This window comes from Metopolophium dirhodum, chromosome 7, assembly GCF_019925205.1.
Source record: "Metopolophium dirhodum isolate CAU chromosome 7, ASM1992520v1, whole genome shotgun sequence".
NCBI classification, from domain to species: domain Eukaryota; kingdom Metazoa; phylum Arthropoda; class Insecta; order Hemiptera; family Aphididae; genus Metopolophium; species Metopolophium dirhodum.
Window position 1 is genome coordinate 13,838,702 of NC_083566.1, and position 544,781 is coordinate 14,383,482.

Below are 544,781 nucleotides of genomic sequence, written 5' to 3' on the forward strand. Positions count from 1 at the left end.
GTGTATCGCTGTTTGCCGTGCCGCCGTAGGCGTTTAGGAACACACCGGTCATCGCCAACGACAGCGGACCAGGTCCAACATATATTTTGTATTGTCACACGTAATTGTATTATTATGTTATTTGTTGGGGCGCCCTTTTGTTTCGGTACTATTACCGCTTATTGTCTTAATATAATATATTGTTTATTTTTTGCTGTCCCGCGCACCGCAAATTACATACAGGCATTTATTATTTGCAATTATATATTTTTTGGGTAACCCTTCCCGCTCCTTTCCCCAGCACAATCGCGAGTCGTTGCCGAAAACCGCCATCTTCGTAGGATCGGATCGGCGCAAACAGCCCCTCGATATAGTAATGTGGTGACCCGGCACATCTCTTTTAGATTAATGATTAAATACTTAATCAAGTCTTGCAATTTACTAAACATTTATATTTTGTAGATAATTTGAAGAAAAATTTAAAATTGAAGAGAGACTGTGTGAATTAACAAAATGTTTGGTATGAAATGTTTATTTGAACACCTGTTATAATGTATTATATTGAACTTAATTTAATTTTTTATAATGTACTATAGTCAACATTTGAACATTTATTACAATATACGTATATTATACATAGATTTCAAGTATGATTTTTTTAGTTTTTTTCTTGAAAGTTACCTACCTACTACAATACAAGACACTTTATTTTTATATTTTGAAGCAATATATGTTTTGGATTATTTAGATCTATATAAACTAAATTTCAGACCCATAGTTTAGTATTTAAAGTTTGTATGATCAAAGTCGTGGAACCAAATTTTATCAGACTCTACTAGAATGTTGTAGTTAAATTAAACTATAATAAGTATGTGGAATAACAATACCTAACCTTCTATGATAATTTGTTATGAATATAATATTTTAAGTAATAGCTCAAATTTAGCACTTTTACGGTACTTAATACATTTTCCTAATATTTTAACAGAAATTATGGAGCTAAAAATATAGAAATACCTATATTATGTCACGGTCCATAGTTCATAGTTTTGTTTCATTTATAATAATAATGCTTTTTAATATACTTTTTCATAAATTAATATTTATTATAGTTGGCTTTTATGATTTGTTTGAACTATTAGTACGTATTGCATGTTTTCATGATTTCTTCGTATTTATGCTTATTTTCTTAAAATATTTTTATATTTTCAGTTCATCCGTTACCTACCTACATACCTACCTACCAAGTGTGTAAATAAAGAATTTTTTTTGTAAAACAATTTAAATTATAATTTATTAATTTAAAAAAATTTTAATAAAAACGTTTTCATTCAGTATTTTTTTTGAATTTTTAGTGCATATTTTTGAATATTTCAGTGCATATATTTGCCTGTTTTTAGTGCATACATGCAGGCAATTATTTAACACTGTTTCATTGCATTAAATTCACAGCCCTGCTAATTACTTTTACTTCCAATCATAATACCTACCACAGTTAATGTTAAATGTCAAATTGTCAACAATCAACTGCTTCTTCAACTTTATAACACTAAGAGGATGTCAGATTTTTAGCGCACCATTTATTTCTCTCTCTGACCCAATCATTTTAGTGTTTTCTTAATCGTACATTTGGTATGATACGCGTGGGTCAAAGATGGAAAACAAATAGTGCGCTGACATCCCAACCGGCAACAAGTTTACACGAGTGAGCTGGGTATGGCTCCATCGTAGATAATAAAGATATGGATAGGACATAATGGTCTTATCAGCGGTCTTCGAGGGGACCAATAAATTAAGGCTCCTTTATATCGACTATCAATATAAAGGAGCCTCAATTGCCTTCCCCTCCGGGAACGCGGCCTCAAATGTATTTAACATGGGCGTGGACTATCCATATCTTTATTATCTATGGGCTTCATCCATAGCATGGATTAAGGTATCAACAATCAAAGGATCAACTTGATAATCAAACACTTAAGTTCGGCAACCTGCATCTCAGGATCTTTTTATTCAAAGTGTCCTAATGAGTCATAAGAAGGTTAGTTAGGTAAACCTATGGTTAGTTGAAGCCAAAGAGTCAATAGGGCCTTTGCAATTCAAGATCTTTTCCTACGTATTCGGCATTGTTAACATAACTATTCTACCTTTACACTTTGTCTTCCCCCGTCTCTCACAGCTATATACAGGTTCAGCCACTCTCATTCCACACCTCCATATGATCGGTATTCGGTCTATCCATCTCTTCTTCAGTCTTCTCGTCCATCATTTCTCCCGTAAATTAACTTCTATAGCCACTCTCACTATCTCTTATCATACAGTGACCAAACCACCTAAACCTATTCTCTCTTGTTTTCACTACAATATGTACACTAACCTACACTACCCTTAATTAATTAATTTCTTATTCTATCCTCTTTTGTACCTTAACACCTAACTTATTATTCTCATATCTGCTACCCTCACTCCACTTACCTACCCTAACCTTACATTTCTTTTTCATCTTTCCCTTTCATACACCAAACATTCTGAAATCCTGTTGACCCATTTCCTTATCTTCACCATATCACACACTTCCTAATTCCTATTCACTCAGTCTCTAGTCATCGTACTTGATTATCGGTGAAAATATTTAAATATCATTGAGCGATTTCCCTACTCGAAAGAATTGCTTAAAAAAATATCATACCTCACCAATTTTCTAATTTTGAACACGACTTTATTGATAGCCCGAATAGTGTTATACCAGTATAGTTACAATACAAATATTGAATATTTTCGGGCAATACATCCCCTGATCAATTAACTATAATAAAAAAAAGCCTACTGAGAAATAAGAAAATACATACCCCGTGACGGAATCAAAATCTGCTACGAAACTTAGTCTTCGAAACACTGAAACGTTCACACATTTCAATCTGCTTATGATATATTATTCCCAGTTTGAAAATGTTCACTGACGAATACCATTTCTGAAATAACGCACATCTTATGCAGTAAAATGTTCTACAATATTCTAATGACATATGCGTTACAGTCTACAGATATTATATAAACCTACCAATAAATACCTAATATTAATTTTTATTACACAGAGTTTGTATTTTTTAATGTTGTATTCAAGGATTTATTAGTTTTATTTTTATACCTAACAAAAATTACATTTATTCACAAGTCAGTTATCAACTAGAACTCGACTACGAGTAAGACAGCGTTTGGATTGTTCGGACTGGCGTATAATTTATTATTATTATACATTGCGCCTTTGGTAGGCAGTAGTAAACGTATATGCTTCTACGTTACTTAGTTAACAGATTTTCCGCGACAATAAATATTTAATTCAAGTCTAAAAAGTAAATGTAAGACCAAAATAATATAAAAACAAACTTACGCATAAACATCGACTCTTCCAGTGAAACCTAGCTGTACTGCAGCACACGCTGTCGTCTTCATCCGTCTACATCTCGCTCCATCTCCATCTCTATCTACATCTCGCTAATTGAAACTAATTATCTAGTATACAATACTAGTATCTTTATGATCTGTAATATATTCTGGTGTTCGATGAAAAAGATTGAAATAAGATAAAAATACATATTTTTTTGGTTTTGAATATGAAAGCTGTGAGATGATCGATATGAATTTTGTGAGAAATCTAGAGGTACTAGAAACCTGAGACGAGTGTGTTGAATGAAATAAATTAAAAAATTGATTAACACAACAATCGCTTAAAATTAATTTAATTCAAATAATGAGATGAACCTTATTAGATCATTTAAATTTTCCAGAACAAGCCCCCAGTAGTTGGTCGCATGCCAATTTTAACCATATTATACTAGACCACAAGTTTATAGACATTCTATAATGCATTCTGCTGCCGGTGGCCCTCGACACTGTTGGGGAAATTATATTTCTTTAGTAATTAAATTACGATACGAATTATAAGTTACGTAGGTACTTGTCCAATACTCGACTACCAGAATTTGAATTAAAGAATGTGATATACCTAGGTAACATATCCATCGATTCTAAAACAGAAACTTAACCTAGGTACAAATAATATCACAATATCAAATAGTGAAATATGAAAATTTGAAGAAAATTTCCTATAGGTATATCCTGTAAAACCCCCAAAATAAAACGTACGTTTGAGGTGTTCTCTTAAAACCCAAATATTTAATGCCCGTATCCCGTATGCATAGAAAATGTATGTTTCACATTTAACGAAAACTAAAACTATCGTGACGGAACTGAATTACGAAGAACGTATAAAACAAAAATAATCGTCACCAAGTGATAGGTATAATCTGCTATGTACTTACAAATCATATTAAATAACATTAATCATTATGTATTTTCTTATTTTGTTAGGTAGGTATAAAAACCTACCTTCCTACTTATAAAAGCATTGCCTAATCATTGATTTCAAATTTTAAAAATTATTCTACTTATAACAATAAATTAACAGTTGTCGGCAAAGTATTATAATTTAAGGTATTTTTCATAATATCCTAATTTTTGTACACCTATAACAACTGGATTTTAAAAACTACTCTATGTTTAGCAGGTATATAAGTTTGTCTGACAATAAATATTTACATTAGATCTACCACGTCAACAGAGTAGTAGGACAAAACTTACGTAATTATTTATTCTTCCGGCGAAACGCGTTCCCTTTGAGTGTATAATATTGTCTAGTGTCAGACCTGTGCGTCTCCGCCAAGCAAAATGCAGCGCGCGTCTTCATATCTCCGATCCAAAAGTTCAGTCTGGAAGTATTGAGATTAATGACATATATAAAAATAGGCACCTAGCTTAATAACCAGAATGGAACGAAATATGTGAGTACGTATTGGAATCGCTGTTCGTCCCAAACGATTGTCATTTGCCATAGATTATTTATAATTATAACCTAACCGTCCCAATCATAGAAAATATATATATGGTCCTAACCGATGGATGATGGATATTTTTACATTATCTTCAAAAAAACATTTATTTGTTTCTACTAGACGCAAATGCGGTAAATTGAATTCAAATTTATAATATAGATAACGGTTTTTTTACTTGGTAACCATTTATTTATTACTTGGTTTATAAACAAATTCTAATTGATATAAAATAGTCATTATATAAAAATAGTTTTATTGATCCCAATATTTAAAAATAATAATGTTTCAAATAAAATAATAAAAAAAAAATAAGAAATACCTATTAATGAATATGTTTAACCTAAATAACAAAATAACTAAATAAATTCGTGTTTTTTTTTAAACATTTTCACGCCCCCCCCCCCCCCCTTACGAAATTGTGTCACTCCTCCTTAGAGTGGTGCGCCTCTTAGGTTAAGAGCCCTTGAAATAGTGCATGTTAAAAAATCAGTCATATCCTCCCCCCCCCCCACTCCTTGACAAAATCATTTGACTCATTTAGCTACTTTTTGAATTAAGAACGATACATTGAACGTACAAAACTGTACCTAACTACATAATAGTTATCAACCTATTAACCCATCAATAATATTATATTTTTTATTGTGTACACTAATCGATCGGTATATACAAAATAACGTTAAGTTATAAATAGGACGTGGATTTAAATGCATTAAAAATAAGAAAAATGTCTTAAAAATACGATTTAATGTACTTATATTACAAAGCTTAATAAAATAGCCAGAAAAATTAAAAGTCCAATTTAAACGAATATAAAATAGAATTTAGATAAGACGTGTATAGGTAGTGTATTCGTTATATTTTGAGTTTCATTATAGCACATCAGTCAAACAGATGCTATTTAATGTTTTAAAATAAAAAAATTTGACAGTAATTCCATATTGGCAAGTGTTGTTTTCTATAATTGAAGACTGAAGTTATAGTATCGAACATAATGGGTACGTAAAAAACTAGAAATATAAGAAAAAAAATTACCTTTATTTAATTGTATTTAATTTTTTTCTAATAAGTTTTTATAAAATTGACTTTATCCCATATAATGTTCTAATTTCATTTTTAAACTCGTTGATAATATATGAAACGAATTCTTTGCTTGGAAAGCAATGTTTTAGAAAATTCAGAAAATGCAGTTTATATTTAAATATTATAAATAATAATTTCTGATGCATTGATGCGGAAGAGTGAGGGGGTGGATAATCAGCCGAACCGAAATCTAACATCTTAAACACTTAATATAAACAATTTTTCACACACGCGTCATGGTATGAAAATAAAAAAATATTTATAATTCATATTTATACCGATTTTCTACCAAAAAATAAATTACTTTAATCTCAATATTATTTATTAGTTAACGATATCTTTGCTTAGAATCGTTTTTCGTTTGTTCGTTTTGTATTTTAATAATTTATACGTAGAGATATTATTATTACTAATAATTATAGTAGTTGTGTTTGTTTTATTTCATTAATTTATTTAGTACTACACCAATAAATTATATATTAACTAATAATTTATAAAACATTGTGTTCAAAAAAATAAAAAAAAATGTGATTTTAATTAGAGTCTTGTAATGTACCTACCTATATTTAAAAAATAAATAAATATAATAATAACTGTTAAACTTTTATGGACATAATAGGTAACACATTCGTGTATGTAGTATTACACTATTTATATAGGTATATGTTTATATACCTATACAAGTATATGAGTAGGTATATTATTCATAAGTGCGCTGCACACGTTAGGATAGGCAGTTGACCATTCCGTGAATATACTTTTATGTGTACATGGTTATACATCCCTAATCCCTATGATATAGAATATAGATATTAGGTGAACAATAGAAGTTAAGTATGTGACACTAAATTAATAGTTACCTATAACTTATAACGTTGTATTTGGAAAAAAAAATACCAGTTATTAATTAAAATTGTATCTTATGACTATTATCAGTTATAAGTCATAACATATATTTCTATAAATTAAACCAAAATATTAATATATTTATATTAAGTACCCTGTATAGGGTATGCACCTATATTAATTATAATTATTCTACAAACAGGGACTGGAAAAACGACGACGGCGTTTATATCAGCTCGCGTATTTTATACATTTCTAGTCCGGAACTAAAATATGCGCCTACAACACTTGGATAGCACATTTTTCGTGACATTAAATATTTGTTTTAAGTCTTAAAAGTAAATTTAAGCCCCAAAAGAATATAAAAACAAACTTACTTTAATTATCGACTCTTTCGACGGAATCCGTGACGTGTGTGAACTGCGACGCCCACGAGGAAACGCTCCAGAATACAGCCAGAACTTAGAATATTGTGATTTTTGAAAAATAAAATTATACGAAACGCAGTAAGTTTTTTGCTCATATCTTCTTTGCTTATTGAAATTTTAGAATTATTAATCGACTGTGTCTTCTGCAACGACTTTGAGATTTGCCATAGATTAAATAAATAAATGATAGATATTATACTAGGTACGTCAATATGATGAATCCACGGATATAATTTAATGCAACTTTTTATATCAAAGAGTTCCGTGTTAAGGAACAATTTGTTCATTGAAATTTGATATGACAATAAACCAAAATAGTTTATAATTTTGAATTTGAATTATAATAATATGATATAGGTATTATTTAAATTATTATTTTCGTTTATCAATTTGATTATTGATTAAGGTGGTGAATAGATATCAGAAGCACAAGAATATTTTTATAAAAGCATATTGTATTTTATAAATTATTAAATAAAAATGTGATTACTGGATTTTAGAGTTAACAAAAAGCCACAAACGTATACAGTAAATTCATCAAATACTATAATACCAACTATATTTTTACAATGATGATGTGTGTTTTTTTTAAAAATATTTTTAATTATTTTTTCTTGTGGTCTGTGTAAACGATAAGTATTCGTAATAAAGATGCAATTTTCATATATAATATTATATAATAGGCACTCAGTATGTAACCATATGTTTATTTTTAGTTAAATTTAATTGTAGGTATTTAGTAAATAATAATAGGTATACGAAATTGTGTTTTCGAATAGCAATTTATTGTTTGTATTAATACCTACACCATAATAGGGAACTAAAATTTTGTAAATGATGTACAAATGTATTTTTAGTGTTTTAAGGCTACTGTAAGATCAATTTATGAGAATCCTTGCATTAAATTGTTAGGATTATTTGATATGAATAATTATTTTATTACATATAGGTTTATTACATATTGGTAAGTCGATCAGAAACTATATTTACACTGAATGTTATTAGTAAAAAGCTATTAAAATATCTATTATTTGTATTTATTTGTTAATAATAATTAAGACTTAAATATTAGCAGTAATCTTGTTCCTTTCACAAAATGTTTTTTAATTATTTTTAATTTACATTTACATTTATCCCAAAGTGATCTCTGAATAATCATTTAATGATGAATTTAATAGTTACATTCTCGGTTACATTAATTGGATTATAAATTAAAATAAACTACAGTTTCCAGCTTCTACTACAACAATATTTTATATTTTATTTTATGTTTTTAATTTTTTAAATGCAGTCTGCACCTTGTGTTGGTGATTTTACACGTAATATAATAAAATTGATACTAGTGATGAGTAGGTACCTGATTGTTTAATCAAATTATTTACACGATTATTAACTAAAAAAATATCTATGAAGTATAAACATCCGCATTTCCATTAACTATAAATTCATAATTGTATGAGCTATACATGTTACATATATTTTTCGAAAAAACTATTTAAAAAAACAAGAATAATTCCTATTTGATGTCACACTGGTTGATCTAGCAACTGACTGCTACGACAACTGTGCAATTTTTTTTAAGCATAATACGTTTTGAAAACGTCCAGAAAAGAGTTAGTTTTAAGACTGTCTATCTTGATAACAACTAATTTAATTTAGAGTGTATTGTTATATTATATTATAATGAAATTAATAATTATAGTAAAATATATAATTGCAAGACATTTAGTACCTATATCTATAGCCATCTAGGGTATAAACTACACTAAAAAAAGTGTAAGTATGCTAATAAAATATATGAGGTGTATAATGTATTTATGTGTATAAAAATATAAAATATAAAGATTAATAACATTATATTGTTTTAAATACTACGCTCAAACCTAAGGTGATACCCGGCGTATAGTATAACATGCAAAAAGGTGCGTATTAAACTTGACGTGGTGAAACGAAGACGGTCTCGCGTATTTTATACATTGCGCTATGGGATTAAAATTATAAATGCTTCTACGTCACATAGTTAACAGATTGTCCATGGCAATAAATGTTTAATTCAAGTCTAAAAAGTAAATGTAAAATAGTAGGTAATAATATGAAAACAAACTTACTCGTAAACATCTACTCTTCCGGTGAAACGTAGCTAGAGTGCCGCCATCGCCGAAGAAACAGCTATCTTCATCCATCTTCATCTAATCATCTCACTCCGATGAGCTGAAACTTGAAAATATCGAAATATTTTATGAAAATAACGTGATCAAACGAAATTTGCGAGTTTGTGTTACAACTTATCCGGTTTAACGAACTGATGTCCGTTTATATTTGTGGCCTATTATTTTTTTGTTCACTGAAATCAAAATATACAATATATTATATTTATAATACAATGTATTTCTGAAACTATTAGAATTGTTAACCGTCGCCGACGAATATCGAAAATTGACGATTGCCATAGATATTATAAAATATATTATGCCATAGATATTATAAAATATATTATTTACTATGATAAATCCAAAGAACTTATATATTATTATATAAGTACTCAGTATACCTATACGGTATATTTATAAATCGTATGTTCTTTTACAGAAATCTTTGTGATCTGCAATGCACCTATTCTGGTTTTCTATTTAAATTATAGTTCGCATGCCAAATTTAACTATACAAACTGGTCCGCAAGTTTATTGACATTCTAATACATTCTCCCGCCAGTGCCAATAGACAAAGTGTTTGAGAAGTTATATTTTTTTGGTACCTAATTAATTTACAATATGAATTATTATAAGTTACCTATGTAGGTACTTGTCCAGAACTCGACTACCTGAAAATCATTGGTTTTTATGGTATAGCCTTACAAAGTTCACGATTTTCGGTGTTTTACGCACCTGTACAACGCTTAAAGTTTACCGAGCTTAAGTATTACAAATTAATTTTTTTTTTAATCTACGTAAATCAACGTTTTAAAATTGATGATGCAAAAATAATTCTGACACCCACCCATGATGGTTTTACATAACAAGTCGAGAGATGTTTTTGATTTTAATTGTTCGAGTAAGCGCAGTGTGGTACACTGGGTACATATGAAAATACCAACAATTTCAATTAGTTAATATATACATATAACTTAAAAATAAGACTGACCGCCAAGTTCAGACTTCCCTGTCGTTTTCAGTTAAAAACTAATGATTTCCGGCAATTATTTTTTGCAATATCGTTCTTAATTCGTTGTTACTTGTAATATATACATATACCTATTTTAAAAATATTATTCGTGGGTAATTGAAACGTCTAAAATATATTATCATATACAAATATGATAATAAACAAATAATAATAATTCAACTTAACCGGCTACGGTATTAATAATATTTAATAATATCAATATAAATATAGTATACAATATCCTAGGCTGACAAATCGTCTCCACTTAAAATCATTTTTCGTATACTATGATATTATATCATTGAATTCAAATTTAACACTATCCATAACAGTCACCCACTTGTAATTTATTGTTCAGCAGAGTCACTTCCAATTTTTTTTTTTAGATTCTGAGGGAAGCAATGGATGTATTGATTTTACAATGATGTGTGTTTTTTTTTTATTTTTTTTTTGTGTCTGTCATCACCTTTTAGGACAGTAAAAGTGCTTGAATTTTCTTTAACCGAAACTTTTCTGATAGGAAAGTGAATCTAGTTGGTACTATGGGGGGTCCAAAGTAAAAATTTTCCCAGTAGTTTTCAAAAGCGACGTGAAAAGCAAAGGAAAAACGGGAATTTTTTACGCAAAATCCGTTTTTGAGAAAATCGATTTTGGTTTTTGGTGAAACTCTAAAACAAATGACCGTAGGTACATTAAATTTTGACTGAATGCTTATATTAGAATTTTCTATGCGCCATAATATTTTCCAAATATTTTGACTTATTTTGAGCTGTTTACTGACATTTTCAGTTTCAATTTTTTTTAGTTTTTTTTTTCTATAATTATCAATACAATTTTATTTGTTGAGTAAAAAAGCTTGAAAATAATAGATGGCTCCTAGGTTATTTTTTTAAAGGCAGATGAAAAAAATTAAAAATCCTTAGTCACAGTATTTATTTATAAGCATTTAAAGTTCAAATTTTGACAAAATATGGAAAAATCACGAAAATTAGTAAATTATTTTGAGTTGAGAATTCATAAAAATTTTTCTTTTTAAATCTAAGATTTGAAAATGTAATATAAGATTACTCATAAGTTTGTCTACCTTTATCAAAAAAAAAATGTCTACAAGAAACTTAAATTAAATTTTTATGAGTGTCTGAAATTTATATTTTTACAACATTTGATATTCACTCGATTTCTCATGTAACAATTTTCTTATTTTATTGTAATTAAAAAACGAATGACTGTAGATACTTGAAAATTTCACTGAATGTTTATACTAGCATTTTCTATACACGATAAAATTTTGAAAATATTTTGACTCTTTTTGAGCTGTTTACGGACATTGTCAGTTTTCAATTATTTTATTTTTTTTTTTTCTATAAATATCAATAAAATGTTATTTGTTGGTTAAAAAGCGTGAAAATGTAATATAAGGTTCCCGATATATCGTTCTAATAGCAGTTGAAAAATATTAAAAATACATAGGCACAATTTTTTTTTATAAGCATTTAAAGTTCAAATTTTGACAACATTTATCAAATTTATAATATAATAATTATTTTGTAGTTAAAAATGTATAAAATGTTCAACTTTTATAGCTAAGGATTGAAAATTGAAAACAAGGCTCCACGTAAATAGGTTATATATAAATTACTTTATTCACAATAATATCATTAAATATACTTGGTATTATTATAGGCTGACTGACCGATTTTGCTCAGAATCGTTTTTCTTATACAATGATATTATATCATTGAATTCAAATTTAACACCATCCATTACAGTGACCCACTTGTAACCTACTGTACAGCAGAGCGACATCCACTTACCCACTTTTTTTTAATTGACCTCCCTTTTTATTTAATTCCTGATAAACGAGTTTTGGATAAGTACCTACCTACATAATAGGTACCTGTCCTACCTATATTAATTAAAAACTATTTTTAACACGAGGTATTTACTTATTATTTTTGTCTTTTAGTTTATCTAATTTTGTATGATTAAAATATGTTTCCTTTATACCCAAATAATTTTTAAGTACCTACAAATAATATAGAACTCAATTTTATTTTAACAATAAATACTTTTATTAATACTTTTATTTACTTTTTTTACTTATTTTAATACAGTGTTGACTTTGTAGATGGGTAGTAATACATTAACTGTACATTCAGGATTACATGCATTCAGGTGAATAATTATAACTTATAAGATTGCAATGATAGATGTAAGATGCAAGATGTTAGATGTAAGATGTAAGATGTATTGTTGATTCATCAATACGATGCTGGGTGGACTTGAGGACTTCCCATGTTCAGCGACCGGCGTCGACCCGTTTTATGGCACAGCGGAAACTTCGTACAGCTGACTGTTCGACAAAGACACTGTAATATTATTTGAAAAATATTATTTCTACTTAATCGTAATAACTGGGTATAATGAGTTTAATATTATATTATATTATAATAAATATTAAGTACCTATATATTATTAGCTTCTAATAATTGGGATGTCATTTTTGTAGATATTGATCCGGACAAAATGATGCTGGCCCAGCGCTATGCCACGATTTATGGCGTACCTATCCGATGAAATTGTTGGAGACTCTTTCAAACTGGTGTAGTAAACCCAAAAGCCATTATATTATTTTAAATAAAATAAGTAAAAATAATAAATTATACATAGTATAATTTATGAGTAGAAACGTAGGTATTAATATAATCCTAAATAACAGGAAACATAGAGCAAAGGTGAAAACAACAAGTTGTTTTACCGAGTCACAAAATAGTGCAATTCAACAATATTAGGGATGTATTAATACCCACAGCTATAATACGATATTAAACAATATCACGTAGAATAAATTATACATTTAGTATAATTTATAATGGGTAATGTAGGTAGTAATATGCAATGTAAAATAGGCCTAAATAACAGGAAGCGTGGATCAGAGGTAAAAATAACAAGTGGTTTTACCTAGTCCCATCATAATGCAATTTGACATTACTAGGGAAGTAATATTAGAATATAGATATCACGCCACCAATACGTCATTGTTAGAACCCGCATAAATACGGGTAGTCAGCTCTCGTCGTAGGTCTATCAAGCTTACGACAGTGCTTATAGTTATTTTGTAATTCAAACTTGTAATAATAAAGTGTTATGTAATTGTCATATTTAAAAAGTCTAAAAAGTGTTATTAATTATTTACCTATTTTTCTCAACCACGACTCAAGACGACAACGAACGTGCTACGTCGTTTAAATAATTATTGTATTAGTGTTCAACGTGTCCTTCACGGCGATCACTACACTGGGCAATCTGATAAACGGTGAAGTGATCGTTACTATATAGGTTGTTAATAATAATAAATAATTAACAACTTCAGCAAGTTATCATTCTTAAAAAGTGGACTGTATTAAAATGATATACACCACACAACATAAAATAAATATAAATAATAATTAGCATCCGTATAATACATATGTGAGTGATGTAGGCGCCCACCTACTATATAATATAATATTGAACCGATTGCTCGATATACGAGACAATAATATATAATAATAATACAAAACGCCGCGAAGGCAATATAAAAAATAAACAAACAAAATACCAAACAATGATAATATGGTATCATAAGCAAATAATGATTCGTTGATTTACAATCAATGATAATAAAAGCGCGTATCACTGTCGTGATACCGCGTTACCGGTTGTTGCCGCCGACCGCCCGACTGTCTTTATGACCAAACCTCCATGACGCCTGCTTGCCCGTTCTGACCCCGCGATCCACGTTGCTGGCTGTTGGCGCTAGGCGAAATATCCTGGTCGCACCCGCGCGCGATCACTGCTGGATACAATATGGCTTACTACCGCCTTGCCCGTTACTGCTTTAAGTACCCGCGTACTTCAAACAGTTATATTGACAATTTATAATAATAACCGAGTCGCCCGTTCGCACTCATGACGTTACACACAATTATATGCCACCGATGGCAAATGCACTGCACCGTATTGATTCCGTAATCAAAATATGTCGAAAGGCGACGTGACGTGTAAATATGTTAAGGACCGCGACTACGACAACGGCGGTGGGCACGGAACGACGACTTTGACAACGGTGGTGGGCACGGAACGACGACTGTCTTAATTGCTACAAAGTCCGTGTACCGCAGCGGTAGGCCTCTGTTGGCGGCGGCCGGACGGGAAGCCGATTTTCACTATACGGCGGCGGGGGGTGGGGTCTTCTAGAAGATTCTACGCCTTATCCTAACCTTGACTTGGTGGATAAGTCCGCGCTCACTACACACGAATCGACACAGTGGTCAACGAAGCTGCCGATCGTCCTCCTCGCACTACGCAACACAGTGAAAGCCAGTTTCGAACACACTCCAGCCGAATTGGTCTACAGCGCGACAATTCGACTTCCAGGCGAACTGTTTCACGCTGCGCCCGCGGAACCTCCACTGCCCGAACTGGAAGCGACTATCCGCAACTACATGGCTGAGTTGCGTTTCATCCCAGGTACCAACCACAACACACGACGTGCTACGTTCGTACCGAACGATCTCAGCCAGGTCAGTCACGTTTTCCTCCGAATCGACGCCGTCCAGCCACCGCTCCAACCACGATACGAAGGCCCGTTTGCAGTTTTGGAACGCCGTGAAAAAACATACAAGGTACAGCGCCACCAGTCCACGACGTGGATTTCCATCGACCGACTCAAGCCAGCATACATCGCACGGGAAGATCCAACCGCCGACCATACGTACGCCGCGCAATCGATCGAATACCCTCAAAAAAAACGAGTCCGTTCTTTTCTCTCACCGAGGGGGAGTAATGTGGCGATTACGACGCGTATCACCACTTACGCTAGCGCGTCTGTTTTTTGTATCATCTTTGGTCGCGAACGACGCGCCTCCACAATTTCGTCTCCCGCCTCGCGCACCGACTTTTTCGACGTTACGGGCTCGCAGGCAAATGCATTTAGGAAACCAAAAAAAAATTTTGAATAAATTTAACTGTATGATTACACATTACAAAGTACAACCTAAAATTCCCAGCTTCTTAAACAAAAAAAACTATTTAAAATATTTAGTTCATTAAAGATAAGGATTATTCAAAGGTAATCAGGTTGTCAATGTTTAAAAAATTTGACTAGAGGTTAAAACATAAAAAAAAAAAATTAAAGGAGGGTGTTGGCGCCCGCAGGCAAATGCATTTTAGGAAACCGAAAAAAAATTTTGAAAAAATGTAACTGTAGAAATACACATTACAAAGTAGAAACTAAAATGCCCAGAATCTTAAACAGAAAAAACTATTCAAAATATTTAGTTCATTAAAGAACGATTATTCATAGGGCACCAAGTTATCAATTTTCAAGTCAATACAAAATTTTCAACTAGAGTTACATTACTAAAAAGAAAAAATTGAAGGAGGGTGTTGGAGCCTGGAGGCAAATGCATTTTAAAAAAGAAAAAAAATGAAATAAATTATATTGTGGGAATACACATTACAAACTTCAAACTAAAATGCCCAGAATCGTAAACAGAAAAAAATATTCAAAATATTTAGTTCATTAAACAAGGATTATTCAAAGGGTACCAGATTGTCAATGTTTAAAAAAATTGGCTAGAGGTTGTCATAAAAAAAAAATTGAAGGAAGGTGTTGGCGCCCGCAGGCAAATGCATTTCAGGAAACCAAAAAAAAATTTTGAAAAAATTTAACTGTAGGAATACACATTACAAAGTACAAACTAAAAAGCACCGCCGTGAATTTGGCCCTTACACTTTTTCAAAAAAAGTTTTGCACAGTGCCAATATTTTGCAAGTAATTAGGAAGAATTTACAAGTCCAATCCCAGAATTTGCAAGTCAAAAATAAAGGAGTTATAAGGGGTGGAACCGAGGAAGGGCTAACTTCACGCAGCCCTGACTTGTTGTCAGAAACTTTCAAAACTGGTGTCAAAACACTCGTTATAATTAGCAAGAATTTGCAAGTCCACTCCCGAAATTTGCAAGTCAAAAATCATATATTTTTTTAGTATTATCATTCTCTTATTTTAGAAGTTATAGGGGGGGGGGGGGGGGGGGGTCCATATTTTACCACATTGGAAGTGACCATCGCGCAAAATATTCAGTTTAAAAAAAATTATATTAGAAACCTCAATATCATTTTTGAAGACCTATCTATAGTTACCTCCACGTATGGGTTGGATGAAAAAAAATTGTTGAGTTTCAGTATGGGCAACCCCTAGAATGTATTTTTTTTCTATTTTTGTGTGAAAATCTTAATGCGGTTCATAGAATACTTCTATACTTACCAAGTTTTAACTTTTAACAGTATAGCTCTCATAGTTTCGAAGAAAAGTGGCAGTGACACCATGACGGACAGACAGACAGACATGACGAATCTATAAGGGTTCCGTTTTTTGCTACGGAACCCTAAACAAAATTTTAAACTTAATAATAAGATTTTGAAGATTTTTTAACCATAACTTCCAAAGAAAATTTAACCGACTTTTTTTAAAAGTGCCATTATTATGCTTATAAAAACACACATTTTAAAAAACAAAATTCACAAAAATCGCTTTGGAGCTAAATAAACTGGTATGGTTTCAATAATTCATATTTTCATATACCTATTACTTATCTCTTAAATCTCTAGGAAAACAAGTGTTAAATAATCATTATAATTTATAATATTACATTTGACATATTAAAAATTAATAGATTGATATCTTTAGAAGCATTTAATTTTTTTTCTTATTATCAAAATAAATTACTGTACATATTAATTAAATAGCTATCAAACTGAAACTCATAACTTTGTTAATACCAATGTTAATTTGTTACAAACCTAATGATTCTAAGTAATTATTTGTGGTGGACTAGTTTTGAAAGTGTCTGACAACAAGTCAGGGCTGGGGTGGAAAACTTTGAAAAATCGTAGTGGTCGGAATTTTGACTTGCAAATTTCGGGAGTGGACTTGAAAATTCTTGCTAATTATAACAAGTGTTTTGACATCAGTTTTGAAAGTTTCTGACATCAAGTCAGGGCTGGGGTGGAAAACTTTGAGAAATCGTAGGGGTGGGTATATTGAATTGCAAATTTCGGGAGTGGACTTGCAAATTCTTGGTAATTATAACGAGTGTTTTGAAACTAGTTTCATAAGTTTTGGAAAACATGTAAGGGCTGGGAAAAATATTTTGAAAAATCGTAGGGGTGAGATTTTTGACTTGCAAATTTCGGGAGTGGACTTACAAATTCTTGCTAATTATAACGAGTGTTTTGACACTAGTTTCATAAGTTTTGGAGAACAAGTAAGGGCTACGTGAAGTTAGCCCTTCCTCGGTTCCACTTTTGGCAGGGAAATCATGATTTTTTCTGCCGATACTAGTTCTGTGGTTTTCGTTACACCGGATACATGTGCACTGGTTGTTATAGTATTATATGGTATGAGTGTATGATCATAATTTATTATGCAAGTCTGTTCCCTGATTTCTAATTATTTACAACTGAATATCTTATCATCTTGTTCAATTTTTTTTTATTTTTTCACAAAATGCTTGATCACTGTGACTTCATGATTTAATAAATATTCAAAGGTTTTGAGGAGGATTAACGGGGATTTAGGCATCAACGTTAGTATCCATTTCAGTACCTATATCGTGGTTTTTTAATCAATTATCGAATATATTTGAAGAAGAAAATTTCGTCAGTGTAGATGGTTTTAATTGATTAGGTGATTATGGTAATGGTGCCAAACCAGTGGATGCTAACGTTTTAACAATTTAGATGAGATAACTTTCGTCCAATAAAATCGAACATTTCTTTCAAATCCAAATTGTTTTGTATGGTTTCATTTTGTCTTTTTTTTCATGCTGTTTTAATAAACAATTTTAATTGGTTGACTCGGACTTTGGATGCTCTGTTATTTATTAATAATACGCAATAGTTACTGATAACGGAAGGTAGTTGCTTTAAAATATTACAAGAGTGGTTTAAACTAAGGAATTAAAATACTTAGAAAACAGTACCTTTTCAATGGTTTATAACTAAAGAGAGAGAGAGAGACAGCGAGTTTTTTTTTATATAAAGTACAAATATAACGTGTTAAGTTCACGATACTCGTTCGTACTGTTACGCAAAGCAGAATTCCATTTGATAAATAATGATGGTTTGTAAGATTTCTTTTTGTTTCTATATAGACTACAAACAATATTCATTGTCTACGGAACAAACGCCGCTGGTGCAACGGAAGGTTCAATTAGCTGTCTACGATAGTATTATTGTACGTGAGTGTACATTAACTGTAGATCTATATTATAGACTATTACTGCGTTTTCTATAATTAACCAAAGTATTATACGCTAATGATGATACATAACATTTAAGAGCAGAATCAACGGTCAGTTGGTAGGTTGATTCATTTTGTTTGTAAATATTTATTGCTAAATCCCAACCGACTCCTTCCGTTTGAGGGCTTACAAACCGTTATTTCTAATCAAAACTCCAGTACACACCTACCCCACGGTAAACGACTCCACTACACTGCCACTGCATCTGCAACTGTTTGGGTGGCGAAGTGTTCATTATGTTTCGGTGGTGCACATTGACATAGAGTGGTATTATGTTATAAGGTTATTATCCTTTTAGGTACCCTCACGATATATATCTCAATATCTCATTGATATCTGTCTCCGAAACGATAATATCGTTCTCATTTATAATACTTACCTACTCAATATCTACCGATGACAACCTATGATATTATAATATGCTGTGTCCGTGGCTTGGAAGTCTTCGGCAGCGCTAGATGAAAATATAGAATGGCAAACATTGATTTCGTGTCGTCGTTCAGAACCGCGATTCGATAATAAAAATAATAATAATAATAATAATATATAGGTGCATATAATATAATATTAGGTACATACTACATATTACACATTGTATCGATATTTTCAATGACGAGCCCTCATAGTCAGTTATTTTTTAAAATGTCTGCTTGTTATGATATAGTAGAATAGGTACGTTGTTTAGAAAACCACTACCAAAAATATTCCAATCGTTGATTATCATATTTATCACCAACCAAGTCGATATATTCTACGTCCATATTTTCATAACGATGTATGATTTATACTTGCCGTCATTGTTAAGTTCGAATAACAAAAAAAAAAAAATATCTAGGAAAGAGATATAATTTTATAAAATACTTAGATACAGAAGGTATACATTAAAATTTGAATTTTTATCTTATTTTCATTTTTTCTTCTATCTTATGTAGTTTTCTTATTTGGTCTCCGATATGACGTTTTATGTAAATAGATCAGACAATATCTATATTGTTCCAGCTATACTTTTTCAAATTTCTATCAAATTATGATCCAAAAATTAAGTGTTAATTTCTACACAATATAGGTACTAGCAAAATAATATGACTTATACATTTTAACAATGATAAATCGTACTATGTTAAGTATTATATTATTATTGTATACAGTTGTCAGCAAAAACACAAATATAATTATCAATATTTATTTTCAAAAAGTGTGTATAATAACTAATAATACAAAATATTTTTAAGGTAATAATATTCATCTTATAAAAATTAGGTAAAAGAAATAATAAATTAACCAAAACGAGAGAGAATTAGATACCGGTAGTAACTGAGTTTTAATTTTAAAACTTTGATTTAATGATACCTCACTTTAGTTTTTGTTTTAAGATAAGAACATTTTTTGGTTTGGATGACAATAATATATAATTAAACTTTTTTTCTAAATATGAAGTGTACTTAATAGTTTTAATCTAAATACTGCTCAAAACTGCTCATAACTGCAGAACATAAAATGAAATAAAAAAAAAAATCAAGCAAGAAGTGTTACTCCAGTTATGGCTGGGAAATTCTTTTTAACTTGTCCTTCATGTTCACATAGGTTATACTTATTCACATACGAGTATTGTGAAATAATAGATTTATACTAAGTAAATGTTGTTAAATATATATAAATTATAATATTGACACATGGTTGCATAAATTGTATAGCTTTTAGTCTTAGTCATGAATATTGTCGATGCCTGGAAATTATTTTTCTTAGATGTTTATTATATTATATAAACTGAGAGTGCTGAAGCGTTGTATCATAAAACAGGATCATTATTCGCGAATAATTTTCTAGGGTGCGTAAAAGAATTACCATGATAATACGGTTTTCGTTTCGCAACTAGAAACCTTTTAATATGTAGGTGTGTTATTTTACGTGGAATCGAAGGAACTGGGTTGTGCAAGCCAGTGGTGATATTTAATTTTAATCACAACCAGAAACCACTTTTTATTTTTAATAATATAATTATTTTTTTAAATTATATTTAATACAAAAAACTCATGTTCTTATTTTTTTGATGGACATATTATAAAATTACGTAATTATTATTGTGAATATTTATGAGTCAAAGGTAAAACATTTTTTACTTAACTATTTAATATAACTGTTTACAATAATAATTGTATGCACTGGAAATACTTAGTAAAATAAACGCGCAAAACCATAAAATAACTCTAGTAATAACTTTTTTTACTGGTACCTAATACTTATTTTTAACTGACTACTGGCGGTAAATTTCCGAATTTCGGATTTTAAATAACTAATCTTAGTAAATTTTAGTATAGTATACAAAACTAGAAAGGATGAGGGGTAACAAGCACGTTATTATATTTATATTTACAATCAAATTTCCATCCTCTCAGTTAAAAATCCTGAGAACTACATGTCGACATTGAATGTTAAATTAATGATGTTTACCGTTATACGTAATCAACCGACATTATTAATTTTATATTATACTTATTTTTACATGGATTTTCAGAGATTTTAATAACTCTGGCTCAAGTTTACGGACTTTTAAGGAAGCCTCACAATAGTAACTTTTCACGAGGTGGAGGAGTACTCATTGCTGTTAAAATTTCGTTTTAAGCCTCGCCAAGTATATCCGATATTTGTATTGTAGTAAAGAGTTTTATCCTGTTAACCTTGGACTCAATTAGCATTCTGTTTGGAGTTGTATACAATCCTCAAACATTTCTTTACTAACTGCCAAATCTCATGTTTCCTCAATTGAGTAGCTGTTTCCTCTTTAATTCCTACCCACTTCTTTCTATGCGCTGACTTAAATACTCCACATGAAACTTGGTATCTTACACTCATGGTCAGCACACTCCTCCTTTCTCAAAGTTCTTTATTTCTTTTACTTCAATTTTTTTAAACTAAATTATTTATGCAATAAACAGGATAGCATTTTAGACTAGTTTTTTGCAGTACAAATATAACTTCTTCCGAATGAGTAGCATTCTCACCCATCGTTAGCCCTGATTTCTGTCACCCAATTTTATCTATTACATACTATCCACTTTTCTTTATTATAAAAATTAGTTAGTCTCACACCTAATAATACTTCAGAGCCAGAGACTATTCTTACATTACTTAATTATTTCTGACATTTAATTGGACAGCTACTTTATCACTATAAGCCAGCCTTTTATAATTATATCGATAAGTTTGTTAAAACGTGTAAAACGTATGTATACATTTCATAAATATGAGTATGCATAAATTCACACTTCCTGGGCCACTATCTCCAAAAATTACGTACTCATCTAGCCCCCCAACACACCTGACGGCTAAACCCAGTGATCAAAAAACCACACAGGAAATGCACATAAAATCTGAAATTTAGGGTTAGCACTACCTCAAACTATAACTTCTATTCAAATATCGATGAAGGTATTAGGTTAGTAAATATATGTGTTTTGACTTACCTCGTTTGGCTGTAAACAGTAGGTACTCGTTGCCCCTTGTTGGAATGGATACATCTCTGATTGGTATGAGTCGATGCACGTTACTATTATTTTACGACTTAGATTACAATATTCTATCACAATTAAGTTCGCATTTTCATTATTTACTTTAAATTTACTGTATTTGCGATTAAACAATATCTATGTTAGTATTTTGTAAGGAGAGACCAGGATTTAATGGAATGGAAAGATTGGAAGTGCTTATTTGAACTATAATATTGATTAGTATTTTTATATACGTGTTATTTGCAAACTGCATTTACTTGACGTATATGTCTTTATAATTTTATAATTATTTGTTCGCTAATATTATGGATTTATATCTAGGACAGACAATGAACTATCAAGCAGCGCATGAAGTGTAGTTTATTGAGATATTTATTGATTTAAGTGCATTTAACGTGGTATTTATTATTTGGATTGGATTGTTGGGGATTTGGTGTTGGATATTATGGAGGCATAGGTGGTTTCCCTAAATAATTTAATGTCATTGAAGGATCATTAGGCAGTGTAAAGAATTTAAATGACAGTTTTTTAAGTTTGAAGAATAAAATGAATATACCAAAATGAACTCAAATCTGGTGTTAGAACAAGCGCAATAGTTAAGTTAACTTTGTAGAGAAAGATTAATTTCAGATTAAGAAAAACTATACGGTAGCACGTAGATTCGCTGTGAGCGGCGATGACGTCATCATGTGTGTTGATTTCCGTAGAGCACTGCGCCGACGTGGCACATCATATGATCGCTGAGAGATGCTGCCACGGAATGAGTATGTCTATTGTCTACTCGTTGTGTATATATAGATAAGTTATTGTTCTATCCCCACTCAATTGTTATTGCGTAATATTAGAATAGATTGTTCGCGTTTGTTACGCGAATCACGCATGCGCATGCATTTGTGATGTGTTTTTGCACATTGTCGTTGGTTTTTGGCAATATTGGTACCAGCAGGGTGTTTTGTATGTTCAGTGCTGTTATCATTTTCCTTTTGTGCATGGTTTTAGCACTGATATCTGGTTGTTTGAGTGAATATTGCATAGTGCGCATATGCGTGCGTTTATGTTGTATTCTACACGTACATTTCACCAGCCCCCCCCAAATATAATTTTTGACATTTTTTTTTTGCGAAACATTAGTGTGCCATTAGTGTGAATTTGTGTGACTATTTTCAGAATTTGTGCGATACTGGTTTAACCGTAAATTCAAAAATATATATGGGGGGCTGTAGAAATGTTCCCCAGCCCCCCCTCATAGAAAAAATTACAATTTTCAAAATTTTCTTTTGCCAAACATTAGTGCGTCATTAGTGTGAATTTGTGCGACAACAACCAGAATTCGTGCGACACCCGTTATACTCGGAAAAATCGTTTTTCCATTTTGAGCATTTCCCCAGCCCCTCTCATGGAAAAAATTACAATTTTCAAAATTTTCTTTTGCCAAACATTAGTGCGTCATTAGTGTAAATTTGTGCGACAACAACCAGAATTCGTGCGACACCCGTTATACTCGGAAAAATCGTTTTTCCATTTTGAGCATTTCCCCAGCCCCCCCTCATGGAAAAAATTACAATTTTCAAAATTTTCTTTTGCCAAACATTAGTGCGTCATTAGTGTGAATTTGTGCGACAACAACCAGAATAGTATAAGTATAGTACTTGTGTACATTTTAATTGAATGACAAAACAGTTTTTTCCATTTTTCAAATCAATTACCTGTATTTTCCTTTATTTCCTATGCCCATACTATTATGTACTATACTTGTGTATATTTTAATTGAATGATGATACAAATATAAAATACATAAAACGTAGGTAGTATACTATTTTATTCCTCTTTTACGTAATACTTAATGTACCTTCCATTCTAATTTATTATTTATACACATTTTATCATACCTTTTTTTATCCAATAGATAATGATAAATACTTAATATACTTGCTTACAGTCTCTTCCGTGTTTGAAATTATGTCATTGATATTTGATATTAAACCATTTAATTTATTGACGTGAATGATGTGATTATATTTTTAATACCAAAAGTCCGAAATGTAAATTTATCATTTTCTTTATAAATCTATATCAAATATTTTGGTAAGAATAAAAGTATATTTATAATATTAATATTTTTAATTATTAAATAATCAAATTTAAAAATGAAATAATACAGGACAAAAACAGTAAGTATTACATATTTTAAGATTGTTTAAAGGACAATACAACTGATAATAATTTTTTTTTATATATTTTTATAAAATATAATTAAAATCGATAATTATTTTATTACAATAACAAATACCTAGAATCTAACTAAGGTAATACAACTAAAAATGGAAAAACTGTTTTGTCATTCAATTAAAATGTACACAAGTACTATACTTATACTATTCTGGTTGTCGTCGCACAAATTCACACTAATGACGCACTAATGTTTGGCAAAAGAAAATTTTGAAAATTGTAATTTTTTCCATGAGGGGGGGCTGGGGAAATGCTCAAAATGGAAAAACGATTTTTCCGAGTATAACGGGTGTCGCACGAATTCTGGTTGTTGTCGCACAAATTTACACTAATGACGCACTAATGTTTGGCAAAAGAAAATTTTGAAAATTGTAATTTTTTCCATGAGGGGGGGCTGGGGAAATGCTCAAAATGGAAAAACGATTTTTCCGAGTATAACGGGTGTCGCACGAATTCTGGTTGTTGTCGCACAAATTCACACTAATGACGCACTAATGTTTGGCAAAAGAAAATTTTGAAAATTGTAATTTTTTCCATGAGGGGGGGCTGGGGAAATGCTCAAAATGGAAAAACGATTTTTCCGAGTATAACGGGTGTCGCACGAATTCTGGTTGTTGTCGCACAAATTCACACTAATGACGCACTAATGTTTGGCAAAAGAAAATTTTGAAAATTGTAATTTTTTCTATGAGGGGGGGCTGGGGAACATTTCTACAGCCCCCCATATATATTTTTGAATTTACGGTTAAACTAGTATCGCACAAATTCTGAAAATAGTCACACAAATTCACACTAATGGCACACTAATGTTTCGCAAAAAAAAAAATGTCAAAAATTATATTTGGGGGGGCTGGTGAAATGTACGTGTATTCTACTCATGTCGTAGTACCTCCGCTGGGAGGCCTCTACATACGGGATAATCTGTCATTTATTTTTATTTTATTTTATTTTATTTATTTTCATCAATTGTTCTTATTGTTCATGTATTGAAACAGATTGAATAAAAATACTTTAATAACAAAAAAAAAAAATGTTGTATTTTGCATGTATTTGAAGGTTTTTAGCAATATTTGCACAAAGGTAACGTTTTGTTAGATAATGTGTTCATGTGTTCTATCCACTAATATAATATTTCAGCACTGATATTTTTTCGTTAAAATTAATGTTGTATGTGGTGCGTATGTGCAAGGAATATGTTCCTGTCGTATAAGAGAGTAAAGTAATAAGATTTACGACTATGTAAGTTTTTATAATGCTTAGGTATATTGTTTCAAGTATGTAAATGTTTTAGGCTATTTCTGATGAGAAGATGTTCTGATTTGCGTCACAATATACTGTTGGTATTTTTATTCTCCCTTTGTATAATATTTTAGCAGTGATATCTTGTTGCTTATGTAAATGTTATATTGGTGTGCCTGTGGATTATGTGTTTCTGTTGTGTAAGTATACGTGGTTATCACAGTGGTGAACAAAATATTTAATATTTAAACTTTATAAGTTATAATACGTGGTTTGGTTCAAGTATGCGTATTTTGTTTTTGGTGAGATGCCATTCCGATTTGCGTTGTGACATATTGGTGCCATGTTTTTTTTCCCTTTGTGTAAAGTTTTAACAATTGTAATTTGGCACTTAAATGAATATAGCATTCAGCATTGGTACGCATGCGTGGGTATAAATATTGTAGGCTGTTTTATTGATGAGATTGCACTCCAACTGCGTCATAAGGTGGTTACCTAATATTATTTTATATTGCGTGATATATTTTAATTGCGTTTGATTTTTCACACCCAAATATGTTCGTATCTGGTATATTCATTCTATAAAGAGTATATTATTTATATATTACAAAATAATTGTTTATAGCTACTGTACTATATAGAGTAGAAATTTATATTTTTTCATTACACATTTCCCTAATACAATAAATATTAAAACACCACCGTTCACTTATTCACCTATATTAAAGTTATGTAGTTTAAACATTAAATACATTTTATGGTTCTATAAAACTCACATTTGTATTGAGCACGAATAAACTACTAAAAACTTTTATTCCATCATATACATATAATATGCATACCATAGAATTGTAATTTTGTTTTCATTATCAGTATAATGTGTGACGTGATATAGTTTGTAAATGATCGAACGAAAAACTTTTCTCATAATTTTAAAATATTTAATAATACGTTATTTGAGTCAGACAGCAGATCAAAAAACAGATTTGGCTAGATAGATCAATATATGATTACATTTTTACGCGTTTACGATAAAAAAGTAATATTTCTATTTAAAATATTTCATGCTCGGGATGAACCATCAGGAAATTAATTTGGTATCTAACGGATAACGAAAAGGTATTTTCTCATGATTTATGATATTATGCGGTAACCCATTGACCTATGGTAAGATCGTTGTAAACTGGCAGTCAAATTAAATTTCCACAACTGTTAGCTTCTTGACTACTAGCAATATGAGAAGGAGGTAGGTACAGCACATATTAGATCACTATAGTCAATGGTAATTTTTATAACAAAAATCACATTGGTAAAATATTTATCCACACGCAGCGCAATGAGTAAATTTTTTTCGGATTTAGTTCTTATCGTACCTATTATAGACTCATGGGCCACCATTTATGCTATTGAAAATCGTAGTTCCTGTTTATCGTTTACAATATTGGATACTAAAACAAACCCATGGAAATATGATATCAGTATAAAAATAGGACATTTCGTTTCAAAAAAGCTTCTAAGCAATTCAAAACTTTGCCGTTTCTACCGTTGCGTTAATCGTACTGTAATATTTTATTTTGTAGTATTCAGTATCCAAAATAGAACGAATACTTTTTTTACTCATTTGGTAAAATAATATGTTTTTTAATATTATTTTTAATTTACACGAAAAAAAAATTGTTCTAATGTGATGATATTTTTGTATAAGAGTTGTTGATAATCATTTATTTATGTAAATAAAAATATAAGTATTATTTTATCAAACTGGGAAATCCATAATACGATCTGATCTGATTTGTGTGTATAGATATACTATAGTTTAATGTTTCATGTAATAGTGTAGTATTTTTTTTTTTAACTCTAACAATATTTTTTTATTTTAATTTAGTAAAATGTACTTATTTATTTTTGCATTATAATTTATAATTAAAATGCTTGACACAATTTTTATAATTTAGTTACGTTAAGTAAAGTAAATATTTTTTTTTTAATCTATATAATTTAAAATATTGTGCGAGTAAAATAATAGAAAAACAATCATTTATAACTATAAAAAGTTTGTTAATATCTAATTTTTATCTCTTAAGTAATAACTGCAAACGTTAAAAAAACGACATTGACTATCATATTTTATCAACTGTTTGAGTTATAAACAATTTTTTTTTTCAATTTCCCCAATATTATTAGTTGCATACATGCCGATGGAAAAAGTTTTTAAAACACGCAAATATGCAATCATACATAATATTATTACACTAAATAGCATTGTGTGGTCAATTAACTATAATACGATTGTGCTGGTTTTTGGTATCAACGGATTTTATAAGTAAAAAATAAATTATTTTCTGAATTATTCATACTTAGCTTATAATATTAAAGTATAGTTCCATTATTGGTGATTGCCAATATATATTATATACCTATGTTGTTATTTTTTTATACGTTTAGGAATACTGAATTTTATAATTTCATAAATAAAGTACTTAGCTGAAATAAGTGATCGATTACCTAAATATTTGACTTATATAGATAACAATATGACTATGAAGAAGTCTTAAACAGGTATACTTTATTTTATTAAGGCATATTATAATGTGGAATTCCGAGTAATAATTATGTTCCGCGAATACAGCCTGAATGATGATTATACTCACTTTACCAAACATGTTTTTAACTTTGAATTTTAAAAGACTATTATATCCCTTATTGATAACATGTTGTTCAGATTTAACACATATTTCACGGTTGTATTTAAATTATAATATGAAACACTATTAAAATTCGAAAATATAAATTGTAATTAACCAAAATTGTTTAGTAAAAATATATAAACGCGAGTACGTGATGCCATCAAATGTTTATTTACTATTAATTATAGTTTAAAATTTAATTAATGTATATTATTTTTATATTATTTTGGCCACCACACGAATTTAAACTCAGCGAGGCCTAGTAATCTTTACTGATATTAAATAAAATAAATAAAAAAAAATAATATTATGTGGTTCGAAATTGGAACAATTATTGATTTTTCAGTATAACTATTGTAATGTTATGTAATGTATTTACACGGGTTAACAAAATTGGTAAGTAGGTCCATAGTATTTTCAAATCAAAAATGTTGATGATTGTTAGTAAGTACCTACGCAACGTGAGTGTCTTGCAATGAATAATGTCTCGGATTATAATATTGATAAGATATTTTAAGTAACACAAGCTGTAGGTATTAAAACAAAAATACAATCAGATTAATGTACATCCGTGTTTATTATTATTTATACATGTATATTAGGTATGATGATGGATGTATGCAGTGGTTTGTTCTGTGTTTTTTTTAGTGGTTAGGGGTTGTATATTATGTATTTATCCAGAGCTCAATAGCTTCACCAACAAGTTGCTTTAAGATGCATATAACTTAATAACATTATCAACACTAAATACATTATAACAATTATATTGGTGGCTTGGCGTGGCGTGGAATGCGACTGGGAGTAAGTAACGGCCACAGCTACTAGCTCCCGAATGGGTGACCACCCGGGTTCATAGTAGTTAAAAACATTTTCACACATAGGTACACGTGTTTGCTACATACCGTAACAACCGTAAAAACAATCGTACAAACAACCTACCGTACCAACCTTACCCCTAGTCCCTACCACAGTTTATAACCCCTAAAACAGCTAATGGCCTTCGTCGCCGGGCTTAAGTTCAATAAAAAATAAAAAAATAACAATTATATTGAACGCGTCACTTGAGGTAAAATATTTTTCCTAAAATAAAATATAGCCTAATACTTATTAGCTTATTAGCTTATAAGTTCATTATTATTAATGTAGCGTTTAAACATGATTAGTTATTACTTTATTGTATCATGCATACCATATATTCATAGTCATTAACATCTATATATTATGATACTCCGATATCCAGTGACATGCCAATCATGAGGCCCTCACATTTAGTTGATTATTACGTGTGCAATATGGTTCAGGACGTTAGACTCTATAGCCCTTTGAGTATTATTATTTTACATAATTTACCTATGTCTTGTATACATTTAGAATATCCTATCCTATACAAACAGTGTCACCGTGCTTTGAAATCTTTGACAAGGATATCCGTTCAACTTCCACATAAGATTTCCCGCCTTATTAATTGGCAACTGAAATATTTCCAGCTCGCAATATTTATTTGCATGTTGGTGGTTAGCATAGGTACACCAAATCGTTAAATCATATAGCAATAACATCGAAACAAAACTCGATCAGCTGTTCTGGTTTTTATTTACCTAGAATCCTAGTGGACTAAAATAAATTGTTATGTATCTTATCCCGTGCTGTGATATAAAGTCTGAATCTCTGAGAAACAATAGGAAACGAGTCCACACCAACTTGATGTTATACGTTTGTTTGCCCGGGGACGAAAACGTTTACTGCCGCGGTGTTCGAGGGCTCAAGACTCTAATCATGACGTGATATGTGGATATGCCCAAATCTGCAGTAATCACACATTATCGAAACGACTGGTTTTAGTAACGCACTAATAACGCATACCACAGTTTATTTACCTTTACAATTCATAGAAAGTTAAAACTCACTCTAATAATAATATTAATTAATATAACACAGTAAAATGGATATTTCTGAACATAAAATTCGGCATGCTATGCGTCAGGTAATTAAAACAGATACTACGAACGGATTCGCCGACGTTTTCTAAATTATTATTCTTATTTGATAAAATATTTAACACCAAAACATTGGAAGTCACAAGCACCGTGTAATTTCTGCGTTATAAAAATACCATTATAAATTATAATAATATTATTATAAATAACCACCCTAAATACACCACTGCAACATCTAAAGTGAACGAATCTATTAACTGTTAAAATAATAAAATATACATCATGCAATTTAATATACCATTTAATAACCATCGAGGTATAGAAACTATAACTATGTATAGTTTATGTTCGTCGATGGTAATAACTTAATTACAACATATTATCATGTTTTTAAATTCCCTTCTTTCCGTTTTTGCAAAAAACATTTCTCCGTGTTGTATATATGATACCTACGAACGTTTGGACTTTTCAACGATAAATATTTTTAGTTTAAAATAAGAATATGAATTTACAAGTATCAGTTTTTTTTATTATGTATTTACAATTCAAAATTCACAAAAAAAACTTGTTTCGCAGAACATACATATCCATTATTTATCTATACATTAATAATACATATATTTATAGGTAACTGCATGTGTATTTAAATAAGGATATACATTTGATTAAATATTATATAATTTTATATCGAGTTATTAAACGTAAAAAGAATAGTGAAAAATGTTTTGACATGCTAAAAATATATAAATAATAAACATTTTCTACAACTTAATGACATGGAAGTATTATACATAGGTAATCTTATCTAAGTTTAGTTAATATTTTATTGTTTTATATGGAAGATAGGTGCTACTATATTATTATATATTTATATTATACACGCATATAATAATCTTAACACTATATTTAAATACATTTCAATAAAATACTATTAAATTAATTTTAGCTTACAAACGTGATACATTTTTTTTTTTTTAATACCATTATTATAACATTGATTAATCAAATAAATAATAATCTGTGCAGATAACAGTACATTTTCCTTTATTGAGAATGTATACAGTTTATGTATAGCTATTGGTATATAAAACATTAGACATTAATATAATTTCAAAAAAAAAACGTAATTGGTGGGTACAGTGGAATCGCCCGATCTTGTAAGCTGCTTACTAACTGTATGAATAAATCGATGCTATTGCATGCTCAAACGTGGTTCAAAATGTTTATAAATTACAGTTAAGTACTTTTATTAAAACGATGAGTTATATATTTTAAGACTCTATTAATTTAATCAATAGCTTTCAATTTTAGAAACAATTGAATCATCAACAATTGCTTATTTAGTTAGGTATTTAAAAAAAAAACCTGTATATTATATTACATCCAATGTTTTAGAGTTAAAGTTTCATTTTCTCTCAAAGTATAAACGTTTTAGGAAATATTTTTATTCCACAACTTTATGTAGGATTTAACTTTTTTTAAATAGTTCTATTTTAAACCATGTCATTTTACTATAATTTGTTGAATGACTGTATCCAATTTTAATTTCACATTGTTTCAAATTTTTCTGGGAATTAAAATAAATATAAATTGATTTTTAAACGAGATGTTAAGAAATGATAAATGTATTTAATTTACGATGAATGAAGTATTTAAAGTTCCTACGAACAGGCAATGAAAACCTGTGTGAAAATACTCAATGTCCCTCATTACTTACTCGTAACAACTTTAAATACTTAAAACGAATGAACTACTATTTCTAATTTCGATTTGTATAAACAAAGAATGAAAGAAACGTCAATATAGTGAATAAATACTTGGGAAATAAAACTTTATAATATATAGGTACCAGGTACCTATTAATATGTTTTTTGTACATTAAATGTATAAAGTAAAATAAATATAGTTATACTTGTCAGTCTTAATATTAGATAAAAATGACTATGTGTTTGTTAGTACTTGGTAATCTCATAAAATCCATTAAAACCATATTTACATATTACGTACGGTTGGTGCACCTATTTGTTTTTGTTAAAGTTAAATGCCCCCCCTCCAAAAAAAAAAAAAAAAACAATTTTATATATTTACGGGTAATACTATACGTTTGTCCAAACAAGGCTTTAATTTTAAGTAATGTAAACATTATTTTTCCTAAGACGTTAATACTTGAGAGTTTACTTTTAGAAGAATCAGAAAAAATTTTACAGGTTATAAAAAAATCATTTGTGTAATAGTATATTATATTAAAATTGTTGTCAATACGTTTGGTTAATTTCTGAATAGTATTTATAGTTTTGGAATTTATATATAACCATAAATGCTGAAAATTAGACTCACTATGTTTGTTTTATTGGTTATTAAAAAAAAAAAAAAACAATTTGTTTTTAGCAATTTTGTAGTTTTCAAAGCACAAACTACATTCAGATTCCAATGAACTGTATATTCTACATGAGAGAATTTGAAAAAGTTTACTGCTCTAAAAATATTTGTAAAAAAAAGAGAAAAAATGACGACGTAAAACCAAAAGCTTATTTGCTCCTTTCAGAATAAACATACGAACACATTGTTTAAAGAGTAAAATAATGTATTCACGTGCATTTCCTTTATGTACGAAAACTAATATCCGAAAGAATTCTCAAAAGCCCGAAAATTTGAGACATTTTTGCATTTCCCTTTAATGTTTCACAAATAGTTCAATGAAGTGTATTGTTTTATTTCATCAGAGGTTACTATTTACTAATTTTAATATTTCAGTGAATAGTAAAGTTTTGAGAACTTTGAATTATGGTCAATGAAACATGTACTTTGGTGACTCGTTCAACCGTGATAATATCAATTAATCGACTTAAAATGTATAGTTACTACGACACACATTTCTAAGACATTTCGGCTTTACCACGACTATTTGTGTTCATACATAATATGCAGGTATATTTTAGCAGTAAGATGTTAACAAAAAAGTATTACCATGTATTTATATTATAAAAATTCAATCCAGATTAGGTAAGTCGTTTGTTGAAAAATTCGATGAAATAAACAGGTTTCGGACATTGGAAAAAATTATTCATCCGTAACACCTACTTTATAAATATATATTTACACAAAATAAAACAGTTTTTAGGGAGTTGGACATATTAATGACTAAATTAGTGTTATAAATAATTCATAATAATAATATAATACATAAACGTAAGATTGTTCTTAATTTTAAATCATACAACACATAATATTATACACATGATTAAAATGTCTTTAGTTGTTATTCATTTAATGTCTTTAACGAGAATAAAATATGTCAAACAAACATTTCCTCACTTCTACATTATTATATTTTCAAAACTACAATTTACAAGCCGAAATCCTTGATGTACGGGTTTATATAATATGGAAAATATCAAATAAATATCACCAATATATACATATTTTGTCTATATGCGAATCGTATACACATTTAAAACATAATAAAAACTAACACGGTTAAAATATATAACTGATTACATAATATTTTAATATTATATGATAATAATATTTTTATTATTATCGATTAATAAATCATTTGACTGGTATAATATTATTATGTAGGTATCGACAGACATATTATTATTAATGAGATTAAAAAACACCATGGCGTAGTGTGCAATGACGTAATATTTAATAATATTATTATAAACGGTGTCTTAGAAATGATTAAAAGCTATAATAATATCCGTAATCAAAAATGTATTTACACGATTCATTTTTTTTTTCATTCGTAATCTGTTATCGTTGTAGCTAATATTGTTTCCGTTTCGCGCGCGCTCACAGTCGCACACCAATAATATTGTGCTCTCAATTTGTATTGAAGTTGACGAACATGACTAAGGACGGTATGAGTATCCATATGGACGGACAGCTGAGCATGTTCAGACTTCGTCCGTGTCCGTGTTGCATGGCCGCTGGGTTCTCACCTGAAACAACACGAAATGCGTCCTCCGTTAAAACGTGGTAGATCGTTACCGACTACGGTACAACAACTTGTCTTCTATACCGCAATATTATATAGGTATAGTGTATTAATTATTATGTGGGCCCCCACGCGAGAAACGCAAACGAAACGACCGTTGTAATATTATTATATCGGTCGACACACATTATGTTATATTATTATAATAACGTTTAAACCATGGGAGTATGTAACACATAATATTATATTCAGGTCATATTACGGTGGGCTATTGACCATTCGTAACGAATGGATGCACGTTTTAGGTTTTCTAACGGTTGGAACGATAGTTTTGATCGACTGGCCGACAGTTTACCCGGCAGTGTCGCCCGTGGTGCGGTGACAAATCGTCATCATGAATTTTGCGACCGGCACATTGCATATTACATTAAATTGCATACCTAATATATTTTATAGAGTAGGTAATTTAATTTATATACTATTTTAATTACTATTGAATGTGGTGTGGTAAATTTTCACCATAAATTGTATCTAATATAAATTAAACTCCTACACAATATGCACAATATGTTGCAATTACAATAGGTACATTAAAATGCATGATCCAATATTGCCGGATATCAGTAAGTTCTAAAACGTGACTAAAAAAACAAACTTATATAGGCACTTAATATATTTTTCTTATAATATACAATTTTATTTTGTTTAGTTATAAAATACTGTTTATATCTAAAGTGTAAGATAAGTAATATTAAAGTGTATACATTTATTACGTGAACGTATTTAAATAATACAAATATTATGACACGGCGTCTAGGATAGGCATTATATAGGCAATTATGCCTTGTGATCCATTTTACCAGTATCTTACAAGTATGACAATAATATTAAGTCTATATGTTAGAAAACTAAATAATTAGATGCACAGACAATAGAAATTCTGTTAGTTCAGTATTAAGTTATGGTTGAATGGTATGAACTTTCAACAATAAAATACTAAAACATTATTATATTCTCACATCAATCTCGACTTAATATGATATTTTAAGTTATTATTAAAAATGATACGATAGAATATATTAATAAGTGACCTCATATACGATATTATTCATTTTTAACGGAAAACGTAATTTAAATTAGAATTTATAAATAAATAATTATTTTCAAAACTGTAGATTTATGATATTTTACTTGCTTGCACTAAGCATGCGTATACCTATAGTCTATAATCCATTTAAGTGTATAACCTAATGGCTGTACAAAATATTATAATTTATTGTCAAATTGAACTACCACTAACTTCATTTACTCTCTTTTAGCCAAACTCATTGTATTTTCATAAATTATAATAAACCTACTGTTCAATATTATGAAAACAATCAGTAAAATATGTAGCATATAAGAAAGATAGAAATCTACCGAAATATATTTAAAATATATCTTAAGAACTACAATGTTCGTAGATTTATTTTATTTTTAATATGGAGCAGAAATGACATGATTACTGTGTGTGTGTTAAAGGGACATTACTAATTATATTGAAATTTAGCACCGGTTTTTTCCACGAGTTAATGAAAATCGATCGTCAGTTGACTGACTTCCAAGAACCACTGGCCTATGAATGGCAACAGATAGTACCTAACTATTGATAGTAACTATACATATTAATCATACAGGAAAAAAAATCAACACAACCCGTGGAACTCACGAATGGCTTCGTAGGCCGACAAACAAACTATGTACTATTGTTTCGCCCAACCCTGGTAAAAACTGAAATTACGCCACTTGGTCGCACGAACAAACCGGATATCGTCCGGACCATCGTGGTCCAAGAATAAATAAAATAGATCTCAGTTTCTAGGCGCTTGGAGAAATAGAGTAACGAGAATTTCGTCAAGATTAAAAAAATGTATAAAAAAAAAAAAACAAGACACTTTTTAGCGAGATAAATGTGACTTGTCGTCCCAGTGTTCCGGTCTCCTGGGATGGTTTAACCTAAACGCGTTCGAGATATATTTATGATGTTCGATTCGCGATAACTTTTACCCGAGACGCCACCGTAGTTGTACTTTATTACCTAGGTAGGTGGTACCTCTTACACTTACGAGGAAATAACGCCTGTTCTATTAATCCAAATGATTGCGACGCACTAAACATATATTATAATATTGAATAGTATTCCTACTACGAGTATAATATATAGTATATATTATGTGCTATAATTATCTTCGTTGTTAAAATATAGACATAATAATTTATGTATTGCCTTGACGATTGATTTTCTCTGATCAGTTATATGTACCTACCCACTGAATACACACGTAGACAAGTAACGTATTACTTTTGGATATAGTTTAACGATGTAATTTGCACCTAACATTTACTTAAAAATGAAATACTATCCTTACTCATAAGGTTCGTGTTACCATCAATTTTAAACATCTATTTATGCTATCAAAAGCACAGAAAGATATTTTTAAGAATTTTAGGGGATAATACATTTATTTAAATAAAGATTATATTTAAACAGGTACACGAATTTACATATCCATACAAACTATGTTATTATTAATTGTTTCCTTTATTATAAAATATGTGCATTATACTTCTTGTGCAATAAACCATAATAGGATATAAAAATATACATATACTGACATTACTGATATAGTCATATCATAAAAATTACAGATGATAAGAATCTAACCTTCTTCTAAGATCCTTCTACTATCGTGAAAAATAAAAAATTTAATTAACTTTCTAGTTTCTACTGAATACCTCAAGTCCTCACAATATTCATATAAAATATTTTTATATCAGATACTGACTGGGATAAATATAAACACAAACTGTTAGAAATAGAGAAAATTCTAAACAATACAAACAGCATCCCATTCACAAATAATATTATAATAATAAATTGGAAATCAGAATTATTTGAGCTCTCTTAATCTTCACCTTTGAATTATATACGTTATGTACATCGAGTTCCTTTCACATTTTATTATTTATACACATGGTACGTAATTTTAATGTTGTAAATTATACACCTCCTCACTCCACGCGTTTAAAGATTCCAGGGATTGAAAAAGCTGCAATATTTTCAATTCACGGTAAAATAATATTGGTATTGGTTATCAAAGTTCTAAAATTACATCCAAGAAATGTAAGCGATTGTCAATATTAATATTTTGCCGAGTTGACAATAAATATTACTGCTTTCGAATTCACATTTCGCGTAATGGCTGCGGAATGGCGAGAAAACTTTTTTCGGATTACTTTTTGAATACGAGCAAACTCTACCTATTCGGAGACACTGTTGGTGTATCAAACTTAGTAACTTATTCATTTAATATAAATCACCGACAAACGATCGCTGTTTATGATGCGAACTTACCGTTCTTCTAAAACAAACAAGGAATCGTTTAAAACAATATTGATTGTATTAAATGGTTCGTATAAAGCAATGGCTGTTTAGTGCTAATCGACCAAATTTTAACTTTTTATTATTATTTTTTTTTTTTTATAGCATTCACATTGCATTACTTTTCGTTGAACATTGAATTTATTATTGGTATATCAGTTTGATTTTTAATTGTATGTTGGATTTGAAATAGGTAGAGTATGATGTTTTACAATAAGCAATACAATCACAATGCAAATATTATTAGTTTAGGACGTTTAGGTACATCGATTTTCGGCGATCATTCAGTTTGGCATGCGCTCTTCCTTGTACCAGAACATATTATGTATAAAATGTTGTACCTTGTATAACAACACTTCATTTATTTTAATGGTTCAGACAAAATAATATAACCGATGTGTACGCATATTAATTATTACAATAGCAACTTTAAAACTCATAGAAAATTTTCTATATCACATTGTATTTGCTATACTCATTGCCTTATTGTAATGGTTGTGTATATTGTATTCATTTTACAAACAAGCATAAAATATTAAATTATTATTAATGCGCTTAGAAATAAGAATATTGTTATTACCTACGTAAATAACTCGAATACGATCTGAAATTGAAGAAGAGATTACAATAATAAAAAAACCGTTTTTTTTATGGACATTTTATATTTATTAATTTCTATAAAACAAAAAATAAATATATTATAATATATTATGGCCGACGTTGTACAGTTCAAAGATTTGTGTTTTTAATAAATATATTTGTACACAATGTATATACCATTATACCAATAATTCTTCTAATAAATTATAATATTAATATAATATAATATAACGAATTTCAACCATTTAGATAAAAAATTTATTTTTTCATAAGCTGAAAAAAAATCACGTGTGAACTACCCTTTAGCTATATATAGCCTATAGGAGTTGAAAAAACAAACTATAAACGGTAAACACCCTCCAAATTTCAAGTAATCTATTGATATAACTTTTATTGAAAACGGTTCAGTCGTTTTTTGAGGCTTTTAACTTCAGATAAACCATTATCTAATTTTAGTTGTATAACCTGATTTCACCTGTGAAAAAATGAAAAAAATACAAAATTTAGATTTTATACCTAAGTGTATTATCTTGGTTTTGGTGTACCAACCTAACTCAGTTCACAGGCAAATTTACAGAAGAAGTCTATTTTAAATAAGGATATATTTTATAGTTCCTTTTCCACATACATAGTTTAGGTTATTTTATTTATTAATGATTTAAAAATTATACAGGGTACTTCTAAAGTTTTTGGTTATCAATGATAACTTATCATTAAAATTGATCACTCTAAAATGAAATGTTATCATTAATTAAGGTTAACTACGAATGTATTACAAATACTACACATGAATATAATAATTAGGGGCTAAAATATCGTCGTTTAATAATTTATAACGGATGCCTGACGATGCACGATTTAATGTTGGATAAGTTAAATAGTATTTTGTCATCAAAAAAAATATTTCATCACAGAAAATGGATATTTTCAGGATCATAATAATATATTAAATATTTAAATAATATATCTATAGAAAATTGAACACAACATTTATAACCATGGCAAGAAAGTCGTGAATATGGATGCACGCGAAGTATAAAATATAGGTTTTATTTAGGTCAAAATAACTTAAAATTAGTATACATTTTTTGAAAATGTCGTTGAGTATAGAAAACAAAAAAAATTAGTATACTTAATGGTGGTAAGTTTCAATTACAACCATATAACCAACATTTTTAATTTCTAATAGAACAACTTAAGTGAAACCTTGTATTAAATTGTCAAGCCTTATCAATTGAATTCTAAAATCGTATAAATTCTTAACCAAAAAATAATTTTTTTAACTTTGCCTGAATGTAAACGTTTAATTCTTTTTTTTTTTTTAAAATGCCCCAATTAATTTTTATATTTTTAAATTGCTATAAGTAAAATATATGAGGAGTCTAGTAATGAAAAATTAAAATTTCTTTATTAGCATGAAAAAAGTCTGCAAAATATATTTTAAATTATATATCATGTTTATAAAATGCTTATATAATTACTTAGTACGCATTTAAAGTCTCTACGGTTATACATTTTTGAATTACAACAAAAAAAAGAAAATTGATTTACGGTATAGAGTATTATTTTCAGTTTTTCCGTTATTAAATTTTTGTTTTTCCTGATTTTTTTAAAAAATACTGGAAATTGTTTATTTTTTAACCCCTACACCCACCCCCCCCTCCCCCCCACACAAAGTACCAACAACATCCGATTTATCACCAAAAACCATCCTTAGAGCCGAGAATTTGTAAATTTTTACTACTCCAAAAATACACAAAATATTACAAATAAAAATAAAAACCTACATGATTGTAAAACCAATACATTCATCGCTATACGCTCAGAACCTGATCTCTACGTCACAATTTAAGAGTTGTTGCAAATATCATGTCCCCAAGAGACATGATAATACAACGTGTGTTTGTTTTTATTATTATTATTGTTATTTGTTACTATTATTATTTTATACGAAGTGCCTACTCAATATTTCAGAATATTTTATGGTTTCGTAGTATTTTATTTGCTTTATCCAACTGCTTGAAGTAGTAATGCAATGTGTTTGTCAAACAATTTTACGTTCTCGCAATTCGCTTAAACTACTCATCTGATTTTTACCAAACAAAAACTAATATAATTCCCGTGGCCTCCTGGGAGCGATTTGCTTGGTTATTCCCTCGAGGAAAATATTTTACGAACAAAATGAGGAGTAAAAATAAGGCATTTCGCATAATGATTGTTGTTACCACTTTTTTGTCTAAGCCACTCCACCGCTTATATCACAACAAAAAGTAATAATGTGATAGTTTAGAGCACTAAACGTGCCAAAGTAATAATGCGACGCACAAAGTCACCATTAAATAATATTATATTTTATGGATAACAGAGTTATTCAAAATTTGTCTTCGTCTATTCAAAACATAATTACTAATGACATTAAAATATTAAATAGTGTGCATGTGAAAGTATTTATTTATTTATAATTAAGTAAAGTAAAATATCAATAATCGACACGTGTTACGTGTAATAAATATAACTTTTTGTACATTGATAGTCATGCCCATTATAATAGAATATTAGTATGTATGTTATAACATTCGATAAACATCGTCCATCGTTCATCAAATTAGATTTCACATTTTTGGAATCATATTATCTTACCGTTTGTAAGTACTATTTAATAAAATACAATAAATTCAATAAAATTTGCTGAAAAATAAATTAATAAACACTGATGTCTATGTAAATTTATGTTTATTATTTAATATTAAAATGTTTTTGCAAATTTTCTCAAGAACAACCAAAATGCTTAAACTTCCCATATTTACCAACGATTTTATACTTAACACCTATACCTATGTATACAGTGTACACTATGACTATACCAGATACCTACATAATACATAGAATAGTATGTTAGTATACTTAATCTAAATATCTATTTTTATTGTTTAAGAAGAATAAAAACATAAAATAGGTTATAGGTCCTTATAAAAATGAATAATTAATTGAAATTGAAATGTTTCATTGGATGTGCATATGATTTTCATGTAGTAACTACTTTTTTATTATATTTTAGATTTAAATATTTATGTTAGCTATATTGTTTTAACATTTACAGCATTTGTATTCAGCTATCTTCATTACAACGTTTCCAAACTTAAAAAAAAAACAATAAATATTGTATTAACATGAACTATATGAGTTGTCATGTTTCCATACCAATACCATTTAATTTTGTATCACAGAAGTTAGTCAGTAATCAATGAGAAAATAAAATTGGATCTGAATTCATAGATTAGATGATTCACATATCACTCTTATGTCAAATAAAATACAGAACATACACAGTTACTTTAAACCAAACGATATGATAATTCATTTATGAAAGTTACAATATTTTTGAAAATAGTTTATAATCGCATTCCCCCAAACTTCTTCTACATGCGTTTAATACACATAATTATCAAGAATTCGAAAAATAAGTATAAAACAAATCTAATGATGAGGTGATTGTCAGATATCCAACAATAACTACTTTTGAAATTGGATTTGTTTTTCCATGTAACAAAACTTTCGTACATTCAATTTATTTAACGCCATTCGAAATAACAATATTATGCTTTTGTAACATGATGCATTGAATTAAATAACTAAAAACAGGTACACGTTAAAAGACATTTATTTCGATAAAAGGTGTACACTTAAATGTTGAACTTACAAATAATCTACATATAGAATATTTACAATATTATCTACAATAGATAATATGCAAGCAATGCAGACACTATACAACAAGAACAACTGCAGTGTTTTTAAATATTAATGAAAACCGTTGGATTCCCCATGCCTACTTATGACAATAATCGGATTTTCTATATTTTTTTTGTTTCTCTAACATATTATTATTACTTTAAATACCATGCATGGTCTTACAAGCTAAACAGACTGAACTCTCTGAAAATCGTTTACGATGATAACGTTACAAATACCTAGTTAAAATTAAAAAAATATAGCAAATCAATATATTTTTGCAATAACTTGAATTCAGCGATGGTATGCGTGCTAATAAAACACTAAATTCGATTAGACATTGGAACGATTCGATCCAAAGGTTGATTGGGTTTTGGATAAACTATCAGACTTTGTGAAATAACACTGTTTTGATCACGGGTATAATACACATAAGCTGATTAACAAAAAGTAATACCTATTGGTTAGCAGCAGATTAGACGTTTGTCTATAACCTATCCTAATATAGTAGTCATTTAGAAAGCGCGAAATTAGTGTAAACTAAAACGTAAGCACACGGACGACTGATGAGGACTATTCAAGAGTCTGCCGATCGATACAAAAGAAAGAAATTCTATAGGCCATCTGTTGTACATATGTTTCCACCAAAATGAATAATTCATACAATTTAAATTACATCTTCGATAGGCCTTACTGTTTAAGTAAACGTAATCATTTGTATTGCATATTTTGTAGATACTTATGAAGAACCTTTAACAGTTTTGCTAACAGATTAATGTACCTGAATTCTATTGAGTTTTTTTATAAATTCAATAAAATATTTATGACATTTTGAGCTATTTTTTCCTCGAATTCAGCAGTTTCTATAATATAAAATAATACCAGTTGACAGTTAAATTAATTTATTACCTCAAAATCGGAGATGTACACAGTTTATTATTAGGGATTATTAGGTATTTTAAGTTAACCTAATTATTTTATTAATTATTACAATTTAGTATTTTCAAATAACTATTGTACATTATTTTTTTTCCATTAATTATTGATATCTAAACTTAACACGTTTGAAAGGTGTGTTTTTTCTAACTTGTTTATTTTAGCATTTTGGGTCACCACGGTGTAATAGGAATTAAAAAAAAACTTTCCCTGTAACAGTATTTTTTACTGTATTTTTGTTTTGTTGTCTGTAACATAGGGATAAGAATAAAATAAAAATTAATGTCAAGTGACACAGTGAATGAAAAAATTAAAACAATACATATTATAATACATTTTTATAACTGCACTATGATATTGATAGTTGTGTAACACTGTAAGATAATCAAATAATAAATACATTTGCATGCCTACTTTTTTATCATAATGGAAAAATAAACCATTTAACTCAAATTTTAAATAATGTTTTATTCATTTAAATATAATTGTATCACCGTTTTAATATTTTATGACATTGGTTTTATTTTTATATATCATTATTATAAAAGTTTTTCAATTATTGATATAATAGGTATAATAGGTTTATTATAGCTATATTTAATCATTTTAAATGTATATGATATAAAAAAAAATAAGTAAGTAGTAAAATACCTAATGCAACCCATTTTCAATTGTAATTTTCATATTTTAATATACACAAAAGTTTTATGAGATTCAACTTAAATCTAATAAACATTTTTAAAGTTCAATGTTTACCAGAACTCCAGATAGTCTAACAAATAGTTCAGAAAAATGAATAGTTGATTTCAAAATTCATTAATATTTAATTTTTAACATATCTTAATTACATATATAATTACTTTAAAATTTCAATAAAATGTAGGGTACATACTGCAAGTTCTATAGTTTAGTATGTTAATTTATTATCTCACTAGAAAAACTATTTTAATCGGTTTCGTCCTGTTCAGTAGCCAGTAGGTATAAAATGTATTACGTGCATAATGGTATTTTATAAAAATCTGTGCTTTCTTACGTTTGTTTTCACGATTTTCTCTTCAAGTTTTCTAGAAAATCACAAAATGTGTTCAATGCTCAATCTATAAATGTGCTGCATGAAACTTTTTAAATTTTTATTTGATGAAATATATTATTTTCTCTGAAAATAAGCGTTTATAAAAAGCCTAGAGCTTTGTAAAGGCAATAGTTTCTCTCACTCTAACCTTAATATAAAAATAAATACCTGCAGTTATATTACAACATGAATTGCCAAGATCGTTCAAACTTTTTTTACAAAGGGTGACAAATATTAATTTATGAAATTACATACCAAATCATATTTTATAAGTTACACAATTTCTGAAATGAATTAAAAAAAAATCTATATATATTTCCAATTTCTTGGTATATTATATATAATCTACATAATATTATACAGTATAAGTACACGTCACTTAAAAGTAGAAATTGTATAATATATATGTGTATAAAATTGCGGATGGCAGTTTGTTAACAAGAATTACAAAAATTATTCATTTTAATAAAATGCAATAAATAATAAAATACGTGGGAATAAATACTTTATGACTTTCAGTTGAAAACTTATTATGTTTCATAAATACTTAAGCCGTTTTACTATTCATATATTTTAGAAAATCTATAGAATAAATTTAGAAGTAACGGCATAGTCATTATTTATTTTATTGTATACTGTAATAAATTACATCTGGATTAAATAATCGTTATAGTAAAAACATATCAGGAAAATGTAATTTGTACAAAATGATTGCGATGAAGGATAAACAGCACTTTTTAAAAATTAAATAAAATACTTAGATAATAATGTAAAACAGAAAAATACATATTATGATTTTTGAGTCTCTTACAAATAGTAGTATTATATAGGTAGTTGTTAACATTTAACCTTGTATAACATTTTTTGGTCATATATGAATTATAGAAAACCTATACATTTTAAAACACAAAAATGATATAATATTTAATTTTTTATTTAATTTTAATTTTAATCATATTTAATCATGTTTAGTTTAAGGAAATAAAAAAAAATCTATATGCCTATAATAAACTAGTGTTTGTTATTATTATGTAATATTATATTAATTTATATTATTATAATAAAATATTAAATACATGTTACTCTGTGAACTTTACTTTTGAAATTAGAAATTTATAAGTTATAACACAACACAATATTGTATATATAAAGTATACGTTGTACATAAATTCATCTATTTTCGTGGTATATTTTAGTGAAGTTTATGTACCACTACTTCATTTTATATGGGAGACAACTAGGTGGTGTGAACATTTTTGGGAGGCAACTCGTTTATTATTACGGACTACGTCTTGATCATCGGAGGTAACTAGTGTATATTAACCCTTTTATTTACGATAAGAATGGGAGACAATTCGTATATTTTGGGAGGCAACGGGCTCTAAATGTAACATTTTTGTAATAATATTCTTCAAAAAATGTTCGGGCAAAACCTGTTTTTCCCAAACTTGACCATTCCCATTTCACCCAGATACCCGTTTCGACCAAAGTCCAAAGATATTAAGTAATTTTTAAAATAGGTCGGTAATAGTTTTTAAATAATATTTGAATCGCATAATATATTGTTATCCAAGGAATACCGTGAGGTGGTGAAACTCAATATTTATTGTAGAGACTCGTCGTCATCGCAATCTCATAATATTTACCGATATCCTAATGTAGCCATATAGGTACCTATTTATTTCACTTTAAAATTAATGACATGACAATCAACTGTAATATTATGAAGAGGTTTTCACATTTCTATATACTAGTTGTACATTGCGTAATAGTTGCTAGTAATCAGATTTAGAATTGTGTACAGTTTTACTTTGAAAACATTTGTATAAATCAATTGTCAATGATTTCTGTTTATAAAAACTAAGTAAAATAAATGCACGGTCGTCATTAATCAATATAAGAGAATTTTGCTTCGAAAAACGTAAGCAAAGATAAAATTCATTGGTGATGTGTAAAACATACGTGTTCGGCTATTTCATACATGTATAATTTTATATTAATTCTAAAGTAGTGAACGAAGACATAATTTGTTTAGTGGTACAGAAATAAATCGTTAAAACGTTGCTATAAAATAACAACTATTTGTGACATACATTTTTAAATAATTTACTATGGGTTTCAAATATTATTTATAAATCATTGGCAACTTAATTTTAAAATTACTAAAAACATGTCTTTCGTCGAATCGGGTATCTGCAGGGCGAAATGGGAAAGGTCAAGTTTGACAAAATGGATCCTACCCAGATTTATTCATGCGTCAGGAAACTAATGGAAAAATACAAAATTACCACTTTCAAATACCAACCGAATGCAATTACTTATCGATTTTTGTATAAAGCAAATACTATATTGAATATTCATATTTACATACAACTTTTCGGCACATCGTTCCTCCCACTTATAAACAAACTATTTTTTTTTTTTTTTTTGTTATATTATTAATTTATTATACAATGTGTAAATTAATTTTTTTACAATAAGTACAAGTGCTGTGGGAGTTGATAGGTTGAAAGAAGAATCCATCCAGTGATGTCTCAACTACCCCAAATAAATATCACACTTCCAAAGTGATATAGAAAATACGTTGCTAAATTTTTTCTTAAACTTTTTATGGTTATATAAAATAATACACGTTTGCAACATTTTTATGGCGGGTATTCACAACATATTTCCAAAACACGTAGGTGAACACATAACATGACTATAATATTAACATGTGTATTGTGTATAATGCTGTTTGGGAGGTTTATAAGATAAGCCATGCCTTATCGAATATTTTGCACATTTAATATGAGCCAGAAGATCAACATTTGACACTAATAAACTACCTACTGAAGTTCGAACAGAATAAATCTTTCCTGTCTGTTTAAAATGATCACAGAGTTAACTATAAATTGTGAACGTTTTTTATTTAAAAAAAATTTTATTTTATTATGTGATCAATACAATTTTTTTCTCCTAAAAAGAATTTATCAAAATGCATTTTGAGTTCACCAAGCGTTTAGTTATCACAAAAATCTGGTGGTTTTCTTTTGAGCGAAATTCTTAAAGTTACATATTGTTTGAACGAATTTGTAGTTTATATATTGTACGAATCATTTGGGCGAGATTTATATTAACAGTATAAACACATAATTTTAAGATTAATACCTACATCTATTGGAAAAAATTATATTCAATCATATCGTTTTGCTAAAATATAATATATGGATAGCAAACCAATTTCTCTGTACAATTTTGGTTAATACATTTTCATTTCCATTTTAATCTTAGGACTTTCTGTTAATTTTAACTAGTACGGTTAAAAATGTTTCTTGTCACAAGTTTTGATTTGATTTGCAGTCACTTATTTAAAATATATCGCAATTACCTAATTCAAATATAGTAAAACATCCAACTTGTTGATAACATTTGCCGGTTCACTGTAATATTAAAGCTAAAAACACAAAATTATTCATTATGCTGAACTCAAATTGTCTATGATTTGCGTGGGTCAGATCGAAAAAACGAATAGTAAGCAAACATAATCTTTAATAATCATATATAAACTAGCTCAAACGATCAGTTAATTGCTCGTCCAAATGGTGATGCATTACTTGAGTAAATTTTGGATTATTCACCCAAATGAATTAGTTTCTAAAAACCACATAGTTATGTTCTACTCAATCACTTATTTCGGTGTTAACTATTCAATTTCTATCTGACTTTCATCAGTGTCTATATCATTGTTTTCATCATAGATCCATTATCCTTATAATATGCTCCCTCTTGAATAGTGCCAGTGGACTGCTCTTCCCTATTTCTGCATTATTATAAAACATTTAAGTAAAGTTAACTGGTATTTTATTTTCACCTTCGAATTTCTCCATTAAAAATTTAAATATACCAATCCACGTGAATATCATTATTAATAGACAAGAAACTATTCTTGTATACTTAAACTATTTTATAGTTATTACAAAGTTAATCTATTTATATTGCACAAAAAATATTACAAAATCGGTGTTTTTTTTAAGAATGGTTGTATCAGAGTCTTAAGTGAACTGCATTTAGGTCACACATAACTATTTTTTTATCTATACACTATAATGCTCAATTTTTTTAGATACTACTTATTTTAGCATTTTTACAACTACTAGGATATTACAATGTATGAACAAATATGTGAAATATTTATTATAGGTGTACCTATATATATGGGTACATGAGCAAAATGTTCTTAATGCTAAATGATAAAATAACGGACAACGGTGAATAATAAATTATCATTATTTTAACGATGATTTTCGATAAAACGTTATTAACAATTTTAAATTACCCATACAAATTAGATCATACGAGTATAATAATAACATGATCATAGCTATTGTCAGAATTTTATAAATTCTTAAGAAACCCATTTTTATTTTTATTGTTATTAAATAATTGTATATGAATTATTGTTTTTAGAACATAATAGGGTTTAATACACAAAGAACAGTACAAAAAACTGAGGCTTAATAAGTAAAATGAGTAATTACACTATGATATTATCAGTTCGATGAGTTGCACATATTAGCAATAGGTAATGAATTATTAGTTCAATAAATAATCATCATTAATCATCATTTGTTACTATCCATCTTCCACTCAATCGTATATAAAGAATATAGATAGTAGGTACCAGGTTATACGTTCACATTTAATAACATCGATAGTTGAGATGTATTACAACGAGCAGTTTCATACAAAAAAGAGCACATATAATTATTATACTCCTATATTATTATTTTTTTAACGCGCTTTTTTTATTTGATTGTTCGAACAATTTGTCATAGAAAATAGTGTTAAGTCTTAATATTTAACCCAAATATAAATGTAACGCACTATATCATTTGTTTAATCATTCGAAATAATTACATTTGTCAACTGTGAGTTCATGTATGTGCATGTGCGTGGTTGTTGGACCGTTGAAACAATAACCGCAATTCTACTAGATCAGGGATAGTTAGTTAGGTTATGTTTATCCTTGGTCCGAATATTTACCAGTTTGACCATCCAAAATGAAAATTGAAACGCAGTCTATGGCCTGTGCATTTAATTAGCACAACGAGTAAATCGGAGAAGGTTATTGTTGTTTATACTTCGCATCTTGCCAATAACAATATCAAATATTTACAAGACCTTTAAGTTTGGCGTCTACCCTCTTTAATTTATTGATTTTGATGTTTGTGTGGACTTGTATGTATGTATGTGTTATATATATATATACTCAGCCACATGTATTAATGAAAAGGATTACTGCTTCCGGGGACTGGCCACGGGTTATTGTAGCTGACCTACCACAATTAATCATACGACTCCGGTTTAATATTTCAAAAATATCCCTCCCGTACCGCATGACCCTTTTATGATGCCACTTACGCCGCTTCTAATATCCGAAGCGCTGTAATGTGACCTCCCTAAAAGGAGATTCCATATTTGTATTGTGATTTGTGAGACCGTAAACATGTAAGTTTATTTGCGTTGTATGGCTGATGGTCTCCCGGATTAATCATATCGCTTAAAGAATTCGGCCGCAGCATGCAGTAGACAAAATATTATTCTAAAAATATGACGTTGTCATAATGTATGTTTTGGAATTTGAAATTATTCAAATGGTTCTATAACGGAGTTAAAAATATGTACCTATTTCGTTAAAATAATAAAAACGCAACAATGCATCGACATATTATAAATATTGCAAAATGTTAAGATTTATTTTGAATTAAAATGAAATAAATTAAATTAAAACAATAAAATTATCTTAAGAAGACATCGTACCCGCATATGTTGTCAAAAATGGGTTTTTTTCAAACGTAAAATGTTTTATGTTATGCGTTAGTAAGATGGAGCAATATTATTATATTATACGGGTACGACGTCCCTTTATTTTAAATATCAAGCAAAATACGATGCATATTCATTTTTTTAGGTTGTAATGATTTATTTACTTTTTTTTAAATACTGATTATAATAATGATCCTGTTTATCACTTTTAAAATATTTTATTTTATTTATAAACCAGACTTTAATGTTTTACATATTTGTGATGGTTTAACAATTGCTTCTACCAATACTATAGATTTCTCAATCTAATATTAACATTTAAGTTTATCTACTTAGTTCATACTTTATTGTAAGTAAGATGTGAGGAAATCATTTTTTAGTGTACTTATTCAAGTGATTGATTCTTTATATTTTAGGCCTTATAATTTATCTAAAACTCGATATTTGTTAGAAACGTGCGATCAGTTTCATTTGAACTTTAAACGAATATTAATAAATTAATTCAAAGTCTTGAGATGGAATTAACATGTATGTAATCATTAATAAATTATAAACCAACAAAATAAGAATAATACATTGTTTTTTATCGAAACAATAGGAGTAAATAAAAATATGATATAGGTACTATAATATAATATTATTTTTAAATGAGGGAACACGATTAATGAGAAAAATTTTTAGAAGACTTTACGATATAATGTAACATATATACTCTGTAAATAGACGTCCGAATTCGATTTAGACCTGACTAACTTTTAATTCAATATCCGTCATTCTGTGTGAAAAACTTTCCACGGAAGCCGCTTAAGGAGGTGGAAGAAGGAGTGGTGTCACATATGTTCCGAGACGGCCGACAGTAGGCCCCGGGGGTGAGGAGCTAGATTCAAATCTGATTGAAAGTGAAACTATTACCTAAAGCAGTATATATAATTCCCGAGGGGATCCACCGGAATCAATTACGAAGGTCATAATACGGATGCGTTCGGCAAAATTCTATTATACATATTATACATAGTGATTCAACGAGCATCATGCTCAATTTCTCGCCCCTCCCCACTATTAAACCCTTATTAACGGAATTAAACAAAATCAGATTTTTAGATTTTTTTGAATATAATCAAGCACCAAATTTTCATAAACGTATCTTTATTTTGTATACTATGGAATGTCCTGTAGGTATTATAAAAAACTTTTTATTCATTGTAAAATGTAAATTGTTGAGCTCTATGCATCTAAGTAAAAATTTGGATGAATAATTATTAAATTTATATTCATCGCGTTTTAAGGATAATAACCTTAATACAAGACAAGACAATGGTATATTCAGACAAATTTTTCAAATTATAAAATGTTAATATATATTGATTAAATATAATTTTCAAATCATTTTAGATTTCTTGTCTTTCAAAGGTTAGGTTACCTAACCTATTATCCTTAGTACCTACACAAAGTGTAATAACTCAGAAACTAATTGTTCACATTTTATGTAGATGAATACATCAACATTTTCAAAAAAAAATAACCTGCTTATAACAATTCAGAGTAAAAAATGAGTTTTATCATTTAGAAAAAAGAAATTTCTATCGCCACGTGACTCTCTTAAATTACGTGAAAATTCCTAAGTATTTCAAAATATGGTTCTTAAGTGTAATAAAAATTCTATAAATCGACACATGAATAAAGTGTATTATTTAAGGAAAATATGGTGTTAAGCATACTTGGTGAATCACGCTGTATATGTACGTACAATGTGTGTAACGTATGTGCGCGTGCGCGTATGCGCATTCGGTTACTTCGATAATTATTCGCAACGACACCGAGTTAAGTCCGTCCTAGTGATAATTCTGCACACACGAGTATACTACTCAGACGACTTGCGGAGCTCCTTTTCACCGCCGAACGCTCGCATGAACGAGAAAGGTCCTAATCCGATCGGTGCTATGTTTTGTCCCGCGGTTAATCCTCGACCCGAAAAGGTAACGCGGTTTTTGGCCGGTGCACCCCCCCCCCTGCTCACCACGGTATGCGTGAAGACGACCGTATATTATTATTATATGTGTACAGTATACACGTATGGCGCGAATACGCCGTGTTTGAGAGATTAGAAAATAGGGGTTGGGTATAGCCGGTATCCATTGTAAGCGCGTGTGCAGAGCGGGTGTGTGCTCGCTCGAACAAACTGGCTTCGTTCATTTATCAATGCCATCATCCATTCACGAGCACACTCTCTTCGCGCGCGCACACCCGACCCGCCGTCGGCGAGAGGGGATGCTTTCCGGGTTTCGGAAAATTCGCCAGAGCTACCCCATCAGTCACACGCCAAACAGATTTGGTTCGCGTAGTTTAGGAGTCGTGTGTGAGCGCACACGTGTCCTCCGTGGCGACGACCGTCGCACGCCCTGCAATGACGGTCTCGAACCAACCGGGTGAAAAGGGAAATATTGCCAAATGAATAAAGCGTTGAAAAAACGTTTAACAGTACGTGTGACGAAGGAAACGATTCACAACTTACTATAGTAAGGGCCTATTCCTATCGATCACGATGGATATCGCTGAGACGTGAGTGATTATTGAATCAACAACGATAAGCAGCCTCGGCAATCACCGAAGACTGGTATCTCAGTAATCTAAGATCCTCTAAGAATATCCCGTGATTATGTTTACAAGAAGTAACGATTAATAGTAACGGTTAGGTATTTATTTACGGTTAGAGAGTACCTAATTATAGTTGGACTTTTGATTGAAGGGCACGAGAATAGGTACAGAGCACATTTTCTGGTCTCATATCTAGGGAAATTATCTATTGGAAATTTGGAAATGCCACATAAAAAAAACACTAAGAAGTATGAATCGATGGATTTCAAAACGTTTTAATTTATAATAGGTGTTTCCGTATAATTATTATGATACCGTCACTGGGTCACGAGAATACCCGCATAGTAGTTTTAATAATGTGTAAACGAGTATAAATAGGCCCAGATTAACATGCACTTGACCGCCTTTGACAGCCCCATTTATTAATTTTCTGTTTTTATAAAAAAGATATTTAAATATTTTTATAGTTAAATTATAGTAGCATTAATATTATAAACAATTATAGTGTTATAAACTTATAACAGATAGTTTGCTGCTTAATAGGTCAGCCGATAATGACTCTTTATTTTTAATAATTGAATAGTTTCTTCGATGTCTATACCTAGAGAGCCTATATAAGACCATATAGGCTTTATATAGCTTTATATAGCTTTCTTATATGGGCTCTCTACCTATACCTATATTATTTGTACGTAATTTGCATAGAATTATGTAAAATAAAATATACTGTATCCAGACAATATTAATTGAGCAGCGTGACAAAAATAAAACAAAAAAATAAAATTTGGCTGGGTTGTTGAACACATTTACTGACAAAAATTAGGTAAACCATATTTCATTAAAGTTTCGACAAATGAAAGCCATTAGGTATTCAATTCTAAAAACGTTTAAGTAGGTACCTCATTATATTGGGAATTACAATAATAGTTGCAGGGTTTAATAAATTAATGTATTTAATGTACGAATAATGGTAAAATGGTTCCCGATAAAAAATACATTTTATCATACATCGTTGTAATTTAAATAATGAATTAATAAACTATTTAAAGATTTTCAAAAAACCAATTTCTGTTGTGAATAATAATAAAAGAAAACTAATATAATGTATATAATATTACCATAGTAAAGGAAAGTAATATAATTTGTCTTCTTGGTTATGCCAGCGTGCCTACTGCACCTCTCTGTATCTACTTTCCTACTGTATTACAGCGATGATCACTTTCAAAAATGGTTCGCAATACTTCGTCATGTCGTTTTGGATACTTATTTGAAACACATATAAAAATAAATTATGTTTTAAATATTTATATCTTGTTTTAGAATCGCAGTAGCGAAAAAAAATCCCACAACGGATCACAGAATAATGTTCTTATCTTTAATATTTTATTATAGGCTGATTTATTCTCATACTTTCCCAGTGCACAAAGTTTTCATAGTGGTGGTAGTGGTGGAAGTTAAATTTGCGCACTCTATATTATACAAAGATAATAAACAGAGCGTGCCATCCTTTTAATTTATATTTCCTCTTGTAGATTTAATTTTAATCTAAATATAACTATGAACCGTTTCGGTGGAAACGCAGAAAAATATATTCCCAACAAAAAAAAATCGATGTGAATTATTCTCATATAACTTTATATTATGCAATTATTCTATATAGATAAGTCAAACAATGAAATAAACATCATAAAGTATAATTAAAACTTTTAAGAACCCAATTATGTTTAGACCAAAAATACAATAAAATAGGTACTGTCTAGTGTCTATAATACTAAAGGGCGTTTTAAATAAAAATTTGTAAAATATATGCCATCATTTATTAAATTATGTAATAATATTTTATATTATATATTAACTAATAAATACAAAGATAAAATTAGACATGTAAACGTACAGCCTAATAATAGTGTATGATGAATTATTACTAAATACTTAGTTTAATAAAATTAAATCGATAAAAATCAATTTTTTGTAATATTTAACGTTATAAATACCTATACTGGATCAAAGATTCATAGGCACCATTTATGTTTTTTAAACCGCTTACGTTAATGTTATGATGTACGATACTTCAAAATGTATTTTTTATTTTTTTCAAAATACAAAAATATAATATTTAATAAATAGAAAAAAAACGTTGGCATTTTATTCTGATTTTTTAGAGCGGCATTTAAAACATCAGCTATTTAGGTTTTATAAGAAAACACATGGTATCGTTTTTACTTTTTATCTCCATGGAGAATTTATTTGAACAAACAAGCGGGTTAGTTGTAAACGAGGAGTAGACTAGGCATAAATTCGAATTCCGTTGCATTTACCATGGATATTGTTGAGACGAGTGAGAGACAGAAAGGACGAGTGAAAAAAACTGTAGAAGTTTGAACGTTGATTCCATTATCTTTATAATTTCTATTTTCTCACACAACCTGCTCTGTTTATAGCTGCGATTGCTATTTTTGTCATCCATTATATCGCATACGTTATGGCCTTCGAGGCTTTGCGCTCGGAATTTAATTTAAAACAAAAACTATAATAATATTATTATATGCGACTATATAAAGTTTTATTAACTCACTTAGACGTCTTGTCGCATACGTGTTTATTTAGTTTTGTGGGTCGCGCATGACAAAAATGATTATATCTCATTAATTATCGTTCATATTAAAGAAGCGAAAATATTAATTTTTTTAATACATGTAAAATACGTATAATACGTATTACAAGTATAACAATATAATATGGTAACAAAAATCGTTTTAACGCGAATTATGCTCGTAACACGTATAGTTTATATTATTATATTGTGTACCTATTAATATTGAATACCTATTTTATATTGTGTATTATAATTTATAGCCTATATAGGCACCTTGCACCTATTATAATTAGTTTATTAATCTCAGAATTCAAGTATACTTTGAAAATGTTATTTAAAATGTGATTGCGACGTTCTTAACATTATCCTCATTCGACGGATTATATTGTTATTGTTATACCAATAATAATTATTACTTATTATGTATCGACTATGATCATCCCCCTCCTCGTCAAATATGAAATAGGCACACTCAGCACTCGCGTGGATTCTGTCCTTCTGGACGGACTTAATAGTTTGATCTTAGTGAATACCGATGATCGCCGTTATATTTTAAACTCAAATATTACCATTGATTATGAATACTTGTATATTCATAATCAATAGCACTACTTAAATCAAACTCGCATAGTGTAACGGTATCAATTACCTAACCTGACCGCCGGAAATCCCTGCCGTGCCGATGGAACGTCGGCGGTTAGGGATCGACGACACATGATATTACTATAATATATTATTATCATATAATCACCACGTGTGATCCTGTCGCAGACTACAACCGCGTAACTGGTAGGTACTTACCGTTGAGAATGTGTATGACCGTGTTGGCAGGGAACGCATTGCTCGGTGCACACGTGTAGTTGCCGGAATGGGCGCGGGAAGCGCGTTCGATGTACAATGCGCTGTGCTTGTTCGGTAAGTCGGACGTGACGTTCACACCTCGGTCGATGTCGTAGTTGATCATTCGGCTGTCGTGGTACCAGAATATGTATACCGGGTCCACGGGGCTCTGCTGGACGACGCATTCCAGATGCAGCGGGCTGTTCAGCATCAGATACTTCTCGGAAGCGCCGGCTATCTCGGCCTGTGCCTCTGAAAGAAACGAAAACACCATCGGATTGTAATGAAAACTGCGTAAACATATTAATATGTGGGGGGACTGCAGTATTATAAGTATTATTTTTGTAGCGACGACAATTTTAGTCGTCCACATTTTTTAATATTTTCTTCCAAGTCCTTTCATTTTTTCAACGATAAAGTATCGTCCTGCAAGTATGAAATTAAAATAATTAGCTAAAATATATTATAGTAAAATAAAAACATTTTATTTTTTAGATTCTGGGCGAAACGTTAAAACGTAGGTTTTATTAATTATAACGATGTTTTTTAAAAATTATTTTCCAGACACTTTCAGACAGTAGTTTTCCACAGGTGTCAAGTATTCATGTCAAGTATTCATCCTATCGATTATAAATCGAGTCAGGACAGTGGTTTGAAGAGGTCATATTATTTTAATTCCCTCAGTAGTTTCCATGTACAAAAAAGAAAACTTCAGCGTTGGTTGTTAAACTACAAGAGAATAAATTAAGAATCGTAGTCTTAATTGAAATCCATTTAAAATTGTCTTTTTGTTTTAATATTGATTTTATATTTTTAATAAAATTTATCATTACCTTCAAATGTTTTATCAGAACACAAATAGAATTAAAAATAATTATCCTATATCAGCAATTGAAACAAGCATTTTTTAAACATCATACAAGATCATACGAATCCAGAACAAAAATAAAAGTCTGCACACTGTCGTGTTTTACATGTTGTAATAACAGGGACGATTAGGTTGTCCAAATATCGTCGTCTATACTAGTATAATACAACTAAGTTTAATCAAATTAATAATTACAATTTATTGATTATAGGATTATCGTAAATATCCCATATGGCCACACATCGTCACTCACATGGTAGTATATAGGTATAGTAAATAGGTATTGTTGATGGTTTCCAGCAAGGCTGTAAAGCCCATTTCGAGGCGTTTTATAACTATTAAAAATAAAATCAATTGTTCGATGCTGGTTTTTCGATGTCTGCATATAGGGTAAAGTCCATCGTCCGCCCTTCTCCTCCATACAGTACAACAATCTGGGTCCACGGCTGACGCTTGCAGGTTGCCTACACACACACACACACACACACACACACACACACACAAACCCGTGGTGCTTGTACGTGGTGCTGTGCTAGTTTGTAAAGTATCGACCGTCGCTGAGAGACGCGGGTAGGTACTCCCGAAATATTGTAGATAATTCAATCACGGCATTAGGTATATATTATATATATATATATATATAATATTATAGAGAACGCAACAAATTTTCTAGAGATATTACTTTCCAACTAACTATCGGAATCCCAAATAAACAGCGTGTAAACAAAATCGTTTCCTCCATAGTCATATTAAACGTCATGTTTCTCGTAGTACACAATTTAATAATAATAATATCATGGAGTTGTCTACCATAATAATACACTATATAATATATATATAATATACCAATATACCATAATAATAGCGAATATAGTGCCCGAAAATCGAAACACGCATTCCTCCGATATTACTGCTGCAGTGGTGTAAGTCGGTTTTAACGACGTATTAACGTAATATTTCACGTGATATTACACGAATAATACTATACTGTGTACTATTCGAAATGCTCGTTCGTGTATTGATTCATTGGAACAACGGTCGTAAAGAAAAATTATTACATGTTATTATTGTTCACATATTCGATAGCATTAGTGGACATTGTTTATTTCCATAACAGACCGCTTATCATTAATTTCGATAGAACTTTTCGTAATATTATTTAAAACGCTGCGGGTTTTTGTTTATAATGTCAATTACAATATTATAAAAAAAAAAACTAATAATTGCGACGAATGAACTAAAAAAATATTTCGAAACTAATACTTCATGAATAATGTCACTCATCATTATTAAATTATCATTAAACGATATTATATAATTTTATATTTTTTATTATTTTAAGTTTCAAAACCTCAATAATTTAAACTCATATTAATGAACATAAAATAATAATAATTGTTTAGCACATATGGTAATATTGTATCATATTGTCATATTGATTATTATTGATTATTATAATTACAATGAAATACCTATTCTTTATTATAATATTGTGTTACGACTCACGGACAACGTGGAAAAATCAGCATTCTCTACTTTGCCCAGGAATTTTACAAAATGAGCACATGCTCATGTTTATAGCCCATCATCGTAACTCAAGGGTTCTATAGTAATACATTATGTGCATAAGCATAACCAATTAAGAAATACAAATGTATGGACATTATAAAGCACCAAGTGCCAATACAGCTATTGGACGACTTAGTACATTAAAATGTCATCGAAGTTATATCATGTGTTGCAATAAATAATAATAAAACATAAAACAATTCATTTTTTAATTTTTAACTTATACACAGTGTTGAGCCCAAATAACAAAAATAATATCAAGATAAGATAAAGATAATTTCGTTAATTATCTAGATTTAGATTCAGATGATCATTTTTACTTTTATCTAGATAAAGATAAAGATACATATTTTTTTTATCTAGATATCATAATAGATTTTTAATTTTTTGTTTAAAATGCGCAACAAATAAATATATTGCTTAATTATTTTATACAAATTCTTTTAGTATTTTACTATTTTATGGCCATTAATTTTAATAAACAAATTTTTCTATGCAATTCCTTATTTTAATTGTTAAACAATGATTTATTTCTGTGTACCTACTTTTTTACTTCAACTCAAACTGAATATGGAAATACTGTAAGACTTATTAATTTTTTTCAATCATCACTAATTGGTAACTTATATTATATTTTTTAAGAAGTCAAAACTCCAAAAGCTATACCTAAAATTATTATCCTAATTTAATAAATAATAATTGCATGCAAGTATCATTAGGATGATATCCACTTCAAAATAGAATTACATGTAATAAATTATAAAAAAACAATTGGTAAAAACATTCTTAAATGTATCCAAGCATTGCAATATCAAAACAAACTTTTTAATTATCAATAAACTTCAATAACATTTTGGAATTGTAATATGTAACTAGGTAATATAAGTTTAGTATCTTAATTAAAACAAAATTCCATTAATATGATGTTTAAATATAATATTTATAATTTTAAATATAAATTAAACAAAAAGTATCTAAGAAAAAGATTTTTTTTAAATATACATAACAAATTATTTTAAAATAAATCAGCTGACAGTACAGTTTACACTTTACAGCTAATATGGAAGTATAGGTACATAAATACGTTCAAGGTTGAAGGTTCAACGTTGAGCGACGACTGCGAGTGAACGTTAGCAATTGAATAAGAATATAATATTATTGTTTTCGAGATATACCAAATATTATTATGTTCTGAGCTATTTATGTTCGATTTACTCTCCGGACACCGCCTCACTCACCAAAAATCAAGATAATATTATTATTATAACATGAAGTTGTGAACGTTTAGCGGGACAGGGCCGAATTCCGAAGACTATACTATACTATAATTTATAATAATATACTATAACTATATAGAGTATAGAATATTTCCATTACGAGTTCACAAAATAATGTGCGCTGCTGGACGAGGGTTTTACACTTTTACGTAATAACAATGTTATTTAGCTTTATATAAATAGACAAGAACGATATTATTTCATTGAAACTATTTCTATAAAATAGTAATCTACATTACACGAGAAACGTAATAATAAATAACAAAACACATTCGTATGAATATTATATTATTATAAATTATAATATTGTGATTTTATAGTATTAGATTGTTATTATCAATACAATTACTGCTATGGAAAAAATAAATATATTCACGTTTAATTCAGAAATAGTGTAATAATATTTTGTTTGATAAATGATAAGATAAGACTAAAAATTAAAAGTACCAAACTACCAACAAATCAATCGAAACTAAAAATTATTTATTTATCTAGATAGGTATACAGTTTATCTTAGATGACAATCAGATACCTGATATTTTATTTATCTAGATGAGATAAAGATGCTGTAGTTTTATCTAGATACATTTATCTAGATACTGCTCAACACTGCTTATACACTACCTACTTGTGTATCTTTAAATTCTAATATGCTATACCTAGTTGTAGTTGTCTTTATACGAACTCGAAAAATAACTTCATATGTTACATCACCTATTATATACCTTGGCCATTGTATACAATTCCCAGGCCGGGCCAGGTCATCTATAAAATCTATTTCCCACCAGTAATGGGCATTTTACAAAAATTCCCTGTTTTCTATTTTTCAGCCCGTAACATAGGTACCAATATTATTATGCATGCTATTCTGCACAACATAATTTATGCGCTTTTAATAATTGATATTATTATGCTCTACATTATATTCTGAAATTGTTGCCACATACCTAATGCACGGAGAACCCAGAGACGTATTCAGGATATAATATAAGCTTATAAAAAGAAAGCGGGTAAGTGGATGTACCTCTGCTGTACAGTAGGTTATAAGTGGGTCAATGTATAATGGATTGCATTAATAATATTATATCATTGTATAAGAAAAACGATTCTGAGTGGAGACGGTTTGTCAGTCTTGATATTTTATATTGTTATTATTTATTATAGCCTGTAAGTTGAATTTATATTATAATATTATTATTTATTATTCGTTTCTATGGCGATAAACAAAGGTAGGTTAGAAATTAAAATCCCATTTTTAGTGGTTTTTCGTAATTTGTCGGTGGTTTTTTCCGTGGCATTAAATAACTATTGGGAAAATCGAAAAATGACCTCTCTAAAGTACCATCATATTGACCCAATTCTCTAAAAGATAAGATGCTATATGTTGAAATCGAAGCACTCCTTCTGGTAGAATTTTATATACGGTGTAAAAAAAATTAAAAATATTAACGCCATTGTAAAACCATTAGCTTCCTCGCTCCGCTCAGAATCTAAAAATAATTAATATTATAATCATCATAGTATTTTGTTTAAGTGGACGCGATAATAGAATCTGACGTATAATCAATAAGTATATATAATAATTAATATTATATTTACACTATTGGAAGTACGAGTTTTAATTTCGGTATAATGCGTGAAATAGACAGATGATAGATTCTACTTTTCAGTTCGTCGTTAGTGATAACGATACAAGATAGTGCTAACAATATTAAGCATAAATAATAAAGTCCAATAATATAAGTCCAACCATAAAGATAACAAAAGTCAAGAGTTCAGAATTTAGATTGAATTTACTTAAAGCATAGATATAGTGATTTATTAATATGTATATTTTATACTATTTGTTATAGATTTTCCCTTCGGTATGTCCTATTTTATTATAATTTTATTCTTTTACCTAGTAAAAAATATATTTATAAAAAATGTTTTTGTTTAATCTTTATTTTGTGGTTGAATAATAGTAACTATAATAATATATTCCTGACACAAGCTACGTTTAATGAATATGAATTCAAATTGTAGATATTAAATATAAATATAGGTGTATTTTGTAATTTTTCCATTTTTTGATTAAAATAACAAAAAAAATATTTTACCTACTATATTTATTATTGATTTGAAATAATATGAGCATTAACTGTTTAAAAAATTGCAGCCCCTGCAAGAATTTCACACAGCAACCCAAGGAAATCCCCCTAGCACCGTCCTTTAAATATGTCACTGGTGTCTGGTAGAACCCTTAATATTCCATTGAATATTTCTACCGAAATCTAACGCAAAATTATGTAAATGCCAGCAAATGGGTTTAATTGTTCATTAGAATTACATACGAAAATTAGTGCATTATAGTCAAAACGTCTATTTATTGAAGTAGGTATATTCTACTTATGTAGGTACATATTGTAATTTTACCTCAGAATATTATTCATAATTGTGTGTGGTTATTCAAATTAATGTTTTATTCAAATGATTAGGTATTACAGGTGTTCAATATTGATACCTGCTATGGCTGGTAAAGCGTTATTAAATACATGTATATAAATAGGTAATCATTAAGCATATTATGTTTCTCAAATGTAGACATTAACTGTGTTAGAAAATTAATTTCGACATTTATAACATTTTTTTATAAGATCAAAAGTAATTTGGAAAATATGTATAATATATTATACAAAAACAAAAGGTTTATATACTTAAAAACGATTTAAATAACATAAATTAATAATATACTATAAAGAGAAACCATCGATTTTTAGTATTTTAAAGAATTTTATTAAAATTAATTTTATAAAAAGTAAACTATCATGTCTAAGAAACCTTACATAAATGTGTACTATCAATTAGTATAAAATAATACTGATATAATATAAACCATAAATCTATGTTGTATTTCGTCTTAAAATAAATAATACCTACCTATACATTTAACCATAGGCTACACGCTAACTATCTAAATATTACTGTTTTGATTCTTATTAACATAAAAAGTAATACCTAATTTATAATACAGTGAACTTACAACAAATACCTATATATTTAATACAACACGTATGACACGTATGACGAATTATTGGATGCTGAATAACTTTTTTTAGTACAGACAGTACAGTTATTTCTTTGTAAACTTGCTGAGAATATTATTTGAGTTTAAATGTTTAATTTTTAACTAAGGTACGAGCATTTGTATACTGTACTATTTTGCATATTATAATATATTATTTTTTAAAGATATTAAGAGTAATTAAAAGATCAACTGCCCATCATCGCTGGCGGACCGTCATTTCCCTTAAACATTTAAATAAAATAAAAAATCATTGTACAATCATATATTATTCTGACAATATTACGTTTTGTTCATACCATTAAGTTTTATAACAATAGGTCAATTCACTGTAGTATAAAGGTTAACACAATATTGAGTCTACTGAACGTAAATTTACCATGTGTTATGTGCACGTTTGTAAGACAAACAAAACACAATTTGAGGGCGTGGTGTCCTTTTATGTGAAAATACATAAATAGTAACCGGTCATATTGAACGTGTTTGTGTAATTATGATTAATAATGACTTGCGTAGTTGTGTGAAACGTTGGATTTAAAAAGAGATGAGTAGTGAGTACCTATTATTAGATTCTGAGTGAAACGATGAATGTATTGATTTTACAATGATGTGTGTTTTTTTTTTTATTTTTTTTTTTTTTTATTTTTTTATTTTTGTGTCTGTGTACACGATAAGTAGTCGAAATAATGCTTCGATTTTCGACTTCAGTATCTTGTTCGATGGGAAAGTGAATATCGTTGGTGCATTGGGGAGGTCAAAATTTTAATTTCCCAGTAGTTTTCAAAAGCGATGTGAAAAACAAAAGAAAAATTAAGGAAAAACGGGAATTTTTACGCAAAATCGATTTTTAACAAAATCGATTTTGGTTATTGGTGTAACTCTAAAACAAATGACCGTAGATGCATGAAATTTTCACTGGTTGTTTATATTAGCATTTTCTATACACCATAAAATTTTCCAAATATTTTGACTCTTTTTGAGCTGTTTACAGCCATTGTCAGTTTTCAATTTTTTTAGTTTTTTTTTCTATAAATATCAATAAAATTTTATCTATTGAGTAAAAAAGCTTGAAAATTTAATAGAAGGCTCCTAGTTTATTGTTTCAAAGGCAGATGAAAAAAATTAAAAATCCTTAGTCACAGTTTTTAATTATAAGCATTTAAAGTTCAAATTTTGACAAAATACGGAAAAATCACGAAAAATAGCAAATTATTTTGATGAGAATTCATAAAAATTTTTCTTTTTAAATCTAAGATTTGAAAATGTAATATAAGATTACTCATAAGTTTGTCTACCTTTATCAAAAAAAAAATGTCTAGAAGAAACTTAAATTAAATTTTTATGAGCGTCTGAAATTTATATTTTTACAACATTTGATATTTACTCGATTTCTCATGTAACGATTTTTTTATTTTATTGTAATTAAAAAACGAATGACTGTAGATACTTGAAAATTTCACTGAATGTTTATATTAGCATTTTCTATACACCATACAATTTTGAAAATATTTTGACTCTATTTGAGCTGTTTACGGACATTGTCAGTTTTCAATTTTTTTAGTTTTTTTTTCTATAAATATCAATAAATTTTTATTTGTTGGGTAAAAAAGCGTGAAAATTTAATATTAGACTCCTGATATATCGTTTTAATAGCAGTTGAAAAATATTAAAAATACATTTGCACAATTTTTTTTTATAAGCATTTAAAGTTCAAATTTTGACAACATTTATCAAATTTATAATTTATTAATTATTTTGTAGTTAAAAATGTATAAAATGTTTAACTTTTATGGCTAAGGATTGAAAATTTAAAACAAGGCTCCACGTTAATAGGTTATATATAAATTACTTTATTCACAATAATATCATCAAATATACTTGGTAATATCATAGGGTGACTGACCGTTTTCGCTCAGAATCGTTTTTCTTATACAATGATATTATATCATTGAATTCAAATTTAACACTATCCATTACAGTGACCCACTTGTAACCTACCGTACAGCAGAGCGACATCCACTTATCCACCTTTTTGTGTTTCTTAATAATCATACTATTATCTGTCTAAAAACGTGTTTTAACTTTTAATATAAACGTAAAAACTTGTATAAAATAAAGTATTAGATACATTTTTTAGAAGTGTGATTACCTATTAGATAGTTCTATTTCGGGCGTCGTTTTGGTAAAATGCTAAAAATCAAAACCGTATGCTGTAGTTGCATAATATATTATATGTAGACACGTCGAGTGATGTATAACAACCGATAATTTTTGTCAAGCACATTTTCTTTTAATGAACCACCCGACCAACATATTTTGTTTTCTCTGTTTGTCACGCTCGTAATATAGCAACAATAGTATAAATTCCGTACTTCTAAACTCTCAGTTTTTGCGAAGGAAAAATAAACCTATACTTAATAAGTTTTATAAAAAAGATATTTCCTATTAATTGGCTAGATAGTTTTTTAATAAGTTATTAATAATTAAAAATAAGAGAAATTAAAACAAGCTTATCTTTATAAAAAATTAAATCATAAAAAACTATTCTGTTAATGCACAGGAAATATCTTTCTTCATGAAACGCATAATTGGTTCCATTGTCCTAAAATGAACCGGAGAGTCGTAATCGTAGAAGTATAATATACGGAATACCTTTGTTGCAATATTACGCGCGAGGCAGACAGAGAAAACAAATGTCAGTGAGGCGGCCCCTTAAGATTTTAAATTAATAAATTTATTGATTTTAATATTTACATTGCGCCGTGGAATGAAAACCAACGGGCTCGGAAAACCGTTAGCAATGTGTTAAAACCCTGCGAAACGGTTGTTTTCCCGGGAAAAGTTTCACACGGGATGACCCTTCTTGGCGAGACAAAAACTTTGTCGTACACCAAAGAGCACCCGAGTAATAATAAAGGAGAAAAAATATACCCGAAAGGAAAAAAAAAATATGGCGGGGGATATTTTTTCCTCAACACTGTATAGTAACCCACTATTGTACAGTCATGAGTCCGCCATCACCGCTGGTGGTTGTGGTGGTTAATATGAAATACAAGGATATTCCCGGCGGCGTCGGAGGCTATACCGTAACTTTACCGGTTAATTCACTTCAACGTCTGTGAACTTTAACCACCACGACCAGAGAACTTTTGGGTCGCAGAATATGTCGTGTATATTATTTATAAGGTGTGTATCCGGAGGATTTTGCAATTTTACACTGAATCATGTTTGTATATATATAATATGACATACATCTCAGATACACCATCTATATATCATAATATAATATATGGCTGTTGTTGATTGTCGTGGGTATGGGTAAAACGAACGGATCGACGTCAACGAACGATGTAAATTGTATTACCTATCTCGTCACCCTCGTGGCATGTAATAACACGTATGTTATCATATTATAATAACTTTTGTCTTCGCCGAACGTATGAACTTTTCAATAGTAGTATTATAGTAATATAACAAAGTGTGAGTGTGAGCTACGAGTGGCAAACAGACCCATCGAACATTAAGAAAAAAGTGTCAGTATTTACATCTTCTTAGGTACGCTTATTTTGTTTTGAAATTGTTAATGATAAAAAACTTACCTAGTTCTTTTATATGTGCATTATTGTTTTCTATTTTTGGGAGAACAAGCGAATTGTTGCATGATTTATCTTTGTTTTTTTGGGGAGGGGTTATTATAATATTTACAGTCCTTAATCCTTAGTATTATATTATACTGTATATCTAGTGACATTATACGTACGAGTATATCGTATAATTTATTGTACGTGGATCTCGAGCAAAATGTATAAATAGCAAACAATATCGAACGAATTGGTATCGCCGTCATCGTCACACAGGTAATGAATAATGATAATATAAGTGCATATCGAGCTCGTGATACATGCCTATAGTCTATGGTCGTATGACTTACAGTAAGTTATAATTTTATTTCGGTACTTTGGTGCAATCGATCGGCGAACGTATCTCTATACACTTATTGTAGGGTCGAATTGAACGTGCCGAGCTCATGCAAATATTGGTCGACCCGTATTTCATGAGTACCTACAAGAGTTTTTTTTCAAATTTCAAATTATAATAATAATAATAACGTGATATAGGCGACTAATATCACGACAAGATAAGTAGGTATACGTACAAAAAAGATACTGTTTATCGCGTGTACGTCGCTTAAACTAGAATATTTCTGTGGTAGTTGTAAAAGTAAATCATTTGATATATCATATTTTTAAATCGCTGCAGGTTGAATGCATAATGATAATAATATTATACTAGGGATAGAAACATAATAATATTATTGTTTATTTATATTAAAATTGTTATTATTTCTGTATTACTTGTGTTACATGTTTTTAAACCATACACAATATAGTTTCAGATTAAATTATAGTGGGAAATAAATTTCCACCATTGCTGTGTTGCTGCACTGCAGTTCAAGGCTAAATTATTTATCGAATTTCTGATAATGAAAAAAAATGTCACACACCGAATAATGCATTTTATAGTTTAATATAAATAGCCATAATATAGGATCGGGGATACACGCACGTGTATGTATAATATTATATATGTATTGATATAATAGAGTAGTGAACTTATAATATGAATGTGTTTATTTTATTTTATATGAATCGCATGACGTTCGCGATACATTATTATTGCTAATTTATACGCAATTATACGTAAACCCGTGTACAAGTTACATAATACATAACGAAACACGATTAATCATTGATTAGTGTGTATTAAAATATTAAAAAACGTAGGTACACGTTTAAATAATTAATTATAATATTATGATTTTTCATTAAAAAAAAAAAAAACTATACCTATACCTATTACAGATTATTCTAGATATAGAATACAAGTGTATAATATGTATAAGTACTGTCTAATAAAATAATGGTTGATGAAATCTACGCTTTAATGTCATACAAGTAAATATGTTTATTACCTGTACAATAAAATACACATAATATCGCACTGTGGCTTACTATACATTACGTTTGTTTTGAATAAAAAAAAAAAAATAATAAATAAACACGATGAAAACTATTTCAATTTAACTTAATACTATGCGTACCTATATAGTGAATGAAAATATTGCATTTAATAAGATCGAAGATGCTGTATTATATTGTCATAATACATGATTGTATATCAACGTGTTTGATTGTTAGTTTGCCCCGAGTGTTACCGCGTTATGCGTTAGAAAGTAGAATAAAGCGATACCAAAATTTGTATACAGCACCTGATCGATTGAAAATTTGACACATAATGTATAGGGAACCTACGGAACCATTAAACTATTATAACTTCGTACAACAGTTTTTGGGAAAATTAAGTCGAACCGGGTTATTGTATAACGGTATACTAAACAATTTTAACGAAACTCTTTTTTATAATTGATATTTTATAGGAATACGTTAATTTTTAAGAAAATATTCTAAGTAAATTATAATCGACTTTCAACAAATAATAACTTTGAGTTGTTCAACTTGATGATAATAATATATTAGTTACTCTAGCAATGTTATAATATTATCACGATATCATTTATAAGTCATTAATATAATATTAATGATTGGTAATCCTCATATAATTATAAAGTATAAACCATGGACAAATTAAAGCAATGTACCTACCTGTACATTTTATGTGACTTCAATTTAATAACCGAAATACATACGACGTTGCATTGTTTTTAATATTTTTTAGTGTAATTTAATACTTGAAGTTGTACGTATTAATAATAATAATATTATGTACTCGAGGTTTTATTACCATTTACATTAAATATCGTGGAAAATTAAATCACAAACCTAGATGTAATATAATTTTATTATATTGTAACGTATAAAACATTTAAAATGGCCAAGGGCCAACGGGATTGTTTGTATAAAAATATAATTTACTACATTTCATTTTATTTTAAGGAACGTATAAGAATAAAATAACAATTAAAAAACGAAAGATTATTGTTACGTATTATTATATTGTAATATATTTATGTCAGGGAACATGAATTACAGTGAAATTATTATGTGCTCGGTGTTTACATTATCGATATACAATTAAAATTACTTTATATACTGATGATGAGTTGTGAAAAACATGAAAATGAAATAGAAAACCTAGAGTTTTTTTTTTTTGGTTTAATATGTCGATACATCTCGTATTGAACGTAGGATATTGGAACGTTCTGATTAGAGTTTACTTTATGGTTCATTAGCAGGTATAACGAAAAGATAATATTAACTTTCGCTTTTAATCAATGTAAGCTGCATTTTTCGTACATATACCTAAGCATTAAACACGTATTCATTAACTCAAAAATAATCAGGTCAAATATTTTAGAAATGAGTGTCGATTTAATAATAATAATTACGAATTAATGAATGAAGTTTCGTTAAACTTCTATACAACAAATAATTTTTGAATTAAAATCCTGAAAAAAGTACTAAATATTACCACATTTAAAATATAAATCTATTTCGTATTATGAACATAATTCCTATATGATGAAATGTTTTAAAAAAAAAATTAAATAAGAGTTAATTCGTTTTTAACGAAATAAATTTGTTGCAAAAATAATGAAAGTATATAAATGGCTTATAGTGCATTATTAATCATATTTTATTTTATTTTATTTTTTAGCAGTAGTTACTCCTGCACAACAGTACAACATTTGAGTTAATATTATTGTTGGTTATTTCTCAAGAGACATTTAAGAATAAATTAATCTGAAAATATTGTCGTCCTTCAGAAGGTTTTAAAATGTAAACAAAAAGTGTAACTTATTGTTAGACAAAACTTTTCAAAGTTACGTTTGCCCTTTAAAACGCTTAAATATTATATTTTTACAAAACAATCTGTAGATGTTCGCACAGCAGCAATATCTGTAGAAGATTGTTAAAATTGTACCCCGTGCTTACTAACCTACACATTTCTGATAAACTAAAGTTAATAAATTGCGAATTGTGATTGTTTAAATTATAACCAAATTTGTGTTATTCAAAAAATTTTAGTTTGGTTGTAGGTATTCACGTCATCGCCATTAATAAACATTAATTAGGTTCATTTGTTCATAGGTAGCAAATTGTATTATTTTATCATATAATATCCATACAAATACCAACATCAAACAAACAATTTAATAATAGGCAGGTATTCAAAAATTAGTAAAATGTATTATATTATTTATTAGTCAATAAAGTCATCATGTCATGGGTTAAATAAATTAATAGTTTATCAAAAATATATAATTAAAGTGCTCGATGCTCGAATACTGTTGGCGCACATTTACATAATTGAATAGACTATACTTGTCAAATTCGAAGGGATGTTACATTTCAACATTTTCAACTACGACATTATTAATCGTCCGTGCATTGTCCCATTATGATAACCAATGAGACATTTTTCGATGAGGTGTTCGTTGATAATACGACAACTGTCATCTTATTTGCACGACATAATATGTTCTTAAAGTTAAGTCACCGTTTTGCTATTTATGTTTAAAAAAACGGAATATTGATTTTATCGATTATTATGTATATCGATACACACTTCACGTGAGCTTACAAATGTGTCTATGAAATCATATGCTCCATATTCAAGATATAGACCAAGTCTATATGTCTGAATGTCTCAGTATAATTTATTGTATTTAAAAAAAATTTTAAATTATTATTACTCTTCAAAAACTAATGGTAAGTTCTAAAAATACTACAACAGGATAATTGCTGTTAAATTCAAATCTATACTGATGACTATCTACCTACTCATACCAATATTGTTACATATTGATAGCTTTCGTTTGTATAGTAAAATAAAAAAATCTGTTTTATTAAATTATCTATTGGAAATAAAAAATACGGAACTACACAATTGTTATTATAGCATACGAAACATTTTTTTTTAAACAACACTTATAATATTATATGATTGTACTTTTTGTATTCGTGTAGGTGCCAGCAGCTGACATTAACAATACATTATACTTTAAATCTTTGACCATATTATTATATAATCGAAACATTGTAAAAATAATTTTATATTCAATTTATAGAGATTTGAGACAATACTGGTTTTGTGTAAAAACCAGATTAGCATAGTTGATTATTAGATTGATTATAGCATATTATATTATTATGTAACTATTAATTATATAATTTGTTTATTTAACTCGGCATTAATTACTAATATCAATAATTTTTATTATCAATACAAAGAAGGAAAGCCACGGTACACAAAATATATTTCTAAATTAAAATTAAAAAATTATATTCGAATGATATGGTTGCAATAATGCAATAGATTTCAATGTATTATGTTCAAACAGAGAGACTATAATAAAAAAACCTGAAAGATAATAATGTTTAAATTACAGATACGAATAACAGGCGTGCTAACCATGAAAGGTAATAAAATATCAAAACCAGAATTTTCCAGAAAAAAAAGCATCAGGAAACCAAAAAAGGGATATAAGTATTCAGGAAAATGAGATAAAATTAAATGAACAACTTTAAGACCTTTTCGAAGAACCAATAACGATGTAAAGTAGTAAAATACCCGTTTTGGTAGAATACATTGGGTGGAAGTCCAACGTAGTATTTAGACGGGCTGTAAAATAGAACTCATGAACAAAAAAAAACTTAGGGAAGACCTAAACAAAGATGGAATCCGACCCATGACGTGGAAAACGAAAGGCGGAAAATCATAGGGAAGAGATAGGTGAAGGGAACTTTGTCTTTCGGGCCCTCGCCTTATTGACCTGTAAAATCCATGAACACCAAATAGTATTTGGGAACGCACCCGTTGCAATATTTGTATTTTCTATTAACGACCATAATTTCAAATGTCTGTTTGAGCAATAATAATTCATTCATTTTTGTAAGTGAAGTAGTTCTATTTGATTTTATTATCAAGTGCTACAGAAAATATCTGCCTTTTTTGATTAAATTATAACGTCCTAACAGTGGCGTACATCAGGGGTGAGGGGGGGGGTCGGGTTCAAACCCCCCCCCCAGACCAAAAAAAAAAAGTTGTGATATTATTGATGCATTTCTTATTATTGATCATTCGTGTATACACAAACATACGTCATAATAATATGACTATTGAGTATACACTATACTTTACCAACGAAATTATGGGTGCGGTATATCATCAAAATAGACATTTGACTGTACACAGTCAGTTGCGTGCGGACATAATTACATAAACTAGAATTTTTATTATAAATAATTAATAATATAATATAAATAATATTCTGTACATACTAAATGTGCATATTAAATAGTATTTAACTGACATGACCCCCCCCCCCCCCCCCCCCCCCCCGGAGAAAATTTGAATAAACGCCACTGGTTATATATATATGATTCAACTATGGTAAGTACTATATTTTTTTTGAGAATTTATAGTAATTTGGTAATCATAAAGTTTATATTAATAACTAGCCGACTCACCCGAGAGATAAATATTCTTCATTAGGTAGGTGTATTATACCTATACACTATTTAATTCAACCAACTATATTTATCTAAATTGCATTATATGATAATATTAGGTAAACTTAATACTATGAAATCAACGAGTTTTATTTTCTAGGTCATATAATTGGCCCATTTTCTCTCACTCTATAATCAAGATTAGGTACCTATATACATTTAATCAAGTATTTAATATTCTATCATATCATTACATTATTGTGCCGGTCACCGATCGGAAATAACTTAAATAATTATTTGAACATGTCTGCTGTCAAGACGAAACTGATGCCAAGAATTCGGCTACAAAAGAAAACAAGTTGTGGCCACCCTTGTATATATTTAAACAACCCTTGCGAAAAGAAAAGTTGGTAAAATGTTCAATTGCCTGAACAGAAAAGTTTAACATTCAAAAACAATGAGTACCCCATCATGACCAAAAAAAAAAAAAAAAATGAGAAGACTCGGCGTACTTGGGATAAAATCATATGCGGTTATTTGGAATTTAGAACAACTTGGTGAAAATATGCAGGAAAATATTCAATTGCCTCACCGTAAGACCAGAATATCAAAAACGCCTAAAATTCTATTTGTCGTTTATAAAAATATACAAAAAGTTCTTCAGAGTTCTATTCATTTTTTTCTACTAAACTTCAGTAGAATCTGGACTGTCACCAGTCAGGTTAGCTACGGATTCGACACTAATATCGGTCGTTTTACTAGTCATCTATATATAAGTGCAAGTGGTATCATACCCCTACAGTTTTTTTTCAGATCGTAAGTTATCTTTGGTTGAAAGTTTTCAATGCTTTCCGGATTTAGGTATGCTGAAACATACGTCATAGGTGTACATGTACATCTATTTATATAATATATAACAGTGATTAAATAATATCTGCCTATTTAGATTGATTATTAAGTTTTGTGTAGGTATTAGTAGTATTTATTTATATGTGGGAATTCTAGAGTGTGAGTTAAACACAGTAAGTGATAAGTAATTTTAAAATAATTAAAATATTTTATAGCAATAAGTAATTACTAATTATTATGAATATTTTAGATTCTGACTAAGGCTATGTGTGAGTTTTACAAAACTTTGAGTTTTTCAATTTATTTTATTTTTGTATTTGAATACATACTTTTTCAATTAAAAATTTACTTTGATTAGTTGAAGTTGAAACAGAAGTTTCTAGGGGAATTTATAGTAGTATATTTGATCATGTGTATGGGTCAAAAGTATGTCTATTTCCAAACACTTTTTAATACTATCGGGAAAAATAACGACATTTTAAAAAATTCTAATTTCTAGGTACTTTGATATTATGTGTACTGCATTAAATTTGTATTCAATGATAAATCGTTATATACTATGAAAAACGATTCTAAGCGGAAACAGTCTGTCAGCGTGTATAGTATTTTCTAAGGATATTTTAATTTATATTTATACTGCATTATTTCTATTAAAAACAATTCGCATATTGTATAATATTAATTATGATTTCATACAATACTACTATAGCTAACATATTATAATGTGTATATTAATAGTGACTATAAACATTTAGTTATTTAATTTTTCCTGAATGGTTTTAAAAGTACCAGAAAATGTCTACTTTTTATCTCCCCAAGTATCTACACTCCAGACCAAATTTTGGTATTAGAAACTACCTTAGAAGCTGACGATTGAAACATTTTTTTCTTATAGTAATATAATAAGAATTATTTATATAATCCGTTATATTTGTATTTTACTGTACACTATGCCTTCATGCGTTTATTAAATAAATATTATTATATTATTAGATATTACTATTATAAGGTATAATATGCATAATTTGCATATCGAATGCCAATAAATAATTTGTTTAATAAATAAATAAATAAATAATGTACATTATAATATGTGTCCAATAGGGAAAAACACAAATTCCTGGCTAGTAATATTGTATGAAATAATATTATAACAAATTACTATTTTAAAATATACGAAGTGTATAATATCAATATACCCAAATATCTATGAAATAAAACATGCTTAAAAAATATATTATAACCTATGGGGATGGACCGTTTTCGCTCAGAATCAACTTTCATCGTATCCAAGAATTTATTATTGAACTGTACACATCCACTATAGGGACTTACTCAATACCGATGTACAGTGGATATCTAGGTACTGTATACTGTATAGTACAGAGGCAACTTACTTGACCGCTTTTTTTATACATAGGTTTTTTTATAAAAATATTTTCATATCTCTTCACTGGTTTGATCTTTAATGAATTATATATGAATCGTTTCTTTGATATTAAATTAATACTCTTCAAAATTTGTCAGTTCTTTTTTATTTTAAACATTTTCAAAAGACTAAACGTGAGGTAAATGTAACCATATATTTCGCCCTAGTGTCAGTAAGTCCAGCGATGGTATCATTGGTCATGGCCCACGATAGTGGGAATTTGTAATAGGTACATTTGAAACTGATGAGTAATGAACCATTTTATTTCTCATGTTTTTTTTTAAACACTGAAATATTATAATTAGGTTGGTTTGCATAATGCGTATGGTTCATTAATAAGATGGTATATGTATGGCTTATACATTTATTGATAAACCATATACAAACAAACTTAATTATAATAGCTTAGTTTGAAATAAATGCATAAAGAACATTAATCTTTTTGGATAATAAATTATTTCAAGCATTTGAAATGAAATGGTTCGGCAGTTTCAAAGGTAAAAATATATTGTCTAGGTATTCAAACGAATTTGATCGATGTTCAAATAAGGGCATTCACGACAATGGAAAACCACAAATGCAGACTCAATTTATTACTTACGATTCGTAGCAGTGTAAATATGAAAATTACAGTTCATGTATACTAATTATTCAACAAACAAAAAACACATTCACTTGTGCGTGTAATCCAATGCGCATTGTTCACTTCAAAACACTGGCACAGGTGTAATTACATTAGAGAATTTCGTTCTACCCGATAGATATGCTCGTGCAATTCGTGTTCGAGATAAAAAAAAATGAAAACGAAAAAAAAATGTTTTTTTTGGTAGACCATATAGCTTGAGATCTGTTTTATTTTATTTTTTATTTATTCTTTTTTATTCAAAATACCAGACGGCATTTAGATATAATACCAATTGTAGATTAATGCATATAGATACCAAAATTAATAACTGCAGAAGATATACAAATTAACTTAAATAAAATATGGGTAAATGTGGTCAACTTACTAATGAAACACGTTACTATCTAGTATCATTCTTGTTTAAGAAGAATTTTTTTAAAAATTGATTTGACGTTTTCCCAAGAGACAAATAAATTATGTCATGTGACCTGGTTTTATTTTGTACTGGATGCTGTATTTCTGTGTCATTCTAAATTACGTGGGGCATCTATATGGCCACTTAACAGTTCCCATATAAAACGTGTACTAAAACACTTACGTCTCGCCTCTTAAGTACCCAGGGCTAGAAACTGTATTACATATATCGATGATAAAGTCACTGGGAAAACTATAAAAATTGGACATCAAAACACCACCTTCAATCAGACAGTTACTAGTAGGCGCATTTTTATCACAGCTAGAACTGTATAATATTCCTCAAATACGTACTTATATTTGAGATATCCCCTGATTACGAAGTTTTGGTTAAAATTAAAATATCATATGATAGCGTGTTACTACATTATAGTAGCTACACAATAATTGTGCGCAGACCGTACATTCTAATAAAAAAATTTTAAAAACACACTTTTCCATAAAAACATTTAAAAAAAAAATTTTAAAAATTGCACTAAAAAGACAAAAATAATTCTCTGTACTTAAAAATAATGAAAAATTTATTGATGAAAAATTTAAAAGTGTGTGGTGCTCATACACTTGACATATATTCCCAGTCACTATCTTATAAACATGATTGAACAAAGAAGTGTATGTGAGACTTTCCTTGGCTTTTAAATTTTTCATCAGTAAATTTTTCATTATTTTGCTCTTATACTTGACCATATACTGCCAGTCACTATCTTATAAACAGGATTGAACAAAGAAGTGTATGTGAGACTTAGCTCGGCTTTTAATGTTTTGTATGATGCACCACACACTTTTAAATTTTTCATCAATAAATTTTTCATTATTTTTAAGTACAGAGAATTATTTTTGTCTTTTTAGTGCAATTTTTAAAATTTTTTTTTAAATGTTTTTATGGAAAAGTGTGTTTTTAAAATTTTTTTTTTTATTTTTTATTTTCTACTTTTTAGTTGAAAGTAAATATTTTTATTAAACGTTTAAGAAATATGTTATCCGGTGTTTTCGGTACCTATATCAGAATACCGGTATAATGTTATTTGGTAATAATTACCGTTGTTACCATAGATATTATAATAATGGATAGGACACGCCTATACTTGCTTCGTAAGAGGTTGCGGTTTTTTTTGGGGAAGAGAGAAAGTTCAATATCTGCGAGAGATATTACGGCGACGTCGTGGGGACAATCCTTTTTTTTTTTTTTTGGTCCATGTCCCAAAATGACAACGGATTATTGTATTGTCATCCAAGACCAAGGTCTATACCAATTTTCAGAATTTTTCATCTTCAAAAAGTGCCTCAAATCGAGCGCGCAAGATTTGATCACAGACAGACGTGAAACCAAACTTAAGAAAAGTGTTAAAAATGTCTGGATAATGTTTAGATTTAGTATAATATTATATTTTAAGATAATACTATAATAGTCATACACATTATTAGAAAATTGGGACATTTATGACTGAAAAACTTTTGAGTAAACTAAAGGTAGATTTAGCAATATATTACAATAAAATATAAAAACATTTGCTCATGCAAAACCAAAGACGACAGTTGAACTAAGTTAGGCACTATCTAAGGTTACGTCGTCATTGGTTAACATTGCAGAACTGGCTTATTAAAGTACCCATAACCGATGGTATGCAATTGAAGAATAATACGGCTATATATTTTACTCCTCCGCATATTTTCGATATACGCCAGACATGTCGTTCGAATGAAGGCCTTTTTAACACTTTTCTTAAGTTTGGTTTCACGTCTGTCTGTGATCAAATCTTGCGCGCTCGATTTGAGGCACTTTTTGAAGATGAAAAATTCTGAAAATTGGTATAGACCTTGGTCTTGGATGACAATACAATAATCCGTTGTCATTTTGGGACATGGACCAAAAAAAAAAAAAAGGATTGTCCCCACGACGTCGCCGTAATATCTCTCGCCGATATTGAACTTTCTCTCTTCCCCAAAAAAAAACCGCAACCTCTTACGAAGCAAGTATAGGCGTGTCCTATCCATTATTATAATATCTATGGTAACAACGGTAATTATTACCAAATAACATTATACCGGTATTCTGATATAGGTACCGAAAACACCGGATACCGATATTCTTTAAACACTACAGTCAGCAGTGAAAATAATCACCAGTAGTTTGATTCTTTTTGTTTCACAAACATATTTCTTAAACGTTTAATAAAAATATTTACTTTCAACTAAAAAGTAGAAAATAAAAAATAAAAAAAAAAATTTTAAAAACACACTTTTCCATAAAAACATTTAAAAAAAAATTTTAAAAATTGCACTAAAAAGACAAAAATAATTCTCTGTACTTAAAAATAATGAAAAATTTATTGATGAAAAATTTAAAAGTGTGTGGTGCATCATACAAAACATTAAAAGCCGAGCTAAGTCTCACATACACTTCTTTGTTCAATCCTGTTTATAAGATAGTGACTGGCAGTATATGTCAAGTATAATAGCAAAATAATGAAAAATTTACTGATGAAAAATTTAAAAGCCAAGGAAAGTCTCACATACACTTCTTTGTTCAATCATGTTTATAAGATAGTGACTGGGAATATATGTCAAGTGTATGAGCACCACACACTTTTAAATTTTTCATCAATAAATTTTTCATTATTTTTAAGTACAGAGAATTATTTTTGTCTTTTTAGTGCAATTTTTAAAATTTTTTTTTAAATGTTTTTATGGAAAAGTGTGTTTTTAAAATTTTTTTTTTTATTTTTTAGATACAAAAGTTGGCGGGACCTTGAAGCCCATAGCGTTAAGCGGCAGAATATTTCATAAGTATACCGTCAACGTCCTTCTTTGAATGATAAAATAAAAACTTAAAGAGGTCAAAATCTCCCCTTGCCATGTTGATATCCGTTTCATGTCATACGGCAACTTATGTCTATCAATATACTTGTCAAAGCCACAATATCACGCCTTTTGAGCCTCTACTGCCACAGCTCGCAGTGGACTAGGATAGTCCGATAACAATAATATTACAGTCGAATTTACGGAGTTCATAGCTCCCATTGCTATATATGTTGGAAAATTGTGTACGATAAAAATCACCTACTTAATAAATTACTTAATTGTCTACCCATAAATAATAATAAATAAAAGCCGTTTAATAAATTAAATTATCTGGATAAATTCATCTAGACAACGGTGATTTTTATCTTAGATAACTGTGTAAATTAATAATCTCTATTTATCTAGATAAATTAAAGATAAAAGAATATTTATCTAGATAAACTCAACACTGGTAGTGACCATAAGATCATAATTCGTTGCAGTAGAGTCATTTTTAAAGAATCCCAGGTTTTCGTTATTATTTTATGAACTTGTAAGTTGTACCTAAAGTCTTTAAGTATCAGCCCTGATTTGTTTGGTTGGCATTACGTAGAAAAATAAATACCGTAAATAAAATACTGCGTGCACGATGTATATGATTTGTGTAAAAAAAGATTCGAGACCAAAGGTATGCGTTGAGATGAGTGACATCATTACTGTTATGAAAATTGAACGTACTTTTCTCTAAATAACTTCAACGTTGTAAAATACAAACGGCTGATCAAAAAATGTCAAGACTCAAGAGAAAACCGTCATTGATAAGGAACTCGTTTAACAGCATATAAAATGACAAAAATATACTTTCCAATATATCCAAAATATTCACAAATACAATAGCACAAAAAAGGCGTAAAAATAAACGATTTTTATTGAGTATGCAAAAATAAACATTAAACACACTAACTATTGTACGAATTAGAATGAGTTCGATGAAAACCTTATATCATGTTATTACCTTCTTTACCAAAATTTAAAATGGCAATAACATTATCTGATAAAAAAAAAAATACATAAAAGACTTATTGAAATAATAGAAATTAAGTGAATTCATATTCGTTTTTCCCGTTTTACAAACACTAAATTAGTAAAAAGAGACAACAGAATTCAAACGAAACGGTGTTTGCATTTCAAAAAAACTATTTAGATAGTCCCGTCTATGATGGAAAAGTTAAGGTTTTGTTTTGTTTTGATTTTGTTTACACATAATATTTTATCACTTTATAGTATACAACATTGGCAATCTACGTTCTGCATAACCCATTATTAATTAGTTGTGTTAGCTTAAGTTTTTGAGCAAACCAAATTTAAAGGTAGGTACACAATTCAATCAATATTCGCTCATTGATATTTCCCGATAGTTTAATTTTAAATCTATTTAGTTGATAACCTTTTACAACATACATATTTAGAACGCCATTAAATCCATAACAATATTTTTTAATGTATACTGTTGAATGAAACTGTAATAAATTTTCCGAATCTTTCATCATAAAAAGTGCAGTCTGTTAACTTTATACCCAGTTTCGGTAAACAAAGAAAATAATATAGGTTGTGGTGCTAGTGTATTGTACCTATCAGAACACTGTTTTTACGTTCGGTGCGTTTAATTAGTTTAACTTGTGGGTCCCATATTATGTTAAGCTCAACACATCGATTATATTTTTGAGGACGATATAGGTACGGATGGAATTTACATTTTCGATAAACACTGTGAGGAAATTGCAGGCCTTTCGATTTCTTTTATAACTTTTGTTATAGCCATGTAGGTATAGGTAAAGGTATAGGTATGGGTTATTATTTTATATTAACTACAACGGCGATGGAGTAGGTATTGTTTGATAAAAAAAAAAAATTTTATTGGATTGTATTTGTTTGTTGATTGGGCTTTATGTGAAAAATTTATGTTAACGTAGACAGACATAATATTAAACTTAAAATGAATAACTTTCGTTAAATCTATTTAAATTTTTAAATTTTAAATATTAACTAAAATATTTTATTAAGACTGCTCGTTCATAACCCTTTTGTGAAAATTGTCCTATCTATGAGTAATATGTCCGAAGATATAACAATATAGTACGTAAGTATGTTGAACATAACATTATATATGGATGTGTTTTCTACGTCAGTAATTAAAAATAAAGCCCAAACATTCGCGAAAAAGTTTAGAGATTTTGTTCTTTTGTTTTCCCACACACTTCACGACCTGGCGCAGGGTCTTATATGGTGTGTTTGGGACAAGGGAAACAGCGGAACAATAAGCCACTTCGGGTAGAGACCACCCGTTAAAATTGTATTAGGATTTTCTTCTTTTTCATTCCACTACATCGCAGACTCTTATCCGAAATTTCAGTACACATATCTATTGCGTATTATTATTAGTACCCAGTTTATGTTTCGAGTCGAGTCTATTTTGGCAGCCCTGCCTCAAACAATGTCCCCTCGGAAAAGTCTCAGCGACGACGAAATTCGATAGACAATTTTACAATAGGTGGCCCAGATGATTTTTTTATGCTTTACGTGAAACCTCTGTACATGTACGCGCATTACACCACATAATATGATATTACGAGTAGGTATAATAATTATGAAATCACAACAATTTGCACAACACACACACAACGTAGTTTATTTATTTATTGATAGTAACGCCCACGAGGGTAAAATATAGTACATATAATATGGGTTGGAATTAACATATAGAACATCATGTTTTATCATTTTATAAATGTTGGTAATTATAACAAAATCGAGTTATTTATTTGGTAGCTATAGCTTTAATCCTACTTCACCTGGGAAAAAATGAACAAACATAAAATACAGCGCTGTACCAGTGTCTCTTAGTTTTAGTTCATGGGCAAATCAGCATCAGTGTACCTCCCTTTCTGAACTTATTCGACCGAGATACTCAGATACACAATGCACCTGTGGTCGATTGGATAATAGCGTTTGGTATATTTTCGAACTAGTTAAAACTATTTTCAAAACTTTTCTGATATTTCTACAAAAAATATCTGAAATTTTTGTAAAAATTGGTTGAGTAGCTTTTGAGTTCATTATATAATATTACAAACATACGGAGATTGCCTTTTGATGTACTGCATTTGAATAACAAACAAAAAATTAAATATTATTTTTTTTAATTAAAAAAAATCCAATAACAACTCATTTTATTTCTGTAACCAATACAAACCACATAAAAATAAAAAAAATATTTTTCATGACCCTAATCCAAATTAATATTTGAGTTAGCCAGTCAGCGTATAGCAACCTACCTATATGGATTAAAAAACTAAGATATTAACACTACAAAAGTATCAAGAAACATGTGTGCAACATTTGATGCTAATTGATTCAATAGTTTTCAAGCATATATAAATCCATTCCAGGCGTACATTAATTTATAAATAGGTAGATATAACATTGGATCTTAATCTGGAGGTACCCCCCTAGGGAGACATCACAACATTTAAAAAGATGCGTTACATTTTTATAAAAACTTCGAAACATGAAAACTTTATTTCTGATTATTAATTATATTTTACCGGGCATTATTATGTACCTATAGGTATAGTTCAATAATTCGGTGCCAACCCTCTCATTAATTTGTATTAAATAAAAATAAATTAAAAATGAACTATTTAAGAATGTGAATATAATAAGTACCTACATTGTTTAAAAAAGGAAAAATATTAATAATATATTTGTTTCTTTTACTAATACATTTATTAAATATTAAAAAACAACATTGAAGTCATATTTTTATATAATTGTATTAATCCAATAACCAACATTAAAGTCATGACGTATATAATATTATTCAATATACATAATACATAGATATTACCTAGATATCCTATATTAAATATAAATAATTTCAATAGTTATGAGGGAGGTGTGATATCATACAATAGGTAGTATGGAAGGGTGAATGGACCTCAAAAGGTTCAGAACCCTTGAGAAAAAAAATAATGCATAATATTAAAAATTCGCACACAGATGATAGTAAACAGAATATTTTAGAAACATTTTTCAGTTGATTATAGTTAAATGTATAATATACTCTATAATATGTCTATGATCTATTGTCTATGGACCGTGGTTAGTTGGTATATTTAACTATTGGTTAACTCAATTAAATTAAATGTTAATACACACTTTTTGTTAACTTTTTATTAAGTTAAAAAAAGTTAATTTGTTTAAACAACGCTAGCCTACTTAATTTTTTTCAAACCCAAAACTAAATTATAGACTATAGTGTTTATATAAAATACAATATTTTCATATAAGTTAAATTAGAAGAATATCACAGTAAATATTTTTTGACATGAAAACAAAATAGACTGAAATAGTGAAATATGATAAAATAAAAAACAAAATAAATTAACTTAACTTACTTCTTAAAATGAAAAATTAGTTCGTTAATTTGACGTTAATTAAAAAAGAAATTTAGTAAGTTAACAGTTAAGTTAATGAAAAATCAAAAGTAACTAGTTAAGTTAAAAAGTTAAAATAAAATAAAATGTTTAACTTAACTTCAACTTTTTAACTCGTTAATGCCCAGCCTTGAGTATACCTATAGATAATACGACGTGTGCGCATCGCGAACGTAATGTATATCACATACGTTTTCCGACTTTCACGGCCCGAGACGAAACAACTGTATTTTTGATTCTCAAAAATAACTTCGCATAAAGGTTTACGATTTTCCGGTACCTATAACACAATGTATGTACCATAAGTAAACACTGTGTAGTTTCGGTTGAATATAACATTAACTGATGAGGAACCGTATAATATTATACTGTTGGATTTGAATAACTCGTAATTATTTTGCACCGAACAATACTACGCAGCACGGTAATATTATAATGTAATGTTGCTAAAAATAACAATATTGAAACAACGTGAATATACCTACTCATCGATACGTATCTTTTTAATTTAATAATAATATAATATTTATAGCTATTATTGATGGCTTAATACTACTAGAGGCTTTGTTAATACGATCCCGTTATACATATATATTATATAGTATAACGCGTTGGACTCACTGAAGTATATTATTACGTAGAGTATTCATATTAAATAATACAATTACAATTTTAAAGTTAAAAACCACATTATATTTATTGTTTTAAATTTTTAATATAAAAAAAACATCGATATTAACTTGTCATAAAGGTGTTAAAATTCATAAATATATTCGTTCACTGCGGTATTTAAAATCGCACTATGGTTAACACGATTTAATTATATTTATTCTTATTTAGTTATATATATTTATATCGAGCTTATAAGGAAGATAAATAAAGTGAATTTATTGATCCAATCTAAGAATTAATGTCTGTGATAAATTTAATGTATATTCAACTTATTGTTGAGCTATATTCTAATTTTTTTCTTGTGTATGCTTCACAAGTTTAATCACCATATCCATAAATTGTCGCATAGCTTAAAGTCAACCATTTTATTTTCTATACGTATATATATATAGAGTATAAATGAAAGAATTAGAGCTGAACAAAATGAACAGATCAGTTTCCATAGAAACGACTGGTATATAATATTATCCAATCCTCGTGCTCAATGTTATTGTAATACATAATATTAAATTATCTAGAGATCATTAATTTCAATCCTATATTTTAAATATATTTTTTTTTACATAATTTAATAAGTTTAGTATAGTATACAATATGTAATTATATATTTTATATTGTACTATACAAGTTTCGATAGTCTAAGTAACATCTATAGAAAATTGTGTGTAAAAATAAGACTACGTTCTATTTATGTAATTTAATAATGTGAAAATAGGAATTAGAATAGTACAGAAAATTACATATTCCAAAATGCATATTATCTTTATAGCATTTTAAACTTAATTATATATTTTTTTTTTTTATTTGTTATGTAAGTTATTCTGTATCCACTATATATTTTACAATATACATATATAAAATATTATAACTATTGTGTTTATTATATTCTATTACTTTAATATACTAATGTTGCTTTGAAATTTATTTTCATTAACGAATTCTCTCCTCTATTATTTAGTAAAAATACTTAGATAGATATTGACATTTGTTATGGATTATGAATATCTTTTTCTTGGACAATATATAAATTATTTTTTATGAATTTATTTTGTATATTATGTTTGTACATGTGAATAATAAAAAGGACTACAACTTTGATAAATACCTACGATTTAAGCACATATATAGATATGTGTGCCTTTATTTTTTTTTATTTTTTTGCAAAAAAAGGTTTTCCTGAATTTATATTATGTATGACTACCATTAACGTAGGCAGTTAAGGATAATTACTAAGCTGCTCCGTGCATAAAAGCGTATTTTTTTATACGTCATTTCAACCTTAATAATTATTAAATTGTCGTTTACAACATTAATAACTATTAAATATTCACCAACCCAAAAGATTTTGAACCTTTGCTTGTTCCTGCCTGAAGCATTTAACTAATTATTCAAGACAACAATAGGTATAAACAAATAAAAAAATATACAAATAAGTATAAAAATATAGGAGCAACTTCAATATTAGTTATTACCTAAATTATTTTCATTATTGGAAATTAAAAATTCAAATAATTTAATTTTGCTGTTTCAAAATATTGTAAAGAGTGTTGAATTAAAATGCAATATAATACAGTATTTAATTACTAAATAAATATTGTATCTATTTTAAATAGGACGTAAAATTACCTATTATTTTAAAGAATATTATCTTTGGCCGTACCTAGATAATTAAAAAAAAAATATTTGATCGACAACTATTGTACAGTAATTTACAAGTTTATCATTTTAAAAGATATTTGAATCTCCGTAGTACACTCCTTAAATGGTACAAAAAAGTTCCTATAAATATGGTATTCACATATTACGCTTAAAAACTCGAAAATCAAAATTTAAAATAAATGTATTATTGAAGGATGGAAAAATAAGCGGGTAATTAATGATGTTTGGTGAATCTCTGGAGTGATGATGTTTGATTTATGTATGTTATGGTGTGTATTAATTATTCATACAGAAATTACACATTATTATTACGTTACAATTAAACAATAATATTAAGATTTGAAATAATTATCACCAACAAATACAAATAATTATTTTATAATATACTTAAATAGTTTAATCATATAAACACATCACACTAATATAATAATTATTTATAATATATATTAAGTAAATTATGGATTTCAAATAATATAGTACCATTGCATTTTATCGTTTAAGTTTAAAATAAATTAGTTATTTTCAACAATATTAAAGTATCTGGACTTGTATATTTAATAATAATAATAATACTAAACAGACATTGAGACCTTATGTTGAAAACATAATCAAACAATATCCTTAATTATTTAGTCATATAATAATAAGAGAATACCTACGATATATTATTATATGTCGAGTGTAGTAAACGAAGTAAGACCCTGCGTATGTAAATATTAATATTTAATGCCAATGCAGCACATATTCCATTTTAATACAATGCACAAGTATAAAATACCACTATTACAACTTTAGGGTCACTATACAACTATTGTTGTAACTGTACAAATGTTGACCTAATAAACTGCCAATATACTCAGTAACGCTACTGCATTTAAACACTAGCAAACTAAAGTACTTCATTAAACATAGTTATGGCGTTGTGACGTTTTTGCCATAAATACCATATAGGTGTACATCTATATGCAACAATTAACTACATCAGACTATTATCGCTGGGTATATAATTATCATAACACTTTTGAAATAATTAACCAACAGAACCTCCTATGTGTTTGATTGAGAGAAGGACGACCAATAATTATTTATACACGGTTAAATTTCTGAATTTTGATTTTTAATTGCGTCGGACTCGTGTGATTAGTCATATCCGTTCTTTGGTGTACAGTTTTTTTTTTAATGTTTATTATTATTAATGTATTAATTTCCACCATAACAAAAAAAAACTTATTACGTCATCAATTATTTGTCATTTGAATTTTGAACAATGGTTTTTGTGTTTCGGACTTTGTTGTAACTATAGGTATTTAATTCTCAATGATTCCTTAGCATGGAGGGTCCAATCGGCCATCATGGATTATACTCCATGGTCATATACATAATAAGTATGCAAGTTACAGTTATATAATATAGACAATTTGAGTTATACATATATTGATAAAAGGCGTGATTGTAAATCATTTATATTTATATATTTAGTGAATAAAACAAGTGTGTTTGAAAATATAATATTGTATGGAAACTTAGTTAAAAGCGTGTTGTCATTTAATTGGCTGTCGTAAACAGTTCATACACATCATAATATGAACAGTAAAATACTAAAACTATAAAAATATTATATAAAAAAAGTAATTTATTTTTGGAGGACTAAGGTATATTTATTTTATATCGTTTCAAATCATGTAACGTTAGAGAATTCTGAGTTTTGATACAACGTATTTTATCTCTAATCGTGATTTCGTTTTTTCCAATAAGAGGCATGTCAGTAATTCTATTGTGTTCGATACCAGTAACCGTATATTATCTTCCCTTGCTAAAGCAGTAAGCGATTTATATCTTTAAAAAAGTACACAGAAAAAATTGCTCAGTAATATTATGTTTGTCGTCCCTGTTTATTCTGTTTTGTTAAACTCCCTGAACGTCTTTAATCTTACAACAAACACAACAATCGTTTATAGTGATTATATTTCATAAATAATACTTATGATTTAAAGATATAATGCTGTCTTTATAATAATTAATAATTATTATACCTATAAAATGAACTAATTGTATCGTATTATTTGCACGTAGGTATGTATGTTAATAGATATGTTTTTAATTTTAGAAATATCATCTGAAACTGACTTGAATAAAATAAATATCTAAAATAAATGAGTTTTTTTCAATTATCAATAATTGTTAATATTTTGGAATTATGATAAGATTATACATAATTATTTTTGGAATTTGGAAACCTGGCTTCTTAATAAATTGAGCATTTGAGCTACACCGTCATACCAAGAAAACAATACATTTTCAACGTTCGTTAAATTACATTTTTCATTTATTGTATTTAGTATTCTGAAAATGGTTTTAAAAAGTATATAATATGATTATTACAGTTGGGAGTAAAGGATGGCACACTGGTACAGAGGTACCTATATACCTGCTATTAAATAAGATGGATGGTCACTTTAAACATCTAACTTGTCTTTGTGTATAACAACTAAATACAATAAATATTTTGTCAAAATTTTTTTTAGTATAAATTTTGTTTTTAAGTTACTATATTATATTGTTAAACATTTTAAAAATATGATAGTAAAAATAAAAGATACAAATTTAATAATGAAACATATTTAATTATATAGTGCACTAGTAATATCAGTAATGCATCATTAAAATATTTACACTGATTTTGGAAAATAATTTTAGTAATATTATTTAATTATTTAATCTCATTTAAAATAGAGGATACAACTAGTATTTTTTAATCATTGCAAGTTCAAATGGTTGCCGGCTCAAAGTTATTTTCAATTAAATAAGTGGCCTCTGCAGGAAACACTCAGAAACCATGCACAAACTCCTAAAAGTCGCTTGCCATGACGGCCAGAATATTTATATATATGGCCGGTATTTTTTTTTCAGGGGGGGGGGGGGGAGAGATATTGAGGATTTTGAGATATTTGAAGAAGTTAATAATAATGTGGTAAAAACGTTTAAAATACAAAATCTATTTATTTGGGTAGCGTGCACATCGCGTCTCGTCCTTCGGCGTAATGATAGACATTTCCGGGTCGGCCATTATCATACATCATTATAATATTATTATGGTAGATGATAAATGATAATAATATGTACAACGACTTAGGGCGGATGGTTTACGTTATTGTATTAACCCGTGGTTAAGATAATATCATGTGGGAATTTATATTGTAAGTCTGGACCGCAGAAATACTTATAATATATAATGCGGTCGTTGTAACTTCAAATACTCGAAAAGTACGAAACTGTTATCACGCACCGGTAGGTATACGCATACATATTGTTATATTAACAAACAACATAATAATGGTATAATAAAAGGGAGTTTCGTACTTTAAACAGATTAGTAAAGACAACTGAAGGAACAATTAAAATATATTTATAAGTACCAATCCAATGTATCTTAATGCAGGTGATCCAGTGTCATTAGTTGAAACGTAATTTAAGTAACAACAATAGGCAAGTCAAAAATGAGTTTTAGAAATACCATATTTTGGTAGAAAAATCGATTTATTATTTCTAAAGATATCTCAAAATGAATTATTTCCCGCTAATAGTGGTAAATGAGATTAAGAATTTTGTTTTTCTTGTCTTGAAAAAATAGTAAAATGTGCTTGCCTTGTTATTGCAGTGAGCTTTTCAATTACGAAATCATATTGAAAATTCTTCATATTATGTTGACGCATATTATTGGCTATAAAGCATTATGGACATTTTCCAATTTGGTTTTGTTTCAAATATTGGAAGTAGCCAATTTGGCCGTTTGAGCCAATTAATGGAGAGAAATGGTTCTTTTATTTTAGGTAAACGTAAGTGGAAAAGTAATATTTGATTGTTCGTTTTGGTATGTAGGTTTGGCTCTTTGATCTTTATTTCAATATTTAGTAAAGAGTTAATATGAACATGTCGTTGTTGATTTCGGCTGATTCCAAATCAACAAAAAATATAGGGAGTTTATTATTTGTATAGTTTTGTTTAGAACATTAGTAACATTTAAGCCTTAAGGGGGCTACGAAACCCTCTATTTCTTCAATTTATATGCTATGTTTGTATTTTCAGAACTATCGTAATTGACTGATGGGGAATATTAAAATTAGGAAAGAGTTGTCGTGTCGGACTTTAATAAAAATTCACAACGATTTAAAATAAATAAAAATGTATGAATTAAAAAATTCTCATCACCAAATAAATAATTATGAAAACCCAATATGAGATGCCCTTGCTAATATTCATCATATTTAATACATCATTGTTATTAATTATTTATTATGTATAACGAGTATTATTTTTTAGCTCTAAAATCACACCAGAATCAGTAATAAATAGGTACCTAGCTAATCTGCGTTAACGTTCTAATAAACTGTCAGCATTGGTACAATTTCGCAACTATACACAACAGTGAACAAAATTATACTAGGGGCAATACATCAAGTTGTTTCTTACTGTATAAAGTAATTTGAATTGGTAATTTAAATAATATATATAATATATATATTATTTAAAATGTTCACTTTTCTTAAATAATTTTGTTTTAATATTTCCCATAATCAACTCCTTAAAAATAGCCAGTACAAGATTTCCGCATTATTTGTTAATATAATATACACATAATATATTATTCAGCGTATAATATATTATGGAGACCGAAGCCAGAGAATGACGAAGATCAGTGTCAGCAAGACGCATTACGCGTATATCATTCCAGCCCGGTGACTGCACGACGTCGTCCCGAGTGGATTAAAATAAAATAACTTGGCCGGCCGAATAAGGACGTTTCGGTCGTTCGAGATTCATCAATTTCAATTTTAGTTATTTATTTAATTTTTTTTTATCGAACGCATATTATATTATAACAGCTAAAAGTGATGGTTTAGGGTTTACGAAATACCAAACGCCTATTGCGGCTTACCGAGCTCACGATGATATGCCATAATGGGCATTTCGCAGTTCCAGCAAAAATCGAAACTAAGACCCAACACCCAACTCCACCAACAATAACTACGGCGATGCTGCACGTGCGACGAGACTGCGTAATTATAATATTATAATTTTCTCTGACTCACGTCCGAACCCCGTGGTTCGATGATTATAATACGGTGTTTCAAATTTTGGGTCATTATTAAATTATCATTATAATTATTGTGCTCGGTGCCCCGCCGTTCCCGATGACAAACGACGATTTTTCGAATTTCTTCGGAGAATTTTGTAACACTGAAATCTAAATGTAAAGCAGCGTGAATTCACGAGGTATCCACCATTTTAATTTAAATGTTTAAAATAGTTAAAAAAAAAATTAAATCATTCTGTATATAATTCTATGTAATTCAATTATCAACATTTTAATAAAAAGTGCTTATGGAAGTTTAAAATTAAAAAAATAATCAGTCATGAACTCGAATCATATTGTAGTAAGCTATAGTTATCAAATTATTCTTATTAGCTGTATTATACTCTGTTAAAGTATCCTGTAATCTTTAAAATATATATTTATAAGGAAAATAAAGTATAAACGCTTTCTACGAATTCTCTGCTATAAAAATATTTTTCCACATTTCTCAATACCATCGAACTGCTCAATAACAATAATATTATGTAAATGCATACAAATCCGGACCCTACTTATTACAGATGTACGATTACATTTTCCCTTTCAATGTAAAAATATGAAATTTAATATTTAATTACTGAAAAACACGGGTTTTTTACTTAATACATTTTAAACGCGTATTCTTTTGTTTTAGAAGGTAACATAGGAAAAAGGTATTTCGTCGTATTCACCTCCTATAATTTATCATGTTTTAAATTTAATTAACAGTTCTTTTTTATTGTTCATTACATAATATGAGTTGAAATGTAATTAATAATAATTTAGCAAACAAATATATTTTCATTAATTATTTATGATCAAAATTGCATAAGCACATTTACAATTTTAAATATGATTTTCATTTGCTAAAGGTCATATACGACGTGACTACTTACCGACAACTTTTAAATTGATAAAAATGCTTTTCGGTGGATGTGATGATATTTGGCACTCGTACAAACCGGCGTCTCGTAGTTGAACGTATTTTATCTGTAGTGTCCAATCCTAAAATAACAAAGTATAATATATTAATTTCAATATTTCTATAGCGTATGAAATACATACAATATTTCGTGGTAAAATAGACATAATGGGATAATATTATTTTTCATCGCTTGTTCTCGTGTCATTCTAAAGAAAATAAACGGTAGGTACCTATATAGTGTCCTTCAATCTACAAAACGTAAGTATTATTATGACTTCATAAAATAATCAATTACGTGTATCTTTAATTCAGAAGTTTGCAGATTCGTATGACTTAACGTGGCTTTAATTTATATAATACGTAGTTATACGACTATACGTTTATGTTGGGCAACTATATAGCCGATAGGCGATACAATTTGAGTAATTTTATTGCTTTAAGTAAACGGTTCTAATTACAGTGTTCGGGCTTATCTAGATACTTATTTGGTCATCTTTTATCTTTTATCTAGATAAATAGTTACAAGGTATCTATACTATATCTTAGATAATTTTTTTACTAATCTAAATAAATTCATCTAGATACATTTTTTATTGATAAAAATCGTGAAATTGTACAAACGCATTTTTAAATATTTATACAGATTCTCAAACAAAGTTTATGGTTTATAAATAATGTAATTATTTTTATTTATATCATTATTATTATTATGTTCCTAGTGCCCAACTAAAATATACCTAAATTTAAAACCATTTAAAAAATAATTGTATCTTTTTTTTATCTAGATAAAAAAGTACTTATCTAATCCGAACACTGGTTCTAAACTGTTTACTATATATATATATTTATCAATCATTGGCTCAATTCATCCAAAACATGTCCCCTACTTCATTATTTATAAATACACATACATTAAATACATTTTTTTTTTCATTATCCTAGAAGCTTTTGTATAAATTAATTAAAATGCCTTCCACAACTCTCGTCCTATCTCAACAACTTTGGACAAATGGTTGGTCACATCTGCACGTTCTGTTCAGTCCAGTATACAATCTGTCAAACCGTTGACGAATCGTTGTGGACTATTGTGGTACACTGTTATTCTCGTGCTATAGCTGTCGTTAGCGTTAAAACAAGATGGTGGATTTTTTTTCAGTAATTTTGAACGCATGAAGTTAAAATATAAATTATAATTTGGAAAACTTTTATATGTTTGCGAAAACGTATAAATTAAAAAAATCAAATCTTAAAATATCGAAATTTTTGTAGAGCTATTAGGTATAATTATATTTTAATTATTAATACAATCAGATTAAAAATTAAGGTATAACCTGTATAAGCGAGAAATATCAGGCACCTAATAATTTTAAGAATACATTTTTCAATCAAGAAACATATATGATTTTTACAATATTATTTTCATAAAATTCTTAAATCCAAAAATGAATTTGTCTTATGATCAGTTATAGTGTGCCTACATTTCAATCACCTGTGCGCAAAAAATAATATACATCTAATATCTAGATTAATCTGTTTTTGATCTGGTTAAAATAAAACTATAATATAATATTATGTTGAAAAGAAAACTCTTCGTTCGTTTGGAAAGCTTCAGTTTTAGATTGTCCACAGCCACCACAGGCAATACGATAGTACCCATGTTAATTCGAATATAATACGGTATTAGACTACATATCTACCTAATACGGAGCCAATAGCAGTCTCTACAGGTAATAAACGGTGGTCGTTAAAAACTCGATAAAGAACAAAATTGTTGGTCAAGTATACTTGACGTATCCGAGTCGGTTAATCCGTCTACAAACTTTCAACGAAACGATATAAGAATATTTTTACTCTTACAACTGTTTTCATCGGGACATTGGTTATTTATTTAGTATAAATTCATCGTCGGCTTAAAAGTTTACGCTAATGTTCGTGTTTTGCGTATAGCCTCGCCGTGAACCGATGGAATAATAACCGTGTCGATAAGTAATTTATACAATTTGTATCACATCTCCGCGAACCGTCGATGATCGCGCATTTTTACGACACGCGGCGGCGTCACAATAATAATAATATCTATCTATCGACTCATCGTATTAATTATATTATATTGATATGCGCTGCAACGAACCGTTATCGACCCGTATAGGTGTAGGTACGAAATAAAAAACGGAGGCTCTCAGCAAACATTCGCAGGCCGGGACGATTGCCCGTGCATGATCCCGAACTAAAACAACTGAATCTTGGGTTATTTTCTTCGAGGTTACGTGAGAGTACTTATCTATCGATGCACGTATACGTCGCGCACACGGCACAAGTTGGAAGCCAACCATGCGAAATCCTGCAGCTGCAGTCTTCAATGTTTTACTTTCAAACAGAAACAGCTATAATAATATGGTATATAGGTATATAAGGTTAAAGGTATATGGCGTATATCTATCACCTATACATGGGTACGCAATAAACGCCGCAATATTCGATCCGATTTTGGTTCTAACCTACGGTTAAAAAGCGTTACGGCGGTATGACGTCATCGCAATGAAACGCAGTACTTATACGTTTATTATTTATTATTAGGTACGTATCTTTTTTTTTTATTGATTTATTTTTGTGGCTGTCATCTCCTTTTGGAGCTGTAAAGTTATAAATATGCTTCTATTTGCAACATTGAGAGTGGTTTCCGATAGAAAATTGGATCTAGCTAGGTGGTACATTGATGTGTCAAAAGTAAAAAGTTCTAGTACCTACTTTTCAAAATAATTGGAAAAAATATGACGGCGATTCTACACCAAATCAATTTGTTTTTTTTTTATATAATTAAAAAATGATTAACTGTATAAACTTGAATTTTTAACATATTTTTATTTTAGCATTTGACATAAGATAATTTTCAAAATATTTCGGATTGTTTTGACCAATAAAAAGGCATTTGAAAACCTTAACAAAATATTACATTCGTTCCTTCAATTTTTAGTTTTTTTTTTAAATATATATAGCCATATAGGTTCTTAGTTGATAGTTATTTGACTTACAGTGATTTTAAGTACGATACTAAGATGCATGCCAATTAAATTATAATGATACAAAATAATAATACTATGATATTGAAACAATTGTTTTTTGTTTCAGTTTTATCTTGGCCATTTGTTAATTATCTTCCTATAGTTATGGTAAAAATAACTCGAGTGTTTTTCATCGAGTATATTTTTATGTAAGTATCCCATTCTAAATAATAACATGTTGCTATACTTAAACTTTCGAGTGATTAGTCAATTTCCGAAGTTTTATCCAATTACTGTTGTAAATGTTGAAATGAGTAGGCCTAGCCGATATTAGGTAGAATTAGTTCGTCATAATTTTAAATATTTTCCATTACCTATATCTAGTTTAATAATATTTTATTCATTGTATTATTGCTTGAGATGTATTATTGTTGGTTGACGGAGGTCGGTGGTGGTGATTCCAGGATGGGATGAGTGACAAAGTTGTGGTGATGGTTTTTTGATGCCTCTTAATGGGTTAATACCTACTGTGGCTGATTATATTAGGTACCCGGGTGCCCTTATCGGCCAATACGTCTGTATTATGTGATACTGTTTAGTAATTTAATTTAGATACATTCACTTCAGAGATATAGTTGATTTACTATCGGGCTTAGAATATATTGACTATTGTTTCAAAATCTAAATTTATTACGGCCTATTATAAGAGATTCTAGTAATTCTACTGGATATATGACTTTTATTTACGTAGTATTGTCAGACAGAATCCTAAAGTTGGCAGAATCATAGTTTATGAACATCGGAATAGCTAAGTTTTCGTTGTCATCGGTCATATGAACATTTGTCTTCGGAAACTTAATACGTGGCCGAAACCGTTAACAATTGAACCAGCTCCAAGAAAGGAAATAGGACATGTATGTTTTGTATTGTATTTAAGCTCTAATATTAGACTGTTTGGAATATTCGGGAATACGTTAAATACTTAGATGATAAGTTTGTGGTTTGTCGAGCTCTGGATTATGTAACCTTCTTAATTTGATTGTATGGTCACTAGAAAGACGTGCTGCGGTTGTATTTTGCATGAGTTAATGTACCATAATATATTTAATTTTTTACAATAATTCAATAACTTTACTTTTAAAAATTCTAGATGCAAATAATTATTTTTTGGAAGGACTACTTTGCTAATTTTTATTAAATAATTGTTTTAATGGACACCGATGATAGTGTCAGTAATAATCGGTTGATATTTCCCCGGAAACACATTGATTGAGATGTGAGATATTTGCGACACTTTGTCTGTTTTTTTCATTAAGATAAGATAAGATGTTCCTTGTCTTGGCTATCTACATCTAATTATATTTACAATAGTACATTTTTAACAATTTGAACATGATTATTAGTTTATAGACATTTAAATAGTAAGATGAATTTGCTTACTAGTATGTACAATAGTGATCGTTAATATTAGTGATAGTACACCGAGACGTAACTGACTATAATAATTTAAGAAAGTAAACTGATATAATAACAATTAACAATATAAAGAAAAAATAAACAGATATAATATATATAACAAGTTATAAAGCTTAATATTAGTCGCTACGAGTAATGAGTTTGTCTGTTTGGTATTGAAGTGTTTAAATGAATGTTCATTGTTCATATTCAGTGTTGGAGGATAGATTTGGTATATCGGACGCATTGTTATTATTTAGATAATTTTTAAAAATTAAATATCATTACGAACCACTACCTGCGTCGATCTGAACTGAGCTTATACGAGTGATCTGACCAATATTCGATTTACCGTACCTTGAATATTTACCTTATAAATACATATAAAGTATCATCAAAAATTATTTATCAAAATCATGATGAAATACATTTATTTCACAAATATGTAAAGTGTATAGTGTATATTTTTGGCAAAAAAAAGCATGGGTAGGCACAATAAATCCTATTTAAGAACACTTTGTGTTAACCTTATTATTGTGACATCCTTTATCTATAAACCTCAACACAATGACACATCAAGACGAATACCAATCTCAAGTCTCAACGGTGTCATAATCTTAACAAAATAAGAATACAAATATAATAGCAACTTTCACTTAACGAATAGTTTTGCGCCAAATTCAACTCTAAATTACGAAAAGCATATCCACCATCCCGTAATAATGCCATTGGTACTAAGTCCGTACTCATTAATATTAAAATACTTGTTTTGTATTTCAAATACGTTTGAAGTAGGTACTTTTAGAAAATAATATTTAAACTATATTTTAAATATTTATTTTGTGATTTATATTTAAAAATATAAAATACAAAATATAAGTATAAACAAGGATATTTCCATGTTAAATTCTAGGAAAATTTGTTCGATAACTTTGTCTCCCTTCACTTTCAAAAATATTTAGAAATCATACATAAATATTTATACACCAAAACACAAAAAACTTGGACACATTTCGATCCTGAAGAGCCACTATTAATAGTTAATAATAAACCTAAAACAAGTGAAATATATTCAAAAGTATTTTGCAATATGTTTTAAATGTATTTATATTTGCATTACATTTTAAATACTGATTGGAAAATATCTTTACAACATTTTTTAAAGACTTATCAAAAGTACGTCGTCTACCTATATTTTTAACAATTTTGTAAATTAATATTATTAATAATATTGTATACCTATATATATATATTTAAGTGCAACGCACTTCAACTTTAGGTAAACACTTGTAAGTTGTAATCATAATGAATAATTATTCCTCATAATTGACGGAAAAACGTATAATAATTAATAATATACTATACAAATATTGTACGTTATTCGCGTTACAGCCGTCGTACCTATAATGTATAATATAAAAGTGAGGTTTACACTGCACAATCAATAGTTCGGTTAATCGTCGTTAATTTTTTTTAATTTGTTCATTAGACTCATTTTAAGTATCGTGTTAATTTGTTTGTATTGCTTATTTTTTTTTAATAAAACGAATAACGCGACGGACCGAATACTTTTTAATTACTTAGTGGAAAACTCAAACATCTTGGGAGGGTTTATTATTATTTAATTTTTTTATGAACAAAAAAACAGTTTTTGTATATCTTTACATAGGCACAATATAATTTTTTCCATGAACATGAAATTATATTAACTACAGTGTGATTTAGTAAAGCAATGTCACTCCCATTTATTTATTCAAATTCTGATTTTTGGCATTTTTAATTATGTTTGAGACCATATTTTTCTAAGAATTATTAGCTCCTTTTTTAGAACGACTCTTTTCCACTATAAGTTGTTAAACATGTGTGGATTATTCTGAAAATGTTGTTGCACTAAATCAAAATTAGATCGAATATCTTCTGTGTTATTAAGCTCCGTGTACTAACGGCTAAAGATTATATACAATGATAGGTTTAAAATAAATAGGGCTTTGATTTAATAATTAGTAATAATAATAAATCTATTATGTAAAATTTTATAATTTATAAAAATTGCTCGAGTATACCTACTTATTAATAAGTATTAGACTAAGTATTTCGTTTATTTCAAATTGTATAATATATAAAATCATTATTAAGGACTATAATCCTTAGTATGTACTTCCATAAAATTTAATAACACAGAAACCACTCGTTTAAATTTAAATTTATATTATAATACAGAAATGTAATAGTTTTAAAAAAATCGTCCGCAAATAATCTGAAAAACTAAATGGCAGTTCTTATTTCGATAAATATAAAATACTTTGTATCGTCACAAGACACTCCTTATTAAATTGTATACAAATCTAAACATTATAAAATATGGTCCTCAAGTAGGTTTATTTAACAATTTCTGAAATCGGAATTTTAATAAATAATAAAGGATAAAATGTGGATGACTGGGCGACTGGGCGAGCATGCTTGATGAATAATATGCGTATAATATGTATTGCTATTGGTACCTATACCTCTTACCCCCGTATATCCAACAACAAACCGCTATTTAATAGTTATATTTTTCATTCCCAGACAATACCCACTGAAAATATCGACTTATCGATACACGCTCACATAGCACTGTGTTTTTAAAGTTTAATCACAGTTAAACATTATTGTGTATAAACGGCGCGCATATAACATTTTGCTCCAGCCAGACATAATAATGGTTCAACTAAGTAGAGAATAATAGGTCTAGGTATTTATTATGTATGAGTATTCGTCCTGGAAACTGGCCAGGCTCGTCGACCTTGATTGTTCATCTGGGATGTAGTTATATACAGTCGATCACCGTCCGTGCTTGGGCCGCAATGGCGATCTGCAGGTACCTATTGGATAGGTATATACGTATTACATTATTTATATATTGTTATTTGTATTATTATTATCCATTATTGTGTTTTTCTGTTCAACGTATTATAATAATATATTATACTGTATAGTTATCGTATACATGCGGATTCCGGTAAGACAATCGACCGGCCAGCCATCCATGTATACTATATACACCGCGGTAAACGTTGCTATATAGGACTCGCCATGATCGTATTGTTGTTGTATACTATAGTATACTAATATTATTACATTATACTTTATATTACGTCGTTAATTTAAAAAAAAAAAAGGTGGGTAAGTGGATGTCGCTCTGTTGTACACTGTACAGGTTATAAGTGGGTCACTGTAATGGATGGTGTTAAATTTGAATTCAATGATATAATATCATTGTATAAGAAAAACGATTTTGAGCGAAAACGGTCAGTCAGCCTATGATATTACTAAGTATATTTGATGATATTATTGTGAATAAAGTAATTTATATATTTACTTAATTACGTGGAACCTTGTTTTAAATTTTCAATCCTTAGCTACAAAAGTTGAACATTTTATAATTTTTTAACTACAAAATAAATAAATAAATATTATATTTTAAATTTGATAAATTTTGTGAAAATTTGAACTTTAAATGCTTATAAAAATTTAATATGACTTTCTTGTAGACATTTTTTTTTTGATAAAGGTAGATAAACTTATGGATAATCTTGTATTACATTTTCAAATCTTAGATTGAAAAAGAAAAATTTTTATGAATTCTCAACTCAAAATAATTTGCTAATTTTCGTGATTTTTTCGTAGTTTGTCAATATTTGAACTTTAAATGCTTATAAATAAAAACTGTGACTAAGGATTTTTAATATTTTTCAAATATCATTGTAACAATATAGTAGGAGCCTTGTATTAAATTTTCAAGCTTTTTTACCCAACAAATAAAATTTTATTGATATTTGTAGAAAAAAAAACTAAAAAAAATGGAAACTGAAAATGTCTGTCAACAGCTCAATATAAAGTGAAAATATTTGGAAAATGTTATGGTGTATAGAAAATGCTAATATACACATTCAGTCAACATTTCACGTACCTACAGTAATTTGTTTTAGAGTTACATCAAAAACCAAAATCGATTTTTTCGAAAACAGATTTTGCGTAAAAAGCGATACCTAATTATTTAATTTTTGCAATGCCTAAAACGTATTTTTTGCGATTTTACACTAAGATAAATAATAAAAAACGGTAAGTTTATGGGAATAGTGCTTTGATAATACCTTTTTTTCTTCAGAGATTCCGGTTAGCATTTATAGTCAACAAAGATGAGCAGTTACCTACCTACATATTTCAAAATAATGTTAGTACAATGTTACACTGCCCCTCGTCCCTGCGCGATCGCTCATTTTACCACCCGCGCGCGATACGACACATCGCATAGGTCGTACGAGACACGTAGGGTGGTACGTCACGGTGTACACATGATACGGTTGTATCGACCCTGTGGTATTGGTTACCAGTGGTGTTCCGATATAGTAGGTACAGGCGGGGGGATTTGTGGTGGGATTTTGGGTATCTCCCCCGTGACTTTTCTTAAGACTCACACACTGCATTCATGTACCTACTTATTTCATACTATGATAGTATGTTTTATAAAAATAAATAATTATATGACAAACCTGAATCCCCTTTGGCCCCATATACTAACTGTACCTACATATAACCAAGACAATATTATTTTACTTCATATAAACACTATTACACAAATATAATATTATATATTATGGTATACAAAAATAAACCACTAAGCGGTCGAATATTATTTTATTACGGTGCAACGACACACATTTTCAATGTCGTATAATAATGTATAATTATATGTACCTAAACATTTTATGTAAATATTGAAATATTATATAATTATTTGCTTCCATGTGTGCATACATATTTCATACTTGAACCTACTTATATATTACCTATGTATATACCTACCACAATAGTTGTATTGAGAGGGAAAACTCGGAAAAAAGAACAATTTTTAAAAATTAAAAATATATTAATTGATTATGAAAATTAAATAATATTAAGGGCTATCAAATATCAATAGGTAGTATGGAAAATTCTATGAAAATTAATTTTTGTATTTCCTATAATATGGTTTATTGAGCGGTTTGAGAGTAAAAACACCTATTATCAACATTGTAGAAGAGAAGTTAATCTGTGCCTGTTCAAAAGTAAATTTTCGATATTTTAATTACTAAATTTAATAATTCAAATTCATTAGAACTAATTATTGGACATTGAAAATCGACTCATACGTAACATACTTTGATTGAACTTCAATTATGATTAATTTTTTTTTTTTAACTTTTTCATTATATTTAAATGTATGTCAAATGATTTATAAAATATTTTGTGTGGGAATGAGAACGTATAATAATGTATAACGTTAAAGAATAAAAATAATACATTTGAAATACATATTATTTTGAAAATCCGCCACTGACCTACTCGTATGTAAATCAATGACGTTCTCGCGGAAATTAAATAGGTACCTATGAATTGTTCATCCCGTAAAACAATAAGAGAACCCGAGGTTCTAATAATGGGGTTATACCTAATAATGGTTTATAGATAGAAAAAAATATAGGGACATAGGGTAATAGTATTTTCGCTAACTATGATATTAAAAATATCTTTGAAATATACACACACGACCATTGGGAAAAATAATGGCTCGATCTCAACCAAACTTAATGAAGTTAAAAGTACCACCTATCCATTACCCTTCCCCAAAACAACACAACAAGAAAACACGAGACCTCCATTAACCATCTTAGGATGGACAAAAACGCTGCACTTCACACACCAAAATATAATGAAAATAGATAACCGTCCTATTATATATGTATCAGCTGTGACACCCCCTCACAGCTAAACATATCTTTGCCGAATGCACGAAAAAGAGAGGAACTAATTGGGAATATCCTATACCACCTTTCCAACCACGGAACACAAAACAACAACAAATTACATGTTTTCATATCCAGAACCTCATTAACCAAATATAATATATCATCATATGAGTACCTACCTATATTATATTATATTTTATGGTTTATACCGTTTTATAGTTTTATACCTACAAATATATTTGTATGAAGGTACATACCTGATACCTAAATACTATCAATAATGAAACCTAAACCTAATCCAAAATCAATGTTACGTCCAATGAACTTAGATGCCCCGGATGGCTTCTTAATTCATGTACCTGCGGGTGACTTGAAACTTCGATATGTCTTGTGAGGCTGTAAATCAATCAGTCTGATTTTAGATTCTGAGCTGAGAGATGAATATTGTATTAATTTTACAATATTGTGTTTTATTTAATTTTAAATTTTTTGTTTCTGTGTACACGATAAGTAGTCAAATTAATCCTTCGATTTTTAACTTTAGTATCTTGATTGATGGGAAAGTGAATTTAGTTGGTTTCATTGAAGAGGTCAAAATTTAAAATTCTCAGTAGTTTTCAAAAGCGCTGGGGGAAAAAAAAAAAAAGGTGGGTAAGTGAATGTCGCTCTGCTGTACAGTAGGTTACAAGTGGGTCACTGTAATGTATAGTGTTAAATTTGAATTCAATGATATAATATCATTGTATAAGAAAAGCGATTCTGAGCGAAAACGGTCAGTCAGCCTATATTACTAAGTATATTTGATGATATTATTGTGAATAAAGTAATTTACATATTATTTACTTATTTACGTGGAACCTTGTTTTAAATTTTCAATCCTTAGCTATAAAAGTTGAACATTTTATAAATTTTTAACTACAAAATAATTATTACATTTTAAATTTGATAAATGTTGTCAAAATTTGAACTTTAAATGCTTATAAAAAAAAATTGTGCCTATGTTTTGTTTTTCACGTCGCTGGTAATTTTTACGTAAAATCACGTAGGTACCTAATACAAAAATCACATACCTATGTATTATTTAAGACTCGAGCTTATATACTATATTGTACCCTTAGTACATTTAATAACTAACAATAACTTACAATTAGGTCCAACTTCGGTAATGAAAGTCAAAAGTATATAAAATATAAAGTAATATAAGGTAAGTATAGGTACTTAGTACTTACCGTCTTACCCTTTTTGTTATAAAGGTATATACCAAGAATATATTGCACGCTTATTATATTTTATATTTTACATGATATTATAAGTAGTTATTACCATAATAATGGTTACCTACCTACGCGTTTTAGAATCATACACCTACACATTCATCGAATTCTATAATATGTATTGTTGTACTAACCGAATTAAAATTTATACTGTTATTATTTTAGGTCGGTAGGTAGGCAGCTATAGTATTCCGTGATTAAATTATATAAAACATTTTTTTTAATATAAATTTTCTGTGTTATTTACGTCCGTACCAACCTACCAACTATATCATAATATAGGTAATTCATAATTCACATGGGGTGATATGGGTAATAAATAATAATATTTTAATTTGTAATAAACTGTAACTGTATATTCATTATAGGTCAAGGTATAGTGTAGGTTCTAAGTACTACACTACAACCCATATTATGTTTGTAACTAGTAAAGCAATAACTATAATTTTACCTGTGGTTTATTACACTTATGACATATAATAAATAGGTAATATATGGATTTTTACGCAATAGTATATAATATTTATTTCAGTTTTATATTTTTGGATTTTTGTCAGTAATCTTTACGAATTGTAATAGTTTCAAACCAAAATCAAAATTTAATATTTATTGCACAATGCATATTGAAGTGAAATTAAATTATATACTGTTTTCAAAATCTAATACATGTGTAAAATAATATTTTGCGAGTAGACAATTCCTATACTACATTAATACATTTTGTCGACTACAAACCTGTTGTTTTCTGGTAAACTAATGTCAATTTTGTCAATTCTAACAGGAAATAGTGAACTTTCTTGCTCATAATCCTGTCGAGCAATTTCACAAAAAAATTGTTTTCAATTATGTTAGTTCCTCATTAAGATGTTAAATGTATTTTAAATAATTTGTATACCTAATAAATTAATAATTATCAAATAAACTAGTTTATTGTAATTTGTAAACCTACATTTGTTTTTGTTATAACTATTTCTTAATTTTTTTTACCATTTTTACTCCCTATTTTAATATGACATATTGTGATACTTTTGAGTGCATATTAGTGGCATTATAAGTTGAAACTTGTGCAGTTGTATGGTGGTGTATGGGGTTATGTTTAAACACTTCAATATTCACAAAACAAAATCTAAATTTTTATTTTTAGTAATTATTGAAAAATCATGATATATAAAATACTGTTCAATATTAAAAAAAAACATAATATAATGGTAATCAAATTTACTACACTACCATATTCTGATAAAAATTGTACAAATACAAAAACAAATTAGTACTTACGTATAATATTACAAACTAACATAATGTACCTACAATACAAATTTGAAAATGTTTTATATTTTAATACTTATATTATTTATAAGTAATTGATACAATATAAGAATATAAGAATACAAAATTGTACATTACAATATTGTAAATTGTTATGTTATACTGTATTATAATATATTTAAAAATAAATGGTACTACTTTCATATAAGATAAAAAAAAAAATTATAAAATAAAGCAATATAATGTTTTAAATTTTTAAGCACGGATTAACAATATTAAAATTATTTATAAATCAATACATTTAGTCTTAAATATAATTAATTATAACCATTAACATTTTATAAATGCCATTGGTTACATTATGTAAAATAGTTGTACATAAACATGAGATAAAACCCGTTATAAATGCATAATTAATGTCAACCTATTATTTGATTATTAATCACAATGGTAACAAAATAAAGTAACTTATATTATAATAATGATCAATATGAAAATGCTTTGTTTATTTAAGATTTAGATGGTTATTGTAAATTTTAATTTTTGAAATTAAATTTTAGTCAAGTAAAATTAAAACATAATATTATAATATTACTTACAACACTACGGCTAGCTAACATTTAACAAGTAAATTATTTATACCATAATATAATATTATAATGTGTATTCATTAATAAATTGTACCTACTATTATAATAACTTAGTAGCTACATTTAAATAGTGGTATTTTAACAATTTTTTTTAAATATCAGTTCTACGTTCAATACGTTCATATTATAGATAAACTATTAAGTCCAAAAAACCCTCAAAAATATACAGCAATTATACATTTTTATGAATGTATCAAATTAGTTTATATTTTAAATTGAGTTTATTAATAATTAATGAACACATTTTGAACGTACTTGTATGGTGTAAGTAAAAAAAAAAAAAACATATTAATAAAATATTTATGAGTCAAATGATTTATGACTCATTTTCAAGACAAATTTGTTCTATTTCTCTCATGTGCTTTAATGCTTTCGTAGATGCGTCATAACGATTAAGTGCTTTTATTCGTTCGTCTTCAATATCTTTGGATTCAAGTAACAATTCAGCCATATTGAGATTACTTGATTTGTACACTTTGGAGATTAAATCTTTCTGAAAGTTATCTTTTATCTTGTTTACCATTTCGTACATAATTGTCTTGGGAACCGTATCTTGAATTATTTTTTTAATAACCATAAAGTAACATTTTATAAATAATGTGAGTAAACCAGCTCTACTTTCTAATATAAGTTTATCAGAATCAGGAAAACCACTAAAAGCACATGTTGTTATTTTCTCAACTGTTTTGCGCATTTTTAGTGTTATGTTCTTCGGCCATGATTTAATTTCATTATGTGAGACCAACTCTTCTTGACTATTGTAGTAGTTTGGTAATTCGGCAAACCCTTGTTCCTCAAATTTGCCTAACTTGTCAAATTTGACTGGTTTCTCAAAAAGTTCATGATATTCATTGGATTTTGTTATAGATTCAATAAAGTCAACGTGATCGGTATTCACATATGACTTCTGGTATTCAATTAATTTACTAACTGCTTCTGATGTCTTTAGCTTGTACTTAGCCAATGATTCTAATAATATTTCATTAACTTTTTCAAAAAGTTTTGGATATTTTTTTAACTGGTAACTAACGCCATCATCAAGTTTGTGTATATTTGCTGTTAACTCATCGTGTACAGAAGTGACACATGCTAATGATGGAGCTTCTAACAATTGTATTTGTTTCTTTACCAAATGATCAAATGCATCAGTTGGCATAAAAACGCCCATGCTTGTTCCAGATGCATTATTGATAACATTAATAATAATGTCAGGAGATAAGCCTTGAAGTGGATCAATTTCATCAATATCTTTATTAAAATTGGTTTTGAAATATTTTGCAATAGTAGCACCTCCATTAAGGCCTTTATAACTTAAATCAGCTCGGCCATCCAAGCCAGCTTTGTAACTAGTTGCAGTCTGGGTGATCAAATCAAGCAATGACCTATCATAGTTTTCAGTAAATTCTTTATATTTCTTCACTTCATGTTCGTACTTATTGTTCATTTCATATAGTTGGGCTTTTAGTTTTGGACAGGTTTCTTTTATTTTTTCTATCAAGAGGAACTCAAGTTGCTTTCCTAATACAACCGAGCCATGGTTTTGTGCTATATCGGGATAAAATTTATCAAAAAATGTATTTTCGTCCTTAAGTGAATTTTCAATAGTTTTTTGGTCGTTTATATCTTTTTGCGAACGATTTATGACACCGATTATTCCAAGTTTAACTGGAATAACTTCTCCAGAAAGTAACTCTGTAGCGTCAGTTCCAGCGTCCATTATATCTATTTTAGTAACAACTGCTATTGTACGATCACCACTTGGGTCTACAGATTTTGCAATATGCAAGCTCTCACTAGTGGCTGGGTCAGTATTTGCTGTAACTACAGCCAATATTATTGAATTTGGGTTTTTAATAAAACTTAATACTAAATCCCTTATTTTCTGTTCTATGTCTTTGGGTTGGCCACCAACAGGCACTTTAGTAAGCCCTGGAAGATCGACAAAACTCAAATTATAAAATAGTTTACAATAAATGTTTAACACAATAGGTGAATCAGTAATATTCTTCTGGCCTCCAGTAAGTTCTTCTGTTCGAATTTCAATTTCTTTTCTAACTTTATTAAAATCATTATAAATAACACCTGGTTTATGCAGAAATGTGGCATAATCTTTTGATTTTTTGGAATCACCATTCCCAATTTCATATTCCGTTGGCTGTATTAGATGCAAGACTAAAGGAGCTCGTGTCACTATACCAGTACCTCTTGGCAAAAATGATTTGCCCACCAAACTTTCTAGGACACTACTCTTTCCAGAGCTTTGTGAGCCTACCACAATGATCTGTGGAAGGTCAACTTTTTGTTTTGAACCAATAGTTGAAAAAACATCTTGTAGTTTGTTCATAACCATAATTAAAGAATCCATATTGAAATTTTTTAGGTAGGCAAGTATAGTCTGTAAAATAATTAAATCATATTATAAAAGTTATACTTAGTACACTACAGTATAAAATAATAATAATTGTCTTAAAATTGTTTGTGTAATTTAAAATATAATTGTTCAATAACATACAAATTTTATTACATGCACTTCAAAAATGATATTTTGATTGAAAAAATATTTACTTTATTTTTATTGTTATTCTAATTAATGCTTTTGTTACCATGCTTTTGCATATACAAATGTTGAAGAATAAAAATTTAAAAACTAAAGCACTATTTTTCTTTTAAAATATGTGTTACTTTTCTGAAATAATTTATTATTATTAATACATTTTAAAATTATTTAAATGCATTTAAATTAAATTGGACGGATGCAATTCAATTATAAACTAGATCTTCAAAATCCATTTAAAAAACATTGTCAAATCAAATAATTGACTAATTTTAACGATTAATATTTTGTCACAATTAGTGCAATAACAAAATTACTAGGTATTTGCATTTTTTAATTAACATAGAAAAATAAATAATAATTTTATGTTATATTAATTTTAGCTCAATATAAATTATTCCAATCAAAATTAAATGTATAACTATTCGTTTTTATTTTATTTGGGAAGCAAGAGGCACAAAGGATTAAGGAACATTAAGTCAAGTTATGTATGTATTTATTCTGTGATATTTTTTACCATTTAAGTGTTTTTCTAACTCTAAAACAATAACGACAAAACATAAAATATGCCTTAGTAATTAGTTATTGTACAAAATAGTCAAAGAAAATTCTATCTTCCTTTATAGAATATTATTTTTAGCAATAGTTGTAAATATTTTAACAGAAAAATATTCCTTATTTCCATAAAGTGCTTGCATGAACCGCAAACCAACCGTTATTATTTTAAAAATAAATATTATAAAAACCGGAGAGATGGTTTATGCATATCAGTTTGAATTCAATAACATCAATAAATCATTATACCTAGGTATAATATAAAAAACAATTTTGGGTAAAGGAAAAGGACAATTTAAACTTAAAATGCTCATCAAATAAAATTGTGCAGATGGATTTTCATTATTTTTAAATTGCTGTAAGAACAACTTTGGAGGATCGAGGGTCAGTGCATTATATTTTTAAACCATTAAAACCTATTAAAATTGAAATTTTTATAAAATTTAAAATAGTTACTAAATAATTTGTGTATTTTTGACATTTTGAATACGTATCAAACAAAACAAAAAACTAAACCATTTTGTAAAACAAGTACTATAAATAGAACTACAAGTACCTATAGTGAAAATGTAATAACTATAGATCAGTTTTAACGAAGTGAGAAAAAAAATATTATTGCGTTTTAAATCGTTAGATTTCCCCCACCACCAATTAATTATTACCCGATTTGAGCGTTGAGCCTATTTTTCCCTTAAATTATAATAATATATTAGTATATTATCCTTGTTCATGCAAACCACATCAAGTCCAAAAATATGATTTTTGAGAATCAGCTTTGGCAATTTTATCAAATTTTAAAAGTTAGCCAAAAGTAAATACATTTTGATTTTGTTTGTTTTAAATTTTAATTGATTTTCTTTTAAGCAATGTACCTAGTTAATTATCAATGGTCTTTAATAATATGACACAGTGAAATTTATAATTCTTATTATAGTTAAAATACAAATTACTAAGTTGGACTTAGTGACTTTTGTGTTGTTTACATGGACTTAGTGTGTTTTGCATGTATGTAATTGTTGACCTGGCACAACCTAAAATTAGTACGATTATAATAATATTATTATTATTTTCAATTATGTTTTAATCAAAAAAATATATATATATATATTTAAACAAAAATGTAATTTATTTATTTATTTTATTTTTAAAATTATATATAATAACTTTCTTATAAATATTTATAATAATTTATGAATTTATGATAAAACCTAATAATTTAATTTTAATTGTTCAATAATGGTTAAAATAATAATATTTTATTCGGTCACGTGCGGCACTTCTCTCCGGGCAAACATCTGTTTGGAGAGTGGGGCCGCCATCACCCGACCGGGCATGGCAGAAACGTACGGGTGTTCAATCGAAATTCTGCCAAACAAACACACACGTGTGTTCAAAACTATTACCGTTCCAACCCCTACTACACAACCCTTCAAATAAGCTAATGGACTTAGTCGCCGGGCTTCAAAAGATCAATAAAAAATGAAATAAAATATTTTATAAATTAAAATTAAAAATGGACTTATTCGTTTACGTAGGTATTAGTTCAGTATTCTATGAACTACCTACCAACAACTTATGCATAACACATTAAGAGAGTCTTACAAATGGACAACACAGCAAAAACTGTTTTGCGCGGGAAAGAACCGAGAACGTTACACTGCTACACTCATACCTAAGAAACGAAATTTTCACCACATAAAAAGGAGAATTTTGGCTGTACAATATCGTTTTTATTTTTTCATTATTGGTTAGGTTTCTTAGTTATGACTGTAGCCTTTTCGGTTCTTTCGCGCGCCAAAACGTTTTTTTCTATGCCGTACTTGTGTAAGACAGAGACAACATATGCGGGTGCGACGTCCTCTCAAGTCTAAAGTCCACGTGTATGCGTATTTAGGAATCTATCATAGACCTATAAACTAATGGACAGCGCATTCCACTCCGAGAGAAAGAAAGAAGAAAGAACGAAGAGATAAAAGAGAGGAAGAACATAAAGTAAAGTACTAAGTAGTAATCATATTACAGACCTATATTAATAACACTATATTTCCCCCCCCCCCCCCCACTTAATCTTTTCTCTTTTACTCTATATCGTACCCCTGACCTCTCTCTCTCTCTCTCTAAACGCTGTCCATTAGTTTATAGGTCTATGGAAACTATCAAATGGACTTGGTTAAAATGTTAAATTGTTTAAATTATTTAAACTTTAAATAATATTGGGACTTATTTGAATATAGCATTAATTTGTAGATATTTTTAAACTGAACTCTATACGATTCTACTTATTATATACCTAGGTACCCAATAATAAACCGAAAAAATCGGTTATTGGACTAAGTGACGAATGGGGACGAATATTATTATGATCTAAGATGTTGACACAATTGCATGACAATAATACAATATTACAAAATGTACTTACATCAGAAATCCGCCGGACGTGTGTAGAGTGTAGACAAAAATACAAAAACTTAGGGAACAATATTCGATAGATTCGAGACGACGCGTCGCACTTGTCAGCTCTCACCAGCGCAGTCGTCACTCGTCAGTGGATATTATATCAGTGATTGAGTGATCGCCGATAGGCCATCAAGGCGACGGGACGAGAATAATAATATTCTATTATGTCGAGATCGTAAATCGTTATTCTTGTCCCCCACCACGTGAATTTTTTTTTGTCGTACGATGTTCAGTTTAGTGCTATATATACATAATTATTTCTAATACAGCCGATTGTGTACGTCTTGTCTCGTTTCAATTTACGCCACCCGTGCTGACTGCTGAGGAAGAGAGATAAAAATAATATAAAACACGAGCCCCCTCGCCCCTCCGAGCCGCAGTATTATTATTCCGAGATTATATTATTACTGTTAATATTATTATACTTTTGAACGTTCGTCGTCGGTCGTCGTAAAATACTGAAATGTAAACAACGCCGCGTCGTTGTATTATTCAATTTGTCGATATAATAATAAAATATTATGATTTATCCATTTTCCACACGATAACGTCTTGTGCGTCCAGGGTTCGGATGTCGTTGTAATAACTACAATAGTAATATAATATCTCTCGATACAAGCGTGTTGCGTGCATGACTCACGAGCATTATATTATTATTATAAAAAGATAAAAATATATAGTTAATATTAAATATGGCATTAAAAATAACCGATAAAGTCCCCCGATGTATTATAGATATGACATGTTACTCGGTACATTAAAATAATTATATTATATCACCATCTTATAACTATAATATAATAATAAAAATATTATTATGTACATATCGTCGATATCGAAATAATAATATAATACCAATGAATTAGGATTCGATTTTTTTCACAATGTCAACGCAAATATTAATTGTTTTCTCTCACAGACCCACCATCTATAATAGGAATATTGATTAATGATTATTGACAACACATAATATTCACGTAAAATATTTTTTTACGATTTTTGAAGGATCTTACTCTTAAATTTTCGAATTTGAGTAAATAACATATTATAATATAATATACAATTTAATATTTATTATAGAAGCTAATATTTACAAGGGCTTGTCGGGTTTTTTTTGCCGGATTATTTTACTTGATATTCAATTTCAAAATAAAAAAAAATTGTAAATTTAAATGAATATGAAATTGTTTTGAGAAAATATTTAGACAAATTATTGATGTCAAGCCCTCAAAAATAGTATTCTCTATAGTCTATAATTTTTGTAATTGGTAATCTTACTTTAAAATTTATTACTCAGAAACAAAAAAATTATTTTGGGTGAATACGTTTTGTCTATCTATGTTTCAAATTTCGAGGTGGACCAGACTCAGCCAGAGGGATAAACCAAACAGTGCGCTGACATTGTGACTTTTATAAAGTATTTAATCATTTAATTTACTTTTTTGTTTAATTGGAAGTATTAAAGTCAAATTATTATCAAATGTGAAATTGTTAAACTAAACAAACTGTTAAAAGTTAATTATGAAGTAAGTATAATATAATATATTGTATTGTGACATACTATTATAATAATAACCACTGTAACCTTGGTTTAAAATTCAAAATAAAATCTAAAAGTATTCAAATGTACTTAGAATTTATTCATCGTTTTTAATTAACTAAATAAGTATACAGTTAATTGGTACAAATTTGGCTTATTAGTTATTTGTATTTATGAGTAAGTTATGATGTTTCCGGTAGAGCTTAAAAATATTTTTATGGCTATATAGCAAAATATTATTATTATTATTATTTATTTATTATCGCTAGGTATAATATATTAAGATAATTAATAATCTTTTAAATAATATGCTCTTCGACTAAAGACCGTAACATTTTGAAATAATTTTTCTTGAACGTCGGTGCCTATAATCTATATAATATAGTAATATAGGCATATAGCTAGTCCAATACTCCAAATATAATGATCGCGATTACACGAAAAAAAACCTTAAAAAATTGGCGAGTTTGGAATTTTTTTTGTCCTTTAAATACATTCTGCCGCATCCGGTGCAGTCGCCGGATCACAAGACCCTATTTGTGTGTGTACCTATATAATACGATATACACCACACTGTGTATAAAATATGTGTTATTAGAAATACGTGCTAAAATGTAAAACATGGGTGGGCTACTGGGCTATAATTATAGAACTCGGTGCTCAGTACACAGTGTTCAGTACTCAGTGCTGCTCAGCCACCCAGACACAATACAGTCTGTATTTTCTTTCTTCATATTATAATACGAAATTATATTCAACGCAATCAAACAATATAGAAGAGTTGATTTATATATTATTTGTTCAAACAAATTCGATTTAATAACGAATAGCAATATTGTATTGTTTTTTTCAAAATCTAACTCGCAACTGTACATGCCATTGTAATCGTTGCAGATGATAAAATTTTAAAACAAAATAAAAATATAATCAACTCAATTATTTGTCATAACTCATAACTTTTTTCATATTGTGTATTATATTTGTATTTATTAGCAGTGAATTTTACCGGCGCTAAATACCGGTAAACATTCCACTAATTGCGCTAATAGAACCATGGAGGGGTCATTCGATTAACGACGGTAAACCAAATTTATACCCGGTAAAATAAATATCGATAAAATGTATGTACTATAATATGTGTTAAACACCCATAAAATATACCGGGTAACTTAACCGAATCCATAATTATTGTTCATCTAAATACTCCCATATTCATTATGGAAAATAGCAATCGTACCATTTTGTAGCCTAAAATTGTAATTTATAAGAAAATTTCTTAAAAAGTATTCTTATTTATTATGTACCTATTATTTTTCATTCTAAAAATTATTACTCGACCTCCTCAATAATAAACACATTTATAATATGCATGTAAACCTTAAGTTCCAACTAGATATAATTAATGTATAATCTATAATCACGTCAACAATTAATGGTTTAGCACCACTCCCTGAATTTCACTTATATACCTACCATGACCTATACCTAATCTTTACATGGACGCGTATCATACGTATTTTCAGTTGCATTGATTAAAATCACTCTGACGACCAAAAATCAGTAAAGTTTAAACATGTCGGCGGATCGGGCCTAAACCTATAAATACCACATTTATTTTAATTTTTATGAAATAAAAATGGGGAATCCGACTACCCCCCCTCCGTTTATTTGTTAGCTGCACTAAAATGTGTGTAAAAATATAGAAAATGACAAAAACATAGGTCCTGCATTCAGTGTGGGTAATAAACAGAGGGCTATATTATTTTGATAAACTATTATCATAATTATAATAATATAACTGAATACAAAATGTTTTAAACAAGTTAGAACATAGAAGTGCTCTTTTAAACTTCTGTTTACGTTTAAAGTAAACGTAAACTGGAAGGAAACTAATCCTCAGAACTATGCGGTGGTCAAAAGCCAAAAGTCAAAAGCATTGTCAATTATCATTATGTCACTGTTTATTCAAAGAAATACTTTTAAGAACTATTATTTCATCTTTTGTTAGTTCAAACAACATTCATATTTTAATTTACATAATTACATTTGAATTCCATTACAATATATAGGTGTATATTATATATACATATAGAAATATGGAAATGTTACAGTTTAAAGTAAAGGCCCATTTGTGAATGTTTTGTTAAGAATATTTTTGTCAGAAATTGTTTTTGATTTTGTTTATAAAAATATACTATATACCTATATTTATATTATCCAACGACCCGGCAGGGTTTCGCTATGTATAATAAGCAAAGTGCGCCTTAAAATACACGCGAAAACTGCCGGACCATAATTACAGGTATCAGTACGATTCACGAACAAAATTTCTTGAGAAAGCATAACAAATTTGTAGTTAAATAATGAAGTTTGAATATTCAATGATTTGATTGGAGATTTTACGTAGAAGTACATGGTGTAGCTTTAAAATCATTTCGAACAATATCATCGATATTATATCAACATAATTATAGCCAAATTAACTAGAAATTATTGCAAAGAAAAAAAGATCATTGTAAAACCAATATTATGTTCCCGAAACATAAGGTATCGACAAAAAATGAGTGATATCCCAACAAAAACACTCCGCCATACTCCGTGTAAAAAAAAGTATAAAAAAAACGGCTTTAAAAGTTTTGATATCATTTTATATGTATAGCTAAGTCTTTGAACTATAGATATCATTTATGTGAAAATAATCTGCTGAAAAATGTATAAAAAAATCAAGCTAAGTTCAATTTTTTAGCAGATTATTTTAACTTAAATGATATCTATAGTTCAAAGACTTAGCTATACCTATATAAAATGATATCACAACTTTTAGAGCCGTTTTTTTTACACAGAGTATGGGCAGTATGGCGGAGTATTTTTGTTGGGTAAGTTTAACAATTACTGATGTAATTCTATCAAATCGTATATTATTTTTCAAATATTCTATATTTCTATAAAAAGTTTTTATATTGCTTATTGTCTTTGGCAACTGTTATATTATATTTGTATTTTAATAGGTGTAGGAATAATATTGATAACTATATTTAAAAAAAATAATTTAAAATTTTAATGATTTTTCAAACATAACTTTTAAAAGGTACTAAAGATACAATTTTACGTGGTTTTTAAAACTTATTATTTACTAAACATTAATCAGTTTTAAATTTTGAATACATCGGGCGCAGGCAGGGCAGGCACGTATTGACATAGGTATACATCGTTAAATAATGATATTAATTATTAGAGACAGTTGCGGTTTTGATGCCCCCCTCCCTTGGTTAATTCCTTTAAGTATGTAAATAATTAATATATTATAAACTGTTTGAAATATGAATAGCAAAATAAAACGTATGTAAACTTGGACTGTCTTCGGCAAGAGGATGAACGATGATAAAATTTCTTTTGCATACATACTTCATTTTTTGTGCTTTCTTGGTAGTAAATTTGCTCTACTCTCTTGAAGTTTTGTCAAAACCACTGCCTGTTATATATTTATAATGATAAGACTACCACTGTCAGGTATATAATGTTGAACTGATTACCTATATATTATAATAAGTCCTGGTGATTTTTGGTAAGCTGTTGTGAACGCACATGCTTTTGTAGAAATATATTGTATTGTTCGATCGTGAATTCAATTAGTCGTAATTCTGCTGCTATTACAATATCATTATAATGTACCTATAGTCTACACATATTAGTAAATTACATAGTATGACGCTATGAAGGGTAAACGAGTTTGCATGGGAATATTATATACATTACACCTGTAAAATGAAAATAAAAACCATTTGTACAGAACATTTTACGAGTTAATGAACTAACTCCGATAGGTGTTGGATGTTTCTCATCAATTTACTGTTGAATTTTATTAGAAATATATGCTAAAAAAAAAAAAAGGCCAAAATACGAAATTGGTAGACAAGTAAGATTAATACACTAATACACTAATACACTAATTAGTAATACAGTAATACGTACATAACGGTAAATGGACATTTTCCCCCAGACTGTATTCGGTCTAGTAAGACATTTTCCTCCCGATATATTTTGATGCGGCCATTTCCCCCCCCCCCCATTTTTTTTCAAAAGTTTTTTATTGACTTATAATAATATTAAATTTAATAATACAATATAATTTTTTTTTTAAATAAAATATAAAATATATAAACAGTTTTTTATTTTCATAAATATAATAGATTATAAATGTATATATTTCATCCACCGAAAACTAGGTACTTAAAACAATAAAAATTAAAAAATAAGTATAAAATAAAATATAATTAATAATAATGGCTAAGAATTCCGATATAAAAATGATACATTTTGTAAAAAATATTTTATTAGGTACTGATGTTTTGGTTATTTCTAAACACATTTTTTTTTTTGTTAAAACTGCACCAATTTGCACAAAATATTTAACAATTTAATAATTGCTTTTGAATTTGATTCAAGTAGTTCAGTTGATCAAAAATATACATCTATAATTTATTATATTTATGAAAATATTGGAAAATATTAGACAATAGGCAAAATAATAATTTCATATTAAATAATAAAATAATATTATTAAATAGTAAACTTTGAAAAAATATACAGGGAAAATGTCCGCATCAAAAATATTTCGGGGGGGGGGGGGGGGGGAAATGTCCGCGATTCGTACATAACATACTCACAATAGTTATCTAAAATAATATAAGTTATTTTAAACTTGGGGTGGCACTGACGCCAGTCATTTCTCCCCCCATCCACCATAAGGGATACATCATACATACTATATGTATGCGTGGGTGAAACAACTTTGGAGAGGCTCTATACTCTCTGCACGTTTAGCCTTCATCTTACAGCATAGTATTAGATTAACTATGGTAATTGTACTGGGAGACGCTGCCTTCTGCTATCCTACTCTATTTTTTTTCTTGAGCACTTCGTGTAAGAGTATAGAAACTGCTTCCCAATTGGCTTTGCTATAAATCATCGTTGGCACCATAGTCTCCGGGGAAAAATCTATTCCAGTGGCCGTTCAGACATGGAATATTTTGGTTGTTGCAGATGACGTTGCATCGTCATTATTCGCATCACAATACCAGCACGTGGGAGATTGTAGTTTCCCGAACCTATGCAGGTAGGCGGGGAACCAACCATGACCAGATAGGGCTTGAGTCTAATGGAATGTGACTTCTCCATGGCCTCTGCCGATCCACTCCCGTAGTTCCGTCATAGATGTTTTTTCCGAACAATGGCATGCAAGACTACCGGAGGCAGAGACGCTAAATTATTTTAAACTTGTAAACTACATTAAGTACTTATTTGAAATGTGAAAATAATAATATGTAGACCTCTAAATTGTAATCTACTTACATTTTTTTAGAGATTTATTACCTGCTGAGAGCCAGTAATCATTAATTAGTACCTATTCATTGTTAGTTTCTATTTTATTATATGTATCATCTCGAGCAATGAGCAGATTGCAGTGGCTGACTTTTTACAGTTATTAATATTAAAAATACTTAACATATTTTTATATAATATTAAAAATCACTAACAGACAACAAACAAATAGTCGAATGAAATATGAACAATTCACACAAATACGGTGGGTTAAATTCACAACATAATATAAATTATTATAATCCGATTGTGAAGACTGTGGAGAATTCAACGGGGTTTTGAATTGTACAATGGGAAATCTATTTATACCTATGTCTAACAATAGCACTATACAAACATTCAGATAATTTTGATAATATAACGTCAACAACTAATATTTAAATTAAATACAATTTCATCTATTGCATAATATAGAATATAATAGGGTCGGGCCACATATAGCAGTTGAGTCGCAGCGGTTGTATAGCCCGCGGCACCAAAAAGAAATTTAAATTATACGATTTGAAATGAAACCACTGATCAACGCTCACAGTTGTCAGTTTCACACATAAGTACATAACGCATTTCCATTCAAATATATTAGAACTTCTAAGCTACTCGTCTATTTGTTCAATATATTATATTATACGAATATACGATTCCAGGTAAAAATATATGACCAACTGCAATACAACGTAATATTATTTGAAGGAAGAATCATAATAAAAAATATGTATTGTTTGCTCGTTGTAGATATCATAGAAAACATTAGGCTATAAGTATAGCTATACTATTATATAAATGTATAATAATAAATTGTATGTTTCTATCATGCCTATGCGATACTTGCCCGATTACACAGAAACTCGTGTATACCTAACCTTTTTTTTTATTTTTTTTTTGTAAGCTTAGCCATTGCCCGAATTATTTACACCACAATTCATAGTTACTGCCAGAGCCAGAGCAATACGAAATATTAATGCGATATCTGACACTAAACTTTATAGGTACACGAAATATAAAAAAAATATATAATAATACATCATTTTCATGATGAATATGCTCGTCAGTAATCGTAAACATATAATGTTATACAATATAATATTATGTATAGTACATAATATTATTATATATTTAAATATTAATATTGTAAAAAAAATAATTGATATGTTGCGGACGAATAATATAAACATAAAACAATTTTTATAGGTATGAAAAGTATGCACTCACCCCAGTCTGAACGTGGTGCAGAGATTGAAACCGCAAATCTTCCGTGTATGTGGATAGCCCGACGGTGAGCAGTCGGTAGTCTCGTCTACGAATCCAGGAAACCTGTAATGTGATTTGTATGACCATGAATAATGCTGAATTTTAAAGCATGGTTTTTTTAAATTCTTAAGTTAAACTACATTGTACCCATGTTAAATATTATTATAAATTATAAAAATAAATAATAATGATAATAATATAGTACCCAACACTGAATTTCCAAAATTTTAAATTATTTTGTATCAGTGCCAGAATACGCGGATACCTACTTAATTTCTAAAGTGTAATTTGTTTCTAAGAAAAAAATTATTAAGTAATAAATTACTGTCTATATATGTAGTGATTACGATAATTAATAAAAAAATAAAATAATTCACGTTAATTGTTCATCGAGATATAGTCATTACTCATTATATCATACGAGTGTTTCGGTAGCATATAACATAAGAGTTAATTTGAAGTAGGTACCTACTACCTATACCTACATTTTATCTTGTAATAATAATAATAATAATAATAATAATAATAATACGAACTATTATAAATTATTGCGGTCATTAAAAATGTTTATATATTAACTATAGTTATTGCAATTGCAGTGCAATAACAATAAATAGGTAAGGTTTATAATTTAAACATGTTTTATTGCGTTTATTACAGGGCTTCATGTATATTATAATGTTCAAATATTGCATGTTAGTTGGTTATAAATTATGTCGTACGTTTAATTTTCGTGCGTCCGAGTGAGTAAGGTACCTACCTATTTTGATTGCATCTTGATTGCATCCCAGACTTAGGTAATGTATACTATAATATGCAGTGCTGTCACTATAATTTTCTCAGCTTATAAAATTTCTAGTAACACGAGTACCAGCTACAGCTCAATATAAAATTTAAGACGTCGAGCCACACTCGCCCTGCGCTAGAGATGGCCCAGCTGTATTATAATATAACCAATACGCATATTATTATTATGATGTATTACAAAAACCTATGAACAATGTATTATGTATATGCGTTTATCTCTAAAAACAAACAGAATATGTTTTGCAAAATTGTTGGTATAATATTTTTGAAATTTTTGTATACGAATATCATTTTTTCTTAATATTTGTACATTTTTAGTATATCTCAACGTCATTATTATAATATCAATAAGTTAGCAGTAACTTAATTTATTTTGCTTCATGCACAGTTCCTACATTTTAATTGAATTTGCTAGTAAAATATTCTGGCTTTCTAAAGTTGTTATTGGTAGAAGTTTGTAATAGTTCGAATGAGTAAAATATAAACTAATTCTCGAACTTCTTGAACGGTGTTTTCGTTGTTAAATTATTGTAGTACAAGGTATAGACATTTAAAGGTATAGGTACATTTCGATGAATTTGAATGAAAGACTAGCCATGAACCCCATCATAGTTATTTTATAAAGGCAACTGATGTAATTGTATATACCTGTAATAGCGTCACATTAAAAATTCATTGTGGTCTAGTAATTTAAATAATTTTTTTTATTTGAAAAAGGTACATCAATTTTTCAATATTGTTCTAGATTTTTCTGCCACCTGGTGTACAGTCATGACTTATGAGTTCCACAAGTTATACGATTACTAGCTCATTTCCACAAACCTTGAACAATAATTTTATATTACAAGATTTTTTGAGTTATAAAAAGAGCAATATGATGCCACTATAAAATCAAATAAAATCTATAGTAGGCATGCTTTAAAGTTTTACGAAATCCAAAAATATGCAATAAAAATCCCAAATCCTCAAAATAAGCAAAGTAAAATTTTATATAAAAGCTTATAGAATCGTTACGTCATGAACCATAATATTTTAATATTGTTCAGTAAATACTGAACGTATGTAATTTAGTATCTATAAAACCAGTTACGATTATTATTATTATTACTTTTATTGTCATCAAGTTTATTATTATTATTATTGTTATCATGTGTATTATTATAATAACCGCTAATCGGACGGTATTTTTTTTGTCTTGATATCAATATAGATGTCGTCAGTCGTATACCAAAAGTGTACACATACGTGCACCATAAATATGTCTCCGTGTTTTTTTTTTTGTTAATTATTATTGTAAATGAAACAACTTTAAAACATGAAATAAAAAATACAGTCCACTACATCAATGAAACGTATACACATCTCATTTGCTTCATTTCTGGATAATATGTAACACACATCAGCCCAGAAAACTCAACAAATATAAATTATATATTTTTTTGACCAAACAATAAAAATATTAAAAATAATTTATTATTTGATTTTTTTTTTAAATCACAAAATATCTACATTGGTGAGATCATCAATCAAAAAAATTAATTGACTTTTATATTAATTATATTTTAGTCTATTATGATGAAATTTGTATCATTAAACTATTTAAAACACATTTTTATAATATATAATAGCACAAATAGTTATTATAATTTCATATTCTATAGTTTCTCAATACAATTGACGTTTAACGACGTATATGGTATATTAGGTACATAAACTATAAATACTAAATAAACAGCTCTAAATCAGAAGGCGTTATTTGTGTTGACGCGTTCCAGACAAAAAAAAAACATAGAGAACATAATATTATAATTAAAAAGTTATCTTGAATTTCTAACTAAGTAATAAATTGAAAAAACGACTATTATAACGTTTAGTATAGGTAGTAAAAATGTGTTGTAGTTTCGTTTTGACTTGTGAGTTTGTACAATATTCGTTAATCTCGTTATAACAATATATTTTCTTGGTTAGGTTATTAAACCGTTAATTAGCGCAACATATATATAAAAATAATAATTTACAAATAAACGTATAAGGAACGGTCGCATTTCAATTTTTTTTAACAAAGGAGGTTTATTTGATTATACCACATAATTCCTGGTACAATAATAATTTAATTTTAATTAACGAAATAATTAGTTGATTATGGATATGGCTTTTTGATGTTATAATTACACTACAAACTCGGCTTCAGTTGTGTACGCTAACAATGGTTAAATTTTTTTTGCCAAATGATTTTTTAAAATTATAGAAGATATGTTTTGTTAAAAAATTAAACTTTATAGTTATTAGTTTGTATTATTTATTTTTTTATTTTTGACACAGTATGTAGGTAGTTAACAAAATACAAATTCGTTAAGTATACCTATAGATACTTAAAATAAACAGTTAAGTTAAAATATGTAACTACATATTATTCTGTAGACTTTTCGTGTTTATTCAGAAATCAAATTTCATGGACTTGTGAGTTGTGAGACACAATTATACTTAACCAATCTATATTATAATGCAGACTTTCACCAAAAAATATAATACCTACAATTTTAAGTATCCATTTAAAATATCATTTTTATCTTTACTTACATTTTGAACAATTTTAATAAAAACAACAAAATATTACTACGGATGTTTAGGCATCGTATAATTTAAAGCTAATTATAACATAATATAATATGGCAAATACTTTATAAAATATGTTTACCCCATTATAGTTCTCAAGTTCTCAGCATATTATGTAGATATATTATTTGTTGGTTTAGTAACCATCTCTTTTCATTTATAAACGTATCAAATCTCTAAAAGACTACACATCAAATTGTACAAAAGTTAAATATGAACTATAGAGTCATTGGAGTTAGAAATTTGAATATACTCTGTCCAGCGGGAGAACACGTCGCGGCCCAACGAGAATTAGTTCTTCTGCGCATCTCCACGCGACTCCTTGCCCCAATAGTGGAACCGGTCTCAATAATGGAAGGGTGTCGAGTGGGCCATGCGCAGAATTGGCGTATTCTTTCGCTGGGCAGGGTATACGCGCATAATACATATATGAATCGTGCATAGTTAAATAAATTAAATTATATAGCAGTATAGTGACCGCTCTAATTTTTGATTTATGCATATTATGGAGTTAAAGCTATTAAGCTTATATCAACCAATATTTAATGTAAATACACGCCTACGGATGATAGGGATTAGTCGTTGTGCCTAATATATTATTATTTATTATGTATATTGCTTTTAGAGAAAATACACAAGTAACTCAATTTAAATATAACAATATTTTAGAGAATATGGAAAATCTGTTATCAAAATAGTGGATTGGTATCAAAAATGTCACAGCTGTTAAATAAGTAAAAATATTTATACCTTAAAATGTTAATTATATTGGTACTACTTATTACCTATATAATATAATGATATATTAATTTATAACTTTTTAGAAAATATTAACGTAAAAAACTACGTTAAAACGTCCTCCTGACGGATTAAATCAAACGAAAAAAAATGTTTAAAAATAAATAATGTTATGATATTTTATAGGTATCTAACTTTCAGGTGATCGTATTACGAGAATTGTTTAAGTTTTGCGTCGTCGATTAATAATTTGATTTTCACATTGGCCGTGGAAATTGATATATGTATGATATAAGCTTGTACGAAGTATTTCTTTTGCGGAACTCAATTACATATTATTATTATGTGCAATGTGCATATTGTTTAGTATAAAACGTGTTCATTCGTTACTCTCCCGTTTCATCTTAAGAACATTATTTAATAGCATTGCTCTGGTGGCGCCATACCTCTTTAAACACACGTCATCTGCACGATCCATCGTACATAGTATATTTTATCATCTTTCAAATAGGAAACTTTAAGAGTTATTCAATGTTTGCATGGTTTACTATAATATTTTATCCATTAGTATACGAACCCCTAAATATAAAATGGTTTATGTACTATTATGACGACTTTTGTTTACTAGCTAAATGTTACATTATTTATTTGCTCTTATTCTTTCAAAGATAAATCTTTATTGCCCATAAAATATTTAATCGAAAGAAATGAAATGTTTTATAATAATGAATATCAAAATAATGTTTGGATGTATAATGTATCTAATACAATATGTACAATTTTTTAAGAAACCTTTTATTATAATGGTTTTAAATTTTTTGTTACGATTTATTATAAAATACCTACTTATACATTTATATTTATATACAACCATATAGTATATTATAGGTAGATACGCCTGTTGAATGGCATATATCAAAATAGGTATAAATCCTAAAGCTGGGCAAGTTAATGATATTTTTTAAGTCAGTTAAGTTAATTAAATTTAAAAAAAATGCATTAAAAAGGTATTAAAATAAGGTATAATCACTATTTGTATAGTACCTATTATACATTTATACCTACCAAAGTATCAATCTATGGATATATTATATTATTATGTGTGTATAATTTAAAACCTGTTTATACAGCCATTTTAGAATTCTCTTCATATTTCACACTGGGTTCATTTAAAAATAAATATTGTGTGTATACATGTGTTATGTGTTGTTTAACACATTTTTTATAATTCAAAAAATAAATTACTCAAAAATGTAAAACTTACAAAAAAAGACTATATTATATTTTCTACTCATAAGTGGTGAATATTATATATAAATACCATTTGTATTTTACAACTAGGTTATTCTAATTAATATCTATTCAATTTCAATAACAGCGTAAACTGTATGAAATATGGTATTATATATGGTATAATACACTATTTGTTTTTATATTTACACCAGTATGAGGTAGGTAGGTATTTTTGAAATAAAATTATAAAATAAAATATATTGTATAAATCGAAATTGTCACAATTCATAATTATCGTACAGTAATATAATTGTAAGTAAATAATAAGTATCAATGAGTACCTACTTAATAAGTATATAGGTATTATGAATCGGGGCTTCATGGGCTCGTATCTAGATGTCTATATACAGGTGACTAAATAAATATTATGTTAAATTGTTACCCTTATATTAGTATTAATTAGTACCTAATTAATACGACATATTAGTTTGTATTTATAAAAATAAGTATGAAATTCTTCGTAAATATATTTTTTTTCCAATAGTATTTTCTATATTCAATGAACTTTTATCTTGTATAAATAATATTTTGATACTATGAAAATTCAAAATTAACTTAATCGTGAATATTATAAATAATATAAGTTTATTTTAAGTTAACGAAGATACAAATGAGTTCAGTTAAAGTTAAGTTAATTAAAACAGCGAACTATAGTAAATTAAGTTAATAAGCTAAAAATAACTTAACTTTTAACTTATTAACTCGTTAATGCCCAGCCTTAAACCCAAATACTTACGCCATTGTAACTTCATTATTTAATAATTTTTAAGTTTATATAGCACTTACTACTTACTTGTAATATGAGTTTTTCATAAACTGTTGAAATTGACTAAACAATGAATGAATATTGTTTCTACAGCATTAAACTATTATTTACGTATTATAATTTTATTTATTTATTTATTTAATCATTATACAATAATAACTATAATAATATTAAGAGCTGATTAGAGAGAATTATTTTAAAAATATGCATATTACGTTATAATTGTACGTTTTAAAGTAGGAAAATAAATAATGTCTTATTTTGTTATATACCTAATACTTATTACATAGGTGGACGGTGATTATAACTTGCAGAATTTGTTTAATATACCTATTATTATGATTTTTATTTGCTACTAACTCAATTGAAATGTTTTAGAATGCCTAATTAGAACAAATGGGATATCTGAAATAAATATATTATAGTGGTTTTTAAAACATGTTTTATAATAATAATATTGTCCATTCCGTAGGATTTTTCAAGAAAATCACGAGAGGTTAGGTTAGGTTAACAAAAAAAAGTTCAATAAGTCTCTGTACTTAACAAATCTTGATCATGTTTTGGTGAAAACGAATTCCAATCCAAATAGTTTTTCCCTTCCAATGATTTATTATTGCTTTTAAATTTAAAGCACCGCCTGTTCCACTGTAACTATCGTATGTACTTTGGTATCAATATTTATGTTTTCTGCATATTTACAATAGACAATATAGTATGATGGGTTTATAACTAAATTGATGTACAATTTTAAACAGTGCATAATTTTTTCAAATTAATGTAATTTATCATTATATGTATATCGTGTATAAATCATTATTACCTTCCTAGTATATAATATGTCTTATAGTAATTTACTATTTGTATTGTATCATAGAGTATAGGCACGCCATTTTGATTGTGTAACATTTTAATATTTTAAGATCGAAATAAAATTTTTATTTGGATGACGTCACCTAAATAATGAAAGATTAATCAAAATCACAATATTAATCAATTTAAATTAATTAAACACTAATACTTTATAAACTATATGCGTATATTATCTACAATTTATTGTTTGCGTAATTCGTTTCAATAACATAATTATAATCTAAAATAACTTAGTTGTATGTAATTATTTTCACCGTTGCTCTTAAACATATTTAAAACGAAATTCAACGATTATTTATTTGTTTAATAGGACAATGAAACTGCTATAGTAATGTTTTACAAATCATGTTTTATGTATTGTTGGTCCGTTATCCTAAGGGTTGTTATTTGATTTTTGTTGTGCGTATACAATTCTCTTCATTTATATATTCCCATTTCGTTCGACCCATATATTTATCTTATCTTTGTTCCCGAAAATTATCTCTCTACCAGTCACCGGCCATCGTATCCCTAAAGTATTTTATTTTCTATATCTAATAAAATATTGTATATTAAGTAAAATTATAGGTTATATACATTTTCATTAAAATATTATAATTTGGATTCAATTTGATTTATATTTGATGTATATATTATAAACTATCTATTTATATATAATATTTATGGTATCAAACTATATATTAGTATATAATTTTTCAGTTCTTGAGTTCTTGAGTGTTACAATATTTAAGTTTACGGTACAATACATTTTTATTAATTTAAATACGTCATAATAACATATAAGTATGAATATATATCTATAGGTTAGGTTAGGTTCCTGTACAGTATACTACACACGCTGAAGGTTGAGGTATAATAAACATACTAATAGTTACATTGATAAATAATTGTCTTCTTATTTTATATTATTAATAAATAATTTATACTTTTGTATACATTAAAATTAAACGATTGCTGTGATTATAAACATAATGCAAATATATAGATAAGTAAAAACATATTAAACAAAATTAACTTGACTACTTGAGATTAAGTTTTCTAAATACAACCACGGACTTAATATTGTTATATTTTATTAAAACGGAATGTATATATAAGTATTAACTGTATATATTGAACGCTTATATTATATGGTTACAAATTTACAATGTAATATAATTTAATACCAATTATCGTTTAGGTTTATCGAATACAACTGAATTCAAATTGCAGAAATATTTTTCAATAATTTTCGAAATACCTGTATAAATATAATACGCTTATTATGTGAATTTATGATAATATGCAATAAAACGTAACATACTATACAGCTGTACAGGGAGTTGCTCAATTTGTATTTAGCTTCCAAAAAATATATAACTAGAAATGTTAATTAAACCACGGAAAGAGGCGTCGTTTTCTTAAATTGCGTTCACCGTCCAATCATCGTTCTAGAGCTGAAGAGTGTTAATAAATAAATTGCACCCTTGTTTTGAGCCTATTTAGCATTTTGGCAACAACTGTGTGTTTGTAATTTAGGTTTAAAAATGTTGGAAAAATTGTTTAAAAAGGTTGAATTACACAAAAACTTTTATTAATGACAGCAGGTTAAAAAAAAAAAAAATGATAATTTTTCCTGGATTTTGTTTTAATGCTCATGCAATCATTACTATTAATAACGATTACCTACACACCAAACTCGATCGATATTCAAAATATTGTGTGTTTGCATCTTGCAAATTATTCAACGAAATATGGCGAGGACATCAGTCACGCATACAAGACACATTCGTTGGTAAACATAATGGTTAACGGCTTTGGAAGACTTTGATAAAACGGTTTTGTGTCTTAAACGGGTGGAAATCACTCCTTGCATTAATTATTGTTTATGTACAAGAGTCGACGATCTACCCTCATGAATATACAACGACTATACACTGCACGAGTTGAACACATGAGGTTGTTAATTTTTTACTCTTATATATCTACCTAATTTATTACGTCAGTATCCTAACTCATGCACGTAACGGTAATTGTTGGACTTGGCAAAAATAATTGCACTTACATTGATCTACCAATAATATTTGTTAAATGTACTCGTTAAGTTATAATGAAATTCACCGATTAAAATTAGTTGAACATTGATGAATGGACGTTCACTTATGTTTTTTATATTTTTTTGCTAATATTTATAGTAACTTATTAAAAATATGTTAAGATAGAGTGATACGAACATTTTCAGAGCTTTATAGCAAAGGTTCCCCACCTTTTAATTTACAGTGTCCTAGGGTATTTTTATTTTCTAGAAACCTGAAGGTACCCTATAGCAATATAGACCGAATTTAATATTTTAAAACTTATATTTTATAACTTCGATTTTCGATTTTTTATTGGCTAACTAAACTTATTATTACATTTAAGAAAAAAATATTTACTTTTAACATTAATTAGGTAAATATTATAGATAAATTATGGGACTAATCACTAATTTTAGAAGTATATAAAACAGGAGATAACTGGCTTATTTTTTTTTCTACAAATTCTTTTTTTGTGGTCGAATTTTTGAAAAACATACTCCATAATTTCCTCATGTTAAGTTTGTTTAATTCATTAATTTGTTGTTACTGTGTTCGCAAAAATATGACATTGAAGAATGTAGGCGGTATATACCTATAGTCTTAGTTTTTTGCTAATATTATCAAGTGTTTTTTTGAACATCTTTGTATGTTTTAATAAAAGAGTTTAACTATTTCGTATTCCAGTGGACTGTTTTTTTGAACTGCATTCAGTAAAACTTATTTTTATGTCGAATGGGCCATTTTATCCAATCACATTTTGAAAGTCTAAATCAGCAAAAAAACTTTTCTAATCCTTCGTATAAGGCCGGCGTCACACTTGTGGATATTCTACAGTGGACTTTCCGCGGTGGAATTTCCGCAGTATCGAAATTCATATATTAAATACTACTGGACAAATTATAGCGGAATTTCCTCATTAATTTCGATATTGCAGAAAGTCCGCTACGAAGTATCTTCAAGTGTGACACCGGCCTAAGGCAGTACAATGCCCCAACACAATAGGTATAATTTCAGAACTTTTTTGTGCCATAGATAGATAATGATGGAAACATCACTGATTGATTTTTGTATATTTTTGCCCAATTTTTGTTTCATCTTTTATATTTTACTACACGAGTCCATATATTTTTGATTGGTCCTTGTATACTTGAAATTGTGTGCAAAATTTAAGTACATGAAAATATGTCCAATAAGACATATATATATATTGTATAAATAAACTATGATGCATAAAGTTTTTAGGACAAGAAAAATTAAACAAATTATAATCACTAACTAGAAGATATACTAATAAGTAATTTGGTTCATTAACAGTTTTTAAATTTATAATAATAATTACCGTTATTTATGATTCATAATATGTATATATACCGACCCTTTTAATACCTAGTTAGTAGTTATAGAGTATTAACCTTTTAGTTTTACATGTTTCATATTATGCATATAGATTATAGAAATAACTCTTAATTATCTTTAAGTACGATGAGAATTATTCAAATAATCTCTACAATATTCGCTGTACTTTGGTTAACATTTTTTTTTATCCCTGGCAGATCTCTGATGCTCAGATTTTTAATCCAAGAATTCTGTAATATATAATAATAATAATAATAATAATGTGATTCGCAAGGGAAACTGCAGGATAATATTTTAGTAACACAATCCACATAAAACGGTAGGTTCATAATGTTGCCTAACGATGTCTGCGGGCGACAGGGTAAAACATCAATAATTCGGAGGGTCATCTTTGATAAAAAAAAAAATAATAATAATAAAACAAAAGCAAAAAAAAAAAAATGTTCTATTCGCTATCAGAATTTCATTTTTTTCATGTTAAACTACCAACTATATAATATAGTATTTTTTTTTTCCGAAATATCATTCATTATTCTTATTTACAATCTTTACAAAATCTTTTACGATCAGTAAAATATGTTATATGACATAATATTATAATAATGAATTATTAACAAATAACATATTATTGTTTACCTACTCGTGTTAATGAGAATCCCCCCAGCTGCAACACCCAACTAGGGATTTCTATATTGTTTCTGGTCAAATTTTAGTTATTCAGTTATTGTTTATTGTTTTAATGGTTTAAAAATACCCAAAGTGCCGTCACTGGATGGTTCTTCCCCTCACGTCTTCAAACCACTGTGTATACATTTTTATTCCCTTAATATACATATTGTGCTATACAAGTATACAAATTGTTTATTATGTAAATTAAAAATGAAAAAAAAAATATAAAATACATAGTTATAGTTATACATTGTACTTTTAATAACTTTAATGAATACGTATTATAATATTTTGTCCATTTGTATCAATTTTAACCTCTAATTTAAAATTGTTGACTACAAATTTGTTTCGAAAAAATAATACCTACCCAATCAGTATAACGATTTATAATACTCAAAGTCTCAAAATACAAAACTTGCATAAATCTTACTTTCTAAACTAAATAATTTTTTTTTTTATTTTCATACATAATCGGGGACCGTATAATATGTAAATTAATATCGTGTGATATTTAAATATTTCACAAAGCCTATTATAATATTAAGCTCAAAAAATACATATTGTTATACCGATAACGTTATATATTTAAATTTACATGGAACATTAGTTTTATATACGATAGCATGAATAAAACTACATATCCACCAACTGTCATGTTCCATAGATTATGGTTCGTCACAAAGTACCTATATATATTTTTAATGTTTATGTATGATGTATCCAAATAAAGTTGTCATGATTTAACAATATAATGTGCGTTAACCACATTTAGCCTTTAGATAGGTAGGTACTATAAACACGATCGTAACATTCCAAATATATTCAATTTACATGCATAATTTATAAAATATTACGAATAAAAGCATATTGTAATATTAATTGTAGTCAATATTTTCAGTACCTATTGTACTATAGACCTGAAGTGTGTATAGGTCTATACCAGTGGCGGCGAGGCAAGCTATTTTAGCACAAGGAGCACAGATTTTAGTATTTAGTCTACTCACCCACTCAATATTTTATCAAACACCATTTAAGGTACCTACCTATAAGAAAAATGTATACATTAAATTATCTATATACATAAAAATGAATGTATGTCTGTCTGTGTGTCCATATTACCATGGCAACCATTTATAAATTATTTTTAGATTTCCGTCTATAAGTTTGTTCATATTACCATAGCAACCAACCCCAGGAGGAGATATAGAATGTTTGTCTGTCTGTGTGTGTGTCCTTTGGTTGCCATGGATTTTGAAGCTATTCTAATAATAACTATTGGTTGCCGAGCAACGAAGTGCACTGGATCATTATTGGTTGCCGGGCAACGAAGTACATGGGATCATTTAGTACAGAGATAGGTTAGACCTCTGGGCAGAAGATAGGCTAATTTTAAAAAAGAGAGGACCAACCCCGGGATGTGCTCAAACAGGGATTTTGAAATTTTGATGAAAATTTTTGTTTAAATGGTTGCCATGGGTTTTGAAGCTATTATAATAATAATTATTGGTTGTCATTAGTTTAAAATTGCTGTTATGGTAACCATTATATTATAAAATAAAACATATTATTCATATAGAGTTGGCATTTTTAATGAGCAACGAAGTGCACGGGATCAGCTAGTATTAAATAAAAAACGCTTGCCAAGTCAGTGATCGGCATGTAAACTTTCTTGATTTTTAATTTTTAGGAATTTATTAACTGATATCACACTCAAGCGGTATAACAATTTGAATCCAGAAAAATGTCGGTGTGAACAGCTTCACAATAAATCATTTTCATTTTCATTTCGTTGTTTGGGGTCTTGTTAGATTCACATTGGTTAGGAGAAGTGCAGTGAAGATTTTCAGAACTTTATCTTTAATAGTTAGTTCATTACAGAACATAAAAAATTTTATTGGGCGTTTTTTGATGTTTTTCAGCTTTACAGATTTGTAGTGAACTAACGATTGGAGATAAAGTTCTGAAAATCTTCAATGCACTTCTCCTAGCCAATATAAATCTAACAAGACTCCAAACAACAAAATCCATTCTCCAGTTTCGGAAATCTACCTCACTAAATGAAAATCTATCTAATTTAATCTGTGAAAAATAAAATAATTTTTTTATAAAAATTTTAATTCCACATTTAGTATCTACTTGATAATCCCTTTTTAATGAGTTATCAACCAACATTCTAGCTATCATAGTTTAGGAGAAAAGTTAAAAAATAGATATTTTGGGACTGTTCACGCCGACGTTTTTATGAATTCAAGTGCAGCTTTACCGCTTGAGTGTGATATCAAATCCCTCTCATTAGTATTTTATATTATAGCTAGCTAAATTACCCACTTACTTATCATTACTGAGTTATATATTATTTATTATTTTCCTATTTAAAACAAATTATTCTTGAAGTTTTTAAAATTCAGACTATTTACATTTCAATTACCATACTTACTTGATTTAAAATCAACAAAGTAAAACATTTATCACATTAACGTCAAATTACATTATGTTTATTATTTACTTACCTATCAGTTATTTAATAACAATACAATATTTTTTAAAACATTTGAGGGAGGATGGCACACCCGCATGATGTGATGTGTTGTCTCACATGTGTCTTACAAGTAACAGAAAATTTACTCTCGGCAAAATATAACATTTAGGCATTTAGCTCCTATTTAAGCTCCGTTAGTTTAAAAACTAGAGTGAATCGACCTATTCTGAAACTTGATGGTAAGACCATTATCTATGTTCGTGTGTTGGTTTTTTATGATAGTTTAATTATTTAGCAAGTTATGGGTATATAATACAGCGTATTTATATGCTCCTAACTCACTTAGAAACGGAATAATCATAAAAAAACCAACATACAAACATAGATAATGTTGTAACCATCAAGTTTCATCATAGGTCGAATCACTCTAATTTTTTTAACTAACGGTGCTAAACGTGATTTGCTGAGCGGAAATTTACTGTGTTGCGGACTATTGTAAGACGGAGACAACACATGCGGGTGTGGCGTCTTCTTGGCTCGACTTAACGCATATTCATTGACAGATCCTTCTAGATACTCAGATTATCTTGTTGCTTATTATTATTTTATTTATATTAGTCATTGATTACTTACAGTGTGTACGTAAATATTAATACCCACCCACCCGAAATCTGGAAGAGCGGCCGATCATCTGGACAAGGGGACACCTCACCACTGACTGGTACATTATTTAATATTAAAATATAGTGTTCTAGTATAGACTCGAATTATTGGATATAGTATATAACTAAAATTATAAGCCGATGATCGACATTTATTTATGCGAAGGAGCATAGAAATATAATAATAATTCAAAAGCAGATTTTCAGTTTTTGTATACCCGAGTATTTTTATGTCCCTCTTTTGGGTTATGTGTATGTTTCGTTATTTTATTATTTTTCCCTCTAAATCCCTCTCTACGATTGTGATTGTATGCCCTCGTATATTTTGGAATTACATTTATTTTTGCAGTTCTTTTTTTCTTTCTGTTTGGACACTCCCCAATATTATTCTATTACTTTTTGCTACAAAAATCGATTTATTTCGTATGTATTTAAACACATATTTTATATCTTGGTAGTCAGTATATTTTATTACATAATATCCACTTAAAATACATTTTCAAAAAAAAAACGTGTATAGATAGTTTATACGCATGAATTTAGGTTCTATAATATAATATTAAAGTGGTATTTTTTCCTTGTTGTAAATTATAAAAATAATTAAACCCTACATTTTAATAGTATCAATTTTTATTTTAAGTAATGATAGGGTGAATTACGGTGGATTATTCAAATAGTTATCAATCTCCCTCCAAAAAAAATTACATTATAACGTTGACGAGTATTCGACCAAATTATATATTTTTTGCAATAATGAATTCTATTTAGGTAGTATATTTTGTTATTATTATTAAATTCATTATAATTTTTTGATTAGATTCTATTTTGGTATATTTTAGGAGTGTATATTTTTATTTTTGGCTGGAAATTAAAACCGTTTAATTTATAATAACAAAAAAACAATTAAACTGGTGTATGATATTTAGATAAAAATAATAAATATCTGCATAATATAAAGCGTTGAACCGTGGGCGTGATCGCAATATTATATTTAATTTCATCGTTTTGACTTTTTTTTTAATTTTACAAATTGTTCATATATTAGTTACTACGATATTACAAAAGTTTACTGAAGTACTAAGACTGTTACTTTGATATAGCATTTTTTCTAAATTTAATTAAGTTTTAAACGGAATTTTTTTTTTTTTGATATTTGTAAATGTAAATATTACGTTTATCACTCTACTCATATTCCAAAAAACAACTAAGAAAACCCTTACAATGGTAATTTGTTTACGTCTAATAAGTATAAAAGTCTTAATTTGCAAATTGTGCTAGGTCTACTGAACAATAATTTTCTTATTATTATTAGAGTCATCTCTGCACATGAAGATACGTAGGTACTTACTAAAATAAGCTTCATTGAAATTCAGTTTATTTGTTTGCTTGTTTTTTTTTAAGTGGTAATTTAGTTTTAAATTCGGGTTCATAGTTAAAATTAATAAAAATATACAAGTATACAACCTAATAATGCAACATAGGTTGTAGTGTGTATTTTTTTAATTAAATATAAATTTACAAAAGAAAAACAACTTTGGAAATGCAACGAACCAATGAATGGATTAAGATTTTCTACTGTACCATTTATATTGTACATTATGTCTAATGCTCGTATTTAAATTAAATTACAAAGTGACTTAACAAAAAGCATAACTACTATAAAACCGCTTGTTAAAAAAATCTATAATAAAATCAACCCATGAAATGTAATATATAATAATATTATGTATTCAAAAATACTAGTTATATGCTATAATATATTATAATAATTATCTTAAACATTTTTTTTAAAATACCGTTGAACAGTTATAATAGTGAAATAATATAGTACACATAACACATGTCCATGTAACATTTAAAACCATAATAATCGAACAAGTCTATAAAACCATTTATATTATATTATTATGATTATTGTTTTTATTATCAAAATATTATGTAATGGCGTGTACTGAATTGTTTTTTTTTTCTACATTTATATCACTAGTCATAATATAATGAGAAAAAATAAAAAAATATCTCATCACTATTTTTGTCGAGCACTCGACGTTAGGCCCTCGTGCCTTCCGATTACTACGTCATAACCCCCTGTGTCAGTGTTGGACGTACCACGCAGTCGCCCAGATTGGCGACGAGACAGGATATCCGGCTTGATGCTCCCGTCTGTGCGACAACGGTCGACGAGTTTTCCGTCAAAAACTTTGGTTTCAGTAATGTCCGTTGGAGTTGCGTGTCGTCCAGTGCGCTGCTTTGCGTCGAGTTCGATACTTCCGTTGTGGCCACCGCGGTGGTCGAGTTGGACGTGTTCCGCGGAGGCAGCGCCGTGGAGGCACCACGCACAGGAGCCAAAGGTTTTTCGGCGGGTTTTCCACCAGTTTCCGGCACTGAGTTTTTTTTCCCATCGCCTAAAAAACAAGACAAACGGGGATAAAATTATTATTAATAATTTATTATAGCGATAGCAAAAAAATATTGAGAGTTAATCTTTCATTACAAATATTAAAAATTCATGTTTTTAACTTTAGTTTTTTTTATTGAGATCTATTCTAACGTCGATATTGACAATACCACACTCTTCTCTAAAATAATAAAAAAAAACCACATAGTACATATCAATATTACTGTACTATATTATAATTATTTATTATAATATATTTTAGTTATTTATTATATATAAATTATAAAAATGGCAATTTTATTATTTAGAAATGGCCAATGTTGGAAGTACTTTAATAATAGTACCTATACTACCTATTATTACCTATAGGTATCTATTTTCCGTCACCGGTATGCGTAAAATGAAACTATGTTTCTTAGACAATACACTATGAACTTGTATTTTACTCGTAAACTGCAATCCCTAATAATGTAATATACAATTTACGATAAAAATGATATTATGGAAAAATAAAATATACATTAAGATCCTCAGAATCGACGCATTTTTAATTAAATGCAGTCGACGCCTTAGACTGCTCGGCCACTCCGTCCCCCTTAAATATTATGTATACTTTGTTACGTAGAAAAAATATTGCAAGGGTATGCCAACTTGGAAAATAAAAATTATTTTATCTCGTTGTCGATGTTCAGTGTTGTAACAATGTAATGCAATACATTTTATTCCGATATGATGGATACATTAGAAAATCAAAAAAATCAAAGACAATATCACTTTTTAACAATAATTTTACTTTTGTGACTCCGGAATAGAAGCGATTTATATTTTATTCATAAGACATGATATACAATGAACGTATAATATATAGATTATCATTATTATTATTATTTTATTATAATAATTCTGCCGTGCCAAACAGCTGTACAACAGGTGGACCATAACTATGATTCACTGACACGGCACGCGTATCCCATACACATTTCCCGTGTAGTTTAATAGTGTATTATAGTAGTTGTTGACTTAATGAAATATCAATCAAAACGAAATTATTGTGGATAGCCACGTTCGGTAGTGGCAATCGTGACTACGAGGGTGCAAAAAGCGACCCAAAGTATAGATGTTTGATTCAAACAGTTTGAATTAAGTTCTCGTGCGGCATAGGTATATAAATATTGAATATATATATATGCGAATGATGTCGACCGTATTCCAAGACATACTATGATAATAATATAGTCTCTCAGTCTCTGCTGCGTCATTGTACGTTTGTATACACAACCATATACGTATGCGTTTCTAATACTTGTGATATAATCGTATATTATGTTTAAACAAATTCGCATTGTATAAAAGTATGCCGGCACTACGGAAAACGCCTAGAGATATTAACTGTATGTGGTGCGTTAGTTTCATGTGTTAAATTCAAACGGTGTAGATTCAATAATATGACAATACGAATTCCGTGCAATTATCATTCCATTAACGACTTTAAATCTGCTTTTCGACTTTTGCGAATGAAATAATTTAGTATGCACATCGGTACTATTATATTACTATGTCTATATCAGTGCGTGTACAATGTAATAAATGCATAAATTACATAATTCACGCCTCCTGTGGTGTATTTGAAGTTCGACCTTTGGTGAGGGGCGACGGAGGACGTCCCATATAATACGCCAAGTCTTATTCGCGTTTTTTTTTTTTTAACATTATTAATATTCATTTTTATTTTGTTTAATTTTAAGTTGACAATCATATTATTATATTTAGTCCTTTGTCTCCCCTCGAATACGCGTCTGGAATCACTAACCATGTAACAGGGTTCAATTTGACAACGTTAAAACGATCGTTTCGTAATGTTATTCGTCGAAGTATACGCATAAAACATATTTATTTCCAGATTACGAAAAAAAGCGCCCACGGGTTTTTTCTTTTCAATAGAGTAGGTATTGTATCGCATCAACCATTTTGAATTGCACAGTTATACTATATATATTATTCTTATTATTATTTTTTTTTTTATCGCAAGTACAGAAAATGTGTGTTTGGAAAAATGTGGTGCGGCAATGTATAAATGGATATTAATGTATCGATGGCCCCGCGAACACCCTAACACGGATCAGGAAAAAAAACGTACGATCCACAATACGACGAGTGTATATTATATATATGTCTGGGGACCGTCTCTTTCTACTCTTGTTGAGAAACGTAAGTATTTTACATTCGTATGGCGCGGTGGCGTTGTGAAAATGTAAATGAAAAACTAGTGACGGTTTTTATTTATCCAATCCGATACATACATACGACTTTTCTCTCTCTCCCTCCCATTCGTATAAATTTGACGTCAAAAAGTCGCGTTACACTGATAGTGTGACAGGCGGCGCACAATCTTCCAGCAGAATGTTAGTTTTCTATTCCCCTACTGAGAGTGGTTATCGATATAAAAGTTTCGATGCTCTGCAAATACAAGCGGGCGCACGTGATTAATTCGAGGTCACCTCAGAGAATAGAAGGGGAACGGAGATTGCAGATTTATGTGCGTAAAGTATTTTTAAACCGAGTACCAATACTAGATCGATATATAATTAAAACTCGGGGCGAAAAAAAAACCCATTTCATCGCTAAATATCGAAGAGTGTAAGAAATTCACTAATATTTACTTATTTACTAATTAACGCATAAAAAATCAAAAAAAATAATGAATAGTATTGAACCAAATTGTTGTATTAAATTACTAGGTAGCTGATTCAGCTCGTCGTGGTTGCTCGCGGTAAATTAAACGCCCGTTGATTTAAACCTTTCTTAAACTCCGTTAAATGTAAGTCGCAAAGATTTTCAACACAGTTATTTGGATTGTTTTGATAAAATTTAAAATACTGGTATTAAATGATATTCAATCATAATAACAATTTTATATTCCGGAACCAATGGCAACATTAAAATATAAATTACATAAATTATATAGTTATTTTAAGAATTAAGTATATAATATTCAACAACTTAATAAAATGTAGCCCAGGTAATACAGACCTTATTGAATCTATTGACGAACATTTTATGAAAATCGGTCGAAACTCGAAAACTGTGGATTTTTACAAGGACCATCCGTTTTTGGCTTTTGATTTTATATACCTAGTAGATATATTTTAAATATACGTTTATATAAAATTTAATCCGATTTTACGTACATTAAAGTTAATCTATTTGTTCTATCGTTTCCCGTTCTACTTCAGTTGAAATACAAAATTCTGGGCATAATTTTTACGAAACTGTTAACAAAAAACTAGAGACACAAATACCAAATATTTTGCATATGGTTTTAGATTCTGAGTGGAACAATAAATGTATTGATTTTACAATGATGTGTGTTTTTTTTATATTTTTTAGTTTTGTGTCTGTGTACACGATAAGTAGTCGAAATAATGATTGGATTTTCAACTACAGTATCTTGTTTGATGGGAAAGTGAATATCGTTGGTGCATTAGGGAGGTCAAAATTTAAAATTTCCAATAGTTTTCAAAAGCGCCGGGAAAAACAACATAAAAAAGGTGGGCAAGTGGATGTCGCTCTGCTGTACTGTAGGTTACAAGTGGGTCACTGTATAATGGATGGTATTAAATTTGAATTCAATGATATATTATTGTATAAGAAAAACGATTCTGAGTGGAGACGATATGTCAGTCTAGGTATAAGACATATTATACACTTATCTATGGTATTAAAAAAAAAATTGACCTATAATAAATTCCAAATTAATCATATCACAATATCCATTAGGTACATATAACGCGTTATACATCAACAACAAACCGTGATACTATCATCATAATATATCGATGAAAATATTACAAATTAGAAGTTTCAAGTGCCCACGAATAATATTATACAATCACAACAAAATAACTAAAATAGTTATTCTAGGTTTTTATGTAATTTCGTCCAAATTTGAACTTAAAATGACTATACAAATAAACTGTGCTTGTGTATTTTTTAGATTTTTTGGTAACCGAATTATCTATTTACATGGAATCTTGTTTTAAATTTTCAATCCTTAGCTATAAAAACTGAACATTTTATAATTTATTAATTACAATGGTTGATAATTTTCGAGATTTTGATAAATTCTGTCCAAATTTGATCTTTAAATGCTTATAAAAAAAAACTGTGCCTATGTATTTTCAATATTTTTCAACTGCTATTGTAAAAATATATCAGGAGTCTTGTATTAAATTTTTACACTTTTTGGCCCAACAGATAAAACTTTATTGATATTTATAGAAAAAAAAACTAAAAAAATTGAAAACTGAAAATGCCCGTAAACAGCTCAAAAAGTGTCAAAATATTTTCAAAATTGTATGGTGTATAGAAAATGCTAATATAAACATTCAGTGAAATTTTCATGTATCTACAGTTATTCGTTTTTGAATTACAAGAAAATAAGGAAATCGGTACATGAGAAATCGAGTGAATATCTAATGTTGTAAAAATATGAATTTAAAACGCTCATAAAAATTTAATTTGACTTTCTTGTAGAAATTTTTTTTTTGATAAAGTTAGACAAACTTATGAGGAATCTTGTATTAGATTTCAAAATCTTAGATTTAAAAAGAAAATTTTTTATGAATTTCTAACTCAAAATAATTTGCAAATTTTCGTGATTTTTCCGTATTTTTTCAAGATTTGAACTTTAAACGTGTATAAAAAAAAACTGTGACTAAGGATTTTTAATTTTTTTCATCTGCCTTTGAAACAATAACCTAGGAGCCTTCTATTAAATTTTCAAGCTTTTTTACCCAACAAATAAAATTTTATTGATATTTATAGAAAAAAAATTTAAAAAAACTGAAAACTGACAATGTCCGTAAACAGTTCAAAAAAAGTCAAATTATTTTCAAAATTGTATTGTGTATAGAAAATGGAAATATAAACAACCAGTGAAAATTTCATGCATCTACGGTCATTTGTTTTAGAGTTACACCAATAACCAAAATCGATTTTGTTAAAAATCGATTTTGCGTAAAAATTCCCGTTTTTCCTTAATTTTTCTTTTGTTTTTCACATCGCTTTTGAAAACTACTGGGAAATTAACATTTTGACCTCCCCAATGCACCAACGATATTCACTTTCCCATCGAACAAGATACTGAAGTCGAAAATCGAAGCATTATTTCGACTACTTATCGTGTACACAGACACAAAAATAAAAAAATAAAAAAAAAATAAAAAAAAAAATAAAAAAAAAAAACACACATCATTGTAAAATCAATACATTCATCGTTTCACTCAGAATCTAAAATTAAGGAAAAACGGGAATTTTTACGCAAAATCGGTTTTCCACAAAATCGATTTTGGTTTTTGGTGTAACTCTAAAACAAATGAACGTATACACATGACATTTTCACTGGTCATTTATATTAGCATTTTATATACACGATTAAATTTTCAAAATATTTTGATTTGTTTTGAACTAATAAGGAACATTTTCAGTTTCAAATTTTATTAGTCTTTTTTTATAAAAATGTCAATAAAACTTTATTTGTTCAAAAATTGACTATGGAAAAATCACGAAAATTACCAAATTGTTTTGAGTTAAGAATTCATAAAAAATGTTCTTTTTAAATATAAGATTTTAAAATGTATTACAAGATTTCCTAATATATTATCTACCTTTATCAAAAAAAAAATGTCTATAAGAAAGTCAAATTAAATTTTTACGAGCGTTTGAAGTTCATATTTTCACAATATTGGATATTCACTCGATTTATCATGTAGCGGTTTTGTTATTTTATTGTAATTAAAAAACGTATGACTGTAGATACTTAAAAATTTCACTGAATGTTTACATTAGCATTTTTTATACACGAACAAATTTTGAAAATAATTTGACTCTTTTTGAGCTGTTAATGGACATTATCAGTTTTCAATTTTTTTAGTTTTTTTTTTCTATAAATATCAATAAAATTGTATTTGTTGGGTAAAAAAGCGTGCACATTAAATGCAAGGAACCTGATATATTGTTACAATAGCAGTTAAAAAATATTAAAAATACATAGGCACAATTTTTTTTTTATAAGTATTTAAGTTCAAATTTTGACAAAATTTAACAAATTTAAAATTTAATAATTATTTTGTAGTTAAAAATATATAAAATGTTCAACTTTTAGTGCTAAGGATTGAAAATTGAAAACATAGGTTATATATAAATTACTTTATTTACAATAATATCATCAAAATATATATTAGTAATACCATAGGCTGACTGACTGTTTTCGCTCAGAATCGTTTTTCTTATACAATGATATTATTATATCATTGAATTCAAATTTAACACCATCCATTGCACTGACCCAATTGTAACTTACTGTACAGCAGAGCGAGATCCACATACCCACCTTTTTTATTGTAATTTTAAATAAATAAATACAGTTTATTTCTTCTAAGTTTTTTTGAGAAATATTTAACATTTAATGAATCATATAAAATTCACTCGGAGTTTAATCTGTGTGTGAAGTCTATATATTATATGTTTTATAAGTTTCCATCACGATATTTATAAACTTAGCACCAAATACTTATTGTAAAACAAATTGACAGATTTTATTTTGTTGGCTGAAAAGAAATTCTTTATTTTTATAATGTTAAACTCGGTTAGTTAGAATTTTGATAAATATATTGTAATGCCAAAAACTGTACACTTTGGTTGTGTTGTTTTTTAATTCCAATGTGCAATGTACATAATAAGGTAAGACTATAATTATATATATCATATATTATGTACCTATTTGAACACCATTTTTTGTAACATAAAAAATAAACTAAATTAATTTATAAATTATCAAATGTCCATGCAAAATGTATATGTTTGGAGACATTATATTGTAGTATTTTATTCAAAGAATATTTTTTTTTTTGCTTAGGTTACCTATATAATAAAATATCAATAATGCATTTATAATTATATTTTTAATGCTATAAAAATGTATTAATCATATTTATTTGTTTTATATTTTGATAACTATTAATTATAAAGTTAAATTAATTTATTCAATCAGTATAATATTAATATCGCTTATCAGCATATCCTGGAATTGAATAATAAACGTATAATATTTGGCTGCATTTCAAATGGCACATGTCATTCATATGACCATATCGTGAATATAACAACAGTCATTTAATTGTCAGTATAGATGTCTATAACTATGAAAAATCATGCAGTTCATTCGATACCTACTACTTAAAATAAATATCACTAGAGAGAATATTACAGAATACATATATGATATATCAAATACCGTGAAGGAGTAATTAATGATTAGGTTGATGTAGATAATTAAAGTGAGAGCCAATGAAATATCTTTGAAAAAAGACACAGCACAATTTTTAAAATATAAAAAAAGAGCTAAGCATATGCATTCAAAGACGAAGCTAATGGCGAATGGTCATATCACAGATGAAGTGATGATGATACTAATTTATTCTCAAGGTGTACATCATCGTTTAACGCGTTCAGATTTCAAACATAAATAATCGTCAATGAATGAAATATGAAAACACGCATATACCTATATATTTTATTGTATAGGATCTATTTCTTTTTTTTATATTTACATTCTTTACAACGATCTAGTTAATATAAAATTTTATTATTATGAATAAATAGAAAATGCAATATTTAAAATTCAAATCGTTCCAGCAGATAACAACTTATCTACGCACTACGCTTTTAAAATTATATTGATAAATTAATAATGAACTGCAATTTTAGATATTGAATCTAAAGTAGTATTTTTAAACAAAATTTGCTATACGGCGTTACGTATAGCTAATATAGATACATTACGGTATTGATGAACGGCATTATTCATTTGTAAAGAATTTTCTATAAAATGAACATCTATTGTAATTATTTTTTTGCCATCTATTTTATTAAGTAATTTCAGTTTTTAATCAAATATTTGAGACCATATTATGTGGTTACATGGTAGTTGACAATTGGTAATGATACAATTTTGAATTACAAAATTCTGATAAAATAAGGTCAATAAAATGTATAATCTATTCATTACATAACTAAAATAAACATTTTGTAAATTAAATTAAATTAATTATAATTGTTATGCTCATAAATTGAACGAGTCATTTTTGTTAAATGTACGGGTTTTAATAAATTTTGTTACTGTTTTTATTTGAGTACCTACCCGTTGATATTATATTAATATATTTATTATTTTAATTTGCATATATCTTAAAGGTGGAGATAAATAACTAAAACCTAAGTTACTGATTTTAAGTGACCACGAGAAAAAAATCGAGAGGTGGCAAATCGGGGACATTTAAGGACATTTAATGGGTATACCACGCCCAACCAATTTACTAGGAAATACATGAGCTGGGTACCTCTAAATCTAACATGACTGGCTGATTTAGGTCGTATTATAATATGTCCACGAAACATATTAGGTATTGTTAAATTATATTATTTTTTATGTTCCAACTATGATATTTTAAATTTTTTTTTAGGAACTGCATGCATTTTGGAAAATGAAAAAGTTTATATTTTTAATAAATGTTTTAAAGTAATTTCAGAGCTATGACACTTGCTTATAGACACCATTATTAACGAAAATAATATTATTTTCCGAAGCATTTTGTAACTAATGCTAACAGTTTTAATATTTCTAGTTCCATTATAATTAATTGTTTACTATCAGTATCGTAGTAGTATTTAAACTAGGATTACTTTGTTCATTACATTACATTTTTAGGGAAAGGAACGGAAATTTCCTCAAAAATTTAACTTTGAGAAAGTTGTGTAATATTGTAATAACTTTAAAATAGAATATACCAGGAAACATTTTAAGTTCAGAATTATAATTTACCACTATATCCTGTTTTGAAAAGGTTGTAGTGAAAAGATTGTCAAACATCCGGTCATACATGATCACCATGTATTTCGCTTTTATGTTAAATACAGGCAACCAACAATTTAATTATACAGACGTAATTGAGGTAAATTTTAAGTATTATCATTTGTAATAATTAATTTTTAAAAAATCACTTTTACATCGTATTAGATGTTATAATTTAATGTAATTAAATTTATAAGTTTTAGTGATAATATATTATAAATATAAAATTAATTTAAATTTAAAAAAAAATGGGCTTTATTTTTATCAAAAATTCTGTTAAAACCAAGTTGGGTATGTTATAGCATAAGTTAAAAAAGTATGAAAAGGTGAATTTTTTAAACATATTACAATTAAACGCAGATGGAAAAATAATCCCCGTGAATACAACGGGATACAACCCACATGTTTCTGTCAGAGTAATAAAAAAAGAAACTTGAGTAAAGCTACTTATTATAAAATGCCTGGAATTTAATTTATGCATTTGTTCTTGACGGTTAACACGTAAGTTAAAAATTCAAGAGAAATTATATATTTTATAATATATAAAATATTATATATATTTAAACTAATAAATAATGTTAATTGTAAAATCTATGATATCGGGTGAATTAGTTAGAACCTACGCAAATACGATAGTTAATAACCACGTTAATTTATGCTAAAATACATAGATGTAATTAGTACTCAGTAATCAATAGTTTTAACAATGATACATTTAGATCAACAATTTTATTCCAAGAGTCAAAATAAGTCACTAATTTGGATGTTCTATTTTTTTCGGATTAAAAATAATAAAATATGTTTATTACCTACGGTAAGTAAAATGTATGCTACAGAACAAGAACTTTATTTATTTTATCCATATAGTAAAAAAAAAATAAGTACTATAAATTGTTAAATATTTCAAAATTGTATAATATTATAAAGCAATGCATATTATAGGTAGTTATGTATTTATGATACTAAAACCGAGATTACAACTAAAACAAAATAATATTTTCAAATTCTAATGGTTTGTAATCTTTTTTTATCAATGTAAAATTGGTTATTAAATATGAGCTAATAACATAACACCTAATAAATGCACCTATATTGCATAAAAATACCGTTCGTATGAATAAAATACAGTAATAAATGACCATTCAAAAATCAGTATAACCTATGACAAATCGAATAATATTGGGTAGGTAATAATATAATAATTTTATTTTCATAGGACTGACAGTCAATTTGACAGTTTACCAGCATAAATTGGTGATATGAAATCCTATGGATAGGTAATAAATGTTGAATTTTGTTGTTATTTTTGAAATTATGGTTTTTTTTTTTAATAATTTATAGCTGATCCCGCACATTTATATGCCCGTTTAAAATTACAACTTTTAAAAAAAAATGTGATTGTTCAACTCCTTTTTGGTGCAACTCGGCTGCCCTGGAAGGCAATTCGACTACGTAAGATCGCGAACAATGTGCGAAAATTTGATTTAATGCATGCTTGCACCTGATCTACCCGATTAAATAATGTCAACCAATAAAATAATAAATACTAATGTCTACTAATTATTTCTCCTATAACCAATAGCAACCATTTATAAACAAAAGATTCCACCTTAAATATCGAAATTCCCGTTTGAGCACCTTCCCGGGTTGGACCTACCTGGCTTAATTTTGAATTTAAATCATCCATGGAACCATTCAAACACGCACAATAATTGTTATTAAAATCGGTCTAGCCGTTTAGGAATACCTTAAGGACACACAAACGGACAGACAAACATGCATTTATATATTTTTTTATTTTAATTAAATTAATTTTTTTATGCCAGCCAATTATTACCTTTATCCAAAAGTTAGAACTTATTGATATAATTACAAATTTTAAACAATATATCTAGAACAGCTATTATTTAAATAACTTTTTTATAATATATACCTTTTCTTTTTTTTTATTAATTTAAATGTTAGGCTTTATAGCTTATTTTTGGTAACTTTGTAGATTATATTATTTTTTGATTTAAAAATCTTTATTTAATTTCGTTCATAAGAACGATTTAAGAGGACGCCACACCCTCATGTGTTGTATCCGTCTTACAAAAGTACAACATAGTAAATTTTACGTTAACAATAATCCATTTTACTCTGTTATTTTTAGAATTTGAGCAAATTAACCCCAGAGACGTAATTAACATATCAATTAACATTGACCCCTCATAGCCTTTATAATATATATATATATAAATGAAGCGTGAAAAATGTATGTTACCTCATCAATCGAGAACGGTTGTTCCGATTTTGATGACATTTTTTGTGGTTCCCTGGATGGTTTAGATTCACAATTTGATCAGGTAAGTCCAACCCAAAGAGGTCCTCAAACAGGACTTTAGAGATTTATGTTGGAAATTATTATATAAATTGCTATTGGTTATAGAAGAAATAATTAGTAGAAATTAGTATTTATTATTTTATTGATGGCCATTGATGGTCGGGCAGATCAGGTACATGAATCAAATCGAATTTTCACACATTGCAGCCTACAAAGGTGGCTGAGTTGCACTTACTGCAATGAGTTACACCCAAAAGGAGTTGGACAATCACAATTTTTTTTTAAGAGTTGTAATTTTTTACGGGCAATGAAGTGCGTGGGATCAACTTGTTATATATATATTTAGTTATTCATTTGTAACTTCCTTAATATAAGGAATATAAATAAATCTATAAGTAGGTTTTATATATGGTAAAAATGTCTATCTCCCCTCCCCACAGGACAAATTCATAATTACGCCAATGATGGACCCATGATAAAATTTAAAGCTACAATATTATAATCTGGAGCATGTCATAGGCTTTTTACTATATTTTAATTTCAAAGCGAGTTATGAGTATTTTCAAATTGTAAATTGTTTGTATATCTTACATGCGGGCGTGGCGTTCTCTTGGCTCTTAATAATAGCATATTATTGTTTTTTCTATTTTAATTTTCAATTTGTTTTCATTTTTATTAGTTTTTAAGAAAATGTAGCTCTCGTATAGTTTATTATACTTATAAGTTTCTAAATAACCCGAATTTAACTTGATAATACATTAAATAGAAAAATGAATATTACTTGTCCAAAATTTGACATTCAACAGTGACATTGGCGTAAAATTAGTTTCTTAAAAATAATATTTCTCAGAAAGGCGTACTGGTAAAAAAGTTTTTAAATAAGATCGTGTCAAAAATAGTTTTATAAAATTATCTGAATATTTTGAATAAATATTTTCACAACTGTATTAAATACTTGAAAAGTTTAATCATTTTTTTATTCCAACGTTTGTAATCTTATCGAGTAGAATCGAATATCTATAGTAGCTATATTAAAATAAAATGACCATTCAATTGTTAATTTATATTTGGTGTTAATTATGTAAATATAAACCATAACATTTGGTCCTAAAAATATACTTTTATATACATACAAAATTATCAAAGTTTTAAAAGTTAGGTACCCACATTATTACAATAATATTATTTCTGAATGAATAGTATTAATTTAGTTTAATGGATCATCACTATAAAAACCGAAGTAATTAACGTACCACAGCCTAACCGAATGCCAACAATTCGAAGACACAAGAAATGAACACCAAACAATATACTGCAACAATTAGGAGAGCCACTACAACCCGGCGAAACATTAATATCATCAACTTCCTAGTGAAGCTGAATTATATAACTTAATCCAAGCTAAACGAATACTATGTAAACAATATATTATTATAATGCAAGCCTATAATGGCCTAGTAGTCAATAATATTAAGATAAATAAAAAAAAATGAGGGACGGAGTGGCCGAGTGGACTAAGGCGTCAGTTGCGACGCACACCGTCACCGGTTCGAACTCGGCCACGGGCGGCATTTTTCTTCGAGCAGTCACGGTGTCCGGAGAGAAAGGCCGCCATCCCCCACCCGGGCATGGCAGATACCTACAGGTGCCCACTTAAAAATGCTGCCAAAACAAACACACACGTGATCAAAACCTACAGTACCCTCCCCCACAGTTTCACAGGCTAATGAACTCAGTTGTCAAAGGCCTCAACCCCCCCCCTCCCCCCAAAAAAAAAAAATTCTACAATAACTTAAGATAAAATTACACGATTAACACATTAATAATTAATTAAAAGTACCTAGGTACTTGAATATTTTATGTATTTAACTGTGTACCTATGAATTTCATTATTTTAAATTTTATTCTCGTGCTTCTGTGAGTTGTACAATTTTTTGACCATGTCGTCAACTTAAAAAAATGATAGCGAAACGAACGTGAATCCGAAATCAATATAACGTACCCACTACCCCTCATTCAGTCGCTTGGACGGCAATAGTGCTGCGAATACGCGTGGTATAGTACTGCAATAGCTGGCGTACATATATTATTATATAAGTCCACGGAGACTCCCGCCCCAACCACAACCGGCACCTAACCTAACCGGGTAAGCTCTTGGCGAACGTGACGTTTTTGAAACGGCGTCGACGACGTAAGCCCGTAACGACTCCTCGTGTGCCATATCCCACCACGCCCCGAAATCGCCCTCGAACACCCCCCTCCCCCCACCATCTCGGAAGAGCGCCGAGCCCGAGATACGGGTCTGGTCGACGGGGTGGCTTTTCGTGTAACCACGGTATATATAATACGCATTCAGACTTTCGGTGCCCGTCCGCTGAACCGATACCCAATTAATCACCGCGGCGGCGGCACCGACCGGTCCCTCTGCGGTCCGCCGACGATCGTATTTCACAGGTCCAGTTGCCGTTCGACCGTGTCAAACGTCGCAGACACGGCCGTATGCAGCACGCACTATACATTAGCGTACATACAGTAAGCTATATACTATTAAATATTTTATTTTTATCAGCGTCGTATGCGCATGTGCCCTTGTGCCCATAGCAGACGTACCGTCGTCGCGTGATACGACGCGGGCATGAATGGATTATCAATGATAACAGCCCGTGAAATACACTCATCGCCCCCCCCCCCCCCAACTCTCTACAACCCATCCACAACCATATCATAGCATATCGTCGACATAATAGCAATATCTGCCATACCGTATTCGATCCCCTCTCCCGATCGGTTGAATTCGCAAGATAGCGCGTAATTCAGTCGTAGTTGTTGGACTAATACAATGTAATTAATAACCACTTTAAAAATCACGTAACAATCATCGTGAGTGTAGATGAGTACGGGCGAAAAACAGACTTTGCTCTCTCAAAGGTATACCTTACCTAAGTGCACTTTTCGTTAGACGCTCGTCGTCGCTTGTTCGTCGTTTGACCAACTTGCAGTATTATAAGAGTAGGTATACGGCCTTTACGTTCTTATAAACCCATTATTTGTAGATGTTTAGTATTTGTAAGGTTTAAATTATTCACCAACTATTTACTTTTGTTAAATTCAATATACAATTAATTATGAATTAATTTTTGCATGTAAGGAAATAAGTATACATTTACCTAGGTAGGTATAGTTATTAATATTGTTATGTAGTATAACTGTATATAAGTCATCATTAAAATTTTACACAATGCATTTTTAACGAATGTATTTAACTACATAATATTTAAGTGCATAATGAATTCATACATTATTATGTAGCTGCTTTACAGGTTCACGAAGTTAGCAACCCAAATTCAAATTTCTTAATTCTAGTTTTCTCGATAGTTAGTACTTCAGTAATTTTTAACTCTAAATTGGTAATTTCAGCCGTTTTCAATTATGCACAAAAGTTTAAATGGTGGCTAATCTCTTTGAAACTTAGCTATTTCCAAGTTTTTGACCATGCTAAAATGGTGTGCGTGATTTGAAAGTATTTGTATAAGCACAAATTCAAAATTCATAGGTCACCCATCCTTTAGTTGCCACTAAAAGAAAGTAAACTGAGACAATCAAAATTATACAACTTACGCACTTTATGAATTTGGTGGCATTTTAAACATTTTTCTTGGCACTATTGTTTTTTATTGTTAAATTGGATATGTTGCTGAATGTAAATATTATATAGAAATAAATGCACTTCTATTAAACATCTTACAAATGTATTCATTTTTTAAAAAGTGCATACTTTATGGGGCACCTTGCAGTACCTAAAAAAAGCCCACCTGGACGAACAATAAAAATATTGTAAATACCAAAGTAGGTATAATTCAGTGCACAGATTTCTTGATAGAGCTGCAGTCTATTACCTAGAATCTAGTGCTGAAATTGAGGTGTTGGGCTAGTGAGACAGCGATTACAAATACTTACTAGGTAATTATTGAGAAAACTTGAAAATTAAAAAACTTAAAAAGTTAAAAATGTGGAACTTTACAGATCTCTATTACAAAACCAATATGCGACTATGAAAATATCATCGAAGCATAAAGCCCCTCTTTAGTTTACATAATGTGAAATTTTACAATCGTAAATTTACCACACTCTTCATTAGTACGATAGGTAATATATTGTCATTCCCGAATATCACTCAACTGTCGTTATTATATTAATTTTACCACATGATCGCACAAGTCACCATATTATTATTATTATTATTATTATTATTAGGAGGAGGAGGAGGCACCTACCTAAAGACTATCACAATGACGTTGCATTTACACGTCTTGTATAGAAGTCACATCCGTGATTTGGTATAATACAATATATTATGCTAACTGCAGGGTGAATACTCAATTGTTACACATCACCGTAGAATAATATGTTAATGAGAATAACAACGTGCTTATATTGTACCATTTAGAACTAATCAGAATCGATAATAATCGTAATTTATTCTTAGTCATGTATAATAATTGTACATCGATAATAAAAAAAGATCTAGACAATTTTGATTTAACAATGTTTGACGATTGCTGTTAATAGTTTATGAATATACAATATTATTGTTGATATAATATTTATATTTTAAATCGTAGTGGATGAACCAACTATCTTTTAAAAACGCGGGATAACACGTATTAGATATCATCGTTTGATTGATGATGATCAAACAATATAAATGAAAGTATATGGGACATGGTGTAGTTTATTAAATTACCGATTCACTGCATACAATTTGATTAATGACTCATCGTATGCTCATCGTTAATATATTTTTTTTATGTTTAAGAGTTGTTTTATAAAATACAGTAAACAAATCATAACATTGTGTTCATTTTTTAATTTAAAAGTGTTCATGATTTTGTGTAGACATATTAATAATTAGTTTCATTGTTATAATGATTTCGATGCACATAAAAGGATCATACTAAACCAAATCGTATATTTTCTAAATGGTTCAATACCTATAAAGTGAGTATACAAAGCATGGTACTTAGATTTATTAAAACTGGGTTAGTCGAAAATAAACATTTACACTTTAAAAACCACCAAGCAATTGACTCGTTGACACAACAATCATTCATTTCATTTTTATTCTGATCCAACAATCATGCATTTAGTTTTTATTCTGATCGGAGAAATCAATAATAATATATTGGTATTACAATGTGTGTTTTTTTAAAATGTGTCTGATACTATGATGTTGCCTTTAAAAACAGCAAAAAAGCTTTAATTGTCAACTTGGTTGTTGCTGGTAGACAATTGGTTCTAACTGGCACTTGGGAAGGGATTGTAAATAAAAAATGTTCTGCACGTTTCAAAATAACCACGGAAAATAAAATTATAGCCAGTTTTTGACAAAAATCAATTTTGTTCCCTTGTTCAAAAATTACATTAGAAACTTTATTTTTTACCAAATATTAATTATTATATTATTATTACCATTTTTAGAATGATTTAATTTTCAAAATATTTTGTGCTATTTTAATACATTTACATTTTGTTTTAAAAAAAAGTTTAAAAATGTAATACGACATGATATATCATAAGTTAATTTTTTAATTTTCGCATACTTTTTTTTAAATCATAAAAATTTGCAAATTATTTCGTAGTAATGTATACCATTTTCAATAGTAAAAGATCAAATCCAAGACATGGAAATGTTAAATAAGGGTTCTCATAATATCATGTTCTTATGAAAACCTAAAAATAAAAAAATAAAAAATATGCATAATATTTTTAATAGACATTTTAAGTTTAAATTTTGACAAAATTTAATATTTAAGTGAAAAATAATGATTTAATTTCTTTTTTTTGTAATTAAAAAAATATTATTTGTAGGGATTTTTTATCGCAGCGTATATTATGATTTGTGATACAGAATAAAATTTTAACTAATAAATATAAATAATATTAATTATAATTTTCATTTTTTAATATTATCAACCTATTTATATTGTTCTACGGTACCTACGTCGATATTAATTCATAAATTAATAAAAGCTAATAATATTATAATAACAGTACTAGTGGATCATCGTATAGGTACGGATGTAGATCGATCGCTTGTTATTGGTATTCTATTTATGTTCTATTATTCTAAATGATTGTTAGTGTGTTGCTCAGCGTGACATACGCTAAATAAATAATAATTATTGTTACTTAGCTGCTGACAGTGATCTGATATTGACTATCATCGCGTGATACCAATTTCTAACATCGCTGTCACGTTAAAAAAAATCAATAATTTGTAACGGAATATAACATTATAAAATTCGAAATTCGAAATATTAAAATGATAACTCTTCGCAGTTTGGAATCATTCATTGTAATATTTTATTTACACGTATAACAGAGTAGAAAAGAAAACAACAAATTCCGCATGGGCCGCACTTGCCGTGTAGTAAATCTAGGCGTAAGTGTATACAAACTGTATGTAATATAGTTTTAAACTATGAAGTTATGATTTTGTGGGAAACGGTTCCATTTACATTAACTCTATGGGTATGTAGGTATAATCCATTGCATGTATATTTGCACGTAAAACTTTTGAAACTCCTACGCGCTATAGTGTCGTAGTCTGTGAACTTTCACATCGTGGTTTTATAATATGTATATAATATATTTTTATTTTTTTTGATGCTCCTCATTCCAAACAATGATGGTTGAACGAAATCATCGTACAAATAATGACGAAGACCACAATGGTCGCAGTTAAAATAACAGTAATAATTCATCATCGTTCAGTGGTAGTGTGAAATCCTATGTTTATTTCTCCCATGAGAAGCACGCAAGTAACGATAAAGACGGAAAAAACGTGATCGTGACATTGGCGCAAAACGTTATATGTAAATGATTATTATTGGGACGATGACGGCGGTCGGCCAGACAGACGCCTCTCGCTGGTTGCATTCATACCACGACTATGGTAAATGTATGTTAATCTTGCATCTAATTATCAAATAAAAATGACAGGTCGTAATGAAATATTAATTTATTGTATTTTATTAAAGTTGCACAGAGCGCATAAAACTTGAAAATTTTATAAAGGCTGTGGCTAAACTCAAAATAGGGTACATTAAGTTATAAACTTATGACTAATTAACTACTGGTTAAAAGCTGAATTATTGTACGTCGCGCCCAATCCTCAGAAAAACATTTTTCTTTAAAAAGCAGTATACAACTTTAAACAAATATTATAATACAAAATGTAGTGATTTCCCCGAAATGTTTTCACGTAATAGATTTATACAATTATACTACCTTCTGAAAAAATGTACACACACACACACACACACACACAGACAAGTTTCAGTGGCACAAACCATAGAGATATTTTAGATATTGAAACGGCGGCGGCGTGAGCCACAAAGGCGGCGCAGTAAAAAGCGTTTGTTAACTACGATAATAACGTAGGTATACACACGGCGTTTTCTTATTTTTAAAATTAAATTTTTTTACGGCAGCCACTTTTGCGCGAGTACGAGAATACGAAAAAAAAAAAAAAATGTTTATAAGCGATTGTGACGTTTCATACGTCGTTAAGCGCAAAAAGAAAAAAATATATCGAAAACACAATACGCGTTGCACTATAACGACATACCTACCGTTTTAAACACGTACGCAATGTGAATTGAATAGAAAAGGCGTCGGGGCGTATAATATTATTATTATCATCGTATATTATACACACGCACACCGACACACCCAAAGACACACGCAGACACACACATATTACAGGCATTATATATATATATATATATATATTATATTATATACCTATTTGTATTATGATATTGTTACGAATAAGCTACAATGTCGCATATTGTTGTTACTCGTTCGGGCAAACACACATTGTGGACTGAAGACGAATGCCAAACTACCGCGAACCGTGTAATATGGTTTTAGGCGAATTATTGCAAATAATTTATCTAATAACTATTATTATTATAGTACAACACGCGTTCTCTATTTCGCGGCTAACGAAATATTATCATTATTTTTTTTAATTTCGATATAGATAATAATATTATAATATTGTACACTGCAGTGTACCAACATTCCCGTACCGCCACAAATATCTCCGTGGCAGATGAATAAATCTAAACGGCGGGTTTTTTCAACAGTAATATCTGTAATAAATGTATGCCATTAAATTTATAATGTTTTCATCGATAACTACTGTTAAAAATACTGAATTCAAATATTCTCATGTAGGCATGTGCCACGGAGACTGTGAAAAGATACTACGAGTGACGCGTGGCTTTTTGGAAACATCAGCTGTAATATTAGTTCTATATGGTTTTAGAGAATAAATCAATTTTGTAACGCGTTTTAATGCTCTACAGAACATCAAAAGTGCATTTAAAAGTGATAAAAATTCCAAAATAGTATAATAATAATTTATAAGATTAACTTAAACAAAAAAAATGTATTATACAAAATATAATTATCTGAAAACCATTTTTTTAATTGTTTATATTTCTCGTTATTAAATGTATCAAAGATACATTGACTACAATTTTAGTAAAAGATTGTAAGTGTTAAATTTAAGATAGGTACTAAATTTTGAAGAAAATTGAAAATAATTGTTAAATATGCAAACTAATAATGACAAATTTGAACTTGTCGATGACTGAATCGTATTGTATACTTTCAGAATTCATATATCCTGGATACCGTAGAAAATGTGAAAATCCTATACAGTTTTATACACACATTCGCCCTATGTATATAATATAATTTATGTATAGTGCGTGAGTTTTCCATAATCAGCTTGAACAATGAAACACAGTACCGTAAAGTTTACAGCTCATAATTTCACGATAAAAATACTTGGGTAAAAATAAGTTTGTTTTAGTTGGAATAACAGCGACAAAGATGAGAATAATTTAGTAGGTAATGTAATAATTATTTAAATTGCAGACATAATATTTTTACATTTGTTAAAATGTTATTCAAACACATAGATTGGCAGTATTTACATATCTGATGATATAACATTTATGTTAGATGCAGACTCGAGCTATATGCACTTTATAACGCGTATAGTCATAATTACGTTAAAAATTATAATATTTAACTATGCGATAAATATTACGAGCCACCGACCGAACTCAACAAAAACTATTGTATTTTCTCACTAGGTCATCGTTCGATCATCGTTTTGCAGCTTTTGTGACGACGTTTCAAAATAAGTTGGTAGGTAGGTACATAATACATTTAGTTGACTGTACAATTTGTCGGTGTGACTCACCACAAATTCGCGGACATTCTTTCAATCCACAAAATTTGATACCTACATTGTATTTATATATATAAATACTTGTTCGTGTTGAGTCGTTGAGACACATCACAAGGGTATGACTGTATAATAAGTGATACAGTTCGTTTGTGGTCCCGTCTACGTATTTTGATGTTGGCATAAGCCATATTAAGGCATAACAATTTTCTTCATCACAGATACGATAGACTTTTGAATATTTTGCGTTGATTTTATGAGTTGGCTGTCGTCTATATTATTGCCATTATATAAGTATTATGTATTATTTAATGTACCTATTATTCATGATTATCTATACAGCTGTAAAATCGTATTATTATTACACTTATAATAAGGGTATAATTATTATTTTGTTTTTGTTTTATTGAGTTAGAGCTTCGACACCTGAGGTCATTAGTCTAAAGGTTATTTTAGTCGGATTTTTACTGTGGAGGAGGGTACGGTTTGGAACACATGTATATGTGACGAGGATTTGTCATTAAAAACCCAGGTGGTCACCCATTGGGAAACTATCGTCACCGGCTGATGCTTGACCTCAGAACCCGTTAGTGATTGAGGCCAACCACAGCGCCACACCACGTCACTATAATTGTTATTGTAAATATTATATTATATAGATAGTAGATATCACCTTTCTAAAATATGTGTGTAACATATTATAATATACAATAATTACTTAAAATATTCAATTGAAACTAAGTTGAAAATATATTTATTTATTTACTTAATTCTCTGGTATCTGAGCATCTAATCTGTGTATCCGAAAAATTATTATTACACGACATTGCTTGACAACCACGATCATTCAGTTTAATAAAGAGTAAGTACATTTAAATTTACTAATAACTGTTGTATATCATCGAATTTGCTTACGGTGATAATTATAAATCGTAATTTGTAGGTCGAAATAAAAAAAGCAAAAATTGCAAAAATTATTTTGAAGCAATATTAAAGCGGTTCGTGACGAATTAGAACTATATAGTGCTGTTGTATACTTTTAATTAATTTCTGTTAAGCCGTTACTGTTAAACAAATTCAATATCGAAAAAATGTGTTTAATTTCATAACTTTGATGAAGGGTATTTTGGACTTCAGTATAGTAGTTACATTGTTTTGGATATTATTATTTAATAATCCATTAGAATCTCAACAACTGACCAACTTTTAGTATAGCTTGAACCATTTATTAAACTTAAGCTTACTGTATAAAATTGCATTTTTATGTTCAAACAAATTTGTATTAATAATTATTACCATAAGAAGTTTAAAAGAAAAATGTATAATATAATGTTGTCGGGAGTAAGGAGTTTATTGCACAGCTTGACTTTAAATATAAAATTAATTAACAGTTATATTAACATAATTAAAAAACTGAAGTCAAATAACAATTTGAGATGATCCAAAATCTTTATATATTTTTAATATATTAAAATATTTATATTTTATTTTTATATGGAAATCATATAGTATATTATATTATTATGATTCAAAAAAGTATTTAGTACAGGTAATCTTTTTTTTTTTTTCAAATTATGCTTTTTGGAGCATCAAAAGTGCTTTCAAAGTTTCCCCTATTATATTAGTAATTGAAAATAGATAGAATACTTGGAATTTTTTTAATATCCAAAAGTTTCAATAAATTATGGTTTTTCAAAAATTAACGGCAATAGTTTATGTATTTGTATTTTTTAATGGTATTATAAAACCATATAATCCTATAATATAGGACCCCTCATCATAATATAGATCCATCCATTTGAGAAATATTTTTATTTGAGCATACTATATACAAAAGTACCTACATATTATATTATGGACATTATTTGTTGCTTATGTATTGATATGTACAAGTTTTATTTAAATTTTTGTTTTTTTTTTTAAATTTAAATACAAAAACGTATCGTTCTATTAGATTCAAAGCATAGCAATAAATGTGTTGATATTACAATGATTTGTGTTTTTGTTGTGCTTTTGGACAGCCAATAAAAATGTTTCAATTTTCGAGTTTAGCATCTTTTCTGCTGGGAAAGTGAGTCTAGTGGGCACTGTGAGAAACTCAAAAGTAAAAAATACCGTAAGGCTACAACCATTTTTTATGATCGCCTAATGTTGGAATTTTGACAAAATTAGTCAAAACCACGAACATTTGCAAATTATTTTGTAGTTAACATTTTTAAAATTTAAAATTTAAGGTTTCTCAAAAGTAGTTCTTTATAGCAATAATATCTTAAAATATAGGTACTTAGTAATATAGGCTGACCGTCTTCGCTCAGAATCGTTTTTCGTCCACAATTTTATATCATTGAATTCAAATTTAACTCATCCATTAGAGCGACCTCTCTAGAAACCAACTGCGCAGCAGACCGGTACCTACTTGCCCACCGTTTTTAATGTTCTAAAATATTATATAATTACGTTGATTTCGTCTTGCAGAAATGTATCCACTCATTAGTAGACGGAGTAAAACAATACCCGGTGGTTCTGAATAAGGGAATTTAAATCACTATACCTATATAATGAAATTCAAATATACTGGTTAAAGCAACTATGTACAACAGTGCGTATGATAATTTAACATTCCAGCGTATTTACAGTTTATTTTATGCATGTTCTGAGTCTCTGAGATGTTAATTATTTTGTATGTGATTCTTGTTTATTGAAATATTATGATATTTGTTTTTTTGGTGAAGAAAGTTATCGACGTACTAAACAGTTTTATGCTATAACAGCTGTATAATTATAATGTTTGTTAATATGAACAATTACTTAGTTGAATAAATCATGATTATTATGTTATTGTAGTTGTAATTCATAATCAAATACAGAATCTCTACCATTCTATTCTCTTGAAAGTAACCTTAGTTTATATAAAACCATTTAAGGTAAGTAATTAGACTTTAATAAGGTAATTACAAAATACATTCTAATAAATAATAACATGCAAGTACTTTGTATACCTGCATAATGTTTAAAAAGTTCATAATACTATTTATAGTAATATGGAATAAATATTTAAATTTTTAAGAGGAGATTTAGGGATATTAAATTGAATATTTATTTTTTTGGAAAATTTATCGTACCATATTATTATTGTTGTGACTGTCTGAAGTATATTTTGAACTGATTAAAATGTTTTGTAACGTTTTATGCTATTATAATTTGTCATATATTATTCATAAATTAGTTTAATTAAAATACTTACAGTTTAACAACGAGTTAATCTAATACGTTTACGATTAAATATAGCAGGGATATTATACGTATACCTATCACGTGGCAAGTTTAAAATAAGTATCTTGTTGAGGTACAAATTAAGAGTGTTCTGCTAAAGGCGTAGCGCAAAGTATCATCAGAAATAATAATATAATACAGAAAACTAATTTGGCATCACTGAATGAGACTTTTCCAAAGCTAATTGAACAAATCTAAAACCTTTTCGGCATTTGCAGCTTTTAAGCTGGGCATTTGTCCAGTTGGCTCATACGACTTGATTACATACCGTTGACCCCATCCACATATTATTTTTATTATTATTATCGCCTGCCGTGGACCAACCCACGCTTTCATACTTAAATATTATTTTACTATCCTTAAATGTATATAATATTTGAAAAAAGTGTAACCCAATATTATTGTCATACTTTTAAGCAATTTTTAACTGTACATTTTGAAATTGATTTTATGACCAAAAAATCACAATAAAAAGTCAATTATTTTCACCGAGCAAATTAAATATTATATTTTTTTTGTATTACACAGTTATATTGAATAGTTATACAAAACAAAGAGTGTACATAAGTGTATAATTGTATTAAGTTCTTTTGTACAATACAAATTCTATGATTACATTTTTCGTCAAAGAAAATAAAAATATAAAGTATTAATTGCATTTTCACGGAATGAAGAAAAGACGCAAACACATAAAAAAAACCATTATAACTTCGAAAAATATAGTCTTATAGGTTCAGTGTTAAATTAATTCTAGTTTAACTAATTCAAGTACTATATAATTATAATATACCTTCTTGAAAAGGTATTTTTTATTATTTTCCAAAAAGTAGACATGGTTTTTCTTGTACAAAGTCATAAATAAATTATAAAGTAAACTTAAACGGTACTATGTATTATTATAATAATAATTGAGGAAAGAACACGAACACGTAAGCACATGGTTTGAAGTAGTTTCTTCGCTGATTCCTGGCTGTTGTTCAAATGATTCACTGTTTTGCTGGTGACCATTAATTAACTATTAAAAATTAATAATTTTTTGGAATTACTTTCAAACATTTAAAAAGGATTATTGTCCTATAATCCGTGTTATCATTTCGAATTTTGTACCGTTTTGTAACGTCAACAAACTTGACCAACGTGAGTCGGTAATGATTGATTCACGTCTCATAAACTCTCGACGTCTTTCCAAATATCTGCTGACTATGACCGGAAACCAATAATACGCAAAACTAAACATCGGACCACTTATCGTGGAATAGCAGTCGTCGTATTGCGTCTAATCATCTGCCCATCGAAACGTTTATATTATTTTCGGTCAGAATGCTCGTTCGTCACAATTTTACAACAGTATAACGATATTATAATACGGTCGTTTGCGGCATGCGGGGATCGATTAATATTCCGAACTCGTTACAGGGGCAGGTGTGACCGTTTTACATTTTTTCTGCTGTCCTTTTCACGTTGCTTACACCGTGGGGTTTTTTTTTTTATCGTCAAGAACGAATTGGCAAGTGCGGCACGTCGAACGAGTGTCTTAAATGGACGAGCCGCGGAGGCGCAGTTACCGATGACGCGCACGGTTGGCGAGCGGAGAAGGGCATTGAATGTCGCGATCTGTCGTTTGGCTTTTTACTTTGCGCTCGCCAACAGATATATTATTATATACACATTAAAGGCGCGCAGCTTGTCAGTGACGGCACGTACGTCTATATATAAGTGAGACGGAGGCTATTTAAGGGTACACAGACAGTGCAGGATGCGACGACGAGGGACCTGCAGTGCGGGCGTAGAATCTTTTAAATTCGGTGGATCACACGACCGCGATGAACCGTAGTCGGTGAACTAGACTTATAATATACGTTTATATATATATATATATATTATATAATTTCTACATATATATTACTGCAGTACGAAAGCGGAAAGTGAGCATTAAAAGCTTGATTTATTTTCAGACAGCCCTATACACGGCTGAGGGTTGCTCGGCGGCACTGGTGGTGGGGGAAGTGGTGGCGAGGTCGTGGATGGAATGGGCGGTTACGTGTTATTTTACGCCAAAAGCCGAGGGACTCTTCCTCGCCACTTATCGGTGGCAGTGGACCCCAAAAGACCGTGGTAGTGGTTTTTTTTTTTGTGAAATTAGCAGTACACCCCCTAGCAGGGTCGTTATTGACCCGCAGTGGCAGTTACGCGTGGTTGCCGCCGACATTACCACACCCTTCCCATACTGTTTATCTCACTATCTCACTCTTTCTCTTTCTCTATCCTTCGCGCGTGCGCCAAGTATACACCCGTATAATATATAGGTGGAAATTATTTTATTATTATTATTTTTTTTTATTATTATTGTCATTAAATTCTGAGGTGCGTCGTCGCGTATAAATCGAATTCTTTGTCATGGCACTTTCCGCCACCCGCAGTGCTAACCTAACCTCAGCGAACTTAAACGGGATCGTTCGACGACTTTAATGCGTTTTCGGCATACTTTACAAATCCATTATTCAAAAAGGTTACCCGGTTATCGGCGGTATGAATCATCGTTGCCATTTGCGTACGCCTCGAGAAATACGTTTTGGGGCTAACGTATTTATTACGGCATCGTCGTAAGTTTTTCGTGTGAAATTGTTCAAATTCGAACCGTATAATATATCAGAGTAGTGGTATCTAAAAAAATATACGAGAATCGATCGCCTTATGCTGCATACGTAACGCTCTGCATGTATTACGATAACATAGTATGTATACATATTACATGTAAGTGCGCAGCTATGTATAACGTACCTACCTTTATAGGTATTTATTGTTTTTCAATGATTTGTGATGAATAATTTCGCTGTGGGTAGCGTTTTAACTAAAAGTTTCATTAAGATTATATTTTGCCATTCTGGTATATGTATACTGCACGATATTGTATTGTAGGAGTGTCGAGCTTACGCTACGCTGGACTGTTTGAACTAAACTCTGCAGGACTACCAAATAGAAACGTAAAATTTTCATGAATACGTCATAACATATTATACCGGTTTAATATTTAGGTATATATTGTTATACTCATCTCTAATACGACGTCTGTGCAGCAACTGGTAGGTTACTAACTACCCATAATTATACTATATGTATTGTTAAAACAAGTACAAGTTCAGCAATCGTTTTAAACACGTGTTCCGTACAGTGTGCATAGTTAATTATCATAATCATAATATATTATTATATTTTTTCGTCGTTGATGAGTTTATGTATGTGGAAAAAACTCATATAAAACGTGCGATTACATTTTCGGGATGAAAGTGGTTGGTTTTATCTTTTTTTTCACGGTGGTTTGGTAAGTAGCCCTCAACAGTCAGAAAAGTTGTGTCCGCACAAATGACAATGGAATGCGAGTGGTGGCGACGTTTTACATGATAGTAAAATAATATTTTGTTTGTACATATATATGCAAACTGCGTGTTATTTCATCATACCTCGTGGGCTGCGGCCGCCGTACATGTAGGTACCTACTACCTATCTACCTACCTACCTACCTACCTACCACGCGTGTCGTTGTTTGATAACTTTCCGGAGACAAAGGGGAGAACGGCCGAGGCACACGAACGCCGGGAGGACGAGTGAAAAAAAAAATAATGCGGATAAAAGAGATTGAAACAGAAGACAATTAAATCGTTACACAAAACCGCACTTAATATGCCCGCGAGTCCTCGTGAGCTACAGACCACGATAATAAATCCCCCCGCTACCATTCAAAAAGTAGAGAAAAAAGTACGCCACCGACGGGGTAATTTTATTTAATATAATAATAATACGTACAAACGTGGCCAGCCAAGACGTGATTGTCGGTCAAATCGACGACCTTTTTTTCCGCTCGCCGACGGTGTTTTTTTTTGCAGTCTACAGGATTACATCACGCGTAATAATATCCCACGCCATACGACCCAAACCTCTTTCGGAGATATAATAATATCGTTATTAGGTACCTGTTGTTTTTGTTGTTGTCACTGTTTTGTCACTCATCTTGTTACAGCTGTGTCCGAATCGCACGGTGTCCCATAAAAGGGTCAGTCCGATTTGCACGCCATCCCTTTGAACTAATACCGAGTTCCATGCCCATGGATGTCCAATATAATATAATCAATGCCATACATGATACATGATATTATATCATATTGTATTTTCATTGATAATAATTTTATTTGTTTGGTATGCATTAAATGATTTTTTTTAATGTTGTTAAAGTCGGATAGTAGTGGGGTTAAACTGAATCTTAAAATGTACTAAAGAATAAACCAAATTCAATATTTTTAAAAAGGTAACTTACTCTTTTTTCCTTCAATAATGAATTTACTAAGATTCTGGTTTTTGAAATTTTTAAGTATACCTACTTTGAGTAGACAATATTTTCGATTTTTAGTACTACGTTAAGAAGTGTCCTGTGATGATAAGAACTTACTATTTTAAACCCCTCTTCTGTACTGTAAACTATTTAATGGACTTTTTTTAAAAAAATTTTTTATATTTACACCTTATGTACCTAATTCAAATTTCTAACCATAATAGATTTTTAATTATTAACATGTTTATTGTTTATGTTAGGGAAAAAGTCCTTTACAATGGTTTTATAAAAATATAAAGTAAATGTAGCATTGGATCTAGTATTTACTATACTTAGACTATTTTTACAAACGATTAATGTTATAAATTATTATTTATCACTAAATTTGTCAATTTACCATATCTTCCAACTGAATTTCCATGGACCTATTATCCTCAATTCTCTAGAACAGTGTGTTTCATAAACATGGACGGAAATTATTAGAGACAACATTTTAAAGAAGTTTTTTTTTGCAAAAACATATATATATGTCATGTTTATATACTCTGATTTAAGTAACAATATCGGACATATGTGCACCCTGGTTGCGGTGACAAGCGTGAACGACACTATTTCCCGTGTTTATAATGCGTTTTGACTACTAAAATGTGTTTCTCAACATTAAGACGCACCATGATTAACACAATACACTAAATCACGTATAACATGAAAAATCTAAAATCGAAAGGATATAACGGATAGCTACAAAAATAAAGTCAGTGCTGCCATGAAAACAGAAAAAAATGTAAATATTCCGTTCATATATTTTATGGAACACTCTATACAACTACAGTTAAACAACTCAAAAACTACTCATTTGAATTTTGAATCTCACATCTCAAAAAATATCCGGTTAGGTTAGGTTATAATAAAATAATAATAATATAAAAAATATCCGGTAAATAATTTACAGTAAAATAGAGGTGTTCTGATTTGAAAAACTGGATTTTGTAACTCCACAGCACTCCTTCAGTAGTAAAAAAAATTTCAAAAATTTTAAAATTTGGTCTTTAAGTATAGCGTACCTATTAAGTATATTATAAAAATCCCAAAAATCAGATTTTGAATAACTGCATTATTAAAAAAAAGGGGCGTTATCGTGCTTGGTGAATATATTAGGCACCTTGTATTATGTAGGTACTAAATCTAATTTTAATTATATTAAACATATTATTTAAACTTGCTATAAGAAATTAAAGTTATATTTCACTTTTCACTTTTGGAGACTTAGAACTAACAGTATCAATGCAAAGCTTAAAATTGTTATTAGTATATTTTACACAAAATGAATAAAATTATGATATTATGTATATCATACGTAACATACCCTCTTAAGAGGACTTCGAAAGTCCATGGATTGTTTGTTAAAAACCATTTTACGCAACCAAGAACTATTTGGACTTTAATCCTTGTTAAGAAACCAAATTTTCACAGTATTAAGATGAAAACTTTGGCTTTGCAATAAGGTTTTTATTTTTTCGAGACCGTTAACACGAAAAAAGTTATTATCGTTTTAAAATCCGTTATTTTTATTTTTCAAACTTGAATGACTTAGCGATATCGAGGAAATAAAAACGATATTGCACAGTCAAAGTTCTCTTCTTTTATGGTGAAAGTTTGCTATCTTAAATAATATAACTGCATGTATAGCTTTCTCGGTTGTTTCCGCTCGTGAAACCATTTTTGCTACATAAATGAAATTATGATTACGAAACATCACGCTCAACCATTACTTATGGTATAGATATTGACAATCTTTGTAAAATATTTTTAATTAGTATTTAAACCTTTCGTTTTCTTTAAAATTTCGTCAAAATATCCTATGTTTTAATCTGTTAGGTGGCGTTCTCAAAACGGAAGTTGGTAAGTCCCATATGTAACAATATGATATAATACTGAAACGCATTGCCGCCTACTAAAGTTGTCATCGGACCGATGTGATTAATTTTTTTTTTAGAACTAGAGCAAGATTTTGAATTCTGTCTCTAAATTACCAATTTGGAATTTTTTTCATGTGGGGTAGTTTTAAGTTAATGTCTTAGATCATATTTTAAACTTGAATTATTGTTCAATTTACTAAGCAATTTAACAGAAAGTCTTTTAGTTATACAATTTCGTAAAACTCTCATGTTTTGAAAATATAATATTAAATTATTGTTCAAAATGTTCAAATGCGTTATAGTGGTACGTACGTTATATATAGTTATACGACTCAGGAATATACACCACAGAATTTTGCTCATTGTTAGATTGACACATGTGGAAATTTTTTTTTTTTTTGCTTGTGATTTGGATGCACCGATTCAATAAATCGGCACACGTCCGCGTCGGGAGGTCGGTGGGTTTTCGTATGCGCATCTGGGACCGCGGCGGTCCGGGCGGCGGCGTAATTAATCGAGTGGTCTTTTCCGATTTCGCGTCGTGGACGGGACTAGGCACGGACGGACAGACGACGAAGAATTCATTAACGCCCATGTTAGAGTCCGTGTTTTATTGCCCGACCACTATATACGCTTGTGGGGACGTATAATATTATAATATATATGTATACATATAAAGTGCGGATGGACAGACCGACGTGATTATTTACGATCGTATAAATCACTGGCACGACGGCCGGGCCAATTAAAACGTCCGAAAATTATGCTTACAGAAAACGCGATTCGCCGCCCTTACTTATATAGGTAATGTATACGTGATAATACGTATATAATATTATTATTGTACTCGCCAGAAGACCACAGAACCATTTTTTTTCTGCGCCTTACCTGCCGCTACGGTTGCATCGTGTTCGAACGGATTTGTTTTTCACGTCCGTGAGGGTAACGCTGTGCCTGTTGAAGTGATGTTAAATTTCAGACATTTCTGAAATTTGATAGTTTTAAAATAGTCTAATATAAAAATGAAATCCGACCATGCACTGACGTACCTAATACACAAGCATACATTTTTGGTATGAGATTTATTAAAAATTCCTAAAGGTTAGTTTCTCATAGAATGCAGCTTATATAATATATTGGCACACATTGTTTATGGCCTGTATGAATGATATTATATTAAAACATAATATAATATGAAAAATAGACTAAAAATGATTTATAATATATTTTGGAAATGTATAAATACATCATTCGAGTTCATTCAATTGAAGCGATCCGTCAATGATGAAATATAAAACATAAGCAAATTATAGTACCTACGCCTTTTCAGAAGTATTACGTTTTTAAAACAATGTAGCGTTGTATTATTAAATAAAATATTATGAATATAATATAGTTACTCGATGAATAGCACTATAAAAATCAATTTATTTTTATATGAATTTATAACAGAAGTGTCGTTCTTACAATCCATTACTACATTTTGTCTTAACAAACTGTACAAAAAACTGTTGAAAAAATTTTACAATATAGTATCTATATTCAATACAGTATATACGTGTATCAAATCAATAAACTTCGACTTAATGTTGCTACAAATCCTTCTCTTTTTTTTTTAAATAGAACTCGTCTTGATGCACTTGCTACACTACGCGTAAAAAAACACTGGCGACTACCAGTGAAATTCTTTGAATAACTATTCGATTAGTTACCCGATCGCGAGTTTACCGTATAAAACACAATGTTAAGATTGGTCATTCTTAGGAATCATTGAAATATATTGTGACGTGCGTAGTCGCGTCGGACATAACGGTCGGTTACCAGTTTACCACCGTTTTCCATTGAGACGAAAATATCGGGGTTACCCGCTTGAGAGCAGTATACAACGTAAACAATGTAGACGGGATTTGCCTCGACCACAGTATAAATTTAGCGACCACAGTATATATACCTACTCCTACGATATACTGGTAAGTGGGTAACCACTTTATGGTTTCCGATGTCAGTCAGTCAGCCAAAATATGGTCATCACTTCCTGCACCGTTTTCTTGACTCTTTGTCAAATCATTTTCACGTCATCGACATTGGTATTTGATGAATCTCTCGTAATGTGGCCTATCAGGTGTGGCTCATGGAGTTTCTATATAGACAAAAAATTATTTAAAAGTGAGGTGAAGCACAGAAAATTCCAAACGATGTGGCATGACGTGGCCGATTGCCGCCGTTGTCTATCAGTATAATTCAAATTCTGGAACGGCATACATACGATGATGGATTCTGAATTGAAGACTACAAATAAAGTCAAAAAACTTTGTAGTTTGTTTACCATTCCATACTATGTTATGTTTAAATATTTTAATTTCCGGGTATTTAACGCTATACCCGTTTCTAGCTGATTTCCTGATTAACTATGAATATATACAAATGGTTACGTCTTACGTGCTCTTTACGATGGTTTTAAAAATAGGTTGTTTACGTGATGTCATTCTTGACGAGTACAATTTCGTTAGGCTATATCTTAAGGTAAATTTGGTAGGAATGTACTATGTAAAGTTATTTAACATTTTAGTATGTAAATTGTATATTTACAATTTGGATTAATCTTATATCGTAATAGTTAACAAGAAATTAAAAATGTAATAGTATGTCTACAAAAAGTCTAAGTAAAAATGTACACATATCGCAATTCACAGGTAAGTATATTATTTTAATTACAGAGTAAATGTATGATCAAAAGTTCTTAGAGATATTTAAATAGTCAAGCTGTAGTGGCTGTGTTTTGCACCAATTCAGATAACTGGACAAATTATTGAACGGGAGTTACATAGTGGATTAAAATATATCAGCTTTCTTGGAAAATTTGGTGATTGTCACACACAACCCATGGGATCTTTGCTATCGATATATTATATTCAGTTTTATTTATTATTCTACCCATTACATTTTATGACCCATTACAAATTACAACGAGTGTTATAAATATAATAACAGCTCTGGCATACTGACTGCATCGCGCGTGTAGGCAGTATTCGAAATATAATATTATATTTAAGTGTTAGTGATGCTATAATACACCACTATATGACTCGCACGTTATGTTAAATCACAGTTTATGAAATCCGATGAAAAACGATTTTCCCGTCGGTCCGACTCCGCCCGGTAACGGTGTTCCCATTGACAGGTACACAACGAACATATTATTTTGTCGATAACGAGCCGAGAGCGTACGTTTACACAATATTATCGTATTGATCGAGTTTAGGACAGCACGCCGACCGAAATGTATTCGGAAAACGTCTAATCCTGCTGTTCCGTGATAATAATATTATTATGTTGGACGCCTGCCCGATTTGAGTTCAACGACAATATATTACAGTGTAGTGGGCCACTTTGTAATATTACATGGATATACTGCAGCCGTGGAGGTAGTCTACAATAAACACGGCAAAATACGTTCGGATTGAATACGCGTTTTCACAACTGCAGCTGCCGACCACGTGCGATCCGTTGGTTTTTGTGACGACGTCGTCGTCGTGTCCCGTCACTATATAGGTACTCCGCTAATAAACGTCATTATTACATTATGGCTTTCCCGGGAAAACCGCAACAGGAAAAAACGAGCTCGCGGTCAAAGCCCGTCGCAGCGCACCGCCCGGAATCTGTTTCGTAAATGCGATGATTAATCGCCCTCGGGATTTAAAACGATAGTAATATTATACGTATACTTCCGACTCGTTCTTCCGAGCGACCGCATACCCAGAACGAAATATTCCCAGAACACAGAAACTCTACAATAGCTAATAATATATTATGTGGAGCGGGGCGGCAATGTGCCCGGCATCGACGTCCCGATTTTAAGCGAATTACTTAACGCGAGAGCGATGTGTGTAGGTACATCCTGCAGTCTGCATATACCCACTGGAAGTTATCGCAATACAAATAAAAAAAAAATAGTGAGTGGGCGCGGGACCCTTGGCAGATGTGAAACATAGACATTATTTTGTAAACAGAAAATATGCATGATAATTGAAAGGAGGATGTGGTTTATTACAAAGGCAACAGACATGGCATAATCAACAACAAAATATTCAGATGGTTTTAAGAAAATAATATATTCTTTATTTTAAAGGCGCATTAGGTGTTTTGCGTATATGGTTTCCACATCAAAAAAATATAATATTACTGTCACACATTTAATATAGCTTTGTTTGATGATTTTAGAGGATCTGATTTGGTTAGCTTTTACTTTTATCATAGCCCATAGGCGACTGTGCCGTTCTTATACGATAATACAACATAATTTTATACATATCATTTTCAGATATTTTCTATTAAATTTATGCAATTAGTTTTATATTATTATTAAACATTTAAATTTTTAAACGATTACGCTACGCTCAGTGCTTAAATTATATTTAAAATTTTTCTGAAACACAATACTCCTAATCTATCAAATACCATCTGTGAATTCATTAAAGCTACTTTAAAAGCTGTTTTAAAAATATTGAAGCTCGTTTTCTATAAAAACCTAAGTAAAGGCATAAAAGACATGATTATGATTGAGTACACGTTTCGTAAAAATGTATGCTCTATACAATTTTAATAAAATCAGTTTTATATAATTGGCCTAAAGAATAAAAATAATAATTTAATTTAAGTAATGACGATTCTAATAATATAATACTACACCAATAGATATTGTGGTTATTATTTATATTTTAGAAAATAAAATACAATTTAATCAGTATTCTGGCATTTTCAGCATGCATAATAGGCAATGATAATAATATTGAATGAATTTTACGTTTCTAACAATGAATTAATTTTTGTATTCTTAATGGCGTTGAATATAGAAAAGTTGTTTATAATAAAAAAAAAATTAATTTTAAATAGAATATGGTGTTTCACTTAAATTGATACATTTATATTATTCATTATACGAAACAGTTTTATTTTTATATGTACAACGTTAAACAATATTATAAGATTTTTTGAAAATATGTTTGCTTTGATTAAGCTTTTATAATGCAGTAAGGTCACTTTTGGTTGATCACAGAATAAATCTGTTAAATATTTTTTTATGATTAGTTTCATTGAAATGTGCGCCAACAGTGTTTTGTTTTATAACTCAAGAATAGTATCCAAATAAACGCTAAGCCATGATAATATTATCCTCCTCGAAATATGGGAATTTAGTAAAACTGTTTTGTATTTTTATATGTATTTTGAGTGAATAGGTTTAGAATGTGTACGGCTTAGGACATGATTTAGGTGTGATGTTTAACAAAACCTTTAGAAGGATGGGATAGCTAATCACGGTCGATTGCAAAATAATTGATATTTGAAAAAAAAAATGTTTTACTAAATTAGTACTGAAAAAGTACATTGAAAAGGTGATAGAATATGTTACTCAGCATTCACTTGTCGGTCAATAAAACAAACTCGAGCGTTTATAAAATAATGATGAACACGCATAGGTACATAATATTTTGTTTTTACATTTTGTTTAATTGTATAGTTATTTTTTTTTCAAACTAAGTAAATGTATACCTTTGTAAATACACAGCTGTATAATTAAATTTTATATGTAACCGAGTTTTTATTTTTAATAATTACTAAAAATCATATTGGTTTTCTGCGAAGAATCAGTTATTTTTTTTTCATTATTTTCGTATATTCTAAATTGTACAAAACATTTTGTAAAAACTAAAAAACCAAATAAAATATATGATTTTCAAATATTACTGAGTACGATTAATAAGATCTAGCATTAACTAGTAAAACCTAGGTTTAGTTATTCTTCAGGCTTTTTCGGTAATATACTAACATATTATATAATGTTATATATTTATAAGTTAATAATATAGGTATTAGGTGCCTATAACTTGTATTCAAGAAACCGGATTTTGGCTTTAAAAGTATTCAAAATGTTCCGTTATTTTTAATATTTAAAAAATAATAATCTATTATTTTTATCGAATAAATATATATATATCCAACAATAGACTAACAGAACATTAAAAATTTGATGTCAAAGTGATTTTTCCGAACAAATCTATCAAAAATATCTTGATTACTATAATATTTTGGCCAATCACTACATAGACACCACATCTGCCTAAATTTATATTTTCAATATTTCTTTATGTTTCCCATAAAATATATTCCAATTATGCATTTGGATTTTCCATGGTAGCAAATATATCAAAGAGGTGCATTAATCGTACAAATTCTGAAATTCAAGCTAAAATGGATACGATAGATGTTGAAAATATATTTGTAAGTACTAACATAATTATGAAAAAATTAATTCTTAATATTCAGATAATGTGGTGGTGTCAGCATACAATAATAGCGTAACAATAATAATAATAATATTATATTGACGACCGGGGGCCGACTTACAAACTTAACGTTGAACTGATGCATCATCTCAATATGACATTCATTCCACATTCCAGGAATCGATTTAAACTTAAAACACGATCCATGTCATACTAATATACTATATAGGCTTTGACGACACGAATAAACAAAGAACGCCGACAACCATGATGAATATATTATGACGATGACGTCATTATATCATTAGGTTCTTGTGTTATGTATTATTATTATAACCTAACATCATACAACGGCAGCGAATGTGAAGACAACCGATTCGACGATGCGATGAAATAATACACGGCAAACGACGGTGAACGACAATAACAATAATATGTATGAATACTTTAGTGACAGAAAAACATAATAAAAATAATAATACAATAATGTGTCGACGATGACACGTTTACGGTAAAAAGTAAGACTTGTATTCGTTTTTGACGGTTTTCGCATTCAACGATAAACTATTGATCGCTTTACTTACCAGTGTTTTTTAGTTTAACGTATTTTGTTTTGCATAATCTCGAATGAATGACATATGATACATAAACATTCTTAGGTTATTTTTTTGATGTTACTGAAAGATATTCAAACTTCAATTTTATTTATGCAATATCTTATTTTGTGTTTATTATTCAACAACTTGATGTAAATATTAATTTAAAGAAACTAATTTTATGTCTGCTGCAGAGACATATTGGTTTGATTGAGTGTACATTAATGGATAGATATAACAGATATAACTACTTCGTTTCCATTAAAAAAATATGTTCTTATTTCAATATTCTTTATATTACCTATTTTCTTTTCTTTTTCTTTTTACGTTATAAACGTTTTAATTCCATTTTTAAATTTGATCTCAATAATTTTTAAAATATTTCATTCTCGGTTTTTAAACAATTTTTAGCTCCATATAAGAGTCCAATTATAATTCTCAGAAAAATATTCTGATTTTATATTGTATGAAATAAAAATTAAATCGTTATCATTCAAATAAGTAAAACATTCAAAAATATTGTGCTGTAATGAATGAATTCGATTCTCTGAATAGTATGAAAAAATAAGGTTTTCTTAAATATAATCTTACTCGAGAAAATAACTGTGTAGTGATAAAATATCACCCCGCATTTAAATATTACAGTATACATTCGATAGTGTTGCACTCACTCAGGGCGAGTGATTCAGTAGTTATTAGAAGGATGTCAATTATACAAAATAAATAACCCCCACCTTTACCGTTGCAATAGTATCGCGGTTTATGTAAATTATGAAATTTTATTATTTATTATTTAATATGTTATAATAATATGTGCATTATACAATAATTTATTTTCACCTATTCAATTATTTATCGATTAATGGTAAAATTAAGTAAAAACTGTTTTACTTTTGAACGTATGAAATTCTTTTTTTCTTTATTTATATTTACAATTTTTAATATCAGTAAAACTGATGGTTAAATATTATTAATGATTGACTTGATGGTCCGTGGGTGGGAAATTGACCATTGGTTATAGGTAAATACTGCACAACATCAGTAATTAAATGCATGAAATAAATATTTACAATAATGAATATAAATATTTTTTTCACAGAAATAATCAGCCTACATAATTTATTTACATTAATATGAACATTCGTAAATACATAGTATAAATTTAAGGGGATTATATAATTTAAATAAACACATTTTAAAAAAAGGTGGGCAAGTAGATGTCGCTCTGCTGTACAGTAGGTTACAAGAGGGTCACTGTAATGGGCTGTATTACAATTTAATTCAATGATATAATATTATCATTGTATAAGAAAAACGATTCTGGGCGAAGACGGTCAGCCTATACGATATTGCTAAGCATATTATAAGTAGGTATATATAAAAATTGTGCCAATGTATTTTTAATATTTTTCAACTGATATACGAACAATATATCTGGAGCCTTGTATTAAATTGTCACGCTGTTTTTACACAACAGATAAATTTTAATTGATAATTATAGGAAAAAAAAACTAAAAAAAATTGAAAACTGGAAATGTCTGTAAACAGTTAAAAATGAGTTAACATATTTTAAAAGTTATGTGGTATTGTGGTGTATAGAAAATGAATACATAAACGTTCAGTAAAATGTTCATGTATCTTGTTTTTAACTGTTTAGTGTTTACGGAGAACATTTTCAGTTTCCAATTTTTTTAGTTTTTTTTCCTATAGATATCAATAAAATATTATTCGGTGGGTTAAAAAGCTTGACATTTTAATACAAGGCTCATAATATTTTTTGTGACAATGGTAGTTTAAAAATATTAAAAATGTATAGTCACAGTTTTTTTTTTATAATTACTTAAAGTTCAAATTTTTATAAAAAAAACGTAAAATTGACAAAAATGAGCAAATTATTATAAGTTAGAAATTCAATTAAAAAATTTTCTTTTTAAATCTAAAATTTCAAAATGTAATACAAGATTTTTTATAAGTTAGTCTACTTTTATCAAAAAAAAATGACTACAAGAAAGTCAAATTCAATTTTTATGAGTGTTTGAAGTTCAAATAATGAAAACATTAGATATCCACTGTAAATACTTGAAATTTACACCATATGTTTATTTTATCAATTCCTATACAAGTATACAGTATACATGATCAAATTTAAATAATCAAAATATTTTGACTAGTTTTGAGCTCTTTACGGACATTTTAAGAATATAATTTGATAAGAAATCGTTTTTTACACGTAAATAATGTCCAATTTCATTATCATTTAAACTTCAGAGGCTCAATTACGCTAATTTTTTTTCAAATTCTACTTCAAATAACTTATAAAAAGCCATGTATTATATTAAATTTGTTTTTTACTAACAGACATTTTTTTTATTAAACATTTTGTAATATTAAAATCCATGGTATATTTTATAATTTTTATTAAATAATTAACTACAGTTGAATTATTTATTATTTTCGTTTTCCAAATAAATTATTGCCCATACAAATACAAATCATTTGTTATTTTAATTGAGTCCATAATGTTTAAGCCCTTTATTTATATTAACGTTGTTTTATGATTTCATCTTATAGGATTATTTAAATAAAAAGCGTTTTGGAAATGCTGTTCCTTTAAATTTATCTATTATATTTTATTTTATCTTTTTCTTTTCAGAAAAGTTGATAAAATGTGCCGTTTGATGTGCCTATTATACATTTTTTTAAATGTATAATTTAGATTTTTTCATTCTTTAAAACGACAAGATCATAGGATATAATATAATATGTTATATATTATATATTTTAAAAAATAATTAGAGATCATTATTATTTTAATGTAGTTAGACTATTAAAATTCATATAATTATTAAATTACTATAGAAACATTAATCGATGAATAAAGCTACAGCGTTCCTACTTTCCTAGGAAAGTACTTTAGTTAAGACTACAAATAATATTATATATTTTATGTTTTTAAAAATTATGATACAAAATAGTACATTAATTATATTCTTTCAGTTGTTGTGAGTTTTTCAAAGTACCTATGCACTGCTGCACTGCTCATTAATCAGTTACTGTTATTTTTATACCTGTAGTTACAGATTATTAGGTATTATATTTAAGAGGATTGGAAGCGATGATTTTCTGTCTTTGTCTAACACACGTGGAACGATTTCAGACGTATTTTCATTCCAACGTACCGATTGATCAAGTGAAGTGATACGAATTCTGAAAAACAGATTTGAATTTATCGTCATGTCTACTTGAGATTGACTTTCCCACATTTTTGATTTTATCCCCCTTAATCTATAAAAAAAGAAATCGTACTAAAAAATTAAACAGTATATTATTTATATTTTTGGAGAAGTTAAAATCAAATCAAAATCAAAATTTGGGATAGTCGATATCAAGTAGCTATAGCTAAGTCTAGACTTGACGATAAATTTAAAATCTGTTTTTATAATTCTTATCGCTTCTTATCACTTCAATCGGTACGTTGGAATGAAATCACGTATAAATGCCTATGTTTGATAAAATCATGCTTCCAATCACCTTAGTACAATTCTGTCAGTTTCGTTCCACGAATAGAACAGAATGGTTGTCATAGTTTTTAAAATCACATAACAATTTATAATAATACTACTAAACGCCTAATTCAATAATTTTATGTTTGATATTTACAATTATTTTGTGCCTATCATTTAATGCATCTATTCAAATATTATTTTGAATACTATTTGCATGCACTTTTAAAGTTATATTTCAGTAAAAAAATGTGACCTAATCAATGCATATGGAATATAGATAAGTACTGATTATCTGTTATCGCTTATCAGTTAACACATTCGTACTTTGTATCCTCGGCTTCATTAACTGTGCAGTTAGGTAGAGTTTGGTTGCCCGTCGAATTTCACTCTGTAGTTGGTAAATTTAAAAAGTATAAAAACCATATTTGGAAATTTGTATACAACAAAATAAATTTACTAATGTGAATCGGTCATATTTTTCTATAGCACTGGATTTTACTGTACCCTAATATTTTAATTTTAACGTATTATGGTACATTATAATATTTTTTATTTTATATTTTAATGGTAGGTAATCTATTATATAATCCCTTTAACTATACCGAACTTTTAGTAAAAATAGTTTTTCACGTGAGATATTTTATACAAAATTAATATTTATAGGTAATTTATTTAAAATTACAAACGGTTCACCCTGGGTAATATAATTATATTATTTACCCCTATAAGGATCATTTGTAAGTTATCATAAAAAAACCTTAATTATCTTTTTTTTTAAGTTTCTTGAAAATGTAATATATATACTTGCTGAATTTCATTACAAGCTAATATGTTAGCTTGGCTTAAATTTCACTCGTTTTTCCTCGAGATCAAGACTAAAGTATGAATGTTAAAATAAAATGGGTTGTAATGTCCTGTAAATTCCACCCAACGAAATGTAATATTGCTGTGCAAGTTTTGAAGTTTTTGAAATACGAACTGCTGATTTAATGTCAGAGTGACACTTTTCGGTGGCTGCGTCACTGTGCCATGTGGTGATTTGTTACAGCCAATTGGAAATCGAGGATTATATATAATTCGTGAAACGAATCAATAATGTTATATATCGAAAGGAGAAGGCAGAAAAACTGTTAACCGTGTGTTATATAATTTCAGATGTACGTAGAGATAAACTTACTGAGTGGACGGTCTATGTTTAATCGTAGTAATACCCCTATTCACAGTAATTTTAATCTATCTCGTCCAAAATCACTATAATATATTCATAGAATTAACAAAAAACTCTACGCAATACCCACTCTAATGTTAAGACTTTAGCATCAATAAGCAGAAGTGTATTTTTAGTATGAAACGGCATAGTAGGCAACGCATATAAATGATAACACCCTATTCCCAACCATAATATTAGAAATATACAGTCAGTTTTTATAGCTAACCCTGAAACTGATTTCAATTATAGATGTTGTAATTTTTTTTTGATTTATGCCTCATAAATACGAAAACGTTAAAACAAATATAATCGGCGTTTGATTAGTTATAATTCAATAAGCGAATTTGTAAATAATTTTGTATGCATACAAAAATGTACTCGGTTTTCGTTAAATTTTGATAAATGTATGTAAACTGCTAACTGCTTTTTATAAATTATTACATATCAATGATCAATAGGTACACATTCTGATCATCTATGGATGTAAAATAATATAAAGTAATTATAAATGTCTATTTAGGAAATAGTAGAATTGATACAAGTTCTGCATATTAGCAATCAACTCAAAATGTATCCTCATTTAAATCAAATTTTTATCGAGCTCGGTGACATTTATGCAAAATTAATGAAAGCAAAGAAGTCAACAACTTTGAAACGATATTACTTAAAGATACTATAAAAAATTATAATTTTGAATAAATGCAACGGAATACTATTCAATCCAAGTGTAAACAAATCATAATTCTTAAGTATACCTAATAATTTTTTAACGCTATGTTAAACTTAGTGCAATGTCAAAAATATGAAATCGAGTACCTAATGAATAAATATCATATTAGTTCAATTATATAATATTGTATTAAAATTATTTCTATCGTTTTTTATGTGCTTTTATGTGCTTTTTTATGTGCATGCATAGAAATAAATTATAATATACTAGTTCGCAATTCTAAGGTAATAAATCCCTTATTGTCGTGACATTGCAAAGATTAGAATACACATAAATACATTTTTAGACGTTTGCTGGTCATACAACCAGAATCATTGTGTACCTATACCTACCTATACTAATATACCTATAGTATATTTTATTATGTACTAGCGTGTACTTCGTTGCCCGTTAAAAGTGCTAACACTATAATTTGATTCAAATTTTGTTCAATTCGTTCATTTACTATTCGGTGTACGATGTTCAAAACTTAAACACTTTCACCGATCATCTTGAATCTCAAAATACTTGTGCAAGCACCACTTTAAAATGCGAATTTTGGAAGATTCTATCTTAGTGCACACTTACATACCTTGAAAATCGCGAGCATCGAACAATCATTATTTAGGATCTACGTTGACCAGTCGGTGAGTCAGTCAGGACACGTTCGATTATATTATATTATCGCCCCTTGGCGTTGCCCGAGAGACACGCTTGTGGTTATGGGAGCAGTATATTTTCAGGTAGACAATCCACCTGTAGTGGATTGCAGACCCCGCGAGGTGCGTACAGCTGGCGACACTGTTGTATTTTTTCCACCCAGTTTTCTACTTTTCCGGGTGGATTTTCATACAATTTTCTTTCTTACAAACCTTGTTATGACAATTACGAATACAAAAAAAAAAAATCAGTCGAATCGATCGAGCAAAAATAACAAAATAACAATATAGTTCATCAATAGAGTATGTACATAATATAAATATTAGTAGAACGGTTAGTTCAAATCTCAGAAATCAATATAAATTCTTTGCAATTTTTTACTTATTCCGTAGACTTTTAAATAATGTAATTTCATACAAACCTTCATTTGACAATTATGAACGGGACAAAAACGAAAATTATTCAAATCGGTTGAACAGTTTTTGAGGTTTAGGGAGATTAGACAGATACACATATACATAGAATATAGATAAACGTATACATGTATATAAAATTATGTATATATTTTTAAATAATATATTATAAAAATTTTTTTTTTAAAAATGTATTCATTCCGTGTGGAATAAGCTATAGGTATATTTTGGATTAATCACATTTAAACCTATTTTCGTATTAAATATATTGAGCGTATGGCTCACACATAACAAATTAAAATTGTTTACTGTTAATTGTTTACTTGTAATTAATATGCAGCATAAGCATTTTCACATCACGTTGTACGAATATATACGATTTCCCAATTTAATTGTATTTTTGACGACATTAGTTACCAAAATTAACTGATACCTATCTGTGCTTTAAAGATTGTTTTTTTTATCGTAAATATCCATGAATGAACAATTAAATTGAATAATATTATAATTTATATATTGAAAATTGTTATGCTTATTTCCTATCGACATTTTCTTTTATAAAGAAGATTATCCTGTCCGTTCGAATGCTTACGAATTTCGAAACGTTGGTATTAGGTATAGAGATAATGGGTAGGTAATACCGACACTCATTTCAACAAATATCCATCCATTCCATAAGACTAACTTTAATATTGTCTTTTTATTCATATCAAATTTATTTTTTTGCTAAACCTACGATTTACGAATCAACCAAATTCATGATGCGTCATATAAAATGGATGCTGACGGCTGATGAATATGATCAGTGTTCCTGGTTGCGTATATATAAAGCTAATTGAGTATTTCAGTTATAACTTGTAAACGGACTGAGGAGTTTTGTAAACATATTTGGTTGAGCTAAAGCTCGGCTTAATTTGGTCATTAATTTTATTTTATGTTTAGTTAATATATTATTATTTTGGTAACGAAATAACTGCATAATAAATATACTTTGTACAACTCTCCGAGATGAGGAAATAAATAACTTATGGACGAGTTAGGTAGAGGTAGTTTAAGTAACGAATATTAGTCTATTTTTATCTTAGTCGTAATTATTATACATGTGATGTTGTTACGATGTTTAGTGTATTTAAATTGCCGTAAATGATTTTCATTGATTTGCAATAGTCAATAGATTAAAATTATACACGTTTCTATTGTTTATAGTTTGTTCTACATGTATCACCAATGACAGTATTTTTTTTTTTTGTAAGTATATAAACGTTTATATAGTTATTTTTATAGTAGTTATAGGTGGACAGATTTACAATTTTTAGGAAATCTCGCCAAAACATAATATATAAAAACAAATAAAATGTTTAAAAAAATTTAATTAATTACTTCGTGTATCTTTTTATGTTTGTTTTTCCCAGCTAAAATATATATTTTTGGCATTTTACTAATTTTGTTTTTATTGTTTTTGGTTGACCGAGTAAAGTTATTGCACGGCTGCAGTGTTGAACATTATATAGTCGACCACATGGGAATTATTTGGCCATCCATGAAACGGTGTTCACTCGGAATGTAGTGTACTAAGTTGAAATTATTTTTAGTCTGTTAAAAAAAAAGCTCAAAAGATGAAAAAGAAACTGATTAATGTGGACAATGACATTACCGTTTCCTCTTATATAATATGCCATTGTCTGGCCCGAGATAAAAATCAAGTAAATCTATCGTAAAATTTCGTTAAGTCACCGACACGAAAACAAATCGTTCTTTTATGTTGTGAATTTTACAAACGACATCGTGACATTTATAATTTAATTTTTTGTACGGTATCACGATGGTTTTTAAGTTTTAACCTGATATTATTTGGGTAGAATGTATTTAATATAATAATTTAATATTATTATTATTAACTCCCCGACCAACATTTGCATAAGACTTGAGACTTCACTAACTAAGTACCTAAGTACACGGTACTACATATATTACTTTTTAAATACAAGCTCGGGAATCAACTTTTGATCATCACGTTGAAGATTTTTACCATTTTTGTAGGTACTTATATTGCTTCGAAAACTTACTTTAAACGATTTTAACGTTGCGAGTTTTATAATATAGTGACTGAAGAAGTTAGTATACAGTTGAAAGGCAATATAAAACTACAGGGACAATCGAATTGGCTCACAATATTGGGGAACTTCAAATCCAATTGTTGAGTTGGATCCCAAAGTTTATGGATTTAATATATACAAATATTAAGCTACAAAATATATGAGCCACCAAGAATAATTTAATTTATATTTTTATGAGTTATTTTTGTAATATAATTTCGTTTTTTATAAATATTATTTGTTTTAACATAAATATGTTTTTGTACAGGGTACAGAAATTTTATTTTTGTTACCTTTTTTTCTGACTAATTTTTCAAATTAGACATTCTCGTTGTCATTGTTATTGATTAACAAAAACATATTATTTGTGATTCACAAGTTTTTCTTGTAGAGGATACGTATTGAGTAGCGTGTTATGTTTTTTCATAATATTATCAAACTAATAGTGATATTCAATGACGCGTCCAGGTTTTTCCTAATTTATATATTGCACCCCATTTGTCCATTTTGAAATGTGATATATTTTCACTTTTTGTCCCATTTTATTAACACATATACACACACATATATAATATATATATATATATATATATAAATTTATAATTCAATTTATTGGGAGCCAACTAATTAGTCAAAGTAAAGGAGATAATTCAATAACGCCTTTTAAGAGTAAATTATCGATTACCTAGATTTGGGAGCAAATTTAGTTTTTATGAACACTTTCATACCGGAAGATAAGTTCTTTGACCAATCAAGAAGAAGAAGACCAATCAACGCTTTAATCTGAATTTCTGGACACAGCAACGTCGAAGGGAACTAAAAGGAAGATCAAGAATCCAAGACAGCAGTAAAATCCACATATACCCCAAAACTTAATATAACAACTTATGCAGATATAAAAATCGAAATTAAAGAATTCATTCAAATAAAAATGGCAGCCTCACTGGCTCAAACAAAACACTAAATTAAGACAAATCAAAATCACTATCTTTGGTTGGCCTAACCTCGCTCTGAACAGAAGAGATAAGGTAATTATCAACAGACTTACACAGATACCTCATGGAAATGGAAGAAAAACCAAGGTACAGTTCTGGAACTAGAGGAACTGAATTCTCAGTCAACCAAATAATTACAGAATGCCTCCAATACGTATACGAAATCAGCAACCTCAATATACCCAACTCTCTGGATGCAGCACTCCGGCAGCACCACACAAATATTAAAGTTCTTAAACAAAATAAAATTGTACAATCTAATTTAACAAAAAAAAAATGTAACTTATGGCCATAGTCGCTGATGTTAATTATTAAGAACAATAAGAAAAAAGATCTTTGAAATCGGAAATAATGTATAAAAAAGGTATTAATAGGTTTCTTATTTTGGAAATCTGAAACAATATACGATTTTTGTAAGTAAACAGACAAATTAGCTAGGCAATCAAAATTGTGGGTAAAAAAAATTAAAATTTACCATTACCTGACATATGTTCTTGCATACCCAAGTAAACTTAGCAGACGTTGATCTAATCAATTCAACGAATTTGTTGGTAAATTATTATTGAACATTAATTTTGAATTTGTTGGACTTTATTTACATGGCGAGGGAGGGGGAACTTCACGCCAGCAGCGCAACTATTTATGATTAATCACAAATGTAATACGTAATTTATATATCTGTATAGTATTATAAATATTATTAATATGTCATTAATTGAATTCGAATGGCTTTTTGCACATATCATATTCCAACTTATAGTTGCGTTGCTGGCTGACATTATCAGCGAAAAAGTTGAAATTGCCCCCTCCCACCCTCTTCTTATATTTCAAATATAACCAAAACACTACAACAGACTACTGGAAATAAATTAAAAACAGAGACATATTGTGACTTAAAATATCATCCTTAGGGAATTCAATTATTAATTATTCATCTAATTTTTTTTTAGCTATATTGGTTTCTGCAATATTTTAGTTATTAATTGATCAGTAAAAAGACTAAAGTAAGTATTTTTATGTTGTGTATTTTATGGAACTTATGATACAAATGGGTTTGTATGAGTTTAACTAAAACTTAACGTTTATATTTTTATTTTTTTTTAAGTTTAACGACGTCTGCCTGCAGTTATGCAGTATTTCACTAAATAAAAAAGTGAGTATTGTGAGTATGCGTGAATGTAATAAAACTTCTCTACAGAGGGTACGAAAAAAAAGATTGTCGCTATCATAGTCGAATATGAGGTTAGTATTGGAATAAAATAAAACAATTTAATTTTTAATTGAATTTAATTCATTATTATAATATTATTATATTACAATGATATAAGACAAAGATTATTATTTATTACTATATAAACTAGTGTCATGACGGCCGACGGTGACTGGGAATATTTATTTTTTTTCGTAGCCTCTATAAAGAAGTTTCACTTCAAAAAAAAAAAAAAAATTACTATGTAAAACTACTTTCTGGAAGTTTATAAAAACTTTTATAATATTAACTACCGAAATAAAATAATAATAATAATAATATGATGCCAAATTAATTTATCAAATAAAACTATTAAAATTAAAAATATGTCGCAGATACCTTTTATTTAATAAAACATACTATTTACTCGTATACCAGCTACTATGCAAATTGTTATAACTAATTTAGTAAAACTTCAACATAAGAACAAGTATGAGTTTATTGCAATAAAAATAACAATTTGATAATATCTAATAATATAATATGGTATGTTACATGATTATCTGTGTATTATCATAATTATTTGAAACCACAAATATTAAACGTTTGACGTTAGATTTCAGTAGACACCGATTAAGGGTTATTTAAACGCCACTTACACATAAGTTATCCGGAAAATCGAAACTACATACATGCGGACACGGGATTTGGGCAAGATAGGAAACTTACTACAGTTTCGACAGAAAACCTGGTCGTTTTTGATGATTTACAATAAATTAAAGGATTTACAGGTGAAACATTCAACACTCATAGTAACTACGCACGTGTTTATATTATTATAAATTTGTTTTACTTTATAAAAAATTTGTTTGTACTATAATTAAACCCACACTCGTTCGGTGGGTTATGTTCCAGTGTTTATTGAATTTATCTCTTCTATTATTATTGGCCAGAAATATTTGTTTTTAATTACATTTGTCACATAAATAACAGTTATTATTATACCTAATAATTTAATATCAAAATTAAATGTTTTGTTTGATTGAACAATTTACAACATTATTCACTTATCTGATTTACTGGTTAATGTTTATGGGTACACAATATTTGAATCCTATAAAGTGAATATGTTGAATTGTAGAGCTAATAAGAATAAACCAATTCCGTACAAAATATATCGTGCATCTATTAGAAACTTTGACTTTCGGGCCATAATAATATGTATTCGTACTACTGGTAAAGTTTATAATTATGAGCTTACGGATGTATAAAACTTTGCCAATTTGAGTGTCATTCCGTAAATGGAATTTATAACAATATTATGATTTATGAAATTAACAGGAAACTCGTAGTAGATAATATGTGTACTATGTACACTAAGTAATTAGTATAACTAAATATATTCTGTGTTTTAATTTCTTTTTTTTACTTAACTTAGATTTTTGTAAATGATAAATTAACCATATCAGCATTATAAAAGTTTTAGAGCGGATACAATTAAAGTGAATGTAAACTTATATAATTACCTACTGCAAGTTTGCTACACTATGTTAAATATTGAACACAATGATTGTGCTTTAATTACATACTCTTAGGCACCGTTTTAATTGGTTGATAAAAACAAAAACAATGAAATATTATTGTAACGTATGAAATTAAATCATCTATTCCAAGTATACATACACGCAATCATTATTATTTAAATGTAAATACTTTTTATTCAGTAAAATTATTCTTTAGTCTTTAATTTTATCCCGAGTATGATAAAAAATAAAGTTTTATTCCGTCGAGTAATAAAAATAAAATAAATACATAAAGGGTGAAAAAGTTATTTAGTGATACTATCTTTCAATCTCTAAATGAAAACGACCACTCAGAATGTTTGAAAGAGAAATAAATGTTTTTATCTTTATACCTATTTCTGGGTTTTAAAATCTTAAATTTTGCCCCTAATAGATTTTGTAATTTTCTTACTTCCACAAAAAAATGTTTTGCTTAAATAATCACTTTAGAAGAATAGATTAATAATAGTTATCTATTTGATTAATTATTAATAAAAAAAAAAATTGCTACTCATTAAATAACTTATTATTATAATATTATAATCAATATTGATACATTTTTTGTTTTATATAATAATACTTATAACTTATAACTTATAAGTCATAATCATGAGTTATAATAATATGTAGTAGTATTCAATTCATAGGTTGACAACTTGTTATAAATGTAATGTGGCTTATGAATATCTTATCCATGTGAATATCTTATTTTCATTATAGAAATTAAAAACATGTTATATTTCTTTTTTAGAATTTTAAATATTGTTGAGAAAATCGTGAATAGTATAGAAAATTCCAAGAAAATATGTAGTCAAACACTTTACCCATTTTCAACTAAATTCTGAACACTTTCTGGTAAATCGAGTTTCACTCAGAAAAGCTAAGATTTATATCGGCGCGTTCAACGTATAATTTAATAACTTTTTTACATCTCATCTCATTTTTTCGCGTCTTTTTTTTTACATTTATTACAATATACCTTACTTATCGAATATAATACAACGACAAATCGCAGTTACGTCTTGTGAGTTAGGTTATACGAATATAGGTAAGCAAATGATAGCGGGACTACCGGGGTGACGGACTCCGAAGGAGACGCCAAGAAGAGATTCGGCAAGTGTATACATAACTGTAAGGGGGCAAGTCGGGGGATTGTTTTGTCGACCACAGTTGTGGCTAATGCCTGTATGTTTTACACAATATTTGTATTAATGGTCGATGTAAAATAAACGATGGCAGTAATGTAAAAGCTATTCCCGCGGCTTCGTCGGTTAAAACAGAAAAATCAGAAAAAGTAAACGAATGATCATTAAGTACTTAAGACACGCAACCGACGCATCAAGCCGGTGCAGTGGACCGACATTCAACATTATATATAATATTTCAACTTAATACCACAACATAAATGTACCTGTTATAATACATATTATTATGCGATATCAACAACATTGATAATAATAATAATAATGTTATGCGAGTCACGTGACATGGCCGAGATGCGGGGGAGGCTGCTGCACGCACTGCACACAGTGTACTATAACCATAATCATATTATACAAACGTCGAAGTGCTCGTCGGAGACGCTATGGCTATAATTATTTTGACGTTATTGTTTACGCGTGATTTGTATAATATCTCTTCGAAAATATCTCTCGTTTGGCTATTATACCTACCTATACCACAACAACAAGAGTCGCGCCCGACCTCACGTGTTGCGCCTGCCACCGACAACCGCTGTGCAAGTCGTGTAAGGCCGCGGTTGACGTGCCACGATATGATATTATTACATTTTGAGTAGGACTAGCTACGACCTATTTACCTATTTCCGTATAAAACGATACGAAATCGCAAGGCGTTTGTCGTCGTGCGCCACCCGAGTCGGTCGCGATTTGGGATGAAAGACACGACGGCGTCTGCTCAGCGGATGCTGTGGTGGTGGTGGTGGCGGCGGCGGCGGCGGCGGTGGTGGATTTCGTGGCGTATATTACGTACATGATATTATATTGATCTATTTCCAAAAAGCAATCGCACAGCGATGACGGTAGTACGTGGCAAATCACAATTTATATTATATGTGTACTAATAATCATAATATTATTATTGTAATGTCGTGTGAGAACGTTCTTCGATTTATCGCAAAATATTATTCATCAGGTTTACGACGCCAATAAATATTATTATTATTATTACTGTTAATGTACCTACAGTGTATAAGATTTTTTGAGCAAACGGCAATAGCCAATAATATTCCCGGAAACCGATCCAAACGATATTATAATTTCCAGAACACAACGGTGGTCGCGATCCTTATAATAATATTTATGGGAGTGAATTAGTGAAAATGCATTATTTTTTTTTGGGCATAATGTAACTCGTAGTTTTTTTTCATCACAAACTGTATGTGACAATTTGTTACATTTTAAAATTCTTGGTCATGTTTCAACAATTTTGGATTTTTTAGAAACATTTTATATGCATTTTTAGCTGGTATTTCTTCTTCTTTATCATTGATTTTTAAAATCTTCTGTCAATTCATACATTTGTACACTCATTTTATAAATTACAATCAACTTTTTTTTTTGTAAAATAGATATTAATTATTTTGAATTATATGGAATTTTTATATTTTTAAAACGACGATATTTTAATATTTTAGGCATTATTTGATGTTAAATAGATATTTAGTGCATTTATTGGAATTTTAAATGTATTTTCAAGGTGTATAAACCATAGTGATAATCCACACTTATAATTATAATTATGATCGTCTACTATGTTTGTAAACATAATAATAAGTGGTTTAATATGTTGTGGTAACGCTGCGTCGAGTATGTACCGAGGAATTCCGATTTCAATAACGCGACGATGTCATAAATACAAACATTCCGATGCCTTCGTGTTGCGATTAAAACGACCGATATTATTAATTATTCGATTAGATTTATTTTCAGATTCTTACTCGAACGATGAATGTATTGATTTTACAACGATGTGTGTTTTTATTTTAAATTTATTTAAATTTTCAAAATTTTTAATTTTCTCATAATATGTGACTTGCCTGTGTACACGAGTTGTAGTAGTCGAAACAATGATTCGATTTTCAAATTATAATATTAAATTCGTTGAATCAATCTTTAAATAATTACCATGAGATGAAACAAATCGAATAGTAGATATTTTAACACTAACAAGCTACGATTGCTATATTATGTATGAAATACATTTGAATTCAAATTTTGCCTGTAACGAAAACTGTGCCAAAAAATTAAGCACAGGAATATACATGATGATTTACCAAGCATGCTTAACCCCGTGTTTTTCTTTAATGATGTATTATTTATTACAACTATGATTTGAAGTAGATAGGTTTACTCGAATGCACCTGTGTGATAATTATCTTATAACGAACCCACATGCCATTATGTTAGATTTCTCCGCGTATACTCACTACAATGCCGATATTACTTACGAGTAACTTATCCCTTTTGTGACCGATGTCCGATGGTCATATTATTTGTACACCGTTGCAGAATTATCATCGGCTAGGAGTATAAAATCGTTAATCGGCGCCAATATGGTTTTACAATTTTTCAGTTGTTATCGACTTTAAATTATTAACAAGCGTAATCTTACAACCAAATCTCGTTTAGAAGACTATTAATCGTACAATATATAATGTCATAATTTTATTATTATCATAATGTTACATTTTCAATGTATGAATCTTACTTACGTAATGCATTTGTTACATGCAACGTGAATTTTCCTAAATATTATGTAACAATATTAAAGTTTAATAATTACCTTGGAATCTTTTCCACGAATCGAGTGTGCAAAACTGATTTTTAAAACATAAATACACAGATTTCCGTTAGCATCGATTCGAATGGTAAATATTTCACACCATAAAATAACGGTAGAGGCATTTTGTATGAGAAACTAAATGGAAAATACTTTGGAAAAGTTTGATTGAATACTCGATTGGATGCTCTCGTATATAGCACACGAAAGTCAATTTTTTGATCAAAACATTCGCAATCTCAACATGGTCGATTTGGTTACCGTATGATGGGCGTTTGGGTGTTGCATAAAAATATTTGGAACTATAATATATATTCTAGGACCCTAGGTATCTTGCAGTATATTATATTCTTGTCTCTTGTACACATCTACCAAAATGCTATGCAATCGTTAACAAAATTAGATCTTAAAAATATTATAAATTATAAGTTATAACGATAAATAATCGCGACTCTAATACAATAACAATTTTCCAAAATAGCAAAGCTGGGCACTAACTAGTTAGAAAGTTAAAGTTAAGTTAGACAGTTACTTTCTAAGTAACTTTGCAACTTAACTAGTTAGTTTTAATTCATATTAACTTTGTAACTTGACTAGTTGAATTTAATGTGTAAAATTGTCTAATCTAGAAAAAAAACTAACTATAGTTATTATTATTATTTTTTTTTCATTCCAAAATTCCAAAAGCTGTTCCTCAATCATGACATTATGGCTATATGCCTATAATATATGCCTATATAGATTATATTGGCTCATATATATTATTAATTATTTGTATTTATAATAATGCACGTTAGGAACCACGGCTTTTCCGTAGTTTGTAGAATGTTGATGTCTACTAGATATAAATAGTATTTATACGGGTGGCTTAACCAATTAGTGTAGAGTGGTAGTGTCATCGGTAGTTTACGTTTTCCCGTTTATCTAAATTACCTACTATTTAACTATTACAGTATTACGTATATTTAAGATTTAATATAACTATATTAACAATATTATATAGATTATAATATTATGTATTATTATTTAATATTAATATTTTAAATTGTCATACTGATATATATATTTTTTATTTTTTTTCACCCTTTATGTTATAATAACTGATAAGTGATATACCAATTAATTTAAATTATTATTTACCTAATTAGAAAATTTTGATCAAATTACTAGGTGTTTAATTCAATTTTTCAGTTTTAATCAATAATTTAAGTTAGATAACTTATTATTTACATTTCAAAAAAACGGTTTTTTAATCTATAAAAAAACTAATTTCTAATTTCTACTCTAACTTAAGTTACAATTTTCACCAAACTAACTTCTAACTAACTAGGTTAGAAATTTGGAGAGTTTCAGAAACTAACTTATATTCTAACTTGGTTATTTTTTTTATTAAAGTAGCTTAACTTCAATTAGTTGAAAAAAATTACTAACTTGCCCAGCTTTGCAAAATAGTGATGCAAAAATGTTTATTTGAAAAAGTTAGGTTACAAACGCGTTGTGAAACAATTTATATTATAAGGTGTACCTATTATTTTTGTAGGCGGATGTTAAAAAAATAAATACATATAATTAATATAATAACGTTTGTGGTTTCAAATCTAGACTTCCATAATTGCGTCTGTCAGCAAATATTTACTTATTGTGTTTTCTAGTCACGCAATACTTGTAAAAAATGGCTTGTTAAGTTGTTAAGTACGTTCAAAACTAAGATTTTTGTTTTTAATGAACCCAAGTAATGTGATACAAACGTAGTCTCCTGTGGTAGACAAGCCTGATTAATATAAATAAAACAACTATTATACCTACCTACCTATCAGTCATGGCTATTATTTAAAGTATAGTTGCACTGAATCCACGGGGAATATGATATAACGATTTATTAATATCCACTGATTACATTTTTTGGGAAGAGTTATATCGTTATAACTCAACATAATTCAATATCACACTTGAAACTTTTTCACTAAGATTATACACCCTCATTATCCAGGGAAATGTTGAAGTTTGAATCTGTGCGTTAGTTATATTGTTAATCAGGATATCAATACTTGAATAAATCATCGGAACTGCACCTAGGCCGATGGATGTGACACAAATTAATATATACTTGTTTATGTACAATATATGATTTTATTCAAACTGAAGTGTTGCTTATTCTGTCTTATTTAGCGTGATGACTATAACATAAAAATCAAATTTTAAAAAACATCCATTTAAAAATTGTAGTTATATTATACAAGATTACTCTTCAAAACATAATCTACGGAGTTTTCGATATTGTTGCGACATGAAAATCAATTTTTTTTTTTATTCAAACACGAAAGGTAAATTATTTAATATTTTAAACATAAGATAAAGATCCAAAACGTTAAAAAAATGTGTCAACATAATAAAATACTAATTTATTCATGAATGTAATACACAACGGATAAAAAATATGTTCATGTGCAATGGCTGGGAAAAAATGACTTTTTTGATTTATGGTGAGAAAAATTTTCATTTAAAATTATCGTATTTGGTGATACTATAATAATCATTGTTAATCGTGATATATAAATCATTGTATTAATCGAGCAATTAAATCTAATACATGTATTATAATGTTCATTTACTGGGAGTCCTACAAGGAATAATTAATGTAGATTACATTTCCCCTCTGTTTCGAAATACTAATTCTTTGAGGGACACCATGTGTATTATGTTCATGTACAATTTTTACATATTTTGTAGGTATTGACTCAAAATATATAATTTTATTGTAAGTTTTGGATAACATCTACGATTTAATAAAAATGAATGTATAAAAAGGTTTTTGATTTTTTTGATTTACATTCAGATGAAAAACATAAATGTGAAAATGTGTGAAATTTCGTGTTTATATTTTATACAATAATAAGTTTGTTGATTAATCAACACAACATCATAACTTTTCTTTCGTTTGTTAATTCGTTTAAACATTTTCATATTAAAATAATAAAAAACTTTTTTATTTATAATATGAAGGTAGGCAAGTACATACTATATACTGCAAACACGAAAACAGTAGGAAAATTAACAACACGTTACAATATAAATTATTGATTTATTTAAAATTTTAAAATTTTACTCTTTTCTTATCTATCAAACTACTGTATTTAATTATTGAAATAATGGTTATAATTATAATAGGTAAGTACCTTATACAATCTTATACCCTCAAAACATTGTACGAAGAATTCTGGAATAGAATTTTTGGATTTTTTTAGTATTACAATTTCACAAATCGAAGAGTCTTGCTAGAGACTCTTTTCTGTGCGTAAGAAACACCGAGAAAAAATAGCACACAAATGACAATAGCGGGACTATTATACATTAAGTTTCGTATTTGCGATCGGAACTCTCACTCGCACGCGTTGGTTGTATACGGAGTGCGATAGAGACAGAGCTAAAAACTGCAGTTTAATGATTCTCATTTTTCGTTATGTGGATCCACTGTACCGTGCTATGCTGTGTAATCGCAGAAGCCCCCCACGCCAGAGCCCGGGTCTGCACTCCGGCCACTCGAGCCACCACGACCACTCTAGCCACACCAACCACTCCGGCCACTCTGGCCACAAGCCATACCCGACGTCGGTTGGTGTTGCCGGAATGGCTAGAGTGATCGGGGTGGCCGGGGTGGCCGGAGTGACCGGGGTGCAGACTGGGGCTCCGGCGTACGTAGGCTCGCGCAGCAGCTAATCAGAACAGTTTGGGCGTGGCTTCGAGAGCAGCAGCAGCCAATGCCGCAGCCAACCGGCGTTATCGCCGCCGTCCGACCAAACGCAATAACCAATCACAGACAATCGTGGACGGCTGCTGCAATTACACAGGGCCGCAGCAGGTGAGACCAAGCTTATAAATACGATTGCGGAGCACAAAATAATTCAGTATTCCTTCCTACATTACCCTAGCAAGACCCACCTAGGGCAGACTTGCGCGGTTTAGACTACTCACACGGCATATCTACACTCCGTATACCCAAGCGAAATACCAACCATAATATAATATATATTATAATAAAAATAATAAAAATATTAATTTATTTTGACAATTGTGAACTTTTTAGGAGTATTTTCAAGGCACTTACAGGAGAATTTGCATTATTCTATTCACGCAATTACAGAGCTTAATAAAATAAAATGAAATATGGATATAATTCTATCAAAAGCCTTACTCGTTCGCGAGATTTTAAGTCCTGATATGGCTCGTAACTAGCACATAGTGCCAATACACGGTCCATAGTTGTAAGCCACAAAGCAACTAAACTAAGGATAACCATGTTGCTTCAGAAAAATAATTGAAATCTACAAAAAAAGTCTTTCTGTGCGTAAGTTGAAGTGATTGGGCGAACAAATAGAATTTTCATGTTAATAAAGAAGTAAAACTAATCTCAAAATTCTGTGCCAAAAAGGCACATTGTTGAAAAAGTTCCCGAATTTTGAGATTAAAAAAGAAGTGAAATCAAACCCAAAATTCTATAATTCAACTTGAAAAAGGTGGGTAAGTGGATGTCGCTCTGCTGTACAGTAGGTTACAAGTGGGTCACTGTAATGGATGGTGTTAAATTAGATTTCAATGATATAATATCATTGTATAAGAAAAACGATTCTAAGCGAAAACGGTCAGTCAGCCTATGATATTACCAAGTATATTTAATGATATTATTGTGAATAAACTAATTTATATAATATATAATTATACTATAACCTATTTACGTGGAGCCTTGTTTTAAATTTTCAATCCTTAGCTACAAAAGTTGATACATTTTGTAAAAATTTGAACTTTAAATGCTTATAAAAAAAAATTGTGCCTATGTATTTTTAATATTTTCCAACTGCTATTGTGACAATATATCAGGAGCCTTGCATTAAATTTTCACGCTTTTCTACCCAACAAATAAAATTTTATTGATATTTATAGAAAAAAAAACTAAAAAAATTGAAAACTGACAATGTCCGTAAACAGCTTAAAACGAGTCAAATTATTTTCAAAAGTTTATCGTGTATAGAAAATGCTAATATAAACATTCAGTGAAATTTTCATGTATCTACAGTCATACGTTTTTTAATTACAACAAAATAAGAAAATCGATACATGAGAAATCGAGAAAATATCAAATGTTGTAAAAATATAAATTTCAAACGCTCATAAAAATGTAATTTGACTTTCTTGTATACATTTTTTTTTTGATAAAAGTAGACAAACTTGGGGATAATCTTGTATTACATTTTCAAACCTTAGATTTAAAAAAAAAATTTTTTTATGAATTCTCAACTCAAAATAATTTGCTAATTTTCATGATTTTTCCGTATTTTGTCAAGATTAAAAACTGTGATTAAGGATTTTTAATTTTTTTCATCTGCCTTTGAAACAATAACTTGGGACCTTGTATTAAATTTTCAAGCTTTTTTAACCAACAAATACAATTTTATTGATATTTATAGAAAAAAAACTAAAAAAAATGGAAACTGAAAATGTCCGTAAACAGCTCAAAATAAGTCATAATTGGAAAATGTTACGGTGTATAGAAAATGCTAAAATAAACATTCAGTCAACATTTCATGTACCTACGGTCATTTGTTTTTGAGTTGCACCAAAAACCAAAATCGATTTTCTCGAAAACAGATTTTGCGTAAAAATTCCCGTTTTTCCTTAATTTTTATTTTGTTTTTCATGTCGTATTTGAAAACCATTGAGAATTACTTATGACCCCCCCCCTCCCCCATAAAAAAAAATTAGCACAGAACGGTGTATATTTTAATGATAAAATTAGCCATAAATCGGAGTTGTCAACTTGTTTACGAGTTAATCTGTCTGACTCAATTTTTTGTTGACAATCTATAATTCACGCCGTTCTGTGCTAATTTTCAATGTTTGTACAGTTGAACTACTTGCAATTTTTGTTAATTGATATTTTTTCAAATTGAGGCATAGAATTTTGGGTTTGGTTTCACTTCTTTATTAATCTCAAAATTCGGGAACTTTTTCAACAATGTGCCTTTTCGGCACAGGATTAGGGTATTGATTTAATTTCTTTATTATAAGCTCCAAATTCTACTTTTTCAACCAGTGGCCTTTTTGGCACAGAATTTTGAGATTAGTTGTACTTCTTTATTGACATGAAAATTTTATTTGTTCACCTACGCTTCAACTTACGCACAGAAAGACTTTTTTACTTCTACGAAGTACTTTTTTTGTTAATATACAATTAATGATACTTAGTCGTGATTCACTGGAAGAACTTACTTAAATTCATCAGGCTGAATAATAATTAAAGCAATTGCTGTATTAAAATTGTGTTGAAACATAAAATCAAAATAAATTGTATTAGTCAGCTTATGTTAGTTGTCAACTGGATTTCTCTGTGTTTAAACTTTACAGTTGATTGATCAGATACGTGATTTAGCTTTGAGCTTTCAACAATATAATATACTGTTTAGTTTTACTTTGACTGTCATAATTCGAACGAGAATTTAATTTACTCAATGCAAATTTAACTTATTTGATAATACCAGATGAACATCAGAACATGAAGTATGTAAAATATTATAAACTGAATTACACAAACTATTAGCGGTGTTTCTATAGAAGTAGGTACACAGAAGACACAAGTTGGTTCTTATTTTGATTATTATGAAAAACATTGCATGTCGGTTTTGAAAATTAAAAGCTGACAATCTAAAGGATTATTTTATCCAACTCACAGATTTCGTGTAGAGGGATTTTGTACATGTGAAAACCACCTGTGAACTGATTTTGTTATAGCCCTTGTAAAAATGTGCATGACCAATAATGTTATTTTTTTTTATTCATTTTGATCGATTTATAAGGTTTGACCCTTTAAGTCTTATCAAATCATTGAAATACCAACCTTCATATAACTGGATTAATATAAAAAAAAAAATGTCCATTTTCAACTAAGTTATCACTTTTTTTTATCAAATAAGATGACATTATATTTTACATTCGTATTTTAATAAACTGTGTGTTGGAATACTCGATTATTACATTAAGCTTACTGTACAGAATATTAATATTTAATCCAATCTATGGTGCTCATATTATTCTAAAGACAATATGCAAATAACTAATTTTAATAAATTAATGGAAAAACTTGTTATAGTCACGGTAAAAATAAAAAATATCCCAATACTTATAAAAAAATAAACCAAAACCATAAATAATAAGTTTAATTAAAAATGTATATTATCATTAAAACACTGTTTACAAATAATATATATATACTATTTGTACTTTCTATGATTGTTAAGCTATAAATTTACTGTCACCCCTAGATTAACATAAAATTAATCTTGATGGAAAAAAAAACATCAGATAAATTAATTTAATTATAAAACAATTAAGTGAATGGAAATAACACATTGCAATTATTACGTCAACATATTACAGTCATTCACAAACAATTATCTGAAACAAATTTCGAAAGATTTTATTGATTGGCGTAAATTAATGTATGGCGTATACATTTGAAATAACACATATTATTAAAGCTATATGGAAATCGTCAAACCTTTGTGAAATTGGCACACCCTAACCTAATACGGTTTGAATTTAATTTATCTGGATAGTGAGTATTTGTAAAATTGTATTCCACCAAAGAGATAATATTACTTTGGTGTAAGGTCTTCTATCCGGTAACTAATGAGATGATGGTCAGTATTAATTTTATTTTAATAATAATAATAATACCGTTTATATTCGATGGACGGCGCGGTGTATCGGCAATTTCGGTACATCAGCGTGTAGGTGAAATTTGAACGGCATCATAATTGTATTATTATGTCTCGAGCAGTTATATAACAAATTTAATATGATACTACAAAAGTAAAATTTTTTTACGACGAGTAAAACGTGTGGAAGAGCGTGACTACAACTAATTATGCGAATTCGATGATTTAATTTAAACTGTTAGGACTTAGGATTATCCGTTTCAGTCAAACCACAATATAAAGTTGAGACTTCCGACAACAAAAAGATTTTTCTCATACTATGCATGTACATAGTGTGCAATCTATTTGAGAAAGGGGTAAGTGATGAATATGTTAGCGCATCATAAAAATACAGACAAGAAATATTTAATAATATTATAGGTACCACAAACAGTGATCATATTGCATTTTAATATTATAACCTGTATTATAGTCATAGGCGTTTTCATAGTTATTAAACGAAAAATAAAAACTGCGAAATTATACTATATTAAACTTGATCATAATAATAATATTCAGCTGAAAATATACGGCTGAAAGCATTATTTGAGCAAAAGACCATATTTTTTAAGGGCGGTGACGGTTTTTGAGGGCCGTAACAAGGGATTACAATTAATTAGGAGTTTTTCACGTTTTTATCTTTTCATTCATTGCCGTAACGTCAAGTGAATATTATTCATTCGCTTTTTACGCGTAAAGAAATGCCTTGCGAACGGTATGTCAGCTGAGTTGCTCTATACGTTGTATTCCGTCCATTGGCAACGCGTTTGGTTTTCTGATTTATTCATTACCAACCCCATCCATTATTGTCACGGTACACACATCCATCTAAACAACCCCGTATCACACAGCCCCATGTTTATTTTCCATTTATTCTCTACATGATCCGTACAATTTAGTGGGATTTACAAAAGATTCTTTCGAACGTTAACGGTCGTGTAATGTAATACATTCAGCCGTTCATTCATTATCCAAATCCACCGTTTTAATAATCACGAATTCAACTCGAAATAGATCGTCATACGTAAAATGTCGTTTGGGTACAGTATTTATATTTTTATCATGCGCTGTAGTTCTTGTACTGTATGCGTTTAATCATTTTTTATGTTTTGGTATATATGTACAGGTAATACAATCAAAAATCAAATATCAACGAAAATTTCGTATTAAGGTGAAAAAAATTAACATTGAATGTGTTCAGAAAACATACTTGTAAAAATTATGCGTTAATGTATATTGTATGATATATGTACATCAAATTTATAGCGAAAATCCAGAATATAATATTAAATTAAAAATAAGTAAATTTTTAAATAATGTAATAATCGCGAATGTGTAGTATTGAATTTTACGTAATTCTCATCACAACAATGTAAAATAATATATTTTATCGATGATAGCTGTTATGACATGGACAATGGACATAATATCTTATATTGTTGTTGAATTCATTTCTTACCCAGACGTGAAATAATATTTTTTAACTAGTATGTACATTTTGATTTTCATTTGAAACACACTGATCAAAAAAAAAAAAAAATCAATTTTGGAATTAAATTTTTACAACTTTTATTGTATACTATAAACTTAGTAATTTGTTTTTGATTTATGTGGGTTTTTTTCATAAAAAAAAGCGTGGGCATACACATTTTTCAGAAAGCCTGAAAACGTATTACATTTTTCCCGGTGCACGTACTTGACTGACTTCCTCTTTCTCTCTCGCACTCTCGCTGTCCCTCGAATATACACGCTTATACACACACACACACACACATTTTTATATCGTTCTTGTCGTATTTTACTTTTGCTCATTTACGTGCATAAAAAAAAAAAATGATAATAATAATACAAATGTGAAAAACGGTGTAATAATCATAAAAAAAAACAAAAATTTCGGTGAGCGATGGCAACGACGACGACGACGGAATGAAACATCACAGTAAATCCGTACGCGATATAAAATGATTATTCGTCATTTCATAAACTACCGATGCCACGCACCGACGAGAATTAGCGTATCATTATTCGTGTGCTAGTAACACACCCACACACCCACCCACACACACAAACACACACACACAAACGTAAACAATCGTCAGCGTTTGGCAATAAATCTCCTCGTGGTCCGACCACCGCGGCGTAACCACTTGGGCGTTTCGGGGCTTCAGCACACATCCAACTAATGTTTTGTGCGCGAACGGATGTGCATATTATATCGAAACCCGACCGGGCCGGGTTCGTCCACTCTTCGTCCGGACGCGACGATATAGCCTGACGCGCGCGAACCGACAGAGGACGATTTGCGCCCGCCAGGGCAGCTATATAAGATCGAAAGGGGAGGGGAAAAAAAACCGAAACCATAATACATAATATAGGATTACCGATTGACTGTGCGCCGAGGCCGAGCAGTGAACTCGCATAAATGTTTTTACATAAATATCAGTCGGCGGCAGTGCGCTATCTCTCGCAAATACCGCGTGCGACATTACCGCGTTCTCGTGTCGTCGTTATAATAATATTATCGTAGGTACCGAACGTCGGCGACAGTTTTATCGGGCCGGAAAACAAACGCTTGCGGGAAAACACGAGGGGGGGAGGGGCGGTGGGAGGAGAGGTAGACGACTTGACTGAACGGCGCAATAAAGCCGACGCGCGCGTGTAAAACGCAATATACCCGTCCGCTCGCGTTTACGACTGGCGACGCGTAGTGGTATGGTCTATATTATTATGCACATCGCACATACGTTATAGGTCGTGGTCGTGGTGGGTGTTGTTTTCCCCCCAAGTCTTTTATTCCCCCGCACCTGCCGAAAATATTATTTCTCAATCCGAATGCGATTCACGATATTTGCACCGAAGTCCGTTGTCTCGTCGGTCCACGCGACCGCCATTACAGCTTATAAAGTATTGCTACTGATAATAAATTACTAAAATCGCACACACACATTTTATACATATTTATATTACAGTTTTCCAAGGACGTGAGCGTCTAGTCCCGTCAAGCCGGTACAACGTACGATGTTTGGTTTGGATAAAATAATCGGTTAGGTTAACTTGGTATTCGAAAATATGTATTTACATTATATTATAATATATATTTCCTACAAACTTTCAGTGTCACGTGTATTACGATTCCGTGAGCCTTAATAAAAAAATTAAATAGCTATATCTCATTATTAATCTAAAATTTCAGATATTGGTATTAATTTATTATCAATTATTATCCTTTGAAAGCTGTAATAAAAACTGCATAATAATATGTTGTTAATAATCTGTAGGAACATAAAGATTAATTTGTATAAACTTACACTGCCCATGTATTATTGAATAATAAAAACGAATTTTAGTGAGGAAATAGTTGTTCATTTTAATATGAAATAAATTAATTTACTTTAGGTATTAACACTACACTTAATTTGTATTATTATGATGAAACTATTATTAGATAAATTGAAATGTAATTCTGGCACACAGTGCAGGAGCAGGTGCTAGCGTGAAAGTTTTCACTCCCAAATTCAAATGGTCCCTGATGAATAATTATTGTTCATATAATATAATATTATACAGGGTGATTTACCAAGAATGCTCACTTTTTATATTCGAAAAACCTGAACTCAATTTTTATATTTTAAATGCTCAAGTATATACTTGAAATCCTTATTTTCAGATACTTAAACTTTTCATACCATATTTAAGGAGTTTGATGCGATTGATAGAAAACTTTTTGTTTTTTAAATGTAAACTACACTTTTTTAAATTTTTTACTGTACATTATTAAACACATGACTTTTTGAAAATATTGATGAATATCTAAATCAAAATTTTAACGTAGTAATACGTATAGGTTGTTTCTAAGTTATTAACTTTTATTTAAAAGTAATGTAAACCTAATTAATGGTTAAACATCAAAATGTATAAAACATATTTAATATTTAGTTTAGATGTTATTATATTCAGACAATTTTTACATAAATTGAATTATAATTTATTAATATGAACAAATATAACTTTAAAATCGCTATAACCCCCATAAAGTAAATAAAGGTTAAAAATGCAAAATCACTCGTTACAATATTAATGCACTACTATCTACATCAAAATTAAAAATAAAGAAAATTACATTAGAAATTAGTGTTTTTATTTGAAGAAAAAACAGTTTATGTAATCACAGACCAAACCTTAATTAGTATAAAAAAATCTAAGTATTTGAAAATACGGTCTTTAAGTAGATAGGCTTAAAAACCAAACGTGAAAATTTGAATGCATGCGATTACAAAGGAATATTTCAGGTGAGCGTGTTTGATGAATAAACCTGTATTTACATGTTTTTTTTTTCATTTTTCCTTTCAAACTTGCAAATCACAGCTCGATGTTGAAGAACTTGAAGTTTTGATACCCAATTCACACTCATTTTAATCACTAAACATCAAACTACATGGTTACATGCTTACATGCACGTTGCGATTTATTATAATGCATCGATGAAATCAAATCAATCACATGAAGTATACCATACGTACCTGTAACAAAATAAATTGTAAACATTAGTAAGAATTCGGGTAGTTGAGGTAAACAGGCTATAAATTGTAACATCGATTATTATTCGTATTATTTTCAATGCAACATTTGAAAACAAGTGTATTATTAGTCTACAAAATTGCATCGCAAGATCGTTTTTATATAATAATAGTAATTATTAACACTGCTCTATAATAATCCCGATTCGATTATTTATGTCGTTTCAATATCTCTGATTTGTAATATCAACTTAGGAGCGTTTTTTGCTTCATATTAATCTCAATAAATTAGAATATGAATCTATCGGATTCATTCCACGTGAGTGAATAATAATATTATAAAGATTAGCTCTTACCTCAAATAGTGTAAACTTTAAACGAAGGTTACTTCGTAATTAAGACCGATGGAGATATAAATGCGAAACGTAATATAAGAACTGTTCTTTTTTATCTGTTTTATTGCTTTAAAAAACCAGTTATGAATTTGTTTATAGTTTCGAGATAATTGTTTAAGCATTGTTTTGTAATTATATTTCTAACGCTCACAGAAGTGAATTTATGTTATTTTAATGCAATTATATTTTTATTTATTGATATAAAGAAAAAAATGATTTAAAAGTATGTTTGAATATTTTCTATATGTGTAATACAATGTTTGAAATGTTTTTTTACAAAATATTTTATTTAAATTTTGAAATATTTTTCCGATATGGTTGAAAATTAGATTTGATTTTAAGAATACAATAAAAATTTAACCAATGACATAATAGCTTTAAAAACCAGCAAATGGTAATTTTTCGCTTTCGCTTTTTAAATTGTAAACTTAATTTTACATCGTCGTAAAAAACTCGTTTCACCTTTAAAACGAGTATTTACTTCTTATACGAAACTTTCAAAGTTATCAAAGCAAATGTATTGCCAAATCAGATAAGATTGTAATACGTAAATAATAATAATATGTCCTCCGGTCTATGGCTTACGAGTTGCGGAACAGTTGGTCTTCGGGGAAAGCGCGAACAAAAAAAGAAAATTTTAAAATATGTTTTCAGCGGGGTCGTTTAGAAAACGACTATATAATAATAATAATAGGACGGTCGGACGGGTCGCGTACCGTGGCGGTAGAAGTTAAAATTAAAATACATAATTCCGCGGGAAAATAAAAAAGTTCATCATAATCGTGCGCAGCGTTTCGTTGCTTTCCGTAATAATTTCCCAATAATAATCATAATAATAATAATACAGCGGCTCATTTTAAATCATTATTAGTTTCGGGTCATTTAGCGTCTTTCCACCACCGTCCTGCAGTCGTACGCGGCATTTTATTGGGCCGGCGGGAACAAACACAACTCTGGCAGAACTTTAACACCGAAGACGTTTTTCACCCCTCCACTCTCTTATGCACATCGCCATCACCTCATCCCGCCGCAACGTTATTCTTTCTATTATGTGTGTGTGTGTGTGTGTGTGTGTGTGTGTGTGTGTGTGTGTGTGTGTGTGTGTGTGTGTGTGTGTGTGTGTGTGTGTGTGTGTGCTCGTATTATTATTCATTCCCCTCGTCGTCGTCGTCGTCAGCTCTCTGCAGGCTCTCTGTCGCTGTGTTCCGTAATCAAACGCCGCCTCCGCCTTCTGAAACCAGGTCAATCGGGAGGGGAAATAAGCAAAACTTTGTTGCTTTCGCGGTACGTGACTGACATAGCAAACGCTGATTTCATCCGAATAACATAAGGAGGCAACGGATGATTTTTTTTTTAAAACGACGTGTTCGCATCACCGGGCACGCCACGCCACCACCCAATAACTAACTATGTACACGGAAATAATATTATATTATCGACTGCCCTTGACGTTTTCACACGTGTTGGTCTGTGACGATTGCCTATTTGAGTCGAAAATACCGGATAAGGCACAGCACAAGACGACTTTCACCCATTCACAACCCCTTTCACTCCTCATTCTATTTTACCAAGTTGCGTATGGGGATATATTATTATAAAAGATGAACCGCAACAACGCCTTTCTCGCGGGATAACAAACAGGACATTATAATTTCGCTGTTATCATTGTTACGTGCGGGGACGGGTTAGATGGAACGGTGGCGGTGCAGTGGTGAAAACGAACGAGAAGAAGTTCATTTTCGGAAACCAAACTGCCACTGTGCGAGCGACGGCAGTATGAGTCACCTCCTTTAACTAACTATTTATGCGTACACAATGTTATATTATCGACTACCCTTGACATTTTCACACGTGTTGGGTGGTGACGATTGCCTTTTTGAGTCGAAAATACCGGATATGATATGCACAGCACAAGGTAATTCTCACCCACTCACAATCCCTTTCACTCTTCATTCTATTTTTACTAAGTTGCGTATAGATATATTATTATAAAAGATGAACCGCAACAACGCCTTTCTCGCGGGGTAGCAAACAGGACATTATAATTTCGCTGTTATCATTGTTACGTGCTGGGACGGGTTAGATGGAACGGCGGCGGTGCAGTGGTGAAAACGAACGAGAAGAAGTTCATTTTCGGAAACCAAACTGCCACTGTGCGAGCGGCGGCAGTATGAGTCGCCTCCTCCGCACTGAGAAATGATTTGTGGGCATTTTGTTTTCTTCCTAGTGATTCATAACATAATCCGCGAAAAAAAAAACGAGAGTCGTAAATTACAACCGTAATTTTTGCTTTTCAAACATTTAATTGAAATACTTAATAAAAGAATATTTAATACCAGACTTGAAGAAAACGAAATTAAAAACGAAATAAAAATAATAATTCACTCCCGACGTTTTTATAGTAGCGGTTCGCCAAAAACGTAGTTTATATCATTTCAATGTCCATGGTGTTTTGAACAATTTTTAAGAACCCTTGATTCCCATCGAGGGCTCATCGTGTAAACTTAACACGAAAATCACACTAATTATTCGTTTACCTTTTTACACTTTTGTGTTTAAATCTTTTTTACCAACCCAAACCAATTATATTATGATAGTAGTTTAAACATGTTTTCCTAAAATAATTTTTGACATTTTTTCCACTTAAAAACATATTATAAATGTTTATATTAATAAAAATACTAGTCAGTATAATACTATTATAATATGTTTAAATTGTTTTAATAATGTTTATTGTAATGTGGCCGTTAATAAAATTATAAATAAATATCGGTCAGCGTGTGTAAAAGGTTTGCAAACTTCTTGTGTGAAGCAATGGGGGGGGATCAGCTGAGCTTTCGTTCAGTTTCAGTCTTAGTTTTGTTAACGTTTCAAATCAAACGCAGACATTCAGTGACCGTTCTAATTTTGTCTTAGAACTAGTTGTATTAACAAAGAATTTTCTGTCAAGTACATAAACAAAAAGAAATTTAAATTTATGAAAAATAATTTGAGTTACTAACCGAATACTTGTACAATTTAAAAATTACCTACAAATCAAGTTGTTTTCTTGAAAAACGAAAACAGTCGTCAAATATGAATTTTTTCAAAATTAAATTATTCTAGCGGAATTTTCAGATTTTTTATTTTTGAAAGTTATGGTTAAATATATTTGTCATTTTCACCAACCAGATTATCAATTAAAACTGTAGAAAATATTTTTTCTCCTACTTATAGCCTATAGATAATTTGCACTTATGTCTATTTTATACTAAGAAAATGTATTTTCTTGAGCATTTAATTTTCAATCGAGTAATAAACGAATCTATTTCATTATTCTATTTTAAAACAAAGAAATAATAACATGGAAGCTATTCTTTTGGGGCACAGGATGAATTATTTTTAAAGCAACTTTCGTTAAGTTACTATTAGTTCACATTGAGCGTTAAAGATATAAATATGGCAGGTGCACGTAAACACTATCATACATGTAACCGTTTTATAAGATTCTATAAACTATTAATTTAAGTGAATATTTTGTTTTGGTGTCATATATCAGTAACACGTGTTTGATATTATGATACAATTTATTTATATTAGTATGGCAGAGTAAAACACCATAAATACAATTTTCTTTTAGAATTCAAATAAATTAAAAGCCCACCGATATCTTTGCGTATATCTGTACTTATAAAACAGTATTATATTAGTACCTTATATTTCCTCATTATTAGTTTTATTGATGTAGAACCTAATTTCTACTATTTATTATCAATTGTATATTTTATCTGAACCGAATTATAATTATAACTGCATTACACCTTCTGTGAAAATATCATGTACATACAAATCATTTACATATTTATAACGAAATGAATAAACAAATATTAATAAATGAACACAGAGAAAAAAGATTGTAGTTACTTCAGACACTATTTGGCGATAAAAATTAAAGTAAACATTATATTCAAAAGAGCCGGGCAGAGACATATTTCCTGGGTAGGTAGGATTCACTTAGTAAAATTATTTATTGATTAATGTTCAAATATTTACGCACCTGCATCATTAACTTGTAATATTCCTATTTTATGATCTATTATATACACAATTTTCATTGAAAAACTTTGTAATAAATGAAAGTAATAATTTGATTACAACGTATATATTTTCTCTTTTCAAAGGCTTATTTTAATGGTTCATTTATGGGTAATAGTGCAATATAAATTATGCGAATAGAATATTCAATGTCCTCATCATCTTCTATTAGCTTATCGTGGTGACTTATAGTTGCAAGTAAAGCTATTGATCTTCGTATAATAAAGCGTTATTTTGTTATGAAAAACTCTGTTGATGGCAGTTAAAATTATCCAAAAGTTCCATACAGTTGATATACTATACAGCGACATTATGTGAAAAGAAATGTAATATTATCAAAATGAAATAAGAAAAAAACGTTGGGACTATGTTAGGTATAAACTGGTAATTTTTTTTAAATTTCTAAGATTTAACTTGTAAGAAAAAAAATACTTAAGTGTAAACATTTATATATAGTTTTTTTGTGTTAGTTTTACGTAATATACAAAATTATACTTTGATTTAAAAGCAGGAAAAAGTATTTTTATTAAATATATGATTAATTTGTATTTAATACCTATTTATAAAAACGTGAAATTATCATAAATTAAAATTTTCTTTGGTTTAAGTTTAATAGAAAAACCGAAAAAAAACCTACAATTTCTTTTCAAAATAAATCAATAACTTGATAATACATTTATGTGTTTGACAACAAATTCACATTTAAATATATATATATTAGGAGGACGTTTAAAACGTGTTCGCAATATTTTGATCAAATGTAGTTTCATATATTACAACTAACTGTATTATGTACTTCTGTCATTAATATTAGAAGATTATTATGATATTACAAAAAAAAAATGTACCTATGTCACTTCACACGTGACGGTGTAGAAGTAATGGTGTATTTGAATTTTATTTTTAATACAATGACGTTCGTGCAGACCAAATCTAAATGCTAACATGCCACCAATAAATTACATTTAGTTTTATTAATTTCCCGACGGTGGGAATTTTATGTTTTTGCAAGCGCTTACAACATTTGTGCATGATTTTATAAGACTTCAATCAAACACGTGATATTATGTTAAAACAATTTATTCAGAGTAATTTTAAATTTCCAAATAAGATACGTGCACCATATAATTTGTATATTCCAAATAACGCAGTTTATTAAAGAAAATCTATAATATAATGACTTGTATATTATATATATAGTAGTTTTTTAACACGACATGCAAAGTGCACCTGCTGCAGCAAATCAATGTAGAACTAATGGATTTTTTTTTCATTACATAATTCATAGTATTAAATATAGAATTCAATTCACCAAGCAAGAGCACCTAAATTAATTATTAATAACAAATTTATGCAAATTTTGATTTTTTGAGTACATAGATATTTTATGCTATATAATAATTAATACTCAATAATATGTGCATTACTAACTGAACAGTTTCTTTTTTTCAAATGAGTAGCATTATTTTTTTACTGTTTATTATTAAGTAGATTATTTCTTAAAAAAGGTTGATGTATAATATACAATATACATATGGGTAGTATTTATTTATGTAAAGTATTTTTTGAGAAAAAGTCAAAAGAGCTTCAAAGCTCTCGTTGAATGGAAATTTTATTTTATACATCATTCTTATCAGTAAGTAGACCAATTTGTCAGGCATAAAATCAAATTAATATTTTTTTTTCAATAAACAAACAATACTTATTAATGTTCATTTACGGGTTTTTTTTTTTTTTTTTTTATTAGTTAAGCATCAACTTCAAAGGTTATTAGCTTTACCAAATTATTAATTTTTTTACATTATTTTATGTTACCTAAATTTGCTATTATTCAATTCAATTTTGTTTAGATGTAAAATTATGTTTTGAAAGTTTGAAAATGGACCAATTGCTTCGTACAGGTTGTCTGGGATATTGAAGTCTTTCCTAGCTTCGTTGAAATTTGTGCATTGGATGATGATATTATGTTTGATGGAATAGTCTGTATTGCATGTTGGACATAGGGGTGGATCTGTCTTTGCCATAAGGTGTCCGTGAGTGAGTTTCGTGTGGTCGTCCAATTCTGAGTCGATTAAGAATTACCTAATTTTTTTATGTTTAGATCAGTGTATTTTGGTTTACTTTTATTTATTAATTAATCTAGGTAATATATTTTTTTTGTTTTATAGTATATTATACACAAGCTTAATATATATTAATATACTCTTTTTATTAATTTAATATTTTTCAACAGACTTCAAAAGATATAAACTTTAAACAGATTCTTACGTCTTAATGTATAATTTTTTTGAAATAAATTAGTTTTGATTCAGTAAAAAATATTCGGCGTGTGGTATTATGGCTTTCAAAATATTATTTTTATTTATATTTTTTATGTTATGTAGATCATAACTCACAAACAACAAGGATTTTAATGAAAAATATATGTTATGTGTATTAGTCTTCACATGAGGTATCTCACGTCTCAAAGTAATCGGTTTAGCATAAACTCGTGACCGGAAATTAATATTTTTGAATTTTGCACGTTATACCGCCCGTCAGTAGTTATACCGTTCGATATAGGACTTTGGAATTTTTATTCAACCAAAAGCAGTTATAATCTAAACTTTACATCACATTCGTAAATAGCTTTAACTGTATACAAAATAATAGTTTTTTCTAATTTTATTAATAAACATTTTTAATTTTCTATCACTTTCTATAGCTTCTATCACAGCATAATCGGTCGTGAATTATATTATTGCGCGGATAGAGCCCCTCAAGTCTTCACTTGATGATTTCGCCAATACGTCTTCTCCGAGTTTTGAATTTCATTTGTCATGTGCATATTGAGTACGGCAGAAGGTAAAATTAAGCATGATGTTCATATATGAACCCCAAAAGAGGTGCAAATACATTATATGATGTTATTTTTAAAATAACAACAACAATAGATGGTGTATATATAAAAAGTAGTTGGATAATTTTAGTAATATATGTTTTAAAATCATTTTAAATCAACACTCTCATATTGTCATTTTATGTTTGAAAAACGTATACTAAAGTTGTATTTGATTTGAAGATAAGACCAACATAGCTTGTACTTAAGTAATTACTAATTTGGAAGATAATCTAAGTCCTTTAAATTGTCCTTTTTAGTTTTTACGCATTATGAACGTTTTGTTTGCTTGAATTTATTTTAATTATCATTATGGTCTTTTGTTGAATAAACGAGTGTTCTTTTTTTCATAATAAAGTAAAGTTAAGCTAAAAAAATAATTTTAAAGACAAAACAAATTGGAAATATTTAATAGTTTAAAAATACAAATATTTTTTATTGGCTCCAAATAAGATCAATTTTTAAGTTTACAATTACTTATTTTAATTTTCATAATGATTATGCAATATATTATATCTAGCTTGATCTAGGCTTATATACTAAAATGTGTATTATTAAAGTCTCTTTACCTCTTTAGGATTAACCTACAAAAATCATTAACTTTGAAATATTTATTTTTGAAAACATTATAATACATTTTATTATTTATTAATATCAGCTATCATTGTACATAAACACACGGAGTTGACAATTCATAATATTTAATTGATTAAATTTAATTAACTTTACTTTAAATCTAACGTTATAGGAAGTCAATTTTTCAAAACCAAGTTGTAAAATAATCTTTATTATCAAAATATTATATCCGTTAACTCAAAACGAAAATAGTGTTTGTTAAAATTGAACGTGGGACACGAAAACACGAAAAGTATAAGTAAAAATCTCCTCGTTTGTATAATTAAAAAGCAACGTAAATCTAACTATTATAAATTAATTAAACTAAAATAAAATACATGTACATATTTAACAAAACCCAAAAAGCTGTAATTTTTCCGTGACACTATGGACGTATTTCGAGTATAAAAACAAATTTCCAGCAACAGTGCAAACCTAGTTTAGCGGCAGTGGTTAGGAATTTCACGTTTAACGAAAATGTTTATGCCACCTCTACCGCACACATTTCACTCTCCAAGGACCGTAGTTTCCTTTTTATATTAAACGAATGCGGTACGTGAGACATAACCGGTATCTCGTTAACCCTTAATTCAATCACATAAGGCTTCAACGAGTTTTAAACTCGAAAGTATCCTTTTTTTTAAATTATTATTATTATAGTCCGAATTCCGAGGGCTTCCCCCGATGTAAATGGCCGGCCAGACTCTTGTGTTATGTACCGCAATGTCCAAATTACTCGAACGTCTGTTTCGGCTTAATGCAAATTAAAACACATCACGTTTGAATCACCGGGGCAGGTGGTTTTTAGCTACCATCTGGAAATTAGGCAAACCACAATAATATAAATAACATTTTGCTTTACAAAAACAAAAACAGCAATAAAATAATAATACATTGATGAAAGCACTAAAAATATTATAGTATTATTCCGTGTGCCACTGTACGTAGATGTTTTTGGTTTATTTTACGTTACATATTAAAGGTTGGGTACTTTTAATAATACATTATTATTATACATTATATTATAATATGCAATAAAATATGATTTGTTTAAACTAAATCCGTTCACGAAACATCTAATTATGATCTAAATAACTTCTAGATGAATAAATTATATGAATATAATATTATTTACATGGGTAGGTACTTGTAAAATATAATTTAGTGGTCTAAAACCACCAACTGTTTACAATTCAACAGTGGTAATTATTTATGATGGCTTAAGGCGATAAAATCCAAAAAGGTAAATTAATCCTCGGCGCACTTACTTAGGGTGCAATTGAAGTACCGGGAAAATTTTCACGATTGCTTACGTTTATATTCACTTTAATGTTATCAGTGTAATATATTCAAGAACTTTAGTGTTCAGTGCAGTTATTCGATATTCCATAGCCCCAGACTAATGCAAGTTCAGACGGCGCAAGTGTACTTGGCCTGCAAAGTCAAGGGGGCTCACAGCTCAAATTGTTCTTTTACTTATTGTAAATTGTATACTTTTATAAAATATATTCAACAATTATTTTTAATAATTATTTCATAGTTAAATTTAAATATCAGTAAACTTCATAAATATACAATCTACGCATTATAGGTACAATTTTAAAACAGTTAAAGTACCATATCGAATCGAACGTTTGAGTATGCGTGAATATCTTAATAACGATTTAAATGCAACAATATAATATATAGCTACCTACTACCTATACTACCCTTTTAACTTATTATTTCATTATTACCGTTGACAAAATTTGATTCGTCACAACTTATTATAATTCTTTAGAACAATACGCCAATAATACGTTTGTAAAAAATGCTATAGTAGATCAAATATGTCCACACAAAATTCGTCTTTTTTTTGCATGGTAAATAATTTTAATGAAAAGTTCATTAGTAACAGTATTTTTTCATATAAATATTACTTAATAGTAAAGTGTAATATAATCAGTTGTCAGTAGACTGATGATCATCAGATTTTATTATTCTATACTACAACCCACGAGAGTCCATACGTAAAAACGCGTCCGTCGCTGCGCATCGGGTCCCCTTCCATACGCCGAATCATACCGATCGGAAGCCGGCCGGCAACTATCGCCGACAGGCGTCGTTGACATTCGTGTATACGTAGCGACTGCAGTAAACACGTTTACGAAATTCGACTATAGGCGGGTTTCCACTAGATACATGTACGTGTACGTGCATAAAAATACTTTTCTGTGATTGGTTAGTGTACATGGTAAGCTTTTGGTATACCAGAGTGTTATACGATCTTACCACAGGCTTGACCATGATACCATGATGTTGGATCCAATTCAACTTTTCACGTGTACGCGGCTCTATATTGATAACATATATTATGAATATATGAGGTAACTTATATGATACCAATCTTAACCGATCTAACCCATATCAACCGATGGGAAACGTTTTTGAGACCGTTCATGGCAAACGTATCCGGTCAATATATGCACGCAAACGTACACATATGTAGTTGAAACCGACCTTAATTCGTTTTTATAACTGGTCTTTTGTGTCGTTTACGTTATAAGTTTATAACGTATTTTTTTACGAGTTTTTCTATTCAATATGGAGAATCATATAACATCCCCAAAACGCAATCAATTAGCTGTTTTTTTATGATCCGCTGTATTCACGTTGCCGAGTGGTGGGAATGGCACTATGGAGGGAGAAAATTTGGCCCGTAGACGTCGCGTACGTCAGTATCGATGCGCGGTTTACGTATGGATTCTCGTGGGCCGTAGTATACATATGCATTATAATATTGTTGCAATTGATTCATTATTATTGAACATTTTTAAAAATTTTTTTAGCATTAGTCATATTGAATGTATCTACTGCATAATGAAAACTTTTCAAAAAGAAGAATATGGAATTCTTTAGAGAGTACATATTTTGAATTAAATAAGTAAGCACACTGGAAACCAGGATCGGATCGTGCACTTGGCCCTAATTTAAATTATTCAGGCCCTGATAATCCAATTACAAAATAAGAAGACAATCAGTGGATTTCATCGTTTATAATCAGTCCGTAATGCCCTGATTCAAATATTATTATTAAATAACTAACAATTTATAGTTTTAATACACAAACAATTCCGTTTGACAAGACTCCGTTGCTTTGATTTGCACAAGCTTATAACGTAATGTATTGTGTAAATGTGAACTAATCACGTCATATGAATTAACGATCTTATACAGTAGGTATTTCAATATTACATATTAATGATTTATGTTTCTCGTTGAAAATAGTTTCAAAACTGTTTTCGATTTATTCCTAACTATATGAATTTTCAATTACATTAAATTATGAGTTATTATTAATCTATCGTGTCTGAATAAATATTTAAATAATTAAGTTATCGGCAATATTAAAATCATTAAGTGGTTTTACTTAATTAGGTAATACGATTGTAATTTGTTTGTCTCATATATATTAACATTATAAAATCGTTGTCAGAAGAAATGTTTGTGTTTAAGTTACTTATGGAAAAATATTTAACTTGTCGTAAGATTATTATTTTTTTTTATAAACAAATATTAAATTCAACTAATAAGGGTTTGATTGATGATAAATCACAATCTTGTATTCTCGTGTATGAATTTTACCGTTTAAAATAGTTGTGAGTGGTTTATACTTTATAGTAGGTACCTATAAATTATTGATTCTGACTTAAATACAAGATCTATTGGTGTAAATAATATTATATGTTTTTTCTTGTTTACCTTTTTCTTGTTTTAAACTTTAACGTCTATTTTTTTTAATAGTGAAAGTTTTTGAAGAGTTATAAGCAAATAACCTATACTTATAGAATATCAAAAATAAAAAAAAGCGTAATTTTCTGAATTCATGACTTTGGCGTTCAATTTTAACATTTTAATGGATTACAATTGTGTGTGATGTGAATAAAATAATACGTGGACGTAGACTTCACTGATCATTGATCAATCGTCTGTCGATATTATTCAGTATTTATTTGTAACAATAAATCGTATTTATATCAGAATATATTCCCACCTTCCAAACCTCTTAAACCCACTCATCCTTTCCCTGGACTCCGACAACATCCCAGGCAATCTCCAGAGAAGCTTCAAGAGAAAATGGAATAGTGGCTTACTAACATAACATTAAAAACAATTAATAATAAAATAAACAAAATAAACAAAATACGTACAAACAGAATAAATAATTATATTTAAGCGTCACGTCCAAAGTATTATTACGGCGTAATTGTATTGACATTATCATTCATGTCTAACTACCACCTACATCAAAATATATGCTTACTTATTGTTAACAAACCTTTAGAGATTGTATATTTCGAATAAGAGTTATAAAAAAATAAATCGTTATATATTATAATATATATATTTAATTTTATAATTTAATTTAAATAAATATAACAGAATAGGCCGTTGGTAAAATTAATTATGTTTTGATTTTCAATTTCTTCCAATATATTATGCAAACACTATCTGTTATCGTTGTTCAAAAGTATATAATATATAAATTGTTTTTTATATTTGTATACTCGTGACCATAAATCATGCCTTACGGGTGACTTTTAATATAGCATAGATTTAACTTAGATAGTATCATATTGACATAATAAAACTCTAAAAATATTCCTTCACCAATATATTATTATTTTACATAATTAAAATATCTGCAACATAATACGATAGTAAAATAATATAATATAGAAAATATTTTTAAAATTTAAAGAATTCACATCAAACGGACTATTATCATTATAATTTATAACTTATCTAGACCTGTATATTATGTCCAAACTAAAAAAATTATATGCATATTGTAACATTTTTCAATATTTCATCATTGCATTGCCTAGTAATAGTGGATTATACTTTTTATTTGAATTATACGACTCAAATATACTCTTCAAAAAAGTGTATATAATACTAGTTCAAATACTCGTCGCAAACATTTATACAGATTTTTAAACGGTGAAAATGTATTATTATATTTAAAATACTTCATTGCACACTTTGAATAAAAATATACTCTAACGATTTACAACAATGAAATAACGAACTCAAATAACTATATGACCCAGCAATTTATGTGTGATAAATAAGTGGCTATCGGTATACTTCGAGTTCGTCAGATTGTAATGAATTGTCAGTGACAGACGACAGCGGCGTAAATGATCGGGATGACTTTGGTTGAAGTAGCTCCTTGGTTTTATGTATTATATATTTATTATTGTATCTATAATAATATGGTACTTCCATAAGAAGTTTTGTATATTAAATTTGGTTCCTTGCCTATCGTCGATTGAATCACATTGTGTTAAGATCAGGGTGTTTATGTCATGTCGAAACAGCAACATTCCTTGAACAAGTAGTCCATTTCTTAGAAACCAAATTTATTAAAACGTCTGTCTTGTAGGTAAAATAAAGCAACGTGCAAAGACAAAGAATGAATATTTGAATAACGTCCATGAACGAGTTTGTTGCATTTTTTTTTTATATTTAATACACACCATCATTGAAAAATGTTTCACTCAGAGTATTTACTAACTGAATTCAAAATAACGATGACTTTTATTTTAATTACCTACTGTAAGTACATACGATAATGGTTGAAAACAACATTACAACATTATATTATGTTATGATAGTCATAATCATGAATATATTATATTTTGTTACACTTACACCATGAAAATAGAATATCTCTGAATATAAACTATATATAATATAGAACAGTGTTTCTGTAATGCATGACGTTTATATTCCAAAAATGCGTGTATAAATATAAATTAGGTATTAAAAACAATTTTTAAATGAATAGAAAGACGTTTAAATGTAATTTACTAACTTTTATAGTTTTTCATGATGTTTAAATAGTCTGAGCGTGTACACGTTTTAAAATGTATAAACCAAGTACGGGTTAAATATTGAATTTTCTGTTGCATGCAAAATTGTTAATATGTGGTTTCAACGTAAACAAGTGGTGAGCCAATACATTTGAATCAAATTATCACTTATTTTAATTCGGTCGCATAAAAACGTCAGCATTATTATACCATATTGGTCATATTTTGTATAGGTACTACTGTGTGGGACTGATCGTTAATTTGACCAGATACCGATGAGCAATAATATTTTTATTTATAATATGATATTAAGAATTAAGATTACCTATATGCAGACATATGGTCGTTTACCAAATACATTCAATAAAAACACCAGTGTAGTTTTGCTTTCATTGTTTTCATATACCAGTCTCACGACTATAATATAACGTCGGTCGATACTCCCGGTGACATTACAATAACGCATTTCGCTTTTATGTATTCTTATTGTTTTGTTTAATTTAGTATTTCTTTTGTCTGTCACTGTAGATATATACATAGTAAACTCAATTTCGATAAAGTCAGTTCGAGTCAATGTTATTTATTCTATTTAGTACGAATTTGAATAAAAAAAAAGACAGAAAGAAAGAAAGCTCACACATCTACGTTGTTATTTAGCAACATACTTGTACATTTTTTTTCTACATGTTAACAAACAACAAATGTTTTATTTTATAAGTTTAAACACATAATATACTAGCTATGTTTACAATAGAGATTTTCGTATAGGTAAAGAACTAATGACAAAATAATAAAATACATTTTAAAGGAAATTTAATTGTAAGATTACAAGGTGAAATAATTTCGAAATTTGATGAATTTGATGAATCTATAAGATATTAATTAAAAGATAATAATAATATAAAGATAAAGCCTGAAAATAATTTATACACCAATAGACTTGTCGTTTGGAAAATTTAAAACAAAATAGTCATAAACTTATGTAGCTTTGTGAATATTAGTAATAATATCGTAATGACATTACGTTGCAGATCGGTCGTAACATTCAACGTGAACACACATGATAATTTGTTCTTAATACGTAATCGGTTGGTGCGCTCATTAATAATAAAGGTCAATTTTATCTATCTGTTTCAATCGAAAACGGTCTTATAAATAAAACGTACAAAAAACTGGTCTCCTTTCATCACGGCGTCACGCGTACCTAAGACCACGAAACGAAATCTGTCAATCTCGTGAACTACGTTGAGTCAACATTTCTCTCAAAGATTTTGACTTACGTGCCACCAATGATACCAGTGATAATGTAATTGGAATAATCTCAATCAGCCTTATGTACGATCTCGAGTACCTGTCTCACATAGATCATGACGTGGAGCCTCAGAGCCTCAGAGCCCCACTTATCTATTTGCAAAATATATCAAACTTCCCCGCATTCAACGCCGTATTAACTAAAATCACCTGCTCACACGGTTTTACCTGTAAATCATGTTTTCTAATCCAATTTTATAACCTATAGAGCACCTTCAGTACAATAACACTTTGGATCGTTTAAATTAAATTAAATACGGTTATTTCAATTAATTTACAACAATTTTAACCCGAATATCAATAAAAATCACCATACGGATGAATGCACCAAATACTCTAACAATCGCACCAAATGTCCAACTATGTCTTCGGCACCAAGGTCCACATTTTCAACTCAATGTCCAGCAAAGTCAGCTATAAAATACCACTTCAAAGATTACCCCAGTCAATATCCAAGATCCTCATACTTAACTTTAAACCAATTCACACACAAAATTTATCTCTAATACTTTTCAAGTTTTATTTCAAATTTAAATTTAATAATGAGTCTAATAATTAGTAATTTTCCTTCTTTCTTCTATTCTAAATGCACTTATCGCTAAAAACATATCTTTACTTAATTATTTTCGTTCAACACTTCCTCATTATACATTTTATAATCTTATCCATTACTTCCTACTACCTAATATACCCTCATAAATATAATTTAAATATTGAAACTGTATTTCATAGTAATTTTAATACAACTAATGCCCTAATTATTATAACTCCATTAATAATATTTGTTTTCCTAATAAATTATAGGAAGCTTAACATATATTAATTTGTTTATATTTAAAAGTGTGATTGTTGGAACCAAGTTTATTAAATAAATATAATTAAAAGACATTACATAGACTATAGAGAATATATTATATAAGTGACTTTAGATAAAAAATAATAATAACCCAACTCTATAGTAAAATCTTTTTTATTTTCCTTACATAAGTTATGTACAAAGTTCATAAAACGTGACAAATTTACGTTCGTCGTTTGCCGATTGAAAATAAAAAAAAAGTAGTAGGTATTGGGATTTTATATTTTGGTCCAAGTCCGTTAATACAGATATCTCTGAAAAATAATCCAAATTCCTAAAGAGAAAACATCATATTTTGTACTAAAAAGGTCTTTCATTCCATTTTTTGTATTATATGAATGATTTTTTCCCTCATTTTTATAAGAAATTTATCTTTGATATTTTACGGATAAAAATGTAGTTATCGGGAGATTTTAAAGATTTAGTATTATTCAAATATAAAAAAAATATTTTAATTATATAATATAAAATCTCATCAATAATCATGTTTAAAGTATTCATTAGAAATTATCACATTTATTTAATACATTTTCATAACTATCAAGACAGAGGATTGGTTAGGTTAAATCAATTATTAAAAATTGTACATTACAATTCCATTTTAATGATTAATATAATATTCTAACTTAAAATCTGATCTTTAATAATCTAAAATATTTGTGGAAATACGCTCAACTTATTTTTATTCTTATGTAATAAAACCAATAAAAATACCTTTATTTATTCGTCTTAGTTTTTGACCAAGTGAATTTTTTTTTTTGACATTTATAAAATATTTAAATCAAAGCATTTTTTCTACTATATAATATGATATACACATACACAAAAAAACATACTTATGGCTTAAATATAAAATTATACTCCAGTAAAAAAATAACAAGTTATAACCAAACAAATTATAATTCATGTTGAAATTAATGGAGACTTGATCATTTAGATTATGTGGAACAGAAAATTAAATTTATATTAAGAAAAAGCAAACATTTTGTATCGTATAATATTATTGAAATTACGCTCATATTTACTGCCAAAATTAATATTAATTTTGTAAGATATAATATCATATAATTAAAATACACTAACATTTTTTATGCATAACAAATTAAAATTATTCAAATTATAAAGTAACAAGATATTAAAAAATATACATAGTGTCTTGCTATATTTTCCTCGTACATTCTTGACGTAATTATATTAAACCTTTATCTTCCTGCCAGCTAACTAAACTTTAAACTTTCAATAACTAATACAATTTGAAGAGATATTAACAGAAATAAATTAGTTTTTTTTTTTTTAAACTACTGGGTGTTTCCGTTTTTTCTATGTTTTAACATATGTACTTAAAGAGTCTATTTTAAAACTCTAGATATTATTTGTTTTATTTAATGAGTGTCCTGGCAAAACAAGTTTCTGTTTTTAAAACGAAAACTCCCTTTTTATTATGAATTATTAAGTTGATCATTTTATAAAAAAATTTAATGTTTCTAATTTAAAACCTAAATAAAGTTTCCCAGTTATAAAAATGTCTAAACTATTATACTAAGGATAATAGTTCTTAAAATGGTTTTACAAAACATAAATATAATGTAATATTGGATCTTTTATTAATTATATACATCGACCAATGGCACATACTATAAATATTGATAGATTAATATCAATAATCCAAATTTTAATTTTGCCATAACTCTTAAATCTTCCAAACCCATTATCATGGACCTATTATCCTTAGAACACTCAGTTAAATTACTCAAAAACTACTCGTTTGAGTTTTTATTTTAATACATCGACATTTTTAAATAAAATATCCGCTAAATAAATCACAGTAGAAAAGGATATTCAAATTTTAAAAACAGAAGACTGTAACTCCACAGGATACTTTTTATATAGTATAAAAATTTTGAACAATTTTAAAAATGATCTTCGAGTATTTTTAAAAACTCCAAAAACTAGTTTTTGAAGAATAGCATAATAACAACAAAAAAAAATGATTATTGTTGATGAATTATTTTGTATGTTGGTATAAATGATGTATTTGAATAATAGACAGACAATTCAAATTTGTTATTTTTAAGTTTTACTAAACTCAATATAATATTTTGTATACTCGTTATATTTGTCTTTATTATTATCTTATATAGATTTGAATCTTAAAAACATAGTTGGAATAAAAGTAACTGTAGAGACAAAAGCTGCATTTTCTCCTGTAGTTTTAAATGGGAATTTATCATATTCATATATATTATTGCAAATTATATTTTTCTGCTTTCTACTAAAATAAATGTTTAATTGATGTATTAATTATATTTAATATATTGTTAAATTATAATCAATGTATCTCTTTTGATTTAATGAAATAATATCAAATATATTAATATAGTTTTAAAATTAATGGGCTGTCAATAGAAACAAGACATTTTCAAGTTTACCTTCATAATAAATATGAGTTAATATATTTCAATATATGTTTAATATGTTGAAAAATGTGTCTATCGTTTAATTTAATTGATATTATTAGTTATAGTATTAAATCAAAAGGAGAAATAAAGTCATAGGGCGTCAAAAGCTGTAAACGATTTAAAAAATAAATATATACTGTTCTCATTAAAATATATTTGGATGAATTTGAATTTGTTATCCAAATGAATATTTCATTATTTTTGCAGACATAAGTCATAAATTATATCATAACGTACGTGACTCACGAACGGTTACTTCATTTGGAATAATAATATAGAAATTAAAACAAAACAATAATAACAATATATTTTACAATTTCAATTTCAATTTCATAAATATTTGATTTATTTTGAATTTATTATGATGTTAAAAATTCTAGATTTTTATTTTTGCGTTAACAGTGTTGTTAAATAATAATATTATAAAATCGTTTATTTATATTAGTTGTATGAAGGCGCATGAGGTAGGCAATTTAGCTACATGAATGCGTAGGATAATATATTTTGAGATTGCTTTGATTTATTATTGCAGTCACAACAATAGAATAATATTTCATATTTGATCTACTCTTGCTTAAATTAATAGACATTATATATTTTAGTTTAACATAGTTTTCCGTAATTTATTTATTTTTTAACAGGATACTCTGTTGGTACTAGTTATTCGTTTTAAATTTAAAAAAAAATTACCATTTTATATTATAGCAAGTTTTTTTTTCTTTTTACTAAAAATATTAATGTTAAAAGTACCTACTTAATTATGTGTCTATATATTGAGATTAAAATTGATTAAGTTCAAATAAGAATAATTATAATTATCATTATATTAATATATCAAATAATTGGGCCGGTTATTCGTAATACAAAATGTTTTGTTTTAAATAAAAAAAATAACCTACTTATTTTCATTCAATTTAGTACATTACAAAGATAAATAATATCTATAACAGAAAATATTCAATGTTTGCGTTATTGGACTATTATTAATTAGACATAAATATATTTGTGTACCGTATAATAGGTTAGTTAAACGGATGTAGCCATTTTCTAAATTGGAAATATTGTCACCCACTTATTACATTGATAAGATACAGTGTTGGGAATAGATACCGAAAAAATTATATTGTTAAGATAAGATAATTTTAACAAAATATTATCTAGATAAAAATAAAGATAACATAAATGTAATTTATATATGTAGATAAAGATAAATACAACAATACATTTATCTATATAAATATCTAGATAAATATCATTTTTTTACACTTATTTTTATTGTTTTTTAGTATTTTTGTAATATTAGATTTATATCAATATAATGACATAATATTTATAGTAACAACGAATTGAGGCTTTGAAATACAGTTCTACGAAGTTAAATTTAATTTTTTTTTTAAATGGATGCCGGATGGGGATATAAACCTATAACTAATTAATTTTAATATGCTTTTTATGGCTAGTAGAGAAGGATGTATAGTGCAAGCCTGCATGTAGGTTCTCGTATTATCGTAATATTGTCGTTGGCAATAATAACAAGAAATATATTCTTCTAATTTTATAAATAATTTATATTATATTAGAATTTTAGTAATATTGGTTTTATAATTTTGTAGGGACACTATAATATTTATCACTTAAAGATAATCCCATTTTTTATCTAATTAAACATTAGATAAATCGTAACATAATTATCTAGATACTTTAAAAGATAATTTATTTCAAAAAATCTTATCTAGATAATTTTATCAAGATAATTCCCAACAAGATACCTAACATTTTCTGGCATAGAATATTATTCTATATACTTTTACGTATTGGTAATAATCAAATATAAAATAAACTGAAATACAAATCGTGGAGATAAACTATAGTAAGTTATTAATTTTTATAATCATTTAAAACTATAATAATCTCAAATTAAAATGAAGTAAAAAAATTATCATACATTTTATAACTATCTAGGTATATACTATTATTACTATTAATATTTGGTGTTTACAAGTATACATTATACTTATATATACTATTTAACATCAAATCATTTATGGCATATTACAAATAAAATAAATAGTTTAAATATGTAAAAAATAAATGTATGTTTTTAATATTGGGAGGAAAATAGACATGATTTTAGTTCAAACGTTTATGTGGGGGAATTATGGTACCTTTCTTCTTTCGGAGGAAAATAAACAGTGAAGGAAAATGGTCCAGCACAATTAAACTACCCAGATAATCTCTATCTGCGCATGTGTGTTTATTTAATTGCAGTCATTAATATTTTATACGTTTTATAAAGGTATGTATAGTATTAATTCGAATGAAATTATAATATTATTATTGTGTACAATAACGCACTACCACGTATATATCTACAAGCATACAACGCAATCAGTAGCGTTAGATTAAAAACGGGTATTGTGCTTTCAGAACACTTTGGTTTACGAGTTATGAAAACGACAGCGATGGTTTCACAGAGAATATTATTATTATTGTATCATCGCCATCGTTTCATAATAAGCCAATAGTAAGCCGAAGATTTTATACCGGGATCGGACGTGTTTTCAGTTTTTTTTTTTACAAATTGAGTTATAATAATAATATAATTTACTACACATATCGTATTTTTTGTCCTCCAACATAGATAGGTATTATTTACTATTCATATTGTACCCACTTAGAACGAAGAGACTGCTAAACCGTATAAGCATCCTAGATCAGTCGTATCTACGTAGCACAATTATTATTCAATTAATTTACTTCGGATAAACCCATCGCAATCCTGAAATAATCTTCAATCTAAATATTTAAAGATAATATAGTGTTTACCTAGATTGGTTTAGTGAGTAAACGAATTAAACTAAAATTAACGAATCTACTGCATGTGCACGCGTTAACCTAGGAATGGTCTTAATATTACGCTAAATAACTCAACTCAAAACAGTCATTATCTAGCTTTACATTTAGACTGCTGACTGACCTTGAGCTGAGCCCTGAAAATGTTAATATCAACAGAGTTCAGACATTCTGGTCATTAAACGCGACTCAAACGACATAATGCACTCAGATCTGTATAAATATAAATATAAATATCTGTACAACATTATATTCCATCAGTCAAAAATGTTAAAAAACGATTTCACACCAATAGATATTATAATCACTGATATCCCGTTTTTTCTAAAAAAAAATTGTCTCAATCTATTCCCGATAATAATGTAGCTTGAGCCCCACATTTACGTTGTTGTGATTAGTTTCCATAAATGAATTAAATAGCTTTCACGTAACGTTAGTTCCTACTTAAAACTATCATAATAATACAAAATTACATTAAAATATTGATCGAACGTGAACATCACGCCGTCACCGGTAGTTGTAAACATCGGACCCATACACGTCGGTGACATGACGGCGATGACAAAAAACAATAATAATAATAATAATAATAATAATAATACTAATAGGGCGATAAAATAATATGCGTAGGGTACGTTCCGGCACGACCCATTTCGTGACCGAGTATGATGTTGCACAGACACCATGGTGTGCGGTGGGGGTCTTTGTTATTGTTATAATTACGACAAATCATTGTTTATGCTCTGGACCGATGCAGGGTGACGGTCACACATCATAGTGACGGCTTAATTGGTGGCGATGCGTGCGTCCACGCGTATCAATTATATTACCAGGGCGGAGATGTCAATTAGATGCCAACCTATAAAAATGTTCGGTAAAAAAGTAATTAGTTGTAACCTTGAGAAAATCAATGACGTCAAAAAAAAACATAAAATAAGAAATCGTAAATAAAATAAATGTAATTTGTAGAAAAAATTTTAAAATCTAAAGTTTAAAAAAAAAAAATGTTTTACATATTATACACCATAACTAATATGTGAACGCGTCAAACGCGTTTGGATGAAATTCATTCACTATAAATAAATAGGCACGAAACCAATAGAGTTTGACCAATGGTATTATGATATTTTTTCAAGAAATTTGCTTATATTTAGTAGGTTACTCGTTTTTTAAAATAATTTCCATTTTCATAATTTTTATCTTGTGCTCTTTAATAGCATAAAATAACATACTATACGTGTGGTATTTACCTATTTTTATAGCTTATAAATATCGTCATCCTTCGTTGTCTACTTCTGACACACATATAATGTACGCCTTATCGACCAACGTTCAGAATCCTTGACATTTTTAAATTCAAATTTCAGTTGGGTATGTGACTTGTTTGCATATGCACGGAAAACGTTGACATTTATTCATTTATAGAGTCTTGAAATATTTTACATCAAAAACGTATTTTCAATGGAAACATTCGTGTTAAATAAATGTTTCAAACTAGCTTTCAAATATATACATAAATATGAAGCGCTGTGCAAAGAAAACAGTTTATATACTTTTGTCTCGTGGTTTTTGTTTTATGTGTTTTAAGAAAATAATTTCGTACATACTATAGGCATTTTCGTGCATTAAGTAACTCTAACAGCCAAAGGTTATTTAAATCATTCATTCGATGACAAATTATAATATTATACATTATAATATTGTATATGTGATCAATTTTATTATTCTCACTTTTTAAAATTTAAGAGCTGCGATATTATTTGACACAATACATATATGGTTTTATAACCATACGTTAAAACGTATTGTATTCAAAATCATTTTGGTTGATATACTACTTATACTTTGAGAAGATCTTAAGTCACACCGCCACTACACCATACTCACGAGGTAAATATAAATTGTATTGTTTTATTAAACACTACCTACTAAAAGTGTATTATTCATTGTTGAGAAGTCACAAATGGCAAACACAGAATTCGTATCACTTATGTTCTTTAAGGACACTGCACATTTTCTTATTATTTAGAGACATTGTTCTGAATACGACCAAGTGATGCATTAGTAACGTGCAAAGTATTTCGAAAAATAAGAAATCGTATGAACAATTCAAGTCAATAGTGGAGCTCTATCGATAAATATTATAATATCTCCAAATATTTACAGTATGTATTGCAGTTTTTAAATTATATTGTAGCAAGTTCTCCATATAAAGATTTTAAATATTGTGTATAGGGTCTCTATGCACGCCGTAATAATATGATTGAACCATAAAACAATAATAATTACAACACAGCCTATTTTTTTTACAACATTTTAATAAAACATTGATAAAAGTAATAAATCATATTGTTGTTATATTCTGTACTTTTTTTTAATTGATATGTAAAAAAATTTTAAATTGCCTAGAATAAACGGTAATTTAATGTCATTCTCTGATACAAAAAAGTGACGTTGCATACAAATAGGTCGAAAAGGAACACCTCAACATTAAAATGTATAAAATATAATATTTTATAAGTACCTACTCTAAAAACAGTTTTTAAAAAATATGAATTTAAAAATATAACAAATGTATTGCGTTTTTCATGGTTATATCCAGGATATTCAAGGTAATAAATTAAGATAAATTAAACAAAACACAAATAAATGCAAAATTACATTTGATCTAACGCGTAGATAGAGATTACAAATTGTTAGGTTAAGAATTGAAAATCTTTAGATGAATACAAACAAAAAATCAAATTTTATTGAATATATTCAGTAATAATGTATATTTTGTTAGACAAATCATTTTGGACGACTGGGTATATAAGTACAAATGTCAAGCTGTAAAAACTGATCATATTACAAGGAACCCAAATCCAAACCCATTAAACATAACAAGAACGATCGTGAATTCCAATAACAATAAAGAAATAAATCTTACCAAAAAAATAAAATATGTAAATTAAACATTATCCTTAAGTAAGTTTTCCATGACATTTAAATTTAACATCTTTGGCATGTAAAATGATACGGCCAATGAATAATAATATAGATAATAACGACCACTTAATCAGTATCAGCTGACAGCAGCTGTTGACTAAACAAAGTAAATACAAGTCTGGGTTTTGTATTTTCAATATTTTGTGTACGTACGTCGTACATCGTATTACTTTAATATTATAGTCAATGTATTCTTAGCTCTAAAATTATTTACATACAATATAATATAATTCATTTTAATTAAATATCATATCAAAAGTATAATTGTTGACAGTTAAGTATGAGGCCAATTATTCAATTTGAATTCTAGCTATATGTACCTATCCAGTGTCAGAGTTTAGTATACATTATGTATTTTATGAAGATTTAAAATGTGTTAAAATTACATATACATACAACTGCTGATAATCTGAGATCCTATAAAATGGTTTCGTGAAAGGGCGATGATAATATATTATATTAGAGTTAGCCAACAAGAAGAGCTTTGCGAGTCGCGCCGATAAGCACAATACGAGTAGAAGCCAAAAAAAGGCTTATCATAACGACATAGATTTTGTAAATTAGATTTTGTTTTAGCATAATATTCTTAAAATTCTTATGCATATATATATAATTTTTTCTTGTCGAATTCCCATTCATCATTGAAAAAAAATTCTAAATATCAATATATTTATTATCAATTTCTTTAATTTACACATTAAATTATTACGAATTCACGAATATTTATTAGGGGTGTATAGCATTGTTAAAATATTTTAATTTTAAAATTTTAAATATCTGGGCACAATAAAAATATGTTCCGATATCGCTCTTACATGTTTTGATATTATTAAATTAACTTATATTAATACATTTTTGCTTTTAGTTTTCATATAATATAACCATTCAAGTGAAACTATTATAATAGTTGAAAATGGTTGGTGACTCGTGAGCATAACTTGACGCATTAGTATTTATTAGGTACCTATTTACTATTTATATATTATCAATACTTTCAAATGTATAATCATTTTATCAACGTTCGGCATAAAGACGAGAATCTATTAATAGCGAAATCAACTTTCTTCCGGACTCAATATTGCGTGGTTGGATTTTGAACGCTTCCTTTTCTAAACGATGTCAAATTCATAATATACCTACAAGTTATTACATACATCTAGAATAATTTTATTTTTGGAATGATAATTTTATCTAGTTTTATAGTTGTATATGTGTGTTAATAATTTCAAAATTTGGGTGGTTTTTGTGAAATTGTAACCGCATAATGGTTCACAAGTATAAAGCATGTTGTATAACTCCATAGGAGGAAGAGAGAAAAAAAGGTCTGTCTGTCGTAGTAAACATTGATTGATGGACACAGAGATTTTGTTGACCGTACAAAATGCAATTTGTCTTTCTCCATCTTATTGCCGTGAACAAAACATCGACTTAACCACTTGACCAACGGACCGGGCAGAATAACGATAATGGCAGTGTCCTTCGTGACGTAAAATTCTCTTGTAAGGGTCCAGTTCGATTTATGTCAACACATTTCATGGAATAACCAATTACTAAGAGAGTTTTATAGTTTAAACCACTTTGCAATTGTTTGACGTGCTTATAACACTAAAACACTTGAATCTCAAGTGAATACAAAAATACATTTTTTTAAAACTATCTCTGAAAAAAAACAAAGCGATTACGCTTCTCACAGTATAATATTGTATTATAATTGTATTTCAACTTTTATAAGCAAATTTATTAAAAACAGAATAAAACCACTTAATTATAGGCACTCTTTTAGTTTGAAATCGTTGTCATTGTCGTTGCGTATTGCAGTCAAGTGGCATTAGCATTGAAGATTATTAAAACACTGGGAATTTAATTAAATTTTCTCCGAAATATTAATAACTATCCGTTGAATTTTTTTAGGAATATAGGTACCTATGCCAACAGTTTTTTTGGTTAGATTTTAAATTTTAATTGACAACAACAGGTCTATCATTTGTATAAAAATAATAACGAAATGTTAAATGCGATCGATAAGACAAAATAACAATATAACTTTATTATATTTGTTGAAATAAGTGAAGTTCTGCAAATAAATATAATAAGGATTGTCTCTTACTCTCTTATATGTTGTACCATATTATTATGTGTGCATTATTTTTGGTATTTTTAATCAAGAAAACTTTACTTTAGTTTTAGTTAAAGAAATATGTGGGTCTAAAAGTCTGGCTTGAATTCCATTGAAGTTAAATACAATGGTGTTGGTCAATTGAAAGTTTTTTGGCTATACTTCAACAACAAGAAATAATTAATAAATATCCAACTAGAAAACATTTTGAATGCATTTCCACTAAGTTTTAAAAAAGATAGTATTAAGCATAGTTAAAATTATGTTTTGTTATATAATCTATAATTATAGAAATACTTTCTATAAATGACATATTTTTATGCACATATCATCCAAATAGTTTGTAACAGTATTAATCATCATGTAAGTATATTTAATAGGCCACTGCAATAATAATATGTAATGACGGATAAAAATCGTTTAAATTAGAAAAAAAATGTATATAATATAATGGTTTGTTATCTTATATAAATTATTAATAATTAATATAACATTTAAACAATGAATATTATATAATTTATAAAATATTTAAATCTTAATTAAAATAATATAATATATAAATAATCTAAATCTTAGAGTAAGACAAATATGAAATATAAATTTGAAATTAGTATGACGTGTTATATTATTAGGTATACATTTTAAAGATATTTAATTATTTATATAGTTTCAGTAACATTTTCTACGCTTGTTATTTATAAAACTAATTATAGTTGATTTGCATTTTGATTGTTTTTAAAGGTATTTCAATTGTTATAATAATAAAAAAAAAATATAAACATCTTAAATTGAATATACTATTCTGCGACAAACTACGAAGTCATGATCGATTTGATATCATAACATTTTTAGTGAATTATTATTTATTGGTTATTACAATACATTAATTATTTTATAGAAGCATATAATAAACAAAATATTGTAGTTAAATATATTTGCATATTCATTGTTTCTCTGGAATGCATGTATGTGTATAAATAGTTCGGACAATATATGCAATAATATTTATTCGGAATTCCCGACATTACGCGGTGAATGGAAATTATGATACGAAATAAAAAATATTTATTTTAATGAAAATAATTAAAGCTACACCATGCACACGTCCATAACAAAATAATTATGAATCACTAATTGAGTTTTAAGATTGTTCTTACACCAAATTGATTTACTTTATTGTTTTATAAAAAAAAATATTTCAAAAGTTAAAACCAACTCAAATTTCAGTTTTAGCAGTTCAGTGTGAATTTATTGTACGCGAAATACATTTTTAGATTCTGAGTGGAACGATGAATGTATTGATTTTACAATGATGTGTGTTTTTTCATTTTTTATTATTTTTATTTTTGTGTCTGTCATCACCTTTTAGGACAGTAAAAATGCTTCGATTTTCTTCAGCAGTATCTTTTCTGATAGGAAAGTGAACCTAGTTGGTACTTTGGGGGGGGGGGGGTTATTATAAAATTTGAGTCAGACAGATTAACTCGTAAACAAGTCGACAACTCCGATTTATGGCTAATTTTATCATTAAAATATACACCGGTCTGTGCTAATTTTTTTTTATGGGGGGGGGGGGGGTCAAAAGTAAAAATTTCTCAATGGTTTTCAAACGTGACATGAAAAACAAAAGAAAAATTAAGGAAAAACGGGAATTTTTACACAAGATCTGTCTTTGATAAAATCGATTTTGGTTTTTGGTTTAACTCTAAAACAAATAACCGTAGGTATATGCAATTTTGACTGAATGTTTATATTAGTATTTTCTATACACCATAACATTTCCCAAATATTTCGACTTATTTTGAGCTGTTTACTGACATTTTCAGTTTCAATTTTTTTTAGTTATTTTTTCTATAAATATCAATACAATTTTATTTGTTGGTTAAAAAGCTTGAAAATATAATAGAAGGCACTTAGGTTATTGTTTCAAAAGCAGATGAAAAAAAATTAAAAATCCTTTGCCACAGTTTTTATTTATAAGCATTTAAAGTTCAAATCTTGACAAAATACGGAAAAATCACGAAAATCAGCAAATTATTTTGAGTTGAAAATTCATAAGAATGTTTCTTTTTAAATCTAAGATTTAAAAATAAATTACAAGATTATCCATAAGTTCGTCTACCTTTATAAAAAAAAAAATGTCTACAAGAAAGTCAAATTAAATTTTTATGAGCGTTTGAAATTAATATTCTTACAACATTTGGTATTCACTCGATTTCTCATGTAACGATTTTCTTATTTTGTTGTAATTAAAAAACTTATGACTGTAAATACTTGAAAATTCACTGAATGTTTATATTAGCATTTTCTATAAACGAACAAATTTTGAAAATAATTTGAGTCTTTTTGAGCTGTTTACGGACATTGTCAGTTATCAGTATATCATAGGCTGATTGACCGTTTTCGCTCAGAATCGTTTTTCTTATACAATGATATTATATCATTGAATTCAAATTTAACACCATCCATTTCAGTGGCCTACTATTAACCTACTGTACAGCAAAGCAACATCTACTTACTCACTTTTTTCTTAATGTTTCGAAAAAAATATATTATCTTCTATAATAAATTAAATCTAGTCAACGATATCATTCTGAAACATAAATAAGTAAGCAACATGCCTAATGCTTATGTTAATTTAGATCTGTGACAGTGATTAATTTGTCCAATAACTCGAGTTTTTCAATTGATATTTAACTAATTTCAAGTTGGTTGATTATACATAAATATATATTATTGAACAAGGTAATTATTATATTTTATTCAACCAAACCAGAATAAAATAACTATATTATTATCTTTTTACGCTTTACAGATTCGATTAAAATAATAGTTATTTGACCTATGATAGTACAGGTGCTGTATATATTTTGATTTAAACTCATATTTTTATGTATTTTTTTTAAATTTATAATTTATTTGACGTGATTACCGACTAGATTAAATAGTATGAAAGTAGAATGTAAGTGAGCGTAATTTAAATTTAGACATAACCAAATATGAAATATTATTGTTATACTTGCCAGTTGCCACGGGAATCGCAACAATTATTGACGATTATATTATAAGGACAGGTATGATACTGTATTCTATCAAACATATTATTATCATCTCCTTCTGAAAACGAAAAAAAATCTCGCCGATGTCTAAAGAACGCGTTGTCCGTGACGTATCATAATAATAATGATCAAAGCCTTCGTGCGTGCTTTGCAGGTCGATTAGTGTTGCCGGTTAATAATGATAATAATATTATAATGAACGAGCGAGAGGGGTCGTTTTTTTATGCAGCTTGCGATTCAAGCTCAAAAACCAACAGAAAAAACTTTGTTCCTACCGGTTGCACAGTCCGGCCGCGGGGATATATTTATTATTATTATCATCATCATCGCCATCATCATCATCATCATCATCATCATCATCGTCATTATCATTATTATTACTAGCGGCGATCGGTCACGGAACCGATGACGACGACGACGACGACACGTCGACGCATATATTATTATAATTATTATTATTACACTCCGACCGGGCGGTTAGCGCTCAAAGTTGGCGCATTCATCACGGACGATCGGAACTACTGTTACATTCGACCCTGGCACCGCGAAGGCGGCAGCAGCTGTCGCCCCGATGACCGTAAGCAGCTTGGAACGAGTCGGCCGGTACGGGTCGCGGCACCCGGTCCATAACCGTGGTCGAGGTTGCCCCGCTAAAAATAAATAATTGCCTGCGTTTCGGTGCTGGGATATTGTTTATTTTTTTTTACCGCGTCGATTTTTGCTTGGGGTTATTTTTGTTTTCGATAAAATCCCTTTTTTTTTTCCACCGAAATTAATTAACGTTTTAAATTAAAATTAATTAATTATTTCAACCAGCTATGGAAATTCTGAGAATTTGTAAAACACATCGAATTCTTTATTGTTTTAATATTATGCAACAAAAGGTAAATTTCGTAGTAATATCATATAGTACACAGTTCGTTTCTGAAACTGCTTCCGGATAATTTTGTTGAATTGACGCAGGTTCTACACAATTTATGTAAAATGTATAGTATGTATGTTATGTTATAATGTGTTAGTGAGGACTAAGAGTTCTACCCAGGGCTTGCAAACGTTATAATAACGTTATGTTTGATAAAAAAACGATTGAAATTTGTAAACGTAATTATAACGAAAAACGATAAACATAAATAAATAAATAACACAAAACCAAACGTAACGTTTAACAAAATATGTGATATATCATTAAACAAAACATAACCAGCAAAACGGTATATATTGTATTCCATTAAACAAAATAATTAATTTCCAATTATTTAATAATACTTAGTATTATTCAATTATTTATTCGAGCCAAGAATTAATTTTATTCCGTATCCGGCCTATCCGGGAGATCCCGTATTAGATTTATTATTAAAATTTAATAAGAAGGTATTAATAGGAATAATTTAATTACCAATAGCTAATAATAGTGATTACTCTGATAATATTGTACTGTACTATCTGTTACTACGGTCGGAATTTATACCATTCAAGTTATTCAACTATTGTGTTCGGTGATCATTGGTATTTATTTTGTTGTTTGTGAATGTTCTATTTAATAATGGTAATATGGTAAAAAGTATAATTTAGATAGTATAAATTTATACTATGTTGTCTACACTCTATAGTATATTAGCTATGTACACCACTTTTATATTGCCAATACATATTATTTAACTTTTAAACAACATAAATTATAGATTCTGATTATTTTGTCAATTGTAGGAAGGTATAAAATAAATGTTGACAAAGTATGTCAAAACAATCAGAGTAAAATATGTTTGAAACATAGATTCCTGCTTAAATGATATTCTCAAGCACAATATTGGTAAAATTTACTAAATTAATTTTAACTATTTAAAAACCTAATAATACGTTCAAAATTTCAAAATAACGATCATGATTTTTTTTTTTAATATTTAATATTTTATAATAAAGTCCTTAGAGCCTAGGCAATTTATTAAATTCAATAATACATTATCACTTATAACTTAAGATTAATTATCATCATACTGTTTTATCATTTATTTTGTTTCCATTTCTTTACGAACTATGTATATTGTAATTTAATTCTGTATCACTGTACTCTATATTTTGTAAATAATATGTAATTGGGTTATCTAACCCATTTAATTAAATAAATAAAAATTATACAATACCTACTTAAAACTCAGAATAGGGAAATTATGTCCCCCAAAAAAAGGTCATAATCATATACTTTTAAATTGCGGCCTGTGTACTTTTAAAACAGGTATCTAAATACTTTTAAATATTAAATAAACGATAAACGCAAAAATTGTATAACGTTTTAATTATGAATAACGTTAAACGCAAAAATTGTATAAACGTTTTTAATTCTGAATAACGATAAACACAAAAGTTGAATAACGTTTAAATTTTGAATAACGATAAACTCAAAATTTGTATAACGTTTTGATTGTAAATAACGTAAAACAATATTTTTTTTTCAAATGCAAGCCCTGGTTCTACCAATCAATATTTTGCATGTGTATTCAAATCAATTGTTTTTATGGAATATAATATAATATCTGTTTGTACGGTATTAAATAGCGGGATCGATTGCGTTATGAAATTGTCAATTGAAAAAATTGTAAATAAAACCGTGGAACTCACTCTTATAGTATGAATGATGCACAACAGTTGTAAGTGTTGAGTGTACCATATTTATGTCGATGATTAGGTCAATGTAAATTATAACGGATGTGTTTAATTGTGATTCAAATGATAAATCATATTGTATAAGAAAAACGATTCTGAGTGGAGACGGAGTATCATGATTTGTCCCTATGTATGTTTTTTCGGTAAATTGAACTCACTTTTGAAGAATTACTAGAAAGTAATTCGTACATTTTCAGTTTTTACGGTTTTGTTGACTTTCATCGAAACTTTAATGTTCAATACCTATGTTGGGTTCTGACGCATATCGTCGCCGGTTCGAATCTCGACCACGGGCGGGTTCCTCTCTCTCGGTAGACAACTGTCAAGAGAGTGAGACCGTCATCCCTCGACTGGGCATGGCAGAAACCTACGGGTGCCTAACTTGAAATTCCTGCCCAAGACCAAAAACACACGTGTTTACCAAACCTCCAGTACAGTAGAAAAAACCACCCAATGGTCTAAGTTGCCGCGAGTAAATCAATAATAGAAAAAAAAAAATACCAATGTATTGAAAAAAAATGTGATTTGAGCATTTCGACAAAAAATGAAAAATATTACCAACATAAATCGAAAACAAGTCAAAAATATTAATTGAAAATATTAAATAATAATAATAGTTTGAGGAATTCTATAATTTTTAAGGAAAAAGTATTATAAATATTTGATGAAAACGTCGTTTATCTATAATACAGCATACAGATATTAACTTTTGAATTTCTATAAAAAAAAATTAACTTGATTTTGCTAAATCACTGGAAACTTTTATATAAGACTAAAGTATATCTAATAGAACCAATTTATACTTAATCTGCTTTATTGTTGAAGATTAAAGCTTTATAACTTCCAAAAAAAAAATAACTTATAAAAGAATTTGATGCAGTTCAGTTTTTTTTTGAAGGTATAACTTCTTCATAGTCTATATAGCTAACAAATTACATGTTCTAAATATAATATATCATAAGTACCATAAAAATATTATTATAAATATTTTTTTAAAATCATTATTATAATCCTTTAACAACCTCGAGATTACTATTACTTATTGCCCTCAATATTATTATTATTAAACCTTGTATGTAAATCTGTATGTATCATATTGTAATGTTAATATTCAAGTAACCATGAAATTAAGGCAAATAGCATAGCTGGCAATGGAGGATAGGGATCGATAACAATAATAAAAAAAAAAAAACCGGAAATTAATTTATAAAATTTACTTACAACAATATTATATTGGTAATAGGTGTATCTACATTATTTTGTATTACATAATCAATTTACAATATTTCCTCACTACAACGAGAGTATGCCAAGGGGAAAAAAATCACACTTTAACAACATCACCTGCGTATTATAAGTACCTATATACTGTACCTCCTGCAGGTCTCCGATACACATAAATTTTTAAATTTAACTTCCTCGGAGACGCACGACTCGTTCGATACGCAATTTCGATCATTGCCGTCAACATACTATTTGTTGTCTCAAAAGTACATAAAGTATTCGCCGCAGCTGTTGCAGAATATTATGGTGTCGGCGGTGCGAGCTATAATATCGTTATACGGCGCAACGGCGGACGCGGACGGAATGGAAACGGATAGATGAGGTGGGTGTTTGTGCGCGTGCGCGCGCGACAGGAAAAAAAAATTGGGATCACGGTAGACGATTTCGGTTATAAATGACGCCGTCCATTGGTTAACCCAAAAGCGATGAATACCAAACTGCCGCCGCGGGCATCGCGGATATGATTTATGTCATATTTTCGTTTCACGCGATAAACCGACAGAGGCAGACCTCGTTGTTAATACTACACATATATACTATATTAGTGTGTATTACACTCACGTATATTACAATGCAATGCACACGCGTGTATTATAATATTATCGTTATTAATTTAAATGTATTTAATTATTGTTTTTATTTTATTTTATTATTTTTTTTTAAGGAAATACTTGTACAATAACAGCATTAATATTATAATGCATTGTATACACGTGCGCTCTTGGGGGTAACGATTTCCCGAGGGACGTTCCTTTTGTGCGTTTTATTTAATTACGACCATTAATTTCTTTTTTTTCTTTTTTCCAGCGGTCAGGCGGAGACGATAATCTCGTCGGGTGTGACAAGGCTCCTCACTCTTGTTTATTCGGGTTTAATCTCCATCGTTTTTGGAAACGTTCCGTGAGCGTGTCCCTCGAAACATGCACATTACACACTCGCTGTCGTCATCGACTGACATCGTTTCAACTTGTACAGTACTACCGGCCGAATGGCCAACAAAAATATAATATTTAAAATACCAGTTGCATTAGAAACACTAAGTGAAATATATATTACAATGTTTCCACCACTTATAGCGAGTCACACATTTTTACACTTTAGTACATTGATAGTTAAATAATACCTATTATAATAGTATAATAGGCATGTGAAATGTCAGGCTCGTATATAAACGGGCTGATGGAGAGAAGGAGATCATGGTAAACTACAACTAATGTTATTATTTTTGTGAAAATAATTTAAACAATCCGTTATCACTGTATCAATTCACTGAACAGATCGTATATATTTCCATAGGTAAACCATACAATTATTAGACCATATCACCGTGGCAGTAATATTCAGATATTTAGATAATATTATACAATCATATTATATGATCTAAATTAAAAAGAAATTACATGATATTGATATAGCGATTGCGCAGATTGTAAAAAGTAATTGTTTACAGATTAATAATACAGCGTTGATGAATAATTACACATAATATAAGCATATTGTGCATGGAAACGTAATTTTGCAAGTCATGCAATTTATTATAATTCATGGTTAGGTTAGGTTAGGTTAGGTTATATTTTCCATTAAAAACTTAAATAATTCCTTTATTTTAAGGGCTTAAGTAGCAACGGATATGATAATATTTTGTGTGTGACAATATTTATGGGACTTTTAAATAATTGGAGTTGGTCACCTTATGCTAGTTTTAACATTCCAAACTATAATAATATAATATATTATAACCCATCTCCCATTCCAAAAATAAATTTAAATAGTACCACACGACAGGTTATATACGAAAAATGTTACTAGCGAACTGTGTAATAAATTATGCTAAAATCAATATATTTCCTTATTTTTCTTAATATATATTATGTTTTGTGTAGTTAATTATTCACCAAACAAAAACATAATGTAAAATATTGATAAAAACAAAAGCTACTATGCATTTAGTCAATTAGTTGTTTCAGTTATTTAAACTTATTTTTGTTCCACCCATTATATTATAATAGAATACTAATCGATCAGCTGCCATAAGTATACGTCGTATCTATATAAATGTTATATTGTATAATGTACGTATAATATACGTTGCAGTATACTTCAACGCGTTCTCTGGGCGCAGTTGTTCACTCCAGCACACGTTTTTACTTGTTTTCGATCAAACAACCCATATATAATAATATACTTGTTTACTGTAAATTTTTCAAAGGAACGCGTGGTGGTGTGGAAAATTATGCGCCGTGATCCGTGCAAGCGAAGCGAAATCGTGCGCAAATAAATTATATATTACATATATATAGGACCGTTCACGTGACGCTAGGAAACACATGATTGAAGTGACGTGCTGTGTAAATTTATCATATAACATACAGACGGTGCATTAGAGCGGTTTAATTCCGGTCGCTTTGCAGAAGTACCTGCATTTCTGAATATAATAATATATACCTATTATAATATTATTATCCTGTATTTAATAGTTGCGCCGCAACATCTACGGTGGTTGGAGGGTATTGGTAACGTGTAGGTACAGTATACAAATATAATATGACATATGTTATACAGTGTGTTCACGCTGCATTGGTTTGCAAATTTTTATGAGCGTTTGAAATTCATATTTTTAGAACATTTGATAGTAATCACTCGATTTCTCGTGTAACAATTTTCTTATTTTGTTGTAATTAAAAAACGTATGACTGTAGATACTCGAAAATTTCACTGAATGTTTATATTATCATTTTCTATACGCGATAAAATTTTGAAAATAATTTGACTCTTTTTGAGCTGTTTGCGGACGTTGTCAGTTCTCAATTTTTTTAGTTTTTTTTCTATAAATATCAATTAAATTTTATTTGTAGGGTAGAAAAGCGTGAACATTTTATGCAAGGCTCCTGATATTTTGTTATAAAAATAAGTTGAAAAATATTGAAAATACATAGGCACCAAATTTAACACCATCCATTACAGTGACCCACTTGTAACCTACTGTACAGCAGAGCGACATCCACTTACCCACCTTTTTTTAAATTAAATTTGTATTTAACTGTTGTTTATTTAAATTTTTATATTCAATGAAATTCCTTACACTATACATATAAATATAAACACTATGCACAGGGCCGGATCTAGGGGGGGGAAGTCAGGGATTTATCCCCGGGCGTATAATTTTCGTGGGCGTATTTTTAAGGTTTGAAATTTGTAAATTAAAATTTTAAAATTGACTTTAAAACAAAAGTCAAAACTTGGTTCAAATAATATTTTACAGAAAATGTGTAATATTGGATATGCGAATAAAATAAAATAATTTTTTTTTTAATCGAGATAAATTATATCTAATAACATTGATTTAAAAATTAAAAAGGACAAATATGAAATAGGTATACGCAGTGTCGTGGAAATACCCGTCCGCATCTGTCAGTGCGCGAGAGTGACACGCCTTAGTCTATCATAGATTCATAGATTACACTTAGTTAAACTCTCCGATTAGTGACATATTAAAGTATGGTATAAATTACATCGTTTTCTTGCATATAATATATTATGTAGATACTAGATACAGCCCCCCCCCCCCCCCCCCCCCCAATTAGTCGTGTTATTGCATAAACCTTAAATAATAAAAGGCAAAGTAAAAACCATGATATTTTAGGAAACTTTTAGTGAAATATTTTTCCTATTCTTATTATTAATTATCAGGGTTGGGATTTTATAGCACTTAAAATTGCATAAATATGCGCTAAAATATGCATAAAAAAAGAAATTTATTAATTAATAATTTTAAAATGTATAGAAATACATATTGAATAATAAACATTACTTTGATATGTAATTTATCTTTTATTAAAAATCTTTTAAATCTAACATTTTTTTAATGTAAAAAAAATATATATTTTAAAAACATTATTTTTGAAATGTTTTAATATTTATTAAACGTGTAAAAAACATTTCATTGTTACTTGGGCCGATTTCAAAAATATTATTCACTCGAATTGCTTCCTAAGAGGGTCACTACCTACTCTTGTACTGTAATCGCCTGCGATAGCTATAATTAATCGATTTATAAAAAAATATATCAAACATAATTTAGATGAAAAATCATTCTGTTATACAGTCAAAAACTTAAGTTTGTATAAAATAAATGTTGTTTTTTATTCGTGTCAGGCGCATAGTATAACAGTAATAATAATAATGATATAAGTTGTATAGTGTAAAATAATATAAACAGTATAAAATAAAATAAACAAAAAAAAAAATAAATAAAATTAACAAATAAATGTTGTAATAAATAGACAAACACAGTAGTAATAATTGATAATATTAAAAATAATTTTGCTAGTCGTTCAGAGATCTGTTCTAAAGCTTTTCGTTTCAATTTGTTGCTGAGTATCTGTCTGTTAATTTTTTGCTCTGAATCTTTCGCACAATCGTGATTAAGTTTACTATTTTCGAACTGGATTTTATTGCGTTGATCGGTTTTCAAATAGACTGTACATATTTTTTTCGTACATGTCCACCGTTTAATGTCAATAGCTAATTATTTTTTGTATCCAAACTTAAAACCATCACATATTATAATGGTTAGGTTAGGTATATTAGGCACATATTATAATGGTTAATGGTTTTACCCTTTTCGCTGATCTCGCTTATCACGTTCATTTTTATAAAAATGTATGTATACTATATAATAACGTGTTATTTATCGTGGTTGCGAAAACGAAACTGATTGTGTTGAACTGGTGATGATAGACTAATCACTAATCGCGGATAAGATTATTGCATTCGAAAAATTAATCTGTCTGGTAAATTATACTGTCTTAAACATTTTATTTTTGACCATTACGGAATAATATAATAATCGATAGTACACGTACAACTATCGATATATTAATTAATATTCCAGGTGTGTCATGTGAGGCAATTCGAGTAGACCATTTGGGTATACTCGAATATTGCCTCCGAAAACGCCGGGAGGCAATTCAAGTAAAAAAAGGTCACCTACCTAAGTTTAGGAGGCAATTTGAGTGTCACATATACATTTTATCGATAAGTTATAATCCATGATAAAGTAAATTTCACGTTATAATCATTATATTACAATTTACAGTACATCACATTTTTGTTTCATTGTATTTTTTCCGTATTTAGGTACATAATATTAAGTTTAGATTGTAACAAATATTAAAAATGAAAAATGTATAATATTGTTATGTTGCAAATTAATATTGTTCTTTTACATGAAGCTTTTTATATTAAAAGTAAGCAATGGAACCTAATTTAGATTTGTTAATAAATAATTTATACATGTTATTATTATCAATATTATTTTTATTCTAAGCCTGAAACTTGGAAATATTTTCCACATATTTTAGCTTTAAATACACCATTAAGAAGTGCTTCTAAACTATTACTTGATTAGTTTAAAATCGTTTAAATTATTTGTGGTAAATAAATTATTGGTCCAGTATATTGCAAAAGGTTTTGTAAGTGTTGGTCCTCATAATACTGTGTGAGTGCGCTTGATTTTCCGTAAAAAAAAATACTAATTCTGGTAATCTCCCTGAGATTGGCGTATTTTTTTTAATTTTCCCCGGGTGTTAAAAAGCTAAGATCCGGCCCTGACTATGCAAATATATTGTACAGTGTGTAATTATATAATTCATGTGCATCAGTGAACTTTAAGAAGATTTCGTAATCATTCTCGCTTTCGCGCATGATAACGACATACGTTTGAGTCCTTCAAGATTTATAGGAATCTACGACTGTTGCAGGGACAGAGAAAACTCCGAGCGACAATTCACTATATATCTAAATATTATGAGTGCAGCTCTTGAAATATTCCATATTTATGTTTCACATCGCTGAACGACAAAAATAACCACGTCTCGTATAAGCTAGAAGCCGATTTTTGAAATACCCGAGACCAATGTCCGTCGACCGTGTTTTGTACTGGTGGTAGTAATTTTATGTCTTGTATATAACATAGTTATATACTTATATATATATATAGATTATAGATAATAATACATTTCAGCGCACACAGCGAATGCATTATAAACAGTATAATGTATAATATTATTATGATTTACATACCATCGCAGCAGACGTATCTATTGTTGTGCTAAACCCATTATAACCCTATACAGTTTCCATTTTGAAATGACTTATAGTTTTCGGTGACTATAAAATATCTAACGAACAGCGAGATTTTCGAAGTCAGCTGCGGTCGTGAACACTGTCAACTTCAACTAGAAAACCGAGATCGATATATTGGTAAGTATTCAAAGTCTTTTCCGTATAATTATATACCGAATTCAGCAGCCAGCAGTAAGTAAACGACGAAAATAGGTCGAAGTACGGTCTAATAGAGGATACTACACTTTTATGGTGCGGAAGTCTTGAATCGTAGACGAGCTGCAGGTTTTGTCAGAACGTTTTTATTTCTTGCTCGTTTCATCAGATCAGGACGGTGGTATTTTCATTACGCGTAATAGCACGCACTACTATACACTAGACAAAGCCAGATAGAAAGTGATATGGACATGTGGTTCGAAGGGGTCACGGAGTGGTTATTTCTTCATACACACACACACACACATACAGATTATTATACTTGACTTTATTATTATATCATTATTATATCCACTTAATACCACCGCCCCGGAAAATCGCCGGAGTGGTCGTAAACAGCGGACGACGTTCTCGATTAAAATATATATATATATATATTATAATATATATATTATGTATATGTACACAAATGAAAATGTAGGTACAAAAGTCATGTATATACAGTATGTATTGGTGTGTGTAAGTATGCTTCCCGCCCTCGTGTGGGTATTATGTGCCGTATTCGAGCGTACCATAATATTAGAATGAGTAATCCCTTTGAAAATATCACGTGAGTATAATACGTACCGGGTAAATTAAATTTTCAAAACCATTCCAGGCATTGACCAGAACTCATATCTATTGACGGTACAAATTTTACAATTATATTACGAGAATATAATTCGCTGTTCATAGTTGCTGCTGCAACAATTAATAATGTTCATAATAAACGGCACTGCAATAATGAAATCTCAATGAGTCTTTATACAGTATACTATAATACAATTCCTGTCACACACGGTACCGTGCACGCCACGTGGGTGAACCAAATATGAATTTTTCTTTCCGTCTTTTCTGTTTTCGTATTTTCGTGTGGTTTTTTTTTATTTCAGTATCTACGTCAGTCTACTGTTAACGTATAAGCATCGTCATCACTTTTACTACCGTTTAATTCCACCGATCGTCGAGTATTAACATAATAGGATATTTTATCAAAACATAATAGGAAATTCGATAACAGCCGTATTTAAGGATATTTAAACATGAGCAATTTTCTTAGTATGTGCAAACCTTTGTGTGAATAGTAAATATTACCATAGTAGGTGACTATAAGTTTGTGTGACTATAGAGTAAAACGGATATCGGTGCCCGGTCGAATGTGTACACACATGTCACACAATTGTGGTCAACAAGTGACTTAGTAATAAGTAGGTAAAAGTTTTTCACTAAAAATCGTATATAGTGCCACTGGAAAAACTCGCACTATTGAAAAAACAGTGACACAACTCAACATTTTCGATTTTCGGGTTTTGATTGATTCTAATACTTATTGCTCTGCTCTATCTTTTAGTTAACTTGATAAAATCTGGTAACTTCACTAGAACTGACATAAAACCTTTGATATTATGTCATTATTCTCGCTGAACGTTTTTAATGTTCTATCACTTCTGCGCGTGTATATAATGTCACAACTCAAAATTGTATTTTGATTATATTTAATACTCAGTTTTAAGTTATGTCAGTATTCTTTCAGCAGGCAATAAACACAAAAATGATTATTTCAGTCACAATCAGTGACATAAGTCAATATGCTTTCATGTATTTGTTAATAACATTAATATTAATTCATCCACTTACAACATCTACCAAGCATATTTAAAAACAACGTAATTTAACATATTTCTTTGAAAACATCATAAAAATGTAATAACGATTATTTTATTTGTAATGTATTTTTTAAACCTTAAATACCTGATTACCAACAGCTGTGTCACTATTCTTTCAGTAGTGCGAAGTAGTGCTAGAAGAAACATAATAACATATTTAAATTTGTTATGAAGTTTAATAGAGATCTCATTGTTTTGATATTATATCGTTTGAAATTATATTAAGTTTTCCTTTCCCCACCGTAAACCGTACATTTCGTTCCACACTGCTGTTCTCGCCACAACGCGTCCGTTCACTAAGCCGTGGTTATATTATACAATGTAAATTTATTTTAATTTTATATTTTATTCTTTGAAATGACAACTACATAGTTACGACCAGTTTTACCTTACGTACCCCCACCACCCCGACCCTGTAACTCCAAATTGCACGTCAGCGTCCCAAAATTGCTCTTTCTCTATCTATCTATATATATATCGTATAGATGTAAACGTGTGTCTCCTTAAACTGGCTAACGACGAGCAGTGCTTGCGTATAAGCCGAGGCGCAGTCGTTGTCATCGCGTAAAAACTACCGGAACCCGGGGAAAACTAATAAAGGTCTCTCGTCCCCACAGGTGCACTTTTGTTTTTATCTTTTTTTTTCCGAACTGGGCAGCTCGCAAAATATAGCATCGGTTTTCCTTGACGGCACCGCCGATCCATTACCACGTCCCCGGTAAACGTATATTGTGCGCTCACGTGTCTATGTGTGCGACGTTTAACCTCGACGTCGAAACGCGGCTTCCACCGCCGGCAATACGGTCGTGTCATAATTTACCGAGGACGCCCTGCTACGAGTTTCCCCGTGAAATCGACCGGTGCTACGAACGAACAATATCGTGTGCGCGACTTACCGGAGAGAGGCGTTGTTGTTTTTAATATTTATGTTTTATAAATTCCCGATCAATAAATAAAAACGTATATAATATTATATACTATATAATATAGTATATATAAAACATCTCTCTCTCTATATATATATATATATATATATACACACGATACCACCATCGTCCTCGTCTTTGTCGTCGCAGTCATCTCTGTTGTCGCTGGGGGACGGGATTTGTGTGTGCGTGTGTCGTATTTTCTGCGGTCGTATTTCATACGGTCCGTGCCGACGACGGCCAGATGACTCTGTGCCAAGACCCGTGCGGCGGACAACGGTTCCACCGTTCAGCGTCACCGATGGTTTTCGCTGGAAAACGCCGCAGTTGTATGGCAATAATAATAATAATAATAATAGTATTATTTATTATTAGTAATAGAAGTAGTATAAGTAGTTGTACTTCAGTGGTGATTTAAAGACGCGTATCTCAGGCTCAGATGACCGAATTTGATAATATGAAGCTTATCAGTAACAATTTGGTTACAGTGTAGTTACAGATAAATTATAATTCCAACGTTTACTGATGGTAGAGCATTTGACATCACGAAAATAACATTCGTAAATACTAAATATAGTTATAAAATCTAAGTTAATCTAGTTGACATTTAAATATAAACTACCTATAGTAACGTACACTGTAATAATTATAACATTTTACTTTGTTTAGACTATGAGCATAGACAGGAAGTCCAAGGTTTTTGTGGAATAACTGTTTCCTTTTTTTATATATGTAATAAATATTCTATTTAAAGCATTAACATAATAGTATATCACGAAAAGTTTCTATTTGCTATATAGCATGCACCAGTTTTCAATTAAAAGCTGGCTTATAGCAATTTTTTAATGTAATGATCTGTACATTATTTTAAGTACCTATATTACAGAAATCCACCTGGTGGGTTAAACACATATTTTATACTACTAAATCTCACTTTTTATTTAAATTTTCAATCATCAGATGGCACATATCTTTGGTATACAATACCTACCTAATAGTATAATAATATTAATATTTAATACAAGCAATGTTCAAATTTAAATTTAAATGTATTGATTGCATAATAATGTACTGATTACTGATTAGTGGTTACCTACTGAATATGTAGGTACATAACATTTTCCAGTAAAAAAAATCTGATAAATTATTATACAATTTGACAGTTCAACATTTCTATTGAAAATAGTGTTAATAATATTAAGCCAATTATGTAAAACGGTTCATTAAATATTATGCTTTATTATTATGCTCTAAAAAAAACAAACCGAATTTAGTTTTTAAAAAAATAAGTTATTTTTATTGGATGCATGTTAATTTTAATAGGTAAAAGTGTTATAATATTATGTTATCTATGCAAATCTTCCAATACATTATACATTGGTATTTAAATAGTAGTAGGTAATAGTAGTCATATTTTATAGCAACAAAACGTTGTTTGATTAATTCACAATAGTTTTATAAAGGTGTAATATAATCTATAGAGAATCACAAAAAAACTCAATATAGGTTAATATAGGTATCCTCGGTGAGTGAAGAATTATAGTCAATTTCAAAAATACCATATGAGACGGGTAGTAGTACTCAAAGGCACATATGGCCGTTTATTATCAACGTAAACTATAATCAAATACAAATATATTGACATATTATAGTTTATATTGCACCGGGTCAGGTTACAGACGAATGGTGTAGTGGTGTTGTAAATATTTAGAAATTTGCATCGTTTCTTTGGCCTTCCCAGAAATGAACCGGATAGTGTAGTACAGAATGATACAGCCGTGGTACACCGAGATTTATGTCAGGGCAGAATAACGGGAAATCGGAAAATATCAATTGGGGACAATGCGACGTGACAGTGTTCATTATTCGGACGACATTGTGAGAACACGCTAAGTGGCATCAAGTAAAGCGCAGCCTTTATATAATAGCAAATACGCATTATTGTCGGTGTACAGACGGGCCCGAAGACAATCGACTGTCGGCGTGTTCATAATAATATGTTTGATGAACGTTTCGAGTATAATTTCCAACTGTTTAACAACGTGAATATGCTCAAGCACACCGCGAAACCGTCGGTGCTTGTAATAATGGTCGTGTACAATATTACAATTATTGGTTTTGGGCACTGTATAGTTTTATGTCAATAGAAACATCGGAACTCTATGTAATGTAATTTAGATTTCAATACCTATACAACAATATGATATAGTATAATCAGTGTTGGGAAAGTTCCTTTTAAAAAGGAACTCGTTCCCGTTCCTCGTTCCTACTGTAAGAAAGGAACTCGTTCCCGTTCCTCTTTCCTGTCCCGAAATAAGAACGCGTTCCCGTTCCTTTTTAAAAAGGAACGCGTTCCCGTTCCTTCATGTTCCTTTTTTTGCAATTTGAGTGGTGGTCAATGGTGTATTTTGCGAACAATTTTTAAGTCAGAAATAATCGAACCGAGAGAGTTAACCGATTATTTCTGACTTAAAAATTTTTCGCAAAAAACACCATTGACCACCACTGAAATCGGTTAACTCACTCCTTTCTAGGAGCACCGATTTTTAACAAAAATGATTTGTCTTAGATTTTTTTTGTTATAATTCAAAAGTTGTATAGCGTAGACTTGAAACTTTATATATATACATTCATATTGCATAATTGCATAATATTATACATTTATATTACTATAGTAGTATAGTATACAGTGTATAGTGTGTACTATACACGATACACCACACATAGAGACATGCTATAGGTTATAGGCTTATAGCCCATAGGAGTATAGGACATAGTATGATACAACAATCTGTTTTTTTTTTTAATTCAATTTATTTGAAAAAATATTTTTATACTGACATTTTGTTTTGTTTGAGAAGAACTAATTTGGCGCGCGGAACCGGAAACGACCCGGAACACGACACGTAGTCGACCGACGGCGTCGCGGCTCAGTTTTGGCGCGGAAACACACTATATGCGCTTCATAAAATATACTGTGGCACTCAACGTGTTAAAATTTTTTCATTATTTGAGGAACGGAAATTTTCGTTCAAGTTCCTTCAAAATAGGAACTCGTTCCCGTTCCTCGTTCCTATATTTTAAATGGAACGCGTTCCGAGCTTCGTTCCTATAAAAGGAACGCGTTCCAGGAACGCGTTCCTCAAGGAACGCGTTCCTTCCCAACACTGAGTATAATATGAAAGACGTAATCGGTGTAATTACGACGGTGAAAATGCGTATGATATAATATGGTGAGCCCCGAGGTTTTTCACTGTGATCGAGTATTAGCACACAATATTGTCTAGACGTCAGAGAATTCCCGATTTAATTAGTCTGCTAAAGTTATATTAACAATGTCGAAGGTGCTCATTACCGATTTTAAGGAATCCAGATTATATAACATATTATTATTATAATACATAACAATGTGGCAATGTGCATTTATGCAATTCATGACCAAAATTGTAACAAGGTGAATCGTAGATGCATATTTTTTGGACAGGATTTGAAAAAAATCATTTCGCGTTATTTCTTATTGGGAATATTACGACTCGTGTGTTTGTCATTATTTAGAATTATAACGATATTTAAATTTTATGCATAACGTTATAATAATATTATTATTATATTTTAACATTATTCTATTTTCGGTATATTTTTTGGTTATGTTTGTACGTCGTTAGTCGTTACACCTATTTTAAATTTTCCATTTCCTTCAATTTTAGCATAATAATATGAATGTCTATTCACTGCAAGCTTTCTTAAACATAACACGATACATAATATTATTATTTGGTGTTAGATTTTCTTAATATGCACTTACTAAGCATTTGGTTCAGACAAGCTGTAAATTATTAGAAAAAAAAAGACTCATTTTGTACGTAACCAAAGTATTAAAAATAATAATTCGAACGCTGTTCACTTAGTTTATTATACATTTTAATTGGTAATTGTAAACAACACTATTCATTACTCTTTATTTTAATCCTCTCAAAAATAGTGGTCATGACGTTTTTTCCATTTCAGAGTATTTCAAAATCAGTTTAGTCCCTAACTGTATCTAAATTGTGGATACTCAACACTTTTATTGATACCACCGACGATGAAAATAATGATTGTATCTACAAATAATAACACCTTGGTATATAGTGCATACTATATTATAATCAAAGAAAATTGATTTTCATTTTGTGAATTAAGATTCTGAGCTAAAACAAGGAATACAAGCCTTAACTTAATGTGTTAATATTATGAATCTTTGGAGATTCTTCCTACAAGCAATTTAAGTATTTTCATAATTTTTTCGAAGGTAGGTTTTTAATGTATAAATGTATCGATTGTGAAACGTCCAATAAATACTTATTCTAAAAAAAATATTATTTAATAAAATATCTTTTACGTACCTATCGATTATTTAAAAAATAGTGACTGACTTTATATTTTTCCTTAAAAGAAAATAATGGTAATGCAAAAATAATTATTATAATGTGCTAAAATTGTATGTGTATTCATTTTTCTTAAAATAGTTTAATATTTTACTTAACATTCTATTTTTATTCAAATGTATAATTATTATAATACACAATCGATGACTGTTATGTAGGTTTCATCGTTACATTTTATATATTATATTTTTTTATAAACAACGATCATTTTTCGACCACATCATATTCGATAATTTTTTAATCACTATACAATTACTGTCTATTAGTTGGGCGTTGTGGTTTCGTAGTGACAGCCAACTTGGATCTATCGCCGTTACTAATTATTTACTTCAATTTTTTTTTCCAAACATGATACAGTATATTTTACACACGAATTTTACATCGGACATTTTTCCATGTGGTTTTTTTCCCGGATGAAAATTTCGTACTTAGCCATGTCATCAATACTTTATCGCACTCGACGCGAGTTGAGTTTTTGTCGCATTCCTCTTTACTTTAATTAATTCCTTTTTTTGTTCCTGCATTTAAACCTGTAATTCTCTATAGGACAGTAATTGTCCGTGGAATCAATTGTTTGACCGAAAGTGTCATTCTATTTATACCGTTGCAAAATTTTTTTTATACCTACAATTTATAAGTACACAACCTTTGTTCTCCAAGTATTGTGCCACGTGCAAGTGAGCTACCTACCAGTTAAGCCATGTAAAACTGTTTACTGTTTAGCATGGACCATAACGGTAGTGAATCGTATAGGCGTATAGCCATATAGCGACGTTATCAATTTATAAATAAACTAATGTAAAATTTATAAATCTCCTGTTCAGCTGATTGATGACGAATAGCCAGTGGCGTGGTGAATGAAGTTTACCTAATGCAATTGCTTAGCCCTAAATATGTGTTGATTTTTTAAAAAAAATTAAAATTTGCTTGGATGAATGTATAATGAATTATTATAGTAATTTGTATGCTAAATTTTTGATAACGTTCTATAACAACAATTCTAAACTAGCATACTGCAGCTTTAATTTAAATATTATATAGTGGGGGGGGGGGGTATTGGGAAGGTCATTGTTTAAATACTTTTCTTAGGGTTTGAAATATGCTCACCACGCCACTGTAGCCATTTAGGTAACTGTTATATCGAATCAGATTTTATGTAATAATGTTGTGAAGTTATAATAGTTAAGTTACCAGACATTAGCTAGCCTCCAAATTTGTATGCTATACGATCAAATGGGTGATATTTTAGGATACGATAACCTAGGATAATTTAACATCACATCAACATAATATTTGCGTGATTCATGAACAATGTATAAGTGTATATAAATGTATATAAGTGTTTATAAGTGTATATTCACCAATATAGAACAAGTGAAATAACATTATGTTTCGCGTTTTTTTTAAACAACTAGAGAATTTAATTTTAAATTTGAAAGTGACACCATCTTACAAAGTTGAAACACCAGTTCAACATTTTTTTGAATTTTTCTTTACACGCAGTCAAATAAATTGTTGAAAGGTTGTTCAAATTTCAGTGGAATTCAAAACATTCGCATTTAAATCCCTGAAAAGTATATCATAAACTATTTTGTTATTTTAATAAAATCTGAAGCGCATGAATGGTTGTTAAATTGATATATTATGAATAGGTTGACTCAAGTCAAAATTAACTTGTCTTGCATTAAATTTAACTGACAAAATATACCCTTAGCTATATATTCATAGATACGATGTGGTGAGCTAAGGAGAAAGTTTATTTTATGTTATACATTTATAACATATTGTTCAGACAACTATTACAATATTATACAGTATTATAATGAGAATAATTACTGAGTAACTAAAACTTGAGTGTTGACTCAAATGTGGAAAAACATAATAATATTTTAATTTAGAAAAACCCAAGAATGTAAAATATCTATAGCTAGAGTTTTCTTACAGAGGACTTAGTATTAAAATATTTAATCATCTTAAAATTTCTTTGTATAGGTAGATGTCATCATTAATACCCGTTGTATTGTATAATTAATCATAAGTTTTACTTGACATTGTAGCTTTAAAAAAAATAAATATGTTTTCATATATAATATTAATTGTTGTTTACAGAAGATCTTAAAAATTAATTTAACTTTATTTTCAGTAGTATTCAATGAGGATGATATGATAAATGACTATCCATAATAAAATAAGGTAAACAATTATTCAACCATCATTGTTATTATGGTTTTATGATGATTGTATGAAATTACCAATAATACTGAGTAAACAATAAGCAACGATTAAGTTAGTGTGTGAATTATAGTGTCAGTTATAGTAGATACATGATAACGTTTTTATACACAAACAGAGTGTGTGTAATTTGCATAAGTAGACTATATGTATATAATATATTTACTTCAGCCACAAATCAAATCAAAAATGTCAAGTTAATTAAAACCAAATTTAGTTCGTTTCGCAAAAAGTACAAATTATTTATTGTAGTTTAATATTCAAACACTATATTCAGAAACTGAAAATCAAAAAAAAAATAAACGTCATCAAACAGATGCTTGTACGTTTTAAACTCACAATAACAGATACTAATCTATGATTTGATAATTTAAATATTGTATGTACCTAACTAAATATCTAGTTCAGATTAAAATGAATGTAAATCGAAAAATGACTATACATTATAATAACGGTAACTTTATACCATCATAATATATTTAAGACTTCAAGTTCATGTAGGTATTACAATAAACTAGTAAAAAAAATTTTTAACTATATTTTAGACTGTTAAAAATAACACCTTTTTATTTTATATTTTATAGCAAGCATCTGTTTTTAATTCAATGATAGATCTTCGTAGTTTTTCAAATCCAATAATAAATAAATCATTAACAACCATATACAGTTATATTTATAAATCGTATAAACTCAGTGAATTTTAAAATTTACCCAATTAGAAGAAAACAATTTTATACGGGTTGACATTTAAATTGTATCACACGTACAATTGTATATTCTAAAAATAAACTAATCAAATTTCGATTGGTATATTATGCAAAAATCATCTAAGACGTTCAACGTGTAACATTTAATGTTTGTGTATAAAGATGATTCGTTTGTCTGGTAAAATATAGTCTATATTTTAATAGTCTATATGCTTGTAAGTTGAAACAATAAACAACACTTAAAAATTACGATTAGCGAGAGAACTGATGTGAATTAGAGTTGTTGTATCAAGGGGCCAAGAAAACTGTTTATTATTGTCTAGAAAAGTGCAACACCAGTAAATACATATATGTATAGAATGGGTGATAGAATATGATATTGTAATACAATGTTATAATGAACAGACATATAATAAACGCGCAGCGTGTACCCATTATTACAATCTGATGTAGATGTTGCCCAGTGCTCTTACTCCTGTAACAAACAATTGGAAAACAAATACAGCAATGATAATACCGTGTTCTGTAAGACCTTGACATGTAAGTTATTTGACAATCAAAAAAGTTCTGATTCGTCTTCATTGATTGGTTATAACACCCACTGTTCGTTGAAATTAAAAAATTAAAAAAACTAAAACACAAATCACATCATATTATATAATATTTTTGTATTTTCAATGAAAAGTATTGACCATTTGGTATGCAAATTACTAACCGTTATGCATATATGTGACAACGCAACGTATATGGAAAATTTGAATCATTTTATGAATAGTTTTATCGTTCCTATTATAGCTATAATTTGAACTAGTCATAATCTACTCTATCTGTGTCTTAACTCTAAAAACTGTGTTTCTAGACTTTTCACTGTTTTTTTAATTACGTAGTTCACAATATGTAGTATCTACTATGTATTTTTATACTGAAATTGTGCGTTCATTTAAAAGTACAGCGATACAAATGTTTTAAATAATTGTTGGTTGTTTCAAAAACCGCAAGTACGACTACGATTTTCCAATAAAATTAAAACAATATAGCTGCCCAAGCTGCAGTTGAATAACATATTTATATAGCTTTTATTTATTCAAAGTGTTTTTTTTTTTTAATAATAAAATACGTTTTATCAAATGTTTATTAGTAGAAATAAATAAAAATTATCACTAAATAGTAAAATAAAATATATAATATTAAATAATCGGTTAGAATAAGGCAACCATCTTAACCATGGAATAGCTAAAGACAATAAAACTGATGATACATTATGTATGCAAATACGCCGAGTACACTGCGATAGCGTGAAGCGTAAGTGGTGCAACGAATAAAACACATAATCTGATTGGATTCGCACAATCCAAAATTCAAACAGTTTTCAGCTGGTCCCGATGTGGTTTGATCTTCACACACAATGTGATCTGTCGTCATGCAGGCATCACAACGTAATATTATATTATGGTTTCGTGTGTTGTCCAATTTTCCTAAAGATTTATTGGTGTATCACTTTGTCTTTTTGTTTTTTTTTTTTAAATTTAAATAATAATGATACTTTTTTTTTTAACGAGACTAACAAATTTATATCAGAGCAACCGATTTACACATTTCAGATTTTACAATGATTATAATAATAATAATAATAATAATAATAATAATAATAAAAAAATGGTATCAATTAGAATTAATTGACTCGACTCAAAATAGTAGCCTCCCGAGTATACTCACCTGCAAAGTGCCAAGGCGGTGCATGCCGACGAAAACACGATCAGCGTAATAGGTTTTGATCGTGCGGTCGTGCGGTTTAGCCCGGGCGTTGGGTTTCGCCGTGTTGCGCGTGACAAATAATAATATTATATTATGATAAAAGTAAGCGAATCGACGAATGCGGAAAATGATCCGGACGTACAGTGTCATAGCACCTGATAATAATAATATGTTGGCACGTGATAAAAATATTTTTTGTATTGTATATCATTGTGTCAAAAGCTGTCTTTGATGGCGAACACGCTACCGCGGTGAAACATGACGTACCGACTTGACTCTGTGTATAATATCGGACAACATGTATAGTATATGGCGTGGGTGTGTGTGGGTGTGTGTGTAATCTGCACTCCAAAATATTATACGACAAGCACACATACGACGTCGTATACAGAGCATTTACGTAAAATGACGTTAGGCCTTTATGGGTAAAATAAAAAGGCGAGCTGCAGAGTCTCGACGGCGGCGGCGGCAGCGACTATATACCGTTGTAAATTTGATTTACGCCGAGTGCCTCGCGGGAAAATTACCTTTTAAACGGCGCAATATAAATGCATCAGACGCCGCCGCCGCCGCCGTTCTCTTGCGCCCTTTACGGTTTTTAAACAGTTACCTGATACAGAAGGCGACGCGCGTGCGTTGTATGTACGTATATAATAGTACAAAATATAAGCGTTGCCGGGAAAAGGGGCGATGAGGGTATTATTATTATTGTTATTATTATTGTTATTATTACTATTATACGGTACGCGAGGAGGCAGATGCGAGGAACGTTTAAAAACAGACGCTTCCAATTTTGTCGGCGCTAACCTATTTTTGGAATGAAAAAAAAAAAGACAAAAACAAAAAACTGTATATGTAAGTACGGTTTGGTGGTTTAGGACGGACGCACGATCATATAATGGACCCAATTTAAAATAACAATGTCGAAGTATTATTTCCTCTCGGTTCGGAAAACGCGTTTTACCACCAATCAACGTTGCGTCAGATATATAATTACGGAGAAGCTGTAGAAAAATACAGATAAGCTGAGAAACTTATGCTCACACACAAAGTATAATACATTCTCGATTTATATTATGTCCTTAAAAATATCTACCAATCGTGAAGAAGGCAAAAATACAGTATCTTTTCATATTATGTCCATATTTTAGCTCCAGTATCATATTTTTTTATTCTGTTAATTGTATAGTTTAATCAAACACTGCACTTTAATAATTAATACTAAACCGTGTGCTTATTAATTATTAAGCATTTTATACGATTCAGTATAACATAGCAGGGTCTGATTAATATTTGTCTCTGGTATTCCAATAACCTGAAATTCTAAATTTAAATTTGCATATATTTTATGCATATTAAATGTTGATGTATTTTTGCATAGTTCTATATTTTATATTTTTTGTAATTAATTTGACGAATATACATTATTAAGTTCATGTTAGATGAATAGTATTTTATAATTATATACGCTAAAAACAAAAAATCACCAAAGGAGCGCCACACGGGTCTCTGCTTTATAGTTTTAGATAATATATTATTTTGTAGAGTGTGGACCAATTATTTCTTGGAAAACAACTATTGTGGTGTATAATACTGTGTTAGGAGGACGGAGTGGCCGAGCGGACTAAGGCGTTGGCTGCGACGCAGCCGATCCGAGTTCGATTCCTCGGCCATGGGCGGCATTTTTCTTCGGACAAGTCACGGTGTCCGGAGAACAAGTGCCGCCATCCCCCACCCGGGCATGGCAGATACCTACGGGTGCGCACTTGAAAATCTGCCAAAAACTACACACACGTGTTCACCAACCAACAGTATCATCCCCTACAAATAAACAAACAAAACAGCTAATGGCCATAGTTGCCAGGCTTGATGACCAATTGAAAAAAAAAAAAATACTGTGTTGATTAAAATTTACATTGTTTTATACTATTTTAATATATTGTACTATTATTGAAAACAATGTATACTCAAAAGTACCTATGCAATAGTAAAAACTACTATGCAAAGTAGTTATGTGTTCAAAAAACTATATCTACTAAAGCATATTAAAATAATGTCCGTACAAGTTGATTGGATAGTAAAGTGCATATACGACTTAATAATGCACAGTAACACCGCAGTTCATTCTCATAAAAATATAATTATTGCGTTGTCAAATGAACGAATAACTGAAGGTGTAACGATCGAACAAATTAAAACAACACGCCATTGTGCATGCGATGATATTATATAAAATATATTATACTATAGATTTATCGTGCTGTCGTTACACTCTGATAGCATTGTCCATTATTGTACGTACTAAGCGTGTGACGTCCATCGATGGTGTTTAACAACATAATATTAATCTATATATACATCACGTCATCACAACATACGCGTTTATGCAATATAATCCAAGTACAACAATATTCACGAACACGAAATAAAATGCATTACATTATTGTCATCATCGTGATTTCTATTCCATATTAATACGAAAAATCTGATTTTTTTAAAGTACGAATTAGTCCATTGCACAATCAAAAGTGGTTAAGTCAAATAACTGTTATACTTTGGGAATACTAGATATATATAACAAAAAACCATTTTTTTTTACAAAATCAAATTAGGTCAAACATTTTCCTTCTGTTAGATATAACGCTTGATGTTATCAATGTTGACGTGCTAGAAAATGTCCAAGAAGTATTATAACACAATATCTCTGGAGTTTGGGTCACGGTTCTACGAACGTATTTTAAATAGGTAGTCTAATATTGTCAAATTATCATTAGATAAAATAAAAAATGATTATTTCAATTAAAAAAAAATTTAAGAATTACTCTAATTACACTCCTGGACATAATGATTAATGCTTTATTTATGCCTTAGCAAGGGTTATAGTCCAACTACTAGTTGTACTGTTGTGTGGTGATACGTGTGTTCCAAGTTCTAATAATATATTATATTATATACGTATATGATTAGAACTTGGAACACACAATATATATATATATATATACGCATAACGAAATATCAAACTTGGCAATATAGTTTCGTATTGTTTTCGACAAGTTGAATAGGGTATACTTTATTTCGTTACGTCAAACCGAGTACGAGTAATGACGATTATATACGCGAAGGAAGAGAAAAATGGCAGACTTTACGCCATGCCGGTCGTTATGAGCAGGAGAAACGTGTTATCGGCGCAATAGGATCTCTATACATGCATTATTATAGATGATTATGAATATACGATTATTTCAATAAAAAAAAATGTCAAGAATTCCATTAATGTGGGGGGTGAATCGTCAACGGCGGGTCTTCAATTTCGACAGTATGTTGTGTTAAAAAAATGAAATACCCCCCTCCCCGGTAAAACTCTAAATACACTCTTGGACATAATGATTAATGCCTTATTTATGCCTTAGCAAGTGGTTATAGTCCAACTACTAGTTGTACTGTTGTGTAGTGATACGTGTGTTCCAAGTTCTAATAATATATATATAATATACGTATATGATTAGAACTTGGAACACACAATATATATATATATATACGCATAACGAAATATCAAACTTGGCAATATAGTTTCGTATTGTTTTCGACAAGTTGAATAGGGTATACTTTATTTCGTTACGTCAAACCGAGTACGAGTAATGACGATTATATACGCGAAGGAAGAGAAAAATGGCAGACTTTACGCCATGCCGGTCGTTACGAGCGAGAGAAACGTGTTATCGGCGCAATAGGATCTCTATACATGAGTATTATTATAGATGATTATGAATATACGCTTTTCTCAACAGTCATTAGTCGGGTCGACGATGAATATAGTTTTAATGCACCCGGTTACCATGCAGTACATAATATATTTCAGCTTTAGGTCGCAGTGATCTAGCCGGATAAGAATGTACAAGTACTATACAACAGTAGTTTGAGCGGTTAATCTACTCGGTCGGAGAACAATGTGTAAAGTTGAGGATATTCCGTATAACGATCGCCGATTATGATGTGCTAAGATATGAAATTTACACTATATTTTATAACGTGGTATAAGAGAAAGAAAAATGCCAATATTCCATTTTCTTTGGGAATTCTCCTCAATTCGCTATTGGTACTATACCCAGACGCAATTTATTTATTTATTTTTATAATTAGCTTCATAAGAACATTTATATTGAAACATGTTTACTTCTATACTGACGGCTTTTTGAGCTATTTAACAATTTAACAATAATTGTACATATAACACTTTATGAATATATATTGTATAATTTTTGTAAACAGTTCTGAAAAACTGTGAAATTTACTGAACATTATATTTTACTAAATACATTTTGTGTTATTTATTGCTAAAAAAAGTTGTAGATTTTGTTATACGTAACACACCGTTGTATATGAAATGTTTTTTTGTTATAACTTATAACTTAATTACTATAATAAATTAATAACATTTAATATATAATTTTTTGGCTTATTTATACCGTCCTATATACTTTGTTAAATTTGTAGTATATTTTGTCATTAAGCTATAAAAACAAATAAAAACAAGATTACACATGGCTCATAATTCTAATTATTATCACTAAATAAAAAAGGAGTTGATATTTATGTAGTCATTTAAATATGTGTAAAATATTATAAGATTAAATACTTGGATGCGTATATTGCTGAAATTATTTTTTTGTTAAAATATAACACAGCTGAGTGTTAAGACTTAACATAAAAATATAAGGTTAAAATTATTATTAATTATGTATGCTGATATTTAAACAATCTTAAAAACGTAGCCCAAAATGTTTTCAAAGACGTTTTAAATTATACCTAGTAAAACATCTTCCATCATCTAACATTATTTTTAAGAGCAATGAACATCATTAAAACGTGTTATGATAACTTAGATGAGTTAACTAAACTTTGGCCAGAGCCCTTTCCAACTGTGATGATTTATCGTTGCTTTCAAACTTAAATAGGAATGTTGGAATTAGTCGGATGACCACTCAATACATGATGTATCTTTTGTATAATATACTAAAAATAAAAAATCTTATTAAAGTTCATCTTGTACAAGCGTAGTGCTCAATACAACTATCATTTTTTCCTATAAAAATAAAATCAGTAGTTATGTATTATTTTGAAAATATTTGTAAAAAAAGAAACAAATAAAAAAAAATTACAACAGTGAAGAAGTCCATTATAAAAAACATGTACTGATATAACATATCACTGACATGTGCCATTCTATGTATTATAGAATGTATAGTAAATCCATTTATCCAGTTCATCCAGATAATGTACAACACAGCTTTTCAATATTTTTAAAAATAAAGTAGACAGAATAGTATTCTTGTTAAATAATTTGTATTATAATAAAATTCAAATGATTATTTGAATTGAAAAGGATTTAAAACACAAAAGTACTTCTATAACAATTTATCACTGAACATAATTTATTGAATAAATATATGAAAAAGTGTTGAAGAAAAGTATGTAAGTAATATAATATTATGCAAGCTAGATTTTATAATTTAAAACAGAAATCTGTTTTTCTTTAATATGTATCCATAGTAATTTTAACAACGAGAGAACATTTGTATATATTTTAATGGAAAACCGTCAGGCTTCAACAATAATACTAATAATATTATTACCATATGAGATACAGATTTAAAAATAATGTTATGGATATTTTCCAAATTTCCATGCATAATATAGGATCAATATATGTATATTAAATCAATATGATCTTATCCTGCAGTATCGATAATCATGGAAATATTTTAATTTGTTTATATTTTAAAGGTTCTGCGTAGGTATTTAAAAAAAGACAGTTTATTAAGTGCGAATTAAATATGATATTCGTAATATAAAAATGCATTCATATGTTTTATTATTATTAAAAAAATCCCATTGGTTATGCATATTGTGTTTCGTTCCTTCATGGTTTTGAAGTTGTTGTACTATGCTAAAACACATTCGTAGAATATTTTATCAAGTCTGACATAAACATTATATAATTTGAAAAGAAGTAACTAAAAAATATTACACTGAGTGTTTTAGCATTTAAGGTAATTCTTTTTTTTCAATTTATTAAAGTGCCTTAGTACAATGGTCGATGCAAAATAAACGATTTCATAAAATAAGAGATGTTGACTATTAATCATGAATATTGGTTGGGTTTACCGAAATGCTGCATGCAGTCTTGTGTACAAACTACAAAGTATTTCGATGAAAAGAAATCAAGAAAGCATTTATCCCTGTACAAAGTACATGCCATATAGATAACCACACACCAAATGTATAATTACTATATTATATGGTTCTTCTCTATCCACCTCCCGTATATTCTTTACAATTTACATAATTCTTTGATAATTAATATTTTTTTATTCTGAAATTGAGCATCAGCAACTTTGGTCATCAACATTTTGTGGTAAGGTTATGGTTGATTTAGGAACACATGCATATCATTATGTTGGGTGAGGATTCGTCACCAACAACTCGGGTGGTCACCCATCCGGGAGATAGCGACGCCGGACGATGCTGACCTTATCACGCATCCGTGACCCCGGCTAACCACAGCGGCACACGACGTCCCTAATTCACAATCATAATTAATTGTTTCTTATAGGTATTGCGGTCTTAGTTGGTCTTAGAGATTGGCCACCTAAGATTTTAAAGTTTTATACAGCTCAGCACTGACGAGTCATGTTACGGTAGAGTTAATTAATGTGCCTTAGTGAGGTCTTATTGTACTGTGAAAAATAAATCAACATAATATATTGTTTATGGTTTAAGATAACACATGTAATAAATAATGATGATAGAAAATATGTGATGTAACTTTTAGATTCAGTAGTAGTTTTCAAAAATATTCATTCAGAAAAACGTAATTGATGGTGATAACCTGTACTGTACTTACGCGTGCAATGCACGTACATACGTTTTGTCTATAAAGAGTGCCTGCCTATTATAAGCTGTTTCACTTAGCACACAATTCGTGCACAAAGACATTTGACATAATCGATTAGGGAACGTGATATTTGTGCGCCAGCAGGTTTGACAGATAAAAGCTTCATTTTTTTTTTATAGGTTTTTTTCTTCAGGCCACCAACGCATACACACTGTGTGTAAGTTAATATGGTATACGCATGTGAGTGACATGCCTCGAAAAAGCGCTTGTAACTTATTTAATTAATGCAAAAAGCAATATAGGCAGTATTATATTTTTAAGTGTATGCAAACAGTAGTTATTTAAAAATGTATAAATATTACAATATACCGATGGGAAGTAAAACAACTTAAACAATAAACCGTTCAAATAAATACTGAGACGTCATTACAATCCATATACAATACAAAACAGTTGTACGTTACGGGTGATTATTTTTGTGTATTGGTATATAGCGTGGTTCATGATTTATTATAGGTCATCATTATTTTAGTTTGATATATTATTTACAGTGCAAGTGGTGTAGAAAATAAACAAAAAAATAAATATTTTCCATTTTGTAAAAAAATATGCTCATTTGAAATTTATTATAATTCGATTATAATTTATTTACGGAAATATAAATAAAATAAACTTTATAATAGAGTATAATATATAGTTATAATTAATTATACTACGATACGATTAAATATAATATGTACCGTATCCCAATGTATAAACTGAAAAGAATTCAATTTCAATTTAATTTTACATTATCAGTCAATCGTAATAAATCGTTTGAGTCAAGTTTAAAGCTCATGTGGATAACCGAGTTTCTTAAGGATGAAAGGTTTGATATTAAATGTATAATATTTTATTCTTCTACAAGGACATTTTACACAATAATAATAATAATAATAATAAGCTTTTGAATTAAATAATTTTGCATATTCGTGCATTTTATCATCTTCCTTTCTCAGTTTTACACATAATATTATGCAATTTAAAAATATTTTAGTTCAAGTTATTATTATTTTTATCATTTATTTTTTATATTTTACAACGAGTAATTAACTATTTATTTACTGGCTATACGATAGTGATTATATTTCCACTGGATGTTGAGGAATTAGTTTTAAAAGTTTCATACTAATTTGTCTTCTATACTTACTTAAATTGAAAATATATATTATATGTATATAGATTAAAAAAAATTAAACGTTGAAATAAAAACTTCTATACACACGAATGAATAATATTGGAGTTTAACGCACATACGGTATTCAAAAAATGTTACTATTATTTATATTATTAAACTTTCAAATTAAAATTAATAATATTTGCATACATACGTATAGTTACATATTATACACATATAATATCATATAACACATAGTATACGGCGTATACTTGTATTAACATTTTAACCATTGAGTTTAATTAATAATATGAAGTTTCGTTTAAGCCAAGTACCTACTCAAATTCCTTAATTTCAGTAAAATATTTACACACAACTTGTGAATGAGCTTAAAATAGTTTAAAATGTTCAGTTAACAATTATGTAGTACACAAACTTGACCCACTAGCTTTATAGTAAATTATTTATACGTTTTGAAGATTAACCATAAATATTATAATATTCAATTAAAGTCATGCATTCTAATAGAGGTTATGAGTTTTATACTAGATACCTAGTTGTTTCTTAATTGTTTAATAATATACTAAAAAAAATTTACTATCGTACCAGTTGTAATATTTTTAAATGAAATCTAATTGTTAAAGATAACTTTATTTAATGAACTTAATATTTTCCGTGCAAAACAAAACCTGAATAGTATAATAATGTTTTGTAAAAAAAAAAAAACTTATGCCATTTACCATGTAACTATTTATAACGTATGAAATCTTATGATTACCTACTTAATTATATTTTCAAATTATCATAAAAATATGGTAATATACAAAAGCAATAAGTCTTTCACCATTTCTAAATGCGAAGTTCAATAAAAATATAATGTAATAATATTATAATATTGCTTTTTGGGATTGAGAACGGTCAAGTAAAACATGTAAATGTCATAAACTATAAACAAAAATACATTTTAGTTTTATTTTATTCGAAAATTGGGAAATCTCTATGATTGATTACCTCGTTGCAAATTAATCATTGGAAAATGATTCACTGTAAAAATATTAACTAGGTACCTACTTATAATAAAAATAACCATTGGTGTAATTCCATTAAATTTCAGCAGTTGGAAAACGTTCATATAAATTCAATAATCATAAAGATAAACTAGGTAAATCATATTTGAAGCCAATCGCTTTCCTCGCAGACTTTGATTACATACGAATATCAAAATATGTAAACTCTGTACGTACATTTGAAAATACGCCTGTCTAGATACACGGACGTCCATGTTGTAAAAATACACTACTTAGTATTTATATCCAACGAAAAAAGTTGTTTTGTAAAAATGTAGTCTATTATAATGACACTGCTATAATTTATTGATGAGTGATGACAAACTATAAGATAACATTATTTTATTGTTTGTGCAGTTGTGCGATGTGTTGTTAAAACAATTTTAAAAATCAATGAATTAGTATTAAACTTCAGCTGCAGCAGATGCTAGAGCCTATCATCATTGCTCCTGATAGATAACACCAGCGGGTCGTGCACCCTCGTAATTACGTCACTGAATATAACGTTAACTCGGAATGTTCAAACTTCGAATAATACATCTTATATATAATATATATGTATATATATACAATATACATATACATAATATTACATAGTAAATAAATGATGTATTTTATTTATGAGTATTTTAGATTTACATTAAAAATGTAATCATGAGTTATACGGAAAACTGGATCATGAATTTTTATTATTTAAATCAATTTTTTTTTTCAATCTAACAGTTATACTCTTGTTTAATAAAAAATATAAAAATAGTTATAACACGTAATATTATGTGTACACCTACTTTTACGACCCGGGAGAAACTCAGCGTGTGTCCACATAGACATTATTATTCTACCCCGCTTAATCATATTTATATAATATTTCACAGTTATAAAATGTGAATTTACTAAACATTTAGATAACGTACCAAGTGAATACTCAATGGTGTTTTGTTTAAGAGCAGTCCTATTATTAGATATGCTCCGTACCTTTTATACATTTTAAAAAGTTTGATGTCTATAAAAAAAAAAATAACACGATTTGTATTTATAGATAAAAATGTACGTGTTTACATCACAATATTATTATATTGTGCTAGGTAGTAATATATAAAATGTTTATGCATGACCTATAATTTAATAATAATGAATTACTGTTTTCGTCAAAAAGTCCCTGGGGGAAATTTCACATGGATTTTTTTTTCAACACGATAAAAAAATAATATAAAAAAATTACAACATTGAATTTATCTTTGCATCGTAGATTAACATTAAAGCCTGGGACACGCAAGGGATCAACCTCTATGTTTTAGTAGTACCGTGGGAGTTGTAAAATACAAACTAAATACTTCAGTTCGGGATTTTCCGGAAAAATACAAAAAAATAATAATAATAATATGATTCAAATGTGCTCATTACAATTTGGTAAGATTTTTATCGAAACCCGTAATCATAAACAACACGATCATATCCATTCTAAGTCCTCAAAAATGTATGACGAAACCATATTATTTTAAAATATTGCAAATACCGTGAATTTATTAGGTATTTATTGTAAAAATATTACATTTCATAAAATAGTCCATCGATTAATACATATTGAACATATTGAACATCCTATAATTTATAGGTATGTATAAAAAAAAAATGTTTCCATAATTATTGTAATACGACAGCTGTGGAAAATAAAATACAATAGACTCATAGATTCTTAACCTTTTCTGGGTCATGGACCCCTTTGAAGTATAAAGTATAATCAAGAACTACCCCCTCCCTGAAAAAAAATATATTTTAATTATTTTTTAATGATAATAATATTAAGAGTTAATACATTATTGTGAACAATCACTTTTGTGACCATTGTAGAAAATCCATACTCGCAGAGATTTGTTGTAGCGAATGAAATCAAAAAATTCCATGGCCCTTGATACAGCTCACAGATAACCGTGGTATTTGTCAACGCACACCAACATTTGATTACAATTTTTGTTTGAAAATCGTGGTGTGATCTTTTGATCTTAAATCAATTAATTCATCTTTAAGAGGACTGAATAATTAATTGTACTTACATCCACAAGAAAAAGATTATCTGAAACTGTACAGAAATATGAACAATCGATTTTGTATACCTAAAAAATGTATAAACTTCACTATAAAAATGTACAGTCTCTACTTTAACCGATTTTGATTCATCAAATAATATGAATTAATTTCAAACAAATTTATTTTTGGTTTAGTTAAAAAAAAACTCACAGCCACCACTTGGACTCCCGGGTTAACATGTTTGGACCCTATTAAACATGTGCGGACCCAAGGGGTCTACTGACCACTGGTTAAGAAACTATTTAAACTAATTTAGTGTCTTTAAAAAAAAAAATAGTCAAATGATTTTTTTTGATTCTGAACGGAGTTTCGAATTTTTTTTTTTTTTAATATTTAGTGTGTTATATGCATAAAAGAACTACTAAAAATAAACGTTGAACGTACCTAATGCTCTAATAAAAAAATAAAAGACATTACTGTACAAGACTAGATATTTAATTTACTGAGCACTTCTTTACGACTTTCCTCTAGCTAACAGTTAATAGTAAGTCAATAAAATTAATTAGTGAAGTTTAAAAATTGATAACAACCTTGACTTATTAACAAGTTAATACGGCTCCCTCGCTTTCGTTACATTCTAATTATATGAAACTTTGTTTCTTGTTATAATATGACAGCAAACAACTTCTATTAAGTACTAACAACTAGACTAGGTAAGTATGTTTAAAGGACTCTAGTTTCTATTAGACACTTTCTAATATAAGTTTACTAAAGTTGTAAAATAGATTACTAGGGTTAAACAATGATGACAATGGTTTCTCGCTTAAGTACACAGTTTTAACATGAAATAATTAGAGTTTTTCCATCATTTTAATTTTAAACAAAATATATTGTTGTCCACAATCTATACATTGACATTCTATTTTTTATATTATTATGTATAATTTTATTATAAACGTAGTAATTGTGTAAAAAAAATGATGTTGTTTATAATATGATATTATACATACTATTATATTTATCTATAATATTATATACCTATGATATATTATAAGTACCTAGGTAGGTATTAAATGATTGAATCATAATATGAATTGCAAACTATATTTTACCTAATTTTTTATTGATACATTTTGTTTAAATTCATGACTTATTTTTATTTTTTATCTAACTGCGGCTTAACATTAAAAAAGTATATGAAATAAGCGTATAATATCTACTTAATAACTTTTTACACAAATTAAATTTTTTTTTTTTAAATAAATAGACTTTATATAGCGATCTATTGTGTCATAAATTTAATAACTATAATCTCAACTAATTTGTATAACGTAATAATGAATGTACACCATCCAAAACTTACAAGGGTATACAACTCTAAAGAACTAAAAAAAAGATAAATTTTGCATTTTGGCTGTAATTAAATATTGTTTTTTAGGTACATTATACATATATTATAATAATTGTAAAGATTAAACACAAAACCCAAGGATTGGAGAAGGTTAAATTGTAAATTTTCCTATCATATAAGAATTACAAAAAACTGAAAAGGAAATATCACCAAAGTGTTAGCATTTGTATAGTTTTGGTTTATGCATTCGAACGTAGTAATACATAATTTAATCTTTAAATAATTTTAATTTGTAAATAAATTGACTTTTTGATGAGATAAGTGCAGTGACGAGTGGTGTAGTTGAGTGCTTTTTTATGAATAACCCCTTCGTAACAGTTTTAAATGCTATTGATGAAAACAAAATTAAAACAATAGGTACTTATATTTGACATACCAATATATGCACTTACTCAACTATTCTTAGATTATGAAATTAAATTATGGATTTTAGTTTAAACAATACCTAAAAAAATATCACTATTATATTATAAATTTGAATATAAATAGGTAAGTTCATTTTAAAATGCATAGACAAAATTGGCTTGGGATTATGACATGTATTAATATTAATAAACCATCTATTTTATATAATTATAAATATTTAATAGTTAAAATGTTGTAAATAATATTTTAAATATAAATGAAAACGATAATTTTCCATCTGTCTTTTTTTCAAGCGTTATTTGGAAAATATAAATATAATTAGATTATATTAAATATAATATATACACGCGTATACACGATTATTGAATAAACGTCTGTATTAAGTTTAAAAATAAATAACACTTATTTATTGTAAATAAATAATAGTCTTACTTTGGAAATGCTAATGTTTGATTTGCGTAAAACAAAATCAACCTACATAAGCTGAATAAATTAACTTAAAACTGAACCGACTGATTTATTGTTAATTTTTTTGTCATCCTTTCAAATTACCATACAGACACTGATACACGTTTTATCATAACGACGAATATAATATTATGTAGTGCACTTTAATGAATACGAGTGTCGAATGGTTACCGCTACTTCTTACTACCTATATACTAATTAGAATTAATTTTACTTCGTGTTCATTTGTACTTTCGGATGGGTTGTCTAAGTTAGAAAATATACATGGTAAATGCGTCATTACCGAATGGTTGGAAATTAACGGCTGTATGAACACAAGTGTTTGTGAATTATATAATTTGTTTCCATAAACCTTTTTTGGGGATTGGAGGTTTTAAGCGGCTTAACGGGACTATCCGATTTAGATCTTTGTGGTGTGCACCCGCATCGCTCCAATTTCCGACCATTCCATGTCAGTGTGCGTCCGGTTTGAAAATCGTCTTGCCACTGGATTATTTGTGCAGGTCACTGCTATTGTGTTGCGTCCTAACAAGCAGCAAATCTTAATAAAACACGAATAGAAAAACGGTAAAATACGTCTATAGACGCTTTTTATTGAACAACGAAGATGACAGAACGGGGGTGCTGGAAAGAGCGTGAGGACGGATGGTTATTTATTTTACTTATACCTTTTTTTTCCCACCCCTAACTGCATTGGGCCGAGATTTATGGCTTCTCGATTCTATCTGCCTTTTGTCTGGATGGCTCTTTTGGTGTTTTATTTTATCCACCATCGACAACGGTGGAAAAAAACATTGTGATCATACTGATAAACATAATGGCATGTATAAGTGTACAAAAACTATGGTTTCATTTTATTAATGAGTATTGCGTATAGGAGACTACCTATGAGTTATGTAATTTATGCATTTGATTTGTTTTCTATGGTATTATAAAATATTGCGAATAATTCACTATTACGATAAAACCATTACCGTAGCTAAATAAACGAAAAATTGAAATCTTACATCTTATCAAACGTAATATGAATCAACATTTTTTCATGCAAAATTATAGATATGCTATTTTAAATTAAAGTATACTTTCATGTATAAAGTAAATACATAATACATATTGTGTTGTAAAAAAGGAATACAAATTACAAACTTATGTATAGGTTTTACAACGATTTAGTGTATTTATTTTTTTTGTGTCTTTGATAGTTTCATCAACTCATAGAGCATTAAAAAGATTTTTTAATTTTCAACTTTGAATGTGATCTATGTTAGCAAATTGAATATAATTGGTACTTTAGGGGTAAAAAGTAATATTATGGAGAAACCAGGAATATTAACGCTTTACCAGAATTTGAAAAAAACTTATTTTATTATTTTGTTATAATTAAAAAACAAATAACTATAGATACTTTCAATTTTGAAAATTTTTTGGCATTTTAAATGTTTGAGTTTTTTTATTTTTAATGTATATTGATCAATTTATTTGTCTATGTCAAACATCTTAACAATTAAATACTAAGTTCCTTAAAGCTTTTCTTACAACAATTAAAAAATACTGAAAACAAATAATCACTATTTTTTTATGAGCAGTTTTAAGTTTAAAATACTATATAAAATAGTGAAAATGTGTAAATTATTAATAACTTTTAATTTAATTGTTAGTTAAATTTCATTATTTTTTTAATTTAATACTTATAGCTATAAATACAAGACTCTTCTTAAGTGCATTTTATTATAAATTTAAAACAGGCTAGCGTAAAGCCACATATATTTTTTATTAGCATTTAAAATTCAAATCTTGATGACGTTGGATATTCAAACGTACCATAACGGATTTATTGCATTGTAAATTTTTTTTACTTTTGACCCCAGTTTTTTTCGTTCGATTTAATTTTCCACCTTAAAAGTTGAATATTAGTTCCAAAAGTGATGACAGACACACAGAAAATAATATATATAGTAAAACCAATACATTCATCGTTCCGCTCAGAATTTAAAATATAGTTATAAAATTTAGTACTTGATAATATGTCATTTAAATCGACCGTATACGATTGTAACTACATATCAAGTATTAAAATATGACAATGAATCTATCTGAAAGAAAATATATTATAGCAATTCGTAAAAATGCAATATTTGACTTCAGATCTGCAAAAAGATTATAATACTTTGAACAAAGTATTTTTGATATTGGATGAAGAACATAATATAATAGTCATAATATAATAGTTAATAATATAAATAGTCTTAGAACACAACAGTATAGTAGAAGGTGCATGAATTTACAGAGATTGAAGTGATGTGTAATGGATGCAGGTTAGCAAACGGAATGTTTTTCGGAGTTTCAAGAATTTATATTAAGTTTGTCCTTTGTGGGGAAGTAACTTGAATACTGGACACACTTTGAAGCTGACTACTATATGACATGATCGTCAGTATATTATACAATGTGTATAGTGATGTAGCAGCACTGCCATGGTATTTAGTATAGGCGTCTGACAAGTCAGTTTAAACTTCCAACAAGTTTAACATAGTCAGTGGAATGGAAATGGACGTATATTAAACACGGTATTTGAGACACTAAGACAATTTACGAATAATTTGTTAACTATTATGAAAGTGTGAAATACATTTTAAATATTGAAATAATATGTAACTTGCACTTACAAATACGGTCGTAACCGGAAAATTAATTGGTGAAAAGTACATTTTGGGCTTCATGACATTAACGAGTTGAATATATTTCGTTTGGATTTACTTTTAACACGAACATAAATAAATACACGGTTATTGCGTGACACTAATTTTATTCGAAATAGGTGTATGGATGTAAATTTTGATCAAAAAAATTGAAAGCAATATTGTAACGTTCGCGATAAATGGATATCTGTAAAGTTGGACGCTACATAATATAATTATTGTCAATAAATAATAGGTAATAAAAAAAACAATGCTTACCAACTCTTAGACTGAATAAATATTGTAACTAAAGCAATTTGTCAAAGACTGATACATACCTGAAAAAAAAATGCAAAAATCACAAATTAATACATGGTTCTAATATGCCCGGACTGAAGGATAACAAAATACATATAAATTGCAATATTGCTTTATCGAAGGTCTTATTTTTAAGATCACGGCTAGCTATAGAAAAAAATAGGAACCTAAATATAGTATTGTTGCAAACGTTTATCGTCCCTCTTGATATAAGTTCCCCACTATTTTAAGTTCCCCCTAAATAAGCATTATTAAATCCCGCCAATACGTTTGATGCAATGTAATATTGTTATACTACACTATTATTCCTCATATATTATGAATGGAACGATAAATTAATTAGTTTCACAATGATATTTTGTATGAGGTTTGTGACAGTTAATACGGTTTGAATCAGAAAATTTAATGTTGTCTTAACATCGAATATTTTAGTTTTTTTTGTCGCTACACAGTCCTAAAAGTTAAAATGTTAAATTTTAATACTGACGAAGTATCTGAATTTGAACAAGGTTCCTCATAAGGATATATTAGAGCAGCTACAAAATATAAATAGTACGTAGAATCACAATCTTTGGTTATAAATGTTTGAAAATTTAATTTTTACGATATTGGGTAGGTATGGGATATTCTAACCAAAAAATAATGAATACTCCTTCAACGATTTGTTGTAGATATTTAAACGTTTCGCCATTACGTAAATTAATATTTTCTGTATAAAATTAAATATTTTCAAAAAATTTCAACTATTATCAAGATATTTATATCACTAACCTAACTACGTATAAGATTTTTAACGAAATATTTATTATGCCACCTGTTACAGAGCTGAGCAATAATAAGCTTACGTATAAGGCATATACGAAAAATGAATATACGGAATAAAGACAATACTACATGTAATATAAAATAAAAACATACATAAACCATTCTCAGAAAAAGATTCTGAACCATCTCAATCGTCGGATTAAGAATCGTATTTCTTGTTTAATATATTATTATAGCTCAAATCTATTTTAGTGATGTGCTATATGACCAGAAACTAGCTATACCATTACGTAACAAAATCTAGTTTCCCAGATTTTGTGAAAATCGCGTTTTTTTTTACTCATCAATAAAATATTATGAAGATGAAACTTTTTTTTTTTTGTTTTATACTGCTGGCAATTTAAAATGAAGAAATAAAAGTAGTACTACTTGTTATTAAAGTATGAAAAATGAAATTATAAAATAATAATATATACCTATAATCTAATGCATGTATTTCGTGTTTTTTTTTTTGATGATTGTTCCTTCTAAAGAAAATACTTACATGAAATCATATATTGAGGATAATAATTTGAAGCGTGATAATGTATAGCGTAAATTAATGCCACACGGTATTATTAAAATGGTTTTCTTGGATAACATTGTATGGTCTTCGTAATGGCTCCTAAACACGGATGTAGCACTATTGTATATACAACGCGCCGTGCTATACAATTATAATAATAATAATAATAATGTCAACGTATTATTGTTATACCACTTTTGATACTATTAAAAAAATATTAATAAAATAGCTTTAGAAATAGACAATGGTTATGAGTTGAATATGATATAATATTATGTTATTAGTTACAAAATTATATTATATTTATTTATAGCATTGTCACGGAAAGCTATACGATTTCCAATGAATGGATCATGGATCTTTCAACTGATCTTAGATTTTTTTTGATTTTTCTTCGAAAAATTTTGTATTTTTTGATCTCGTTACAGTATTGAGAACTTTTTCGAAATTTGTAATTTTATTTAAATTTGTTCTAGATAATAACTTTTTTACTTTGTAAATAAGCTTGAAAATGTAATGCTAGGTTCCTATAATAGTTTTATTGATGTAAATTTAAAAATATTACAAATACATATAATGCACGATTATTTTTAATATGCATTTATACTTAAAATTTTGTCAAAATTCATCAAAATTTCAAAAATTTTCAATCTATTTTTCAGTTAGAAATTTATAAAAAAATGTTCATAGCTAACATTAGAAATGTTGATAGAAGATTCCACTACTGTACAGCACTCAGCAGAACGGTACCCAGTGACCACAAGTCCGCATCTTTGATTAAAATATTTCCTTACAACTCACGTTTTAATTACTCACGATTAAAGTTAAAAAAAAATAAATATGTTTATTTAATGTTGTCAAGTAACAAAATGAAGAAATATAATAAATATGTTTAAAATATTATCTATATTTTAAATTCTAAGCGAAGCGATGAATGTATTGATTTTACAATGATGTGTGTTTTTTTCTGTCATCACCTTTTAGGACAGTAAAAGTGCTTGGATTTTCTTCAACAGTAACTTTTCTGATAGGAAAGTGAATCTAGTTAGTACTTTGGGGGGATAGGGGGCAAAAGTAAAAATTTCCCAGTAGTTTTCAAATACGACGTGAAAAACAAAAGAAAAATTAAGAAAAAACGGGAATTTTTACGCAAAATCTGTTTTCGAGAAAATCGATTTTGGTTTTAAGTGCAACTCTAAAAAAAATAACCGTAAGTATATGCAGTTTTGACTGAATGTTTATATTAACATTTTCTATACACCATAACATTTTCCAAATATTTTGACTTATTTTGAGCTGTTTACTGACATTTTCAGTTTCAATTTTTTTTAGTTTTTTTTTCTATAAATATCAATACAATTTTATTTGTTGGTTAAAGAAGCTTGAAAATATAATAGAAGGCACTTAGGTTAATGTTTCAAAGAAGATGAAAAAAATTAAAAATTCTTTGTCATAGTTTTTATTTATAAGCAATTAAAGTTCAAATCTTGACAAAATACGGATAAATCACGAAAATCAGCAAATTATTTTGAGTTGAGAATTCATAAAAATTTTTCTTTTTAAATCTAAGACTTGAAAATGTAATACTAAATTGTCCATAAGTTTGTCTACCTTTATTGAAAAAAAATGTCTACAAGAAAGTCAAATTAAATTTTTATGAGCGTTTGAAATTCATATTTTTACAACATTTGATATTCACTCGATTATAATCACTCATGTAACGATTTTGCTATTTTGTTGTTATTCAAAAACGAATAACTGTAAATACATGAAAATTTTACTGAATGTTTATATTTTTATTTTCTATACACCGTATAATTTTGAAAATATTTTGACTCTTTTTGAGCTGTTTACGGACATTGTCGGTTTTCAATTTTTTTAGTTTTTTTTCCTATAAATATCAATAAAATTTTATTTGTTGGGTAAAAAACCGTGAAAATTTAATTCAGTAGAGTGACATCCACTTACCCACCTTTTTTTAGTAAGTGGATAGTTTTAAACTTTATGTAAACTAAGCTATATAGTTTCTAGTTAGAACTCTTGACTGAAGAAGAGCAACCACACAAAGGTATATTTATAAAATACTTGCAACAGTCTATGTTCTGATATTAGTGCAAACTTTCTGAGCCTTCTGATATTATAGTTGGCAAAATTATCTGTGTGGTTGTTTACGAAAATAACGTTTTCTCAACTAAATAATGTATCATCCTTAAACAATATAAATAATAATTGTGTCAGATTTACAAATTACGTTATCTATAGAAAACGCAATGTTACCAAAATTAGTATATTATTCACGTCAGTATATTATACATGTTTTAAAAAAATGGTGGTTAGTTCACTTGAATCTTACGAAATCCTCAAAACGTTTATAACATAAAATATGTCTGATAACTTTGTATTTATTTATATAAAATTGGTACTTATAATTTTATTATTGAAAAAAAAATGTTCCTGTGTATCTGTCTATCTGTAATGCTCCTGTCTATGCAGTTAATGTTTAAAAACGCTTGAAATAAATAATATTATAATTAAAATATATATATGCAGTACAACTCCACTGCTTTGTTTAAAATATTGTTCATTTAAAAACTGAAATTGAATAGGTATTTTATAATCCCTATTTATAATGTATTTATGGTCATACTAACTATAAAACATATATATATAATAAGAAACATGAAAAAAAAACTATACAATAAAATGTATTCAAGAAACTCTGTTTTTATATTAATCACTTGAATAATATAAAACTGTAAATAATTATGCTGCTGTACCAAAAACAAAAACAAAATTACAAAAAAAATCCTTTAAATGCCAAATAAAAACATTACTCCTTTGAAATCACTTTTTTAATAAAATAAATAGCAATCCATATAACAATGGTTTGTACTGTTTTTATACGAAAATAGTTTAATTGTATGCCTTTTTTTGTATGTGCTGTATTTTTTTTTGTTTTTTTTTTGATTGCAGTATTACTAGTTTACGATTTTATAGTTATGACAAGACTGACGAAAATACACGCAAAATACATGTCAAATACAAACATATAAACTGGTCGAAATAAGAGCTAAAGTTGAGTAAGAATTGTTGAACAGGTGGTATGTTATGGGGGGGGGGGGGGGGGGGGAGGGGGATAAGGTAAAATGGTGGCTTACGTTATAACGTTCAGATGTGAATAGTATCATAAAACCAGATTTTTTTTTATGGAAAATAATGTGACAGATAGAAAAGAGGGATAGGGTAACGTGAACGAGACGGAGATAGAAAATATGTTTCATATCGTTTTCTATATACGAAGTTCACGTTCCGTAATAGTTTTTCTCTGGGTATAAGGCCAAATACGTGGTCAGATTCAAAAAAATATGCTCTATGCGTTCGATCGAAATGACGTTTTTAAAAATGATATATAAAATATTATGACTTTTTTATGGATACACCGTATCTTTGGGTAATGATTAATACTCCCCATGAATAGTGTTTGGACGTTAAGTATCTAATCATAATTGTATGACATTCAAAAATTGTAATTTTAATGTTTTAGATAATATTTTGATTGTTTTTATACATTAATACCTATTGTATATTACATTATATTTATAATAAATCAATACTAAAATTATAAGTTTGACGTTTTAAAGTTCAATAAATAAATTCAATTTTTTCAACTTTAACTCAAATCCTATAAAATCATATTCATAGAGTTATGTTCACGATTCATGTATAGAGTACCTAGTTCGTATATAAAATCAAAAACTTATTATTTTTTTACGTCATAGCTAATTAATGTAACACTGCTGATGTAAGAAATAATTGATATTTCTTTGTTAGTACTCAGAACATTGGTGATTCAAAGACAAATTTCGGGAAATATTTCATAGATTTTATTTAGAAATATAATGTTAACATTTTATAATCGTTTCAGAAAATATAAGAATTTTCTTAATGTTGAGTATCATTAAAAATGTATCTAATATAGCAATCAACGATGTGCCTCAAAAAAATTGTTATCTTTCAATGTTATTATTTATTTTAGATTGTTATTCAAATGTATTTTAATTTTTCTATTATACAATATTAAGAGTCTAAAACTCTGGTGAAAGTACCTCTTATTTTTAACATTTAAATTTTTAATTACTTCATTAAAATATACTATGTACAATATAATATTATGTTATTATATTATGCGTATTTAATGACTCTGGACATGATTATAAATATGTAGACGTGTATAGTGTACAATACATCATTTCAATAAGGGAAGGGCACTGATTTATGTTTATGTCGCCATCCTCTGATTTATTATTATTGAGTTCTGTCCACTATAGTCACTATATACGATATCGAAAATAATTATTTCATTGACAATAATAACGAACAATAATAAAATAATACGACTTTCACAAGAGTGATCAATTGTGTTGAATAACTGAAAACTTTCTTCAAATACTACAGGCCAATTCATGCATATTGTTATATTTCTCTTACAGAAATACTACAATTGATACTAGAATATATATTATAGTACATAATAACTAGTTGGTCATAATAAGGTTGTATAATATGATAAATATATTTAAAAATATAATTTACAATATATTCTTTGCAAAATTATTAAACAGTACCTACAATAAATAAAAAATTTTTTTAATATTGTATGTTTACGTTATATTATATCTGTATTATAATCTATCTACTATAAATAAAATATTTAAAACGAAGAATTTTGAATAATTATTTTGAAATTTTATAATTTTTCTTAGTTTCATAGTACATTAAAATATATTAGAGTTTGGAAAAAAATAAAACAATTATAATTATTATGTATAATAAATGAGACTCTAATACAACCAATACTCATATTAATATAATATATTATTCTATTGTACTTTTTTTTTTTACATGGCTATAGAAAAGCAATGATATTATGATATCAAAGAAATAATTTTGGATTTTAATCGAATTTTAAGTATGTACTTATTATTCAGAATGAATTTGATCACTGAATTAGGATATTTTTTACTTTTTAAATTATTTTACTCAGTAACATATAAAAGTGTTGTGGTTAAAATAACTTAAAATTAAGCTAAAATATTTTATTTTTAAATACTTTATATAGGTAAAATGATTTCTATGATTAGTACCTATTCATATACTAAACGTATATGCTACCTTACGTTATATTATTTATAGTTAGAGCTGTATTTGCTGTATTAACTTAATACTGGAAATATAAAAGTTATTCAAATTTAAATTAATATATCAATATTATTATAAGTTGAAAAAATTGAAACTTAAAATTAAAGTTAAAACAATTTTGCTGTAGATCAATACAACACTACATTGAAACTACACTCTTAATTATATAGGGAATATTTTAAATCTATGATAATATAATACTATTATACGAAAATCCGTTAATATTGTACCTTAGACTTGCATTAGATTTGATCAAAATATAAACAATTTATAATATAATTTTCTGTATCCTAGAAGTTATTATTTTTCAATAGCAAATTATTAAATAAAATAATACATAAATAAATATGATAAAAGATAAAACATTTAGTTTGTTTGCATAATTCATTTTAAGCATATCATTTTAATGAAATTAGTGATTTAAACTATAATAGTGTTATTGTTGTTGTTATTTATTTATTATTATTTTTTTAAACTGAAATCTGAGTTAAAAAGGAAAAATAGTTAATTCACAATATAATACCGCTAGTTAATTTAAAAAAAGTATTATATTTCAGTACTACTAAAATTACATTATGCTAATGACTATCATATTACGTTGCTTGTTTAAATACTACTTATACTAATCTACCAATACACTTGACACATTTTACTCAACTCAAATATTTCAATAAAATTATTTTTTAACAATCATTTTAAAGGTACTTGTCTTACTTTTTTAAAAAAGTTTATTTAAAAATAAAAACTCAAACAAGCTTAACAGATTGGAATTCAAATATTATATAGTATTATATAATTAACAGTCATACATGTATTATTTTTATTAGATACTACCATTTAGTATAGAAAGTATCGATACTATCTATACTCAATGATACTACGTTATGATACTCGACATTGTAGGCGAATTTCTAACTATTTGTTTATCTTAAATAATGTAATAATATATTTAGTTATATATATATCAAATATTTACTATCATAATTTAAATGGTTTGAGATTCGATGAAAAAATAAAAATTGTGATAGGCAGACATGCCTAATAGAACTTTTAGTTTTTTATTAAGAATATTTTACCTTTATTACCGCACCGCATTGAATAACTATTGTCAGGGCTTTAGTCCTTTTAATAACATTGTAATAATTTACTTACTAACCTTATAATATATAATTTATATCCCCATATCAAACTGTGGTATTCATTTTACATATGTATAATGTATATTGCTATTTTCATTGAAATTGTGATTGTTATCGTTGGACCTCCAAGATAAATAAATAATTTGTAGCATTCAATCTAGAAACGGGCCTTTTCAACGGCCTAGAACTCATATAACTGTTTAAATAAATATAACAAACGTGTTCCTTTTTACAAAAGAAAAAGTATTATTTTGAGCACGTTTCATGTACAAAAATCTAAGCCACTGTTATATTGATTCAATTTCTTAGTCTTTGAGATACGTGCAATCGCAATGTAATAATAATATCGCCCAAAGTCATTAAATGTTGTGGAATAAAAGTTGTAAACAATAATACAATAATAATAATAATATTTAAAATGTCTAATACGAATACAAAAATTGAAATATATTGATTTTTATAACATAAATAATTATTAGACTCGAACTCTTGTTTATATTACATTTACCAAAATATACAAATATTGAAGTCAAAGTCCATCCACTAATGTGGTGTATTCCTCACTAGTATGTACAAGGTAATTGTTTTGTTAGAAAAACTGTTATTTCTATTTGCTTAATAGTTTAACTGAAGTCCAAATAAGAACTATTTTATCTAAAATAATCTGTAAATTAATAAAATATTACATTTAATTAATTTTCTTTACTAAATTCACTATACTAATTCGATATTATAGTATTAGTTCTTAATCATAATACTGTATTAAAGTTAATTTACATCAAACGTTTGTACGAATAAATTGTTTTTATTCAAATTTACGTCAAATATAATATGTTATGTATCATATATTGTATCAACACAGAACTTTTTTTTTTTAAAGGAATTTACTTATAAGTGCAATATCATTGGAAAATAAATAAATACTAAAAGACCAATGTCCTAATTTATTTTACCCCAAACCCACTTAGCTTATCAGTGTATATCGGTAGTTGTCAAAAATTCGGACAACGTAAAAAATAATACAATATATAAAGTTTGTGAAACGCCAAGTTATCATCCCCCCCCTTTCCCACACGGAAAAAGCCTTCTAAATGTGCATACTCAACAAGATAAAAACCTCTTTATGCGATCCATTACCACGGGGGCAGAGAGGTAGGTATACTATGAACTTAACTCTCTCTCGCCCCTGTGGTCAGGGTGGAAAAACTCAAAGTAGTGTATATAAAGGATTATTTATTGAGGATTCGGACTACCCACAAATTGTCTACATAAAATCGTATTCCCGATAACCACTTGAAAAATATAGAACGTCTAATAAAAATAGAAATACAATCCCCTAGTAACCGAGTGTTGCCAGTTTGGGTCATTCGATAGACATTGGAGTTAGTCCACCAAAAAAACTTTTATGGATGTTCAGCTTTCCCAACATTTTCAGATAAAATATTATTCGTTACAATAATATTAGAACTGTGACCTACTGCCTATCAAGTAAACAAAAAATAATTTAAATAAGTTTAAAAAATAAAATTAACGAATTTATAGACTTCATATTTTATAATTTATCATATTTTATAAATAATTGTTATTAATGAGCATTATGTATAAAGTTTGTTTTGGAATATTACATAATGGTAAATTTGTTTTATATTTAACGTTGTTAAAATTATTTGTATAGTTATTCAATATTATATTTATTCATATGATAATATGCCTATTAGAATTTTACGACACAATTAGTTATGTGTTTCAAAACTAAAAAAGTACGAATTTCACAGTATTTTAAGTTCAATTGGGGTTTAAGGCATTTTTATGGATTTATGGATGAAAAAACTTTTTTTTTATGATTATGATTATCTACTTACATTTTCAAGCATTATGTAATATAGTTGATAATGCATTTATAACTATATTTAAATGGTTACCGATTATTCACATTGTATCAATAGTTATTTATAAGATGTAAAATTTAATGTCTTAACATAAACCAAAAACACAAAATACCGTTGAAAAATATTATAATTAATGCAATATGATATTATTTTATGTTTCTTAGAACAGGAAAATGAATTGTCGGATCAAGAAGTAATCAAGACAATAAATAAAGTATGTAGTTTATTTCTTCAAAAACTGAAAAATACAACACTCAGGAAATTCAGGAAGGTTTTTGGCTGTATAGTATGTGTCCTCATTGTAAAGTTGGTTACTATATTGATGTGTTAAATTTGATTTCAATGATAAATCATTTCATATGAAATACGATTCTGAGAATTATATGTTCCTATAAATAGTTCAATAGATGTCTAAATATTTTAAAGATTTCATTGTTTCTAGCAAATAAGAAAATATTATATAATAGCGAAAAGTTTTTCAAATAGGTAATAGTTTTTGAATTAAAACAAAGTGTCTAAAATCATTAATTTACGTATGAATATTTAATTTCATCTTCAAACGCTCATTAAAAATTAATTTTACATTACGCTAAACTTGTTGTTTTAACCCCAGTTAGAAAAATGAAATATATTCTTAAATTTTCAATTGTGTGGTCTTAAAACTAAAAACACTATACATTTTAAATTTTATGAAATAATTTGGAAAACTTTTTCCAAACTACTTTTATCAAAAATCTAACTTTAAACGCTCATATAAAATTAATGAGAATTTATGCTCGATTTTTTTTTTTAAATTTAATGATAAAAACTTATGAGGGTTTTATATTACATTTTAAATATTTTTGATCGACTGTTATTATATTTAACAACATCATTATAGAAATAAAACTAAAAAAGTAGATAATTTAAAATGTCTGTACATTTATCAAAAAGGTGGATAAGTGGATGACACTCTGCTGTACAGTAGGTTACAAGTGGGTCACTGTAATGGATGGTGTTAAATTTGAATTCAATGATATAATATCATTGTTAAGAAAAACGATTCTGAGCGAAAACGGTCAGTCAGCCTATGATTTTACCAAGTGTATTTGATGATATTATTGTGAATAAAGTAATTTATATATAACCTATTTACGTGGAGCCTTGTTTTAAATTTTCAATCCTTAGCCATAAAAGTAAAAAGTTTATAAATTTTTAACCACAAAAGAATTAATAAATTATAAATTTGATATATGTTGTCAAAATTTGAACTTTAAATGCTTATAAAAAAAAATTGTGCATATGTATTTTTAATATTTTTCAACTGCTATTAGAACAATATATCAGGAGCCTTATATTAAATTTTCACGCTTTTTTACCCAACAAATAAAATTTTATTGATATTTATAGAAAAAAAAACTAAAAAAATTGAAAACTGACAATGGCCGTAAACAGCTCAAAAAGAGTCAAAATATTTTGTAAATTTGATGGTGTATAGAAAATACTAATATAAACATTCAGTAAAAATTTCATGTCCTTACGGTCGTTTGTTTTAGAGTTACACCAAAAACCAAAATCGATTTTCTCGAAAACAGATTTTGCGTAAAAATTCCCGTTTTTCCTTAATTTTTCTTTTGTTTTTCACGTCGCTTGTGAAAACTACTGAGAAATGTTTACTTTTGACCCCCCAAAGTGCCAACTAGATTCACTTTCCTATCAGAAAAGTTACTATTGAAGAAAATCTAAGCACTTTTACTGTCCTAAAAGGTGATGACAGACACAAAAATAAAAAAAAACACACATCATTGTAAAATCAATACATTCATCGCTTCGCTCAGAATCTAAAAGGACCAAAATATTTTAAAAATGTACCAAATTTAGAAAATACTAATATTGATATTTAGTGAACATTTTAAGTATCAACTGTTATCCGTTTTTGTATTAGGTACAACAGAATAATAAAATATGTCAACAATTGGTGTTGCGTAAATATTCTCATTTTTCCGATTCTTCGAAAACTGCTTAGAAATGTTAAACTTTTGACTCCGAAAGTAGCACATTGAAGTACGAACTGTATTCAACTTGTTACAAGAAATCTCCTTTCAAGTTGATGATTGAAGTATTTTATCTATTATAAACATTAAAAAGAATCTTCAACTCAAATAAATATGTACTAACAAAATCAGACATCTTAGTAAATCCAATACATTAATCACTCCTCCCAAAATAAGTAACACCGATTTTTAATTTAGTGTATTTAACCAAAAATAGTTGTGCCCATTTCGTAATAGATAGTGACATAAGTTTTGATCAAATTTCATACATATAGGTAGATAATAAATTATTGTATAGACTTGATTTTTTAATACAGTAAGAGACTTTCCTCACACTTTAATAAAAAACAAATATTAATACCAAGACGAAATTAGTATATTACCCATTTATATATAATCATATATTTTATATTATGTAGAGAGAAAGAGTGAGACAGAGATTGACATACAGGTATATGCCATTCTATCAAACAATTGTCGTTAATTAATTTAACATATTTTTCAATGTCAAATAAAGCTTGATAATTATTAAAATAGAAAAAAAAATATTATTTTACTCAGCATATCTTAAATGTGTACAATTTGGTATAATATCCTATTTAAAGTCTCGTATAATTTCAATTCTACAGTGAAAAAATAGTCAATTTTGGAACTCGTCGTAATGACCTTTTGTAATGGTAGCCATTAGTTACGTTTAATGATGACAGTATGATTTTTAACCTATTGTTAAAATTGTGGACTATTTACATTGAGAATTTATTAGTGGTTTGAAATAAATGACCATACATAAAATCAAAATATTACTTTTCACCGTGAGTGATTTCATTTAATTCACGAGAGTTGCTTAGGCTGTTTTGTAATTAAGGCCTCATACACACAGCAATATTTTCTAAAATCGATAAAACCAACCAAAACCAATAATAAAATGTCCATGTATAAATTCATGTCAAATATTATACTGTTATTCAACAAAGTAATTTGAAAGCGAACAATAAATTAAATCATATATAATTTTTACATGACATTGTAAATAGACGCGATTAATGCGCATATTATGATTTATGAAATTGTTACAGAATCTTTCTTAAATATATTTTGTATATCGTTAACATAATGCATTGTTGATAATTAAAACGTTATCACTTAACAAGCTTTTTTTCTTTATAACTAAACTGTTAAAGACACTTTTTAATTAAGCAGGACATGCAATCAATTAATTAAAACTCAGTGTAGTACCTATACGTACATTCTATACCAGGTAATTCAATTTCATCGAAACTCTATGAGATATTTTAATATAATTGTGTGTATGCAATGTGCAATAATTATGAAACACAACCAAAAATCACAGATTTATTTTCAATAATAAAGTTATATAGTATTTATTTTTCGATCAGGGCTGTTTTTTTTATAATTTCGTCCATTATCAGAAGAATCAAAAATATATTTAAAATTGTTAAAATAAGCATTTTAATTTGTTTGACACATTAACTGTTCATATTTAGTATTTTTAATTAGTGTTTTAGAAACATACAAAATAAAATGAGGGCAATAAAAATACTATTTGAGTATAAGTATATGGAGAATGATTCGTTATGTGTATGATGAGTGATGACACATAAAGACCACCAAAATGTTTTTATTATTAGCAGATACAAATCACTAGATATATTAATTAATTAATGGATCTGATTTGTCAATATTATTTTATGTTTTTAAATGAAAAACGTAAGAGTATCTAACCGTACAGTTGTAGCTGTTATATTATGATACTCGTTGAAAAACGACCATGAAAACAGAATATACAGTAACTAGGTAAACGCGAACCTTGCAAAAGTTAACGAAATACGATATATCTTTTTATTTTTTTTTCCCCACAAAACTTGGCATGTTTGTTGGATGCTGACAAAAAATAAAACAAAAATATACAAACGGACCGGAATTAAATAATACGCCAAAAAAATAATCCATAAATTACACGCATAGAAATATATTGCGATATCCGAGTATATAATATTGTGATAGTATAGCTACTACACTCGTACAATGCCGTCGGTACAATATAATAATATAATACATAAACAAAACGAAATTGACGCACAAATCGTTTTCAACACGTCAAATACAAATCGTATGGAACCTACGTGCCCCGGAAATGCTAATCAAACTGAGTAGAACAAACAAAGTGTCGGTTACTCTATTAGGGGCGACGTACATGCAAATTCGCTGTTTTGTCTGCGCACGGCGCACAATGTTGATTAACAATGATTATCAATTTCCCAGCATAATGTACATTCTACACATGCATACGTACCTATCATATTATGCCGTAAAACTCTCATTGTACATTTTAATAGCAATATTTAATTAACGTTGACATTTATTATACGCGACTTATTTACGCGGGTATGTAATAATAGTACCGTTGGTGGTATACCGAATTACCATTTTAAATATATTTCACTTCGTTTTTGGTCCAAAATGAAATGTATAATAATATAATGCATATATTATTATCTGTATTTTATATATATATATATATATATATATATGTATGTATATAATATACATGTAAATAAAACGAAATCATTTCCGTTAGAATTGAGTCGCGTGCATGAGAGTAATCGTAACGAAAGTGTATAAACGCTATATAACACTGCAAAACGATAAAAAAAAGTTTAAATGAAACGCGTACTTTTCATTTTATACCATCGCGTAGTGGATTGCAATGATGCTAACTGCCAACACGAGATAACTATAATAACTAATAATAATATAAACAAGAACAATAACCACTGCAAATCATAACTATACTAGCATCATTTATTTAAAAATCATATTAAGATGTATTGCGCAGTTCTGCTGTTCTTAATCATACAATGATAGTTCATTTATGAGTTATAACTAAGGATATTATTGTGCCAAAAAGGTACGGTCTGTTTAGCTGTGTGTTTGGTATATATCACGTTTTGCTAGCATCGGCGAATGTACTACCTAGCTAAGTACTGTACCCATTTTAATATTATGCATTTTGCATTTTGATTATAATAGCGAATCATTGGATTAAAAAATAAATGATATTCAATAATTTTTTACTCCATTATGTGACCATTTGATTTTTAACTTGAAGAAGAGTATGGAAATACAACAGTGGTTTATTATAAAATATTTATGGTTGATATTATTTTTATTGTAAATATCAACGAAATGCGTTAGTTCAAAAAAATATGAGTAATATTATAGCGTGAGTGGGTGTGTTTCATATTTCTTATACATCATAATATTGTTTTATTCAAGCACGTTCAATAACAATATTATATGTGATATCGAGTTTGATAATATTTTCATTGCAAATAGTCTAAACAGCTTATTAAAAAACTATATTTTATGAATAGTGGTTGTAATTATTTTTATTGAAATAAACGCCAAATGGCTTCATTATTGTCTGATATTTAAAATTGTTAAGTTGTAAATGATTTCCAAGAAATATTGTATACTTGTAGTTCTTCGTATTTTAATAAGCTCAAATATTCTTATGACTGGGTTCGCGTCAGACGTGCATCACAAATAATAATAAATGAAGAAAACACTGAACCTTAAATTCGGTTTTTAAAGTTGTCCGCGAAAACTGAATCGATAGTGTCAAAGAGAGTCATGTTACTATGAAGCTATGTAAACCATCGTATACATTTCAATTTTAAATATCTCCAGTATTAGAAAACGGGACAGTATCAAAAAATTGACTATGAACCAAATTTTGACAATACAGTAATAGCTAAAAAAAATTGTATACCATTCAAGTTTTCGTTTATGTATATATGTAAATTTAAATTGTTATTGACAATTATTATTTATGGTGGGTATGTTTTTGAAAATCTAGAGGCTGACCCCATAACCAAATATATTATCTTTGCGAGACCCGACCATCCAAATAGGTAATATAATATGTACGTATTCTTAGTGTAGTATATAAGTATATAACGTTCCAGGTGCTATGGTGATCCAGATATTAATATATAAGGTACGTGTACTAAAACTTTATCTATTTATTTATTTTCATTCTTTTATTATTTTTTTTTTAACTATTTTTTATAGGACTTGTGCATATCCGTAGTACGGAGTACTACGGACTCATTACATTAGGATAATAACGATACGGCAATATCAATATAATTCAGGCCACTCTCAGGTGTGTGTGTATATATATATATATATTATAATCATATACATAAATAACGGGAAAAACGAACTGTAGAAAATATCTCCGGTCAAATTACTGTGTTTTTGATATTTCGGGTTTTATTTCTCTTTATTTCTTCTGTACACCGTATTTATATGTGTGTATATATATATATTTCCCGGCCGGGAAATCGCTAGCCGATTTATTCGATGCTGTCCGTTTAACTGCTGCCTGTGATCTACACAACGAGTGCGAAAAGGAAAGAATTTATGTGGGCGGCGTTGAGAAATGTAAAGAAACTTGCACTATAAAGAAAAAAAAACTTGATTATTGAAAAATGGTGAGGAAAACGAAAATTGTTTATAATAACGATAAATCGAAAAACTTTCAGGCACATATTTTATCATATTTTTACTTCGCCGAACTTCATTGTGAAATTTTATATTGAAGAAAAAAGAAAGGAAGTATAGGGAAAAAAACGTCACATCATTATAATAAGTCTGAACATTATAATATAGAATATAGAGGTACATTTTACAGTAGTGAGCTAAACCTATGAATTGGGCCCTATCACTAATAATATTTCATCGTGAAAGTCAGTGGATTCCATTTTACCCCTCTGGTGAACCACCCGATTAATTAAATAAATTATACAACTTAAGAATAGAAACCATCTAGCGTTATACATTTCTTCTCACAGATAATAGATAATAATATTATCGTTAATTTTACACCCAAAGTTCATTATAACCACATCATAAATATTATGGTGAGCATGGTGTATTCATACAGATTTCTGCAACCTTCAATTTATTTAGATGTTAATTATTTTAATATTCTTGGATAAACCGTGTTCATGTGTACTCATCAGATATTTGAATGAAAAAAAATATTAATGATAAATCATATTATAGTGTATTCACTGATATTAAAATTATATACTTGTGTAGTTGTGTGACTGTTATATCGTACATTAGTATCCTATCTATATTTAAATTAATCTGTCATAAGGTGGTTTTTTAAATAGGTTTGGCTACTTATTATAATAATTAAATATGAAGTGATTATTGTTGCAGACTAATTATATAATATATCAATAGGTAATTTCTTAAAATTAAAAAAAAATTGCACCTAAGAAATATGTACATAATATAACATAATATAATAAATGTATTCACAAAGTAAGTAATAGTTTCACAAGCTTGATTGCAGCAAGGTTTTTCATTTAATTAATAACCAAAAAATTACACAGCAGTTTAATTTATATAATATGTTCCTTGCATTTTATACTTAGTAATAATAGTTTTTTGAAAAATGTGTAATTTATTGCGATGAATTTAAATCATGATACCTTTATTATGTATTTAAACAGCTAGTGCACCTATTAGTGCTACATAATATTATTGAAGTAAGATATTTCACTATCAGAGTTGGCGTAAAATTAGTAATTACAAATGTTGACTAAAATTAAGAAAGGAAGTGAAAATACGATTATCATAACAAATGAAGTTCTTTAACTGCATAATACTATTAATAATATGTTATTGTTGTTGTTTCCTTGGTTTCGGTCTTTAAGACCATATACCATAGCATGTATCTATCTTCAGAAACTTCCTCTTGCATCTGATTTCCAGCCCTACCGTATTAATAATATTCTTTACACAGACTTCCTACCTTAATTTTGGCCTCTCTAGAGATCTTTTCCTATAGGGTCTTCTTCAAACACCTGCGTCTAACTAGAGATAATAGCTTACCCATATTGGTTACTATATGAGAAAAATATAAAATATGAGAAATCTGGCTGAAGTTAGGTGTTCGGGCCAGACAGCACTAGAGCGCGCCCGGCCTCTCAGACTATGGCTCCTACCGCGCATGCGTTGCTATCACCGCTATGTTCATCGCCGTCCTCGAGCACGCTCGGTGCCCGGACAAAAAACGTGTTGTTGACCGTTGACCGTTTCCGTGATCGAATTTTTGAATTGTTCCGTGTTCGCATCGTAAATTACAGTGCGCGTCCTGTTAACCGCGTGCGTTTCGTTATAATGTTTCTATGCCGTGTGTTTGGGTGCGTATTCGTATGATGCGTATGGTCGTCGTCATTCTTCACGCGCGATATTATGAGCCGTTGATACACTCTGTTTCTCTAATATCGTCGCTGTGGTAAAGTCGCGGACTCGTGATTCACGAAACTGCTCGATCTTGACGTACACGTGATCGTCATCGCCGTGTGTTGTGTCGTCGCCATTTGCGTTTTGTCTGCGCGCGTACGTCCGTCCTTTCCTGTTGTGTTTTTGTGGTTTTACCTATCCGCCGCATTGTTGTAGCTGTCACTTGTACAGATAAAAGGCTCGTTCATCGGGATCTTATTTTCTACACTTTGTCAAAAACCCACCGAGTGAGCGGGTTTGGATGTATTAGTCAACGGAGAGGTACGTCGTGTGGAGCAAGGTGTCCAGTCAGCTGCCAGGTCAGACGTATCACACCTATATTCTTATTATTTTGTTAACACGACGATTGTTATCAGCGTCGTACGTGTTTTTATTGTGTATTATCAATCATTTTCTTGACTGATATTATTATTATAATTAATTTGTTGCAATTGTGCTAGGACTAACATAGCTTTTAAGACGCTCTCATGTTATAGTTTAATTAAGTTTATATAAGCGCAATATATTTATACAGTCCACTTTATAAAACTATCTAGTTGGTTTTTTTTTATTTGTTTGTTTCATCAATTTTTGATAGTAGTACCCAGCGTTAAAATTTACTAGTCGAGATACAACCGTGTTCATTTGAATCGGCTATCGCGGCTAAACATTTGGTCCTTCGAACCGGATGATGTGTGTAATTTTAATTAATTAATTTGTCCGTCTTATCTTGCTTGCTCTTTTATTCCTTAAAAATCGTGTAATATGGGAAGGCCTAAGCGTCAAGACTTGGACAATGCTGCTGATAATAAACGGTCTTTAGTTCGTGCCCGTGCATCGCGGGATGCATCGTTACGGTCAATTAAAAAAATAAATACTATAGGCGAAGAAGCTAAATTAGATGTTGAACGTCGCGCATTATTTGAGGCTCACCATTTGTCATTGAAACGGTTCGTTGATCAATTTGAGTTAGAACAGCAAGCAGTATTAAATTCCCTTGTTGGTTTAGATAATGTAGTCGAGTTTGAAAATGTTGATGCTGTTGTCACTGATACTATGGAAGAGGTATGTGCAAACATTCAACTTATTGCTACTGGCTTCCATAGCACTTCTGTTAATGTGACTGCAAATAATAATGTTTCTACTGGTGCACGACACACAACACAGGCAATTGTGTTACCAAAAATTGAATTACCAAAATTTGATGGTAATGTCTTGGGTTGGTTATCGTTTCGTGACATGTTTCAATCACTAGTTCATGACAACCCTGATATTTCTAATATTCAACGTTACCATTTTTTAATTTTAAGCCTGTCCGGTCCAGCACTTACAGTAGTGAAAGCGATCCCTTTGACGGCTGATAATTATATCATAGCTTGGAACGCATTAAAACAGTCGTTTGAAAATCAACGACTATTAGCTTCTGCACACATTGACAAATTGTTTTCATTTGTACCCTTGAAAAAAGAATCATTGTCGTCACTGTCTTCATTTGTTCATGTATTTACTGAAAATGTCTCTGCTATTAAAGCACTTGGTGTCCAGGACTTAGCTGGTTTTATTTTATTTCATATTGGTGCTCGTGTAATTGATACAGAGACAAGACGACTGTTTGAAGCAAGTATTGAACAAAATGCAGTGCCTAATTTAGATATATTATTACAATTTATCGCACACAGATGCAAAATTTTAGAAAATGTCGGAACTTCGGTTGGAACTAACGACAAATCTGATAGCACTTTTAAAGGTAGTAGTAAAAGAAACAAAATTGGGCATCTTGGCAAAACTTCACTGTCAGTTTCATCTACATCTACAGCATCAAAGTGTTTATTTTGTCAACATGAACATCAGATTTATCGTTGCTTTGTATTTAAACGCAAACCAGTTACAGTACGGCGCAAGTTTGTGAGCGATAATAGTTTATGTTTTATATGCTTAAAAACTGGGCATAGTGCTGGCTCTTGTACTGCTTCTTTTACATGCAAAAAATGTGAAGGTCGTCATAATACACTGTTACATTTAGAAAATGTTGGTACAAAGAATAACAGGGAGATGACACAGCAAGAAAAGTCAGATGTTCAGCCCTCTACGTCCAAACCAGTTGAAAATAGCACTGTGTTCGCAGGTACGATATCGACACAAGCAACTGTAGTGTTAGGTACTGCGGCTGTTCGTATACAAGATGACACAGGTGGTACTCATCAGGTTCGAATTTTGTTAGATAGTGGGTCACAGGTTTCGGCCATTACTGCAGATTGTGCCACCAGACTTGGTCTTAAACGCAACAAGAGTCGTGTAGAAGTAGTTGGCCTCTCTCAACAACCGGTGTCCAAGGTAAAAGGTGTTACTCAGTGCGCGTTTTTCCCGCTTCAGTCAGATCAACCACTGTTTAAAGCAAATAATGTTATAATATTGTCCCAAATTACTGGATTAATGCCAACATGTTCACTCCCTGCTACGGTGCGCACACGATATCAACACCTAGTACTAGCTGATCCGGAATTCGATCATCCTGGAACCGTGGACATGTTAATAGGAGGTGATTTATACCCGATGATTTTGCAGCCCAAAGCAGACATTATCCATACGCCTGGATTGCCGTCAGCAATGCGCACAAATCTCGGTTGGATAATTGTTGGTTCACTCAGGGATCCTACTTCATTACCTCTGATGTCGTTAACTATTAGTGCAGTACCAGTCATAAATGAAACCATGCAACAATTTTGGAGGGTGGAAGAACCGACAATCCCAGTACACCCAACGACAGAAGATGACCGATGCGAAGAGTGGTTTTGTAAAACAGTGTCACGGGACACATCAGGCAGGTTTTGCGTCGCTTTACCTTTTCGGTCTATAATTAACGCTCAATGTAATTTAAATCAAGACTTGGCTACGCATTGTAGTATTGGTTCCTCTCGTACCATGGCCTTAAATCGCTTGTATAATATTGAACGTCGTTTAGCAAAGGATTCCGAGTTATATTCCGCGTATCGTTCCTTTATGAATGAGTATCTGTCACTCGGTCACATGCGCGTAGCGGATAAACCAGGAAAATATTTCATCCCTCATCACGCTGTGGTCAAACGAGAGAATGGTAACATGAAAATTCGGGTAGTCTTTGACGCGTCGGCCAAATCGTCATCTGGCTTCTCACTAAACGACTGCTTGGCGACCGGACCAAAATTGCAAAAGGACATTACCGATATACTACTTCGAAGTCGTTTCCATAAGTACATGTTCATCGCCGACATTGAGAAGATGTACAGGCAGATCCGAGTTCATGATGCCGATTGCGTATATCAACATGTACTTTGGAGAAATTCGCCCGACGATGAAGTCCAAGAATTCGAATTATGTACTGTTACTTATGGTGTCAACGCAGCCCCGTTCTTGGCAATTAGATGTTTACACCAATTAGACTTAGAAAATGGATCTGAATTTCCTTTAGCGAAAAATCTATTAATTACATCAACATATGTGGACGACATTGTAGCAGGTGCTGACTCGGAAGAGGAAGCGTTGGAGCTCCAGCATCAAGTCATCTCATTACTACGTAAAGGCGGTTTCAATCTCAAGAAATGGGCCAGTAATTGTGAAGCACTATTAAAAAATATATCTACTGAAGACCGCGCAATGGATGCACCATTCGAACTTAAGGACGATCAGTCAGTAAAAGTATTAGGTTTGCATTGGGGTACTACATCGGATGTCTTAGGTTATCACATTAATATCAATAAAGTTAATCCAACTAAGCGTTCAATACTCTCAACAATAGCTCGTTTATATGACCCAGTTGGTGCGTTGGGCCCCGTTGTTTTTTGGGCCAAATGCATTATGCAAGAATTGTGGATGCAAAAACTGGATTGGGATACTTCGCCACCGACACAACTAATTGACAAGTGGAACACATTCATTTCCGAATTTCCCACGCTAGCTCAGGTTACGTTAACGCGGCACATTGATATCCGATGTTCAAAACAGGTGGAACTTATAGGGTTTTCCGACGCCTCTCAGAAGGGATATGCGGCAAATGTGTATTTACGTGTGGTTGACCAGAGGAATGTTGTCAAGGTCTATTTTATTGCATGTAAGACCAAAGTTGCTCCATTAAAATGCTCTGATACTGACCTGTCGTTAACGATTCCACGTTTGGAGTTGTGCGCTGCCTTACTATTGGCACGTCTCATCTTCCACCAGTATAAAGTTTTACAGAGTTTTACCATCATTGATCGTGTCCGTGCATGGACTGACTCCACGATAGTTTTGAGTTGGCTTCAGGCTGACCAAAAACAGTTCAAGATATTTGTCACCAATAGAGTCTCCAAAATCAAGTCATTAACTCCAGGTTGTGAATGGGCCCATGTCAGAACTATGAACAATCCAGCTGATCCCGCATCAAGAGGATTACTCCCCTCCGAGTTGATTTCGAATTCATTACATTTTCATGGCCCAGATTTTTTATTACAATCTGACCATCTATGGCCTGTGTCTACCATGTCCGAGTTAACATTACCACCGATTGATCAATTACCTGAGATGAAGTGCACAGCAAATGTTTTGCATATACATGAAGAAACGAACTGTGAGTCAATCATTCAACGATTTTCGTCGTTGTCAAAATTGCAACGTGTGTTGGCATACTGTTTTCGCTTCGCCCGTCGTCGAAATAGTCCTAAGATCAGCGGACCAATCACTCGGATGGAATACGACCATGCACTGAACGCGGCTGTCTTGTGTACGCAACTGACACATCTATCGGATCTACGTAGACAGATAAAGAATCAAGGTTCCATAACTCCGACAACGACAGCCCAGTTAGCTCCTTTCATCGACGCAATCGGGATCATTCGTGTCGGCGGAAGATTAAGACATGCACGGTTGAATGAAGATTCAAAACATCCAATCCTTTTACCTCAAAAGACTCATCTCACCGAGCTAATCATTCGACACTTTCATCATATCTCGCTACACGGAGGATCTCGATTAGTACTTTCAATGATACATCAAAGATTTTGGATTATTTCTGGCCGAGCAGCTGTCCGCAATTTTACCTATTCTTGTGTTCCTTGCACCAGGTTCAGAAGTATGAACCCACGACCTTTTATGGGGGATCTTCCAGCTGCTAGACTGGTAGCAAACCGCCCATTTTTCAACGTCGGGATGGATTACGGTGGACCTTTCTTGGTGCGTGAAAGTCGACGTCGCGGTGCGCGTGCGAATAAAATATACCTCGCGGTATTCGTATGTATGTCGGTGAAGGCCGTGCACTTGGAAACCGTATCCGACATATCCACAGACGCATTCCTCGCTGCGTTAGACCGGTTTGTCGCTCGGCGTGGCATTCCGAGTAGCATGTACACAGATTGTGGTACAAATTACGTTGGTGCTGCAAAACAGCTGAAGAAATTATTCGATGAAGCCTCCAATCAGCATACCTTATGTGGTCGTATGCCTTGCAAGTGGCATTTCAACCCACCGGGAGCGCCACATTTTGGCGGGATATGGGAGGCTGCCGTCAAAAGCGCAAAAACCCATTTGAAGAAAGTGATCGGTGCTCAAGTATACACGACCGAGGAATTTACAACTCTCATGACGCGGATCGAAGGCGTCTTGAATTCTCGACCGGTGCTACCGCTCTCCAGTGATCCAAACGACTTAGGCGTGTTGACCCCAGGTCATTTTCTAATCGGGCAACCGTTATTAGCACTTCCAGAGAAGGATGTAGTCGATACTCCAACTAACCGTTTGAGTCGTTGGCAATTACTCCGCCAAGCTCAACAGTCGTTTTGGCGTCGTTGGAGCAATGAGTATCTGCACACCCTACAAGGAAGGCAAAAGTGGTTTAAGCAGACACCAAATCTGTCCGTTGGCGACCTTGTAGTCATCAACACACCGTCACGACCGCCCATGGCATGGCAGATCGGTCGAATCATCCAGGTCCATCCAGGTGTAGATAACATTGTGCGTGTAGCGACTGTCAAAACGCAAGACGCTATACTCAAACGTCCTGTTGTCAAATTGGTAAGACTTCCAGTGGATCCAAGACCTTAAGATGGGCTCCCATATTACCGATATCCTCAATATTGTTATTGTTGTTTTCATTTTCCTTATGTATTGTTATAATTATTATCTTACATTATTATTATTATTTTTTTTTTATTATTTTATTTATGTGAGTGGTACGTTCTGATCGAGAATTTTATACCTTTTGAAAGCACCCTTTCAAAACGGGGGAGGATGTTCGGGCCAGACAGCACTAGAGCGCGCCCGGCCTCTCAGACTATGGCTCCTACCGCGCATGCGTTGCTATCACCGCTATGTTCATCGCCGTCCTCGAGCACGCTCGGTGCCCGGACAAAAAACGTGTTGTTGACCGTTGACCGTTTCCGTGATCGAATTTTTGAATTGTTCCGTGTTCGCATCGTAAATTACAGTGCGCGTCCTGTTAACCGCGTGCGTTTCGTTATAATGTTTCTATGCCGTGTGTTTGGGTGCGTATTCGTATGATGCGTATGGTCGTCGTCATTCTTCACGCGCGATATTATGAGCCGTTGATACACTCTGTTTCTCTAATATCGTCGCTGTGGTAAAGTCGCGGACTCGTGATTCACGAAACTGCTCGATCTTGACGTACACGTGATCGTCATCGCCGTGTGTTGTGTCGTCGCCATTTGCGTTTTGTCTGCGCGCGTACGTCCGTCCTTTCCTGTTGTGTTTTTGTGGTTTTACCTATCCGCCGCATTGTTGTAGCTGTCACTTGTACAGATAAAAGGCTCGTTCATCGGGATCTTATTTTCTACACTTTGTCAAAAACCCACCGAGTGAGCGGGTTTGGATGTATTAGTCAACGGAGAGGTACGTCGTGTGGAGCAAGGTGTCCAGTCAGCTGCCAGGTCAGACGTATCACACCTATATTCTTATTATTTTGTTAACACGACGATTGTTATCAGCGTCGTACGTGTTTTTATTGTGTATTATCAATCATTTTCTTGACTGATATTATTATTATAATTAATTTGTTGCAATTGTGCTAGGACTAACATAGCTTTTAAGACGCTCTCATGTTATAGTTTAATTAAGTTTATATAAGCGCAATATATTTATACAGTCCACTTTATAAAACTATCTAGTTGGTTTTTTTTTATTTGTTTGTTTCATCAATTTTTGATAGTAGTACCCAGCGTTAAAATTTACTAGTCGAGATACAACCGTGTTCATTTGAATCGGCTATCGCGGCTAAACATTAGGACTAGTCAAAAGTTCAGTGCATTGTCCACTGCAGTATAGTTACTAAATGTAGACGTATAACGTTTTTATAGTAATTATATACTTTTATATATATACCATATAATATCTACAGATATTCTCCAAGTGTAATTTACGTTATTGTAATTTATGAGTTTATGACCATACATGTATTCATGTATTTCAATGGGTTGTTTTTCATGCAATTTTATTTCTATTTAAAGTGAATACTTAATAAATAATAATAATTTACAAATAAATTGAAGTGAAGAATTTATTTGATTATAATATATATTGAAAACTAGGTTTCGTAGTACATTAAAATGTATTAATACGACCAATTTACGCTTTTAGATTGCTAAAAGAGTTTATATTATTTATTTACACTCTTAATTTGCAAAATAATATTTAAGTACCTATAGTACTTGGTTAAGTCCTCAACCAATGAAGATACAATGGATTTAATATACTACTTCAATATAGTATTTTATATAAGCACTACCATGTCTAAATTCTTTTAGTAGAAACGATTGTAAAATTCAATATTGTTGGTTAAAAGCAAATCCAATTGATTTTGTAAAATGTATATGATTATATTATAATATAATATGTATTTAATAATATTATAATTATTAAAAACGTATTAATATGATTTTATGATTTAAGTCGATTAAACGTTTGTGTATTTAAATACAATAGTATAATGTACATATTATTTCCATGAGTTGTTTCGCATAATATAATATTTAATAAATATGCTTGTTATTTAAGATCAAAACTTTCTTACAACATTATGAGTAAGGAGTAACTGAACAGTTAAAGTTTCTGAAACGATAAATTACATGTTATATTATACTCAGAAAAATATATCTGTATTTTATAGTTTATGGTTATTTAGTTAATATTGATTTTTCTCAAAGTAAACATACGAACAAAATGTAGATACGCAATAAATTATATTTTAATTTATAAACGTAAATGGTTACGTATTTCAAACATACATACCTACCATTATTAAACATATAATATTATAACTTACAATTATTAGTATTGACATAATATATCGATATAATTGCTACCTAACCTATATTAAAAACAAAGTATTATATTTTTATGTAAGTAATCATTGTATAAAAACACATGATATTACTTGTTAATGATAAATCGATTACGTTAGAACTATTTTATTTAACGTGATAGTTCTTCACTAGGATGTGATTTACAAATTATGTGGTGGCATTGGGAACAACTAAACACTTTTCTCTCCAACCACAGGTAGTTAGATAATACATTATTTTATACACTTTAAATGATTATAAAATACCATATATATATTTACTATTTTTATTTATTATGCTATACTTATTTTTTTTTTAATTATATATAAATTATTAAGTGTTGCTATAATATGGTGCAATGTTAACTGTTATAGGTAGGTAGTAAAAATATGTACTACAGCTATAAAAAATCGTCATTGAAAGTGTATTGTTTGTTTATCACTGAGAGCATAACATCCATTTTGGTATATCATTCACTCTTAGAGAGCAAGTATATAATCAAAATGGTCACAAATAATAACAATTACCCTTTCCTGGAAAACCATTGTTATTTGTGAATACACATGAGGTGAGTATTATTGTTCCGCACTCTCATCAGTTATCATTCCACTGTTCCTAAAGGCATAATAATATACGTTTACATGTTTATTATACTGCCTTTGGAAGAACTTCCTCTAAAATTTTACCCCATTATGATTGCTGAATTTCTTACTTATTACATCCAACAAACATAATTTACAATGGGATTCTCGTTAGTTATTTATTTATAAACTTTTCTTTGTTTTCAATCAGCTACCTACTGAAATATATTCCAAACACCAGAAATTCTATAGAGGTATGTAGATGATCTAAATTTCGGCTTTGCGTATGACTAATCTGATATGAGTTACAATATTTAAATATAGTGTAGCAAAACAACGACCAATTATAATAAATTAATTACAATAAAAATTGTTCCAATTGTATCTTATATAATTATAATAGTTCTATTTTTCAAAAACAAGCTAAAGTTTGGTTGTATGTCATTTAACAGATTTGTTAAGTTATTTAAGTTTGCGCTGTTAACTAGGTACGCAGTTTATATCCTGACAGTAGTTGTAGATACTACATCGATTTTTAACAGACAGAAATCGCGACAAACAGAATTTGTCAAGAAAAATATGAACAAATAAAAAATATTGTGCTGTCTCGGTAGGTGACCTAAGTAGTAATTGCATATATTATATTTGAGTGTAGATATATTGGTATTGTAATTATATAGATACCGTCTGGAATTTGGATCAGTGGTTCCCAACCTTTTTAGTTGTGCAGTGTCTGCAATTTTAGTATATAAAATAACAAATGATTTTGATAAAGAGGGGCTTTACTGTTTTACATTAAATTTAGGGGACCCTGTGACAAAAAAGTTTAATATGCACTGGTGCAGACCACTAATTTCGAAAAAAAATTGAGAACCGTTTTATACAGGTAAAAAAAATAAACGTACAACTATAAATATATATGTTTCACTATCCAATCACTTTCGACAAAAAATAGTGGGGTGATTATTATTGATTAAATATTACCTAATATAACCATAAATATAGATGTTTATAAAATCATATACAAATCTCGATTTTGATGCGCCAATCGGTATAAATTAAAATTTGGTGACTCTTAGCGTAGACCCTCGATCAGCGTCCGCGGCCCTTTGGGTTGCAAACCACGGGTCTGGATAATATATTAATATCTAAGTTTGCAGCCAAAAATATTTTTATTTTAAAATTTAAAATTCAACCAAATTATTATATTTATGAGAAATGGGCGGGTACTCCATAAAAGTTGGATTGAAGTTATCATACTGTCATGTATCATTTAATGTGTCATTTAATCAAGCCATTAATTCCTGTAAACTGACATGTATAATAGATGAAATGAATATATGATATTAGATCATGCATAGTCTATATACTATATAGACTATGTATGATCTAATAATTGAAATAATTATTATATTAAATGTATTTTATGTGTTCTGTTAATTAGTACCGATCGTGTTTAAACCATTGGAATATAGTACATACTTTATTCCACATCATAATTTATTATACTTCATCTTTGCTCTTATATTTTATAATATTTACACCTTTATATATTGTTTAAAAACATATTATTACATTTTTGTTTTACATTTATTTAAATATACATTGTTTATAAATTATGCTTACTCACATAATATGCTCTTTGTAAATTTATTGAAGATAGTATGTGCATCCATATTAAGCGTAAAAAAAATTTAACAAAAAAAACGTATTGGTAAAATCATTTAAAAATTAAAAGTCTTACGCTCTATGTATAAAATAATGTATTGTGCAATCAAACTCTAACTAAAAATAATTAACGGTATTGCCTATTGTAAGTTTATTTAAACCATAACAAAATATCATAACCAATTAAATTTTTTCATTTGTCATCAACAATATTGTTGTTAACTGATTTTTTTTACAAAACTTTAAGAATAACTTTGAAAGTTAAAAATAAACTGCTTAGAAACTACTTACGAATTACATAATATATTAATCCAATGTTTAATTTATAAAGATACTATTTTATTGAAATTTTGTGGAACTCTCTGTTTAAAAGATAGTAACAGTATAGCAAAAAACATCAGATGAAACGGTCATATATCATTGTTAAACATTTGTATAGAATACTACAAAATCAAATAGGTTTTCTGGTGAAGGCACAGGGTATACTTAAAGGTTGTCCATTGGCAATTTACCAAAACTCTAGTTTAAAGAGTAGCTCTTCATTTAAAAGTTTGGTGCACTAGTCCGAAGTCAATTGTTGTGAGCAAAGTTATAAGCATCATACATTTTTTATCTTTAAGTTGTAATGCGTAAAGTTACTCCGTAAACTATTCTAAGTGTTTGAATCGATCACCTGGCTCCTTGGTTCCACAGGAGAATTACGCACTTTCCCGCAAAATAAATTCAATGCTAAAACTAAAGTAAAAATTTAGTCCCACCTCTAAGTATGTAATACGAGAAACTTCACACAACTTTTCAGTGTTTTTCTGAACTCATTTTTTCAAACTACTTTAATAATATTTTGGAGTATTCAATACTATTGTAGTATATACTATTATTGTTACATAGTCTTAGCATTGTAAAACATAATATATTTATGTTTATATTCTAATTGAAGATTTATATTTAAATATTTAAATATTCAAACATGAATAAAAATGTATGTCCAGTAATGAAAACAAGTATTAACTTTCTATAATGAAGGATTACAATTCAAGTGATGACGCTACTATATAGATTAGGTATAATAGGTTTAGTAGTATCTGTACTATTACCTAAAATTAAATATTTTTAGTGATAAATTTATTATTTAAAAATTTAAGGGAAAATATTGAACGCTCTTAAAATTAATTCATAAATCTGTCTTGAAACTATCCTGGCATTATGTTTTTAAATCAAAATTGTGTAAAACATTTTAGCTAAAAGCAAATTATTCTTGAAAAGTTATCTTTAGCAGAAAACGTCAAGGTTGGTTTGCAAAATAAAAATCAAATACTCATGTTTAATTTCCTCTGAAAAAAATATTTTTTCACTGTCATTCATTTAAAATTTTTGTCACATTGAGGTTTCATAAATAAATAATATATTTTTACTTTCATCAATAAATGCAAAATTAAGTTATAAATACGATATGAAAAAATGCAAAATTAAGTTATAAATACGACGAATCAGTTTCATCAAATCACCAATTTCCGAAATATCTAACTAAAATTTAATAACAATATAATATAAGAAAATATTAATTACGAGTAATACATTTGGTAGCGCATATAGTGTTTTAAAGGAATATTTCACTCAAATGCGTTTACTAACGCGACGTATATTATATATAGTAACGATATTAAGACGTGTTTTAAATTTGTTTTTTTTTTATATATATATGAGAAATGCAATATAACTTTAGAAGTTCGTTTTACTGAGGGAAAAAAGGTTCCTACTCTTTCTAATGAATATATATATATATATATATATACCTATATTATATTATGTTCTATAGGTTATAGTGGACGTAAGTGTACACAACGGACTTCTATCCTTGAAACGACTTTCACGACTTTATGGTGTGCGTGCAGTCGTGCAGACCACCGGGAAGGGTACATAGTGGCCACGACGATAATAGACAGAGCAGGAGGAGCACAGGGGGAGGGGCAGGAGGAGAGGGTCGTTGTGAAGATTGAGACGGAGAATGTGCGAGAGAGTAAACTTAAATTAATAAAAACTCTGCGGCGAGTGTAACCCGATGACGTTGACTAAGTATTTTGGTTTTGGCTCGTTGATTATTGATCTCGGTGTTTGCGTGGTGTATATATATGCCCGTCCGTGCTGCTTACACACTCGATTTCACAGTTCTGGTTCCCATCGCCATGAAACTTTAACGCACCACTCGCAATAATTAAAACGCGCCGTAATAATAATATTATTGTTATTGTTACAACGTGCATATTACCCATGCACACTGCTGCTCACGGTGCGTCGGCGGAGCCGGTTAGGTTTGTATAATACAATGGTATATGGTTACAAGTATTTGGGTATATTATAACACGTTACCGGGAGCTGCATCGAAAAATTATTGGGTGTAAACGTGGTCGTGTTTAACGAGGCTGCACACCTACGACTGCACGCGTTTCATCTCGTTTCATTATGTCTATACGGCTGAATGTTTTAAATATTTTAACAATAATAACATTTTTACGTACAATGCACAAATAATATTTTTTCATTTATCTCATAATTTAACTGTGTATTGGTTGAAAACATTTAAATGTATAATTAAAACACGCCATTAGTTAACAACATAGTTAATACGCAATAATATTGGTACTCGTACATTTTTAAAGTGCCCATAGCCATCACAGATTATTTCTGGGTATTCCTGCCGTGTGTGGTTACCAGAAATTGTCTAACCAATTTATTATGTAAGTAAAATAATAATAACAGATTTAGGCTGTACTGTTGAAATACAAATTGTTGTTGATCGTGGTATTTTACAAAATATATGTATTTTTGGTAATTTGTTGTATTTTTGTAAAAATATAATAATTATCCACAAAAAATACGATTTATATTATATTGATTTTTTTTTATATAGCTCTGACTTGTATAAAAATTAGTAGCAATATAAAAGCTACCGTAGAAAAACAAACTACGTATCGTGTAGATATATAACTTTTAGATGTTATTTTTTGACCATAAAATATTACGTTAAAACGTGTAAACAAATCCATGAAAATTAAACGATAACTAATAAAATATGTTAACATCAACATAGTTGCCACTCATAATAACGGTAATACCTCAGACTAAATTATTCAGTGGTTACTGATTACCCAGTTACACAGTCTAGTTGCTGTATTCTATTATAAAAATAAAATACGTACATGTTTTTTATAAAATTTCCGAAGTATTAAATTGAATATCTGGTAGGAAATTAATAATAATTAGATTATATAATACTATTGGAAAAAATCACATTTACTTGATTTCCTGACTTATATTTATTTCAACATGAATACCGTTGCTCTTATATTATAAACTATTTTTTTTTTAATATAAAATTCCTAGAATAAAAAAAAAAATTACAAAAATATACGTTTTGATTTGTGTCATTACAGTTCATAGGAATTCACGGTAATGCAATCACCATTTAAGTTGCAAGTATTTAAAAAAAAAAAAAAAGAACTATTTGATGAACATGTATCTATAATAGATTTATCGATTTATTAACATTATAGATAAGTTCACATTTTTTTTTTTTTTTTGAATAAGTCATATTTATAAATATTTAAGGCATTTTACAAGTGCCGTCGGGTATTCAACACACATCTTTATAATATATTACGAAAAAACCTTATTTAGTCGCTCTTACTTCTGTAAAAATATATAATAAACGATAAAACATGGAACGAGAATGGCTATTATTCGCTCGAAAGGGAGGTGGATGATATTATTATAATAGTTTTTGACATTCCTCAGGCTTGAATTTCAAACGTCACTGTTTTCAATACAGTCAGCGTCGTATATTTTAACGTAGAAACGATTAATATCATATGAACGAATATTACTATATATTATACTAACACAGCTATAGTAATGGTTATGACGACTCGTTAACATATTCATCAGTCGCTGAAGTCGGGATAGTTTCAAAATTAAAACATTTATATTCGTGAAAATTGCGAGGACGATAAAAAAAGTTAATGCATTCGATGACTTTCTTAATACACTTTACGACGATAAAATACACTTTTTATTATTTTATAAATACCTACTTTAAAACTTGACTCACATTTAAGTTTTGTTTAAGCTATACTTATAATATACTTAATATCATACAATTTTTAAATTAATGATATTTTTCCTTCATTTTTATTTAGGAATAATAACTTTTTTTTAACTTCAAAATTTACTATGCTGCTGGTTTAAATAGTAATTCTTCATTTTATATAATACATATATATAAATTGTATAAATAGTATATTATATTTTTACTGTTTTAAAACATTATAAGTAACTATCAAGGAATACTTTTTAATTTATTTTTTTTAGAAACTATTAATCATTTGAAATTATTTATTATTTATTATCATAATATCATGGTTAATTTTTTTTTTTTTGTATAAATTCTTAAAACTCATATACTTTTAACTGTGTAATTGCATATTAAAGTTACTTATAATAATCAATCGACAAAATATAAGTGCATTTATTTAATGTAACTATGTAAGTGATTGCTGTTTAGTATTAAATAAATATGTTTTATTTTCAGATAACTATTGATAATGATATTTAAAGTAGTTAATCAATGTTAGAATAAACCTTTTTATCTGTCTGCTAACAGTTATAATATACAGGATCCGTCAGAACAAACGCATGTTTTTCGAAATAATACTACGCTAAAAGTAATTTCTGTAAAATAATTTTTATTACATCAAAAAAAGTAGAAACATATGCAATTTTTTTTTTACTGTAACAAAATTTAGGTTTTGAAAATAATGTCAGTCATATGGCGCCCTTGAGCCGCAATGCAGGAATGCAGGCGCTCCCGACACGAGTCCATCGCGTCGGTCAGCATCTGTCCCGGAACTTCACCCACAACTCGTGTGATCTCGTACTTCAATTCATCTAGGGTTTGTGGCTTGTATTGATAGACTTTTGATTTTAAGTGACCCCACAAAAAAAAAATCACACAATGACAAGTCAGGGGAGCGAGGGGGCCACGGAACGTCACCAAAGCGTGAAATGAGACGTCCGCAAAATTAATACGCTGTTGGTAATCACCAGCCAATAATTGATGGCAAACTTGGATTTTATAGGGATGAAACGCTAAATCAATTTTTAAAATTCGATGTACACTTGATTCGTTGATCCCAAGAGACACTCCACACCATGATGACAACTAAAACTGCACGTTATCAGCTTAACAACGAGCCGTCTCTCACACCGATTAAATTTCCCCACTTGAAGTATTAATAACTTTAATAAATGCGTTTGTTCTGACGGACTTCATTTAAATACTTTATAATTGAATTAAATACTGATAAGTGATTTCTATACAAACTATGCATCAATTACTATACACATATATTTTATTAATAACCCTACAATTGTATTAATTATTCAAGGCAGAGTAAAAGAAGATTGAATGAATTAGTAAGCGATCGAGGCAATTAGGACATGGTGTATTCATTCATGCGTTTACAACCAATAAAAGGAATACAATATTATACAAACTATCTTGTTATTCAATTTAAAAAAAAAAACCTATTTGAATTTTTATAGCGGATTTAAGGATCTATTTTTATTTCAGGATACAGACGGAGTTTATTTTCATTTTTTTCTAAAGTGTCCCTAATATTGCAGTAATATATTTTAATTTAAAATGTTTAATTTTGCGAGACTTATTATATTATAGTAATAATTAAGTAATAATTAAATTTTAAATGAGATTAAAATGTACTTTTTTTCGTACACGCATATTTTCTCACTGATATTGATTACAAAAACATCTATATATTGAACAAAAATATATTTAAATTATAAATTCAAAATGTGTACATTTTATAATTGTATTATTATATAAGGTATTAACATTTGGTATTCAGCCAAATTTTAAACAATAAGAATGTAAATCATATACACATATTAACCCATCTGTTAAATTTAATTTTATCGACTTCTTGGCCAACTACCAATAATTTTCAGACAAAGGCTTTAGAATACTTATACTGAACAAACTAGGTATTCATTATAACTATAGTATTTTTCTTTTTTTTTACCTTCACTGTTGCCACAATAAATATTATACTATAGATTTGGAGCAGAGCAAGAAATACATATTTTATATAAAAATGTATAGATGTATATTATTTTTTAAGTGAATGAACTGTTGGTTATTCCAGAGACTTAAAGTCTTACACACACAATTGAAAGTATCGGCAGTACCAATAGTAGTAGACATATATATATATATATATATAGGTAGGTTAGGTTAGGTAGACTAGTAGGAGAACCTAAAATTGTATTTTTTTCAACTTGTAATTCGATTGATTGGTAGGAATATAAACTGAAATTTTGTAGAAGTTGTATTTTAAATATGAATATAATATATTTTTTATAATGGTGCACATTTATTGTAATACGTGGAAAATCTATGGATTTTAAAACAGTTAGTTTTTTTAAGGTTCTATAAAATATATTATTCTATACAAAAATTAACAACCATAAATAAAGAAAAAATATTCAGTCTTCTTAAGTTAAATAAAAAAAAGGTTAAAAGATAAAAATATCGGGAGTTCATCGCTCGTTGTTTGTGTTGTTCACTTTGAAATGATTATAATCTATAATGCATTTGAAAACATTTATTAAACATCAAATTCAAGAATTTATTATTTTATTGCCTTTCCCAAAAATGTTCAAGATTTTTTTTAATGTGTGTGATTACATTTTTTAACAAGTTTCTATAACTTTCAAAATATCTAATATTCATATAACTCATAACTAGCACTTTAAACAATGCACGGTACACGTTGAGTCTTGTTTAAGATTAATTTTAAAAATATAAAAAAAGTTTTGAGTCAGTCTGCAGTATTCACGGTATTTTTTTTATGTGTAAATACCTAAACGATTTTCGTGTGATACAGGTTATTTTATTATATTATTTATTTTATTATAAATTTAAAAAATATGCCATATGTTTACTAATATTAAAATAGTAATATCATAATAATATAATATGTAAACAATTGCAACCATTTATATAAACAAATCAATAATATTTGACTTTTGTGAGCCAAAACGAAGTTCACGTGTAAATAAGCTACCCTCCGAGTCTCGAAGAAACTATTGATTTATTTTTCATTATGGAAATCAGTAAAATAGTTTCTGAGATTAGTCGTTAGCAACTTGCGTCCGTTACGGTAACGCGTATTCGTTTGTTTGCACGAAATTACTACAACCTTATATTTTACTGGGATGGGGTGGCGTAAGGATGTGTATACATCGAGAATATATATTATGTACATTCAAATAATTTTTATAAGAGTATGGTAGTACTTTGACAATAATTGTACCCGAGATTTTTAATAAAAGAAAAATCGTTGTCGTTTGGCGATTGGTTTAGCATATAGTTTTTCTACCTTCTAAGTATAACGGGTACAAATTGCGATTATTGAGGGAAATGTTCCTTAAGTACTACCGACAATTGTTATACTTTTAAGATTTTAATTTCCGAAGTCAGCGGTGGTTTCAAACACTTTTCATTCGAACGCAATGTTATTGTTTACACGGTAGGTATATGTGATGATTGCCAAAGAAAATCATACTTTGTCGAGTCGTTATTAACAGTAAAACCCTGAGCTCAATCGTTTCGGCCACGGGACAATATTGTTTCGACACTATTTCCGTAGACTTTTCCAAACGATTTCCTCTGACGGCCTACAGAGTGTATAATGTATATACAGGAAGCGACGGGGTGAGCGAGTGAGCGGTTTGCCGACTTCTTTTCCGCAGCACCGTCTCAAGCAAACGGCACAGGGCGTGATGAGGAAATGGAAGACGTTCGGGAGATTTTCCGCCAGCATTATTGGCCCATAATTTCTTATAGGGTTGTATAAATACTATTTCATTTGGGTTTTTCAATTTCCCGAGTATCGCAACGCGGTATACAATGCTCGTATTGGTATGTGTATACATGTACTCATTCCGGCAGTTATGCCGTATACGTTATTGTTGTTTTTATGTGTTTAACATCGTGGGTATTATTTCCAAACACAATAATCGATTGAGCACTATAATTTAAACTTAACAGACGAGAACAGAATTGTTATAGTCTTACAAATATTTAAATATGAAAAGCAATATTACATTTGAGAAATGCATTATCTGCAATTAACGAAAAATACAAATCGTCAGTTTTCGGTTGGATAAGAAATAAATACTTTATAATATTATAATGTTGTGCTCTTTAATTTATATAATAATAGGTTTCACGAGTAGACGGTGAAAAGGCGTAATGACTTTTTAATACGATAATTGTATTACAATGCGGAGTTTGACAAAGCGAGGAAAGGATATCAATAATTCAGGACTAAAAAAAACTGATGGGAGTGCAAAACAATCTTTTACATAAATACTACGTTCTATATTCCCTTTAATTAATTTCTTTTATATACGTCATATCTCTACTGGTACAATACAGCTAAAATAAATCGAATTAGCACATTTTGATAAAATAAATTATAATTATACTAATAATGTATACTGCATAGCTGCAATACTGATTTGACATTCAATGGGGTACAAGACATATTTCATATGCGATTTATGTTATTTAAAATTACTATAATCGGTGTATTTGTATGTAAAAATAGCTAGTTAAAATTCACCGATTAGAGTAATTGAAATATATTGTTCGTGTAACCATTGTCCAAGCAATTGAATCAGGACTAATCTCCGCCACCATCAAAGTCGTTGTCACTGCTGGTTAGATTTTAATAATATAACGACTATCACGAAATCAACATTGGGAGTAAGGTAGAATTTTGAATCACTAACTATGGGTAAATATGTTTAAGTAGTAGTTTTTCAAAAATGTTTGAAGTAATTGGGAGAAGGCTTATTAGCTTGTATAAAGCAGGGGAGCGCTTGGTGTTTGTTAGGTTATAGGATAAGAATGATGGTTGAGTATTTCCATGAAATAGGGAAGTACGAAAATAATAATTTAAAATAATATAGTATATATATATATATATATATATAATATAAATATGTAAAAAACTGTAACTAATGGCCTTCGCAACCGATGTAATTTAAGATCAATAAAAAAAGAAATAATAATATAAATATATATATTAAGAAGGTATATATTTATTATAATTGTTGTAGAATTATTATGTTATCCAATAATTATTAATACAAAGTTATAACAAATATAGGTTTGATAACAAACATACTATTATAGAAATAAACTGAAAACATCCAAGTTCAAAAGTCAATAAGTTTATGAATTTCCAATGGTAGTACCTATAATATTTTGTTTGAAGTACTACAATTTTTGAACAGTGAACGTTTGGTAATATAATGGTTATTTTTTAAAATTGTTTAAGTTTATTATGTAGGTAATGAATGTAAAAAGAAGTACAACCATAATATTATTTTATTTAATATTGCAAAAAAAGTTTACGTTCAATATCGTATTTAACTAAACTATATTAATTTGTCTATGTGCATTTCATCCAACAATTTAGATGAGTAAATTACAACAACACAAATTGAATATTATGTTAACATCTACCACTTCTTTCGTTCCTTAAAAGTTTAAATAAAAACAATTTAGAAAAATTGGTTTTTACAAACTAGAAATTAAAAATAAGAAAAAAAAAAACAATTTTAAATTATCACCCTGTACCCTGTTTACGCATATAATATTTATAATTGTGTAATTTCTTATTGAAAAGAAATTATTAAAAACGATTACTATCACTAAAAAGTATGGTTAAATAAGATAACATTGAAGAAATAAAAGCTCTAACTATTGTGTTGTCGTTAACAATACCAAACCTTATTTGCATAAATAAAAAATTATATTCAATATTATGTTGATTAAATCTTAGTTGAAAAAGCAAGAACTATCGTAATATTATAAAGTATAGTCGTAGAACAACGCAGATTTTTTCCCCGTGTCCTTTGTGACGGAACCTTAACTTACACACGGTGCTTTGAACACTGTTTGTTCAAAGTTTGGTCTTTTGGAAAAACAATTCGTTTTCGAAAACGGATTGACTCTGACGCATGTACCATATAAGTTTAACGTTGGACGGGCAATGTGCGTAACCGAAAACAATAATATAAAAACCTTATCGGTTTTACATTTGAGAATCCACTCAGAGACGTGTATATACGTAGACCAATGAATCGAATGTGAAATACTGAAGACTGTTTATTTTATTACGGCTGTTGTAGTTTTGTGTTGTTTATTTATTATTATTCAAAACGCTTTGTAGACATCAGCACGTAGCATATTAATATATTATAATATAATTGTTATAAATATTAATGTGTAGTGGCTTGGCGTGGCGCGTTGGCTGCTACCAGTCGCGGAATGCGACTGGGAGTAAGTAACGGCCACAGCTACTAGCTCCCGGATGGGTGACCACCCGGGTCCATAGTAGTTAAAAACCTTGCCACACATACACGTGTTTGTTACCTACCGTAACAACCGTTAAAAACAATCGTAAAACCCTACCGTACCAACCTCACCCCTACCACAATTCATAACCCCTACAATAGCTAATGGCCATAGTCACCGGGCTTAAGTTCAATAAAAAAAATATTAATGTTTAACCACTAAATTTAGATACCCCAATCCTACTAAACGAGATAATTTTTTATTTGCGTTCAAGTATTGTACTGTAACGGGCATGTTGTTAAAAATTCTAAAATGATGTAGTCTTTACATAAATATTAAGCGCTACTAGTGATCGACAAGTGTCATTGTGGGTTATTTCAATGTTCACATGTGAAACGAATTGACTTCAGATCGACCACACAATGTTATAAATTGTAATACTGTTTATCATTTTATGGTTTTGGTTTGTATTATCCGCCCATACGGTCATCCATCCATGTGCCTATATTCAAAAGTTATTGTTTGATGAGTTTTTAATTTATACCTACCAACAGTTTTTGTTTTTCTATTCAACTATAGATGATTGTAATATGCAATTGAAGTATAATATTATTATAATATTAACTTATAATATTTTGATTTCATTTATTTTTAATTCATATATAATATTTTTTTTTTGCTTTGAGTATTGAAATACATAAAATTATATGAGCGGTATACATCCTATTTTGTTTTTCTTTTGCTGATGTATTTACAAATTAGACTAATTATTCCACTCATACCGTTCTAATTAATTGCGGAATCCGTAAATTCTGGTCTGACATTATTGAATTATAGATTAACGTATATACCTAATATTGTTTAAAAATGTCTCTGAGAATTAAGTTATAAATTGTTGAATGGCTTAATTGAAGGCACCGTTTCGGCCGATTGGATTGATGACAAGCCGTGAGGATCTAGCGTAGCCGACGGCAGATTAGTGATTACCTATTGTCAAAGTGACTCTACTATCCACGATGAGCACTATATAGTTATTAAGTTTATCTTGTCCATTAATATTCCAGGCCTGTTATTACAGCAGGGCCTTTGAATAATCAACGTGTTCGCGATATGAATTGTTTAGGAGAAACGTCTTAGAATAATTGCACGAAAATCACAATACAAGTAATGCACGATAATATTATATTGTATTATACTTGTACACACTACGTCCTGAACTGTTGGACGGCTGATGTGATATTATAGACGTCAAAATTAAAATACAACTCTTCGACCGGTATAGTTTGCACTCAGTTTGTTACACGTAAATTGCATCGTCAGCACACTCAAGTTTAAGATAGACTCGAAAAAAAGCACTTATTATTATAATTATTGTACTTTGCTTAAGATCACCGTAGTAAACTACACAGTACACTATCTTATGCCATCCGTCAGCACTCCACATTTGTTCGTCCTTTCGTCAGTAACTTCTTCTTTTACTAACCCACTAGACACTCTGGATTTTTTTCAATGACGATTTCATCCAATTTCTTTAATAATATTCACGTAGAACGTGCAAAACCAACAAAAGCCTATTATTTCTTGAATATATATTTTTAATGACCACTTCTACACTATTTGTATTTCTTCTTATTTTACTCGAAAGAGTTAATAGCTGTATTCTACCTCTAGGTTTACAATTTTTAAATACAGAATGTACATTTTTATATTTTTTAATTAATAGTCATAACGAATTTTTTTTGTAGAATTCCCTTTAAAGATTATAAACAAATCAATCATAAAAACAAATATTATGTAAAAAATATTTCGGGGTATTTTTTTTTTTGGTACCTATATTGTGTTTTAGTACAAAATAATTTTAGTTTTTAAATTCAATTGTATGTAACTACCAGTTACGATCAGTATATGAAAATGCGTTTTTCATTAATATTTATAGAATTTTGTTTGCATTCTTTCGTGAGTAAATAGTAATCAAACATATTTGTATTACAATGAATTTATATAATACTGTGCTGAATTATTATGTCAATAGGAAGTTTAAGCAAAGTAAATTCTCGACACTTAATAACATCAATTTCATAAATAAAATATTTAAATTTACTGTCCTATGTTTTTTAATTAAATTCAACTGAGTATCCCGGTAGCGCATATAAATCGGGAAAATATCCGAACGGAATAACCGTAATTTTCAAGAAAATAATTGTTTTGAAAATTATTCTATTTGGGAATAAAAGAATAGTACTTTTACGGAATAATATTTTCGAAACACTTGATACTCAGGAAAGTATAAAACAGTAAAACAATAATTTGGAATCGTAATTTTAAGGTATCCCACGATAATATGTATTACAATTTCTGAACTAATCAGAGGAAAATTAAGTGAAACGTCCACAACTTTTGGGCCTAAACGATAATTTCCCATTGTCTAAATAATATTGTATTTGAGACAGTTTACAATTTACAGTCTGAGATAATTACTATGTTGGTGTTTGTTAATCACACAAATTACTCTAAGACTCATACGTTTGTTATTCACACCTGGATATTGTGTTCACATAAGTTACTGTCGGCTTGTACATCATATTCGCAATTATACGAGTGTGATCCATAGATCCCCAGGACACGTGTGAAATATATTATAATAATATAGAGAACCCTTATCAAATTTAACGTAATACAAAAGAGGATTTTTACAAGCTTCGTTTCCTAAAGTTTGACATCCAGAAATTAATATTATACTATATTTTAATATATCAAGTTTAAAATACCAGTGGAATATAATGTTTAAAGTTGTTATATTTTATTTCGACAATGATTTACACTATAGTATTATTTTACTTGTTTTTCGAAAATTCATTTTTTTGATCTCATACCTAAGATTCAACTGATCACGAGTTAAAATTACTATTAGATTTTTTGTTTTTTTTTACGATAGTTGTTTATTCTATCTACATTAATTATTTATTTATACAACTATATTTGTTTTGAATTAAGTATCAAACTGTCAGTTGCTTTTATTTGTGGTTTTAGGAATTTGTGTAGTTGGTCAGGTATATTATACTGTTTTATTTTCTTTGTACTGCATAAGTAAATTGACGATGTTTAGTTTACATATCATTATGTTTAATTGTTAATTTATATGCTCAGCAGGTTAAACACGTTGCAGGTTCTCACCAGGTTTGCATTTGGTCACCAGAATTTGTATACTTTGTTATTTTTTTTTTATACGATATAAGTGCACAAAAATCAATACTATTATTTTAATAAGATACGTACCTATATACAAATATGTATATTATATTATATTCGTTTTACTAATTTTCAGCGTATACATTATATTGCATAAAAAAACAAGTTAGGAAAGCTCACTCGGCGAGCATGCTTAATTCTTGGTTTTTAAACCTTCCTAATACAACACGATAAATTATAATTCCATTTACAATATATGTACAGTAACTGAAGAAAATTAATAAATACCAATTAATACCAACAATTGTAACTATGTACTGGTAACTAATGGACGGGCGGACAGACGGATGGAAGGACACAGCGGATATACGAGGTATTCTAAACATATATTGCTTAGAAACCTAAAATTCACATAAAATATACATTCCTAAAATCTTTAAGATTACGAGTTAGGTATTCAGTTTATTTAGGTAGGCATGATATTGGCTTATAAGTGAATTTGAGTAAAATCGACGACTGCGGTTGCTGATAACGTATTGGTGGCATTTTGGTGATGGTGATAGTTAGTAGTTAAGATGAATCTTAATTATATCCCATAGGATATATCCTAATGACGCACTTGAAAATTATAATTTATAGCCGATTTTAAATAACTGTTTAAAAACAAGACAAAAATGTACAAAATTGAAAGAAATTACACAAAATTAATTAAGTATAATATATTATTAGCAAAACACGGAACGTTATTTCTTGGTGGCAGCTAAAGCCCTGTCTGGAAAAAATTAATATTAGTTTGTTGACAGAAATGAACAGATACCGGAATCAATTCGGCTCGTCTTAATTAAATATCTTTTAACGGGAACCAATTTAGCAAGTGGGGTAGGATCTTGGAAACCAATTCTGTATACCAGCCATGAAAATGAACTAGTGTTTAAAATATATCTGCGTAATCTAACTTTAATGTGGTTAATTGATACGATACATCATGTTGATAAAAATAATAAACTAAGTTATAGGTACTTATTCTATTTGTTTTGTCATGTGTTTAGATAAAAACTGGCTAGCAAATATGTTAACAATTCTTTTTTAAATTATAAAATAACTATAAAGGTACATTAAAAATGTATCATTTACTAATTAATAGACATTTTAGTTTGAAATATGCGTTATACATGTTATTACTATTGTTAGTTGTTACAGTAAGTTATCTATACTTACTAATTCCTTTTATATGACTTGTTTGTTGGTCTCATCTCATGTTGCCCTAAAACTTTATTATTTTGTACGTGTTTAAAGTTCTACTTGTTTTTGCATTAAGATAAAAATAAAGTGAATTTGTTTTTATTTATAATGTTTATATTAGTATGAATAGTAATATTTTACACGAATCTCCAAAAATAATCTAAAATAAAACTAAAAGCAATAGTTTGATCAATTTTAAAGTACACTATAGTTACAAATCTGGTATACAAATTATTATTATCATGACATACCTGCGTATTATAATTATTTTAACGAGTTATATACTTTTATCATTGATCAATATTACTACTACTAATATACATTATATAATGTGTATTTATACACTATGGAGTATAGATAGAAAGCGAATATATATTATCAATTTGACCCTCATAATTCTGGATTAAATGGGCTATTTTATGGAATGGTAAGCTATTATAGAATCCAAAAATATGAGCGTCGAATAAATATATGACAATTATCCATGCATATGGTTTATGTAATAAAATAGTAGTTTAGTTGAATGTGTCAGACCACAGTGGATATTCAATTTATTAAACACAATTAACCGATATAGAAGTAATTTTGTACGTTTTTTGTTAAATAAACAAAGTAGTAACATTTAAAGTTCTTTAACCTATTGGCTATTAGTAGGTATTATACATACTATTATACTAATTAATAGAACATTTAGTAATTTCAAACATAAGTACCTTTTAATATTATATTATTATTTATAAAATAAATATACATTATATTATATATTATTCATCCTATGCAATGGAAACAATTTAAATACTGATCTCTGAAACCCAAATATTATTAATTTTTATTTATAAAGATTAATGTATTATATTTTTCAATTTTCACCAGACATAAATTAAACCTACTTGGTTCCGCACATAATACCTAAATAAATAATAAAAATTAAATTAAATCGAATTTCGGTGATAATTCAAACCCAATCAGATTTATATTTTTCTCTATTAAATTCGAACACTTTGTATTTTGTCTGTTTAGTTTATTGCTTAGAATGTATGTAAATATAGCTCTTAAAGTCATAGTTAAAATTGATTTTATATTTCTGTAAGATTACAGTGTTATGACTTCAAAGCTGTGCTAATACTGGATTATAAGGGTTTATAGGAAACACTTGCCATTTAATATGAACAAAGTTTTGATACTTAAGGTGTTCCTAGTTAAATTGAGCCCAAAACTAATTATTACTTAAATTAAGTGAAAATATGGATGAATACCATTTTGGTTATCCGTACAAATTTAGTTGAAAGAACGACAAGTATAGTAACTATTATTTAGAGATGTATATATTTTTGTAAATTTTTGATCGATCAAATTTTAAATATTTTACTGCTCGTAATTAAAAATGAGTAAGAAAACGCGTATTAAAATAATATATTTACCATCATATACTTTATACCCAACACAATAATACATGTTTTTTTCAAAATTAAAAATATCATCGAGTTGAAATGATAACAGATCAGTCATCTGCGTCGTAAATAATAACTTTGATTATTATTCATCACCTCTTATAAATATCATATAATATAAGGATATATTTTGATAGGCACTTTTCTTCTAGGCATTTGGGTATTTTTTTTTTGCACAAAAATCTTTTAGTTATGTGTGAGAAGAACGAGAAGTAGATTAATTCGGAATGGGTACCTATTCATATATTGTAAATAATTTGCAGTATACTAGAAGTATACCTACCATAGCATTCAGGAAAAAAATGTATTCTCTCGTGGCCTAGTAATAAATTACATTCCCGTAGAGTGCCGATAGCATAGTATTTGTTGTACAGAAAAATCGACACGTCAACATACTTAAGTCTCGCATAAAGCTGCAAACGCGGCTTAACAAAAATATTGTTCCCTAATACCATGGCACTCTCACTACACACACACACACACACACAACACGTTATGAAACTAGCAATATTAGACACATAGGTAACACAGACACAACCACACGATGTAAGTATTGTGATACTTATTTTATAGAATAGGTTTCTACTATACCGTCGATCTTGATTTATTCTCTAACTCCAATACCACACCTGTGCATACCCCTTCCAGACTTCCCCTACTGTACTTCAATTCACTATTTCAGATTTCTACCTCGGATTTGCGTGTATGCTATGCGTGGTTTGAGTGCTTTAATAATGCCCACTATATTGTATCAACTTGTATCAAATTTTAAATCTATTCACCGCCCGCATTAAACGTGCGGCGCAAGTATTATACTCTAATTCAGTGGCAAGGTGAACGAAATGTTTAAATGGGCACTGACCAGAAGGCAGAAACTTGGAATAATAAATAAAGAATAATTGGGTGGATAGAGACTGGAGAGGCATAATAATAGTAATAATTGTTTTGTGTATTATAATTATTAAATTATAATCAATAGGTAAGATATATTATCATAATTACCATAGAAGGCAGGTCAGTTATCCGTTAAGTATTGTAATTATACGACTTGCACTGTTTTTCAAGTTTTAATTAATACAACTTACAACGTATTTTCGTTCGCGATTTTTATATTATATTCATATATATTATACATATAATATATATATATATATTATATATATATATTAATCTAGTTTATTTAAACATTTTTTTCAAGCGTCAATAATTCTACGGAAACATTTTTTTTTCCCAATTAAATTTGAGATATTGAGTTTTTACTGTTTTTCTGTATTATATAATACTCGCAGTGGTGGTGAAACGCATGTGGAAGGGATTATTGTCCGAAACTTTATTCATTCCAATCGAAACCCGTGCAGTTGCGCCACCGCCCACCACAGCGGGTGAATGTCCGTTACATTAACGAGTCACAACTATAAACTATTATTACCGATGTACCCGACTGTGAATGGGATAGGGATGTGTTTCGGTGATGCAAAGTTTTAATAAATACTATGAAACGAATAGTAGATGACTCGGATCGTATATATATCACCGGGTGCAAAATTCCCTTCCCGGTATTATATTATTATAGGCACTGACATCACCAGACGTTTTACATGCGCTTAAAATAGGTATTCATTTTAATATTATGTTCCTGAATAATACCAATTTATCATACAATAATATTGTGACTTTTCCTTTAGTTTTGTGATATCGTACAATAGTAACTATTATTAATTATTACCTATTTCATTATTATAATACTATTATTGTAATGTAAACCCGTATTATTTCATTGTATTCAAATATAAAACGCACGATGTAATATTGTAATACATAATGTATATTCATATGATATGTTTTGTGTTATCATATATTTTTAAATATACTAAAATAGAAAAATAATATCCCAAAATAGTAGATGAAAACATTTTTCGTTTTAAAAAGCCATCAGAACATTTTAAAATAAATTTCATATTTTTGATGATATCAATATCATTATTAGTAGATAACCGTGTTATAATGTTGTTGTAACTTATAGATTAATAGTAACATACTACAAGTCTAAAACCAACGACAAAATGTCATGTAGAAAATATCATGATGTTCGCATATTATGGGTACTATAGATGCATACCTATACCTATACCCATATTTATACCCCGTATGTCATCTACCTAATGGAAAATAGAGGAAAATGAAACCAAGCAAAATCTAAATTTTGGTAGATATTCAAAAATTCATCTCCTAAAACCAAACTTGAAAAATATACTATTTTCGAGATAAAGTCATAACCTTTTTGTAAATCATAGTCCAACAAGAAGTTATAGCGTTTACGTTTTCACAAACCATTGCCTACCTATATTGTTAGTTACCAAAATAAATGAGCCCTCATGTATTGTATTATACGTTTTGCTGGCTTAAGAATGTGTTAATCAAATGTGGTTGCCAATTTATTTTAAACTAGTTTATTTTAAATTACATAATACGTTTCTAATTTCAGCACACCGATCAATACTGCAGTGTATTTTCCGTACTATATTAGTGCAATATACTTCGACGAAACTTCGCATTATTTGCTCCACCGAAATTGGCTATTACGGTATTCATACAAATAAAATTACAACACTACTATGAGTGGTATTGGCTATAATGAACCATAATAATATTATATAAAACGAATATTTATTACAATATTATGTACGTCGCGTTTAATACTTACTGACAGCAAGCTATATTGTAAAGCAGTGGTTGGTTAAATTAAACACAGCGAGTATTTGATTCGCCGACGACTTGGTTATGAAATCAATGAACTTATCTCTCATAGCGTTAAGACAATCACTCGTCAATAATATGGGTAGGTATGTGATGAAATGAGTCAGCTGTACAACCGTAGTATCATCATCAAACATCTGGTCGTAGCAGTATAGTAGTGGTAGGTTGTCGGTATTATAATATGTGTTGCGTTTTCAAATTTCCTAATTCGGGAAATCATATTAAACGTGATGAGACACTCCGTGATTGGTGTGATAGAACAAAATACTATGTAATCCGACACTCACACGCGCCCACTGCAATAATTTTGTACAGATGGATGCGTGGTTAACCCTGTAGTAATTCCATGTTTTGTATACCAAAGACGACCATATTGTTTCCACGCACACCTATGACATATCGCGTTGCCTAATCGACCTGTTGCTTAGGCATATTATTAAGTATATAATATTATTATAATATCGTGTTATGAGATTAAAATATATCGTACGACTTTTGTAATAAAATTGTCAAACGACTGACTATATCTTATTACGTAGGTACCTCGTATTTCGGCGTAATACCTATATTATGTAATCTGCAGTAAGATCTGAAATTCCGTTTAACTGTTTCAGTTATATACTTCCATAATATTATAATATTTAAGACGTGAAGATGATTTTCATTACATTTTTTGTAACAATGAATAATTATAGTTTAAAATTTATTCTAATATTATCATATAGGTAGTTCTATTAAAACCGGCAATCACTTCAATTATTAATTATAGGTTTGATAAATAATATAATTTATTAAAATCAAATAGATATTTTAGAATTCACTGGAACTCAATATTTTCTATCCATATTATAACCATTTGAAACAAAAACTAAGTATACTGTATACAATATATTATGTATTTCGCAATAAAAATAGAATTGATTTATTTTTACGATTTTATGTAACGATCCAGCACTATTCTTATCTGTATCAACAATACGTGACGTTGAATTATTCAAACCGTAAAATCTATCAGAAACTAAAGTGACAAAAAGCCTGAAGTAGTAAAAAGTTAAGATGGCGTTGTAGTAAGTGATAACTTTTCGAAAGAAACTAAACGTAATTTCGAAAATTGACTACCGGGTAGTAGTTTTGAATTTTACATAAAATCTAAAAAAAAAGAATCAATTTTTTTTTTTAGAAATACTTCAAAAACCATGTGTTTGTTTTATTAGAACAGTATCACTGAACGCTCCCTACTATCACTTCAACACTTCCTATTTCGTGCATATGAATACATATTATTAATTTATTTTAAATTTGTCTATAATAATAATAAAAAAAAGTCACTTAAAGGCTTAAACAAATGTTGAGAATAAATAATATGAGTATAATAACGAAAATTGTATAAGTTAATTTCTTAAAGAAATTAATTAGTCTCCATTAGACAACAGAAAGTATATTAATTTTAATACTTAAATTAAAAACATAATAAAGACTTTACAAATTAAAATATTCTTTTAAAATAATAATTGTATTAGCTATATTCCCGGCGTTGCCCCGAGATAAACAAAATCAAAATGTGCAATCTACGCTGGAACCAGTATTCCCCGCCTCAAAAATCTTATAAAAATAGAAACATTTTAGCAGTGAATATTATTTACTGACTAGTGACTATATTACAGCATTAAGAATAATTTTATATTTTCAATAAAGTAGTATTAAGGGGATTCGATACCGTGATTTTCTGTTTTTGTCTAACACACACGTGACAGGCTTTTAGACTGGATCTTTGCAAAACATACCAATTGATCTATAATGAAGCGATAAGAATTCTAAAAACAGATTTCAATTTTTCATCAAGTCTACTTGAAATCGACTTTCCCACATTTTTGATTTTAAAATATTCACCAAAAATTAAAATACGACAATTTTTAAATACTTTTTTTTTAATAATATTTTTAGGAATTAGGGGGATATTAAGAGACATGTGGGAAAGTCGATTTCAACTTGACTTGGTGACAAATTCAAATCTTCATAATTCTATCGCTTCAATAGATCGATTAGATGTTTGGCGAAAAACACGTCTAAAATACTATGTCGCGCGTGTGTTGGACAAAAACAGAAAATCCCTGTATCGAATCCCCTTAATGAGTATAAATAGTCTTTATATTTTGAACGTGAAAATTACAAAAGTTTTATGATGGCTTCAAGGATCCAAACGTTCCTTGAATTGTGAAAATCGGCCAAGTAATTTTTGATTTATAAGCCTCAGCCATACATTTTGCCTTTTTACATAATATTATAGATGTTTTCCCGTAGTTTCTATTATAATACTCTTACAACCCGTTCAGGATCCTAAATAATATGTGTGAAAAATATGGTGCCAATTGGTTAAAAACTGATTTTTGTACGGTATGGTGCGTTATTTATATATATAAAAACCGATGAACAATTTCTGTATAATCTAAAATATTTAAAATTGTAATATTATTTTTATTTTTAATATAAATTATTTATCTAATTATAATACTTTATCGTTTCCGTATTGCTTCAGTCGATATACGCGGTTACCCCAAAAAATGTTGATCCACTATTCCGATCATAAATAGGTACTTTAAATATTTATAACTTATAACTACTCATTCCAAATTCGATTTTTATGTATCGAAATACTCAAAAAAATATTTTGCTTTGGAATATGAAATTAAAACTGTATGTTATTTAAAAAAGTAAAAAAAAATATTAGGATAAAAAATATTTAAAAATTTAAGTTTTTAATAAAAAACTGTTGTTTTAGAAAGACTTGAAACTATATAAATAAAATATTTTCAAAAACATTAATACTTTTTAATTTTTGAATAATGAGTGAATCACCTGGTATATAAATAAAAAATGCATTAGATTTCGTGAGTTGACACACGATTAATTTGTAAGGCAGCCCTATATAGGTAGTGACCGTAAAAAAAAAAAGCTCTAATAATCCCTCTCCGAGTCTCAATAAATCTATTAATACAACTTCTATTGAAAACGGCCTATAGTAGTTTTTGAGACTATAATACGAACAAACTAACAAATTAATTTTTATATATACGATTGATTTTGATATTTTATATATATATTGAAAACCACGTGTAGAGCGGTGAGTGTGATTTATTGGTTTTACTAAAAACCGTTCTTACGGGTCCATGACGTGATGAAAAAATTCGAAAAAGTTTCAATTAGAAGTCATTGTATCAATGGTAAGTAGGTGTATTGATTAGAACTTAGAAATATAATCTATTTAATTCCAAGAGATTATTTTTGATTTTATCAGCAGCAACCATAGACGAACTGGTGAACTTGGAAAAACTACAGAAAAACTGTGAACAATATTCAAGAAATGTAATCTGGTGATGGTTTATCCTGAGCTCTGCTTAGAAAAGTTTTACAAAAAAAGATGATATATCATTGGTTTCTAATGTACGACAGTAATAATACAACGCAATACTATTTAGAGCCAAATTGAGAAAAGTGTGATCCACGTTCAACAAATCATAATATTTTTAAACTGATAAATTATTATTATTCATATTATTATTCTACGATACTATGTATAGTGTGTACGTCATATATTTGTATTTAAATGTTAAGCACATAAACACATTAACAATAAGGTGTACGAAGATAGCAAGCCGATATAACTTATATTAATCGTTTATTGGGCAATTCTATAATGTATAGAAATAAATATTATAATTCACTTCTGAGTAAATAAATAATATTGTTTTGACACAACTATATTTGTTAAAATAGATATTAAAATATTATTTTTATTAATTGCTGAAATTATTAAATATACAGTAGATTAAGTAGAGTAGATTTATTAGAGTTATTTATTATGATATTATTAGAATATTCAACATGTTAATAAAATTATATGAACGTGTTTTTTTCTTAACTTTCCTAACACATTTAAATAGTTCAACTACATTTTAGTATTATTAAACACATTTGTGGTGTTTTTTTTTTTTCAGAGAATTGTTATTGTCGTATCCTAGACTATAATGCCTTTGCATTATAAGCTATAGCGTTTTTTTTTCATCCCTCCAAGGGTCAGTTGCATTTTTAACGTGGGAAAACTTTGGGATTACATACGCCCGAAGCGCAAAAAAATCTATTGTGCTCGGCCAAAAACGTCAACTTGGATGTTTATTTTTTTTTTCATATACATAATATATATTTCATCTTTTCTCAAACCCCGGCCGATCTAAAAATGTATTCCTCCGACATACACTCATCCGAAATATACAGCGCCTACGATATTCGTCTACATATTATTTTCATGACGTATGATTTATTGTTTACGTCACAGCAGCGACCGTATCACAATAATAATATAATGGTGGTCCACTGCAGGAGGACGCGAGTCACGACCACCGGCTGCAGCTGCGGTCGATGTCGCGTCCTTCGGATCTCTGTATTTTCGTTCGTCAATCGCACCGAATTTTTTAGATCGCCTGAGTTATATTCTATCCATCGTTTGCAGCAATGCGTTTATAACAAATAAAAAAGGCATAATGCACATAAAAATGGGACCGCAGAAAAAAAATTGATCAGAATTGTTGACACAGTCTATAGCTGTGCATATTTTATTGAATAATATAATATTAATCGTTTTGTATTAAAAAAAGACTGATGACTTACCATCGTACTGAAATGCATTTAAATTGTTGAAATATGAATTTCATAAATAATGCTAGTCGATTTAAATAAATTTAATTATTCGTTTTCAGTTTAATTTAGATGTTTCTTATATTTTAAGAAGAGGGTAAACTTTAATTTAAATTTTAATTAATTTTTTTGGCTGTTGTATCTAACATGTTTTCACAATAACAAAAAAGGATATTTTTTTTTAATTCATTCATTTTATACTATGATGATATTAAAATGGCTTAAGATCCAAGGATAGATTTGTATTTTTTCTATTAAATAAAATAACTCAAACTATCAGTAAAAAAGCGAGTATCCCTTGTTTGTGGATTTAAAACCTTTTTAACGTAACCATAATAATATAACATTGTAATGGTTATAACGACGAGTTATACAAAAACAGCTAGTGCATTGTACTAATCTATATTATTATCATTATTCCAATCCACTGCGTGTCCAGAAGCAAAAACAACCATGCCCAATTAGTGATTATATATGCTGCATCAATTCTGTAATTGAATGTTGTGTAAAATCGAATCCATATTCGATTATAAAAAAAAACGTTGGTACAATTCACTACGAATTTTAGTGTATGTCGACATTCACCTAAAACTACTGTGGTCATATACATTAAAAAACACAATCATTGTATTGCTACAATGCCACACAACATTTACCATTTAGTGTTATACCAATCCAGTTATTCACGATTTAATCTGACAGCCAATGTTCAACAACTTCTAGTTTTATAATTTCATCAAAAATAATTTTACTCGTTTAAATGTTTTTTATATAATAAAATGCAAGTTCCTAAAAAAATGTTCATCCATTTGTTTTAAGAAAACCTTACAACTCAAAAATAAAGTTTCGAAACTGCAAATATGAATAATATATTATATTTCGTGAATAAAAACACATTTGTAATAATTCATTATGTTAGATATATTTTAGATTCAAAGAAAAAAAAGAAAAGAAATATTTTATATAAAAAAACATATCTCTGAAGATATTATATATAAAGGCCGAATAACATAAAACATAATAATACATAATAAATTCGAGAGATTGGCTGATGCTTGATACTGGTGGTAGTTATTTGTTAATCGGTATCAGTTTTGTTTTTGAAATTACTGATACCTAAAAAAACCAATATTACAAATGCATAGGTGTACAGCAATTGTTTATTGATACGCAGTACGGCACGAATGTCATTGTTTTCACATATCTTTCTACTATCTTTAACCAAAATAAATCAACTTAACTACAGTCATACCTACAATTGATAGTTTTTAAACATTGTAATCATAAAATTAAAAAAAAACAAAAAGTCACTTGGCAGTGTAGATTTACTTTGAGTATACCTCCTCGTCACTGAGTAGGTCACAGTAATGGATGTATTCAATTATAATTGTTATGTTATTATTAGTATTCAAAACTTTATTTTGTAGAAACTTGAAACATTCCACTATTACTTAAATTATCATTAGGTATAGTGTATAAAATTAAAATGTCCAAATACTTTGACCAATTTTTAGCTATTTATAAATTATAGTCATTTTTTTAACTTTTAAAGTCTTAGAAACGTTTTTCACATGATTTATCATTAAAACAATTTTAACATCTCCATTACAGTGATATACTCAATAACAAGGCACACTCAAAACTACTATACCTACAGCTGGCAACCACCACTCCCCTCCCCATGATAAAAAAGCTTAAAATATTTTTACTGCTACAAAGTTGACGACATACACAAAAAAATACACACACACAAACATCATTGTAAAACCAACAAACGCCTTCCAGAATTTTTTTATTTCCACAAGACATTAATTTTTCAATATGTTACCACTGACTAACGAACAATGAACAAATTTGATTAAACGGTAATGTATGTAATATGTACCTAGATGAATCGTTTGACGGAAGTAGCCACCCATTGATCTATACATATACTGTATTCATACTGATAATATACATAGGAAAATATTGGTTTCAAATTTATTTTGTGGCCGGAGGGGTCAGGCAATCGACTACGACTCACACAATCATCGGTTCGATTCATAGCACAGAGCAAACAATTTGTGTGGTTCTACGCGATTGCTATTTTCCCGTGCTGTCGTCCGATTGCGTCATCCTTTTTCCAACTAGGTCCCACTCCGTTAGGAGTGAAGACCGCACATGTCTCCTCTTGGAGAAGGGAGGTAGAATCATGCATATAGTGTTTTATCTATATATATTATAGATATAAAGATAATTGTCCACTTGTGATAAGCATTGACAAAGACCTTGAGGTCGTTTTAATAAACAAATACAGGGAAAATAAAAATTATTTTACTTTTTAATTTATTGGTTTTATTTTTTAAGTCATACCTATAATTCACCATTTTTGGTTCCAAAATGAATTACAAAATATTAACTCGGGGTTTAACAATGTTATATGTTGCAAGTATCATGATATAAAGTTTAGGTGTATTAGGAAAACCGCACCATCTACTTACTAATGTATGGTATTTACAAAATATATTTAAATAATAACATGAAATATAAAGTTTCCATCACAATAGGTTCAACATTAAAATAGCATTTATAAAATATTTAAAATTGTTTAATATTGTTATTATAATTTCACAATATGACTAAAATGTGGTTATTCGTAAACTTGTAAAATAATTCTCGAACTCTTAATAATTTAAATAATTTAAATGCTCTTTACCGTACTTCTATATCGTGCGAATTATGTGTATAGTAATATTGATAGTACTTTTAAAATGATGTTCCCAACGTTAGTGTTAAGCTATATTTGGTAGGTTAGAGAGTTGCGTAGTCAATATGAGTGAAAAAAATAAATGTTTCATACATTCGTGAATTCGACAAGGGAAACAATTAATAATAAATGTAACGCTTTCCGAATACAACAGTTTGTTTACTGCTTCTTTAAATATTTAATCGTTTTTAATTGTCACAGTAAGAACAGAACGTTACTCAGGATGGTGTATATAAATTTGAACGATTATTTTATGACTAATACAGTTTAGTCAATCGAGAAACGCTAAAACGGCTTGGCTGTAGTTCTCATTTACACTACATTTAACTTGACATCAGAACGTGGGTCGATTATTTCTAATTGACTGAATTATACGCAAATGAACGCGCCCAAAATATTGTTTGCACTTTTGATTTTAATACATATTTTAGTGTTCCGCGTTATTAAACTAATCCGTTCAAATTACTTTTATACATTTTTGAATTATTTAAATTATAATTATAACTGATCAAATAGTAATATCATTGAGCATGACGTCGCTTGCAATTAATTATTATCCTAGTCTTAATTTAATAAGAATCCATTATATATAATGATGTAAAACAATTTGATTTCTGTACAATTGTATTATAGTTTAAAGTAAAAATAAACTAAGTCATACATTTTATTTAATGTTTAGTAAAAATATTTCATAAAATATTTTTAAAAAAGTTTTTATAAATTAAATGTGTTATATTTTTCAACATTGAATATATGAAATCTATGCGCATAAATCATGTCACATGACAATTTTACAACTATAATTTACTATTCCCTTGGATGTATCCTATCTTAAATAAATAAATACTTTTGTTGCCAATAGTTTTACGCTTGGTATTTTTTTAGCTGTTGGTATAGATTTCTAAATTAGTTTAAATAAGTTATAAGTACATTTGTCTAGTTAACTAACACTGTAAGTACAGAAACTTTTTCGAATTAATTAGAACATTTAATCTGGGACATTATAGAAAATTCTCTGCGTTGTCTTATTTAATAAATTTGCTATTATTTTGTATTCAAAGTTGATTCTTATGTTGATAAAATAACAGTAGTACCTATATTATAACAAAATATCTGTGAGATAACGCATACCACACCGAGTAAAACAATTAAATAACTATAGGTATAACATCCAAACTGTTTATTTTAAAGGGTCAGATTTCCGAATGAACGCATTTACATCGTTCACAACGTTTACGTTCAGCTGACTGATAAAAGAAATGCTGCCGTTTCTCCATGTGTGACCAATAGATTAAAATTGTTAAGTTTGAATTTCAAACGTTTAAAAAAAAACATTATCTAATAATATAATACATTTTACCTATTAAAATGTTTAAAACCCATAAATGAATTTACATTATATTAAGCTTTTAATATAGGTAATATATTAATACACTTAAAAACCAATTAATAGATAATACGTTTAAATTAATAATCATTGATTCAATTATTTTCAATCAATTCAACTAGAATATAATATTATGAATTATGATCATTGATCAAGTTTATTATTGATAATCAACTTAAACTATTGACATCCAACACATTTTTATTTTTATATTCTTTCTTGTTTTAGTGTACCTATTTGAATTCAAAATTATGTTGCAATATTGTGATCATACTATTATGAATTCAGTTGACATATAAGAGACTGAAACAAAATTTCAATCAAGTGTTCCACAGAAATACACTCGGTAAGTCAATAAAATGGTAGTTTATTAAAGAAAAAACCCAATTCCTATTTTGCACACGTTTTTTTTTTTTTTTTACAGTAATTGTATCTAATAATTAATAATATTTGACCAAAACTAGTAAAATAATTCTGCCAAAAACAATATATGCGGGTCGTGGGTGTTGTTGACCCTCTTTTATTCTGGTTATATTTCCCTTCTAGACCTCACGTAATGCACGGGCAATAGCTCCCCTACACCTACAAAACCATATACACACCCGTCCAAGCTTTTGCCACCTATAAAAAACATCCTTCCCTCCCACACTCATCCAAGCACCGCAACTCGCCGACGCCGATGATTCAATTGTTGTGGCTTGAGGTAACTCAAACCGATAAACTTTCACATTAAAGTTGAGACTCGTGCAGGCACTCACTACCCCCCCCCCCCCCCCCCAACCACCGCCATCACCATCACACGCTCACTCCCACGGGACTACTCTCGGCCACATCACGTTGCGCACTCGTGGCGTACCGTCATGTTTCCGAGCCATCCAACGGATCGTTTTCGTGATCAAAATGAGTAAAATATGTTCTCCACCTTAACCAATATCAACATCGAAAACGCACATTGTTTCTGGCCTTCCGATCGTTCGATTCAAAAACGATGATTCGCGATTTGTAATAACATACAACGCAACTGTAATAACAACACTACGAACAAATCATTCTGACCGACTATTTAAGACGAAACAACTACCGACAGTCGACGGGAACGAGAATCGTTTTGGTCTTCAAAAATGGTATAGTCTAATGTCGGGACGGAGCAAAGTGAGCTATTTACTATTATAGGTAGTTTCATTCGGACGAAATCTTATTATAAGGTCCGTTATATTATAACAGAGTTTTCCGCTAATGACAGGTGTTCGTGAACCTCAGCTACAGAGGACTCGCTAGCCGTAAATATCATCTATTATAATAGAGTGGACGTACTACGGTAAACGGCACGAGACACGATATGAACCCATTACCAAGTATATCATAGCATAATTTGTGAACGTCCGGGTCATAATAATAGAATAGCTTTATAATCACTGCATTTCAAGCCGAATACGTTGAATCGCCAATTTCGTTCAGTATTCATCGCAAATGTTGGCCAAACAGTTTGATAAATGGAGACTGGCTAATTAAAAATTTCCCAACTCATTATCTAGCATACTGATTTGTTTATAGTAAAATATTATGTACTCAAGATATAGTATCACCACTCCTTTCGCATGAACAAATATTAATGTTCTTTGATATGAATTTTTTTCTCTTGAAATGTTATTGACCATTGCCGTGTTCAGTAATCAAGTAGCTGTCAATGATCATTATTCACGGTCTAACAATATTATAACAATCTATTTATTAGTCGATATTTAATTTTCATTTTTACAATTATGTATGTAAATTATTTTATTACATTTAAGAAAATCATGTTTTTTTTGTGGATATTTTAATTATCTGACTTTAGTTTATACGTAATGCCTATAATATTATATTACTGATAGAAATAATTTATTTTATAAATAATTTTTGAAATAAAATCTAACTTATCATATTTTATTCTTTGAAAACAATGTCAACTCATATAGTGCGTAATACGATTAGCCATATTCTGAAAATTATATAAGTATAGGTACATAACATTTCTTACACTAACTTTGGTCCACATGTAAATTGAGAAAACGTACCTTGCCGAAAATCTCGAATAACCTTTATGACATCTGACCCAGTGTACTCAAAGTAGTTTGATAAATAATTCTATATAATATTAAAAGTAAAGTTAGATATTTTATAACAAGTAAGAAGAAAATAGTATGGTCAGCTAAAAACAGAATCAATATAATATTTTCAGAGTCAGCGATGTTTAAAAGTACCTACCCAAAATATATAAGAAATCGCTAAACAATAACAATTTTTAAAAATTTTAAATTAATACACACTTTATTAAAATGATTTATTTTTTTGAAAAATGAATTTCACTCCAAACTCATAACATAACGTAAATTTAAATATCTACTGGGCATTTATTTAATTAAAATGACATAAAATAATAATACAATTGCTATGCATTTTTAAAATAACAAATTCCCAGTGCTTTTCAAAGTTACCTGGAAAAACACAATAATTATAAATTAAACATTTTCGTATGCACCGATTTATCAATGAAATTAAATCTTACACTTACATTACGGTATAATATGAGACTTACTCTTCAATGGCGAGGTACACTTGATACCTACTTACAACAGAGCGGTTACCTCCTTTCTACTCTTATTTTTTTTATATTTAAAACTAACTAAATTATATTTTAAGAGTAAGTATATTAAACCTTTTTCAGTAAATTTATTATAGGTAACTAATTTTTTTATGAACGCGTTTTCATCCTATTGTTGTATAAAAAAAACACTCAACACACAAAGTTGTTATGCACAAGAAAATGTTTAAACAATAGCTACCTTATATCCCATATTCATACGGTAAAAAAAGATAAAATACTAACCAACAATTAATACAATAGAAAGCACAACGAGATAATGTGATCAATCTTCCCATAGACATTTCTACCAAGCCATAGTTTGAAACTTAAAATTATGTTTAACAGACAAAGAAAAAGTAATAATTTTAAATATCCATATTTAAATAAAAATTAAAGTAAAAGTAAAACAATATTTTTATCCAGTTTTATACTGAAAAAACACATATCATAAAAACAATTTAGGTATTACGTTAAAAATAATTTGAAATAGCAACTATTTTCAGTACATTTTTTATTTACTTTCTTATATTTAATTATGGAGTAACGTACAACTTTAAAAAGCATATATAATTAAGAATAGTCAAAATAATTTAATTCAGATGAAAAAATACTTGATATGAATATGTAACTTAAATTTGTCATTTTTAAATATCATAATTTAAATAGAAATTTCAGGAACTTTTAAGAATTGAAATAACCTCTATAATAAATTATGGTTTCCGATAAAAAAAAAGAGTAAAAACTCCGGTGATGGTGATTTTCGAAAAATAATTATTAGAAACTAACTATAAATAAGAAGTAGTGTTAAAAATGTATTAATTAATGAATTGTTAGGTGTATGTATTTGTATAAAAAAAAACATTTGGTAGTTTTTCAAAGAAAAAAAATCATGATATAATTGTTTTAACATTATAATTAATAATATGTAAATACAACTTAGTTGGTTTTGCTTATCATCGATATTATTTATAAATAATACACATAATATTAATATATTAATATTATACTTCATGATATTTGCCAATTTTGGTTATGTTTAGGTTTTAATAATCAATATTTTTATAACTAAGCATTTGTATTGTTTTTAATTATTTAGCTAAAATTACTTGCTGTCCTATATAACCATATAGCGACGTAAAAAATAACCATTATTCTAATAACATTACATTTTCACACCATAATATACATATTATAATATTATCGTTAGTATTTTGTATGGATAAAGAAGCATGAACACTATTAATAGCATCGTTGGAGATCTATAAACTCCCCCAATGAACTTCGAAGAATATACACTCTATAATATTTTCTTTGCAAATGGATGGTAAGAATGGAAAAATGGTTAATGCAAAATCAATTTTACAACACAGCCTACAAATTATGATTAATCGATGCTTCGTCCGTTTGCCATTAATAATGTAAAATATTAATCTTAACTGATGTATACAATAATATATTAGCGTTTAAACACGAGAAAAACTATATTTTGGATATAAGTGTATTTTACATTTTAATTATTTTATCTTAAGTTAATAGCAAAAAAAGATTTTATTGATTATGAATTAAAAAAATAAGAATAAATAGTATTATAGTATAGTATCATTGGATTATTATGTTGTTTTCTGTGATTAATATGTTATTGTATTATCTATAGAAGTCGTCGGTAACTCGTGAACTAGGTGACATAACTGTGGTACTTAAATATTGGTTGGAATACATAGATATCACGGTAAAATAAGGTATACAATTTAATATTTTTGATTTATGGTTATTTTATTTTTGGAAAAATGAGATACAATCGTACAATCATTCGCACAATCATTTTTACTATCTATAAAGGATCAAATAGGTAGTGGAATTTAGCATAATAAAGGCTATAACTATATAGCCAGCGACATCAATACAAGGATGTTCCAAAACTGTTTTAAAGAAAGTAATAGCTTACAATTAATATTTTATTCAATCCATTCTGAAATATTAAAGAGTTATGCAGTGTTATATTAAAATCTATAATAGTACGACGATAACGAACAATACTATCTTTTAATATTTTATTTAAAATATTATAATACCATGAGCAATTACTTGTTAAAATAGCATTTAGTCGTTTTATACGAACCTGTACAATTCTTCATCTACAATTATATTGTATAAGATATACAGAAAACAACGTTTATTAACAATTATTTAATTTGTAAATACAAAACGCATCAAATACTCAATCAAAAAAAAAAAATAATAACAATTCATCAAGCAAATCAACTCAACCAACAATTATTCCAAGCGTACAACTTACAACTAGCTTCCAAAATAACAAAATATTACTTCTCACATTCATCGGTGAATTTAAATCCATCATTAACTTGCTCCTACCATTCATACTGTGTTAACCTAGTTAATACTAAAAATACCAACTAATGGCATTATTACCTCTCAATATTTCTCTTCATCATATTAACATCACCATCACTAGAAACCCTCTGAGGCGTCTCAAATGAAACTGGTACGACGACATATAAATTAAATAAAAATGCTGCTTCCCACTGCCCTAATAGTCCCATCAATCAATAGATGGCCTCCTCAACAACTCACTTATCATGTTTAATAATCATGTTAACTCCCCTTATACATATTGTTAACTTAATACATACCTATTGTGTATTAGTGTGACATGATAATAAATTATTGAAAAGGCGAATCTTCTTAGTGGTTAGAATATTTTTATATTGCATGAAATATTTAAATAACTAACCACTAACACACATGTTTATTATAATATTACATAAAATTAATATAATAATATTATAGAGAATTTTTATGTGTTGTACACTTGTACTCGTTATTGCTAATAGTAAAAATACTTATCATACACTAATAGTTTGACAACTACCAAAAGTATAAAATAAAATAGCAATTTCTAGATAAAAACGGTAAACAATTGGAACATTTAGGTACTACATTCTAAGTTCTAACACGCTTGAAAAATGCACAGGTAAATTTATATTATGTTGATATAATTTAGAAAAAACACAGTTGGAAATTACGAAATTATTTTTATCAAACTTCAAATGCTTACATAAAACTTGATTAAAAATCTTGACTATACTTATTTTGATAATTTAGCAGTTCAGATAATTAAATAAGTTTGTTTAAAAGTTTTTTTTTTGTAAGGCAGATAAAGGTATTTTTATGGTTTAAATGTTTAAGAAAGTTTATAGAAAAACAAATTGTGTCTACGCGGTTTTCTCTTCAACATCTCAATCGGCATCATAGGCGGATATTGGGAGGGACTTGGGGGGGAGGGCGTAAGGCCCCTCCTGAATGTAACCAACCACACTAGATATCAAAATAAATTGTGTATTTTAATATACCTATAATCTATATACACTTGGTGCCTCTGCTAAAATAAAGTAGGAGTACTGCTGAGTAGCCACTAGTTAGTAGGTTAAAGTGTTTAAAAATGTATGTTCACGCTAATGGATAAGACAAAAATATTAAGCCCCACCCACGGATGTGACCAAATATCCACTTATGATCTGCATGTAATATTATACCTATTATGTATACGATAATATCATCAATGATTGCATTTTGTTCATGTGAAAACCGAAGAACTAGATCTACTGTACCTATAGTTTGTTTCAAAATTACCTCATTGAGTAGGACAGTAGGTCACTGTAATGGATGTGTTAAATTTGAAAAGGATGATAAACCATTGCATATGAAAAACGATTCAGAGCAGAGACACGCTGTCAGCCTCTATTTTTAAGAATATTTTATAGTTTAATTAAATTTACTAAATATATTTTATTTATAAAATATTAAACTTGAGTATTCAACTAATCTTTAAAATTATATATATCGCATGAACATTTAAACTTCAAACGCTTATACGTAATTTTTTTTTTTTTTTGTTGGATTAAGGCTTTGGCGACTGAGGTCATTAGCTTGTAAGGTGGGGGTTAAATTTGGAACGAGTGGTACGGTTTTAACTTGTAAACACGTGTATGTGTGGCAAGGTTTTTGTGCACTACGAACCCGTGTGGTCACCCATCCGGGAACTAGTGGCAGCGGCCTTTAATTACTATCAGTGACGTTGCGCGATAGCAGCCAACGCGCTGTGCTAAACCATATTTTGTAATTACTGTGACACAAACTTATGAGGAATACCTATTGTATTTATTTTTTATGGTTTTTGACCAAGAATCAAAAGTTTTATCAATATGAATTGGAAATAACTAAAAAAGTAAAAATTTCAAATATATAGCTAAAAATATTATACGTTTAGAAAATGTTAATATAATTATTTTGAGAAACTTTTAAGTCCCTATTCCATTCCTGTCTGATTTAAAAAACCTAATTTGTCAAAAACAAGTGTCGCATAAATATTCTTATTTGCATGTTCTTTCATTTATTTTAGTGTTATCCAATTACTAACAAAGATACTTGACGTTTCTTATGTTTAATTTCAAAAAGTACCTTCTAACTATAGAACATTCGCCGATGGTAACCTCCCTTAATGTTTTGAAAACTTAACCGATTTTTCCTTTCCACAAAAAAAAACACACACTTCATTGTAATACCAATAAATATTTTCTCACCCAACTCTGAATTTATAACAAGATAACAAAAAAAATATACTACAACTTCAAATATTTTATTCTGTACTTATAAACTGTTTAGGTATATATTAATATTATGTTTGTTTGGCATATTGCATAACAATTTACTTCGCGATCGATAATAATATTATAATAACCGTTAAATATTTAAATATTAAATGCTTTTTTCAGAGCTGAACATTTTGTTTATGTTACAATATTATTATAATATAAGTAAATATTTGAGGATATGATTTAAGTATTTTATGGAATAACCGTTCGATGCGTATTCGTAATATTTTTGTTATATTGAATGTGAATCATATTTTGATACGTAATTTTTCGGTCATCAACCACATAGGATAGTATAAGGTTCGTTCGGGGTACAGAAAGCGAATGCAAACCGTATTAAATCAAAACTTGTACGTCGCTGAGCGGGACCATTTAATCCTGACCGGGATTAAACCTGTGCCCGACCTAAACTGTTCAGGTCCGTGTGTCACCCGCTCCAAAATAACATAAATCACTCTATACCTCCACATTATATCTGTTATACCTTATATTAAAATAAAATAATAAAATATTCCTTATGAAACGTTGGGAAACGAACAAATCTGGTTGTCTGGATTTTCTAAAAAAAAATTGACTAGTACGTTTTCCCGAAACCGCGTCACGTTTCCGGCCATACTTCCGTGAGATACATTTAAAGCATATCATTTTTTTTATAATACTTCAATTTTGGTTATTGTGCATATTATAAAAATATGTTGGGAGAGGAATCGATACAAACTTATTTATCTCGACTGTTTTACGTATTTATTTTATTATGATTAATAGTAATGTACCCGGAAAAAAATCATTACTACAATATTTCTGAAATATATTATTTGGAAAAAATAAATTGTTCAATAAAAACTAGAACCATAAGATATAATATATAAAGCATTATATTAATCGACGACGAGGTTTATCTATTTAAATTTTGGTCGGTAAGTAGATAAAATAATATTTTTTTGTTATTCTAGGTCTAGTTCTAATTATTATAGTATTACAACGCCTCACTAAGGCAAATAGTTGTTTTTAATTTGTAGGTTATAAATATTGAAAATGATTGTGTCCTATTCAGACTTGGATGATTATTACTTCGTTTACAATAATTTAAATTAATTTGAATTAATTTGTTTTACTTCAACTACACCTATTCTAAATAGTTTTGTACTTTGAAATATGATAGGCGTTTCTTATTGACGATCAATTTTTTCTTCAGATTTTTGCGTAGTTACTATGCACGTTTTTTCTTAAGTTAATATCAATTTGAGTCTCTTAAAACAATTTTAAAATATTGAAAATACATAAACACATTTTTTTATAATAACCTTCTTAAAATAAACTTAAAATTTTGAAAAAAATGCAATGCCATTAAAATTATTTTAAAAATATTTTGTAGTTAATATGTATAGTATTTTAAATTTATGTATACGAACTATATTTGCTTTTATATGCATGATTTTTCCAAATTAATACTAATTATGATGACTGGTGGACATCCGATACTAATATAAATAATATTATTATTTATTAAGTAGTAACAGTTGCATTATTTAATCAAACTCGTTAATTAATTGTAACTAATCTAATCACTATTAGTTATTAAATATTTTGTAAAATTTTAAATCATAACTAACCTTTTCCCTGCTTATTATTAGTTATTTATTTATTTTAATAATATTATTAGTCACTAGTGGAATTCAGCTATCATTTATCGAGATAGTGAAATTAGTGATATTTTTTCTAATTGATTTTGTTTTTGGATACATCAGTGCTTGTACACTGATCATCGAGTATAACAATTTTTAACATAGCAAGTAATTATTATTCTACCGTACATAAGACAAAAATATCTGTTCATAAGTCGTAGGTGATTCAAGGAGGTACACTGACATTTTAATGTAAGTACCAATGTTTTATTATTGAAAACAAGTAAGAATATATTATAAAAAAATCAAAACATATTTTTAGATATCTGCAAATGTTAATAGCGGTGTTTTTTTTAGATAATAGAAGTGAACATGTATTTTGAACTAAGCAATCAAGGGAAAATTTAATTTTTTTAATAAATGGTAAACTTCAAATAACAAATAATCGAATGGATTTATATGGCATGTATCATGGAAAATGTGATGGCTGTTAAATAAGCGTGATATTTATGTAATACGAATTTAAGTGTAAATAGAAACCACAAATTGTTTAGGTATTAAGTAGTTTACCGCTATTGAGGCAAATTTATTTTATACGGTTTACAGCAGTTCATTAATGTGGCTATGGTTAAGGATTCTAGATCATACATACTTAAATAAAGGGTATTTCAAGACGTGGCAAGACTGCTATCATACATTTATTTCCATGTAAATCCCTTACACGTATACCGTCTAGAAGTCAGCCGTGTAATGGCTGAATAAAAATAATGGGGTACTCTAGAACCTTCCGAAATGATAAATAATAGGTAGTGTATTGATGTAAAAAAAACCCGACGTTAGCATTCAATAATTTGCCACTGAAAAAAAAAAAATTCCATACACAAAACAATCATGTATAGGGTACTTCAACAAACATGCGCACTTTTTTTTCTACAACAATACAGTAATTCAATATCTGATTTTTGGAATTTCTAAATATACTTAAAGACTTATATAGGTATTTCAAATTTTTGAGATTGCTTATACTACTTAAAGAGTGTCCTGTGGAGATACAAACTTCGACTTTTCAAATGAGAACCTTTCTTTTCTACAATAAATTATTAAGTGGATAATTTTTCTAAACATTTTGACGTATAAGAATCAAAATTCGTACAAATAGCTTTTGTGTTGATTAATTTTGTGAACTAATAGGTAATAGGTCCATGATAATGGGTTTTCAAGTTATAGGGTGTATGGTAATTTGAACATTTTAGTGCTTAATATTAATCTATTAAAATTAATAGTTTGTAAATTGGTCCAAGTATAATAAATACAAGATCCGATAATATTATATTCTTTTATATTTTTTTAAAACTGCATTTTTTAAGGACTATTATCTTAACAACAAAAAAATTAACAACAGCAAGAAACTAATAGATAAAATGTTTAATTAGTTACATAAAAATGTTGTAAAAAATTATTCACTAAATAATTTACACCAAAAAAGGTTTATATCGTCACAGCGCACTCCTAATGTAGTAACAAAAATAATGTAATAATTTGAAAAAAAATATGATCCTTGAGTATATTTAATAGCTTTGAAAATCAGAATTTGAATAAATTCATTATTAAAAGGGTGAGTGAGCATGCCTGGTGATTCATCCTGTATATTTTTAAAAATTGTGTGGGATTTTTCCAATGCGTGAATATAATTTTTAACACTCACACACACACTCACTCTGTGTCTATAAATTATACAATATAATGTAAGACCAGACGAGTCGACGTTTACTTTTTCCAGAGTAAATAATTAATTTTCTCTTTTGTCAGACTGACATGACAAAAAGAAAAAAGAAAAATAACATTAATATTATTATTATTAAAATAAACATGCGTTTTTATTTCATGTGTACGGTATAGGCCCTGGAGGAGTCCACGCTGCAGTAATATATTATCCTAAAACGCGCAATAAAGTATCATAAAACAAAAACCAACGGTCGTTTTTAATTCTCGCACCGTTACGGATTTCGTCATAAATTCCGGTCGACTGAACTTTACGGTCGTATTCATGTACAACTAATACCGATACTCTTATTTTTTTTTTCCTGGCCACCCTCCCATCTATGACGGATATTAAATATCGACGGGTAAAATGAGTATAAAATAAACGAAAGAATAGTGCGAGCCAGTCAATAATAATATTATTGTCAACTTGGTCGACAGGATTCGACGAGGACGCCAAATCAAATGTCAGCCAACGGTGAACACAACTGGACTGACCCCATGTTTCCATTGATTGCTGTTGCATGCAGTCATTTGTCATGATCGTTATATTATCATGTCATTATATTATATTATTTTTATCAAAAAGTCTTTAAACGTCCTCTGAATTTTTAACATAAAAACACAATTATAGAGAACCCAGTGATTATTTGTTCTACAATGGGATTAAATGAAAAAGCGAAATATAAAATCGCCTAGATAATTATGCAAACAATGTATTAGAGATTATTACATAGTATGCGTTGTTTAAATAGTAGTAAACAAACAATCATTGTTATTTAAAAACATAACAAAAGATGATTAATTGTTGTACTGTAAAAGTTTAAAAATAATACTTAAGTTATTTGATAACGGGTTTGTCATTTTCTCCAAAAACATCTTCCTCTATTGATGTTATCATACAATTAGCATCGAAATTGCATTAAAACCAGTATTAGCCAATGTCCATCAATATGTTTTTAATGAGTTCTATAGTATTGTATAATATCATAATTAAATTAACACAAGAACAAAAATGAAACATGACCACCTGTAAGATACGTTAAATTGGTATTTAAGTCTATTTTAATTGGTACTTGTTTGTTATTAACCCTCCACCACTACTATATTCAGACATTTTTATAACCCGTAACCAAAACTTTCGAATAAAAGTAAATGTTAATAATTACTTTCACCATATTCTATTGTTTAGAAATAATTATAGCATAATTACACGTAAATAAACACATAAAAATACGATTTTCTAAAGATCATATTTCAATATTTCACATTCATATTATTGACCAAATTCACACATTAATATAAACTTTTTTTTTTTTTTATTGATCTTTAAGCCTGGCATCTATGGTCATTAGCTGTTAGTAGGGTTGTATTGTGGTGGTGGTAGGGTTTTGAAGTGGTGGGTTTTTACACGTGAGTGTTTGTGTTTGGCAGAACTTTTTATTGGACACCCATAGGTATCTGCCATGTCCGGGTGGGGAATGGCGGTACTTGTTCTCCGGACACCGTAGTGACTTGCCCGAAGAAAAATGCCGCCTGTGACCAAGGAATCAAACCAGCGCCGGCTGCGTCGCAACCGACGCCTTAGACAACTCGGCCACTCCATCCCCCTGTTTAAACTATTGACGTATAATTTATTGTAAACATTTAATGACAGTAATAAATATTACGGTTAATAACTCATTTCATTTGATTTACAAATGTATTGTAAATAACATTTGTAAGATAGGTATAGATTAATTTTAAGCCAGCTACATACAAAATACCAACATATGATATACAATTAAATATAAATCGAAATTTTAAGTAAGAATTGTTTTCCTTATCATCTCTTTATACATAGAACACGTACTAGACGTGTGTAAGATATCAAGATACAACGAAATACTAATCAGTAATCATCAATTTTTAATTATTAAATTAAATATTGGTACATATTATGTTGTTCACTTTTTCCCACAGTCAATCGCCTGGTAGGATGAAAACAAACAAGTAACTTTAAATATTTGAATTGGAATTTTTCTTGAAATTGTATTATTAAATGGCCATTTTAAAAATTAAAACTCATCAAAAATGACCCGTTAAGCGTAGCTTAGTCGATAAGAGCAATAATTAGCTTATTCAATTATTGACTATAAAAATATATTATTTTTGATTACCACCGTTGGCTCACAGTCATTTTTAAAATACACTATAACACATAATGGAAATAAAAGTCATTAAAACGGTAATCAATAGTCCAGAAGAGTCACATTATTTTTGTATTTCCCTAACCTAACCTATGTATTGCAACTACGTTTGCCAATGATGCTATGGTTTGACTAAGTACCTGATGATTACCTGCGGTGTTATAATATATAAGGTGTTTATTTTTGCAGTGGACACAAAAACAAAATCATTATTATATTATCAAAAATTACCTATTAGTTATTAACCTAACCTAACCTAACCTAACTAATTTGAAAAATATGTGATACACGACGTTAATTGTGACGCTCTTCTCATGATATTTCATACTGACGACTGACCTACCTTTTTAATATAATACTGTTGTATTCGTAATTGTCATGTTACAAGGTTTGTATGAAAGACATTTTTATGAAAATCCACCGAAAAACAAGGATGAAAGTAGATACAACAGTGGCGCCAACTATCCAGCAAAAAAAAACAAACTAAATAATAATATATTTTTGTTTATTGTACGGTTGCTATTGCTTATGATTGAATATAGTTTTATACCTGTGCCTATATTATATTTGGTCAAAACTATTTTACCTTAGTAGAAATAGTATTTCGATTGTTGTCCCGAGAACCCTCAACAGAACATGCGTAGCTCCATTAGTTTAAAAATTAGAGTGTATTGACCTATTATCTAATTTAGTTGTAAGAATATTATCTAGTGAACCTCGTTGAATTTTTTTTATATTTTAATTTTAAAACAAGTTATAAGTATTTTATAAGGCATAAACAATTTACAATATTGTAGAATACTAATACTTTTTAAATACTCATAACTTTTTTAAAATCTACACTATTATAAAAAATTGTAAGGGGTTTTCTACGACCGTACTAACCAAGAAAACTACTGAAGTGATTTGCCTGACATTTTTTACTGACAGTCGGCTAAAGATTTAAGTACCACTTTTGTTAATACAAAATAAGTATAAAGTTCTTGAAAAATTAAATAACAAAAAAAAATCTAATCCTTATATATATAAAAGAACAGGCCTTTTTTATGTTCCAATTTTGTGACTACACTATTTAATGTTTTTCCATTTTTTCACAGCGTTGTTCCAAATATCTACCTAAGTGTCACCACGTCGCCTGATTTTTCATTTTTTTTTGTCGGAGGGGAGGGAGAAGGGAATCTATATATGTATTATATTCCTAAAATCTAACTACCACTGACTCACTGATAGCTGTATCTCAAAAATTACTCAACGTACAAACTTGACATTTGGAATAGTGGTTCTTCTAATACTTTCACCGTGCAAGAAGAAATGATTTGCCAAAATTCGAATTTTAAAGAGGTGCTCAAACAGGGACATTGAGGTTCACATTGGAATTTTTATTTTTATTTATTAATATAGTTATTACAGTTACAGTTAACAGTAGACATCAGTATTCATTTATTATTGGTTGCCATTGGTTATTAACTTATTTGGCCAGATCAGGTACAAGCTTTCATCAAATCGAACTATTGAACATTGCCTACCAGGTGATTAGTGAAAAAGTTGCCATTTGTCTGCGATTAGGGTGGCTGAGTTGCACTTACTGCAGAAAGTTACCAAAAAGTAGTTGAACAATCATAATTTTTTTAATATTTTCAACTTTTTACGTCACATTAAACGATAAAATTTGAATAAAAAATTATTCATATCATCGTCCGAAGGCAAAATAAACAACTAATCTCGGGTGAAACTCTGACGGGTCGGCTAGTTCAAATATAAAAAAAAAACTCAACGAGGTTCACTAGATAATAATATTCTCCCTTCTAAATTGTATAATAGGTCAATTCACTTTAATTTTTAAACTGACGGAGCTACACGTGTTCCGCTGATCATAACATTTCCTATGTTACGTACCTGTAATACCTAGACAGGGGGACGAGATGGCCGAGCGGTCTAACGCGACGGATTCGGCACAGCCGGTCCGAGTTCGATCCTCGACCACTGGGCGGCATTTTTCTCCGTGCAAGCCACGGTGTCCGGAGAACAAGTGCCGCCATCCCCCCACCCCGGGGCACGGCAGAAACCTACGGGTGCCCCATTAGAAATTCTGCCAAACACAACACACACGTGTTCCTTCCCCTACCAACACTAACAAAACCCACAAACAAACCACTACAGCTAATGGCCATAAACCTACAGTGCCCTCTCCACACCCAATGGCCTATGTTGCCGCGGGTTACCCAATAAAAAAAAAAAAAAAATACCTAGACAACACATGCGGTGTGGCGTATTCTTAATATTATAGTTTATTTATATATTAGTTTATTACATTTATTAATACAACTATAACCAAAATCTGAAAACAAATGTTTTACCAATTACGCTTTGAGAACTTGTCAGTTATTTGTATACGTTTGAGATTCTGAGCGGAGCGAAAAAGTGTATTGGTTTTACAATGATGGGTGTTTTTTTTGCCATCTGTCTTAAATATTTTGTATAGTATGCATGCTTCGATTTTTGAGATTAGCATATTTTCTGGTAGATAAGTGAACCTAACCTAGTTCATACTTTTGGGAGGTCAAAATTGAAAACCTAACCTCCGAGTAGTTTTAGAAAGCGTCGAGAAAAACTACCGACATATTACGAAAAACCGCTAAAATTAGGAATTTAATTTCGATAGCTTTGTTTATCACCATAGCAACGAATAAAAAATAATAATATTGTAAGGATTACGTTAACCACTCAGAATAGTTTTTCTTATACAATGGTTTATCATTGTATTCAAATATAACACATCCACTATTACAACTACTGTAAAGCAGTGAGCGGTACCCACTTGTCCAGCTTTTTTATTTTGTTCTCTGGATAGTGGATATTGAGGTGGAAATAGTATTTAATATTATATTATTATATTTTTTTTTCTGGTGGGAAGGGGTCGTTAAAGTTCTTAAACATCCATTCCTCTCTGCCTATGGATAGTGGATACACATGATTAATTACGTTTATATTATTTTAGAGGAACTGATTTCCTACTTACCATTTTGCAAGCATATGGCGCCACGGAACGTCCCGATGGCCAGTAGCAGTGCCAATCCCACGCCGACCACGAACGGCCTCATCTTGCGCGTGCGATTACGTCGACACGTTTGGTAGGCTGATTTCACGCGGCGTGACGACCACTAAGACCGTTTATGACCACTGGCATAGCGAACAGCTACAGTGTACGAAATCTGAAATCAGAGGAAAATTATAGGTATATTATCGTGAAATCGTGATCGTGGAGGAGTTCGTGTAACGTATCAAAAAAAAAAAACTTCCCCCTCCGAAAAAAAATATCCACGCAGGGATCATATTGTTATAATATTACAATCGAAAATAAATTATTTTCAGTTTTCAACACGGTTAAAAGGCGTTAATACGTTCCATACGTCCATTTTCTTGTAATAATTATATTTTTTTCCTCACGTTTTTTTGCATTTAAAAAAAAAAAACATTAAACGTTTGCAGCTATTATTGTTACAATGGGTACATGTCTTTTTTGTGTACGTTTAAAAGCCACGTCATCGTTAAGTGTTGCGATGGAACTTGATAATGCATTATTTTTTTTCATTACTGTATACAACAAAACGCGTGTCAAATATGACTGATACATTTTATTTTACATTTTATTTTCAGTACTCGAAATGCAAATGATCACCATAAAACGTTTTTAAATTATTAACATTCTCAACGTATTAAATAAGCGCCGTTTATATGTAACTGGTTTATGGCAGAATGATAATATCATTGAAAAGAAAATTTTTTCAAAATTACTCATTTAAAATCGTATACAATTTATTAATATCTTTGAAGCAATATTCGAACTTTGGAGCAATGTTTTCTTTAGCAGACAATAAAAAACTAAGAAGTAAGAATGCGTTTTGAATAATACATTCATTACAGGTAAGAATATATGATATCATAACAGTTATTTTCTTGGAATTTTACTTATGAATTGTTTTTTTCCACTAGAGTCTGAAAAATGGTTAGAAAGAAAAAGGGATTTGAACCGTCTTCATAAGGCCTTATTGAAAACCTATTTTATTATATAAACCTAGCACTTTTATACAACCATTATATTAACATGTTATTTTAATAAGTTACTGGGTACCTATATCGTCAACCGTCAAGTTTAGTAGAATACTTTACGAGTTATTACTTATAAACTAATTATATTTAATGAAATTCGGCTCGTCTCTAAATTCATAATGAATCTCCAATAGGTGATAACATATTGTTCAAATATCGGTTTCCATATTATATTGCATACCTGCGTTCAAGCTTATTGTAATATATGATTCTAAAATATTCTCTCCCTCTTAAGTAACTGACCATCAAGCGCTATCAAATGCAGCAGTGTATTAATATAATATTAATGACATATTAATATTATTATTTATTACTATATTATAATAATATTAGACAATTATACTAATTCTTGGTGAAAGTAAATTTACGTGTTGTTACTGCTGCAGTTCTCCCCGTGTTCCACGTTTTGTGGGCGTTCTTTGAATGATAACTATAACGTGTAAGTAAGATGCTTTTTGATGAATATTTATAACGACGAAGTATAATAATGTAAACGTCAATGCCGTTTATAATGCCACAAACAGCAGACCATATAGAAATTTATTCAGAATTTTAACCATTTAACTTAGGCACACTGACACACTGTGCACTTTTATATTATAATAGGAATATACGGAGCGTTTCTATAAAAATGGTACAGTTGGTACTTCACTCGGTGAAGTTGTTCAATCATTAAATGTTCATTTTTTTTTAACGTCATAAAAACATTAAAACCACGACGTAATTTTAAAAGTATCCATACATTATTACATTGTATTCCCTGCATAGTCCAAATATGAAATAATATGTCACATCATTTTTCCCTTTATTTTCACTGTAATTTAGTGCTTTAATCGATTAAATTACGTAGCCCGTCAGCCAATGTACAAGTTCCTAAAAATATCACCAGTTATCGACATAGAGTAGCAGATATCGACAGATATTTCCAGATATTGACTGCATATTATGTTGACAGGTATCAGTAACTGTTGGCAGGTTGTCAGTGCGCAATAACATGCTACAGGCCTCGACGAAAATCAACAAATTATAAAAAAAACTACGGGAGTGACAGTTTACCTACATCTCTCATGATTTTTAAAATGTATTGGACCAATTCGCTGAATATGCTTAACCTAAGACCTATTGGGATGTTCGTTGTAGAAGCACCTTTTATTATACACATTATACATGAAAATAACTAAATATATGCATTTTTTTTAAATTTATAATTTAATGGTTTGCATATTTTATTTTTGAATAGTCCTTATATTTGAATGAAAAATAAATAAATAAATTTTATATCATTATTAGGCACTAATATTAATAACTAAAATATACTCACACTTAATTAATATTTGATTCATAATAATATGTTATGTTTAACTAGTTTCAGTTGTTAAAAAAAAAAATTTAGATAGTTTTACCTTTTATTATTTGATATGAAGTTGTATTTTGTTTAATTTATTTTAAATTATAGTGCGATATTATACATTTTTAATTCATAAAAATAATAGTAGCAAATTTAATAAATATTTATAAATTATAATATCCACAATAATTGAACCGTGTTACAAGTAGCAAGTCAAATACTTAAAGTTAAAGTGGTAGTATTCTTTGTTCTTTGTATGAGTATTTTGTCTCATAAATCATCATAGGCATTATAACATTCCTAAATTCTACAATAATATGTAACACATTTTTTTCTTAACAATACACTGCCTATATAGTAGTTTTTATTGATTATAACTTTTGGGCGCTAGTGTAAATTTTTAATCTAAGAGTATATTATATAACTCAATCACAATAATTTATTTTTATAGATACCTAGGTAATAAATTAAGTTGTTTTCATCTTTTTGTAGATTTTTCAACAAGGCTTCTTTTCTAGATTATTTCCCATTGTTTTTTTTTTAAATACCATTCATATACAGTTCAGCTAGTTAAAACAAAATAAGTCGTAAGTTAACACTTACAATGCTTGAATATTGTTGATAATCTATAATAATATATCATAGCAATTTTTATTCATTAGGGAAAATTAATTCGAAATTATATGTAAAATGCGGGTAAGTGGATGTCGCTCTGCTGTACAGTAGGTTACAAGTGGGTCAATGTATAATAGATTGTATTAAACTTGAATTCAATGATATAATGGCATTGTATAAGAAAAACGATTCTGAGCGGAGACGGTTTATCAGTCTGGATTTTTTATATTTTTATTATTTATTATAGCCTTTAAGTTGAATTAATATTATAATTTTTTATTCGTTGTTACAGTGATAAGCAACGCGTTAGAAATTAAAATCCCATTTTATACAGTCTTTCGTAATTTGTCGGTAGTTTTTCCCGTGGCATTGAATAACTATTGAGAAAATCAAAAAATGACCTCTTTAAAGTACCATCTTGATCCAATTCGCTAAAAGATAAGATACTATATGTTGAAATCGAAGCACTCTTTCTGGTAGAAATTTTGTATACAGGATAAAAAAAAATAAAATAAACACCATTGTAAGACCACTACATTCCTCGCTCCGCTCAGAATCTAAAATGAACAGTAATAGTCAATGTACGTACCTATAATATGTTAACTGTTTTTAGCTAAATAGAACTAATTATTGTATAGAAATATTACATAATATTATACATTTGTTATAATATCATTGGGTTAAGTAAAGTTATTTAGTAATGCTCTTAAGGCGTCCATCTGTTTCTTTTAATTATATAATATAATTTTTCATAACATTTCCCCGGTAATTAAAATCGAACCGAAATTGGCTTTATCGAACTTTCAACCGATTTCGCCCGGATTCTAATTTAATTATAACCACGAATTCTATATAAATCTTAGCAAATAAATCACCCGAGACCATTATCAATAACACTTTGATTGTGAGAAAATAAAATAAAAGAAGAGTGTAATATTTTGTGTCAGTGGCGATGATTGATACGATTCCGTTATTGACGTTGCCCTATAACCGACACCAATCAAACATGTAACCATTTACATCAGATCTCGACGATGTAAACATTACGGATTGCCATACGAACGATTCACGTGACTAAAATGTAATATCGGAAAAATGAAACGCGTTATATTTTACTGCGTTTGAAATGAAAAACGAAACGTTCATTTCTTGCTTATGGTTTGTGAAAATGACGCCTTGAACCGATCTAGCTGACGATAAGATCATTAACATGCGAACACTGCATTCGTGACAATCGTTTAAATTGCTTTTCATAAAAAAACAAAAAAAAAAAACCATTCGAAATATTCTTTATCGTGCCAAGAGATGTTTTTTCAGGGCCTTATAATATTTTGCTACCACGGTGTATATTTAAATTTATTATTATTGTTATGACGGAATTATAGTGGTAACTGAATTAATCATTGAAACATTATAGTGGAGTTTCTAAGTGCGTTTCCGAAATCGACAAAAACATAATATAATGCGTTGAATTCTTTATTGTGCTTATTTTTTACTTATTTTTCTTAATTCGAGGAGTTTTTTTTTTTATATAATACTCTATATGTACATATATTTTAACTCCTATTACATTATTCCTTATACCATTTTGCATTGTTTTGTTTTTGTTATACTACTGTCGTCAAGTATGCAGGTCAGGTTAAAATAATATGTATTTAAAAATCGTACATTCTTTCTTATAAAAGAACATTTTTAAACTGAACGTTTGATAAAGATTGAAAAACAATGGTAATGTTTTCGGTATAAAATATTTAGAGCGATTTTTTCTATAATTAAAAAGCTAGAGTAATTTTCACATTGGTAGATTGGAAGGTTTTTATTTTGTTTTACATGCAAGATGACTTGAAAGTGGTTGTTGTGTTTTAGGCAGTCAGTGACTTTTATTTGAGTATAGATATTATTTTTATAATTTATTTATTACACAACAGTATTATAATTATCTGTATTTAATATTGGAATAGAATCTGAGAACATTTTATATCAACTAAAATACTAAACGCATAGAAATATATTATTACCTATAAATGTATCATATTTTATTTAATGAATGACATCAGCAAGTATTATACATTGATATATATATATATATAAAAACCAACTCTAAAATTCAAAATTTAATTATGTTGTTCCGTAGATACGTGTATTATATAATTCTTAGAAATTAACCTAATTATCTGCATCAAAAGTGAATTTTATTTTTAGTTTAATAAAATTTGTAAGATTATGCTATAAATATGTAGCATTATATTATTCATGCAAGTTGTTATAATTATATTTTTGTTATATTATTAAAAAAAGATATAACTCATTGAAAGTAATAGCCTAAGGTTGATGATTTGAGAGAGTACGATACCTGTTGTATTTTCTTGGTATATAAATAAAAACTTTTAAAAAAATAAATTAAATTTTACATAAAGAAAAAAAATTGAAATAAATTAAAGATAAGATACAATAATCTTAGTAAATATATTTAATAATATTATATTAATTTAATTTTTAATATATTTGATGAGAATATTGTATTGTATAGTTAAAATATAGTTTGGCATTGTATTAGGTAACAATTATAATGTAAATAAAATATGGATTATATATTTTTTTAACATTTTTATTTTTATTAAAAAAAAAGTAACATCACATTTTTTATTGTTGAAAACAATTGGAAAGTATTTTATTTTAGCAGTAACGTGTTCTTGAGTATTGTATTTAAAGCTAAGTAAGACGTATTTGCTAACCATAGTTTATTCCAGTTTGAATAATTAATTCAGACCTTGTATGTGCATGCTGTCTTAAAGTAATAATTGTAAATCATTGGTCATCAAACATTAATCGTCAATTGGCTTATGAAAAAAAAATGAGATACAGGAATTGTAGGAGCTTCAATGATATGTTTGTTTAAGTTTAAAATCAATGTTAAACTTTTACAGACGAAGAACGTTTGGAAAGTAAGGTTTGTTTTCATTATTCTTAACAATAATTGCTGTTTTTTTTTTTTTAAATTATTCTTGACAAATTATGGTAGATTAGAAACGAGTTTTCAATTTTCAGTTTGAAAAGTTATTGCATAAAAAAACAGTTTTTATTTTATTTATATTAATCCACCGTAGAGTGAAATTAAGTAAAAACGACAAACTTGGTATAACTTTGATACTTTAGAGTTAAATCAGACACTTACGTACAAACAGCACGGCATTCTAGATTGCCTACCTTATAATATACTGCTGTGAATCAGAATTTTTATTCCGGAAAAGTTAATAAAAGTTTTGAACATCATACACCGAATATTAACAACGAATTGAACAACTTTTGGGTCATATAAAGTTAGTATATTTAACGGGCAACGAAGTGCACGGGATCGGCTATTTTATTATAAACACGCTGCTTGTATAAAATTCATATTATAACAACGAATCATATTATTTTTATGTGAAATTTTTCTAAAATATATTATTCAAATTAATATAGCGATGCTGTTTTTACATATTTGATACTATTTTCTCACCTTGATCATAATTATTTTATTATCATAATCACCATTTAAGGACGACAGACGAAAACAATGAATAATGAATTATTTCAGGCACATAATGTAAAAGTATTGAGTATAATGTGTAGAAACTTCTTATGTCGATTTTTAAAAAAATGTTTTACAAATTCCTCATAGTATAATAAAATAAAGTGTAATTACCACTTCAGGATATCTTTTGAGAACATTAATAATCATATTTTAGACTTTATCCTTATCTTATTATATATTAAATTTTTAAAAACAAAACAAAACAAATTAAACACTTGGATATTGAATAGCTTTCATTTTCAAAATATTTCTATAATATAATTATATAGTGTCCTTTGTCAAATAAAATAAATTATAATGAAACGAGACGATAAAAACTTTAATATTTTATTCAAAACTAATACAAATTGTAATATGAGTTAATTTTTTTTAAAACATTGCAATGAAAAAAAAGTTGCAATTAAATTGTTTGGCTAATCATATTCGTTTGATTCTGAATGTTTCCCTCGATATTTTAGGATCATTATTCATCAAACAACACTTTTGCTTAAAAAGAAAAATATAAACCGTAGGTATCTTATATTTATAAATAAATAATAGTAATGGACTTCATATAATTTTATTGAAATTCGTTTTATGATAGTATAATATTGTATCCTAAGTACCTACCATTTTCTAGAACTATACGCTGTATAGAGAATTACAATAACTAATTAAAATTTATAATAAACTAAGTAAACAGCGTTTTAATTAGAATTTTTAATACTTTAGTATACGTACAAATTGAGTTCTAATATTTTCTAACAATAAAATTTACAATTTGTGGAAACAAATGCTTAGTAGCTGCGTGTTAAGAAAATGTAACACAAAATAATAATATGTAGGCATAGCGTTATATTTTTAATAACATATTTGGATGAGTTCTTAATAATTAATACCTCGTAAAGAAACATAATTTTTGTGCAGACACTTTGTATTATTTAAAAACTATAAAACAAAATTAATATTTTCTTCATTCATTATACAATTACCATCGATATAATTTGAAGTTATACATGTTTAATAATATTAATATAATAGTTTAATATTAAGAAATTTGATGTTTATGTTTAAAAAATATAAGTTTAAAATTTACCATAGCATGTAGAAACGGCGTATTGTATAGGCAAAATAGGTACATTTCTGCGTAGAAGAAACAAAATTACATACCAGTAACATGACGTTTAATACTATAAAACAGTTATAGTATCTTATCTTTTAGCAAATTGGATCAAAATGGTACTTTAGGTAGGTGATTTTTTGATTTTCTCAATAGTTATTTAATGCCATGGGAAAAACCACCGACAAATTACAAAAATCGCTAAAAATTGGATTTTAATTTCTAACGCTTTGTTCATCACGAAAGCAACGAATAAAATAAAAATAATAATTTTAGTTATTTTGTTGTAACTTATAATATTAATAAAAGGCTGTAATAAAATATAAAAGTAATAACAGTATAAAATATCTATACTGACGAACCGTCTCCGTTCAAAATCGATTTTCGTATACAATGATATGATATCATTGAATTCAAATTTATTACAATCCATTATATAGTGACCCACTTGTAACCTACTCTACAGCAGAATGACATCCACTTATTCGCTTTTTGTTTCTTTCAATTACAAGTTATTATGAAATATATAATTTGTATAGGATTTTTGGAGTAAAATATGTGTTGAATAACATAATTTCCTTATAATGAAGAACATAAATAGATGCATATAAATTATTTAAATATAAGTCCTGTTAAATTTTATCGTAAAAATAAATATTAACAAACACACGACACTGTGACGTTATTATGATATACCATTTAGATTATACAATAATATGTCAGGAATATCATGGAAAATTATCATAATAAAAATAATTGTATGAATAAAAAAAATAAAACCAACTCACGATGAAATACTCTCATAGAATACCAAAAACGGTACTCTTTAATTTTTTTATTTTATGTTTAGTTGTTTAATATATTATATATTATATGTTTATATATATATTTTTTTCACCACAATTCAAGTTGTCCAGACGATATTTCAGTAATCGCATCATGAAAACTTGCTCTCGGCGTGCCAGTTACGGACAACAGAAGTCATTGCTGGGGAAAGAGCCAAAAACTATCCCGGTGGTAATAACGATGAAGATAAAAGAAAATGTTTGTGGCGAAAGTTTGCTGGAACTATTATAAATCACGAATAAACACAAATTTATTAGTAGAATTTCTTATTATTTTTTCCTCCTACGCAAACTAAGCATTTTGAAAGGAACTAAATAAATTAGACGTGGAAGTTTTTAGTACCAATATTAAATAATATTTGGTGAACCACGAAAAAAATGATAAATTCGAGCACGAAACGTCTACATTATATATATATATATATATATTTAACTTTTTTTTTTATTTGTTTATATCAGTTATTTCGTGTTTTAGAACAACGCAGTTAAATAAAATATAGAACTAACTTCGTTGAGTTTCACTCAGGTACATTTTCCTGATTGAATTTCTAGTATTAAAAGTCATTATTTTGAAATGAATCCTAGCAATGATAACCACTTTAAAAACTTTCAACGTGTGTGCGAAAGTATGACACGAAATCGATAAGACCCGACAATAGTTTTTGTTTTCATATACCTAGTATTTTGTGCAGATTAATTGGTATAAGTTTTTTTTTGCATGAGTTTATTATAAGCATAAAAATTTTATACTACGGTTGATATTTTATGTTTTATGGATCTAAAGTTCAATATACATATTAAATACGTTTATTTTTTTTTATTTTTAAATAGAAAACCATTAACCTATTTATATTTTATTGTCAGTAATATAATATACTAATTATTCCCTTATGAAAGGCAGACAATTTTCTTTACTTGTTATTGATTAATTATTCAATTTTATGTATGCATTACATATTTTTTCAATACAATCCAAATATTTCAATTATTCGTTGTATACATATTAAGTATAATTTATTTATGGAACTACAAAGAATAAGTTAAAAGAACTCAGTAGTTTTAGACATGACCAACTTCAATTTATGTTTTATAATTATATTTAAAATAATAACAGCATATTGAGCTCACAAATTAAAAACAAATGTAATAAAATACTAATAAAATATGAGTGCAGTGCTTAAATATTATATTTATTTCTAATAAGTACCAATAAAATACTATTACAATATTTCTACTCCTGAGAATGGCAGATACCTACGGTTGCCCACTAAAAAATGTGTCAAACTGTGTAAGCGTGTTTAAACCTACAGTACCCTCCCACACAGTTAAAAACCACCCAATGGCTGTGGGTTAATTAATAATAAAAAAAAAGTATTTCTACCTATTTAGCAATTTCAATATGATAATATTTTACGATACACCTTTTAAGGTTTTTAAAAATAATAATAAAGTGATAAATGGTATGAAGACAAAAAAAACAAAAAACACATTTTCACGCAAAACTAAAAACATCTGATGGAGCCGGATACTATACGTACTTCGAACCATAACAAAAAGTAGACGTCTATGACTACGGCTGCTACAGGACGTAGTTCCTATTGAAATTTTCCAAAAACTCCCACGATGATGAATAATTACTGTACACAAAACCTATTATATTTTTTGTATATACATTTATTAACCCTGTATCTATTTTGCCAACTCACTAAAAATCAATAATGTTCATAACGTTGGGACATATTTACAACTTACAATATATTATATATCATAATGTAAACATGTTATCTAACTTATAATAACATATGTTATGTTGAAAGTACTTGAAAAATTTTAAACATAATAAATTTAATAAAAATGAAAAACAGAAAAACAAAAAAAGCTAAAAATCTTAAAGAAAAATATTTTTAAGTATTCTTACACAATTAGAAATATAAAATATTTATTTTATTCAACCACGAATATACAAAATGAAAACATCTAGTTTTAAACTAGCTGAACCCGTGACAAACTAAATACCCGTTATAAGCTCCGTTGAATATAAACTACACAGATTTTTAACACAGTATAATTGAGGTGGTTTTAACCAAACATAAAATACAGGTCAAAAAATAAAACCAATCATAATAACTAATTCATTTTTTTGTAACCAGTGCCTATCTACATAAATAAAAATAATGTTTTTCCTTGAGCTAACAAATCTTAATTTGAGTATCTCTTTAATATCAAAATTTAATACTGCACCTTTACATGACAATACAAAGGTACCACGAAAATGTCAAGTATTTATCTATCATAGTTTTTGATGTACGTTGATTATAAATCAGTCAATGAAACATTCATTCAGGACTTAAAGATATACAGATGGATTTGTCTTATCTCAATAATTCCTAAAGGAATCAGAATATATTGAATATTAAAAGTTTCGGTTTTCAAATATGCATGTCGTCAGATAGTTTATTTTTGCTCCTTGCTTCACTGTATGTCACATTCGGTGGGTATGTGTTTGACAGATAACATGTTTTTTTTTTGTTTTTTTTTTCGATTTATTAGAGTCTTTGGGTTCTGTATTTTTTTATCGAAAACTTTTTCTTTGAAGACGTTAGTTATTGAGAATACGTCGAAATGTCCTGGATTATTTTCTAATATAGTTTTGAAGGTGATGATATCTTGTCCATCAATGTCTATAATATTTACTCTGTTTATTGTAAACGGGTATCTGATACGTCTTGTCAAGCTTAAACTAACTTTAGGTTTTTAACTTTTTATTTCGAGTTGTTTCTAGATTTGGTATTTAGGGGTTTTGGAAGAATTAAAAAATGATTTCAATGTGATGAGAGGGTGGTAGTGAGGGGCCAAACGATTATGAAAAAGATTGTTCAATACCTTAGATAAGATCAATCATAATATATTATTCTCTATAGGGACAGTATCTTGGGTAGTATGAGTATAATTAAATTAGGAACTGTGGGTTTTGATCTTATATAAGTAAGTTTTGAGTGAATATTTGTGCTTTTTTCATATGCCAACTTTAAATATATATACTTTTTGTATGGACACGATTGGTTATGTGACCTTAGGATATGTTCATGAAAAACAAGTTACCGGATCATCGGATAAAAATATCAATAATTATGTCTTTTGTAGTTTACTGGGTTGTCTATGTTTTTATGTTTTGATTCTTGCAGCTTAAACTAAGGATTTTTCTTACCTTAAGGGGATCTTCTAGTGCTATTTTTCTACAATACTTGAAAACATAGTTTACCAAAAGTATATTATACATAATGAAACGAGAAGACGAAAATACACTCATCACAATACAAAGACACCTCATTAAATCAAAACTTGATTTCATAGCAATATAATGTATCAAACACCCAAGCCAACCAAAAAATAATAGTAACTTCAATAATAACAAAGCACAAGCCTCACATTTGGATGTTTTCGAATAAATAAAAATACAGTACCTATACGAATATAGGTTGTTATAAGTTTTTGATTTCATATTACGATAAAAAATTTTTCTCACTTATAAACATTATAATTATTTATTTATTGTTCGTTAAACCTGTTTTAGTCTAAAAAAAACCAAACATCAGATGACATAGGCTAGGTGTTTTTAATTTCATTGACAATCGTTACAGTAGAACTCCACTGGTTCATGATAATTTTGTCTAACGATTTATATGGAGAACTGTAAATCACACATTTTAAACTTTTTTATAAGATTCTAAAAATTAATTTAACATTTATAATGGACTTTCAGAATCAAATTCTGGGTCCTGAATGAAAAAAACATTTCATAAAGTACAAGTATTTCAATCTAGAGTTCATCAGTACCTACATAAATGACTCTATTTATACATCAAAATATGATGACATACAATAAAAAACTCTAAATCCACCGAAACATTTTCACAAAATAAAAAATCAACTTATTGTGGTTTTAATACTTGATAAAAAAATTTCGGTTTAATCTCAGCTTATGATATTATAAATGACAGAGGTGTCGAGATAATTTGACGTAATCGAAACTCTATTTATAATTTAAATGCTCAGTAATACCATCGCACTACTTAACGCAAAATTCTTCATGATAAGTGATAACTAACTGATAAATAGCTGTTTCTTGTTTAGGCTTTCCTTAAAAGTATATCGCGTTATATTATAAAAAAGTTGTATGTGAACTATTGTTTTACGCCAAATCAATAACGAATGATTGATCAAAGGCGAAATACCTACAAATCGTTTCTGTTTATCCACACGTTAAAATCTATTTTTCTGTCAATATTTCGTAAATCATCTTTATCCTATTTCAAGTTTTTTGTAAACTCTTATTATTACTAAGGCCATATCTTAAATGTGATGTTTATTTTTACAAAATCGTCTATAGTCCAAAAAAAAATTAATTAATAATTTAATTTTTATTTATATCTAGCTACTATACAAATAGTATGGAACAAATACGATGGTTAAGAGGAAGCTACACAGATATTTGTTGTCTCCGTCTAAAAAGAGCGTAACAGCAAATTTTACGCTCAGTAAATCACGTTTAGCTCTGTTAGTTAAAAAAATAAAATTATAGTGAATTGACCTCTTATAAAATATAAAGATAATATTAATATCTAGAATATTTTATAAGATTTTACTATATTTTAATTTTAAAGTAAGTTATGAGTATTTTTAAATTGTAAATAATTTGAATTTTTTTTGTAATTATTATTTATATTTTTATTATTTTAAGATCTTAAAATACTCATAACTTGCTTTACAATTAAAATATAATTAAAAGCCTTTGAGATGCCCATCTTAATTTTACATTTTATAAGAAGTAAATTTACTCAAATGTTTAAACTAATGAAGCTAAACATGATCTGCTGAGCATAAAAATTGACAGATGCAACAAATGTACCTAATATAAAAAATTGAATTTATAATATGTTTGAATATTGTAATATTAAAAATCAGAAATAAATATAAGTGTATGTTTAACATTCGTGTTTTTATCTTAATATTTTATATTCAGCTACATTTATTAGAACGTGTGATTATTAGTTTTTTTTTTTTTTTTTTTTTTTTTTTTATTAGCTTTTAGTCGGAAACTATTACAGCTCAACAATTATATATCATACGTGATTATTAGTTATTTAGAATAAAAGATTAATATTAATAGTTATACAATTGTATAACGATCATAAAAAAAAAAACAATTCATCTACTTTGAATATATTTTTTTATATAAAGGTTTTATAATGCTTTTGATTTATTAATTAATTGTTATATTATCAGAAGACTTGGTTTTATAATAAGTCTTGACAGTTAATACAACATTTTATAATTGTTGTTAATATATATTTTAAATAAACAATAACATATTTATAACGTAAAACAAATAAAATAGCAGTCGGAATTATGCATTAAATATGCCTCAACTCATAATATATTATGATGGGATTTTAGTACCTATTATTTTAATGATTATAATTTTTATTATTATCTTTGTTTTTCTTAAAATAGCACACAATACACATATTATATTAAGTTGTATGAATTCGTAGTATACTAAAAAGTACACTTTACATAAATTTTAAAAAGAATTCAGTACGCATATTATATACGTCATGTTGTATCAAAACCTAATAAACAAGGGTGTTGAAATGCAGTCATATATAGTTCGAAGACTTAGATGACTTTATTAATAATGTTTTCTAATAAAAGTACCTAATCAATAATCGTAAATAATTTATTGTACAAATCCATCAATATTTTAATAGTACAGTAGGTATTCACCGCTTATTGGACTTACGTATAATAGACCTATTCGCGATTTGACACAAATAAGCTGGTCCTGATTCAAACACATAGGAAAAATTCATCTATTGGACTCACTAATATATTAGTCACTACACTGATTAATTTCGTCAATGTGCAAATGTTCAAAAGTTCAAATTTTTTAGCCAATTTTCGTAATTCAATCACATATATTTTGACGATTGATAATATTTTCTCAACTCACTACATCGAAAAGTATTTCAGTTTTTAATATATTTTATTACATAATTTGAAGTTGTAATGAAGCAATATAAAAAAAATAAAAATATCTTCTATTTTTTTCGTTGTTAATTTTTTTGTTTTTATTTCATTATAAATTACAACACAGATTTGAAATACATAAATAAATATAAATACCTACCTAATAATAAACATTTATCCTACATAGCCAAATGTATTTTGTTATTACAAAGCATAATATAAAGTATAGGATAATATTTTTATTCTTGAACTTTTTGCCAGTGTCATTGAACCCCCCTTTCTATCACGCCATCCAGTCTTGTACACTTGGACCCCCTCCCACCATCTATTGTATACATGTATTACAGATTGTAAATATTCTTGTTTTCTGATAAAAAAAAAAAAAAAAAAAACTTTTTGCCTTCTTGACTTATTCGGTTAATGTACTCAAATAATTTGGTCCAAAAGTAAGTCCATAAGCGGTGACTAGGTATAGTTTCAAATAGTTAAACCATTTTAATCTAATATAACAGTTCAAAATTATGTTTTATATTTCCAATGCATTTTTTTTTCATAGATGCAAACGTTTTAAAATTTAAATATAGATAACAATGAACAAAATATTGTACGGTATAATATTTTATTATACATATGAACATTGTGTACATTTTTGCATTTTGCAAAGTGAGAAAATAGTATCATTTAATAATTACATCTCGTTTTTGGTTATTGTTAGTTTTTTGCTTTAATAGTTTGTGTCCAGACTGGTTTATTTTGAGTCTCTTTTTTTGTTGATTACCGTGTTTTTGTTGGACATGTATACGATTTGCGGATTACTGTTGTTATTTGATTGTGTGTCGTATATTGTGTAGGTACTATCAATTTACCGATGACTATCGTGAGAAAAGTGATGAGTGTGGTGATCATAGCTTTGAGGTAATTTATAAAGGAAGTAATAAGATGAGTGTCTAGGTCTCTTATGTTGGGGCTAATGTAAGTTAAATAAATGCTGCTGATATTTGTTTTCAGTGGCTTAGGCGTACGAAAATTGATGGTTGTTAATACTAGGTATAATTGTGGTGATATTGATGGTGAATACTGCCAGTTCTTGCTGATTGGTGGTGTTTTCCTTGGTGAACTTAGCGGTATTTTTTTGGGTTAGATCGTGATTTCAAAGTTGCTGAAGCTTTTTGAATAGTTAATACCCTTGATAACTCGGAAGGTTTCAATTCAAGATAAGATTTTGCTGGTTGGTCTTAGGTCTTATACAAGCTTCCGACTTTCACAACACTTGACGCATCTTAGGAGGCTATTACAATGGATATTTGCGTGACTTTATTATGAATATATTTTGCATTGGGGTAGGTATTTACATATTTTAGGCTCTTATGTAGGATTGAATATAAATCGACACTTAAAATAATTTAATAAAGATATGCTTACTCAAAACTTATTAATATTGTGTATAATATTATATAGTTATTTAAATTTTTTTTCATGCCATTCGTTTAAAAAATGTAATTTTACTGAAATAAAATAAATGCGTACCTAATAAATAATAATATTTAGTTGGATCAGAACAATTTAAATTGTATACATAATTATATAATGACTTATTTATTTTCAACAAATTTTCAGAAATAAACCTTAAAATTACTTTATGCTATAAAACAATTACAATTATCTGTTATATTAATCAAGGTTAAAACAAGTATTCCTGTTATTTATTTCTTCCAACAATTTTTTTTTTTTTTATTAAGAAAGACAATTTACAATCTGTATACAAAAATTACAATAAGCAAATTAGTTAAAAAAAAAAACAGATTAAAATAACATGAATATCGTGTTGAGGAAAAAACCCAATGGCAACACCTCTTTTTAAAATACCATATAAACAATAACAGTCAAACAATATTATTTTGCACTTTAAATACTTTATCCCGTACTATTAAATTTACAATATTTTTCAATATAAACAATTACAATTGATTCTCTATGATTGAACAATTTCATCAGGTATCAAATTTTATTTTTCTTTGACCAACCTTAAAATCTCAAAATGGAATTGTGTTGTTCATGAACAAAAAGGTGTGTTGTTCATATCCAGCCTGTTACAGATATAATTTATATTAAAATCCACTCGAGAAAAAAATATGGCAAAGTAAATACCACAAACAAAATATCACCCTTGTAAGTCGAAAGTGTTTTTCTTTCTTGCACCCGTTCAGAACACATTGTACTTATGTTTGTTACAGACATTGCCTATCCATTTCCTTATTATCTATGTCCTGTGCAAACACTCTATCAGTTTATTTTTGGTCCGCCTGTTTCAAAAATATAATAAACAAGCTCTTAGTATAACATTTACTTATTTCTTTACCTTTTTCATTTGCACATGTGCTTGAATTAATTTAAACGGTATAGTGAATTGCATTGTATTCCAAATACATTTTTCTAATATATATTTAATATTTATTTCAATACCTAATTTAATATAACAATTTATTGTTCATAATATTATAATATTCATAGTGAAATAATATAATTTAATGTACTGCCGTGGTAATACGCTTATTTATACATGAACGAAATTTACCATAGTCATATTTTACATATTCAGTGGCAAAACAAGAAATTTCAATTTTTATCGTCATTGTAATTCAAAATGTCCACATTTTATAAGCTATTAATAGTTTTTAAATGTACGAAAGTGTATTAGGTATAAAGATTTATTACGTGATATCATAATTTATAGTCAACAATATCTCATAACAAGCAAACAAAAACCCAGTGTCTATCCATCGACCGTGACCGGAAACTGAAACCATCGGGGTCAAATGCAACAGAGGCACTGCATTTTTTAATTTTTAGGATAATTTTTTTGTAATATTAATACATCTGAATTACAATTTTAAATACTAGTTTTGAGTTAAGAATTGTGCTTTGTTAAGTTACTATTGCTCCTCAGTAAAAGATCATTCGTAAAAACGCGTCTTATCTGAGATTTTTCTAGATAGCGATTTATTAGTGCAAGGATTAATTATCCACAATTCTAAAGTAACATCCAAGTATCCAACTCTACAGTATCTACACCAAAAGCAAAATCGATTAACAATGGAATATTTTTCCACAATGCACAACCTGGCTTATAATAACCACTATACCTACCAGCATAGATTAAGAAGATTTAGAAAGCCTCGATCCCTTGAATATGGATGTAGAAAAAGAAGTATTCGATGAACCACCCCCACCTCTATTAATAATAATAAAAAAAATAACTCACCAATTTTTTACAAGGAAATTTAAAACCTTGTCAAGTTGAATTCATAATGTATCCATTAGTTATTTAAGCATTTGAAAATGAAAATAATAATACAATTTTTTTATTTTAGTAAATTATACTAATTGTACTTATCATACTAATGGTGTGAATAAGATATTATACATAAAACTTGATTTTAAAAAAGTTCTCTGAATAATAAAAAAATTGAAAATCATTATAGGTATTTGGTACCAACGCAAGCATTAGATTTCTTTTATAACTATGAATGCTTTAACCCAATAGAAAAAGCATAAACCATTAATAAAAATAACGTAGGAAACCCCGTTACTGCTGACAGTTTCAAATTTTTTTACAAATTATTTAATTAGTAAGTAACAAAAAAATTGAAGAAATACATTAAAATAAAATTAGAAATTTTTAAGATATTTACTATGGTTTGTTTGATACAACTTGTTTTAATACTGTAACAGATATTAATTACGACAAAAGAAATTTTAAAAATGTCACAATTTTAAGAGTGTATTATTTTCATATAATTTTAGATTCTGAGCGAAGCGATGAATGTATTGATTCTACAATGATGTGTGTTTTTTTTTTTATTTTTTTTTATTTTTGTGTCTGTCATTACCTTTTAGGACAGTAAAAGTGCTTGGATTTTCTTCAATAGTAACTTTTCTGATAGGAAAGTGAATCTAGTTGGTACTTTGGGGGGTCAAAAGTAAAAATTTCCCAGTAGTTTTCACAAGCGACGTGAAAAACAAAAGAAAAATTAAGGAAAAACGGGAATTTTTACGCAAAATCTGTTTTTGAGAAAATCGATTTTGGTTTTTGGTGTAACTCTAAAACAAATGACCGTAGGGACATGACATTTTGACTGAATGTTTATATTAGCATTTTCTATACACCATCAAATTTACAAAATATTTTGACTCTTTTTGAGCTGTTTACGGCCATTGTCAGTTTTCAATTTTTTTAGTTTTTTTTTCTATAAATATCAATAAATTTTTCTTTGTTGGGTAAAAAAGCGTGAAAATTTAATATAAGGCTCCTGATATATCGTTCTAATAGCAGTTGAAAAATATTAAAAATACATAGGCACAATTTTTTTTTATAAGCATTTAAAGTTCAAATTTTGACAACATTTATCAAATTTATAATTTATTAATTATTTTGTGGTTAAAAATGTATAAAATGTTTAACTTTTATGGCTAAAGATTGAAAATTTAAAACAAGGCTCCGAGTAAATAGGTTATATATAAATTACTTTATTCACAATAATATTATCATCAAATATACTTGGTAAAATCATAGGCTGACTGACCGTTTTCGCTCAGAATCGTTTTTCTTATACAATGATATTATATCATTGAATTCAAATTTAACACCATCCATTACAGTGACCCACTTGTAACCTACTGTACAGCAGAGCGACATCCACTTATCCACCTTTTTTTTTTATAGGTACACAAATACAATTTTATGTTTCTTACGTGGATATCTACTTTATCATTTAACATGTAACTTTTAGCAATTAAAATCTGACATTGAAAATTAATGATGCATTATGAATACCAACAGTACCAATCCAGTTTTACGCTAATAATAATTTATGTTATATAAGATAAATCTTTCAAAGAACATAATAATATAATACTATTACTAAATATTAATAAAAAGAAACTTTTTCTTTGTGGATTGATATTAATGTAATTAAATGAAAAACTCAATAAAATTAATAACTACAGATAATTGTATTTATTATGAGAAAAAAAAATTCTATTTTAGCTCTGCATAATTTTTAGATTGAAATAAGAATCTTATTAAATAAAACATTTCACTATTACAGAAGCGAAATAAATTTACCCGATAAATGATCTTTATATTATAGTCAGTATATTTTTTCACCATAAAGATTATATCCAATTAAAGTTTCTAAAAATATTTTTGAGTGTCTATAATCTATACCCACATTATAGTTTAATCGTTTATATACTAACAAATAAAATATAAATTTAAACAAAACTATGTAAATATTTGTCATTTCTGAAGATCAATAGGATATTTATTCCTTTATGAAATTTGCTTTTGAATTGTATCGTAAAAGTTACTTGTCAGCTATAAATTTGATGTACGACTAATGATAAATTCACTTAAGTTTAGCTGTATGAGGTCGCTTATTAACAATTTTCCTCGTCATGCTGTCTTTATAATTTAGTTGGTCATTGAAACGTGTTCAAATTGTTCATGCAAACAATAATGGAATGTTTATTATTAAACTTTAATAATTTGTGTTCTTAAATTCAAAGTTTTTTATCTTGATATGATTTCCATATATTATATTAAAATTATTTTAATATAATTTACAATTATAATATTGTCTATAATGGTTGTCTGTCAATTGTCATATTCAGTTGCTTCGAAAATATTTATTAAACCATATGTTTTACCTACGTTCGGTATTACATAATAATATTATTTAAACTAAAAATCTCAACAATTATGCTGGTAGTTGGTTATACAGTATTATAAGTGTTCAAAATATATTGACAATCGTTTAGCTTGTACGCGGAAGTTGTGAACTACATATTTATTCTATTTAGAAATATGTAGTTAAAATTATAAGTAAAACAATGGAGTGGCGTACATAATATATAGGGGACATTTTTGGAGTTCATATCCCCCTCCCCGAAATTTAATTCTATATACGTCACTGAAACTATGAAAACACACAACATAATATTACATAAGTCCACAAACTATATAGATCAGGGGTTGTCGCCAACCTTTTCCAACAAGTGAGTCACATAAAAAATTGTAAGTATCTGATTATCTACCAATTTTCGTTTAGATACACCGTATACTATTTATATTATTATATTCCACATAATAATAATAAATTAAAAATAATATTCTTCTTTCATTAAAGAGCGTAAATGTGTTTTTCAAGCCTTAAACTTTAAGATTAAAGTGATTTCACGTGATCAATATATATTATTACAATTAATTTTTAAGGAGATCGACCAATATTCTTCTAAAGATCGACCTAGTGCCGGTCAACATACATTCAATATGAATTGTTTTTCAGTAAAAGCAACGAGCGAATACCAGGATTTATAATGAACGCATACTTTAAACTTGGACTGTATAGTAGTACTGTTGCAAATTGCAATCGATTCGAAGTCACAGTATTAAAGTAGGTACTTTATTAAAGCGTTTGCTACATAGGCGCAATTTGAGGGGTCTAGGGGGGCTTAGCTCCCCTCCTAGTTTTATTTAAGCCCCCCTATGTTTTTAAATATATTCATTCTTAAATCCACCTAATAAAAAAATTATGCGGGTCTGTATTGATTTTATAAATTTAGCCCCTCCAAATAAACTGTCCAAATTGCGCCTATGGTTTGTTATGTACCTAGGTTATTATTTTTCAAATCAATATAAGTGCCTGCCATCGTCCTTTAAAATTCGCGTGTAACTGCGTAATGCGAGGTGTACTCGAGCGATAACAGTCGGAAAGACGACGCTGTATTGTACGTTCACGCAGACGTATCGTTGAATTATTAAAATTAAATAATATCGGGCGTGCGATAAATAATTACCGAACGTGATACAGTCGGCGACCCGGTAACCGGGGCTGTTTGGAACAACCGGCAGGTTGGTAATAACAACGACGACGGTATGTAACCACAACTACCGCGGTCTTGACGCCATCGTCGCGTGAACGTACCCCATATACCTGCGGGCAATGACCAATCGGTAGTACGAGTATTACTGTATACAATTAAACCGATACGGATCGGGCACAGATTCGATTGTGGCAGTCGCAATATATTATTATCATACATAATATTATTATACTCCTCTGCGAATGTATTATAACGATAGTGTTGTTGTATAATAATACGGTGTAGGTACCGCAGTGATATTATAAAATATGTATTGTGGTCGCGTTATTCGCACCGTATGGCGTGGCGCATATTATTATTATTATTATTATTTTATAATAAGTCTTGTCGCATTATTGTAATATTATGCGTTTACCTACTACCGTCGTTGAAAACGCGAACAATTGTCGTGTGTGATCGGTGCGTTTCGCGTTACATCATACAAAACGTTCACGAGGGACCAAAGAGTAAAAAATAAAATTTAGTGTAACACAACACATCGACGAAACCGCGTTTGTTTGTTCGGCACCGATTATACAGTCACCAACAACGTATTGTAGTACCGTGTGGAGTGTGCACCGTGCGAACACTAGACTACTACCAGAGCTGCGGTTTCGTCTCAGATAAATACGTAATGTGTGTGTGTGTGTGTGTGTGTGTGTGTGTGTGTGTGTGTGTATGTGTGTGTGTGTGTGTGTGTGTGTGTGTGTGTGTGTGTGTGTGTGTGTGTGTGTGTGTGAGAGGATGCGTTCGGATTTCATAAATCATTGTTGTCTTGCTCGTACACCGCGCCGAATAGAGCAGAGTGGTATGCGCGACCGCGTTTGGGGTTCAGTTGTCTATGAACAATTATTTTCTTGTTTTTATTTTACGTCCTTCCTCGACTGGAGCTTCATCATCACTCGTCATTCCCTCACCCTCCATACCACTCGGAAATCATTCGCTCACTCGCTGCACATTATATCACGATAATATTATATCGTTCTTGCAACCTGAACGTGGAAAAAAAAATACGATAAAATTCGCGCGCCCGCACACGCACGTGCACAACGGGCACATTTTCTTTGTAGGTGTTAACTTTATTATCGGATATGATACCGGCACGATGGCACGATGGTGGCGACACGGCCAGAGAACTAAATTAACGACGACACCGAGGTGAGAAATGGTGTGTTTCCTGGTTTGACAGCTGGAACAATGGATACAAAATATGATTTATCGTTCGCACTTTGATCGGTATACGTTTTAATTCAATCGAAATTATTGTTACACTGCGCTGATATATCGACGGCGGTATTATATGGCTTAGTGTACCTACGTGTGTTTCACGAGAAAGTCTAAAGCTATTATTATTATGATTGGTTATTTTATCCCTTGTTTTATTTTATTTTTACGGCGTGTAAAGGAGCTGAGCTCAAGGCGCCCCGTGCTTAAATACCGTTAATCGAATTCGTTTGTTGCCGATACCTTCATCGACGACGATAAATGATCGTTTGTCGACTATTATCATGGTCTTTATCTACGTTTCGTTCATTGTTCGGTTGATGTTTTTTTTTTTCATGCAATTTATAAATTACATTTACAACCCAAATATACGATTAATGGTAACAATAACATTTCGTCCACATTTCCAGCTTACACGTAAAACAACAACAAATTGATCGGAGGTGACAATGCAACGAATCCATGATTAGAAACGCGTTAACATAATATCTTCGGATTCTGAGTTAATGCTAAAATATGGAAATGGAATAGAAAATTACCTTCCATACCACACATTACATATTAATGAAATTAATACTAGGAATCGGAAACGCGTTACGCCTCGTTATACTTTGAGATCGGAAGACGCGGTAGTTGTGGTGGCGGCTTTTTGACTTATCAACTGTGATCACAAAGTAGTAAGCTCTACAGCACACGTAGATTCTAGTGACTCCACACTACCACGCCATGTTGGGAAAATCTATTGATTGCGAGGATCCCCTCAGGGTGAGACAATTTGAATATAACGTTTCTGAATAATACCACTAGATATCTGTACTTAATATTATCGTGTGGTAGCTTTAGTGGTATATGTATATACATATTATATTATAATAATATATTGCTTTTAAATAGATAAAACCATTTTGCGACAAAATTGTTTTTTAATTTATTTAATTATGATTATAGAATACAACTAAAAATTAAGTTGACTTGATATATTTTATTCATTTTACGATAGAATCAAGGTAGGTAGGTATTATATTTCATTTTTTATTCCTTATTTTACAATAATATGTTTAAATTAAAATTATTTTTGTATAATATTGTTTACCACGTATTGAATGTGTATCGCATATAATGAGAAACTTTGATATGCATATCGAAAATATGAATGTCATAATAAATTCCGAACTCCTGCCCCGAATCAAATTCAAAATAAACCCATTTAATTTTCGAGATCCTAAACCATTTTACCAAATTCATTTCAGTAGAAACTATATCCTGAACAGCCCTGCCAATCTTTTAATAACCGCGGGTAATAAATTTGTTTTCGACTATAATTAGCAGTCCTTGAGCTCTATATACTATTTAATTGTTAAATTAAGGCGCCCGGTGCCGATGCCATTTTGTCTGCGGGAATAACGATACCGCCTTGTAGAATCAACCAAATTTCCTAATTTTTTTTTAGTTGCTAGAGGGAAATATTCTACAGCCCACATCGATCTCTGTTTTTCAATATTTTATTCTCAAACTTTATAATATTTCTAAAAAAATACAAGATAAAAATCATTTTTTTACAATTTTTTTAATACAACTATTTGAAATAAAATTCAAAATCAAAGATCGATGCGGGCTGTAGTAAGTCTTCTTCTTTCCGATAAAAAAATTGTCATCATAATCAGACAATTCTACAAAGCTTGAGAGTTATTCTCGTAAAGTCATTTTTTTCGATATAATACTGCCTATTGACCCCCCCCCCCCTAAATAGGTATCGGGTAGTAGATAAGTGGAAAATTTTATAATTGAGGGAGCAACTAAAATATAAACTTTAATTTTCAAATTTTATTGAATTGTGGAAAACTTGAAAAACTGGCACCGGGACCCTCAAGATCAAAATCTTTTCTTTACCTACTAAATATGTGTAAAATTATTTTGTAATACACTACCATATTGTAATATTGTAATAGCTCATATTGTTCGTATATTTGAAAATAAATAAATAATTCATAATCATTTGGCAATAATAATAATGATTAAAACTCTAAAAATTAATATTCATTAGACGCATAGATTTTGGAAATTAGCAATATTGTGGACGACAATATGTTTTAAAAATCAGAAAATAATAAAAGTGTAAGCTAAAGTGCATTTAGAAATTTAGAGATCTAGAAAAAACATACCAACATAACAGTTAATAATAACTTGAACGAAAATTTCGTCGTTCAAATTAAAAACAAAAAAAAACTTTAAATGGTTGTCAGTATTATCAAAATTGTGCTATAATAATAGGTATTATACCATGTACTATTGTTATAATTATTATTATTGGTTGAGCTCATGTAAAAGTTATAAAACAATTCTTTAGTATGATTTTTAGAATAAATTATAACAATATGCTGTCATACTTCTAGGACCGTATCCCGTTAAAGCGTATCCAATTTTGATATATTAATATTACCGATAATGTTTTTGGAGGTAAAAAATTGTGCGTTTTAGTTTATGTGCTTTAATTTTTTTCCTCGTTTGTTTATGACAAAACTTCTATTGTTAATCCACGATCCATACTCATGATGAAATGATGTTAACCCGTGTTCAACCCACAGTATAGGTAAAAAATGTTATTCAAAATCAAAACACCCTTCCATATCTGGAGCAATTTACCTCATTTTTTATGTTTAATATTATTATAAATAATGACTTTTTTTTTCAATTAGGTTATTGATTTTTATAATATTATAAACAAAAACAATTTTTTTCATTGATATATTATACAGTTTTATAATAATTTCTATGAGTTATAGGGTTAACTTTTCAAACTATATACTAGTTCCGTAAATCTTAAAATATAATCTAGATATTAATTGTTATAATATAAGGTATTGTACATTTATCATTATTTTTTTAATTCGTGTTGTAATTCCAATATGTATTTCACTTAAAAAAAATAATGTCAAACTCACTAATAATTTAAAATATTACATCAACTGTAATAATTATTCCCAATGACCACGATACAGAGAGGTGTGTCTCTTGTTTTCATTGAAAAAATATATGTATATATGGATACTTTGTGATAACCAATGGCCATATACTCCAACGCTTTTTTTTAAATAATTAAATATTCATCTCCAATGATTCAATTCGGTGTACTATTTGGTAAATTACTATTAATTTTATGCCACAAAAAATGCATTGCATTATAGGTGTTATAGGTGTCAAGTTAGAAACTTTAGCACGCTCAAGTCATATTTTACAGAAAAGTGAAAAATTAAGTACCCGCTAAGACTGTTACTCTATTACAGTGGGTCAGTTGGAATCAAAATTAAATAAGTTTGTTTCTTTTCCACAATGACCGATTAATGTGTTGACAACTTCGTATTGCTTATTTAGCTTGTTGCCGTGTGTTCGTGACTGATTTCTTCTCGTTAATCAAGGCTGTTGGACAGAAAGGAATATAAATTATAATAGGTTTTCGGCACAAAATTTTGTAATTACCTCGTCACGTCAAACACATTCTCAGATACGTTTACCATTCACGCTGTGCCACTATTCGGCATTTCGGTTTCTCGGTCCGTAATATATTATAATTCCAATAGGTTATAATACCAAGTAAATTGTATGGTGCCTTTCTTGGGTTCATTACTAATGGACTTCTACTATTAAGTTTCCAACTAATGTTTAACTGAATTCGGAGCAACTAGAATAATTAAGACAACCGAATTTCTTGTCGAAGTAACAGCACATATTATTATGCTGTATGGATGTAGTTGGCCGGATTTCAAATTAGCCAGCTACTATAACAAACACGAAAACGTCTGTGCAAACTAATTTGTATTAAATATTTCTTAAATTTAGTATAGTTTTAGAACATTTAAAGTGCTCGTTAAATGTTATTTCTAAAGAATATTGTATCGTTAAGTGTATAATTTCCAATTATTTTTTTTTTTATTCTTAACCATAACATTTTTTTTTTTTTTTTTTTTTTATCAACATTAATCAATAACTGTATTTATAAGTCTTAAGGTATTTTTAAAATTAATTATAAGTATTACACTAACTCAAATAACATGACAAATTCTCATAAAATATATTGTTGTAGAACTATGAAAGTCTTAAAACTATAAAACACCTGGCTTAAAAAGTACAGAATAATAATATTATCATAAAATAAAAATAATTTCAAAATTATAGTGCACAATATTATTGAACAATTTAACTACACATTTATTTTATCAAACCAATTGATATTCATATTCATATTCATATTCAAAATACTTCAAATATAAATTAAAACTAATTAAATATCTCCATACAGCAATTATTTGTTCGGGGACGGAATGGCCGAGTGGACTAAGGCGTCGGTTGTGACGCACACCGGCGATGGTCCAAACCTCGGTCCACGGGCGGAATTTTTCTTCAGGCACCTACGGGTGCCCACTTGAAAATCTGCCAAAACTACACACACGTGTTTACACCTACTGTTCCCTCTCCCAGACCTTAAAAACCAACCCAATGGCCTAAGTTCCCGTGGGTTAACTGATAAAAAAAAAAAAAAATAATTTTTTGTAAAAATGTTTTATTAAATTAAATTATGGTATAATATTAGCAGACCACCTAAAAAATGAAATTTGTTTACTAATAATATATATTTGTTTTTTTCAAATAGTTTTAATTATTATTATAGTTATTTTTATTTTTAATTATACATTTAACGTCGATCCTCAATGCCATTAATTTTGTGTTTAGTAATTAATTTTTTTTTCTAAGTAGAAAGATATAAATACTTTATTTTAGATATAATGATGATACAGTAAAATATTTTACTGTTAAATTGCTATTGTTATTGCATACTATCACGGAAATCTCATAAAAATAAATGTCTTTGTATTTTTCAATTATTTAATAAAGACTAATAATTGTTAAAATTTTTATAAGAAAAATAATAAATGAAGATACAAGTAATTTGAAAAAAATAATATTTACATCCTGTTCCCGGAAATAAAGTACTTTTATTCTTTAATTATATTTGTTTTTTATTATACTTCGTAAAATAATTGTACCTACTTGTTCACTAATATTTTCCTTAAAAAAATCTAAAACTAGATAATATTGACATCCACAAATAATATATTTTCACGTTTATAGATTATTATTTTTCAATATAAACCAAATAATAATAAATAATATCAAAGGTAGAAAAGGGAATAATCGATTCCGCAATATTGAGAATATTATGACTCACGTGTTAAATTTAGCATACATAAGGAATTGGGTATATATTTTGTTATTAATAAATAATTATTATTTAAACTACAATCAAACCATTCAACAATATATTTATAAAACTCGTAATTCAAAAACGAATAATATATCTTGTGGCGCGGTGTGGCGCGGTCCGTACTCAACTGCGGAAGTGCTCGAGTGTACGTATCGGCCGATGTTGCTAACTCCCGGATGGGTGACCCAGGATTTTTAGCTACAAATCCTTGCCACACAATATGTGTTTCAACCAACCGTTCTAACCGTTGAACCGTCCCTCCCCCCTACGAACAAAAAAACAGCTTATCTCCATAGTTGCCGGGCTTAAGCTCAATAAAAAAAAAAAATAATAATAATAATGTATCTTGTTAACAATAACATTCTTATTAAATTTAATATCAGAAAATTTATTGTGTGTGTGTGTATGAAAAATAAAATAGTCAACATTCAATTACGCTATTGGTCAGCGATGACATGATCTATATAACATGCAATTATATAGTATATTATTACATTATTATATCATCCTACATATTTTGGTTAAAATATGAATATAATAATATATAAGTTCACGTCCATCATGTTTTGATGTTAAATTGATGTATTAAATTAATGTCTGTTGGGTGAATTTATTTTACAGTACATTCCGTGGTGTGAACAAACTAAATATTAATGTACTACCTACCACTGTAATCGGCCGCAAATCAGTACCTTTAATATTAAATATGTAAAATGTTTTTTTAGGTTTTTGTAAAAAAGCATTAAGTACCAAATACATTTCAGTTTTAAAAAATGTAAGATTAGTTTTTACAATATAATTGGACTTATGTTGTAACTAGAAGAATAATAAATACATAATTTTTATTTTTATTTTATTTTAAAATACGGGACGAACCCTTTAAATTATTATATATATATGTTTAAACATTTTTAGAAACTAGTGACGTGGGCAGCGAATTGCCTACCCTCAAATGTTGTCTTGCGTTGGCCCTATGAAAAATGGTAGCAAGCATGGTTTATTTTGATAATTATGAGAAGATCACCCTACAATATAAATATGACCTTGGAGAGTTTTATGATGGGAAAATGCACCCGCTTACCCCCCCCCCCCACACCCTCAAATGACGCTTCTGTTAAAATTGAAATTGAAATTAAGTTGGTTAATAGATCACTGGTGGCGTTAAAAGATCACAATTTATTAATCAATATTTAGACTTATCGCGTCGTAATAAGGTCGCAAAAAAAGGCAGATACGCGCCGGACAATTAAATAGCCGATTCCTATTGTTTTTTGTAGGTATCAATTAACGCGTCTACTATAAAATAGACAATAGGACGATTTAATACAATATAATAAAGACCTTTTAATTTTGTTGAGTGCGCGTGCCAAAATCGTTGGTAGTGATAATCGTTGTAATGGTTGAGACTTAGTCTTGAAGCTAAAATACATTTACACAAAATATAGTCCAAACACTTCTATTTAATTATTCTTAGAAATAATCTAAGTGTTTTATAATTAAAACTGAATGATGCTTTGTGACGTGAAGGGGTTTTCACAATCTCTGTATGATCCACATATCTGAAATAGTCTCCATTTTAATCCCTATTTAATATTTATGTAGTCCAGTCAAGGAGATAAAATTGATATACATTGTCCTTTCTAATTATTAAAATGTCTATATTATATTTTGATTGAATTTGGACTATGTATATGTTTAGGCGAACTTATTTATACCTGTGTATAGATTTAATATTAATTTAAATATTGTACAGTGGAAAATATGTTTCAAAAATCTACATGAATATCTTAATTCATAATATTTAAACGGAGTTATTTTATATTCCAATATTCGTATTAAATATTATATTATGATACAAGTTTACAAATATTTATTAAACTAATAATTTAATAACTGTATTTAGAGAATAAATATAGTTTATATAATAGCATAAGGTAGTGCACTACTGCATTTCACGATGAAGAAAATTGTAGTGCAACTATCATATTTTATACAAACAAAGGTACGTAGATGGAAATTAAATAAATTTAATTATACTTCTATAGGAATATTGCTGATATGTAATGCTATTATATTCTTAATATTTTTATAAGGCACAGATTCAAATAGTATGATACTATAAATGATATATTATTTTCTACACAACTACGATAAATTATCAAACAAATTTTCTATAACTATTGTTATTTTCATATTTTTAAACTCTTCAATATTTTCAGATGTAATTTTCATGTTTTATAAATATGTTTTGGTGCTTTAAGAATCTGCAGTAGACTATATGATTTAAGTTAGGAATAAAAAATCAATAATAAATTAACAACTTTAAGCACTTTGGCGCCACATACTTATAGCTGTGTTGGGTGTATACCAATACTGCAGCTGATATAAATTATTTGAATTCAAGTGCTCAGTTATTATGGTGACATTAAATTTTCGTGACTTTCTATGTGAACTTTGTTTGCTGAAATTCTATTGTAAAATGTGTCTCAGTATTTTTTCTCTTCAGCCTTTATATAATATTTTTATATATGTATCATTTACAGCTGCACGTGACGTGCTCACCTTCGGCGCTGGTTAGCATAAAGCAAACCACGCAATCGTTTCGTCATAATATTTACAATACATTTAACAACCGGGCCGAATCGACGTGTAGCGGTTTGCAGCGTGAATGTGTGATGTGTACCTACCTACATATTATTATAATATTATGATATACACACGCAAACCGGAGACAAAAAGTGGCGATCCGATTGTCGAACACCTTTGAAAAGATTATTATGCGGTCGTTTTTTAGCGTTATCTTTTTTTTTTATTATTTATTTATTCCTATTATAGGCGGTTAAGTCTCCCGGGGCTGTCCCGACCGTTTTGTCGGTCGATTTATTCCCCGACGTGTCGCTTATAATATAAACGATTTTCCGATACCGAAACGACTGAAAGAAAAACCACACGCTCGCACACCAGTAAATATATTATTGTCATCATTATTATTGTGACGTGACCATTTTAGTAGAACATAATAATATAATACCTATATAACGTGTTTGAAATACTGTTAGTATAGTGCCGTAATAGGCTGCATAGGTGTAAATCACCGTTAAGTGTACATCGCACTCTTAATTCTAGAGACCACAAATCCCACCATTATAGTTCCATCGTGATAATAATATTTATTTAATCGTCTTAAATTATTCGTTTTTGTGTGTTTTCAATTTAATTTTCTTCGCCAAATAGTTATAAAATATAATACAGGTAATTATTTTAACTATAAGCGCCCGTAGTAATTTAAAAGAGCAGTACTAAACCTATAATTTTAAACTTTAAATGAGCTCGTGTGATGCAAATTTGTTTCTGTGTTTGAATAACTAGAGTACCTACCTGCAACCTGCATATGAATAATAATATGAGCAAGTGGCGTAATTGAGTGTCGTATAGTAAAGTGTGGAGCTTTTTGAATAAACATTTATTTTTTCCATGTTTTTAAAATTGTATTCATAATAATAATATTATATATGTCAAATCAGTATTAAATAAAATAAAAATTTAAGACTGTCAAAAAAAAATGCGAGAAGTTCATAAATTGTAAAGCATGGAGAGGAACCCTTCGTATCAAGAATATGATATTTAAAAAATGTAATCGTTCCTCGGTCGAGCTTCAGACACGCCACCGATTAGCGCCTAAGGGCAACGGTCGTAGTGTAGCGGTGTGTATAGCATTATAGTAGCACATAGTCGTGGCGTACACACGTACGAATATATATTATTTTTTTTCAAAAGCTTATTTCTTCGGTTGCCCGCCAAAAGCGCATTAGCCTGCTTCATACATCATCGGCCGACGACTCTCATAGATTACACACACACAAGCAAGAGAATTTCCCATTTCTCGGTCTGTCCCGTATCATATAATATACCACCACAATCACCGCCCCCCCCCCCCCACCCCACCCACAAAATACATATTACAGCCCCGGGGCGTGATCCATGGCACCCGTCGTATAGACGAAGTTAGTTTCCCTGCAGTGTTAATGCGTACCTACGCACGAGATGGGACGGAGACACTAATGAACTCAGCTGCGTGCGCCATTAGATGCCACCCGACCCGTAGGACCTATTCGTTAAATTTTTCTTCGCTCCCCCCTACTCGTCTTCAACGCCACTCACCCACACCACCGACACCCACAACACCGACCTTAAATGTTAAAATATATCTATACTTTTTTCCCCACAACCATCCTTATCTGTAGCCATTTTTCCCCCTTTCGGTCCATTCGGTGGCAGGTGAGGTAAAAGGTACCGTCTTTTGATAAAGAATTACGACGGCGAAACCCGCTCGCTTGCACAACTGCAGTTACTTTACCCCACGCCACGCCTCACCCGTCATCGCCAACACTCTTCCACTACCCCGACGGCCTATCAGGTCCTTTGCCCTCCTCTGATGGCTACCACCACGACCGCCGTCCACATTTTTTTTTCCGGAAGATAAATTATTACCCCGGGGATCGCGTCACGGTCCATGGTCCGGTTTACCACCCACCATCACCCTATCGCCAAAACTCGACCACAGCTTCCCGACCGCGATATTTATTATTCCTGCTACGACGACGCCAATCAAAATTATTACCACCGCTGACGCCACTGCGGCCACTACCGTTGAATCGGATGTATTTTACAACTGAAAACGGGTTTTTTTTTATGTATTTACTTTCCACCAGTGAATTACGTAAACTTTGGAACAAAATAATTTCCCTTGTCTCTTTTATCGAACACATAAATTACTACGAACACGAACCATTCTCATACCGATCGAAAATAAGTCGAAATCACCATCATTATGATGTTGCAATAATATATTATTGTACAACGTCGAACCCGATTAATCGTATTTGCAACAGTAGATAGACATTGAATTAAAATGTACACATATAATATAAATTAATATTTATTGCCTGAATATGGTACAGTTAATACAAATATTATCTTTTTATTTCGTGAATAAATTTATTACATAGTCAGACTATATTAAAAAATTAATATAGTTTATTAATTTTTTTTTATCGAATACATTTAAAAAAAATCTACTTATTTACTTTTTTACTCTAAAAATTTAAATTGTTAGATTTTTGTAATGTATTAATTATTTCTGGAAATTTCATACCTAACTTAAAATATGTATTACATTTCTGTTTTAGTAATACATTACATGTAGCCATACAGAAAATGTGGTGCAAAGCATGGAAATGAATTAATATAAATGAATTATTGTACGTTTAATATTATGTTGCATGTTAAATGATTATGAAAGTAATTTGTTTTATTTCAAATATAAATAAACAAATAATTAGTAGGTCATATTAAAGTAAAAATATGTTTTATTAATTGTCTAGGTACCTTGAACAACATATTTAGCTCAAGTACATTATTATAGTTGTAAACAAGACGTGGTGTGTAAACAATGAAAAATTAATTTTTACGTTATGCTTTGAATTTTTGTTAATACAAAATGTAAGTTAGCATTTATTAAAAATATAGTTTAAATATTGCTGTTTTAAGCTATACAACTGTCTCATATAACTTTATTTATCACGAACCGCATTATGTTTGATTCTCGTATTTGGCTTCCAGTTATATGTTCCACACTCTATAATTAAGTGATTTGCATAATATATACCTCCTTTAAATTTTCAATACCTACATTTAATTAATTAAAAAGCTTTTACAGTAACAGCTATTATACCTACATCGCAGAAACAAAACTAAATGTTCAGTGTATTTAAATTATTTATATTTGAATGATGCGATGAGTTAAGTACTTACATTTTCTAAATGTATTTGATTCTTAATGGTACCAAATAGGTACCAAGAATAAAGTGACATTATAAAAATATTTATAGAAACAATACTATTTAAATGGATAGATACTTTACGACCCTAATAACTATTAAGATACAATATTTTTTGTTTAATTACATGCATAGATCCTTTACTGTAATAATCAGTTTATGGAAAAAAAATAATGAACATAATATTATTACATATTATTACCTAATAATATTTGTGAAAATATAGGTGTAATAGTTTTTATTATGTATGATAATTAATATGGCATATGACTGAAGATTAAAGGTTCATAATATATTGATATATTTGTAATTAATTATCATATTAATAAATTCTTAATACCAACTTTCAAAGGCATTATTTTTTAAAATATACAAGATTTAATAAATTATAATAACCCCCAAATGCATGAAACCAAAAACTATTTTATCTCTGACGTTTTTATAAACATAATAAATTCATATTGGAAGAAATATGTTGACTCTATATTCTGTAAAATCATAATAGTCTTATCAGCTATAAGTATGAAAATTAATGAATTAAATATTTTTTTGCAAACAATTTTCATGAAATTCCATTTACTATCTGTTATACCTATGTTTGAAAAACTTTTAAAACAAACTTTTTATTTTTAATAATTTATTATATAGATCACTCTGGAAGTTTAATATTAAAGTCCCCGGAGATAAATTAAACTATGATATTTTTAGGTAAAATATTTTACAAATTATACCAGTATATTCAAAAACAAACTTTATTTTGTTTTTTATTCGCAGATAAAGTTTTTATGAGTATCTACATATAAACCTATAACTAAATGAATGACGATTGCATTATTATATTATGTTTGTACATTTGTTGAGTTGTAAATATTTTGAATAGACAATACTACTTATACAAATACAATTACAAGTTACAAGGACACGAGGTATAAGTATATAATATATTATTATTAATCCAAATGCATGACATTAATAATAATGTTTTATAAAATAAAATGGAATGATATCTCGATTTGCACCTACTTATAATGTTTTTAATAACCATGTTTACCGTATTCATTCCAATTACAAATAATGTACGTGTTAATGTTTTGATCTAACATGTTTTAATTGTATATTCTTATTAAGTATAATATTAAAATGTCTAATAAACGTACTTCATTTTATAATATTTGTTATAAGTAACAAAACCAGATTATAACATACAATTCATTTCAATTATAATATAGTCACATCGATTTATATAATCGTGAAATATCGAATTTTATTGACCAGTTTTGTTAATCATAGAAAATGTTATGTTAATATTTTTAGATTTGTTTTTAGTGAAATATCTGTAAGATTTAATTTTATAAATAGCTATAGATATTTTGAATATTAATTTATCTAATCTCACTATTTCATATACATATTATAACATTAACATATATATTTAAATTTATTTTTTGTCTTAGTACTAAGTTGCAAGTGTCGTATTCATGAAATTAATAATAATATGGATTTTCAAAATTCAAAAACTGGGCCAAAATGCATATATTTATCTTTATTAATTGCATGAAATACACGAAATCACATAGACATAATCTGTTTAAATTATTCAATGCTTTTTAAAATTTATTTTTGCGTAGAATGTTCAGCGTGAAGCGTCGAATATATTATATTATATAAATTTACTTTTCAAAAAGTTTAATGGCTGGTGATGCCGAGTAATAACTAATTACAGTTAGTTTAGAATTAAATTACCAATAGACTACCTTAAAACGCTAATACTTCCCACTGTTCGGTAAATTAAATTTAAAACTCATATTAATTAACATTATGAACACTATTTTTATAATATCATAAGAACATGACAGCTAGAAAGACTTATTATATTCTGAAAATAATATGATATTTAAGTTGGTACCTATAATATTGGGTGTACGAATAAAAAGTTTTGACATTTTTTTGTATTCTTGCTTAAACTTTGACGTATTTTAAGAGAAAACTTTTATCCGTCTTTAATTTAAAGTCTTCAAGTTCGTAATAACCATGGAGACATCATTAAGTAACTATATTGTTAGCTTTTACAACCCGTACCTTATAATATACAAACGTAGGTAATACGTATGTTTTTTGGTTTTTTTTTACTTTAGGACACAGTTTAGCTGTATGTTACTTTTCAGAAAAAAAAACTCTAAAAGCACGCACATGACAAGCCACGTGGCACGTATATCAAGTCGAATAATAATAATATCATTCAGAGCGTAGCACCAATAATTATTTCCACGGTTTTACGTCAGTTCTCGTTAATTTTTAAGAAAATAATAATAGGAGCCCCATTGAAAGACCCTGTGTATATATGTCATTATTACTTATTGCCTACGCATATAGTTTATCTATGGTCCTAGGAATATGGAGATCAATCGATTTAGTTCTTTCAAAACTTGTATCGAATTGTATCTCGAATAGAGCAACCAATAAATTAGTACCTAGATACCTATCACAATATGATTGGATGAAATGTCAATTAAAATCGTTTTTTATCTTTCATTAGTTTTATTCATTTTCGCGTTAACTACTATATTAAACTGACTTAGATTAAAATAATCTTTCAAGTTAGTCATACCTCTGATAATAATAATATTATATCACAAATAAATGCCAGTCAATCATATACGAACCATGTATTTCAGTAAACAAAGCGTAGATGAGTTTTTAAATGCTTTTGTAAACTCCAATTGAAATGTACCTACCTACAAGTGTTTGCCCAGAATAAAAAAATCTCTATAACTTAAGAACTAAATCCGGGTTCACAACTGCCCGTGTCGTGTCGTATCGTGTTTTTATCTTTATACCAAAATGCGATTCCCATGATATGAATATGACGTGAATACCTGATAATAATATTTTATCATTTTTTTTAGTTTTCATCTTTTAGCACATATTTGTAAACACACGGCCAAAAGTGGAATATTTTCGACTATGCGGTATTGTTTGGCTATTGCGGTATCGTGTGATAAAATAATTATTTTACACCAAAATCTATAAAGAAAATCTTGATAGATCTTGATTTTACACGACACAGTCAGTCGTGAACCCAGCTTATTATAGATATATTTGAAGTTCGATTACAATGTATACGCTCGATTTAAAAACTCTGTTACACATGAATACTGAAATATTGTATACAACCGTTTGACGTAACCCACATAATAAGTAATACGTATTCAAAAGAGATAGGGTAGCTCTGAAACTTTTCATTGTCATCTGGTGTTTGAGTTGGTTATCGGAAAATTGTTTAGTGATGAGGCTAGGGGTTGACTAGTTATATACCCAGAAGTGGCTATAATTTGACATAACTATATAATATATTATTGGAATGCTTGTATGGGTCTTTTATCAGAAGGCTTAGCTAAACCTTGCAATTTGATATTGAGTATTCTTTATATGTGTCTAAAAAGATTAGTACGTAGATTGTACTAGTTGTTTTTAATGATAGGTTAGGAACTTTTTAGGTTAGGAAGGTTTAGGCCATGGAACAGAGTAATATTAAAAGGTGAATTTAGGAGTTACGTTACTGACACGTTAAACCCTTAAGAGGGGACCCAAGGTAAGGCGATGGCCAGAAATTAGCCCCTCGTAGGTATAATATGGTTTGAGTGAATATTTGAATACTGTCAATGCCGGTTGTATGGCGTTATATAGATTGCAAAGTTAATGTCAGGTTGACTGAGAGGGGTCAACATGAATTTCCCGAACTTTGAATTTACGGATATAATAATAACTACGCACACGGTTTTGAATTTTGTTAGGTTTTTGAGTATAGGTTTCTGTATCAACATATAAAAAAAAAACAATGTTGTTTATCGTCGACAAATATATTTAGAAAATTATTTGATTCCTATTTACGACATAAATCATATGTGAGATAAAATAACTATAGAAAATATAATTATATATTTATTTACTAAATACAATATTCAATTCTAGGGAAATACACATTTGTAGAACATCCTAATAACTATTTATTATTTATTTTTCTTACGTTAAACATTATATTATGATATCACTGTAAAGTATATAGTGTCTATCATAATTCATGACTTAATCATGTTAATAATATTTTGGATTATCAAGATTATGTTTATCAAAACATACTTCTTATAAATTAGATAGAACTTTAAAATGCCAGGTATAAGATCTTACCTAACACAGGTCCATACCATTTGTTTATTTTACTATCCTCATAAGTAAAAAGATGGATACTGCTCAACTGTACAGTAAGTTACAAGTAGGCCAATGCAATTGACGGTGATATATTTTAATTCAATGATAAGTATAGGTATGATATCATTGTATACGAAAAACGATTCTGAGTGGAAACGATCTGTCAGTCTACCTAGATAATAATAATATTTTTAAATTACAACAAAATAACTAATATCGTATTATTATTCGTTTAAATAACAAATTTGAGCTTAAAATAGCATTACGAAAATAACTGTTTATATACCTAGTTTCTTAGATTTTGTATGAAAATATGAACTACTTATGACATACCTTGTTTTAAATTTTCAGTCATTAGTTAAAAAAACAGAACATTTTATAAGTTTCTAACTACAATATAATTTGCAAATTTTTGAGATTTTGAAAATTTTTTTCAAATGTTAAACTATGAATGATTATAAAAAAAATTACGCATATTATGTATCTTTATTATTTTTATAGCAATTTGTAGGGAACCCTGTATTAAATGTTTAAGTTTTTTTAGCTAGAGAACATTTTTTTATCACAAAAATTGTTGTTTTTGTTTTTCCCAGTGCTTTTGAAAACTTATAGACATTTTCCATTTTTACCTCTTTCAAGTACCAACTTGATTCACTTTCCCAATAGAAAAAATACTTAAGTTGAAAATCAAAGAATTATTTTGAATTGAAGAAAAAATAACATATTAAGTATTTATTATTCAGAAAATATATTATGGTGATAACTATAAATAATTCAGAGATATTATTTATTTTTTTTTTTATTAATAAAACCAGGGTCAATTTAGGCCATTGGGTGGGTTTTTAACTGTAGGGGAGGGTACTGTAGGTTAAACACGTGTGTTTTGATAGTTTGGCAGATTTTTTAGTGGGTACTCATAGGTATCTACCATGTCCGGGTGGGGGATTGCGTCACTAGTTCTCCGGACACCGTGACTTGCCCGAAGAAAAATGCCGCCCGCGGCCGAGCTTTTAAACAGGCGTCGGTGCTCGTCGCAACCGACGCCTTAGTCCGCTTGGCCACTCTGACTCCTATTAGATATTATTTGTATTATTCCTATATGTATTCTTTTACTACGTATTTTATGGTTATAAATATAAATAGGTGTTTGGACAAATATCTAAAATTATTATAAAATAATAAAAAATTAAATATTCCGATTTGAAATTTAAAATATTTTTTAAACACTATGAAATTTAAATTTATAAATAAGCAACTGGTATTCATATTTTACTGTTTCACAATTTTTCAACTAAATGCTTTTTCATTATATACTATTGATGGCTATATTTAAAATCGAATTAACTTACATCTAGCACAATCCATGTGCGCTCGACTATAATATAAGCCCATAATCAACAAAACAATGTGGTATGATTTTTTTTCAACAAAATATATTTAAACATAATATAAGTCTGATACAATTTTAATAATGATATAATTAACTGCATAAGAGAGTAAATTTTAGTAACGATAAAGAAATTTTAAAATTCTATTTGTTTAAGTATTTAACATGGGTAATAATTTTATTATGACCTTTAAATTATTGAACACAACTAAACTAATTAAAAAGTGATTATTAATTGATTATTAATCAAGATGTACATTATAACACGCCTTATAATAAGTATATTCATAATGTATTAACGTCTTAAGAATTAGAAGCCAATGTACCTATTCATCAATTGGCATTACAATTTCCCGTGTTAAATATTATATGACAATAGTAATGATTTTTTTTAATTTTTTCTCTTTATTATGTACTCTAAATATCGTAGTTGTTGCACTGTTACAGTTTATACGTTTCAATTGTTAATTTAATTGTTATTGAAACAAACCTATGAAACTGATTAAAAAAAAAAGATAGGTTTTTAATATTAATTTTAAAGTTAATATCACTTTTTATTTTATAGAATAGTATGTTAAACAGAGAATAATAGAATTACTCAATTAGTGCCTAATGAAAATATTTAATATACATATTAAAACAAACCCAACGTCCGTTATTATTTTAATTAATTAAAACATAACTAAATTAATATCAAGCTAAATTGAAAGCTAACATAAATTGAAATTATATATTTTGACCAAATGTAAATACGTCCAATATTTACATATGGTGGTAGCTTGGGGTCCACTCATTTCAAAATTAAACTTGTCACAAATAGTAAAAAATATCGCACGATGCATGATTTCCTCATCACCGATATTCGTCTCAAATAAAACCATCCGCAACTTCACACAACTACCTGTTATATCTGAGATAATCCAAAAAATTTTTGTCCCAAAACCTACTATCCCAGAGGTATAGACGTATAACACATACGCATACTGGGTCGTTCGGAGATACCCAGATCAACAAAAATAAGACCCAATGAATAACATATCCAACTAAATTACCATCAATCTTCACACAACTCTTAATAGGCTCACGCCGAACGAGTCGAGTCCATAGGTATAAAACCATTCTTCAAGCAATAGCAATATAGCCAACAAATCACTTAACCCCTCAAACCAGCAACAGCTTTCAAGACTAACCAGCCCAAACGAAAGAAGACTATCAAGACCTACTGCAGATAGACGACGGAGTTCAGTACGCCATCGATGAACAAGTCAGAGTTTACCAAAAAAAATATTATATTCACCGTCAACGACGAAACCGACGAAACCGACGAAACCGACGAAACCGACGAAACCGACGAAGCTGTTACGACCGAGCAAATCACTACTGACGACGATCGTCGATACACGCAGAGATCTTTTATTGTCAGTAGTCGCTTACCTGGTTCATACCATAGGTGCCAAGTCCTATCACCACGGTACTACGGCAGCTGACGACTATAAATGTATTTTATATCTTTAAACTAATATAGTAATATAGGAAATGGAATTATACTTTTGATTATAATGTTAATGTTTAAAATATTCATGTTAATGTAAATTACCATACAAATTGAAACAGAAATTAGTGTATTGAATAAACAGTTAAATGAGAGTTTACAATATTATTTAGGATATTTGAAACTATTTATACAACATAATGTTTTAATATATATAGCATACATAAAATATGCATAGGCAGTGTTGCAGATTCAATGCCTGAGTATTCGGTGAATGATTAGGGATTGGGGCTTCTAAAATTTAAATTAGTTTTGGTTCTCTTTACGGATACGGATTGTTGTAATAATAAGGCTCTAGTTGAAGTTTTGTATTTTTGTAGGTACACATTGTATGCGGATACTTCTATAAATATATATCAATATAATAATAGTTATATCTTTTAATAAGTTAGGTAGGTAATATTATAACAGTGGCGTCATTTCAGTTTTTGAGAGTGAGGGGACAACATTTTTGACCGGCACATAATAAAACTGAAAAAAAAAACCGCTAACAATTACATTACATTTCAATTGTATTTTTATCTCAATACAAATAGCCTTCTTACATAAAGTTATACTCACTAGTTACTATCACCGGTTTCTGAGATATTTCGGTTATCGTGGTTAATGGTTATTGGTTACTATCATAGGCATATTATATAACCCATTTTTTTGAGGGATAACAATGACTAAATAATTAATACATAATAATACCTAGAGGGATACCTAAATACATTACCTATTAGTCACTATATGAAGGCCCAAATCTAGCTCATACCCGACAAGGGCCCGTTAATGACAAGGGGGGGAGGGGGAAATACCTACCCTGCAACCCAAATGATACCACTGTAACATAACAGTGATGATATTATACTCGAAGGTACACATACACTGTATTCATCTATGAAGTTACCATTTATTGTTGTTTTATATATTGTTCAACAAACTTTATAATACTACACATGTATTTTGTGTTACTTATATTGATTTAATATATATTTTTTTATTAAAATATAACAGAGCATAGATGCAGATAATTCATCACAAAATTGTTAAGATATTGTCAACCAAATCCGGCTGGCATTGGGATTGACCATATTATACTATCATATTTTAACTAGCAATGTTCCAATCGTTAGGTTACCCGTCTACCGTAATGAATAAAATAATGTTAAAGATAATTTGGAATTTAGAAAGTGATATAATTTTAAAACTAATATAATTTGCAATAAAATTTATTTCGTACCATAATTTTTAAAACGTCAATGTATCCAAGTTTAAAAATAAAAATTGCATAAATTGTGTAGCCAAATATAATTGAATTAAAATAGTTTCTATTTGAATTATATGTTCATAACATAATATTCTAACTTTTAAAAGTTTTTGAAGACAGCTAAAAAATCATATTTTACTATTTTTTTATTACGTTATAAGTTTTCATATATGAATTTTATATTAATCTATGTAAATCTTCAGTATGGATGATAAAATGAAAAAGTAAATAATAAATGTAACACTTATTTTATTAGGAATTCAGCGATTAATAGCAGTTACCCAGTTTAAGAATCTAAATAATTTAATCGAGATGGTGATGTATAACATAAAATCATAATAGAGTATATGTTAAATTGTAAAAAACAAAATTAATTAAATCAACAAACAAAAGTGTATTAAATATAAGAAAGATTTTCACTCTTGGTGTAATAATATCCATTGATCTTATACTGATTTTTTTTTAAATTATTCTTTTTGTACATTTTCACTTAGCTAGAACATAATATTTTGCACTAAATTAAATATTAAATTAAATATAAAGATTAATGGTACCTATTCAGTTTTTTGTCAAAACATTTTTTGTATGCATAATATTTCTGTACAACATTAAGATTAGTAAAAATGTATTATTTTATAATGATTCAACATTTAATCACAAATATATGGTAAATTAATTTGTTGATACCTATATTGAAAATATCGAATTGACTCAAAGTATGTATTCAAATAATAACCATAGACTTGTCTCTTTATTTTTTTTATTTTTTTCATTGTATATGAACAATAATAATATTATTTATACTAGAAATAAATTGATCTATATTTTTTATTCAGTATTGAAACTTGACATAAGTTATTTGAAACAAAGGTTTACAGATAAGCAATACCATTTAGGAAACTAATCATGTCATATAAAAACATAGGAACATTGTATTTGTAACCAATATACAATATCATTCAAGTGTACTTGTGTTTATATATATTATATTTTATACTATACATTTATATTTTCAAATACAAATTTAGTTGAGAAACATTGATGAACATAATATTATGTTGGCATATTTAAAGACACTAGGTAGTTTTAAATAATATTATACTAGTACTATCCTAAAACATAACCATGTTAATAAAATTATAAAGATGTAAAATGAGTAGTGTCAAACAATTAAAATATGTATATTATATGTGTGATACCCAAATTACAGAGTGTATGAAATTTTTCTAGTTAATAGTGTTCAAATTGTATAATCAAGAAAAGAGTAATTAATATAAAAATTGAAAATCTACAAAAATGAACTTTATACAATAGAAATATAACTCGTCTCAGTGTAAGCTGACGTCACTGCAATAATTGTATATTTAATATAATACGATATGGATCAATTAAAACCGCACTTAGTTTATAATAAATGATCCTATTAAGTATTAAGCTAACCAACGTCCAACATAACATGCGTACGTCATATATTTGTATAAATATTCGTATAACATAATATAAAAAATTCTGCAAGTATAGCAAATATTATTTTACAATCAATCTTGGTGGTAGCACCACTATATTGAATTTATTATAATACGCGAGTTAATTGCACAAATTTGTCTATATAAAATGTATAGAACAATAATGGATATACTACTAGAAATTTGAAGAAACATCAAAATATGTTTCTCTTAGTATATTTCATAATCATAATATTTAAACAGCTATTACAAACAATAGTTTTTGGTATCAACCGAAATGCTGTTGTACATTTTGATGAGAGATGTAAGCGTGTGGGTAGTTAAACGATCGTTTTCAATGACATTGAATTCAACAATGGCCGGAAATTACAGTTTTGTTTTGTTCGATCACCGTCCATAATACCACAAATTTTTTTGGTGATATTTATGGACTAAAACTCTAAAAGTGATCCCTAAACATAAAATTTACATTCATAATCTTTTGAAAATATAATATTATTTTAGTATAATACTTAATATACCTTATAATAACACTCCTACATTAAAATACATTAGATTATTAAGTACATACCTTATTGGTTTTGGTTTAAATAAATCAAATATACTAAATAGTACATAGATTAAATTAATCACTATAAATTATAATATATATAATATTTTTTTTTTTTTTAATCAGATTGATAATAGGTAGTTTTTTAGAAAATTGACATTGCTTTAGTTTGAAAAACAAATATTTGTGTTGTTTACGGTACGCAAAAAAATTTATAGAATATTATAAAGCCTAATCCTTATTTTTCCTTCTCTGCACTATAATAATTATTTAGGCGCTCTTTTTTTGAAAAAAAGCATAATATTATTCATTTTTTTTGAATGAATATTATTTTATAATATAAAAAATATAATTTATATACATTCCTCAAGTGTTTACGCTTTTTACTAGCATAATATATTTTTGTTTAATACAAAACTAGGTAGGTACCGTTTGAAATGAAAATAGTATATAAGATAATAAAGTTTTGTTCGTATTATAGTAATATACTAATATTATATATTTAATACAAATACCCTGTTGTACTGTTGGTAGTATAATGTACGTGTAAGACAAACCATTAAAAATCAAACATTTAAGAATCATAATATTCGGTAACTAATATAATATATTATAATAATTTATTACTATTATAACTATAAAACAATATTAACAAAATGTATTTTAATTTATAATGTCTTTCATTTATATTACAATAAAGAAGAATTGTCATCTTTTGAGTTAAACTAAAATAAATTTCAAAGTTGAATTAAACGAAATGTTCGTTAAATCAAACTTAAGATGGTATATATACAACTACATCGATATACGTGTAATGCAGACTCAAGTTATGTAGCTAATTCAAATTATTTGTCTGTTAATATAATTAAAAGGTAGTTTAATTGGCAAAAAGTCTCATATTATTTTTGCCCGGGTTAGTAATACCCAATGAAGAATTCAGGTGGGTAGCCGTCGAAGAGAACAGTAAAGCAAGCGAAATGTAATGTTTAACTGAATTATTATAAGTATAAATTAATGTCGGCAAAAAAATAAAAAGTACAAAGAGTTTAAGGATTAATCGTGGACTGGGCGCGGAGGACGGGAAATGGTTCGTCTCAGAAACACGAGCAAAGACGTAGGTACGGAATAATTATTATTTGTACAAAATTCGAATAATTCTCCCGAACGCGATTGTTTTGGTCGTTTAATTAAGAGAAGTAAAAGTACAAAAGTGCTCATTAAAACGACGACAGTATTAATCGATACGGCAATAGCACGGCGTTAACTTACAGTGAACCATTAACATTTCGGTAACGAACCATTTAACGTTTTCCCGGGTATGTACGTGACGGACTAACAATAATAATATATTCATTATGATGTGGCGACGACTAAATGGTAGGTACCTCCTACTCACGTCTACAGATTATCGGCGTGATTTTATTTTTTTTTTGATTTTTCTCCGCCCGGAACGATAACTGGTGCAGCCGGTACAGATAGCTGGACCGGGAACGGACCCACGACGATCGCGTTATTTATGGAGATATTGTAATTACCGTTGCGTTGTGTTGTGACGGCACTGTCACTCACTCTATACTACACGTGTCACACGGCGCACCGACGGCGAGAGGATGTCGGAACGGAAAATCGGAAGACGCGAGAACCGCTCGACCGACGAGCAGTGGAAAAACAATCTATGCGAAATCGATTTGACGGACCGTAACGCGTCCTCCCGGCGTCGAAGTATTATACGTCTTATGGAAAAGTGAAAATATTATAAAAAAAAAAAACAAAGAAAAATTAAAGGATTTCTTTTTTATTTATTTTGCGTAAACCTGACGACCGTACGGCGAGTGTTGCCGGCGGATAGCGCTACGGGACGAACGCGGAAAATCGTGCGGGCGAAGGCGGACGGCGACTGCTAAACGATACGGAAACGCGGTCGGCCCCCGCGAAAAAGCGCTCCAACGCATGACGCCGCCGAAACTCTTCCGCCGCCGCCGCAACCGCTGCCGGCGTGTTCGGTCCGTCCGGCCATCATATTATTACGGAGCCCGGAGCGAGTCCCACGGCGACGGCGACGATGGGTCGTTCCAAGTACACGACGGTGCTTCGACGGTTAGGTTTTTATCTCCACCAAGACGAGCACCGTATGATAGTAATTATAGTAATTATAATGGTAACACTTTTGGTTATGCCTGTATAATACCTACGTCGTATCAATATAATTATCATTAACATGTCTATAAAATAGAGTTCAGACGTTACAGTATTCTGTACTTAATAATAATAATATGTCGATATTATAGTTATTATTGATGATGATATTGTGTGTTAGGAAAAATAATAATTGAGTACAAGCGGATGATAATAATACAACGAGCTAAAGTAGGTTTTTTTTTTATGGTGGAGGCCACGAATGTTTTCCGCGGCCTGGACACGCAGGACTTGTATCCTGGACTGTGTGTAAATACTAAAAAATCCTAAAAGTTTATCGCAGTACGAACAGCGGTCGACGGTCATTTTTAAACCCTTTATTGATGCATAATACAAGCTCGGTCCGGCTTAGGAAATTGGGGTGACCCGAGACTGCTGCAGAAGTTATCCGACCGAGAGCACATAATATATCATATAGATCTATATTACAGATCGTCGTACGCGCCACGACCGTGTTGCAACGCGGCTTTAAATTATGTATAGCACTATTAACGTTTAACTTACCGGTTTAAGTCTTCAAAAGCTGAATATCAAATATTCCGATAGTTTTACGTGGCACGAAAACATTTTTGTACTATCTTTATTCAGTTCCGACGGGGGTTTTTTTATGTTAAATAATATATAACTATAAAAGTACAAGTCATTAACCATAAATAAGATAACGTTTTCTTTATTTCAAAAAGCACGGCAGTTTCATTTGTAATTTTGGGATATGTATAGCGTCTTACTCTGAGAACTTTAAAAAAATAAATAAAACGTGATGTTAATCAGCTCGTTGTTTGAGTAGGACCTATCAATAACTTTTTCTCACGACACGTAAATAATTCCTCTCCAAATAAAAAATAAACATGAATTAGGTATTAATTTAATACATTTTATTCGTATTTATAATGTCTATAACAAACATAATAATATTATATTAACACGCATATGGAAAACAAAAAAAATATAATATTTACATAAATTTCAATTACTTACGGGATTTCCCACGATTAACTGTTTATCAGTTTTGTATTCTATGTTCGATGTTCAAACATAACAATATCTGCCTTAACTTTCCATCCTCATTTATGATAGTATTTATTAAAACTAAAAATGTCCGTATACAATATTATAATACAACTTATGTGAATATTTAGCGATAAAATAATATAATAACTCAGTGAAATTAATAGATTACACGTACAGTGAAAAACGCACTTTTATTCCTTTCGTCAAAAACGCTATTTTTGAGTAAAGAATAACTATAGTGTTAAGAACCCCGAATAGTGAATATTAGATTAAATTAGTTTAAAGTATTTGAATTTTAAACATCGTACGTATAAGTAAGATTTTCGTCCGGAGGAACGAGCATGGTCACACACTAGATAATTCATATGATGTTGACAATGGACAGTTTTGAAGTCAGACGATTCTCCGTTAACGTTAAAGTTACAGAAGAAAACTGCATCGTCGTATACAAACACGTCTTGTTAAATTAACTTAAATCGTGTATTACATTAATGACGCGTATACATATGGTATTGATTGTTTTATTTCGTTCCAAAGACGTCTGAGACATTGTGCTCTGTTGAAGTTATTTGTATGCAACTATCATCAAGGCAATAAATCAATGTGATACATGTGCAATGTAGTTTATGACTTACACAAATATTGTCATATATCGTTAAAGATAATATTTTTTGTTGAAAAAAAAATACAAAATAACGAGACGCAAGATTTAGGTTAAATTAAATTAGGTTTAGGATCATTACATTTTAGATAAATGATAAATCATTTAAATTAGAAAATTATTCTAATCGGAGATTGGTTTATTCTAATATATGTTAAGAAAGGATAATAATATACGCGTACGTAGCTCACAATATTTTTGATAAAACGACCTTTTTTTATTAGAACCTCTGAAAACTATTTGAAATCAACTTCAATTCCACGTAGGTACCTAGAAGTAATGCGTGAATAATTCTATATTTTATATATAATATCTCAAAATAGTATATTTTGAAACAATAAATAAAATGATTAGATAACCGTACATTGTAAGATCAATAGCTCCACGCTCCTGTTCTAAATCTAAAATCAACAGAATTAACGCAATAGACTTAAATGCATTATTAGATATTTCAAAAGTAAATTTTGTGTTACCTATGTGTTGTTTGAGAATATTATACGAATAGAAATTATAAATTAATTACATAATGCATAATTCAAATGAACTGTAATAATTAGATACAATTTATGCACTGTGTTATGACTGGAAAGGCTACCTGTAAGCCAAGTCTGAATTTTCATTTTGCCCGTAGGAGTTAAGTGAAGTTGGATTATGTCGAGTGAAACGATTTAGGTGGTCAGGTAAATAGTTGTGGAATAGTTTGTCGGTAGTTTCGCGAACTGTTGGCAACTACGGGGGCATGGGATGGAGTGTTTTATTAGTTGCGTAATAAAGACCATTAGTTAATCAACAAAACGTATTTACCTAGGACCATAGTCGGAGTCATTAAATGTTTTTATTGTGCACATAGTACATGCTTCGTGGACGTGAGCCTTAATAATTGGATAGGTAGTATAGAAAGCATTAAAAAACATTTTTGTAAAACCTAACAAGGAAAAATAACAATACTTATTATAGGTAGTGTTTGGTGAATAATATTATTATGTTAATTCCTTGTATAATTTCCGTGTTGGATGGGATGAAATCAAATGCATTAATTGAGTGGATTGCATGGAATGCGTTATGGTTACATCATGTGTAATGGGTGGATTTTTTTTAGATATAGTTTACAACACATAGGTACTTTTTATGTCAAAATTAATTACAAGTAGCTGTATTTCGAGTGTGCTCAGTGATTAAACGTGATCGAAAAAGTTAAATTATTAAATTACAAACAAAGTAAAACAAGAATAAAATATACGCGAAATATTATTGAATTTAATAAGTAGGTAATACAAGTACCTTTTAATATAAAAATTATGGGTATTCTGGCTATATAATTTAACATCATGCAATTATCTAATAAAATGGTGTAAGTGCGTAAGGTAGGTATTTGTTCTAATTAAATTGTTTCAGGGTAATTTTTTATTGTTATACATTATCATTTAAAACAAATATGTGTGTGTGTGTTTTTTTTAACAATTAATGAATGAAATTAATTAAACTTTGTCCAAGTACCTACCTAACACCTATTACAACTATAGATATGTACATAAACAATTGCAAATTAATAACTGTAGACAAATATAATGTTAGTTATATTTATATTACCTATATTATTGGTATTGTATAGTTTTATTACCTAGCTTTATTCTTCAATTATATGCAGATCCATGATAATAATATACATGTTATTACTTATTATACTTAAGAAGATAATATAATCAAGTAGTGTATAGTGAATACCATTGTAAACTGTCACAACTATTATCAATACCTTCAATTTATTATTTATAATTTAATATATTATTATACATACTACTCCTTTTTTATGAAAAAAAAAAATAATATCATCCACACTAATAATGTGAAACATTTTATAAAAAAAAATTATGCTGAGGGTTAAAAAAATATAATTAATAATCTAATATATTATAAATTGTATAATGGTTATAAAATCAAATATTCATGGTGACTTTTGAAGTATTAAGATTCAGTAAGAATATAAAAGGATTTATTATAAGAATTTTCAATCATTTTTTAAACAAAAATATATTAAAAAAATAATTGAGGGTACCTACCTTTACACATGTCATAATTAATAAAATAATATCATGCCTAGACGTATCGCCATATTTCAAAAAAGTAAAACTTAACACTGAAAAAATATTATTTTCGTTAAGCGTTATAGTAATACCTAATTATTATGCAGCACAATTATGTGTACCTATACAAAGTATAGTTTTTGTTGAATATGTTTATTTTAAAATCACTAATTTACTGTGCTGAACTATTTCAAAACGACAGACTGAACTATTTTCACATAATAATCATTCTTTTTGTAATGTGACATATTTTGCGATTTTCTTTAAAAGTAAAAATTCGAGTTTTTCACAGTAAATGTGCATTGTCAAGTCACTGACGAATAACACACATGTTTTCACTGTATATTTTTATTTATATTTCATTTCGAAATGGCAAACTTTTTTAGTCTAATGTTTTATATTTATTTTTTTCTTCACCATATCCCGGTCAATTCATTTTCTCGAAACTCGTGACAAACACAATAAATCATAATATTATTTGAGCATTGGACACCCAGCACATGTTGAAAAAAAACTCTGTAGTATTGAAGATTCGCGATAATCAATTTTTGACGAGTTACCATCTAAATAAATTCAAAACCATCTATAACACACACACCATTACAATTCACGATACGGTACATAGATTTCGATGGCAGTATGCTCGTAAATTAACTTATGATTTAATAAAATTCTTCAGTTCTGTAATATTATAACACATTTTTATCACAAATATAAATACTGTAAGTCATGTCGTTATTTTCTTGTTTTTTTTTTCTTATTAACTACAATCTCTACTAAAGTTAATTTTTATATATTATCAGAGATTTACAAAAGTTTGAAAGACATCAAAAGGGAAGTGGAAAACAAGTTCATAGGAAGTCTCTCATTCCAGACGTATTTCTACTAATGAAAAACTCTGTATCAATTTCTATAAATTATCTCCTATTCTCCTCATGGTATTTTTCGGAAGAGCTCTTAAAGTTAGCTATGAAACAAATTAATTTTCATGACAATGGAGTTTATTATACAATAAGTTGTTCAGAAAATATTGCGGTTTCAGAAATTGTATTTAGTTTGAGGGCCAAGTGCAGTGATAGGTATATTTATAACGTACCTATCCCTATTATAGGGGCCTCTCTGACTATTTGTAGCAATATTAAAATTATTGTATAAATTATTAATAATCTTCACGGTATGACAAAACCATAAGTCCAAAAATAGATTTGTAGGCACCGGAAAATTGTTCGATATTTTAATTTTCTATCGAGATATAGGATAAAAAATATCGCAAATTAAAAATGATCATATCTCGCTTTAAAAGTAAAATATCGAATAAAAACCGACGGTTAAGCACAGAATATAACGCCTGTTTCATCGACCAGGTAGAACTGGACTACTTTATCTTGATGGACCACTAGAATAATATGTCCAAGAGCAATAATACATTTGAAGACCTATCACGACGCCTTGTAACTGATTTGGCAACCCAAATTACTACGCAATAAAAACTGAAGATAGGCAATTTAATGTTCAAGACGACGATTATGACGAGGAAGAGAGGTGAATTACACAGGATTTAGGAATTTAGAATTAGTGAATTTAGTTATTGGGGAGGGGATCTCTGTGGTCGAATCGATATGGTGCAATGACCACAGAGCTCACATGACTTAGACTAAACCTTTAAATTAATTAAAACTATTGAAGTATGATGATGTTGAGCAGCAGGCAAAGGTGGAGAGGATGTAATATGGATGATATGAATAAAATTATTTAGGTACACATAATGTGTGTGGCTGGACTAGCACACGATGAATCAAAACAATAACCTTGGGTTCGTGCCGTTCGCATTGGCAACGACAGAGAGAAAATACATAATAATATTTAAAAGATGGATTTTTAAGACGAGTGCTCAGTGCTGACAACAACGAATAATAATAATATAATGACAATAAATAATAATGCAGGCGTTGGCCACACAAATAAAAACAAAGAGAGCAAAAATACAAAATAATCACATATGATAAGAATTCACAACCGTGAATCAAAGAACTCTAATATCAAAATTAACAGCACACTATTGATAGTTGAAGCTAGTGAACGAAAAATTGCTATGTCGTATGTGTGTAAACCGGAGACAACAATTGCATGGGTATATAATAAGGTACTGCAGTTGTACCATCCTCTTAACATTATGAGTATAACCACTAGGCACTAATCAATAGCCGTTTCTTTAACACAATCAAAATACCCAGTGACATACTGACATACTAACTGAAAGGCTCACTGCCTGCAACAATACCAGGAAAATCCACTTTTGACAATTGTTCAAGAGAAGGAAGAATGGATTTAGCCAATAGAAAAATTAAAAAAAAATGTAATTTATTAACAAACAACGATACTAAGTAGTCACACATATTGTTGTCATGTTATATGTTATATGTCTCAGTATTTAGCTTTTTTAGTGAACATGCTTGATGTTTGAAATATGTGGACTTGGCCTGGGTTCTGCTCATAAAATGTAAATGTATATTCAAGTATTTACTTATTATTAACATGTACCTGTAAGTGATTGTTAACACGAATAATATTTAATATTTAATTATTTTATATGCTTTGAACTGTTTTTAAGAGCATGGGGTATAAACTATAACACAGTTCATGTTTATTATGGCATGGACTTGAACGACTTTTTGATCAGAAAATATAATATGGTAACTATATATTAGCTGCAAAAAACAAGTAAGACTTGTTCTTTACCATAAAATATTGAACGAGGTAAGTCCATACTCCATTTGCACGTTACCTATCTCCATAAATAACGATTGGAAATACCTGGTTTTTGAACAGTATTAACCGTAATAATATTATGGTGCATTCGAAACAACCAAAAAATGATTTTCGAGAAAAGTGTACTGGTGCCTGGTTGTTGCAGCGAACACTTCAATTTAAAACTACAAAAAGCTATATTTTAAGTCAAAACATAATATTATGAATACAAATGGAAATATCATATTTTAAATGTTTACTAAAATAATTTAACACAACAAGGAATTGTATTTTTTTTCAGTAAAATTTTGAATGAGCTTAAAAAATTGTCCTTAGTTCTTATTTGCATTTAATAAATCTAATAATTTTACAAATTACCTTTTAGATTCTGAGCGGAGCGATGAATATATTAATTTTATTATGATGTTTCTAGTAGAAAATAAGTTATAGTTGGGAATTTCAGAATGTTCTTAAAATGCTTAGGTACTAAACACAAAACGAAATTAAGAGCAAACGATCATTTTTACTTATAGTTATTTATTTCTGGTGTAATATTATCTAAATATATAATTTTATAATTTGTCGTCATGCTCAACGATTTAATTAAAGAGTTTTTGAATAATAGAATAGTAAAATACTCAAATGTTAAGACAATAAATAGAACGTTTAAAAATGATATAATATTATAATTTAAATAATATAGTAATATGTGCACCATTATAATAATTGCCAGTAATATAATAATTATTAATGCTATGTTTACGGAAAGATTTAATTCAATCCATGGTTTTATTATTAATTAGGTGCCTAGAAAAATTAGTAACTATATTAGAAATATTATAAATACATGATAAAATATACTTTGTAAATTAGGTCTCTGTTCAGGTTCGTTTTTCGTATTCATTGATTTGTTATTGAATTCCAATTCGATTACATTAATTTTATTATTACAGTGAGTTGTTACTTACTCAATGTCGATGTGGGTACACTCGACGCCCAATATACAGCATATCGGTTACCTATTAGCCGCTTTTATTTTTGTAGAAAAGAACATTAGGTAGATAATCTAAAAAATCCCTTGTTGTCTATCTCATCACAAACTTATATTTTGTGATATAAATCTTATTTGTATGTTACGTTGGCTATTATCGTTATTTTTTCAAACATTATTTATGTTTTCTATTATTGCAATAAAATACTACATTAGTTTTACCCTAAATATTTTAATGTATTGTAAACAATTAAACCTTTTCATCTACTGTTAAATTATGAGACCATAAAAAAGGGCTGGGTTTACGTATCCCTAACTTCGGCAAAAACACTAAAAGTCTTATACTCAACAATTAAAGTATATACCTACTTACTTTTATAGTTTTATTCCTATAACGTCACAATTCTATTATCAAAAGGTTTTTAAATTTAAATTTGAATTAAATAAGGTAAGTTTATTAAGTTTTTACGAGATTGGAAAATCTTGATAAGACTCAAAGTGTTTTTTTTAGTTAATTGAAAACACTTTTTTCTTTGGATATTAAAATTAGTTTCTACCGAAAATCAAACATCCAATGCATCATAAACTGAAACAAAGTGTTTAAACTTTTAGTAAATTAAATATCAACGAACCGTTAAAATGTTTAATGATGAATAGAGGAATTTGTTGTTTGAACAATATTGCCGTTACATTTATTTTTTAGTAATTTTGAACAGTGATAAGAAGTAATTTTGTTTACATACATAACATTAACTTGTTATACCTATTATATATTGCAAACTATGTTCATCACTTTATGTTTAAAACAATTCATATTTATCAAAGCCAAAACGTCAGAAATGAAACAGTAAACATATTTTACATAATATATGAGTCACATATTACATTAAAAATTGAGCTTTATTCCAAAATGTCACATAAAGAAATAGAGAATATTAGATTTCAATTTTAAAGTTAATTATAGGTAGTTTGTTAGCTGACTTCTAGATAGTTCAGTCCGAACGAGTTGAATCAGTGTATCGAGGTTCGGCCATTCAGTGATTCAGATTTACCAATCAAAAACCAATCAATTTGAGTGGACTATACTTTTCAGAACTTTTATGTGTCGTGTAAAGGATTTGAAATATTTCAAGCATAAATGCTGAAATTAAAAATATGAAAGAAGAATAATGCATGTTAAACTGTAGAGCTGATTATTTAAACTACACCTGTAAATATTGTATAATATATTTCTACATTTATTATGAATTATGATGAAAACATATAGATTTTTTTATATTATTATGTAAGCTATCTGTATCTACAGATATTTATAGAATCAGAAATTTTTGAAAATTTTGACATGATAGTAATTAATAGGTATATTATATTAATAACAAAAGTACTAAAACTTATAGTTGGTTAGACATTATAAATGTATAGTATAAAGTGCAAATAAGAAGAATATAATTAGACATATAATTTATAAAAATACTTTATGATAATAAATTAGGTAATAAGGTGTAGGCGACCGCGAAAACATATTAATAGAAGACGTCTAATAAATCCAGTTATATAATGAATGATGATACATTTTCCATTTTTTTTAAATTTATTTAATATACAAAAAAATGTACTAGTGTAAACACTTAAATGGATCATCTTATATTATATAATATTATGTTATATAATATAATGTCATGTATAGGTACTACGTAGATTGTAGGTAGTATAGCTACACAAAATGTTTTTTAATTGGTCGATTAAACATTAGATGTTTCATATATTTTTCAAATGATTAATCCCGTGTTTTTGAAGTTTCCCCCTCAAGTCATTTAACACGCTTGACAAACGACATAATTTAAGACTTAATGTACAATTAACGGTTGTATTAATTATTTCAAAAACTTTAAGACTTACAAAATGCTTCTTCTGAAATGAGACATGATTAATAAATATGTTATACTTATGTAACTCATTATCCGTAAGTAATATACATTGCTCATTACTATTATAAATAATTTATTATAATACGACAATCGAATAGTCGACAATTCATTTTTTCTTTTTTTTTCTATTAGTTTCCATTATCAATGTACGTTGTATGTAACTCTATAAATATTTTTAATTGCATGTAGATACTTAAACAATATTGATTCATGTAAGATACTTATCAAAATTCAATCAATTTATATCAGTGACTTTAAATATTTAAAATAGGTAATAGCAAGATAACATAATATCATAATCTACGGTCAAGGTTTCGGATTAGTCATCTCGGCGTGGCCCATTGGGCGTAAACCATTTTGGGTGGGGAAGTATTGGCGTTTATTTAATATAACATAATATTTTTATAAATAATTGTAAAAATAATGAATACAATGACGAAATACATATTATCTAATAACTATTTAAACATAAGGAGAATTCTATTAATTAATTAATTATTCATCGTCGAAATCTATAATTTTTAAATTTTTTTAGTAGAGATTTACATACTTCTAATCAACGAATAAGATGTGTATTAAATTCTCCTTATCATGTAATAAATGTCCATAGTTCTAAATGGTCAACTGCCATCAAATTTTGAAGATTATAGCAATGATTAGCCGCTTCCTCGTGGTTATTAATTTGCTCTTCTTTATTGAGCACGCATTCATGAATCATGAATCATGAATGTTCTAAAGTAGGTTTAGGGGAATAACGTGGTCCAAACAACGATTTCTCATGACTGTTAGTACTGATATAATTTTTTTTTGAAAACTCTAAGAGTTAATTAAGACGGTTTATCAAATAAAAAGTTTATACTATTGTCAATGTCACCAATTTTAACAATTGTTAAAGCCAAAACTATTTTGATATAAATTGAAAATTCAGCAATTTCCTTATACTTTGAAAATGTTTTGTCAAACTAAATAAACATCCATGAATTTAAACTGTGGAAATTGTTCTTGATTATTTTAACAGTATCTTTCTCAAAAGCTATTCATGTTGGTTTTAACCTGGGAATTCAAGAAGTATCTTAAATAATCGTTCACAAGTTTGATTTTTTTTTTGCCGGGTATAAGAACACAAATACATCACGTCCTTGGAATTCTGAAATTCTGAAACTTTGAAGTTTTAATTTCTTGGACCATGGTGACTAGACACTAGTGTATAGTTGAATATTTATTTTGATACTAATCAATAATCGGGATAGCGTTTAGCTACTACCTATAGATTATGTATTGTACGATAATATTTCCCTATTTCCAATTTGATAGGTAATTAAAAATATTTTGTACGCATCAATACGTACATGTAACCACCAAGCAGCACAATATTAGCAGACGTCGATCCAACCAATCCAACAAATTTGTTGGTAAATTATTGGGCACTGTCTGACCATTTTCAAAATTTGTTGGACTTTATTTTTACAGAAAGACCAGTTTAAAATTTTGTGCTATCAAGTTTACGTAACAACGCATCTGTTTGTTGATACATGTTTTTATGTTAAAAATGTTCTTCTCGATATTTATTTTAGAAAGATTGGAAAGAGTCATACAAATTAGTGCGTTTGATGGTAAGTTGTCGTAGTTCTAAGCTCATGTCACTCGATATGCATGATACGACTTTGGACATGAAGAACTTGTTTGCACGTTAGTGAACTATTTGCACATGACAAACTATTTGTACATGAAGGACTGTTTCCACATAACATGCACCAAAAAACTGTTGAGCTGCTGGCGTTAACTTGGCAGAGCAAAATTGGAAATTGGGCTCCAGAGAAGAAAAATTTTTATGAATTCTCAACTCATACAATAACCTATAGGAGCCTTCTATTAAATTTTCAAGCTTTTTTACTCAACAGATAAAATGTTATTGAAATTTATAGAAAAAAAAAACTAAAAAAATGGAAATTGACAATGTCCGTAAACAGCTCAAGATAAGTCAAAATATTTGGAAAAATGTTATAGTGTTTAGAAAATGCAATTATAAACATTCAGTCAAAATCTCATGTCCCTAGGGTCATTTGTTTTAGAGTTGCACCAAAAACCAAAATCGATTTTCTCGAAAACAGATTTTGCGTGAAAATTCCCGTTTTTCCTTAATTTTATTTTTGTTTTTCATGTCGCTTTTGATAACTACTGGGAATTTTTACTTTTGACCCCCCAAAGTACCAACTAGATTCACTTTCCTATCAGAAAAGTTACTGTTGAAGAAAATCCAAGCACTTTTACCATCCTAAAAGGTGATAACAGACACAAAAATAAAAAAAATTAAAAAAATTAAAAAAAAAACACACATTATTGTAAAATCAATACATTCATCGTTCCACTCAGAATCTAAAAATAATCAATAAATAAAATAATTGAGATAAAATATCATTAGGTACTCATTAGGTATGTTGAACTGGTGACATTGAATCGATAGTTTGTGATTGAGAAGATTCTTGCATTCGAAAAATTAATCTGTTAAATTAGCAAATTTAAAAATATATAATAAGTAACAAGACATTTTTTTTTTAAATAGACATATTATTATATAAAATAAAATTTTCAATATATTTGATCTGATTTAAACTATTTATTCCACTAAACCATTCACATCATTCTCATAGGTAGGTATGCATAGATATTGACATGTCAGTGGTATGCAGTATTTTGAAAACTATTTCAACCTACCAAGTAGAAAATAATATAAATATATTTTAAACTATTCTTGGAAAATAAATAGGTGCTGATCCACTCGTATCCTTCACTTAGTGTTCGTATGGAACTATACAGAATATTTTACTATTAAATTCATGCATTACATTCCTATTCGATGACATGACTACACGACATAATTTGAAACCTACTATACAGCAGAGCATGTACCCCATTTTTTTTTTATCTCGATCATTATTATTATGTAGGTAATGATTTAACGAAATAATATTTTACGAGTCCGTAGCGTTTATGTATTTGGATTTTAATTTTATTCGATCGGACTAGTTTCATGCACTATAATACAGTGCGTAATAATACAACTTCATTTCCACGTGCTGTAACTATTTAACCCCCCTCAAGTTGGCTAAGAAAAATTAATGATCATTTACCTGATATACGTACTATAACGTTAAGGCAGCAGACAATGATACGCCGAGCACTTTATTTTCTCTATCCTCAATCGTGGACATAAAGCGTTATTTACGGTATGTTCTGAGTGTGCGTGTATTTCTCTAAAAGTGTAGTGTAATAAATGATTTTCTTGCATTACGATGCCATCTGCGTTGCAACGACTGAACGTATTGTACGTACTGAACAGCTTGCATGACTACAATAATTTCTTCTTTTTTAGACGTTATCGCAACCACAATACATTTATATTATATTTATAAATAACATTGACAATAAATATTATATTTGATTTATTAATGATAAATGTTCTATTTTATTGTAATTTTCTTGTTAAAATATAAAATATATAGGTATCTATAAGGTTCTTAACTTGAATATAAAAACAAAAAAAAACAAATACTTTTTTCTAAATATACAAATATTTTAATAAGTATACAACAGAATAACCTTTTAGTATATTTTGGAAATAAGACTCCAAGGTGGATTATTGGTTGTTACAAATACAGGATATTGGAGGGTCAGAAATAATGTAGAGATTACGGAGCTTTATCAAAATCCAATCATAGTAAGTAGATGAAATAAGAAAGTTCAGGCCATTAGAAGGGAAAATAAAGATCGCTTATACACCGGGTTCAATGTGGTACTCCATAAGGTAAAGGCCAGTATGATGAGTGATGACCAATATTAAGGTTGGAAGTTCAGGTTACAAAAATCGTAGAATGGGGTAAGTCTGATACAGATTATCAGTTAAGGATAAGGAAAGATGGCATAGTATACCTATATCAATTGTCAGTATGGTCTTACATGCCGAAAACTACTAAGAAGAAGGCAGATAAGAATTAACTTTATTTTGTTTTGTTTTTTATAAACAAGTTTTACGATACGGCTATTTAATTATTTTTGTTACGTGTCTTTCATATACTCTGCAAATACGGTTATCTAACGAAGTTCTTATTTTTCCAATATACAGCTCCCATCCCGTTAGCATATCAACCCTTTCCTAACTCGTAGATTTAACATCAGTTTTCAGTCTGAATAGTTTTATCATTCTGAAAAATACCATTTTTTTATATTAGTATTATTTTTAATATTAATTGTAATACTTCTTTTATTTCCATTTTCAAATTTCTATCCCAATTGACTAGACTTTTTTACACATATTTGTTTAAAAACTCAATTTTTTTAATTTCATTTCTGAATGTCCTATAAAATGTAAGCTGGTTCCGAATTTTCTATTCACTTATCGTATTATTTTAAATTGTTAACACAATTACAACTACAACAGTTGAAATCCCTATCATTTCTTTCTTCGTTTTTAATATTATACTATCATGCTAAGCATGATATTGTAATATTAAAATATTTATTTATCTTCACATTGTGGGTATCGGGAACATCGCGTTAAATATTGACACAAACCAAGTTCAATAGCGCAGTATGAAAAATACGAACTAGCATTGAAAAAATATTAATATCGGTAACGTTGTCTAATTTAATAGTTCTATACTGCACGTTGTTTTATATCGTCATTATTGTTTTATTTTAGTAAAACGATTAATAATCGTTAATATTATCAGACTACGTAGGCAATGTAGATAAATTATCAGATATATCAAATATTATGTCCACCAATTATGCTCAGGCAACGGGTCATCCGGAAAAAAATATAAGTAACTGTAGCGGAGACGACTGCCATAGTCGTACTTTGCTAGCGTCCTATATCGGTGGGTAGCTCACACATGGGTCGTAGTTTAAGTATATATATATAATATAGCACAGACCTGTCGAGAATCGTTATACGACCGCAACAGAAATCCATTTGACAAACACTTTATTTGCGTATTTTCTTCTCCCGTCCTTTTCACCGTTCCGTTCTCTCGGCCGCCGTTTGTCACGAAACCCACCACCACTGCCGCCGCCGTCTGTCTAACCGTCTCCCCTTCGCTGCACCATATTATAATACTATATACATAGGACCGCATTACTGCGGTGGAGGCGGTGGTGGTGGCGGTAGCCACATTGGTACATTCTTTTTTTTTCGTGGGTATATATCGTGGTGGCTGCGCTTTCTCGTGTTTATTTTGCCTGGCGAAGGTGAATACATCTGACGGAATTCGTATGCCACTGGGTCCGAAGAATACATAAATCATGAGCGTTTAGCACGCGATGGCGGTCGCGTATACTCGCACTGACGAAAGGCGTCTTGGATGAATAGTGCGCGAGTATGTATTGCGATATGCGGATAAGGGTTGGTTTGTGAAGGGATGTCGGTAGTGGGCGGAGGTGGTGGCTGCGGAAAGGTGGTGGGGATGGGTGAGAAGGAAATGGCATGATGGTATTTTTTATTTATTTCCTTATTTTTATGCTCACGTTCGTGTTGTGTAGGTGGTGGTTAGCAAAGAAATTACGCTTCGGCTGAACGGGGGACACGTCCGTCTGACGTTTAGCCACCACCGCTGCTGCTACCGACTCTGACAAAAATATCTAAATGGAAACTCCGAGATAAACAGTACCACGTATCGCCGCCACCGCCATCACCGCCTCCACAGATATTACTTTTTCTGTCCCTGTATCCGTGTCTATATGACTCTATATCTATATCTCACACAAATACTATGCCCATATCTATATATTCATTCCTCCCACTCAGCATTTCTATCTCCCTGTGAACCACAATAAACGATGACCCTGCCCCGATCGAGTGTTTTATTATTTATTTGATCGATCAAACGAAAACCACTTAGGCCGGTGGGCAGTGTTTGTACTAATTAGTAATTATATTTGTGAATACGGCCGTATTCCTCATCGATACACAACACAAGTGCATCAGTGCGTTACCGCTTGGTAATTTGATTTTTTCATGATAAATAATATATATTATACTTACACTGACATATAGGTGCGTAAAAAGTTCTGCATATTATGCACTTTCCACACCGTTTCCACGCCGATACCATAGTGCTCGACTGCTATTGCTTCGTACACTATATTATTATACACACTTTATATTATGCGACAAAAGTTAACTAGCAGTGCGTTGTATTTTGTTTGCTTCCAAGCTATCACGATTTTGTGTGTCTGTGTGGTGCATTATACGTTTATGTAAACCGACGTGGATATGTTAATCACGCGAAATTTGAATACTAGTTTATGTGTGCACGTGTTTTGGTCAAAAGTTTACGTATCCGTATCCTTGAGGGTCTCGTTTTGGTCACACGGTAACACGCCACGTCATTATAGAGTAGTACACACACGCCGTTATTATTTACATGGTATTAGAATATATTATTATTGTACTTTCATCGGTGAATATTATATACGTACGAAATGTTATTAGAGCGCGTGTTGTTGATACTCCTCCACACATTACTGTGGTAAACTACACAGTGCCACGCCATGGTGTATATCGGTACCTATGTTAGTTATTTTTTTACAATTTTATTAACGAGTGATTATTTTACCTGCTGTATAGATTGAATTAAAACGGAGTTACCGAACAAATAGTTCTACTGAAGCATCTTGAAGTGTTGGTGATTTTTACGCGTCATACACACAAACACACACACACTTATGACTTATCAGATACATATAATTCGATAGACACAAAGTATATATATTAGAGACATTGCAAGTTTTCAAACACTGGGAAAACTTTGGTTTCTTTTCTCGGTAGCGTGTGTACGTGATAGACCAAGGGAAACCCGATTTTTAAAGACGGGAAGGCTGAACTAAAACAACTCGTAAGCAGACGGTGTAATAAATAACTAAGGAAACGCGTATATCAACTACAACTGTTTCGCTGGAGGCAAAGCTCAAACTTTTTTTAAATGTTGTCATTTTAAACAGCGCAACGTGTATTTATCATTTTATTTTAACATCTCCCGGTATTTGCAATAAGATATTATAAGTGATGCAAGTTGTTATGACTACGTTATATTATAATACAGTAATACGTAAATATTATTCGTGTTAAAATACATTTAAGTCAATATGTCAATAATAAAGATTAATGAAAAATCAGTTAATTTAATTTATACCATGCATTTATATGTAAAATAACAAAATTTATAATATTTAGTTACTAGTTACATTATATTATTATTATTATAATTTGTAATGACACTTGTAATGTAACTTTAACAATATAACACATAGTCATCAACTGCCCCAAACTCGCCGAAGCCCACAAGATCCTCAACAACCCTACCACACTCCAACAAGGCCTCAACGAAGTTCATAGTTGCAATCAGAGCATTTTTCTTCGATATAAACCTTAATCATAAATTGCTAATAACTTGTAAATACTAGTAGTTCTAATGTACATTCATATCTTTGTATTTAAATATTAAGATAATGCAGGCTAAAAACCTATATTGATGAAGCCTTTACCAAAAAAAAAAAAATTGTTCCACTTTTGATGGTAATATAACGTAAGATGGTTTTAAATTAGGTACATGAATATGAACACTAAATCCGTGAATATTAAACTATACAGTGACCACGCGAGCTCTACAAAAATGAGTTTTCTAACAGAACTAATTATACATATTTCATACTGTGAATAAGTAAATTGTTATAAAAACGTCGAAACACAAAAACATCTAAAATTACAAACATTCTTAATACGTAAGAAGTCAAAAGCCAATTGGTATGACTACTATGGTAGTGGTACTGGTGACTACTGGTATACCTACTATGGAAATCCCAGGAGAAAAGACAACTTGGCAGACCGGTGGATTGACAAAGTGGAGAAGAATTTAGCAGAGATTGGAATACGAGATGGAGAAACTATAGCACAGGATAGAGACAGATGGAAGCAAGTTTGTGTTGCGGTAATGGGCCTTAATGGCCTTTAAAAACCGAAGAAGAAAGAAAAGCAAGAATACCTACTATGGGTTTAGAAAATGTTTCTGTGATTGACGTTTAAAGGAATTAATTTATGTACTGTACTATTGTGTTATCCATTAATCCTCACAACTATTGTAAATTACAATTTAAAAAATAATAATAGAAGAATATTATTGATATTTACCAATTTATATGTTTATAACATTATCCGTATTGTTAGATAATTGTAACCATAATATCCTGGCATACAATATTTGATCACCGAAATCGATCATACTTAACCTTAAAACATGATTGTATATTCCTAAAATAATCATAATCTTATTTAACTATTATTATAAAACAATATTAAAGTAGTAAAATTTGATACAAATTACATAATGTACCCAATTTACAAAATAATATTTAATTAAAATGTTTTAAAGTTTTGTCCGATCATTTAAATTAAACATAAGTAGGTTCCTATTCTTTAATATAGGTAGGTATTCTTTTTAATATATTATTTTGATGAGTAACTGTGTAAATTCATACAAAGGGATAATATTTTTATAATTTTATGACATAACCCATTTATAGGTACTTACCTATCTAAAGAAAAATTAAACGTGTATATTTTATACATAAACTACATTATAAGTAAATCACTATTTCAGAAATTTAGTATTTTTAAAACCACGCTCAAATAAATAGGTGTTTCAATAAAAATAAAAAAAAAAAACAATAGAAATAATTATAATATACCATTATGGTTTTATCAAAAAAATGTATACCTACTTATAATATTATATTTAAACTGTTATAATTATAATGTTTTTAAAAAAAAATATATTATTTTTTGAAATAATATTGTTTATTTGTTAATTTCGAAATGTTATTTATGTTATTTATAACAATTTTTTTTTTAAGAAACAATTTATTTCGAAAGTGCTAGGACAACATTTATTAAGATATATAACGGCAGTTGAATATCACCTGTGACTCCAATTTATTATTATTTTTTTTTTTATTGATCAATAAACATTGGCTGATAAGGCCAACTTATATTGTTTTCTTAGTTTTTTTTTGTTTTTTTACGTTAAACATATTATACTTATATAATATGTGTATGTTAAAATTAAATTGAAAAAAATTATATGGTCTTGATGATTTAATAATAATTGTTATATCGTTTGCTGATTTTAGTCCCGGAGCTGAGTTCAAACTATATTATGTAATATCGAGATACAATAGGTCGTCGGACAGTTTTATGATATTCTTATTGTTTTCCGTAAATATCACATTGAAAGGTATGTCTCACTTTTTACCACAAAGATATTTAGATTATTAATACGTCCTTATGTATTTGTATTATTAGGTATACAATATTTAAAACAAGGTTCCACGTAAGTAGGTTATTCTGAAAAAAACTAAAAACATAGTTTTTTAATAGTTTTTTATGTTCAAATTTGGACGAAATTACATATTAAATAACCCAAGAATTTTAGTTATTTTGTTGTAATTTACAAATATTATTCGTGGATACTTGAAACTTCTCAAGTATATTATTATATACAAATATTGAAATATGCAGTTAATATGCAAATAATATTAATTCAACTTACGGCTACCGTATTAATAATAACAATATAATAAATTAATATAATATAAAATATCCTTTACTGATAAACCATCTTCGCTCAGAACAGTTTTTTCTATACAATTATATTATATTATCATTGAATTCAAATGTAATACAATCCGTTCCAGTGACTCACTTGTCACTTACTATACAGCAGATTGACATCCACTTACCCGCTTTTTTTTTCAAAATAATAATTTTTGTAGCTAGACAATAATATAATAACTAAAAGAAATTATTTTATTTTATAGTCAATTTATATTCTAAGCAAATGGTGGAATAATATTGTGTTGGTTTAACTATTAGAAAAGTACCTATATTTTATTTTCAGTAAAAACTGTTTTGGGAGGAAATGAGCACAGCAATTTTCTTTTATGATCAGGCATTGTTGAATGAATTGTTTAGATATTTTATCTAATAAATTTTGTGTTTATTTTTCATTCAATATCTTACAAATATTCCTTATAATGTTGTTTCCAACACCAACATTTTCATTTTTATCAGCATAAATAAAAAAAAAACGGAATATTTGCTCAGCTGTATAGAAGACTTTAAGACTTTAAAAGTAAGGTACTTTGTCATTGAGTAGGTCACCATCATGACTCTATGTGACTATGTGGTTGCTGTACCCACATAATGTGTTTTCTTCGTCTTACTAATGCATAACATATCAATTTTTACGTTTAGACTTCAAGTTCCTGCAGTTTTTCATGTTTGAATTACAACAAAAAAATGAAATTAGTTTTGTTAAAAATTGGTTTTGCGTACAAATTTTGGTTTGTCTTTTAATTTTTGTTTTTCCCATTGACATATTTCTTACTTTTGACCTCGTAAAAGTACCAACTAGATCCACATTCCTAACCAAAAAAGATACCGAAGTTGAAAAATAAATACAAGCATTTTTTCTACTATAAAAAGTGTTTTTAGACAAAATATATAAAAAAAAAACTCAAAATCATAGTAAAACCACTTATTGATCTTCTCAGAATCTAAAATTTCAAACACTAGTTTTAACATTTCTTTTCTTTTGCTGTTTTGATCTCGAATTTCTATTATGGACATCGAATTATGTTATATTTATGATATAATATCATTGAGAATAATGGTTATATTATTTTCATATTATATTTTATTTCGATAATAATATAGTCAGTTCAGTATAATAATGATATAATAGCTACATCTTATGCTTGCTATATCTTATACAGAAATGTACATTTTGTTATATTTACAAAACATTGAATTTTAATTAAATATTGTACTATTGACTTTTTATCCAAGACAGTTGGCAGCCTAGTGTCGTGGATTCTAAATATTCTCAGTTCGAAGTACAGTGCACTGCAAAGAACGTAGATGTAACATATTGCATAAACAAATACAATATTTGCTATCGAAAAACATCATGTACCCGGACGGTTGAACTCTGCAAGACACCCCATATCCGACGGCGGAAATGGGATGTTTTCTGTTTCAATATAATAATAATAGTATAATACTATTATGTACACCTACATACGATAGACTGGCTAAAAAAATGCACGCTCCGAGGAACACACACTATATATACGCAGTATACCGCCACAGGGTTTGACTTATCAAACGCACAAGTAGCGACATTATTGCATTACGGTGTTTTCTTTACTCGGCGATAAATTTAATATCGACTCCAATATTTACCACCCCACTACCACCACCAACACCACTCCCGTGGCGTTATCGCCACCCTAATATTAAAGCGCAGAAAAACGTCGGAGCCAATTTCGTAATAAACACAGGGCGTGAACGACAATACTGCGTGTATATAATGTATAATAATATAGTTGTCGTAGTGGTGACTCGAGATTAAATGCGACCATCTCCGATTAATGACCACATCGATATTTTTACAACAGCTATAATAATAATAATAGTTTTTTTTTTGTTTATTGAACAAAAATGTATATAATATTTACAATCTGTATTTACATGATATACAATAAGTAAATTTTATGAGATTTGATTGACGGGAGGGGGAAGTCACCCTGTGGCAATAATAATAGTTATAAAATATAATTGCCATTGTAATTAAATCGCTAGGACATAATATGTTATGTATTATATAATGATTTTTCATGATATCTTTTTATTTATCGATCGAAAAATTAGCCGGTTGTCATCATAATAATTTATGTTTCGTTTTCAAAATGTAAAGATAGCCGATAAGTACTGTTTTTAACATTTTATTTTGCATAATTTACTATTGAATGTTGTAAAGTGCTTAGATTTATACGTTTTTATTGATATATTTTAGAACTGTATCTATTTTGAATACATATTTTATGAAATTATAACAAAACTAGGTAAGTATAGTACCTACATTTAATTATTTTATACATTTTAAAATATTTCGAACATTTTTTTTTTTTAGACTACAGAAAAGTAAAACTTATGGCTTTTTCATGAATTATATTTATTTGTCTTAATCGACATTTTTGGATTCTGACCGGAGTAACGAGTGTATTGTTCGTACAATGATGTGTATTTTAAAGATTTTATTTGATGTTTAAAACACAACAAAGTCACAACATACATCAAAGAATACTTTGATCTTCAAATTCTAGGGTGGTTCTGATAAAAATTGAAACTAGTTACTATTTCCAGGTACTTATTGGGGGTAGAAGAAATCCACAGTACTTTTCAATATATTTAAAATAACGAACAAAAAAATAGGGAAAAACAATAAATCAACAAAACCTCGGAAATTCTCAAATTCTTTTATTGTTTAAAATGTATACAATTTTAAATTTGAATAGCCAAGGCTTGAAAATATAATAGACGATTCTTCGTCAATTGTATTTTAGTATCTTTATAGTCTTATCAATATAAATGCTCATTTTTTTTTTATACACATTTCAAGTTCAAATTCGATGAAATTAGATATTTAAACGAAAATAAGGATCTTTGAAATTTTGTTCAAAACATATTTTTCTTAGGGACTTGAAACTTTTCGTTATACTTCTAATATTATTTACTATTACAATGAAGTTTTTCAAAATATTCTAATTCATTTTATGGTATTGCCTATTTATACTTGAATGGTAAGTCAGTATACAATTAATATCATAATAAATGCCGTATTTTTGTCAAAAAACCTACCAGGTTACTAATTGTAAAATAAACAATTTTTATTATAATATACCTAAGTATATATCATGAAAATATATACTTAATAATATTGGTTGAAAGACTGTCTCCACTTTTGGCCGTGATAATATTTTATTTGTGTTTATATTTTAAATTCAAATTTAACAAATACATTACAATTACTTACTCAATGACTATAGGTATACACGACACATATTACTTGTACAGCAGAGCGGTTAGTAATTACCAACTCTTCCTATTTTATTTTTACATATTTTAGTGATTTTTAGGGAATATTAGTTTAAATATTTAATAGATTTTCAGGTCATAGGTACCTATAATAAAGTTCCTGCCCTATACTTATCATATACTCGTATGAATTATTCCCACTGTGTTGTCGAATAAAACAAAATATGAGCATGGTTACGAAAAACCTACAAGCGAATTATTATTATTTGACGACAACAATGATTTTATTTTTTTTATATATTATATTATATATTGCACCCAAGTCGTTAAAATGAATCATACCGACACGCGATATAATGACATTCATACCATGCAAATCAAATCGCATAATATTATTGTAATACTCCGGTGGACAATTTGACGACACCGTGTTATACATTATAACTTCACCAATATACATTGCAACACGCGTGTAAGCCTTAAATTATACAGCGATGGATTTTCGTGCGCTGTCACATGTCCCACGATTGCTTTATAATGCACCCCCTAATGTACGAATATTAGTAGATAATATTTTGTTTATGTTAGGTATAGCTACTGCAATACACCAATACGTACAACGATGAACTAACAATTAGTGGTATTTAACTCGTTGAGGTCTGATAGGCATCACATATTATGTCATGTATCTAAATCGGTGTGAGTATGCTGTGAATTACGTATCAAGGATATTGAGAGTCACGGCACTGATCAATGCATGTCGCATGATAATAATTTATTAAATATATTAAATAATAGATATTATATAAATTATTATTATTATTATTATTATCATCCTAGCTGTAGAGTCGTTCACATTATTTTTAGGAATAAATAAAAGTAATTGATACCAATATAATCCCACCATGAAAACACCATTAACGTTTCAAATAATAAATTGCTCTATGCATATAATATTATATTATATTATTGCACACGGGTAACAAAATCAACAGTTAATATACTATAGCATTGTATTTACAAAGATGTCATAGTGAGATAGTTTATAGTGTATACTAGAGGTAAACTGTATAGGTATCTACCTAATATTTATGATAAAAGTCTGGTTAAAAAATTGTTTTGAATAAAATAATAATATACAAGTTTTTTTTTAATTTGTGTATATATTTTTTCACTTTAAATAAATAAAATATACAATAATATTATACACGTTTTAATTTGAAGACGTTGCTAGTTGTATGTCGGTATAACAATAAAGGTTTCATATTTTGTATTTTTGTTAAAATTAATTTTCGTTATTTGTTTCTCAATATAGCTAGGTATAAAAAATAAATGTGCCGTGGCTTGGTGTGGCACGGTGGCTGGCCTCATTCACTAACGTTTTCTGAAATCAAGCGTCGGCCGGTGTCGCTAGCTCCCGGATGGGTGACCACCCGGGTTTTTAGTGACAAATCTTCACCACATATACACGTGTTCCAAACCGTACCCCCGTGCTTTCACAGTAAAAATCGCCTAAATAACCTTCAAGCTAATGCCATAAGATTTTGAAGATTTTAAAAATAATTTGAAAAAAATTAATGTAGGTACCAAGATCAATAACATTTCATAATATTTTGATAATGTACTCTTCACTAGAATCATAGTACGTGTAATATAGCTGGTACATTTTCAAAATTCCAAATCATTGATTCGGCGACAGTAAATCAACATGTCTCTAATAAATGTTTTAATTATGACTGTTAGACAAACAAAATATATTTTCCGCAATGATACATCAATATTTTTATAACTAATAATAGATGGTATTTTGAAAAATAATTCAGTTGCACAAAAAAATTTAAAGATTTAAGCATTTAGAGAATTAGAAAATTGAATTTTCGATATAAATAACGTAAACAAATTTAAAGTACTTCAAATCAAATGATGTAAAAAGTATAAATTTAAGTTGAGAATAAAAAGTATAATATAGTATTTTAAAACATTTTTTTTTTTTTGTAACGCTTAGAATATGCGTTTGAAAATCAACTGTTTTTATACTGTTTTTGTTTGTTTTAAATTTAATTTAACTTTTCATGAATCTAATCGGTAAAACTTTTACAATAGACATATACGTTGTATAATATGAAAATACAAAAAGGAATTAGCTCACAACATAAATATACACTTATATATTATTATCTACAAATGTCAGATGTTTATGGTGTACAAATATTGGTATCCTCCCTTCCTTGTCACTAAACATAGTAATATTATTTTAGTATTCTTATTTCTGAATACTAATTAATAGAAAATGTGAATTTTTCAAAATATAGTTTATATTAATAATGTATTATTAATTATTTATTAACAATTGTTTAAATTACTTTTTTAAAAATACATTTTATATTTAAAAATATAATATGTGACTTATCTACATAAGGGATAATAAAATCATAAAAAAATCTAAATACGGTAATTAATAAATATTTATCAATTGAATAATGTGCTTATAAGATTTATAACAGTTTAATACTCGTAATATATAATATTTATTAATAAATTAAACAGTTAATTTCTTACACACACAAAAAAAATAAAAATTAAACATGACTTTCAAGTTTGGTATAGGTATTACGTAAAAAAAGGTATAAACTAAAATTATTTTTGAAAACTACCAACCAATATTTTTTTTTTTTAATATTTTAATAAATCTTTAAATACAGTTTGTATATAATTTAAAATTTTATCTTTTTATCTTTTAATAAAAATTATTATTATTTACTTTTTTTTTTATTTAATAAAATGAGAAATTCCTAGCCGTAGGCTATCTATTTCTATGGATAATAGAGAACAATATTAGTTTGTGATTTTTTAATTATAAATAAAAATATGAACAGATGTATATACAATTATTACCTTAACTAAATAATTACATGATTACAGATACTAAATGCGAAAATTATTAACAACTTAAACATATACAGTTTAGACTAGAGGTTGATTTTAACTAATAAGGGGTCATGAGGGATTATTATTTACTAAAATGTATTATTTTACTTTTATGGTTCATGTTATAACATTTTGAGTTTTAATGTACATACCTATTCAAAAAGATTTTTTTTTTGGGTATATGCTAAACAGTGAACACTAGTTAATTTGTTTATGACACTAATAAAACTGTATTACACAATAATAATATTCGGCATAATATAATATAATATATAAATGTAATAAAAAATAAATAGATACATCGACTTATTTGTAACTATTTTATGGGTTTATGATGGGTAAAATAAAATCATTATTAAATATCAATCGATATTTTAAAATTCTGATCCATAGAATACTTTTCTGAATAGGCAATGTCAAACGAAGTATAAAGATTAAAATGTATGCACATTGTACATACTCGTATATTATCTTATTGAGATACACGCGATGCTAAGTTAGAATACATAGCATGCATTTTGTAATAAAACTACTCCCAACAACCAGTGCTTGGAATTGTTATGAACTTATAAACATTATAGACCCGCTTGTGACAATCCACTAAACACAATACCATTTCATACCAACAATATAACAATAATCAACCACTATCATGTCGTTAAAAATATTATTACATCCTTCTGTTAATTGTATTTTAAACTGTTTAATACGGCATACAAAATTAATTTTTTTTCTTATTAATAGGGCTACAAAATCCCATAACATGTCTAAAAAATTATATTTAATTGTTTGAATTTATAACGTACTTACAGTGTATGCCCTATCAAAGATATTATGTTTTTTTATTTGATAGTTCTTAAATGTTCTCGTAAAAAGTGGCAAATAGGGAATAATACCGAAAATTATTTTTAAAGCTATCACTTGAGCTCATTTTTTTTTTTAATCGATAAACTTGCAGCGTTACTTTCAGAGCAATTTAACTTTATCAAACAGTTTTGAACGTATATTATGTTAAAACAATAATAATAATTATCTCATATGTATATTTAATTATTTATAGCTAAAAGGGTTTTCCATTTTTTTACTAAAAATAATTTACCCATTATTATAATCATCTAAAATAAGTAGTTAAAATGTATAATTAAATGTTACTGTCGAATTCTTAAATCTGCTAAACTTCATACATGTAGTCAATTTATATTATTATCACTGAGCTGTGACTTGTGGTTGTAGTGTTGTACCTACATTATATTGGTGTAGATACAACGTGTATTTACACAGACACACAGTATATATGTAGTTTGTAAATTATAGCCACTGAAATTATGGAACATATTTTACTATCTAGATATGGTTTATTTTAAAAAATAGATTGAATTAGTATGAATTGTAATAACATATTTTAACATTTTAAATCACTTTTGATCGAATGTACTTTGTTTAAATGATATATTTGTTCTACTAATAACATATTTTAACGCCATACTGAAGAATATGATGGTTTGTTATAATGTACATAAATATCTTGAAGAATAAAGAAACAACAACTGTACGATTTCAATATGCTAATTATTTTAATTTTTGATCTCTTACCGAAATTTGTTTTAAAAATACAATTTTGAATTTAAGTTATTCTCAATACTCAATAGTCAGTACGATTGACAGAAAGTAAGACTTTTGATTTATAAAATGTTCAAATTTCAACACAATAGTGTCTAAAAGGATATTATAGCTGATTTGTAAATTTATAATTATTTTATAAAAAAAAACTAAAAATATCAAATGTTTGTAATGATTTGCAGTAAAATAATTTTAAATAATAAAGTATTACTAAACACACATAATAATTTATTTTACAACTGTTAAAAAACATTACAATTTATAATGCTTAACACCTTTTTAGTTTTTATCTTCAAATACTAGAACCGTAGAAAGCTTTAAAGTTATACACGTTATACGCAACTATGTGCTAAAACGAATTTTATTACAGGTGCTTACGAACAAAAAACTAAATTCCCATAGGAATTTAAAAAGCTTTAGAATCCATTTTGTGTTTATGTGTATTACAAACTCCAAAACCCATCTAAGATATTCACTATTTTACTAATGAATTATTTTTACATTCGGTAAAATAATAATTTTAACATAGATATATAAGTATATATAGGTATCTATATAATTATAATAATTATACAGATATCTAATATTATATATAGGTACCTACACATTATTCTAACTACATACAAATCTACTTATATAATATTAAGAAAAATGTTTTAAAATTAGTCTGAATAGAAAATCCAGTATTTTACTACAGAGACTTTATTACTAATTACAATTTTTAAAATCTTCATAGAAATGAGAATATTTAATTAACACCATGATTGCACAGTAACCATTCACAGCATGGTTTGTTGAAATATGCGTTTATAATAAATGAAAAAAATACTATACCATAATATTTGTTAGAAAGATTTAGTTAAATAACTATAATATTTCAACGAAGAATTTAAAAAATATTTATGAATCACTCAAAAAAAACATTTTATCTGTTCTAAAGAAGAACAATGAAACAAATTGTGCAACGTTCTGGTATTATAAACACGTGTTTTCAATGTGATGTTAAATTTACATAGCTTTGAGTTGTATGTCACTGCTTGGAGTTATATATTCAAATATTTGTGATTATTGTAGGTTGTAGGATGTTACTGTGTTAAACTTAAAAATCAAAGAAAGCACTAGTAACTACAGTAAAATGATTGATGTGTGATATTATAATATAATAATCATGGTATGCAAGTACAAACTCAGCCTGAACAGGTTGTTTGATTATGAAAAAATCATATTATAAGAACTGAAAAAACCATTTAATGGATGTAAATTTTCAAATGTACAAAAACTTACATTCATTGAATACAACTTTTCAAAACGATCTGCAGTATTCAGGAAGTTATACCAAAACTCTTCACATAAACAAATAGTGTAGGTTGTAAGTACAACAATAAGTCTTTAAAAATAAGATTATCAAAATATTCATCTAATACAACAAATTAAACTGAAAACATTAAGAACCTTGTTATATTTTTAGATTTGCAATATTAAAAAAGGTGGATAAGTGGATGTCGCTCTGCTGTACAGTAGGTTACAAGTGGGTCACTGTAATGGATGGTGTTAAATTTGAATTCAATGATATAATATCATTGTATAAGAAAAACGATTCTGAGCGAAAACGGTCAGTCACCCTATGATATTACCAAGTATATTTGATGATATTATTGTGAATAAAGTAATTTATATATAACCTATTAACGTGGAGCCTTGTTTTAAATTTTCAATCCTTAGCCATAAAAGTTAAACATTTTATAAATTTTTAACCACAAAATAATTAATAAATTATAAATTTGATAAATGTTGTCAAAATTTGAACTTTAAATGCTTATAAAAAAAAACTGTGCCTATGTATTTTCAATATTTTTCAACTGCTATTGTAAAAATATATCAGGAGTCTTGTATTAAATTTTCACGCTTTTTTACCCAACAAATAAAAATTTATTGATATTTATAGAAAAAAAAACTAAAAAAATTGAAAACTGAAAATGCCCGTAAACAGCTCAAAAAGTGTCAAAATATTTTCAAAATTGTATGGTGTATAGGAAATGCTAATATAAACATTCAGTGAAATTTTCATGTATCTACAGTTATTCGTTTTTGAATTACAAGAAAATAAGGAAATCGGTACATGAGAAATCGAGTGAATATCTAATGTTGTAAAAATATGAATTTAAAACACTCATAAAAATTTAATTTGACTTTCTTGTAGAAATTTTTTTTTTGATAAAGTTAGACAAACTTATGAGGAATCTTGTATTAGATTTTAAAATCTTAGATTTAAAAAGAAAATTTTTTATGAATTTCTAACTCAAAATAATTTGCAAATTTTCGTGATTTTTCCGTATTTTTTCAAGATTTGAACTTTAAACGTGTATAAAAAAAAACTGTGACTAAGGATTTTTAATTTTTTTCATCTGCCTTTGAAACAATAACCTAGGAGCCTTCTATTAAATTTTCAAGCTTTTTTACCCAACAAATAAAATTTTATTGATATTTATAGAAAAAAAATTTAAAAAAACTGAAAACTGACAATGTCCGTAAACAGTTCAAAAAAAGTCAAATTATTTTCAAAATTGTATTGTGTATAGAAAATGCAAATATAAACAACCAGTGAAAATTTCATGCATCTACGGTCATTTGTTTTAGAGTTACACCAATAACCAAAATCGATTTTGTTAAAAATCGATTTTGCGTAAAAATGCCCGTTTTTCCTTAATTTTTCTTTTGTTTTTCACATCGCTTTTGAAAACTACTGGGAAATTAAAATTTTGACCTCCCCAATGCACCAACGATATTCACTTTCCCATCGAACAAGATACTGAAGTCGAAAATCGAAGCATTATTTCGACTACTTATCGTGTACACAGACACAAAAATAAAAAAAAAAAAAAATAAAAAAAAAAAAAAAAAAGGTGGATAAGTGGATGTCGCTCTGCTGTACAGTAGGTTACAAGTGGGTCACTGTAATGGATGGTGTTAAATTTGAATTCAATGATATAATATCATTGTATAAGAAAAACGATTCTGAGCGAAAACGGTCAGTCAGCCTATGATATTACCAAGTATATTTGATGATATTATTGTGAATAAAGTAATTTATAAATAACCTATTTACGTGGAGCCTTGTTTTCAATTTTCAATCCTTAGCTATAAAAGTTGAAAATTTTATAAATTTTTAACTACAAAATAATTATTAAATTATAAATTTGATAAATTCTGTCCAAATTTGATCTTTAAATGCTTATAAAAAAAAACTGTGCCTATGTATTTTCAATATTTTTCAACTGCTATTGTAAAAATATATCAGGAGTCTTGTATTAAATTTTTACACTTTTTGGCCCAACAGATAAAACTTTATTGATATTTATAGAAAAAAAAACTAAAAAAATTGAAAACTGAAAATGCCCGTAAACAGCTCAAAAAGTGTCAAAATATTTTCAAAATTGTATGGTGTATAGGAAATGCTAATATAAACATTCAGTGAAATTTTCATGTATCTACAGTTATTCGTTTTTGAATTACAAGAAAATAAGGAAATCGGTACATGAGAAATCGAGTGAATATCTAATGTTGTAAAAATATGAATTTAAAACGCTCATAAAAATTTAATTTGACTTTCTTGTAGAAATTTTTTTTTTGATAAAGTTAGACAAACTTATGAGGAATCTTGTATTAGATTTTAAAATCTTAGATTTAAAAAGAAAATTTTTTATGAATTTCTAACTCAAAATAATTTGCAAATTTTCGTGATTTTTCCGTATTTTTTCAAGATTTGAACTTAAAACGTGTATAAAAAAAAACTGTGACTAAGGATTTTTAATTTTTTTCATCTGCCTTTGAAACAATAACCTAGGAGCCTTCTATTAAATTTTCAAGCTTTTTTACCCAACAAATAAAATTTTATTGATATTTATAGAAAAAAAATTTAAAAAAACTGAAAACTGACAATGTCCGTAAACAGTTCAAAAAAAGTCAAATTATTTTCAAAATTGTATTGTGTATAGAAAATGCAAATATAAACAACCAGTGAAAATTTCATGCATCTACGGTCATTTGTTTTAGAGTTACACCAATAACCAAAATCGATTTTGTTAAAAATCGATTTTGCGTAAAAATTCCCGTTTTTCCTTAATTTTTCTTTTGTTTTTCACATCGCTTTTGAAAACTACTGGGAAATTAAAATTTTGACCTCCCCAATGCACCAACGATATTCACTTTCCCATCGAACAAGATACTGAAGTCGAAAATCGAAGCATTATTTCGACTACTTATCGTGTACACAGACACAAAAATAAAAAAATAAAAAAAAAAATAAAAAAAAAAAAAATAAAAAAAAAAACACACATCATTGTAAAATCAATACATTCATCGTTTCACTCAGAATCTAAAACACACATCATTGTAAAATCAATACATTCATCGTTTCACTCAGAATCTAAAATCTTACAAACTATGACAACAAATATCATTACATAATATTATCTGATGAAGCATCCATAACCTGCACGATAAAATTATAAGCTTATTTATACATTAGGTATATATTTCAAAACTTTTATTTAATGAAAACGATTTTAAGCATATTTATTAAAATGTAAACTTACTTACTTACCTATAAACAAATATCACGTGTTCTTATTAAATATGGGCATAAACGAATTGCCTCCCATCTGACCCTCGAATTGCCTCCCGTGAATTTTTTTTTTTCAAAAGGTTACCCGAATTGCCTCCCGATTAAAAAAATATACCTACTCTTGTACTGGAATCGCCTGCGATAGCTATAATTAATCGATTTATAAAAAAATATATCAAACATAATTTAGATGAAATATCATTCTGTTATACAGTCAAAAACTTGAGTTTTTATAAAATAAATGTTTTAATAAATAGTCTGACACAACAGTAATAATTAATAATATTAAAAATAATAATGACGAAATAGCATTGGTTAGGTTTGGTATCCAAACCATTATAATGGTTTTACGGTTTTACCCTTTTCGCTGATCTCGCTGATCACGTTCATTTTTATAAAAATATATGTACGTATATGTATACAATATAATAACGTGTTATTTATCGTGGTTGCGAAAACGAAACTGGTGATGATAGACTAATCATTAACTGATAATCACTAATCGCGGATAAGATTATTGCATTCGAAAAATTAATCTGTCTGGGAAATACTGCTTTATACATTTTATTTTTGACCATTACGGAATAATATAATAATCGATAGTACACGTACAACTTATCGATATATTAATTAATATTCCAGGTATGTCATGGGAGGCAATTCAAGTAGACCGTTTGGGTATACTCGAATTGCCTCCGAAAACACCCGGAGGCAATTCGAGTAAAAAAAGGTCACTTATCTAAATTTGGGAGGCAATTCGAGTGTCCGCTTAAATATTAGTCGTGTGTGTTTTTTACACACGCAAACAGAAATTTGAAGACACCAATGTAGGTATAACCGAAAATAATGTTTGTTTTAATTTCGTCAAATACCTACTAAGATTAATGATTCAGAACTTTAAAGTAAAATATATTTTAGGTTAAATATACATATATTTTAGAAACATAGAAGTAAAGAAATTAATTTATAGAAAATCAATATAAAATCAATTTATTAACATAGGCATATCAACGCACAAACTAAATAAGAACAACAATTATATTTGAAGGATACAAGCAGGTCCTTAATTGACTGTGTGAGATATGAAAATCAAAGCTTAATATTTAATGTTTGAAAATAATAAAACAATCACATGTAAAAACTAGACATAGGTATTATACTATAACTACCTACTAAAATAAAAACAATATTTATAAAATGTACCTAGTTAGTTTAAAGATATAAAAACAAAAATACCCTTATTATAAATCTGGTTATATATTAATTAATTATCCAATATCCATCATGAATTAATATAATATTGGACATTTTAAACGATAAATAATTATTATATTAAACCTAATACTAAATGGCTCAATCACGGCTAGACCAATATTGTAATTATCTCTTATTTGATGGACTCGTCTCAATCCCGAATAGCAGGAATAACTATTAAAATATCGGAAAAATTCACCAGAAAATTAAGACTTCTGAATGGCAAAAAAAAACAGTCTATCCTTCAAAAAAATAAACTAAATAATAATTTATTTTTGTTCTTGTAAGGTTGCTCTTGGTTATGATTAAATATAATATTAGGCCTGTATATTATATTTGGTAAAAACCATATTATTTAATAAAAATGGTATTCCTATGCCTAACGCTAATTTCTCGACTGTTGTCCCGGAAACCTACACACGCACATCATAAACATCGTGTTAATACAACATTCGTAATTAAGTACGCACCTTTCGGAGTCTGCAATCCACCACAGGTGCCGACCACCGTTCGCATAATCACAAGCATGTCTCACGGGCAATGTGCCGGACGGGATATAATAATATAATATAATCGAACGTGCCCTCATCGACTCACTGACTGATCAACATACAGCCCAAAATAATAATGATAGTTTGAGGCTTGCAATTTTTACGGCACCTTCGTACCACCATGTAAGTGTGCAGTAAGAAGGAATCTTTTGAAATTCTCATTTTAAAGTGGTGCGTGCACAAGTATTTTGAGATGCAAGATGATCGATAAACATTTTTAAGTTTTAAATGCCTTGTTTTTATTTTTACGTGGTATCGAGAACCGGAGCGATAACCGCGTTAGCATCACTTTTGCTCCGGCCCCCATCGTTTATTGGCACAATAAAGCATGAATACATGAACAATATACCAACACAATGCATGGTTATGCCCCCACTACGTGGCAGACTCTCCCAGCCGTCGGTTTTGAACACCTTACACCGAATATTAAATAATTAATTGAACAAAGTTTGAACTATATAGAGTTGGCACTTTTAACGGGAAACGAAGAGCACGGGATCAACTAGACAAATATTTTTATAACAGAGAGATACAGTAGGAAAAAATGCTTTTTAAAATATTGATAGTTTATGTCATTGAAATTTACAACTGTCAGATATGTAAAAAAGATACAAGATACAAATACAACAATATAAATTAATCCACAGCACCATCGTAAAATTATTTAATTAGCTATATTCAATCATAAGGAATAAAATCTAAAATACGATATTAGGTAATACGTAATACTTTATACGAGGACCAAACATTATCTAGACTCTAGATAGGAAGAAGTTAATTTTTTTTTACTAAAAATAATACTATAAATTGTATGATGACAAATTATTTCATTAGGAAAAAAATACTCTGAGCAAAACCTGGCTGGCTTTATTAAATGTCAAAGTGATTTTAAACATGGTTATGTCAATAAAAAATAACTGTGAGATTTTCAAATGTACAATGAGGCACTATACTACCGTGTATTTTAATTTTCAACTATAAGATTTCTTATCTAAAGTTATAATTTTTGTCGATGAAATTAAGATAAAAAAATTGAAGGATTTTAGTTATTTTACGAAGTATTATTTATTACACATAGATGTAATTATTTTACTCGTAAAATGCGAGATACAATGAAAAATACTACCCAAAATGAGATAAATCAGAACGTTTTATACAAAAAGTAAAATAGTAACCATCAATAGACTGGAAATTAGACACGTGGGAATCATATAAATGAACATTTAATGAAAAAATAAAAATTTTCGAATGTATGAAATATGCAGCGATATTACACAAACTGTAAAACCCAAATAACATAGGTATTTCATGAAATACGAATATAAAACTAAACGAGGTATAGGATCCTCGAAGGAACATTAGAATTTAGATCAAACCTATTATAATAAATTGAAAGAAATATACATTCTCTGACTTATACAAAAACGATATACATGTAGGTATAGTACATGTAGTTTCGAAATAAAAAAATTATGATTTTCATAAATATATTTTGGTGAACATTTATTATACACACTATACATACAAACGTTTTTTTATTTGAAAAACCAGCTTTGGGGTCACCATGTGCGTTAGACCTTAGAAATTAAATTTTAAATATAGAGTAATATAGGACATAATATTTTGTAGACTAAAGTCTAAAATATGATAAAATTTACCAAATGATACTTAAACATATAAATTATGAATATACAAGCTTACATTTTGAATTTATTACAGTTTCCAGATTATTTAAAAATCATAACTATTCATTTTCATAAAAATATGTTTCACGTGGTCTATTATAGGCAGACCAGTTTCAGAAATTGGACTACAGTTATTTTTAAATTATTAGTCAATCCAAAAATAGCCGTATGTCAATAGTATATTGTGTGGCAAGGACGGGAAGTTATAGCTATAGCTAATTCAGTCGCGGGCGCATTTCGCCCAAGACTGAAATTGCTTTTCCAAACGACCACACATATTATTTTTTGTCACTCCTCTGTGTTCATCGATCACGTCAAAAATAATACAGGGATCTATGCATTCACCAGACTATTCTACGAAAACAATATTTTTTTGAAAGAAACAATTTGGTTCATATTTTATTTAAGCATCATACTCGGAGGTTATAATATGAATATAAGATGTAACCAAAAGTTTATGTTTTGTAAGGATCATGTTATAGATTTCAGTACGAATAATAATACTCGTTATAAAAAAGGTGGGTAAGTGGATGTCGCTTTGCTGTACAGTAAGTTACAAGTGGGCCACTGTAATGGATGGTGTTAAATTTGAATTCAATGATATAATATCATTGTATAAGAAAAACGATTCTGAGCGAAAACGGTCAGTCAGCCTATGATATTACCAAGTATAATTGATGATATTATTGTGAATAAAGTAATTTATATATAACCTATTTACGTAGAGCCTTGTTTTCAATTTTCAATCCTTAGCCATAAAAGTTGAATATTTTATAAATTTGAACTACAAAATAATTATTAAATTTTAAATTTGATACATTTTGTCAACATTTGAACTTTAAATGCTTATAAAACAAATTGTGACTATGTATTTTGAATATTTTTCAACTGCTATTGTAACAATATATCAGGAGCTTTGCATTAAATTTTCACGCTTTTTTACTCAACAAATAAAATTTTATTGATATTTATAGAAAAAAAAACTAAAAAAATTGAAAACCGACAATGTCCGTACACAGCTCAAAACGAGTCAAATTATTTTCAAAATTTTATCGTGTATAGAAAATTCTAATAAAAATATTCAGTGAAATTTTCAAGTATCTACAGTCATACGTTTTTTAATTACAACGAAATAAAAAAATCGTTACATGAGAAATCAAGTGAATATCAAATGTTGTAAAAATATGAATTTCAAACGCTCATAAAAATTAATTTGACATTCATGTAGACATTTTTTTTTGATAAAGGCGGACAAACTTATGAATAATCTTGTATTACATTTTCAAATCATAGATTTAAAAAGAAAAATTTTTATGAATTCTCAACTCAAAATAATTCGCTAATTTTCGTGATTTTCTCGTATTTTGTCAAGATTTGAACTTTAAATGCTTATAAATAAAAACTGTGACTAAGGATTTTTAATATTTTTCAAACGGCATTGTAACAATATAGTAGGAGCCTCGTATTAAATTGTCAAGCTTTTTTATCCAACAAATAAAGTTTTATTAACATTCATAGAAAAAAAGACTAATAAAATTGGAAACCAGAAAATGTTTCTAAACAGTTCAAAACAAATAAAAATATTTTGAAAATTTTGTCGTATATAGAAAATGTAAATATAAACAACCAGTGAAAAATGCATGCATATACGTTCATTTGTTTTAGTGTTACACCAAAAACCAAAATCGATTTTCCCAAAAACAGTGTTTGCGTAAAAATTCCCGTTTTTCCTTAATTTTTCTTTTGTTTTTCACGGCGCTTTTGAAAGTACTGAGAAATATTTTTAGATATTGTGAAGTGTGATCTGTATGATTTTTTTTTTATGTTTAAATTTAATGTCAGTTTACTTAGAAATTATGTGTAATTATCAATTAAAATAAAAAATTGAATTACATTTTAAACGATAAATATTTGGATAAAATAAAATAATATATACCTGCCAATATCATTATTTTGCCATTAATTATTTTCGAAACTTAAAAACATTTACTTGAAATGTTCAAGGAAATTAATATCATCGTAACTATATAATATGAAGTGCAAAAAAAAAAACAATGAAAAATATGTTTTGTATTAATTTAACATTTTCCATATAATAATGGCATTTTGTTTGGTTGTTCACAAAACCAAATGTACCTATCATAAACGTGTTTTTCCCCAATTTAATAAAATTTAAAATAAATAAAATCCAAATTTCTAGTTTATGTATAATTTAGAAAAATAAAATGTTATTGGGTGTATAAATTATACGAAATACAAAAAAAATATATATAAAAGTTTAATATTGGCTTTCACCATTAGGGGAGAGAGTTGTCGACACCACCTGGTGCACTTACGTAGTTTAGCTACTTCACCATTGAATAAGCCTGTAAGCACTTTGCCTAGTATTTTGTGTTTATTCGTATACTAATTCCTATCTACGTATAATAATATATTATCTACGTTATACAGTACGTATAAAGTTCGTGTGCACGAAGTTTCTTCTAAAAAATTCATAACAAACCATACAAGTAAATAATATTATTTTAATACATTTACCTGTATTCGTGTTGTATGAGATCTACATATTTGTATATACCGGCAGATAGTGTTATACCTGAATTATATATGACCTCCATTTTGTAGATAATGATATTCACGCTAAATGGTATGTATCTTTGTACTTACCAGCTATTACTAGGTTAATTCATTATGGTACATATTTTTCAGATATTGGTATTGTTACTGTTTAATATTCTACAAACCAATATAATATATCAAGGTATTGTGCAAACTTGCACCGTTTAGATCGTCAATCTGTGTTCTGTGTCCAAAATATTTTCATTAATAAGAAGTCAACAACGGAGCCAGTTTTTGTCAATAATACAAATCATCATAACAAATGAACGAAATTTTAATATTTGTTATTTAATTATTTTTTTTGTCACACTTGCACTGAAAGTTTAGTTTTCAATGACGGTTGAAACGTTGGTAAGCGATCTTTTTTCACCAGCGGGTGGTTAAGTGGGAATCCCCATAGTGCTGGGCGGTAAAGTGGAAATCCCCATAGTGCTGGGTGGTAAAGTGGAAATCCCTAAAAGTTTTGGGCGCGCATATCACACGTACCTATCCTCTGCACAACCAGACAATGAAATCTATACCATGGTACTTACAAAACATAAACTTTTGGTTACATCTTATATTCATATTATAACCTCCTTGCATGACGCGTAAACATTTTTCTTTCATGAAATTGTTTTCGTAGAATAATCTAATTGTTATATATATTCTTAGATAATACAATATATACTGGATAAAGCTATGCGTATATCACGCGTAATCTTCGCTTGCAGCACTATAATTGCGGTAATGTTTTGATTAAGTGCAGTGGATTTGCGCATGCTCAGTGGCGACATCGGGCCGAACGACCAAATCGGCTTGAAGATTTAAAATTATAGCTCTATCAAGTATGTATTATCTAAGCATAGATTCCTGCATAGTGCATTACCTTGCCGCGATTACATTTTATTTATTCTTATTTTATTAATTTATTTTAGATTCTGAGCGGAGCGATGAATGTATTGATTTTACAATGATGTGTGTTTTAATTTTTTTTTATTTCTTTTATTTTTGTGTCCGTGTAAACGATTAGTAATCGAAATAATGTTTTGATTTTCAACTTCAGTATCTTGTTCGATGAGAAAGTAAATCTAGTTGGTACTTTTGGAAGGTCAAAATTTAAAATTCCCAATAGTTTTCAAAAACGCCTGGAAAAACAAAATAAAAATTAAGGAAAAACGGGAATTTTTATAAAAAATCGGTTTTTGACAAAATCGAATTTTAGTTTTTGGTGTAACTTTAAAACAAATGAACGTATATGCATGCATTTTTCACTGGTTGTTTATATTTGCATTTTCTATATACGATAAAATTTTCAAAATATTTTTATTTGTTTTGAACTGCTTAGAAACATTTTCTGGTTTCCAATTTTATTAGTCTTTTTTTCTATGAATGTCAATAAAATTGTATTTGTTGGGTAAAAAAGCTTGACAATTTAATACGAGGCTCCTACTATATTGTTACAATGCCGTTTGAAAAATATTAAAAATCCTTAGTCACAGTTTTTATTTATAAGCATTTAAAGTTCAAATCTTGACAAAATACGAGAAAATCACGAAAATTAACGAATTATTTTGAGTTGAGAATTCATAAAAATTTTTCTTTTTAAATCTATGATTTGAAAATGTAATACAAGATTATTCATAAGTTGATGTCCGCCTTTATCAAAAAAAAATGTCTACATGAATTTCAAATTAATTTTTATGAGCGTTTGAAATTCATATTTTTACAACATTTGATATTCACTTGATTTCTCATGTAACGATTTTCTAATTTTGTTGTAATTAACGTATGACTGTAGATACTTGAAAATTTTACTGAATGTTTTTATTAGAATTTTCTATACACGATAAAATTTTGAAAATAATTTGACTCGTTTTGAGCTGTGTACGGACATTGTCAGTTTTCAATTTTTTTAGATTTTTTTTCTATAAATATCAATAAAATTTTATTTGTTGGGTAAAAAAGCGTGAAAATGTAATGCAAAGCTCCTGATATATTGTTACAATAGCAGTTGAAAAATATTAAAAATACATAGTCACAATTTGTTTTACAAGCATTTAAAGTTCAAATTTTGACAAAATTTATCAAATTTAAAATATGTTAATTATTTTGTAGTTAAACATTTATAAAATGTTCAACTTTTATAGCTAAGGATAGAAAATTTAAAACAAGGCTCCACGTAAATAGGGTATATATAAATTACTTTATTCACAATAATATCATCAAATATACTTATAATAATATCATAGGCTGACTGACCGTTTTCGCTCAGAATCGTTTTTCTTATACAATGATATTATATCATTGAACTCAAATTTAACACCATTTATTACAGTGGCCCGCTTGTAACCTACTGTACAGCTGAGTGACATCCACTTACCCACCTTTTTAATGTTGCCAATGATTGATTTTGAAAGTAATAGGTACTTATATAAATACGTAAGGGCTGTATAGCACTTGTTGGTTATTTTATATAAAATTTTTTAAACATTTTAAATTTATCGTTGAGTTTTGAAAAAATATCAAAGTAATTAATTTTTACGAACAAAATCATGCGGCACTGATCTAAAAGCGGTTTCTTGCTTTTTATAATATAGACAGAACAAAGAATCTAAATGCTCTGCAAAATGGTTACTTATTGTTATAGAAACGATACAGTAAACATCATTCAACGGAGCAACAACGGTCGAAACAAATGTTTCTCGATGAGTACATTTATATAAAACATTTATAATAACATTTTTTATGATGCATAAATAAGTATTACTCGTTTTTAATGTGTTTGTTCTGTGCAATTTCCCAGCCATATAGCTTCCCACGCCATTGTTTCTAATGGTTCTTTTTAGTTTTAATTGCACATTCATTCGGCAGTGCTCCGATCAAGAATCGTAGCGATTCACTGATACACGAACATACATTTGACGTATAGTGCTTCCTCGTTGTCCTGGGGTGTATTATTATTTTTTATATTATACATTTCACGTCACATCACATTCATTTTAACTGGCATAAGAGCTCTCTGCGTCCTTGATATGGCTGTACACTACTCAAGAACTTTTATAAAGCATTGCAATGAACCTGATGATAAAAACCAATTCACCACGAATTAATGATAATCGGAGTATTTGAACGATGCTCTATTACATATTTACATGCTTACGTATACGCAAACGCACAACCATTCATATTTCCGTAAATTTTTTTTTTCATATTTCATCGTTTTAAGAGTAAATTGTAGAACATTATACGTTTTATTATTATAATAATAATTTTTATTAATATTATACAGTCTATTATTAAAAAAAAATGAATGGAATGTTCGAACAGGACATCCAAATTGTTCAATGACACTACTGCACTACTGCTCCAGGTTGATTGAGAGAGATTAATACCTATACTATCTGACCTATGTTATATGCATATTTTTCTAATTGTTTTGGGAGTCACGTGGCTAATATAATAAAATACTAAAATAGACATTTTGATATTTGCAATATTGCATATTAAAAATGCACTTAATAAAAAAATAGTATAAAATGATAGGAAACAATTCGTGTGCTTCCAATCTATATCTATATATATATAAAAATAATTGTACATTTTGAATAAATTTTATAACTCAAGATCCACCAAACTGATTTCGATAAAAATTTCACGGCATATTAAGATTGATATGTAGATGGTTTCTGTGAAGTTTGTACGCTGTCGAATAAGTGGTTCTGGAGTTATGACCTCTTAATTACACACCTGTTTCAGAGTTTATCCCGAACATACAAACAAACGCTATCATTTTATATATTAGTATAGATAAAAATGAATGTTTGTGTGTAGATTAGACCTCTGGGAAGAAGATAGGCTAATTTAAAAAGTGTTAAATTTGTTTTTTTTTTTATTCATTGGATTTTAGTACGGTTACGTTAGGCTTTTGTATTAATTGATTAAATTAATCCTCCGAAGGTGGAATTAAGTAAGAATAACAAACTTGGTACAATTTCGATACTTTAGAGTTAAATAATACATTTACGTACAAACAGCACGGGGTCAGCGATCTACCACAGGTAGATTGCCTACCTGATAATATACTGCTGCGAATCAGAATTTTTATTCCGGGCAACAGAAAAGTTAAGATAAATTTTGAACACCATACACCATATACCGAAAATTAAATAACGAATTGAACAAAGTTTGAGTCATATAGAATTGGTACATTTAACGGGCAACGAAGTGCCAGCGGGATCAGCTAGTTATATATAATATTGTATTTTGTAATAATTACTAACAAAATAATATGAATACAGTAAAATAATAAATGTTATAATAAATTATAATGATAAGTGGCATCCAATGTAATAATCTGTCAAAAAAAATAAATAGTTTAAAAAATAGTAAAACAATTAGACGTATTTATTTTTATTATATTTTTTAATAATAATTACTAACAGATTTTACAAAATCTAATCTATTGATATTCTTATTTTAGATTCTGAGCGGAGTGAGGGATTAGTAGTTTTACAATGGTGTTTATTTTATTTAATTAATACATTTTATTTTTTTATCCTGTTTACAAATTTTTTACCAGAAGGAGTGCTTGGATTTCAATATATCGTATCTTATCTTTTAGCAAATTGGATCAAGATGGTACTTAAAAGTGGTTATTTTTCAATTTTCTCAATAGTTATTAAATGCCACTGGAAAAACCACTGACAAATTACAAAAAACCGCTAAAAATAAGATTTTAACTTCTAACGCTTTGTATATCACCATAGAAACGAATACAAATAACGATTTTAGTTATTTTGTTGTAATTATAATTTATAATATTAATTCTACTTATAGGCTATAATAAAATATAATAACAATATAAAATATCTAGACTGACAAACCGTCTGTCCGTCTCCGCTCAGTATCGTTTTTCGTATACAATGATATGATATCATTGAATTCAAATTTAGTACAATCCATTAGACAGTGACTCACTTGTAACCTACTGTACGACAGAGCGACATCCACTTATCCACGTTTTTATATTTATTTATAAAATCATTGATTTTGGCTTTTTTGTTTAAGTATGTACGATTAGTGATATATTTTTTATTTCGTTTACACTGCTATAGCCATGTATCATGTATGTGTTACTGGTAAGGTCCAAAAACCGTTAATGTACATATTACCTGGATATTGTGAATCTTATCCATATGAACAGTGTTATGTATACATTATCAACCTTAAATATGTATTATAAAATCAATTTATAAATTATATCCGGTGTTCTGCGGATAAAGCATTTGTATTGTAAGTATTTGTAAGTATTAATAAGCACGAATTTAAAATTTGTTAGTCATCCTTCCATTCATTATCCTTAAAAAGAAGTTGGCGGAGCTTTATCGAGCTTTTTGAACTTTGACTGTTCCAAATCATCCGGCGCAATGCGTAAGTATTTGTAAGCATGGATTTCAACTGATTTTTTATCCTATATAGGTTTTTTTTAGATTTTTATGAAAAATTAAAGGAAAATTAATAAAAAAAAACGCCTAGTTTAAAAAAATATCTTAATAAGATGAAAAATCTTATATTAATCTTATATTATTATTTTTATATATTTTTTATAATCGTTATAAGTACTTTTACCCACTCAGTCGTAGATAATGTGTAAAATACCCGAGTAATGTACGAAATAAACGTTTTATAAATAGTATTTTTACTTTATTCAATAGGTACCACCGGTAGTGTTCACATAATCCGGATAATCTCAACACTAACCGTATTTTGTACTTAACCCGTAACATATGTATTTGTTTGAACTTCTTTAATAACATAAATGAAAATAAAAATATTCGGATGTGCACTACTAAAGTTCCTCGAAAATTACGAATGAAATGATTCACATATTGTATTGGTAGTCCTTTCTGAATCAATTTAATTCATAGCCCACAGAGAAGGTGGAAAAGTCGAACTTACGGAAATATATATGTATCAACTAAATAGCCAGAAAATTCAACTAATTTTCCTTTAAAGGAATTGACATCAGATCTTCAACAAAACAATCATCTACTTCACTAGAGGGCAGTAACGAGATCGAAAATTAAGTGAAGCCATTTTCCTATTTCTGAATTTTAATCCATATAATTCGGCTTTAATCCTAAATGTTGTATGCGTTTCCACCATGACTTAGTTAGATAAAATCTGCACCCTAAGACTGTAATTAATGGCCAAACGACTTTAGAAGCTACATGGATATTTTGTTCGAAATCTGATACAATAATTGACGGATTGAATTCAAGTTCAAAGCCAGAGCATTTTTCTTTTAACATATTAAATAATAATTCATACGTTTTCGTTGATTTTTCAGGCAGTGATGAAAACAAAACTTGAATATAATGTCCATTTTTGACTCAGTGTATTGTAAACATTTGTAAAAAAAAATTGACACAATATTCAAATGTTCCGTCTACGAAAATTTTATCTCTGGAACATAAAAATTTTAAATTTGATTCTGTAGTAAAATATATTATATTTTCCGTCTCGTTGTTATATATAATAGAAAATTCTCACCTTTATAAGTATATAATTCTAATATTCTTAATGCTGAGTGAACTTTAGAAATAGATTTTGGTAGTGGTGGAAGTGTTTTTCTTCTTGCACGATAAATACTTTTACGAATGGAGTTTACACCGTTTAATGTAACATACATAAAACATCTAACAACTAATTTATCTGAACAAAACTATTGAGTTATAAACTAAATCGATAAGACACTGACATTCTGTTATTACACTTAATTAGTTATTGGGAAATCTTGTTTTTTATCGATATGACCATGCCACTATATAGTGAATATGAGTCTAAACCATCATGTTATTATTGTGATCAGTGACTTCTCGAGATTGACCGTTAAATTTCATAATATAGATAGTGATATTATCATTCACTTCATCAGATTACTTTTATACTCCCTAATAAAAACAAATATTATTTTGATGACTGACATAACTTTTAATTCACCGTCAGATTTGATCTAGAAATATATGAATAATGCTTAACGGAATTTCACCATTTAGATAAATGTATGAACTGGGTAGGTTATCTGCTTTATGAAAATATATGTCACTTAGATGTAACATATTATGATATTTACTAAGTGTACAAGTTTTTTGTGTGTTTAAAAAATATTATATACTACTGGACCTATATTTTAGGGTTGAGTATAATATTGTTTATTGTTTCTATATGTACGACATATTTTTGTCGTTTATTAATCATAGCAATATTAGAAACAATAACTTAAAAATATATATACCTAGTGAACTTTAAACCTTAAGGATAAAATATCCCCACTATGTAATATTAAGGTACTTACTACGTCTTAATATGAATCGTCTAGTATAATATAATGCAGTATAGCGACTGTGTTCGGGGAGGGGACTCACAATTTAGTATAATGGTTTATGTTTCTTTTTTTTTAAAGATAAAACATTAGTTAGTACGTTTTTATGAAAAGTACAATACACTCGTCGTCCAATTATATTAATATATTATAAATGTGTAATACAATGAAGAAATTGTTTAGTAAAATTTGATTTGATAGTGAAAATGAATCACTTTTGAAAATACAATGAAATTGTTGTTTACCAATATCTCCCATTAGCGAATGCATTTTCTATACCTAGCAAACACTTAAATTCTCAGTAGAAAATATAATTATGCGCGTAAGGTATAAAATGTACCCTCTCACTTTTATACCATCTGAATACTAATCGTGGAACCCGTTAATAATTATTCCCAACAACATAATATTATATTATTAATGTCCATGGCATTTAGATTAAAAAATTATTTTGAGGCAGAAAAAAAGGATGATTAAAATTAAAATTAAAATCGCAAAGCATAGGAAATATTACGAATTGATTGCATGCAAAAATATTTCATTCGCTTGAATAATCAACTGTGTTCAAAACTCAAGTAATAACTAAAAAATAAAAACAATCTTTCAGCTCCCAGTTACCATATATATTATATTTATTATAATACTACGGTCTACGGTATTGGATCATTGGAACGCAAGACGTGGACTTTTTATCGGAGTAGCGTTCGCTTTGGCATTATATTCTATGAATGAAATGCACATTATTCAATGTTTTAAATATTACATTAATTGAATATAATTACCAAGAACTGAGTAGGAACTTACTGTATACATTGCATACTTAAATCAAGATACAAAATTAGGTCTCCGGAACGTTAACCAATATTTTTGGAGAAAACTTTGGAAATGTTTTTTGGAATATAGGTGTTCAGTTTTTATCATTTACACACACAAATCAGTCTTTTATTATTTTTTACCAAATAATATTTTAAACACTGGGATGACATACTAAATGTCAGCCTGTTGGTTGCATCTGTCCACTAATCCAGTTTTTACGGTTTACTTTAATCTTTTCTTCTTTAATTAATGTAAACAACAACTTACTAATACACATTTTTTCTGTACGTTTTTTTTACTGTCTGATTAATACATAGTTATTTTATAAGTACATTTTTGTAATTTATTTGGGTTCATCCAATTTCATAAATAAAAAAAAAAAAAAATGTTTGTACTAATACGTTTTAAGTTTTAAAATATTACTGTCTACTATACTTTGAAGTTTGAACTGGACATAATATCTGTTTGAACAGACATATTTTTAAACCATCTAGAGAAAGGTACATGTTATTCATTATTTTAACTGAGTTATAAAAAAAGAAAAAACATCTTAAACTTATTATAGCATACAAACTTAAAGTTAAATACCTAGAAATTAGATGTTTCTAATCAATATGATTCATTATCGAGTTTTAAGTATTAGGTATATACGTGCAATTACACAAAGTAAGGACACATTGCACTAGCTGTGCAGACTCATAATTAAGCATTAAACAATTTTCGCAGATATCAGCTGCATTCGATGTACCTACCTACATAGGTAAAGATAGATTTATTTTTACACTCGATAAAAACTAACTCGATATCAGTTGGGCCATAATATCATTATCTATTATATTCTAATATTTTATTTATGCAGATAATAGTATTTACTAATGAGATAGAACGGAGAACACCACAACCCCAAAGTCATAACCGTAACTACCGTTTTTTTTTTCAATATTGTTTATTATTTTACAATTTTATGACATTATTAAAAATAATTTTTTTGTTAAACGTATACCCTAAATATCTGATTACCAATGGATTTTTACAGAAATAATATATATTTTGTTACTTATTTCAAATATATTTATAGGTCAATACTGGAATTTCTGCAGAGAACACTTAATAATGTTTATATTATAAATGTTTCTAGATATGTTGAATTGCATTAATAATGCTCCTCGTTATTGAATATTAATTTTTAAAATAGTTGTTATGAGTAGTCACATCTAGTTTTTAAGCTAAAATCTGGAAATAAAAAGTATTTTAAAATATTATAATACTAAATATTGTTGGCTTTTAATAATATAACAAATATGTCGCTCTATAATCATCTTTGGAAATATTATTGTATATTATGTATATAGTTTTGCTTGAAAACTCCCAAGTATCATTTTTTTTTAAATTGTCAAACAATAAAAAACCTTATAAGGTAAGGTACTAACCCAATAAATATTATTTAAAATTTGAACAGTATTATTGTGTAAGACAATGTGAGTTTCAAATTAAATAACAGTTCACAGATGATAATATCTTGCATAAAAGTATTTAAGTCGAATAAGTGCATAGAATTTAAAAATGTATTCATTATAACGTAGGTAACTGAAATTATTTTATTAAGAGGACGCCACACCCACATGTGTTGTCTCTGTCTTACAAGTGCGTAACATAGCACATTTACGCTTATCAGATCACGTTTGGCTCCATCAGTTTGAAAATTAGATTGAATCGACCTATTATGAAACTTGATGGTAAGAACATTGTCTATGTTCGTATATTAGTTTTTTAAGATAGTTCAATTTTTTAGCAATTTATGCGTATATAATATAGCGTAAATTAAAAATGTTCATCATAACTCACTTAATAACTCAATAATTGTAAGAAACCAACATACAAACACAGATAACGTTCTTACCATCAACCTTAAAAATAGGTTGATTCACTCTAATTTTTTAGCTATAACAGAGCTAAACGTGATCTGCTGAGCGTAAAACCTTGCTATGTTACACTCTTGTAAGACTGGGACAACACATGCGGGTGGGGCGTCCTCTTAATAATTAAAGAGAAAAAAACAAAAGAGTTTTCGTCATACCGATGATTTATTTTGTACTAGCTGAACCCGTGCACTTCATTGCCTAACGAACGTTGTACCAACTGTATATGACTCAAACTTTGTTCAATTCGTTATTTAATATTCGGCGTATGGTGTTCAAAATTATTCTTAACTTTTCCGTTGCCCGGAATAAAAATTCTGCTCCGCAGCTGTATATTATCAGGTAGGCAATCTACCTGCGGTAGAACCCCGTGCTGTTTGATCGTAAGTGTACGATTTAACTCTAAATAGTATCAAAGTTAACCAATTTCGTCGTATTCTATCTATGGTGGATTAATACAAAATCCTAATCTAACCTGTTGCGTCATTGTTGTATTTTTGAAATCCAGATTTCTTACTTTTCCGGTGGATTTTCCTAAAATTGTATTACATAAGAATCTTCTCCTGACATTATTACGAACACAACAAAAAAATAATTAGCGAAATCGGTGTAGCCGTTCACGCGTGATGCGATGACCAAGGGAAACAGGGATCTATTTTTATATAGAGAGATTTATAATAAATAAAAAAGTCACTGGTTTTACTATTTAAAGTTAACAAAGATATAGAAAAATTACTACTTACTATACTAAGTTACTGTTGCCGTGACGTAGAAATCGGAACAACAAAAGTTCAATCACCGCATAAAAAATGATTACTATAGGTATAATGAAGAAAAGGAATTAGTAATAGTAATAGTAATAATATTATAATATTACAATATGTGATAATACTAATACAAGTGAAAAATCGCGAGGTGAATGGGTGGGCAGTAGTGTGCGTTATATTCTTTTTCGCGTCTGTGTTAGTGAATAAGGTATTATTTTCCTATAATGTTAATATAATAACCATTACAAAAACTTTTAAAATCAACACTCGCTCAAATTATTCCACGAAATAATACTAATTTTGGAACACAAAGTCCAATGATTAAATGAATTCTGTTGCTTCGTAAATGTAATATTAATTTAACTAATTTTGATAATTTTAATAAGTATAAGAAACATATTAACACTATTTTATCTTGGTTGTAAATGTCCACTTTTTAGTTCAATGATAATTTTAAGTAACTACTCTTAATGTTGAACTTTTTTCTTTCTTTTTTATTTTATTTGTATACTTTTATAATACACATAACATGAACCCAGCTCATCCGTCTACAAGCATATCTATGCTTATTGGATGAGCTTGCAAACCTACTATAATTTGTTTGAATATATTGTTTTATCTTGTTTGTTTGCTAAATAAATATATTATTATTATTATTATTATTATTATTATTATTAAAATATTTACAATATATAGGTATCTATACATATACACGATAGTTTAGAATATTATGATCTGATTTAAATTTCAGCCATTTGAGTTAAGCAATAGTTTTTCAAAAAAATTAATTTATGATCCGTATTTTATGCCGATAACATAACACAATGATTCATTATTGAATTTTAATTAAAAAACATCTGTGCGCACGATAGTTCGCCAGGCCAAGTTCCAGCAATGCCAGTCTATCTTTACACGAACTAATTCACCCAGTTTTTCTAGCCCCTATATCTCTGTTTCCTCTTAACATAAACTTTTGAAATTTAAAACACAGATTAATTTCGAGTAGCTTAGGACGCTGTAAGAAAATGAGCCAGATGTAAGAAAAATATTGTATCATTTCAAAATGGGAGGATTTCAAAATTTGCAATATTGTTACTGACTGACTCACTCACTCACTGATCATCAAAATTATAAGACACTTCCCGTATAAGTAGAAACGTGAAATTTGGCACAAAGATAGGTTTTACAGTGTAACTATAAAGGGAAAAATCTAAAAATTGAAATTTTTTCAAAATTAATGCCGCTTTAGAGAGTGTATTTCTAAACGTATGAAGTGACTCGCTTAGCACGCATACACGTTTTCTTTTAAGCAGCGTTACAATATGGTAATAAGAAATTGTTTGTAGTTGACTTATATATATATATATTTATAAAACATAATAATGTTTTCGTAAATTTATTTTATTCAAATAGAAAATATAATAATATAATTATTCAAATACAGAATATTTTAATAATATTCTTCGGTTTACGAACGATAATTTTACGTGGTAACGTCATAAGAAAACATTGATGAGAAATTGCATACTCTTATGAATTGAATGGAATTATTATCACTGAATTATCATTATTTTGTATAATACAAAAAAGGAGTAACCGAAATAGCCATTGTTGAATATAGCTGTCTAAGAACTTTGTATAGGCCAGACTTAACAACTATTCTATCTAAAAAGTCTCGACGACGAAAAATAAAAGATCATACTTGGCTATCTTTGCCTGGTATTGACAGCACCCAAGAGTCCAATCTTTCAACTCCTCAACAGAGACCCAAACGATCTTACAATAGAAAATCTACGACACATAAAAAAAAAATTAAGAAATTTTAAAATTTTAAATAAAAATAAATTAACACGTCGTCCACGATGCTGAAGCCCGCAAAAATAAATGATATCCCAACAAAAACCTATCGGTGAAAAAAGACCAAGTTCCAAATTCCCTCCCAAAAAAGTCGGCCTATCAAAGTAGTGAAATCTACATTATGGCCAAGTCTGCTATTTTTTAATTCATAACCTCGCTGCACTTCTACATTAAAAAGTAACACTCCTCTTTTATTTGTATTGTTTAACACTTGGCCAGCACAAAACATCATTATCGAATGTTCTCACTATTATGACTTACGTGGGTGATGGGAAGAAGAAACCTTTAGAAAAAAGAAAAAGGTTTAGATTTCTTCTCAAAAAAAACAGCGTATCATAGTAGTGGTATCTACATTGCGGCCAAGTCTAGTTTATGACTCATTCAAAAACTGGCCAAGTGTTAAAAACTATAAATAAAAGAGGAGTGTTACTTTTTAATGTAGGAGTTCAGTGAGGTTATGAATTAAAAAATAGCAGATTTTTCCACGATGTAGATTTTACTACTTTGATAGGCTGACTTTTTTGGGAGGGAGTTTGGAACTTGGCCTTTTTTCACCGTTATGTTTTTGTTGGGATATATTTTACAGTATATTGTTTTGTTTACTAATACTGAGAACCAGTGATGGTCAGTATGATTAAAGCCACTTATTGCTTTTTGTTTTTACTGCAGGCATATTTACGGTTAACTTTTAGAATTTAGAAAAACCCTTTGTTTTCAGTTTATGGAATTGTGTATTAAACTGTATGGGGAATGAAACCTGTCTGTTTTTTCAACGTTTCAGATCAAAAAGCCTGACAAACTTTTAACTAATTAGAATTTCCTTATTTAAATTCTGTTAAGAGATACAAGTTATTGGACAAAATAACTAGGTGAAGTTGGAATCAGATTTATTTTTTTTTGTATTATTTATGTTCAATATGACATTTAAATATTGAACATCTTTCAAATTTAATTTATTAAATTTTAAAATTCTGCATTTTTAAAATAAAATTGGTTTCAAATAAAAACCTATTAAGAGATCTACAAATTCTAATCATTTTATAGAAGTGAATTTGGACTAATGTAAGTAATCGAGATTTTGGTTTAAATGTTAACTCTAAAAAATAAATATTACAATGACGAATAGCACACATGGTGACGTGTACATGTATCTACGTATGAACTATTGACGTATTTTTATGTAACTACACCACAAGATACGAATAATTACTAAATAATTAACAAGTAATACATAATTTTAATAATAAACAGCTGTCCAGCGGTGGCAGTGGTGGCACCAAAAGCTCAAATAATATCTTTTTCAAAGTATAAAAAAATAGCTGTTACTTATGTTTTAAATTCAAACATTTTTAAATATATCATATAATATGTTGTACTTAATTAAAAAAAAGAATAGTTGGAATCATTTCAAAATACATATTATACTAATCATTTTATTGTAATGGTGACAGAATTTAAGATGAAACTTGGTTATTCGTGTCTAAAATATGATAGGTAGTATAATATACTATAATAATATATTAACTAATTTGAATATATATTACAAATATGTAAAAACAATATTTTTTTCCATAAAAAAATAAATTGCTGTACCTATATAATGTTGTTTAACATTTTGTATTTATGTTATGTGTATATGTATGTATTTTTTTTATTTAATCAACATAAACTTCCCTTTAACTATTTTCACATCACTTTATACTTCAAGGTGGTTTTATTATTTATTGTTAATTGAATCCACAAATTACAATCTTTACATTGTGGTAATCAAATTTGTATGCAATTCCAATTCCATTTAATACTGTGAAGTTTATTTTATTTTCTCGCCATAATATAATATTCATTAAAATGTGTATAGAATATAAAACAATTAATTTAAAGTATGGAATTTCAGTTATATGTTTAAATAACACAAATGCACTTTTGTATTAGTTGAATTTAATCTACTATATAGGTACTTTAAAATAACTTAAAACAAAACCACATGAATTTTATACAAATAAATTGCATAGGTTGTAGCTAATTATATATTTATAAAAAATATGCAATAATTATTGGTTGATTATAATTGTGCATGACTTTAGTATCATTAGTTGTAATATTTTAATAGGTACCTAATTCAAATTACATAATTTATTTTTCTTACAAAATCGTTATAACATAAGTAAGTACATAGACTAGAACTATGAACTGAAAGAGTAAAATTAAACACATATCCGTATTTTACCTACATTCAGTGGCGGTCAAACGGGGGTGGAATGAGGGGGATAGATCCCCCCCGTGAATTTTTTTTCAATATTTATAACAATTTATAGTTAAGTATACTCTATAATGCATTAAATGTTGTTCAATTTTTTTTCTTAAAAACAAATTATTAACTATTGTAAATTTCGACAAAATGTTAAAACATGTTTATATGTGTTTATATCACATTGCTATATTATTATCTAGACTCATATCTAGGAACTAGGATATTATTATTAATATTTATTTGTTTACACAAAATATAATATGGGAATTATCCCACTAGATGATCGAGAATTCTCAATAACAACCAGCTCTACACGTTCCCAGAACATTATCCCATACTGGCGATAGTGCGATCGGTAGGTATATTTTACAATATTACGTACCTCCAGCCCCAGGTCATTAGTCGGTTGAAAACTTGAAACATCGATTGCTTATTATTTGTCATAACTCATCATATTTAGTTATCACCGTGATTCGTCTTTACTCTCTCGTACTCGTGTTTTCTACTGTATGTCCGTATAGTGTAACTAAAGTTTATTACTATTATACAGTCGGTGTCTTTTGTAATGTTGACTATTTTGTCTTTTTATATTTTCACTATTACTATGTCTAATTAAAGAAAAATGACTAGCTATTTTGATGCAAGTTGCTCTACTTCTAAACGCTCGGTGGATGAAAAAATAAGCAAGATCACTAATATCGTTACAAAAAATCAAGTTGTGGACTTAGTGGTAATATTTTTATTATGACTGTTCATGGTGGGGTAATAAAGAGTTCATCCAACGAAGTACTAGACGAATTAGCAAAAAAAAAACAAAATAATAGATTTACTAATATAATAAAAAAATAGTTACTATTATAATATATTTATAAAGTATGTATGGTAAATGGACATTCCCCCCCCCCCGGAGATTTTCCCCCGACTGTTTTCGGTCTAGAAGGACATTTAAACATTTCCCCCCGATATATTTTTGATGCGGACATTTTCCCCCCATTTTTTTTTTAAAATTTATTATTGACTAATAAATAATAATATTGAATTTAATAATACAATATTATTTATTATTTAATATGAAATTATTTTTTTTTTAAATATAAAAATTTATAATATTATTATAAACATGTTTTTTTTATAAATATAATAGATTATAAATCTATATGTACAATCCACCGAACTACTTAAAAAATAAAAATTAAAAAAAAAATAAGCATACAATAAAATATAATTAATAATTAATAAAAATAGATAAAAATTCCGGCATAAAAAATGATACATTTTGTAAAAAACATTTGATTATTAATTCTTTTGTTATTTCTAAACACATATTTTTTAGCCTTTGGTCATATTTTTTGTTAAGACTATATCAGTTTGGATATTTAACAATTTAATAATTGCTTTTGAATTTGATTCAAGTAGTTCAGTTGATCAAAAATATACATCTATAATTATTAATTTATTATATTTATGAAAATATTTGAAAATATTTGAAAATGTTAGACAATAGGCAAAATAATAATTTCATATATTTATATTTATATTATTATTAAATAGTAAACTTTAAAAAAATATTGGGGGGAAATATCCGCATCAAAAATATAACGGGGGGGGGGGGGGGGGTGTCCGCGAGTCAGTATACCTAAGTAATAAATAAAGTTTGTATTCACCATAATTGTATAGATTGATATTAGACATAACCATAAATTTTAATTTTAATGATAAAATAATGCATATTGTAAAGGATTGTTAAAGATTCTTAACCTTACAGGCTAATAATCTTTTTTTTGGCAGGGAGGTGTAAAGGAATAGCTTTACGTACTCAATTCATGTATTAGTATATAAGTATTATTCTACTCGGAGAGGCAGTTCTCCTTGAGTTGTTATGATCTCCAAGACGTAACCTCATAGTTAGAAACCACATTCTATTTTGGCAAGCTAATCAAGGGGAGCGTCCAACAACAAGTTACGAAGCGGCGGTTGCGAGAATAACAACTTATTGAACCAGCTACATCCACCGCCCCGTCCATGCGCAGGATCCATCAAAGGAACCGACATCATATAGGTATAGGAGGGCTGGGAACACAGTAAAGACAGGACCAGGACCAGCAACGCAGAAGCGACTTCACGCCACTAGCCATATACAGGACGACGACTACTACTACTACTATTACCACGACGATACTTTACATTTTATATTTGTTCTAATAAAACTTTGTATTATAAATCTAATTTGGCTACTATTATTTTCAAATCATCTACATAGTGAATCCCTGAAGGGGCAGCACGTAACAATATGTTAAAAAATTAGCCATAAAAATATCCCTCCCCATGACAAAATCATTTGACCGCCACTGCCTACATTAGATACATAATTATTATATTATTTATTTGAAATATTATTTAAATTTTATTCGTTATTTGATTAGAATATTTACCATATTATACATTGTGTATTATATTTCAGTAAAATACGTTTTGAGTTTGATTATAATATAATATTAGAATGTCATTATTTGAAAAAATATATAATACCTATACAAGGCATGATAGTAACTACTTATTACTTTTACTATAATGTATCTCAGTTACTTTCCGGCCCTAATATTACAAAACGCGTCTGCATGATATTAAATACAATATTATTATTCTGTAACTTTTACATTGTAGAATGGAAATGAAGCATTAATACGAGTAAGTTCATCAGTGAATTATTTCAATTAAGTAATTTTGAAACTTACTATTTCAAGTATCTTGATTTATAAGTTCCTTAATAATACTATAATATTACTATTAATATTTTAATGATATATTTCAAGTTATATAAAATATAAATTATTATTATCAAATAATGAATGCATTTTTTTGTATAGCCTAAGTATAGTCATAGTAATATGCATCCTCATATTATTATAATATACTTATATACCGAACCTAACGTCCTAACGTAACCTTTACAGTTTACATACAATCAAAATTTGTATTACCATTTACCATAAAACAACTTTTTATTTTTAAAATTTGTTCTTAACTTTTTTTTAGAAATAATATGTAACTTGAATCTTAAAGTATTAAATATTTAAATATTTCATAAAAAAGAAAAATGTAGCTTAACGTAATAATTCGAAATTATTTTGTAAATACAAATGTACCTATGCATTTATTGAATATTATATAAAGTACCTAAATAGTTTAAAAACTTCTATATTTACAAATAGTGTAATTTGTGAATAATAAGTAGGTAGTAACTTTATTAAAAAATATCCCAAATCTTAAATATATACATATTATATACCTACTTATTATATACATATTATAATATATTTTCTTATCGAAAATAATTTACAAAATTCAAAAATTTCTCATGATTATAAAAAGCTGAAAAAGGGTACAAAAATGTTTATAATTTTTACCATGTAGGTATAAGAAATGCTAATGTAAACATTTGGTGAAAATTATATGTGTCTACGATTATTCCTTTTTAAATTACAATAAAATAAGTGAATAGAATATCCAATATTCCTATTTCGTAGACTTTCTAAATTCAAACACTCATTAAAAATTATTGTAGATTTACGCTCAACTTTTTTTTTTAATTACATTGTTGGTAACTCACGTGGAACTTTGTATTACATTTCCAAGTTTTTTTATTAAGCAAAAACTATTTATCGACAATAATTAAAAAAAAATATTACTAAATAAAAATTTCTCATGACTACTATTAGCCCAAAAATATTTCAAAAATTGTAACATGTACCAATTAAAAATTACCATATTAAGTCATATTTATTTAAGGTCATTAGTTTTTGAGTTAGACAAAAATAAAATCGATTTTGTTAAAAATTGGTTTTACGTAAAAATTCCTATTTTCTGAATTTACTTTTTTTTGTGTTGCACGACATATTTGAAAACTACTTTTAAATTTTGACCTATTGACAATTTATAAATGTATAAATGCAATATATAAATGCACCACCTAAATTCGTTTTCGTATCAGAAAAGAGGCTGAGATCAAAATTCGAAAATCTAAAAAAAAACCAAATATATTTTTATGTTCAAAATTTTTTTTTAGTATCTTTACTTAAATATAAACAAAGACCCCTACAACAACCCTTACTCACAACAAGAGTTTTTCCTGATATTTGTATAGATAATGTTAGATTTTGTAAAATTTTAGTAACTAGTAATTTACGAGGTAATTGATCACCTAAATATATAGTTATGATCTGCATTTTAAAAATTTTTAAGCAGGAATACCATACAAAAAATGGTATTTATCATAATAAAACAAATAGTTGCTATATATAATAAATATTTTACAAGGGGTTTGGTTCCTACAAAAATTAATTCATAGTACTTCCTTAGACAAATTTGGTCCAAACACATGAAAATTCGATCATCGTGATTTTGAATTATTATTCCTTGTTTGTAATCACATGTAAACTATCAAACTGAGGTTATGCAGTACGACCAATATGTTTATTATTCAAAAAAATTAATTATTTATTCAATTATATACCTAGTTTTCTTAATTTTAAAGCATTTGTTGGCGTTGCAGTTCAATTACTGGAGGGTGTTCAATAACTGGACCGTCCGGACGTTCACCCTATAATTTATTTATTATTTAAATACTCACTTATATATGTATAGATACATATTATAATATAGTTTATTTCCACAAAATTGTTTAGTATTTGTGGAATCATTGTCTTAAAAGGTAAATTGTATACATTTATGTTTTGCACTGCTATCAAGACATCGACATCAACTTACGTAATATGTATGTAGTGTTCATTCCTTTAAAAACTCAATTTAAGTTCTTGGTTTGGAGTTTTATTAGAATTAATTTCCACTATAAAAAAGGTCAGTATATTTGTGTTTATTTTTTATATAGTTTTATAAGTTATAATATATTTTCAAAATATTTTTCAGTTTCACCACGGCACAATCTTGAACAACCAAACCAAGTATTGTTGATCGGGCATTGATATATCAAAAAAAAATAAAACCGCTTGAGCTTTACATAATACATTCGGATATTCACTATCACATAATATGGTGAATATGTAATGTAATATGTTTTCGAACAAAGATCGGGCGACGACGGCGACGGCAAGGGATAAGGAGAAAACGCGATGGCGTAATATTGGAATTTACATACGGGCAACGTGCCAAAACTCCTACGAGAGCCGCGTGGTAAAGAAAATATCGTCGGGCCCGGAAGCACGAGGGCCACTTTTTCCTCCTAGCTGTTTGTATATAAATATAATATAATAAATTGAAAAACCACTCAGCGCTCGTCGAGACCTAAACGCGACGAGACGGGAACGACCAGCAGCTCCAGCTTTAATCGTTGAATTTCGTCAAATAGGTGGGTACAAACAATGGACTATGGACCCGGTGACACGATCTCGGACGACTCGATAACATTATTATTATGACTTACTAAAGGTACAAACCACGGACAAAGATATATTATATAGTCCGTGGTACAAACTGTCACTAATCATTCGGTCATCCGATTATCATTGTTGCTGTTATCACGAATGCGTGACGTTACGATACTCAATATGGTCAATGTTACGGTAACTGGTAAGTGGTAAACTATTTTACTAAATATGTCCATAGCCCATAGGTATGTTTTGATTTTAAGTAGGTACCCACCTAACTGTCGTTCTGTTGAGAGTTTGAGACATGATTATTCAATCAATAGTTTATATCTTGTTTAAACTTGTTTCCAAAAAGCAGTGTCGGAATGTAGGACTAACAAGTAACACCACTAACAAACATATTGATTTTGGATGATAAATCCAGTCTACACTATATTACACCCCTCAAAACTCGACCAACCTTCCCAACACTCGAATCGCCGCGATGTCGATAACAATACGCGTATTACACAAGAACGCTGATTATATTGTGACAACAGTATAATACGATAATATGAATACAGATTTGGTATTATAACTTAGAAGTATCGTCTGTTTGTAGATCAGATCGTCATAGATCAGAAGTGTTGGAAAAATATAGAATATTATTATACATTGGTTCTTATTTATTATTTATTACTCTGTCTGATGCCCAATGCCAAGCGCACCGGCACACTGATGGGTGCAATCAGCAACTGTATATTTCCATTGGCAGGTATATAGGCAGGCAGGCACTTTACATATATTATATTATACAATAATACATATTATTATGAAATGAATATAACACGTGAAAATATAGGTATTTTAATAATTTTTTAGTAAACAGACGTTTGTAAAAAAAAAAAAATTAATAAATATTTATTTTACACCGCATCAAGACAAAGATACTATCGTAATATTATGTTATACGATTAAAATAATGTACAAAATGTTTACAAAATGTTTGTACTAAATACAGATTTATAAATTTTTTTTCAACACGATTTTCTTTCCTAGACACGATTTCTCCTGATCAGTGGTCAGTTTTTGTGTCATAATTATATAATTGTATAGGTACCCAAAACAATTTTTTGCAAGAAATCAATATATTTTAATTTTTGATCTTGTTTCCTTAGATGGTATGCATCATTTCTATAAAAACCAAAGAGATATATATACTATATTATACAATATAGCTACTAATATTAAAATAATATGTATTGTTAACATTGTACATTCGAATTTATTTATAAAAAGTGAATTGTTATTAATTTTCTTATCATGCATTAATGACATCACGTAAATAATTGATTTGGTTAATTTGAACACGGATAAAATAATTTTATATTAATTGATTTAGCTGCGTCGCAGGTTTGTTAATAGGATTCTTAAATATTTTACACTCCATTTCGACATTACATTAGTGCCTCGTGATTGGTAAATTAATTTTAAATTAACAGTACTTACCTTCCTTCATAAGTTATAAAATATTTAAAAAACCTGACATTTAAAAAATAAATTGATTGATGCCGTTAGAGTAAATTAGCACATTTCAAAAGTGTAATTATTTTATAATTTGGACAATGCTGTTGTTATTTATTGTTGAATACTATTTTTTAGTGCTGTTACAGTAATATATGATTAATCACTTTGAAATGCTTGTCTTTCGTAGATACCAATTAGTGGCCTAACAATACGACACCGACTTGGATTTGATGATTATTCTCGGTTACGAATATACGATATACTGTTATACGCATATACGAATCTTTTACGAGGCGTTAACATCAGTCGGTATGACAATTCTTCTTTCTCCGTGTTTTTTAAATTTACTCTTCCAAAGCATTGTGAGATTTATGTTAGGGTTCAAAAAACCCTTTGTGTCTATTATACCATTGTTTAAGAAACAAAAATAACATCAAAAATACAGACAAATAATAACAAAAAAACATTGTAAAAAGGTAAATATAAATTAAAACGAAGTTCTGAACAGGAATGCGGTGTACCTTATACATTTACGATGTTACCTTAAGTTTAAGAGCAGTGATAAATCATCTAATAATTTATTATAAAACAATTTTAAAACTGCGTTGACACCTTTTTCTTCTAAAATTGTATCAATATAAAATATATACGAGTATAATTTATAATTTTATTATTTAAAATTTATTTAATTTGCTTATAACGACAATAAAAGTAAACAGACAAAGTATACCCCCAGAGTACTAACAAGATTCACTTTCCTAACAGAAAAGATACTGTTGAAAAAAATCCAAGCACTTTTACTGTCCTAAAAGGTGATGACAGACACAAAAAAAAATTTTTAAAAAAACACACACTCTATTGTTAAATCAATACATTCATCGCTCCGCTCAGAATCTAAAAATTAAAGCATGTAATTGACATGTCTGTTTTTATTAATAGAATACAAAAGCGTACGAAATAAATACGTACACAAGCTGTATCTAAGCCGTAAGGACATTGGCTTAGCCACCCCACAAATATCTGTTATTTGATTTAAATATAAGCCCCCTATGGGTTATTTTAAATAAATAGTTTTGTTAGCCCCCCTCCCCCCAGAATTTTAACGCTAGTTACGCCTATGCGTAAGGACAATTATTAAGATAAAAACTAAATAATACATTATATTATAATATCAATTGGAGACCTATATTTCCTGTTCAAATCCGGGATCAAACGTTTAGAGGGGAACATGCTGTCAATACAGTGGTAATAAGATCTATTAAACAGCTACATGAAGACCATGAATCATGATCTATTAAGATATCTTAGAAGTATGGGTCAATCCAATGCTGATTACGTATACCTACCTAAGGCACCAATATTGGTCCACCTCCATCACCATATAGCCTCCTTCCTATAAATTATTAGACAATATTTTTAATTTATTTATTTACATTTATTGACTATTTATTTAACTTTTGACGAACAATTGTTATTTTTTTGTTAACTTTTATTTATTTTATTAACATATTATATATATATGTTTTTGGGCTGGATAAATTTTTTTTTACGACCGTAGGTAACAACCACTGTTTAAACTATTACAATAGTTTTACAATAATTATATAGGTTTACGCAATAGGTACACTTGTCATATTGTAGAGGTAATTACAATTAATTACGTTTCATAGGTAGGTACTTTTCTCATCATTGACCAGCGTCAATCTTAAGTGTAACTGATGTAAATACTAAATTGTAATAATTCAATAAAAGTTATATGTTTTGACTTTATTTTTTATTTTTTTTATTTACATGATTTTATTTCGTAATATAAGAACATAACACGCTGCTTGATATTTCTCCTCTGCAAGGAATATATTTCTCGTGCATTGTCCTCACAGTTTAAATATTTAAAAACATACCTATTTTTATACAGTAGCCATTGAGTAAGTACCTAGGTCGTAACTTGTAGTCATGGCGCCAATGGATGCCAAGTCAGCTGCTGATCTATATGACCGTGTTTTAGTTAGGTTTTATTCGAATTTCAAAGTTTTATCTAATATTACGTTAGGTATATTCACGGCTATCTTTAATCTTGGGTATATTCAAGATGACACGATTAATGATTAAAGTATAATAATATCTTTAATCGTGGTGATATAATTAATTCATTTTGGACTATATTATACTAGAATATTTTTAAAATATTTATAAAATTATGTTCACAACATAACATTAATAACATAGACATATTAATAAAGTTATTAATAATTATATTAATACATTTATTTATTAATATGTTTACGATTAATAACGTTAATTAATTATGTTGGCAACAATGTTTTTCCAAGATAGCTGCAGTGCTGCTCGTTTCCAGTTCTATGATTTTTAGTCCAGGTTATCAACAAATTCATATAATCATCATAATCATCTGCATTCATCGCGGACTATCAGATATTGAGAATTTGAGAATTTAGATAATATCTAAATTCCAATACAGTCAATACTCAATAGGACATTTTCCATCTTCGAATGTTCGAATGATTAATGTTAGAATTTTTAATAAATATGTATATGATCAAACTGAACATAGTTAAGTGAATAATATTATCTATTAAATAACTCATGTGTTCCCGGTTCCGGACGTTCGGGTATTCCGGTGTTAGTGATTACAGAAGTTAGAAGACCATTTTAACGATAGTTATATACTAATTTTATAATAGGTCCAACCTAATACTTCTTTATAAATAAATTATTCTTTTATTTTTAAAAATATTAATAAAGGATAGTTCGTTTTAAAGTGAAATCATAATAATATCAAAACACATTAGGTGAGTAAAATATTATAATACAAACACTTACTAGTTTAAAGATTTGTGGTGATTTAAAAATGAAGATACTAATTACGCAGTAATTAATACAATTTGTAGTGTGATATATTTACGCAATGACTTTCAAAAAATTTGGTATAATTTTATGTTATTGTCTATTTATACCACAAACCTAGTCAAACTGTTCAACGGTAAATCGGTATCAAGCTCAGTATTGACTCAATAACAGTAATACCTATATAGGTAATATACCTAAATATGTACAATTATAATAATTAAATAGGTATTAATAAAATTAGTAAATGGAATGTTTTCGGCAAAAATTAATTACGATATAATACCATATAAATATATTAGGTACCATACTACAAATAGCAAAATAAATTATTTTACGGGGATGCCACAGCCTCATGTGTTGTCTCCGTTTTACAAATATACAAGAGTAAAAACTGTTTTACGCAGGATAGTACCACTCGGGCTGTAATTATAGTTAAATCTCCAAATTGATATACAATATTCAGAACATTATCTGTGAAATAAAGTTTTTATTTTTTTGATTTCACTTATACAAAAAAAATTCTTATTGTTTCAAAATCCATTATTTTTTGTGTTTTTCAAACTTCAATAACTTTTTTTGTAGTTCCGATATCAAAAAAATAAAAACAATATTTCACAGCTAAATATCTCCTTTTTATGTACGTGTTGAAAATTTTGTTTCTTAGTTATTACTGTAGCCTTCTCGGTTCTTTTCCACGCCAAAACAGTTTTTGCTATGTTCTACATTTTGTAAGACCGTATGGTGTAGCGTCCTCTCAACAGCAATATAAATATGTCATAAAATATACTTGGTGATATAGGCTGACAGTCCGTCTTCACTTTATCATTGAATTCAAATTTAACACACACATTACAGTGTTATTATGTTTTTTTATTTTATCCCTATTATTTTTATTATGTAGGTACTTGAGAAATGAATTCACTGTCATCTGAGTTTTCATCACTTCTGTCAGATGCACTTACCAGTCTAGGACACGAGCGACTATTCAACATTGCTTTTGTATTCACTGTTGAAACTGGCTTTATTCCAACTACTTTAGCAGAACATTTTGACTCAACGAATTCAAATATTGAATTAGCTAAAATGGTAAACAATGTGCCACTAAATTCATTTTGGCATAAAAATCATAATATTTTTAATGCTGAGCTAGTAATGTCTAATCAGTTATGCCATTTAACTGGTGTTCCTAATGATGATTCATTAATTATAACATTAAGTTATTCAAATGTATCTAAATGCACTTATTTTGAAATTGACAGCAGCATTTCCAGTATAAATACAGAACATGTGTTTCATTTATCTTTAAAATATAAAAATTTGGTTAGTGTTCCAATCAAATGTGCCATATTGGAAATCACTGTTGGTCAATATCCTAGTTTGTGCGGAATACCTGAGGAGTTGATTTCATATATTATAACAAAACTAAACAACACCTCTGATTTGTATGCGCTGATGAGATGCTGTAAAAAAATTTATCATTCAGTGATAAACAATCAGTTTTTATGGAAAACTTTAGTGGTTGAAAAGTATAAAAAGGAAAACCAATCAACTGATCTAATACAACAACCAATTATGGATTGGAGAACTGTGTATTATGAAGTTAATAGAATAAAATCTGGTAGAAGAATAAACACAATAATAAGAGAGTGATATATTATATTACCTACTTAAACATCAAGCAAGACTTTAAAATGGATTTTTTTTATTTATTACTTTATTTTTATGAAAATTAGAATAAGTATTTGCTAGTATGTAAGTGTAGGTACCTGTTGTTCAACAATTATGAGATATTTAATTATTAATATGCGCTTAAAATAATATTTCCTTTCCTTACAGATAAAAATTAATAATAAACCATATACATACTGTGTAAATTGAATAAGTTAACTAATTAAAATCATATATAAACTGTACACTTAATTGATTAATGATGAGTGTTTTATTTTTGATGACAAATGTCTTTCACCTTTAAAAAGTAACAAAAAGTTAACACAATAACTATAATTTGAGATAAGTAAAAGTAAAACATTAGATAGTTGACACATTTGTATTACCTATTATTTATGAATAGGAAAAATAGGAGTCAAAGTTAGGTGGAACATGTAAGAACGGAATGGTTGATTTTTATCATAATTTGTGAGACAGCAATGTGGAAAAGAACCGCGTAACCAAGAAACTAGGGGTTATTTTTAAAACAATTTAGATGTTAATACAGGAAAGTCTGTTTTATCATTTATTAAATTATTAATATTAAAATATTTATATAAAATGGAATATAAAACATTTTATTATTATTAAAACTGAAGTTGACTGAATGTCTAGTGTTGATGGTCAACTAAAGAATCCAAACATAGATTTACCAAAATAGGAGGTAATATATTTTAAATAAATAGTTGGCAAATTTTAGGAATCTTTCTATAATCTGTCACAAAAGAGAATAATCATTTGGCTGGCCAATTTTTGTCAGTACTGTACATCTCCTACCAATGACCCGGTATTAGTGTGATCATGTGGTTCTCGACGCTCCAATATCATTATTCAGTATTCACGGTGCATAAACAGTGATTGTTCTATCTGAGACAGAGTATAGTTGACTGGAAATCATTGGTGCTCTAGCAAACGAACCATACTCCAATATTGGTCTGACAAATGTGCAGTATAAATGTGTTAAAAACCTTAAGTTACTTGGAACTTTCTTAATAGAACCTATAGTCTTAAGAATGTTAAAGCATGGACTTTCGACATAAAGATAATAAGGATGATACTTAAGTCATAGATTGAACTATTAAGGGATAAAAATATAAACTAAAAAAGAAATATTAAGATTGATTTATGGAATAATCAATGCGTTCCTGTTACAGGCAATTTTCAAAAAAATTATACTTTGAAATATTAAAAGATAAATCTTAAGTTTTGGCCCAGGACACAAGTCGATTTAGGTCACTTCGAAGAAGGTAACATAATTTACCAAGTTAATAGGAAGAAATACTTTCATATCAGTGAATGTCAATAGATGTTTATACTTTATGCTATTAATAAATAAAGAAACAGAAGGACTGACTAAGATGTTTAAATATAACATATTTGTTCAGTATAACCATAAAGTATTTTATTTTTTGTTTCTTTTTTTTTTATTATATCCAACTAAATTTTTTCATGAAACTATAAAAGTAATGCAAAATTGAATTAATAAACAAGTTTTGTCATACATATTAATAAATATAATTCATAATATTGTTATTGATATTATAATTATTCCAAGTGAAATATAGCTTGGTAAAAAAGTAAATAAATGTGTCGTTTTGTTAAAATATATAGTTACCTGCAATTTCGATGTTTGAATTATATCTTAAAAAGTTAAAAATAATGATGTAAACACCAAGTTTGTTGGTGTATATGACTTTTATCTGAGGTGATAAAATTATGTATGACAGTTACCACTCTTTTAGTGGCAGGATCTTAATGAGGTACTTAATAAGTTTTATGCCTTCTACCCTTATATAGTTAAATTAATTTATACTATTTAAGGTGTGGTGGCTACTGATCAATTTGTTATCCACATTAAAAAAAATATTGTTCAGCACACATGACTATAATTTTAGATAAGAAATATTCTTATTGTATTTTGTATCATGTATAAGTTAGTATGTCATACTTACTAAATTTTTACTAAATATGTTAAAATAACAAGGATGATATGTATATCCCTTACTCTGCTACCATCAGTATCCAGTTTAATGATTTTCATTGATTGTGTTATGTCTATTTTCCTGTAAATTGTATATCAGATGACTTTTTTGAAATTATAGATGTGTCTAGATCCAAATTTGAATTAGTAGTTATTAAGTTATTTAGCTTTTAGTATACCTACTTTAACAGATTGGAATGAGAGGAATAAAAAAATAACAATTGTGAACTGATGATTTAAATATGATAGTAGGTAGTTTATATTAATCTATAAACCACAAACGTCAAACATATTATAATTTTCTAAAAATTTCTGAGTATAATTAGTGCAAGAATAAGTAATAAGTAGGTACCTACCTACTTATTATATATATATATATTGTGTAAAATCATTATAAGTCCTTGTATTCTTTGTTTAAAAAATTATCAGCTAAACAATTTTAAGTATAAATTATAAACTAAATATATCTAGAACCTATGGAGATTGTATGTATTGATGATTTATAATACTATTAAGTTATGAGGTATAAGTTTCATTATTTATAAATAGCCTAATTAATTTAAAATAATCGGTAAATACTAAATAGGTAAGAACTTTTTACAATGAAATTATTGTTATTCGAGTTTGTACTTTGTATTTAGTTTTGAAATAATTTTTGCTTCTTCTTAGATACGTTCTTTTTCTTTAGAATCTGACCGGTTTCTAAGGTACTTTTTGTTTAGAACTTTTTTTCTTATCTGCAGATGCTTCTTTTTTATTGCGATTTTTTTATTATACTTTATAAACAAAAAAGTGAGTTGGTTCTACTTTAACAACTTTCATCAAATAGTAGGTATATATATAAATATTGTAAATATATATAGGACATAGGTATATAAAATCTTTTTTTATTTTAAGTCGAGTCATCTAGTCACAAAGTAAAAAATATGAAATGATATAAAACTAGTTTAATTCATTTTGGTTTTTTGATTCTAAACAGTGTGAAGGTTTTGAGTTTTTTTTTTTAAACAGTCTTAGAGAGTTTAAAAAAAAGAAAATTTATTTAAATATATATTTTTTTTTTATTGGTGATTTAAAACATGTATGATATAACAATTATACTTCATATTATAATATCAGACAAAAAATTTCACAAAATACTACTTAAAGAGGATGTCAACGCAATGTTTGTTTTCTCTATCAGACCCACGCGCAGCATAGATGAAACGCTAAAATCGTTTTTGTATGATTTTTGAGTAATCCTAGAGTAAAATAAACTACCTATTACAAAAATTATAGAGGGTAATCTTTTTGAGCGATCGATTTTATATTTTATTGTTGTTTGACCTTTTATTCGACTTTCACCGCAAACAAAAAAATGTTGTAAATTTAAATGATGTTTAAATGGTTTTGAGACACTATTTAGACAAATCGATATGTCGTAACCTCAAATGTCTCGTTTTTGTAATGGGTGATTTTACTTTCAGATTACATAATAAAAAAACAAAAATATGATTCTGCGTATGATCCCCCTTTGGTACTGAAAAGTGCAATGCATTAATTGGTACCATTAACAATAGATATGTACCTGATAAGGTGTAGGTATTATACTACTATATTATACTATATTATTACTTTAAATGGTAGGTACCTATAAGCTGTAGGCTACAGTGAAACACTCTAAATTTTCGAAGTTTAAGATCTAGCTATTGTTAAGAACTAGTCTAAACGATACGTGTGGAATATGTGTGTACAGTGTAGGTAATAACTAATAACATTATTATACTCGCCAAGAATTCAATAGATAATAATAATATAAAGTGCGAGGAAATAACCAAGTGTTGGACTGATAGAAGTAATATGATAGACCATGGACGTATGCTACGAGAAAGAAAAGATTGATGAACCTCCTATACGCGAAAATGCTGACGTTTGTCTGTAGGGAAAAAATGAAACGGAACCATCCGAAAGAAAGTGGCCAATGAAAATCGATACCAATCTTGTTCGTTGTTATGAAGCGAAAAAGAGAAGAATAAAAGGTAAAAAGAAAGAAAAAATATATAAAAAATTATCACAAACGCCCGATACTAGGGGGAGAAAAAACTTGAGAGTCGTTAAAAATTCATCGAAACGACCACCCTTTCGTTCAAAGACTTCGAGAAAATTCAAAATTAATCTATTATTGAAGAGAACTGACAATAGCAGCACGGCAATCCATCATAGTGTTCTTCCTGTTGCTGGTTGGGTTAGGCAAAAGTAGTATTATTAATATACTTTGCCAACGTCTAAAATAATTTTTTTATGTTAAAAAAAATCATGAAGATGTCCTGTAAATGAAAGGGATTTGAACATGATGTTATATTATAATATTCGGTATATTGATGCTAATTACAGTCGATGAATCGAGAATATATTTATAAATTATTTATTTTTAAGTATTAATCTTGGAATCTTTCAAAAGTAATGATAACGAAGTAAAACTAGTGAAAACTAAAATAGAGCGAAAGTAATAATAGCAAAGCAACAAAAGGTGGGTAAGTGGATGTCACTCTGCTGTACAGTAGGTTTGTGTGGGTCACTGTAATGGATAATGTTAAATTTGAATTCAATGATACCTATAATATCATTGTATAAGAAAAACGATTCTGAGCGAAAACGGTCAGTCAGCCTATGACATTACCAAGTATATTTGATGATATTGTGAATAAAGTAGATAATTTATATATAACCTATTTACGTGGAACCTATTTTTTAGATTGTCAATCCTTAGCTATACAAGTTGAACAATTTATAAATTTTCAACTACACAATAATTATTTAATTTGATAAATTTTGTCAAAATTTGAAATTTAAATGCTTATAAAAAAAATTGTGCCTATGTATTTTTAATATTTTTCAACTGCTATTGTATCATTATATCAGGAGCCTTGCATTAACATTTCACGCTTTTTTACTCAACAAATAAAATTGTATTGATATTTGTAAAAAAAAAAAACTACAAAATTGAAAACTGACAATGTTCATAAACAGCTCAAAACGAGTCAAATTATTTTCAAAATTTTATCGTGTATAGAAAATTCTAATATAAAAACATTCAGTGAAATTTTCAAGTATCTGCAGTCATTCGTTTTTTAATTACAACAAAATAAGAAAATCGTTACATGAGAAATCGAGTGAATATCAAATGTTGTAAAAATATGAATTTAAAATGCTCATAAAAATTTAATTTGACTTTCTTGTAGACATTTTTTTTTTTGATAAAGGTAGACAAACTTATGACGAATCTTGTATTAAGTTTTCAAATCTTATATTTAAAAATAACAATTTTTATAATTTTCTAAATCAAAATAATTTGCACATTTTTGTGATTTTTATGTTTTTTGTCAAAACTCGAACTTTAAATGCTAATAAAAAAAAATGTGAATATGTATTTTTAATATTTTTTAACTGCCATTGTAACATTAGGAACTTTTTATTAATTTTTCAAGCTTTTTGACTCAACGAATGAAATTTTAGGGATAAGAAAATAGAGATAAGCATTTGAATTCCAATAATAATTGAGATGTAAAGAAATAAGTACCATAATATCTGATGACTGGTGGTTGATGTGGTAGTGGCAAGGAAGGGTGCGAATAGGTCTTGGGTGGAGGATGATCGCAACTTCATGTTAAATGTACCTATGAAGCAACAACTAGTAATAATAAACTGATACCTAAGTTCTTACTTCTAAGGAACATTTTAAGACTAAAGACAATATTTGAGCTTTAAATGCTTATAAATAAAACTGTGACTAAGGATTTTTAATTTTTTTCATCTGCCTTTGAAACAATAACCTAGGAGCCTTCTATTACATTTTCAAGCTTTTTTGACCAACAAATAAAATTTTATTGATATTTATAGAAAAAAAACTAAAAAAAATGGAAATTGAAAATGTCTGCTAACAGCTCAAAATATTTGGAAAATGTTATGGTGTATATAAAATGCTAACATAAACATTCAGTCAAAATGTCATGTACCTACGGTCATTTGTTTTAGAGTTGCATCAAAAACCAAAATCGATTTTCTCAAATACAGATTTTGCGTAAAAATTCCTGTTTTTCCTTAATTTTCCTTTTGTTTTTCACGTCGCTTTTGAAAACTACTGGGAAATTAAAAAAAACACACATCATTGTAAAATCAATACATTCATCGCTTCGCGCAGAATCTGAAAGTAACACAAAACCAAAAATAATAATAATTTTCATTTCGTATAAAAATTAAAAATATACATAATTATTTACATATTAATATAATATTATGGTAGGTAGTGAAAAAGGTAATGTACATATTATGACTAGTCATAGTTATTAATTTTAATATTTTAATTATGTTTTTAAAAATTAAATATGTACTTATAGCTACACTTATTACCTTTAGGTAATACAATTTTTTAAAGTATAATAGATCGATTTGCTAACTTCAGAAATTTATTTTCTGTGCTTGTTAGAAGGCTATGTTGTCATGGGCTTTTTACACATAAATACATTACAGGTACTCGTGTAGGTGTGCCAGGTTCACGGAGGTCTTATTTAATTGAATTACCCATAGGCGCAAATTGACTAAATTTTTTGGGGGGACTCAAGCCCCCCTCTCCATAGGCCATATTGCTTAGTACCACATAATATACAAATTAGTACTAATTACAAGATTTTGAACTGGGGGGACTAATTCCCCCCAAGCCCCCCCCCCCTATTTGCGCCAATGCTTGTACCTCACATTATTATATAATATCGTTTATAATTATTTCAAACCCATCTCTAATTATATATTTTTTAACTTAATCAATGGAGACTCGGTCATTTTAATAGGTAATAAAAATTATCATAGGCAAGCACAAACCTAGGAAGAACACTCGATTGTATACTTTATATTGGTTATACCTACCTATATAAACAAAGTTACTTTTCTTGTTCGCGTGTTTTAATAATATCTATTCATATATTTATTTCTATTTCTATCAGGTACCTACCTGCAGCTATAGGTTTGTCGACCGTAATATATTTGTTTTGAAACATAGGCACCCACACTATATTCAATGAGTTTAGACTTTAATTAAAGTTATGTTGAATCTCTTTTTTAATATCTCTTTAGTACCTATCTGGTTTTTGCGTGATAGAGGATTAAAACATTCATAATATAAACAGTATAAAAGAATATCTGTGTGATGTATTTGGTATGTTATTTATATGTTTTATGTTTATTCAAACTTTCAATATCACGTAAATATTTGAATAAATATATTTATAATATACCTACGCGTTTAATAATAACTATGATATATTTTTTATTCCAGCTACACTATGCTCATGGTTATATTTTCCTTCAATTACTAGAGCGTAATAGACAAATTACAAATTTAATAAATTATAAAATATCTATTGTTCTACTTGTATATATTTTTTAAATGTAAAAAAATTATTTTGTATTTATTAATAGTATTTAATTTGAATTATTTAACATAAAATAAATAAATTAGTAGATTTATCATTATATAAGATTAATTGGAATTGTGTTTTAAATACAACTGTTACCAATTGTTAATACTGAATTAAAAATTACTAACAATAAGTTTCTACAGACATAAGCATACCCTTATAAATTTAAAACTGATTAAATATTGTGTTTATGAAACATGAGAAATGAAAATAAACATATACATCTAATATAATTTGGTACCTACATACTTTCTTGGTATTTACAATAAAGTACAAACTAACAAATTTAAATATTAACAAACATTTTTATCATTTTACAAACTAATAAGGAAATTAGTCGTGTTTAGTTTCATTCAAGCACCTGTAGAATAAACTAAACTATAAAATACAATTTCGAAGAAATCAAAACACTCACTGTATCAACTTTCTAAGACCATCTCTGCCTGCAATAGATTCATATAAATTAGATCATTAAGCTAATTTATATTTCTAAACACTTTTAGTATCTGTTCAAACTTTTTTACTAGAGTGGTTATATATAGTGATTCATAGACGAAAATCAGTTATATCTCACGAGAAAAACTACTTTCAATTTTTCTAGTATAAAATATAAAACCAGACAAGCTAATAGAGACATAAGAAGTTTAGGATTAATGTGTTTTTTCAAAACTTTAAATCGTTCAATGTATTTAGTAGTATGTATTTATGAGAACAACAATTTAATTATAACATTTTTCATTCAATTGTAGTATTGCCTACATATAATATTATTGTCTGCCAAGGCTATCATTATAATAATAGTATATATGTTCATTGTTTTTATAACACAGTTATCGTTGATGCCTTATAATTTCTATTTGTGTAATATTGTTAACTATGAACCTAGTATTATTTAGTCGTATAGAGTTAATTAATATGGATACATTTTTAATTTTTTGTCAAATCTGCTTACCTATTTGAGATTTCTTTATATTTTTATAGGTTTCCGATTATAATTTGAAATTTGTGTAAAGATCGAGTGATTAAAAGCGTAATTAATGGGCATTATTATTATTGGTGTTGTTTTTTGGTACCACATATATTTATTTTAAGCACTCCTCCTTAATTGGAATGTTCATTGGTCCAATAATAGATTTAAGTGATGATTTCATTTGTATATTCAAACTTTGTTTTGAAGTTTTTTAGGATTATTTTTATTTTTCAATTAAATGAGTTTTAAACAGGTTGTTGGGTCTTCAAACTGAAACTTTAGATTCAAGTAGAATTTGCCATAACTACCTAATGGCTAACCGCCTATAAAATGTTATATTAAGACATTTGGTTTCTCGACAAGTTTGAATTTAAATAGTGCCATGCTATTTGAATGAGAAAGTTTTGTTTTAAATGTACACAACAATACCTAATAATATATAAATGACTAGGTACTTTAAGTTTATTAATTTTAAACATGATTTTGTGTGGCCGTCTGCCTAGGAACGTTTTTTTTTAATTAGGTAGGTAGGTCCCTAACCTAATATCATAACAATATATTGTATACAATGTGATACACTGGAGTTTTTCCTTAAGAAAAAATTACGTCTTAGAAAAATAAAAAGTTTTCTAAAATGTTGTGTTGTAACTGCTTCTATATGTATGAAAAAAATGTTTTCAAAAACACTTACATTTATCCGTTCAATAACCGTATAATAATAATCCCCCTGCCTTATTATTAAGAATAATTATACGAGGGTTGCCTCCCTATTATTACTTGCAATAATTTAATCGCCTAATCGTACCTACTCGGCCACCGTTGTAATGAATAACGGTTGGTTGTTTGCATGCGTATATAGGTACCTACAGTAAAACAAATTATAATGCTATGTTAATTCAGTAAGTATTGGTGATCACTATATCAAGAGTCCGCTTAGAAATATTTCGAAATACCTACTTAAGTATGACATAAACCCGTCGTTATATCGTGAATTGCGTGGTCGTGGGCACGTGACTATTTCGAGATTAGTTGTAGGCATCGACATACCTATTGAGACTATAGGGGTGCCTGGAATACCTGGACACTTGCTGACATTTTAAAATAATAGGTGACCTAAAAGTTAAGCCAGTGTCAGGGACCCGTATTTTATCTGTTGTTACTAAATAAAATAATAATTTTCAAAAATATTCGATAGGAAAAAATAATAAGAACATTATTCGGTAATAATACATAGTTAGGTAGGTACTTATAAATAATAAAGTAACGTACACACAAGTGTAAAATATTTTACATTTGCGTGTATTTAAAACCGTTTTGAATCAATGTTTTAGAATAAATTCTACTATTTATTGAACGATGTACTATGACTCAAAATGTGGATTTAGATTTAGTACCCACTTACCCACTTAACGAATTCAATAATTTGTTCAATCGGCAGCTGTCATAATATTTTTATATTAGGTATAATGTTATTGTTATTATTATTATGATTACGATACGTCGTATAAAAATAAAATAAATGATTGAGATAGTGCACAAAGCAATAATGGCGAGAGGGAGGTCTTTTTGTCGCATCACACTGGTATCTTTTTTTTTTTACGGGTTATTGAGAGCCGGAGGAGCAACTTCTGTTGACATTGCTTCTTCTCCGGTCCCATCGTTTATTATTGCAAGCAACATTTTGATTACAACAATAATAGCATCCCGAGATGTGCCTCCGCTCCCTGTTAGACTTTCCTTAGCGTATGGTAGTAATCGTAGTATACCCATATATTATGTCCACTGGGAGCACTGAGTAGTGCTCGGAGGGCTCATAATCAAAAAAAAGATGCTCGACGGCTTTAGCTGTGGCTCCTGAGACTTCTCGATCCGGCTTCACTACGGTCGGTCTCGAAGTCTCGTACTCCCGCCTGCCTCGCCCTCTATTCCTGCTCCTTGAGAGATATCCTCCACCATGTTATAGTCCATAGAAGATGTGGAAAGTTTCCTCGGCATCGCTCATTACTTCGAACCAAGCAGCTGGGTTGGTGGGGATACCCTCGAATTTAGGGCCTAATACTCGTCACAAGCTTTATATGATCCTCTCATCTTAAGAGCAAAAAGTTTAACTGTAGACTTCACTTGTTGTCGCCACTTCTAAGTTAAAATTCAACATTAAACCTTAAACTTATTTCATGTAAAGCACTCGTACAACCGTTATAGACGTATAACATTGCATACTTATAAAGGGTTCTACTAAGAACTCTAATAATAGAACCATTTGAGCCTGTCTCGAAATCTGCCTTCGCTGAATTACCGAATCTGCCTAGTTTTTCTCAAACAAATTCCCAAAATCGGTTCAATTAATGAAACCACAAAACTTATCATTAAAAAAACGTTTCATGCAAAAACATTATAATACAGTTCCAACCAGAATATCTGTCAACTAACTTAAGAGAGGAACTTTGTCTAGACATGTCAAAAGAAACTAGTACCGTGACTTAAAGTTTGAACATAATAGCTGTCTCAACTAATAGTTAATAACTTATGAAAAAACAAATAAATAAATAAATAATAAAAAGATTTCCTATCCAGTGGCGTATTTTCATTTTTTTGTGGGAAGGGGAGTCTAAAAAATAACTTTCGATAATATCATTGGATCAAAATTGAATATATACATTACAATTTACAGTGATCCACACGGCACATAATGTATAGCAGAAGATATAAATAAATCAGCTAATTTATATGCATTTGGTTTAAATAATAAATAAGTTATTAATATATTATTTTGTGAAAATGATTTCCTTGCGTCGAAGTAACATAGATACAAACATAGATGTTGAGACTGTTCTAGGTGCCCTGCTAGAACTGCAGGATAGCTATTTGTTTTAACCTTTTATCTATCTTAAGAGTTTAATTCAGCATGTAGGTACTAATTTTTAGTAATACAAAATTTCATGACAAACACTAAACACTGAGATGTGCTCAATTATTACTGTAAGTCTGTATTCATGTGGTAGTCGGTAGATACCTACGCGTAATACAATTTTAGATAAAAAATATTAACCTTTATACCTACGCTATATGCATTATACACGAGGTTTTATTTATTTTTGCTAGAAAATTAGGTACCTAATACTAACGAATTTTTATTGTAACCACTAATCACGTATGTACACGAAAAAACTTTGGAATACTCATGAATACTCTGAGTACTATCAAACGATGATGACATCGGAATCAATAAATAATTTTTATAGATGGTAAAAATACAAAATAATCATACGTACATGCCAATACTATACTAGATAGGTTGTAAATATGATACACGAATAACCTCCAACTATTATGGTTCTATTATATAATAAAATGTTCATGGAAATGTAACCGAGTAGGTAATAAATATTAAAATTAGATAAAAGTTGAAGTTATATTTTGTCACGCCATAAAAAAACTACTTTAATAGTTTAATAACGGTTATTTTATTATTATTTCTACTGAAAATATTAGCTTAATATTATGACAGTTTTCAGTAAATTCATAGTCGTTATGTTAATGTTTTAAAGAGTGAAATGGAGTAACAACTAATAAGCTTAATAACTTTATTTGAGCTGTATAGTGATTTCACAGAAAAGTTTCCAGTGATAAAAGTATAAACTGACCTATTTCCTCTGGGACTTTTCGGTTTCATTTGAAATGAAGGTAGGTTGGTATAGGTAGCTACTTTGATTTTTCTTAGTAATTCCCTTTATAAGATGTAAAACAGTAAGCATTTAATGATACTCTTAGGTATATATGTACTATATTTTAATAAAGTTATTTAAATAACATGGCGTTGTTATTGACCGATATTAATAAATATCTAGGTATATTGCTCGATTGTAAATAATGTGCAATAAAAGGCAAAAATAAATAAAATATTAATAATAATAATATAAATATATTTCATTTTTCAACGAGTTAAATCTTAAAAAATAAGCTAATTAACACAAATGCCACGGGGAGGCGCGGGTGGTGGCTTCGAAATTGCATATTGCTTAAATATTGTCCCTTATTCTTAGAGAAATATTTGAAGTTAGCTATTTTTATTTTAAACGTTGGCTATTTATAAACATCATATTACCACAAAATGTTAGGTGGAAATCAACTTCACTGAAACGAATGTGCACACATTTATTAATATCCACTATATAAATTATAAATTAATAAGTAGGTATTTATAATATTATTGGGGTTTGAATCAGGAACTACATAAAAGTTTATTACATAAAAAAAAATTGTTGGACGTAGGTGCACGTAGTCTAAATACTAGTCCAGTGGTTTTCATACTTTTATTAAACACGGCACACCGTGCTCCTCGCAACATTTTCACGGCACACTGACTTTTTTTTTGCAGTAAATAATTAGATGAACAAAATTGTTTTGAGTTATAGTTACATACATTTAATTAAAAATGTGTGCTTGATGGGCTAACACGTTTTTATTAATTTTATTTTTATAATTTTATTCTTGGACGAATATTCGACATTTTTCAGAAGACCGCGAACTTATTATAAGTCACTATAGTGAATGCTCGCGGCGAACCAGTAGGTACCTATGCCGTGGCACCCAGTTTGAAAACCACTGTACTAGTCAGTAGTCTGCATGTTTGACTTATAAATTATAATAATTCATGAGGATATTCTTTAGCACACAGGTCACAGGTGCGAGCATACACACACGTGAAATAGGTAAATTAAAACAAAATACAAATAATTAGTATATTGTAAATATACCAATGCTTAAAAATGTTTTTTCATTCTGGTTTGCAGTAGTATTATAGAGTCCGTGCTAAATATACTTTGCATTTCAGAATTTGAGTGTAATTAATATAATATTATAAATTGAATGATAACTTACTCTAGGCTATATAGCTGGATGTACACATGTACTTTCCCACTCACAAACATAACAAGTTATATCTCGACTATTATACTTTATTATTTTGATGCTAGAGTTTAAAATAGCCAATAGGTATATATAGGTACAGGGAGATTATCTAAACTCAATACGTATATCAAAGGACACAGACTATTGTAAGAGGATATATCAGTGCAACGTTTGCCTTATCTCTCCATCAAAACACGCAATGTCAAACATTGACAAAATGCATTTATGTAAAATCGTTTTTTTTTATTATGTTCTAAATCCAAGCATTTGCTATATTGATAAGCTACTAGCTTGTAAATTAAAATTAAAGTTAGTGTTTTTGAATAAATGTAAACTAAAATATTGAACAATAGTATAGTATATGTTTACTATTATTAATTATTAATGATAATGTTTAAAATGTTTAAATACCTATATAATATAATATTATGTAGTAAGTTCTAAGCATAATATAAGTTATCAATATTGATTACGAAAATAAGCTGATGTACCAAAAATGTAGATATACAAAATCATATTTAAATAAAAAGCCAACGATAGCTGTTTGTGGTTTGCCCTGGTAAAAACCTACATTAGACGAGCAGTAAATTTTGTTGTGTTGTATCATACCTACTTTTATAATGTTTTGTGGTTAAAATAAAGTGTTTTCGAAGAACATGCGTGTTATTTTTCATTTGTTAAAAACGGTCCTTGTTAAAAATATCTGCATATTATAATCTACGCTAAAACTTTTAAACTATTCCTCGACCGATTGTACATATACGGATTATGGCTAAACTTGTCAATCAATCGGCTAGTTTTTAAAACTATCTGTAGCACTGTAGCAGTGACTTGGTGATCACTTTTAATTAAAGGAGCCAAATATATTAAGTCCATCCAACCACCCACGCACTCACAACAGAATATATACTACAATTTGCTGATTTCTCAACCCTCAAGTTCACAATTTAGTAGCAATACATTTTACAAATTTACCACCACCACCCCCAAAAATCAACAGAGTCGCGGCTCAAAAAAAAAAACCGCCTCACCATACCACTGATCTGTAGGTACTAAATTATTTTTGTTACATACGTGATAATATTCTAGTTAACTGTTCAGTATTCTGTACTTACTCTTAACTCAGTAAATAGTTAATAAAAAAAAAAAATATAAAAATAAACATATCATAGTATAATTTATTTTTATATATATTTTTAAAATATTTGTAAGTATGCATAATTTAAATTTATTTTTTTAATTTTCTTTGCTTAGATATCAACATAATATTATAATTTGATTAGACACCTAGTCAATAGTCATACGGGGAGCATTACAGCTCATTCGCAGAGCTGTAATGAAAATCGGGGAGCTGTAATACAAATCGCGGTTCTCTCCCCGGTCCTCGATAATACGAAAAAAAAGACACCTAGTCATAAATACTTCTACGTATTTTAACGAATATACTATACAGATTATGTCGTTAAGGTACATTGTTGATTTTTGCCTTTTGGTGACATTTATTGCACCATTTCCAAAATTCTATTATCAGGTTGTCAGTTGAATTATTGTTCAACTTGAATACATAATAAATACATCGCCATTTAACACGACGTATTGGATGAAACCTATACAGTGTAGGTATAGGTACCTACACGATTTGGAAACTCGTCGCGTTTTATACCGCGTAGAGACTTTTTAACCCAATAGATTCGATACAATACCTACTTCATATTGAGGGAAAGGATAGTGTGCAGAGTAGGATTGAAATGCTCGATGTTGCAGATAATAAAGTACTACTCCATTGTACAGATGAGTACACAAGTCAAACACGGAATGGAGATTGTCGGTTAAATCGTAGTGATTAAATGGTGTTACACGGGGATCGAATCACTTCGACCGGAGAACTAGAGGAAATTACATAATACTATTATAATCATACAAATCACACTTTCTCGGGAATCGGGATGAAGATATTTATTGTGTTCCATATTATAGTGAGTAGGTATCTACTACCTATATTTATGAACTTTCCCCATACCACTCTCTTTCGTTCTATTTTCTTGAGTATTACTTTTTGTATCAAAGAGTTATGCCCATACGATCGTGAAAATGTCCACATGTTCATAAAATATAAAAATGAACAAACCTCCGTGGCTGATAATATATTATGCTGATTTATATTTTCTGTTGTCAATAAATATTATACGTCTATTTGTCTATACAGTATTATACACTGTCACATCGCAGCTAGCACAGAGCTTTATCTCTGTTATCAATTATCGGGTAGGTACCTTATTAATTTAGTACAATTTATTATTAATCGAAGTGGTTAAAATAAATATCATAATATTATCATATAAACGGCAACACGTATATTTTATTAACGTTACCATACGTTATTAATATTATTACTATTATTACAATATTACGTTATTATTTAATTATTCCGCGAGAAATAGATTGCCCTGTACGAAAACGAATTTTATGCAAATAGTATTCGGTTATACAACCGGACAATTTTCGATAGGAAATGGTTTCCTGTCAACGGCACTTACAATGCACCGCAACTTGTGCGTGTATACGTAATCAAAATGTTAATTTACCTTATATCCGCCGGCCGACCAAAGGACACGCAAAGGGGTTGTGATAGTAAAAACGTACCAGCAAAGATCCCTTATTGGCACCCCCAAGTCATTTGTTATTAGCCCGTTTTCACTATATCAATTGTTTAAGCTGTTTCTGTCCCATATAACAAAGAGAATCGCATAATATTAATAATCATATTTGAGCTTGTGAGTGTGAGTATGCATAATGAGTGTATATATTGTGTGTTATTAGTGATTCAAAAATTACCTAAACCATAATATTAATACATTTATCTTTTGTTCGGTTGTTTCCGCAATTCGAACTATACATACAAGTATTGCCATTGAGTATAGACAGTATACCTTGTATGCGTATACTCGATAGTATTATTATACATCAACTTAATGTCCATTATTATTATTATATAATAAGTAATATAATGTTATATACATCCAAATCATGTATTATACTTGTAATACCACATTTAATATTGTACGCATGTATTATTAATATTTTATACACATAGGTATTAAATAATTAACTATATACTATATTATAGTATTCTACGTCGATTCTGAGAATTCCGTCGAAATCGGCCTCATTTTCGTACTATCATATTATATTAATATATTATATTGGTACCTAAATACTACCTATAGGTACCTATAATGCACGCGTTCGTGTGGATACACGTTTACGGCCGTTCACGCATAATCGGTGTCGTATTTGACTTAACTCTACGGGGGAGAGAGGTACTATACATTTGTTTTATGTATTTATTTATTTAAGAAGATTATGATCCCCACTGAACAAATTCGTGGGGGGCCTATAAGTTCAAAAAGTACAAATAGTACAGTAAAATAATTTTGAATTATAAATTAAATCATAAAATCACAAGGACATAGTATATCAACAAATTATAGAATATCATAACATATACTGTTATACTTACTATATTGCAAATTATATAATAATATACTCAATGGTTTTGCTTAAAATATTACCGACAAAATAATATAATATGTAGTAATATAAAATAGATGAGTTGACACAAAATGACAAACAACACCATCATTATATTATGTTTACGATTTTTACAATTTATTTTTCAATCAAATAGTGTGGAATATTGTACCTATTATTGTGTAATAATAAATTATCGTTATGGGCACCAAATTCTATTGATATTGCGTAAGAGAAATCCATTTCATTAGGTAACCAAAAAATTAAATCACAATATTGACCAGTGTAGTTATAGGTTAGGTCAAGTGTTACAGGTTTGGTGGGGGGGGGGGGGGGGGGGGGGTGAATGATATTTACTATTTAAAGTAGAATTTCATTTTATTTTTTGTATCGTTTACCCTATACGGCCATACAGGTACACTTTCCATTATAGTAATATAGTCCTTTCATTATTTTAGAACTACTCGACATTCTCACCAGATTGGTAAAAACGTTAAAAGGATTAGATAAAATAAAACGGTATTGTCTTCAGTCTTGTGGCTTTTACTTGAATATAACACGTTCTAGATTTATCTCTTGAGCCTTGTTTAAACATTACCAATGTCGCCAGTCGTGCGAATAAACAACGCATCGTTGTATATACAAATCAAAACACTATCTTTAAAAGCACTACCATTGTATTGATCCTATATGGTACGTGTTATAAAAAAAAAATACCTTGTAAATTAATGAACAAATTGTCCATTATTACATTGTAAAGAATAATTATTTTTTGTGTTAATTCATGTACAATAAAAATAAAAAAATCAACGATAATGTGCAATATTAAACGAAAGGTAGGTACCTACAAGTATTAATAATTTATCTTGATTAAATGCATATTTCATACATTATTATTTATTAATTATAGGTAGGTAAAAAATGAATTGTTTTTATTGATTGTACATCGTACAATAACATGTTATCTACTATGACCTTTTTGTTATTTTTACTTTTGATTTGATTTTTATGCAAACTGCAATTTTATAACAAATTATGACTAGCTCCGTAATCATATTTAAAATGCATTTTGTGCATCATATTTTACATAACAAATTACTATAATAATGGTAAAGATTCATTTATTTTAAATTTGTTCTTAATGATTAGTTCTAGTATTTACATATTTGATGGCTATTAATTTACGCGCTTCCATATAATAACGTTTCCATATAAAACAATATTTAAACCATGTTCGATATTAGTTTTTTTTAATGTAATAATTAATAGATTTCCTTCTATAAAACATGGGATTTGGAAATCATACCGAACTTTGGTATATGTCCGACCACCATGGCTGTAGTTTCATCGTTTGTCAGTAAAACTGGGTCATTCAGTTATATTTTATAGTTCTAAGTGCGTGCGAATATCTGTGGACGACCTGAAAATAGAATTTTCGTCATATTGTGGTTTCTTTGAACCCCCGTCATTAACTTTGACAAAGTTTTTACTTCCGAATATTGACGCGATACCGATATCATCATTCTGCAAGAACATATTTACATAAAGGTTGAAGGGGTCTTAGAGGGCTCACTACAACCCTTATGTGCCGAGAAAAAAGTTTACTAACGAATTCATGTCCAACTTTGAACTTCTGATATATTAAAATGTATATTGGACACTTTTCTGTCACCAAGAGTGGCAAGAACGTATACCTACTTCAAAGTACACAATATATACGTTCTATGATTTTTTCGGTTATTATATTAAATTAAAAAAGTGTTTTTTCGTTCTTTATGCTCAACGAATGTTCAGTAGTTTTGAATTATAACTTAAACACATAATATCTGGAGGTTGTAACTTTATATTTTTTATATAGTTGTGTTTAATCGATGTTTAGGGATACTCATAAATTTTCTTACATTCTTACGAGTAAAGTAAATACATAATATACTATACGTGGATAAAAATTAAAATATCTTTGGATGGTAAACTGTCGTTAGGTACCTAGTATAAGTTCTTTTAACACCAACTATCAACAATTTAAGTGTAGAGCAAAATAGTTAAAAGCAAAAAAATATATAGGTAGGTGTATAATTGATATGATAATAATTATTATTACATTTCGACATTCTTTACTCATTAGTCATTATGTATAATTTGTCGATCTCGTACTGATTTCTATTCATCCTTAATCTATATTAATAATGCTAAATATTCACGTAACTCCTCCGATACATCATATTATTATTTAAACTAAAATAAATTATTTGGCATAAATTATTTTTCTCGTATATGTATACTTTAAAAATATAGAAAAAACAACATTAATTCAAGTACATCTGTGTACAAAAGCTCTACATTAAATAAAATGTAAATTATTTGAAAATGAAAAACACATTTAGGGGACAAATATTAGCATAAATAGGTACCGACGTCATCGCAGTATCAAACACAAATCATACTGCTACCACGTCCATAATAATAATAATAATAATAATAAATGATCAGAGAACCACTAAAGTAATGTTATTATAGTTTCGTAATCGAGTACAAAATAATTGAAGTACATACAATATATAGTACTATATAACTGAAACTTTTGTGCCAAACAACATATTGGCCCTGCATTATAATTATATATAGATGAATGATTTCGGATATTAACAAGACTAATCTATTATAAGTAAAGTTGTAAGCTTTTATACAACATCAAACTTAATGGATAAATAAGTAGATTATGTAATATGTACTGCATATTATATACAATTAAATTATATATTTGGGTATTTTTAGCACATACAATTATTTTCAAGTGGCCTGGTATGGCTCTATAGTTGGCCTCAGTCACTAACGTTATCTGAGGTCAAGCATCAGCCGGTGTTATTAGTTCCATGATGGGTGACCACCGGGTTTTTTAGTGACAATCCTCGCCACTTACATACGTGTTCCAAACCTACCCTCCCCCACAATAAAAACCACTAAAGATAACCTTCAGGCTCATGACCTTAGATGTTAAAGCCTCAACTCGATAAAAAAAAAAAATTATGTTCAAAATGCAATAGGTACATAATATTATATTGCAATACATTTTCGTTTAAAGCAAATTTAACTTATACAACAGTGGGTATTTGGTACATGATTATTAGTTTCTTTTATCATTAGAACCATTTCCAAAGATGTAATATAACAATGTAATACACCACTTTGGTTTTCATGCCACTGACTATCATTAAAAATAGATATTATTCAACATTGCCGTAATTCGTAGCTTTTGAAATTATAACACTCATTTTAAACCATATAGGTAGGTACAGTCAAAAGATACATGCTAAAGTTTTTGAGGCTTATACGAACATTCAACAAAGTTGTGTATATTTATATACATGTACATTATATACTCTAATTTCTTAGTAGAGAAATTCCTTTCATCATTACACAAACAGAGTTATTAATTAATTTTCAGAAAACTTGATACACCATTGTTATAGTAAAATAAAACAATCATATATGTATTTTTTATTATTTAATTAAATTCTACAAGAGTTGATTATACTCGTTTTGTACTGTGCTAGTTGAATTACCACAAAAGAACATTATAATAAATTTAACTCAATTATAATAATGTATACAACTTATCATTAAAGCTCTGCATTTTAAAGTTACTTACGCGAAACGTATAAAAAGTCGTAAAGGATCCTGACACAGTGGGTGTTGGGTTAGCGCATGCGTTACACTTTGAATCAAAACATATTTTATGTTATACAATCAAATCATTTTAATCAAGCATAACTATCATTGTTAAAAAACGATATTGAGTGAAGCAATATACAATAAAAACTAAGTTGATATAAATTAAAAATCACAATTAGGTATATCTTTATACATTTTTGATTGGTTTTTGAAATGTCATGCATGATAGTAAAATATATCAGTGGTGGACTTAAATTTTAAACGACGCTTTTTCATAATTAAGTACATCCAGCACTGCCCCCTCCTATTTTTACTTAAAACGAAGTTATGATGTAAATAGAATGTGGCTGAAAGAGCCAAGAGGTCGAACCTTAGCATGTAATTTCGCGCCACAGTCACGGGGTGCCACCACCCACTTTGAAAAGTTGACGCAGTTGCGTCAAAATTGATCTCTCCAGCCCACCAAATACAATTATTCAATTGTACAATTATATTATACAATTATAGTTACGAATTATTTGTATGTAGATACGAACTATATTATTTGTCTTGCAATATTTTTTATAGGATTATATTTATGCGAAATATATTATTACATTACTCAGTGCTCAATGCACATGTAATACATATTTTATCGAACTTTTAACATTTCGAAGAGATGCACCGGTATTCAGTTACCTGTCTTTGTAAATGATTTATAATGCAATTTTCTGGTATTACGTATGTTTGTTATTCGCCATCTTAACTTATACATATGATTGTATACAATTTATATGTGGTGAATTTACGCCCAGGCAGCGCGGCTGGCTTGAGTGCACAATCGGGCCTGAAGAGACGCGACTAAAATACAATGATTGGGGCATTTATAAGAGATTAATTACGTACATAAATAGGGATGAGTCAGCAATAACTTTCCGCGGTCTTCAGCAAGTCATGGCCAGGTCGAGTAGCTCGGAGCAAACGCCTGAACAGGTGAGCTTGGTAGGACTTTATTGATGGTTCTGAAAAGGACCCTTTTATGATCAGTGGCAACGGTACATCGACTGTTTGAGGTTTCTGCAGTCGAACCACGAGGGATACTACGCCACCGTTGGTGATGGTCGGGGAGAACCGCTGGTAATCGCTCGCCACTGCCGAAGGTGCGTCTGCTTTCGTCAGTAGTGCACTGGTAGGTGTACTTGGAGACCTGCTGGCGTCGTAGTCATCGGTGGCCGCCTCGTCCTTGCGATAGTGTCTTTGTATCGCTACGCCGATGGAACCGACAATGCTGATGGATGTTCTTCCATTTCTTCTTTTCCGATTGTTGGTGCGTTACAGGTCGGAAGGTGGAAAAGGAAATAGAAGAATGAATATCGTTTAATTTTCAATTTAAATTTGTGAATATCGTTCGTTTGATTTGCTTTACTTGCGGTTTTTCTGTTTCGAAAGTTCCTGTCAGAAATAAAGGATTTTATAGTGATGTTCGTTCACATGTACCTGTACGCATATACACTTTACCGTACCGACTAGTAAACGTACGTGCTGGACGGCTGATGTGGTGTGTTTACCGTCGTGCCGGTTTCTCTTGTCATTCTGCTGGTATTTACCTTACAAGGGTGAGGTTATCTATGTGACGGGGAGGGTCTACTATTCTATTCTATTCAAAGATACCTTTTTCATGGTTTGTGTAAGTTCTGTCCATTTTTGATTGGTCGGGTATTCATTTTCGTTATTGTTGTTCCGGCGTTGCGTTGTATGCGTTGCCGCGTGTCTCACTGTACATGCGGTCTCGTTGCATGCTACTCTGTTACAATTTATTGTTTTTGGTTTTGATTGAACGTGCTTACATATTTTGAAATAGTTACTACTACAGCTTATGAAATTAATTTTTTTTTTAACTTTCTTAATAATTTATCACTTAACTAGTTAGTATAACTAAGTTTTTTAAATAAATTAAAAAATAATATGGAAAATTAAAATAATGTTGGTAGGTACAAGGATATAAATTTAGTCAAAACTAATTAATTAATTATTTTTTTATATTTAATCACGCTATACAGTGTACACAATGATTGTAAATGCAGATAAACAAATGTATATCATTGATCATTTTTTTAATAAATTGCCCAAACCCCTACAAATGTAGTGTGTAACTTAAAGGAAAACCTAATCAAATTAATTTTTGACAAAAAGTAAAATTTAAAATTTAAGAATCACTATTTGAGACTCACGTGATAATTAGGTAAAGTTAATTAACTTTTTATACTGAGTTACCTAAGTTGATATTTTTCTCCATATTAACTATATTATACTTTTAGAGTTTAATATATTGTTTATTTACTAGTTTGTAACATATAACTTAACGTTTTTAATGTTGACTTGGCTTGAATAGCTCAAGTTAATTAATTTCATGAACTCACCCACATAAATGAAAATTAACCAGCAGGTATATGTTTTTTTTATAATAATCTACGTTGAGCTTACTTCATATGAGATATTTAAACATATTCGAACAAAATATGATATTTTAAATACTTTTTATTTAAACATACGGCATTTGAACATATCACATATGCCATTCGAACAAGTGACCCGCTCCCCAATCAATTTATGTAATATAACTTAAACAAAATATATAATAGAATACCTCTTATATTAGACTGTAAGAACTAAGAGCTCTTTAAAATAGTATTTATTTAAAATAACTCGAAAAATAACTATACGCGATAGAAAAAGTTTTTAAAAGAAACGAAACATCCCATTAAAAGTCAATGAATGAACTAATAAAAACTGAAAAAAAAACATCACGTAAAACAACTTAACGGCTATGCTGAAATTCAGTTTACAAAGGGATTTACTATGAATACCATAAAATATAAATGCATTCATTTATTTAGTTTTTTCATTTAATAGCATTTTAAAATCATGCATTTGCGATGTCCGAGAGCACCAATAACTACCACATGTTTCCGCTGTAAAAAAAAATTACCACTTAAAGGGCCAATCTTTGTTTTATAACGATACCAACTTTCGATTTTTAAACGGAAATTCACATTATTTCTCAAAGTTTATTGTTAAGTTAGGGTTTTATGTAAGTATTTTATTATTTTTTTTTGTGATGTCTTACAGCCGATTTTGGTATTACTATTATTGTTGTTAAAAGTTTACAGAGATGGGTAAGCAAAAACCTTTCTCTATCTCTCCAATTATTTCTACGTCATCAACCATATTCTTCCATCCAAACTTTAAACGACTACAATTCGTAAACCACTCATTTGAAATTGATTAGGTAGTAAATAATTATAATATGTATAAAAAATATACTTAATCGATTTTTTTTTTTTTAAGGACAGTGTTTGGTATACTGCCTATCAGTAAGCATGGCATTAAAGGTTTAATACTATTGTCAACATAGTAAAGGTTAAATAGTTTTCAATGAATGAGCAATCAACACATTAGCTCTATTAAAAATTAAGAGATTTCACTTGCCATTTCGGTTATTTTGTGGTCAATGAAAATGTTGTCGGTTTTATCGCATAGAGTTTATTGCATTTTTTTTTATTAATTTATCCGCTAAAAAAATAAGAATTAAACCATGCATTTAAATTAGATACATAATATATTATAAAGTATTGATTTAAAATGGTTTTTTTTTTACCGAACAAAACAAAAATCCTCCCACATGGCGTTGTTGTAACGTAATTGCATACCTATACGACGAGCTAGTCAACGGTTATACATTTATTATCAGTAAAATATATCGAGAATAACAACTAGGTATTTATTTCCGAACTGAAAACCTACACTATATTTTTTTTTGGCATGTCAGACTCAGAGCATTACCTAACTAAGCTGGGAAATAAATGTTGCAACGCCAGATTAGCGAGGTGTTATGTTTGTTTACGACTTCATTCATGTCCAATCTCTATATTAATGATTAAAATGTTTATGATGTCATAAAATAGTTGAACAATGATTACCTATTGAAGCAGTTAGAATAGTTTGGAACTTCTTTCATTAGTAATATGAGCATATATATAGGTGGAAGTTCAGAACTAGGGTATAATTTATAGGAGTGCTAGGACCTTATACGATTTGGTGGAACATGTGAGGGCGTGTGGATATCACTTTTTTATTGGAAGTCAAATCAATATATGTATAATATGTATTAAATATATTATTTAATAATTTAACATAATAATTAATCATTACAAACCATTCCACGTGATCTCAGGTGTTCCGCAAGGTAGTTACCTAGGTCCTTTACAGTTCAATGTATTTATTAATTCTATCTGTTCATCAACAATTTCTCCAGCACGGGTTGTGCTATATTTAATGATATATATTATATATATATTACATATATCTCTTACGGTTATGTTAATTATGGTACCGTGAAAAAATAACCCCGTATGAGATTTTATAAAATTATAGAAAGGTGGTCATGGGGAAGTGGGATCAATGATTAATATTTAATTATTATAATAGTGTATATTTCTAATATAATATATGATTATTGTTATATTTAACTGTTGAGTCAATACCATCTTACTGTAGAATAGTGAGAATCGGTACAAATATATAATAGGTAGGTAAAAATAAAAATAAATCTAAATATTTGTAGGTCATTCAGTCATTGCGTATAGCAAAATTTATAACATCCTTAAAATTGTTATGTCCCCACAAATAATGTTAAATTTGGATTCCCGTGATTAATTTATCCCGTGATTATTTTTTCACGGGATTATTTTTCGGGGACTAAATTTCCAAGCAACAATCATTACATCGTAATTATAGTCAAGGTATTATACTTAATAAATGCCTAGTACGCATCATTTTTACTATAGAGTTATTTTTTACATGGGCTTATTTTTTCGGGGGGTTTTTTGTCGGGGACTAAATTTCCAGGGTTATTTATTATGCAAATCATTCATTGTACACCATACAGGATTTAATCTTCCTCAACACTATATATTTTATTATTATGTTGTACGAATATATGGTTTATATTATGTGGGTGTGGCGTTTTGTCCATCCGCTCACTAAATAAATTATTTTATGGAAAAATAAAACATATAAAATATCTTTATTGTCATGACAATATTATTCGTAAAAGGACCCTTCGATGACAACATCGGACCACTGAAAACTTAAACTCACTAAAAAATAATGTTTTTATTTTAGTTTGCTAAAAAAAAACCATTATAATGTTTTTCTTTTTTTTTCTTAGAAGAAAATATTTCAAAGTTCTTTAAGTAATCCAACGGTTTTAACGGAATTACGTAAGGTTTAAATTCAACAGACCGGGTAGTTTTTTCAACGTAAGCCCAAAGTGGAATTTTTTCGATGCTTATGAAGAAACGAATAAAACTTTGGGATCGGTGATCGTAACGAGTTTAGACGTGACAGAAATCTTGGTGAAAAATATTGAGTATGTTAATCGCGAAAATACTGTAATTGACACGTGTTCTATGCGTTTCAAACGAATCTTGTTTTTGCAGCGGTTCGTAAACAGTAACATTAACATTGTATTTATGGTACAGCATCAACTACTAGTTTATTATAGCTTGCAAAAAAAAAATTGTTACATATAAATAATACAACAGTTTCCTTAGATTAAGTTGTACGTATCAATAAGTTTTAGAAATGTGATGATTTTGTTGGTGTTGTCTTGGATTGGGCTGAGGGCTTCGAAGAGGTTGTCAGGCATTTCTAGGCTTTTTCTGGTTTCTATATGGTTTCGACAGTAGACAAGGAGGACTGTGATAAATTCTCCGCAGGTTTGGCACATTACAGGTTCTTCTCTGCGCATAAGATGTCCATGGGACATCTTTGAGTGACCTATACGTAGTTTGTCGATAATTACTTCATCTTTGCGATTTAATGTATTGGGTTTGGGCCAGTATACGGTAGTATTCTTTATTTGTCTGAGTTTATATTATTAGGTGTACGCCGCCATTAGGATCCCCATAAATTGGTACAGTAGGTGCTGACATTCCTATGGATGTCAATGAGTAGTGCGTGTTTCGGTCAAAGGGTTATTAACTATTTCACGAGCTACTTTGTCAGCTTTCTCATTGCAATCTAATCCACAATGGCTTGGTATATTATAAACCGTATATTCTTGTTGGCTTTTTCAATGATGTTGCTTATTTTAATTGCTAGGGTGCTTGAGTGTAAGTTATACTTCAGATTATTAAAAGCGCTGAGCGAATCTGTACAAATGTTAATAGTCGAATCAGGCAGTTGAATGGCTAGGGGGACTCCCTCGAGGAGTGCAAAGCATTCCATCGTATAGATACTGTTATGGTCTGAAGCTTGTACGATAAGGATTAGTCGACGTTTATGATAGCAATCGCAACACCTGAGTTGGTCTTGGAAGCGTCGTATAGATTTGTGGGTTACACGGAGAAGAGTCCATAATTACATTGAATACATTTTTATATATAATATTTAACGTTTCTTTTTTAGTATAATCTGATGATAATATTATATTATTATAAACATAATATAATATTATAATCGTATCATATGTTTATTGTATTGGTATTATAGTTATAAGATTGTTATTCAAATTAATATAGTGTATACTATGGAGGGTGTGTAACGTATATATTATGTATTATTATTTATTATCAGTCTTTATTATTATAATATTGTTACTATTGTCAAGCTGTTGTGGTCACAATGTCACACACTCGTGGTTGTCTCAGTAAACCGCGATGTTTAGTTGTGCTTACACTCTTACAGTAATATATTAGTTTTATAGTACTTGATCTGTTTTTGTTAATGATTGTTAATCACCCGTATCCTTATAGGTATATACATTTTACACTTTTATATACCAATACCTCACACAATACCTACTGTATTAACTTATACATATATTATTATATTATATCTGACCGATAAATGTAAATTTCAATGGAAGAGTTGAGATCGATAATACCATCGATAATATTGTATTCGAATATTATAAAATAGGTAAGTGTTATATTTCCACAGTCCACTAACCTGTGGTCCCTAATCTGCTAATAATGTTATCGTATGATGGTCATTATTTTATTTGCACGTCCGACTCGGCTTTTGTTTTGGGGATTTCTTTCGACACAACAGGTACCATCTCTACTGGTGCAGTGGTGTAATGCAATTTATTGGAAATATAATTATGACATACACTAAGTACCTAATAACTGTTTTAAAAAAATAATATACTTTTACATTCTTAAGTCACAACATCCATTTTTAATTTCAAATTCCAAAACCAGTTATTTTTCTAAGGATTTTAATAAAAATCATTGTTATCACGTTACAGTTAATATGTTATAACTTATTCAAAGCTCTGTGATAAAATAATGACAACAATGTAGTGTTATATAATAATGTGATAAAAGCTATCAATAAAATTCAATAGCAATATTTAGCCGATAACAACACATATTTTACTGTATCCTACTCCGCAACGATCATTATTTGGCTTTTTTTCTATTCCCGTTTTGTTCGTTTCCGTCGCGCACATTAAATTTATTTTGGCAACCGCTCAAATTCCTCAAGTGACAGTTCGTACTTTCTAGTTTACCAGGGGCTAACTATTATATTTAGGACTTTTCACGACGATACGCCCAGTGTGCCTTATATTTTATTGAAGTCGTTACTGAAACGTCTTCGTTTTGTCGTTTCCATTTGACAGTGTTGATAATAAGTTATTTGTTTATTGGTTTTCGTTTCACAAAAAAAAAACATGAGTACATACTAATTTCTTAATATGATGTTCATCATCGTACATTTTACGATTTTCTAATTAATATTTTTCAAACATACATTCGAAAACTAATGGCGTTTATGATCAATATTTTCTATTACCAAGTCTACACTAAATGTTGTGACTTGTGAGTATAAATAATAATGAAAATACAATCAGCTTACAAGCACTGAAAAATATATAGGTAATGACTAATGATTTTATTATGTACTTGCGCTCATTGAATAAACCATTAGAAAAAGTTTTGATTCGAAAACAAAATCATTCGAACACTTTTACATTCGTGATTTGAAGGCGATTTATAACTACAGAACCCATAAATACTCACTATATGGCAGTAATATCGTATCATAAACAAACCTATAATATTTCGGGATGTACGTTTTGTGAAAAAGTTAAGTATATTCAAATCGGAGGAAAAAAAACAATTCCACCTTTATGTTGAGATGCCGTCGTCTCTTGACATGGGTTTCGCATTTCTTTCTGATCATACTTTTACAGAGTACCTACAAGTATTATGTACAGGGATATACTATATAGTTAAATTTAAATATACCATTCAGTCACTACAAGAGCTCTTCAACACCATCCTGAAACTGGGAAACCCATTATTTTCTTCTCCCGACCCCATCAGGTACATAAAAAAAAAAACATTTATTCGATTTAATATTATGCAATGTACAACATTGTTTAACGATGACATGAAAATAATAATAATATATGTTTCCTGAATATTACATGAGCGTTATTCTTGCGCATATTAATAAAATATTTCAACTACGAACGATCATAATATACCTATGTCGTAATAAATTATTATTCCTTTGAAAATGTAATATTAAAACTAATTTCATCTCTATATTCATAAGATATTCACTAGGTAGTACCATTAATTGGATAGTGGTGAATTCAACGTGTGAATTAACCGAAGTATATCTAGTGGGCAGATGACCAGTATTTTAATATTATAATACTGCTGTTGTACACGATTTAATGAGTACATCCTAGGCCATAATATAGTATAATATACTGAAATACCTATACTATTATAGTTAGGTACCTACGCATATTTCTTTCATGTACCCATATATTAATCTTGGAAATGTGCTTACTAATTTACCCTTTTTTAGTTCATGGTCAACCATTATTTTTTTTCGAATAAAATATATTAGTAGCCAGTAGGTTATATATACCTTATATGAATACCGAAGATAAAATGTATCTAATTTAATAACGCATGTGTATCGTTTTATAAATCGGTTTAAAATACTAATTCATCACAGTATTGGACAGGCAAATAAAAGCAACGCGTAGTCTAAAATTATGAACAAAACTGTTTCAGTATAATATAGGTATAGATACAATAATTCGAAAGTGTATAATATTACAAATACCTACAGCTGAAACTGACCTGCCTGAAGTCTCGGTGTAACAGTCAAATATTCTTACCCTAGGTATATTTTACCCCAGGTACAAAAATCCTACCTATATTATCTTTACCCCCCGGTAAAAATATCCTTGTATTATTATAATGTGATGGGGTATAATTTTCCTAGAATAAAGGTCCCAAGTAAACATTTTCTTGGATAATTACTTTTTGAGTTATGCGCAAAAACTATGCAAAACCGTAAAAAATTAACAACAGCGTACCAAACACTCAAATAATTACTGTTATCTAACTAACTACTAGCTTGTCAAATGTTATTTTTTATTTATCCTGTTATCCTTTTGATAAAAATTTAAATAGCATTTTTTTTATTCAAATTGTGATGGCAATAATAATTAAAATTAATTAGATCAATATAATATGAATAATATAAGTGATAATAAAAATACCTATATTTTTATCATGGATTTGGTCTCTTTTTAAGATAGTTTAAACGCTGTTTCTGGCAGATCGAAAAAATATCATATGAATACTTAACACGTCGTGTTACACCACTTACACGTGAGTACCTACGTGTTGTGTATAATAAATTTATAGGACTATATTATGAGACTATGAAACTGATGTAGAGTAAGAATCGTAATTTAAAATGCTTTTAGACATGACTGAGTATACAAATGTTTTATAATAATTAATTTATTTTTGAGTTTTTGGTAATATTATTTAAAAATCAGTTAGAAAAAAAATTTAAAAAATAAATATTTTTAAAAACAGTTTGTGTACCAAAGTGTTAATTTACTATACTATTCAATTATTGTATTACAATTGAACTAACAAAAATGTAAAATACAATTGGGCAGGAAAAATTGTTTGGACCATTTTCTAGCGTTTAATATCTGTGTAAACACTGTAAACAAATAATTATAGCCAATTTAAAGCTAATATTATTTGTATCAGTCACGGATTGAGCAGCGACGTGACGCCGTGCCGGGGTTACCCAATGAACCACGTTTCTTACATTATAAATGAACATTTTTTCATTTATTATACATTAACAAATAAAAATATTCCATTAACCTTGATTTAATAAATAATTTTTCTATTATAAATAAAAATCACTTATTTATGCAAACACTGAACAAATAGGTCAATATTTTATGTTCATATCGTATATCGTTATTAGTTTTCTCATAAGGCATAATAATACATTCATCATTAAATATTATTTCTTTAAATGTTATGGCGTGTCAACTACTCGTTTAAAAGCAATTTATATAATTTCAACTGGCATAACTACAGTGCCCATACAATGAATATTATGGAAAAATAAAATCAAACCATTGAAATAAAAATTACTTAATTAGAAAAACGTCCACACTTCGTGGAAAAGTCAGATTTTATTATTTTAATTTTTTTATATAAAAATAAATATAAGAAGAAATCTTTATTGGATTCCAATTTTCGAATTTACTTTAAATAATGCCAGGAAAATAAATTTCTAAGTATTAACACAAAATTGTGATATTGTACAGACGTTAATTTATTTATTGTTAAGTCTAAAAATAGTGTATTTAAAATTCCAATGCGACAACCATAGTCTTCGTCTTTCATATTATAAAATATGTAAATCTGACTATTATATGAGCCGTGAGAGTCTATTTCAGTGAGGCAAGCTTTTGTACTAAAAACGCGTTTGGTCCAACACCTTTGAGTGCTTAATATACGTAGTCACGTAGGTACCTTCTTACATTTTTATCATTCGATGCAATCTATTTTATCATTAAATTTATTATACTTAAGTAATTCAAAAAGATTTTTTTAATGTGTTGGTAAGAGTCAATTTATGTATTTTGAAGTATTACTTATTTGCATTAGTAAAATAAAATAAATAAATTATAAACATAAATTCATATTTTATAAATATAATTCATATTGTTTTTATTATTTCTTAACATAGTTATTTACTTTTCGTTCTTTACCTTAACATAGTTTCGTTAATTCGTAAACCCCTCTTCGAATTATGTTATCCAAGGAACATGGGTGGGATTCTATAATAATACTGGCTGTATAGTTAACTGTTTAAAAACCACCAATAACACTGTCATTGCAAACAATTAATTCCTCTATAGTTTGAGGCTTTAAGACTCTCGTACAGATGGGAAATCAATTGTTTGTAAAAATAATTATCTAGAAAAAAGAAGAATTATCTAAAATATTGTTGTATTAATTGTTAATAATTTAGTAAGTACACGGACTATGTACTAAATACCACATTTGATCAAAGTTATGTTAATAATAAAATTTGTTATGACTTTTGGGACAGTATAAATTTGGTGGCAAAATATAAATCACATTACTTAGATAAAGTATATAATAATATAATACGTAACAGACAACAGCATGTATACAAATATACAAACAAACTATTGAACTATAGTCTATAACGAAGAAAATTTTAAAACCGTTTTCATTGGAGTTAGGTAGGTACTATAAACAGTACCTATAATATTATACACTGTGAGGTAAATATAATATTTCACAGAATTCCAAAATCAGAATAAAAAAAAAATTCCGCGATATTTATGAGTTGAAGACGAATCGTTACAGTTGTGTCGATAAATTATTTATGTTGAACTAATATCAGAGTAGCCTTATATTTAGTTAACTGAAATTAATTTATCAATTAATTACGTTATACGTATTAATTACAATTGGTTATACAAGAGTTCAATAAAAAAAATCTAACATGATGTCATGTAACATTATAATATATTGGGAGCATTAGTACGTCATAATATTTTGTATTGATATTTCTTCATTACGATTTAAACGTAAAACATTATGCGGTATTTCCACGATACAATTATTTAATGTTATACAAAATCTTAGTTTAATTTCCTATTCAAATACATGTCAGTGCGTAATAATGATAATGTATTTTACGTAATCCGAAGACCCTACAAAAAATAGTTTCACCAAAAACACAGGGAAGAAGCTATTCAGGTACTTACCTATAATATGGCTATATTTATATAATTGGCATCAAGCCATATTGTGTTTTGTAGGTCTTTATAGTTCCAATTCACGGTCGACTTTCTCCAAGTCGAGTGTTCGAGAAACAAGCCTGTGATACTCAATATTATAATGAAATTGTGGTATAATGGTATTATTAAGAAATAAAAGAAATTAAAAATATTATTACAACGTTCACGGCCGGCCGCGGAATCCGGAACGCATTGTGTGCTACACAGGCTAGGAGAGCAGCAATATAATATAATATTGGACACGAAAACGATGGCTTTTATTCGATGGGAATTATATAGGTCAGGTGCAATTAAAAATTTTATACAGAACCCCGCTATTGTATATTATTGTCATAATACATAATAATATAATATATTATAAAAAAAATATGTATGATATACGTACTAACATATTTACAAAAAGTATCGGTCAATCAACGCGATACAGACGGAAATCAATTTCGCGTTCTCGGAAAGTTTGAGGGTCAGCCAATACGATGCTAGTTGGATTGTTTCCTGGTAATTTTCGGGTGTGTGTGTGTTTTCTCTCTGTGCCTTTATCGGAAACTCTTGAATACCTACTTGAAACGATATCATTCAATTGATGGAAATAAAAATATGCTTTCTGACGATATGCCACAGAAACAAGTGAAAATAATGAAAAAAAATAATTTAAGAATTTACCCTGTTTTCATAACGACAAAAATATACTTTTCAAACTCCACACGAACAAATCGGCGATCCGGTCGAGCGTGCGCGGCAGAAGAGTATTGACAAAAACGTTATCGTGCAAATACACACACACACACACATAAATATATATATTTTATATGACATACGTACTATGTAGTATATAATAGTATAACATATATAATAATATAATATGATGTGTGTATTGTGCACACTACAAGTGCCGTTTCGATGATACGTCTGAAAACCAGCGACGACGATGAGCGTTTGTCGATATTATTACACACTCACACACACACGTACACAAAGGTTTATACAGATAAAAATAATTAATGAAAAAAACTCTGTCTGGTAAGACTTTGGAGTCCTATTCCATTTTTATATATTATAAAGTCAACGAGAAAATCTGACGTGTGAATATTATCGACATGTCGACAGTAGCGCACTCGTAAGACCATAATCTTTGAGTCACGACACAAACAATACCAGTGGGGAAAAATATATTATTTTGTACTTGATTATTAATTACTATAGTCTTATCATAATAATGTGGTGTAGGTATATTATATTATTTTATCGTTTGCACCCACTGTAATAATTAGTTACTCCTTAAAACTTTAAAGTGGCCAAAAGTTCAAAATGATTATCACTAGCTATTCGTCATCAATCAGCTAAACAGGAGATTTCTAAATTGTATATTAGTTTATTTATAAATTGATAACGTTGAGTAAATGATATTGTCAAATATAATCAATATAAAATGTTTTTAACAAAATACCAATTTTATGTTTAAATTCTAGTTTTGGTTGTTAATTATTGTTATATTATATGATGTTCAATTTATAATACAAACTACTAAATCAATTAAGCCATGGAACTTAATACATATTTAAAAATAAAATTGTGATAGGTACACTTTTTATGAACTAATTTAAATTCAACTATTACATTACATATTTTGTTTGTGTGTACTAGGTACTGAGTGCAATTCGACCAATATAATTAAGGTAATGAGTGCAATTAAATTGACTGTCCCCTGTGGAACCACTGTTGTTATCTAGGTAACTGTGAGTGAAAACTACCAATCCACGTAGATCTGATCGTGTATTCGGCGTCAATGATGTCATGCGTAAATTTCTTATTTTTATATTATTTTTTTTCATTTCATAGTAATAGTATAAATATGAATGAGAGTACTTGTATGGGGTCCCAGCAGTTTTAAATTAAATTATAGAGTATATATGATGGACTATTTGACAAGTATAATTATAATAAAATATAAAATTGTTTTATAATTTGATATTAAAATATATTATAGTTTAAGACTTAAGTGATAGATTAATAAAGAGAAAAATAAAAAACCAAAAAAAACTGAACGGTTGCTATAAGTCATAATTATCGTATTGGTGGCATTACAATTTAATGAATATTATTCTATTAGCAATAATTCGTCATGATATCCCAAAAACCATTGCGAAATTCTTTTTTTAAATAATTTAATTGGAAGATTCATAATATAAGGTGAAATATTATTAGTTATTTCATAATTTAGTGCTAACTGCTAAGTATTTCAAAATGTATACTATAGTTGTTGAATTTTAAGATTTTTTTTATAAGAACAATTTTTTTTGTGTATCGTGTGTTAACTCTATGGAATATTGGTTGAAACAAATTGTGGTTTTTCAGATATTTAGCAATAATTTTCATGTATTTAATATTTTTACGGGTAGCATATTATTAAGTTTGATGAATAAATTGTTCTTAGGATACCTTTGTACCTACTTATTTTATTGTACTTCCTTATTTTTGTATTTATTTATATCGATATTATCGATCAACAAACGTCGATGGTTTTTATAATTTCATATTTTTGTGTTTTGTTAATACCAGGTTCTCAAATAATAAACGGTTCATTTTGAGTTCCATAAATCAAATTAATATATTTTGTTCAACTCCATCACATTCAAGTAACATGTACTGAAGTCTGAAACTATTCAAATGTAAAACATGTAGGTACCTTATCCTGTTATAAGTTATAACATCTTAAAAGTTGTAGTAGGTATAGGTATATCAGACTTGTATCATTAATAGTAATTTAATACTTTATAATATTATTATAATATAATTATTAAAACCACAATTGATGTTAATCATAACTATACTACCTACTACTCGTAGTAGGAGGAGGAGGCATAGAATTATTCCTATAAGGGCCCAACTTTACGTTTGATGAGTATTTTTATTTTATTTCTTGTAATATTTGAAGGATTTGTTATTATTTTAAAATTATTTATTTTTATTTTATATTTAACTATATTTTGCTCTATTTTTGAAATCAACATAGTCCTTTATCTTTTGCACTGCCTGTATCATCCTGAAATAAATTTAAAAAAAAACATTCAATAAAACTTAAAAGTTAAGCATCTATAGGTACCTGATTTTTTTCTATTACAGACAACTACCTATAATTATATTAGTATGTTTGGTTATATTTAACGGTCATTAATATTATGTTCTATGTATGGTCGTAATAATATCTATTTTGTATGTTGCACAATAATGTGGACATGCAGTTACCTATTCGAATTTATTTGCTGAAAATAATGAATACGCCCTTAAAGTTCTATCAAATCTCCGTCTGTTATACTACTACCGCGAGAAGGATTCTACTCGGCCAGTACATAACATGTTTAATGTAGGTATACAATAATACGCGTAGGTATAGTGATGATCTTAGTTCTTGGTTTTCAAGTACCAGGAAATGCAGACTTCACTGTATTCATATTATATATATGTATATATATATATACATAGAGAGAGAGAGAGAGACCGGAGAGGGAGAACAAATGCTATGGCCGTTTTTCAGAGATGTGACGCGACCTAAGAAAAAAAAAATGAAAAAACTACTTTTCAGACGATAGACATAAGTAAATATAGGACACAGGGACGGCGGCGATTGGCCGCATATATATAATATGTTCCGATGTGCGTAGCCCGCAGCAGAGTTTTCCCAGAGCACCACTACCATCCCCAAACCATTCCACCCCCTCCACCGGCGGCAAATATAGGCGTATATTATGTATAGGAGGTACGCAAGTCACGTGGTAGGTCAAACGGCAATATAATATAAGACAGACGGCCGCGGCGATGGCGGGGCACGCGATTCGAATGCCACCACGCTCGTCGAAACCGGAGATGGACGAACGAATGGACGAAGACTATATTATTATACGAATCGGTATTATAATATTATATACCTATATATAGATACGCGTAATATTGTTGTGAACTTACAGCAATAGGTACAACTACGGTCATTGCGTCTCCGGTCAAAGCTGCTCACTCAACACCGGCGATATTATAAATTACAATATATTATAATAATATAATATTATGATGTCCGGTCTTCGCGGACTTTAATGACATACAATAGGTTTGAATATTTATTATCTGTGGCATAAAATGTTATTAATAATTTTTTTTTTTTTTAAATATGTTAAGTACCTAACCCTAAAGGTATAAAAATATAGTGTTCGAAAAAATTATATCATGTAAATTGGCGGTTTAAAAAAAAAATAGATGGAAACTGTACGATTTACTCATATTTGGAAATATATTATATATAATAATACATTATAATATCACATTATTCATTCGATAATATTATAATTAATAATAGTGTTGTCTCATCGGATTCAGCGCGGCGGCGCCACAGCGGGCGGCGTAAAAAATATACGAGAGAAAACACCAGCTCGTAGTATTTTTACTGTCTATTTATTTGTTTTGTATTCTTTTTAACGACCACCGTCGGTCATCTCTGTCACAATTATGCGAGATTTCATATGTCTACACAACAAAGACGGTCACGACCGTATGCGTGCTAAATATATATATACGGAGTGTTTTTCTTCAACGCAGGACTGGCGAATTTTTTTTTTCTATTTTTCAATTACGACTTTTTAACTGTACCAAACGAAAACCATTATAATATATTATTATAAAACATCATGATATTCTATGAAATAATACTATTATCACGAGTTCATTTAAATCACTTTAGGTTAGGTACACATGGTTTAGTCGTATAGTATTTACATTTTCCATAATTTGAATATATTATGATAATATATTGATATATTGGGTTTTTTGAATTAAATAAATTATGTTTTGTGAACAAATTTGGTGTCATTAACTTTAAATATGTATACACAAATTAGAGATGTTTGTACAAGGTTAAAGATAATTGAGTCATTATAGGAGGCCAACATTTTTTTGTCATCTGCATAATCTGCGGCGAGGATGTTATTAAGAGTTGGTTTGGTCTGAGGAATATACGTTATAAAAAATAAGAGCTATAATTGCTCCTTGAGGGACGCCAGCTTGAATATGAATATGTAGCTAATCGAACGTGTAGCTCATTCGTGTGGGGAGAGCTATGATTCTGCGTTCAGTTAAATAGGATTTGATAACAAGGTTATGCAATGGAGATACGATCTGTTTTAATTTAAAATGAGAATCTTGGTACTAGACCCAATTAAAGGCTTACGAAATATCAAAGAGAGCAGCAATGAAATATAATTGTTATTTTTTTCAATTGCAATGGGTATTTTATCAGTTAGTCATTGTAATTAATGTGTTGAGGGGTGTCAACTTCGGAAACCAAATTGGGAAGATGATAGGATTTTTTACCCTTAATAACTATATGCCAATATACTATATGGGAATGGGAGTTCAGGTAATTATTCTATGTGTTATTTCTGAAAATTTCCATTGTGTTGGAAAGTTTAATACTTTAATAGATAGGAGGGTCGCATCAAAAATTTCTATTACCTAGTAATAGAATTGTTTTTTTTTTTTTTAAAGAGCTCTTGTTACTTTGGTAACTTATAAGGAGATTAATTATAGGCTATTTTTTTGATGGAGATTTCATTATAATTTTGTGGACATAGAATTATAGATACAAGAGTTTTTTCATTGATTTAGTCTCTCCAGTATCATCGCATGAGTGAGACTTAAACATTTGTAGATGATCCAAAAAAAATGTTGCTCTTGTGGCAACATGCCATTCTGTTTTGTTTTTAGAAACGATAGTTATTTTTGGGTGTTGTTTCCATCAGTTCTCGTTAGTGAGGCAATATGAGAGTTATAGGAGTAGGTTTTAATAATATTGGTACAGCAATATTATTATTGGAGTCGAGATGACGGTAAAAACATAAAAGTCACGTAATTCGGTTAATGTGAGTGGACCATTGCGGCCCAGCGTTCAGCAGAACCATGCATTGACCATTGACCACAACATAAAATAAATTTAATTATATATTCCAATAGGTAATAATAATAATTATTATTGTCATCACATCTCGTTTTTGGGGAGAGCTGTTGGCTGTTGTTAGTGCACCGTTACCACGTGAGCACACAATTTTCGTTAAGTATTTAATACGTTTTTTATACAATACAATTCCTAGTTTTAAAATAATAACGTCAATACTTCCATGGCCAACCATTATAATACTATGACGTCAAGAAGTTATATTTAAAAAACTATTAGGATTAGATATATATGGTTAACGCATGGTTATATTATGAACCAAGTGGAAATTTCACGTTTAGTGTAGTAGTGACTCGTGATGAAACTATGTCGGCTTAGAATATCCCCAATCAGTGTTTCTAAACTTTTATATTTCCGAGTACCACCTACAAATTTTGAAAATGTTTACGTAGGTACCTTTTGAAAGTACATAGGTAATGCTTTGTACTAACAATTATTCTATTTTTCCCCTCAAAGTATTCCCCACAAGCCAATGAGCTTTCAACTTACCAACGGTTGAGAAGCGCTTTCCTAATCTATTGACATAACTACATAGACATTCGGCCAAACTTAAAACTCTACGACTTACGTGAAACATTGGACCCGGAACTTAACAATAAATTTAGAATATTCGGATTCTTAAAATTATTTTTACTAAATATTATAATATGTATCTATTACTTTAGTTTACTAGGTAATTAGGTATAGCTATGTAAATAACTAATTAATTTCAAGCCTAATTACATTGTAATCTTTCATAATAAATGTATAGTATACTCGTATGGTTAGTTCATCTGCAGCCTCGCAGACGGACGAGAAAAACTTCACTAGTCGCATACCGTTAACTGTTACAACATTTATAAGGAAAAAGGTAAACATTGCATGTCTACATCATAATAATATTATAATATAATACAATATAATATGGTAATTTTTTTATAATAGATACCATAAAGATTACAGTTCAGTTTGCAATACCTATATAAATGTATTTCACAAATCCTCGTGGTTTATCGTAAACACGCTAAAACATAAAATGTATCAATGGGTTTTTATTTTTAAATCTTGATTTATTATAGACATTAATGCAGTATAATTAATCGATATTAAAATTTTTTTCTTTTTGAATTTTATTCAGGGTGTACACGAGCGTCGGCCGTCCCTGCGATTTTTTTTTTTATAATTTTATAGCTAGTTTTATGCGCGTTATTAAAATAATAGATTTTTTTATAACCTCTGCAGCTCTGGAGCCAATATAATAAATATATTTAATACTATATATATTATGCATTTAAATAGAGCCTATATTATACTGGCGCCGCTACTGAATATTATCTGCAGGCGTCGCCGACATCGATATAATATACATTGAACATTATGCGTCAGCGTGATTGTGAGACGATGAAATACGATTTATTTACATTGCGCGACCTCGTCAATAATAATAATAATAATAATAATAATAATAATAAAAAATAGAACATTTAGAAAAAAAAGTTACGATGAGTACGATTTGTCTGTTTATTTATTTTACGTACAGGATAATTAAACTATGTGCCAGAGTGCCCACAGTGAATAAATTCATTCAATTAAAAGAACAATTTATAGTTTCTTATACATATATTAATAATTGTGACCGTGTCTGAGTACTGCTGAATTATTTTTCGAAAACAAAAAATTATGAGCAAATGTTTCTACCACGTATAGTAGTATACATTTGTATGTTCACAGTCTTTTTTTTTTTTTCACCGCGGTAATTTCACAACGTTCAAGGGAGGATGTCCCCTTTGAACACAAAGATTTTACCGTGACAAAAATCACGGGGAGATTTTACAGTCGTTGTCCACCTATTTGCCCCTCACACAAAAATATTTACTGTAAAGCATTTTACAGGGAGATTTCATATTTTTTGTCCACGAACTTTCCCTATACACAAAATATTTACCGTATTTTAAAATTACAGGGAGTTTGCACACTCAAAATCGGTTTTGCCGCTAACTCAAATATATTTACCGTGTACACACCAAATGTTTTTTTTCCCAACAAACCTTATTGTAAAACTATAATAAAAAAAATCTGAAATTATTAAAAAAAATCTGAAAAATCTACATTCAAATTATCGTATGGGTAAGCTATCGAGTTCAAAAATACTTTAACGTTTGTAATATAATAATGGTCAAATATACTACAATCTTTTGATAACAAATTTTTGCTGCCTTCTGTAATCCGATTATGATAAATCGTGGTTTTTCTAATATTTTGAAGCAGTTTTCAAATTCCATACAACTTTTTTAGTGGTTCCAAGTTCAGGGTATTCAAAATTATAATACAGTTTGTTGGGAAAAAAACATTTGGTGTGTACACGGTAAATATATTTGAGTAAGGGGCAAAACCGATTTTGAGTGTGCAAACTCCCTGTAATTTTAAAATACGGTAAATATTTTGTGTAAGGGGAGAATTCGTGGACAAAAAATGTGAAATCTCCCTGTAAAATGCTTTACGGTAAATATTTTTGTGTGAGGGGCAAATAGGTGGACAACGACTGTGAAATCTTCCCGTGATTTTTGTCACGGTAAAATCATTGTGTTCAAGGGGGACATTCTCCCTTGAACGTTGTGAAATTACCGCGGTGAAAAAAAAAAAAAAGACTGTGAACATACAAATGTATACTACTACGTATTATTATTCCAATATTATGGTAGTCATATTTCATTGACAAAATATTCAAATTTTTCATAATAATGCATTTTTAAACTATGTTGCTATAATTTTAATTTCTTCTTATTTAAATTGATTAATTTTAGTTACTTGTTTGAATTTGATAACAAAATAAAGCGATAACTGCAGGTAGAAAAGATCATATACTCGTGTCTTATAAGTTACCTAATAATAAAACAATTTCAACCACGGAGTCCGGGTGTAGATATGTTTTTTGCATTGTGGACTTAGAATTACTGCTGTATAATATAATATTATAAATTACAATGCTGTTTGGTAATTATTAATGCGATATCATTCCGCACGTTTGATAATCAAATGAATATATTTCAATTAAAATTTCATACATGCATATTCATGTAATATGCTTATAAATGGTTGTACATTTATATTATAGTATTGAAAACACATAGACAGTCTATAAGTACACTTAACTTAGAGCGTGTTTTTTTCTACTACAGACATTTAGTATTTTTTTTTTATTTTTATATAGCAAACAAGTCAATCGAAAAAGTTTGTACACACGCCGATTTACATAATATTTTATCAACACCATCGTGTATATTGGGTATTGTATACCGACCGCGTGTATATATATCTTAATCCGAAAACACATTTTTGGTCTAAAAAAGCTTTTCAATCGTCGTTTCCTGCTATAAATTTGAAATTCTATACGTGTTCGGTTGATGGTAGACCAAAAAGTTTCATGCTTGGACGTCTGAATAGAGTAAAAAAAAAAAAGAATAAAAATATTCGAGAGAAACGTGTCTAAAAAGTTGTTTGGGGTAGAAAACATTAACATAATTTCAAGTAAAATTCACAGTGGTAGCTTAAAAGTGTTATTTTTTTCTTGTATACACGTGTATAAATTTGTATATTTGTTTACGAGACAACATCATATTGTTATACTGTGAGTGGTGTGTGAGTTTTAACTGCTTACGAACAAAATTAAAATACAATAACGCTATAAAAATATTTTTGGAGTTCAATATTTTAATCAAAACTATACAATTTGTTTGTTTTACAAAAGTACCTACATCAAATTGAAATATAATATTTCCGTTTTTTAAAATTAATTTCACTGAAATTCAAATATTTTATGAGGTATAAAATATTATATAAAGGAAAAAATATCGTATCAGATGTATTATATTGTTGAAATGAACACAGGGAATAAGAGTGCAATAAAATAACTATAATAATATTCTGAATAGAAGTCATATTATTTAGCATAATGAAGCGTTTGATGGTTGCAGTTTATTACAAAATACTGTGATGGTAGTAAATATATATATTGCAGATATTTAAACCGTGTATTTCGCATCTCGAAATATATTAATAATATTAAAATAAATATGGACGTACTCATTTAAATCAAATCATACTTTCGCAAAATTTCACATTCAAATATTTAATATAATATAGGTTAGAATAAACTTCGGTTATGCCATTGAATATTGATGATTAAAACTAGTAAAATCTATAATATTATTACCTATATTCAGTATATTCCAAGTTATAACGATGGATATTATTGTTGTTTCGAGGTTAATAGTTATTTTAACGATAGTAGTCTAAGCAAACAATGCTGTCGAAAATAAAATAAAATATATCACTAGGCACGACCATAACGCAATTATTTTACAATGGATAAAAATTAATTGTAGTAATATAATTAAGACTATTATAGTAATATAATACTTATTATTATAGTATCTATTTTTAATTTAACATTCCGGAACAGAATATTTTTTGAGGACGAGTATGTACCTTGTTAATTAGTTACAACTTGTAAGTATTTAAAGTTTAAGTGAACGGAATGGCATAAATTAGAGCTGGTATTCCCTCTCCGATTCAGTACAATATATTTTGTACCTTTAGAATTTTAGATTAACCGTTTATATCTACACATATTCGTGTCCGGCGGACGTCAAGACAATAATATCAACTAGTGCAGACAATGTTATAGCTTCCAGCAGCCTTCAAAACAATCTATCTCTATAATGATATTCAAAGTGGAGGTCTAAAGTCAACAATACCAAATCAACCTTACTATGTATTTTACAGTTTAACAAGCTTAATGTTTGGCTGTAATTATCTATAATACCCAAACCCTATCGTCCCCGACGGCAAAAATATATCTCGGATTAACACTCAACCTTCGACTTGCCTGTGCTCACCATATAAAAACCAAAATACAAAAGTAAACTTCCGTCAACGCATATGCTTAAAACACCTATCTGTTCAGTGCTAATTAATAATAAACACTCTAACTCATGTACAAATCCTTTCTAAAACCAATTTGTACCTATATAATATGTAGTGTTACGACTTATCTAAATACATTTCTACTGCGGTCATCTTTTTGTTTATCTTAGGTGAAAACTTCAGTTATCTATATACATATTTTGCCTTGATAATTTTTATGTATAGGCATTTATTTAATATTATAGTACCTATGATGGTATACATTTTTACATTTTGTGTTCGAAAACCATACTAATGTAATTTAATAGAAGGTTATTTTACTTTTAAATAGTATATGTAGATAATAAAATATAAGTAATCTTGTTAGTCAATACACAGACAAGATTTAATCAATTCTGTGGTAAATATTTCATAATGTTTTCTATTGGCTGTTGCGTTAATATTTAATGTAGGAACATAATATTATGGTTATTTCTGATCGTCGGTGGCGGCAGATAAACACGACGTTTTATATAATAATAGTATTATTGTATCATATCCCCCCCCCCCCCGTGAGAACGCCCATGGTCCAGTAAATGAAAATTTACTATGTCGTACGTTTGTAAGACAGAGACAACAAACGCGTGGGTCTTCTTAATACAAATTAAAACTTAACTTAAAACTTAACCTAAATTATTGTGTTACGGTTACTTTTGAGCAACTCGTGTGTATGTGGAGCAAGCATATTCGTTGCTAAAAACCCGGGTGGTCACCCATCCCGCAGCTAGCGACGCCGGCCAACCACCACGCCCTAAAATACAATATTATTGCTTTAAGTAATAGTTATTTGTTTGAAATTATTGTTCAAATTTTTTAAATAAAATTTTATTTGGTTTTGGTGAGTTCCGGTATCTTCGAAAAAAAATCATTCGGGTTATATTATGAGATTCATGTGTTTGACTTTTCAAAGGTTTTAAAGGTGTTACGCCGTTACGTGTTAATTCGGGTATAAAGTCCTGTTTCAAACGCTGATCGTCGTTTGTGTACTATCCGTTTACCTACTTGCGAAAAAATATTATAATATTATTTTGTTTGCCGTCTCCTCGTATATTCCAGTTCTATTGTTAAATGGTATGTTGATATATGTGCATGCGCAGAAGTACGATTATATGACGCAAGGTAAACAACTGGCGTTGCGCAAACGACGAATAACCCAAAATCGAACACAACTGTCTTGCAAAAAAGGTCCAAGTGAACGCTAGTGGTGCGTAATAAGCGATGTCCGACCATTTCCCAATATAACCCCAAGCGAAATTCCGTCATAAACAATATCATCCAGGTTGCCAGTTCCTGGAAATTTCCAGTGGGTCACTAAAATTATATTATTCCTGGTAATACCTACAACAAATTATTGAAACGTATATATTTTTGTAATTATGTTTTCCAAGTATATGCGGGTACATCTCCGTAGCATATATTATAAGTTTGAGTACGTTTTTTTATAATAATATTATATTCTATTAAATAGCTGAGCAATGCGGTACACCGGCATCTGTGACCAAATAGATATTAGTCAGTAAATAAAGTTGGCATATCATATTATGTGAATCGTTCCAATTAATCTTGATTTAATTTTAACTGTTATTAATATTCAGTCGGTCGACGTACTACTCCGCTCATCTGAACTTAAAATACTTATAACTTATAAGTTTTACCTGATTAATATTACTCGTATTAAATTCGATTTCTGTAAATTGACATTTTCAGAAAAATATGCGCTGTATCGGAATATAAAACGATGTTATACTATTACCTTTATTTCCAAATTAGTTAATAATTTTGAGAAAACGAGCGATACCTTTAAAAGAATCAACTTCTCTTGGTGCGCGTGTGAGTGGGTGAGTGGGTGAGAGAGAACCATCACCGGAGAATAACATGTTGTTTACCATTTGCTGGTTAAATTAATGATTCATGCGAAATCTCGACCGTTAATAACATATCTACACGTCCAAAACGGGTTTATCAGATTATATTTAAAACAAGACACCGCTGTTCGCGGTTACCCGGTGTGGTCCTCCGTATTAATATATTGTATATTATCGTACGGCCGTTTGCAGTTCAGTCCAACGGCGGCGGGTGTGGGGTGCGCTTCGACCGAAACGATACGACAATATAATTATGAGTTATGGGTTTTCGTGTAGACACACTATTATATGTGCGTCTTTATTGTAAACCTTCAGTCTTATAATAAATATATACAGGGTGTGTTTCGAATATACGACATATTATTATTTAAATGTTGTTTCAGTGTAATAGCTTTCAAATTAAATAGATATACCCGTATATTTTCCGAGTATGCTCATCCCCGTCTTATAAATGCATAGGTAATCCGTTTGTTTAAATTCTGTAATCTAGACAATTTTCAATTGAATTAATTCGAAACCATATTTTTAAGTACTAAGAATTTTTATGCCATTTAAAGAGTGTCGTGTGGTGAAAAACTTGTTCATTTTTTAATTGAAACTATTTGGAATATACAGACATAGCAAACTCGGACACACAAATAATAGTAACGAAATTAACGATATTGATGACTATTTTCAAATTATGATCCGTATACGTATTTCATACTTAATATCATGCACTATAATATTATAAATTATAATCGTACGTTCAAAAAGTAAAAAAAAATTATCGATAGCAGCGCTGACAGGACGTAATCGGCTTCACCACCACCGCCCGGTGCTTATTTAGTCATGATACCTCAAAATCACCAAGTGTGTACCATGTCGGCATCACGGTCAGGACAAACACCGCTATGAGTATTGAGAGGGGGGGGGGGGGTTTGACCATAAGCGCATGTATACTTCTCAGGTAGACACCCTGCAAAGACCGTGGGTTATCGCGGACATCGAGCCACTTCCGTTTTCAGCTACAGACGTAACGCGATCAGCTGCCACCATATTATTACGACAGCTACAACATGCAACTCGGAAGAGTAAATAAACAAATATAATACGAAGTTATCGGGATATGGATGTGATATTAAGTTTATAAATTATACAGATGCAAGTTATAATTATGGTATGACCAGCACTAAGAAGAGCAATGTTTTCTAAACACTTGTATTCCGTCCTGGTAACTTTGTCCAAAACGAGATGTTGGACGGCGTAATGTATAGGCATAATAGGTACATTACTGCGTCGAAGAATAATACAATATGAGTAATAATATTATAATATGACTTACCTGCCTGGCTCCCTATTATATTATACATAGGTATTGATATAATACGTGAAATTGTATATTATATCCATTACCTATTAATAATGGCCAATAGGCGTATAACCTGCAACATCACTCAATCGTTTTTTTCTGAAATGTATGAATTATGTAATATCTGAGTTGTTGATGTTGTTTATTGTTAAGTTGTTTATGTTCACAAATTACTGACCAAATAATCAGATTATTACCAAAGATCAATATATAAGATTCGTTAGTTTTGAAAACTACTGTAAGAGTTTTAATTGAAATTACTATCAATTTTTGTTTTTAATTCATTACTATATTATTCATTATATATTATTTGTATTGTCTATATATTATGAAGAATTAATAATTAAGTCGTAAAAAACAAAATATTAAAATAAAACTTATGTGATAAAAATATTTAATGGTTACTACTATACTTGTCTTACTTTGTTCACAATACACTGCACTGTTGATCCTGTCTTATATTATTTTATTATTAATTATTAGACTATTTATATAACATGAAACAATATATCTTACTAGATTTTATATACTAAAATGTTATACGAATAATAATAACATTTTGTACACTTTAAATTAAAATACTGTTAGTATAAGTACTTATAGTAGTTGCAAATAACTTTTATTTACCAACAGGAATACATTTTTACTAAACATGACCAAAAATGATCGGCAACCAATTGTTCCAAGTAAATTAATAAAAAAAGAATGCTCGAGGAAAAAGCATTTTACAAAAAAAAATATTTAAATTGCATGGTTCTTAGGAACGCAAATGGTAAATTCATTTTATTTACCCTTAACCTAGTAATATTCTAATCTAATTTAACTTATCGCATCTGACCTTTTTTTTCCTGAAACATTTATGTGCCTTTTCGTTATCCTGTTAACGGTTAACGTTGACTTGGGTCGTGTCATTATTTACAGATTATTATTACTGACGTCGAGTTACGATAAATTATCCCTTAAATTAGACATATATTGTAGATAATATATTAATATTAATAGTCAATAGATGAAAACACTTTTTTAGCCATAATTTAACCGGTCACAAAATGTGCGTATTACAAATATATATAATAGATTTAATAAATAATATAAAATATAATAAATCAATAATTTTTTAATAATTAAATTTTTTTGGTTGTTGCCATTTGGCACAGTTTATTAAAGTAATGTATTTTTTTTTTTTTATCAATATATCTATATTATACCATATTGTCTAAAAAAAAACTTAAATAAGTTTCCTATAGTGATTTTAAGGATAGGTACCTACTTACATTTTGTCATTTCAGTAAATGACAAGTACAATATAACAATTTAAAATAAATACAATAGTATAAGCATAATTATAGGTATTACTTGTAGTCGTGCGGAGAGGACTTTTAGTGCGCAAAAGTATTCCGAAAATGTACGCTGCACGCGCTCAAGCTGTGATTTATAATGTATAATATTTTACAACAGACTGGTTCGATATTATTTTTTTCTGCAAAAGAATTTCAGATAAAAATTTACCTATATTTGAAAAAATATAATCCAATGAAACGTATAATAAGTAATTATAATCTTATTTTTTTACAGGCAATATACACTTTTTATGGTCGATAAAATACGAATAAAATAGCGTTAAAATACGAATCGGCTCAGAGTTTAATAATGAAAATTGTTTTGTGATTGTGTAAATATTGTATTGAATGATGTGAAAAAAACTTTTTATGCGTGTGAGATACAGAAAAAAAAATAAAAACCTGGGCCATGATGTTCTAATAATCCTAATAAGCATTTAATTTCAACGAGTTCGTTTCACTCAATCGGAAATTAATGTGTAGTACATCACATATATTATGTAGGTACGTACAATATTATAATATATCACAAGCGTTTTAAATATCAGACTTCTCGAGAGCCGAACTTGTATATATGTGATCCACTTGTAAAAATTAATCACACACAACCACATGATATTATATTGTAAAACATCTCTTAAGGGAAACCCTCGTCGAATATACTTGAAAGAACACTGTTTCACATCAGCTACTATATAATATTATATTATATGCGTACAGAAAGTAATACAGTGAGAACTGCCTCAAACGGAGTCAGTTTGCCGTGTAATTAATTTATCAAACACATTTATATACAGGTTAAAGCATAATTTGCCGAGATGAATACTATATTAACTCATATTATAATAGGTATAAAATATCAATATTTGTATAGGTACCGATATGTTTAAATAAACACCTTGGAATTAATACAGCTCCATATTATAATATATCTGCTACTACCCAAATATTTATAATTATATTAACGATAAATATGTATATTTAAATAATTTCTGAAAAAAACTAGATTTTTCAAAAACATACACGAAGTAAAATTGTAAAAGTATAAATATGAAAGAAACAAATTGATTACTACATAATATTAGTCTGAACGATATTTTCGTTTGTTAAACATTTTTATTTATGTATTTTTAGTACCACTTCGCATAAAACTATAGTATAGGTACTGTATTTCATGATATTATACTTCACTCAAACTTATACACCCCCCAACAAACGCTAATGCTAATAATCGAATTGCTTAAAAGAGAGTTGCAAGCATGTTATCTATATTTTTTTATAATTTATTTTACTATAGTATGTATCATTGTATGTAATTATTTATTTGCTAAATAAATTAAATATTATTATTATTATATTAGTAATTATTATGGTATTATTGGTATATTGTTTTAGGTGTTCGGAACAATACTTTAACAATACTACTAATTAATATTCATATTGTTGGTCGCCGCACTAAAGGACAAATTATGAAAAAAAAATATCAGGAAACCTAAGATCCATATCTTAGATTTATAAAATATGATATAATACAATATTATAGTACTTAAATAAATTTTATATAAAGCTAGTGAAATTTGTTTTGTTTACTTGGTAGGTGTGAGATCAGGTCGTAAAGGTCGCAATCGATTAGAAAATTTGAGGGTAGATTAATATTATAATTTCACCGTGCACTAAGAAAGGATTTTGCAAAATTTTGATTTTAAGAGTTTAAATTCAGCAAAAAACATTTTACGTGTAAATTGTATACTTACCTTAATACGTAATGGTTGTTATTGGTTATAGGAAAAATAATTAGTAGGAATTAGTATTAAATACTAGTTTTATTTATTATTGGTTGCCATTGATTATATGGTTATTCGGATAGATCAGGTATACAAGCTTGCATCAAATCGAATTTTCGAACATTGCATTGCCTACCAGGGTGGCTGAGTTAGACTTACTGCAGAGAGTTACATCCAAAAGAAGTTTAACAATTATAATTTTTATATAGATTTGTATTTTGTTATTATTTGGTCTGTCAAACGTTTAAAAGATTTAAATCTTTTTAATAACTTAATTTTAAAAAATAACTGCTATAACTTACAAGTTGAATGTTTCCCCGAAAGATGTAATTATAGACAAAAAATGTTCAGACATTTTCATGATGTTAATAATCATTAAGTTTTAAAGTAGGTACTAGTTTTTATACTGCAAAATAGTATACCTATTATAACAGTTACCTTAGTATAATATTATTAAATAAGGACTAATTCCAACTTTTCAAGTTTCAATAACTACGATATAGTATACACAGGGTTTGTAGTTGATACTTCCAGTAGGTTTAATTGTATAAGTAAACTCGAATAGAGTACCAACATATAATTCAAGTGCTGATGCTGATCACTATACAACAGCGGCTGATGATGAGTTTAAATGAAGGCAATATAATATACAGTGTTAATGGGCCATTCTAAATCTTATTCAACAGTTTTAATACCTTTAGAAATGTAATAGCAGTGCTACGATTGGAAACATTTGTATCAATACAAAAAGGTATTTTATATTATAGTGACATTCACAATGCTGCTTATTTATGTTTTAGTATCATTGTATCAAAATATCGATATATCAAATGAGTAATTACCATCAATGGTACAGTACTCAGTATTAAGGCTTAACTTAATAAGTAACTCGTACTATAATAACGAACAATTATATGTACCTATAAATGTATAGTAGGTAAAGGTACACAATAGTAGGTATATATTATATAAAATTAGCTTATAAGCAACTACCTACCTATATTTGCCCAACACTTTTCCCCATGTAGTCGTATTAAATACCTATTTTAATTTCTGATAATACATTATTTACATACATCTACCACATCAATTTATAATTTTAACAATTAATAATAATAATTGAAATAAAATATATTTACACTTAGAATGAAAATGAATATTTGTTTGTTTTATTCATTTTTTTTAACTGAGTTAAGCGAAGGTTGTCCTCTCGTGCTGTTTGAATAAAGAATAAAATATAAAATACGTAATACCTATTTTGGAATTCGTATTCGTATTTTCCAATAGCTGAGTATATTTGAAAATTAACTGAAAACCTAATAGCGATTCAAACTTTGAAGAAACAATTAAACTCTGAACTTAGTGATTCGTTACTTTTGACTGTACCAAATGCCAATTAAGTTTGATATTGTATGATATAATATATTATATATATGTTGGTTTAAAAACCAAATTAGCTTTTCGAAAGTCCTCTGATCTATAACCGTTCGATTAAAGATTTTCTGTAAATATATTTACGTGTTTTAACATTCTGAGTAGAGCGAATGAAAGTATGTATTGTATTTACAATGTGTGTGATTTTTGAAAACTGGCTGTCATCAACATTTGGCTACCCCAATGCTCCAATTTTTGACATCATCATATTTTCTGATAGAAAAGTGAATCTAGTTGGTACTTTTGAGAGGTCAATATCGAAAATGTCCAATAGTTTCAAGAAGCATCAGGAAACACAAAACAAAAAAAAAATCGATTTTATTCTTTTGGTGTACATAACTCAAAAACTAATAATCGTAGACCCTTGAAATTCTCACCAAATATTAATTATATTAGCATTTTCCATAAATGGTAACTATGTCGAAATAGTTTTACTCTTTTTAAGCTAATAATGCCTTGAGAAGTTTTACAATATTTGTAAAATTTTAAAATTATTCTCGATTAAAAACTTTTTACTATGTAAAAAAGCTTGACAATTTAATGTGAGGTTCCTTATAAGTTTCATTATTGTAAGTTCAAAATATTAAAGATACATAAGTTCGATTGTTTTTATATGCATTTAAAGTTAAAATGTTGACAAAATTTATTAATATTTCAAAAATAAACATTTTAATAAAGATTCCACGTAAATTTGTAGAACTAACTGTAAAATAACGTTAATTTATAATTTGTTCGTACAATATTTGATATTCAAAGGTAAATTAAAGAATTAACATTAATCAATTTTAGATTCTGAGTGAAACGATGAATGTATTGATTTTACAATGATGTGTGTTTTTTTTTTTATTTTTTTTTTTATTTTTGTGTCTGTGTACACGATAAGTAGTCGAAATAATGCTTCGATTTTCGACTTCAGTATCTTGTTCGATGGGAAAGTGAATATCGTTGGTGCATTGGGGAGGTCAAAATTTTAATTTCCCAGTAGTTTTCAAAAGCGATGTGAAAAACAAAAGAAAAATTAAGGAAAAACGGGAATTTTTATGCAAAATCGATTTTTAACAAAATCGATTTTGGTTATTGGTGTAACTCTAAAACAAATGACCGTAGATGCATGAAATTTTCACTGGTTGTTTATATTTGCATTTTCTATACACAATATAATTTTGAAAATAATTTGACTTTTTTTGAACTGTTTACGGACATTGTCAGTTTTCAGTTTTTTTAAATTTTTTTTCTATAAATATCAATAAAATTTTATTTGTTGGGTAAAAAAGCTTGAAAATTTAATAGAAGGCTCCTAGGTTATTGTTTCAAAGGCAGATGAAAAAAATTAAAAATCCTTAGTCACAGTTTTTTTTTATACACGTTTAAAGTTCAAATCTTGAAAAAATACGGAAAAATCACGAAAATTTGCAAATTATTTTGAGTTAGAAATTCATAAAAAATTTTCTTTTTAAATCTAAGATTTTAAAATGTAATATAAGATTACTCATAAGTTTGTCTACCTTTATCAAAAAAAAAATGTCTAGAAGAAACTTAAATTAAATTTTTATGAGCGTCTGAAATTTATATTTATACAACATTTGATATTTACTCGATTTCTCATGTAACAATTTTCTTATTTTATTGTAATTAAAAAACGAATGACTGTAGATATTTGAAAATTTCACTGAATGTTTATATTAGCATTTTCTATACACCATAAAATGTTGAAAATATTTTGACTCTTTTTGAGCTGTTTACGGACATTGTCAGTTTTCAATTTTTTTAGTTTTTTTTTCTATAAATATCAATAAATTTTTATTTGTTGGGTAAAAAAGCGTGAAAATTTGATATAAGGCTCCTGATATATCGTTCTAATAGCAGTTGAAAAATATTAAAAATACATAGGCACAATTTTTTTTTATAAGCATTTAAAGTTCAAATTTTGACAACATTTATCAAATTTATAATTTATTAATTATTTTGTGGTTAAAAATGTATAAAATGTTTAACTTTTATGGCTAAAGATTGAAAATTTAAAACAAGGCTTCGAGTAAATAGGTTATATATAAATTACTTTATTCACAATAATATCATCAAATATACTTGGTAAAATCATAGGCTGACTGACCGTTTTCGCTCAGAATCGTTTTTCTTATACAATGATATTATATCATTGAATTCAAATTTAACACCATCCATTACAGTGACCCACTTGTAACCTACTGTACAGCAGAGCGACATCCACTTATCCACCTTTTTTAACTATTAAATTTGATTATATTTTATACAAGTATGCTAGGATGGACCAACGTTTTTTCTCAGAATCATTTTTAGTGCGCAATGATATATCATTAAATTCAAATACAACACATCCATTACAACATGCTCGACAATACTGTACAGCAGAGCGGTACCTACTTGTCCACCTTTTTTTTCAAATACTTTTTTTAACATATATTAAATACATACAAATCAGTAAAACAAAAAGTATAATTTACAATAAACATATTTGAATAGAAAATACAAGACAACACGGAAGGTAGATAAAAGAAGTCACCCAGTAGAGTAGTTTTGACTAGAGATTATTTTAGATTCTGAGCGGAAAGACGAATGAATTAGATTTATAATGTTTTTTTTTATGTTTTTTTTTATGCTTTTTTAGTAGAATAAAGCTTTAACCTTAAACATTAAACCAAATCCTGGTAGATAATTGGGGTAAAAGGAGGGTAAAAATTAAAATTCCACGTACTCTTATTAATAATTGAAAAAACTAAAAGAGAAATTACGGAAAACCGAGGAATATTTGGAAATATTTATTCCCAATATCAACAAAATAATTGTTTTTATTTTGTTGTAAATCAAAATGTTATGTGACTCCTTACTTAAGTTATAATTAATTATGATTTCTGAAGCTTGTTATACATTTTTATGGTAGTTACTGTATTATTATTAGTTACCACCAAACGCTTACCTATACCTAGGTTACCGTATATTCCAAAATTGCTTTATGAATTATGGTTAACTGTTAGGTATTACTCTGTTACATTTTCATAAGTGTTTTTATGTATATAGGTACTGTACAATATACATTTTAATAATATAAATTGCTATGAAGCTCTTTCCATACATTAATATAATAATATTATGTTATATTATATTTCTTTTAACACCGAGAAAATATTGTATAAGATATCATGCAAATCAAGTTACGGCTATTATTATCAATTTACTAATAAATTGATGGCAATTTTTTTACGTTAATTCTCCATTTCTATAGGTACTAATGTATAATTACTACATTTATTACCTATTTGTAGTTAGATGATAATATTCTGCCTTATTATAAAACTTATCTATAAAATACCTATATGTTTTTTATTTTTATGTTTATGCATATAAAATATAATATTTACAATCTGTACGTAATACAAATTGTAAATAGTACAATAGGAACAATGGACGACATAAGGTTTACATCGTTTATATAATCATATGAAAAATATGGGCTTGTTGTGGTCAAGCAGCGTCTTGCGTCGCTATAGCTCCCGGATGGAGGACAAATCCTCGCCTAGATAAACACGTGTTCATAAACCAACCATACAAAAAAAAAAACAATAGCCATAGTTATCGATGCCGAGATCAATTGATAATATAAAAAAGGTGGGTAAGTGGATGTCGCTCTGCTGCACAGTAGGTTACAAGTGGGTCACTGTAATGGATAGTGTTAAATTTGAATTCAATGATATAATATCATTGTATAAGAAAAATGATTCTGAGCGAAAACGGTCAGTCAGCCTATGATACTACCAAGTATATTTAATGATATTATTGTGAATAAAGTAATTTATATATAACCTATTTACGTGGATCTTTGTTTTAAATTTTCAATCCTTAGCTATAAAGTTGAACATTTTATAAATTTTTAACTACAAAATAATTATTAAATTTTGTCGAAATTCGAACTTAAAATGCTTATAAAAAAGTGATGCCTATGTATTTTTAATATTTTTCAAATGCTATTGTAACATTATTCAGGAGCCTTGCATTAAATTTTCACGCTTTTTTACACAACAAATAAAATTTAATTGATACAACAAAAAAAAATAAAACTAAAAAAATTGAAAACTGACTATGTCCGTAAACAGCTCAAAACGAGTCAAATTATTTTCAAAATTTTATCGAGTATAGAAAATTCTAATAAAAACATTCAGTGAAATTTTCAAGTATCTACAGTCATACGTTTTTTAATTACAATAAAATAAGAAAATCGTTACATGAGAAATCGAGTAAATATCAAATGTTGTAAAAATATGAATTTCAAACGCTCATAAAAATTTAATTTGACTTTCTTGTAGACATTTATTTTTTGATAAAGGTAGACAAACTTATGGATAATCTTGAATTACATTTTCAAATCGTAGATTTAAAAAGAAAAAATTTAAGAATTCTCAGCTTAAAATAATTTGCTAATTTTCATGATTTTTCCGTATTTTGTCAAGATTTGAACTTTAAATGCTTATAAATAAAAACTGTGGCTAAGGATTTTTAATTTTTTTCATCTGCCTTTGAAACAATAACCTAGGAGCCTTTTATTGAATTTCCAAGCTTTTTTACCCAATAGATAAAATTTAATTGAAATTTATAGAAAAAAAACTAAAAAAAATGGAAACTGAAAATGTCCGTAAACAGCTCAAAATAATTCAAAATATTTGGAAAATGTTATGGTGTATAGAAAATGCTAATATAAACATTAAGTCAAAATTGGATGTACCTACGGTTATTTATTTTAGAGTTAATTTAACTTACGGATTTTGCGTAAAAATTCCCGTTTTTCCTTAATTTTTCTTTTGCTTTTCACGTCGCTTTTGAAAACTACTGGGAAATTTTTATCCCAAAGTACCAACTAGATTCACTTTCCTATCAGAAAAGTTCCTGTTGAAGAAAATCCAAGCACTTTTACTGCCCTAAAAGGTGATGACTGATGACAGACACAAAAAAAAATTTAAAAATTAATTAAAAAATAAAAAAAAACACACATCACTGTAAAATCAATACTGTAATATAAACATTATTTTATTGCTTAATCGAAGTGACCGTTCAAATAAGACCAGGCATATTATTTTATTACTAATATAAGAACAGGTTAAGTTAAAATTAAATGGATAATACATTATTTTGCCTAAAATAATTCCGTGGTTATATTTATCAAATAATGCATTTCTGCCATAGATTGCGTTTCGTTAACTCTTATAATTTATAAGGACTAACACGCAGTTTTTTATATAGAACGTTGATATATTATGACGATCTAAGCTACAACCCTCTTTAACGTTAAGGTATTTGTTTTTAATATACCACATGGTCAGAAAAAATGTTGGATATAATAATGATAGGTATGTAAATCGATAAAACCGTTTGACACGTTTTAATAATTTCTCAAAAAGTATAGAATGTTCTGAAATTGTTTTGTAAAGGGATTGTTTTTTTATCTAAATTTTAAGTACAGGTACTACAGAATTTAGTATTAATTTCCGAAAAATCCACGAAGTATTATACCTAACAGTTGACTTAATAACCTAACTTAACCTAGAAAAAAAAATTATTTTTATTTCTCTGTATGACACAGGTAGGTACATAATAGGTACACACAAACATTTCAATAATATTAATAGTTATACGTATATTATGTACCTAGTAAATATAGTTTATTTTATAGTATATATTAATAATTTTAGTTAGGCATAAACAATATCAATATTATATTTACATTTTATAGAATATTTAACTGATCAAATCGATCAAATCGTATAAACCTATAAATTATATTGATTATATTGGTCATAAAAAACATTAATTATATTATGTTTGGTGTCTCAGTTTTATATACGTACTACATCGAAATACGGTTTTTAACAAAAATAATGATTGGAAAATCTAAAAATTTGATTTTTTAAAATTTTATTTCCAATCACGGTTTTTTGCATAATATTATATGTATATATAGAATATTATAATTGAACAGAAATAACCAAACAAATATTTTCCATTACAATATGAAAAGAAAATAGGTAGCTAATATTTGTTGTATGAATACGCGTGAAATAAAAAATTTGTTCACGATTACATTTAATCAAGAGTTTAAATTAAAATTTATTTGATTCCCACTTCGAAACCTTATACTATATAGTACCTACCTACATTAAATATATGAAATAAAAGTTGTGTAGATCAATAAAATACAATTTATGGGTACCTATATACAACTGTATTGTCGTTATAATAGTACTTACACAGTTTAGTATAATTGGATGAACGTGTTGATGCCAGCTGATTCAGAGGTGGATGTGCCCACGTTATATACTTATATGTCTGTACTTGGGTCATGATACAAATCAAGTAATCCGTCAATTTAAATTCAACAGATAAAACACCAAGACTGATTAAAGGCCGTTAGCGATTCCGTCCCCAGATAGTCATTGGTGTATTGCTTCAATTATTAAACAAAATCGAGTCATGTTAAGTAATACTGCGGTAAACACATTATGTCTATAAATAAATACGGTTTAGATAAGAAGTTCAGGGGGTATATAATATATATTCACGTTATTGGGATACAAAAGCATATCCCAGGAGAGCCAGTGAATCGGTGGACTAGCAAAGGGTAAGGCCAGAGCCAAATGATATCTTCCTCGGAATGACATGGATCCGAGATTAGAAGGTCAATTAACATAATTTTATGCGGGCGGACGGGAAAAAAGAAAATAAGGAATTGAACAGAATATATATATAAAGAGGACCTTTTATAATCCAACGAAACATAAAATACAAAGCAACTATTTAAATCCCTTTCTTTTTATTTTTATTTTAATAATCGTTTATATTGTTACAAATAATATTTTGAACTTTGTTCGGTTATAACATTGCAATAGTATAGTATGATAATGATATTAATAATAATAAACATAGACTTAAAAAGTGTTGTATAGTGTGTGGTGTGTACCTACTGTATTTGTATAATATGAGGTCGGGTACTCGGGTCTATAAAAACATAGACGTTTGGCTCACAAATATTGGGGAAGTCTTCTAAGTATAGGTCCGTTGAAAAACGGTGTTACAATAAATTAATAAATACAAATAATAATAATCGTAACGATAAATCGAATCTACTAACACGATATTTTATTATTATATTAATATTTCAATTATTAAGCCCTCACGTTCAGATCGTTGTTATCGTCGTCGTCATCGTCGTCGTCTTCGCTCACCTCGACGGTCGCAAGTTTTTCGAATCCAGCTCGTTGTTTCTTATTGAATATGTTGCCCAAAGTAAATCCATCTGCAGCGTTGAGTGTCCGAGGCTGCCATCGACTGAAAGCTGCGTCTTTCCGGTGAGCTGAAACAATACAATTGTATGTAATAAATTGAAGTGGCGTCTGCACGTACGCATAATCGTATAGGGTAGGTATATAATAAAAGAAAGTAGTTATATTTTATAAAATATGATATTAATTTATACCAACGCTCCTGTATAACGCAATCCTGTATATACAGTATGGTTCTTTTATCGCTATAAAAAAGTCATTTTTATGGTAAGTAAATATGTTATTGAAAACATTTTTTTTATTTTCATAATTTGGAATCATAACATAACACAATATTTATTAAAGTAGTAAGAAATATAAAAATGATAATGATAAAAAAAATGTTTTCAAAATCACATATTTACAAAATATATTTAAAAAAAAAAATAAAAATAATATTTACATAATCACTATATAATATTATATTATAAATTAAAACAATGCAACTCAAGTCACATTCCAATCAGGGATGTCAGTTGAGGAACTCAGTCTTGAATTGAACATAATATCTAACTTAGGTTGGATACTTATTTTACCGTATGACATTTTGTCATATAAAATATAATAAAATACGCTGGCTTATACAATCAATCAAAATGTGTATTGGCGATCATCGTTTAAAATAAAAGATATTACGCTGACACAAAATATATACCTACAACTCCAGCCATACTAAATGTTAGGTCTACCCAGCTACTAAATGAGTATGGATGTAGTATGTACTAAACAAATAAAATCGACTGGGTATAAATAGACCAATGGTATTACGTTGAAAAATATTTTTTTTAAATTCCTTGTGGCTTTTACAGGTAACAGGTATAATACCAATTATTCGGTAAATATCTTATACCCACAACCACAGTCATAATAATAATAATAATACAACTGAGTAAGATGTAGACGTATATAATACCATGAAAAAAAAATGTGCTAGTTGTGGAAAAAATTGGCTTGGTCAAAATATTTTCCACCTTACTAAAAACTTAAATGACGCTCTGATTCGAATTGTTTTCAAATTAAACATACAACACAACTGAGCAGTAAAACATTTCTGTGTATATTAATTATTATACAATAGTAATACATCGAATATATTATAAATATATGACTGCCGATTTCTACGACCTACTTGTGCAAGTGTTTCAAATTTTCCGCGATTCTATAAATTTGAAAATAAAATTTTATATTTTGGTCACCACCTTAATTATAATACTTTTCCACTAATCAACTGCCCGATAACTATTTAGGTGGGAGGAGGGGGGGGGGGGGGGTGATAGGGCATATTATATCGAAAAAATGACTTCACGAGAATAGTCTTGTAGAATTGTCGGATTTTGATAACTAGGTATTGTTTTATCTGAAAGAAATAAACTTCCTACAGGCCGCATCGAACTCCGATTTTTTATTTTATTTCAAATAATGGCATATTATAATTTATAAAAAACACTTAAAATTGTATTATTTTTGAAGATATATTATAAAGTTTGAGAATAAAATATTGAAAAACTAATAACAAAATAATTTAAACTGGTGAAAGCCACTGAAAAGTAAGTATGAAAATACAATAATATTATATTAAATTAAAATTAGTAATTAACTATAAAATAAATATTAAATACCATACCTAACTAAATTTAATTTAAAATAAAATATTATATTATATTGAACTAGGTGTTTCAATAAATACATATTTTACAAAATATAAGAATTAAAGATTCAATCAACCATGTTTTAAAAAAATATTAAAGGAAACTATGTTATATTGGTGAAAATGTATATGAAAAAAAATATTATATAAATCTGTACCCAGCCCAAAAACATATTCATGTTAAAATATCTGCATAAATTACATTTTGACATATTATCATCAACGTTTATACATTATATGTAATTTAAAACCTTTGAGAAAAAAAATAGGAATACAAAATTACTTTCCTGAAAAAATTCTATACAATATATTTTAGTGGTTAGGCGTTAGGGTAGGATCTAATAATTTATATAATTATTTAAAATGTATTAAGTTTTTTAACTTCAAATAATAACAGAAAAACAAATTTAAGAAGTTATTATATTATAAGAATCTTATAAATAAAATGATTTGAATAATTTCAAATATTATATTTAACTTCTATGGTTGCCATCATTTAACTTTATAAAATAACTTTTTAAACTATATTTTATTCTGTAGATTCTGTTTATTTTGTACTCTATTATAGTAGGAATGTAGCATATAAACAGAAATCTTTGTTTAAAAATGTTAGTTATATCATTAAATCAAACATTTCTTACTTTGTATGAAATCACAACTGTTTTTGTAACCTAATTTCTGATCATCCTTGTTAGTAACATTATTATTTTAAATTTGAATGCAAAACGTATGTATAAAAACATTTTACTTTAATGCTGATTTTTTTTTTTTTCATTATTTGTGGAATTCTTAAATAACTTGCTAAGAAAAGGAAGTCGCAGCGACAGTTAGAAAACACATGTCCATCATCTCTAAAGAGTTTAACATTTGTAACATCAGGGGTGAATAAAGTTATATCCTAAGTATAATTTCTGATCCACAAAATGTGTATAATGTATATTTAGAAACGCATTCAATAAAATATTACGATCCACTGTGCATGGCTATCACAGATGGGATAAAAAGTAAAAACCTTTATTACCTATATTCTAAAACACCACTAATTTATTTAGGCGCTTAGACATAGAATAAATTAAATAATACGTATAACACATAAATATGTATTAATATTTTGATAAAGACAAGTTTATATCATAACTTGACTAAAGTACAGGCGCCTAACTATCATAGAAACCGATAATGTTCCTTTATTGTAATCATTACTTTCATTTCACTTTTATAATCATCAAATTGTATAAAAAAAAAAATATTCAAAAAGTATTATAATTGAGCAATATAATAGACTATAAACATAAAAAATATATGCAAAACATTAAAGTATAATTTTAATCACTAGAACTATTTATAATGAATGAAAACTATTCACAGTATTATAATGATTATTTTATTTATTATAAACTATTCAAGTTTAGAGTAGAGTAGTAGAGTAGGTACTAGTTTAGTAGAGTACTCACCTATTGACTTAGTTCGTGTGTATATTAAAACCGTTACAAATATAGCAGCAGTGAAAAACAAACCAACAGCAATTATTAACATGATCAATAAAATTTGTTTTCCAGAATTTTCTCTTAGACCAGGACAATCTAAAAAAATACAAATACAATAATAATAATTAAACTTTATAATAGCAGCCAATTTTCAAAAGGAAATCAGTATTAAGTTGCATAATTATTTATATTTATTTGTTTTATATTTAAGACTGAATTGTGTTTATGTGATTTTACATAAGATACAATTTTAAGTGAATTAATTAAGAAACCCTACCAATCACTGTAACCTAGCCTTTGTTGTTTAGACATTTAATAATCACAAAACTAATTCTTTTTTTTAGAATTAAAAAAACTAAATTAAGGAATTAAAAGTTAAAATAAAATATCCACATCATTCACACCACTTGGTATAAAAAAATGTAATTGTTAAATCTCCATTGTTAAAAAAAAAAGTGATTTGTTTTCATTATCAAATGTCATGAAAGTGATAACCCGATTTGGAGTAGTATATTAAAATGTTTAACACAATGTATTAAAATAGAATTTCTTAAATGTAAAAATAAAATAATTGTTACAAGAAACATTTTTCAATTAAATGTCTTGTTAAATAATAAAAAATGTAATTATTAAAAGTGCAGTTAATTTGATTAATAAATTATAGATTATAAATGAATATATTAATTAAATTATAAAATCTTAAAAATTAAGGAACATTAATAAAATAATAGTAATGTACACTATATTTAATATTATGTGTATAGAATTTGAAATTGTACTTAGTTAATATATCTTAAAATGTTCCAAGAACCTGTAAATAAATTATAGAATCTAAATTTATAGAATAAGTTACTTTTGTAAAGTTTGTTTTAGAATTGTTTCAATAGAAAATTTAGATAAGTGACATGTCACAAGCTATGACATTATGTTTCCCAACAAATTGTATAATAAATAATGTAATAATATGATAAATAATATATTTTATAATACAAACAAAAACATTTGATGTTATTTTAAAATAGTCAAATTTATAATTGTATTTACTTTCTAGCACGTTATATTTGTTCAACAATAATTCTTGCTCTGAAACATTAAGTGTATCAACACTTTTGTTTAGAAATTTGTTTTGAATATCTGAATCTAGAACATAGTAAGTACAATATTACAAAAAAATAATTAAATTAAATTAATTACTATTATTTACCTACCTAACACAAACTTCCGTATATGAGATCTTATAAGTTCCACAACATAAACAGATGTTCCATCTGGGCTTACAGCCATGTCATGAGGTCGTGAAAATTCGTTATCTCTAGGATGGAATTGTCCAATTACTTCCAATGATGTAGCATTGATCACAATTCCTTGTGCTAATGTCTCAGTTATTACATCCATATTTTTATCGTTAAGTACATAAAATAATCCACCTAAACATAAACAAGATATTTAAATGATTAAACACGAAAACAAATTGTATATACACATACAAATGTGTATACAAAATAATACATTTAAAGTTCAATATATTTTTTATCATATTATTGTAACATTTCCAACAAAAAAAGTAATACCTACAATAAGTATTATTATTTTTTAACTTTGAAATAATTATTTATTAGCCATTAATAAATTGTATGTACCAGCCATTGGTGAATACGCAACACTAAATAAACGTTGAAATAATTGTGGATTAATTTCAAAATTAAAGGTTCCATTGTTGGTATTAAAACATAATACTCTGCTATTTTCACGATCGGCCACACATATCAATTCTTTGTCTTCAGCCAATGTCAAAGCATGTGGGATCCACAGTTGGTAAGGAGGCACAAGCATCTCACCTTTAATTATATAAAAATTAACATCACTAAATTTAAGGAAATAATTTAACTAAAAACTTGTTTTTTAGTTAGCAGTACCTACTAGTAGGTATTTAGTTTTTATTAATACAATTATGTATACATATATGTAACTCTTTTAATCCTTTAAATGTTAAATACTTTGTAGCTAATTCAATGCTTAGGTAGAAAAATATGTAATACACAATGTATTAATAAAAATCATTAAGTATTCCAAACAATGTTTGAAAAATGTATCATTGAAATATAAGTATGACAAAATCTTTGAAACACAGTTTTATTATTTTATTGAGTAATGTTTTTTATTTGTTTCAAATTCATTTTTTTTTTTTATTTTTATTAATATTATTAATGTGAAGAGTAATTTATTATAATAATTATTTATAAAATAAATTGCTTGGTGAGAATAATATATTTTAATAAATTTATCATGACAAAACAAAAAAATCCCAATAAAATATAAAATACCTTTTTTACCATTTGAAACGAAGGTTAAGGGAACTGTTTTTGCATTGCTTCCCCAGCCTCCCCCAACATTTATTGTAAAAAGAATCAATACTGTACATTATACAATATAATACAATACCATACGATATACGTTATAACAATTAGTAAGCTCTAGCTAGCATGGTCATGTGTGTGTATAACACTTATTATACATGTATACCTAAAGATAAATGTGTTTACTTTATAACGTATTGTTCTGAAATAAATTTAAACTGTTTGAAACTTCTGAAATTTTATTTACAAAGATATTCAATTTAAGTTTTAATTCATTACACACAATTAATAGTTTTTTTTCAACATAATTACAACCAATAATTAAAAGAAACTAAAATAAACAAAAAAATTAAATACTATTGAACGAAATAGTTAGTTATTTTTTATAAATAAAATTTTAGTCTACATGTTTAAATGTTCTCAATTTTAGTAAATAGGCTGCATTTGTTTATAATAATATGTTACCATTTTGTATCAACCTGTGACTATAGTGGATCGACCCCATTCCAACAGTACTCGTCCTTCAGCAGAAAATTTAATAATACGCGAATTACAATATCCATCTGCTACATAGAATTCACCACTAGTTGTTACAGCTACTGATGTAGGTTTGCAAAACTTGTCTAAGTCTTTCCCAGGTACAAATGCAGTACCAAAAGTCATTAATAAATCTTCAGAGTTAGGGCCAAATTTGAAAACTTGATGGAGAGCAACATCAGTCAACCAAACATTATTTTCATGATCAACAGTAATGCCATGAGGCATATAAAATCTATAACAAAAACCATGTATGAACTATCTTCATTACAATCATTAAATACTTTTAAAACACATTATACCTGTGACTACCCCATCTTTTAATTATCGAACCATTTTTTGGATCCAGTACAACAACTACCTGTTCAGAAATTGGTCCTTTATGTTTTTCTCTGTACACATTGTTTTCAAAAAATGTAGTTTGATTCCATTCTCGATCGCCTCTGTGAAATATATATACAAAATTGTCTTTGCTTATGGAAACACCAGATATTTGCCCAATACTGTTATCTATTTGTTGTGGAAAAGGCCATTCTGAAGATTCATGCAAGTCTGTAAAAAAAATCCAAAACTTTAAACAAAATAAATAACACAATTCTGGACATAATATTCTGTTGAGCACATATGCAGAGGCCAAAGATAAATTTACTTTTGTGTGTATGACATATGACATTTAATACCATTATTATATTATATTTGTATACAATTAATATTTAATATTAGGCATTAAATAGCTATCAATATTTACAATTATTTCAACTAATAACAATCATTAATCATAACTACCTATATAGTTTTTAAAAATCAATATGTTCTAAATTAAAATACATTTTTAATATTTAACAGAGTGATTTATAGATAATTCAAAATAGTCACCAAACAAATCTTGCATTGACTCTGCATGGGGAGGGGGATTATATTGGTAAAATATTTGTTTCTAAAATGAGTGGGCATCTGATATGTACTTACGAAATTGGTGAAAAAAATCAACATTTGAATTATCAATATTATCCAGAGTATGTCCCATTTGATTCTGACCGTAAGGCTAAAAATAAAACAAAATAATATGTTAGAATGTATTAAAAAAAAACTACTATCTATCTTTACATTATACATGTGCATAATCATAATAGATAAGATGTACTCTTGTAGTCTGGTCGGATATGTAGATACAAATAAACAATATCAATAAGGAATTTCAGTTGTTTTTTAATATTATTATACACGACATTGCATGATAGATATTATAAACATGTCAATGTGCAAGTACCTAGTTGGATACAGGATATAGGATATTTAATATTGTGTACTTTGTATTATAAACAGTGAAGTAAAACAAAACTTATATAGGTAAATGCTAGAATGTGATTTGTACATCATGTTGGAAAAATCAAACGAATATCTACCTTAACTGGTTTCAACAAATGTAAAATGATGCACCAGTGTGATGTTGAAGAGTAAAAACAATACCTAAGGTACCTACCTAGAAGAAGAAGACAACTGAAATGTAAGTTGTAACAGATGTTATCAACAATAATTGTATTGCGGTATAATTATTGCACTGTAACTATTAGATAAAAAAATTAACTATTGGTTGATACAACTAATGAGTTATCGGGTAGGTATTTAAATTTAACTTGCAACAATAAAATTCATGTAACCTTGCTCAACGCAAGTAGGTAATAGCATCAGTTTGTACTTAGATTAATATGATGTTAAAAAGTACAGCTAATTGTGTTGAAAATAATATTATAGTATTAGCAACACATTTGTGTATGCAGTTGGTCAGGAAAAACTGAAAAATAATTCAAAGATTTCACCCAGATCCAAACATTGGTTCTTACAAGACGACCAATAATACACGGGGGTTGGTGACATATGGCCAGAAAGTACAAACCTCTTAACTTCTACCTAACTGGCGGCAACCTAACACTTCCAATAAGCAATATTATTATATGTAATACATCCGTGCGACCAACGACGGCAGGGTACCGTCGATATCATCAGACGCACTCTCACCTGGCCGGGGTCCATCTGCTGCAACTGGACTGATATCTGTTGCGGCTGCAGGTCGTCGGTCGCCAGTGACTGGTAGTCGCTACTGGCCAGATCGGACACCAAACCGGCGGTGGCGGTCAATATGCAACAGGAACCGCATGCGACAAGCGCGGTCAGGGCGGCGGTGACCGACATTGTTGTCGTGCCCGTGCGCGTCCCACTGGCACCACTCACCCCGACGTCGATGACGGACACAGGAGCATCACCGTCGGAATGGCTTCCTGTCGACGGATCGGCACGCACAGATTGATAGATCCTGGCGACGCACACACACACACACACACATACAACAGCTACAGCAGCCGCCGCAATCTGTGGACTGTGGCACTCAAACTCGACGGCAGCCAGCGGATCAACAAGTCCGCCGTTATCATAGCGCGCGTGGGCGGACTGTGGTTTATCTCGGCGGATCAATAGCAACGTTAGTCGCTACCAGAGATTAACATAATGTATTATGTATAGTGTGTTTATATATATATACGGGCCCCGCCCCAAGCGCTATCTGCCCGACTCGTTCGCCTTTGGACACCGTTCAGACGTTCAGTCCGCAGTGGCGCAGTTGGCTCCAGCCGCGCACGGATAGCGCCGCCGTAATAATTTGGCGCAACCACTGAACAGCAACCCCCTGGCGGGCGCAATAATTATCGTATAATTTTCTAGAACAATTTTCACACGAGTTTTAATTTAATTCGTTTCGCGTATTTTGGTCGGGGCAAGTGTCATACACTAATATCTGTGAACAAATTCCGTTGACAGAATCAAATTATTTTAATTTATCATGATTTTACAACAGAACTTCAAAGTTTTTTTAATATGCCTAGCCGCCTACCTATAGTCAATATATATATATATATTAGTTTTTTTCCATACATTAACTTTTTAGAGGATGTCAGTGTACGTTTTCTCTTTCTGGCACACGCGCAGCATAGACAAAACGCATTAACGCAGACTCGTTTTTCTATGTTTTTTAGTAATCTTACAGTAAAATCACTCATTATTAGGTACAAAATAGATTTTTTATTTTGTTCGTGCAACAATGCCAAAAAAGCATATCGCATTTGTCTCGTTTGATCATGTAGCACATTCCCCTTTTGCAATTTTTCACGAGAGAAGTGCTTATAATGCCTAATCAGAAATCGGCTAATAGGTACCTACCTACCTACCTATATACTCATTTGCATCATAGAATTAGAAAAATTCATAAATTGAATGGTGAATGAAGATATAAATATAAATTAATATTGACTTACCAAATTTGAAACGATTTTGAACAAATGATATGTGAAAACTATATACCTATAAAATAACGATTATCGATTTCAAAAAATAAGTATATAAGTAGAAAACTGAGTAGGTAAATTTTCACATAATATAGTGATAACTGCTGTGTTTGATATCCTACAATATAACATTTTAATATGTACAACACTCAATTAGTGTGAAGCTTCATAATTTTTATGAAATCAACTTCGAAGTTGAAAATTTGTACTTTTTTATAATCCGATCAGGCACTAATCCCATTAGGCTCTTATTAAATGGGTATCAATAATTACAATTATTTTAACTAATAAGTAATAACAATCATTAATCATAACTACCTATATCATTTTTAAAAATCAATATGTTCTAAATTAAAATATATTTTTAATATTTAACAGAGTGATTTATAGATAATTCAAAATAGTCACCAAACTAATCTTGTATCGACTCTGCATTTTGGGGAGGAGAAATATATTGGTAAAATATTTATTTCTAAAATGAGTAAGTATCTGATTTTTTTTTCAAAAATTTAAAAATTATCAAAACATTTTTTTAGGCAAATAAGTTTTTTAAATTTCCAAGATAGCCATTGTGTTGATTGTATTTTTAAAAACAGTTCAGAAGAAAAAAATATTAAAATTTAATGAAAATCGCCCAAGTTAGAGCTAATTATTATTTTGAATTTCTAAGAATAATAGTTTTGTTACCTATGCATACGACATTAGCAAAATACGATTCGCATGCTTTAATCAGAAATTGGAACGCTGATATTTTATAAATTCAAAATAATAATTAGCTCTAACTTGGGCGATTTTCGTTAAATTTTAATATTTTTTTTTTAACTGTCTTAAAAAATACAATCAACAAAATGGATATCTTGGAAATTTTAAAAACTTATTTGCCTAAAAAATTGTTTTGATAATTTTTGAATTTTTGAAAAAAAATCGAATATTATGCTATTCAATCAGAATTTCCATACTTGATACTATTAAACTTTAATTTAAAAAACTGCATTTAAACATATTGATTTTCCGCGGAGATACTAAAGGTGATACGGGATTTCTGGGATATACTGCGCAGTATACTATATATGTAGAACATAACTATTTGCATTGACTAGTGCACTATGGTCTATAGAGTATAGATACTACGAGATAATATAAATATTGTTTGAAACATGAATAGGGGGTAGGTACCTTGTACCTACCTACAGGTATATATACAGTAGGAAATATTACAGAATTGGAGAATTGGAGAAACCTGTACCGATACCCTTAAGTGTTTATTTACTGGTGCTGTTACCCTAAAACTCTACGGGAAAAAATGATATACAAAATATATACAATGGTTAATAGGTACCTACTATTAATATTATGATAATGTTATGTGAATGTAGGTTTATCTTGTGACTTGTGTGGAACCTGACGGTTTGGCGATTGGGTGAAAAATGACAGTATACTGCAGTATAGTACTAGACAATAGTATACCTACTATCATTAATTATAATTTATATTCTATATCTTATAAACAAATAGTATTTATAATCAATTCTACTGTTATTATACTTACAGAATTAAGAGACGGTAGGTAACATAAAAACCGAGTCATCCATCGCGGCTGCAGTCGGACTATCACAATTATTTTATTTTTGTAAATTGTATTGTTTTCTTCGTTTTCGGATATCGGTAGGTACCTATGGATTACGACGAAAAAAGCATTGAAAAAAAGCATTACAAATGACGAATATAGCTTTAGGCAAAAACATACAATTTCTAAAGTGCCTAGGTGGGTATGGCCACCTATCCGCCATGCCAGTCCACCCCTGTAGTTGGTATGCGTATCAGCTATTATTAATGTAATTTATTGAAATTATTTAATTGTAATTGATTTAACTGAAATATATAGATAAAATGTTTTTAATTACTTTGTTATAATTCTAATATATTTTATTCCAAAGAACTGTTCGAGTCCAACGCATAACGCACTACCATAAAGTAATAATTTAGTTTATATAATGGTCTCTGAAAATGTAAGTATGTAACACGCAACACACGTCCACCCCACACCCGCCAAAAAGCCTAAAACATATGGGTCAGCGCCCAGCGGCATATTATATCTGCCGCTGACCGGTCTCTCCCGCACACACACACCGCCTTCATGATATGAATGGCCTCACACACGACAAACATAACCTTTGTTAATATTATTGTTTTATTTTTGTATGTATTGAATGTGTTTTGTGAGTTATACCATTATTAAAATTACGTACCTATCGACGTGTTATCGTATAAAAACGTATTATTCATGTAGGTAGGTACCTATATTATGATTTATGATGAATTTCACTACCTACACCGGCGAACCGGGCTACACACAGAAATGTAGGTGTTATGATGACCCATATTAATGTGTTGATAGTTGAAATCGGTGGCCAAGGAGTTCAAAATAACAATCTTAAAGTATTAATCCAAAAACATTTATCATGACAATAATTAGAATCCATAACAAATATTGAGAATAAATGATATTGATATTTATTTAGACCATTCAAACATTAATAGGTGTCATGTTAACCACGACCGTATTAATGTTAGGGGAGCAGGGGTCTGCAATTATGTTTTTATTAGTTTATTTTCTATAAATGTCAATAATATATTTTTCGTCGAGTCAAAAAGCTTAAAAATGTAATACAAGGTGACTCATAAGTTATTACAATACCAGTTGAAAAGTATTGAAGATACATAATATTATATTATGCTCAATTTTTTTTTATTAGTATTAAAAGTTCAAATATTTAAAAAATGTATCAAAATCTTGAGAATTTGCAAACTATTTTTGGATAAAAATTTATAAAATGTTCAATTTTAGATTCTGAGCGGAGCGATGAATGTATTGATTTTACAATGATGTGTGGTTTTTTTTTTTTTTTATTATTTTTATTTTTGTGTCTGAGGACACCATTTAGAGCAGTAAAAATGCTTCGATTTTCTTCAACAGTACCTTTTCTGATAGGAAAGTGAATCTAGTTGGTGCTTTGGGATAAAAATTTCCCAGTAGTTTTCAAAAGCGACGTGAAAAACAAAAGAAAAATTAAGGAAAAACAGGAATTTTTACACAAAATTGATTTTTCACAAAATTGAATTTGGTTTTTGGTGTAACTTTAAAATAAATGACCGTAGATACTTGAAATTTTCACTGGTTGTTTATATTTGCATTTTCTATACACTATAACATTTTCAAAATATTTTGATTTATTTTGAACTGTTTAGGGACATTTTCATTTTCCATTTTTTTTTAGTTTTTTTTTCTAAAGATATCAATAAAATTTTATTTGTTGGCTAAAAAAGCTTGAAAATTTAATAGAAGGGTCCTAGTATATTGTTTCAAAGGCAGATAAAAAAAAATATTAAAAATCCTTTGTCACAGTTTTTTTTTTCTAAGCATTCAAAGTTCATAAATTGACAAAATATGGAAAAATCATGAAAATTAGCAAATTATTTTGAGTTAAAAATTCGTAAAAATTTTTCTTTTTAAATCTAAGGTTTTAAAATGTAATACAAAATTCCTTATAAGCTTGTATACCTTTATCAAAAAAAAAAAATGTCTATAAGAAAGTCAAATTAAATTTTTATGAGCGTTTGAAATTCAAATTTTTACAACATTGGATATTCACTCGATTTCTCATGTAGCGATTTCCTTATTTTGTTGTAATTCAAAAACGAACGAATTTAGATACTTGAAAATTTCACTGAATGTTTATATTAGCATTTTCTATACACCATACAATTTTGAAAATATTTTGAATCTTTTTGAGCTGTTTACGGACATTTTCAGTTTTCAATTTTTTTAGTTTTTTTTTCAATAAATATCAATAAAGTTTTATCTGTTGGGCCAAAAAGTGTAAAAATTTAATACAAGGCTCCTGATATATTAATACAATATCAGTTGAAAAATATTAAAAATACATAGGCACAATTTTTTTTTTTTAAGTATTTAAAGATCGAATTTTGACAACATTTATCAAATTTATAATTTAATAATTATTTTGTAGTTAAAATGTATAAAATGTTCAACTTTTATAGCTAAAGATTTTAAATTGAACACAAAGCTCTTAGGCTCCACGTAAATAGGTTATACATAAACTACTTTATTCACAATAATATCATCAAATATACTTGGTAATATCATAGGCTGACTGACGGTTTTCGCTCAGAATCGTTTTTCTCATACAATGATATTATATGATTGAATTCAAATTTAACACCATCCATTACAGTGATCCACTTGTAACCTACTGTGCAGCAGAGTGACATCCACTTACCCACCTTTTTTATATTATCAATTGATCTCGGCATCGATAACTATGGCTATTGTTTTTTTTTTTGTATGGTTGGTTTATGAACACGTGTTTATCTGGGCGAGGATTTGTCCTCCATCCGGGAGCTATAGCGACGCAAGATGCTGCTTGACCACAACAAGCCCATATTTTTCATATGATTATATAAACGATGTAAACCTTATATCGTCCATTGTTCCTATGCGACATCCACTTACCCACTTTTTTATAGCTAAGGATTGAAAATTAAGGTTCCTCATAAGTAGATCATATTAAATCAAAAAATCAAAAATCACAGTGTTTTTCACTATAGATATTTAAGTTCAAATTTGAACAATATCTAAACATTCTAAACAAAGAATAAAGATTTGATGTATACTTTGTTGTAATTTAAAAATATTATTCGTGGGTAGGTACTTGAAACTTTTAAACTACCTAGGTATATCGTTATATTTTACATACATAATGACATTTTAAAATTAATAAAATGCAGTTCACAAAAATTAATTCAATCTACTGAATTACTAAGTAAAATGAATTACTTTAACAGATAGCAATAATATTATAAAATAAAATATATATATAGATACTTAGTAAAGCCTATATTACAAATAAATTACTTTAATCAAAATAATATCATAAAACATATAGGTAGGTACTTGTAATTTTATAGCGTGACAGACGGTCTTCGCTCAGAAACGTCTTCGAATACAATGATTTTATATCAATGAATTTGAATTTAACACAATATCTATTACAGTTTCCAACCACATGGCACCTAATTTACAGCATCTTGGTACCCACTTGCCCATCTTTTAACTATAAATTAATTACACACTTTATAGTTTACCACTTGATAATAAATACCGAGTTTTATCAGATTTAAGTTTTACCACAAAAGAAATTCGGACTTCGGTGCTAGTAGCCAGGGGCGAACTACCCCAGCGGGACGACGGGAGATTTCCCCGTGGCCCGGCCTAATATTCATGTTCATGGCCTGACTGGCTGTAAAAAACTATTTTTTTTAGCCAGGAAGGCCCACCTAAAAATTTGCCTGCCTGAAATATTGTCTCAGTCCGCCCATATACCTATGTAGCCCACAACTTTGGACTAGGTTATTAGGAGCTTGGGACTAGTGCAAATATTTAGCAACTAACTTACCTACTGTCATATCAGTGGCGTTCAAACGGGGTGAGGGGGATAGATCCCAACCCCTGAATTTTTTTTCAATATTTATAACAATTTATAATTGTATATTCTATAATGCATTCAATTTTGTTCAATTTTTTTTCTAAAAACAAATTATCAACTATTGTAAATTTCGACAAAATGTCAAAACATGTTTATGTGTGTTTATGATATTACTATATTATTATCTAGACTCATATCTAGGAACTAGGATATTATTATTAATATTTAGTTATTTACACACAATATAATATGGGAATTATCCCACTAGATGATCGAGAATTCTCAGTTACAACCAGCTCTACACGTTCCCAGAACATTATCCCATACTGGCGATAGTGCGATCGGTAGGTATATTTTACAATATTACGTACCTTCAGCCCCAGGTCATTAGTTGGTTGAAAACTTGAAACATCGATTGCTTATTATTTGTCATAACTCATCATATTTAGTTATCACCGTGATTCGTCTTTACTCTCTCGTACTCGTGTTTTCTACTGTATGTCCGTATAGTGATACTAAAGTGTATTACTATTATACAGTCGGTGTCTTTTGTAATGTTGACTATTTTGTCTTTTTATATTTTCACAATTACTATGTCTAATAAAATAAAAATGACTAGCTATTTTGATGCAAGTTGCTCTACTTCTAAACGCTCGGTGGATGAAAAAATAAGTAAGATCACTAATATCGTTACAGAAAATCAAGTTGTGGACTTAGTGGTAATATTTTTAGTATGGCTGTTCATCGTGGGGTTATAAAGATAACATCCAACGAAGTACTGGACGAATAAGCAAAAAAAAAAAACAAAAAAATAGATTTACTAATATAATAAAAAAATAGTTAATATTATAATATATTTATAAAGTATGTATGGTAAATGGACATTTCCCCCCCCCCCCCAGGAGATTTTCCCCCGAATGTTTTAGGTCTAGAAGGACATTTAAACATTTCCCCCCGATATATTTTTGATGCGGACATTTTCCCCCCATTTTTTTTTAAAGTTTATTATTGACTAATAAATAATAATATTGAATTTAATAATACAATATTATTTATTATTTAATATAAAATTATTTTTTTTTTAAAATATAAAAATTTATAATATTATTATAAACATGTTTTTTTTATAAATATAATAGATTATAAATCTATATGTTCAATCCACCGAACTACTTAAAAAATAAAAATTAAAAAAAAAATAAGCATACAATAAAATATAATTAATAATTAATAAAAATATATAAAAATTCCAGCATAAAAAATGATACATTTTGTAAAAAACATTTGATTACTAATTCTTTTGTTATTTCTAAACACATATTTTTTAGCCTTTGGTCATATTTTTTGTTAAGACTATACTAGTTTGGATAATATTTAACAATTTAATAATTGCTTTTGAATTTGATTCAATTAGTTCAGTTGATCAAAAATATACATCTATAGTTATTAATTTATTATATTTATGAAAATATTTGAAAATGTTAGACAATAGGCAAAATAATAATTTTATATATTTATATTTATATTATTATTAAATAGTAAACTTTAAAAAAAAGGGGGGAAATATTTGCTTCAAAAATATATCGGGGGGGGGGGGGAATGTCCACGAGTCTATATGCCTAAGTAATAAATAAAGTTTGTATTTACCATAATTGTATAGATTGATATTAGACATAACCATAAATTATAATTTTAATGATAAAATAATGCATATGTTAAAAAATTAGCCATATCCCTCCCCATGACAAAATCATTTGACCGCCACTGTGTCATATACTTGAAATATCTGCTTATCAGCTTATCTTACACGCTGAGTCGACAACTAAATCGTTCATAATCTACTTAAGTACAAAATTAATGCTGTTCACTATTTCTATGGGAGCTCACGATAACAATATAATCAACTCGACTACGCAACGTTTGAAACTTTTTGTTTTTATAGGAACATTCATAAAGTCATGCCTTTAACTTCTTTGAGATAGCAGTAGCCGATGGGTCACGTCATGAGCTAACTAAAATGTATTTACTATTTTATAATGTACCTATAATATAATATTGTGTGGAAAGGTCTATAAGACCGTAACTTGAGTAGATTCGTTATTAAAGGAAAAAATGGGGCATGCTTGGTAAATCACCCTGTATATTAAACAGCATTCTATATAGACCCTTTAAAAATTATAATTCACAAATATTTTCAAACACATATTTATATTTTTGTAATTTGTTTATCCAATTAAATTTTAAATCAATTAATTAATTTTAATTAAAGTTCGTGGAAAACTTAAAGAACTCTAAATCATGTATAATTGAATTAAACTCTTACATTTCCTTATTAAAATTAATGATTTCTGATTTTGTTTTACAAATGATACTATGGTAAATAATTATTACCTAATAAAAAACAATTTATATTTTATAAACAACAATAAGTTCTAGTATCTAGTAGGTCATATAAATAAATGCGACCACTGGATGGTTTCTTCCCGCACCACATTCATGTTCTAAATTTATTGTGGCACATATTCTTATTATGCCCTTGTGTATAGATATTGTATATTCTCTAATAAAAATTAAAAAAAAAATTTATGCGAAGATTTAAAAATGTTTTCAATACCGCATAATATTGTTATTGGAATATTTTGTACAAAAATAATAAGTTTAATCGTATTACAAATTTTAAGATATACCTACATGGCTACATACACTATTACACTAACGCGTTATATTACATTATAATATATTATCATTATATTTTGCACAACGCCGACACGAAACATAATTCTACGACATCGACGTGTATATTTATATATATATATATATATGTAAACAAGATTTTGAGATGAACGTGCTTTCGTGATAACTGGTAGGTAATTAATGCGACATTACTTGTGCGCTAAGGATTTTTGAGCTGAATAATAGGAAAACAGCCTGTTTATTGGTCGAATGATAATAATCACCGTACTTAACCAATCGTCAAATAACATTAGCATAATAATTCAGTTAAAGGGAAAACTTTACTCGATTTTATCGTTAAAAATAATGAGTGTGCCTACACTAACTGCAAGTACAGTAGGCCTGTGTTAGTGTCATATACCTAATACTGTTAATACGTGTAGGTACATTTGTGTGAAATGCGACAATTTACCATAAACCGTTTTTCTAATGGCAACTCATGAGAAGTTTTCAAAGCCGCATACAAATTAAACGGATCCAACCAACCATAAGTCCGTTTGACGTTATTCCTTAAATGCCTCACAAACTCCTTGAATTTTTAAATGTTTAAAAAAATTTTAATGAGCTTTGTATTAAATCTCAACGCCTTAACAAGCGTTATGGTTTTATTATAACATTAATTCGACAAATAATAATAGACTCGTCATTTAAAAAAAAAAAAACTGTATAATTCCGAAAATATTTTATTTATGTAAATTGCGTTTAAAAGAAAAACAAATAATTAATTAGATATACAAATTGTCTAGATTTGTATGGAATTTACACAAATACATTCATAATCCATTAGTGTATACTGTATAACTATGGCCTATACCTATACGTATACGGTTAACACTAGTTCAGATTATAAAAAATAGGTACTATGTAGGTAGGTGTCAACCTATTTGTGAATACAAATAACGGATTTGCATACCGCGGACCCTTTGTACGGTGATCATAAATTGGTAACAATTTATCGCTGACACTATAGGTACGGTAGAAATAAACCGAGAAATATATTTTACAAGATAAGTTAAAATTAAATTGCTCAAAACTTTAGATCACGCAACGTTAGTTCAAAGTCGTGATTGAAATCAGTGTGAGTCTGTTTATATTTTAAAGGAGAATATAACCTATACATACACCTATAGCCTATAGGTACCTATAGGTATACTGTGTACAAATCCAAACATTTTTAAAAATAGGTATGAGTATACCATTAAAAGAATAAATAATTCAAATATTCATCGGAAGTGTTCAAAAATCAAAAGTAACCTGTTCTGGTAAAGTAACTACTAGGTAAGGACTAGGTAGGATGAATGTGCTAGTCAATTGAACAAAAGTAAAACAAAACAAAAATAATACACAAAAAACTTCACGAAAATAAAATAATAATATAATAAAATATTATACGTTCAATATTTTAACTTTTAAATTTATATATGACTTACAATAATTGACAGCAAATTTATCAAAAATTTACTAAGCCTGTAAATAGCACAAAATTACTATTTATTCCTGTTAATTAAATTGACTATACTTCTAGGCTGTAATACGCCTGTATTTTGTAATACCAAATTATGTAGAATGTAAACGTTTTTTTTTCTACCTGAAATAGTACAAACTGTCCGCCATTTACATTTTATTACCATCCGAAATACTACAAAAAGTTACTGTCCACAATTTTAATTTTTTCCATCTGACCGTACAACGTGTCTTACAACCAACTTAATTTTTCAGATTTACATAATATATTAAAAAAACTTGTATAATATAGGTAGAATTACCAAAAGCCTTATTTATGTCGAATCATTATTTGTTATACCTAATTTATGGTATTAAGTATAATAGTTTATTGTTTATACGCGAATATTTACAACTCTCATGTTTGCTTTATTTTTGGACCACAGCCGAATACTGGACAAATATTGACAAACGGTACCTATATATATTATATACCAATAAAACGGTATCCATCTCCTAACCAACGTAATCCATCTATTGGCATGTCGTATATCAAAATATAAACTAGTATATCTATTTAATCTATGGCTATGTACAGTATGCCCTATACCACTATGCCTATAGTATTACCTACAGTAGGTTTATTAATTTAAATGCATAGTACTATTCGTACTGTCGTTATGCAGCTAGCCTTCCTATACCGCTAAAAGCCAAATCAGGTTTCTAAAGTTTATCACATGGTTATATACCTATATACTTGGATACTGGACAATGGATATTGAATATATTTTCATAAAAAACAATGCAATATGCTGTATATGAATATTATGAAAAGCTCAACAGAGCATAAAAATAAAAAAATCCTTCGTTAAACCCAACAACTTTTCCGGCAAAGATGTAGGTTTAATATATTATTATAGTCTATACAGTTGAGGTATAGGTCAAACTGCAATATTTTTACTGTAGTATGACAATTTGTTTTGTTATTACAATATGCTATCTTTTATTTTTTGGTGTATTAAAATTTATAAGTATACCTATCAAATACATTTGAATTTATTATGTTTTCGTGTCATTCATAAAATTATTACTGAAATGTGAAATGATTATAGCGAATAACGTTTCGAAAAATTTTAATAATTTTTGAAAATGTTAATTGAGTTTTAGAAAACTAGGTTAAAATATAAAATTATTTCAAACATTTTAACATGTACCTAGTATAGTGTTAAAATGTCATCAACTTTTTTATTATTTCATATTTTAGATGAACGGAAATTAAAACACTCACGGCAAAACCCGAGGTGGCATCATATTATTAAATATATATTTTTGTTTATAAACAATTTGGATATTAATCATTTTTTCGTTTTTCAGCGTATTTTCTTATTATTTTAGAACATATTTATAGTAACAATATTTCATCAATAACCACAAAATACCGCTGCAATTCAAATGTAGGTACGCGGTACGCCTATAATAGGTAAATATTATGTAATAAACTTTATTAATATCGAGTCATTACAAAAGGCCATTTTCCCAAGGTGTTTATAAATTACACACATTAGAATTTCCGGTTAATTTTTGGGCCCTACAAATTCCAACCAAAATTATGTAAAAAAAGGGGTGATTTTAATCTAAGCTTGGCAATGTCAGATGGGTTAATTGTAAAGCTGGCCTAGATTTTACAGGTACCTAACTATTTATAAAATCAAAAATAATATTTTATATATTAGCAAGTAATTTTTTTGTAAACAAGATCTCGACTATTTTATAAGAAGCTAGGTAAATTTAAAGTTTGTAGTTCGGTAGGTAAGAATAATATTTATCATTTTAGTTTAAAAACCACCCTCATGGCCACATATGTTGCCTACTCAACTCGTATTGTTTTGTTCAATTTAAAATAATTATACTCATAATGTTACAATACCTAGTAAACGTAATTGTATCAAGCCATATGATATGACTTTAAAGGAAATACTGCAAGCTAAAGTTTTAATTAAATATCGTAGTACTCAGAAACATAAATGAGACTTGAAAAGAAGATTTTCTATTATAATATTTAATAGTATTTGTTAGGTACTGAGAGTAGATTTTCCCAGTATTTTTTTTATATCCAATCTGTTCTTTAAATCGAAGTGGCACATGTATATAATAATAAAGGTAAAATAAAATAATAACTCTAACCCTTCAGGAAAAGTATAAAAATGTAAGTTCCACTACCCAACAGTAATGCATAAAACACAAGGGCGTCGTTTGTTTTACACATAACCTTTGAGATGAGTGTCGGAGATTACCCACGTTAACCTTTAGACCAGACCCTTCGGTTCCAAACTATTATAAATATAACTATATAATATGAAGTTCCGAGACCACTAGATATCAGATACTTGAGATACTACAACTATACTACATATTATCCGTGTATATAATGTATAATATAATATACTATACATTGTATGAGTGTATCCACTATTCAAATTTACAAGTTATACTTAAGTTTAAATCATACAAACCCTGAAAATGCTATCAAGTGTTTTCTTTACATTTTATTAAAGTAACTGGAGTATAAAGTTATCAAAAACAAAAGTTGTTGGTTTATTATGTTATTCAATTTTTTATTGGTTTATTGAAATAACGATTTACTTAGATAGTCAGATAGAAAATTAGTGATTTGAATAATATAGGCAACCTCGTTATGATAAAATATTTTACGGTGTATTTGAAATCTGTGTAGTCATTACCAGTGTTAGGACTTATCTAGATAAATTATCCAGATAATTATTTTTTTATCTTTTATCTTATCTAGATAAATAAATATAAGTTATCTAAGCATTTATTTTAGATAAAATTTTAACTTATCTAGATAAATTTACAAGATAATTTTTTTGGAGAAAATTAGCTAGATCTGTTCGAAAATGTTTTATTTTTATTCTCATTATCCGAGGCACAAGTTGTACGTAAAATAACATCCAGGGCTAAAAATATATGACGTTATTCTGAAAAGACTATATAAATTATTCCTATTTAGTACTTATTACTTATTAGTAATTAATATTCTGTATTCGGTTAATAATATATAATATAATATACTAATTAATTTATGTAATTAGCCTATATTAGTATATTACTGTCGCAACAAATATGTCAAATTCCCAGAATTTTATAAATATTTTTAAACTATAATTAAAATACGAATAATTAGAATAAATAGAACAGATGGCAAGTTATAACCACCGCCGTCCCAAACAAAATTCCATAGAATATAATATTATTCATTGAGGAATAAAGATAAACCAGCCGTCTATTCTTTCCGTATTTGCAATGCGTCTGAAATTAATGACAATAATTTATTGATAACTGACGAGCAATACATGAGATGCTATTTATATATTTCGGGTTTTATGTTTTATATTATAAATCTATGGACTATAAACAATCTCTAAACCAATTTTAATTGCACATGACTTATAATAATAATAAACATTATTTCGTATACACAAATACATAATACTCGTAAATATCTTTTCAATGTTGTTAATTAATAATAATAATAGTACGTGACACGAAAAGTGGCCGGTGACCCCACCACCAGCCCGGCAGAACGGCCGTTAGCCGTTATTATTATACTGTGATAATACAAATAATAACATTCACAATAAACTGTAATATAGAATAGCAGCTCACTTACTTTATCTTAATTTTGTAAACTATAATCCAACGACGTAAATATTTATACAAATATTATAATTTAGAACACTTTGTATTATAACTTTGAATCACAATAGTCTATGCTGCCATGGATTTTTATTTAATAAAAGAAAAATTTATAATTACCCTTTTAATGTATTGGGTGAATAGTTTTTTTTTTAAATTTATTTAATTAACCCGTGGCAATTACAGAGGCGATTGGGTGTTGTAAGGTTGGTACGGTCGGTTGGGAACACGTGTGTGTGGCAAGGTTTTTGCGCACTACGAACTCGAGTGGTCACCCATCTAAGTACTCTGTACTAGTAGCAGCGGCTGTTACTAAGTTACTTACTCTCAATCATATCGCGTGATTGAATTCAACACCTGCGCCACGGTGAATAATTATTGATGTAGAGAAATTATGTTTATCCGCATAAAGTTAATGCTTTAACTGCACGGAAAAAAAATTGGTTATAGTAAATAGTTGGATTCTTTTTTGTTGCCTTAACGATTTATGTAGTTGTATCAAACAATGTGTTAAGTTGACAGTACTAAAATGAATTTGTTAAAATATTATAGTTGCACCAACTTATTGTATTGTAATTTCAACTATAGTCTGTACCAAATAAGAGCGCACCGCGCTGGCGCATACAAATGAATCGCGGAGCGACGTCCGGACCCCCCTGGACGGGTCTATTAGCTATGTGATTGGTCGCCTTAGTCGGCTATGATCGGCGTCGTCGACGATGTTGCCGCCGTCGGCGACGCCGCCGTACATACAGGAAATTGTAGTAACAATGCGCTATCGCGTATTACATTGCGCTACCGCGTATTACATAGTAAAATAATAGACCTTTTTTTTGTTTTTTTTTTTAAACAACAACAAGAAAAATTCAATAAACAGCGAATGCGCACAAAAAACAAAAATACGTGTTACCGCTAAAGACCGTTAAAATGGTGTGACAATATAACACACTCTGTATAAGCGGTTGACCCTGGTGGCGCTGGAACGCACGACGGTAGCGCTCTCTGACATGCGCGTGATATGACCGGTTTTTGTGCGCCGCCCGGTGCGCTCTTATTTGGTATAGACTATATACTAAATAGTATGTAAAATTTAACCACATATAATGGTTGATATACAAATATTGAATAGTTATCATAATAGTTAGCATCCATAATCAATGTCAAAATAATTTTAACAATATAATATTGTTATGTCAACCATACTAATTAGTACCAGTATAATATTATATATTATGATTATATAATAAAATTATTATACAAAACATGAATGGTTGCATCAACACTAAAATTATGTTATCATAAATATATTATATAGTATGATTGGAAATGGACAAAAATAACCACGCGCCTGTTATATTCCCGGAAAAACCTATTACCGGCGATACCAGCACACCCCGCACTCCACTTACAGCAATGTATATTAATCATGCTCGATGCTCTCTCACACAGTCACGAAATTACTGTGCAGCAAAGAATCGCGAAACAACTTGTCACCGAACGTCTGCGTTTATTTAATTTCGTTCATCAAATATAAAAATTAATTCATTGCGAAAACACCGTTTGATCATTTTGGTCTAGTGAATAGTGCGGTTTATGCCATGTTATATTGTGTTGCGTTTATTAAATTTCATGTGAAATGTCTGACCATTTTGTTTTAAATATTTTAAACGAATTGAAAGTTCCAGATTTCCTTATTGAAGAATTCCAAAGTAAGTTTCAATATTTATAATTTTTATACATATATGTATGGTTTGTATTGTTTCCTGTTTGTTCGTTGTGTTTATTAAACTAAAACAAAACTTTATTTTAATGGGTACCTATTATATTATTATTTATATTGGTGTCCATGCGAAACTTAATAAACATAGCCATTTTTGTCATGTTTTAATTGCTATACAAGACATGTTTTTTTGGCATATTTAGTCATGTTTTAAAATTAATATTTTTATAATTTTATTCATTAAATAGTTCAAAATGGTTCTTATCGACCCTTAAATAATTGGTTATAAGTTATAACTTTTAAACAATATTTTATATTCAACATAAGTAGGTATTGTATAAATTATACAATAAGTGCTATATAAATATAATATATAGTATATATTATACAATTTATATGTAATATGCAGTGGTCGAAGTGGGTCAAAATATGTGGAGGGATGCCTTTCTTTCATATTTTGTACAGTTTTCATATATGAAATGAATTATAAGGGGATACATTATTTTCGACGAAAAAGTGGAGGGATAGAAAATTTAAATTTAAGTGGAGGGATGTCATCCCACCGTATCCCCCCCCCCATTTCGACCACTGGTAATATGTTAAGTTATTAAATCATATTCAATTCCTAAATGCTAATATAATATATTATGTTGTAATAACAGTAGGTAATATTATTATCAATTTATTATAAACATTTAAAACTTGCACCGTCTGTAATTAAAATATATAGGTAAGCTGTAATATTTGCCCACCATTTTAATTTATTTTTCTACTGCAGAGCATTATACACTTTATTTTCAAGAACATTTTTATATTGTAATTATTAGGTAGTACTTTTTAGTTACAATTGTAAGATGTGTTTGAGTTATCATTATTTATATTTACTTAATGATTTTTAGAACATGGAATTGATGAGGAAGTCTTCAAAAATTTAACTGAGTTAATGGTATGTGAACTGGTTCCGCAAATAAGATTCCGTTGCAAGATATTCAAAAAGATTGAATAGGTAGTGAAAAACTTACAAATGTAAGTAAAATTAATACATCTATGGCAAATGAAATTGTCATGTCTTGCAACTTGCAAGTGATACTAATATTATAATATAGGTACGTAACTATTATACAACTATACAACCATCATGACACATGGCAAGCAACGTGTAACGACGTAGGGACGATCCTTACCGTCCCAACCCTAACCATTAGTTATTTTTTTTAAGTATAATAATAATAACAACAACAACAATAATGCAACAGCTGATATACGTCACATAAAAATGTATTATGTATGTAACTTCGGGTCAGAATCTACAGGCTAAATGGAATTGCTGAAATTAGTATCTGTGGTATTATGTATTATTATATTTATATGTATTTTATGTCTACATTTATATTTGGGACAACACAGTGCAAGTACCTTCTGTACAATAAAAAGACAGTTTTTTATTTTATTAAATGTACGCAGGAAATAAGGAAGCTGCAGAAAGACTAGGGGAACACGGAGGAATGACGATCGCTTGAGGCAACATTTTACTACGGCCACAAATTGCGTTACATTGATTTAAAATAGGTATGCTCCATGGATTTTATGGATTCTATAGATTTTAACTTAATATAATATTATAAACTTAAAATAATTTTACAAGACTTGTTTGCATCGTCTACCTACAAACAGTACTTAATAGTTTATATCTAGCAATTTAGTCTATAGAATTATTAATAGGTAGGTAGTTTAAAAGGTGTTACCTTAAACATAAGACCTTCGTTGTATGCTGATTCGACAATATAAACGGAACCTTATAATATTGATAGTTACTTCTTGAATTGGTCCAATATTACTGCTGCTGCTGCTGGTGAACGTCTGGACAATTAATTTGTCACTATACGTAGGTACCTAATAGCCGACAGGTGTATAATAATACACATCGGACATCATAAATTGTATTATTAAATGTTAACACTGTGAGGATGAGATTGTTTAACTTAAACTTAAGCCAATAAAACAAAATTAGAAAGTTGTAATGGCGCTGCAATTTGCTCAAATCACTATGATTTTGAACTACCTATAAGCCACGGGATAAATATCCTATGAACCATATGTTAAGCCAACATATTATTATGTTAAATCACACACTTAATAAAATCTTTTATTTCAAACTTGAAAGTTTCACTATTATATAAAATACCAAACAGGTCAACTAGAATCGTAATACTCTCATTAACAAGTAACAACCATTTATATTTTTATTCAAACAATAAAACATGATCATATTAATATTTAATATTCTTGATAATATTTATTGATTTGAAATGTTATATTAGATAATTTAGGTCCATAAAAATAATTAATAGATTTGGAAAATATGAGGGTTATATTATTATGAGTTATGATTATTTGAAAATTATAGTTAGTATAATTAATATTAATTTATAAAAATTATCTTAGTAGGTATAGTAAGTATCAGATTAAATGAAAATCTATTTTATATTTTTGTTTAACTATGTCTTAAAACTATTATTCTATAAATACAATAGTACATACCTAATTACTAATTGGTATAGTATATAGTATACATTTTAATAACTCAGTATTAACTCGTTCAAATTTAGAATTAGATTTAAGAATAGGTATATAAAAAAAAAATCATCTTCATAACAATAATTTATAACACAAAATATTGGTTCTCGTTTGAAAAAAATAAGTATGTACAACCACAGGACATTCTTTAATGGTTTGAAAAATCAAAATATTTGAAAAAATGCTCCTTAGTCTTACTTAAAAATTTCAGAATTTAAATAAATTTGTAATTAATAGAAAAATATGGGGTACCTACGCAAGCTTGGTGAATCGCCCCGTATTATATAATTATTATTAAAATTAAAATAACATTTTATTAATGTATCGTAAAATTCTATTCAGCTTCTCGGTCATAAAACTGTATTTTAACATAACGTCACGTCATGTACACAAAAAACAATCGATACCCATAACTCATATAAGCCACGTTTGATGTGGTTTATATTCTGCAGCTTGCAGGATGTACCATACACACAAATTTAGTGGCTACCTTGTTCAAAAATAAATTCGATAACATCTGTAATGTATTGGCCAACTATGAATAGTTAAGTAGGTAGCCTATAGTAATAGGTAAGTATAGTGCCTACATAATATAATACTCTGAACTACAAGAATTCTTCGCTTAAGCGGACACAGTGAAAACCAACGAAGTATTATAATTTTCATACGTGATGAATTTTATAATTACATAGTTCAATTTTCGAGGCTAAAAATGATATTGAGTGGCTTGAATATTATTTAAAACTATTTTGTAAGATAATAATAATTAATCGGCATTTATTATAGAGTAGGTATTCAACTTTATATTTCTTGAACGAAAAATACCTACAAATAAACTTAATAGGTTCTCGGAATAAATACGTAGAGGTACCTATTTGAATAATTGATTTAAAATTGTGTTCTCGGTTGTATTAAATACAAAAAAGAATTGATGAATTATATTTGGAATACTTTAGAGACGCCTTAACCTGCAGTAGTAGTAGTTGTAGTCGCCGTGTGTACAGGTCTTGGGACGCGTATGGTTTGTACAATCTGCCGAGAAGTGTAAAACGAAAACGAGAAATAGGTACACACAGGAGAATGATAAATTTTGTCATTTCTGCGTTTTACCCATAAATTAGTGGAAACAATTTTACCGTTTGTGTTTCACGCGCGTCCGATCTTTATTTTCTCTGCGGGCTCGTATACACACGTCACACACACACACACACACACACATACATTACGCTGTATACTATATACGCACGTGCACCGATATCCTTTTTCGAGCACACATAAGAACGGACGATTTATCGGCAGCCTATAGGGTACACGCGCACACGGCGCGGGCCGAGGGGTAAAGTATAGCCTAGGACGCGTCCGCGTGTAATCGGTTCGAATATACACACGACCACGAGATGTGTGTGACGACGGTGCAGGCGGGGGCGAGGGCGAACAATGGATAAGGATGGGAAGGACCTCTCGGTCGGGGTGGTTTGTGAATGGAAGTGGTGATTTTCACCGGATGACGACGAGGGGGGGGGGTTGGGGTGTTCGTGAGCTAGGTAGGAAGAGCGTGTGCTTCCGGACGTTATCTTGTCCCAGTCACGGAGGCGTCGTCGTCGTGGCATATGCATAAACCGACATCGCCCTAGCAGTCGCTTTTCCGCGTGTACACGCAACTGGCGGGATTTAGCGAGATTTAGATTGATCCGGGCGCGCTGTCAGTAATTTATTTCGGTTGTCTCGCTTTCCATTTATTACGGCGAGCGTGCTATATAAACAGACTGTAGCGTACTATATATATTGTACAATATGTGTGTGTGTGTATATATATACTATACCTATCGGAAATCCCATCGGAAAATATTGTAAGACCTCATGGACCACAGGCCATAGTTTTTATCACCAGCTTGGACTATACGGAATAATAATAATAATTTAAAAAAAAAAAAATGATAAAAACAAATTACCGGAACGTTCCCACGAAATTTGCATTTTATTAGAAAACAAAAGGCCCACTGTAGATACTAAGCTACCAGGACGACCGGATTTTATATACCGGATATTCATGTGTATACATTACGACGTGATAGATATACCTATACTATAGTGTTGTCTGTACCTATACAACGTCGTTGTAGTCGTGTTGTGAACAGTGTTGCGCAAAGATAACTAAAAATTTATCTAGATAAAGATAAAAGATAATTGGATACAATTTATCTAGATAAAGATAGAAGATAGTTAAAATCTAAATTATCTAGATAAAGATAAAAGATAAAACACTATTTATCTGGATAAAAAAAAAGATAAAATTATTTTAATATACCCGTCCCCCTCCAAAAAAAAAAATCCTAGATCTGCCATTGACCATTGTGTACATTTATGTATAGAAAATAAGTAATAAATAATAAGTACTTAGTTTTAAAAAAAATACATTCTTTGTACCTAGGTTTATTATAATTTTATAAAACAATTCATTAATATATTTTAAAATAATAGTAATTAATTATTAAACATAAAAATGTAATTTGTTATACAAATAATGGTTAACACATAATTATATTCTAAAATATATAAAATAGTAAATATACATCATAATAAAATATTGAAAAAAAAACATTGTACCTTCAGTATAAAATGAAAAAAACACTGTACATTTATGAATGGGAAATAAGTAATAATTACCTAATAAGTAATTAGTTTTAATTAAGTACATTATCTTTGTAGTTATATTATAATTTTTTAAAACATAACATTACAATTGAAATAATACTATATAGTTAATACATATGATAGTAAAATATTGGAAAAAAAAACATAAACTTCATGAAATATAAAAAAAATCATGATATATTTTACATATTAACATTGTTAACAATTATTAAATTCTTTCATTAAGCATTAAGCACCTACAACACAATAACATTTCAAAAGTCTTATCCTGAAGCCTGTTTCTTCTCGGGGTTAAGATTTGAGATCCACTACTAAATAGCCTTTCTACTGGTGCTGAAGACGGGAGAGTTGTATTATATTTAAAAAAGACCTTTTTGACAACTGGGAATGTGTTTAACATGTCAAGGTCTTTATTTTTAGAATCTAAATAAGATAGTGCTTGTACAGTTACTTCATTAGTACTATTTAAATTTAACTGTACACAGTGTACATTATCAGAAGCCGAACGATCAAGTGAATATTTACTTTGTGTTAAAATACCATAAAATTCTTCATCACTACCAGCAGAATCATTTTCAACGGAATTAGAATCTGAATTGGTTAATGAGTTTATGAAATTGCATTCAGACAAAAATAAATTTTTACAGAAAGTTAAATATCGACCAGGTATCCATGAAAGTTTAAACCTAGGATGAGATATTGAAGCAATGATATATGGCTTACCTTTTATGTTTTCTAAATCAAATATAAAATAAAATCTTTTTTCTAGGCTTTTAATAATTGATAACGCTAAATGTCTGCAATATATTAAATTTGTCTGTTGAATTAATAAAAGTCTTAACGATATTATAGTAGGTGCGACATATCCTAGAAAACAAGATTTTTCAGCTTGTAATTTGTCAAGTGCAATGGCAAGCGGTTCCATAACTGCACAGTATTCTTCTAAAAATACCCAATTTTTTTTTGTTAGTTGTTCAAGTTTCAATTCAGTAAATAAAGATTTTACTGTTTCTTTATGTGCAATTATTTTTTTTACAGCGTCAAATGAGGAATTCCACCTAGTTACAATAGGTATAGGAAATTTGCAATCGCAGATATCATATACCTTGTCTGAGGCCACTGTACTACGACTTAAAAGATTCCAAAAACTACATAATTTATTAAAAGCATTTTTAGAAGTTAATTTATAAGACTGATCAGAAATTTTGTCTACATCAACAGTTGCAATCAAGCTAAGAGTATGTGCAGAACATGTTATATGATCTGGTAAGCATATTTCATCACTTTCCATATCTTCAGAATTCAAAAACAATGTGGAGAAATCTACAGTATCAAAATCTGTACTAGAATTATCAATTTCTACCCCAGTATTAGGATCATCACATATAGATTCATCAGCAAACCAGTTATCATTACCAATGTTTGAAAACTCCACACCAATAGATTTTAAAGAGTATGTTCTGAATGCCTTGCCAAAATTGCTAGCGTTATCTGTTACGGTATGTGATATTTTAGAGTTCTGGATATTATATGTATGAGTTATTTCATTCATTATCTCTGTTATATTTAAAAATGTATGACTTCCTTTAATCCTTCTACAACCAAGAATGTATGAATGTCTAATGTAGGTATGCTCATCAATAAAATGACCAGTCATACCCAAATAACTTTTGTTATTGCAAGACCAAATATCAGCCGTTGTACATATAAAATTTTGTTTAGCTATTAAATCAGTTAACATGGTTATGTATGATGTGTACTTATTATTTAACTCATTAGACATGACTCTACGATCTGGTAATGAAGTTGTATCGCCAAGGCCGCATAATCCTTTTATGAGGCGTTTGAATGCTGGTTTTTCGCAAGTCACTAATGGCCTCATTTCTTCCACAATATATGCAAAGGTTAAGTCAGTAATCTGAAAAATGAAATAATAAATTACTTACAAAGTTACAAACAATACAAAAAAAATTTAAAAAAAAGCAAAATATAGGTAAACCTAATTGTTCTGTATATAGTATAATATTTACATTTAAAAAAAATAAATCTATAATAACTTTAGGTATTAATTTACCACAATTTGATCTACTTTTCAGTCATAAAACATGATATACTATATATTATTATCTTTAGGTTTTTACCATGAATTAATTATTTGTGTCAGAGTATTTAACCATTAATATACATCTATAATTTCAAAATATTTATTGAACAGTAATATATTAATCTATATTTATATTTTTTTACACTACTCGATAAGAAAATGTACCACATATTACCTCAATTATCTTTCAATTTCCAACACCGCGGTGGCACGGTTATAAAAACTGTTAACTAAATCGGTAATTTTTTATTTAAATAAATAAAAATTTTTTTTTTTAATATTTAAAAATCTTTTTTCATTACATTATTAAACACAAATAATATTTGAACAATTTCTATTTCAAATTACTCTGTATAAGAATGTATAAATTAAAATATCAATAAATAGGTATTAAAACAATTATGGAACTACCAAGTGACTTGAAAGGTACACAAATTATCATTAAGTAAAATCAAATAGTTCAGTGTAAATCATACATATAAAATAAATACTCACTTTTTGTTTTGATATTTTATTTGTATGCGATAACGGCAAGGTTTCTTGTTTTTTTATGGATTGTACATTTTTCTTAACAGTTTTAGCTGCTTTGACTTTTTCCATCAAATGTAAATGTTTAAACTATAACAGTAAATTTATAATAATACATATTATTAAATAATAATACGCAGTCGGGCAAAATTATATCTTGATAATTATTCAAATAAATATGTACCTATTTGAATAAAAAATTATCAACATATTATAATACCTAACCAATTATAATTAAAAAAAATTCAGACATTCAGGGCAAATAATTATTAATAGAGCCTAACAGGTGTTTTAGGTACCTATTGAAATCTATCATTGTTATTAATTGAACTAAAAGTGTGTAGGTACCTCGGTAGGTACTAACTACTATAGGTACCTATGTAGTATGTACCTACCCTGCAATTGGACATATTTTAGGTCTTGATAATAATTAATTAATTTTATTTAAGTACCTACTTTGATGTGACTTAAAAAATTTCCAGTAGAACCCTTATGACCATGCACGATTTTAGGACAATTTTGGCACTGTGCGGATATTTTATTTTTTTCATTGTCTTCTTCATTTATTATTTTGAAAAACTTGCCATTAAATATGTAACATTTTGATTTTTCTATTGTTTCCAAATTGTGTACAGGATCGTCTTCACACACAATGTTTTGTTTTTTTGTGCTTCGATTGATGAATTTTTCCATTATGTTAAAATTATAAATCAAACCAAAACTGAGGAAACTAAACAGTAAACACAATACTAAACAAAAATTATCGGTAACCAACTTTGTCGCACGGCACACTCACACCGTCATTCGTCGTCTGTGGTCTGAGACCATATGATATAATTAAGAATATGGTAATAATAATTGTTGTTGTTTTAGTAGAAATGGTATTAATGTATATTTATGATTTATCAACAATTTCAAAACTAGTATACGTATTTAATAATAAACAGTGTACACTAATGTAGATATAGACGTATATTGAATTTGTACCCACTGTCTGTCTGACTGTTATAGAAATATTCAAATATAGAATATAAGGTACTTATAACTATTATAGCTTTATATGATATAATATATTATGGATTTATTAATATAAAACCATACAATAACATTTATAATATCATTATATAACTATACCATTTTGGGAAATCTGCATTCATTTATGTTACCTATATTTAGAAATTTAAAATTGAACACACAAGATTATAAGAATATAATATACAATATACATCAGTTATATGCGAGAGCTATTCAAAATGTCATTGATGTGTTATTGTGCCTGTTTGTGTAGGTAGTGTGTACTGTGTAGAGTGTAGACGTGTAGTGTGGTCTTGTACTCTTGTGCACATATTAATTATTATTATCCCCAATAATAAATTATGGACTTTGGATTATGGTGTACCTACACGGCAGTCGACAGACGACGAGTCGACGACACAACGTTGCAACATAGTATTCGGCCGTAGCCCGTATAAATCGGGATAATTAGAATTTAGAAATAACATAAAAGTGGCATGGAAAATTATTACCTATTACTTTGTTATTGTTCTGTATTTGTGCAAGGATGATTTATTAATTTAATAGGAATTTAATATTTTAAGACTTTCAAGTTCAATTTTTCGAATTTTTTGAATAAATATATTTATTTATCTAGATGAATTACGTTAGATAACTCAATAATTCATCTAAGATAATTCATCAGATAACTAATTTTGTTTATTATCTAGATAAGATAAAAGATAATTAATTATTTATCTAGATAAATTATTTAGATAATTTATCTAGATAATGCTCAACACTGGTTGTGAAGGTAGTCAGCTCACGCCGAAGCTGGATTCCGCGCATGTTTCTCCAATCCACGTCATCGATAATGTGTCCGTTTAAATGTGACCTACTACCTACCCAACCTATTTCGAATAATATAAAATATAATATTATACTATTATTGAGGCTCAAATTTGTATGTAAATACAGTGATATTTTATTAGTTCCAATTTGCATAACTTTTACAAGTGTTGGGTAAGTACACTATTAATATGTATCAATAGAACCAATTTTATTATATTACATTTTTAATATTTCATGTGTTAAATTTTTATGGATACTATAAAAAGTTTAATTTTCAACAAAAATATTGAACTGAATGTTTGTTTAATATAAGTCGATGAAGATGAATATTATTTTTACCTACCTACCTAATATTTTATTACAGTATGTGGATATTGTATCATGAAAACAATCGAAATTTTTTTTTTTTTAGAAATACCCTACCATTAATATGTATGACGTTTTTAAGTGTATAAAATAAGTATAGGTATTAAGATTTTTTAATACTTCTACACAGCTAATCAATTTTTTAATAGGTTATACAATATATTAAATTTACATGATTTTTGATTTTTAAATGCATACTTATAAACTATAAATTTAAGACACAATTTAAAGTCTTACACAATTTAGAGAAAAAAAATATTCGTTATCAACAATATTCTTTCCGATAAAAATTAAAAATTAAAAACTATTATTATGGCATACAATTAATCTTGATAGAATTCTAAGGAAAAAAGCTTTTTACTAAAATTCGATATCTCTATCCGATCAATGTGTGGACCTGAAAGGGTTAAGAACGATGTCGGACTATAGTTTATATTTATATTTGATTATAATATTATTTTTTGTTATAATTTTTCTGTTGTTGTTATTTTTGAAAATTAAC

At 28.7% G+C, this 544,781-nt stretch overlaps 5 protein-coding genes and 1 long non-coding RNA gene across 10 annotated transcripts; 2 read left to right on the plus strand and 4 right to left on the minus strand.

The window, feature by feature from the left end:
- Positions 1-30,913: 30,913 nt before the first annotated feature.
- Positions 30,914-386,601, minus strand: LOC132948340 (hemicentin-2-like). 4 transcript variants are annotated; one of them, XM_061018766.1, is made up of 7 exons: positions 386,232-386,601; positions 340,428-340,620; positions 134,733-135,028; positions 118,272-118,373; positions 91,125-91,233; positions 55,841-56,131; positions 30,914-34,283 (listed from the first exon to the last, which is right to left on the minus strand). In XM_061018766.1, the coding sequence occupies exons 2-7, from the start codon at positions 340,507-340,509 to the stop codon at positions 34,165-34,167; spliced, it is 999 nt and encodes a 332-aa protein (XP_060874749.1). In that variant the 5' UTR covers positions 340,510-340,620; positions 386,232-386,601; the 3' UTR covers positions 30,914-34,164. The 4 variants fall into 4 exon arrangements, with proteins under 4 accessions (XP_060874749.1, XP_060874747.1, XP_060874748.1 ...); XM_061018764.1 differs by having other exon boundaries at positions 386,093-386,601; XM_061018765.1 differs by having other exon boundaries at positions 386,082-386,601.
- Positions 104,326-110,443, minus strand: LOC132948339 (dynamin-1-like protein). The gene is made up of 2 exons (XM_061018763.1): positions 110,103-110,443; positions 104,326-106,969 (listed from the first exon to the last, which is right to left on the minus strand). Exon 2 carries the CDS (start codon positions 106,937-106,939, stop codon positions 104,891-104,893), a length of 2,049 nt encoding a protein of 682 aa, XP_060874746.1. The 5' UTR covers positions 106,940-106,969; positions 110,103-110,443; the 3' UTR covers positions 104,326-104,890.
- A 62,249-nt stretch (positions 386,602-448,850) lies between the features above and the next one.
- Positions 448,851-451,174, plus strand: LOC132948851 (uncharacterized). The gene is made up of 2 exons (XM_061019513.1): positions 448,851-449,203; positions 450,163-451,174. The coding sequence occupies exon 2, from the start codon at positions 450,174-450,176 to the stop codon at positions 450,909-450,911; it is 738 nt and encodes a 245-aa protein (XP_060875496.1). The 5' UTR covers positions 448,851-449,203; positions 450,163-450,173; the 3' UTR covers positions 450,912-451,174.
- Positions 451,175-509,193: 58,019 nt separating this feature from the next.
- Positions 509,194-518,233, minus strand: LOC132949200 (peptidyl-alpha-hydroxyglycine alpha-amidating lyase 1-like). The gene is made up of 9 exons (XM_061019966.1): positions 517,769-518,233; positions 516,719-516,794; positions 516,052-516,301; positions 515,692-515,984; positions 514,496-514,693; positions 514,064-514,282; positions 513,900-513,995; positions 512,823-512,951; positions 509,194-509,752 (listed from the first exon to the last, which is right to left on the minus strand). Exons 1-9 carry the CDS (start codon positions 517,940-517,942, stop codon positions 509,565-509,567), a joined length of 1,623 nt encoding a protein of 540 aa, XP_060875949.1. The 5' UTR covers positions 517,943-518,233; the 3' UTR covers positions 509,194-509,564.
- A 15,681-nt stretch (positions 518,234-533,914) lies between these two features.
- On the plus strand, positions 533,915-535,767 carry LOC132948033 (uncharacterized). The gene is made up of 3 exons (XR_009664988.1): positions 533,915-534,193; positions 535,104-535,230; positions 535,311-535,767. It is a non-coding gene; the product is annotated as an uncharacterized LOC132948033 (long non-coding RNA).
- Positions 535,768-538,687: 2,920 nt separating this feature from the next.
- On the minus strand, positions 538,688-543,039 carry LOC132948873 (uncharacterized). 2 transcript variants are annotated; one of them, XM_061019550.1, is made up of 3 exons: positions 542,525-543,039; positions 542,036-542,158; positions 538,688-541,354 (listed from the first exon to the last, which is right to left on the minus strand). In XM_061019550.1, the coding sequence occupies exons 1-3, from the start codon at positions 542,759-542,761 to the stop codon at positions 539,645-539,647; spliced, it is 2,070 nt and encodes a 689-aa protein (XP_060875533.1). In that variant the 5' UTR covers positions 542,762-543,039; the 3' UTR covers positions 538,688-539,644. The 2 variants fall into 2 exon arrangements, with proteins under 2 accessions (XP_060875533.1, XP_060875534.1); XM_061019551.1 differs by having other exon boundaries at positions 542,521-542,594.
- Positions 543,040-544,781: the final 1,742 nt, after the last annotated feature.

Bases quoted from the DNA above. Each gene is read 5' to 3' on its own strand.
- LOC132948339 (XM_061018763.1), bottom strand. From the start codon at position 106,939: ATGGATTCTTTAATTATGGTTATGAACAAACTACAAGATGTTTTTTCA.
- LOC132948340 (XM_061018766.1), bottom strand. From the start codon at position 340,509: ATGAGGCCGTTCGTGGTCGGCGTGGGATTGGCACTGCTACTGGCCATC. The intron at 118,374-134,732 runs GTACGTCCAACA...ATCACATTACAG, and splicing joins CCAATCTGGGCGACTGCGTG to GTTTCCTGGATTCGTAGACG. The intron at 34,284-55,840 runs GTAAGTACCTAC...GTGTTGTTTCAG, and splicing joins GGTCATACACATTCTCAACG to GTGAGAACCCAGCGGCCATG.
- LOC132948851 (XM_061019513.1), top strand. From the start codon at position 450,174: ATGAATTCACTGTCATCTGAGTTTTCATCACTTCTGTCAGATGCACTT.
- LOC132949200 (XM_061019966.1), bottom strand. From the start codon at position 517,942: ATGTCGGTCACCGCCGCCCTGACCGCGCTTGTCGCATGCGGTTCCTGT. The intron at 513,996-514,063 runs GTAGGTAAATAA...ACTATGTTCTAG, and splicing joins TATACGGAAGTTTGTGTTAG to ATTCAGATATTCAAAACAAA. The intron at 512,952-513,899 runs GTAAATACAATT...GTATTTTTTTAG, and splicing joins CAAATATAACGTGCTAGAAA to ATTGTCCTGGTCTAAGAGAA.
- LOC132948873 (XM_061019550.1), bottom strand. From the start codon at position 542,761: ATGGAAAAATTCATCAATCGAAGCACAAAAAAACAAAACATTGTGTGT. The intron at 542,159-542,524 runs GTAGGTACTTAA...TTACTGTTATAG, and splicing joins ATTTTTTAAGTCACATCAAA to TTTAAACATTTACATTTGAT. The intron at 541,355-542,035 runs GTGAGTATTTAT...TTCATTTTTCAG, and splicing joins ATAAAATATCAAAACAAAAA to ATTACTGACTTAACCTTTGC.